This window comes from Pteronotus mesoamericanus, unplaced genomic scaffold (genome assembly GCF_021234165.1).
Source record: "Pteronotus mesoamericanus isolate MK-2021 breed Mesoamerican mustached bat unplaced genomic scaffold, CSHL_Meso_final contig_94, whole genome shotgun sequence".
NCBI lineage: Eukaryota > Metazoa > Chordata > Mammalia > Chiroptera > Mormoopidae > Pteronotus > Pteronotus mesoamericanus.
This window is the reverse complement of record NW_026555285.1, coordinates 3127059-3695458: the sequence shown is the minus strand read 5'-3', so window position 1 is coordinate 3695458 and position 568400 is coordinate 3127059. Positions and strand designations below refer to the sequence as shown.

The window sequence follows — 568400 nt, the reverse complement described above, 5'->3', positions numbered from 1 at the left end:
TGATTTTATTTTTTAAAGTCAAAATCCATGATAAAATATTTTAAAAATTAAGTCCATTATAAAGTCTCAGCAATTAAAACAACATGACACCAGCACATAAATAATCAAGTAGCTCAATAAAATAAAATGAGCAATCTAGAAACAAATGTATATATCTGTCTAACAATGTAATATGTGATTAAATTGATATTCCATATCAATGGAAAAAATAAGGCTTATTCAACAAATAAGGTGAATGGACCACTATTACTTGAAATAAAACAGAGAGCCCTATTTCACACATTATACAAACAATATTCAGGTGACTTAAAAATGAATATGTAAAATCTAAGGTGTTTTAGCAGATAACACAAACTAATATTTTTCTTACCCTGAAGTAAAATATTCAAACTCAGAAGCTATAAAGTAAAATATTGACAATATAACTATATTAATCGTTTAAGACTATACAGTAATATATATATTAAAAAAGGGAAAGAACAATAAATAGAATAGGAAAGTATTTGAAATGCACCTAAAAAAGGGTTAATAGTTTTTTTTAGGGCAAAAATTCTACAAACATTTAATCAAAAAATAGATAAAGAATACCAAAAAGTCATTTAAAGCTTTTTAAAAATAATAGAAATAAGCACAAAGTATACAAAAACAGGTTTAGTTTAAACAAATAATAAAGGAACAATTAAAATAACACATCATTGTCACAAACAAATTGATAAGTATTAAAACTATTGGTAATATCAAGTATTAGTGACTGAGAAAGGAACTGGGTATTCATAGACTCTTATTTCATCTTCTTAAAACACTCCCTTTAGCATATTTTGCAATGCTAATTTGGTGGAGGTGTATTCTTTTAGCCTTCTTTTGTCTGAGAAGCTCCTTATTTCACCTTCCATTTGAATTGAGAGCTTGCTGGGTAGAGCAGTCTTGGCTGCAGGTCATTGCTTTTCATGACTTGGTATATTTCTTTCCATTCCCTTCTGGCTTGTAGTGTTTCTGTTGAGAAGTCAGCTGTTAGCCATACCGAGGCTCCCTTCTATGTTCCTACCTGTTCCTCCCTAGCTGTCTTTAGGATGCTCTCTTTGTCTTTGATATTTGCCATTTTAATGATGATGTGTTTTGGAGTGGGCCTCATTGGGCTCCTCTTCAATGGGACCCTCTGTGTTTCCTGGACTTGTGTGACTTTCTCTCCTCCAATTAGGGAAGTTTTCTATCATTACTTTTTCAAACAGGTTCTCTATCCCTTCCTCCTCTTCTCCTCCTCCTGGTATCCTTAGTATACGGATATTATTATGTTTCAGGTTTTCCTGCATTTCCCTCAATACCTCTTCATTCTTTCTGAGTCTTTTCATTTTCTCGCTCTTTCAGTGAGCTTTTTTCTACCTTGTCATACAGCTCGCTGATTCAGTCCTCTGCTTCATCTAGCCTGTTTTTGATTCCTTCTACTGTGTTCTTCAATTCAGAAACTGTATTCTTCATTTCCTCTTGGCTCTTATTGAGAGTTTCTATGTCCTTTTTCATGCTGATACAGTTTGCAGTAAGTTTCTCATAGTTTCCCTGTAGTTTATGGTAATTTTCTCTGAGCTCACTGAGCTCATTGAACTTCCTTAGAACCATTGTTTTGAACTTAATATCTGATAATTTATTTGCCTCTATTTCATTTCGTTCTTTTTCCGGGGAATTCTCCTTTCCCTGTGACTGGGGTACTGTTTATTTATCTCCCCATTATTTGTGAGACTCTTCTTTTTTGCTTCTGCTTCTTAAATTGATCTGTCTTGACTTCCTGACTTTGTGGTGTGAACTTCCATGGTAGGAGACTGCTATTTTTTCTTTCTGGATCTGCCTCTGAGGATGTCAGATGTTGATCCCAACTGACCTTAAGCAGTCTGTTTGAAAGTTCCAGGAATCTACTGTCTGTGGCTTTCTCCTTCAGTAGTTAATTTGGTCACTCTGCACTCAGCAGTCAGGCTTAGACACCACAGGGTGGGGCGGAGTCTCTCCTGAGGGTGGGGTTATTGTGTCATTTCACGTGGCTGCCCCTTAGGGGAGTGGTCTGCCTGAGTCAGATGGCTGCTGCCATATGGAGGAGGAGTCAGCACTGGGATCCCACTGGCTACTCTCTCCTCTCTCCCCCGAAAGCCTCTGTCTCCTCTCTCTCCTCAAGTGTCTCTAGATCATCCTGAAACCTCTTTAGACATGGATCTACTATCTGCGGCTCCCACGCCATACTCTGCAGTCAGACTTTAGCACCATGGTGCCCGGGCAGAGTCCCTCCTGGGGGCAGGGTTATGTGTCCTCTCATGTTGTTACCACTCAGAGGAGTGGTCTTCCTGAGCAATATAGCTCCTGCCAAATGGGGAATGAGTCATCACCAGGATCTTGCTGGCTACTCTCTCAGTTCTCTCCCCAAAGTCTCCCACCCCAGTCCCCCACAGGCATCTCCAGCCCACTCTGCCCCCGCCCCTGTGGAGACCAGGGTAAGTGGCTGGAAATAAAAATTTATGCATTGGACCTTTAAATAGCTCTTTGCATCTCCACTCACCTGTCTCTGGCAGAGAGCAACCCTGCCACTTTTGTAACTCATTGTTATCTGTGTACTTGTTGGGTTCTGGTGCTGTAGACTGGATATCCCCACTTATGGTTTAGACCCCAGTCTCTCAGGGGGATCCAATTGGCCCCTGCATTCAATATCCTTCTGGAATTCTCCTCACATGCATTCTCGAGTCTCTCCTGCACTCCTTACTAATTAGGTTGTGCTAAAGCTGATTCTTCTGTCTGTCTGAGGTCATGAGGCCCCTCTCTGACTATTGTTCAGTTGTTTGTTCCAAGTGGTTTCTCCACAATTTAGTTGTAATTCCAGATTGGCTCTGGGAAGTGGTCAGTGTGACTTTCACTCACTCCTCTGCCATCTTGATTCTCTGTCTTTTTGAACTGGATTTTTTTTTTTTGTGGTACTGAATTTTAAAAGTTCTTTATAAATTTTGGATATTAACCCCTTAGTAGGTGTACCATTGGTGAATATGTTCTCCAATTTAGTAGGTTGTCTCTTCCTTTTTGTGATGGTTTCCTTTGCTGTGCAAAAAGTTTTTAGTTTGATGTAATCCCATTTGTTTACTTTTCCTTTGGTTTCCCTTGCCTGAGGGTATATATGAGAAAAAAATGTTAAGAGAAATATCTGAGATTTTACTGCCTGTTTTCTTCTAGGGTTTTTTTATGGTTTCATGTCTAACATTTAAGTCTTTGGTTCATTTTGAGTTTATTCCTATGTGTGGTCTAGTTTCATTTTTCTGCATATATCTGTCCAATTTTCCCAACACCATTTATTGAATAAACTATCTTTAGTTCACTGTATATTTTTACCTCCTTTGTCAAATATTAATTGACTATAAAGGCATGAGTTTATTTCTGGGATCTCTATTCTCTTCTATTGATCTATATGTATGTTTTTATGCCAGTACCATTCTGTTTTCAATACCATGGCCTTGTAATACAGTTTGATACTAAGTAGTATGATTCTTCCAACTTTGTTTCTCTTTCTCAGTATTGCTGTTGTTAGTTGGGGTTTCTTTGTGGTACCATGTAAATTTTTGGAATATTTGTTCTAGGCCTGTGAAATATACTATTGGTATCTTGATAGGAATTGTGTTGAATCTGTAGATTGCTTTAGGAAGTATGGACCCTAACCCCAGTGTAATGAGTTGCTGTGGAGGGCTGTCTTCCCAAAGCTGAATTTGCCCCAATAGGATATTGTGTCTCACGATATCTTCCTTTGTGTGTGTCATTTGTGGAGCTAATTGAGTTGTGCTCTGATGTGGCCTGGTCCCCTGTTTCTATTAGTTCTGTGGTCCCTTGGGAGATAATCCAGTGTAGGTCAATGTCAGGTGCTACCAGAGATGGGCCCTGGGTTACCTGTTTGGAGTTACAAAGCGATCTGCAGTTTGTGATTCTTTCTGCTGGGCCTAGGTGTATGTAGGAGGGGCCCAGCTGCACACCAATGCCAGTTTTCATCAGCCTTAAGCTCCACCAGCCCCAAGCTCAGGGCCACATCAACAAAGGCCCAATGATCTCCAATATCTGCCTTTATTTGTCTATTGGGCTTAATTACTAAAAGAACTTCTGGCAGTGTATGAGATGTTTGAGAGAGTCTCTCAGTAAGTTACTAGGTAGGGGTGAGTGTTTTCATTAGACTGATGCAGATTCAAACTTATCACTAGAGCTGCATTTGAGGCCACTCAGCAACAGTCTCAGGGCACAGTACTGCCATGTGTCTATGGACCTTTGTGGTGGGTGCAGATCTCATGGATTCATCAGGATGAGTCCAGCAGTGTTTATCAGGCCACAAGGATCAGGGTTAGGACATCTAAAGGGAGAGTTCAGCACAAGAACGGTACTGCTGGTCTAGAGTGCCCAAGAGCTATATAACTCAAGATTTTCCAGAGTCCATCCAGACTTCCTGAAGAGCCTTAGGCATTGGGTAACCTGGTTGATAAGATTTAGGAGCACAGTCTCAGCCAGGCAGGTCCACCAGGAGTCAGGAGGGTAGAGCTAACAGTTATCTCATGATAGGGTTAGTGGCCCTCCCATGGGAAGTTGAGACACCACTACACTAGTTTGGCGGCAGCAAGCCACTCTGGTCGGGCGGGTAGCTTCTTGGTGGTTGCAATAGGTGGAGTATTCTGGCCTGGTAGGTAGCCAGTCCTTTCCCTTGCCCCAACCTCTCCTTTCTCCCTTCAGCCAAAAAAGAAGTCTTCATCCTTATTATCTTATGGCTAGTTGAGTGTCCAACAGGAGGCATTCTTTATTTCCACAGCTACCGGTTCCACAGAGGTTTGGCCAACAACACCGTTACATTTGATTTAGTAAGGTTAAAATAAAGGAACTGGGGAAATTTTAAATTCCAGAATCATCATAGCTAACAATGACTTTGAGTATGGGGGAGAGGGTGAGTATTTCAATATATCTTGTTATAGTGGTTTGTCATCATGACTCACACTTAGCAAGTCTCCCTTGTATTAGCATAATATTTTAATCCAGCAAGCAAGTAGACTTTAGTGATTGTCCTAATGCTACATAAATAGATGTGCTCTCATTATCTCAGAGATAAGCTTTTCCTGCTGTCATCTACCCTTGGGAGTTCACCTCAACAATGACACATCTCTTCTCCAATTTATTCCCCATACACATATCATCCCCCCAACTCCTCTACAGAGAGTTCTGTTCTGAAGCCTGGCTCCAAAGGCTCACATCACATCCAATTTGATGCAAGGATGTGTCTCCTAATTCTCCCTGAGAATGAGTCCCAGGACTGAGTTCACTGAACAATACTCTGACCTACATCTCCATAGTAAACTTAAGTTCCACTTTGGAAATGTCATGATCTGTTGAAGGATTGTCAGTGGCACTTCTGTTAATAAAGGGATGTGTTCTGAAAAGGCACTTTGTGATTAGAAACTTCATTCTTAGAAAAAAAAGTTGGACACATAGGTATGCACACTTGAAATGGGTAAGAGTCCAAATAACCTCCAAATAACCAAATTCAGTGGATGCTTTTTCAATCACCCCACTTGATTTCTCTTCTACCCCTGTCAAGATTGAACCATAAAAGCAAGAGAGAGTAGTGGAAATACACAAATTGGGTTCAAATCCTTGTTTCACCTTATTAGTCATGGTGCTCTAAACAAGTTACTTAACTTCTTTGAAGCTAACTTTTCCTCATTTGTAAAATGAGTAAGGTGACTCATGAAGAAGTTCCAGGAAAGATTATAATGTATATAGAGCTATTGGAATACAGAAGGCCTTTGATAACTAGTAGTTATTATTTTTCTTTTATTATTACTTTCATTGACCATTTCATTCTTAAACTCTTTTTTAAGATACTATGTCACCTATATATAATGATTCTCTTTCTACTTCACTTTCCATTCCTCATTCACTCACTCAACAATATTTATTAAATGTCTACTACATGTCAGGCATTTACTAGGCACTGCAGTTACAAAAAAAATAACAATATATAGTCCTTATTCTAGAGAAGTTCACAGTCTAGTGGGGACAGAGATTTGCAAACAATGATGACAACATGATAACCCCTATACTAGTGCTCCACACATGGTTGTCTGAACACATTGGTCTGATATGCCAACAGATACCTGGGAAGGCTTCAGGCTTGAACTTAGCCTTGAAAGATTGCTTTAAATTTGCCATGCAAACAAAAGGTAAGGATGTCCTGATTAGAAGGAGTTCATGCCTATCATCAGTGAAAATTAACAAGCTAGTAGCAAAATCAAAATGCTCAAACAAAAAAATAATGTTGAATAGCACCATTTAATTTAGTCACAGACAAAAAATGATGTAATCATTTTTGTCCACAAACTTTTGGATATGGAGACAGTCTCATACATGATCAAAGTTATCCTTGAAAATTACTTAGGAATACTGGTACAATAACTCAAAATGGCCAACAGTGTTGTCCTGGCTCTGAGAGGTTTATGGTATGAAAACAGGACACATGACAGGCATTTAATAAATAATGAATGGGAAAAACTATACAAAGCTGAAGTGAGATTAAGAGAGGATATTTCATATTGAAAGGTAAGAATTCCAGCTACACAACCATAACCAGAGCTCAAGTATATTCACATCAGGGCTTTGATCTCCATGTAAGAAGTTGGAATGGCATTTTTTGGGGGGAATCTGATAGCTCAAGGGAATAGAAATAACACCACTGACATTGGACTCCCTGTGAAAATTTCCAGACAGTTCACTCTATAGAGATAATCACAACTAGGATCACCTAAGCTGGGACTAAAGGGTTTCCAGATACATGGGACTTTCAATGTTAAAATTGAGTCAGTCCCATGAAAACCATGGTGGTTAGTCACCCTACCATATTCAGTAAGTCTTGCCTATATGCTCAGAGTTTCTAATCCCTCAGCTATGATCTCAGTTTCTAATCCCTCAGCTATGATCAAACATACTAATCTGTTATCAAGGTTACCAGACATCAATAGCTTGAAAGGCTACAATAAAAATAATACCCAGTTAAAAAAATAAGTAACTCATAGAAAACAAAGAGTATGCATTAAAAAGGCAAAGAAATTTGTATCCTAAGAGAAATAAAAGAATATTACAACCATGAAAAGGGACAAGAAAATGAAAACTAAAGATAAGAAAATTAGAGGATTGTTCCAGGATATTGAAGAGTAAAAGTTCTATTAAAAGAGGACAAAGAACACAGAGGAGAGGAATCATTAAAAAATAATTCAAGAAATTTCCCAGAGCAGAAAGACTTACATTTTCAGATTAAAAAGAGTCTACTCCATGACCAGCATGTGAGGTGAAATTAGGCCTACACATAGACACAGCAATATGAAATTTCAGATCATTAGATACAAAGAGAAACTGTTACAAGAGATGAAAAAACAGGTCACATATACAAAAAAGAAGTTAGAATGGCCACCAATTTTTACACATCAGTATTGAAAGTTATAAGACAATGGGGCAATGTCTTCAAAATTCTTTTAAAAATTATCATTTTGAACCTAAAATTCTATACCAAGCCAAACAATCAAGTGTGAGGGTAGAATAAAAACATATTCTTGCATGTATGGCCTTAACATTTTTATGTCCCATGTACCCTTTTCTCAGGAAGCCACTAAAGGATGCTCTCTATTAAAACCAAGGAAATAAAACAATAAAAAGGAAGGCTACATGGAAAACAGGAAATGGAAAAGCAGCACAGACGTGAAGTAATTCACCAGAATAATTTTGAAGAAAACTCAGGATAAGAACTGTTAACAAGATATAGAGGGCAATGAGCCCAGAACGGAGCACATTACAAGAATCTAGAAAAGATTTCTTCAAGATTAAATTGATAGTTTAACAAATAAGTCTGATTATCTTGAAGGAAGTCTTCAAAAGTGGTGGAACATTTGAGACTGAAACTCCCTGAAAACTAATCAAGCAAATGAAGCAAAGATAACAGGGAAAACAAGATGTGAAGAAAAGAGAAGTGATCATAGTTTATTACATGGTTCAGCTGTAACACCACTGTTTTGTTAAAAGGCTATATATTCAAAGCTGCTTCCAACAGCTGAAAGAGCAGAGAGACCAAAGAATCAAGCAGATAAGTCCAGCTTGTTGGTTAATGAGTTTATTAGGGCACTTACAGAAATGCAGTCTTGAGTGGCCACAAAATGGACATAGCTCTGTACCTTCCACTCCCCAGAACATTTGTTTATATACCCTAAGCAGTGAGCCTACCTGCTAAGAAAGGGATGTGGGAATGATCAAAAGGGCCTGGGTATGTGAAGCTCTAGCAGCAGAGTAGTTAAGAAATAGATAACATTGAGGGCCCCTACCCAAGGAAGGATTAATGAGAGTTCCATGATTAGCCTGGATTGTTTGTAGATATTCCTAGCACTTACAGGAAGGGGTGGAAGTAAGAGTTCGAGTTAACTCAGAAGTCAAGATGTTGAATTAGCTTCAAAGTGGAGTCACTAATGTTCTACACAAACACTAATATACAAAATATTATATAAACATTAAATATTTAGGTTCCAGTCAAGTTAGTGGAGTAGGTAAATACTGTGGTCACCTCCTCTCATGACCACACCAAATTACAACTAACTTACAGAAAAATAAACCAGGATAACCATCTGAAGATTACCTGAGCAAAACTCATATAAATAAGTATATAAAGAACAAACCACATGGAGACTGGTAGGAGGGGTGGAGTTATGAAATAGGCTGGTCCTAGACCCATATATTGCTGTTGAGAATCCAGAAGAATCTTGGATGCAGAGGTCCCACCTTGGGAACAACCGTTCCCAACCTTATACAGGGTTTCCCAGCCTAGGGCTCCAGTGCCGGAAGAGGAGTCCTCATGGCAGGTGGCTGTGAATATCTGCAGGGATTCTGTCCTAATGAGATGAAGACTGATGGAAACCCACAATCCTCTCTAAAGGGACTGTGCATACACTCCTTCGTTCTTGGACATGCACTGTAAGTTCCAACAAAGGAAATTATGCTTGAAAGATGCCAGAGAGATTTGGTAAGGGGCTGAATTGTGTGGTTTCAGAGCGAGAGCCATCATTGTCCCTGTGTTGAGCCCAGCCTTCAGGCATAGGTGGGGGCCAAATCTAAACCTAAAGTAACTAGATGAAACTTGGAAAAAGTACCATCATCATTAAGCAAAGATCACAGCAGAGCAAAAGACAAAAGAGTCAGAGCTTACAAAAAAAATTAATGAAACCATGAGATGGTTCTTTAAAAAGACAAACAGAATTGATAAACATTTAACCAGACCAATCCAGAAAAAGAAAGAGAGGACCCAAATAAATAAAATCAGAAATTAAAGAGGAGAAGTGATTCTACAGAAATTCAGAAGATGATAAGAAAATACTACAAAAAATTATATGCCAACAAATTGGACAATTTGGAAAAAAAGAATGAATTTCTAGAGATGTACAATATTATAAGACCAAATCAAGACAAAACAGAGAAACCTGAACATACCAATAAATACTAAAAAAAAAATCAAATCACTAATTAAAAAAAAAGCTCCCAACAAACAAAACTTTTGGTTCAAATGACTTCACAGGTGAATTTTACCAAACATTTAAAGAAGAATGAATATCTATCCTTCTCAGACTATTCTAAACAATTGAAGAAGCATAAAGGTTCACAAGCTCATTTTACAAGGCCAGCATTACCTTGATTCCCAAACCAAAAAAGATGTTACAAAATAATATGTATAGGCCCATATACTGATAAACATAGATGCAAAAATTCTCAACAAAATATTAGCAAACTGAATTCAACAATACATTAAAATGATCTTACACCATGATCAAGTGGAATTTATTCCTTGGACACAAGATTGGTTCAATATGAGCAAATCGATTAACATGATAAACCACATAAACAAAATGAAAGATAAAAATCATATGATAATGCCAGTTCAATTCCCAGTCCAAGGCACATGCCTGAGTTGTGGGCCAGGTCCCCAACAGGGGGTGTGCAAGGAGGAACCACACATTGATGTTTCTCTTCCTCTCTTTCTCCCTCCCTTCCCTTCTCTAAAAGTAAATAAATAAAATCTTTAACAAAAACATGGACAGAAGTCCTCTGTAGACATCTCTCCAAATAAGATATATAAATGGCCTGTAAACATATGAAAAGATGCTCAACTTAACATCAGACAAGTGTAAATCAAAACCATAATGAAATATTTCCTCACATTTGTCAGAATAGCAGTCATCAACAGATCAACAAACAAGAAGTGTTGGTGAGAAAGTGGAGAAAAAGGAACCCTACTGCACTGTTGGGATTATGAATTGGTGCAGCCATTATGGAAAACAGTATGGAGTTTTCTCAAAAAAAAGAAAAAAGAAAAAATGAAGAATAGAACTACCTTATGACTCACGAGTTGCACTTATGGGTATTTATCCAAAAACTATAAAAACACTAATTCAAAAAGATAAACGTATCCATCTGTTCATTGCAGCATTATTTACAATAGCTAAGATATGGAAGCAACCTAAGAATCCATCAATGGGTGATTGGATAAAGTGATACATATATAAAATGGAATATTACTCAGCCATAGAAAAGAATGATTTTTTTTTCTTTTCATTTTATTTTGTATTGGTTTCAGATGTACAGCTTAGTTGGTCAGTCAATCATATACAGTGGAACCTTGGTTCTTGAGCTTAATTTACTCTGGAAGGATGTTTGAGGAGAAATTTGTCCAAAAACCAAATCATTTTTTTCCCATCAGGAATACATTTTCAGCACAAAAGGTTGTCAGGTCAAGACATTTTTCTGTGAACAACTTGGTTGAGAACTGAATTGTTCGAGATGGGAGACATTAGAGAACCAAAGTTTGACTGTACTTTAGTTATTGTCCCCCTCAATATTTCCAGTATACCAACTGGCATTATACATAGTTATCACAATTATTGACTACATACTCTGTGCTTTACTTACATCTTTATGACTGTTTTGTAACTACAAATTTGTACTTAATTCCTTCACCTCTGTCATGCAGACCCCCAAACCTCTCCACTCTGGTAACCACCAGTTCACTCTCTGTGTCATGAGTCTGTTTCAATTTTGTTTGTTTATTCTGTCCTTTAGATTCCACATATAAGTGGAATCATATTGTATTTATCTTTCTCTGACTTATTTCACTGATCATAATACCCTCTAGGTCAATCCATTCTGTCTCAAATAGTAATATTTCATTCTTTTTATGGCTAATATTCCATTATAGATATGTACCACTTCTTTTATGTCCAATTGTCCATTGATGGGAACTTAGGTTACTTCCATATCTCAGCTATTGTAAATAATGCTGGCTCCATGTCTACTTGAAAAGAGCATATATTCTGCCCTTTTGAGGTAGAATGCTCTAAAAATATCAATTAAATACAAATGATCTAATGTGTCATTTAAGGCCAGTTTCCTTGTTGATTTTCTGTCTGGAATCTCTATCCATTGATGACAATAGGCTGTTAAATTTCCCAACTATGACAGTATTACTGCCAATATCTCCCTGTATGTCCATCAATATTTGCATTACAGATTTAGGTACTCCTATGTTGCATGCATAAATATTTACAAAGGTTATATCCTCTTGTTGGACTGAACCCTTTATCATTATGCAGTGTCCCTTGTTGTCTTTTATTATAACCTTTGGTTTGAAGTCTATTTTATATGATATAAGTATTATTACCCCAGCTTCCTTTTGTTTTTTTCCATCCCTTTACTTTTAGTCTGCATGACTTTCATTCTGAGGTGGATCTCCTATAGACAGCAAATATAGGAATCTTATTTTCTAATCCATTCAACTTCTGTATGGTTTTCTCATTGGAACATTTAATCCATTTACATTTAAAGTGATTAATTGTAGCTATGTATTTACCATTTTATTCTTTATAACTATGTTCCTCTTTTTTCTTTCTTCTTCTTAAAGACCTTTAATGTTTCCTGTAATACTGGTTTGGTGTTAATGAACTTCTTTAGCTTTTTCTTGTCTGGGAAACTCTTTATCACCTTTAACTTCAAATGACAGCCACGCTGAATTGAATAGTCTTGGTTGTAGGTCCTTGCTTTACATTACTTTTAATATTTCATGCTGATCCCTTCTGACCTGAAATGAATGTGTTGAGAAATCAACTGACAGTCTTATGGGAGCTCCCTTGTAGGTGACTGTCTCTCTCTTGCTGCATTTAAAATTCTCTCTTTGTCTTTAACCTTTCACATCTTAATTATAATGTGTCTTGGATGAACCTCTTTGGGTTTATCTCATTTGGGACTCTCTGTGCTACTTGCATGTTGTTTTCCTTCACCAGGTGAGACAGTTTTCCAGCCATTATTTTTTCAAATATGTTCTTAATTCCTTAGTTTCTCTCTCCTCCTACTGGTATTCTTATGATGCAAATGTCCTATTTTAATTTGACCCATAGGTCCCTTAGACTATTCTCACTTTTTATTTTAATTTTTTTATTTAAAATTTTTTATATTGTTGAAATACATTTGTCTCCATTTTCCTCGTTCCACTTTCCCCTGACCCCCGCACCAGCACCTCCTACCCTCAATCTTTCCCCACTTTGGCTTTGACCATGGGTTCTTTACACAGCTTCCTTGACCTGACCCTTCCCCTTCTTTTTTCCATTACCCCCCTCCCTCCTTCACTCTTGTTACTCTCAATTTCTTTTTTCTTTCAATGTTGCTGATTATATTTTGCTTGTTTGTTTTGTTGATTAGGTTCCACTTGCAGGTGAGATCATAGAGTATTTGTCTTTTGCCCCCCTGGCTTATTTCACTTAGCATAATACTCTCCAGTTCCATCCATGCTGTCATGAAGAGTAGTAGCTCTTTCTTTCTTTCTCTGCGTAGTACTCCATTGTGTAAATGTACTATAGTTTTTTGATCCACTCATTTACAGAAAGGCACCTAGGTTGCTTCCAGCACTTGGCTATGGTAAATTGTGCTGCTATGAAGATTGGGGTGCATAGCTTCTTTTGAATTGGTGTTTTGGGATTCTTAGGGTATAATCCCAGCAGTGGAATCACTGGGTCAAAAGGCAGTTCCATTATTAGCCTTTTGAAGAAATTCCAAACTGTTTTCCACAGTGGCTGCACCAGTCTGCATTCCCACCAGCAGTATACTAGGGTTCCTTTTTCTCCACAGCCTCACTAGTGCTTGTAGTTTGTTGATTTGTTTATGATGGCCTTTCTGACTGGTGTGAAGTGGTATCGCATTTTGGTTTTAATTCACACTTTTCTAATGACTAGTGATAATGAGCATCCTTTTATAAGTCTCTGGGCCCTATGTAAGTCCTCCTTGGAGAAGTGCCTGTTCAGGTACTTTGCCCATTTTTTAATTGGATTGTTTGTCTTCCTGGAGTGGAGTTGTGTGAGTTCTTGATATATTTTGGAGATCAAACCCCTGTCCAAGGTATCATTGGAAAATATATTTTCCCATACGCTTGGTTCCTTTTTCATTTTGCTGATGTTTTCCTTAGCCATGCAGAGTCTTCTTATTTTGATGAAGACCCAATTGTTTTTCTTTCCTTTATATCCCTTGCTCTAGGGGACATATTGGTGAAAATATCGCTGCATGGGATATCTGAGAGTTTCCTTCCTATATTCTCCACTAGAACTTTATATTTAAGTCTTTTATCCAATTTGAGTTTATTTCTGTGTATGGTGTAAGTTGGTGATTGAATTTCAATTTTTTTGCATGTAACTATCCAGATCTCCCAATGCCATTTATTGAAGAGGCTATTTTTATTCCATTCTATGCTTCTGCACCCTTTGTAAAATATTAATTGACCATAGGGACATGGGTTTATTTCTGGGCTCTCCATTCTGTTCCATTGACCTATGTGTCTGTTCTTCAGCCAGTACCAGACTGTTTTCATTGCAGTGGCCTTGTAATATAGTTTGATGTCAAGTATTGTGATTTCTCCTACTTTGTTATTGTTTCTCAAAATTGCTGCAGCTATTCGGGGTCGTTTACAGTTCCACATAAATTTTAGAAGTGTCTGTTCTATGTTTGTGAAATATATCATTAGTATTTTAATAAGGATAATGTTGAATCTATAAATTGTCTTGAGTACTATGGACTTTTTAGTGATGTTAATTCTTCCAACCCATGAATACGGTATATGCTTCCATTTATTTGTGTCTCCCTTAATTTCTTTCTTCGGTGTTGTGTAGTTTTCTAAGTATAGGCCTTTTACCTCCTTGGCTAAGTTTATTCCTAGGTACTTTATTTTTCTTCTTGCTATAGCAAATGGGATTTTTTTCTGATTTCTGATTCTGCTATTTTATTGTTGGTGTACAAAAATGCCTTCGATTTTTGAATATTGACATTGTATCCTGTTGTTTTGTCAAGTTCACTTATTAAGTCTAGTAGTTTATTGGTTAAGTCTATGGGGTTTTCTATGTACATTTTCAGGTCATCTGCAACAATGATAGTGTTACTTCCTCCTTTCCAATTTGGATGCTTTTCCTTTCTTTTTCTTTTTTGATCACTGTGGTTAGGACTTTCAATACTGTGTTGAAAAGAAGTGGTGAAAGTAGACAACCTTGTATTGTTCCCGATCTTAATGGGAAAGCTTTTACTTTTTGCCCATTGGGTATGATGTTGGCTGTTGGTTTACATATATGGCCTTTATTATGTTGAGGTATGCCCCCTTTATTCCCACTCTGCTGAGTGTTTTTATCATAAATTGATGCTGTACCTTATCAAATGCTTTTTCTGCATCTATTGATATGGTCATGTGTTTTTTGTCTTTCTTTTTCTTTATGTGATATATTCTATCTTTTGATTTGCGAATATTGAACCATCTTTGCATCCATGAGATGAATCCCACTTGATCATGGTGGATGATCTTTTTAATGTATTGCTGGATGCAGTTTGTCAATATTTTGTTGATGATTTTAGCATCTGTGTTCATCAGTGATATTGGCCTATAGTTTTTTTGTGTGTGTGGTGTCTTTATCTGGTTTTGGGATTAGGATGATACTGGCCTCATACAAAGAGTTTGTGAGTCTTTCATCTTCCTGGAGTTTTTGGAGTAGTCTGAGAAGGACAGTGACTAGCTCCTCATTAAATGTTTGGTAAAATTCTCCTGTGAAACCCTCCAGTTCAGGGATTTTGTGTGCCAGATTTTTGATTACTGTTTCAATTTCACTGGCCGTTATCAGTCTGTTCAGGCTTTCAGCTTCTTCTTCATTCACTGTTGGAAGGTTACATTTTTCTAGAAATTTGTCCATTTCACCCAGCTTTCAAATTTCTTGGAATAATTGTTCATAGTAATTTATTACAATCCTTTGTGGTTCTGTGGTATCACTTGTTATTTCTCCTCTTTCATTTCTGATATTATTTATTTAGGTCCTCTCCCTTTTTTTCTTGATGAGTCTTCTTAAAGACTTGTTGATTTTGTTCATCTTTTTAAATAACTAGCTCCTGGATTTGTTGATCCTTTGAATTGTTCTTTTAGTCTCTATGTCATTCAGTCCTGCTCCGATCTTGATTATTTCCTTCTTTCTACTAGCCCTGGGTTTTGTTTGTTGTCGTTTCTCCAGCTCTTGAAGATGTAGCAGTAGGTCGTTTATTAGAAATGTTTCTATCTCTTTTAGGTATGCTGTATTGATATGAACTCCCCTGTCAGAACTGCCTTCACTATATCCCATAGGTTTTGGACTGTTGTATGTTCATTTTCATTTGTTTCCAGAAACTTTTTAATTTCTTCTTTGATCTCATTATTGACCTATTCTTTATTCAATAACATGCTATTCAGTCTCCATGAGTGTGAAGGTTTTTGAGTTTTTTCCTTGAGGTTGGTTTCTAGTTTCAAGCCCTTGTGCTCTGAGAAAATGTGTGTTATGATTTCAATATTCTTGAATTTATTCAGGGTTGTTTTGTGTCTTATTATGTGGTCTGTCTTTGAAAATATTCCATGTACATTTGAAAAGAATGTGTCTTTTGCTTCTTTGGTATGAAAGGTTCTTTATATGTCAGTTAAGTCCATTTGATCTAATTCATTGTTCAGTTCCACAGTGTCCTTGTTGATTATTTAAAAGATCTGTCCATCGTTGCCAGTGAGATATTAAAATCCCCCAGTATCAGCACGTTGCTGTTTTTTCTTGAAGTCCTCCAAGTTTTTGGTTCTATATTTAGGTGCTCCTATGTTGCGTGCATATACTTTTAAAATGTTTATAAGTTCTTGATGGATTCTTCTCTTAAGAATTAAGAAGTGTCCTCCTAGGTCTCTTTTTATGGCCTTTGTTTTGAAGTCTATTTTGTCTGACATAAGTATTGCTACCCTGGCTTTGTTTTCCCCCCTCTCCATTTGCTTACAATATTTTTTTCCATCCCTTCACTTTCAGTCTGTGTAGGTCCGTTGTTCTGAGGTGGGTCTCTGTTAGGCTGCATATGTGCAGGTAATGTTTTCTTATCCACTCAGCTACCATATGCCTTTTGATTCGGGCACATAATCCATTTATACTTAAAATTATTATTGATAGGTACTTACTCATTTTCGCCTTTGTACCTGTGTTCCTCTCTCTCACTCTTTTCCTTCATCTTTGTAAACCAGTCCCTTTAGCATATCTTGCAGTGCTGGCTTGGTGGAGCTGTATTCTTTTAGCCTTCTTTTGTCTGGGAGACTCCTTATTTCACCTTCCATTTTAATTGAGAGCTTTGCTGGGTAGAGCAGTCTTGGTTGCAGACCTTTGCTTTTCACTACTTGGAATATTGCTTGCCACTCCCTTCTGTCTTGCAGTGTTTCTGTTGAGAAGTCAGCTGCTAGGCATACATGCAGGGCTCCCTTGTATGTTACTACCTCTTTCTCCCTTGCTTCCACTAGGATTCTCTGTTTGTCTTTGATATTTGCCATTTTAATGATGATGTGCCTTTGAGTGGGCCTCATTGGGTTCCTCTGGAATGGGATCCCCTGTGCTTCCTAGTCTTGTGTGACTTTTTCTCTCCTCAAGTTAGGGAAGGTTTCTATCATTACTTTTTCAAACAGGTTCTCTATCCCTTGCTCCTCTTTTTCTCCTTCTGCTATCCTTATTATATGGATATTATTACATTTTAGGCTGTCCTGCATTTCCCTAAACACCTCCTCATTCTTTCTGAGTCTTTTTTCATTTTCTTATTCTTTCTGGGAGCTTTTTTCTACCTTGTCTTCCAGCTCATTTATTCAATCCTCTGCTCCATCTAGCCTGCTTGATTCCTTCTACAGTGTTCTTCAATTCAGAAATTGTATTCTTCATTTTCTCTGGGCTCATTGTTGATAATTTCTATGTCCTTTTTCATGCTTATATGGTTTGCAATAAGTTTCTCATAGTTTTCCTGTAGTTTTTTGTAATTCTCTCTGAGCTCATTGAGCTCATTGAGCTTCCTTATATCCATTGTTTTGAACTCAATACCTGGTAGCTTACTTGCCTCTATTTCATTTAGTTCTATTTGTGGGAATTCCTCCTTTTCCTTCAATTTGTGGGTGTTTTTTGTTCTCCCAGTACTTGGGAGACTCTTCTTTTGTGCTTCTCCTTCTTCAATTGATCTGTCTTGGTTTCCTGACTTTGTGGTGTGAATTTCCATGGTAGGAGACCGCTGTTTTTTCTTTCTGAATCTGCCTCTTATGGTGTCAGATGCTGACCCTGTCTTACTCAGGTAGTCATTTCGAGACTTTCAGGAACCTACTCTCTGTGGCTGTCTCCTTCAGTTGTTAATCTAGTTACTCTCCACTCAGTAGACAGACTTAGGAACCACAGTGTGGGGCAGAGTCCCTACTGTGGGCATTGTTATTGTGTCCTTTCATGCTGCTCTCACTTAGGAGGAGTGGTCCACCTGAGCAAGATGGTTGCTGCATATGGGGGAGGAGTCAGCACTCAGATCTCATCAGCAGTTCTCTAGTTCTCTCCCAAAAGCCTCCATCTCAAGAATCACCTCAAGTTTCTCTAGACCACTCTGCACCCTTTTTAGTCAGGGATCTACTATGTGTGACTGTCTTCTGTACTCAGCAGTCTGGTTTGCATACCACCAGGCCAGAGCAGAGTCCCCTGGGTTTGGGGCAATTATGTCCTGTCTTTCTGCTGCTGCTCAAGGGAGTGGTCTGCCTGAGCAAGATGACTGCTGCTTTTGGGGGATGAGTCAGCACCAGGACCCTGCTAGCTACTCTCTCAGTTTTCTCCCCAAAGCCTCCTTCCCCAGTGTCTCCTCAGGTGGCTCCAGCTCATTCTTCCCCTGCTTTTGCCAGAGACGAGGGTAAATGGCTGCCAATAAAAATGTATGCATTAGTCCTTTATATGGCTCTTTGCAAATCCACCTGCCCATCTGTGGCAGAGAACAACTCTGCCACTTTTCACAGTTTGCTGTTTTCTGTGTACTTTTGGGCTCCGGTGCTGTAGGCTGGAAGTCCCCACCTATGGTTCAAGCCTCACTCTCCTCAGGGCAATCCAATTGGCCATTTAAATATCCCTCTGGTGCTGTGTCCCAGGGGTGCCCTGCCTGCCTTCTCAAGTCTCTACCGCACTCCTTTCCAGTTAAGTTGTGCTAACGTGGATTCCTCTGTCTGTACAAGGCTTTAAGGCTCCTCTCTCACTATTGTTCAGTTGTTTGTTTCAGGTGATTTCTCAACAATTTAGTTGTAATTCCAGATTGGTCCTGGGAGGAGGTCAGTGTGCCTTCCATTCACTCTACCATCTTGAAATATCTATCCTCATTTTTTAAATTCTTTTTCTTTCTTTTGCTGTGATTAGGTGTTTTCTGCTACCTTGTCTTCCAATTCAGCAGTTTGATCCTCTGCTTGAACTAGCCTGTTGTTTATTCCTTTTAGTGTAGTCTTCATTTTAGTTATTTCTGACTGGTTATTTTTTATGGTTTATTTCTTCTATTTTATGGTTTCTATACCTTTGTTGATCTCGCTAAGTTCCCTGAGCATTTTTATAACCATTGTTTTGAACTTTGTATCTGGTAGTTTGCTTGCCTCCATTTCATTGAGTTCTTTTTCTGGGGATTTCTCTTGTTCCTTCATTTGTTTATTTGTCTCCCCACTTTGGATACCTCTCTGTATTTTTTTCTGTGTAGTAAGTAGATCTGACATGTCTTGTTATGATGGCCTTATGTAGTACATGTCTTGTAGTGCTCAGAGTTGCAGTCTCTCTGATTGCCTGAACTGTGTTTCTGAATTGTCTTTGTGTGGGTTATGCAAAACTTCCTGTTGTAGTTGAGTTTTTATTGCTTTTGACCTGTCTGTGGGTGGAATTGCCCCTCTGGCTGGCTATGAGGATCACCCCTATTGCAAGGTATGAGCTTCTGTGATGGGGCTGGCACGCCAAAGCTGAATTTACCCCAACAGGATTTGATGTCTATTTATATATCCCTTTGTGTGGGCTGCTTGTTGAGTTAAGTTGTGCTCTGATATGGTCCAAACCTCTGGTTGTGTTGGTTGAGGCCACTTGGGAAGGGATCTAGTGTTGGTTGATGTTAGGCACTGCCAGTGGCAGTCCCTGAGCTACCTGTTTGGAGTTATACAGCAAACCACAGTTTGTGGCTACCTCTACTGGGCCTGGGTGTTCATAGGAGTGGCACAGCTATGCACCAAGGCTGGTTTTCATCAGCCTTAAACCAAGGGGCAGGCAGCAAATGCGCAAGGCCACCCAAGATCAACCTTTGCCTTTTAGCTGCCTATTAGGCTCAGTTACTGAAAGAGCTTCTGGCTGTCCATGAATTCCTTGAGAGAGGCTCTCAGTGATTCACCAGGAATGAATGAATGGTGTTCACCAAATTAATACAGATTCACACTTGGCACCAGGGCAACAGCCTCAGGATATACCAAGTCTAGCTACCACTCGCTGTGTGCTCACAGTCCTTTGTGGTGGGGCAGGGTGTCAGGGGTTAATCAGGATGGGGCCAGCAGCATTCATTAGGCCCAAACAGCCTATGATTTTGCCATGTAAAAGGAAGATTCTGTACAGGAAGGATGGCACTGGTCTGGCATGTGTGGGACAAATGGCCTCAACCAAGAACTGCACAACTCAGTTTTTTTAAAGTCTCCAAGACCTACTGGAGAATCTTCTGCACTGGGAGACCAGGCAGCCCACAGCCTGCTGACAATACTGTGGAGCACAAGCTAAGCAAGATGGGGCCACCAGGAGTCAAGATGTTAGAGCTAGTTGTTCTCCTCTGGTGGGGCTAGTAGATCTCCCATGCAGGTCCAGAACACTGTGACTCTGGCTCATGGAGTACAGAGCACAGCTTCTTAGGCACACTGGGAACACATCACAGCTACTCTAACCTGTGGGGAGCATCCCTTGTGTGCATGCATAGCTGCTATGTTGTGTTGTGGGGAAGAAGGGAAATTGTCTCTGCCCCAGAGCCACACAACACTGTCTCTGATTCTTTCTGAGTTTGCCCTCAAGATCCCTTCTAGAAAGTGTGTACCACAGGTTCAGGCAGCAGACTCCTACACAGGGCATTAAGTCAGTTTGGTGGGTAGGACAGGATTAGAAGGGTAGGTATGTATAATCCACCCAGGCCTATGCAGTTTGTAGGGGACTTATTGACCTAGTACTGACAGCATCTGTGGACAGTACAAGACAGGGACTCAGCATAATGACCCTGGTGGCTGTCTGTTCAGCTCTCTTCCTGGAGCCACAAAACCCAGTCTATCTTATCAATATTTTAGTCTTCTCTGTGCCACCTTCCCTCTATCAGAGCCCAGGGTGAGCAGCTGTGAATGATATTTTGTGTGCTGGCCCTTTAAGAGGGCACCTATTTGTTTCCAGCAGACTCCTGTGTCTCCCTGGAAGACAGAATGCCCACTGATTTTTGCAACCGTATGTTATGTGCTCACCTCTTCCTGCATCTGTTGCTCTGAACTGTGAAGCCTGGTGTGGGGTCGAGGCCCCATGTTCCTAAAGGGGGACCTTTGCAGCTGAGGTATTCCTCCAGATTTTCAGCCACTGCAGGTAGGTGTGGGCCTGCCATTTTCACATCTCTGGTCCTTCCTACCAGTCTCTAGGTGACTTATTTTGTAAATCCTTGGTTGTAAGACTTATGTTCAGGTGATCTTCAGTTGGTTATTCAGGTTGATTTTTCTATCATTTAGTTGTAATTCCAGTTCAAGCCTGGGAGGAAGTGAGTGTAAATTCTACCTACTCTGTGACCATCTTCTTCCCCTCCAAAACTAATAAAATCTTACCATTTGCAACAATATGGATGGGCCTAGGGGTTATTATGCTTGGTGGAATAAGTCAGACAGAGAAAGACAAATACCATATGATTTCACTTACATGTGAAGTCTGAAAAACAAAATAAATAAAACAGACTCATAAATACAGAGAATAAATTGATGGTTTCTAGATGAGAGAGGGTTTGGTGGACTGAGGTTAAGAGATTAAGAAGTATAAATTGGTAGTTACAAAATAGTCACAGAGATGTAAAGTACAACACAGGGAATATAGTCAATAATATTGTAATAATTATATATGGTGCCAGGTGGGTATTAGACTTGTTTGGGGGGATCTCTTTGTAAATTATATAAATGTCCAACTACTATGTTGTACACCTTAAATTAATATAAAATAATATTGAATTTCAACTATAATTGAAAAAGATATAAAATAAATTTAAGAAATTAAATATTAATAAGTCAAAATAATATAATTCACAGTTAAATCTGAAATGTTAGGATGTGCAATCAAACATGTTACTCAGAACTGTGGATGTCAAAAGCAAAACATCAACTGAAAAAAGTTGAAAGAGGTTATCTGTGGGAGATGGACATTGTAGGGTGAGGGTGAGGGAGTGAGAAGCAGAGAAATGTTGCTTTTATAGTTATTTGAATCTTTAAAAGATGTGCATGTAAAATTTGTTACTTCTAATTTTAAGTAAACACTTTGTTGAAATACAACATAAGTAGAGGAACAAATTATATGCTCAAGGCATTTTTCACCATGTGAACATACCATACAATAGCACACAAATAAAGAAATAGAATTTTACCAGAAAGCTTCATTTGTGCCACCTCCCAGTCACCAACATCCCATAAAGGGCAACCAATACCCTGATATGTGGCATCATAAATCAATGTTCATTGTTTTTGAAATTTGTATAAATGAATTCATATACACATACTTTTTAAAATTCTGGCTTACATTTGCTAGTGCATTTGTAAGATTCATCCATTTTGTTTTGTGTAACAAGTTTCACAATATTGCTGTGTAATATTCCATTTAATGAAAACATAATTGATGGATCTTTAGGTTATTTCCAGCTTGCACATTCTTGTACATGAATGTATATAATTTTGGTTAAAGTAAAAATTATAAGTGAACAACATGGAGATATGCATTTAAGTAAGAAAATGCAAGATATTAAATTGTATGCATACCATGAGTGCAACTATTCATAAATCCATTCAACCGCAACAAAAATGTTGAGCATCTTCTATGAGCCAAGCAATGATTTACTCACTGAGGTTTCAATGGTGAAGATAATTATAGCTCCTGCTTTCCAAGACTTAGAGGGAAAGGGAGGATAGAGAGAAAGGAAAGCTGCAATTACACATCTGGTGACTATTTTGAAGTAGAATTGCAGTGATCTAGTCTAACATTGTGACATTTATATTATGGTCTGAAAGAAGAGATTAACTTGTTGAAGAGGAGTGAGCAACTTGGAAGAATAGCCTTCCAAGGAGGAGAAGGCCCGAGGAGGGAAAGAACAAAATATGTACAAAAAAATCAGTCAAGCCCAGAGTGCCTAGAACACACAGAATGAGAACAGTGCTGCAGGCCTCAGCTGTGTTGAGTACCATTGATGGACCAAGCAAACTAAGAACTGCAAGGAGTCTACTGAATTTAGGACTCTGAGGTCATTGGTAACTTTAACAAGACAATGGTGGGGGCAGAAATCAGACTAGGGTAGATTAAGATTGAGTGGAAGGTAAGGACATGAATATAAAAATAATTAGGAGGAAATATGTGAAAATAAAAAATTGTATATTAAGTGAGGATGGGACTATGTCTTTTTCCTTCAAACTTTCTTTTAGATCTATGATTTATCTATTTATATTTTTTAAGGAAAATTAAACTAACACATCAAAATTTAAAGATTTACATGATGGCCAAAAGTTACTATTTGTTTTTTTTTAAAGGGGTATGCATACCAATTTTATTCTTAGTCTTTTGGGATTAGTTTAATATCCTACGTGGTATAAATGAGGTACTTTAAATATATCGGAGATACATGGTTTTCCTAGTATAATGAAAACATTGGTGAATGTGTTAATAATAAAGAATGTGGGGCCTCGGAAGTCCTGATTTTCATTTACTTAACACACACACACACCATATTTTTAATACAAAACACATAGTGTAGTGAGGTTGGTCAATTTGATGATTCAATTTTGGCCAGGAATCAGAAGCAGTTTTACAACTTCAAATAACTTCATGCCACAAAATGGAAACAAAATGGAGCCATCAGAAACAAAGGAAAGTTTATGGAAATGGTTCCTTCTTTAGGGAATGCATCTTTGGCAGAAACACTCTCTACATATGTATTTTTGCTAAAGGCTTTATTGAGAAGGTGAAAGGTTTTATCTTATTTGAAAAATCAAGGCATAAGTAATCCAAGTTCTAAGCAATACTTAGATAAAGATTATTCTCCCCCTCATGAATTCTCATACCACTTGAACACTATTTCTCTTGCAGCCCATAATGGTTTCTTTATTATATGTATATCTCTCTTTTTTATAATTTTAAAAATTTTTTTAATGTTCTAATACATTTGTCTCCACCTTGTCACCATCACTTTCCCCTGTCTGCCTCCCCCACCTCCCTCCCTCAGTCCCTTCCCACTTTGGCTTTGTATCTCTCTCTTTTTAAAAGATTTTATTTATTTATTTATTTATTTATTTATTTATTTATTTATTTATTTATTTTTAGAGAGGGGAGGGGAGGGAGAAAGAGAGGGAGAGAAACATCAGTGTGTGGTTGTACCTCTCACACCCACTACCAGGGACCTGGCCTGCAACACAGGCATGTGTCCTATGCTGGGAACTGAACCTGTGACCATTTGGTTTGCAGGCCAGGACTCATTCCACTGAGCCACACCAGCTAGGGCAATATATGTATATCTCTTTTTATTTAGTAACTTATCTCTAATTTCCTTCAACACCAGATCTTGCTAGTGTTGCTTTTCAACACTAGAAAAACAACTTAATAAATTTTACTTAATGTATTCTTTCATACATTCATCCAGCATGGCATTGGACAAGAAGTAGAAACCTTTACCTTTACAACTGAATTCGCTTTTCCTCTTCATACTTGCATTGGTTTTCCATATCTTGTTTGGCTACTAGGTCATTGCTGTTACTGAATCTGCAAAAATCCAAATAGTCTATATAGCATCAAACTTTGGTCTAAGATCCTCTTAGTAATGAGCATAATTTTTTCCACCAGAATATTGGCCCAAGATTTGAACCAACTGTTCATATTATGTTCCTTTTCCAACTACTTTCATCAACAGCAGCTATGTCTTATAATTAATATCATAATTATAACAACATAAGCCTTTGTAATTAATTCGCTCATGTACCCTTTATTCTTAAGAAACAGTGACTCATTATCCTTAATTTGCAATACATACTCTATTTTTTTAATTTTATATTTAACATAATGAGATACAAAATAATTTATTCAGGGTCTTACAAAAACAGAATTGCTGAGACAGGATTAGAACACAATTACCAAGTCCCACGTATTGGTATTGTGTCAATCATTCTTCTAATAGTCAAAGTCCATGCATCATCCATTCATCCATTCACTTATTAATTAATTCAGAATAATTTTATCATGCTAGGTGCTCTGCTTATCTCAATAGAGATAAGATCTATTGTTATTGTTCTTGAAGAGTTTCACCATTTAGCTGAAAAAAAAACACATAAGAAAAGAGGTAGCTTTCAAAAAAAGAGGAATAAATGCAATGATTAGAAATGTGTTCTGCAGACACATCTGTAGCTTTCTGACATTTGAACTGACAAAGGTTTTCATGTCTTCTCTGAAACCAAACTTGTTTCCCTAAGACAATCAGCATGCCACCAGCTGTCAGGAATTTTTACACATAGGAACATTACAATTATTGAGAACAGTTTTAGAATTGCTATATGACACTGGTTTTTGAAGTTTTTTCTTTTTTTCTTTTAAGCCATGAAAACTGTCCTTCAAAGGAAACTTTACAGACATGTAAACAAAGCAAATACCAACGAGCTGCCCCCATATGAAGGCAGAACTAACAGATTTAAGCCCCATTCAATTGACTTTGTTCAATATTTTCATGACATCCCAAAGGCTACTTGGAACATCCTTAAAAACCAATGAAGTCTCCATCCTTTCAAGTTTGAATATAAATCTGTCAAATTCGTCCAATTTTTGTCAACTGTGAGAATAAACCTGGGGTCTAATTACTACCTGCATCAAACCTGGTTAACCTAAAAGTAATCAGCCTGTGGGTAAGAATGCTCTACTCTATAAATAAGCCTCAGCACAACTTCTGCAGACATTTAGGTTTATCAGTGGCATATGTTTTTTGTTCCCTTACCTGTGGAATATTCAAAATGCTTTCAGAGATTTTAAATCACATTGTCCTCCTCACCTCAAAAACTGAGGAACTATTTTTGTAAACTAATCATGTAACAGGATTGGAGATTTAGTGAGTGGCAAGACAGATACACCTTTTACATAAAAGGAGCCACACACAGAAATAAATACTGCAAGGGAAGGTCACATAACACATAGGCAAGTGTAAAGGCACACATGTTCATTATAGTCAGCATTCATACAACTGTCTTATAATTCTATTGTGTTACCAACTAAATGCCATTAGACTAAGGGAGACAAAAAAAATGAATGCTATCTTCACCCTCAGGAAGCTCACAAAACAATATATAACAAGGAAACAAAAAGCATACAAGTGTCAGGCCATTAAATGTCAAAGTGGATCACCATTATGGTTTCTAAAAATGGTAAGATTGGAATACTTATTATAGTCATGTGTGGAAAGGCCTGTAAAACAAGATTTTTTTTTCTGGACCTGTTAGCATGGCTCATTAAGATGAGAACTTTTTTTTAAAACCAAAGGATTTGAGAAATTTGTTTTTCTTTGAGAGGTAAGTGGGGAAGGAGAGAGGGAGAGAGACATCAACTTATGATCTCCTCACTCAGATGTTTCCCTTGGATATGACTTATTAACTGTCCTCCTCTGCCATCCCCCTCCAGATAGGTTACCATCCACCAGCTAATCATCCAGTCATGCTCTGAACTCCTCACTTACCCTCACTACCAACCCCACTCATATCTAATAAACCACCAGACCTATTGATTCTTCTTATTAAATCTATTGAATATACTACTCCTCTCTGTCTTTCATGCTCTAGCACCCTACATTTCTACAGAGTACTTATAAACATCATAATTAATTACCTGCATAATTAATGTTTGTTCTTTCAAATCATCCCATCTACCACATTCTCCCCATCTCAACTGTAAGCCCCACGAGGCCAGGGACTGTTTCTGCCATGTTCACTACTGTATCCACAATACCTAGAGCAGAGTCTAACATAGAGTGTGTGCTTAGCAAGGGGAGTAAGGGAAAAAATAAGTCAATCAAAAGTCAGTAATTATCAGCTCTTCCATTAAACGTTTTCATAATTATTTGAAAACAAATTATAGATAGAAATGTATGTATATTTTTTATAATTCACTATAAGACAGTATCATTATTTCACTGAAATAGTCAACTCCCAACATGTCAAGTATTCAAGCTACTCAATTTTATGATAGATTAAAAATTAAGAAACAATACAAACTATGTATATATAATCACAACTATTTACATTCTAAATATCTTACAATTTTATTTGTGAATTATATGTCAATAAAGCTGCAATATAACTTTTCAAAAAGAAACAGAACCACATATCCTTTTAGGAGTTGATATAATAAAGCAATAGCACCCAGTTGTTCACATTTTGAGTCTTTTAATTAATCTGCTGGTCTGTAAACACTATGGCTTGGACAACTGAATTTTCTATGGGCATGTGGCAGCCCTGCCAAACACCCAGCGCTTGACTGGGTGTGAGTCCATCCTGGACACATACATGAGTGAATCAAAGCTTAGCATCTGTGATATACACTGAATCCTTGATTTATGCTTATGTTTATTTGGCTCACCAGGAAATACAATAGGCCCTTATGTCCACTGTTAATTTGGGAACATGTCCTCTGCTTGTCAAGGTTGTCTCATAACATAGTCACAAGTGTTGTGCCACTAGAGCCAACATTTCCCAGATAAACAAACTTCAAAGCAGAACTCAATTTCAACAATCATTTTCAGGATGGAGGGGCCTCAATCTAACCTTTCTATAGTATAACACTTGCTTTGATTTGGTAAATAATAATGTTTCTTCTGCCTGCAGCAGAAAGCTGCATTTCAAAAAACCCCAAATACCACTGAGGATTCAACCTCCAGGCTGGATGATCTTAATCTGGTCCAACCCAGCAATTCTTACCAAGCAAAGTCAACCTCATTATGGCCTGTTCTATCTGCCTCTAGTCTTGGAAAAGGTTAAAACTTTGCAGAAGTTTCAGGAGCCATGTCTTGCCTTGAGAAATACAGATTTGTTATTGCTTTGCACAGAAATGAAACAAGTGGAATTAAAACAGGAGTGGGGAGAGAAGATGGAGCAGTGAATGGGAGTCATGCTGACCTCCTCACAAGACCAAACTGGAATTGCAACTAAATAGTGGAGTAATCACCTGGAAAGCAGTGGAGGGATAGTGGGAGAGGAGACTTGGTGCCGCAGACAGTGGATTCAACTCGCACACATCCCAATGGGTGAGAAGTGCAGTGGAGGCTCGAGAGGGTGAGCTGGGTGCCCACGGGCACTAGTACCAGAGGGGACATTGAAATGGCCAGTTAGCTTCCCCCTAGAAGAACGGGGTCTGAATCATAAACCGGGACCCTTAAACTACAGCAGCTAAAGCCAAGAAAATACAGACAAAATGCAACCCCGAAAAGCTTAGGGGCGCTCTCTGCCAGAGACAGGTGGCTGGGGATGCAAAGAGACATTTAAAGGACCAACGTAAAAGTTGCAGTGGCAGCCACCCTCCTTGATCTCTGGGTAGAGGCAGCAGCAGGGTGGGCTGGTGTCTGGGAAATGACTGGTGAGGAAAACTTTGTAAAGAGAACTGACACAGCAGCCGGTGGAGCCGGGGTGATGGCACACCTCCCACTCTGCAGCTACCATCTCGCTCAGGCATAAGGGAATCAATTAACCTGCCTTTTGTGCGCTCCGCACACAGCTTGTACGTGTGTGAGCTCGGGGACTGAGTGCAGACTGGCTGGGAGAGCCTTGAGGAGAGACTAGAGAGGGAGGCGTTGGGGAAAGAACGGGAGCAGGAACTTGGGAGTCCCGACTCCCTCCCAGTTCTGTAGTCTCCATCGTGGGCTGGAAAGGAGAGACCCCAAAGAGGCAGAAGAGGGGCGCACAGGAACCAGACTGCCTGCGATTGTAATGCAGGCTGCACAGGTGGTGGATCCTTGGCTGAAGGGGTCACAGAACTGCCCAGAGACCCCTGAGGAGAGACTAGAAACGGAGGCATTGGGGAAAGAATGGGAGGAGGAACCCGGGAGTCCCGACTCCTTCTCCTTGCCGAAGTCTCCATTGCGCGGGAAGAGGACACACCCCCAACGAGCCAAAAGCCAAAAAGCACACATAGACACCCCAAAAACACCCAGTGCAGGCGCGCACACTTGCGACGAGTGACCGGTGAGGGCTGGCGAGCGTGTGTGTGACCCTCGCGGGCTGGTGAACGCTTGCACCGGCCGGCAAGGCCTCCCACAGATTGGCACCGATATGGCCTGCAAGGGAGTGCACAGAGCAGCAAGGGCAGGCGTAAATTGACCTGCCCACCCGCGATTGCGGAGCGGCCCACAAAATTAGTAGAGCTGCCCAGAGTCCCTGGAGGAGAGACCAGAGACAGAATTAACCGGAGAGTCCTGGAGCTGACTTCCTCCCATTTCCATAGTCCCCATTTGGCAAGGGCAAGCAACAAACCCAAAGAGCCAAAAGCGGGGAAAACACACAATAGAAGACCCTAAACTGACCAGTGTCGCGGAACTCGCTGGCCAGGGGGGCCAGATGAGTATGCGAGGTCGCGAGTAGGCCTCCTGGTCTGGGGCAAGCACATGCGAGCCCAAGCAGGCAGGGGATCCTGCCACACTGGGAGAGCACTCAAGGAGCCCACGTGAGAATGCAGAGAGATCCCAAAAAATAGCCCCGCCCCGACCGAAAGGGTCACAGAGCTGCACCAAGCAGGAGACAGACACAGGCATTAGACTCCTGGAAGGCTCAAACAAACAACCCAAGGTCATATAGGGTAAACAAATGACATCATCAGAGGCAGGCCCAGAAAGAAAAGGACAAAAATACGTAACAGACTCTCACAAAAATGGGAGGAAAAAGAAGTTCCCCCGAAATGAGTGGAAAAGGGGACTCCCCACAAAGAGAGCTAAATGAAATAGAGGCAAGGGAACTATCAGATACTGAATTCAAAACAATGGTTCTAAGGAAGCTCAATGAGCTCAGCCAGCTCAAAGAGAACTATGAGAAACTGCTGAGAAACTATCAGGATCTTACAGCAAACTATATCAGCCTGGAAAAGGACATAAAAACTATCAAGAAGACACAAGAGGATATGCAGAATACCATTTCTGAATTGAAGAACACAGTAGAAGGAATCCAAAGCAGGCTGGATGAAGCCGAGGATCGAATCAGTGAGAAGGAGGACAAGGTAGAAAGAAGCTCCCAGAAAGAACAAGAAATGGAAAAACGGCTCAAAAAGAATGAAGAGGCATTTAGGGAAATGCAGGACAACCTGAAACGCAATAATATCCGCATACTAGGGATACCAGGAGGAGAAGAAGAGGAGCAAGGGATAGAGAACCTCCTAGAAAAAGTAATGATGGAAAATTTCCCTAATTTGAGGAGAGAAAGGCTCTCATGGATCCAGGAGGCACAGAGGATCCCACTCAAGAGGGACTCAAGGAGGTCCACTCCAAGACACATCATCATTAAAATGGCAAATGTCAAAGACAAAGAATCCTCAAGGCAGCAGGGAGAAGGAGAAAGTAACATACAAGGGGGCCCCAATATACCTAGGAGCTGACTTCTCAACAGAAACACTACAAGCCAGAAGGGAATGGCAACAAATATTCCAAGTCATGAAAAGCAAGGGCCTACAGCCAAGGCTGCTCTACCCAGCTAGGCTCTCCATTAAAATAGAAGGGGAAATACAGAGTTTCCCAGACAAAAGAAGGCTAAAAGAATACATCTCTACCAAACCAGCACTCCAAGATATGCTAAGGGGACTGGTTTAAGCAGATGAAGGAAAAGAATGAGAGAGAGAGGAACAGGTACAAAGAGAAAAGATGAGTAAGTTTCTATCAGTAATATCTCTCAATGTGAATGGACTAAATGCCCCAATCAAGAGACACAGGGTAGCTGAATGGATAAGAAAACATCACCCACACATATGCTGCCTACAAGAGACCCACCTCAGAGCAAGAGACCTACACAGATTGAAAGTAAAGGGATGGAAAAAAATATTCCAAGCAAATGGGCAAGAGAAAAAGGCCGGGGTTGCCATACTTGTATCAAAGTAGATTTCAAAACAAAAGCCATAAAGAAAGACCCAGAGGGGCACTTTATAATACTTAAAGGAAGAATCTATCAAGAAGACATCAACATTGTAAACTTATATGCGCCCAATATAGGAGCCCCCAAGTTTATAAGGAAATTGTTGGATGACTTCAAAAAAGATATAGACAGCAACACACTGATAGTAGGGGATTTCAACACCCCACTGTCAAAAATGTACAGATCTTCCAAACAAAACATTAATAAACATATCGTGGCGCTGAATGACACACTGAATCAAAGAGACTTAACTGACATATATAGAACCTTACATCCCAAAGAAGAAAAATACACATTCTTTTCAAATGCACATGGAAGTTTTTCAAAGATAGACCACATGATAAGACACGAAGCAAACAGCAACAAATTCAGGAAAATTGAAATAATATTAAACTTTTTCTCGGACCACAAGGGCTTGAAACTGGAAATCAACCTCCAAAAGAAACTGCAAAAACTTGCAAACTCATGGAGACTGAATAGTAGACTATTAATCAATGAATGGGTCAATAATGAGATAAGATAAGAAATCAAAAAATTTCTGGAAACAAATGAAAATGAACAGACAACAGTCCAAAACCTATGGGACACAGCAAAAGCGATCCTGAGAGGGAAGTTCATAGCAATACAGGCTTACCTAAAAAAGATAGAAACATTTCAAATAAAAGACCTAACACTACAACTTCAAGAACAGGAGAAACAACAACAAATAAATCCCAGAGCAAGGAGAAGGAAGGAAATACTCAAGATTAGAGCAGAACTGAATGACATAGAGAAAAAAATAACAATTCAGAGGATCAACCAATCCCAAAGCTGGTTCTTTGAAAAGATAAATAAAATTGACAAGCCTTTAAGACTCATAAAGAAAAAAAGGGAGAACACCCAAATTAATAATATCAGAAACGAAAGAGGAGAAATAACAACGGATACCACAGAAATACAAATGATCATCAGAAACTATTATGAACAATTATATGCCAAGAAATTTGAAAACCTTGATGAAATGGACAAATTTTTAGAAAAGTATAATCTTCCAACACTGAAGGAGGAAGAAACAGAAAGCTTGAACAGACCAATAACAGCTGGGGAAATTGAAGCAGTCATCAAGAAACTGCTGGCACACAAAAGCCCAGGGCCGGACGGTTTCACAGGAGAATTTTACAAAACTTTTAAGGAAGAGATAACCCCTGTCCTTCTCAGATGATTCCAAAAAATCCAAGAGGAGGGAAGACTCCCATACTCTTTCTATGAGGCCAGCATCACCCTGATCCCAAAACCAGATAAAGACCCTACAAAGAAAGAAAACTACAGGCCAATTTCTCTGATGAACATAGATGCTAAAATCCTCAACAAAATCTTGGCAAACCGCATCCAGCAATACATTCAAAAGATTATCCACCATGATCAAGTGGGATTCATCCCAGGGATGCAGGGATGGTTCAATATACACAAGTCAATAAACATAATACATCACATAAATAAAAGAAAAGACGAAAACCACATGATCATCTTGATAGATGCAGAAAAAGCATTTGATAAGGTACAGCACCCATTTATGATGAAAACACTCAGCAAAATGGGAATAAATGGGGCATTCCGCAATGTAATAAAGGCCATATATGAAAAACCTACAGCCAGCATCATACTCAACGGGCAAAAACTGAAAGCTTTCCCACTAAGATTGGGAACACGACAAGGATGTCCACTCTCACCACTTCTTTTCAACATCGTATTGGAAGTCCTAGCCACAGGAGTCAGACAAGAGAAAGAAATAAAAGGCATCCAAATAGGAAAGGAGGAAGTAAAGCTATCATTGTTTGCAGATGACATGATAGTGTACATAGAGAACCCTGTAGACTCTACCAAAAAACTCCTCAAGCTCATAAGTGAATTTGGCAAAACAGCAGGATATAAAGTCAACATTCAGTAATCAAAGGCATTTTTGTACACCAGCAATGCAATAGAAGAAGAAGAAATCAGAAAAAAAAAATACCATTCGATATAGCAAGAAAAATAAAGTACCTAGGCATAAATTTAACCAAAGACATAAAAGACCTGTGCGCAGAAAACTATACAACATTGAAAAAAGAAATTAAGGAAGACACAAATAAATGAAAGCATATACCGTGCTCATGGATTGGAAAAATTAATATCATCAAAATGTCCATACTACCCAAAGCAATTTATAGATTCAAAGCAATCCCTATTAAGATACCAATGACGTATTTCACTGAAATAAAACAGACATTTCAAAAATGTATATGGAACCATAAACAACCCCGAATAGCCACAGCAATTTTGAGAAAGAAACACAAAGTAGGAGAGATCACAATACCGGACATCAAACTCTACTACAAAGCCACTATAGTCAAAACAATCTGGTACTGGCACAAGAACAGACCCATAGACCAGTGGAACAGAATAGAAAACCCAGAAATAAGCCCAGATCTATATGGGCATCTAATATTTGACAAAGGGGGCAGAAGCATAAAATGGAGCAATAATAGCCTCTTCAACAAATGGTGTTGGGAGAGCTGGACTGGCTACATGCAAAAAATTGAAATTGGATCATCAGCTGACACCACACACAAAAATAAACTCAAGATGGATCAAAGACTTAAATATAAGTCGCAACACCATCAAAGTCCTCGAGGAGAACATTGGCAGGAAACTCTCAGATATCCCATGCAGCAATTTTTTCACTGATATGTATCCTAAAGCAAGGGACATAAAAGAAAGAATAAACAAGTGGGACCTCATCAAAATAAGAAGCTTCTGCATGGCAAAAGAAAACATCAGCAAAATGAAAAGGGAGCCAACCCTATGGGAAAATATATTCGCTAATGATACATCAGATAGAGGTTTGATCTCCAAGATATATAAAGAACTCACTCGACTCCACTCCCAGAAGACAAATGATGCAATCCAAAAATGGGCAAAGGACCTGGGCAGATGCTTTTCCAAGGAGGAGATACAGAGGGCCCAGAGCCATTTGAAAGGATGCTCAGCATCACTAGCCATCAGAGAAATGCAGATCAAAACCACCATGAGGTACCACCTCACATCGGTCAGAATGGCCATCATAAACAGATCCACAAACAACAGGTGCTGGCGAGGCTGTGGAGAAAAGGGAACTCTAGTCCACTGTTGGTGGGAATGCAGACTGGTGCAGCCACTATGGAAAGCAGTGTGGAATTTCCTCAGAAAGCTGAAAATGGAACTGCCTGTTGATCCAGCGATTCCCCTGCTGGGACTATACCCTGAGAACACCAAAAGGCCAATACAAAAGAACCTATGCACCCCAATGTTCATAGCAGCACAATTTACAATAGCCAAGTGTTGGAAGCAACCTAAATGCCCATCAGTAGATGACTGGATCAAAAAATTATGGTACATATACACAATAGAATACTACGCAGCAGAAAGAAAAAAGAAGTACTAAACTTTGCGACAGCATGGATGGAACTGGAGAGCATCATGCTAAGCGAAATAAGCCAGGGGGCGAAAGACAAATACCATATGATCTCACCTATAAGCGGAACCTAACCAACAATGCAAAGAAGCAAGGAAAATATGACCAGCAACACTGAAAGGAAAAGAAATCAACAGAGACAAGAGGGAAGGGGGGGGGCAGGGAAAGGGAAGGGAAGGGGAAAGTCAAGGAACATATAGCAAGGACTCATGGACAAAACCAAAGGGGAAGAGCTGAGGGAGGGAAGGTGGGAGGGGGCAAGGGAAAGAGGTGGGGGGAAGGCAGAGACAAATGTATTTAAAAAGTAAATAAATTAATTAAAAAAAATAAAAATAAAAAAAAATAAAAAAAATAAAAAGTAAATAAATTAATTAAAAAAAAATAAAAATAAAGAACACTTTAAACTAAAAGAGATTCCAAAATGGAGGAAAACCTCCAAAATTACTCCAGTTGGGAACATGAAACAAATAGGTAGGTAGTTCTGCAGAAAATCTGTTTTTCTAAATGAAGATTTAACAAATTAAACATTTCTTGAATGTGTTTCTGTGTTTCAAAAGAAAGCTTTTAGAATTGGAAAAGACAGAAGAAGAAAGCCATCTCATGATTCAAATTTTGCAACAGAAACTCCCAAAAGTAAATAATTGGCTTCATTCATTCATATGCTCATAAATACATCCTCTAAATAATCATTCAATTCCATAGTGTTTATTGAGCACCTACTATGGTAGCCACTGTGGATTTAACAAAGATAAAGTCGATCCTGATCCCTGACCCTGTGGACTTTACATTAAACATTTTTTTAGATGTATACTTTATTTCTTTTAAATTGTTAAATCATGTTTATTCTATTACAGTTGTCTCAATTTTTCCCCCTTTATGCCTGTCTACCCATTCCACCTATACCCCCCACTCCCACAGTCAAATCCCACTCTGTTGAACATGTCCATGGGTCATTCAGATAAGTTCTTTGTCTAGTCCCTTCTCCTTCCTTCCACCATTGTCCTCCTTCCCCATCCCCTCTGCTCACTTTTAGTCTGCTCCATGTTTCCATGCTTGTGGTTTATTTTGTTCCTTAGTTTATTTTTTTAATAGATTCCACTTATAGGTGGGATCCCATGGTATTTGTCTTTCACCAACTGGCTTATTTCACTTAGGATAATATTCTCCAGTTCCATCCATGTTGTCCCAAAAAGTAGGAGTTCCATCTTTCTTTCTTTTCTTCTATCCTTCCTTTCTTCTCTCCTTCCTTCCTTCTTTCCTTCCATCCTTCCTTCCTTCTTCCCTTCCTTCCTTCCTTCCTTCCTGTCTCTTTCTTTTTTAAATGAAGATTGATTTTATTTCTTTTTTTAAATGTGAAAGTTAATTATAAAACATTTAAAAATTTAAATCCATTATAAAGTCTCAGCAATGAAAACAACAATGATACCAGCACAGAAATAATCAAGTAGATCAATGAAATATAATGAGCATTCTAGAAACAAACATATATATCTGTCGAGCAATGTAATAAATAATTAAATTGATATTTCAAATCAATGGGTTAAATAAGGCTTATTCAACAAATAAGGTGCATGGACTACTATTACTTGAAATAAAACAAATATAGAGCCCTATTTCACACATTATATTAAAAATATTCAGGTGAGTTAAAAATCAATATATGGAATCTAAGGAGTTTTAGGAGAAAACACAAACTAATACTTTTCTTACCCTGAAGTAAAATATTCAAACCCAGAAGCTATAAAGTAAAATATTAACAATATGACTATATTAAACATTTAAGACTATATACTAATATACATGTAAAAAAAAAGTTAAAGGACAATAGAATAGGAAAGTTTTGCAACACGTCTAAAACAGGGTTAACAGTTCATTTAGTTTTTATTTAGGGACAAAATTCTACAAACATTTAGTCAAAAAATGGATAAAGAATACCAACAAGTCATTTAAAGCTTTTTAAAAATAATAGAAATAGGCAAGAAATATACAAAACCAGGTTTAATTTCAACAAATAATAAAGTGAAAATTAAAATAACACATCATTGTCAAAATCAGATTAATAAGTAATAAAAATATTGGTAATATCAAGTACAGGTGACTGTGAAAGGAACTGAGTATTCATAGACTCTTTTTCTTCATCTTCTTCAAGTAGTCCCTTTACCATATCATGTAGTGCTGGTTTGGTGGAGGTGTATTCTTTTAGCCTTCTTTTGCCTGGGAAACTCCTTATCTGGCCTTCCATTTTAATTGCAAGACTTTCTGGGTAGAGCAGTCTTGGTAGCAGGCTTTTGCTTTGCATTACTTGGAATATTTCTTGCCATTCTCTTCTGGCTTGTATTGTTTCAGTGGAGAAGTCAGCTGCTAGCTATATCGGGGCTCCCTTGTATATTACTATATCTTTCTTCCTTGACTTTAGGATTCTGTTTGTCTTTGATATTTGCCATTTTAATGATGACATGTCTTGGAGTGGGCCTCATTGGGTTCCTCTTGATTGGGACCCTCTGTGCTTTCTGGACTTGCGTGACTTTTTCTCTCCTCCAATTAGGGAAGTTTTCCATCATTACTTTTTCAAACAGGTTCTCTATTTCTTGCTCCTCCTCTTCTCCTTCTGGTATCCCTCATATACAGATATTACTATGTTTGAGGTTGTCCTGTCTTTCCCTAAATGCCTCTTCATTATTTTTGAGTCTTTTTTAATTTTCTTGCTGTTTCTGGAAGCTTTTCCCTACTTTGTCCTCCAGCTTGCTGATTCGATCCTTGACTTCATCTAGTCTGTGTTTAATTCCTTCTACAGTGTTCTTCAATTCAGAAAATGTATTTTTCATTTCCTCTTGTGTCTTATTGATAGTTTCTATGTCCTTTTTCATGCTGATATAATTTGCAGTAAGTTCCTTGTAGTTTCTCTGTAGTTTTTTGTAATTCTCTGAACTCACTGAGCTCATTGAGCTTCCTTATAACCATAGTTTGGAACTCAATATCTGATAGTTTACTTGCCTCTATTTCATTTAGTTCTCTTTCTGGAGATTCCTCCTTTCCCTTTGAGTGGGGGATATTTCTTTGTCTTCCCATTATTTGTGAAACTCTTCTTTTGTGCTTCTGCTTCTTAAATTGATCTGTCTTGATTTCTTGACTTTGCAGTGTGAGCTTCTATGGTAGGAGGCCACTGTTTTTACTTTCTGGATCTGCCTCTGATGAAGTCAGATGTTGTCGCTGTCTGAGGAATCTACTGTCTGTGGCTGTCTCCTTCAGCTGTTAATCTATACGCTCTGCACTCAGCAGCCCTGCTTAGACAGCTCAGGGTGGGGCGGAGTCTCTCCTGGGGCTGGGATTGTTAGGTCCTCTTATGCTGCTGCTGCTCAGGGGAGAGGTCTCTGTCTGAGTAAGATGGCTCCTGCCATATGAGGGAGGAGTCAGCACTGGGATCCTGCCAGCGACTCTTTCAGTTCTCTCCCCAAAGCCTCAGTCTCTACTCAAGTGTCTCCAGACCACTCTGTGCTCCCTTTAGCCAGGGATCTACTATCTGTGACTGCCACTCCGCACTGAGCTGGCCTGCCTGGACAGCTCAGGGAGGTGTGGAGTCCCTCTTGGGGGTGGGGTTTTTGGGTCCTCTCATGCTGCTGCCACTCGAGGGAGTGGTCTCTGCCTGAGCAAGATGGCTGCTGCCACGTGGGGGATGAGTCAGCACTGAGATCCCACCACCTACTCTCTCAGTTCTCTCCCCAAAGCCTCCTTCCCCAGTATCTCCTCAGGCGTCTCCCGCCCACCCTGCCCCTGTCTTTGCCAGAGACCAGGGTAAGTTGCTGCATAAAAATGTATGCATTGGCCCTTTATACAGCTCTTTGGGTCTTCAGCCACCTGTCTCTGGCAGAGAGCGACCCTGCTGCTTTTTGCAGCTGGCTGTTTTTTTGTGTACTTTTTGGGCTCTGGTTCTGTAGGCTGAAGATTCCTGCTTTTGGTTTAGACCCCATTCATCTCAGGGGCATCCAACTGGCCCTTTGAATAACCTCCTGATGCTGCCGCCCATGGGCACCCCGCCCACCTTCTTGAGTCTCTACTGCACTCCTTACTAGTTAGATTGTGCTAAAGCTGATTCTTCTGTCTCTGAGGTTATATGGCTCCTCTCTCGCTATTGTTCAGGTGTTTTTTCCAGGTGATTCCTCCACAATTTAGTTGTAATTCCAGGTTGGTCTATGAGGCAGTCAGTGTGACTTACACTCACTCCTCCACCATCTTGATAAACCAAAGCATTTCTTGAAATGCAAGAATGAATCAGACATGGTTTCTACCCTACAGCAGCTAAAAACTGGTAGAAAATGAAGTTGACATAAAACAAAGTTAAATCTTTCACAGAGGATTCTACTATTGGGAGCAAAAAGAACAGGTGAAGGGGGTCATTAGTTCTCTCTTTTTCCTAGATCACCAAACAGCAGCAATACCAGAATAAAGATATGCTTTAGTAACTTATATCTTAAACCCTCCCTTGACCTCATTTCTTTTTATTGCAAAACTTCTTGCAACACTTGCATATAGACAGTGTCTTCACTTGCCCTCCTCAAACCAATTCAGTTGGGTTTATCTCCACACAACTCTATTGAGACTACTCTTGGCCAGTCTACCAATGAACTCCATCTTGAAAAATTAAGTGGTCATTTAATCCAGTGGTCAATATCTGGTATTGCTATCTTGTTCCATTTACTTCAAAATTTTGAATTCTGTAGTTATACATTAAAACATCTCTTTCCTCATAGAATTTCAGTTTCACTCAGTTTATTGAGCCTTATCTCAGAAACTGTGTAGAAAACATCAGTGGTAAGAGAAATGGAAGATCATTATTTGGAAGTGGGGAGAGTGGAGTAGATTAGAAACTCTCCATTTAAGTGATTGATGTGCATATGCTGTTCTAAATCTACTCTAGCAAATGGTCCTATGAATCATAGATGAGGTCATGGGAGGTAGGTGGTGATTTTAGCTTCTAATTTGTTTTCTTAAGAACCATGGAGATAGAGCCAAGATGGCAGAGAAGTAAGTGTTGGGGGGTGGGAGCTGCATTAATCTCCTCCCAAGACCAATCTGGAATTACAACTAAACTGTAGAGAAAGTGAATAACCAACTGAACGCAAGCTGAGGAGAAGCCTCATAAGCACAGAGAGGCAGAAAAAACTACTTTACCATAACATGACTTGTAGGGAGAGCTAGCTGGGCTCCCAGGTGCAGCAGCTGAAGATCCAGATGGATATTTCAGTTGCTGGGTGTTCCCGTGAGAAGCGTTGGGTCTAACCCTAGGCCGGGCTCCCCAGCATACAGTACCAGAGCCAGAAAGGAAGCCAGATAACATCAAGCTTTGAAAAGCAGCAGGGTTTCTGTCTGCCAGGGGGAGATGAATGGTGAATCAGAGAGCCTCTTAAAGGGTCAAAGCACAAAATTTTGTTGTTAGCCACTTACTCTACCTGTGGCAGAGGGAGGGGAGAGTGGACTACAGAAACTTGAAGAGACTCTGGGGTTGGTGGTTCTTCGGAGAAAACTGAAGGAACAACTGCCAGGATCCCTGTGCTGAGTCATTTCCTATACTTCAGGAGCCATCCCTCTCAGGCAGAGCTTTCCATTCCAAGTGGCATCAGCTTGAGGGGAAGCAAGAGTCCTGACCCAGGAATTACTCTGCCCCACACAGTGGTGCTTAAGCCAAGCTGCTGATTACAGCTTGATTAGTTTAAAAAGTGGTCAGTTTAATGACTGAATAGTTTAACAACTAAGGTAGAAAGTACAAAGAAGCAATCAAAATAGGAAGACAAAGAAAAAGACCCCAAATGAAAGAGCCAGGGAATTCTCCATTAAAAGAACTAGATTAAATGGAGGTAAGCAATTTATCAGATAGAGAGTTCAGAATACTGATTATAAGGATACTCAACAAAACAAAAAAAGACATAGAAACCATTAAAAAATCAGTCAGAGATAAATAATACAATATCTGAAATTACTAATACATTGGAAGGAATAAATAGTAGGTTAGACGAAGCAGAGGATCAAATCAGTGACTTGGTAGACAAGGTAGAAAAAAAACACTGAGGCAGAGCAGGAAAAAGAAAAAAGAATAAAATAAGGACAGCTTAAGAAACATTTTGGACAACATGAAGCAGAACAACATCTGCATAATGAGAATGCCAGAAGGAGAAAGAGAGCAGGGGATTGAGAACCTCTTTGAAGAAATATGCCACAAAACTTCCCTAATCTGCTGAAGGAGAAAGTCACACAAGCCCAGGAAGATCAGAGTTCCAAACAAGTTGGACCCAAAGAGGACTACACTGAGACATAACATAATTAAAATGACAAAGCTTAAAGATAAGCAGAGAATCCTAAAAGCTGCAAGAGAAAAGCAGGTAGTTACCTACAAAGGAGAAGCAAATAAACTATCATCTAATTACTCAACAGAATCATTTCGGGCCAGAAAGGAGTGGTGCAAAATATTCAAGATGATGAAAAAGCAAAGCTACTTTACCAGCAAAGTTATCATTTAAAATCAAAGGAGAATAAAGAGCTTCCCAGACAAGAAAAAAAGTAAAGGAGTTTGTAAACATCAAGCCAGTACTGCAACAAATGTTAAAAGGCTTGCTTTAAGAAGAAGAAGTATAAAAAAAAGCAACAACAGGAAAGCAGTCTAACAAAAAAATGGCACTACATACATATCTATCAATACTCGTCTTAAAGGTAAATGGCTTAGATACTCCAACCAAAAGACATAAATTAGCTGAATGGATAAGAAAACAAGACATATATATGCTGCTACAACAGACCCATCTCAGATCAAAAGGTACACATAGACTAAAACTAAAAAGATGGAAAAGATATTTCATGCAAATGAAAAATTAAAAAATGCTGAGGTAGCAGTATTTATATCCAAGAAAATTGACTTTAAAACCAAGGCGATAGTAAGAGTCAAGTAAGGACACCACATAATGATAAAGGGAACAGTCCAACAAGATTTCCTAAAATTATATCTAGTAAACATTTATGCACCTAACATAGGAGCACCTAAATACGTGAACTAATCTTGATGGACATAAAAGGAGTGATTGACAGAAATACAATTATAGAATTGGAGATTTTAATACAATTGACTTCAATGGGTAGATTTCCCAGGCAGGAAATCAACAAAGAGAGGGCTGCCTTAAATGACACACTAGATCAAATGGATTTAATTGATATCTTCAGAGCATTTCATCCCAAAGCAGCAGAATATACATACTTTTCAAGTGCACATGGAACAATTTCTAGGAAAGACTACATGTGCAGACACAAAATAAGTCTCAATAAAATTAAGATGACTGAAATCATATCATACATCTTTTCTGACCACAATTCTATGAAACTAGATATCAATCACAGGAAGAACAGTGAAAAACACTCAAAGACATGGAAGGTAAATATCATGTTATTTAAACAATGAAAGGATCAACAATGAGATCAAGGAAGAAATCAAAAGATATCTTGAAACAAATGAAAATGAGGACACAACAATCCAAAATCTGGGGGACACTGGGAAAGCAATACTGAGGGAAACTCATAGCATTACAGACCTATCTCAGAAAAACAAGAAAAAGCTCAAATAAACAATCTAGCTTCACATTTAAAAGAACTTGAAAAAGAACAACAAACAAAGCCCAAAGCAAGTAGAAGGAAGGAAATAATAAAGATCAGAGTGTAAATAAGTGAAATAGAGTCTAAAAAAACATCAGAGTCTAATACAAAACATCAATGAATCCAACACCTGGTTCTTTGAAAAGGTAAACAAGTTTGACATACCTTTAAAAAGACTCCTCAAAAAAAAAAAAAAGAGAGAGAGAGAGAAAAGACTCAAGTAAGTAAAATCAGAAATGAAAGAGGAGCAATAAGAGCTGACACTAATGAATGCAAAAGATTGTAAGAAAATATTATTAACAACTATATGCCAACAAACTGGAAACCTGGATGTAATGCATAAAATCCTAGAAACATACAATCTTCCAAAACTAAATCAACCTCACCTACAAGTGGAACCTAATCAACAAAACAAACAAATTAGCAAAATAGAACCAGAGACTAGGAAATAAAAAACAAACTGGCAGTGACCAGAGGGGAGGAGGGTGAGGGATAACAGGGGAAAGAAGGAAAAGTGGCAAACAAAGGAACACAATTAAAGGACTCATGGTGTGAACAATGTGGGGAATAGATTGTCGGAGTCAGGGGGAGATGGCAGGGTTGGGGTGAGCAACGGAGAAAGAGGTGGGACAATTATAACTGAACAAAAATAAATTTAAAATAAAAGAAATACCAACCCCCCAAAAAAAATACTTAGTGAAATTGAAGGAGTAATAAAAAATAATCCCAACAAACAAAAGCCCTGAATCAGATGGCTTCACATGGGAATTTTACCAAACATTCTAAAAAACAAACTAACACCTCTGCTTCCCATACTATTTCATAAAATTCAAGAGGATGGAAGGCTCCCAAACTCATTTTACAAGGCTTTCCTTATCTAATTCCAAAACCAGAGAGAGACACGACAAAGAAAGAAAATTATAGGCGAATATTTCTGATGAACATAGATGCTAAAATCCTCAACAAATTATTATCAAACTGAACACAGCAATGCATCAGAAAGATCATACACCATGATCAAGTGGGATTTATTCCAGAAATGCAAGGCTGGTACAACTTTCACAAATCAAAAATTGTGATTCACCACATAAACACAATGAAGGAAAAAAACAAATGATCACTTCAACAGATGCAGGAAAAGCATTTGATAAAATCCAACACCAATTTTTGTTAAAAACTCTAAGCAAAGTGTGATTAGAGGGAATATACCTAAACATAATAAAGGCCATATATGACAAACCTACTGCCAGCATCATACTCAAGAGGTAAAAACTACAAGTGTTCCCCGTAAGGATGGGAAAAGGCAGGGATGTCCACTTTCACTTTTTTTTTCCAACATAGTACTGAAGTCCTAGCCACAGCAATTATAGAATAAGAAGAAATAAAAGGCATCCAAATTGGAAAGGAAGTAGTATAATTGTCTTTATCCACAGATGACATGATTCTGTACATAGAGAATCTCAAAGATTCCACCCAGAAATTACCATAACTGATAAATGAATTCAGCAAAGTAGCATGATACAAAATTAATGTCCAGAAATTAGTTGCATTTTTATATGCCAAAATGAACTAACAGAAAGGGAAATCAAGAAAACAAACACATTCACAATTTCATCAAAAGAATAAAATACCAAGGAATAAGCCTAAACATTGATGTAAAAGAACTGTACTTGGAATTTATAAGACACTGAAGAAAGAAATTAAAGAAGATACAAGTAAGTGGAAGCACAAACCATGTTCATGGATAGGAAGATTTAACATCAGTAACATATCAATACTACCCAAAGCAATCTATAGATTCAACACAATTTCTATCGAGATTCCAATGACATATTTCACAGAACTAGAACAAATATTTCAGAAATTTATATGGAACCACAATAGTCCTGCATAGGAACAGCAATCCTGAGAAACAACAAAGTTGGAGGAATCGTGCTACCTAATATCAAACTATACTATAATGTCACAGTAATCAAAACAGCATGGTACTGGCATAAAAACAGACACATAGATCAATGGAACAGAATAGAGAGCCTAGGAATAAACCCCCACTTTTATAGTTAATTAATATTCAACAGAGGAAGCAAGCACATACAATGAGCTAAAGATCATTCATTCAATAAATGGCGTTGGGAAAATTGGACAGATAGATGCAGAAAAATGAAACTAGACCATCTCCTTACACCACACACAAGAATAAATTCAAAATATATCAAAAACTTAAATGTTAGACTTGAAACCATAAGAATCCTAGAAGAAAACATAAGCAGCAAAATCTTGGACATTGCTTGTAGCAATATTTTATCAGGTATATCACCCCAAAGGGAAACAAAAGAAAAAAAAATAAGCCAATGCAACTATATCATACTAAAAAAATTTTGCACAGCACAGGAAATCATCAGCAAAATAAAAGGACAACTCACAGAATGAGAGGACTTATTGGCTGATACATCTGATAAGGGGTTAATATCTAAAATATACAAAGTACTTAAAAAATTCACCAGCAAAGAAACAAACAACCCAATTTAAAAAATGGGCAAAAGACCTGAATATACACTTCTCCAAAGAAGACATAAAGATGGTCAATAGACATATGAAAAGTCTCTCAAAGTCACTAATTGTCAGAGAAATGCACATTAAAACCCCAATGAGATACCATCTCACACCTGTCAGGAAGGGCTATCATCAATAAATCAACAAACAAGTATTGGTGAGAATGTAGAGAAAGGGGAACCCTAGTGCACTGTAGGTGGGAATGCAGATTGGTGCAGCCACTGAGGAAAACAGCATGAATATTCCTCAAATAATTAAAAATGGATCTGCCTTTTGACCCAGTGATCCCACTTCTGGAAATATATCTGAAGGAACCCAAACACAAATTCGAAAGAACATAAGCACCCTTCTGTTCATTGCAGTGTTATTTACACTTGTCAAGATATGAGAGCAGCCCAAGCATCCATAAATAGATGAGTGGATAAAACAACCATGGAACATTTATGTAATGGAATATTACTTGGTCATAAAAAAGAAGAAAATTTTACCCTTGAAACAGTATGAGTGGATTTAGAGAACATTATGCTAAGTGAAATATGCCAGTCAGAGAAAGACAAATACCATATGATTTCACTCATTTGAGGAATCTGGTGAAAAAACTGAACTAACAAGGAAAATGGGGATAGACCCATATATGGAGAACAGGCTGACAGCTAGTGGAGGGGTGGTTAGGGTGTGGATGGATTGAGCATAAGGAAAAAGGATTCATGGACACGGACAACATAGTAGTGATTGCTGGAGGGGAGGAGGTATAATGGGACAAGAGGTAATGTAAAAAAAAATAAAGGTTAAATTTAAAAGAAAAAAGAGCCATGGGGAATAGAGCTTGAATCCCTTTTCTAAATTAGAGTGTGCGGAAATGGCACAGTTTGCTTATCCCACCATTTTCACCTTCTAGACAGCCCCCTCATCACCAGAATGTCATTTAAAGTTAGTTCTCACTTCCCAGGTAGCCATTGGGTTCACTTCCCAGGTACCCAGAGTTCCCAGATAACTCTGACTTGTGGCAAAATATCAGTATCTACCTTCCCTAATGTGTAGGGGTTGCTGTTTTGGCAGAAGTGGAGAACTCAGCGCCAAAAAACAAAAACCAAAAACCAAAAAAAACTTAGCTTGTGTCACCAAAAGCCACAAGGCCCCTCTCAGTCTTACACAGCTGTTATGTAAAATCACATCTCTTCCTACCTGGACTGCTCCAGTCCTAGCCATGACTTTCTCCATTATATTCTCAGCAGCAACATGTTTTATAACAGAAATATTATATAAATCAAGATGATAGGAGAGTTTACACATTTTTCCAGGATATGTATAAGGGGAACAATTCTTACATGTATATGATGAGTACAAAATTCTCAGAGGCCATAATCTAGGAATGACATTCTTCCCTCTGGAAAACTCATGAGACTCAGCAGGTGACCTGGGTTGTAAATGGAGACTTCTTAACCTCTATAAAAGCCTGCTCTTGCTGCACCACACCGAGAGTAATCACACCAAAGAACATATTCAGAATCAGAATCATTGGACTCTGGTCATCTCAACAGTTGGCAAGGCCCTTACCAGTTATCAGGAGTACTGCTGGCCAGGCCCAAGTTAGAAGAGTCAGCCACTGACGTAAACATGTCCCATATTTCTCCTTGGGCTTTTGATGGCTCTGAGCAGGGCAGTCTGTCATCTTTTCTGTATTACATTTACCACCTTCACCTAAGAATGTAAAAGTGAATAGCTAAATGGGAAAGCCCTGTATAGTCATTGATTTTTTCATAAGCAGCCATGACCTTGGGCTTAAAAAAATATTTTTCAAGTCACAGAGCTGCAGGTCTTGGTGGGAACCTGAAATAAACAGTTATCTTACAGAGAATGCACACCAGCCCTTCAATCTAAACTACATTCCCTTCACTGTAAGAGATTCTATGCTGGCTTTCATAGCATATTCTAGGACTTAATGGCTTCTTAATCAAAAGGCACTGCATCTTAATTTAGGTTTCCATTATCACACACATTCAAAAAACCTACTGGCTCAAGATCATAGTACAAATGCAAAAGAGCTGTTTGCTCTCCTCCATGTAAACACATTTCACCTATTAGAAGACACTTATGTTTTGGCTTCTCTATAGCAGTGTGATCATGGGCAAACAGGTTATTTTTCTGAAATTGTTTTATTCTCTGTAAGATCTGGACATAATACCTATCTCATAGGACTTCCATGAGAAACAATTGAGATAGTGTATGTGATGCACAGTGCTTTGGAAATTTGCCCAATAAATAGTAGATCTACGCGCCCCTCCAAAAAAAGAAAAAGAAAAAGAAAACTTTTAAATAAACTTTTTACTTTAGGACAGTCTTATATTTGCAGTAAAGTAGCAAAAATAGTACTGAGAGTTCCTATATATCCCTCACCCAGTTTCAGTTTCCCCTAATGTTACTATCATACATGATCATATATTAGACAAAATTAAGAAACCAATATTGATACATTGCTATTAAATTAACTTATTTGGAGTTCTTTAAAGTACTTTTCCTGTTCCAAGATCCAATCTGGAATGCCACATTGTATTTAGTTGTCATGTTTCCTTATAAGTATATTCATGTCTTCCAGTGACAATTTCTTATTTATCCTTGTTTTTTCATGATTATCTTGACACTTTTGAGGAGTACTAGTCAAGTATTTTCTAGCATGTCCCCCAATGTGGGTTAGTCTATTGCTTTTTTATGATAAAACTATGGTTATAGATTTTTGTAAATAATATCACAGAGGTTGAGTACCCTTTTCATAACATCGTATTGAGAGTACTTGACAGCTGTAAGGCATCACTGATAATGTTAAACTTGGTCATCTGGTTAAGGTAGTATTTGCCAAGTTTCTCAATGTGAAGTTTATATTTTTCCCTTTCTATATTATATTCTTTGGAAACATATCTAGCCCACATTCAAAGTACCGTCCCACACTTTCATTACTACATATTTATTTATCTGTGATTTCAGGAGACCTTCTAAATTTTCTATGTCTCTTCCCAAAGTCCATCTCTAAAAAGAATATATTTTGATATGAATTCAATAAACATGATAAACATCTTTAAAAACATCCGCACATTATACACAGGTCTAATGTTCTATTCTTGTTACATTACTCTACCCCATAACTGTTTTGCAGCTATTAGTAATTCACATTGTAAATATTTTAAAATTATATTTTATTGATTTTACTGTTACAGTTGTCTCAATTCTTCCTCTTTGCCACCCTCCTCAGAGCACCCTCAACTCCCTCTGGCAATCCCCACACCTTTGTTCATATCCATGGGTCATGCATTAAAGGTCTTTGGCTTCTCCATTTTCTATACTGTACATATGTGTGAGTATTCTATAACTACCAATTGGTGTTTCTTAATCCCTTCACCTTTTCACCTATTCCCCCAATACCCACTCCCATCTGTCAGTCATCAAACCATTCTCTGTATCTATGATTCTTTTTCTATTCTGCTTGTTTGCTTAGTTTGTTTTTTATATTCAATAGTTGATAGATATGCATTTATTGTCATTTTATTGTTCATAGTTTTGATCTTTTTCATAAATAAGTCCCTTTAATATTTCATATAATAATGATTTATGATTATTAACTCCTCAGTTTTTTTCTTGTCTGGAAAGCTCTTTATCTGCTCTTTGATTCTAAATGATAGCTTTTCTGGTAGAGTAATCTTGGTTTGTAGGTCCTTGCTTTTCATGACTTTGAATATTTCTTGCCAATCCCTTCTAGCCTGCAAAGTTTCTTTTGAGAAATCAGCTGGCAGTTTTATGGGAACACCCTTGCAACTACTTGCTTTTCTACTGCTGCTAATAATATTCTCTCTTTATCTTTAACATTTGGCATTTTGATTAAGATGTATCTTGGTGTGGTTCTCTTTGGGTCCATCTCTTTGGAACTCTCTGTGCTCCATGGAGTTGTATGTCTATTTCATTCACCAAATTAGGAAAGCTTTCTTTCGTTATTTTTACAAATAGATTTACAATTTCTTGCTCTTTCTCTTCTCCTTCTGTAATGCCTATGATGTGAGTGTTGGTATGCTTGAAGTTGTCCCACAGGCTACTTATACTATCATCAATTTTTAGATTCCTTTTTTATTTTTTGATGATGATGAACTCCTTGAGCTTTTCATATCTGGGAAACTCTTTATCTTGCCTTCGATTCTAAATGATACCTTTGCTAGATAGAGTAATCTTGGTTTAGGCCTTTGCTTTTCATCACTTTGAGTATCCTTTTTTTAAAATTTTAAAATCATGTTTATTCTAGTACAGTTGTCTCAGTTTTGCCCCCTTTGCCCTCCTCCACCCATACACCTTGCCCCCTCTCTCACAGTCAATTCCCACTCTGTTGAACATGTCCATGGGTCATTCAGATAAGTTCTTTGTCTAGTCCCTTCTCCTTCCTTCCACCATTGTCCTCCTTCCCCATCCCCTCTGGTCACTTTCAGTCTGCTCCATGTTTCCATGCTTATAGTTTATTTTGTTCCTTAGTTTATTATTTTTAATAGATTCCACTTATAGGTGAGATCACATGGTATTTGTCTTTCACCAACTGGCTTATTTCACTTAGGATAATATTCTCCAGTTCCATCCATGTTGTCACAAAAAGTAGGAGTTCCTTCCCTCCTTCTTTCTTTTTTTATAATGCAAACTGATTTTATTAATTTATTTTTTAATACCAAAATCCATTATGAAATATTAAAAAATTGAAATCTATTATAAAGCCTCAGCAATGAAAAAAATATGACACTAGCACAGAAATAATCAAGTAGATCAATGACATAAAATGAGCATTTTAGAAACAAACATACATATCTGTTGAACAATGTAATATATGATTAAATTGATATTTCAAGTCAACGGGTAAAATAAGGTTTATTCAACAAAGAAGGTACATGGACCACTATTACTTGAAATAAAACAAATATAGAGCGCTGTTTCACACATTATACTAAAAATATTCAGGTGAGTTAAAAATCAATATATAGAATCTAAGAAGTTTCAGGAGAAAATAAAAAATAATATTTCTCTTACCCTGAAGTAACATATTCAAACCCAGAGGCTAAAGAGTAAAATATTGACAATATAACTATGATAAATATTTAAGACTATACAGTAATAGACATACAAAAAAGTTAAAGGACAATAGAATATGAAAATCTTTGCAACACATCTAAAACAGGGTTAATAGTTTGTTTGGGGTTTTTTTAGGGACAAAATTCTACAAATATTTAGTCAAAAAATGGATAAAGAATACCAACAAGTCGTTTAAAGCTTTTTAAAAATAATAGAAATAGGCAAGAAATATAAAAAAACAGGTTTAGTTTCAACAAATAATAAAGAAACAATTAAACTAACACATCATTGTCAAAATCAGATTAATAAGTAATAAAAATATTGGTAATATCAAGTACAGGTGACTGTGAAAGGAGCTGGGTATTCATAAACTCTTTTTCTTCGTCTTCTTCAAGCAGTCCCTTTAGCATATTTTGCAGTGCTGGTTTAGTGGAGGTGTATTCTTTTAGCCTTCTTTTGTCTGGGAAACTCCTTATCTTGCCTTCCATTATATTTGAGAGCCTTGCTGGGTAGAGCAGTCTTGGCTGCAGGCCTTTGCTTTTCATTTATTGTAATATTTCTTGCCATTCTCTTCTGGCTTGTAGTGTTTCTGTTGAAAAATTAGCTGCTAGCCCTACCAGAGCTCCCTTGTATGTTACTACCTCTTTCTTCCTTGCTGCCTTTAGGATTCTCTGTTTGTCTTTGACAGTTGCCATTTTAATGATGATGTGTCTTGGAGTGGACCTCAGTGGGTTCCTCTAGAATGAGACCCTCTGTGCTTCCGGACTTGTGTGACTTATTCTCTCCTCCAATTAGGGGAGTTTTCCATCATTACTATGTCAAACAGGTTTTCTCTCCCTTCCTCCTCTTCTTCTCCTGGTATCCCTATAATATGGATATTATTATGTTTCAGGTTATCCTGCATTTCCCTAAACACCTCCTTATTCTTTCTGAGTCTTTTTTCATTTTCTTGTTCTTTCTGGGAGCTTTTTCCTATCTTGTCCCCTAGCTCACTGATTCAATCCTCTGCTTCATCTAGCCTGCTTTTGATTCCTTCTACTGTGTTCTTCAATTCAGAAACTGTATTCTTCATTTCCTCTTGGCTCTTATTGAGAGTTTCTATGTCCTTTTTCATGCTGATATAGTTTGCAGTAAGTTCCTCATAGTTTCCCTATCGTTTTTTGTAATTCTCTCTTAACTCACTGAGCTCATTGAGCTTTCTTAGAACCATTGTTTGGAACTCAATATCTGATAGTTTACTTGCCTCTATTTCATTTAGTTCTCTTTTTGGGCATTTTTTTCTTTCACCTCAGTTGAGGATGTTTCTTTGTCTTCCCATTATTTGTGAGACTCTTCTTTTGTGCTTCTGCTTCTTAAATTGATCTGTCTTAACTTCCTGACTTTGTGGTGTGAACTTCTATGGTAGAAGACCGCTGTTTTTTCTTTCTGGATCTGCCTCTGATGATGTCAGAAGTTGATCCTGTCTGACCTTAGGCAGTCTTTTCAAGACTTGCAGGAATCTACAGTCTGTGGCTGTCTCCTTCAACTGTTAATCTAGTCATTCTGCACTCAGCAAACTGTCTTAGACACCACAGGGTGGGGCAGAGTCCCTCCTGGGGTGGGGGAAGGGTTATTTTGTCTTCTGATGCTGCTGCCCCTCAGGGGAGGGATCTGCCTGAGCCAGGTGGCTGCTGCTGTATGAGGGATGAGTCGGTACCTGGATCTCCCTGGCTACTCTCTCAGTTCTCTCTCCAAAGCCTCAGTCTCTCCTCAAGGGTCTCTAGACCACTCTGCACCCCCTTTAGCCAGGGTTCTTTTATCTGTAGCTGCCACTCTGTACTCAACAGTCAGGCTTTAGCACCACTGGGCCAGGGCCGAGCCCCTCCTAGGGACATCACTATTGTGTCCTCTCACACTGTTGCCACTCAAGGGAGGGAGTGGTCTGCTTGAGTAAGATGGCTCCTGCCATATGGGAGAGGAGTCAGCACCGGGATCCCACTGGCTACTCTCTCAGTTCTCTTTCCAATGCCTCCTTTCCCAGTCTCTCCTCTGGTGTCTCTAGCCCACTCTGCCCCCGCCTCTGCCAGAGCCCAGAGTAAGTGGCTGCAAATAAAAGTTTATCCATTGTCCCTTTAAAAGTTTCTTTGCCTCTCCAGCCACCTGTCTCTAGCAGAGAGCAACCCTGTTGCTTTTTGCAGCTGGCTGTTATCTGTGTACCTTTTGGGTTCTGGCGCTATAGGCTGGAGATCTCCGCTTATGATTTAGATCCCACTCTTCTGATGGGGATCCAACTGGCCATTTCAATATCCTTCTGGAGTTGCCGCCTGTGGGCACCCCACCCACCTTCTCGAGTCTCTTCCACACTCCTTACCAATTAGGTTTTACTAAAGCTGATTCTTCTGTCTGTCAGAGGTTATAAGGCTCCTCTCTTGCTATCGTTCAATTGTTTGTTCCAGGTGATTTCTCCACAATTTAGCTGTAATTCCAGGTTGGTCCTAGGAGGAGGTCAGTGTGACTTCCATTTATACCTCTTCCATCTTGATTCTCTTTTTTCTTCTTGTTGATCTGATTGGTTGTTTTTTGCTTTCTTATGTTCCAAGTCATTCATTTGATTTGCAGCTTCATCCACTCTACTGCTTATTCCCTGTAAATTGTTCTTTATTTCAATTAGTGTATCCTTCATTTCTGACTGGATCTTTTTTATGTTGATGAGATACTCACTAAGGTCCTTGAGAATCCTTATAACTAGTATTTTGAGCTCTGCATCTGAAAGATTGCTTATCTTTATTTTGTTTGGTTCTCTTTTTTTGGAGTATTTTTCTGTTCTTTCATTGGAGCCATGTTTCTTTGGCTCCTCATTTTGGCAGTCTCCTTGTGTTTCTTTTTATGTATTATGTAGAGCATCTATGACACCCTTCTTTGTAGGGTGGTCTAATGTAGTAGGTGTCATATGGGGTCCAGTAGCACAACCTCCCCTATCACCCTAGCTGGGTACTCCAGTTGCTCCCTCTGTGTGGTCTGGGTACACTGTTCTTTTGTAGTTGAGCCTTGATTGTTGTTGTCAGGCCAATGGGAGAGTTTTACCCAGGTCAGTCAGTTGCAAGGACTGGTGGTGACCACTGACCACCATCCTCTGCTTTCTGTTGAGGATTAGCTGTGCAGGGCTCCACTCCACAGAGCATGGATTACTTCAGCAGATCTATGGTACCAACTTGTGTTTGTCCAGGATGACTTGCATAAGGTATAAAGCAATCTGCAGCTGGCAGCTTCTTGTGTTGGGCTTAGAGTTGCCCTGATGAGGCCAGGCTGTGAAACAAGGCCAGCAACTAATAGTGACATACATGGGGCCACTTAGCAAGGTATGGGGGCTCATTGAGGCCAGCTGCTGCTTGTTTGAGAGGATTTAGGAATATCAGAAGCATGAGCCAAGTCATTCACATGGAAAAGCCACTGTAAACCGCTTGGGTGAGCCCATCATCTGGGTGAAGTGGAGTCTCAGGGAATCACCAGGGTGGGGCAAACAATGTGAGCCAGCTTGATACAGTCTCAGATATGATGCCTGCTGTGTTCTGTGGCTCTGTTGGGGGAGCCTTCAAAAGCAGAGTAGTGGCTTCTGCCAGCAGTTCTGTCTTGGATAAAGCTGTCCCCCAGCTCTTACTCTGATGCCAGACATTAAGTTCTTCCCTGTAGGTCACTTGTGCCTTTCAAGCTGCTGCCCTGGTGCTGGAGCTCAGTGGAGATGAATCTGAGTAAGTCCACATGCAGGTCCTTTAAGAGGAACTGCCTAGGAATCTAGATATTTATTCCACCCACTCAATTTCCACTGGTTTTTACAGTCAGATGCCCTGGGGACTTATCTTCCTGGGACTGGAACCCTGGGATGGAGACATGGTGTGGGGCTGCAACTCCTTGCTCGCAAGATATCCCTTCCAGTTTTTTCCCCACCACACATGAGTGAGAGAATAGCCTGTTCTGCATCTGTGCCCTTCCTGCTAGTTTGGATGAATGTGGTTTCTTCTTTAAATTCATGGTTGCAGGACTTCCACTCAGCTTATTTCTGCTGTTTCTGAGTGTTGGTTGTCTTAGAGTTTAGTTATAATTTTGATGTGGTTGTGTGAGGAGATGAGCCATGTTTACCTAGGCTGCCATCTTGGAGACCCCTGTGCATATTTTTCAATTTGTTTCTTTCAAAAAGTACTTAAAGATATATAGAAAGAAAACAACCTTAAATACTTCCTTTAAGAAACAGTTTCAGAAAAAAAATTAGAGAACCAAGCTGTGAAACATCTGGTTTATCAAGGAAGCATTTTCAGCAAAATTGAAGGAATGGAAAAATAAAGATGGAATTTTATTATATTCAGAGTGAGTGGGTTGAAGCAGGAGAACAAATATACTGAAGTATCAGTGTAGGTGGCAGAATGGCCATGGGGGAAAAATATGCAATGTGTGAAATGGTGTTTCTCCCTTGTAGTTATGCAAATGAAGAAAAAAGTCAGTTATTTTTATGAGTGGACCAACATTGTGTAGAAGGATGGGACTGAATGTCCAATAACATCAATCAAATCTTTAATAATCTTGACTGTACAAAATTCAAATTAATTGGAAAATTGTCAGATTTTTTTTTTTTTGTTAATCCTATGTTGGTCTATCCCCATCAGTGCCTTGTAGTATTTGTGCAGCAAAATGCTAATGTCATGGAGACCATCCTCCACCAAAGGGTTCTGGAGCAAATGCATTTGGGACAACTTACGTACTATAGACTAGGGAGTGGCAAGCTTTTTCTGTAAAAAGCCATATTTTAGGCTTTGTGGTCTATATATGGTCTGTTATTATTCCTTCTCCTTCTCCTTATTCCTTTTCTTCTTTCTCCTTCTTCATCTCCTCCTCCTCCTCCTCCTTCCTCCTTCTCCTCCTTCTCCTCCTCCTTCTTCTCCTTATTTTCCTGCTCCTTCTCCTTCTTCTTCTTCCCCTTCTTATTTTCCTCTTCTCCTCTCCTCTCTTATTCTCCTTATTCTTTGTTTCCTTCAAGCCTTTAAAAGTGTAATAAATATTCCTAGCTTGTGGGTTATACAAAAACAAACTGTGGGCCACATTTGCCAACATAAACTAGTAGTTTGCCTCCTCCTGCTATGGAACTTTCCTGAATATTCAAAATGTATATTAGCCTATTGAAGACTCTGGAAAAAATCTGTAGGATAAAAATCTGTTTACCATTGTTTAACTAGATTTCTCTTTTTTTTATTGTATTTTATCAATTACCATTTATCACCCTTATACCCCATCCCACCTTCACCCACCCCTCTATCCCCCTCAGTCACCACACTTTTATCTGTGTCCTTGAGTCCTTTTTCTTTTTTTGGTCTAATCCTCCTACCCTCAACCCTCCACCCAGAGCTGTCAGCCTGCTTTCTATTTTTGAGTCAGTCTTTATTTTGCTTGTTAGTTCAGTTTGTTCATTATATTCCACATATAAGTGAAATCACATGGTATTTTTCAAACAGATTTCTCTTAGCATAATGTTTTCCAGGACCATCCATGCTGTCACAAAGGGTAAAATTTTCTTCTTTTTTACAGCCAAGTAGTACTCCATTGTAAAAATGACCCATAGTTGTTTTATCCACTCATCTACTGATGGCCTCTTGGGCTGCTTCCAAACCTTGGTTATTGCAGATAACACTGCAATGAACACAGGGGTGCTTATAGTCTTTTGAATTAGTGTTTCAGATTTCTTCAGATAAATTCCCAAAAGTGGGATAAAAAGACAACCTACTAAATAGGAGAACATATTTACCAATGGTACATCTTATAAGGGTTAACATCTAAAATTTATAAAAAAACTTATAGAACTGAACACCCCCAAAAAAATCCAATTAAAAAATTGGGAAAGGACCTGAATAGACACTTCTCCAAGAGGACATACAGATGGCCAATAGGTATATGAAAAGATGCTCAATATTACTAATTATCAGAGAAATGCAAATTAAAACAAAAATGAGATATCACCTCATATCTGTCAGAATGGCTATTATCAATAAATCAGCAAACAACAAATCAACAAAAAACAAGTACCAGTCAGGATGTGAGGAAAGGAGAACACTTTTGCGCTATTGGTAGGAATGCAGGCTGGTGCAGCACTGTGGAAAGAAGTATGGAGTTACTTCAAAAAATTAAAAATGGAACTGCCTTATGACCCAGCAATAACTAGATTTATCTTAAACTTATTTAACCTTGGAGCTCTCTTTTATGTTACCCATTTAATATCTCATATAATTAGTTTTCCATGTAAATAGAAAATATTTTGAGAAATTCTGTCATTTTTCACATATGGAGAATAATGTTTATCCCTACTATACCCCATATGCAAAAAAAGCGCTCCTTATTGCTTAAAAACATAAATATAAAAAGTGTCAGTGACTACTTCTGTGACATGGGACTATGAATAGACTTCTAAGTAAGGCTTCAAAAGTATTAAGCATAAGGCAAAAATTATGAATCTGCCTACCTCAGAGTTAAGAATTTCTGTTCAACAAAGAGCACAATATTCAAAACTTAACAACTGAGTAAAAGATTGAGTGAAAATATTTGTAATATCAAAAATAACAAAAGATTAGTATTTCAAGGAACCCTTGACAGTTAATAAGAAAATGATGGAACCCTAGTAGAAAAATGAGTAATGTATAGAGAGAAAATAAGAATAGTTAATACATATATAAACAAGATTTTCAACATCATTACTAATCAGAGGAATGCAAATTGAAAAAATAAAATACTCTTTTATACTATACATAGGTTGGCAAACATTTACAAATTGGATAACTATCAACGTTGGCAAGGATGTGGAAAAATAGTTTTTCTCATGCACTGCTTGCAGAGGCATAAAAACCACTGCAACAATTCTGGAGAAAAAAATTGGCAGAACTTTGTGAAATTCAGCATGTGCATACTCACTCTTAAATATAAAACTTAAGAAAAGTATCCACAAACCCAAGAGTGACAAAAGCAAAGAAGTTTATCACAGTGCTTTTCATGATAAGGGTGCAGGAGGCAAGGTAAAGAGATACATAAAATATAGTAGAAGCTCAGTTTGGAATATTATACAGCAGTCAGAACCAGTAAACTGGATGTGAATAAAGCAACACAGAGCTTTCAAAAATAGTGTTAAGTGAAAAAAGTAAACAGACTAAGATCTATAGCATAGCATCAACTTTATAAACTTAAAACATACAGGATAAGCAAAAGTAGGTTTACAGTTGTAAGTCCACAAAAGAGTATATTCTTGTATTATTGTTCATTAATTATTATATTATTTTCCATACAAACAACTGTAAACCTAATTTTGCATATCCCAGTATATACATAGTAAAATATATGACATGTATAAATATTTTTCAAAGATGCTTATCAAATATATATACCAAACACAGAGATGGAGTATCAAGGATGAAGGGAAAAATAATAAGGTAAAGTGAGAGGAATTTGCATGAATGAATGATGTTATTGTATCTTTAAAAGAAGAGTACAGTCAACTCAACTCTTGGCAACTGATACTAAAAATTATGTCAAGGTAAATGTCTAGATTTTCCCCAAGATTCTTCCTATGTCAAAGAGGAAAACTGAGATAATCTCATGTTCTGTTCCTCAACACTGATGTATTGATAGTCCAACAGAAAACATCTTGATTTGAGCATATTAAGAATTTTTTATATGGTAAAATATTCATAATATAAAATTTACCATCTTAACCATTTAGGTGTACAGTTTATTGTCATTAAGTACATTCACATTATTGTGCAACCATCTCACTATTTAAAACTCTTTTCATGTCCACAAACTAAAACTTCAGACCCATTAAACAGTAATTCTCCGTTCCCTCTTCCTCCATCCCAGCCCCTGGCAACCATCATTCTACTTCCTCTCTTATGAAGTTCACTATGCCATGTACCTGCTATAAGTAAAATCATACATTTGTCCTTTGCATCTGGCTTGTTTTACTTAGCATAATGTCTTCAATGTTCATCAATGCTGTAGCATGTGTTAGAATTTCCTTCCTCTTAAAAGTTAAATAATATTCCATTGCATGCCACATTTTCTTTACCTGTTCATCCATTGATGGACATGGGTTATTTTCACCTTTTAACTATTAGGTAAATCATGCTACTATGAATGTGGGTGTACAGATACCAGTTTGAGTCTCTGCTTTCATTTCTTTTGAGTGTATATCCAGAAGTGGAATTGATGGAGCGTATGCTAATTCTGTTTAATTTTGGGGGACCCTACATATTGCTATCCACAGTAGCTGTACCATTTTATATTTCTACCAGCAATGCACAGGATTCTAATTTTTCCAAATCCTCACCAATTATCTGCTTAGTTTTGTTTTTATAATACCATCCTAATAGGTGTGAAATGGTATCTCATTATGGTTTTGATTTCCATCCCTCTCATGATTAGTAATGTTGTGTCTTTTCATGTGCTATTGGCCAGGAAGAGAACGTTTTTAATTACACAATAAATTAAGAAATTATGTTAAGTGAAATAAGCCAGGTGGCAAAAGACAAATACCATATGATCTCACCTATAACTGGAACCTAATTTAACAAAACAAACAAATGAGAAAAATAGAACCAGAGAGTTGGAAATAAAGAACAAACTGACAGTGAACAGAGGAGAGGAGAAAGGAGGATAACGGGGGAAAGAAAGAGAAGGGGCAAGCAAAGGAACACAAATAGGAGACTCATGGGCATGGACAATGAGGGGGATTGACTGTGGGAGTAGGGGTGACATGGTTGGGGTGAGCAATGAGGAAAAAGATGGGACAACTGTAATTGAACAACAATAAATACATAAATTTTTAAAAAGAAATTAATTTAACCTATATTTCTGGATAGCTTCTCCGATGAAGCCTTGAAGACTGACACGTCGACTTGTTACCTTTGTTATAGAATAAAACAAAAAGCAGAAAAACAAACAAACAAAAAACTGAAACCTTTAACATTGCCTAGAATTGACAGCCAGTCAATTAACATTCACAGTCATTTTTCTGAGGAGGTGTTAATGCTTACCCATTGGCCTTTCAGGAAAGACTAACTGCAAAATCTCAGTGGCTTAACACAATGTATGTTTTTATTTTCACATCACCCTCCAATGAGAGTCAGCAGGAAGCTTTGTTATACACAGCTATTCAGGGACCCACACTGCTTTGATTTCATGGTTCTGCCATCCCAGGAGAGCTTTGGAGTCCACCAATGGATCCTCTGCTATTATCCTGCTGCTGAAGTAATGAGAGTGTACCACAAAGGCACTCCAACTCTTAACTATTTGGTCTTGAGATGACAATCATCACTTCCCCTCAAATGCCACTTGTTTTTACAGATTTCCTTTACTACCTGCAAAACACTTTTTAAGGCTGAAAACTTACTGGTTGTAATTATTAAATTTTATAGCAAAAGTATATGGTTTTCACAAAGAATACATTTTCCGGAGTACCTGGAGTGATAATTTTCTTTGTGTGGCTCTTGAACTATACACGTCCCATATGTAAACAAAAGCTCTCTGTGAAAAAGCAGTTACTTTTGCGATGTACTATAATATATATGAGAGTATCCTGAGTGTGTGGAAATAATGTGCATGAATTTTCCCAGATGGAGAAGTAGAATGAAGCAAATGCACCAAAGACCTCATCATTCATTCTGTATTTGCATATTTTGTATCAATTTCCTGTGAGACCACAAATAATAACCTGCCTATTACAGGACTCCAAAGTCAGAGTAAATTACCTATTGAAAAATAATCAAGGCCAAAAAAGATAAGACAAAGCACACATGAGGAACTCAGCAGTGAGCTGAATTAGAGCTTTTTAGCACATATTCTGAAAAATATAAATATAAAGTTACCACAGGTAGGCCATAAATTATCCCGAGTTACACAATGGAGTGAAAAGACACATGACCTGGAAAATGAGTTGGCAGGACTGTCTGAGATTGCTTCGTTTGCTGCCTTAATGCTCAGGTAATAGGATGCTTGTTGGCACCACTCTGCCTATTTTACTCCATATTTGTGTTTCCAGCTGCCTTAAAAATTAGAAGAGATCCTGTCCCATTAGCCCTGCAATCATAGGGAAGCTATCTCCCTTCACAATCTTCTGTAATACACAAATGCAATGCTTTTTGCTCTGCAACACCAAATGCAGTTCATGTTCATCTAATGTCATCAACAAACAATCTCACAAGCTTCTTAAGACAGTGATTCCAAAACAAAGCAAAACTAAGAATTGGCTAGGAGGATGAGGAAATAAAAGCAACAATGTAATAGAAGCAAAGAAGGATGGCATAAGCATGTTATAAAATTGAAGAGATGATGTGAAAGTGAATCAATCTCTATATTGCAGGCTTCTTAGGAAAACTGAAAAGCAATCATTCCAAACTTGAAAATGGAGGTATTACAAGGTACAACAGTGGGAAAGTAGAGAATTTCAGAAGCCAGTTTTGGGAGTCACCAGAAAATCAATCAAATAAAATGATTTAGAAAAGATAGATATGGAATGACTCAATGCAGAGGTGACAATGGCAAGGATGAGGGGCAAGCTAAGGAGTAGATATATGATCTACAGCATTTCAAAAATCTCTGACATGAAAAGTAATGCTTTTGGCAACCTCCTCTAAAGCTCTATCTATGTAATCTCAGTTAAACTGCTTTCTGCTGGGGAGAACTCCAGGCTAGTCCAACCTGGATCTTTCACATTTAGGTCTGTGAGCTGTCAATATGATTATTCTCATAACTGAGGGGGAGTTGTGCACAGAAAATATTATTTAGAGCTACCAGGTTTTGAATTAAACTAGTTAATTAAATTACAAATTTAAAATATTGTTTACTTTAAGGCTTGAAGTTTAAGTTTCTTCAAGTACTTCAAGGTTAGACCTTCCTTGAAGGTTAATCCTTCAATTACTTAAAAACTTTTGTAATCTAATGAATTAAAACTTTAAGTCCTTTTAAACAGTATAATACTATTTGCAGGCTAAGTCCATTTTTCTTATGCCCTTTTGCTTAAATGATAAAACTAAAATCAATTATACATCTTAAGTCAAACGCACAAGAGTAATATGTGAGTTTCTCTAATATGCTAATTCTCTAAGACCTGACATACACTTTTACTATCAAGCATTCATGAAATATTTGTATACTTATCACACATGTATTAATACTATCGTTTTGTTATACTTTTTAATCTGTAACAATTTTTTCTTACCTTTTATAGTTTCATAATTTAGTTAACCTGAGGTTATTGCCTTGACAGTGACCACAATCAGATCATTTTCTCAGGCAGCCTGGGATAGCTTGTTGATCTGTGGCCTGTATGCAAGCCTTGGGGGAATGAATAGATCCAAGGTGATTCTTTCTGAGTCACTGAAGGATATACTGAGTTTTCTGAAATAGTTTCTATGACAATAACAAACATTGAATCCCATATCCTTCAGATGGAGTGAGTTGCTCTTGATTTAAAGTTATACTTTATGTAATTATTTTATCTGACAGTCTCAAATTATCAGTCTCCTACTTGGGCTAAACTATTGTCTTTTGTACCTAATTGAATTTTAGATTCTTTTCTTATTATCCATGTCTGTAGATGACAACACTTCCTAGCTTTTGAATGAAATCTAATTGGATTCTGCATTCCCTTCATACCTTGTTCGTGGTGTGTGGTTACAACTCTACAGCTAATCTAGGAAAATGTGGAAATACAGCAAATGGGGTAGGATTGCATGTGGATTCTCTCACTGATGCTAGACTGGATGACTCAGCCTAGAGGAACCAAAGGGAATGTTTTCTCCAGAATACCTCCCCCTAAGGGTCCCAATCAAACTACCTTGTCTTCTGTGGTGCCAGTTCCACAACAATAAAGCACAGGTGCTAAGGGCACTATGTCCTATTTTACTGTGATGAGCAAGATCCAAGGCCACAAACTGTAAATTAGTTGCCTACTCCCAGTTCCAAGCAACACTATCCATTTTGACTCAGCTCCAAGTATTCACCATGTGGCAGGCTGAACAGTGGCTCTGAAGGTATTCATGCCCTTACCCCCAGAAATTGAATATATGACCTTATATGGCAAGAAGGGTTTTGTAAATATGATTACATTAAGGATCTTGAGATGTAGAGATTATCCTGGACTATCCAGGTGGGCTCAAAGAGTCCTTGTAAGAGAGAGGTAGAAGGTGAGACTCAGAGAAGGAAATATGATGATGAAAGCAAGAGATTGGAATGATTCGAGGAAGCGACTACAAGCCAAGGAATACAGGTAGCCTTGAGAAACTGAAAAAGGCAAAGAAATAGATTTTCCCATGAAGCCTCCAGGATAAATTAGCCCTGATAACATCCTGATGTTAGCCCAGTAAAACTGATTTTAGACTTCTGACCCCCAAAACTGTAAAAGACTAGATTTGTGTTGTTTTCAGCCAATACATTTGTGAAAATTTATTACAGCAGCATAAGTAAACTAACAGAACCAATCTTTTCCAGACAGCTATGGTTTCAGTCACACTGTTTGACTCCTCCCAGATCTTACATTTGAATATTATAGTGTTCTTTATGGCTAGGGTGACCCTGTCTCTACTAGGTGGGCTCATTGCCTATTTGCTCTCAGATGCATTCCTCTTCAAGCTGCATTTTCCAGACTCTAATTACCTAGTTTCCAGCAGGGTCCAGCCAATGGGAGGCACTGGGAGACTTGGAGTGCAGGAAGGAAGGGGAAGCCAGTGCATTTATTATGCTCTCTGTGCCATAAAGACGGTAATACCTCCAGGAATCACTACACAATCCTCCACAATTCCCACTCCTACCTGTCAGGATGTCCCTCCTAAGTCCTAGCCTCTGCAGTACAGAACACCTCCCTGCCCTTGCACTACCACTATAGTAGAACTCACTCTTCCCTTGTTGCTCTAGTCAGGTCTACCTTGGAACTGGGAAAGTTTCACCCCTCTTATTCTTGCAGCCTCCCGCGTCCTGACCTTATAGTAAACTCTGATTCTGAGCCAGACTTTCCCAAGCCCTGCCTTTTCCTAAGCCTATGTCCTTGAGTAATTTTTAATTTCATGCCATCTCAAAAGGCTTCTTGTTGAGTAATGTTCATTTACTAATGTTAAATTTACTAATGGTAATAATATTAGTGATGGTAGTAATGGTAATTTACTAATGGTACTAATTTATCATTTGTACCTAACAAGTTTTGGCTATTTTAAGCCAAAGGAATTTATTGGAAGGACATAGAGTTCAGAGAATCAACAGGAACCTGGAGGCATTACACCATTAAAACCAGCAGGAAACAAGGGAACCCACAGGATCAGGTACAAGAAGAGCTACAGCCACGCAGGGCAGTGGGTTGGTCAGCCACTGATCCAGCCTCTGTGTGACAACACATTTCTTATGTCCTTTCAGTGCTTGCTCAAGGTTGCAATTCCTGAGACAGTCTGATTAGTTGAGCTCAGATCATGTACCATCCCCAAGGAAAGAGAGGATGGATTCCTTTCAGTTTCTTTAGAGGAAGGCATGCACTCACTATGTCATCATGATGACACATGGGGATGGGTAATTTCCTCTAATTAAATCAGGATGCTATGAAAGGGTATTGATGTTGGACAGCCAATAGCAACCAATGACCATTTTCTACCCATTATCTTGTGTTTCAAAATTCATGACTGATCCTTTTGACATCAATATCTCACAACTCCACATTTCTATTGTATGTCACAAACCCACACTTACCTTGGTTCACCTTTTAATCTACATTTTTCCCAAGGGCATTAATCTTGGCCTGATCCTCAGTGGTTTAGAATTTTTTGAAATCTTTATAATTAATTTAATAATCTGCAACATATTTAATGAATGTTAAGTATGAAGACATATTGTATTACCATACCCCACAAAGCAAGTACAAAAGAGACGTCACCTTTCCAGGCATTAGAGAGGTTCTCTTGTTTAGTGCATTGTGTTTCCATAGACATCTGGGATGAATAAAAGTGTGTTTTTTTTTCTTAAGCTCTTGGTTTAACAGTCAACAAAACAGAATGTATCCCACAAAAATGTTCTTAGGATGCATGATATTTCTCCAGTGATGTTTTAAAGATAGTCCTTACTTCACTATTGCTCCACTGCCCATGAGGAAAGGCTTCAAGGTTCAGCTTTTGTTCCTGGCTCTTTTGTTCAATAACAGCCATACCTGCTTCCCAGGAGCCCTCACCCACATTTATCTGCAGTGCAGCATGCTTGGTGTGGCAGATGAAATCATGTTGTCGCACACGGGACACATCAGTGACTTGGTGCTCAGACCAACATTAACTTCTGGTAAACAAGCCTACTGCCTTCAATTCTCCTTGAATCCCTTTTCTTGTTACACAACCATTTGGTAAAGAAGATCCAGTCCATACAGATGAATGATAAAAACAGTGTCATTTCTCTAAACCAGCATTAGTCTACAGAATAGGAATAGGACTCCTACTTCTTTAGTTTTGTACCACATGCATACGGATGCTGACCCTCTCTAGGATACAGCTGCAGAATGGCTTCTCTCCCTTTTTCCTGGACACAGAAATTTATACCAGCTCATGCTGGCTGCATAAGACGTATTATGTAATGTTTATTTGGAACTACCTGTGGTGAGTCACCAGGTCACATTGCCCTTGTCTGGAACAGAGAAATACTAAATAAAAATGCAGAAAGTGGCTGAAGGAAAAGGAAATGGTTTTGAGCTACATCACTAATTTCTCTTCTGTGTTATTTTTGGAAGTGATTTTATTCCTTTTTTGTAGACCTCTGATTACTTATCTTACTCTAGCATATCTCATAAAGAATATGAAAAATATCAGCCTCTTTGTTATACCTATTTGTCTTCCTTAGAATCATAGCATAGCTTTCACATACTGCATACAATAGGACTATTAAAAATACAAAAACAGGCAATAATACTCTCTGCCTCAATCAAGATCAATAGATACTTGTTGGCGAACTGCCATACTCCATACAAAAAGAAAAGAAATGGAAATTTTGCAATTATTCCTCTTTATAACATACACAAGGGTGTTCATTAATTCACTCATTAAATATTTTGAGTAACTACCAGGCACCAAGCTAAACACATTAGAAACAATAGTAAGTAAAACATGATATTTCCCTGCTCTCATGGAGCAACAGATTGTCAAATAATTTCATAGATATGTAAACTAAAATGGCGACCAATGTTGGAGTTAAATGGAAAATGCTGTAAAAACCTACACTCATAAGATTTGACTAGCTGGTCAAATAAGCAAATTCTTCCCTGAATAAATGGTACTTGAGCTGTGATTAGAAAGATTAGTGGAAGTTATTTAGCTGAGAAGAACAGAGATCACCCCAAGATAAGAGAATGGCATTGGGAAAGGAAGAGCATTGGTAGCAAATATGAAGAATTGGAAAGTCTTGTGTCTGGATGAAGAGAATGAGAGGAGATGGAGGAACAGGATCCTGAAAACCTTGCCAATGGCAAAACTAAGGAGTTTTTCTTATCACAATAACTGTGGGACACCATTAAAACATTTCCTACACCAGGAAATAAGAAGACCAGGGCTGTCTTAAAGATAGGGAACATGAAACCTGTGGGCACAAATCAGTTGTACTAACAAGCTTTTTGAAGCATTAAAGCAAACATAAAAATAACACAAACTTGGAAAATTATAATACTCTGAAGAAAGAAATTGAAAAAGATACAAGTAAATGGCAGCATATACTATACTCATGGATAGGAAGAATTAACATCATTAAAAGGTTTCTATTACTCAAAGTAATCTATAGAGTCAATGCAATTTCTATCAAAATATCAGTTATGTCTTTCACAAAAATAGAACAAATAATCCAAAAATTTATATTGAACTACAAAAAACAAAGACACAGATTAGCCACAGCAATCTTGAGAAAGAAGAACCAAGTTGGAGGTATAACGTACTAGTACAAAAACAGACATATAGATCAATGAAACAGAATATAGAGCCTAGAAATAAATCCATACCTATATTGTCAATTAATATTTAACAAAGGAGGCAAGAACATACAATGAGGTAAAAACAGCATTTTCAAAAAATGGTGTTGGAAATTTGGACAGATATATATGCAAAAATAATGAAACTAGATCACCTTCTTATACCATTTATAATAATAAACTACAAATGGATTAAGGGCTTAAATGTAAGACTCAAACTCATAAACTCCTAGAAGAAAAGATAGGCAGTAGAATCTCTGATATTTCCATTAGCAATATTTTTATGACATATCCCTTTGGGCAAGGGAAAAAAAAAATAAGCAAATAGGACTACATAAACTAATAAATTTTTGCACAGCAAAGGAAGCTACCAAAAAAACAAAAAGACAACCTACTGAATGAAAGAAGATATTTGCCAATGATACATGGATAAGGGATTAATATGCAAAATTTGTAAGTAACTCATACAACTCAACATCAAGAAAACAAACAATGCAATTAAAAATGAGCAGAGGACCTGAATAGACATTATGTTAAAGAACATGTGAACAGCCAATAGACATATGAAAAGATGCTCAATGTCACTAATCATCAGAGAAATGAAAATTAAAACCAAAATAAGATATCATCTCACACCTGTCAGGGAAGCTACCATCAATAAATCAACAAACAAGTGTTGGCGAGGATGTGGGGAATGGGAAACCCTTTTGGTGGGAATGCAGATTAGTGCAGATGCTACAGAAAACAATATGGAGGTTCCTCAAAATATTAAAAATGGAACTGTCTTATGATCCAGCAATTCTACTTCTGGGTATCTATCCAAAGAAACCCAAAACACTAATTTGAAAATATATATGCAGTTCTATGTATATTTAAGCATTATTTACAATAATCAAGGTGTGAAAATAACCTAAGCAACCACGAAGAGATGAGGGGATTTAAAAAGCTGTGATAGCAATCAGACAAGAAAAATAAAAGGTATCCAAATTAGAAAAGAAGAAGCAAAGTGGTCATTATTTGCAAATGACATGCTATTATAGAGAAACCTCTAGGCTCCACCAAAAAACTTCTTGACCTAATAAATGAATTTGGCAAAATAACAGGATATAAAGTCAATATTCAGAAATCAATGGCATTTTTATACACCAATAATGAACTCTCATAAAGAGAAACTAAGGCAACAACTCCATTTACTATCACAACAAAAAAAAATAAAGTACCTAGAAATAAATTTAACCAAGGAGATAAAAGGCCTTTGCTTCAAAAACTATAGAGCATTGAAAAAAGAAATTAAGGAAGATACAAATAAGTGGAAGCATATACTATGTTCAGGGATCGGGAGAGTTAACATCATAAAATGTCCAAACTACCCAAACAATCAATAGATTCAATGCAATCTCTATTAAAATACCAATGACATATTTCACAGATAGAGAATAAATATTTCAAAAATTTATATGGAATCAGAAATGATCCTAAATAACCTCAGCAATTTTGAGAAAGAAGAAAAAAGTTGGATAGATTGCAATGCTTGATATCAGGCTATACTACAAGACCACTGTAATCAAAACAGTTTGGTACTGGCATAAGAACACTTAGATAAATGGAACAAAATAGAGAACCCAGAAATAAACCCATGTCTTTATGATAAATTAAATAATGACAAAGGAGGCATGAACAAACAATGGAGTAAAGAAAGTCTTTTCAATAAATGGTGTAGGGAGAACTGGACAGGTACATGCAAAATAATGAAACTAGACCATCATCTTACACCAAACACCAGAATGCACTCAAAATGGATAAAAGACTTAAATATAAGTCCTGATACCATAAAAATCATAGAGGAACACAAAGGCAGTAAAATTTTGGATATCTTCTATAGCAGTATTTTTGCTGATATATCTCCTAAGGCAAGGGAAATAAAGAAAAAAATAAACAAATGGGCTACATCAAGTTGAAAATCTTCTGCACAGCTAAAGACACCATCATCAAAGTAAAAAGGGAAATGATTTTATGGGAGGACATATTTGCCAATGATACACTGGACAAGGATTTAATCTCCAATATATAAAGAACTCACATGACTCCACACCAGCAAGACAAATAATCCAATTAAAAATCGGGCAAAGGACCTGAATAGAAACTTCTCCAAGAAGGACATACTGAGATCCCATACACAAATGAAAAGATGCTCAACATCACTAGCCATCAGAGAAATGCAAATTAAAACCACAATGAGATTTTTCAAGATGGTAGAGGAGTGAATGGAAGTCACACTGACTTCCTCCCAGGCCAATCTGCTATTACAATTAAATTGTGGAGATATCACCTGGAACAAACAACTGAACAATTGTGAGAGAGAAGACTTATACCTTTGGACAGGCAGAAGAATCAGCTTCAGCATAACCTGCCTGGTAAAGAGTACCGTGGAGACTTGAAAAGGCTACCTGGGCAACCACAGGCAGCAGTGCCAGAGGGATATTTAAACAGCCAGTTTGATCCCCTGAGAAGAGACAGGTCTAAACCATAAGTGGGGATCCCCAGCCTATGGCACCAAAACCCAACAAGTACATAGATAACAGCCAGCTGTGAAAAGCAACAGGGTTTCTCACTGACACAGACAGCCAGCTGGAGACACAAAGAGCTCTTTAAAGGGCAAACACATAAATTTTTGTTTGCAGCCACTTACCCTGGTCTCCAGAGAAGGCGGAAAGAGAGTGGGCTAGAGGCACCGGAGGAGAGACTGACTGAGGGAGGAGGCTTTGAGGAGAGAACTGAGGAAGTAACCAGCGGGATCCTGGTTCTGACTCCTCTCCCACATGGCAACAACCATCTTGTTCAGGGAGACTGCTCCCCCTAAGCAGCAACAGCATGAAAGGACACAACAGCCCCGTCCCCAGGAGGGACTCTGCCCCACTCTGTGGTGCTAAAGCCTAACTGCTGAGTGCAGAGTGACTAGATTAACAGTTGAAGTAGACAGCCACAGACTGTAGATTCCTGGAAGTCTCGAACAGACAGCCTAAGGTAAGACAGGGTCAACATCTAACATCATCAGAGGCAGATCCAGAAGTAAAAAATGGCAGTCAATACTAGAGGCGACTGAGATGAAATCCACTGTGGTCTTCTCCATGATTTGGGATATTTTCTTTACTACATAGCTTTTTAACATCCATTTCAGGTCCATCAAGTTTGTGCATATTAAGTCTTTAGATTTTATACTAATAGTTTATTTATCTCCTTGCTTAGAGTAGTATTAATATCTTTACAGCCTTATTAATACTGGTTCACTTGCTTTTGATATGGGATTTCAGGGGGGGAGTTATTTTGGTGGATGTGTGTTTCCTGGGCTTTGCGATTTTCTTCTAGGAGCACCTAAACAAAAATGCATAAGATGTAGTGGGCAGAAAGACTCTCAGTCAACCACCTGGAGGGTAGGACCAACCAAAGAATGAACAAACTACAAGCAAGACCCTTTTACTTCCAGAGAGCAAACATAAATGGTATAAAAGGCATCCAAGAACAAAGAGTCCAGGAGATGAAGGAGACTGCACCACTAAATCTCACAGGTCTCCTACCATAGAAATTCACACCACAAAGTCAGAAAGTCAACATAGATCAATTTAAGAAGCAGAAGCGAAAAAGAAAAGTCTCACAAATAATGAAAAGACAAAGAAACATCCCAAATCAAAGGGAAAGGAGGAATTCCCACAAAGAGAACTAAATGAAATAGAGGCAAGTAAACTATCAGATATTGAGTTCCAAACAATGGCTATAAGGAAGCTCAATGAGTTCAGTGAGCTCACAGAGAGTTACCAAAAACTACAAGGAAACTACAAGGAACTTATTGCAAACCATATCATCATGAAAAAGGAATAGAAACTATCAACAAGAGACAAGAGGAAATGAAGAATACAATTTCTGAATTGAAGAACACAGTAGAAGGGAAAAAAAGCAGGCTAGATGAAGCAGAGGATTGAATCAGTGAGCTGGAGGATAAGGTAGAAAAAGGCTCCCAGAAAAAACAAGAAAATGAAAAAAGACCCAAAAAGAATGAAGAGACATTTAGGGAAATGAAGGACAGCCTGAAACATAATAATACCCATATAATAGGGATATCAGAAGGAAAACAGGAGAAGGGAATAGAAAACCTGTTTGAAAAAGTAATGATAGAAAACTTCCTTAATTGGAGGAGAGAAAAAGTCACACAAGTCCAGGAAGCACAATTCAAGAGGAACCCAGTGAGGCTCACTCCAAATCACCTCATAATTAAAATTATAAACCAAAGACAAAGAGAAGACCCAAAAGGCAGCAGGGGAGAAACAGGTAGTAACATGCAAGGGAGCCCTGATACAACTAGCATCTGACTTCTCAACAGAAACACTACAAGTCAGAAGGGAATGGCAAGAAATATTCCAAGTAAAGAAAAGCAAAGGTCGGCAATCAAGACAGCCCAGCAAGGTTCTCAATTAAAATGGAAGGTGAAATAAGGAGTTTCCCAAACAAAAGAAGACTAAAAGAATACACCTCCACCAAACCAGCACTGCAAGATATGTTAAAGGGACTGGTTTAAGAAGATGAAGAAAAAGAGTGAGAAAGAGAGGAACACAGGTACAAAGGGAAAAAATGAATACATACCTATCAATAATAACTTTAAATATAAATGAATTAAATGCTCCAATCAACAGACACAGGGTAGCTGAATGGATTAGACAACATGACTTGCACATATGCTGCCTACAGAAGACCCACCTCAAAACAAAGAACCTACACAGACTGAAAGTAAAGGGATGAAAAAAAAATATCCCAAGCAAATGGACAGGGAAAAAAAAAAGCTAGGGTAGTAATACTCATATCAGACAAAATAGATTTCAAAACAAAGGCCATAAGAAGAGACCCAAAAGGACACCTTATAATACTCAAAGGTAGAGTCCATCAAGAAGACATAAACATTGTAAACATATGCACCCAACATAGGAGCACCCAAATATATAAGGAAAATTTTGGAGGACTTCAAAGAAGAGATAGACAGCAACACACTGATAATAGGGGATTTTAACACCCTACTTTCAACAATGGATAGATCTTCACAACAAAATATTCTGGAACTGAACAATGCATAAGATCAAGTGGACTTAACTGATATATATAAAACCTTTCATCCCAAAGAAGCAAAAGAGACATTCTTTTCAAATGCACGTGGAAATTGTGAAAGACAGACCACATGATAAGAAACAAAACAAGCCTCAAAAAATTCAAGAACATTGAAATCATAACAAGCATTATCTCAGACCACAATAGCTGGAAACTAGAAACCAACCTCAAGGAAAAAACTCAAAGACATTCCAACTTATGGAGACTGAATAGCATGCTATTAAACAATGAATGGGTCAATAAGGAGATCAAAGGAGAAATCAAAAAGTTTCTGGAAACAAGTGAAAATGAACACACAACAGTCTAAAACCTATGGGACACAGTGAAGGCAGTCCTAAGAGGGAAGTTCATAGCAGTACAGGCCTACCTAAAAAAGATATGAACATTTAAAATAAATGACCTAACCTTACATCTTCAAGATTGGGCGAAACAACAAAGTCCAGAGCAAGTAGAAAGATGGAAATAATCAAGATCAGAGCAGAAGTGAATTACATAGACTAAAAGAATAATTCAAAGGATCAATAAATCCAGGAGATGGTTCTTCAAAAAGATGAACAAAATAAACAAGCCTTTACACAGACTCATCAAGAGAAAAAAAGGAGCAGACCCAAATAAATAAAATCAGAAATGAAAGGGAGAGATTACAACTGATACCACAGCAATACCAAGGATTGTAAGAAATTTCTAAAAACAATTATATCCCAGGAACTATGAAAACCTGGGTGAAATGGACAAATTTCTAGAAAAAATATGACGATCCAACACTAAATGAAGAAGAAGCAGAAAGCCTGAACAGACCAATAACAGCTGGGAAAATTGAAGCAGTAATCAAAAAACTCCCAGCACACAAAACCCCGGGACTGGACGGTTTCACAGGAGAATTTTACAAAACATTTAAGGGAGAGCTAACCCCTGTCCTTCTCAGACTATTCCAAGAAATCCAAGAAGCGGGAAGACTCCCAAACTCTTTCCATGAGGTCAGGATCGACCTAATCTCAAAACCAGATAAAGACACAACCAAGAGAGAAAACTACAAGCCAATATCTCTGATGAACATAGACACTAAAATCCTCAACAAAATATTGGCAAACTACATCCAGCAATACATTAAAAAGATCATCCACCATGATCAAGTGGGATTCATCCCAGAGATGCAAGGATGGTTCAATATTCACAAATCAATAAACAGAATACATCACATAAACAAAAGGAAAGACAAAAATCGCATGATCATATCAATACATGGAAGAAAAGCATTTGATAAGGTACAGCACCCATTTATGATAAAAACACTCGAGAAAGTGGGAGGAAAGGGAGCATACTTCAACACAATATAGACCATATATAAAAAACCTGAAGCCAACATCATACTCAATGTGCAAAATGAAAAGCTTTCCCACTAAGATCGGGAACAAGACAAGGTTGTCCGCTTTCACCACCTCTATTCAGCACAGTATTGGAAGTCCTAGGCGCAGCGATCAAACAAGAAAAACAAATAAAAGGTATCCAAATTGGAAAGGAGGAAGTAAAACTATCATTGTTTGCAGATGACATGATAGTGTACATAGAAAACCCTATAGACTCCACCAAAAAACTGCTTGACCTAATAAGTGGATTTGGCAAAAGAGTGGAATACAAAGTCAATATTCAGAAATCAAAGCCATTTTTGTACACCAATAATGAAATATCAGAATCAGAATCAGAAAATAAAAACCATTTGCTATAGCAACAAGGAAAATAAAGTACCTAGGAATAAACTTAATCAAGGAGGTAAAAGACCTATACTCAGAAAATGACACCACACTGAAGAAAGAAATTAAGGAAGACACAAATAAATGGTAGCTTATACTGTGTTCATGGATTGGAAGGATTAACATCATCAAAATGTCCATACTATCCAAAGCAATTTATAGATTCAACACAATCCCTATTAAAATACCAATGACATATTTCACAGATATAAGACAAACATTTCAAAAATGTGTATGGAATCATAAATGACCCCAAATAGCAGCAGAAATTTTGAGAAAGAAGAACAAAGTAGGAGGGATCACAATATCTGACATCGAACTATATTCCAAGGCCACTGTAACCAAAACAACTGGTACTGGCATAGGAACAGACACCTAGATCAATGGAACAAAATAGAGAGCCCAGAAATAAACCCATGTCTCTATGGTCAATTAATATTTGACAATGGGGCATGAGCATAAAGTGGAGTAAAAATAACCTCTTCAGTAGATGGTGGTGGGGGAGCTGGACAGCTATATGCAAAAAAATAAAATTTGACCACTAACTAACACCATACACAAAAATAAACTCAAGGTGGATTAAAGACTTAAATGTAAGTCACGACACCATAAAAGCCCTAGAGAAGAACATAGGCAGGAAACTATCAGATACTCTCCTCAGCAATATTTTCACCTATATGTCCCCTAGGACAAGGAACATAAAGGAAATAATATACAAGTGGGACTGCATCAAATTAAAAGCTTCTACACGGCTAAAGAAAACATCAGCAAAATGAAAGGGAACCAACTGTATGGGAAAATATATTTGCCAATGATGCCTCGAACAAGGGTTTGATCTCCAAAATATATTAAAAAACTCACACATCTCCACTCTGGGAAGACAAACAATCCAATTAAAAATGGGCAAAGGACCTGAACAGACACTTCTCCAAGGAGGACTTATACAGGGCCCAGAGACATATAAAAGGATGCTCAGCATCACTAGTTATCAGAGAGATGCAAATTAATACCACAACAAGATACCACTTCACAACAGTGTGAATGGCCATCAGAAACAAATCAAGAAACAACAAATGCCTGTGAGGTTGTTTGGAAAATGAAATCCTAGTAGTGTTGGTGGGAATGCAGACTGGTGCAGCCACTGTGGAAAACAATTTGGAATTTCGTTGAAAAGCTAAAAAGGAACTGTCTTTCAACCCAGCAGTTCCACTGCTGGGAATATACCCTAAGAATCTTGAAACACCAGTTCAAAAGAACCTATGCACCCCAATGTTCACAGCAGCACAGTTTACAATAGGCAAGTGCTTGAAGCACCTATGTGCCCATCCGTAAATGAGTGGACAAAAAAACTATGGTACGTTTACACAATGGACTACTACACAGCAAAAAGAAGGAAAGAGCTACTGCTCTTCAAGACAGCATGAATGGAAGTGGAGAGCATTATGCTAAGCAAAATAAGCTGGGGGTAAAAGACAAATACAACATGATCTCACCTATAAGTGCAACCTAATCAACAAAACAGACAAGCAAGAAAAATATAACCAACATTACAAGAAAAAACAAATTGACAGTAATGAGAGGGAAGGAGGGGTGCGGTAAAGGGGAAAAGAATGATAAGGGTCAAGTCTGGAACATGTATAAGGGGCCCATGGACAAAGCCAAAGTGAGGAAGGATTGAGAGTGGGAGGTTCAGCATGGATGGAGCAGGGGAAAGTTGTGGCAGGAAAATGGAGACAAATGTGTTTGAACAATAAAAAATTTAAAAAATAAATAAAAAAGCAAAACCACAATGAGATATCACCTTCCAAAATGCTATCATCAATAGATCAGCAAACAATAAGGGCTGACAAGGATGTGGAGAAAAGGGAACCCTAGGTCACTGTTGGTGGGAATGCAGACTGATGCAGCCATTGTGGAGAACAGTATGGAATTTCCTCAGAAAACTAAAAATGGACCTGCCTTTTGACCCAGAGATCCCATTTCTGGAAGTATACCTGAGGAATCCTGAAACACCAATTCAAAAGAACTTATGCACCCCCATGTTCATAGCAGCGCTATTTACAATAACAAAGATTTGAAAATGGCCTATGTGCCCATCGGTAGATGAGTGGATTAAAAACTGCGGTACATCTACAAAATGGAATACTACACAACAGAAAGAAAGAGGGAATTCCTATCTGTTGCAACATCATGGATGGAACTGGAGACTATTATACTAAGTGAAATAAGCCAGTCGGTGAAAGACAAATTCCATATGATCTTACTTATAAGAGGAATCTAATGAACATAACAAACTAATGAGCAAAAAAACCCAGAAGCATAGAATCATGGAACAGACTGATAGCTGTAAGAGGAAATGGGGTAAGTGTGGACTTGTTGAAAAAAAGTGAAGGAATTGAGCAAGGAACATATATGAAGGACCCATGGACATGGACAATGGTTTGGGGATTGACTATGGAAGTAGGGGACAGGATGGCTGAAGAGGACAAAGCGGGGAAAATTGTGACAACTGTCATTGCATAAAAAATAAAATCTTTTTTAAAAAGCTATGGTACACATATACATGGAATATTACTTGACCATAGAAAAGAATGAAATCTCACCATTTCCGATAGTATGGATGGACCTAGAAGGTAACATGTTCAGTGAAATAAGTCAGTCAGAGAAAGACAAATACCATATGATTTCACTTACATGTGGAATCTAAAGGACAGAATAAACAGAACTGAAACAGACTCAGACACAGAGACTAGCTGGTGATTGCCAGAAAGGAGAGGGTTGGGCGATTAGGTGAAAGAGGTATGGGATTAAGAAATACAAATGGGTAGTTACAAAAGAGTCATGGAGGTATTAAAGTATAACATAAGATACATAGTCAATAATATTATGATAATTACGTATTGTGCCAGGTGGATACTGGAAAAATCAGGGGTAACAGTTTGTAAAGTACTTGGTTATCTAATCATTATGCTATACATCTGAAACCAATACAAAGTAATACTGAAAAAAAAAAACCTCTAATTAAAAATTTTTTTAAAAAATGGACAAAAGATACCTCCCAGGTCTCCCCTCTGGCTCTGATGTGTCCCAGGGTGTCAGCAATGGCCAGCAGCCTGTCAGAGTGAGCAATCCTTTATACGTAAAAGTCACTGAACCATGGGGTTTCCAGAATTTATTTGCCCACCCATGTAAGGCAACAATTTTGCCCACCCTGTAGTCCACATTACCCAGGCTGACAGTCCCAGTTCTCAGTAATGTAATTCTTGATAAACTATATGGGATAACAAGAATTTTCTTTGTCTTTGTTGCAGAACCTAGAAACTCTGTTTTTTGTCTGGTTTAGGGGCTTTCCAATTCACCACAGGGCTTTTGAAAGAATGTTAGTAATAAAGAGCTTTTTGTTCTGAAATATTGCTCTGGCGCCAGTGTGTAAAACAGCTACTGGTGGACACAGTGGGGGTGGTAGAACAGTTAAGAGGTGACAGTAGCTTGGACAAATGTGGAGATCACAGAGGAGAAGAAGTGAACACAGTCAAGGAGATAGGAGATAAATGTCAACAGGACTCAGTTGTTGACGTAAGGATGAAATTCTAGATTTGTGACTCATACCACTAGATGGATTCCTAAACTCATTTAGAACTCATATGAGGACTTCTTCCTACAAGTTCTGCAGGTGAAGCTTTAAAGTCACCACTCTGTCCTAATAAAAAGTAAAAAGCTGAACACACTGAAAAATCAACTCTTTGGATCAGTAAAAGAGGGAAAGACTCAGGGTAAAGTGTGTTCTGCAAGACTGGAGAGACAGGAGAGTACAGGGAGTCACTGCTTACTGGAGCAGAGACTCCTGAACAGAAACTGCCTGGGGATGTGGGTGTGGGGAAGTGCCAGGTTGGGAAAACCTGAACTGTAATTGGTGAACTGCTGGAGGGTCGGTGCAGATAACTCAGAGAGTTGAAAAAAAACAAAACAAAACAGGGAGGAAGGCTTGCAAATATTCAAATATCATGAGATGTACCTCCAGGAGCTCAACAAGGTTCCCACAGTAAATAACAGAGAAAAAAATCTCCCCATGATTCCGGCAGGGTAGGGAAAAGGAACCATTTTGAAATATGCCAGAGCACTCTATCCTCAACAAGGCCTGCCCTCAGGGGGAATGCATTGACCAGAGCCTGTCCTGCTGGAAAATCATCAGTTCCTAACTAGCCAGGGGAAGGGAAATACCCAGCTCCAGTCCACTTTAGCCATCTGGTCCCACCTAAGGAGGAAGAAAGAAACTGAGCCCTGGCTAGTGTGGCTTAGTGGACTGAGTGCTGGCCTGCATACCAAAGGGTCAAGGTTTAATCCCAGTCTGAGGCACATGCCTGGGTTGCAGGCCAGGTCCCCAGCAGGGGGCGTGACAGAGGCAACCATACATTGAGTTTCTCTCCCTCTTTTTCTTCTTCCTTTCCCCTCTCTAAAAATAAATAAATAAAAATTTAAAAATAAAGAACTGAGAAATATTTGTGAAGCTCACAGTTCATAAGCACAAGCTCACTACAAAACTGACACATAATCATAAGACTCTAGAATATTTCCCTTCCCCCTTTACTTCTCCACTGCATTATTTAAGGCTTATTTACTGAAATAACTTTTACCCTGTACATCATGTTCACCTATCAGGAAAAAGTTACAATGTGTACTACAAGGCAAAAAACACAGCTTGAATAGGCAGCAAGCATCAGAATCAGGCATAGCATCAATATTGGAATTATCAGGCTGGGGATTTAAAACAACTATGATCAATATCTTATTTATAAGACAATTTTTCAATTACAGTTGACATACAATATTATATTAGGTTCAGGTATACAACATAGCGATTAGGAGTGATCTCCTTGATAAATCTAGGAGTGATCTCCTTGATAAGTCTAGTACCTATCTGACACTATACATAATTATTACAATATTATTGACTATATTCCTTATGCTGTGCTTTATATCCCATGACTATTCTTATAACTGGTGATCTGTACTTCTTAATACCTTTACCTTTTTCTAATTATGTTATTATAATAATTTATAATGGCTCTGATGTATAAAGTAGACAGTATATAAGAAAGAAGGCCAATGTAAGCAGACAGGAGGAAATTCTAATAAAAAAAAAAGAAATTCTAGAGATAAAACCACTGTAACAGAAATGAAGAATGCCTTTGATTCTTATTGGTAGACTGGATGCAAATAAAAAATTAATCTTTGAGCTAGAACTCATAATAGTGCCATTCACTAAGATAGGGAATGTGTGAAGAGGACCAGATTAGGTCTTGGCTATGTACATTGTTAAAAGAAAAACTTTTGAAGATGAACTGTTTTTCTCCATACTGAGAGGGAACTGTGGTGGTCTTACCCTGTCTACAGAGAAGTGTGTAGGAACTGTAGGAAAACAAAAAGCTTGGCCAATGAGTAAAGACAGTTTCAATGGAAACCACATATAGTTATTTTCCACATAATTTTATTAAGACTACAGACTAAAGTACACAAAGAAGCTATGCAGATAAGCATGGGAGAGGCACTAAGATGAAAGGAACTTCCAAAGGTGAAAGAAACTCCCAAGTATTCATCATTGGTCAATTAAAAAAAAAAGTTTTTCTCTGAGGTCAAATAAGACAGAGAAATTAGAATACCAGCAGGTGATGGCTGGTGTTCAGAGTTCAGTCTTTATAAAATATTAGCTCTGCTCCAGGCATGGTTGATAAGGTTCTTACTTTGTGAGAATGTACTAAATCCCTCCAGTATCTCTGGAATCCATTCCGTTCCTAAAATGTGATGTTGAATTCACTCCACGCAAGACTCAAAACACAGGCCATCACATCGCTGATGGCTTGGCATGTGGCAAGTCACATTTTCTTCTTAATGCCACCTTCTTAAGTTGTCATAGAATTGGAGTACTGGGCACACCCAGCTGGAAATTTCCTAATAAACCTAGGAATTAAAAGGTGATAAAGGACCCCAAGGAGAAGAGAGGGCTGGGACAGGGCAGAAGAGCAGAGCACAGCAAGGTCACTATTCAGATTCTAGTCCAACACTGTCCTCACACCGCAGTTGTCCAGTCAGCACTGGCACTATATTTGGCAATAGAAACATACAGAAATTTAAGGTAATATGGTGGGCTAATTCCAACTATATCTAGCAAGTATTATCAGCCTCTTCATTCCTACTAAAATTAATCACAGTCTAACTATTTTTATTCAGTATTTGTGCTCTGATCTTAAATAGTTATTAGAAGCTAAAACTTGGCTCTTAGATTGATACTACATTGCTAATTTTTAATTAGTCTGCTCCATTAGTATGTACATTTACAGTTGGCAGACAGCTAAAGCCTTAACACATTTGTTTATATGTTTGTTTCTGCAGATGTAGGTCTACAAATGAGAAGGAACAAAGGAAACTCATTCTACAGAAGCATAAAAGCTGGGTCTTTTTTCGATTTACAGACAACAGCACAATCCTGTGGGTGGACAAGACCTTGCCATTTGCTTCAGGGTAGAGAAGATACGCATTGGACTAAGGACAGTTCCTAGAATATTGGTGCTAAATCTGCCATTTTTGCACTATTTTTTACATGCACAAATGTGAAGGACAACCATGTAAATATTATCTGCACCATAGGGACCATGACCACACTGTTAAGCTGCAGACTGAGGGCTCCAGGGTTTTTTTAGCAGAAAAAAATATATAAGGTGTTTTATTCCTTAATGCAAGCATCAAAATATGAAAGTAAGCTCATTCTAAAGCTCTCATTGCCATGATGGTCAAACTTATCAATCACTGGAAGTTGAGAAAAACAACCAAGAGAGTGGATAACAAACCAGTAAACAAAAGGAACTTGGCAATATCCTTGGATTATATATACCAAGTTAATATTTAATGAGGTTAAGTATAAGGAATTTCACTGGCATTGAAAAACCAATCACACAAGTGTATGTCGGAGGATATGTGGTTTAGAAACAACACAGGAAAAAAGTTTTAAGATTTTAGCTAAATTTATAGTCAATATGAAGTGAATACACAAAAATAATTAGTCTTAGATTCCATTTATAAAATATTAAAGTACCTTGTTGGGGGGAGCACGATGCACGGGGCTCCTGGATCTGAAGGTGCCCATTCCATGGGGCCAGCTGAGGGAGGAAGGGAGTGGGGCTCTGATTTCCACAGAACCCGTCCTGGGGTTGTCACAGATGGGGAGAATAAACACAAGTCTTTGCAAACACTTCTCTGTCTGCCAGGAGAGGAGGCATGGCTCTTCCCTCTAGCGAAGAAGGCCCTAAGACCCTTTTTCCAAAGGCTTTTATTGAAAAACTTATCAATGGGGCTAGGTAATAGGAATGTCTCATTACATCAGTATGTTAATGTTTACAGAGAATAGATGATGTTTTGAAGAAAACAAATGGCAGGAACACGCTGATTTACATGGGTCTGAGAGGAGACTAGTAAACATGAGAGTATAAACATGAGAACACCAAAGGGTTTAGGGTTAAGTTCTGCGAATAATGTAAATTTCTTTCCCAGCATGAGCTGGCTATCATAGCTTTTGAGGGAGAAACAAAGGATGCGTTAAAGAATTTACTTCTAGGCCTGATTTCCCCTGGGAACCGCCAGATCCAGTTTAGGACTGTCTCCAGTATTGTTTTGAGCCTGAGCCAGGTGTAGGGAGGGAGCCATGAAGAGACAAGGAGACTTCTCTCAGAGAGAATGAGGGCCCTGGCCATGTCCAAGCCAAGCTGAGGGGTTTGGGTCTCTTTGCCCTTTCTCCATGTCCCCCAAGTCCTTGACCTGCTGCCCATATTGGCTGTACTTGGCTTAGGTCGTCCCTCCTTCTTGAGGAATCTTACCTGTCATTGACTACTAGCCATCACAGGGCCAAGCAGGGTGATGTGAGGGAAGCAGGGGCAGCGGCTGTGCTCCCGCCAGGGGGACAGGTTCGTCTCCTCAATAGCCTGTTTTCCCAAGCCTTCCTTGATTATTTCCAGCCTTCAGGCCCTCTTGTCTGTTGGTGGGACTATAGTTCCTGAAACCAGACAGGACATTTCCCAATAATGATAGCCACCAGTACAAACACTTGGGGGACATGGAGAAAGGTAAAAAAGACCTGCACCCCTTGGCTTGGCCTTGAATATGGCCAGGATCCTCATTTGTTTTCTTCAAAACATCATCTATTCTCTGTAGACATTAACATACTGATATAATGAGATCACCTGTTGCCTTGCCCCACTGATAACCCTTTCAATAAAAGCCTTTGGAAAAAAGGGGTTCCAGGCCTTCTTCACTGGAGGAAAAAGCCATGCCTCCTCTCCTGGCAGACAGAGAAGTGTTTGCAACGACTGGTGTTTATTCCCCCCATCCATGACAACCCCAGGACAGGCTCTGTGGGAATCGGGTGTCCGGTATCTCACCTCAGCTGGCCCCAGACAGTAACCCTCAGATCCAAAGGCCCCGCACAGCACTATCCCTGTCACAAATGGTGCCCGGAGCAGGGATGCACAGGGACCATCAGAGATCATCAGCCAGTGGCTATGAGCCACTGTCACGGGCCACACATCTACTGGACCAGAGTTTTGGCACACCAGTCATCCCTGGTTAAGGGACTTAGCACCACCATCACTTGGTGGTCAGGCTGCAGGTGTGTGTAATTTCAAGGGGAGGGGTATTTTATCTCTTGTGCCCATTCGTTAGGGCCATCAGGTCAAATTCAATTTTCTGTCTTTTTTTCCCTCCCTCAGAGAGTATTCACAGCTCCATCCCTGCAGCACGTTCTCACCTAGGTTTTAGTGCTGGAGACGAGAAAGCAAGAATCTAGCTTGGAACGCAACGTACAATTTTTTCCAGACCCTTTCTCTCCTCTCCCTCCACTTTTCAAAAGTCGATAAGAAGTCTCCAACAATTAAGTAGTTAAGTAGTCAGGAATTGAATGAGAGCCTTCTAACGCCGCCACCGAACTCAGAACAACGTAAGGGGAGTGTCCTCCTCCGGGGCACTCCCCCCTGGGATGTCTCCACAAGAGTGGGAGGTTTTCACAGGATTGTCTGGGATTATTTCCTAAAACATTCAGGGGCCTCACAGGGAATTCCACTCACGATAAAGTAAAATTGGTGGTAACCAAGAAGTCACACCCTTGGAAGCCTTTTTGCTCAAGCAGCACATTTTCTCAATCCCTAACATTTAGTTAGAAGAGGTTTTTATAAAAAGCAGAGTGGAGATGAGAGAAGGCTGGAGTGGGAAAACGAGAACAAAAGACTTCCCAGCCACGAAAACCGGCTCAGCTCTCTTTAAGGAGCAACAGGTCTATTTCAAACTGCTCCAACAGCTTCTTAAGGCTGCGGGTTGTCTGCCAACAGTGAAAGAATACTGTCCATAGTTGCCTGATGAGGAATTGTCACAGGTGGGCACAGGTAACCAGGTTCTTGGTGATCGCGGACAAAAAATTGAACCGAACACACAGAGTTTATAGCAGAAAGCGAGGAAAAGCAGATTTATTAAGCCACACAGAACATGGGAACAGGCCAACTCTGAGCAGAGTGGAACAGAGAAGAAAGGAGAAGAGCCTAACAGCCGCAGCAGCAGCAGCAAGCAGCAGGGGCAGCTGGAGCAGGTCAAAAAAGGGAGGAACTCAGGGGCTAGAGGACTTTTATTCTTTAGGGTTGGCCTTCCTTTCCTTGATTGGCTACTGGGAAAAGGGTCCCACAATGCTAATTAATTATAATGAAGTAGGGGTCAGGTAGCATCTGCGCAGGGGCAGTCCTGATTCACTAGGATTCAATGCTTCTCCAGATGCAGAAACTACCAGATTTAGGACAGGGTCTCCGCCCTTTATCTCTGTTCTTTATCTCCTGGGGCACCTCTGGAGTTTCCTCCTTCCTATCTCCTGCCTCAGAATCACTAAATATTGAGGAATGGAAAAAAGTAAGACAGAAACTAAAGTGCTTTCAGGAAAATGAAATTAATTTTGGCCATCAGAATCTTACTTGGAACTTGATAACAACTGCATTGGCTCCTTTACATATTATAGCAACCCAATTAAGCACAAAAGGGGACTTTCCAGAAATCAACTGCTTCTAGCCCAGAGTAGAAAGTGTTGGTTTTTTCAGAACTATGCCTTTTCTTCAGTTTGCTTCATTCATAAGTTTCCCACTCTTCATTTCATAATATACATCTTAGGTATATGTTAAATAATAATAATAATAAGTATATAAATATATGTGAATATATATTTATATATGTATGTGTATATTTATGTGTGCATATATTTTATACATGATATGTGTGTGGAATATATAAATAGAGGAATATAAAATATTATAAAAATAATAAATATACAGGTAACAATATAAATAATACAACTTATAATAAATAAAAAATAAAATTTAATTGTTTGGATCTTGTGAATCTAAATAAGTAAATAATAAACTTTATAATAATAAATGAATAAAATTTAATTATTTAGATTTGATAAATCTAAATAAATGAGTAAATAAATAAAGCAACTGAAACTCTTATATTACAGTTAGCCTATGAGGATGCAAATAATAATTATAAATTATTATAAGTAAAATTATTAAATTTATTATTTATTAAAATTAATTATAAAATCAATCATTGAAATTATTATTAAATTTATTATTTATTAAAATAATAAAATTATTATTAAATAAAATAATAAAGCTGTTCTCAATTCTATCAAGCTAACGGCAATTTAATATCAGTCAATTCATTAAGGCCTGCCAAAATGTAGACACTGAAAGCCACTTACTTGCTGTGGCCATTAAGGAAGGAATTAAGGAAATGAAGGATTGTATAGGTGAATTGTAAGAAGGAATAAAAGAAAAAAAATAATATATCCCACGTCCATGTGTGGCATGGGAAGGAAGGACATTAGAAGTAGAAAATGTATTACTGAAAAATAAATGTAAAAGTCTTTGAAACACCATGAAATTTTAGACCTGGAAGCAACTACATCCTGAGAATAGGGTAATTAACTTGCTAATCCTAACAGCAGAGTGCCTGCTCTTCCAAAACTGTAGGAAAAAAGTGGCACTTTTAAACTCAGGTGGTTTTTCAGCTTCTCCTGAAGTTTGAAGCCTAAGGCCTGTAACCAAAACTGGTATCGGCCCAGGTTGCATGGCAAGGTCAACTCAAGAGTTTTTACACAGATGGAAAATTCAACATAAAACAGAAATTCCTTATAATCTTATCAGTCAAGCCATTGTGGAATGAGCTCATCATACCTTTAAATCTTTCTCTAACAAATGTAAAAGGGGGAGTCAGGAGTCCTCCCCTAAAAATTCACTAAAAATTTACTAAAAACTTATGAAAAATTTAATAATGATAGCCATGTATACTTACAATTTTCTTAATTGTGACAATTCACTAAATACTCCAATTGAAAAACATTTCCACCAGAGTAAGCCCAATGAAGGTCCTCATCCCTTGGTATTTTATCGGGGCCCCCAGGAAATAAAAATTGGAAGGGACTGGTTGGATTACAAACCTGGGGGAAGAAGGTATGTTTGTGTTTAAGTCCCAACAGGACCACTGTGTGCAACCAGTCTGAATAAACCGGATGGAAACACCACATCTTATCAGCTGTGATGTGGCTGGGAGAATGCCAGGATGCCATTGTCACCTGCCAGCAGCTCACCTGTGTCGCCGGCTTCTCCAAGCTGTGTGTCACCCCACTGCAATGGAATTCCAGTCAACACTCTTGGGCAGAAGTGCAACACGGCCTTAGAGGGGCCTTCTTATCCAATTTGAAAGGCCAGATTAGCCAGCTCCAGCTTGAGCTGTGTCAACAACTTCAGGACATTAAGAGACTTTCTTTACTTCTAGGCGTGATTTCCCATGGGAACTGCCAGATCCGGTTTAGGACTGTCTCCAGTATTGTTTCAAGCCTGAGCCAGGCGAGGGGAGGGATCTGCCAAGAGAAAAGGAGACTTCTTTCAGATAGAATGAGGTCCTCAGCCATACTCAAGGCCAAGCCGAGGGGTGCGGGTCTTTTTGCCTTTCTCTGTGTTCCCCAAGTTTTCGTCCTGATGGCCATCAGCTGTGCATGGTTTAGGTTGTCCCTTCCATTGAGGGATCTTACCCGTCATTGCCTATCAGCCGTCTCAGGGCCAAGCAGGATGATGTGAGGGAGGCACGGGGACAGGTTTTGTCTCCTCAGTGGCCTGTTTTTCCCAAGGCCTCCTTGATTAGTTCCAGCCTTGGGGCCCTTACACCTTTCAAAGGGGCTACAGTTCCTGAAACCAGACAGGACATTTCCCAACAGTACCTGGCAAAGTAAAAATAACTAGTGAAACCACAACACAACCTGACCGTTGTACCCATTTCTCAGGAACACATTAAGAGGACCTATGTTAGTTATACAGTGAGATCCATTGATACATTGGCTTAAAGAACAAAGAACCTTGCTTCTCTCTTGTGTAATAGTTCCAGGTGAGTGATCTAGGCTGGCAGGTGACTCTGTTCCTTGTGATCATTCAGAGAACCAGGTGCCTTCCACAATCATTGTTTCATCATCTACCAGGGCATTACCACCTACTGTCAGTTTGAAAAAGGGTCACTAATATGATCTGGTTACAGTTGAAGGGATAGAAGAAGGAAAAGCAGGAGACGTATCGTCTGTCTTAAGGTGCTGACCAAGAATCGACACTCATTGCTTCTGCTCACATTTCACTGTCACCCAGGATACCCACCCCTACCTGCATGGAAGAATGGAAAAGGTAGATGTCCCCTTTACCTAACTAAAATTCTACAGTAACAAAGGAAAGGGAGAATGGATTTTGGCAGCTAGCACACAGTCCCTGTTACAAAATCTTGGAGAAACAGCAATCAAAATAATGGGAAAAGTTGCATATCATGTTAGCAACATCAGAAGAAAATAAGTATTATGTTTGTTGTGGAAGTGATTAGGCTAGTTTAGCTCTTTGTAGCTCTGGGGGTTCTAGCTAAGTTAAAGGACTTTCTAAAATAGTCATTAAAGGAGGGCTTCCATCTAGAGATGGAAATTCCCTCTTATTGAGGTGTTTGAGCAGAGACTTTTGGAATTCTTTTTGAGAGTTTAGAATTTCTTCAAGCATTCAGAGTGACCAAGTCAGATCATTAATGACTTTTTCTAGTGTTGGGATTCTATGATTCTATCTAGACTTGGGTTAGGAAAGGAAATCCCAACATTTCTTCGGTGTTTACTACATGTAAGTCCTCACAATAACCTTGTGAAATTGACACTCTTTGCATATTCCTGATGTACAGGAAAGTTAAGAACCCAGACAGAGCTCCTAGGTGGCATTATTGGGACTATAATCAACACCTGTCTGATTACTAAACCCACGATGTTTCCATCGTGTGGCTGCCCCCCAGAGTGAAAAGTCCAAACTAAAACTAAATTGTATCCTTCTGTTTCCTCTCAACCTTCCCCCCAACTTTCCCTCCAAATCCTTTGTCCCGTCAGGGTTGACTGCCTGGGTGGGACTGGCTGTTCTGTAGGATTTAGCATAGCAGGATAGAATCACTTATGTCTGGTCCCTTTTTCAGCTCTTTCCACCTATGAAAGCTACCTATTCATTCAGAAGCTCCTGCCTCTTTGCTTCTTCCCTTAAAAAGTTGCAGGGATTCTTTTGTAACACCAGACTACACCACAATGATTCATTTTCTTCTTTTACCTGCCAGTGTTGTGGGGGAAAGTAAGGTTTAATTTGAAGTTAAACTTTAGTCCTTATGCATTAAAATGGATGTCAAAAGTGAATTAATCACCACCAAAGCTTCCACCATAGAAAATTTACCCACATTCCCTCCAAAGAGAGAATGACTCATGCAAGCACCTGTTTTGTCTCCTTAGTAACTGGTCTTAAGACTTCCTTCTTGAATTTGCATGCAGGCAAGCACAGCAAATTGACAGGGGGAGGGGAAGATGTTTACAGCATACAGAGTGCACTCTGGACAGAATGCTACCTATAACACTCTTTGCCAGTCATCTTGCACTTTACGTACTCACTTTGAGTCTCTGTTATAACCCCAGCATTGATTTAACCATAGACTTAGTGTAGACATAAGTCTGGAAAGTTCCTAATGGCCTCAGGGAAAGTTTGGTGATACAATCAAAATGGCACTCCTGTAATCTCTGTGTTGGGAAGATGAATTCATCCCTGTGTTAGAAACTTGCCTTTCTTGCCTTTAACCTTTGCTGTAATTAAAGTTGGGCACACAGCACTACAAAAAAGAAGATGGATGGCGTGGTAGGGACAGGTTCAATTAAACAATTTTTCTGGCTTGACCACAGGAAATAATATTCTAAGAATTGGTTTTATGTAGTTCTACGTGGTTTAATTATCTCTTTCACAAAGGCCTCTCTCACTGGCTCTGTGGTAAAATAAAAAGAGTATTTGGATCAAGAACTGGACACCCATGTCCCAGTATGTTCTTAGTTATTAGTGAGCTGCTGCCTATAAAATCATTCAGCTTCTCTGGGTTTCCTCTTTGGAAACTGAAGTCCAACTAAATGATGCCATTATCCCTTCCAGTTCTGAAATTTGGTCTCCATTAACTGGGATTTTATTCAGTTTTAAAGTTAGAACTAAACAGCTTGAAACTTAAATTTATTGAGTCAGAGATATCCAAAATGGAAGATTACCTGTTCTATCCTTTTTATGGTACAAATCATGTCCAGTGAGGTTAAGTTACCTGTCCAAGATCATATAAAATTTGCTTTTTCATAGTTTTATTTTTTAGTTCCTATTTTTATCATAATTCAGCATGCATTGTTATTGCAGTCTAACAGTTCTACAATATTTGTTATGAAAAATAGTAGTTCTCACCTGCTCTCCTTTTCCTACCCCCCCAAAGACAGCTACTTTAAAAAATGTTTTTAACTTATTCTTTTGGTTACTTATCTGAATATCTCTAAATATTACATTGTTGCAGTTTTAGGTATCTCAGCCATCTCAACCACAGACACAAATTTCTCATGCTACTCTTCTCCCTGTGTAGCTATAATTTTGTTAGATCAATAATAAGTATTAATTTGGTAACTTAAATGTAATTCAAGTTGAACTATATAGTATATTATGATTATTTTTCCTTTTTGTCTTTCCTTGAAGTTAATAATTATCATGTTTTTCTTTTGGTTAAGTTTCTATCAATAATCACAAATTCAACCCATAATCTATATAGTTGCATCTATCTTACATTTTAGAACTCATTTAGGTTTGGCACAAGCTCCATCCTTTTGAAGACATATATATCTCCCAGGACCTTCTGGTCTGCCTCAGTCTGAACCAGTTGTTCTCAAGCCTATTATAAGGTGGTCTCATCTTGTGTTCTCCATTGACCATCCTCCTGAAAATAAATACTCTTTATCTCTTTATCTTCAGTTTCCTGGATTTTATATCTTCCTCATTCTTCATTTAATTTCTAATTGCAGCAGAACATTTTCTGTCATAAATTCCTAAGAAAAGGTATAATACATGGGAGATCATTTTTTTCAGAACTTACATATCTGAAATGTTTTTATTCTACCATCACAGATGATTGATAATCTTTCTGGGTATAGAGTCCTAGATAGAAAATTATTATTTAAAGGTATTTGTGCATGTTAATATAACCTAGTGTTGTTGTTGAGATAAGTAGGGCTCTAAAACTTTTTGTGAAAGAATGTTCTCTGTCTTTTATGCAGAAGTTCAGAGGTTGTCTAGGAGACCACTAGGCTTCTTTGTCATTTGGACTTTCCTATGCCTTTTCCTGTACTTGTCACTAACTACTGTTTTGCCATAGTGCTCAATTGGTAAATCGCTTCCTTTTCTCCAGCTTCATTTACAATTAAATTATAACTGACACATGGACTTATTATTCTCATAGTGATGTGAGTTTGAATAAAATAGTAAATATGACTGTGGAAGTACTTGCTTGATAAATAGTATCTGACAGGAATTTTCCTTTCCTAATGCCCACTAGTTTCCTTAACAAGACCTTTAATAATCAAATAATAGATAACTGACTGTAGCTATGTTTCCAAAGAGAGTTTTCACTGAGGATATAGTAATAGTACTAAAATACTAGGTTATAAGCCTTACATATTGTTTCAAAATGTGTAAATAGCAGATACCCAAAAGAGATGTTTGTTGAGGGAATACTGGATTTTAAAAAAGGCAAACATGTGTCTTCTTGTCTTTCCCAAGTTCTTTGAAATGAGAGAAGGGGGAGGAGGAGGGGGATGGGAAAGAGGGAGGGGAAGGGGAAGAGGAGAGATGGGGGAGAAGAGGAAGAAGACTTTTAAAGGGATAAAAATGGGATAAACTTATAGTTTCACTGAAAGACAAGAGGGAGGAGGGTGGCCACCAGTGGCCTAGAAATATTGAGGAATTCCTGAAGGAAGGAAATCAAGTGGAAATTGTAGCTATAATAACTATTTAAAAACATTGAGATTATTTTAGTTAACTCTATGCCAATAAAGATAAAAACATAATTTTAAAAAACATATAAATTGTCAAAATTTACATGAAAAGAAAGAAATAGTAAGCTTGAATAATTACCTATTTTATTTCATTTTTTAACTTATTTTAATCCTCACCCAAGGACATTTTTTCGTTGCTTTTAGAGAGGAAGGGAGAGAGAGAGAAACATGAGACAATTATTGATATGAGTGAAACATTAATTGATTGCCTTATACACACCATGATGAAGGATTGAACCTGCAACTTAGGTATGTCTCTGACCACACTGAACTATAAAAGCCAGGGCTAATTACCAATTTTAGAGAAATTTAATAAGTAATCAATAATCCCCCATCAACTCACCCTTTAATTTTTGTAGTCTTTTGCTAAACATTATATTAATAGGACTTATCCATGTCACTTATAGCAGGAGATAAAACACTGTGAAAGGTCTCCTCCTTAGAACCTGAAGGAAGGAAGACGTTTTTAATCACAAGAGATGAGGAGAGGGGGAGAGAATGAATGTGAGAAGTGTGTGATATTCCTTTGTCATTCTATTCTTTTCAGTTTTTGTATCAAGGGATATCTCTGATGTCTTGGCCCTCAAAGTCCTCACTGACTTGGTTATTCTCTGATATCTTCAAATAGTTGAATTTTTCAGAAAAATGCTATTCAGCTTTTATGATTGTTCTCAGGGGAAAGTTTATGAATAATACAAGCTACTCATTGAGAGCCACAAACAAAACTTTTGCCTTTTATAAACTTGGTGAACAAACAAAATTTGAAAAAAATGTCTAAACGTTTTTAGTTAACTCCTTGAACTGAAAAATTCTTTGGTTCCTAAACATATAATTTCGTCTTTCATGCCAATTAGTACCCTCATATGTTAAAATAGAGGAGAAAATCAATGAAAATTAATTTTAGTCAAATATTTGTCCCTATAGGAAGGAAAAAATAGCTGGAAAATGTTAATGTGGCCATCTGTGATATTTTTTAAATATTAATCAATTATTACAGTAAGGGGCACTGGAGCACCCTCAGAGATGGAACTCAGAAACTTCACTGGACAGATGAGCAGGAGGACTTGACTATTCATAGTTAATGACAACTTTTAGAAACAGAAAGACATTATCTAGGCAGCAAGATGAACAGATTTTACCCATTAAATTTACATGGATTTAATAAATTTATTGGATCTCACTAAGGAATATGGGATTCATTCTATAATATAACATCAATCTGAAATTGATATAAACATTTAAAAAGAGAAGGGATGAGGTGAGAGTAGAGAAGTTGAGGTAACTCTATCATTTGTTGAACTCCTACTATGTACTTTGCTACCATTATCTCACTTAACCCCTGTAAACATGAGGTATTTTTTAATACATTCTTTCTTATAAAAAAAAATCTGGTAGAAAATGTTTCATTTACATTGATAAAATATTTTATTTTTAAAGATTTCTGAAAAGTTTACTCAAAAATTATTAATATCTTTTGGAAAATTTTTAAGTTATTTTTTAGTTACTTTAAAGAAACAGAGCAAGTAAACTGCACTTAAAAATGTAGGACCTAGGCAAATATTGACATCTGCAGATTTATTGCCCTCTTATTTTTGTTGTTGTTGTTTTTGTATTTTTATATTTTTATTTTTGTTGTTCAGTTAGTTGTCACACCATTTTCCCCATTGCTCTCTCCTGCACCACTCACCCCTGCTTCCACAGTCAATCCCCACCACATTGTCTGTACCAATGAGTCCTCTATTCATGTTCCTTGAAATGCCCCTTCCTCTTCTTTCTCCTGTTATCCCCCTCCCTGCTCCACTCTGATGACCATCAGTTTGTTCTTTATTTGCACATCTCTGGTTCTATTTCGCTCGCTTGCTTATTTCGTTGATTAGGTTCCACTTATGGGTGAGATCATATGGTATTTGCCTTTCACAACCTGGCTTCTTTCACTTAGTATAATACTCTCCATTAACATCAATGCTGTCACAAAGGGTCTGAGTTTCTTCTTTCTCTGCGCTGCTTAGTATTCCATTCTGTAAATGAACCACAAGTGTTTGATCCACTCATTTACTGACAGACACTTAGGCTGTTTTCCAGCCCTTGGCTATTGTAAATAACACTGCTATGGACATTGGGGTACATAGGTTCTTTTGAATTGGCATTTTGGGATTCTTAGGGTATAGTCCCAGCAGTGGAATCGCTGGGTCAAAAGGTAGTTCCATTTTTAGCTTTTTGAGGAAATTCCAAACTGTTTTCCACAGTGGATGCACCAGTCTGCATTCCCATCGACAGGGTACTAGGGTTCCCTTTTATCCACAATCACACTAGCACTTGTTGTTTGTTGATTTCTTTTTCTTTTTTCTTTTTTTTTTTACCCCAAGTTGTTATTTATTTTCATGAGGAGGGAGAAAAAAGAACTTTTTATGATAGTGAAAATATACTTTATTTTAATACAATAGCTGCCAGCAATATACTGGTTCCAGAGAGACAAAAGAAAAATACAAGCATTCTATAATAAGCTTTCATTTGCCTTTTCAAGTAATTCTAAAGAAAACAGTCCAATTCTGTTCAACATTATGACTTAGGGAGTTGAAATTTTTTTCCATGATAAAAATATAATTTTGACAGCTCTCAACCTTGGTAATTTGTAACGAATGGAATAAAAAAGCCCATATAGTATATCAATAATGAATGCTTCCCTCTCTTTGAATCAAATACAATTATAACCAGTGTAGGAAATTGGTTGATAATAACTTGATGAAATGTGTATCAAAATGTTCATGAAAAAATACATTTGTTTCCTATCATTTTTACCTTATAGTTATTTTCTAAATGGATATTTTAAATGCACAGAAACAAAAGCTATCTACATGCAACCCTGGAGATTCAAAACTCAACAGAAGTAACACTGCCTAAATTCTAGAGCTAATCAATTTAGCGTAAGAATAAATGTCAGAAATCTCTTACTTGTATACAGATTGCTCAAGGGTTTACAGGTATGTTGTGTAAGCCAAAGTCACCAAGAAATAAAATCTTACATGAATTTTATCACGTCAACAATTCTAGTAAAAGAGAACAGAACTGTATACAAAAATCTGCATTTCCTTTCTTTTTTTTTTTTTTAAAGAAGTCACCAACTGAAATAGCAGGGAGCTTTCCAACTGTTGAACACAAAACTTAGCAGAATCCCTTGGGAAATAGTAGGAGCTTCCATTCAGGAGCTCCTCGTTCGTTTAAATGAAGGGGTAAATGATGGAGTAGTTGCAGAAATAATATCAAATGATTTCCATTATCAATCCACACACTACATGGTGACTTTTATTCCCAAATCTCCTAAGATTTAAGCTATGAACTTTCTACAAATATAAGATGGGTTAAAAAAGCATTTGCTGGGGTCATCCTATTTTCTGGTTTTTGTCCACTTGCCAATCTCAATTTCATCTAACTTCCCTGATAAAGCAATAAGGTCTTTCTATACAGAAAAATAATTTTGCCTTCATCAAAATCCTAACTGACCTACTTTCCTTGGATAGTGAGAAGGCAAGAGTCAGGGGACACATTATTTTTAAAAATAGAGAGAATAAATATCCAAGGTAAAAATACTTGACAACTGAGTTTGTATTTCTCATCACTCTGAGGAACGCGGCTCCTTGCTCCTTAGCCGTCTGCTCTGCACCGCCTAGTTCACCATTCCCGGGAAGGGACAGACACCCCTTCTGAATCTTCTTCACGCTTGAAGCTATGAGGCAAGATTCAGTCTCACCTGAATGCCAAGTCACCACTATTTAAAAATAGATGAAAAGTGATGATTGGTTGGCTATGTACTGGTGCAGATGCGACATTTTTCACCCACTGAAGCAACTGCTATAGAATCTCAATGGATAACCTGATAGCGCTACTTCCTGGAACCAGATAAATCAGCAGCCAATATTTAATTGCAAAAAGGTGGGTGCCCAAACTTTTGATCAGCAATAAGGAGTTTTAAGAAAGGTAAAGCAAATCTCCCTGAGCCAAATGGGTACAATATGGAGCTTTTCTTATCTTTTTCTACTAAGCCAATCACTGATAGGTTAAAAAATGCAGTATGCTTTGAAAAATCAGGCTGCTTCCATAACACCAATGCTTACTAAATGTTAGCATACCAAAGGGAGGGAATCATTGCCAGTTGAAAACAATATACTTAAAATTTCCAAAAACCACCTATGAGAAACAGCACTTCTTAAACAAGTTAGGTATAAAAAAATTACCAAAAATTTATTTATTGTTCCACCTTTGGAGCAATATTTAGAAAGTCTAATTTTATTTTAAAAATGAACAAATACACAGCAAGCTTTTGTTTTATTTTCACCAAGTTCATTCTCCCTTATTAGAGCACAAATAATTCCTGGTTTAGGACTTCAATTTAAAAAACAAACATGCAGGGTGCTATTCCTCAGTGTGGCTGCAGAGAAATTTAATTGAAGGAAACACAATGATTGACATTAGGCAAAACTGCAGTAAATATGTACTCATATAACAACTATAATTTAGTCCAAAAGGAGGGAGTCATCCTCTGCCCGGAGCCTAACAGTAAATGGGGTCGAAATGGAAAAATTGCTAATCTGTATGTTTTATCTTATTTTTAATATAGGGTAGAAAATGCCATCTTTAGATTATCCACATTAAATATGCTTTCGAAACAAAATTCTACTTGATAGTTTGACAAACCCATCCTACCTTTATTAGGTTAATTTCCGTGTTAATTTTTACTTTACTAAAAATCATTGTACTGCTATAGCTAAATCAACTAAACATCAGTATACGTAGTGTTGCTCAAAAGATCGACAAACAGCAAGGTCTATGTTTATCTAAAAAGGAACCTTTTAAAATAAAGGAAGAAAGCAATAATGTTCCAAATTAATGGCACTGGGCAAAATTACATATAGCAAATACCACATTCAGACAGAATATGCCCATCAGTTTATCTTACATGGATAAAATTCTCAAGAAGGACTGAGAATATTATCCCTCCCTCTAAACTTTTAGCTTCTACACAGTGTCAGATGTTATAACTGGTATAATGGATAGGTGCTTTTAGGAAAAGTAAAAGCCCACATACAAAGTGAAAGAGCAAAATCTGTAGTGACATTGGTAGAAGACCCTCTTGCCTGGTGGTACAGCTTTTAGCACATATCCAGGATAGGCTAAACTGAAACAGGGTACAGTATTTTGATACAGTAGCAATCCTTTCATATACTCTTACTAAATACTATAAAACTCCAAAAATACATAAATATTCCTTGTACCACGCATTATGCACCAGTTTGGGGCTGACCGATGAGGTCGTGGTTACTATGTCAACAGTTGAACCCTGCACCTCAGCTGCCCTGCCACCTATATACAGTGAATGGATGCGACGGTGAGGGCGCTAGAGAGATGGCAAACTGCCTCTAAAGGAGAAAGTTTGAGAAGTGTCTCTGAATTAGAAGAGTGGAGGATATGGGGTAGGGGAGGTAGGCAGGGTAAAAAAATTTAAAATAATACTGCTTAGGAGTGCATGTTTAAAGAGAGCTACTACACCTTATCTATCCTTTATCCTAACCTTGAGTAACTGCCTCTGTCATGCAAAATAAAATGTCTACTTTATAGGACAAGAATCAGCCTGTTAGAAAAAGCATATTCGTAATCAGGAAAAGATGTGAAGACATCTCTCTCTAAGTGCTCTTTTACTTGGTAAGTCTTTTGGCTACGTCACTATATGCTATTTCAACCTCCTTATCACTGGGACAGGTATTAGTGAACTCATCCCTACTATAAGCATTAGTTAAGTATCTCCAGATGCCGGTCATCCGTTTTGGAATATCAAAGTTGCAATATTTTTTGGTCACCACCTTGACGATGTGCAGTTTGGGCATCAGGTTGCAATCAGCCAATGTCATTTCATTGCCATCCAGAAATTTACGTGTGGAAAACTTAATCTCCTCCATACTATTCTCATCAATTTCATCAGGAAGGGGAGAATTCAGATAGTCATCCAGTTTCTACAGTGTTTTCAAGAGCCCTCTCTCCAATGCTTCATTAGCCTCTGGCCTTGAATTCTTAATATATGCAGAGAATTTGGCAAAGATTTCCATTCCAGCAGTATTCGATTCCGGGTGTTTTGGTGAAAGCTTTAAGTACTTGGGAGGGCATAGAGCTTCTTCAAGAAATTCTTCAATCTTATTTACATCCGTTTTGACCTCATTGTTGAAAGTTATGAATGGTGGGTGGGTCCCAGGAGCCAAGTTCTGCAGGTCTACAGGCTTCCTTTTCAAGTCAACGGTTGTGACACTAAATACAACCCCTTTGAGCCAAAGAATCATGAAGAGCCTCTGGGAAAAGGGGCAGTTTCCTATGCTTTCACCATCACTGCCAGCCTTGATGAAGAGCTCAATGATGGGATCTTTGTCTTCCTCCTTCAGCCCGTTCAGCGGCATCGACAACGCCATGGCCAGCTCGGTGGGCTCCACGGACACTGGTAGCGGCTGCTGCTTCTGCTCCGGGGTGCTCTGGAGTCTGTTGATTTCTTTATGATGGCCATTCTGACTGGTGTGCAGTGGTATCTCATTGTGGTTTTAATTTGCATCTTTCTGACAGCTAATGATGTTGAGCATTTTTTCATCTGTCTATGAGCCCTCTGTGTGTCCTCCTTGGAGAAGTGTCTGTTCAAGTCCTTTACCCATTTTTTAATTGGATTGTTTGTCTTCCTAGTGTGGAGTCCTGTGAGTTCTTTATATATATCTCCTTGCCTGAGGTGTCATTGGCAAATGTATTTTCCCATATAGTTGGTTCCCTTTTTATTTTGTGGATGTTTTCTTTAGTCGTGCAAAGGTTTCTTATTTTGATGAAGTCCCATTTGTTTATTCTTTCTTTTATATCTCTTGCCCTAGGAGATATATCAGTGAAAATATTGCTGCATGGAATATCTGAAATTTACCTGCCTATGTTCTCCTTTAGTACTTTTATGGTATCACTTGTTATATTTAAGTATTTTATCCATCTTGAGTTTATTCTGGTGTATGATACAAGTTGGTGGTCTAGTTTCATTTTTTGCATGTAGCTGTCCAGTTTTTCCAACACCATTTATTGAAGAGGATATTTTTACTCTATTTTATGCTCATGTCCCTTTGTCAAATACTAATTGACAATAGTGACATGGGTTCATTTCTGAGCTCTCTATTCTGTTCCATTGATCTATGTTCTTATGGCAGTACCAGACTGTTTTCAGTACAGTGGCCTTGTAATATCGTTTGATATCAGTATTGTGATCCCTCCTACTTTGTTCTTTCTCAAAATTGCTGAGGCCATTTGGGGTCGTTTACAGTTCCATGAGGCCATTTGGGGTCGTTTACAGTTCCATATAAATTTTTGAAATGTTTGTTCTATATCTGTGAAATGTGCCATTGGTATTTTAATAGGGATTGTGTTGAATCTATAAATTGCTTTGGCTAGTATGGATATTTTGATGTTATTTCTTCCCATCCTTGAACATGGTATATACTTCCATTTATTTGTGTCTTCCTTAATTTCTTTCCTCAATGTTCTGTAGTTTTCTGAGTACAGGTCTTTTATCTCCCTCATTAAATTTATTCCTAAGTATTTTATTTTTCTTGTTGCTATAGTAAATTGGATTTTTTTCCTAATTTCTGTATCTGATATTTCTTTTTTAGCATACAAAAAATACTTTCCATTTCTGAATGTTGACTTTGTATCCTGTCATTTTGCCAAGTTCATTTGGTAAGTCAAGTCATTTTTTGGTGGAGTCTATAGAGTTTTCTATGTACACTATCATGTTATCTGCAAACAATGACTGTTTTACTTCCTCCTTTCCAATTTGGATGTCTTTTATTTCTTTTTCTTGCCTGATCACTGTGGCTAGAACTTCCAGCACTGTGTTGAATAGAAGTGGTGAAAGCAGACACTCTTGTCTTGCGCCTGATATTAAGGGGAAAGCTTGTAGTTTTTGCCCATTAAGTATGATGCTGGCTGTAGGTTTTTCATATATGGCCTATATTATGTTGAAGTATGCTCCCTCCACTTCCACTTTGCTGAACATTTTTATCATAAGTGGGTGTTGTACTTTATCAAATGCTTTTCCCACACCTATTGATATGATTATGTGGTTTTTGTCTTCCATATTGTTTATGTGATGTATTGACACTTATTGATTTCTATACATTGTACCACCCTTACATCCTTGGAATGAATCCCACTTAATCATGGTAGATGGTCTTCTTAATATATTTTTGGGTACAGTTAGCCAATATTTTGTTGAGGATTTTAGTGTCTATATTCATCAAAGATATTGGCTTGTAGTTTACTTTCCTTGTTGTGTCTTTACCTGGTTTTAGAATTAGGATAATATTGGCCTCATAAAAAGTTTTGGAGTCTTCCCTCTTCTTGGATTTTTTGGAATAGTTTGAGGACAGGGGTTAGCTCTTCCTTAAATATTTTGTAAAATTCTCCTGTGCAGCTGTGTCCCAGGGCCTTTGTATACTGGGAGTTTTTTTTTTGATTACTGCTTCCATTTCACTAGCTGAAAATTGCTCTATTCAGGCTTTCAACTTTTTGGCTCAGTTTTGGAGTATTATATGTTTTAGAAATTTGTCCATTTTACCCAGGTTTTCAAATTTCTTGACATGTAGTTGTTTGTAGTAATCTCTTATAATCTTTTCTATTTCTGTGGTATTGGTTGTAATTTCTCCTCTTTCATTTCTGATTTTATTTATTTGGGTACCCTCTCTTCTCTTCTTGATGAGTCTGGTTATAGGCTTGTTGATTTTGTTCATCTTTTCAAAGAACCAGCTCCTAGATTTATTGATTCTTTGAATTGTTCTTTTAGTCTCTATGTCATTTAATTCTTCTCTGATCTTGATTATTTCCTCCCTTCTACTCATTATGGGATTTGTTTGTCATTTTTCCTCTAGTTCTTGTAGATACAGGGTTAGGTCATTTATTTGAAGTGTTTCTCGCTTTTTTAGGTAGACCTGTATTGCTATGAATTTTCCTCTCAGGACTGCCTTTGCTATGTCCCATAGGTTTTAGAGTTTTTTGGTTCATTTTCTTTTGTTCCCAGAGACATTTTTATTTCTTCCTTGATCTCGTTGTTTCTCCATTCATTGTTTAATAGCATGTTATTCAGTCTCCATGGATTTGACTGTTTCTCAGTTTTTTCCTTGAGGTTGGTTTCTAGTTTCAAACCATTATGATCTGAGAAGATGCTTAATATGATTTCAGTATCTTGAATTTGTTGAGGCTTGTTTTGTGTCCTATCATGTGGTGTATCTTTGAAAATGTTCCATGTGCATTTGAAAATAATGTGTATTTTGATTCTTTGCAATGAAAGGTTCTGTATAAATCAGTTAAGTCCATTGATCTATTGTGTCATTCACAGCCACAATGTCCTTGTTGATATTTTGTTTGGAAGATCTGTCTATTTTTGCCCATGAGTGTTAAAATTCTCTACTATAAGTGTGTTGCTATTCTTTCTTGAAGTCCTCCAAGTTTTTTCTCATATATTTGGGTGCTTCAATGTTGGATACATATATGTTTATAGTGTTTATAACTTCTCTTTTTTTATCAGTATTCTTTCTTTTTATTTTTCATTTTTTCATTTTCAAATCATGTTTATTCTATTAGAGGTGTCTCAATTTTTCCCCATTGCCCTCCTTCACCCATCCCACCCCTACCCCCCTCACGCAAAGTCAATTCCCATTTTGTTGTCGATGTTCATGGGTCATTTATACATGTTCTTTGTTTAGTCCCTTCTCCTTTCCACCGTTGTCCTCTTTCTCCACCCGCTCTGGTCACCTTCAGTCTGCTCCATGTTTCTATGGCTGTGGTTCATTTTGTTCATTAGTTTATTTTGTTGAATAGATTCCACTTATAGGTGAGATCATATGGTGTTTGTCTTTCACCAACTGGCTTATTTCACTTAGCATAATATTTCCAGTTCCATCCATGATGTCGCCAAAGGTAGGAGATCCTTCTTTTTATCTTTCTTATTTTTAAATGTGGATTTTATTTATTTATTTATTTATTTATTTATTTATTTATTTATTGTCAAGATCCATTATAAAATATTTTAAAAATTTAAATCTATATTATAAAGTCTCAGCAATTAAAACGACTTGACACTAGCACAGAAATAATCAAGTAGATCACCGAAATAAAATGAGCATTCTAGAAACAAATGTATATATATTTAAATTTCAAATCAATGGGTAAAATAAGGCTTATTCAACAAATAAGGTGCATGGACCACAATTACATGAAATAAAACAAATATAGAGCCTTATTTCACACATTATACAACAAATATTCAGGTGAGTTAAAAATCAATATGTAAAATCTAAGGAGTTTTCAGAGAAAATTCAAAATAGTATTTTTCTTACATATTCAAGCCCAGGAGCTATAAAGGAAAATATTGACAATATGGTTATATTAAACATTTAAGACAATAGAGTAATATGCCTATTTAAAAAAAAGTTAAAGGACAAGTAATAGAATGGGAAAGTATTTGCCATACATCTAAAACAGGGTTAATAGTTTTTCTCTTTTTTTTTAGGGCAAAAATTCTACAAACCTTTCAGCAAAAAATGGATAAAGAATACCAAAAAGTCATTTAAAGCTTTTTTAAAATAATAGAAATAGGCAAGAAATATACAAAAACAGATTTCGTTTCAACAATTAATAAAGGAACAATTAAACTAACACATCATTGTCACAATCCAATTAATAAGTATTAAAAATATTGGTAATATCAAGTATTGGTGACTGTGAAAGGAAGACTCTTTCACTTCATCTTCTTAAAGCAGTCCCTTTAGCATATTTTGCAATGCTGGTTTGGTGCAGGTGTATTCTTTTAGCCTTCTTTTGTCAGGGAACCTTCTTATTTCACCTTCCATTTTAATTGAGAGCCTTGCTGGGTAGAGCAGTCTTGGTTGCAGGCCTTGGCTTTTCATGACTTGGAATATTTCTTGCCATTCCCTTCTGGCTTGTAGTGTTTCTGTTGACAAGTCAGCTGCTAGCCATATCGGGGCCCCCTTATATGTTACTACCTCTTTCTTCCTTGTTGCCGTAAGGATTCTGTTTGTCTGTGATATTTGGCATTTTAAATATGATATGTCTTGGAGTTGGCTTCATTGGGTTCCTCTTGAATGGGACCCTCTGTGCTTCCTGGACTTGTGTGACTTTTTCTCTCCTCCACTTAGGGAAGTTTTCCCTCATTACTTTTTCAAACAGGTTCTTTATCCCTTGTTCCTCTTCTCCTTCTGGTATTACTATCATACAGATATTATTACTTTTGGTTGTCCTGCATTTCCCTCAATACCTCTTCATTATTTCTGAGTCTATTTTCATTTTCTCACTCTTTCTGGGAGCTTTTTGGCTACCTTGTCCTCCAGTTTGCTGATTCAGTCTTCTGATTCATCTAGCCTGCTTTTGATTCCTTCTATTGCGTTCTTCAATTCAGAAATTGTATTCTTCATTCCCTCTTGTCTCTTATTGATAGCTTCTATGTTCTTTTTTATGCTGATATAGTTTGCAGTAAGTTCCTCATACTTTCTCTGTAGTTTTTTGTAATTCTCTCTGAACTCACTGAGCTCATAGAACTTCCTTAGAACTGTTGTTTGGAACTCAATGCCTGATCGTTTAGTTGCCTCTATTTCATTTAGTTCTCTTTCTGAGGATTCCTCCTTTCCCTTTGAGTGGGGCATATTTCTTTGTCTTCCCATTATTTGTGAGACTCTTCTCTTTTGCTTCTGCTTCTTAAATTGATCTGTTTGATTTTCTGACTTTGTGGTGTGAACTTCTATGGCATGAGGCCGCAGTTTTTTTTCTCTCTTGATCTGCCTCTGATGATGTCAGATGTTGACCCTTTGTGATCTTAGGCAGTCTGTTTGAGACTTCCAGGAATCTATGCTCTGTGGCTGTCTCCTTCAGCTGTTAGGCTATTCACTTAGCCCTCAGCAGGCTGGCTTAGAGACACCACAGAATGGGGTAGAGTCTCTCCAGGGTGCGGGGTTATTGGGTCCTCTCACACTGCTGTTGCTCAGGGGTGTGGTCTCCCCCAGCACAATGGCTGCTGCTGTATGGGGGAGGAGTCAGCACCAGGATCTCACCAGCTACTCTCTCTCTGTTCCTTCCCCAAAGGCTTCTTTTCCAGTCTCTCCTCAGGCGTCTCTAGTCCACTCTGCCTCTGCCTTTGCCAGAGCCCAAGGTAAGTGGCTGCAAATAAAAATTGATGCATTGGCCCTTTATTTTATTTTTTTGTATTTCCTTTTTTAATTAAATAATTTATTTTTTCAGTCTCCACCTTCCCCCACCACTTTCCCCTGTGCCCCTCCCCCTTCTCCCTCCCTCAGTTCTTCCTCACTTTCTCTTTGTCCATGAGTCTTTGCTATATGTTCCTTGACTTGACCCTTCCCTTCCTTTTGCCCCACCTACCCTTGCCTCCTTCCCTCTTGTCTCTGTTGGATTATTTTCCTTTCAGTGTTGCTCGTCTTATTTTCGTTGCATCTTTATTTTTTTGGTTAGGTTCCGCTTATAGGTGAGATCATATGGTATTTGTCTTTAGCCCCCTGGCTTATTTCGCTTACCATAATGCTCTCTAGTTCCATCCATGCTGTTGCGAAGTGTAGTAGTTCTTTTTTTCTTTCTGCTGCATATTATTCCACTGTGTAAATGTACCATAGTTTTTTGATCCAATAATCTACTGATGGGCATTTAGGCTGCTTCCAGCACTTGGCTATTGTAAATTGTGCTGCTATGAACATTGGGGTGCATAGGTTCTTTTGAATTGGTGTTTTGGGATTCTTAGGGTATAGTCCCAGCAGGGGAATCGCTGGATCAAAAGGCAGTTCCATTTTCAGCTTTTTGAGGAAATTCCACGCTGCTTTCCACAATGGCTGCACCAGTCTGCATTCCCACCAACAGTAGACTAGAGTTCCCTTTTCTCCACAGCCTCGCCAGCACCTGTTGTTTGTTGACCTGTTTATGATGGCCATTCTGACTGGTGTGAGATGGTACCTCATTGTGGTTTTGATCTGCATTTCTCTGATGGCTAGTGATGCCGAGTATCCTTTCAAATGTCTCTGGTTCCTCTGTATCTCTTCCTTGGAAAAGCGTCTTCCCAGGTCCTTTGTGCATTGGCCCTTTAAACGGCTCTTTACATCTCAAGTTGCCCATCTCTGGCAGACAGCAACCTTGCTGCTTTTCGCAGCTGGCTGTTATCTGTGTACTATTTGGGCTCTGGTGCTATGGGCCGGAGATCTCTGCTTATGATTTAGATCCCGCTCTTCTCAAAGGGATCCAACTGGCTATTTCAGTATCCTTCTGGTGTTCCCACCCATGGGCACCCCACATGCCTTCTCAAGTCTCTTCCATACTCCTTACCAGTTAGGGTGTGCTAAAGCTGATTCTTCTGTCTATCCAAGGTTGTAAGGCTCCTCTTTTGCTATTGTTCAGTTGTTTGCTTCAGGTGTTTTCTCCACAGTTTAGTTGTAATTCCAGATTGGTCCTGGGAGGAGGTCAGTGTGACTTCTACTCACTCCTCCACCATGTTGGTTCTTCCTAATTTATCACAATGTTTATAATTTCTTGATGGATTCTTCCCTTAAGAATTATGAAGTATCCTTATGAGTCTCTTTTTGTGGCCTTTGTTTTAAAGTCTATTTTGTCTGATATAGGTATTGCTACCCTGGCTTTTTTTTTCCCCTGTCCATTTGTTTAGAATATTTTTTTCCAGCCCTTCTCTTTCAGTCTGTATAGGTGTTTTGTTCTGAGGTGGGTCCTTAATGAGATATTTTTATCCCATTTTGCAAAAAGGAAATTGAGACTCACTTAGAATAAATAACCTCCCCCCAGTCACATACATAGTGAGATTCAAATATAGTTCTCTTTGAATTTAGAATCCCTACTCTTTCTACTAAACTGAGCTGATAGTAAACAGAAGAGAAACCAGATTTTCTTATGAAAGGAGACTATATTCCTTTTAGTAAGCTATACAAAAGGGGGTACTGGGAAAGAAGAGTTCAGTTACATGCTTATGGTTTGTTGGGTGAGGATTTTATTTTAGGTGTGTATTTTTTTATCTGGAGTCTTGGTCATGTTCTCAAAAACATTTCCTGTTTACTATTGACTGGGCTAACATCCAATAATCAGGTAATATAAACAAATTTCTACATTTTCTATTTAATGTAGAGTTACATTCTGTATATACTATGGTTGACCTGCTCAGATTTTAGGGAATAATGCCAATTAAAGCCAGGTCATAGGTTAAATCTGCATTTCCCAAATGTGTTTTATAGAACACATTAGTTTTACATGATATTGACAGATATTATTCAGGAAAAAAGTAAGCACCTGGGGGTCCTGGCCAAATATGCTTAATAAACTCTGGGTTAAACCAAGTTAAACAAATATATTTAATTCAGACTTTTTTCTAAACCTTAAAATATTAATATGTACTGTGAATCTTCAGGAAGAAGTAGTATAAGTGTTTTCAAAACTTATTTGCCTATCAAATGCTTTATTTGAGGAGCATCTTCTAGAATGGGTGCAATGGAGATCATATTTGGGGGAGACAGATGAATCGCATGCATTAAAGGCCAGTTAGTTTAATAGTAACATACTACATCATTAGTCACAAAGGGGAAGGTATGAAAGTGTAACAAAGCAGCGCCATGATCTGGCTCTCCTAGTGAAGTGGTAGAGATTGCTTCACAAAAGAGTTGGTCAGAACCTGGTGATCTTCTGAAGAATATTGTAGAGAGGATTCCTGCATGGGAGGGAAGTTGGACAAGGTGACCTTAATTTTTTTTACACGCTGAGGTTCTTCATTTCTGTGAAAGCCATAATCCCTTTTAGGAAAAAAAATAAACAAAAAGTGGCATCTTATAACTATGTATATTAATTAGGTAAAGTTTCAGTAGCCATAACAAAGAGACCCATAGTACAATGGTTTAAATAAATAGTTTATTTCTTATGTAAAAGTCCCAAGGTGAGTACTTCCTCTTGGCAATTTGGCTCTACTCCAGGAGATGCCTTCGAGTCCCAGTTTCCTTAAATGCCTTTGTTCTGCATCAGCCTCTTCAACATGGCTACAATTGGCCCACTAGTGTGCCTGCTTTTCACCTCATAATAAGAGGGAGTCCTTGACAAGCAGTATCTTTTCAGTTAAGTAAGGCTGAAGTAATCTGGGTTAATTTGCTCATATTTCATTGCAGATGTTTAAAAGCACATGACCACACCTAGCTACGGAATCTGTTGGGAAATCTAGTCTCTAATTTGGCAGTTTCACGCACAAGAAGAATGGGGGAAGAATTTTGGAAGGACAATTAAGACTCTGTCACATTATAATTGAGACAGACACTAGCTGCTAGTCACTACTTGGGCATCACTACCATTTATTAATGAATAGCCAGTTCAGACTAACCAAGTCTTCCAAGAAAAATATAGAATTTCTGTCAGTGTGATACTCAAGTACTCCAATTTATGAAGCATGAAATTTCTCAGAAGAACTCTGAATTTCTATCAGAGCTAGATGATCAGTGTGGCAATTCTGAGGGAGTTTTAAGGGTCAGTAAACAATTGATTGTCAATGTCCTTGTAAGCTCATTCTCTATTGTCCTTTAAGATTCTTAGCTGTTTTTCTTAAATGGCTCAAAAGGGGAAGAAAACTGGCAAATCTCCTAGATTTCCTAAATTTTATACAACCTCAGCAATGTACAACACTAGAAGGACAAGCCCATAGGATAGAGTAAGAAATAAAAATAATAAATCCTCTCCGATAGGAAAATGATTGTATTGTAAATATTTTTTAAGTTTCTATGATGTTTTAACATCTTTAAAAAACCTTTCTGGCTGGAGAAGAGGCTCCCTTCCTTAGGCTACGTTGCTCTTAGAGGTATAGCAAAGGATCCACACAGAAACATACATACTTTTGACACTCAAACTAACAAACTAAGTCCCACCTCCTCTAGCTGGCCCACAAACCCCAGGAAGCAATATTTCTCTTCCTTATCATCTTAGGGCCAGGTGCCCAGTAACTACGGACCACAACTATCGTCTAAAACCTGCAGAAATTATTCAAAGTAGCCAATCCTAAGCAGTTGTTTTTCCCTTGTAAACCCCCAAAAGGCTCTGGTCTAAACTTTCCTCTCACTTCTATGTTCTGCCTCCTGACCACGCTGGTGTCTGACCATGTGGTCCTGTGTGGCTTGCCACACCTACAAGTCTCTAGGACCATTTCTCTCTCTAGTGGTTGTACCTCACTGACCATCTCATAAAAGAATACAAGACACCAGTTGAGAGCTGACTCTACATATGAGGGGGGACCCAAAAGTACTGAAATTTATTTATAAAAAACTGTATATTTTTTCTTACATGTTTAAACTTCAGTCACCTTCAAAATACTCTCCATTTGATTCAATATACCTCTTGAGACTTTTTCCCAATGCTCAAAAGAGTTTTTAAACTTGTGAATTTTGATGTCTATTAGTGCTTTGGCCATTTTTTGTTTCACCTCTTCCACGCTGGCAAAATGTTTCACTTTGAGGAAAAATTTTTAAAGTTTCTCAGGGTGAGATTGGGTGAATAGGGAGGGCGGGGTCCAGAGGTCATGCCACTTTTGGTCAAAAACTGATGAGCACTCAGTGCAGTGTGGGCAGGAGTGCTCATAAATCACCCTTAATGAAATGGGCTGAATGCAGCCTCACAACAACACCAACTGGTACACTGATACAGATGGGTTCCCAGAACATTCACCTAGCAAGGGAAGCCTGTACTTCAAGGGGCCCACCCTCCAGAAGATAATTCCAGTTTTGGGAGGGTCCCCCATATAACCAAACAAGGAACCGTGAAAGCAGATCTGCTGTTCCACCTGCCTTATATGTTTTACTCCATTCTCTCCTAAGGGTGCTGCCACAAGTCATAGGTGTTTGAGGCTCTGCTCCTTTCCCTAGAGTTACTCCCATGCAATGGCAGCTCATCCCTTTGCAAACTCACAGTCAGTATTAAGTCTGCAGAGCAGGTGAAGTATATATGGAACAATTTAGGGGATGAAATCACCAGGATTATTACTCTGACCACCTGCACCAAAATTTCACCATCTCAGATTCTGGGATGTCCTGGGTTCTGGAACCTAGGACATATCCCATTCCCAGAAAATAATTCAGAGATTCATCAACAACCAAGAGTTGATCTGAGGGGTGATAATTTGGAAGAGGGAGAAAGAGAGAGAGTGGGAATAAGAAGGCTCTGGAAATTCCACAGAAAGTCTTGAAAAACTGTCATGATCTCTTATTTACCCTTGAATAAAACATAGCCATTTTTTATTTAATCTTTATTTTACTTTTTCCGTTACTATTTAGTCCGTTTAACCCTCCTTACCCCAGCCCCAGCAATCACCACACTGTTGTCCATGTACATGAGTCCTTTTTCCTTTTGTCTCAATCGCTGCACTCCCTCATTTCCTCACCTGCTTACAACCCAACCCCAACCCCAGTAATCAACACACTGTTGACCATGTCCATGAATCCTTTTTTCTTTTTGCTCAATCCTTCCACCCCCTCACTTCCTCCACCACTAGTTGTCATTCTGCTCTCCATTTATGATTTTGTCTGTATTTTCCTTCTTGGTCCAGTTTGTTTGTTAGATTCTACATATGAGTAAATCATGTGGTATTTGTCTTTCTCTGACTGGCTTATTTCACTTAGCATAATGTTCTCCATGTCCACCAATACTGTGGCAAAGGGTAAAATTTTCTTCTTCTTTACAGCTGAGTAGTAGTCCATTGTGAAAAATGTCCCATAGTTGTTTTATCCACACATCTACTGATGTACACTTGGGCTGCTTCCATATCTTGATGACGGTAAACAAAACTGCAATGAACATAGGGGTGCTTATGGTCTTACAAATTAGTGTTTTGGATTCCTTCAGATATATTCCCAGACATGGGATGTGGGTTCAAAAGGCAAGTCCATACTGCTTCCCACAGTGGCTGCACCAGTCTGCATTCCCACCAACAGTGCAAAAGGGTTTCCCTTTTTCCACATCCTCACCAGCATTTGTTGTTTGTTGATTTATTGATGATAGCCATTCTGACAGGAATGAGATGATATCTCATCATGATTTTATTTTCAATTTCTCTGATTATTAGTGACATTGAGCATCTTTTCTAATGTCTATTGACCATCTGTATATCTTCTTTGGAGAAGTACCTATTCAGGTCCTTTGACCATTTTTTAACTGGTTTTTTGTTTGGTGTTGATTTTTGTAAGTTCTTCATAAATTTTGGATATTAAGCGCTTATCAGATGTACTGGCAAATATGTTCTCCCCTTCTGTGTGTTGTCTTTTTATTACATTAATGACTTCTTGTGCTGTGTAAAAATTTTTTAGTTTGATATAGTCCGATTTGTTCATTTTTTCTTTCATTTCACTTGCCTGTGGAGACATATCCAATAATATATTGCTACAAGCAATGTCTAAGATTTTGCTGTGTTTTCTTCCAGGATTCTTATGGTTTCAGGTCTAATATTTAAGTCTTTGATCCATTTTGAATTTATTCTTGTGTGTGGTATAAGAAGATGGTGTAGTTTCACTTTTCTGCACATATCTGTCCAATTTTCCCAGCACCAATTATTAAATAAGCTATCTTTAGCACAGTGTACATACTTGCTTTCTCTGTTGAATATTAATTGATTATAAAGGTGTGGATTTATTTTTGGACTCCCAATTCTGTTCCACTGATCTATGTGTCTGTTTTTATGCCAGTGCCATGCTGTTTTGATTAGTATGGTGTTATAGTATAGTTTGACATTGGGTAACATAATTCCTCCCACTTTGTTCATTTTTCTTAGGATTGCTGTTGCTATGTGGTTTTTTTTGTAGTTCCATGTAAACTTTTGAATATTTATTCTAGTTCTGTGAAATACATCATTGGAATCTTGATAGGAATTGCATTGAATCTATAGATTCCTTTGGGTAGTATGGAGATTTTAATGATATTAATCTTTCCTATCCATGAACATGATATGTGCTTCCAGGCTTTTGTATCTTCTTCAGTTTCTTTCTGCAATGTCTTGAATTTTTCCAATACAAGTCTTTAACATCCCTAGTTAGGTTTACTCCTAGGTATTTTATTCTTTTTGGTGCAGTTGTGAATAGGGTTGTTTTCTTGATTTCCCTTTCAGTTAGTTTATTATTGACATATAAAAATGCAACTGATTTCCAGTTATTAATTTTGTATCCTGCTACTTTGCTAAATTTATTTATTAGTTCTAGTAGTTCCTTGGTGGAATCTTTGGGATTCCGTATGTACAGCATCGTGTCATCTGCAAATAATGACAGTTTTACTTCTTCCTTTCTATTTTGGATGCCTTTTATTTCTTCCTCTCATATAATTGCTATGGCTGAGATTTCCAGTACTATGTTGAATGAGAGGTGAAAGCAGACATCCCTCTCTTGCTCCCAGTCAAGTGGAATGCTTGCGGTTTTTGTCCACTAAGTATGATGTTGACAATGGGTTTGTCATATATGGCCTTTATTATGTTTAAGTATGTTCCCTCTAATCCCACTTTGCTGAGAATTTTTATCATAAATGTGTGCTGGATTTTATCAAATGCTTTTTCTGCATCTATTGATCTGATCATGTGGTTTTTATCCTTCATTTTGTTTATGTGATATATCATATTTATTGATTAGCAAGTGTTGTACCCACCTTGCATTCCTGGATTAAATCCCACTTGATCATGGTATATTATTTTTTTGATGTATTGCTGTATTCAGTTTGCTAATATGTTGTTGAGGATTTTAGCATCTATGTTCATCATGGATATTGGCCTGTAATTTGTTGGGTTTTTTTTTTGTAGTGTCTTTATATGGTTTTGGGATTAGGATAATGCTGACCTTGTAAAATAGTTTAGGAGCCGTTCCTCTTGAATTTTATGAAATAGTTTGAGGAGAATAAGTGTTAGTTCTTCTCAGCATATTTGTTAAAACTCATATGTGAAGCCATCTGATCCAGGGCTATTTTTTGTCGGAAGTTTTTGGATTACTGCTTCAATTTCATTAGGTGTAATCTGTCTATTCTCATTCTCTGATCTTTCTGCATTAGTTTTGGAAGATTGTATGTTTTTTAGTAATTTATCCATTTCATCTAGGTATCCAGTTTTTTTTGCATATAGTTGTTCAGAATATTTTCTTACAACCCTTTGTATTCCTTTGGTGTCAGTTATTATTTCTCCTCTTTCCTTTCTGATCTTATTTATTTGGGTCTTTTCTCTTTCCTTGATGAGTCTGCTCAAAGGTATGTCAATCTAGTTTACCTTTTCAAAGAAACAGCTCTTAGATACATTGATATTTTATATCATTTTTAGACTGTATTTCATTTATTTCAGCTCTTTTATTATTTCCTTCCTTCTACTCTCTTTGGGCTTTGTTTGTTCTTTTTCAAGTTCCTTTAAGTATAAAGTTAGATTGTTTATTTGAGCTTTTTTTTTTTTTTTTTTTTTTGAGATAGACCTGTAATGCTATGGATTTCCCTCTTAGGAATGCTTTCCCAGTGTCCCACTTATTTTAGATTGTTGTTTCCTCATTTTCAGTTGTTTCAAGGCATCTTTTGATTTCTTCCTTGATATCGTTGTTGAGCCATTCGTTGTTTAATAACATGATATTTAGCTTCCACATTTTTGTGTGTTTTTCAGTATTCTTGCAATTAATTTCTAGTTTACACAGCATTGTGATCAGAAAAGATGTTTGATATGATTTCAATCTTCTCAATATTGAGATTATGTCCTAACATGTGTCGTATCTTGTTAAATGTTCCATGTGCACTTGAAAAGTATGCATATTATGTTGCTTTGGAGTGAAATGCTCTGAAGCTATCCATAATTCATTCGATCCAGTGAGTCATTTCAAGCTGTTTTCTCCTTTGATACTTTTGTCTGGAATATTTATCTATTGAAGTCAATGGGGTGTTAAAATCCCCAACTATGACTGTATTTCTGTTCGTCTCTCCCTTTATGTCCATCAGGATTTGTTTCAAATATTTAGGTGTCCCTACATAGGGTGCATACATCTTTACTAGGGTTATATCCTCTTGTTTGATTATTCCCTTTATCATTATGTACTGTCCTTCTTAGTATCTTGCTATAGCCTTGGTTTCATGTCTGTTTTGTCAGATATAAGTACTCCCACCCTAGTTTTCTCTTCTTCTTCATTTGCATGAAATATCTTTTCCCATCCCTTTACTTTTAGTCTGTGTGTATCTTTCAATCTGTAATGGGTCTTCTGGAGACAGCCTATGTATTGGTCTTATTTTCTTATATCTCAGCTACCCTATATCTCTTGGTTGAAGCACTTAAGCCATTTACTTGAGGTGATTTTTAATAAATACTAATGTAGTGTCATTTTATTGTTAGACTATTTTCCTCTGTTCTTTTTCTTTCTCTTTTTTTTTCCTTCTTCTTCTTCTTAAAACAAGCCCTCTCACATTTTTTGTGCTACTGGTTTTGTGTTAACAAACTCTTTGAGCTTTTTCTTATCTGGGAAGCTCCTTATTTCTCCCTTGATCTCAAATGATAGCCTTACTGGGTAAAGTAGCCTTGGTTGTAGGTCCTTGCTTTTCATCACCTTGCATATTACATACCACTCCCTTCTAACCTTAAATGTTTCTGTTGAGAAATCAAATGACAGCTGCTCCCTTGTATGTAACTACTTTTTTTTCTCTTGTAGCTTTCAGGATTCTCTCGTCTTTAAGCCTTGTCATTTTAATTATGATGTGTCTCAGTGTAGGGCTCTTTGGGTCCAACTTGTCTGGGGCTCTCTAAGCTTCCCGGACTTATGTGCCTTTTTCCTTCACAAGATTAGGGAACTTTTCAGTCATTATTTCTTCAAACAGGTTCTTGAACCCTTGCTTGCTTTCTTCTTCTTCTGGTATTCCCATGATATGGTTGTTGTTCCAATTCATGTTTGCAAAATGTTTCTTAAGCTCTCCTCATAATTTTAAATCCTTTTCGTCTTTTTGCTGCTCTGCCTGCATGATTTCTTCTACCCTATTTTCCAAATCACCGTTGTGATCCTCTGCTTCTTCTATCCTACTGTTTATTCCTTCCAGTGTATTGCTTATTTCAGATATTGTATTCCTTATTTATGCTTGGTCCTTTATTATAGTTCCTATGTCTTTTTTCATGCTGTTGAATATCCTTATAATTATTACTCTAAACTCTCTATCTGATAAGTTGCTTGCCTCCATTTCATCTAGTTCTTCCTCTGGAAAATTCTCTAGTTCTTTCATTTGAGTTTATTTCTTTGTCTTCCCATTTTGGCTGCTTCTTTGTATTTTCCACATTAGTTGTTACACTTATCAATTAATCTGTAATCAGCAGCCTTGTTTAAGCACCACAGGGGGAGTGGTGCAGGGTAATTCCTACAGGCCAGGCTACTGCTTCCCCTCAGACTGATGCCACTTGAAGAGGAGTGCTCTGTCTAAAAAAGATGGTTTCTGCATTATGGGGAACTTGACTCAGCACAGGAAACCTGGTGGCTATTCTTTCAGTTCCCTCCCCAGAGCCACCAACCCCAGACTCTCCTCAAGTGTCTGTTGTCCACTCTCCCCTCCCTCTTCCAGAGCCCTGGGTAAGTGTCTGCAAAGGAAATTTTGTGTTTTGGCTCTACAAGAAGCTCTCTGAGTTTCCAGCCATCTCTCCCTGGCAGAAAGAAACTCTGCTGCTTTTCACTGCTGGATTTTACCTGGGTTCCTTTCTGGCTCTGTACTGTATGCTGGGTAGCCGAGCTCGGGTTTTAGATCCCACACTTCTCAGGGGAAACACTCTGGCCACTAAAATTTCCCTCTGGCACTTCAGGTGCCGTCCATGGGAGCCCAGCCAGACCTCTCATGCCTCCTCCTCACTTCTTACCAGTCTCTTTTGCTTAAGTGGTTTCTTTCATCTGTCCAAGGTTGTAAGGCTTCTCTCTAGCTAGTGTTCAATTGGTTATTTGGGATACTTTCTCTACAATTTGGTTGTAATTCCAGGTTGGTGCTGGGAGGAGGTTAGTGTAGCTTCCACTCACTTCTCTGCCATCTTGGATCTCAACAATGGCCATTCGTAAAACAGTATATTTCATTAGCTTATTCAGTTCAGAGCCCCTAAGCTTATGTGAATGCCTGATCCCATTCTCCTTCTAACCGCCAGGAAATATTATGTCACACTTTGTTTTTAACATTTTGTTTCCTCCTAATTTATAAGAATTAATAAAGCCTGAGTATTAGGGTTAGAATAATCTTCCAAAACTAGGAGAAATCCTTAAAAGATCTGTTACTCCATCCTCACTTTCAGGCAGATCTACAGGACTTCTGAGAAAACTAATGATCTCAGGTATAAAGACTGAAAAGGAAAGGCAATCCACAGCATTCTGCAGCTTCTTTTCTCAGTGTGTATTGGACCTTTGGATCAGATACCTTTTCCATATTTCTGATTCAATCTTTTCTGCTTGATATTCAAGTCTATATTCTCTGGTTTTCACCTTTTTGGAGATACAGAGAACAGATGTTTGAGGATCTCCTGCTTCATAAAAATTAAAGAATTCTCCCATTACTTTCTTTTTTTTTTTTAGCTGAAATAAGTGATTTCCATAACCTTTTTTATAGTCTCATTTACTATTCCTTTATGTTTAAAGCTCTACTTTGGATGTAATTTTTTTTATTCAATATTTGTTTATTTATTTAAATTTATAAATCATGTTTATTCTATTACAGTTGTCTCAGTTTTTACCCCTTTACCCCACTTCACTCATCCCATCCCCACCCCACACTCCCACAGTCAATTCCCACTCCGTTGTCCATGTCCATGGGTCATTCATACATGTTCTTTGTCTAGTCCCTTCCCCTTCTTTCCACCATTGTCCTCTTTCCCCATCCCCTGTGGTCATTTTCAGTTTGCTCATGTCTCCGTGTCTGTGGTTTATTTTGTTCATTAGTTTATTTTGTTGAATAGAGTCCACTTATAGGTGAGATCATATGGTATTTGTCTTTCACCAACTGGCTTATTTCACTTAGCTTAATATCTCAAGTTCCATCCATGTTGTTGCAAAAGGTAGGAGTTCCATCCCTCTCTCTTTCTTTCTTAAATGCAGATTGATTTTGTTTATTTTTTTAATGTCAAAGTTAATTATAAAATATTTAAAAAATTTAAAACCATTATAAAGTCTCAGCAATTAAACCAACATGACACCAGCACAGAAATAATCAAGTAGATCAATGAAATATAATGAGCATTCTAGAGACAAACGTATATATCTAACAATGTAATATATGATTAAGTTGATATTTCAGATCAATGGATAAAATAAGGCTTATTCAACAAACAAGATCATTGGACCACTATTACTTGAAATAAAACAAATATAGAACCCTATTTCACACATTATACAAGAAATATTCAGGTGACTTAAAAATTAATATGTAGAATCTAAGGAGTTTTAGAAGAAAATAGAGCTAATATTTTTCATGACCTGAAGTAAAATATTCAAACCCAGAAGCTATAAAGTAATAAACAGTATGACTATATTAAACATTTAACTATATAGTAATATACACATGAAAAAAGTTAAAAGACAAGGAATAGAATAGAAAAGTATTTGCAACACATCTAAAACATGGTTAATAGGTTGTTTTCTTTTGGGTTTTTTTTTTTTTTTTTGGAGAAAAAAGTTCTACAAACCTTTGAAAAAAGTTCTACAAACCTTTAATCAATGAATGGATAAAGAATACCAAGGGGGAAGGAGGGAGGGGTGGGCAGGGAAAGGGAAGGCAAGGGGAAAGTCAAGGGACATATAGCAAGAACTCATGGACAAAACCAAAGGGGAAGAGCTGAAGGAGGGAAGGAGGGAGGGGACAAGGGAAAGTGGTGGGGGGGAGGCAGAGACAAATGTATTTAAAAATAAAGAAAGAAAGAAAAAAAGATTTTAAAAATTGATAAATTATTAACTAGACTAATCAAGTATAAAAGAACAAAACCAATAATACTAATATTGAAAGAGGGATTACTACTACAGATATAAAAAACATAAAATAATAACAGAATAGTGTGAGTAAATTAAGGCCAACAAATTTAATAGCTTAGAAGAAATGTGCAAAATATCTGAGAAGTAAAATTTAACAAAACTGATAAAGATGAAACAGACAATCTGAATCTCCCTACATCTATCGAAGAATTGAATTAACACACACGCACACACAAATAATCTCTAGGCCTTGATGGCTTTACAACTAAATTCTATTAAGTATTCATGGCAGAAAAAAATAACATCAATCTTACAAAAAAATAAATAAATACATAAAAGAATACCAAAAAGTCATTTAAAGCTTTCTTTAAAAAAAAAAAACAAAACAGAAATAGGCAAGAAATACACTAAAACAGGTTTAGTTTCAACAAACAGTAAAGGAGCAATTAAAATAACATCATTGTCAAAATCAGATTAATGAATATTAAAAATATTGGTAATATCAAGTATTGGTAACTCTGAAAGAAACTGGGTACTCATAGAAACCATTACTGCATCTTAAAGCAGTCCCTTTAGCATATTTTGCAGTGCTGGTTTGGTGGAGGTGTATTCTTTTAGCCTTCTTTTGTCTGGGAAACTCCTTATTTTGCCTTCCACTTTATTTGAGAGCCTTGCTGGGTAGAGCAGTCTTGGCTGCAGTCCTTTGCTTTTCATTTATTGTAATTTTTCTTGCCATTCCCTTCTGGCTTGTAGTGTTTCTGTTGAAAAATTAGCTGCTAGCCCTCCCAGGGCTCCCTTGTATGTTACTGCCTCTTTCTCCCTTGCTTGCTTTAGGATTCTCTGTTTGTCTTTGATATTTGCCATTTTGTTTATGATGTGTCTTGGAGTGGGCCTCACTGGCTTTCTGTGCTTTCTGGACCTGTGTGACTTATTCTTTCCTCCAATTAGGGAAGTTTTCCCTCATTACTTTTTCAAACAGGTTCTCTATCCCTTCCTCATCCTCTTCTCCTTCTGGTATCCTTATTATATGGATATTATTATATTTCAGGTTGTCCTGCATTTCCCTAAATTTATCTTCATTCTTTTTGAGTCTCCTTTCATTTTCTTACTCTTTCTGGGAGCTTTTTGGCTACCTTGTCCTCCAGCTTGCTGATTCAGTCCTTAGCTTCATCTAGCCTGCCTTTGAGTCCTTCTACTGTGTTCTTCAGTTCAGAAATTGTATTCTTCCATTTCCTCTTGTCTCTTATTGATGGTTTCTATGTTCTTTTCATGCTGATATAGTTTGCAGTGAGTTTCTCATAGTTTCCCTGTAGTTTTTTGTAATTCTCTCTGAGCTAACTGAGCTCATTGAGCTTCCTTAGAACCGTTGTTTGGAACTCAATGCCTGATCTTTTAGTCGCCTCTATTTCATTTAGTTCTCTTTCTGGGGATTCCTCCTTTCCCTTTGAGTGGGGCATATTTCTTTGTCTTACCATTATTTGCGAGACTCTTCTCTTTTGCTTCTGATTCTTAAGTTGATCTGTCTTGATTTCCTGACTTTGTGGTGTGAACTTCTGTGGTTCAAGACCATTGTTTTTACTTTCTGGATCTGCCTCTGATGATGTCAGATGTCATCCCTGTCTGACCTTAGGCAATCTGTTCAAGACTTCCAATAATCTACTATTTGTGGCTTTCTCCTTCAGCTCTTAATCTATTCACTCTGCACTCACCAGGGTGCCTTAGACAGCTCAGGGTGGGGCGGAGTCCCTACTAGGGGTGGGGTTATTGTGTCCTCTCATGCTGCTGCCATATGAGGGAGGAGTCCGCACTGGGATTCCGCCAGCTACTCTCTCCATTCTCTCCCCAAAGCCTCTATACCAGTCTCACCTCAAGTGTCGCCAGACCTCTCTGTGCCCCCGTTAGCCAGGGATCTACTGTCTGTGGCTGCCACTCTGCACTCAACAGGCAACTTAGACAACACAGGGCTGGATGGAATCCCACCTGGGTTGGGGCTATTGGGTCCTTCGACACTGGTGCCACTCCAGAAGAGTGGTCTCTGCCTGAGCAAGATGGACGCTGCCGCATGGGGAATGAGTCAGCACCGAGATCCTGTGAGCTACTCTCTCAGTTCTCTCCCCAAAGTCTCCTACCCCAGTCTCTCCTCAGGCGCCTCTAGCCCACTTTGCCCCACCTTTACCAGAGATCAGGGTAGGTGGCTGCAAATAAAAATTTATGCATTGGCCCTTTAAACAGTTCTTTGTGCCTCCAGCTACCTGTCTCTGGCAGAGAGCATCCCTGCCGCCTTTTGCAGCTGGCTGCTTTCTATGTACTTCCTGGGCTCTGGTGCTGTGGGCTAGAGATCCCACTTTTGGTTTAGATCCTGCTCTTCTCAGGGGGATCCAAATGGCCCTTTCAATATCCTTCTGGTGCTGCTGCCTGTGGGCCCCCTGCCTGCCTTTTGGAGTCTCTACCGCACTCCTTACCAGCTAGATTGCACTAAAGCCGATTCTTCTGTCTCTGAGGTTACAAGGCTCCTCTCTCGCTGTTGCTCAGTTGTTCGTTCCAGGTGATTTCTTCACCATTTAGTTGTAATTCCAGGTTGGTCCTGGGAGGAGGTCAGTGTGACTTCCACTCACTCCTCTTGATTCTTCTCTGGATGTAATTTCTTATAACAAGAAATGAATCAATGCTGAACATAATCGAAGAACTATTTCCTATTTTTTCTAAGACATTTTCCAATTAACATGCTCATATGAGTTTTCAAAAAACAGCTTTTCTGGCTATTGCTAATTTAGATTCAATTTGTGGTCCTCATGTTCTTAGGTTATTGAGAAAAGCTATTTGGTTTGAATAAAATAGCTGCAGGCTAGAAATTCAGAGACTTGTCTTCTAGATCCTATTTTGTCACAATTTTTAAAAACTATGTCTTTTTGTTTACTTTAAAAACATATTTAAGCCTGTTTGTTTCACCTGTAAAGTGGATCAAATGGACAAATTGACCACTAAATTTATACCCACTCTTCCTTGGCTAGTGTCGCTCAGTGGACTGATTGGTGACCTGCAAACCAGAACATCATTAGTTTGATTCCCAGTCAGGGCACATGCCTGGGATGTGGACCATGTCCCCAGTTTGAGGCATGCCAGATTGATACAACAGATTGATGTTTCTCTTACACATGGATGTTTCTTTCCCACTCTTTCTCTCTCCCTTCCCCTATCTCTAGAAATAAATAGAAATAAAAACTTTTTTAAAATGTACTCCCACTCTAAAATTCTTATTCTTATTCTCCTTTATTTTGGTTCCATTTTGATTTTTCAATAGCAAAACAGTCTGAACCCCTATGGCACCTTATTTGTACATTTCTTATAGTTGCATCACTCTCCACCAACAATATAATTATTTATCTCATGTAGTGCATACCACGCTTTCCCAGTAGACTAAAATCTCCTTGAAGGTAGGGCCCAGGAAACTCAGTAAGTGGCTTTATCACAGTTCTTTACCAATATACATTGGTTGAATGAGGTTATGCATGAATATTTAATGTTCCTCTGTCAAGTCAAAAATAACAATTTTGGGAGTAGAAAAATTATGCTGGCAAATTTGTCCTCTGTGTCCCCTCTGTGCTGAGATACCTTCAATATTTATACTGACCTCTTCTAGTCTATTGCATGCAGATATGTCAATGACAGACCAATAACTAGATAAACAAGGTTATTTTCCCCAGGAGAAAATCAGAGACTTTAAAAGATGTGCAGTACAAAAAGAACAAGGACTCCAGACTATAGAATAGAAAGAAGGAAGGGTTAGAAAAGCAGAGAAGAGTGTAAGTTGGAAAAAATGTCTCTGAAATAAAATGAGAACAGGTTTCTTGAGCAGTCCAAAACCAAGGGATTAAACTGACAGTTTTGAGATTTGGGCTCAGGGAAATTGGTGATAATAGTCTCAAAAGCTGGATCCTTATTAACTCTGGGCACTTGTGACTTTCTAATGTGCAAATACTTTGAACTTCTATCGACTCACCTGCTGGATAGAGCTCATATGACTGCAGACAAGAGACCCAAAATGTTTGGAGGTTGCTGTGGTGACAACTTAACATGAAAAGCAGCACAAATTGGAACTGGGGTTGTGGTAAGAGACTGGAGGGATTTCCAAGATGAAAGAAGAACAGAGAGTCCCCAGGTTCTGGGGAGCAGACTAAAAATGAGCTGACTGTCCTCCATTCCAGAAGGCTAGCTTTAGGCACAAACTACTATTGACCATTCTTGCTCTCTTTTGTTGAAAGAAGTCTGGTAGGCCTAATAAGAGACAATTTGCAGTTTACTTATATTTTTCTTAGGTCTTTGACTCAAGTAAAAAGAGTTTGACGAGGGCTAAGTCACTGGAATGCAATAGAAACACCACAGATATTATGTGCCTTCAGAGATTTGCTCCAAAGTACTTTTTACCACCAACGGATTCAGGGGTAACCTGGCCAATCCAACAAAATTGTGTATAGAATGAGGATATGTTCTGAGTACCAGAGCCACACTCTACTCGTCATCTTCCTTGTTTTTAACTCATTGTCAAAACAATTTGATGGTGCTTCTAGATGAATTGGAGGCCACGGACTCTAGAGAAAAGAACGAGTACCCTTTTATCTGAATACGATATGATTTTATGACTGCAGGCTAGACGTGGCCTTCAAAGAAAATTGTCCTTGTGATCTTATTACTGCCAGAATGAATGGTCATAAATTAACCTTTCTAAGTCCAAAGGCATCAGTTTTGGCAGTCATCTCCCAACTATTTCCAGTCTTTTAGTTGGGTAAAGATTCAGTGAAGCATCTTACTATAAGCATGGTCTCTGGGGTCACTCTGCCAGAGTTTGAAGCTTGGTTCTACCTCTCAGTAGTTGGGTGACATTTACTTAATATCTCAGTTTATTCATTTGTAAAATGGGGATGTAATAATTTTTATTTCACAAGGTTGTTGTGAGGATTAAATGTGTTTACATGTAAAATGCTTATAAAGTGCTCAATAAATATTAGCTATTTATATATGGTTACTAATTACATTTACCAGATGATGTCATCTATTACCAATACATACTTGTTAATCTTAGAAGCATCTGGGTAGGGTCAATTGTTCAAAGATAAGGGCTCTTAAGTATTAATATTATGTAGATGGTTTTAAGTTTTTCATTGTAGCTGTTGCTGTTTAATGGTCCAAATGAACAGTTGGCTACATCTATGTTAAAATGTAACCAGGTTAGACTGATTCTGGCACTGCTCAATGGTGCAAAACTTGGGAATCTCTCTCCTCCATTTGTCTCTGAGTCAGTGAACATCCAAAGTAACTTCCTGAGGGCACTCTTGGCCTTTCCTCCATTGGTTCACCTCAGAGAGACAGTAAAGTTGCTTCTATTTAGGCACGGTTCTTATCTGATTTCTAAGTTTTTATAACAGTATATCATCAATTCTACCCCCAGATTGACTGATTTTTAAAACATATTATTTCGTATTCAACTTGTAACATTGGAGAGCTGCATTCTAGGTGTTTGTCAAAAGGTATAAATTCAGGCATACTGATGCAGTTTATAAAAATATCAAAAGCCCTGCTTAGAAAGATAATATTCATGGGGGATTGTGTTAAGTTCCATTCTCTTAGGTCAATGGTTTCCCACATTTTTATATTTCACAGACAAGATTTTTTAAAACTTTGTGGTAGTTGCTGACATAGGTTGCTAACTTATTTTACAAAGTAAGATGTAACAAAAGAATAGTCTTTTTAGTTGAGGTTTTATAGAAATATGGTGTTATGAACAATTCACTACTCACTGCACTGTACTTTTTTAAATTTTCACCATTAACCCATAGAAATTTCATCACTGACTACCAGACTGGCACTTGAGAATGACTAGATAATTTATAACTTACCACTAGATGAAACCAGCTCACCAGTGACTTTATGCCTGGGATGCATCATTGTGGGTCTCTGCAGAAGTGCTTCTAACTGAATTGCAATTTGATACAATACTCTTGGCTAAATGAAGAATACTGTTGAAAGAGGCCCTTTGAAGCTTGTCAATTTTTTAGCCCAAAGATGTTGAAAAGACAGTGTTTTTGCCTGTCTTGAAAGACATACTGAAGAAATCTTATTCTGGTTTCAATGACCTAAATGCTTGTACTTATCTAAGAAATGGATGTTTTTATCTTCTTTATAATGTGACTTATTTTACACATTCTTCTAGAAACTTTTAATTCAACTACATGGTCCACATAGAATTTAAGCACATAGAATTTTAAGGAATGTAATTTGCATATTGACTTTGCTCCTGGCTCTGTCATATTCTCCTATTGTCATTTTTTTTCCTATTTGACTTTACTATACTACATATTTCTTTGTAAGCCACCTTAAATCCTTTCTAGAACTAATAGTGATATACTTAACAACATAAGTTAGTATATGGAAGACTACCTATGACCTAGTAGAGCATCATGAAGACCCCTTGCTACCCAGAGGGGCCAATAACATATCTATAACTTAACTTGTCTGCACAGCTTTCTTAGAGATGAATGGACAGGAAAATCTGCATGTGTTAACCATAAGATGCTAACAGCTGATACTGAGTTGATTATTCCTGTTCCTTATTTTAACAGGAGCTATCCTGTTATCAAGTACTTACTTTATGGAGAGAAGTGGGAATTTCAAGTGCTGTAGAAAAGACAGTAGGAAGATGTTTGAGTGAGAAGGATCGTTAAGTGAGTGTCCAATTGCAGATCCCAGCCTATTAGGGTTTTATAAAATTAAAGTTATTTTTTTAATATAAATTTTTAAAGTTTTATATAAAATTAGTTTTATGGAACATAAACAAAACCAACTGTGTGTGTGTGCGTGTGTGTGTGTGTGTGTGTGGAGAGAGAGAGAGAGAGAGAGAGAGAGAGAGAGAGATTTATTTTAAAGAACTGGTTCACAAATTGTGGAGGCTTGGTAAGTTGCAAATTTGCAGGACAGGCAGGCAAGCTGGAGACCAAGGGAAATGCTGATATTACAGTTTGAGTACAAAAGCAGATTACAGGCAGAATTTCCTTCTTCTTGTGGAAAGTTATTATTTTTTCAAGTGATTAGATGAGGCCCACCCACACTGGGGAGATCAATTTGCTTTACTCAAAGTCCATCTGTTTAAATGTTAATCTCATCTAAAAAACACCTTCACAGAAACATCTAGAAGAATGTTTGACCAAATATCTGGGCACTGTGACCCAGCCAACTTGACACATAAAATTACAGATTCACAAAACTAAAGGAAAATAGTGGGTTTTGCCCAAACTACCCAAATTATCATGGCTGTTAAGATCAGATTCTAAATTAGCTAGCCAGTCATGTGCTAGAGCCAGCTCCTGCTGGATGAATTGCCAATTGCGTCCACGTCTTCCCAAGTCCAGGTTCAGTGACATCACATTGGTATCCTGAAATCAGCTATCAGAGAGTGTTTATATCACAAAAAATCTATAAATTAAGGGTGAAGTGGTCCCAAAAGCTGGTTTACAATCATGCCACCAGATGTATCAACTTTTTAATAAGGTGTTGATAAGTCTGTAATTTGGATTAGTAGGTATGATCTTCATCCAAAAATGGAATATTTCTATTTATAATAACAAAAACAAAGTTTAAATAGTTTCAAGACATACATTGGTTTCTTTAGTCCCACTTGCAAACTAACAGAACAAACAGTGACTAATATTGTCAATTTATAGTAGTCCATAATGCTGACTTTTAAAATATATAAATGAATTGATCCACATAGAGTGAGCACATGTACTGTTCATTTTAAGAAAGAATTATTAAATTACTATAGAAATGCAATGAGCAAGAGCTAACCTATGGGAAATTGTATTAGACATATCAGTTTCTTCAGTAGCTATATTGGGGAGTGGGGAGAAAAGAGGAGAGAAGAGACAAGAGAGAGAAAATTTAAAGATTAGAGCAGCACTTTTCAAATATTAGTGTATATCAGAATCACCTGATGGGTTACTTGCAGAGTCCCACTCGTAGAGTTTCTGATTAAGTGGGCCTAATACCAAGAAATGGCATTTCTAAAAAGATCCTAGGTGATAATGATACTGCTCGACAGGGTACCACACTTGGAGAACCACTGAATAAGAGATTTATGAGAAAATTTACAAATTGCATTGTATGTACCTTATTTGGATCCTAAACAAACTGTGAAAAAAAATTAGGTAACAAAATTTTTTACTACTTGCTGATATTAGGAATTCTTTTATTCTTTTTTTAGATATAATAATTATATTCTGATTGTCTTTTACTTACATTTTAAAGATATATACTAAAGCATTACAGATGAAATTATATGCGCTCTGAGATACACTGCAATATAATCTATGGGGTGGTGGTGAATAGTGGAGCTATTACAGATGAAATGAGACAGGCCAGAGTGATAATTGTTAAATATGGATGATGGGTACATGAGACCTTATTATGTTATTCTCTCTGCCTTTGTGTATTCCATAGGATAAATGTTAAAAAAAATTTAAGGAAAGAATTGGACTCAAATCTTTTTAAATGCTATTTTTACTTCTGTAGAAATAACTCATCTTCCATTTTAAATCATTTCTCATTATTTTTTAAAAAGGCAGAGGTGTCGTTCATAAAAAGGGCAAAACTTAGCCCCCTGGATTATTTCGCTTAGCATAATGCTCTCTAGTTCCATAAATACCATATGATCTCACCTATGAGCGGAACCTAACCAACAATACAAAGATGCAAGGAAAATAAGACCAGCAACACTGAAAGAAAAAGAAACCAACAAAGACAAGAAGGAAGGAGCGGGGAGGGAGGCAGGGGAAAAAGGAAGGGAAGGGGGAAAATCAAGGAACATATAGCAAGGACTCATGGACAAAACCAAAGAGGTAGAGTTGAGGGAGGGGGCAAGGAAAAGTGGTGGGGGGAAGGCAGAGACAAGTGTAGTTGAAAAAACAAATTAATTAATTTAAAAAAAATTTTTAAAAAGGGCAAAACTTTTATTAATTTTTTAACAACAAAAGGCTCTAAATTCAATTAAATCTCATTATAAGTCAGAGTCAAGAATAAAAAAAAATGATTATAGCATTTCTGTCTATCAGAATGCATGTGGCGATATCATCTGCCCAACACAGACTCCACCCTATCAGATCCTCATCTCCTCTGTCCCCTTCACAGTAAAGCTGTCCTACTCCATAATAAACATAAGCAAAATTGAGCCAGGAGGTTGCTTCTCATTAAATTACAAAGACTGGAAGAGGCAGGAAACCAAATGCAAATGCTCCTGCCTGCTAGGATATAGCTGGGATTTGGTCAGTTACAATGCCTACCAATTTTATTACAAAAAAGCAGGGGTGAAAGGGCTACAAAAACTTGATGAAAAGAAATTGTATTTTTTTCTTTTTATTTTTTTTAAATACATTTGTCTCTGCCTTCCCCCCACCACTTTTCCTTGCCCCCTCCCCACAATTCTTTCCCTTTGGTTTTGTCCATGAGACCTTGCTATATGTTCCTTGACTTCCCCCTTCCCTTCATTTTCCCTCACCCCCCTCCTCCCTCCTTCCCTCTTGTCTCTGTTGGTTTCTTTTCCTTTCAGTGTTGCTGGTCTTATTTTCCTTGCATCTTTGTATTGTTGGTTAGGTTCTGCTTATAGGTGAGATATATGGTATTTGTCTTTTGCTCCCTGGCTTATTTCGCTTAGCATAATGCTCTCTAGTTCCATCCATGCTGTCGTGAAGTGTAGTAGTTCTTTTTTCCTTTCTCCTGTGTAGTATTCCACTGTGTAAACATACCATTGTTTTTTGATCCAATCATCTACTGATGGGCATTTAGGTTGCCTCCAACACTTGGCTATTGTAAATTGTGCTGCTATGAACATTGGGGTGCATAGGTTCTTTTCAATTGGTGTTTTGGGATTCTTAGGGTATAGTCCCAGCAGGGGAATCACTGGATCAAAAGGTAGTTCCATTTTCAGCTTTTTGAGGAAATTCCACACTGTTTTCCACAATGGCTGCACCAGTCTGCATTCCCACCAACAGTGGACTAGTGTTTCCCTTTATCCACAGCCGTGAAAGCACCTGTTGTTTGTTGATTTGTTTATGATGGCCATTCTGACCGATATGAGGTGGTACCTCATGGTGGTTTTGATCTGCATTTCTCTGATGGCTAGTGATGCTGAGTATCCTTTCAAATGTCTCTGGTCCCTTTGTATCTCTTCCTTGGAAATGCATCAGCCCAGGTCCTTTGCCCATTTTTTGATTGTATCATTTGTCTTCTTGGAGTGGAGTCGAATAAGTTCTTCATATATTTTGGAGATAAAACCTCGACCTGATGTATCATTAGCAAATATATTTTCCCATACAGTTGGGTCCCTTTTCATTTTGCTGATGTTTTCTTTAGCCATGCAGAAGCTTCTTATTTTGATGCGGTCTCACTTGTTTATTCTTTCATTTATGTCCCTTGTTTAGAAGACATATCAGTGAAAAAATTGCTGTGTGGGATATTTGAGAGTTTCCTGCCAATGTTCTCCTCGAGGACCTTTATGGTGTTGCGACTTATATTTAAGTCTTTGATCCATCTTGAGTTTATTTTTGTGTGTGGTGTCAGCTGATGATCCAATTTCAATTTTTTGCATGTAGCCATCCAGCTCTCCCAACACCATTTGTTGAAGAGGCTATTATTGCTCTACTTTATGCTTCTGCCCCCTTTGTCAAATATTAGATGCCCATAGAGACCTGGGCTTATTTCTGGGCTTTCTATTCTGTTCCACTGGTCTATGGGTCTGTTCTTGTGCCAGTACCAGATTGTTTTGTGTATAGTGGCTTTCTAATATAGTTTGATATCTGGTATTGTGATCCCTCCTTTGTTTTTCTTTCTCAAACTTGCTGTGGCTATTTGGGGTCATGTATGGTTCCATATAAATTTTTGAAATGTCTGTTCTGTTTCTGTGAAATACGTCATTGGTATCTTAATACGGATTGCATTGAATCTATAAATTGCTTTGGGTGGTATGGACATGTTGATGATATTAATTTTTCCAATCCATGAGCATGGTATATGTTTCCATTTATTTCTGTCGTCCTTAATTTCTTTCTTCAAAGCTGTATAGTTTTCTGCATACAGGTCTTTTACCTCCTTGGTTAAATTTATTCCTAGGTACTTTATTTTTCTTGTTGCTGTATCAAATGGTATTTTTTTTTCTGATTTCCTCTTCTTCTATTTCATTGCTGGTGTACAAAAATGCCTTTGATTTCTGAATGTTGACTTTGTATCCTGCTGTTTTGCCTGGGAGAGGTGATAGTTGCTGAGTGGGAGGTGAGTTATCACTGGGGCTCCGCTGGCCACCGTCTCTGTTCTCTTCACAAAGTTTTCCTCACCAATCGTTCCTCAGGCACCAGCCCACTCTCCTGTCTTCTCTACCCAGAGATCAAGGAAGGTGGCTGCCACTGCAAATTTTTGCGTTGGCCCTTTAAATGTCTCTTTGCATCTCCAGTCACCTGTCTCTGGCAGAAAGCACCCCTAAGCTTTTCGGGGTTGCGTTTTGTCTGTGTGTTTTTCTGGTTTCAGCTGCTGTATTCTAGGGGTTCCTGTTTATGATTCAGGCCCTGTTCTTCTCAGGGGGATCCAACTGGCCGTTTCAATGTCCCTCTGGTGCTGGTGCCCGTGGGCACCCAACCCACCCTCTGGAGCTTCCACCGCACTTCTCACCCGTTAGGATGTGTAAAAGTTGATTCCACTCTCTGTGCACAAGTCCAAGGCTCCTCTGCCTTTATCTTTCCGTTGTTTTCCAGATGATTTCTCCACTATTTAGTCACAACTCCAGTTTGGTCTTGGGAGGAGGTCTGCGTGACTCCTATTCACTTCTCTGCCATATTTTTTCCCTACAAAGGAGATTTTAGATGAGCAAGTAACAATCACAGGTTGATTCTGACATTCCTGAAATCCTAAGATAGGTATGTGTGGTCTAAGTGATCTAAATAACCCTCAGGAGGGCAGTTCTTCTAAGAATTCTGTTCTCTGAAATTCAGAGGCCAAAAGGTCAAAACTGTTTGGCATCAAAAGCTGTTAGAGTGGACCCCAAAGTAGATCAGATCCATTAAAAAGTCCTTTAATATAGACCCCTACGGTGCATCAACAAAATACAATGAAAATTTTAGAACTATTATGTTATTTCAATTCTGTTCAGCCTCATTGTGGGTATCTAATTAGTAGCTCTTGTTTCAGTTTTCCACCATTACTTCTCACATTCATATTATTTTATTTGTTAATCCTGTTTTCAAACAAACTGAAGCATGAAGTGGTCAGAATGACCTATCTTAAGTAACAAAATAATCATTCACTACAGAAACTTGCTAAATACTTGCTAATCTACTGATTAATAATGGGGTTAAAAATCCCTAGAACTTTGTGAATTCACCATGTCCAGGAAAAACTATTTCTTTAATTGGTTTTCTGCATATGTTCCCTCTTTATTTTTCAATTATAAAATATATGCAGACTCAAGAATATGAAAGGTGAGTACAAAATAATGAAACCAACTATCATATATACCTGGTATACATTTAGCTCCTATAGAAGCTTCAGGGTTATATTTGGATAAAACTTACAACAAAATCAATCTGACAAATAGCATTATATCCAGTACCCTGCTCTAAGCATAACCAATCTTCCTCATGTTCCTTGCCCACTCCACTAGGCATTCATTCCCCTAGTCTCCTTCCTGCTCCTCCCTCCAGCCACTCCACCCCAACCTTGCAAAATTTTTTGAACTGTTATGTAATTTCCTACTTCCCCCATGGGTTAACCCCAGGGGTTAAGTGTTAAATACCCAACCAAGTCAAATCTGGATTTTTGGATTTGTGATTATGTGCTGCAACTATCAGCAGGACTTCTGTGTTGAAGGGGAAGAAAGTGACATTCAGGGAAGAGAGTTCAGCAACAATGGCTCTGGATCCTTAGGATATGATGATTCTTGGGTACAAGGAATGAAAAGAGATTCAGTGGGACCAGTCAGTCCTTAAATAGATTAGAATCTAGCCTCACAATCAGGCAAGCCAATATTAATACTAAAATTAATACTAATATAAAACTAATACTAATAAAATCTGTTTGATGCTTCAGAAATGAGATGTATTCAAGAGTAAAGCAGTTGTAACTCAGGCGTAAAACAATTTCAAGGTCAAGAAGGCGGCTTCTGTGCTTTCTGAGTAAATTTCCATCCATCTTCCTGATAAGAGCATGCAACTCCTTTGTCACAGGAATAAAGTTTTATTAACAGCACAATTAAAGATAAAAGGCTTAACAATGTAAATGTGTAGGAAAGGTGACATACTAGTACTAATTTGCTTCAATGTACAAATGATAGTATCAGGAGCTTTCTTCGTTCCTTAATCTGTCCTGCCTCCTAAAATAAGGATTTAGTATTATTTTTTTAATCCTCACCCAAGGATATATTTGTTGACTTTACAGAGAAGGAAGGGGAAGAGAGAGAGAGGAAGGGGAAGAGAAAGGAAGAAACATCAATGTGAGAGAGAAACATCTATCATTTCCCTACCATATGCACCCTGGCTTGGGATGGAACTCACAACCTAGGTATGTGCCCTTACCAGGAATCGAACCTGCAATATTTTGATATACAAAACAATACTCCAACCAGCTGAGCCATTCAGCCAGTTCAAAAATTTAGTTTTTTGGGTTTTTTTCTTTGCAAAAAAAAAAATCTGTCCTTCCACAGATTCCCTTCTGAACCCCCATCCATCAATAATATCTCTGTTCTCCAGTATTATCAGTATTATTTATTCAGCAACCTAAGTGCTAAGCATTGTCCTAGACACTGGGAATATCACAGTGGATAAAATAAACAAAAGTCATTGTCCAAAGAAAAAAGATAAAGTAAGGAAGAAGTGATACCTCAAGGAGATAATACTACAATTTTAGAAGGAGTGGTTGATGTCACCCTGAGGTGACATTTAAACAAAAACTGAAGGAGGTGAGAGGGTGAGCATTCCATGAAGGAGAAGCAAGGGCAAAGGCCCTGAGGTGTGATATGCTAGAAACAACACGTGTGCAAGGTACTAGGTGTGTCCAGAAAAAGCACAACCATTGTTAATATAATAGGAACAGTTTGTGTGACATCTATGTAATCTGGCAGCCAAGAAAAGTAGACTGGAATGTGCATGTGTGAACTATGATGACTTCACTGTACTAATCAGTGTGGGGTGGTAGATGCCATTGAGTATGTGTACTGTGTGGTTGTTGCATTCACAATGACTATTCAGGTAGGGCAATGAATATGCATCAAATTTTTGTGTTAAGCTTAAACAGTCCTCCATGAAAACTATTTGGATGATTCAGAAAGACATAGCTATGGGCAACTGGTGATTGGCCACTTCATCAGGACTACGTGCCTGTTCATGCATCACCTCTCATGTAGAGTTTTTTGGTGAAACATCAAATCACCCAGATGACTCAGCTCCTGTACAGCCCAGATTTGGTGCCCTGCAACTTCTGATTTTTCCCAAAAGTAAAACCACCTTTACCTTTGAAAGGGAAGAGCTTTCAGACCGTCGATGAGATTCAAGAAAATATGACAGGGCAGCTGATGGCGATTGAGAGAACTATGTGAGGTCCCAAGGTGCCTACTTTGAAGGGGACTGATACATCATTGTCTTATGTACAATGTTTCTTTTATCTTGTATCTCCTTCAATAAATGTCTCTATTTTCATTTTACATGGTTGGGTACCTTCTGGACAGACCTCATATGCCATCAGCAAAGGGTGCGGGGATTCTAACGGGAAGGGATTTAATAGTCAGAGGGGTTCAGTTAAAAAACAAACAAACAAACAAATGAAATGGAACATAATCTATTGAAATAGGCAATTGAGGAGCCACATGGGCAGATCCAGAGTGTCTCGAGCTGACAAGTAAGAAGCTAAGGGAGCGGAGCAAGTGCAGACAATGTTTTAAAGACATTAGACTTTTGAGGAAGGAAAGAGAGTTACAGGGTATAGCTAGATGCAATTGAAGCTTGCTTCCTTTTGCAGTAGTGAAGCCAAGAAATGCTAAAAGAGGCTGAGTGAAAGAAGTCAGTGAAAAGCATGGACCATTGTCGATACTCCTAGCCAAGCAAATCCCTTTACTTCCATTCAATCCCACCTCAAAGACATTGCTCCAGTGATTTTCCCTGTCTCTCTTACTTTATGAGTTTTTCCTTCCTGCTTGATTTTATCCATCAGCATACAAATCCACTAAGACTTCTGTCACCTTGAAAACAAACAAAAACTACAAACAAAATCTTTTAAACAAATAAAATCCTTTAAACTCACTTTCTCATCTCAAATCATTGCCTATTTCCCCATTCTCAACAAAACACCTTGAAAGAGGTTTTTGTGTTGGTTGTCTCTAATTTCTCATCTCTAATTCTCTCCTCAGTTAACTTCAGTGAGTAGTGGTGGGGTGGAGTAGTGTGTCCATCATTCTTCAAAAGTTTCCTGTCAAGATTATCAAAGACATTAGGTAGCTAAATTCAATGGTCAACAAATAGTGTGCATTTTCTGTAACCTATCCACAACATTGGCACATTTGATCACACCTATCTCTTGACATACTCTCTTTGCTTGACCTCCAGTATTCAGTCCTCTTCTCTTTTTTATTTATACATGATAATTTCACCTAATGTTATCACCTTCAACTCCAGTCTAGACCTCTACCAAAAACTACAGACTGTATATCTAGCTGTATATTCAACATTTCCACTTGCATATTTAATTAAAATTCAAAATCGAGCCTCTGGTATTTCATCCCAGTGCTTGATGCTTTCAAAATATTCTTCATCTCAGTTAATAATAGCTCCATTCTTATAGTTGCCAGCACCCAATGCTTCATGGTTATCCTTGACTCTTGTTCTTGGACACTACATCTCATTTCCTGGCTCTCCTCTTCAAAATATATTCAGAATTTGATCACTCCTACCACATCCCCTGCTAACTCCTTAGTTATGAGGGCATTTCCAGGTCACCATTATCTTTTACCTGGATTTGCTGTATCAGCCTCTAACTAGACACTCTGCTTTTACCCTTGTGTCCTTCAATCTATTCTCAGCACAGCAGCGAGGGTGCTGCTGTTAAAATATAAGTCAGATCATAACAAAACCCTGGTCAAAACCCTCCAATTGCTTTCCATATCATTCAGAATAACAGTCAGATGTCATGAGCTATACGAAATCACTGATATTCTTTTGTCAGTTCCCTGGTATATGAGGTTTATCCAGAAGGTATCCAGCCATGTAAAATGAAAAATAGAGACATTTATTGAAGAAGATATAAAAGAAACATTGTACATAGGACAATGATGCCTCAGCCCCCTTCAAAGTAAGCCTTGGGACCTCACACAGTTCTGATCACCATCAGCTGCCCCATCATATTTTCCTGAATCTCATCAATGGTTTGAAATCTCTTCCCTTTCAAAGGTGATTTTAGTTTTGGTAAAAGCCAGAAGTCGCAAGGTGGGCTGTGGGGGCCTGAGTCATCTGGGTGATTTGATGTTTCACCAAAAAACTCTGCATAAGAGGTGATGTATGAACAGGCATGTTGTCCTGATGAGCTGCCAATCACCAATTGCCCATAGCTATGTCTTTCTGAATCATCCAAATAATTTCTGCAGAATTTTCAAGCAAAATTTGATGTACATTCATGGCTCTACTCCATCAGTCATTGTGAATGCAATGACCACACAGTACACATGCTCACTCAACAGTGTCTACCACCCCCACTGACTAGTACAGTGAAGTCATCATCATTCACACATGCACATTTCAGTCCACCTTTCTTGGCTACCAGGTGACATCAATGTCACGCAAACCATTCTTGTTATATTAACAATAGCTGGACTTTTTCTGGACAGACCTCATCTATCCATCCTAAGCCTAGCCTCTTGGCTCTCTCCCCAGACTCTTGTTCTTCTGCTGTGCACTTCAAATGTTAGTGTTCTGTTGGTTCTTTTCAGCCTTCTTCTTCTTTGACAAAGGAATATCATATATCCAATCCCAGTGGAGTTGCTAAAATTTTCATATAGAGTGAGCTACAAAATTTGTCTCAAAGTTGTTTACAGAGTAGGCCAGCTACTTTTACTTGCATTCTTTCCTTATTTGAGATAGTTTGTTGGGTGCTGAGGTAGTTTATAAGATAACATAATCTTCCTTTCACTTCCTGTCACCCCTTATTCTTCAGAGGTCAAGTCTCAACTGCCACTTAAACAAAGACTATTTTACCTGAAGAGCATTAAAGTCACACTAAAAGTACCATATCTTTTCAATGGTAAAAGAAATATTTGAGAAAGAAAAGAAAGAAGGAAGGAAAAGAAAGAGGAAGGGAGGAAAACTGAATAATGAAATGAATAAATGTTTAATTAGCTGCCTACAAATTATATCAGAGGCATCTGCAATTTAACTCATATGATTATTCAATATATTATACATTAAATATTTTTATGTATTTTATATTATTTGAAGATAAGCCTCCAAAAGTAGGAGTGTTTATGGTCTACCAAAAAGAGATATTTACTGAAAATTCAACCCAAAACTTCTTGAGCTCCATATTCTCTCTTCCAATTGCCTAGTACAATTGGCCTAGTACACAGTCACCTCAATGACCATAGGAATCTCAAACATAACACACCCCAAAATGAAATCATTTTTCTTCTCAAATGTACTTCTACAACTAATGCAGTAGAAATAACATGGGCTTGAACACTATCCAATTTTTTAGGTTCAAACTTCAGCTCCTTAAGTTAGTCATATTGTGGAAAACAATAATTTAAAGTAAGACTTTTTAATTTACTAAGAATTTTATTGCAGGAAGGCAAGGAAAAGAGTGCTCAGCATCCAGAGCTGTAAGCACATGAGTATAATAAGCTCTTGTGGGGGCTGTGATAGAAGGCTATTGGGATATAGTGAAAAACAGGGCAGAAGAGGTCAAGAATGTCTTCAATGAGAGAATAGGAAAGACTTCTCAGAGAGGGTAATACTGAAGCAGTGTTTAGAACAAGAAAGACTTGTGTAGCCTAGAACATGACTAGTAGGCAAGGAGGAGATGATTAGCATGAAATAACATTGTTGCGTAGTGCCACTAACAGGTTTCTGGGCACAACAGAGGAGGATGGAAGAAGGGCTTTCATGGCATTAGGGATCCTTGTTTATCAGGAGCCAGAGATGCTCCTGAGGATAATGAAAAATCACACACACACAAAAATTAAGCAAGGAAAAAATATGATGCAATTTGCATTTGAGAAGAATAACTGTGGTAGCCATGAAGTGGGTAAATTATGACCAGATTGGAGGTAAAGAGAATCCTAATAGACAACTGCAAATATCCAGATGATGATGAAACTGAATTAATACAGAGCAATGAGGAGGAAAGGAAGGGAAAATTAGGTAGGTGTTAAAGGGTAAACTTGATCCCATGGCTCAAGGCTGGGCAATAGAGCGTTAGAGAAAAGGGGATTTCTGTCTCAGAGTCTCATTTGATTATTGAGAAAACTAAATGAGTTTGTGTATGCCTGGCACATGATCAAAGGGAAAGAAATATTATTTCCTCTTATTTTTCTCCCTTATTACTGGCACCATAACCTGTCCAGTGACTGAGGCCAGAAATGTGGGAGAAAATCTAGTCCCCTCTGTCTGTTATCTACCATATTCAGTTACCCAAACCTGATGCCACCAAGTGAGGAAAGGAAAAGACAGACCAAAAGATGGAAAAAAAATCTGCATGGAGTTTACGGTCTACCTCTGGTTTGGGTTTATTTTTTAAAGGAGTAAGCAAACAGAAACCCTGGTGGAAGGTATTTTGTGACTTTCCCCCCTTCAAAAGTTGAAGGAAAATAGGTGCTTAGTAAAGCAAAGCTCCCTACCCCCTACCTTTCCTACCTAACTACCTCTTCCCTCACCATGACTAGAAGCTGGAACAGGAAATTAACCTGGAAGGTTACCCACACCCACCCCATGGGAAATGGTTAATAAACTAATTTTTAACCAGAGCCAAATACAGTTTGGAGCAAACGGTGTCTTATTTTTATAAATAGTAAGGGCTGGAAAAAGCAAAACTATGGGAACAAAAACCAACTTCATTATTTCCAGGGACTGGGGGTAGACAGAAAGGGGACTGAGTGAACACTGGGGAGAGTGAAAGAAATTTTCTATAGCATGACTTTGGCTTGGTTACACAACTACTAAGTTTTGTCAAAAGGCATGGAACTCATTTAAGTGAATTCTCACAATCATCTTTTAGATGTTTAACACAATCCTCATGTCATTGAAAATAAAACAGCCTCACAGAGGTTAAGATCTGATGTCTGAGATGGATTCCAAAGTATGTCTTTCCTTTTTTTAAATTTTTCTTTTTCCTTGTTTGATTGAATTGATTGGGGTGATATTGGTTAATAAAATTATATAGGTTTCAGTTGTATAGTTCTATGATACATCAACTGTATACTGTATTGTGTATTCACCACCCCAAGTCCTGTCTCCTTCCATCACTATTTATTCCCCCTTTACCCTCTTCTACTTCCCCCAACCTTACTTCCCCTTGGGTAATCACCATGCTGTTGTCTGTGTCTATGAGTTTTCTTTTCAACCACTAGGCTCCAAGTGGACCACTCCATTGATCCTGTTTAACTGGCAGACAAAGCCTTTCCTATTTTTATATCTTCTGGTTTCTCTTGCAGGAGCCCATCAGTCTGTTTTCCCTTTCTCACATGTCTTAAAGTCAAATGGCCTCACTGAGTGTTTACAATTACATTTAGGATGTATCAGAAAAGTGACTATTTGTGGAAAGTAAAAAAAAAAAAAAAGCATGGAACTAACTGTACACTAAAGAACATAAATTTGTATGTAGATTATACCTCAATAAATCAACCTTTAAACAAACAAATAAACAAATAAGTAAGTAGTAATGTCTCAGTAAATGTTTACTAAAGAGATAGTGATGGATGGTGATAAGGTTTATTAGTTATCAAAGCTGCAAAATTTTACTCCTTCCTTATATGTTTGCATTTTAATAAAGGATTCTTAAAAACCTTCAAGGCCCAAAGAAGCTCATCTCTGATAGAATAAGTTTTTTTCTTTTTTAACTATATTTTATTCTTTATGTTATTATAGTTGTCCCAATTTTTCCCAACTTTGCCCCTGTCCACTCAGCCCTCCCCCCATTCCTGCAGTCAATCCCCTCATCATTGTCCATGTCCTTGGGTCATGCGTATGTTCTTTGGCTAATCCCTTCACCTTCTTTCATTCAGTCCCCACCTCCCCTCTCTCCTCTTACAGCTGTTCCGTGTTTCTATTCCTCTGATTCTATTTTGCTCTTTAGTTTACTTTGTTCATTAGATTCCACTTATAAGTGAGATCATAGGTTATTTGTCTTTCATTGACTGGCTTATTTCACATAGCATGATAGTCTCCAGCTCCATCCATGCTGTTGCAAAAGCTAAGAGTTCCTTCTTTTTTATGGCCAATTAGAAGTCTACTGTGTAAATATGTCACAGCTTTATTATCCACTCATCTACTAATGGACATTTAGGCTATTTCCAAATCATGGGTATTATAAATAATGCTGCAATGAACATAGGGGTGCAAATATTCTTTTGAACTGGTGTTTCTGGATTCTTAGGCTATATTCCTAGAAGTGGAATTTGCTGGGTCAAAAGGCAGTTCCATTTTTAGTTTTCTGAGGAAACTTCATACTGTTTTCCACAGAGGCTGCACCAGTCTACATTCCTACCAACAGTGCACTAGGGCTCCCTTTTCTCCACATCCTCACCAGCACTTGTTGTTTGTTGATTTATTGATGATAGCAATTCTGGCAGGTGTAAGATGATACCTCATTGTAGTTTTAGTTTGCATCTCACTGATGGCTAGTGATGTTGAGCATTTTTTCATGTGTCTGTTGGCCATCTGTATGTCCTCCTTGGTAAAGTATCTATTCAGGTCCTTTGCCCATTTTTTAAATTGGACTTTTTGTCTTCCTGCTATTGAGTCATAAGTTCTTCAAACACTTTAGAAATTAAACCCTTATCAGATATATCATTGGCAAATATGTCTTCCCATACTGTGGGTTCCCTTTTTATTTTGATGATGGTTTCCTTAGCCATGCAGAAGTTTTACATTTGATGTAGTCCTATTTGTTTATTTTCTCCTTTGTTTCTCTTGCCCTAGGAGATATAGGGATCAAAATATTGCTACACAGATATCTGAAATTTTAGTGTCTTTGTTTTCCTCTAGGATTTTTATGGTATTGTGATTTACATATAAGTTTTTTTATCCACTTTGAGCTTCTTCTAGGGTAAGGTGTAAGTTGGTAGTCTAGTTTCAGTTTTTGGCACATACCAGTCCAGTTTTCCCAACACCATTTGTTGACGAGGCTGTATTTATGGATAATTTTTTTCAAATGCAAAGTTTTTTATTACAATTCAGATAGGTAGTTCTAGATGAGAGGAAAGGCTGGTGGGAAAGTCAGGAGGCAGGAAGTGGGAAGAACTTGCCTATCTCAAAATTTACAAACTACAGAAAGAAGATACTTTTTCTTTTTTATGTTTAAGTGTAATCTTTATTTATTTTTTCTTTTTTTAATTGTTATTCAAATACAGTTGTCCCCATTTTCCCTGCACCATCTTCTGCCACCCCATATACCCCCACCTCCCATGCTCAGTCCTACCTCCCTGTTTGGCTTTGTCTATGGGTCCTTTATACATGTTCCTTGATGATCCTTCCCCTTATTTCCACCATTGTTCCCCTCCACATGTCCCTCTGGTTACTGTCAGTTTGTTCTTTATTTCAATGTCTCTAGTTATATTTTTCTTGCTTGTTTGTTTTGTTGATTATGTTCCACTTGTAGGTGAGATCATATGGTATTTGTCTTTCACTGCCTGGATTATTTCACTTAGCATAATGCTCTCCCGTTCCATCCATGCTGTCGCACAGGGTAAGAGCTCCTTTCTTTCTTTCCTTCCTTCCTTCTTTCTTTCTTTCTTTCCTTCTTTCCTTCTTTCTTTCTTTCCTTCTTTCCTTCTTTCCTTCTTTTTTTCCTTCTTTCTTTCTTTCCTTCTTTCCTTCTCTCCTTCTTTCTTTCCTTCTTTCCTTCTTTCTTTCTTTCCTTCTTTCCTTCTTTCCTTCCTTTTTTCCTTCTTTCTTTCTTTCCTTCTTTCCTTCCTTCTTTCTTTCTTTCTTTCTTTCCTTCTTTCCTTCTTTCTTTCTTTCCTTCTTTCCTTCTTTCCTTCCTTCCTTCCTTCCTTCCTTTCTTTCTTTCCTTCTTTCCTTCCTTCTTTCTTTCTTTCTTTCTGTCCTTCTTTCCTTCTCTCCTTCTTTCTTTCCTTCTTTCTTTCCTTCCTTCCTTCCTTCCTTCCTTCCTTCCTTCCTTCCTTCCTTCCTTCCTTCCTTCCTTCCTTTCTTTCTTTCCTTCCTTCTTTCTTTCTTTCTTTTTTCCTTTCTTTCTTTCTTTCTTTCTTGGCAATACCATACTGTTTTCCACAGCGGCTACACCAGTCTGCATTCCTACCAAGTATATTAGGATTCCCTTTTCTCAACAACTTTGCCAGCAATTGTTTGTTGATTTGTTTATGATGGCCATTCTTACTGATGTGAAGTAAGACCTCACTGTGGTTTTAATTTGCATCTCTCTGATGGCTAGTGATGCTGAGCATCCTTTCATATGTCTCTGGGCCCTCTGTATGTCCTCCTTAGAGAAGTGTTTGTTCAGGTTGTTTCCTCATTTTTAATTGGATTTTCTTCCTGGTGTGGACTCGTGTGAGTTCTTTATATAATTTGGACATCAAACCCTTGTCCAAGGTATCATTGGCAAATATATTTTCCCATACAGTTGGTTCCCTTTTCATTTTGCTGTTTTCTTTAGCCTTGCAGAAGCTTTTCAATTTGATGAAGTCCAGTTTGTTTATTCTTTCCTTTATGTCCCTTACCCTAGGGGACACATAAGTAAAAATATTGCTGCGTGGAATATCTGAGATTTTCTTGCCTATATTCCCCTCTCAGACTTTTATGGTGTTGCAACTTATATTTAAGTCTTTTATCTATCTTGAGGTCATTTTTGGTGTATGGTGTAAGCTGGTGGTTGAGTTTCATTTTTTGCATGTAGCTGTCCAGCTCTCCCAACACCATTTGTTGAAGAGGCTAGTTTTACTCTATTTTATGCTCCTGTTTCCTTCATTGAATATTAATTGACCATAGAGACATGAGTTTATTTCTGGGCTCTCTATTCTGTTCCATTGATCTATGTGCCTGTTCTTAGGCCAGTACCAGACTGTTTTGAGTACAGTAGCTTTGTAATATATTTTTACATCAGGTACTATGATCCCTCCTACTTTGTTCTTCTTTCTCAAAATTCCTGTGGCTATTTGGGGTCATTTATGGTTCCATATAAATTTTTAGAATATTTGTTCTATATCTGTGAAATATGCCATTGGTATTTTAATAGCTATTGCATTGAATCTGTAAATTTCTTTGGGTAATATGGACATTTTGATTATGCTAAGTCATCCAGTCCATGAACAAGGGATATGTTTCCATTCGTTTATGTCTAAGATGGTTGTTACCTAGCTCTTTCCACTTCAGCCCCCAGACTGTCTCTCCAAAATTAAAGCATCTCTTGTAACCCTTGATCACTTGCCTCCAACTCAGTGTTTCCCCAGCACCACCCTTTTGGAGCTTTCTGACCTCCTTCTCCCTCTGCACCTTCAACAACAAAACACAAGAGCCAGCCTATTAATTGTGTCCATACTACCAAGGAGGCAGCTAGTGTTTCACCTTCAAAGATTGCTCTAACTCATGCCTACAGAGTAGATGAAAGTGTTCGACTTATTTTGAAGTCCAGTAGGAACTTTCTACTGAATGCTTACCATGAGGCCAGGTATTTTGCTAGTAATGTCAGTTAATCTCTGGTGTGGAAAATAAGTAGTAGAGAGGTAGTAGCTAGTGATAAACCCAGCTGGGATTGAAACACAAGACTCACTCCTAACCACACCCACACATTCTTTACACTAAAGTGGGTCCCCTGTCCTTGCACCTACAACCACAGTCTGTTCTATTTTGGAATTAAGTAGGACCTAATGATGAAGAATGCCTAACATACTTTACTAGTGTGAAGAACTTAGAGAACTCTTCCAGAAAGTTCTGTTGTCTGCCCAGTCAGGAGGACATAAAAATCAAGGAGATGGACATGTATAGAAAAGGATCCAGGAAAGATTTAAAACAATTGTGTTTTGCTGCCCAAGTCTTTTATTTTTATTCTTGAAGTCAGTAGAAATATAATGCTCTCAAAGTTTCATCATAATGTAAAAACTTGGTGGTAAAATAACTATAAATGTTGTGTGAGGCATGTTTAAAGTAGTACTTTTTCTGATTGTAAAATTTAAACATTCTTATTGTAGAAAATTTGGAAAATACAAAAACATTTGAACAAAAATAAACCTTAAATATATTTCCATCACCCATCGGTAACCTCAGTTAATATATTGGTTAGTTTCCTTCTAGTTTCCAAGGTTTTCACTGAATATTATGTTAGCCAGAATTTTTCAATGGAATTAGTTTTTCTTGAAAATGCTATTTAATAGCTGTACCTTATTTAATAAACAATAATCTATTTAACCATCTCCCAAGTTTTTCCAAATTTTTTGCTATTACATGAAATGCCATTTCTTCTGTGATTTCCTTAATATTGTTTACTAGAAATGAAATTACTGAGTCAAGAGAACTTTTTTAAGTATTTAAAACATTTTTCCTATTTACAATATAGTAATTCTATCTAAGCATTATCATAGTTCTTTATATGGAGAGCTAAAAGAAAATGTTAACTTTATACTAAATATATCCCTGTTAGCTTTTTACGGCTAAAGCCATTTTGGTAAAATTATCACCTTAACTTGAATCAATACATTTTTTTAAAAGAAGAAAATAGCTGGACATTGTATCTACCTTTGAAAGATAGTAGGTGTTTAAAGTCTAAGGAAATCTTGAGTGAATTTGTTATGATTGAAGATAAAGTCTGTAAGAATAAAAAAAGAAAAATTTCCCCCTAAAGTGAGGAATTTGATAAGAAAAAATAAAAGCAAGAGAATGTTTAATTTGAAGTGAATGTTAAATATGAAGAGATTCTTGAATCTTTGATTCATTTCTGTCAAAAGCTTTTTAAGATGTTAGCTTCTTAAGGTTTTTATGTTCTCTGCTACATTTAGCAAACCAGGTTAAATGTGGATGATAAAGACTGTTGATAAGAAGAGTGCTTCAGTGAGTCACTCTACTTAAACTTCAATAGCTAGGAAGTCAACTATCTGAAACCTAAGCTATGTAGACCCTTCCCATTTTTTTCCTTTTACTAATAGTTACCCAAATTTATGCTTATTAACACTGTCTTGGGATTTAGAACAAACATGGGCAAAAGACATGAAAGAATATAACCACAATCTATCAATTTCGTTATAGTCAACTCTAAATGAAGCAGATAATCTGTATGACATGGGCAATGTTGATTGGTAACACCTGCTCTCCTGAAGGAACACTGTTGTGTACTAGGAGACAAATGATCTTAGGTAACTTTCAAGTAGCCCAGGATGCTGTGAAGTTGGGCCATAGAAGGCATGGTGTCCACAGCTGATGTTGGAAACAGTAGTGATACTCACAATATACCTCACATCTAGATATATACCTCACCTTACAACTTTCAAAGAGTCTTCACATGCATGTGGTCGTGTAAATCTCCTAACAGTAAAAAAAAAAGAAAAGAAAAAAAATCACACCATATTCCAGAGAGAGAACACAGACCCTCAGACTATTTAAATACCTTGCTCCATATCACAAAGTTTGTAAACAGCAAGATTAAATGTCAAAGCCAGATGTTTTGATGGCAACACTTGTGAACTCACATACTGCCTCCTTAAAACAAATTTTTATTGAGGACTACTAGGTGCCAGCTCCTCTACTAATAGAGGATGAAATAAAAGAGGTCTTTCCCTCAACAAGTTCAAGACATATCAAAAGGGACATAAACAAAATGAAGGTAGAACACCAAATGATGGAAGTCATAACTGAGATTCATGGTAGGAAAGTCCTCTTGATTTCAAGTCTTCAAACTTTATGATGAAGCAGCCAGAGATGTAGTGATGAGAAAGGACTTCAAACTTACCACATGTCTTTTCTGTTCTAGTTCTCACCTTAAACTCCATAACCCAGACTAATTCTTTTGACAGTACAACATAGTGGGTTAAAACAGGGGCTTCAGATCGAACAGGTTTGTGTTTAAACCTGGTTCTGCCACTTACCAGCTCTTGAGCAAGTTGACTTCTTTGAGCAATTAACCTTGAGCAAATTGCTGACAAAGCCTCAGTGTCCTTCTCTGTCCAGAGGAAATGATAACAATAGCATCTGCCATTTTAAGGTGGCTATGAGAGCTAAATGAGATAATGCATTAGAAGTGTTTAATATCTTGCCAGGCAAACAATAAGGGCGCAAAAAATATTAGGCTGCTGCTGATGATGATGTACCTTGATTATTGGGAAGAAGGAAGGAAATTGGAGAGGAAGAAGGGTAATGGGAGGTTAAGAGAATCTTTACATAGTTCATGCCTTTAAGATTTCAGGTAGACATCCAGGAATTTGCAACAAGCTGGGCAGCCACAGGTTATGGGGTTGAGGGTGGAGCCCCCATGTTGTTTAGAAGGCAGCAAAGCTGGGTCTCTGAAGAGTAGTAATTTCCAAGACAAGTTCAAGCCACCTCATTGGGCAATAATGACATCACCAAACAGCCCAGTCGCCCTGACACTCTATTCCCCCGAACAAACCAACATATTCTGAATATCGTTTCTGTTGCCCCAGCCCTTCTCTGACCCACCCACAGCCCTTTTGGGATTACTGTCCAAACTGAATTCCTCACTTGAGTCTTAGGCTGTATCACCTTCTCCAGAACACCCAATCGAAGATCTGAATTCCTAACTCTGAAATTCTAATTTTCCTCCTATTTTTCCCCTATGGGATGATAAACTATTAAACAGGATTGCCCTGAAATTTCTGAGTTTAAATTCAGGCTTTTTCACTTACTAGATGTTTAACCATGGTCAAGTTATCCTCTGAACCTCAGTTTCCCCATCTATAAAACGGGGACAAAAATATTACCTATGACATAGGGCTTTGTGAAGATTAACTAAGAGCTTACAAATTGGGAATGGTGCAGAATTTAAGTGTTCAATAAATCTTAACTGTTATTATGATTTTCCCACCTTGAAAAATGCCAATTCTGATAAATGCTAAGTGGAGAAACAAAACTATTACTCACATAAAAAATGAGATATTTTTATATTTCAACTATCAGTTTTAATTCCATATGTTCTCAAGCATAGATAACTGAGAGTTCTGTTTTGGGATTTTTGTTTGTTGATTGGTTCTCAAAGATGATACAAAGGATGCCAGAATATCTATTAATAAAGAAGAATGATAATACCCATTAACAACAGTTTGTCTGGTTGTCAACTATCCTGAACAACTCCAAAAGCCTAAAAGTATGTGTATGTTTGTGTATCTGTGTTCCTGCCCTTTATATCTGTCAGAGGTCCATATGAGAACATCTAGATGAGATACATAGAGAGAGATTTACTTGAGAGTAGCAGAATTGGAATTGCAGAGATTTGAACCAAGGAAGTCCTGCTGTATGTGCTCTTGCCCAAACAGCCCATCTACTACTTCCTTATACACAGTAGAAACTTGGAGCTTCTGTCTGTGCTTATGTTCTCTAAAGTAACTTCCATGTTTTTATCATTATAAAAGTAACACTTATGCCCTTTAGAAAGTGAAAAATATAATTAAGGTAGAAGAAGAAAATTGTTTATAATTACAACTCTCAGAGTAATCCAGTTTTAACATATTGTTTATGTCATCGTCTTCTTTCTGTACATTAGACATATGATAACTTTTCAGACATAATAAACATTATTTCAAAAAGCAATTCTATAATTATGGAGGGATATTTCATAGCGATCAAAGGGTCAATCCACTAGAAACACATCGCAATTCTAAACCTATATGCACTCAATAACATAGTTTTAGAATACATAAAGCAGAACACAAGGGGACTAACAGAGAAACTTGAAAATATCTTTCTCAATGGCTAGACAGTTTTTTTTTTGAAGACAAAAATTAGGTATATTAAACTTATAAGCAACACAATTGAAAATCTTGACCTAATTGACATAAATAGAATATTGCATCTGGTAATGATAGAATACATATTTTTTTCAAGTGCACATAGAGCATGTTAAAAATTGATCAGAAACAAACTTCAACAAATTGCAAAGGATTAGAATGATGAAGAGTAAATTCTCTGGCTAAAATGAAACTAAGATAAAAATGAATAACAAGAAGAACTACTAGAAAACCTCAACTGCTTACTAAGTAAGCCATACACTACTAAATAAGGACAAACAAGAAATTCCAACAAAAATTAGAAACTATTTTTAACCAAACGATAACTTGTGTGATATTCTGAACATATCAAAACTTGTGGTATATAACTAAAGCAGTGATAGAAGGAAAAATCAATATATAGCCATATTTAACACATGTGTTAGGAAATAAGAAAGGCTAAAGGTTAATATTTTAAGCTTTATCTCAAAAAGATGGGAAAACACACTAATCAAATGCAAACAAATGAGAAGGTAGGAAACAAAAGAATAACAGAAAACCAAGAAATAGAGGACAAATATACATAGAGAAAATCAACAGAAGAAAAATTAGTTCTATTAGTTCTCTGAAAGATTAATAAAATAAATAAACCTGTACAAAGCTGAGAAAAAAAGTGAAAATATGAAAATAAAAATGAAAAAGGTGACATCATTATAGACTTGATAGACAGTAAAATATTAAGGTATCAAAATGTATCATATATTGCCCTGGTTGGTGTGGCTCAGTGGATTGAGTGCCGGCTTGCAAACCAAAGGGTGGCTCATTTGATTACCAGTCAGGCACTTGCCTGGGTTGCTGGCCAGGTTCCCAGTAGGGGGGTGTGTGAGAGGCAACCACACATTGATGTTTCTTTTCCTCTCTTTACCTTCCACTCTGCCTAAAAATAAATAAATAAAATCTTTTAAAAATGTATTATATATTATGAAAACTTTTATACCAATATATTTTTATATATAGAATAATTTTTTAAAAACAAATTACCAAAACTTATGCGTGATGAACTAGAAAAATCTTAATTAAATTTTTAAAAACATTCAATTAAAAATAAAACAAAATCACTAGACCCAGGTAGCTTTGCCTGTGAATTCTTCCAAATATTTATATAAAACATCACATAAATTCTGCTCTAACTCTTCTAGAAGATACAAAAAGACATTTTTATGAGGCCAGAATAACCTTGATTCTAAAACCTGACAGGACTCACAAACCATTCGCTCTCATGAACACAGACCCAAAAATCCTAAACAAAATATTAGCAAATAGAATCTAGGTATATAAAATGGTATTGTATCACAACAAGTAGGGTTTATTCCAGAAATGGTAGGGTTGTTTATCATTTTTAAATTAATCAATGTAATTCATAATATTAACATATTAAAACAAAAAAAATATATGATCATCTTGATAGATGTAGGAAAAAAATTGATAAAATCTAATGTCTATTCAGGTCAAAAATTTAACAAACTTGGAGTAAAAGAAACTTACTTTATAAAGAATATCTACAACATTCCTACATAAACATAAAATTGAAAAGAGATTATTGAGAGCTTTCCTCCTCTAGCTGGGGATGAAAAGAAGGTGATTCAACATTTTCCTCAAGGTCCTAACCAGTAAAATACAAAAATAAATAAATAAATAAAAGCAAAAGTTGGTGTAGATCAAAATACAACTGCCATTACTAGTAGACATGACTGAACATATAAAATCCAAAAGAATCTACAATATATTAAAAGAAATAAGTTAACAAAGCTACATTTTTCTATGTACAAAAATCAGTTGTATTCTATCAGCAAAAAGGAAAAAATAGGTTAAAACTAAATTTTTGACAGTATTTGGAATCAATCTAAAAAATGAATGACAACTATATTGAAAACTATAAAACATTTTTGGGAAAAAATTTTAAAGCTCTTAATTGTAGGGTACCTCACTGAATTATGAAATTGCATTTAGTTCAATCCAATTATGAATTGAGATTGTGACTATGGCTAACTCTCCCCAAAACAGACCTATTGATCTACAGATTAAGACAATTTCAATTTCAGTTCTTGTAGAGATTGTGTGTGTGTGTGTGTGTGTGTGTGTGTGTGTGTGTGTAAATTGATGGGCTGATTCTAAAATTGAAAGTGTAGCATAAAAAATTGAAAACACCAAGATAACCTTGAAACAGAAAATCAAAGCTAGAGGACTTATGCAATACTAACAAATATCAAGATATTTTAAAGTTCTAGTAACTGGCCCAAGAATAAGCGAAGTCCAATGAAACAGAATAGAATCCATAAACATAGAAGGTTACTTAATTAAAATAAAGATGACTGTACTGCAGTGTAGAAAAGATAATCCACTTTTTAATGGGGCTGGGTCAGTTGGATATCCATATGAGAAAAAATGAATCTTGACTACTATCTACTATGTTGTATTACACCATAAAAATATCAGTTCCAGTTGCATTATAGACCTATGTCAAACAATTTAAGTTTTAAAAGAAAACATAGAAAACTATTGCCATGATAGGGAAAAATTTCTTTTATTTTTGCTTGCTTTTTTAACATATATTTTATTGATTATGCTATTACAGTTGTCCCAATTTTTTTCTCCCTTTTAGCCCCCTCCGCCCCTCCACCCCATACCCACCCCCCACCCTTAGTCCATGTCCATGGGTTATACATATAAGTTCTTTGGCTTCTCTATTTCCTATGCTATTCTTAACCTCCCCCTGTCTATTTTGTGCCTACCAGTTATGCTTCTTATTCCCTGCACCTTTTTCCCTTTTTTCTCCTCCTCCCTCTCCCCCAATTGATAACCCTCCACGTGATCTCCATTTCTGTGATTCTGTTCCTGTTCCAGTTGTTTGCTTAGTTTTTGTTTTTGTGTTTTAGGTTCAGTCGTTGATAGTTGTGTTTGTTGTCATTTTACTGTTCATAGTTTTTTATCTTCTTTTTCTTAAGTAAATCCCTTTAACATTTCATATAGTAAGGGCTTGGTGATGATGAACCCCTTTAACTTGACCTTATCTGGGAAGTACTTTATCTGCTCTTCCATTCTAAATGTTAGCTTTGCTGGATAGAGTATTCTTGGATGAAGGTCCTTGCCTTTCATGACTTCAAATACTTCTTTTCAGTCCCTCCTTGCCTGTAAGGTTTCTTTTGAGAAATCAGCTGATAGTCTTATGGGAACTCCTTTGTAGGTAACTGTCTGCTTTTCTCCTGTTGATTTTAAGATTCTCTCCTTATCTTTAATCTTGGTTAACTTAATTATGATGTGCCTTGCTGTGTTTCTTTTTGGGTCCAATTTTGTTGGGACTCTCTGAGCTTCCTGGACTTTCTGGAAGTCTATTTCCTTTGCCAGAATGAGGAAGTTCTCCTTCATTATTTGTTCAAATAAGTTTTCAATTTCTTGCTCTTCCTCTTCTTCTGGCATCCCTATGATTCAGATGTTGGAATGTTTTAAAGTTGTCCCAGAGCCTCACCTCATTTTTTAAAATTCTTGTTTCTTTATTCTGTTCGAGTTGGATGTTCATTTATTCCTTTTGTTCCAAATTGTTGATTTGAGTCCCAGTTTCCTTCCCTTCATTGTTGGTTCCTGTATATTTTACTTTATTTCACTTTGTATAGCCTTTACTTCCTCCTTCATTTTGCAACTGTACTCAATCATTTCTGTGAGCATCCTGATTATCAGTGTTTTAAACTCTGCATCTGATAGGTTGTCTAACTCTTCGTTGCTTACTTCATTTTCTGGAGTTTTGATCTGTTCTTTCATTTGGGCCATATTTCTTTGTTTTGGCACACCTGTTATATTGTAAGGGCAGAACGTTAGGTATCCGCCAAGGTAGGGCATCACTATTTGCTGAGTTGTAGTGCTGTCTGTGGAAGAGGGTTCAGAGAGGGAATAATGCTGCTTGCTCGCTTTCATGGGTCTCACCCCACTTTCCATTACTTCCCTTGCTTCCCACAAGAGGATTGTGCCCTTTCAGGTGCTGATTCCCAGGTGGGTGGATTTTTGTATGTTCTAGAACCTGGTAGGCCTCTCCAGCATACTCTCCTGTAAGACTGGGAGTTTCTCCTGCCACCACAACCCCCATAGGTTTTTATGGCCCGAGGTTTTGAGTCTTTAGTTTCCCTCACTGAAACCCTGGGTTTCATGCCTGTCTCACTCCCCAGTTCTTCCTACAGGCTTATCAGTACCAGTCAGCCAGCCCCCACCTAACCCATGTGGTCTACCAACTTGCTTCCCCTCCTTCCTGCCCCAGCAGCCCATCTACACATCTCCTACCAGGCTGGATAATGTTTCTTTAACTCCTTGGTTGTCGGAATTCCGCAGTTTGATTGTCTGGCAGCTCTGGTTGTTTTTTGTTTTTAATTTGTTATTATCCTTCTTTTGGTTGTGCAAGGAAGCGAAGCATTTCTACCTACACCTCCATCTTGGCCAGAACCTCATATCACATCGGAAAAATTTCTTAAGTAGGGCATAAGAAGTGTTAGCAACAAAGGAAAAAAATTGATAAGTTGTACTACTTGCAAGAATAATAGGTCATTGAGGTCCATAGTGTTGGATAAGAGTGGAAATTTTGAGGCTCAATCAGTGGCAGATTTTCCAGGAAGCTAAGCTGCAGGACCTTCCTTTGCACAGGCCCTTTCTAATTCCCTGGTAATCTGTCCATATGGTCACATGTTTTTATTAAGTTATACTAATATTAGGCTTCAGAAATCCTGGTCCTGTCCTAGGATATGCTGGCTGCAGTCCCTTTTCCTATCCCATGGCATTCTGTCCCACCAAGCCAGACCCTGACTCTGTTCAACCTGAGTTCCTGGTAGCCACTGTTGATCAAGCAAAGCTAAAATTTATTAGCCATATTTTGTGATTCCTTTGGTCTGGAGCTGGGACTGACCCATGAGTTTGGCTCTGATTGGGGACATAAAGCAGTTATGGGTTAAATGGCTTGGAGAGAAGAGAACCGTGGCATGGAAAAGAGGAGAGGCTACATGGGGTGACCAAATATAGATATAAGTGGCTACCTCCTTTACCAAATTTCTTGTCAGGCTCCTGGAGCCCTCTTCTGGACTAGGTCCCAAATACTGGAGTTCTGTGTCAATCTTTGCATCAGCCAGTTTTAGCAAAAATCCTGCTAAGTCAGTTTAGCAAAAAATGCCTTCCCTTGATAGCCAATTAAATCCTCATCCTTTACCCTGGCCTGCTTTCAGCAAGAACCTTATCAAATTGGTTTAACCAGAATCTTTCCTTACTCCTGATTTTTTTCATCTTAGCAGTCTTTCATCCCCTGAACCCCCACGTAACTGCTTGGTTATAAATCCTCTTGCCCATGCTGTACTCAGAATCAAGCCCAGTTCTATACTGGAGTCATTTTTTCCCCTTTTGAAAATTTTGTCTTTTTTTAAATAAAATTTATCTTCACCCTTTAAACTAGTGTCCAGCTCTAGTTATCTCTGACAGGGGCAAAAGGACCTGAGGCCCATCAGAATTCTAGAAATATATGTTTTGGCTGTAACAAAACAGACTTATATATGGGACTGAGCACCATGTAAACCTAATTATCATTCAGCACAATAACAGTTACATATATTATTATCAAGCATATACCCAATTAAATTTGATGACAACCTTCAACTCCATTGAAGAGTGAGCCCTCTTCACAGTGTTGGTCTCTCAGTGTACTAATTCAATGGCACTTTAAAAACTCAGAGGATATTGCTTTCAAGCTACACTAAGTATGATGTATTACTACAGTGTCACAGTTCCCACACAGAGCTGAAAGTGACTCATTTTCTCTTTAACGTGTGCTATATATACTTCAGAAAAATGAGTTGGCATTTCTAAGAATACTTGATAGAAAAGAAGAGAACTGTTTCTTTTTCTTCCTGGCATCTAAAACTCTTAAATCGTAATCAAAGCAATGTGTAGGGAGCTAAAGTATGCACTCCTCCTTAGAAGCAGCAAGTGTAGCAGCCTTCACCCCAACTCAGTAATAGGTCCTCTAACACTGAAAGAATTTTCTTCATAAAAATATAATAGTAGTTATATAGCCTTCATCATGCAAAACAGCAAAGAACTATTAAATACCTAAAAAAATTAAGTTTGTTTATCTTTTGCCTGAAGCTTATTTTTTTTGATTCTTTGATGGAAAATTTATGCTAGAAAAAAAATTTATGCACAGAACTGTAGTTCATCGCCCACAAAATATTTTATTCACTCACCTCACAGCTCTAGATATACCTGAGATAGATGAGAAATAGAGGAAAGAGTGACTATGTATTTTAAAAATACATTCATTTAAGTAATCTGAGATGAATAAAAGGTCACACATGTCAAAATGTAATTTACATCAGAAAGTGTTCCCATTGTGGAAATTGGAATCATGGAAGGATCAGTGGTAAGGCCTATGGGGGTCAGATTGGTTGATTTATGTCTAGAGTACAGCAGAGTTACTGGGGGTGAAACTAGGTTTATTGGTCAGCTAAGACCTGTATAGTTTGTTTTCACTTCTCTCTAGAATAGAAGGCATGAAACAGGAAGCCAGAAAGGAACAGAACAACAAAACTAGATTTTACCAAATAGATTCACTGAAGTCTATGAAACTTACTCAAAAAAACAAACAAACAAACAAAAAAAAAAAACCAACAACTCCACTCTCTGAAAGTATCTCTTAGAAGTTTATTTTTAGATCTGAACACAAGATGGCAGAGGAGTGAATGGGAATCATGCTGACCTCCTCCCAAGACCAAACTGGAATTGTGACTAAATAGTGGAGAAATCACCTGGAAAACAATGGAGAGATAGAGGGAGAGGAGCCTTGGAGCTGCGGACAGACAGTGGAATCAACTTTCACACATCCCAACTGGTGAGAAGTGCGGCGGAGGCTCTAGAAGGTGGGCTGGGCACTCACGCGCACCAGCACCAGAGGGACATTTAAACAGCCAGTTGGGTCCCCCTGAGAAGAAAAGGATCTGAGTCATAAACAGACCCCTAGAATACAGCAGCTGAAACCAGAAAAACACACAGACAAAACGCAACCCCGAAAAGCTTAGGGGTGCTCTCTGCCAGAGACAGGTGGCTGGAGACTCAAAGAGACATTTAAAGGACCAATACAAAAGTTTGCAGTGGCAGCCACCTTCCTTGATCTCTGGGTAGAGGTGGCAGGAGAGTGGGCTGGTGCCTGAGGAACGATTGGTGAGGAAAACTTTGTGAAGAGAACAGAGACGGTGGCCAATGGAGCCCCGGTAATAATTCACCTCCCACTCTGCAGCTACCATCTCACTCAGGCATAAGTGGATCAACTAACCTGCCTTTTGCATGCTTCGCACACAGCTTGTGCACGTGTGGGCTGGGGGCTGAGTGCAGACTGGCTGGAAGAAATAGAAGATCCCTGGCCAAAGGGTACACAGACCTGCCTAGAGACCTTTGAAGAGAGACTGGAGACAGAGGCATTGGGGAAAGAACTGAAGAAGCAGCTGGAGATTTCTGGAGCTGACTCCTTCCCCACTCTTTAGTCTCCATTTTGCACAGGCAGACCATGCCCCCAAAGAGGCAGAAGCGGGAAAGCATACAATAGACTGGACTTAAACTGCCCAGTGCCAGCTCGCGCACATGTGATGGGGCCAGCACGCGAGTACAAAACAGTCCGCAGAAATAGTGGAACCCTGGCCAAAGGGGTCACAGAGCTGCCCAGAGACCCTTGAGGAGGGACTGGAGACAGAGACTTTGGGGAAAGAACTGGAAGAGTAACCAGGGAGTCCCAGAGCTGACTCCTTCCCCTTTCCATAGTCTCCATTCTGCGCAGGCAGGCCATGTCCTAAAGAGGCAGCAGCAGGAAAGGAAATAGCCCTGCCCTCAGGACAATTCTGCCAGAACAGGAGTTGCGTGCTGGCCTTGGTAATGAGTGCAGAGCTGCCTGCAGAGATAGTAGACCCCTGGCTAAAGGGGACACAGAGATGCCTAGAGACTGGAGGCACTGGGGAGAGAACTAAGGGAGTAGCCGGGGTTCGGGGATCCAGGTGCTGACTCCCTCTCCAGTCCATGTTCTCCATCTCGCTCAGGTGGACCACTCCCCTGAGTGACAGCAGCCTATAAGGACAAGATAGTCTCGCCATCAGGAAGCATTGCTCTGGCCTGTGGTGGCTAAGCCTGACAGATGAGGACAGAATGACCAGATTGACAATTGCAGGGGACAGACACAGACAGTAGATTCCTGGAAGGCTCAAACAAATAGCCCAAGGTCAGACAGGGTCAACAACTGAAATCATCATAGGCAGACTCAGAAAGAAAAGAAAAGAAAAAATAAATAAAAAGACCTGCCTACTGCCATAGAGGTTTCATCCACAAGATCAGGAAATCTAGATGGATTAATTGAAGCACAAGCAAAAAAAAAGAAGAAGACGAAGACTCTCACAAATAATGGGAAGGAAAAGAAGTTCCCCCAAATGAGGGGAAAGCAGGATCCCCACAGAGAGAGGTAAATGAAATAGAGGCAAGGGAACTATTAGATATTGCACTCAAAACAATGGTTCCAAGGAAGCTCAATGAGCTCAGCCACCTCAAAGAGAACTATGAGAAACTGCAGAGAAACTATCAGGATTTGACAGCAAACTATGTCAACCTGGAAAAGGACACAGAAACTATCAAGAAGACACATGAGGATATGAAGAATACCATTTCTGAATTGAAGAACACAGTAGAAAGGCTCAAAAGCAGGCTATATGAAGCCAAGGACCAAGTCAGTGAGATGGAGGATAAGGTAGGAAAAAAGCTCCCAGAAAGAACAGGAAATGGAAAAAAGACTAAAAAGAATGAAGAGGCATTGAAGGAAATGCAGGACAACCAGAAACGCAATAATATCCGCATAATAGGGATACCAGAAGGAGGAGAAGAGGAGCAAGGGGTAGAGAACCTGTTTAAAAAAGTAATGATGGAAAATTTCCCCAATTTGAGGAGAGAAAAGATCTCACAGGTCTAGGAAGCACAGAGAGCCCCATTCAAGAGGAATCCAATGAGGCCCACTTCAAGACACATCATCATTAAAATGGCAAATTTTTATTTGGCGTTTTAATGGAGACGTTGGGGAAAAAAACAAGGAAAGAATCCAAAAGGCAGCAAGGGAGAAACCAGTAGTAATATACAAGGGAGCCCCAATACAGCTAGCAGCTGACTTCTCAACTGAAACGCTACAAGCCTAAAGGGAATGGCAAGAAATATTCCAAGTAATGAAAATCAAGGGCCTACAACCAAGGCTGCCCTACCCAGCAAGGCTCTCAATTAAAATAGAAGGGGAAATAAGGAGTTTCCCAGACAAAAGAAAGTTAAAAGAATATGTCTCCAGCAATCCAGCACTACAAGATCTGCTAAAGGGACTGGTTTAAGAAGATGAAGGAAAAGAGTGAGAAGGAGAAAAACACAAGTACAAGGAGAAAAAATGATTAGGTTTCTATCAGTAATAACTCTCAATGTAAATGGACTAAATGCCACAATCAAAAGGCACAGGATAGCTGAATGTATAAGAAAACATGACCCACACATATGATGCCTACAAGAAACCCACCCCAGAACAAAGGACCTATACAGATTGAAAGTAAAGGGATGGAAAAAAATATTCCCAGCAAATGGGCAAGAGAAAATAGCATGGGTTGCAATACTTATATCAGACAAAATAGATTTCAAAACAAAGGCCATAAAAGAGACCCAGAGGGACACTTTATAATACTTAAAGGAAGAATCCATCAAGAAGACATAAACATTGTAAACTTAAATGCATCCAACATAGGAGCACCCAAATATATAAGGAAAATCTTGGAGGACTTCATAAAAGATACAGACAGCAACACACTGATAGTAGGGGATTTTAACACCCTGCTGTCAAAAATGGACAGATCTTCCAAACAAAACATCATAAGGATATTGTGGAGCTGAATGACGCGTTAAATCAAATGGACTTAACTGACATACATAGAAGCTCACATCCGAAAAAAGCAAAATATACATTCTTTTCAAATGCACAAGGGACTTATTCAAAGATAGACCACATGATAGGACACAAAGCAAGCCTCAGCAAATTCAGGAAAGTTGAAATAATACCAGGCATTTTCTCGGACCACAAGGGCTTGAAACTGGAAAATAACCTCAGAGAGAAACCTCAAAATCTTGCAAACTCATGGAGACTGAAGAGTAGACTATTAAATAATGAATGGGTCAATAATGAGATAAGAGAAGAAATCAAAAAGTTTCCGGACACCAATGAAAATAAACATACAACTGTCCAAATCCTATGGGACACAGCAAAGGCAGTCCTCAGAGGGAAGGTCATAGCAATACAGGCCTACCTAAAAAAAATAGAAACATTTCAAATAAAAGGCCTAACACTACAACTTCAAGAACTGAAGAAACAACAACAAATAAATCCCAGAGCAAGTAGAAGGAAGGAAATAATCAAGACCATGGCGGAAGTGAATGATATAGAGACAAAAAGACAATTCCAAGGATCAACCAATCCAGGAGCTGGTTCTTTGAAAAGATAAATAAAATTGACAAGCCTTTAAGCAGACTCATCAAGAAAAAAGGGAGGGGACCCAAATAAATAATATCAGAAATCAAAGAGGAGAAATAACAACTGATACCATAGAAATACAAAGGATTGTCAGAAACTACTATGAACAATTATATGCCAAGAAATTTGAAAACCTTGATGAAATGGACCATTTTCTAGAAAAGTATAATTTTCCAATACTGAAGGAGGAAGAAACAGAAATCCTGAACAGACCGATAACAGCTAGGGAAATTGAAGCAATAATCAAGAAACTCCCGGCACACAAAAGCCCTGGGCCAGATGGTTTCACAGGAGAATTTTACAAAACATTTAAGGAAGAGCTAACCTCTGCCCTTTTCAGACGATTCCAAAAAATCCAAGAGGAGGGAAGACTCCCATACTCTTTTTATGAGGTCAGCATCACCCTAATTCCTAAACCAGATAAAGACCCTACAAAGAAAGAAAACTACAGGCCAATTTCACTGATGAACATAGATGCTAAAATCCTCAAAAAAATCTTGGCAAACCGCATCCAACAATACATTCAAAAGATTATCCACCATGATAAAGGGGGATTCATCCCAGAGATGCAGGGATGGTTCAATATACGCAAGTCAATAAACATAATACATCACATAAACAAAAGGAAAGACAAAAACCACATGATCATCTCGATATATACAGAAAAAGCATTCAATAAGGTACAGCACCCATTTATGATCAAAACACTCAGCAAAATGGGAATAAAGGGGGCATACTTCTACATAATAAAGGCCATATATGAAAAACCTACAGCCAACATCATACTCAACAGGCAAAAACTAAAAGCTTACGCACTAAGATCAGGAACATGACAAGGAGGTCCACTTTCACCACTTCTTTTCAACATCATATTGGAAGTCCTAGCCACAGCGATCAGACAAGAAAAAGAAGTAAAAGACATCCAAATAGGAAAGGTGGAAGTAAAACTATCATTGTTTGCCTATGACATGATGGTGTACATAGAAAACCCTGTAGACTCCACCAAAAAACTACTCAACCTAATAAGTGAGTTTGGCAAAACAGCAGGATACAAAGTCAATATTCAGTAATCAAAGACATTTTTGTATGCCAGCAATGAAATAGAAGAAATCAGAAAAAAAATCCCATTTGATATAGCAAGAAGAAAAATAAAGTACCCAGGAATAAATTTAACCAAGGAGGTAAAAGACCTTTGTGCAGAAAACTATACAACATTGAAGAAAGAAATTAAGGAAGACACAAATAAATGGAAACCTATACCGTGTTCATGGATTGGGAGAATTAATATCATCAAAATGTCCATAATACCCAAAGCAATTTATAGATTCAACGCAATCGCTATTAAGATACCAATGACATATTTCACAGAAATAGAACAGACATTTCAAAAATTTATATAGAACCATAAATGACCCCAGATAGCTGTAACAATTTTGAGAAAGGAAAACAAAGTAGGACAGATCACAATACTGGACATCAAACTATATTACAAAGCGACTGTAAACAAACAGTCTGGTACTGGCACAACAACAGACCTATAGACCAGTGGAACAGAATAGAAAGCCCAGAAGTAACCCCAGGTCTATATGGGCAGCTAATATTTAACAAAGAGGGCAGAAGTAGAGTAAAAATAGCCTATTCAACAAATGATGCTGGGAGAGCTGGACAGCTACATGGAAAAAATTGAAAGTGGATCATCAGCTGACACCAAACTGAAGATGGATAAAAGACTTAAATATAAGTTGCAACACCATCAAAGTCCTAGAGGAGAACATTGGCAGGAAACACTCAGATATCCCACGCAGCAGTTTTTTCACCGATATGTCTTCTAAAGCAAGGTACATAAAGGAAAGAATAAACAAGTGGAACCTCATAAAAATAAGAAGCTTCTGCATGGCTAAAGAAAACATCAGCAAAATGAAAAGGGAGCCAACCTTATGGGAAAATATATTCGCTAATGATACATCAGATAGTGGTTTGATCTCCAAGATATATAAAGAACTCACTCGACTCCACTCCCAGAAGACAAATGATCCAATCAAAAAATGGGCAAAGGACCTGGGCAGATGCTTTTCCAAGGAGGAGATACAGAGGGCCCAGAGCCATTTGAAAGGATGCTCAGCATCACTAGCCATCAGAGAAATGCAGATCAAAACCACCATGAGGTACCACCTCACATCGGTCAGAATGGCTATCATAAACAAATCCACAAACAACAGGTGCTGGCGAGGCTGTGGAGAAAAGGGAACCCTAGTCCACTGTTGGTGGGAATGCAGACTGGTGCAGCCACTGTGGAAAGCAGTGTGGAATTTCCTCAAAAAGCTGAAAATGGAACTACCTTTTGATCCAGTGATTCCCCTGCTGGGACTATACCCTGAGAACACCAAAATGCCAATACAAAAGAACCTATGCACCCCAATGTTCATAGCAGCACAATTGACAATAGCCAAGTGTTGGAAGCAACCTAAATGCCCATCAGTAGATGATTGGATCAAAAAGTAATGGTACATATACACAATGGAATACTACGCAGCAGAAAGCAAAAAAGAACTACTACACTTCGCGACAGCATGGATGGAACTGGAGAGCATTATGCTAAGTGAAATAAGCCAGGGGGCGAAAGACAAATACCATATGATCTCACCTATAAGCGGAACCTAACCACCAATACAAAGATGCAAGGAAAATAAGACCAGCAACACTGAAAGGAAAAGAAATCAACAGAGACAAGAGGGAAGGAGGGAGGGGGGCGGGGAAAAGGAAGGGAAGGGGAAAGTCAAGGAACATATAGCAAGGACTCATGGACAAAACCAAAGGGGAAGAGCTGAGGGAGGGAATGAGGGAGGGGGCAAGGGAAAGTGGTGAGGGGAAAGCAGAGACAAATGTATTTGAAAAAATAAATTAAAATAAAATTAAAAAATTAAAAAATTTTAAAAAAGCCTGAGGACAAAAACCATGCTTTATATTACATATTCCCAAAGTGCATCATCATAGTGCCATACAATAACCAAAGGAAACTAATACTTAATACTTAGGCATTGGTTATTAAATGTGTGGTGTGTGTGCATGTTTAAGTAATAACATTTATTGAGTGTTTTATGCTATGCTTGGAAGTGCGTTAAGGATTTGTTACACATTAATTTCATTAACTCCCACCAGAACTATAGGAGTTTAATACCAATATTATCCCCATTTTATTGGTGAAAAAGCTAAGAGATACAAAAGTGCAAAAACAAGGATACAAACTATATCTGTTCAATTCTAAAATCAGAGTTCTTACTTACTAAATCAGTATAACACAACAGGAAGAATGCATTGTTATCCCAATACGCAATTTTTAAATTGAGTTTTTATTTTAGGAAAAATCAATCAATCAATCAATCAATCAATCGATCTTGGGGGGAAACAGTTATTCTCTATTAGCCTAATTACAATTATGTTTAGAGCTGCATAAAAATAGACTGTCCAACATAATGTATTTTTCAGTAACAACTTCACTTCATATGTATTTCTAAACACTGATCTGTTGAAAAAATATTGCTTATTATATAATTCTGCATTCACTTCACAATTAAATCTTGTTTATCCCCCTTATTTTCAAAACTAAGCCATTATGGAAAATTATGAACACAATGCAGAATTGCATGATAAAGCACTCCTGATTTTTTTGCAGTCTTTGATTCCTAAGGTGAATTTAAGTTTCATAATTTTTATTTTAGTATTCATATATCCATAGTGTGAAAAATTATATTGAAAAGACTGACTTCATAGAATAGATTTAAAACAACTCAAGTTCACTATTCTCCTCCTTAACATCTTACTTTGTCTTTACATTTGGAGATAAGTGAAGCCTGATAAGTAGAAAATAAAAGGAAAATTCAGGAATGCAGAATTGAAAGTGAGATACAACACGTTTTTCTGTAGCCTAAAACAAATTCTTCACTTTTCCCCCTTTTCTTCCACCCTTTAAATTGGAGACTTCTATGAAGATTTGCTTGGAATTTCTAAAATCCAAAGGCAGAAAAAGAGTAGAAGTGTTGTGTAAAAGTCAAGAGAAGTGTTTCATGTTGAAGAATAATCACAGTACATGCTTACATTTGTTAGAAAAAACCTGAGTACTTGGGAGTGCGTGCACGTGCAGGAGGGGGCAGGTAAGGAATGATCACCAGCGAGATCCCGAGGCAAGGATCGCGCATCCACCTCCGCCCTGGCCCTCATAGCCCACCCCGTCTGCCCCGCTTAGCCATGATTAAGGTTATCCCCATCTTCAACAACCACAGGAAGCCAGGGCTGTCAGCCTTACAGTAAAGATATACAACAGCAAATCATCAGGGAGGCATTCCATTTGGTATCTAAGAGAGATGAAAATGTCTGTAATTTCCTGGAAAGAGGATTATTAATTGAAGGATCTGACAACAAACTGATTTATAGACATTATGCAACTTATACTTTGCCCTCTGTGTGGACTCTTCAGAAAGTGAACCTAGTATTTTAGATCTAATTAAAGTATTTGTGGAAACATTAGACAAGTGTTTTGAAAATGTGCACTGGATTTAATTTTCCATGTAGAAAAGGTTCACAATATTCTTGCAGAAATGGTAATGGGGGGAATGGTATTGGAGACCAACATAAATGAGATTGTTACACAAAATGATGCACAAAATAAATTGGAGAAGTCTGAGGCTGGCTTAGCAGGAGCTCCAGCCCCTGCTATATCAACTGTAAAGAATATGAATCTTCCTGAGACCCCAAGAAATATTAACTTTTTTAAATTAAAAAAAATTGAAAGGCCACTCCCAGGTAAAATCCAGGGGGAAAAGTCATATAAGTTTACCATGCAGTTGTTTACCAAAAATAAAGGAGAGTCTTAACTTTTGCTCTTGGATTGAAGTCAAGGTACTGTAGAGAAGTTGTGTAAAATCAATATGGCAGTTCAATGTTTTTCTTCTTGCTCAGAGATTTTGAAGAAATTGAGTAGTTCCAGTATGATTTTTTTTTCTTTCTCTTCTAAACTGCATTCCTGTGCCCACATAAGACATGCCTCTATTTCAAAAAGTGTTCAGCCACACTTGAGGTCACTGACATTGCCTTCTCAAAGCATGTTATCAGTCCAACATGCAGCAGTAAGGGAAAATTGAGACAGAGTTGTTGATTAGGCTAGAGGCCAGACAGGGTAACAGAGGATGACAATGTCCTTGTCCTTGGTCTTCTCTTTTAAAGTCTAGTCCTCCAGTTTATGTCTAGAGGGTGAGTTCCTTTGATGTACTTAGAGAGAGTTGGATTCTAGGTTGTCATTTGATAAAATTCATAAAAGAAAAATATGCAAACTAGAATGTCTATTATTTTTCATTAAGAAATATAATCACCAAAACTGTTGTAGTTCCTCCCAAAACACCAATTCAAAAGAACCTTTGCACCCCAATGTTCATAGAAGCACAATATGCAATAGCCAAGTATTGGAAGCAACCTAAGTGCCCATCAATAAATGAGTGGATCAAAAAATTATGGTACATTTACACAATGGAATACTACGCAGCAGAAAGAAAGAAGGAACTCCTATGCTTCACGACAGCATGGACAGAACTAGAGAGCATTATGCTAAGCGAAATAAGCCGGGGGGCAAAAGACAAATACCATATTATCTCACCTATAAGTGGAACCTAACCAACAAAACAAAGATGCAAGGAAAATTAGACCAGCAACACTGAAAGAAAAAAGAAACCAACAGAGACAAGAGGGAAGGAAGGAGGCGTGGGTGGGGAAAAGAAGGGGAAGGGTCAAGGATATATATATAAAGGACTCACAGACAAAGCCAAAGTGGGGAAAGATTGAGGGTGGAGCAGGGGAAAGTGGTGCCAGGAAAATGAAGACAAATGATTTGAACGATAAAAAAATTAAAAATTAAATATATAGCAAAAAAAAATTATAGTTCTCATGCCCATTAGTCACTAAATTCTCTGTGTGGTACCTAGAAAACCAAATTCAAGTGAGAAGGTTGTTCTGTTATCTGGGACCCAAAGCCAGGGGAAAAAGTAAAATGATTTTAGTGGCTGTTATTATCAAACTCAACAACTGCTTCAAGGCTTTTGTAAGTTCACTGCAGTGCATTTCCCCATATAAATCATCTTTCATACAGTGCAAAAACCAACTAACTTGCCTACATCCTTAGATAAGCTAATATGAGCATACTCTTCTGAGTTTATAGTTTGAATACCTTAATTTAATGTTTGGTATTTCTCAAATTTTTTAGATTCCCTTTTACAAATCATTGCTTAGGATGTGTTAGTTCTATAGATGACTGATGTCAGATTGACTTTTCCCAATGTAATGTTATGTTCAGTTTGGGAAAAGCCTATACCAAACACAGAACACAGGCCAATGTTTAAAATTTTAGAAGGAAAACCAGGAAGAATGAAGACTATAGAATAAAGACTTAGCACCAATTTGATAGTTGCTCCTTAGAGTGAGATTTGATTTTTAAATTTTTTATTAATTCTTATTATGCTCTGAAAGATGAAAAGCAGTTGCCATTTGTGGTAGACAGAATTCTAAGATTCCTACCCACTGATGTACAAATCTAACATAATCCCCTCCTGACCTTGAGTGTGGGAAAAATAAGTGAATACATTGGGATATCAAAACTATGATTAGAATCCTAATCAGCTGACACTGAATTAATTAAAAGAAAAAATGGTCAGACCTTGGTGGGCCTGGCCTAATCTGTCAAGTCCTTTAACAGAAGGTTAAATGGCAGAGATATGCTCTACTGCTGGCCTGGCAAAAATCTAATAGCCATGTGGTTAATATCCTATGGTGAGAACCATGATATATCCCATTACTTCAACAACAATACCTACTCAGACTTTATATGTTCTTCCAAAAAATTTGTAATTTGCTATGTATGTTATGCACCTACATTTTTGACCCAAACTTTCAAGAAAAAACACTTTTGATTTAATTTTTGGGGAAATTTTAAGTTCCTCTTAAGAAACATTAAGTTTCCTATCAATGTGCTTTACGAAATATTAATTTCTTTTATCCTTGTGTCATAAAAAACCTAAAATCACTTCTGCCTCCTAGGGGTACTAAGGCAGCATATTCATAACAAGGGAAAGATAAATTCCTATCTTTCTACACCCTTCCATGTACAGAGATGCATGAGAAAGGAAACCACCTAAGTCTTAATCATATTAAAGGAAAGAACACAATGGTGCTTTCAGAATCAGGACAAATGTGTTTGGCTGAGCAGATTAATGAAATATTTCTCCAAGCTATCTAATATGAGTCCCATAGTTGAGTTTAGGGATAGGAGCAAGAAAGAACTAAGTTTCCTAGAATAATACAGTGAGAGGGAAAGTTGAACTTTAGGGAAAAGAGGAGAATTCAACAAGATGGGGCAAACCCAAGGTCTATGGAGGACAAAGCCAGTAAGAAATCTATCTGGGCAGAAATGACCCAAGGACTCATAAGTTCAAAATTAATTTATACCTGATTTAAATTGTCTCCCTGCTGCCTTGGATCAGTGGTGTTCAGGGGTGTAAAAGAATCTGGCAGTTCCTAATATAGTGTAATGTTGAGAAGATGGGCAACGCATACAGGGATAAGAAGAAGAATGGTAACGAAGAATTCAGTTGAGTGGAACACTTAGTTTAGAGATGACATAAAGAAATGTAAACCTTAAAAATCATGAGAAATATTTCAAGGTTTCTGGGGCATCCTCCCCTGCCCCAGTAAAATAGGAGCTTGAACTATTTCAAATTTGAAAGTTACAATGGAACAGGTGAACTGATAACACTGAAGCACTTGGGAAACTACAGAAGGTTGACACCTGCTCAAAGGACTCACTGTGTGCTGCTGCTGCTCTCTTCTCACCTCCTTAGTCTCACCATCAATGGCTGTATTCCCCCTGCACAAGTAATGCTCAATATGGCCAAAGGAGGGGCATTTCAAACTTATGATAGGAAGAACCACTACTTTGTAAAAATGTGAGCTGAAAACAAAACCTTTGTGCAAGACCAAGGATGTCGCTTCACTGCCTGAACACCACCACTGGACATGCCCATAGCTGCAGAAGATTAGAATCAGCTAGCATGTTCACATCCATTGTTCAGTTACTGCAGACCCATCAATCATCGCCCAAGTTAAACATCATCAGATTGATTAAAAAAAAAAAAAAACCCTCTGGGGGCAGAGGAGAGGCAGGCCTATTAACTCTGACCTGGAAGACTATGCCAGACATTTTAAAACTCTCCCACACTCTCATCTCAGGTAATGAATGATGTCAATGTGAATTAATTGCTCTCATCTAACCTGGTGGGTCAAGCCATGTTATAACAAGGCCTGTTTTAACAATGCCCCACTACAACATCAGACTCTTTTCCCATAAGATTTCCATGATTATATTTTTTGAGACTTGATCCCCATGATCCCGTATAAAAACAAAGAACTCAAAGGAGAATCAAGATGGTGGAGGAGTGAGTGGAAGTCACACTGACCTCCTCCCAGGACCAATCTGGAATTACTCTAAATTGTGGAGAAATCACCTGGAACAAACAACTGAACAATAGTGAGAGAGGAGCCTTCTAACCTTGGACAGACAGAAGAATCAGCTTTAGTACAATCTACTGGTAAGGAGTTCAGTAAAGACTCTAGAAGATGGGCAGGCGCCCATGGGTGGCAGCACCAGAAGGATATTGAAACAGCCAGTTGTATCCCCCTGAGAAGAGTGGGGTCTAAACCATAAGTGGGGATCTCCAGCCTGCAGTACCAGAGCCCAAAAAGTACACAGATAACAGCCATCTGCGATGAGTGGCGTGGTTTCTCACTGACAGAGACAGGTAGCTGGAGACACAAAGAGCTATTTAAAGGTCCAATGCATAAGTTTTTATTTGCAGCCACTTACCCTGGTCTCTGGCAAAGGCAGGGGCAAAGTGGGATAGAGGCAGGGGCAGAGTGAACTAGAGAAAGGAAGAATAGGCTGGGGAAGGAGGCTTTGGGGAAAGAACTAAGAAAGCAGACAGTAGGATCGCAGTGCTGACTCATCCCAGACATGACACCAGCCATCTGACTCAGGCAGACCACTCCTCTGAGTGGCTGCAGTGTAAGAGGACACAATAACCCCACCCCCAGGAGGGACTCTGCCCCAACCTGTGGTTTCTAAGGTGACCTGCTGAATGCAGAGTGACTTGATTAACAACTGAAGGAGACAGCACAGACAGTAGATTCCTGGAAGTCTTGAACAGACTGCCTAAGGTAACATAGGGTTAACATCTGACATCATCAAAGGCAGATCCAAAAAGAAAAAACAGTGGTCTCCAACCACAGAACTTCACACCACCAAGTCATGATTCGAGACAGATCAACTTAATAAGCAGAAGTGAAAAAGAAGAGTCTCACAAATAATGGGAAGACAAAGAAACACCCCCCAGTCAAAGGGAAAGGAGGAACCCCCAGAAAGAGAACTAAATGAAATAGAGGCAAGTAAACTATCAGATATTGAGTTCAAAACAACGGTTCTAAGGCAGCTCAATGAGCTCAGAGAAAATCACAAAAAACTATAGGGAAACTACAAGGAACTTATAGCAAACTATATCAGCATGAAAAAGGACATAGAAACTATCAGTAAGAGACAGGAGGAAATGAAGAATACAATTTCTGAATTGAAGAACACAGCAGAAGGAGTAAAAAGCAGGATCGACGAAGCAGAGGATAGAATCAGTGAGCTGGAGGATAAGGTAGAATAAAGCTCCCAGAAAGAGCAAGAAAATGATAAAAGACTCAAAAAGATGAAGGGGCAATCAGAGGTGTGGGACAACCTGAAATGTAATCATATCTATATAATAGGGATACCAGGAGAATAAAAGGAGGAAGTTATAGAGAAACTGGAAAAGTCATGATGGAAAACTTTCCTAGTTGGAGGAGAGAAAAACTCATACAAGTCCAGGAAGCACAGACAATCCCATTCAAGAGGAAAACAATAAGGCCCACTCTGAGACACATCATAATTAAAATGACAAATATCAATGACAGAGAATCCTAACAGAAGCAAGGGAGAAAGAAGTAGTAACATATAGGGAAGCCCTGGTATGGCTAGCAGCTGACTTCTCAATAGACACACTACAAGCCAGAAGGGAATGGCAAGAAATATTCCAAGTCATGAAAAACAAAAGCCTGCAAGCAAGACTGCTCTACCCAGCAAGGTTTGCAATTAAAATGGAAGGCAAAATAAGGAGATTCCCAGATAAAAGAATACACCTCCACCACACCAACATTGCAAGATATGCTAAAGGGACTGCTTTAAGAAGATGAAGAAAAAGAGTCTATGAATACCCAGTTTGTTTCACAGTCACCAATACTTGATATTACCAATATTTTTAATATTTATTAATCTGATTGTGACAATGATGTGCTATTTTAATACTGATACTTTATTGTTTAATAAAATATTTATCAATATTTTATTAATAAATTATGTAATCAACATTTAATAAAATATTGATACTTTATTATTTGTTGAAACTAAACCTGTTTTTGTATATTTCTTGCCTATTTCTATTATTTTTAAAAAGCTTCAAATGACTTTTTGGCATTCTTTATCCTTTTTTTGATTAAATGTTTGTACAATTTTTTCCCTAAAAAAACAACTTTTAATCCTTTTTTAGATGTGTTGCAAATAGTTCCCTATTCTATTACTTGTTCTTTAACTTTTTTATATGTATATTACTGTATATTCTTAAATGTTTAATATAGTCATCATATTGTCAATATTTTACTTTATAGCTTCTGGGTTTGAATATTTTACTTTAGAGTAAGAAATATATTTTGAATTTTCTCTGAAAACTCCTTAGATTTTACATATTTATTTTTAACTCACCTGAATATTTGTTGTATAATGTGTGAAATAGGGCTCTATTTTTGTTTTATTTTAAGTAATAGTGGTCCCTGTGCCTTATTTGTTGAATAAGCCTTATATTCCCCATTGATTTGAAATATCAATTTAATCATATGTTACGTCATTAGACAGATATATATGTTTGTTTGTAGAATGTTCATTTTATTTCATTGATCTACTTGATTATTTCTGTGCTAGTGTCATATTGTTTTAATTGCTGAGACTTTGTAATGGATTTAAATTTTTTTATATTTTATAATGGATTTTGACATTAAAAAAATAAATACAATCAATCTGCATTTTAAAAAAGAGATGAAAGAAGAAAGAAAGAAAGAAAGAAAGAAAGAAAGAAAGAAGGAAGGAAGGAAGGAAGGAAGGAAGGAAGGAAGGAAGGAAGGAAGGAAGAAAGGAAGGAAGAAAGAAAGAAAGAAAGAAAGAAAGAAAGAAAGAAAGAAAGAAAGAAAGAAAGAAAGAAAGAAAGAAAGAAAGAAAGAAAGAAAGAAAGAAAGAAAGAAAGAAAGAAAGAAAGAAAGAAAGAAAGAAAGAAATCCTACCTTTTGCGACAGCATGGTGGAACTGTAGAATAATATGCCAAGTGAAGTGAGCCAGTTGGTGAAAGACAAATACCATATGATCTCACCTATAAGTGGAATTTATTCAAGAAAATAAAATAACAAAAAAAAAAACCCACAGGCATGAAAACATGGAGCATACTGAAAGTGACCAGAGGGGATGGGGAAGGAGGACAATGGTGGAAAGAAGGAGAAGGGACTAGACAAAGAACATGTATGAATGGCCCATGGACATGGACAACAGAGTAGGAATTCACTGTGGGCGGGGGGGGGGGAATGTGTGGAGGAGGGCAAAGGGGGAAAAATTGAGACAACTATAATAGAATAAACATGATTTAAATATTAAAAAATAAAACCTCAGATACAGATTATAAAATCACAGAACCTGTCCTGAATGATCTCAGATATACACAAAGCAGACTCAACATTAAGCTTGGTAAAGGCAAAAACTTTGGGTTTGCCATTATCTCCCAGAATCTAGCAAATAACAGGCCCTCCATGACTCAGTCTTTTTATTATTTCTATATGTCAGGCTTATTTTCATGGTCTTGTCTCCAGTCTTCAAGCACCACACTTTACTACTTCCAGACAACTGGCTGCCTCTCTCCCTGAAGACTTCCAGAACAAGAGGCTACACAGCCTCCTTTTCTGCTGGCTCATCTTCTCATTAGGAAATTGTTTCTGCCTTAGCTTAGTAGGTAAGCAACTTTCTGCCTATTTCAAACATAAAACCTAGATTTAGAAAAGATTAAGTAACTAGCTCAAGGTTATATACAAATTCTGACCTAGCTAGGAACAGAACCCAAACAGTTCCTAACATTCAGTTCTACAGTTTCAATCTTATTCATTTTTCAGGGGAACATATCTTTATAATTTACAGATATTGTTCCCAAGTCACTCACTGGATATTCTGCCTAAATATTGATGGTAAAACATCTTCATGTATCCAATAGAAATAAAATATACATAAAAGGAAATTTTTTCCCACAGGAGGAGTATATCATTATAAAGAACACTTGTTCAGTCATCTCATTATTAAATAAGAACATTCTTCCCAGTGGCCTAAAAATCCAAATGCTCCATTTTTTACTAAACAATCTTCTTAACACCAAGACTAAAATAAAACAAAATGTTAATGCAAACATCTTTCAAGCCAAATAAAAGGACTTATGCCAAATTTATCAAGTTTAGAGGGAAATTGTGTTAGATCTGTCTATGAAAAAATTTGTTAGATCACCAGTCAATAGGGTTCCAACATCTTTGGATACAGACTAAAAGACATGAGTAGTAACAGACAGCTTTAGAAAATACATTTTTCTTCCATAGTTAGCCATGCATGACTCAGTAGAACTCGCCAGACACTACACTGCATGAATGACTCAAGAGTCTACTAAGGACAGAGCACAATCAGTTCTCCCTTCCTGTATTGGGATTTCTCCTAACTATCAGTGATTTGTTAGCTTACTTTAACAGCAGAAAAACTGGCCTACTTCCCTTTCTTTTTAAAAAACAGGAGGACATTCTTAAATATAAAAACAAATATTGAAGTGCTGCAGGAAAACAAATTAAACATTATAGTGAATGCTGAAAGCAACCTTCAACTGATCCAACTCCCACCATTTAGGAAGCCATGTTGGGCAATGACCAGTGTTAATTTCCTTCTGAAATATTGACCAATAAATAGATGTTGCTGAGAAATACCTTACTGTTATAGACCTGACTACCCAAATCTTCAGTAGCCAATAGAAGTACCAAAGACATTTTGAGAAATAGTTCAGTAGTGACTTTCCATGATAGAGGTCTCAATTTCTCTCAAATAACTGTTTTCTTCAATAACTGTAGTAGCCACCCAGTTAAGGTCCACGCTTCCAGGCTCTTTCCTTTCCATTTCATCTGACATTCCAACTCCAAATTAATTTTTCTGAGGCATTTCTCTGTCTATGACATTAGCTTAGCTTGGTGACAAAAAGACCAAGTCTTGGAATTAGAGCACCTGACTTTAAAACTTGGATTCCCCGATTAATTTTTAACCTCTCTGTGCCTCAGTTTCTCCATATGTGACATGAAATTTATAAGATTATTGCATTAACTTTTATTTTAACTTTGTGTTAAAAATGTGTTAAGAGGATAGGCTCTGGAGTCATACCTGGAGTTAAAATCCTGCTATTAAACCATCTACAAGATTATACCAGCTACCTAATATTGTGTTATAAATCACCCCAAAACTTTCTGGCTTGAGCAGCTTGAGCATTCTGATGACATGGAACCTGACTTATTCCAGAGTGAGTGATCCAAAAGAGCAAGGCAGAGGCTACAACAATTTTATGACCTCTCCTTGGAAGTTACATACCATCACTTCTGCTGTTTTCTACAGCACCACTGGCCGGGCCTGATTCACTGTAAGAGGGGACTACACAGGGACATTAACACCATTAGGGGAGGATCATTGGCAGAAATCTTGGAAAATGACTACCACAACAGCCTTTGACAAAATATTTTTAAGCTCTTTAAACCTTAGTGTCCTTATTTACCTGATAGAGAAAATAATAAAACCCTATTGCATAGGGTTGTTATGAAAATTGGATGAGACAATGCATGTAAAGCACTTGGTTACATAGTAAATGATCAAAATATATTGTTTAGTATCACTATAATCCAGTACTAGTCAAACTATTCCAGAGACTATCCTGAGGAAGAAAATGTATTCTGGGGAGCATGTAGCACTATAAACTCCCTCCTTCTTCCCCTAGTCTTATTTCTTCCAGTGAACTTTATTTTATCTCATATGTATCAGGTTTCCTCATAACATTCTCACTTGAAGAAAGGACTTTTCAGCTTTTAAAAAAAGTGAACCATATATATGTCATTATTTATTTCAAATAATAGGATAAGTAAATATGCATACACACATATTTATATCTATATATATTAGCTGGAAAATCATATATGCATTATATACTATATTTAAAGTATATATATTAGCTAGGAAATTTATATATATTACATACTTAATATTTAAAATTATATGTAATATGTGCAATTATATTATGTATAATTATATATAAATACACATAATATATAATAATATACAATCCTGCATATATAATTTCCTAGCTAATAAAGATAAATGTAAATGGAAAGCAGAGAATATCACATTGAAAACCCCTTAAGAGGCCAAGAGACCACCTATTTCAATGTTAAAAACCTTAAAATTATTAAACCACTCATTTTCCACAGCAATCACATGGAAATACTGACATTTGAGGCTGCTGAGTTAATGGATAATGTAAACTCCTGCATATCCCAAAGATTCATCCATTCACCATGATATTTATTCAAACATCTATTTTGTGCATGCACTTTCCTAAGTGCTGAGATTATAACAGTGAACATAGTGGATAAAAGTCCCACCTCCCATAGAACTTACATTTTAGTCAATAAGCAACATTAAATAAAAAAATAAACAGACAGACAGACAGACACAATAACCTCAAGCAGTGATAAATTCAATGAAAACACGGCAATGTGGTAAAGTGACTGAGGAATAGGACCTATTTAACCAAGATGGTCAAGGGAGTATTCTACAATGAGATGATATTTGAGCTGAGATATCAACAATGAGAAGGAACAAGCCATATCAGGAACTGAGAGAAGAATTCATAGACATATATTAACATGAAACTTTGGGAAAAGCCTTATTCCAGTGGAATTCTCAGTATTCATTAGTTGTTGGTTTGAAAGATACACAATACAGACGTATGTGCCTTTGATTATCCATCTACTTAGGGACATTTGGCTAAAATTGCTGATGAGAATCAAGCTTTCCAGGAAAAAAAGAAAAAAGATGGAATTGACAATAGATGGTGTGGTTTAACTTAATGCACCAAGTTAAAAACTAGGCTTGAATCTCAGAATATCCTAGACTATGTGGACGATCAAATGAAACCTATTAAAACAGGAATCAGTAGAACAAAGACTTGCTCTAAGTATAGAGCAACTAACATACACACTCTTGTCTACTATCTCCCCAAAACATTAAACCTTCATTTTTCACCACTAACTAATACACTTGGAAGTGGGGTGGGAGGAGCAAGGAAGGAATAAATAAATGGGACCCAAAAGTCTTAAAAAGGAAGGAGTGAGTTACAAAGTGAAATCAAAGTAACAATGGGCTTGTCCAACCTCACCGTGTTATACATGAGCAAATAAAGGCTCAAAGAAACTGAGAAACTTCCCAAAAGTATGCAGTTAATGTCTATAGGCAGCCTTCTTACAGACCAATGGAGTGGGGAGAGGTCCCTTGATTCCCATACAGGTTTGGTTTCATAAATGGTGAGCAATGACCTCTTCATTCTGAATTCAAAGAACGCTCCACACTCAAATCCCCTTCTTAGCAAGTAAAATGCTTTAATCTAAAGACTCTTCTTATGAGACCTCTCTCTGGAACAGAAATAATAATAGATTACTTGTAGCAAGCACATTTTTAATATTATTTTTAATTACTCTTTCTTCCTGTACTAATTTTCTTCCTTCATTCCTTCCTTCCTTTGACCCTTCCATCTTCCCACAATCTTTAAGTGGTGGGGAAATACTAGCAGTCAAGATGGATACAGTTCCTGTTTTAAGGAGCTAAGGATATAAGAGGAAAATGAACAAAAAGGATCCAAGATGGCGTAGGAGTATGTAGAAGCTAATTACACTAACCTCCTCCTGGGACCAATCTGAAATTACAACTAAATTGTAAAGAAAACATCCTGAATAACCAACCGAAGACTAGCAGAAGAGCTTTATAATCATGGAGATACAGAAGGAACCACTTCACCACAACATGGCTTGTAGGGAGTACAAAGAAGTGATAGGGCTGGCTGGGCTCCCAAGGGTGGCAGATAAAGTGCCAGAGGGATATTGCAGTGTCTGGGGGGATTTCCCTGAGAAGTGCAGTGTCTAAACCCCAAACTGGATTCTGTAGACTACAGCATCACAGCCAGAAAGGAACCCAGACAACATCCAGGCATGAAAAGCAGCAGCGGTTCTGTCAGTCAGGAAGAGACAGCTGGAGACACAGAGAGCCTTTTAAAGGACCAAAGCATAACATTTTATTTGCAGCCACTTACCTTGGGTACTGGCAAAGGGAAGGCAGAAAGGACTTGAGACAGTTAAGGAGAGTCTGAGTTTGGTAGTTCTGGGAATAAAACTGAGGGAATGGCTTCCAGGATCCATGTCCTGGGTCATCCCCCATACTGCAGGAGCCATCTCTCTCAGGCTGAACACTCCTCTCTGAATGGCATCAGCCTGGGAAGAGGCAAGAGCCCCATGCAGGAATTACTCTGCCCCACCCTGTGGTGCTTAAGACTGACTGCAGATTACAGACTAATTATACTAACAACCAATCAGTTAAACAGGGAACTAGTTTAACATCTAAGGCAGAAAATATGAAGAAGCAGCCAAAATGGGAAGACAAAGAAACATACCACAAATGAAAGAACAAGAGAATTTTCCAGAAGAACTAGATGAAATGAAAGTAAGCAATTTATCAGATAGTTTAGAGTAATGATTATAAGGATATTCAACAGCATGATAAAAGACATAGAACTCATGAAAAAGGTCAGTTAGAAATAAAGAATTAAATGCCTGAGATAAATAATACACTGGAAGTAATAAACAGTAGGTTAGATGAAGCAGAGGATCGAATCAGCGTTTTGTAAGACAAGGTAGAAAAAACAATCAGGCAGAGCAGCAAAAAGATAAATGAATTTTAAAAAATGAAGAGACCTTAAGAAATATCTTGGACAATGTGATGTGTAACAATATCTCCATCATGGGAATATGAGAAGAAGAAGAGAGTGATCAAGAGATTGAGAACATATTAGAAGAAATAATGACCCCAAACTTTTCTAATTTGATAAAGGCAGAAGTCACACAAGTCCATGAAGCTCAGAAAGTCACAAACAGGTTGGACCCAAAGAAGCCTACACACCAAGACACATCATAACTAAGATGATAAGGCTTAAAGATAAGAGAATCCTAACAGCTGCAAGAGAAAATCAGGGAGTTACCTACAAGGGAACACCAATTATACTGTCATCTGATTATTCATCTGAAGCATTTCAAGCCAGAAGGGAGAGACATGAAATATTCAAGCTGATGAAAAGCAAGGACCTACAACCAGGCTACTTAAACAGCAAGGTAATCACTTAAAATCAAAGGAGGAATAAGGAGCTTCCCTGACAAGAAAAAGCTAAAGAAGTTTGATAACACCAAATCAATACTGCGATGTATGTTAAAGGGCTTGTTGTAAAAAGAAGAAAAAGAGAAAGAAAAAAAGCAGAGAAAAACAGTCTAACAATAAAATGGCATTACATTTGTATCTGTCAATAATCACCTTAAGTAAATGGCTTAAATGTCCCAACTAAAAGTCATAGGGTAGCTGAATGTATAAAAAAAACAAGACTCATATATGCTGCCTTCAAGAGACCCATCTCAGATCAAAAGATACACACAGACTTAAAGTAAAAAGATGGAAAAAGATATTTTATGCAAATGGAAAATAAAAAAAATCTGGGGTAGCTGTACTTATATCCAACAAAATAGACTTTGAAACCAAGGCTATAGTAGGAGACAAAGAATGACACTACATGATGATAAAGGAAACAATCCAACAAGAGGATATAACCCTAGTAAACATTTATGCAGTCAATATAGGAGCACCTAAATATGTAAAGCATATCTTGATGGACATAAAAGGAGAGATGGACAGAAATACAGTCATAGTTGGGGATTTTAACACCCCATTAACCTCAATGGAAAGATCTTCCAGGAACGAAATCAAAGAGACAGCGGCTTTAAATGACACACTAGATCAAATGGATTTAATAGATATCTTCAGATTTCACCCCAAAGCAGCAAACTATACATACTTTTCAACTGCACATGGAACTTTTCTGGGATAGACCACCTGTTAGGACACAAAACAAGTCTCAATAAATTTAAGAAGACTGAAATTATATCAAGCATCTTCTCTGACCACAATGCTATGTAAATATAAATCAATCACAAGAACACTGAAAAACACACAAAGACATTAATAAATGTGATTTGCCATATAAACAAAATGAAGGATAAAAAACTCATGATTCTATCAATAGATGCAGAAAAAGCTTTTGATAAAATCCAACACCCATTTATGATCAAAACTCTCAGGAGAGTGGGAATAGAGAGGACATACCTGAATATAAAAATGGCCATATATGACAAACCCACTGCCAGCATCACACTCAACAGGCAAAATCTACAAATGTTCCACTTAAGATCAGGAACAAAACAAGGATATCTTCTTTCACCTCTCTTACTCAACATAGTACTGAAAGTCCTAGCCATAGCAATTATGAAAGGAGATTAAATAAAAAGCATCCAAATTGGAAAGGAAGAAGTAAAACTGTCTTTATTTGTCAATGACATGATACTCTACAGAGAGAACCTCAAAAATTCCATTAAGAAACTACTATATCTGATAAATGAATTCAGCAAAGTATTAGGATACAAAATTAATATTCAGAAATAAGTTGCATATTTATATGCCCATAATAAGCTAACAGAAAGAGAAATTAAGGAAGGAATACAATTCACAATTACTTCAATAAGAATAAAATGTCTAGGAATAAACCTAACCAAGGATGTAAAAGACCTGTACTCAGAAAATGTTTAAGACACTAAAGAAAGAAATTGAAGATATAAATAACTAGAAGCACATACCATGTTCATGGATAGGACAAATTGACATCATTAAAATGTCCATACTACCAAAAGCAATCTATAGATTCAATGCAATTCTTATCAAGACTCCAATGACATATTTCACAGAACTAGAACAAATATTTCAAAAATTTATATGGAACCACAACAGTCCCTGCACAGCAAAAGCAATATGAGAAAGAAGAATAAAGTTGGAAGAATAATACTTCTTAATACCAAACTGTATTATAAGGAGATAGTAATCAAAGCAGCCAGGCACTGGCATAAAAACAGACACACAGGTCAACGGAACAGAATAGAGAGTCCAGAAATAAACCCACACTTTTATAGTCAATTTTTACTTGACAGAGGAAGCAAACACATACAATGGGCTAAAGATAGTTTATTCAATAAATGGTGTTGGGAAAACTGGACAGATACATGAACAAAAAGGAAACTACAACATCTTCTCACACTACACACAAGAATAAATTGAAAACGGATAGAAGGCTTCAATGTTAGACCAGAAAACATAAAAATCCTAGAAGAAAATAAGCAGCAAAATCTTGGATATTGCCCTCAGAAATTTTTTATGGGATATATCTCCCCTGGCAAGGGAACCAAAAGAAAAAATAAACAAATGGGGCTTCATCAAACTAAAATTTTTTTTGCACAGCAAAGGAAATCACCAACAAAATAAAAAGACAACTCACAGAATAAGAGAACATATTCACTGATACATCTGATAAGGGGTTAAATATCTAAAATTTATAAAGTACTTATAAAACTCAACACCTAAAAACCAAACAACCCAATTAAAAAATGGTCAAAGGACTTGAACAGACATTTCTCCAAAGAGGACATACAGATGGCCAATAGACATATAAAAAGATGCTCAATGTCACTAATCATCAGAGAAATGCAAATCAAAACCACAATTAGATAAACACCTTGCACCTGTCAAAATGGCAATCATCAAAAAATCAAAAAACAGCAAGCGTTGGTGAGGATGTGAAAAAAAGAGAACCCTTTTGCACCACTGGTGGTAATGAAGACTGCTGCAGCCACTGTGGAAAGCAGTATGGAGATAGCTCAAAAAATTAAAAATGGATCTGCCTTTTCCATTTTCTGGGAATATATCCAAAGGAACCCAAAACACTAATTTGAAAGAACATAAGCACCCCTATGTTCATTGCAGAATTATTTACAATCACCAAGATATGGAAGCAGCCCAAGTGTCCACCAATAGATAAGCATATAAAACAAGTATGGGACATTTACACAATGGAATTCTACTCATCCATAAAAAAGAAGAAAATTTTACCCTTTGTGACAGTATAGGTGGGCCTGGGGAACGTTATACTAAGTGAAATAAGCCAGTCAGAAAGACAAATACCATATGATTTCACTCGTATGTGGAATCTAACAAACACACTGAACTAACAAGCAAAACAGAGACAGACTCATAGTTAGAGAACAGATGATGGCTAGTGGGGGATGGTTGGGAGGAGGGATTGAACAAAAAGAAAAAAGGATTCATAGGCATGGACAACAGTGTAGTGAATCCTGGAGGCAAGGGTATATAAGGGGACGAAATGGTAATGGAAAAAATATAATAAAGATTATATATTTTTAAAAGAAAACAATTAAACAAGCTTTGCAATATACTTGATTAGTGTGACATGAAAAAATTTCAGGGCATTATAGAGCTGCTGAGCACGGACACTTAGTCTGATCTGGAGGAGGATGGGAATGAGGGAAGGCTCCCAAAGGAAATGGCATTTAAGCAGAAGACAGAAAAAGATAGGATGTGGCCTGAGCTTTCCTGGAAGAGAGAACCACCCTTTCAAAGGCCAAATGGAAAGCAAGTCTATGGCACATCTCAAAACTAAAAGCAGCTCAGTGAGATTGCACATAAGATACAAGAGCACAAGTGACAGGATATGAGAGGTCTGGACAGGAAGATAGCTTAGCTTGTACTAGTATGGTGACAATGAGGAGACAAGTGGAGAGATAGTTAGAGGATAACATTGATAGAATGAAGTAATGAGCTGAAAATGTAGTGAGGCAGAAGGTGAAGTCAGGGATGCTGCCCAAGATCTGGCTTAGGAGACTGGCTGAAAGGGGGACCCATTCACCAATCTAAGAAAACTACAGGAAAAACAATGTTTTGTTTTATTGGTGATGGGGTGAGGGTGAGTTTGGTTTTGGACAAAATGAATTTGAGTTGCCTATGAAACACCTACATAGTGTCCAGGAGGCAGTTAAACATAAGGATAAGGAGTTTAGGAGAGAGATCTGGGCTGAAATGTAGATATGTGAATCTTTGACACATTACTTTCGGCTTCTAGATGATAAATCTGAGACTCAGAAATGTGGGGGAATTTTCCCAGGGTCATACTAGCAGATGCAGAGATTTAAACCCTAATCTTCATGATTCCCATGTCTGTGTTCTTTCCATGGAGACTTGCATCTGTAATTATGTGCTTGATGAGGAGTGGCAGGAAGGCTTTGCAGCAGAATCGTGCTCTTTAATTTCCATTACATATTTCTATTTTTTCTAGAATATATAGAGAAATATAAACATAGGTCTTATGTGTGTAGCTACATGCATTCTGCAGCTTGTGAGGCCACCAAATTGCCTACTGACAAACAACAAGATACTCACCCTTGTCTCTTGGATACATTTCCAACAAGAAATATCTGTTAAACTAAAAGAAGTCAGGTTTATAGCTTTTGAAAATTTCCTTTCTCACTCCTGTAGTCTACCCCAAAGAGCACAAACTGTCAGTTGTGCCCTGCTTTTACAGGCACCTTAGGTGTCATGGCTATTCTCTGTACAACCAAAGGAGTCTGTGTTGGAGGAAGAAGCAGGCATCAGTGTGTCAGCTGCACCAAGATTGGAAACCCAACCAGCCATTCATACAGCCGTAAAGTGGAAGCTGCAGCCTTCCACTGAGATCACTGAGATCACTGAGAGAGTGGATTAAATGCCTTTAAAATAACTATATTGAGTACCAAACAATGACCAGAAAAGAACAAGGGACGAGTTAATTATTTCAGCTGCATTATTTTATGGTCTGCAAGACACAATGAAAAACAAAAGGAGATCCGAAACTATAAATGAAAACTCTAGGGGCACCACTAAGAGCTTTCTAGTCACACAAAGATTGGCCCATTTTCAGCCTTCTTTTGTTCAAAAAGCATTTCCCGAGGACCTTAGATGCCAACCTCTCTTCCTCTACCTTTATTTTTGGTCATTTTTTGTTTCTTTGACTCAAGCCTAATGAGCTTTTTCCCAGACCTCTAAATATTAATTTATGACTTGCAGAGCAAGAAATTTCACATAATCAGCCCTCCATTCTCCCTACAACTTTTAGCTACCTTCTTTTCCCTGATAATCACATTAATCTCATTTATTTCCTACCTCTCTGACAGCTTCTTCTCTGACCCTGTCATTGACAGCCCTTCTTTGTGTCTTTTGAATAGCAGTACATTTCCTAAGGCTCTCACTTTGGGTCTGTTTACTGAAATCCTTACTCTTAATGTCTTGGTGAACAGTTTTCAGATGACTTCCAAATCTACATTTCCAGACCTAAATTTATGCACATATTTTCAAATGCCTGGTGAATATTCCTCCTTAGGAATCCTACCAGCCCCTCTAACTGATTTTTCTTTGTGTCTTTGCTTTTGCTTCTCTATTCTAGCCTTTGACCCACCCAGACTTTGAAAATTTGGACTGACAGCCCCATTCACTTTAATTTTCTTAATCTCCCAAGACACTATCTATAGAATAAAGTCTAAACTCCTGATATGACATTCATAACTCTATACAATCCAGTGCTAACCCATCTTTCTAACCTTATCATTCACATTCTCTCCTCCCACCTACCCTAATATTTCTATCCTGTTCTTTCACTTTTCTTGTACTCTGGATTATATTACTCCTATAACTTGCATTTCCATCTTTTTGCTAACCTTAAAGACCATTTCTCATCACAAGACTCTTATTTAACTGTTAGGACAGAATCCATTCTCAGACCCATCTCCAGTACCATATTTCCAGAATATGGCATGTTTCCTCCAGCAGGCATTCACCTATGAGAAACCAGTTGTGCTTGATATCCAAATGCCGTCTCTCTCACTCTCCATATTTAATCTATCACCAATCTGAGAAGTTCTGTTCTCTCAATCTCTCTAGAATCCATTAATTTTTCTTTATCCCATTGTAATACTTTTGTCCAACTCACCGTTATTTTTCTCATCATCTTCTAGAGGACCTCTAGGTCCTCTGCTGACCACATCTAATTTGTGCCTCACAGTACATGTAGAGTGATTTTTCAGAATGCATATTCAGTCAAATTTCCCCTCCTGTGCCTTACAATATTGCTCAAACTTACAGGCCCTTGCTCTACATTCTGCTTTTGTCTCCAAATGCTCTGGCCTTCTCTCAGGCTATACCTTGCTGTCTCCTGCTGTGAAGCCCTTACACTTTCTATTCCTTCTACCTAAAATTCTCTTCCCCTTCCACCTTGCTCTCATACTTTCAGAATTCATTTCAAATGCCTCTCCTTCAGAAAAGACTTCCCTGCCTGCCATCCCCCAGTCATCATCAGTGGTACTATGTGTCGACTTTTCCTTCATTAAGCTTTTCACTGTCCATTATTTTACTATATTTCTATTGCCTGCCTCCTTCATTAGATGCTCACCATTTTATTTGTTTTATTTCAAGTTTTCAACAAAACCTGGATATAGCTGGAGATACTCAATAGATAATTGTTAATTTAATTGAGTGAGTTCTTACTTTCCCTCCTCAGGTTTCTTAATTAAAAGGGAATCTCTAGTTCATACCTATTTCTCTCTGATAATGGTAACTATGTTTTTCTGAAAATTAAGGTGATAAAATTTAATCCATTTTGTTTAACAGGTCCTGTGTAAGAGCATATTTTAGTTTCTTTTAAAAAGGTAATTAATGAATACAAGAACTGGCAACAAGAGGAAAAATGTAGATGGGTTTGAATGAGGTAAAGGGAGGGTCATATTTTGATACCATAGTAGACCAAAGTAATTTATATGTCTTTGCTTCATCACAAATACTGCTAATTTTCAGAAATTGGAACCAAATTGCACACTAATAAATGTAATGTTCACAAGTTAAAATTTTTAAGTGCTTTCCCCTCCAGTTAAATAATCTATTTTAAGCTCTTAGTGAAAATAATTTACACTGTGTTTTAAAATTCAAAAGTTTTAAAAACCTTTTTTTTAAAAATAGGAAATCTTTATTTTGCCCTCTTTTTTAAAATCAGCTTATTTATTTTTTCAAATACATTTGTCTTTTTATCTCTGACATTTCTGTGAAAACCAAAGATGAGAGAGTCACACTGAGCTGGAGAAAACGTTTAAAGCAAATTCAAATGTATTGGCTGTTCCTACATCTGGCCTTATGAGGTACATATTCAAAAGTCTGCTTTTAAACATTCCTGTTCAATTCTAATGACTTCTACTGATAAAGACTTAGAGGACAAGAAGTAGTGAAGAGTAACAAAGAAATGGAGAGAACATTAGGCTAGGTGAGAGAAAAACAAAATTCTAGTTTTCAGTTCTACTACTTAATAATCATTTGCCAAAACTTTTCATGTACCTTTGACCAAGTTTCAGGAACTATACAATGGCAATAATTGAGCTTTGGTACAGAAAGGCAGACTGTACTCATGCACTTACCTGACTCCCCTGACAGACATCCCATAAATCAACACTAAAGATATATTAGAGGATACACATCCAAAACAGTGGTAGGAATTCAAGACTTTGAAATGGCTCATGTTGAGAGAGGAAGTCACAGCCAAGGACCCACACAGGAGACTGCAACAGAGATGGTGGTTGGAGATGTTCTTCCCCGTAAGACCAGGAGAGATTAAAAGCCCAGAGTTAACAGATATGAGAGCAGAAGTGGGCTAAGAATGACAATAAGCATAATTAACTGAACATTTGCTATTGAAACAATTAGATCAATTTTCTCCCTCTCCATGAAATGGAATTGGCAGATGAAAGTCAAAGGAGCTTCCCATAATAATAACCTAGTACTTTATTCAAAAATAAACATGAAAAGGTAAGGATTCCTCACATTTGAGGGGGAAAAATAGCCCAAAGTGGAGTGACCAAGAGGAAGATAAAATAAAAACTTCCCAGATAATAGAGCATATTAAAAAGGGGGGTGGAGAGAGAGAGAGAGAGAGAGAAGAGACTAAGAGAATGAAAAGTAAAGAAATATGAACAATAAATCTAGGAGAACAATTATGCTTCTAATAAGAATTCCAGAAAGGGAGTAGAGAAAACGAAGGAGATTTAACAATTAAAGAAATAATTCAAGACAATTTCCTGGACCTGAGGAAAAGCTGAAGTTGATAGATTGAAAAAGCCCACTGATAGTCCAAATAGATAAAATTTCAGAAAATCAAAGGAAAAAAGCTAAAATCTTTGGGGAAAAAATAATAAATTTCCTACCCATCCCCTCATCTCCCACCCCCAAAGAAACAGATTGACATTGGATTTTTAATCAGCAACCTTAGAAACTAGAATACAATGCAGAATTGCCTTTAAAAGGATAAAGGGAAATTATTCTGAAGGTAGAATTTTATGTGTGGCCAAATTGCCAATCATAAGGTTAGTGAAAACAGATTTTAAGACTTATGACTCATAAAATTTATCTCTGTCCAAATTTTGTGATAATTGCTTGAAATTTTATTATATGTTTTTAACCCAAAGGAGTGCCAAAGAAAGAAGAAGATATAGGATACAAATATTAGGATTCCTAAATTTCCAGGAATGAAGTAATTAAAGAAATTTCACTGTTTTAGCTGTACAGTATACCTAGAAAGAAATTGATCTAAACTTCATCAGGAAGTCCAGAGGATTCGAAGAAAAAAGTATTAAAACAGAAAGTAGATTCCTTCAAAAAATTGTAAGGTGAAAAAAAAGTAACCATTAGTAATTTGGTGAAGACTTGTGATCTTCTATAAAGTGTCGTAGGTAGGGTTTCCTGTCTTTATAAGTTCAAGATACCATAACAAAATATCATAAATTGGGTTGTTGGGAAATACCCTGTCTGATTTCAGGAACTGTAGCCCCACCGACAGGCAAGAGGGCCCCAAGGCTGGAAATAATCAAGGAGGCCTTGGAAAACAGGCCGCTGGGGAGACAAAAGCTGTGCCTCTGCCTCCCTCACATCATCCTGCTTGGCCCTGTGATGATTGGTAGTCAATGATGGGTAAGATTTCTCAAGAGGAGGGAGAACCTAAGCCAGGCAATGCCGGTATGGGCAGCAGGCTCAAGGACTTGAGAGACAAGGACCCGTTGGCTTGGCTTGGACATGGCCAGGGTCCTCATTCTATCTGAAAGAAGTCTCTGTCTCTTGGCTCCCTCCCCCCACCAGGCTCAGGCTCGAAACAATACTGGAGACAGTCCTAAACTGGATCTGGTGGTTCCCAGGGGAAATCAGGCCTAAAAGTAAATTCTTTAAAGCATTCTTTGTTTCTCCCTCAAAAGCTATGATAGCCAGCTCATGCTGGGAAGGAAATTTACATTATTCACAGACCCTAACCTTAAACCCTTTTGCTCTCTCATGTTTACTAGTCTCCTCTCAGACCCATGTAAATCAGTGTGTTCCTGCCATTTGTTTTCTTCAAAACATCATCTATTCTCTGTAAACATTAACATACTGATATAATGAGATAAGCTGCACACATTCCTATTACCTGGCCCCACTGATAACCATTTCAATAAAAGCCTTTAGATAAAAAGGCTCAGGAGATTTCTCCACTAGAGGAAACTGCCCTTTCCCCTCTCCTGGCAAACAGAAGTGTTTGAGACAACTCGTGTTTATTCCCCTCATCCATGTCAACCATGGGATGAGCTCTTGTGGGATTCCGAGCCCTGCTCCCTCCTCAGCTGCCTCCAGACAGTGACCCTCAGATCCAGGAGCCCTGCGCTCCCCACAATGTGTCGCTCCCTGCGACACTGGGTGACTCAAACTTCAGACATTTGTTCCTCACAGTTCTGGAGGCTGGGAAGTTCAAGATCAAGGTGTCACCATATTTGGTGTCTAGGGAGAGCCCATATCCTGGCCTGTAGCCAGTGGACTTCTTACCATGTACTCATATTGCCTTTTCCTGGTGAATTTTAATGGAGAGAGAGAGGGGGCTCTTGACTCTTTACCTCTTCTCATAAAAATATTATTCCCGTCTGTAGGGTAAGTGGAGGCAGTCTGGCTTCCTCATCCAGATGCTTGGGTAACTAGAGGGAGCAGCTGCTCACAACCTTGAGGGAGTCTGATAAAGCAGTGTTCTCACAGCCTTGAGCCTGGGTCTCATGGCCTTGAGCCCAGGTGCAGTGAACTGCCCCGTATCCTTCAGTAGGATCACATGCACAGCTCATGTTAGGTTACTTCACTTTCTGGCCTGCAGCCAGCTTTGTTTGGGCTAGTACTTAAGGCATAGGAGCTTTGGATGAGGGAGGGAGTTTGGCACCAGCAGAGTCATGGGCTTGTGGCCTGTGTGACTCTCCTGAATAAAGGTATGTAAAGCATCCCCACAGCTCCACACATCTTCTTCTATCTACCTGAGTCTCAAGTGGACCTGCCCAGTCTAGGAAGGTTGCAACACACCCACCTTAGGGCTCCACCCTCAGGGCTCCATCCTCATGATCTCATCTAAATTTAAATATCTCCCAAAAACCCAGCCATTACATTGGGGGTTAGGGCTTCAAAATACGTGTACTGGGGGGATTGAACATTCAGCTGATAATACTAACAGAGCCTAAGATAAGAATTCTCTTACAAGTGATTTACTGAGAAAGTGTACTTGGGAGAAGAGGAATGATGAAAACAATATACAGTGACTTCCAGTCAAGATAAAGGCATAGGTAAACACGTTTCATCTCTTCACACAACCACAAAAGAATTACAACTAGACCTCAAAACAAAGAACACTCATAACCAACAGAAAATCAAGCGGTATGGAGGTCTGACAATGAAGTATTTAAAGAAGCCACATTCATGCAGATGAGTAGGAGGGGTGGAGACAGAGATAGGCAGAGATGTGCAGAGACACAGCGTGGCATGGAAAGGCAGCAGTGGTGGAACAGGCATCCCACATTCATGTGTGGTGGATAAAAATTGGGAGGGATACCTTGGGAATGAGCGATCCCAGCAGCAGGCCAGACCATACAGCCCAGGATTCCAGTGCTAGGAAGACAAATCCCCATAACTTCTGGCTAAAAAAACCAGTGACAGTTGGGGTGGTGGAAGAAACTGACAGATTTTCAGAAGACTCTGCTTAAAAGGCCTACATGGACTTAAAATATATGCAGACCCGTGCTCTCTAAAGTTCAGCACCAGGGAAACAGCTGGAAAGGCATCGGTTACATACAGGGAATAAGTGAAGTGACTGGGAACAGGGCAAGTGCCAGGCAAACCTCCAGAAGCCAGACAACAGCATGGTACCCTCTCTGAGCCTAGACCCCACAAAGAGCCACAAAGCAATGAAGCAGTTGCCCTGCCCTGGCAATTACCTAAGGATCCACACCACACAATTTACAGGTACCTTTTCTACAAGAGGCCAAGCTACTAAGGGAGTCAAAGCAGCTCTACCTAATACACAGAAACAAACACAGAGAGGCTGCCAAATTTAGGAAGCAAATAAATATGGTCCAAATGAAAGAACAGAACAAAACTTCAGGGGAAAAAAACCTAAATGAAATGGAGATAATCAACCTATCAGATACAGAGTTCAAAACACTGGTGATCAAGATTCTCAAAGAACTCACTGAGTACGCCAACAACAACAAAAAAAAAAAGACCCAGGAAGAAATGAAGGTTACACTAAGTGAAATAAAGTAAAATCTAGAGGGAACCAACAGCGGAGGAGATAAAACCAGGATTCAAATCAACAGTTTGGAACATAGAAAGAAACAAGCATCCAACCTGAACAGCAAGAAGAAAAAAATAATTCAAAAAAGTGAAGATTGTATAAGGAGCCTCTGGGACATCTCCAAACATGCCCATATCCAAATCATAGGGATGCCAGAAGGATAAGAGGAACAGTAAGAAATTGAAAACTTATTTCAAAAAATAATGAAAGAAAACTTCCTTAATTTGGTGAAGGAAATAGATATACAAGTCCAGGAAGCACAGAGAGTCCCAAACAAGTGGGACCCTTAGAGGACCACACCAAGACTAAATCATAATCAAAATGCCAAAGGTTAAAGATAAAGGGAGAAATCTTAAAAGCAGCTTGAGAAAAGCAGAGGATTACCTACAAAGGAGTTCCCATAAGACTATGATCTGATTTTTAAAAGAAACTTTGCAGGCAAGAAAGGACTGACAAGAAGTTTTCAAATTCATGATAAGCAAGAATGTACAACCTAGATTGCTCTATCCAGCAAAACTATCATTTATAATGGAAGGGTAGATAAAGTGCTTCCCAGACCAGGTAAAGCTAAAGGAGTTCATCATCACCAAGCCATTACATGAAATGTTAAAGGATTTATTTAAGAAAAAGAAAATCAAACCTATGAACATTAAAATGGAAAGAAATTCACAACTATCAACAACTGAATCTGAAAAAAAAAAAACCCCCAAAAACTAAACTAAGCAAACAATCAGAACAAGAAAAGAATCATGGATATATGTTGGGAACTGTCCCACTTGGTTTCAGGAACTGTAACTTCGCCAACAAGTAAGAGGGCCCCAAGGCTGGAAGTAAGCAAGGAGGCCTTGGGAAAATAGGCCACTGAGGAGACAAAATCTGTCCCCCTGACAGGGGTACAGCCCCTGCCTCCCTCATATCACCCTGCTTGGCCCCGGAGGATGGCTGGTTAGTCAATGACAGGTAAGACCCCTTGATGGCAGAGGCAACATAAGACAGGCCCACTCACATAGAGGCCATCAGGGAAGGACTTGGGGGACATGGAGAAATGGCAAAAGAACCTGAACCCTCGGCTTTAATATGGCTGGAGTCCTCATTCTATCTGAAAGAAGTCTCCTTATCTCTTGGCTGCTCTGCTCCACCCACCTGGTTCAGGCTTGAAACAATACTAGAGGCAGATCTAAACTGTATTGGGCAGTTCCTGGGGGAAACCAGGCCTGGAAGTAAATTCCTTGAAGCATGCTTTGTTTTTCCCTCAAAGCTATGATAACCAGCTCATGCTGGTAAGGAAATTTACATTATTCACAGACTCTGACCCTAAGCCATTTGGAGCTCTTACGTTTACTCATCTCAGACCCATGCAAATGGGTGTGTTCCTGACCTTTGTCTCCCTCAAACATCACCTATTCTCTGAAACATTAACATACTGACATAATGAGATTACCTGTACATTCCTACTACCTAGCCCCCATTGATAATCCTTTCAATAAAAGCCATTGAACACAGGGGCTCAGGGCATTTTCCACTAGAGGGAATTGCCACCCACTTTCCCTGGCAGTGCAAGAGGTGTCTGGAATGAGTTATTCTATTTCCCCATTTGTGGCAACCTGGAGCGGCTCTGTGGGACAGAGTCTGCCCCTCTTCAGATATGGAGATCATTTGGAGAGTTATCAGTTAAGAAGGGGAAAGGGGAGAAAAAGGGAAAAGGTGCAGGGATTAAGAAGCATAATTGGTAGGTATAAAATAGACAGGAAAATGTTAGTATAGGAAATGGAGAAGCCAAAGAACCTACATGCATGACCCATGGACATGAACTAAGGGAGGGGGATTGCCAGAGGAAATAGGAGTAGCAGGTGGAGGGTATCAAAGTGAGCAAAATGGGACAACTATAATAGCATAATCAATAAAACATATTATTAAAAAATAAAATTATAGATGGCAAGAAGAAAGCTAAGCAAGAATGTGGCTCAGATGAACATGAGCTGTGTGTTGACTCTACAGAGACACAATAATCAAATTGCACCAGTGAATGGGTTTTTGTGTTGAGGCAAGCAGGTCTCTTGCACCCTGTGTCAATCAGTCAGCTGCTGACCTGTGTGAGAACTTCCCTGATGAGACAACTTCCATTAACAGCCAAAGGAAATTGTCTGGAAATGTGGGCACCTGTGAGCTATTCAAAGACAATTCTCTTGCAGCTGAAGCATAGCTGTTACATGAACCAATAGCTTAGGGGGGAAAATGTTAGACAATTTAAAATTCCAGAAAAAAAGGAAAGCTGTATAAGAAAGCCATAGATTCAAATTTAAAGCAAGTTGCAACCCTGTAGTGTAATTTTGAACAATCTATATTACATAAGTTTCATTTAACTTTGATGTCTAAAACATTCTAGTTTGAATTACGTAGGTTTAGTTATAACATGTTCTCCTTTGTGAAACTAATCATTAATTAGACTTGTAGTAAATAACATTTTCATAATTATTTTAACATAGGTATCATGTTTTAGTTTTTTTAAATCAATCTGTGAACAAAGCATGTAAGACAATTATAGTTACAGGAAAGAGAATAAAAGTTTAAAACCTTAACATTGTAAAAGTAATGGTACGGCTGATAGAAGTTAGAAATAACAGGGGGAAAGATGAGGTAAAGGAAAGTTTAAAAATAAAAATTCTTCATCTTCTGTAATTGGTGTTAGTATACAAGATCTGTCCAAAGGGTATCCAGCCATGTAATATGAAAAATAGAGATATTTATTGAAGAAGATACAAAATGCAAGAAGCAACATACATAGGACAATGATGCCTCAGTCCCCTTCAAAGTAGGCACTTTGGGACCTCACAAAGTTCTCCCAATAGCAATTAGCAGCCACATTGTATTTTCCTGAATCTCATCGATAAAAGGTGATTTTAGTTTTGGGTAAAGCTAGAAGTTGCAGGGTGCCAAATCTGGGCTATAGGGGAGCCGAGTCACCTGGGTGATTTGATGTTTTGCAGAAAACTCTGCATGAGACGTGATGCAAGAGCCAATCACTAGTTCCCCATAACTGTGGCCTTCTGAATCATCCAAATAGTTTCCATGAACAATGTTCAAGCTTAATGCAAAAATTGATGCAGATTTGTTGCTCTACTCGCTCATTCATTTTGAATGCGATGGCCACACAATATACATGCTCACTCAATGGTGTATACCACCTTCACTGACTAGTACAATGAAGTCATCACTGTTTATGCATGTGCATTCCAGTCCAGTCTCCCTGGCTGCCATGTTACAAAGATGTCACACAAACCATTCTCATTATATTAATAATGGTTGGATTTTTCATGGACGGACCTCGTGCGTGTATGTATGTGTATGTGTTTTCTAAATGTATGAAGAAATATAGATTTAAGCACTATGTTATTTAATATTATAAGGATATGTTATAAAAAGAGCTAAAAATAAATATTTAACAAAAATTTGAAGGAAAGAGGAAGGTTATATAAATAAGCTAAATTTCTCAGCTTTCATAGCGAATAATCAGAGGATTGTACATAAGGCTAATAAATCAGGAAATGACCAGGTATATCATTTGTAGTTATGGAGATAAATATCAGAAGAGTTTAAAATGATTATCTCTGAGGAGTGTTGTGGAGAAGGGTAAGTAAGCAGTAAGTTTTCTTTTCAATTTTATCATCATCTGTATTATTGGATTTTTTCCTGTTCTCCACATGTATTGCTTTGGTAGCACTGATAAGTATGGCATTAAGAATACTTTATAGCTTACCCATTAAATAATTAAGAGAATTAAGATAATGTGTAGGAAAGCACTTTGAGCCCCCAAGTGCTGAGATAAATTTGAAGTATTATTAACAGGATAGTCTTAAGCAATTCAAAGTTGGGGAAGGAACATAGCACTTTCTTGATCAAGCTACTTTTTAAGGTGCCAGGATCCAAATTAGGAAGGTACCTGTCTTCCATGGAAATTTGTACTTGTTTTACATGTAGTCTATCGATAGACCTGTAATTAAATTATATATCTTGAACATCATGGTAGCCACTTAAGTAGTAATAGACATATTGCACTGGATTTGAGGGGAAAAAATATGTTGCAAACTCAGATTTTTGTCTTAAAATACAATGCCTAGCTAATGATAAATATAGAGGGATGGGGAAAAGTAAGTTAATAAAAATGAATAAAATAATAACAAATATTTATACAAAAATAAAGTCTCTATTTTGCATACTTACTACTGTAAATCTACAATTTCCCACCCCATACATATTCTGTTTCAATTCTTTATGAAACAATATACTTTTATAAGGCAATTAACCATTATCTCTGTTGATTATCACAACAATCTTATGGCATTGAGTTCTACTTTATGGATAAGGAAAATAACACATAGAGTAGTTAAAAATTCATCCTTAGATAGTAGGTGGTCATTCCAGAGATTTTCTTAAAGGTTCTATTTCCAAAATGAGTGTCTGTCCTCTTATTACACCAGCTGGCTTCAGAAAGTTTTAATGTGTAATGCTCATTTGGGATACTAATTTGACTTATAAAATTTATAACCCCTCCTCTATATTCAGTAAAATTTACTTTTGGCAGATATACAATAGGCTTAAATTGGAACGTTCAATTTTTTTTTAAGTAAATCCAAAGGGAGAAGAATTTCAACAATTACTAATTTCACTGATATATGGAATTGAACTGGGCTCATATACAGGCTGCCTAAACAATTAACCATTCAACAAGTAAGTGAACTAAGCCAAAGTCACAATGTATCAATGTAGGTTATCTTTATTGTATTTTACAGACCATTTTATATGTTAGAGTGGTGTTTGTGGTTATCAAAAGTCTCAGTATATATACGTTTTGATTGACAAGGGGTTTTAGCACAAATTTATTTAATTACTTGAGTGCTCAATAGGCTCAGGATCTATGTTATAACAATAACCTTGTGTCTCCACTTTGGTTGTTTGTAATCCACAACTACTTGTTGAAAAGTACATATGAACATACATATACTCAGGCATACGATACAAAAAACTGTTTCTGAGATCTCCCTCAGAAAATGAATTGAACAAACCACAGGAAAATCTGACTGTAAGATACCTGAGAGAAATAATTTTGAAAAATTACAATAAGAAAATTTAGGTAGTAAGTGTTAAGGCAGAATTAATGGGTTCCATCAAGTCCTTTCTCTAAACCAAAAACACTGTGAGTAATTAAATAACAACAATGGAGCTATCATCTTATAAATACCATTGCAAAAACATTTCTTGTTAAAACATAAACTTATCATATCTTTACATCTGAAACCATTTTCAGATGCATTTGTAAACATTTTCATAATTAGCATTCCAAAAATTCTAGAATACTGTTGCATGGCTTCTTAGTAGGCAGATAGATCTGATCAATAATACTGTTAGGGCTTTGAAATATAATTTTTGGTTCATGTATCTGCCTCCTTTTCAAGAAACAGACTTTCTCAAAACAAGGAACTACTTCTTAAACACTTTTTTTGTCTCTAGTGCCAGTCTCAAGTCCTCCCAGCACATAGTAGGTGCTCAGTGAAGACATTAAAATACTTTAAAAAAATAATAAAACTAGACTACAGTTTGTTCCCATATACAAAAATTAACTCAAAATGGATCAAAGACCTAAATATAAGGCCTGAAACAATAAATTACATTGGAGAAAATATAGCTACTAAATCTATGGACCTTGGTCTTAGATAAGATTTTATGAATTTGACCACAAATACTAGGAAAATAAAGGCAAAAATAAATGAATGGGACTATATCAAACTAAAAAAATTCTGCACAACAAAAGAAATTGCCAACAAAGCTAAAATGCAACCATCTGAATGGGAGATGTTATTTGCCAACAACAGCTCTGACAAGGGGTTAATATGCAAAATGTATAGAGAACTCATACAACTCAACACCAAACAAAAAATGCAATTAAAAAATGGGCAGAGAACCTGAACAGACACTTCTCCCAAGAAGACATACAAATGGCAAGTTATATGAAAAGATGTTCAACATAACGAGCTATTAGAGAAATGCAAATCAAACCTATAATGAGATACCACCTCACACCTGTTAGAAGGGAATATAAAGCTGAAAACAACAAGTGAATAAATAAAAACTCATAGACAACACTATAGTAGTTACTAGAGGGAAGAGGCATGGAGGGGAAGTAAAAGGTAAAGGAGGTGAAGTAAATGGTGACAGAAGATGATTTAACTTTGAGTGGTGGGCACACAATGCAATATACATGTTATGTACTATGGAAATATTCACATGAAACCTATATGATCTTATTAACCAATGTCATCCCAATAAATTTAATTTTAAAAATGTTTTTTTGATTATCTGATAAAAATGTTTTTTCATTACATACACTTGGTTTGATGTACAACAAAAATATAAGACTTTCTCTGAGCCACCTGTCTTTGTTACTGTGTTGCAATTGGAGAGTAAATTGACCCGTCACTAAATTTTCCATGTAAGCACTTTGGGTGGAAGAACAACAGCACTTTTTGTCTCTACTTAATATCTTTCAAGAACATAAGCTTTAGCTTCAGTTAGCGGTGGGTTAAAATCCCACTCTGTTAGTTAAAACCTGTGTGACCTGGGTTCTTTGTGAACATCTACTTAATAATCACAATCACCACCCAACAGATACTTATTGAGGACATACTATGCAGATACTCTGGTGGGTGCCTGACTTCTCAGCAGCTCATCCAGAAAATGAAAATAATGGTCTTTACCTTAGAGTCATAATACTAATTTGCTGAAATAATATATACAAAGTTCTAGGCACATAGTAAATTTTCTTTAAATGGTTGTTGAGTTGTTTTTACTGAGACCATTATATGCTGTCATTACCCAGAAAGTGAGCTCAGTAAAAGTAAACAAGAAAAGTTGCTCACAGCCCAGTAGGGCAAATACCCTGCCAAGCCATCCTACTGTGTCCCTCTCCATGTGCTCTATAGAGGTTTCTTCCAAAAAGGTATCCCTTAGGCAATGGTTGTTGGTGTCAACTCAACACAACCAGGGACCCCCAACTTGTGGTGCAGTGAGAAAAGAAACTTTATTCAGTGGATACAACTCAATTGTGATACAATATGGCTGTGAGGAGGCCCAGGTTGAGGCAGCCTTGGAGTGAGGCCCTTCTCCAGCTAGACAGCACTTCTCCACTCTGGTCTTTGGTGTTTTGGGTCTAGTCAGAGAAAAACAGTCTTCAATGGAAAGGAAAAATGTGCTTTCTGATCCAGAATGCCTAATATAGACAGACATCCATGCCCCAGCTCCTGACTGGTTCACCTTCATGCAAATGACTCCAAATCCTCACACTTTAGTTCAAGAAGCAGTGTCTTCATTGGTCAGAATGGAGATGTTTTGATTGGTCATTGAAGATGTTAATTGTGATATAGCTGGATAACTCTGATTGGACCAAGGAAGCCTCAGTCCAATTGGTTGAAATACAATTCCAGACTCCTTTATAATGGCTAGCCCAGATGGCAGGAACACAGTATAGGCAGGCGGATTAGTGCAGGCTTCCCTGTGAAGTGTGGTTTGCTTTAAGAGAAGCCCCTGTCTATGAACAGCTGCTAGGCTATGCTTTTAAATTTGAGCCCAGCAGTCACCAGGAATCTTTCTTGGTAGGCATCTTCTTTCTCAGGATCTACACCCTAGCGGGAAAACATTCCCTACTGGATACCTAATAGTCTAATGGCCAGTAAGAGAGGATACATATGGTAAGGATGTGTGTTACAGAGATATTTGTAGTGAATACCTGTGACAATCCTATTCTCCCCTGTGAAAGTATTGAAGGGCATTAAAAAAGAAGTCTGTGAGGAGGGACTCTGCCCTGGACCTGTGGTGCTTAAGCCTGACTGCTGAATACAAAGTAGCAGCCACAGTTAGTAGATCACTGGTGAAATGGGGTGCAGAGTGGTCTAGAAGCACTTGAGGAGAGATGGGAAATGGAGGCTTTGGAGAGAGAACTGAAAGAGTAGCCAGTGGGACCCCAGTGCTGACTCTTCTCTCATATGGAAGCAGCCATTGGGCTCAGGCAGATCATTCCCCTGAAGAACAGCAGCATGAGAGGACACAATAGCCCTGCCCCTAGGAGGGACTCTGCTCTGCTCTGTGGTGCCTAAGTCTGAGTGCTGAGTGCAGTGTAACAAGATTAACAATTGAAGGAGACAGCCACAGACAGTAGATCCCTGGAAGTCTTGAACAGACTGCCTAAGGTCAGATAGGGTCAACACCTGACATCATCAGAGGCAGATCCAGAAAGAAAAAACAGTGGTAAATACTAGAGGTTACTGAGAAGAAATCCATGGTGCTCTTCTCCATGATTTGTGATATTTTCTTTACTACATAGCTTTTTTTTAAAAAAGTTTTTTCACTTGGAAATTTAACTTTATTTACAAATGTCCTATAAACAAATATGCCATCCCACCCTCTTTAAAATATTATAACTGATAATTTCCATAAAAACCATTTACACAGTTTTAATCTTTCTGCATAAAACTATATTATAGGATGAGTAATATAGAGGATGGTCTAAGACATGAAAACAAAACAAAATACCTTATCCACCATGAATGCCCTTGTGACAGATAGAAAGAAGAATTAAGAATCACACCCCTTAATATACTACTCCAAGAATTGAAAACATGATAATTTAGGGAGAGGTAAATGCTTCACAATAAAGTCTTCTTACATAGTACAGTTTATAACTGTGATTGTTTAGGATTGCTCTTGCAGGCTAATATTTATGCTGATGTCAAAAAATAAGTCATCATTGTAAAAAGGGCATAGACTTTTCTACTCAGATTTTTCTACCAATGAAAATATATAAATACTTATCTGGTCTCATCATTCACCAATTATTAAAATAAGAATGCATGAAAAGAATTTAAAACAAAAACACAATCACCATGCAACTATCTGACTTACAAAATTATAATTCTCCCTGAAGTCAGATTGTATTGGTCCTCAATAGTTACTATAAAGTTGAATTTTTCATAGCCAAGACAACAGAGACAAAATTTTTAACAAAAAAATTCAAAATAAAATCACTCCAATTACCTGTTTATCATTTTATATGTGGTAATTACTTTTGAAAATCTTTTAAATTTTGTCTAGGAGGATAACCACTCTCTGAGCATCAAAGCTAAGTCACGAGGAACTTCAAAATCTAAAAGAAATCATCCCTGAGAAGTGAGAGAAAAAGCTCAAAAAACACAGAAGTGACAGTCCTGCCCCTTTGAAAAATTGTTACCTTGTCATGTATTTTTATTAACAGATTGCAATCAAGTGTATTCCAATCCTGAAGAGTTACTGCTTCGGATGATTTCACCTTTTTGTAATGAAACTGTGTGCAATATTTTAAAAAAAAATAAGAAATAGGGACTCTGGTTTTACCAGGTTTCCATTTTTGTCAAGTCCAAGGACAAGCCAGCTTGGATATGTATCTTCCAATAAAGACCAAAGTAGTAACTTCTGCTGGCATCTCTTCTTCTGAGTTTCCATTTCCCCAATTGATCTTCACCCAAATAGTAAAAGTAATACAATTACAACTGAGTTTATTATTATCAATGGCACTCCCATTACAGTTCTTACAGATCGAATAAGGTTGATTAGCTGAGATTTAATTCCTGGCTCCTCTCCAAATCTGCCAATCCTCTGTTCTGTTCCCCAAACAATGTTCTAGAAGAAATGTTCCTCATGCAGCACAGTGATCGTATTGACACACAGCAGGGCAGCCTGCGGAAGTGAGTACAGGGTAAAGACCATGGTCACCAGGAACCACCCCGAGGCCCAACTCTACTGCATAGCTTTTTTATTTCATTTTGGGTCCACCAAGTTTGTGCATATTAACTCATTAGATTTTATACTAATTGTTTACATCTCTCCTTTCTTATAATAATCTTAATCTCTTACAGTATTATAAATACTGCTTCATTTGTTGTTGATAGTGGGATTGCAGGGGAGAGTTATTTTTGCGGATATTGGATTGTTTCCTGGGCTTTGTGGTTTTGTTCTGACAGCACCTGCACAAAAACACAAAAGACGTGGTAGACAGAGTAACCCTCAGTCAATGAGCAAGAGAATAAGACCCACCAAAGAATGACCAAACCACAATCAAAACCCGATTACTTCGATATACCCAGCATAAACAGCATAAAAGGCATCCAAAGAGCAGCAAGTTCAGGAGATCAAGGAGACTGCACTACGGAATATCATAGGTCTCTTACCATAGAAGTTCACACCACAAAGTCAGGACATTAAGACAGATCAATTTAAGAAGCATGAGCAACAAAGAAGAGCCTCACAAAATAATGGGAAGACAAAGAAACACCCCCAGCTGAAGAGGAAGGTGGAATCCCAAGAAAAACAACTAAAAGAAATGGAGGCAAGCAAACTATCAGATACTGAGTTCAAAACAATAGTTCTTAAGAAGCTCAATGAGCTCAGTGAGCTCAGAGAAAATTACCAAAAACTACAGGGAAACTATGAGGAACTTACTGCAAACTATATAAGAATGAAAAGGGACATAGAAACTATCAATAGGAGACAAGAGGAAATGAAGAATACAATTTCTGAATTGAAGAACGTGGTAGAAGGAATCAAATGCAAGCTAGATAAAGTAGAGGATCGAATCAGTGAGCTGGAGGACAAGATAGAAAAAAGCTCCCAGAAAGAGCAATAAAATGTAAACAGGCTCAAAAAGAATGAAGATGTGTTGAGGGAAATGCAGGAAACCTGAAACATAATAATATCCATATAATAGTGATACCAGAAGGAGAAGAAGAGGAGCAAGGTATAGAGAACCTGTTTGAAAAGGCAATAATGGAAAACTTCCCTAATTGGAGGAGAGAAAAAGTCATGCAAGTCCAAGACACAGAGGGTCCCATTGAAGAGGAACCCAATGAGGCCCACTCCAAGACACATCATCATTAAAATGGCAAATATCAAAGACAAACAGAGAATCCTAAAGCCAGCAAGGGAGAAACAGGTAGTAACATACAAGGGTGCCCCAATATGGCTAGCAGCTAACTTCTTGACAGAAACATTACAAGCCAGAAGGGAATGGTAAGAAATATTTTAAGTAGTGAAAAGCAAAGGCCTGGAACGAAGACTGCTCTACCCAGTAAGGCTCTCAATTAAAATGGAAGGCGGAATAAGGTGATTCCCAGACAAAAGAAGGCTAAAGAAATATACATCCACCAAATCAGCACTACAAGATATGCTAAAAGGACTACTTTAAAAAGATGAAGAAAAAGTGAAAAAGAGAAGAAAATGGGTTCAAAAGGAAAAAATGAATAAGTAACTATCAACAATAACTTTAAATGTAAATGGATTAAATGATCCAACCAAAAAGACCCAGGATACCTGAATAGATAAGAAAACACAACCTGCACATATGTTGCCTACAAGAGACCCACCTCAGAACAAAGGACTTACACAGACAGAAAGTAATGAGATAGACAAGAATATTCCAAGCAAATGGACAGAAAATAAAAAGCAGGGGAAGCAATACTTTTATCAGACAAAATACAATTCAAAACAAAAGCCATAAGAAGAGACACAGAAGGACACATCATAACACTCAAGGGAAGAATTCACCAAGACATGGACATTATAAACATATGTACGCCCAACATAAGAGGACTCAAATATGTAATGAAAATCTTGGAGGACTTCAAGAAAGATGTAGACAGCAACACACTGATAGTACAGGATTTTAATCCCCCACTATCAACAATGGATAGATCTTCTAAACAAAATATCCACAAGGATATTGTGGAACTGATGGCACATTAGATCAAATGGACTTAAGTGACATATATAGAAATTTCATCCCAAAGAAGAAAAATACACATTGTTTTAAAATGCACATAGAATATTTTCAAAGACAGACCACATGATAGGGAACAAAACAAGCCTCAACAAATTCAGGAACACTGAAATCATAACAAACATTTTCTCAGGCCACAAGGGCTTGAAACTAGAAACCAACCTCAAGGAAAAAAGTCAGGAACATTCAAACTCATGTAGACTGAATAGCATGCTATTAAACAATGAATGGGTCAATAATGAGATCAAAGAAGAAATTAAAAAGTTACTGGAAACAAATGAAAATGAACACAAAACAGTCCAAAACCTATGGGATAGAGTGAAGGCAGTCCCGAGAGGGAAGTTCATAGCAATACAGGTCTACCTAAAAGAGATAGAAATATTTCAAATAAACGACCTAACCCTCCAGTGTCAAGAACTGGAGAAACAACAAGAAAGCCCAAAGCAAGTAGAAGGAAGGAAATTGTCAAGATCAGCTCAGAATTGAATGACATAGAGACTAAAAGAACAATTCAAAGGATAAACAAATCCAAGAGCTGGTTCTTTGAAAAAGTAAAGAAAACTGACAAGCCTTTAAGCAGACTCATCCAGAAAAAAAGGGAAAGGACCCAAACAAATAATATCAGAAATGAAAGAGAAGAAATAACAACTGATACCACAGAAATACAAAGGATTGTAAGAAATTACTATGAACAATTATATGTCAAGAAATTTGAAAACCTCAATGAAATGGAAAAATTTCTAGAAAAATATAACCTTCCAACCCTGAAGATGAAGCAGCAGAAAGTCTAAACAAACTGATAACAGCTGGTGAAATTGAAGCAGTAATCAAAAAACTCTTGGCACACAAAAGCCCTGGACTTAATGGTTTCATAGGAGAATTTTACAGAACATGTAAGGAAGAGCTAACCCCTGTCCTCAGACTATTCCAAAAAGTCCAAGATGAAGGAAGACTCACAAACCCAGAAAAAGACTCAACCAACAAAGAAAACTACAGGCCAATATCGCTGATGAACATAGATGCTAAAATCCTCAACAAAATAATGGCAAACCACATGCAGCAATACATTAAAAAGATTATCCAACATGATCAAGTGGGATTCATCCCATGGATGCAAGGATGGTTCAGGATATGCAAATCAATAAACATACTACATCACATAAACAAAAGGAAAGACAAAAATCACATGATTATATCAATAGATATGGAAATAGCATTTGATAAGGTACAGCATTCATTTTTGATAAAAGCACTCATCAAAGTGGGAGTAAAGGGAGCACACCTCAACAGAATAAAGGCCATATATGAAAAACCTACAGCCAGCATCATACTCAATGGGCAAAAACTAAAAGTTTTCCCACTAAAATCAGAAATAAGACAAGGATGTCTGCTTTCACCACTTCTATTCAATATAGTATTGGAAGTCCTAGCTACAGTGATCAGACAATAAAAAGAAATGAAAGGCATCCAAATTGGAAAGGAGAAAGTAAAACTGTCATTGTTTGCAGATGACATGATAGTGTACATAGAAACATAGTGTACCATAGACTCAACCAAAAAACTACTTAACCTAATAAGTGAATTTGGCAAAGCAGCAGGATACAGTGTCAATATTCAGAAATCGAAAGCATTTTTGTAAACCAACAATAAAATATCAGAATCAGAAGTCAGGAAAAAAAAATCCCATTTGCTATAGCAAGAAGAAAAATAAAGTACCTAGGAATAACCTTAACCAAGGAGGTAAAAGACCTGTACGCAGAAAACCGCACAACACTGAAGAAAGAAATTAAGGAAGACACAAATAAATGGAAGCATATATCATGCTCATGATTGGAAGAATTAACATCATCAAAATGTCCATACTACCCAAAGCAATTTACAGATTCAACGCAATCCCTATTAAAATACCAATGACATATTTCACAGGGAACAGACATTTCAAAAGTTTATATCAAAGCATAAACGATCCCAAATAGCCACAGCAATTTTGAAAAAGAAACACAAAGTAGGAGGGATCACAATACCTGACATCAACCATATTACAAGGCCACTGTAATCAAAACAGTCTGGTACTGGCAGAAGAACAGACGCATAGATCAGTGGAACAGAATAGAAAGCCCAGAAATAAACCTATGTCTCTATGGTCAATTAATATTTGGCAAAGGAGGCAAAAGCATAAATTGGAGTAAAAATAGCATCTTCAACAAATGCTGTTGGGAGAGCTGGACAGCTACATGCAAAAAATTGAAATTTGACCACCAACTTACACTATACACAAAAATAAACTCAAGATGGATAAAAGACTTAAATATAAGTCGCAACACCATAAACGTCCTAGGGGAGGACATAGGCAGGAAACTCTCAGATATCCTATGCAGCAATGTTTTCAGATATGTCCCCTAGAGCAAGGGACATAAAGGAAAGAATAAACAAATGGGACTTCATCAATATAAGAAGCTTCTGTATGGCTAAAGGAAACATCAGCAAAATGAAAAGGGAATCAACTGTATAGGAAAATATATGTGCCAATGATACCTCGAACAAGGGTTTGATCTCCAAAATATATAAAGACCTCACATGACTCCACTCCAGGAAGACAAACAATCCAATTAAAAAATGGGCAAAGGAACTGGGCAGACACTTCTCCAAGGATGACATACACAGGGCCCAGAGACATATGGAAGGATGCTCAGCATCACTAGCCATCAGAGACATGCAAATAAAAACCACAATGAGATATTGTTTCACACTGGTCAGAGTGGCCATCATAAATAAGTCAACAAACAAGTGCTGGAGAGGTTGTGGAGAAAAGGGAACCCTCGTACACTGTTGGTGAGAATGCAGACTGGTGCAGCCACTGTGAGAAACAATTTGGAATTTCCTCAAAAAGCTAAAAATGGAACTGTCTTTTGACCCAGCGATTCCACTGCTGGGATTATACCTTAAGAATCCCAAAACACCAATTCAAAAGAACCTATGTACCCCAATGTTCATAGCAGCACAATTTACAATATCCAAGTGCTGGAAGCAACCTAAGCATCCATCCATAAATGAGTGGATCAAAAAACTATGGTACATTTTCACAGTGGAATACTATGCAGCAGAAAGAAAGAAAGAGCTACTGCCCTTCACAACAGGATGGATGGAACTGGAGAGCATTATGCTAAGCAAAATAAGCCTGGGGGTGAAGGACAAATAACCATATGATCTCACATGTAAGTGGAACCTAATTAACAAAGCAAACAGACAGCATCACTGAGAGAAAAACCAAGCCAGCTGTAACGAAAGGGGAGGATGTAGGTGGGTAACAGGGAAAAGAAGGGGTACTGTCAAATCAAGGAACAGGTAAAGGACCTATGGACAATGCCCAAGTGGGGAAGGACTGAGGGTGGGAGGTAAGGGTGGATGGGGAAGGGGAAAGTGGTGGCAGGAAAATGGAGACAAATACATTTGAATAATAATAAAAAAAGAAGCCTGATTCACCTTTGTTCCCACCTACTCTCTAGCATATGTGTCCATAGGGTACTAAATGAGTATCAATTGCATGAGCCGAAGTTAGTCAAGGAAAGAAACTGAGTGAGTGATGTGGAAGAATCCAGAAGAAGTGGTAAAGGAGATTCTGGTCTTAGGAAGTCACAGTGAAAACAGCATAAAAATTCAATGAGCTGAGCAGCTCATGGTCTGACCCTAGGCATAGAGGTTCTGGTTCTACCAGTCCCTAAAGTACCCCTTAACAAAGAGGCCAGAAACAGGTTTTTATTTAAATCATCAGACTTTATATCATGTAGCCCTTCCACCCAGAGTAAGTCTGAGGATATGCAAATAAACAAGGAGGTGACCCTTTGTTTAGGGCTTCCACTAAATGTGCCACAATCATGGTCTCCTGGAAAAGATAACAGGACTCATTTTCACACCTGCAGCTCTTGAGTTCTATTCTTTTTTAGTGCTGTAGTCTTACATTCTTTGGCATGTGTGAGATGTAAGTATAGTGACATCTTTCTCAGCTGTGTGTTTTTCTGATTACATGATATTTTCTCTCTCATCAGTTTTTGAACTCTGATTTTGTTTTTATTAAAATAAGGAAGGTAGCACAAAAAATTGGCAATAAATTGACATCATTTTACACTTAGATTCTTTTTCTTATTTCATGAATATTTCACCTTTAGAATGTTCATTTTATTTGGGAAAGAATGTAAAAGATTCTGTGAAATATTGAATATGCAAAAATTTTGTGATTGTGTGAATTACAGAGAGTGCATCAGAGCATAATTTCCCTTGAGTTCATTTTGGATTAAGGCTTGGGGTTGAATGTGATCATATTTTTTATATCTCTGTTTGGCATATTTCATTCAGATCTTTATCATACAGCATAGTATCAATGTCTCCTGATTATCCAGCACCCCCACTGATTAAGCAGCAAGGATCATTTCTCCTGGTTTTGCAATAATGATTTTGCAGTAAAGGGCAGAATTGATTTCAGAGCTATGACTCAGGGTCTGTTAAAATACTGGCCTAGAAGTGGGTATAAGCAGCCATTGGCACTCTGGAGATTTCTGTTCCTTTTTAGCAGCTAAAAATATTCATGTAACCAATTATACTAATTTAAGGAAAACATCTAAGTTCTTTAACTACTTAGAGCTTTCTTCTTCAGAATTTTTAAAGAATTTATTATTTTGCTATATTAATACTCTTTAATCATTTAGCCATTTTGTGGAGGTAAAATTGGGTTGGTATCATTAATAAGGCCTTTTCTTGTGTCTGCCACTGCATTGGTGGATAAACACAAGTATAAGAACTAACTCATGTCTTCCAGGAATTTATAGTCTAGTTCAGGGGGCTGGAAATGTTTGTTCAAGGTTACTAGCACCATAAGAGCTCAAGAATAGAGGTTACTGTGTGTCCCGTGGTATATGTGTGGGGAGCAGAGCCAGGACAAGTAGTGGAGAATGGACTTCATGTGTGCCTGCCAAGCACAGGCCATTCTGAGTCACCCAGACCACTGGGCTTCTGCCATGTACCCTTCACTGTCATTTCTAAGGATGATAGAGAGGCTCTAAAGAACTTTTTGCTACAGAATCTCTAATTCCCCACTCCTTCTTTCTTCTATCATGCAAAATAAGCAGAAGCTTTTCCAGGTAGGCCTATAGCACTGGATTTAACTCAGGTATAACAAGCTGGTCCTCCCTACACCTCACTGCCCTCATGTGAAGCCCTAAACATGCACTGAAGAGCCTCAGTGACCTGGCCCCAGCCTCCTTTTCCCCATGTTCTCCCCAACGACATTTTCCCCAATCCTTGTGCATCTCAGAACCAGATTCTTAAAACCTGCCCTGTGCTTTTTTAAAAAATCCTTACCCATGGATATGTTTTACTGATTTTAGAGAGAGGGGAGAGAGAGACAGAGAGATGTAAAAGAAAAACATTGTTCGGTTACCTCCTATACATGCCCCAACCAGGGATCAAACCCAAAGCCTAGGTACATAGCCTGATAGGGAATTGAACCTGCAGTCTTTTGGCATATACAATGATGCTCTGAATAACTGAGCAACCTGGCCAGGGCTGCCCCATACTGTCTTTACACTACACACTTACGCTTGCTGTCTTTTTTACCCAAAAGAGACTTCCTTGTCATTTTCCCCTGCTGAAATATTTATCCTTAAATCCCAGCTTCAATACTCTTTCTTCACAAAGTCCTTAGTCACTGATTGCCTGCCTGAAAATAATCTCACTCTACCACATACCAAAAGCACTTTGTTTTAGCTTACTTACCTCACACTCTTCATATTATACCTTGACCTGAATTCTCTGTGAACATCCTTCTCTTCCCACCTAACTCTTTGAGGGGCAAGAAAGTGCCCTTTTCATCTCTGTACTTACCTCAATTTCCTTCATTTTTTCACATAAAATACTGAATAAATATTTGTTGCATGGCCCTAAGTTAGTCGACTTAAGAGAATGACAAATGAAGAACAACCCAGAAAGAGGTGGTAAAGGAAGTTGTGGTCTTGAACATGTTCAGAAGTAGCCATGCCAAGATTTCTATGATTCATTGTAACTGAAGATGCTGCTTGCTGGCATCTTTCACATTACCAGTGATTCTTTCACATAAACAAATGGTAGTCAATTGTAAACAGGGATTTGAAAATGCCTTAAATCTTCATTTAAAATTAAATAGATAACTGTCTCATTTAATATGATCCTTCTCCTGGAACATTGCCCCACTCCTGAGCAACATACTATGGCTCACCTCTGTATCCGCCACAGCCCCAAGCTTGTCAATGGCTCAGAGGGCAGGAACAAGGCTTGGGTGCCTGTATTTTTCCCTGACCTTGCCAAGCCAACTTGAGTTAAGAATTAAAGACAGTTAAAAACTTCTTTAAAAGGTATGGGAGACTCCAGCCTGCAAAGTCCCCCTATTAACCGTGGAAGGAAGAATGAGTCACTCCAGACACCATTTGCCTGTCAAGGAAAGGGGAAGACGATTCCCTCCAGTGCAGAATGCCCCAAGCCCCCATGCTCAATGGCTTTTATTTAGAGGGTTACAAGCAGGGGACAGGTAGCAGAAATGTATAGGTAATCTAATTACATCAGCAACTTAAGCTTACAGAGAATAGGTGATGTTTAAAGAAGACAATGGCAGGAATACATCAAATTGCTTAGGTCTGGGATGAGCAAACATTATGGCGCCAGATGAAATTTGGGTCAGGGTCCAGGAATTTTGTAAATGTCTTTCCCAGCCTTGAGCTGGTTATCTGGTATAATATTAACAGAGCTTGAGGGAGAAACAAAGCATGCTTCAAGGAGTGTAATTTACTTCTAGGCCTGACTTCCCCCAGGGGCCCTCGGAGTTATTATCAGGTCCTGCCTATCAACCACATTACCAATGTTCCGGCCAAGTCTTATGATCCCTCTCCCAGGCCCCAGCTTGCATGGGACTACAGTCCCCGATACCACTCAAAGCAGCCCCCAACAAAAAGGTAAAAATATAAGTACATAGTAATGATTTTAAATAATATTTAGTAAAACCAGAAAACTTTGTAAGGAATCAATGAAACAAGATAGCAGACTATTTTGGTTTATAGCAGCACCTTTCAAAAAAAATTTTAACTACTTTAGGTGGCAATATTTCTAAAATTAATTATAAACTTCTTTCTAAGACAGAACACACAGAACTGAATTTACTTTCCTTTGTAAGTGACTCATTATCATTGTGAACACCAATGCAATTAGTTAACTGTGCAGATCTGACCAAAGCATGCCAGCTTCTCTGCCTTCTCAGTCAGTGTTTCTCATTCATTGGACAGCTCTGACAGGAACTTCTGAGCCTACTGCTCGTTTGTCTGATTCCTGCCATGCTATCACTATTCTAGCCATTACTTCATCTTACTCCTAGTAAGCTCACGTGCAATCACCTCAAAACCTAAAGTCTCTCCTTGTTCTCATCCCACATGACTGCCTCTGATTTGCTTTGTTAGAATGATGACAATATTAAGAAATTGGCTCCAATGAATGGTTCTTCAATAAACAGAGGAATTTTCAACAAAACTTTTAGCTGCTCGGAGACCCGTGTTCACTTACTACTTAGTGTTCAGCTATGTCCTCAAGTGATAGGAACTCTAGCTAACTTGAATCTAGATAGGAAAAGCTTGCTTTGATATCATTAGGCAGGGTAATATATTGCATAACAGATAAAGAAGGAATACTTTCTCTTTGATAATTCTTGATGATGTTTATTTAGTACAAGAAAATCGTTTTTATTTTTTAGAAAAAAAAAATGTTTACATGCTCTTCCCTCTGCCTGAGAGGCTCTTCTTCTACTTGAAAAAATAGTACTTATATTTTAAGACCCAAATTCATGTGTCTCCTTAGGATATCTTCCTGATTCTCCCTGGCAAAATTACCTTTTCTGACCTTTTTACTCCAAAAAAGCAGAAGTATCTGACCAAACAGACTGTTAGCTATTTGAGACCAAAGAGTACATTTTGTCCATCTTTGGACACCCAGGACCTAACATGGACACTGATATTTAATGCTTAAAACATTTGTACATAAATGTATGTATTTTACATTATTCCATTCCACTGGGTGGCCATCTCAATATTTTAGAGAGATATATAAATAGTTGAGGATGGTACCAGGAGAAAAACAGTGTGAAAAAGGAACAGAGAAGAAAGTCAAGAGATGAAGAAGGAGAAAGAGAATAAGTGAATAATGGAGAAATATGTTAATAGGAGTGCAAGATTTGATGGGCACAAGAGCATTGGATTACCCCCTCAGCAACTTTTAAACCACAGATTTCAGAGTCTGGTTCCTTTCTTAGCTGTCTTCTGAGATACTGAATAGTTTTCAAAACATTGTTCATAATATTTCACTTTTCCTAACTTAACTTTTAAAGCTTCAAAGTTATTCTTCCATGACTCTTACCCTCCTGACTCAGAATTTCAAGTTTCTTAACTCGTTCCCTCTACATTATCATCAGAAAATATGGTCAGAATGCAAGAAACATTTCTATCATCAGAATATTTTAGATGGGATGAGAGGGATAAGCTGTTTTAAAAACCTGTGACTTACGCTTGTTTAGAAGAAATTTGTTGTGACCATTACCAAAAGAAAATAAATCTCATTTAATTCTTGGGACTGTATTCAGTATTCATCAAGACAGCCCTGCACTTGAGGAGAGGAGAGAAAGAAATGGGTGGAGATGAGACTGCAAAGAGCTTGTTTCATAAGATCTATAAAATGAAAAGGCAAACAGCTGGGAGTCACATATAGCAATTAGGGATTTAAAGAAAGAAAATATCAAACTTCTGAATCCTATGGTTTCAAAACTAATTCATTCACCATGAATCAATCTTACAATTCATTAGCTTCACCCCAGAGACAAGACTGAAAGTCAACTATTTTCCTGACCTATATTTAATAGGTGCCACTTGCTCAGAAATAAAACTTAGGGCATTGTGAATCAATATGATTGTTACAATGCTAAAAAAATAACAGGCTAAATTCTGAATCTTTGGGGAGAGATTTTCATTCCCTGTTCTTTGTGAAAAAAACATCTCTTTAACAAGAAAATTGATAAATTTTTTTTCAGCAACACTAAATTTAAACTTAATAGTCTGAGAATTAGATATTAAGAGGCACACTGTTCAATCACTTATTCAACCCTAATGAATAGCTGAAGCAATGATATTTCCTCGTAGGTAAATGATGATGGTTTATGGCTGGGTGCAGCAAGACTAAGTTCTTAACAACAAAGTGAGAGTAGAACATGTGTTGCTTCCAGATCTGGCTCTAAAAAACCTGCCATGCACATTCCTCCATGCTCTTTTTTCATCCCTATAGATATGAATGAAGATGACTAAGGTGACTAAGAAGCCACTTATTCAATATGGCAGAGCCTCTGTCAGTCTGAGTCCCTAAATGACTGCATAGAGTCACCACTGACCAGCTTGAAACCTGCAATTTGCTCTGTTACACAAGAATTTGACTGACAACAGCCAGAGAGGGGGGAGGGGGATGATGGTGGAAAGAAAATGTATGAATGACCCATGTGTTACAGGGCTCACCAAAACTGTAAGCGAGCAGACCTGAGCCCATTCACGTGTTTCCTTGGTGAAAGACCCAAAGATTTCTGATGGAAGGAGATCTTTATTTACAACATTCCAGTTTTGGGGAAGCTCAGAGCACCTCAGCCCAGGGACCTCCTTTCCAACGAGACGCAGCACTTCCCATGGTCCCCACAAGGCTACTAGCCAAAAACCCCCAAACTTTCCCATGCCCTTATCTTAAGATGGCTGCACAAACAGTTCTCCAGTCTCTCTGGATCAAAGTCGCCATCCTCACACAGCAGCTCTCGCCTTCAGGATCTGGGATGCATGTCCATCAGCCTCCATTTAATGGTCCAGAAAAGCATTTGCCATGTTTCTCTAGATCATGGTGAAACTCAGGAAAGGCACAAGTCTTAATAGTCCAGGTAAAAATCCAGGTGTAGCAGGACAGGATCTTGCAAGGAAGTCCTTTGCAGCTCCATGTGGCCACCTTCCTCACAATAAACCACATCCTACATGGCAGACACCATCTTTCTCTTTTTCTAAATAGCATGGCCAAGAATGCTCCCAAGCCACATGTCACATGGCTGCCAAGCTTGAATTTAAATACTTACCCTGCTCTTCTTCCATAACCCCATTTCCAACTCGTCTCACAATTGGATACATCTGCCAGTACTCTGGCCTCTTCTGCCTTTCTCTGGGTGCTCTTGTCAATCTGAGCAGTCTTGGCCCTTTAATAAAGGGGAACTGCCTTCCTGCTCTCACACAGGCACAGCAAGTCCCTATGGCTACATCACAGTCAAAGTCACACCCATCTCCCTGGCTCGGAGCCTGGGCAACAGCTGCTTAACATATCTATGAAGCTAGCCATCTGTTACTGATATGCAAAGTACCTCTCAACTGATCCTCCACCTTCCTCCTCCCCCATGCTATGGCTGTGCGGGTTTTGGGGCTTCTCAATCTATACCCTGTCCTGAGCCTCATTCCACACCCGTTACATACACATGGACATGGACAATAGTGTGAGGATTGACTGTGGGAGTTGGAGGGGATGGTTTGCCTGGACAGAGGAGGGCAAAGGGGAAAAAATTAAGACAACTGTAATAGAATAACAATTTAAAAAATGAGAAAAAGATTTCTTTTGTGATCTCTAGTACACAATTAATCTGATAAAAATTCCACTTGTGATTGAGAAGAATGTGTTTTTCAATTGTAGAGTTGGGTTTTATATGTTAATCAAATGAAGACCATTATTTAGAAAAGAGAAAGAACTAAACCTCTAGTTCCCAAGCCACTACATTTTGGAGTTCTATTTGTCAGAGCAGTGTGTGTGTGCGTGCGTGTGTGTGTGTGTGTGTGTGTGCATGCTTTTATTTCATCTTTAAATTTTTTAATAAAAATATAAATTTACTGAAGAACATGTATTATAAATATAAATAAGACTACAAAAGGAAAATAAAAATCCATAATTATTCAACATAATGAGACCTACTATTACAAAACAGGGATCACTCTTTACTTACCATTTTGGAAGGCCTTTTTTTAAGTTAAAAATATCATAAATAGTTTTCCTTCTGTTTTATTAAATAGTATTCTGCTATATAATTTTTAATGGACATATAAAATTTACACAGATGATTGAAAAATCACAGTTGAATGAATAACAATACTTCTGTTCCCAAACAAATAATGAACCTAGAACATTTCTCAGCAACACGCCATAGCTTGTGTGGCTCAGTGGGTTGAAAGCCTACCTGCAAACCGAAGTGTCACGGGTTCAATTCCCAATGTAGGGCACATGCCTGGGTTGCAGGCCAGGTCCCCAGTAGGGGGTGCGTGAGATGCAACCACACATTGATGTTTCCCTTTCTTTCTCCCTCCTTTCCTTTCTCTAAAAATAAATAAAGTAAAATCTTCTTTAAAAAAAGAACATTTCTAGGCAACAGTTGTTCTCAGAATACTTAGATCCTAGATTAATAGGTGACCACTTAGAAATCTATATTTGATTCTGGTATATTACTATTAAACTCCTTGGTATTATGGTAGAAGTTAAGCTGCTGTAACCAAAAAAAAATATTTATCAGAATACAGGGAACATTTTCATCATCAGAATACTTAAGATGGGGTGGGGAAGTAGTGTTACTGAATGTAGACTTGTTGTGAGGAGGGAGCCCCAGATGCTATTATCAAAACAATGCCTCCCACTTTCCCAGGGTCCCTCTGTTCTAGGTCCTTTGCCCGCCACCCTTAAAAATTATGGCTCTCTATTGCAGAGCTTGGTGAAAAGGAAAGAAACTATTTATTCAAAAGTTATACAGGTTTTGAAAATGGCTAAATGTTGCTGTTAAATCTAAATCCCTTTCAAACACCCACCAACACACACAGTCTTGCCTTCCCCCCTTTGCCCAGTCAGGCGAGTCAGGGGTACCATCCTTCAGAAGAGAAAGAACAGAAGTCTGGAGCTCTGCTATGCAGGCCTCTTGCTGTTCCCAGCACCATCCACTGTGTTGCCATGATCTCCAGTTCTTAATTCAGAACCACGTGGCACCTTCTCATAGCCCACTAGCAAGATTCCTTTCTTCCCTTTCCTTCCTTCATGGTCTTTCCATTGTTCTCTCTGGTGTGGAGCAAACCATCTCTGAGCTCTCATGCACCCATGCTGTTACCAGGGGAGGTGATTGTATGGTTGCTGTATCTTGCTTTCCTGCTTTAAGCCCCAACTCTGCTCCCAAAACTGCGTGGTCAAAAGCCTTTAGCATCGCTGCCACACCTGGGTCCAAACCCCTGCATTAATCCTCCCCCACAACCCCGTCTCCAACAACCCCATCTCCAACTGGATTACTGGGGCAGGCACTGCAACTGGGGTCATAGCACTTTCTAGTTACATCCTGGGTTAAACTCCTACAAACCTTCCTGGTTAGCCTTGTTTATATGCAAAGTAACCACCTTTGGTATGAGGTTTGAAGCAATCTGCTGTTATCGACATGCAAAATGACTTTCTATGGCCCTGTTCATTGTCTCCCATCCCCCAAGGCAGCTCACCTTGTTGGGGCGGTGGTGAGAATATCCTGTATTCTTTGGACACCCCAAGTTCTGGACTCCATTACAAATTCCTTTTTGGGGGACCTAGCTGCACCTCATTACAGTAGTTGTTTAAGAACTGTGACTTATCCTCAATCTGTTACTGATATGCAAAGTACCTCTCAACTGGTCCTCCACCTTCCTCCTCCCCCATGCTATGAAAAAAAAAACATATTATCATAGTCCAGCTGGTCCAGGCCAGCTTGGCAGCTCTGCTTTCCCCCACTGGAAGAGAAGTCCAGGGTGAACAAGTTTTTTGAAAGAAGTTGAAGGTATCCATTTTTCTCACATTCCAGCCAAATCTAGTTTCAGGGGCATCTGATAAATGAAGTCCAAGAAGAATAGCCTTGTGTCACCCAAAACTCCATCATATGGAAGAAGAAGAAGACAGATTTGGGGGTGGAAAGAGCAATCAGCCACATCCTCCAAAGTTATCAAAGAACACAGTGTTTAAGGATAGGAACTCTGACTCTGGAGCTCTGTAATATGGACTTCCACTTTGGCTATTATTAGCTGTCTGATTTAGGACTATTACTTAACCTCTGTATGCATAATGGAGATGTTAAAATTCACACACTTGTTATGGGAATTAAATGATTTAATTATTACAAAGTGCTTATAAAATGTTGACTATAATTACTGTGTCTAGAAGAGAAAAGTAAACATAATACATCAAGGAGGCAAACCCTGAACTACTCTAAATATAGTATAGTGGTTAAAGGCATAACCCTGGAGTCAGACTGCCAATATCTGTCCACTTGGCAAGTTAGACTACTTTTGTGCCTCAGCTTCCTCATCTGTAAAGTGGAGATTATCATTAGTATCTACCTCATTGGGTTGTTGTGATGATTAAGTGAGTTAATTTGGAAAGTGCAGCACAGAACCCCACCCTGTAGCAAGCACCATGCAAATGTTAGCTGCTATGCATCTTCAGTTTTGCCAAAGAAAATTAACCAGTATTTTTTACAAAGTCCATATATTCACCCGACTCCTTGCAAGGGACTTGAAGCTACACATACACTGACAGTCACACTAAATAACACATCATTTGTGTTCCTGCTCCCCAGTGCTAAGGTCTCTGTGCTTTCCAAAATAAACAGATTGGTATTCTATAGCATAGGAGGTAGGAATGCATTCATCACCCAAACTGAACAGGATTCACATCTGCATCCAATTTCATTTCCTTCTGGGGAGTCGTGAATGTTCCCATTCATCTTCTTTGGGTCTGTAATACAGGCTTCCGAAGGAACAAAAATGTTTTTTTTTTTAAGGTAATGAATTTACCCCAAAATGTCCCTGTTGACTCTGACTTTAGGAGAGTTACTGAGAACAAAATCCAGAATTATATTAGGCCTTGTCTTTATATTTATAATCACTGCATTCTTGAATAATGATAGATGAGGTCTGTCCAGAAAAAGTCCAGCCATTGTTACTATACCCAGAACAGTTTGTGTGATACCTTTGTAGCCTGGCAACCCAGGAGACTGGACTGGAATGTGCAGGTGTGGACAACGATGACTTCACTGTACTATTCAGTGGAGGTGATAGACTCCATTGACTGAGGATGTGTACTGTGCACCCATCGCTTTCAAAATGACTGAGTGACTAAAGCAATGAATCATCAAATTTTGTGTTAAGCTTGAACATTACTCCACAGAGTAATTCAGAAGGATGTAGCTATGAGTACCTGGTGATTGACAGCTCCATCATGACAACATGCCCACTCGTGCATCACATCTCATGCAGAGTTTTTTAGCAAAACATCAAATCACCCAGGTGACTCAACCACCTTACAGCCCAGATTTGGTGCCCTGCTACTTCTGGTTATTCCAAAAACTAAAATCACCTTTGAAAGGGAAGAGATTTTAGACTGTTGAGGAGATTCAGGAAAATAAGGAGGGGTAGCTGATGGCAATTGGGGGAATTGTTTGAGGTCCCAAGGTGTCGACTTTGAAGGGGACTGAGGCATCATTGTCCTATGTACAATGTTTCTTGTATCCTTCTTCTTCTTCAATAAATTCCCCTATTTTTTCATATTACATGGCTGGATAGATCTCATATGCCAAAAATGAAAATAAAAAATAAAAGTCTCAGTACAGTGGCTACATTTTAGCTGAATTAAACTTATTCATTGAAATACATGATAATTTGTAGTCAAGAAAAAAAATCAAGATGCTAAGAACACCTTCCTGAAAGTCAGATTCTATCAGTCTAGTTAATCTTTGATAAATGTGATTAATTTGTGGACCATCTCTCTTTTGTAGAGGATTGCTTTTTTAAAAAGTTGCCATAAATCAAAGTCATGTTAAGTTGGAAATTATATTTCCACAGATTTAAAGTCACATTAGGGTATTAAATTCCTAATCAAATGTTCAACATCCAACTTTTTATTAAAATAGACCAAAACACTATATTTAGTTTATTACAAACTGCATACCTAATATATACTACAAAATATTTAAAGCCATATACAAAATTTTTATCTTCTGAATAATTTCTGCCTTATTTCATCGCATAAATCTAAAGGTGAAAGAATACTATCATGGAATTCAAACAGTGCTTTCTTTTCTAATTTTTTATTTCTAAATAACTTCCAACTTAAAAGAAAGTTGTAAAAATATTAAATGGAATGAAAATTTATGCTGGTTTCTGGTCAAGATGGTGATGTAGGCAGACATGGCTCACCTCTTCACACAACCACATCAAAATTACAATTAAAATAGAGAACAATCATCCTTCAGGAATGTCAAAAATCAAGTTGAATGGAAGTCTGACAACTACAAAATTGAAGAAACCACATCCACCCATACTGGTAGGAGGGGCATGGACATGGAATGGACTGGTCCCACACCCATGTGGATAAGAATTTGGGAGGGATATCTTGGATGCAAAGAGTCCCAGACCCACATGAGACCCCTCGGGCCAGGATTCAAGTGAAAGGAAGATAAGTCCCTACCACTTCTGGCCGCAAAAACCAGTGGGGATCAAGTCAGTGGAAGAGACTGCTGGAGCCCTAAGGAGTTCCTCTTGGGGAATCCACACACAGACTCACCTACTCAGACTTGCTCCCTCTGAGCTCCAGCACGAGGGTGGCAGCTTGAGGGGCAACAGTGGCATACAGGGAGAGACTGAAGTAGCTGGAATCAGGGTGAGCAGAGGCCATTGTCTCTTTGCTTAGCCCTCCCTGCCCCCTAGAGAGCCAGTAGGCTGGTGCCATATCTGAGACTCCATCAACCTCGCTGACACTGTGTGACCTACCTTGGAGATACACAGAGGCTTCATGCCATCCAAATTACAGGCCCAACCAAGCCGCTTTACCATAAGAATATCTGGTCTAGGCTCCTAAATCCTATCAAACAAACAACAGCTGGCTTCAGTGAACCCTAGTAGCAGCCAGATTAGAGTCACAGCTTGCCTTCACCTGGGAATCTCTACACCCAGCACAAGTAGCAGCCACCTCAGATTGCTTTACGTCTGAGGCAGGATGCCCCAGGCAAAACACGGGGCGGGGGATGACCTTGGCCTGCATCATCCAGGAAACCCCAGGGCCATCACACTCAGTGGACAGCTACAGACCATGTCAGAGTGTCACCGCCCTGCCCTTGCACAGCTGATTTTCCACAGAGGGTTGATATTGGTGGTCAGTGGTCACGGCCAGTACTTACAACTGACTGGCCTAGGTAAATCCCTCCCACTGATCTGCAATCAAGGCTCAACTATAAGAGGAGGGTGTACTCAGCCAACACAAAGGGCACACCTTGAGTACCCAGCCTGGATGATAGAGAGGCTGTGCCACTGCACCCTACAGGACACCTGCTACATTAGGCCACACTGCCAAGACACAGAGTCATAGCAGCTCTACCTAATACATAGAAACAAACATAGGGAGGCTGCCAGAATGAGGAGACAATGAAACATGGCCCAAATGAAAAAACAGATCAAAACTCCAGAAAAAGAGCTAAACAAGATGGGCATAAGCAACCTATCAGATGCAGAGTTCAAAACACTGGTTATAAGGATACTTAAGGAACTTAGTGAGAACCTTAGTAGCATAAAAAAGACACAGTCAGAAATGAAGGATTCACTGATTGAAAATAAAAAACAATTTATAGGGCAACTGTCACACTGTGCGGCGGCTATAGGGGCGTGCCGCCGCAGGGGAGCACCACAGAGAGTGCAGCGCTCCCTGAAACCTGAGGGAAACCAGCTGGGGTCAGCTGAGGTGGGAGCAGGGCTCTGAAACCCACAGAGCCCGTCCAGGGTTGTCACAGATGAGGGGGATAAAACACAAAACATCTCAAACACTTCTCTGTTCGCCAGGAGAGCCAACAGGGGCACTTCCCTCTCACTAGAAAAGGTCATGGTACATCACTCCAGTGGGGAAGGCTGTGGCACAACCCCCTAATGGGGAAGGCCATGGCATATCCCCCTAATGGGGAAGCCCGTGTAGTGGGGAAGGCCCCATTGTCTTCTGTTCCAAGGCTTTTATTGAAAATCTTATCAGTGGGATATGTAACAGGAATGCATATGTTATCTCATCACATTAGCATATTAAGGTTCACAAAGAATAGATACCTTTAAGAAAACCAGTGACAGGAATTCACTGATATACATGGGTCAGAGAGGAGATTTGAATCAACAACAGAGACTATAGATAAGGGGGAAGTAGACTTAAAGACACCTTAAAGATATAGGGTAAAAAGTGTAAATAAAGTAAATGTCTTAACAATACTGGGTAAGGGGTATAAACAAAGGTCCTGCACAGCATGAGCCGATCAGAGATTTGAGGGAGGAACAGAGCACACTCCAAAGAATTTACCTCTAGGCCTGATTACCTCGGACCCGCTAGATCTGATTTAGGGCTATTTTTCCTGCATTGTTTCAAGCCTGAGCCAGGCCGGGGAAGGGAGCCACCAAGAGATAAGAAGACTGCTTCTCGGCTGCAATGAGAACTCCGGCTGTGTCTAAGCCAAGCCAAGAGGTGCAGTGGGCCTTTTTGCCCCTTCTCCATGTCCCCCAATCTCCGGTCTGTTTCCAATATCAGCCAGTACCTGTCTTAGGTTGTATACCTCAGCACAAATTAACTTACCCATCATTGGCCATTGATCATCCATGGCAAAGCAGAGAAGCAGGGGCTATGCCCCTGCACTAGTGGGGAGGGGGACAGGCCAAATCTCCTTAGGAGCTTGTTTCTCCAAGGCCTCCTGATTATTTCCAGCCTTGGGGCCCTACAGCCTGTTTGCAGAGTTACAGCTTCTGAAACGAGGCTGGGCGTTTTCCAACAGGAAACAACAGTAGAATGGGTGAAGCTGAGAATCAAATCAATGGTTTCAAACATATGGAAGAAAAGACAACCACACAGAACAACAAGAAGAAAAAAGAATCCAAAAAAATATGGACAGTATAAACGACCTCTGCAACAACTTTAAGAAGTCTAACATTCTCCTCATAGGAGTACCAGAAGGAGAAGAGAAAAAGTAAGAAATTGGAAATCTATCTGAAAAAATAGTGAAAGAAAACTTCCCTATTTGGTGCAGGAAATAGACATACAAGCCCAGGAAGTGCAGAGAATCCCAATTTTGATGGACGCAAAGAGGCCCACTCCAAGACATATCATTATTAAAATGTTAAATGCCAAATGTTAAAGATAAAGAAAGACTCTTAAAAGCAAGAGAAAAGAAGTTTGTTGCTGAAAGGTTGACAGATGGAAGGGGGTCGGGGAGAAAGGCTAAAGAGATGAGGGGATTAAGAAGTGCAAATAGGTACTTACAGAATATCCATGGGATGTAAAGTACAGTATAGGAAATGGAGTAGCCAAAGAACTTATATGCATGACCCATGGACATGAACAATGATGGGGGTATTGCCTCAGCAAGTAGGGAGCACTGGGTGGAGGGTGGCAAAGGAGGAAAAATCGAAACAGCTATAATAGCATAATCAATAAAGTATAATTTTAAAAATATGACATGGAGTTCCATGACCTCTTCACTCAATTTTTCCTAATTTTATCATTTTACATAACATTAGTATAATTGTTATAAGCAAAAATTAACATTAATACAATGACTAACTCATATATAGATCTTATTTTAATTTCACCAGTTCTACTAACATTTTTCTGGTGCTGGATGCAATTCATAATCCCTCTTCACCTTTAGTTATTGTGTCTCCTAGTCTCTTCAATTTGGAACAGTTAGTTGTTTAAAAAGGATATAGGCCAGTTATTTTTGTAAAGAATGTCTCTCAGAATTTGTCTGATTTCTTCTCATGAACTGTTGAGATTATGCATTTTTGGCAAGAATAATGCAGAAATTCAACCATCTTAATGTATCACACTGGGGGGTACATGATTATTATGTGTCTTATTATGGTGATGTTAACTTTGATCACTTTGTTGAAGAGATGTTTGCTGAGTTTCTATTCTATATACTTACTGTTTTACCTTTTTATTAAGACTATCTTGAAGAGAATATATTTTAAAACTATACAAATACAGTTTCTCATATCTTCACTCAAAAATTTAGCATCCATTAATGGCACTGGTAACAACAATTACAGTGGTCTTTGTTGAACAGTGATTTTTCTATTGCCATCATTTCTTCATTTTCCAGTTGGAATACTGCTGTAAGGAAGAATAGTTTTTCTCTCTCATTTATTATTTATTCAATTATTTTTTTCTATCAATGTGGATCCTTGAGTATTTGTTTTATTTTATGGTTTATAATCAATTACTATCATTATTTATTTTGTTGTTCCAATTGTCCTAGATTTGGCCATGGGAAGTTATAGAAGGGTTTAAGGGTCTCACAGTTGTCTCTGAGGAGACCTGCAAGGGAGATCTAAGGCCACTGAGGACTTTTTGAGAAATGACCAATGGATGTGTTTTGTCATGGTCTTAAATTACTACAAAAATTTTCTGCAGCAAGCATCGATATTAAAGATAACATTTTTGGGCTCTATTCAAAGTTGCCTGGGAGACAGACATTCATTTATGTATTTACAACCATAAATCCAGGAAGTATTAACATGAGTTAATATCCTTTCGTGTTCATCCTTTCAAATGTACAACAAAATTACTTCCACTCCTTTGAGGAAGTCAGATTCTCCCATGGTTGAAGGAGTATCCGGTCATATTTTTTGTTCTTCTCTCCAGTATATTATAATCTCCTCATCAAAGGGAAGGAGAATCACCAATATGATTAGAGACTAAATACTGGTTGGACTATGATTTACTACTGAGGGAGCTTGCTGTGCTTTAAAAAAGATACTTGGCCATGCCCTGCTTTTTCCCTTGCTGTACCTGAGATGTATGTAAGCTAGCCTTTGAGGCTTGCATCTGAAGCACTCTAGCCAAGGCTTCTCTCAGGTCCAATATTTTCCATTCCAGATAAACACAGACTCTGCCTTTCTATATTCAAGAAGATGTGAATCAAAAGCCTTGTTGCAGCCTCCCAATCTAAGCCATATTTGAAAATATAGCTTACAGGAGAACCCTGCTTTGGAGAGTATTGGGTGTTTACAGCTCTGTTAATAAGGAATACTTTGTCTTTGGTCAATTGCTTGGGTAATGCTTGCTGCTATGGAAGAAGTGTGATAAGTGGGAAAATTGCAGCTCTAAATCCCTACATCCCAGGTTAGAAATGTGATCATTTTCGTATCACTCCATTTCTCATCTTTCCACAATCACTTGCTCATCATGATGATCACCTTGACAAACCCCACCTACATGGTTCATATGGACCAGCCAATCCTGATAAAGAGGGAAAACTCACTATGTGATCTGTGGACCAGAATCATCTGCTAAAAAGAGCAGATTTCTGGGCCTCACCCCAAATGGATTTACCAGGATAGTAGGTTCCAGGAATCTACTTCCTTTTTTTTGTTTGTTTGTTTTCTGGTAAGATGTCCCAGATGCATTCTGTGTTTATTAACTTTGAGAATCACAGTTCTGTTGATTGGGCATAAATTTAAATCATCTTCTCTAGAGCAGGTAGTCCAGTCAAGGCTACAGGACCCCTCAGGCCTCCTCAACCTATCTTCCTCTTGTTAAACAGTCTGGGGTATTCCATGTACTTAATGTAGCTTCCAAACTTGTAGTATTCCATACCACCCATTTAAGTTTATCTAAAAGACTACTCTTTCTAATCAAAACTCTCCTCTTTTTGTACTCTTCTTGTCCTGTCTCATACTCTGCCCCAGTCTAGCATGGAGGAATGACAATAAACCCCAAATTTCTTGGGGACCAGATCCTACCTGCCTGACATTCTGTGGCCTATAAACAGGTTTTCTAGAATCATACTATACAGTCTGCCTGACTCCCAAGCATTCCACCATTTCATGAATTTCTCCTGTGCTGACACATAGCCATTACTCCGTACTCCAGGACACCATCTTTAGATGTTGGACTAGATCCCCTAAACCTTCCTCATTGTACCTGGACAATCCAGTGCTTCCTCCTCTCCAGGAAGCCTCCTGTCAGTTCTGTTTCCCCCATCCTTTCCTATACCTCCTTCATCCTACTCCCCACCAGCTCTATTTGGCTGAGATCTCAACCTACTCTTTGTCCTCCTACTCCCAACATATACAGAGGAAAAAAGACCAAACTTTGATGTATGGGGATTATCCTGACCTACTTTCTACCAAGCTCGTTTAAGGCAGGGACCAAATCACATTATTTTTTTAAGTTTTATTGTTTATGCTATTACATTGTTAAAGGGGGAACCAATTTTTCCCCCTTTGCACTACTCCACCCAGCTCACCAACCACTTCCATAGTCAATTCCCACACATGTCCATGCGTCCTTCATATATGTTCTTTGCCTAATCCCTTCACCTTCTATTAAACAGTCCCCACCTTCCTCCTCCCATCTTTCAGCTGTCAGTATGCTCCAAGATTCTATGCCTCTTGTTCTATTTTTCTTATTAGTTTACTTTGAACATTAGATTTTTCTTATAAGTGAGGTCATAGGATATTATTTTTCACCAACTGTCTTAGTTCACTTAGCATAATAGTCTCAAGTTCTAGCCATGTTGTTGCAAGAGGTAGGAATTCCTTCTTTTTTTCTGTTGTGTAGTATTCCATTGTGTAAATGTACCACAGTTTTTTAATGCTCTCATATACTGAAAGACATTTAGGCTGTTTCCATATCTTGGCTATTGTAACTAGTGCTGCTATGAACATAGGAATGCATAAATTCTTTTGAATTGGTGTTTTGGAATTCTTCCCAAAGGGTGTATTCCCAGCAAGGAGATCACTGGATCAAAAGACAGTTCCATCTTTTTTTTTTTTTTTTTGAAGAAATTCCACACTATTGTCCATAGTGGCTGCATCAATTTTCATTGCCACCAACAGTGCACTAGGGTTCCCCTTTCTCCACATCTTTGCTAGCATCTGTTGTTTATTGATTTATTGATGATAGCCATTTTGGCATGTATAAGGTGATATTTTATTGTGGTTTTAATCTGCATCTTCCATTTATTTGCATCTGCCTAGTGATGTTAAGCATATTTTATATGTCTATGGGCCACCTGTGTGTCTTCCATGGAGAAGTATCTATTCAGGTCCTTTGCCTTTTTTTTAAATTGGGTTGTTTATCTTGCTGGTGTTGAGTCATGAATTCTTCATATACTTTGGAGACTCAACTCTGTTTGCTGTATCATTGACAAATATATTCTCCCATATAGTTGGTTCTCTTTTCATTTTGATGATGGTTTCTTTAGCCATGCAGAAGCTCTTAATTTGATGTAGTCCCATTTGTTTATTTTTCCTTTATTTCCCTTGCCCTTGAAGATATATTGGCAAAAATATTGCTCCTTGATGTATCTGAAATTTTATTGCCTATATTTTCCACTAGGATTTTTATGGTATCACAACTTATATTTAAGTATTTTATCCATTTTGAATTTATTCTGGTGCATGGTATAAACTGGTCATCAAATTTTTTCCTTCCTTCCTTCTTTCCTTCCTTCCGTCCTTCCTTCCTTCCTTCCTTCCTTCCTTCCTTCCTTCCTTCCTTCCTTCCTTCCTTCCTTCTTTCTTTCTTTCTTTTTCTTTCTTTCTTTCTTTCTTTCTTTCTTTCTTTCTTTCTTTCTTTCTTTCTTTCTTTCTTTCTTTCTTTCTTTCTTTCTTTCTTTCTTTTTCTTTCTTTCTTTCTTTTTTGCCTGTACCAGTCCAGTTGTCCCAGCACTATTTATTGAAGTGACTATGTTTACTGCATTGTATGCTCGTGTCCCCTTTGTCAAATATTAATTGACCATAAAGGCATGGGTTTATTTCTGCGCTCTCTATTCTGTTCTATTGATCTAGATGTCTGTTCTTATGCCAGTACAAGACTGTTTTGATTACAGTGGCGTGTAGTATAGTTTGTTATCAGGTATTGTGATCTCTCCAACTTTGTTCTTTCTCAAGATTGCTGAGGCTGTTCAGAAAATTTTTTGGTTCCATATTAATTTTTAGAATATTTGTTCTATATCTGTGAAATATGCCATTGGTATTTTAATAAAAATTACATTGAATCCATAGATTACTTTGCATAGTATGGACATTTTAATGATGTTAATTATTCCAAACCATGAGCATAGTGTATGCTTCCATTTATTTGTATCTTCCTCTGTTTTTTTCTTCAATGTTCTATAATTTTCTGAGTATAGGCCTTCTACATCCTTGGTTTAATTTATTCCTAGGTACTTTATTTTTTTGTTGCTGTTGCCATAATAAGTGGGATTTTTTTCTTAATTTCTCTTTCTAATATTTCATTATTGGTGTGCAAAAATGCTTTTGATTTCTGAATATTACATATTCTGCTACTTTGCTGATTTCACTTATCAGGTCAAGTAGTTTTTTGGTAGAGTCTATAGGGTTTTCTATGTATGCTGTTATGTTATCTTCAAATAATGACAGTTCTACTGCCTCCTTTCCAATCTGGACACGTTTTATTTCTTTTTCTTGCCTGTTTGCTATGGCTAGGATTTCCATGTTGAATAAGAGTGGTGAAAGCGGACACCCTTGTCTTGTACCTGATCTTAAAGGAAACACTTGTAGTTTTTGCACATTGAATATGATGTTGGCAGTAGGTTTTTCTCATGTGGTCCTTATTATGTTCAGGTATACTCCCTCTATTTCCACTTTGCTGAGTGCTTCTTTTTTTATCATAAATGGATGATGGATATTACCACATAGTTTTTCTGCATCTATTGATAGGGTCATGTAATTTTGTCATTCATTTTGTTTTTGTGATGTATCACATTTATTGATTTGTGAATATTGTACCATCCTTGTATCCCTGGGAATATTCCCATTTGATCATGGTGTATGATCTTATCATGTATTGCTGGATTTGGTATGCTATTATTTTCTTGAGAACTGTAACATCTATGTTCATCAGAGATATTGTCTTATATATTTTTTTCTTTTTTGTCTTTACCTGGTTTTGAAATTAGGATAATACTGTCCTTATAAAAAGAGATTGGGAGTCTTCCCTCTTGAATTTTTTGCAATAGTTTGAGAAGGGTAAGAGTTAGTTCTTTGAACATTTGTTAAAATTCATCTATGACATCACCTGGTCCAGAGTTTTTGTGTGCCAGATTTTTTATTACTACTTCAATTTCACTAGTTGTTATTGGTGTATTCTAGTTTTCTACTTCTTCCTGATTCACTTTTGGAAGAATTATATGTTTCTAGAAATTTATCTACTTTGCCGCATCTGTCCTATTTTTTGGCATTAGTTGTCCATACTATTTTCCTACAACCCTTTTTATTTCTGTGGTATCAGCTGTTGCTGCTTCTCTTTCATTTCTGATTTCACTTATTTGTGTTCTCTCTCTTTTTTTCTTGATGCGTCTGATTAAAAGTTTGACAATTTTGTTTATCTTTGCAAAGAACCAGCTCCTGGATTCATTGATCCTTTGAACTGTTTGTTTGTTTGTTTTGTTTGTTTGTTTAGACTCTATGTCATTTAATTCTGTTCTGATCTTGATTATTTTTTTCCTGCTACTCTGGGCTTTGTTTGTTGTTTTTCCTCTAGTTCTTTTAGATGTAGGGTTAGGTTGTTTCTTTGAGATTTTTCTATCTTCTTTAAGTAGGCCTGTAATGCTATGAACATCTCTCTCCAGGCTGCTTTCACTCTCTCTATAGGTATTGTGTCTTTGTGTGTGTTTGTTTTCATTTATTTCCAGATACTTTTTGATTTCTTCCTTGATCTCATTGTAAACCCATTCAATATTTAATAACATTTCTTGAACCTCCATTTTTTTTTAGTTTTTTCATTGAGTTCACTTCTAATTTCAAGCCACTGTGATCCAAGAAGATGCTAGATATACTTTCAATTTTCTTGAGTGTGTTAAGGCTTGTTCTGTATGCTACCATGTGATCTATCTTTGAAAATTATCCATGCTTATTTGAGAAGAATGTATGTTTTGCTTCTTTGGGGTTAAATATTCTATAAGTATAAATTAAGTCTATTTTATCTAGAGTGTCATTTAATGGTATATATCCTTGTTGATTTTTTTTCCAGTCTGGAGGCTCTCTCTGTTGTTGACAGTGACATCTTAAAATCCCTACAGTGACTGTATTGCTATTGATCTCTTTCTTAAAGTTCTCCAAGATTTTCTTTATATATCTAAGTGTTCCTATATTGGGTGCACGTATAATTATAAGGGTTGTATCCTCTTGTTGGATTACTCCCTTGAGTATTACGTAGTTATCTTCTTTGTCTCTTGTTATGGCCTTTATTTTGAAGCCTATTTTGCCTGATGTAAGTATTGCTACCCAAGTATTATTGTTTTATTAATGTCCATTTGCATGGAATATTTTTTTCCATCCCTTCATTTTCAACCTGTGTAAATCTTTTGTCCTGAGGTTGGTCTCTTGTAGACATATGTGTGGATCATGTTTTCTTATTCATTCAGCTACCTTATGTCTTTTGATTGGCGTATTTAATTCATTTATATTTGAAGATATTGTTGATAGATACTTATTCATTGCCATTTTTCCCTTTGTGCAGGTGTTCCTCTTTTTCTCTATTTCCTCCTCTTTTTAAAGCAGTCCCTTTAGCATCTTTTGCAATGCTGGTTTGGTAGGGATGTAGTCTTTTAGCTTTCTTTCTTTCTTTTTTTTTCCTTTCTTTCTTTTTCTTTCTTTCTTTTTTTTTTTTTTTTTTTTTTTTTGTCTGGGAAGCTCTTTATTTTACCTTCTATTTTAAAGGATCCTTGCTCAATAGAGTAGTCTTAGTTGCAAGTCTTTGTTTTTCAATATTTGGAATATTTCATGCCAGTCGCTTCTGGCTTGTATTGTTTCTGTTGAGAAATCAACTGATGCCCTTTTGGAGCTCCCTTGTATGTTATTAGCTCATTCTCTCTTGCTTTCTTTAATCTCTCTTTGCCTTTAAATTTTGCCATTTTAATTTAATGTGTCTTGGAGGGGGCCTCTTTGGGTTCATCTTGATTGGGATTCTCTGTGTTTTCTGAATTTGTGTGACTTTTTTCTTCACCAAGTTAGTGAGGTTTTCTGTCATTATTTTTCAAACAGGTTTTTTATCTCTTGCTCCCTTTCTTCTTCCTCTTCTGGTATCCCTATGATATGAATATTGTTATGTTTCATGTTATTCCAAAGTTCCCTTAAACTATTCTCATTCTTTTTAAGTTTTTTTTCATTTTGTTGCTATGACTGGGTGTTTTTTTCTACCTTGTCTTCCAACTCACTGATTTGATCCTTTCCTTTATCTATCCTGCTTTTAATTCCATTTAGTGTATTCTTCATTTCAGATATTGTAGTCTTCATTTCCACTAGGTTCTTATTCATAGTTTCTATGTTTTCTTTTTCATTCTGATATGGTTCTCACTAAGTTCCTTGTAGTAACCATAAAGATTTTTGTAGTTCCCATTAAGTTCTTTGAGCATCCTTATAATCTTTACTTTGAACTCTATATCTGATAAATACCTCAATTTCATTTAGCTCCTTTTCTAAGGATTCCCCTTTTCCTTTCATTTGGGGGTTGTTTCTTTGTCTCCCCATTTTAGCTGACTCTTTTTGTTTATTTCTATGTCTTAGATTGATCTGTTTTGTCTCTCTTATTAATAAGGTTTTCTTCTGTGGTAGGAGTCCTGTAGGACTCAGTGGTGCAGTCTCCTTGATCTCCTGAGCTGGATTTTCTAAGGATGCCCTTTGCACAGTTTATTTGGGCCTCTTGTTATGTTCCAGGGGTTTTTTTTTTGTTTTGTTTTGGCCTGTTCATTAATGGTTTCTCCCCTCTGGCTGGCTGACTGAGAGTCTCAACTATGCCGTTGTATGGGTGCTGACTGAACACAACAAAACATCGCAGAAAACAAAACCCACACAAGCAAAAATACCATCCTCCAAATAACAATACTATCAATGACAAATGAGTAAAGATTAATAAAGGTGGAAGGAGAATAAGAATAGCATTAGAAAGAAAACATATGAGATAGTTAAAGGAAAGAAATTTGATTGTGAGAGGATAGAGGGAGGAGAAATAATAAGAACAAGAATGGATGTGAGGAATTGCCACAAAAGATTGGAGAAATGGAAAACAAAATTTAAAATGAGAATCAAAAAGTGAAGGAAAAGAGGTAAATTGGGGTAGGGAAAGGGAAGAGTAAAATATAAGATTTCAAATTAAAAAAATAGTGAAAAATAGGAACAAAATTACAAAAAAAAAGAAAAATGTTGAAAAGCTATGTGAAATAAAAAATAACAAATAATGAAAAGGAATGAAGTGGAATTTGTCTCAGCAGAGTTTGGTCCTTGCCTTTTGTGTCTTCTAAAACTGGTATAAGCCAATGTCAGATGCTGTCCCAATCTAGCTCTAGGCCATATGTTCAAAGCTAACAGTGATCCACAGTCTGTGGCTGTCTCCTTCAGGCTTGGCTGTTCCCATGATGATCCTCACTGCTCTGCACTGTTGACTTTTTATCAGCACAAGGCCCAGGGGTGGGTCAACTAATGACCAAAATACCACAGTTATTGCCTCCGCCTGCCTCTGCCTGTGGCCCTACCATTAGTCTTAGCCTAGCTGCTGACTCGTCTGTTTCTGAGAGGGCTTGTGGTGGAATCATGAGGATGGGACTCCTGGATCTTGTGTGGGAGGTGATGTTCAGACTTCAGGGAGGATGATGGATGTGTTCACATGTCTGAGTCTATCCCAGATTATTTCCCTGAGCTGAGCAAGGTAAAGCTCTTAGTAGGATAGCAAATGGGCCCTCCAAAGGCCAGAGTTTGTGTCTCCCAGAAATCGAGAGGGTGTTCCTAGGCTCTTGGTGAAGAGGAAGCACCAGTCTGGTTCCTGGGAAAGTGTATGGAATAGGCATGCTCTAAAGCCTGTCTCTGACACACCTGAGTCTGCCTATGTTGCTCTCTCCTCTACAAGAGATAAGATATAGGTTGGGGGAATGTGAAAAAGAAAGAGATATTAAAAAATAAAAAAGCTGCAGGGTGGGGCAAGCAGGGTTTCAAAAGATATGACAAGCAGGATTCTAAAGGATGGGGCTAGGAGACTTCCTGAGGCTGTGGCAAATGGTTTTCCCCTAGTAGTGGCTTATTATTCTCAAGAAAAATGGCTACTGCAGAAACCCAACAGCCATTCCCCCAAGGCTCCCACTCCAGATTTTCCTCATGCATCTGCAAACCATGCTTCTTTCCCTTTGCCTGAGCCAAAGGTGAGTGGCTGGGAATGTAAAACCTGTGTGTTCATCTTTTAAAACAAAAGAAAGAAAAAACAGAAAAATTGTGGCTTTGTATCCAGTGAGCTCCATCTTTCTCGGGTGGGCAAAACAAAACAGAACAAAACAAAACAAAACAAAACAAAACAAAAAACCTATGGCTTTTCAGTGCTGAATGCTCTGTGGGCAGGTGATCCCAACACTGGCACTCTGTGCTTGGAAGCCCAGTCTGAGATCCAAGCTTAACTCCTCTCTCAGGGAAGTTCCCACAGCCATGCATCTGCCTCAGCTACCACCCATGAAAGCAGTGCTGGACCCTTTTGGTTCCCTGTCCCTTCTACTGGCCATGAAGTAGTTTCTGCCCATCCTTGGTTAAATAATCTCCTCTTCAGGTAGTCTTCAGTTGTTTGTTTTGGGTAGATGTCCCCCTCTTTATTTTTAGTTTTACCTTAGTTCTGGGAGGTGGTGTGAGATAAATTCTGCTAGTCTACTGCCATCTTGCCCATCTATCACATTATTTTTTTGCAACCCAATAATATTCAGCACTCCATATTCGCAGTTACAGTTATAACTCATATTGAGAGGTTCAAGATAGAGTTAGCATATGCTACCTCTTTCTTCCACTTAATACAGCTACAGAATGCATGCAGCAGCTATTTGAAGAATCTGTAAAGTAAATAGTAGTAGGCATATTGGGGGAAAAGATAAATTTTGGAGTACTATCATATCACACCCACAGTGAGTTTATTATATTTTCCCCCTTCAGTCTCCTCTGGCCTAGACTCAAGGCAGATCAAAACCTGGAAGTGGGCATTAGAGTGGACAGAGAGAGCTCCAGGAGAAACTCTGTATTTCAAGCTCAAGGAGGCATCCATAGAAGTAGCAGAAACCAAAAGGCCTAGTATATGATCAGTGCTGAATTAACTAATAATAATAATGATAATAATTATGGTGATAACAACTAATATTTATTAAGCTTTTGCTGTGTGTCAAGAACCCTTCTAAGCACATTGTTTATTTTCATAAAAAATGCCATGAAGTAGGTAATATTACTATTTTACTTCAGGGATCTGCACATTTTTTCTGTAAAGGGTGAAATAATACATATTTTTGGTCTTGTGAACCATATGGTCTCTGTTGTAACTACTCAACTCTGTTATAATGTGAAAGCAGTCAGCTATGGACAGTATGTAAATAAATGATATGATGATTGCAGGGAGAAGAGGGATATAAGGGGGTTAAATGGTAATGGAAAAACTACAATAAAATTTTTTTTAATGACATAACTGTGTTTCTATTTTTAAAAAAACAGATGGCAGGATGGGTTTGGCCCCAAAGTCATAATCTGCTAACCTCTTTTCTGTTTTGAAGATGGAGACATTGAAACACAAGGAAGTTAAGTAACTCGCCTAAGATCACACCCCTGATAAATGGCATAAAGCATAAAACCTGGTTCTTGAGTTTGATCCTTAATCACTATGCTATGCTGATATATATATATATATATATATATATATATATATACACATACATACATATATATATGTGTGTATATATATATATTTAGTCAATGAATGAAAAGGTAACATAAAGATGAGCCCAAGTGATATATTTGGCATGAAAATTTTCAGAGTACATGGGTTTGTGATTAATGTCTGAATGTGCCAAATAAGATAAAATTACAACTCTGAATAAGACAGCATTAGTTTCCTATTGCTGCTGTAACATATTGCCACAAACTTAATAGCTCAGAACAATGCAAATTTATCTATAAGTTCTGAAGGACCTCACTCTCAGTAGGCTGAAATCAAGGTATTGGCAGGGCTGCATTCCTGCAGGAGGCTGTAGAGGAGAATGTACTTCCTTGTCTTCTTTGCAATTCTAAGACTACCTGCATCCCTTGGCTGTGGCCCCTTCTTCCATCTTCAAATCTCTCACTCTCTTTCTCTTTCTCTCTCTCTCTAACCTCTTGGCCTCTAATAAAACCCTGGTGATTATATTGGCCCAACTAGATAATTCAGGGAAGTATTCCCATCTCAGGAGCCTTGACTCAATCATATCTGTAAAGTCTCTTTTACTATGTAAGGTAATATTCATAAGTTTCATGGATTAGAACATGAAAATCTTGGAGGGGCTATTCTGCCTACTGCAAAGGCCTTCAGGATAAATAACACTGACCCAGCAGGCTTTTCCTTCTAATGTCTGCACACAACATCTCTTGGAATTTAAGCTAGAGCAGCACAGACATTGTAATATGCCCTCGTGCCTCTATGCCTAAGTGTGCACACCCCATGCCACAGTCAGAGGAAAGTTAAAACACTCCAAGACCTGAGATAAACCAAAAAATAAGTGGCTGTCAGTTTGTTCTTTATTTCCATGTCTCTGGTTCTGTTTCATTCACTTGTTTATTTTATTGATTAGGTTCCACTTGTAAGTGAGACCATATGGCATTTGCCTTTCACCGCCTGGCTTATTTGGCTTGGTATAATGCTCTCCAGTTCCATCCATGCTGTCACAAAGGACAGGAGTTCCTTCTTTCTTTCTGCTCCATAGTCTTCCACTGTATAAACGTATGACAGTTTTTTGATCCACTCATTTACTACTTAGGGACAATGGGGTGGGGGGAGAGGATTCAATGTGGGAGGTAGGGGTGGGTAGGGCAGGGGAGAGTGGTGGAGAAAAAACAAGGACCACTGTAATTGAACAACAATAAAAAAACTATTCAGTGTAAAGACATATCTTAAACAGGACACAAACTATATTATCTATGTAAGAAAATATTAATAAACTGGGCCAGATTAAAATAAACAATTTTAAAAAATGGTTGTGAGCACCATATACAGGTCTATCCACAAAAAATAAATGAAACCTTAAGCCTTTTTAAAACAAAATGGTGGTGTTCAAGTTTTATATTCTTTGCAAAAATTTCAGACTCAATGATGCCAATATTCATTGGAGGAGATATTTGTGAAGGATTAAGGGGCAAGGGAGTAGGAAAAGGTTGAGAAATATCTGAAAAGGAGAGGAGGAAAGAGGGAATATTGTGTAGAAAGAGGATTCAGCTCCAGTACAGCTTTGGGAAAGTTTTGGCCAAGCCAGTGGGGAGCTCCAGAGAAAAGACTGTTTTTTAGAAGAATGGTCAGACTCTATTTCCCCCGCGATGCTTAGTCATTGACTAGGAGCAACCCAAGGAGGATATAACCTTGGTGTGAATGCTGTAGCAGATTTCACATATGTGGCAAAGCTAGAGGCTGCTGGCTTACTACTATTTCACAACCAGTTCCCTCTTGCAGGGAGATCTAAGAGGCAAACCTCCATGATCAACACAATACATCACAAACTTTGTGACTGTAATAATCATGAGAGAAATTTACCTATCTTCAACTTTAAACAGGCTAACTGCAGGGTGTATAATCTAAGTAATATTGTGGGGGGTTTTCCTTTAAATATTTGGGAAGTTTAAATATCTAACAAGCTGGTTCTTTTAGAATCTTTTTTTGTGAGTTTCTTTGCAAGTAACCGTATTTCCTTCCTATATGGCTCATCTCAGAATCTTCCTTTAAAATTTATTATGGTAATAAAGAGGGGTGCAGGGAGGGAGAAAGAATGAAGAGCAAAATATGAAAATATTGCAATAGAATAAGGATTTTTTCAATGGGTCAAATGAATTTGTTTGAGCTGGGATTTTTACAGTGCTTGCTCCCATAGTGCTGTCTGAACCATGAGGCCAACTTGTTGAAGGTCTGTGAACTGAACAAACTACCATATTTACTGGATTTCCAGTCAAGATGGAGGTGTAGGTAGACATGCTTCACCTCCTCAAGCAGCCAGAGAAAATATTACAACTAGATCTCAAAGTAAATAATGCCCAGAACCATCAGATAAGGTGAAGGATTTATGCGATCTGAAGAGAAACCAGATTATATCAGAACCATCAGAAAAGCAAGCTATATGGAAGTCTGACAATCAAAGATTTAGAGAAGCCACATTAATCCAGATAGGTAGGAGGGGCAGAGTCATGGAAGCAGGTAGAGAGAAACAGAGAAGCAGTATGGTACAAGTGTGGGAACAGAAGGTCCCACATTCATATAAGGTGGATAAAAATCTGGAAGGATACCTTGGGAGCAAATGATACCAGCCCTAGGCCAGAGCACAGAGCCCAGGATTATAACACTGGGAAGATAAATCCCTACAACTTCTGGCTGTTAAAATACAATGACTGTTGGGGTGGCGGGAGAAACCACAAGATTTTCAGGAAATTCCACTTAAAGGGCCTGCAAGGACTTAGAACATATGCAACCCTACCCACCCTGGGATTCACCACCAGGGCAACAGCTGGAAGGATACCAGTCACATATAGGAAGTGGGCAAAGTGACTTGAGATGGAGCAAGTGCATGGCAAACCTCCAGAAGCCAGGCAGCAGCACTGTCCACTACCTGAGCCCTCCCCTCTCATAGACCCACAAAGTGGTGAAGTGGGTTGGCCCACCCTGGCAATTAGCTAAGACTCCACACCACACAATTATAGGTGCCTTTTCTACAAAAGGCAATGCTACTAAAACAGGGAGTCAACGTGGCTCTACCTAATACACAGAAACAAACACAAGGAGATGGCCAATTTAAGGAGACAAAGAAATATGGCCCAAATAAAAGAACAGAAAAAACTTCAGAAAAAGAACTAAATGAAAAGGAGATAATCAACCTATCAGATATAGAGTTCAAGACACTGGTGATCAGGATGCTCAAAGAACTCACTGAATATGGCAACAATGTAAGTGAAAGAAATGAATGTTACACTAAATGAAATAAAGAAATATCTACAGGGAACCATCAGTGGAGACAATGAAGCTGGGATTCAAATCATCGATTTAGAACATAAAAAAGAAATAAGCATTCAACCAGAACAAAAAAAAGAAAAAGGAACTAAAAAATGAGGATAGTATAAGGAGCCGCTGGACATCTCCAAAAGTGCCAGCATCTAAATCATAGGAATGCCACAAAGAGAAGAAGAGCAAAAAAATTAAAAACTTATTTCAAAAAATAATGAAAGAAAAGTTCCCTAATTTAGTGAAGGAAATAGACACACAAGTCCAGAAAGCACAGAGAGTCCCTAACAAGCTTGACACCAAGATACATCATAATCAAAATGCCAAAGGTTAAAGATAAAGAGAGAATCTTAAAAGCAGCAAGAGAAAAGCAGAGAGTTCTATACAAAGGAGTTGCTGTAAAGCTGTCAGCTGATTTCTCAAAAGAACTTTGCAGGCAAGAAGAGATGGGCAAAAAGTATTCAAAGTGTTGAAAAGCAAGGACCCACAATGAAGACTACTCTATCCAGCAAAGCTATCATTTAGAATGGAAGGGTAGATAAAGTGCTTCCCACACAAGGTAAAGCTAAAGTAGTTCATCATCAACAAACCATTATTTCAGGAAATGTTAAAGGGACTTATTTAAGAAAAGAGAAAAAATCAAAACTATGAACATTAAAGTGACAACAAATTCAAACTATGAACAACTGAATGTAAAACAACAAACTAAGCAAATAATCAGAACAGAAACAGAATCACAGGTATGGCAATCATTTGGAGGGTTATCAGCTGGGAAGGGGAAAGAGGAGAAAGAGGGGAAAGGTGCAGGGATTAAGAAGCATAATTTGTAGGTACAAAATAAACAGGAGGATGTTAAGAATAATATAGAATAATAATAATAATATAAATGGAGAAACCAAAGAATTTTAATGCAGAACCCATGGACATGAACTAAGGGGTTGGGGGAATGATGGAGGAAAGAGGGTACCTGGTGGAGGAGCATAAAAGGGGAAATATTGGGACTACTCTAATAAGATAATTAATAAAAAAACTTAAAAATATGTTTATTGTTTTCCAGAACTCCAAGAAGCAGTAGGTCCCTGTGGTTCCTGGCAACTATGGATTTCTGCCCTAGCTTTTTCTAAAGAGGATTTGAGTAGCAGACAAGATAGAAGAATATTAATAACTTGTAAACTATAATGGTCTTCAATTGGTTTTACTGAGAGTTTAAAATACTATAGTGACAAATTCAGAAAGGAGGTTGAACCAAACAATGCTTGGGGGAAACAAGAAGAATGCTCTCTCCCATCGTTAGCACATTCTCCATAGTACATCATATTGCTGCCTAATATGAATGTGTTTCTGCTACCTGCTGCCCATAGGCAAATTCTGGAGGCAAACGTTTGGTGAAAAAGGAAAGGAGTCTTTTATTCAAAAGTTACACAATTTTGGAAAAATTGTAAGCTTGTGCCTCAGAGTACATCCCCTCTAGAATACCCAAAGAAAAACCCTGCTACTCTCTGCCTACCTATCAAAGGCTTCTCCCAGAGATCCTTCTCCCATTTAAAAATAGTGTCCTTTGGGGACCTGAACAGACACTTCTCCAAGGAGGATATACAGAGGGCTCAGAAACATATGAAAAGATGCTCAGCATCACTAGCCATCAGAGAGATGCAAATTAAAACCACAATGAGATACCACCTCACACTGGTCAGAATGGCCATCATTAACAAATCAACAAACAACAAGTGCTGGTGAGGTTGTGGAGAAAAGAGAACCCTAGTACGCTGTTGGTGGGAATGCAGACGGGTGCAGCCATTGTGGAAAACAGTGTGGAATTTCCTCAAAAAAAACTAAAGATGGTATTTCCTTTTGATCTGTCAATTCCACCACTGGAATTATATGCTAAGAATCCTGAAACACTAATTCAAAAGAACCTGTGCACCCCAATGTTCACAGCAGCACAATTTACCATAGCCAAGTGCTAGAGGCAACCTAAATGCCCACCAGTAAATGAGTGGATCAAAACACTGTGGTACATTTACACAATGGAATACTATGCAGCAGAAAGAAAAAAGGAACTCGTACCCTTTGCAGCTGCATGGATGAAACTGGAGAACATTGTGCTAAGTGAAATAAGCCAAGTGGTGAAAGACAAACACCATATCATCTGACCTATAAGTGGAACCTAATCAATAAAACAAACAAACAAGCAAAATATAACCAGAGACATTGAAATAAAGAACAAACTGACAGTAACCAGAGGGGAGGGGGAAGAGGAATAATGGAGGAAAAGACATGAAGGGCGATCAAGAAGTATGCATAAAGGACACAGATACAAAGCCAAAGGGGGTAGGTTTGAGGGTGAAAGGCAGGGATGGGTGGGGCAGGGGGATTAATGGGGGGAAAATGGAGACAACTGTACTTGAACAATAAAATAATAATAAAAATACTGTCCTTTGGGAAACCACAAGGGACCACTGCATGATCAACCAGGTGGCTTATCCTGTTCCTGGTTTCAGTCCAGCTTGAGGTTTCTTTCTTAAGTCTGTGCACATGCAACCTGCACCACCAGTAACCATTGCCAATTCCTGCACTCAGGAAGGCTCAGCTCCCCAGCCAATCTTGTCCATTTCCAGGTGAGACTGACAGGTCCCACTCTAGTGCAGAACTGCGCCCCCTCTTCTACCATGTACCAGAATGGAATAGGAGGATTTTTCTCTCTGTCAATCATCCTTGCCAGCCTCACACAGATTCCATGCAGGACCCCCTCCCACCGTGTTTCTACAAAGGGCTAGAGAGATCTGTTGTCATGCACTGTGCTACCACTGTGGCTTCACTCCTGCATCTTGGTCTTTCTTGAGACCCTTCCCTCATTCCTCTGTCTGGGCAGGCAACGGTATCAATTCCACCCTTAACCACTTCTGGACTCTTGTAATCTTACAAGAGCCAATGGAAATAGGTCTTCTTCTTCTGTAACTACTTCCTGCTGGCCAGAGTATAGTCTTTATTTATTCCTGGGTCCAGAGAACAAGAAGGGAAGTCTGGAGAGGAGGGAAGCCTTTACATGAGAGAAAGATCTTGCAAAGTCCAGGTTAATTGACTGTCCCTGGGAAACAGCATGTGTGATGTCCAAAGGAGGGCATTGCTGGACAGGTTGGCATCCTTGTCCTATTCTAGAGGTGACAAATTTGCCAAGAAGTTTAGAAGGCATAATCAGAACCATAACAAATAAATTACAAAGGTAGGGACTAATTCTACAGTGCCCTCAGATTAAGATATGAGTGGCTTCCTTGGAAAAAGGTCTATAAAGCATGTCACTTTTCTGAAGCCCTTTTGTCCACTATACTTAATTAAAATTAGGCTAAGGGTATATTCTAAGGTTTCCCCCCTCTGAAGAATTGTGGGCTGTTTCTGTTTTAACCATTAGTGCAGTAAAGAAAGTCATTTTAAGGGAAGCCAATAGGCTGCCCCATACTTCACCAATTCAACCATCTAGTCCAGCCAAATTATTTAGACACATTTCAGGAGACAATGATGCAAATTAGCTTCTTAAATGAAGTTTATACTGTGTAAACAAGCAACCAGGTAATGATGTGATAGGCATACACCCTCAGCTTTGTACTGAGTTCACACCACAAATCATAAACCAGACTCTGAGTTCACAAGAATGTCTTTTGAGAGGTTCGGTTGCAAGGCATTTCCTGGAATGATATTAAGCAGTGAAAATTCAACAAATTCTTTCCTATAAATCGAACATCTCAGATGATGTCATCAGGTGCTGAGGTAAAATCTGTATGGTATATACATCAATTCAGCTATCAGGTGAAAACAAAATTTTGAGAAAAGTTAGCTGCATTAGAGTCCAATATTCACAACTGAGCATTGTGATTTTCCTTGAAACATGAATTTTCTCCTTAAGATCACCTGCATCATCATCAGGCTGCCAGTTTTTTATTTTGCCTGATTGTTTGCATAAACACAAGAACAGTAATTAATCTTGTGGGCTCTTTAAATCTGCTTTGCTTGAACTTCCACAAGGAACCTTTAGGTTGAGCCCTTCTCAGGGCATAGAAGCCAAGCCACATAACTGCTATGTGTCTTTGCCTACAGTTACTATATTCCTCAAGTCCTTGATGATCCCAAAACGTCATAAGGTTTCTTCTTGCCATCTTTCAGGTAAGCAACTTTCATTTCTTATCTAGAATGTCAAGAACCACATGACCAAACAAAGTACCAGGCCATTTTTCCAGTGGGCTTTCATTAGTTTTGAAAGTCAATCTCAGTTTCTCAAGGCATTCTGGTGATGTCCAAAGTCCAAGCATGCTTTTCTCAAGCATGACATTCCAATCAAAGTCTTGGTTAATAATACCACCATTGGAAAATGGTCTTATTAGATTTATGCAAAGAAACTTTATGCCATCTCCCACTCATTAGGAATGCCAAATTCTGGAGGGATCAGGTAGGGAGAAAAATACAAGCTAAAAAGGAAAATCCTTGTCCTTCAAAATTGCGTTCCCATGCCTTATAGCTTCTATTACTAAAAATGTAGTTTCTTTCCAACTTAATGTTAACTTTTAACTCTTAGAAACCTCAATTTCCTTTCAAAACAGAAACAAAAGCAAAGACAAATTTTCTAAAAAGGGACAAGGACTAGCCATAGACTCTTGTCTCACACCAACTGGTATGGCAACTGGTCCCACAGACAACCTTTAGTAGTTCCAAATGACATAAAGCCCATGAAACTAGTATACCAACTGGTCCCACAGATGATGTTTATTAGGCCCATATGGCACAAAGCTCCAAAACCCAGTATCCCACAAATGACCTTTACTATGCTCAAATGGCTTGAAACCCCAAACAGTGGAAACAGAGAATTTCTGGTGTATACAAAACAGCAAAGATTAAACCAAGTCCACATAAGTAAACCAGCAAAGAATAGCTGTAACCAAGAACTGAAGTTTCTCTCTTTTCAAGTTAAAAACTGTCACAAACATATTACCCCTTCAGAAATAACTATTTTAGCCTAACTCACTTTCAATCCTTCTCCTTTCAACAATGGAAAGACCATACTCTAACTCTGTATTAGGCATCTAAAAGTCTAGATTTGCAAACATATCCTATTCCTTATTATGTAAAATAAAATAAAGTGAAATTAAGTAAAAGGAACACTGTCACTTGGCATTGGGGGCCAATGTTCTTTTCCCCCAATTAAATTAAAGAGAAAATTTAAATCTCTTTCAGGAGTGCAGGTCCAGCTTTCCTTTCTTCATCAACCGTAGCAGCATGGTCCAAGCCCTCCTCATGTAGTGCCTGTTTTACCCATGTGTGATGGATCTAAGGCTTGATTTTCATGAGCTTTAGGAAAGAGTGTGTTGTCAGCAGGATGTCATAAGGACCAGTCCATTTATCAGCTACCTGCTGCTCAGAGCCATGAGTCTTCCAGGTCTTTAGTAAGACTTTTTTTCCTGGCCAGAATAGGTGTAAGGGCTCATCAGATAGGGACCTACAATACACAAACTTGTGCAAAATAGTTAGTGTTTTCCCTAAATGTTGTACATATTGTTTAATTTTTTACCAGTGCTCCAGTTCCAAAAGAGGTTTCCCTAAAACAGATTTGGAAGAGTCTCCCATAAACTATTTCAAAAGGGCTTAATTTAAGCCCACTTCTGGGTGCTACCCTAACTCAGAACAAGGAAATATGGAGTGCCTGGTCCCATTTCAAATGTGTTTCCTAGCATTTGAAATACATTTTTTTCTAGAGCATCCTTTAATATGTTGTTCATTTTCTCAATCTTTCACATAGATTGAGATCTCCAAGGTGTATGTAATTTTCATTGAATTTGTAGTGCCTGTTTCAATCTTCTGGGAGGTCTCTAAAGTGAACAATGGTTCGTTGTTACTTTGAATGTTGTGAGGAAGTCCAAACCTAGGGATTATTTCTTTAAGTAAAAGTCCTGCTACTTTAATAACCTTCTCAGTTCTAGTGGGGTATGCCTCTATCCATCCAGAAAAAGTGTCCACAAAAACTAAAAAAATTTTTGAAATTCCTTCTGCTTTAGACATTTGTGTGAAGTCTACTTGCCAGTCTTCAAATGGGCAAAACCCTTTATACTGTACTCTCTTTTCTACTGGGGCACTTTCTGTCTTAGGATTGTTTTTGGTGCATACCTGACTGGCTTGGATAAGCCTCTGAATGGTCCTTTGCAAATGAGGGCCCTTCAAATGTGGTCTAATGAGGTACATCAAAACATCCCTTCCATATTGGGTCCCTTCATGTAGGTGTTTGAGGATGGGATACACTAGAGCTTCAGGGAGTAAGATCATATTATGAACTTTGATCTTCCATATTGAATTAGGATCAGTGTTAGAGTCCACATTCACAGCCCTGTTCCACATCTCCTTCTGTGTAACAAGGTTTAAATTTTGACAAGTCCAAGAAGGGGAATCAAAGCCCCCAGGTATGGTGGTCCTCCAGCTGCTTGTCTATGTGCAGTCTGTTTTCCCTGGCTCATTTGAGAACTGTCCTTTCAGTGGCCTGGCCAATGTATTATGGCAATCTGGTTCAGTAGATTCACTATCACTAGCAACTGTAAACTCTCTTTTGCATGTTTGATGTCCTTGTTTCCCAAAATTAAGAGCCCTCTCTTTTACCATATTGCTCCATAGGCATGGACTACCATGAAGGCATATTTGGAGTCCATACAAATGTTAACCTTCATTTCCTGGGACAGTGCTAAGGTTTGGTGAGGGCTATCATTTTAGCCTTTTGTGCTAATGTTTCTGGAGCAAGGGCTTGGGCTTCTGTTACCTTGTCTACGGTGACTACCATGTACCCAGTTTGTCATTAGCCATTTTCTATGAAGCTGCTCCCATCTGCATATTGCTCCAGTCTGGTGCTGTCCATGGCTGGTCTAATAGATTTGACCTGGTAAAATAAACTTGGTCAATGATTTCCAAGTAGTCATGCTGGAGGGCTGGGTCTCCTTTAGTTCAGGAGCAGGATGGCCAGGTTCAAGATTGTGGTAGTCTATATGGTAACATTTGGGTTGTCTAACAGAATGGCCTGGTATTTTCCCATGTGCCTTGCCATCAGCCAATACCATATTTTTTGTTACAATAAAGTTATGACCTGGTGTGGTACAAATACCATAGTAGGCTGCCCAAAAGCAAACTTCTCAGCTTCCTGTAAGATGTCACAGGTAGCTGCTACTGCCAGGAGACATGGAGGCCATCCTTTTGTGGTGTGGTCCAACTTCTTTAAGAGATAAGCTATGGGTTGGGGATATTTCCCAGAGTACGGATTAGTACCCCAGTCTAATCCCCTGCCTTTCAAAAATGTATAATATGAATGGTTTCTGTAAATTAGGCAATCCTAGTGCAGGAGCTAAAACTAGCTTTTCCTTCAAGGTGTAAAATGCTACCTGACAGTCTCTTGTCCTTCAAAAATTTCACAATCCTTTTAAGGAATTATAAAGCAGTTTTGCTATAAGTCCAAAGATTGGAATCCAAATTTGGCAGAAGCTTGTAATCCCTAAAAACCCACAAAGCTGCTTCTGGTTCTCTGGGATTTTTTTATTATAACAATAGCTTGTTTTCTATCTGCCATAAAGCTCCTAGTACCCTATTTCAGCTGAAATCCCAGGTATGCCACCTTCTATTTGCAAATCTAGGCCTTGTGAGATGATATTTTACATTCCCTTTTTTCTAAATTATTCAAGACTATGATGGTGTTGAGCAAACAGCCCTTGTAGGTATTGCTAGCTGTCAGTAATTCATCTATGTATTGCAAAAGAACTTACTTCAATTGAATGTCCCTTATGTCTTTTGCTAATACTTCCCCAAATATAGTTAGGGAGTTCTTAAATCCTTGTGGCAACATGGTCAAAGAGTATTGGGGCATGGCTTTAGTTTCTGAGTCCTGCCATTCAAAGATGAACAGTAGTAAAGTTTGTTCATCTATTTGCTATCTCCAGGCACTATGGTCAGCAGAGTATAGGGGTTGGACACCATAGGATGAGTGTCCTGAACAATATCATTTATGCTCTAAGATCCCATACGTATTGATATTCAGTAGAATGAGGCTTTTGACTGGCCAAATTAAAGTGTTATAGGGATACTGGCATGACTGAATTAGCTCTGATTTTAAGAATTTTTGTAACATTGGCTGAATCCTCTCTAAAGCTTTCTTTTTAAGGGAATATTGTTTCTTCCATTGGGATCCTCATCCTTTCTTTTTAGTTAATTTTTATAGGTTGTATGTTAACCACTTTACCTGGGGTTCCAACCCAAACAGTTTATTTGCCATTAACAGAATGTTATGGAGAATCAGTAAATCTGTCCAGTTTGGATGATGAGTGGCAGAAAATGATGTAATACAAACTGTCATTTTCTGAGGATCCTCCCTATATGAGTTGTTGGAATTCCTCCAATTCAGTAGGTCTGGAGCGGAAAATGGAGTATGGGTGCAATAGTAGCCAGTGGGCTGGCCTTCCTGGTTTACTCTGCTTATAAGGTATTGCCACAAAGGAAATTGCCTTGCTCCAGATAAGGAGGCTCCCTAGCCAAATCAGTGCCCTGGTGGGTCTTTGAGAGGGAAATCCTTCCCTTGTCATATAGGGGTGGGGCCATTGTCTCTCTGGTCCCTATTTCAAGGACAGCTAGCCATGGGAATAGTGATGAAGAAGGTTTTTATGCTACTAATCTTGCATCCCCTGGGTTCAGGGTATTAATGAGATGTATTTTCTCACTTCCCTTTTCGTCCTGCATCCTGTTATCAGGAAGGGCGTTGAGGCCACTTCCCTTCTCTGCACCATGAAGTGGTTCTCTGTCCCTGATAAAAACCTTCCATGTATTGACATAAATGCCTTAATATAATGGACTTCATCCCATTTGCCTAACCATTAGCAATATAGTTCCAAATGCATGATGGTACAGAAATTTAGGGAACCATTTAGGGGTCATTTTTCCTCACAGTCTAAAATATACATAGGCCACACAGTGTTCAAATAAAGAACCAATTCCTCCTTAGACATTGGATAATGGCTGTACATAGCCCAGCCTACTAAAATTCTGCCCAGTGAACTCCCTCCATTACCCAATACAGAACAGACCTTCTTGGCCAAGATGTACAGGCCAAAGCTACACCCAAAAGAATGCAGGCAAACTGAGAACATATAAGAAAATCTTGAACCCATAACTCCATTATTCCTAACAACTGCTCTCAAGCAAGTCTTCTGCCAATGTATTTCAGAAATTGTGGCCCCCAACAATGACTCCCAAAGCTTAGTCAGTCCTCATTTGGACCACAGTGTGTGGCCCAAAAGCTCAGGTGATCCTCACCCTCTCTTAGAGTCTGTCTCCTTTCCAGATCCATTTCCTTCCACAAGCCAGGTGTTTTTAGGTAGCTGATGCCTTCAGCAGACGTGTAGAGAAATTTCTAGAGACTAAGAAACCCCACAGTACCATTCTGGGGATTTGGCCTGCCACAGACAGCTAGGGCCCCACATTCTGCAACATTATTGTTACCGAACAAAACTAGGGTTCTGCTGTTTGCCACCCAAAGGCAAATTCCAGAGGCAGGAGTTTGGTAAAAAAGGAGAAGAGTCTTTTATCAAAAGCTACACAATTTTGGAAGAATAGCAGGCCTCTGCCTCAGAACCCATTTCCTCCAGAACATCAAGAGAAAAACCCCATCACCCTCTGCCAGACCAAGCCAAGGCTGCTCCCAGAGTTCCTTCTCCCATTTAAAAATACCACCCTTTGGGAAACCACAAGTGGTTGCTGGACACTCATACATACAGGTTACCTTGTTCCCAGTTGCAGTCTAGCTTCAGGCTCCTTTCTGGAGTCTGCGGGTATGTGCTCCATGCTGTCAGCTACCACTGCTGTTTCCTAAGCCAGAGGCCCAGGGCCTGCCACCTGGCCATGCAGTTTCCAGGTCCTACTGGCTCATGAGCACTCCAGCCCCAGACAGGGCAAGTGAGGGGAAGAAGAAAGCATGTGTTTCTTCATTCCCTCTCTTTAAATCTCCTGGCCCAATATTCCATGCACTCCAGAAGGGTTCAGTTCCGTAGCCAATTCTGTCCTTTACCGAAGCCAGACTGGCAGGAACCATTCTAGCACAGCACCTCCCCCTTCTGCCATGTAGTGGAAAAGAGTCAGATGGTTTTTCCCTCTTTCAGTAATCCTCACCAGCCTTGCAAGACTCCTCACACAGTCCCCTCCCACTGCATTTCTGCCTGGGGCTAGGAAGATCTGTCATCATGTACTGTGCTAGCAGAATGGTTTTACCCCCACTGCCTTGGGTGTTTCTTGTGACCCCTCCCTCACTCTGAAGCCTGGGCAGGCACTGGTATCAATCTCTCCATTTTATAACCCACTGTCCTTTGTAGACTGGCTCATACCTGCCCAATAAACAAATGGAGTTCTGTAGGCAAGCTCCTTTTTAAAAATATTAACCTTAAAATGATGGAAAGACTTGAGAAGAAGAAGTGAAGGACACAATGAAACCCCAAAGACAGATCAGGAAAAAAACATAGAAGAGATCAAAGGATGGACTTTTCTGGTGACTTCAACAATTAACAGTACAGCCCTGTCCCCTTTCCCTGTATTCTAGGCTCCTAGCGTAATTCAAGACGATGTGACAGGCCAGGGGAGGGGATGGTAAGAATACCAACAACAAAGATGAAGGAGAGACAATAGTCCAGGTATTTAAAATAATTGGAAAGGAGCATAAAGAAGGAAGATATAGAAAAAGAGGAGGGAAAGGGTAACAAAAGCAACTGCTGACTGGACAGTTTTGCCTTGGTTCTTATTTGCAATAATATCTCACATCTTGACATATCCCTTTGAATATCACACTCTTGATTCACCTGGGCAGCACCATCTGGGCACTTAACCTATATCAGTAAAACTGAAAAAGATGGAAAAGAATACAATACAAATGGAAAAAATGGAAAAGAAAATGGGCAGTCAGTGACCAACAGGAAACAGAGAGTTTAAAATAGAGGTAATTTAATGCATTAAATTGGTAAACAAGTCAAGAAGGAAGCTGGGACTCCAACCAGCAATTAGCAACCACAGGAAGCTGCCAACACCCTTAGGCTGAATGGACAAAGGGAGAAGATAGTGTTTCCAGAGCTTGGAGCCAGTGGCCACTCCTGTGGAAGCTGAAGAGATATAGCCTCTGGTGGACACACTGTTGAGAGAGAGAAGGGAGATAAATCCTTACTTCTCCTTCCTCCTGCTCTTACATGTCCCACCACTGCCTCTTGGCCAAGTGAGCCACAAATCAGCTGACAGAAAAGCCTGGGGAATGCAGCATTCAGGGGTCAGCCCTTGTAATACAGAGCAAGACAGAAATAGAGTGGGGCAAGAAAGCCTAGGACACACTGGAGCCATGTGTCCTGGCCAGCTCTTAAAAGCCATCTAATTAGCTTGTAAGGAAGGAATTGTCCTGTAGACAGACAAAGGCACACAGATTGGAGGTTTCTTTCTTATGTGGTAGAGCTGCATTTTCAATAAACTGGCCTCAGGTGGAAATATGGTGCCTATGATCGGACCTATAAGAACAGTTCATCTTCATCTCCAAATGAAGATATTGTCTTTACTGAGCTTCTTTGAAAGTCAGTTGCTCATGACTTCATGATCATTCTTCCAAAGAAATAATATTACATAATGGTTCATTTGACAAGTAAGCATTTAAAATATAATTGTAGTAACCACATTTCCCAAAGCATAGGATCTTTCAGAGGAGTTCTGAGTCTCTTCAAGACTTAAAATAACCTGAAATATTCAAAATATTGAAATTCTCAAGGTCAATGTAATAAAATATTTGAAATTAAACAGTTCTTGAAAATTTGAGATCCTTGTACCAATACTATATTTGTTCCCAACTTCTAAGTAGACTATATATCTATAAGAAAATGTATTGCTGTTCATCTCAAAACAGCAAAACACATCTCTATTCCCCATGAAGCTCAGTGGGATTGCTTCATCAATTGGATGGCTTCCTTTTGGAAATGAGTATACAGACAGATAATGGAATATTTACTTCAAACACTATTTCATCTATGTATGAGAAAATGGGTTAAAGGTAGTAGAGCCATATGAATAGCCCTGCCTTATGTTGTACAGTAACACATGGTCTTTGGGGCTCACTCAAAACCAGGTCAGAGTGTTACCAGACAAGGGGCCTGGCCCTGAGTGTGTCTGCCTAGGGCCAGCTAGTAGTGGGTAGGTCCTTGACTTCTGTGCAGGAAAATTTTACAACACAAGTCCGGTGACTATGAAGGTATGTTTATTAAAGCTGGGGCATTAAAGCAAGGAAGGACTAAGTATAGAAGAAGCAATAGGAGGACTCAGGATAGGCTGCCTTAGCTCACTGGCAAGTCAGAGAAAAGGAGATTTTGGAACCAGGTTCAGCGTGTTAGACTGGGACAAGCTGCCACTGCTAATTATTCCCCTGGTTACACGTCTCATGGGGTTCCTTAGAGTTTAGGAGATGCAGGCCTGTTGGGGAAAGAGATGGGGAAGGGAAAGGCACAGGCTGCTCCTCAGAGGCAGAGCATTCAAAGGGTCGTTTTTCTTAAGGCTTTTCTCTCTCTTGCAGGTGGGAATTTGGGGGAGATCTCAGGGGAGGGTTTCAGCAGCATATTCATCAGTTTTTCAGGTGTGCTTTTTCAAGTGTATGGTCTCCACTAAATGGCCAGTGCCAAGGGTCATTAGTTGTTGCAGCTTGTCCTGGTGTGGCCCAACCAGTATTCCTGCTTTTCTGGGCTTGGAACTGAAATACCACTGAGGCCTAGATGTTATCTCCAGGGAGGTGACCTTTTGTACTTGGCTGTAAATTGCTCAGCCAATTTGTTCAGCTGTTTGTCTTTGTTTCTCTATTCCACTTGCCAAAGAATTTTCCTAGCTTATTACTATCCCACCTCAAGAGGGCTAATAATACCTGTTTTCAGTCAAATCAGAGTTTAAGTCATGGTTAGATTGATTCATTTTTGTGTTAACAAATGGGAATTATCACTCTTGAGCTTCTTTATCTGGATTTCATTCTCTTTGTTTTCCCCTGGGCCTGGATTCAACTTTGGATATTCAGGCTCCTGTTGACCGTAGGAAGCTTTGAACATGGCTTTTTGATTATGGCTTCATGCTCTTGATTCACAATACTGACTTCATCTTCTCCTTCTAATTCCAACAGAACTTTTTCCCCTGAGTGAGCTCTTAGCCCCAACTCCTACTGGTTTGGCATACCCTATCCCACTGTCCCCACAATAGGATGTCTTATATTTGTACAAGTACAGATAACTATCCAAGCTAAGGATGACAATGAGTATACTGTCATTTTATAAGACCAACCACCTAGTAGTAACTGCCCAAAATGCACTTTTGTAAAGTATTCTGAGGCACAGCTGCAATGCATACCATGAATGATTGTCAAGAGTTTGCCTAGACAAGGTATTTGTAGTAATAATAATTATGCCAGTGAGTGCTTCTAGTGTTTGAATGCTTGCTGCACACCAGGCCCTGGGCATAAACATTTATGTTCATTCATACTTAATCATCATGATAAAGAATGTGAGGATCTAGTAGTTAAGCAACTTCCCAGGATCACACAGTTTGCAAGGGGCAAACCTGAAACTTGAACTTGGGTCTGTCTCATCAAGAACCCTGGTTCTTAGATCAAACACTTCTTAATATTCTGAATAAGATACCCAAGGGCACCTGTTCATGAGAATTGGGTTAGGAGAAGCCTCGTCACTCATTAGATGTGCCATCACCAGTAAATCATGTGTTTGTCAGTTGAGATCTACCTGTTCAGATCCATAAGGAAATTAGAAAAAAGTACAAGTTATGAGACTGAACCAATGTGGTGGGGCATCGAATAAAGGAATTTAATGGAAACCTTTGGCAAAAAAAATCAAGGGAAGATAGTAGCTGACATCTTTATTTAAATGCAGTACACATTTTATTCCCTCAGTCATCACATCACACATTGGATATGCTGAGGCCCTAAAAATTGAAGTCTCCCCATTTCAGTATACTATTCTCTGGTAGAGAAATACAGCAAAGGAGCTTCAGCTTGCAGCTATCTGCTCACTATCCAAGGCTTTCCCCAGTTCTACTCAAATTATCTAGCATCATGTAATGGCACCCAGCCAAGGATATCTAAGTGGGGGCAGAAAAATAAAATAGAGTACAAAATCCAGGTCTGGCTCCACTCACCAAGCTGTGTGTTCTACCTTTTTTCTACTTGGCTCACCAAGAGGCCATCCATTTTTTAAATTCAGGTGGTAGCTTCTTGAAGACTCAATTTCTTCTTGGCCTCACCAGAATCAGATTCTGTCTATTCTGTAGTTCTTAGAACTTCCTCAGGGAATATTTATAGATTAGTGAACTAGAGATATGATTTATTTGCATTGTTATTTTGATTACTTATCAATAGCCTGAGTTCAGTACTTGGTAGAATCTCTGGAAATCCTATGGATGTTTTTGAAAAATACATTAAATGATTACCAGTAGATAAAAAGATATGTTGATAGATATCTATAAGAATTACAGAGAAATAAAAGGAAAATTTTAAGTAATGGTTTATCTACTCATGATTACAAAATCTTAGAGAAAGAGATATTCTCCAGTGCAGTGTCTAAATCCTCCCTACCAACAGGGAGACTGGAAAACAATGTTATAAAAAATTCTACCACATTTGAATCTCTGTGTACGAGGAACACAAAAAGTCAACAGCCAGCCTTAAAGAAATCTTCACGGTGGATACCCAATGACTGTATAAATCAATGGCCCAGGCCCTATTACAGTCTTCTGAGATATTTACCATATTGCCTTCTTCAAGAAAATATTTATTGATTTTTTTAAATTTATTTTTTCGAATATATTTGTCTCTGCCTTCCCCCCACCACTTTCCATTGCCCCCTCCCCATCCCTCCCTCCCTCAATCCGTCCCCTTTGGTTTTGTCCATGACACCTTACTATATGTTCCTTGACTTCCCCCTTCCCTTCCTTTTCCCCCGCCCTCCTCTCCCTACTTCCTTCTTGTCTCTGTTGGTTTCTTTTGTTTTCAGTGTTGCTGGCCTTTTTTTCCTTGCATCTTTGCATTGTTGATTAGGTTCCGCTTATAGGTGAGATCATATGGTATTTGTCTTTTCGCCCCCTGGCTTATTTCGCTTAGCATAATGCTCTCTAGTTCCATCCATGCTGTTGCGAAGTGTAGTAGTTCTTTTTTTCTTTCTGCTGCATAGTACTCCATTGTGTAAATGTACCAAAATTTTTTGATCCAGTTATCTACTGATGGGCATTTAGGTTGCTTCCAACACTTGGTTATTGTAATTGTGCTGCTATGAACATTAGGGTGCATAGGTTCTTTTGAATTGGCATTTTGGATTCTTAGGGTATAGTCCCAGCAGGGGAATCACTGGGTCAAAAGGCAGTTCTATTTTCAGCTTCTTGAGGAAATTCCACACTGCTTTCCACAATGGCTGCACCAGTATGCATTCCCACCAGCAGTGTACTAGGGTTCCCTTTTCTCCACAGCCTCGAAAGCACCTGTTGTTTCTTGATCTCTTTATGATGGCCATTCTGACTGGTGTGAGATGGTACCTCATTGTGGTTTTGATCTGCATTTCTCTGATCGCTAGTGATGCTGAGCATCCTTTCAAATGTATCTCTTCCTTGGAAAAGCGTCTGCCCAGATCCTTTGCCCATGTTTTGATTGGATCATTTGTCTTCTTGGAGTGGAGTTGAGTGAGTTCTTTATATATTTTGGAGATCAAACCTCTATCTGATGTATCATTAGCAAATATATTTTCCCATATGGTTGGCTCCCTTTTCATTTTGTTGATGTTCTCTTTTGTCATACAGAAGCTTCTTATTTTGATGAGGTCCCACTTGTTTATTCTTTCTTTTATGTCCCTTGCTTTAGGAGACATATCAGTGAAAAAATTGCTGCGTGGGATATCTGAGAGTTTCCTGCCAATGTTCTCCTCTAGGACTTTGATGGTGTTGTGACTTATATTTAAGTCTTTTTATCCATCTTGAATTTATTGTTGTGTATGGTGTCAGCTGATGATCCAATTTCAATTTTTTGCATGTAGCTGTCCAGCTCTCCCAACACCATTTGTTGAAGAGCCTCTTATTGCTCCACTGTATGCTTCTGCCCCCTTTGTCAAATATTAGTTGACCATATAGACCTGGGCTTACTTCTGGGCCTTCTATTCTGTTCCACTGGTCTATGGGTCTGTTCTTGTGCCAGTACCAGATTGTTTTGAGTATAGTGGCTTTGTAGTATAGTTTGATGTTCAGTATTGTGATCCTTCCTACTTTGTTTTTCTTTCTCAAAATTGCTGTGGCTATTCGGGGTCGTTTATGGTTCCATATACATTTTTGAAATGTCTGTTCTACTCCAGTAAAATACATCATTGATATCTTAATAAGGATTGCACTGAATCTATAAATTGCTTTGGGTAGTATGGACATTATAATGATATTAATTCTCCCAATCCATGAGAATGGTATATACTTCCATTTATTTGTGTCTTCCTTAATTTCTTCCTTCAATGTTGTATACTTTTCTGCATACAGGTCTTTTACGTCTTTGGTTAAATTTATTCCTAGGTACTTTATTTTTCTTGTTGCTATATAGAATGGTTGGTTTTTTTTTCTGATTTCTTCTTCTTCTATTGCATTGCTGGTGTACAAAAATGCCTTTGATTTCTGAATATTGACTTTGTATCCTGCTGTTTTGCCAAATTCGCTTATTAGGTTGAGTAATTTTTTGGTGGAGTCTACAGGGTTCTCTATGTACACTATCATGTCATCTGCAAACAATGATAGCTTTACTTCCTCCTTTCCTATTTGGATGCCTTTTATCTCTTTCTCTTGTCTGACCGCTGTGGCTAGGACTTCCAATACCATGTCGAAAAGAAGTGGTGAAAGCGGACATCCTTGTCGTGTTCCCGATCTTAGTGGGAAAGACATTGGTTTTTGCCCATTGAATATGATGTTGGCTGTAGGTCTTTTGTATATGGCCTTTATTACATTGAGGAATGCCCCATTTAATCCCATTTTGCTGAGTGTTTTGATCATAAATGGGTGCTGTACCTTATCGAATGCTTTTTCTGCATCTATCGAGATGATCATGTGGTTTTTGTCTTTTCTTTTATTTATGTGATGTATTACGTTTATTGACTTGCATATATTGAACCATCCCTGCATCCCTGGGATGAATCCCACTTGATTGTGGTGGATAATCTTTTTAATGTATTGCTGGATGTGGTTTGCCAATATTTTGTTGAGGATTTAGTCTATGTTCATTAGTGAAATTGGCCTGTAGTTTTTTCTTTGTAGGGTCTTTATCTGGTTTTGGGACTAGGGTGATGCTGCCCTCATAAAAAGAGTCAGGGAGGCTTCCATCCTCTTGGATTTTTTGGAATAGTCTGAGAAGGACAGAGGTTAGATCTTCCTTAAATGTTTTGTAAAATTCTCCTGTGAAACCATCTGGCCCAGGGCTTTTGTGTGCCAGGAGATTCTTAATTACTGCTTCAATTTCCCCAGCTGTTATCGGTCTGTTCAAGCTTTCTGTTTCTTCCTCCTTCACTGCTGGAAGACTATACTTTTCTAGAAATTTGTCCCTTCCATCAAGGTTTTCAAATTTCTTGGCATATAATTGCTCATAGTAGTTTCTTACAATCCTTCGTATTTCTGTGGTATCAGTTTTATTTCTCCTCTTTCATTTCTGATATTATTTATTTGGGTCCCCTCCCTTTATTTCTTGATGAGTCTGCATAAAGGTGTGTTGATTTTATTTATCTTTTCAAAGAACCAACTCCTGGATTGATTGATCCTTGAATTGTTCTTTTTGTCTCTATGCCATTCAGTTCTGCTCTAATCTTGATTATTTCCTCCTTCTACTTGCTCTGGGATTTATTTGTTGTTATTTCTCCAATTCTTGAAGTTGTAGTGTTAGTTCATTTATTTGAAATGTTTCTATCTTTTTTAGGTAAGCTTGTGTTGCTATGAACTTCCTTCTCAAGACTGCCTTTGCTGTGTCCCATAGCAAAGTTCATTGTTGTCTGTTCATTTTCATTTGTTTCCAGAAATTTTTTGATTTCCTCTCTTATCTCATTATTGACCCATTCATTGTTTAATAGTGTACTGTTCATTCTCCATGAGTTTGCAAGTTTTTGAAGTTTCTCTTTGAGGTTGATTTCCAGTTTCAAGCCCTTGTAGTTCGAGAAAAAGTTTGGTATTATTTCAATCTTCCTGAATTTGCTGAGGCTTGCTTTGTGTCCTATCATGTGGTCTATCTTTGAGAAACTGCCATGAACATTTGAAAAGAATGTGTATTTTGCTTCTGTGGGATGTAAGCTTCTATATTTGTCAGTTAAGTCTATTTGATTCAGTGTGTCATTCAGCTTCACAATATCCTTATGATGTTTTGTTTGGAAGATATGCCCATTTTTGACAGTGGGGTGTTAAAATCCCCTACTATCAGTGTGTTGCTGTCTTTATCGTTTTTGAAGTCATCCAAGATTTTCCTTATATATTTGAGTGCTCCTATGTTGGGTGCATATAAGTTTACAATGTTTAAGTCTTCTTGATAGATTCTTCCTTTAAGTATTATAAAGTGTCCCTCTGGGTCTCTTTTTATGGCCTTTATTTTGAAATCTATTTTGTCTGATATAAGTATTGCAACCCCTGCTATTTTCTCTTACCCATTTTCTGGGAATATTTTTTTCCATCCCTTTACTTTCAATCTGTGTAGGTCTTTTTGCTCTGAGGTGGGTCTCTTGTAGGCAGCATATGTGTGGGTCATGTTTTCTTATCCACTCAGCTACCCTGTGCCGTATATCTTGTAGTGCTGGTTTTATAGATGTGTATTCTTTTTAGCCTTCTTTTGTCTGGGAAACTCCTTATTTCCCCTTCTATTTTAATTGAGAGCCTTGCTGGGTAGAGCAGCCTTGGCTGTAGACCCTTACTTTTCATTACTTGGAATATTTCTTGCCATTCCCTTCCGGCTTGTAGTGTTTCTGTTGAGAAGTCAGCTCCTAGTCATATCGGGGCCCCCATATATGCTACTTTCTCCTTTTCCCTTGCTGCCTTGAGGATTCTTTGTCTTTGAAAGTTGCCATTTTAATGATGATGTGTCTTGGAGTGGACCTCATTGGGTCCCTCTTGAGTGGGGCCCTCCGTGCCTCCTGGATCCATGAGACCTTTTCTCTCCTCAAATTGGGGAAATTTTCCATCATTACTTTTTCAAACAGGTTCTCTACCCCTTACTCCTCTTCTTCTCCTCCTGGTAACCCTATTATGCGGATATTATTGCATTTCAGGTTGTCCTGCATTTCCCTAAATGCCTCGTCATTCTTTTTGAGTCTTTTTTCCATTTCTTGTTCTTTCTGGGAGCTTTTTTCTACCTTGTCCTCCATCTCACTGATTCGATCCTCAGCTTCATCCAGCCTGCTTTTGATCCCTTCTACTGTGTTCTTCAATTCAGAAATGGTATTCTTCATATCCTCTTGTGTCTTCTTGATAGTTTCTATGTCCTTTTCCAGGTTGATATAGTTTGCTGTAAGATCCTGATAGTTTCTCTGCAGTTTCTCATATTTTCTTTTGAGGTGACTGAGCTCATTGAGCTTCCTTAGAGCCATTGTTTTGAATTCAATATCTGACAGTTCCCTTGCATCTATTTCATTTAGCTAACTCTGTGGGGATTCCCCTTTTCCACTCATTTGGGGAGAACTTCTTCCCATTTTTGTGAGAGTCTATTATTTTTTATTTGTTTATTTATTTATTTTTGCTTCTGCTTCAATTGATCCATCTAGATTTCCTGACTTTGTGGATTAAACTTCTATGGTAGTAGGCAGGTCTTTTTCTTTCTTTATTTTTTCTCCACTTTTCTTTCTGGGCATGCCCTGATGATGTCAGTTGTTGACCCTATCTGATCTTGGGTCCTTTATTTGAGCCTTCCAGGAATCTACTGTGTGTTTTACTGCTGCTTTGGGCAGCTCTGCGACCCCTTTGGCCAGGGATCACTATTTCTGTGGATCACTCTGCACTCTCACGCTGGCTCCTTGAGAGGACTCCCAGGCCGGCAGGAACCCCCGCCCACCAGGGCGCACCTGCTTGTCCCAGCCCAGGGCTGGCTTACTCGCCCGACCTGGTGTGCTCACTGGACTTGGTGTGCTCGCCTGTCAGCCCTGCCTGGCGTCCAACCCGGCACTGGTCAGTTTAGGGTTTTCTATTGTGTGCTTTCCCCGCTTTTGTCTCTTTGGGGGCGTGGTCTGCCTGCGCGAAATGGAGACTATGGAAATGAAAGGAAGTCAGCTCCAGGACTCTCCAGTTAATCCTGTCTCCAGTCTCTCCTCCAGGGTCTCTGGGCAGCTCTGTCACCCCTTCAGTTAGGGATCCACTATTTCCGCGGACCGAGTTGTAATCGTGGGCCACCTGGCTTGCACGCGCCCTGCTTCTGCCTCTTTCAGGGCACGTCCTGCCTGCACAAAATGAAGACTATAGAGTGGAGAAGGAGTCGAGAGACCCCAGTTCCTCCTCGTGTTCTTTCCCGAACGCCTCCGTCTCCAGTCTCTCCTCAAGGCTCTCTATGCAGCTGTGTGTCCCCTTCGACCAGGAATCCTCTATTTCTTCCAGCCAGTCTACACTTAGCCCCCCCAGCTCACAAGCGCACAAACTGTGTGCAGAGTGCACAAAAGGCAGGTTAATTGATTCCCTTATGCCTGAGCGAGATGGTAGCTGCAGAGTGAGAGGTGAGTTATCACTGGGGCTCCGCTGGCCACCGTCTCAGTTCTCTTCACAAAGTTTTCCTCACCAATCTTTCCTCAGACACCAGCCCACTCTGCTGCCGTCTCTACCCAGAGATCTAGGAGGGCGGCTGCCACTGCAAATTTTTGCGTTGGCCCTTTAAATATCTCTTTGCATCTTCAGCTGCCTGTCTCTGGCAGAGAGTGTCCCTAAGCTTTTGGGGGTTGTGTTTTGTCTTTGTGTTTTCCTGGTTGCAGCTGCTATAGTCTAGGGGTCCCTGTTTATGATTCAGACCCTGTTCTTCTCAGGGTGATTCAACTGGCCATTTCAATGTCCCTCTGGTGCTGGTGCCCATGGGCGCCCAGCCCACCCTCACGAGCCTCCACCACACTTCTCACCTGTTGGGATGTGTGAGAGATGAATCCACTGTCTGTCCACGGTTCCAAAGCTCCTCTGCCTCTATCATTCCATTGTTTTCCAGGTGATTTCTCCACTATTTAGTCACAATTCCAGTTTGGTCTTGGGAGGAGGTCAGCATGATTCCCATTCACTCCTCTGCCATCTTCTGTTCCTATTTATTGATTTTGATAGATTCAATCCCTACTCCCATAATATCCAGCTGAAATCTCATTATCCTATTCATAAATATTAATGGCTTTATACTAGCAAGTCACAATAACATTTCATTTTATTTTTAAAAGTATTTTATTTACTTATTTTTAGAGAGGGGAAGAGAGGGAGAAAGAGAGCGGGAGAAATATCAATGTGCGGTTGCCTTTCACGTGCCCCATGCTGGGCACCTGGCCTGCAACCTAGGCATGTGTCCTAGACTGGGAATCAAACCAGCGACCTTTTGATTCACAGTCTGGCACTCAGTCCACTGAACCACACCAGCCAGGGCATATTTCATCATTTCAAAAGCCACCCAGATATGGCACTGAAATGTTTAAAAGCAAAGACAGATGGTTTAGTATATTTATTTGACAAGAATGAACTACCATTTCACTCTCTTCATTTGTCCTTTATCTCATCACCAGAAGAAGAGGGAAGAGTCTATGCTTGCTACCAACTCCATCCCACCGTGTTGTACTCCCATGTCCTCCCCAAAATGTTACTGGCAACCAAACACCCCTAGATCACATCAGGAGCAACACTGAGATTTCTGTAGAGAGGAATATAGAAGGCACACTCAAGACACACAGAACACAGACAAGCAGGCTGTCATGAGGCTCATCACATTTCCACTGGAGTAGTTTAGTTTTAATGTATTTTACTAGAACTTGGTCAGCCCACTACTTTTTGGATTCCTGCTCTTAGTTCTGTTTGTTTGATTTTAACTCCCTGGTCATGGCTGGAAAATCTTACAACCTGGGTGTTTTCCTGGATGCTGCATCCAGAAAGACTTCAACAGTCTTTATAATACTGCTTTCCTCTCTAAAGGGAGTGATTCATTTATTCAACAAATACTTTTAAAGCATCCTATATGTACTGTTCTTGAACTTTTCTAGGCTTTGGAGATATAGCAGTGAAAAAAAAAGACAAAGCCATAGCAGAGGGAGGAGTAAAGAATATATAAATATAATGCGTGGAAATACTACAAACATATATGAAGCAATGTAAGAGAGTGAAGGGAAGAGGTGCTATTTTAAAAATTGTTAAGAGAGCTTTCTTGGATAATGTGACACTTGAGCCAACACTGAAGTAGTCAGAGAATAAACCATAAGGCTATTGGAGGGCAAAAGCATTCCAGGCAGAGAATAGCAGATGCAAAAACCCTGAGTCAAAAGTGGGGTGGGTATGAACAAGGAAAAATCAGGAGACCAGTAGGACTAGAGAGAAATAATTCAGTAAATGAGTTGTGGGAGATAGGTCAAAGAAGTAATAGAGGGCCAGTGTCTTTTGTTCTGGAATAAATTAGAAGTCAGTAGAGGATTTTGAGAAAATATGTAACCTGACTTAGATTTTTTAAAGAATCTTTGGACTTTGAATGCTGTTGTGCTGAAAATAGACTGGGATAAGGGACCGGGCATGGTGATGAGAGTAATAGCAGCAAGACTAGTTAGAGGACACTTGCAATGATCCAGGAAAAAGATCATGGTGGCATGGACCTGGGTAAGAGAAGATGAAGTGGTCAAATTCTGAATTTGTTCAGAACACATCATTTATTTTATTTGCTGACAGATTTGATGTGACATGTAAAATGAAGAAAGATTCCAATATTACTTCTCATTTAGAGCCTGAACAACTAGAAGGATGAAGAAAGATCAGGCTTGAAGGTGAAAATCAGAAGTTAAGTTTTCACGTGTTAAGTTTGAAATGTCCATTAGTCATTCAAAAGGAGGTATTAAACAGAGGACCCAAGGAGGTTTTCTCCTTAAAACCAATGTTTCAAAGAGGAAGAAGTATTATTTTCTCATGTTGCTTAACAAGTAAAAAAAGGACTGGGAATTGGCCTTCAGATTTTCCAATTTATGGGTCATTAATGGCCTTTACAAGAACTGTTCCAGTGGAGTAATGGGGCAAAATCATAATTGGGATGGATTCAAAAGAGAATGGAAGACAGAGAAGTAGAGACAGTGAGTGGAGACAACTCTGACACACAGAATTGCTGAAAATGGTAGCAGATAAATGCAGTGGTACTTTGAAGTTGGATGCAAAAATAGAAGACCTTGGAGGATTAATTTGATGGAAAAAATCCAGTTGGGCTCCTATTTTCCTGCCATAAAAATAGATATGAATCTCTCGCTGAAATTCTTTGATCCTCTTTCTCATGTCCCCATGCCTAAGCAGTTTTTTCTTATTTGCCACAGCAACTCATACATGAAACCTACTTTCCCTCCATTTTCTTTTTTTAATCATTAGAATATTTATTTATTTATTTTTATTGTTATTGTTGTTATATTACAGTTGTCCCAATTTTCCCCCATTGCTCTCACCTACCATGCCAGTCCACAACACACCCTCCCACAGCCAATCCCTAACCTGTTGTCCATGTGCATGGGTCCTTTATACAAGTTCTTTGACTAGACCCTTCCCATTCTTTCCTTGGTTATCCACCTTCCCCACCCACACTGGTCACTGTTAATCTGTTCCTTGATTTCATGCCTCTGGTTCCATTTTGCTCATTTGTTTTGTTCATCAGTTTCCACTTATAGGTGAGATGATATGGTATTTGTCTTTTGCCACATGACTTATTTCACTTAGCACAATGCTCTCCAGTTCATCGATGCTGTTATGAATGGTAAGAGTTCCTTCTTCCTTTCTGCAGTGTAGTATTCCATTGTGTAAATGTACCACAATGGTTTGATCCATTCATTTACTGATGGCTATGTAGGCTGTTTCCAGTAAATAATGCTGCTATGAACATCAGGGTGCATTGGTTCTTTTGAATTGGTTCTTAGGGTATAATCTAAGCAATGGAATTGCCAGATCAAAAGGCAGCTCCATTTTCAGCTTTCTGAGTAAATTCCTTACTGTTTTCCACAGTAGCTGCACCAGTCTGTATTCCCACCAAAAGTGTACTAGGGTTACCTTTTCTCCACATCTTTGCCAGCACTAGTTGTTGATTTGTTAACGATGGACATCCAGACCTGTATGAGGTGGTATCTCATTTGTGGTTTTAATTTGCATCTCTCTAATTGAATTCTTCAAGTGTATGTTCAGGTCTTTTGCCCATTTTTTAATTGGATTGTTTGTATTTATAATGTTGAGTCATGAGTTCTTCATATATTTTGGAGATCAAACCCTTGTCAGAGGTATTATTGGCAAATATGTTTTCCCTTATGGTTGGTTCCCTTTTCACTTTGCTGATATTTTCTTCAGCCATGCAGAAGCTTTTTAATTTGATGTAGTCCTATCTTATTCTTTCCTTTATCCTTTGCCCCAGGAGATATATCAGTGAAAATAATGCTGCATGAGATATCTGAAATTTTGCTGCCTATGTTTTCCTCTAGGACTTTTATGGTGTCATGACTTATATTTAAGTTTTTTATCCATCTTGAGTTATTTTTGTGTATGGTGTAAGTTGGTGGTCTAGTTTCATTTTCTTCTTTTCCTGCATGTAGCTGTCCAGATCTCCCAACACCATTTATTGAAGAGGCTATTTTTACTCCATTTTATGCTTATGCCCCCATTGTCAAATAATAATTGACCATGGAGACATGGGTTTATTTTTGGGCTCTCTATTCTGTTCCATTGATCTATGTGTCTGTTCTTATGCCAGAACCAGGCTATTTTGATTACACTGGCCCCATAATATAGTTTGATATCAGGTATTGTGGTCCCTCCTACTTTGTTCTTTCTCAAGATTACTGAGGATATTCACAGTCATTTATGGTTCCATATAAATTTTTGAAATATTTGTTCTATATCTGTGAAATATGTCTTTGGTATTTTACTAGGGATTATGTTGAATCTATAGTTTACTTTGGGTAGTATGGACATTTTAATGGTGTTAATTTTTCCAATCCATAAACACAGTATATGCCTCCATTTATTTGTGTCTTCCTTTATTTCTTACATCAGCATTCTGTATTATACAAGTACAAATCTATTACCTCCTTTGGTTAAATTTATTCCTAGGTACGTTATTTTTCTTGTTGTTATAGAAAATGGGATTTTCCCCCTAGATTCTGTTTCTGACATTTCATTGTTGGTGTACAGAAATGCTGCTGTTTTGCCAAATTCACTTATTAGGGTGAGTTGGGTATTTTTGTTTGTTCGTTTTGTTTTGTTTTAGTGGAGCCTATAGGGTTTTCTATGTCACTATCATGTCATCTGCAAATAATGACAGTCTCACTTCCTCTTTTCTGATTTGGATGTCTTTTTTTCTTTTTCTTGTCTGATCACTGTGGCTAGAACTTCCAATACTATCTTGAATAAAAGTGGTAAAAGTGGACACCCTTGTCTTCTTCCTGATTTTAGAGGGAAAGCTTTTAGTTTTTGCCTGTTGACTATAATGTTGGCTGTAGACTTCTCACATATGGCCTTTACTATGTTGAGGTATGCACCCCCTACTCCCATTTTGCTGATTGTTTTCCTCATAAATGGGTGTTGTACTTTATCAAATGCTTTTACAGCATCTAGTGATATGATCATGTGATTTTGGTTTTTCACTTGGTTATGTATATACTACATTTACTGATTTGTGAATATTGTACCATCTATGCATCCCTGGTATAATCCCACTTGATTATGATGTATGATCTTTTTAATGTATTGCTGGATATGCTTAGCCAATATTTTGTTGAGGATTTTAGCATCTATGTTCATCAGCAATATTGGCCTGCAGTTTTCTTTCTTTGTGGTGTCTATAGCTAGTTTTGGAATTAGGATATTACTGGCCTCATAAAAAGAGTTTAGGAGTCTTCCATCTTCTTGAATTTTTTGCAATAGTTTGAGAAGGATAGGAGTTAGTTCTTCCCTAAATGTTTGGTAAAATTTTCCTGTGAAACTGTCGGCCTAGGGCTTTTGCATGCCAGGTGTTTTTTGACTACTGCTTCAATTTCAATAGGTTTTATCAGTCTATTCAGACTTTCTGCTTCTTCTTGACTCAAGTTTGGAAAATTATGTTTATAGAAATTTGTCCATTTTTCCCAAGTTATCAAATTTCTTGACATATAGTTGATTGTAATAATTTCTAACAATCCTTTGTATTTCTGTGGTATTGGTTATAATTTCTGCTCTTTTGTTTCTAATTTTATTTATCTGGGTCCTCTCTCTTTTTTCCTTGATGAGTCTGGTTAAAAGCTTGTCGATTTTGTTTGTCGATTTTATCTTTTCAAACAAAAGATAAACAAAATCTGGATTTGTTGATTCTTTGAATTGTTCTTTTAGTCTCTAATTCTGATCTGATTTTGATTATTTCCTTCCTTCTATTCACTTTGGGCTTTGTTTGTTGTTGTTCCTCTGGTTCTTGTAGATGTGGGGTTAGATTGTTATTTGAAATGTTTCTATCTTTTATAGGTAGACCTGTATTGCTATGAACTTCTCTCCTAAGGCTGCCTTCACTGCGTCCCATAGGTTTTGGACTGTTGTGTGTTACTTTTCATTTGTTTCTGGAAACTTTTTCATTTCTTCATTGATATCATTGTTAACCAGTTCATTGTTTAATAGCATGTTATTCAGTCTCCATGAATTTGAATGTTTTTGAGTTTTTTTCCTTGAGGTTGGTTTCTAGTTCCAAGCCATTTTGATCTGAGAAGATGCTTGATATGAATTCAATTTTCTTGAATTTGTTGAGGCTTGTTTTGTGTCCTACCCATATGGTCTCTCTTTGTTCCATGTGCACTTGAAAACAATGGATATTTTGCTTCTTTGGGGTGACAGGCTCTGTATATATCGATTAAGTCTATTTGATCTGGAGTGTTGTTCAATGACACAATATCCTTGGTGATTCTTTGCTTGGAAATTCTATCCATTGTTTACAGTGAGGTGTAAAAACTTTCTATGATGTACGTGTTGCTGTCGATATCTTTCTTGAAGTCTCTCAAAATTTTCGTATATATTTGGGGACCCCTATGTTGGGTGCATATATGTTTATAGTGGTTATATCTTCTCGATGAATTTTTTCCTTAAGAATTATGAAGTGTCCTTCTCGTTTCTTTTTATGGCCTTTGTTTTGAAATTTGTTTCTTTCTCCCTCCATTTTCTAATTACTCACCTTGCTGATTTTACTTCATTCCAACAAGTTTTCCTCTAGTAAGATTCCCTTCCATCATTCACTCAACATTTAAGATGCCAGTCAATGAGCTGCTTGATGAGAACACAGGGATAAGTAAGACTCAGTCCCCACCTTCAAAAATTCTCATCACCTTACTAGAAAAGAAAAAAACAACAATTATGATAGAGTATTATGTGTATTCAAATGCAATTTGGGACAAAGTATAATGGTGAGATCATGGGACAAACCAGAAGAAACAACTATAAATTCCATCTTTATGGAGCAGCCAAGCAAGACCTGACAGAGGAGGTGACATTTGAAAATTTGAGAAGCATAGGGTTGAGTATTGGACCTCAGAGGCAAAAAGATGAGTTGATTGTTCTCTTTAGTTTATGGCTCCTTTCCTGTTTTGCTTTTCCCTCTTTATTCCCCTTTATTTACTCCCATAGTCTCTTCTCACACACAAGCATTCTTTTTCAGATGTTCAGTATTTGTTTTTGAATATATACATGCATCCCTATAAAATTTGGAGTGATATTTTGTGTGTACATGTCTATAACTTAAATAGTATTAAGCTATTGACATATTTCAGTTTTGCACTTTTTTTTTTCACTCAGTGTGTTTTTCAGACCTATCACTAAGGCTGTACAGTACATCTAGACCATTGCTTCTAATTGTTGCATAGTATTCAACCATTTACTTGTCACTTTCCTATAGGACACAGCTTGCTTCCAGCTCCTTACTACCTCAACTAACCACAGAGCCATAAATAGCCCCATATCTGTCTCTCATAGACTTTTGCACAGATTTCCCTGGGCTATACACAAAGAAGTGAACTGCAGTATCATAAGATATAAACACACTTAATTTTACTAAAAACTGTCAAATTTCTCTCCAGAATAATTGTAGAAGTTCACCCCACCAATAGCACTTAGTGGTGTTCATTTCTCCATATCTTTGTCAACACTTGCTATTATCCATATTTTTAATTTTTACCAAAATATTAAATGAAAAATGGTATTTCATTATTATTTTAATTTTCATTTTTGTGACTGCAAATAAGGCTGAAACCCTCTTCATATACTTAACCATTTGCATTATCACTCCTATTCATATCCCTTGTTCATTATTCAATTGTCTTAGCAAATAATAATGAATTATGATTTTTGACACTACAAGTGCCTTCTTTTGCTTTGGCATCTGTCTGTTAAATTTAAAAATGTTGTGTTTTAGGAAAAAACAGACATGGATAGAGATAGATACTCATAGATAAAGAGCAGGATGACAGCTAAGCAGGGGAGGTTATGAGGTGGAATGATCAAGCAAAAAAGGAAATAAACTCATGGACATGGACGACAGTGTTATGACTGCTGGGGTGAAGGTGGTATAAGGGGACTAAATGATAATGGAAAAAATACAATAAATATTAAATCAAAAAATATATTTAAAAATTAAAATGTTTTTTAAATAGAAATCTTTCAACTTTACATAGTCAAATCTTTCAGACTTTTGCCTCATGGTTTAGGTATGTTTGAGGCACAAACATATTCTCCTGCATGTTCTTTTATTAAATTAATAGATTTATATTTTATATATTTAATCCATCTGGATGGCACCTTTGACTATTGAGTAAGCTAGGGATCCAAGAAGGTGACAATTGAGCTTGAAGAATATCTGTTCATTTCTGACTCTCCAATTCCCACCATCCTTAAGTCATTGAAAATATCGACCATCTTAGGATTCTACCCCCAGTTAAATTATCTATCAAGAATAAAGTCAAAATGAACACTTATTCATAGAAACAGAAAGTTTGCCAACAGCATGCCCTCATGAAAGAAAATTCTAAAGGATATGCTTCAGGCCAAAAGAAAGTAATTGCAAGTGGAAGAAATGAAAAGCACTCAAAATGGTACAAATTATAAATGAACATCATCTAAGACAACAGTAGTATTATTATATGTTTTAAAAAAGCAAGAATTAAAAATATCTGACATCTATATATCATACTGGCAAAGAGAGTAAAGAAATACAGTTTAAGAATCTAAAGTCTTTATATTATTTGGAAAGAAAGTAAAGATGTTAAGTGTAGATTTAGATAAGTTAGGGCTCACAGTATAATTTCTGGTGTAAAAAATACTGATAGAATAAAAATAATGGTGTGACTGACAAACTAGTATGTTAGTTCAAGTCCACTGAAAAGCAGAAGCCAAAACAGGGTTAGAAATGCAACATACTTGCTGGGGGAAATGCCTGTGAAGGATAGATGAGCAGAAGTCAGCTACAATAGAAAGAACCTTCAGACTACGATGTTGATCTGACATCTGTGAAAGGGAGAGGGAAGAAAGAATGATTAATAAGAATCCAAGTTATTATTTGGGGAGAAAGTTCCAGGAAGAGGGGGAACAAATAGAAAGATAGGAGAGAGAGCTCATGAAACATTCTATGACCTGCAAAGGGTTCATTCAGGATGATAGGGACATTATACAGGAAACTGAAGAGCAATGTAGGAGGAGATTGAACAGGTTGGTAAGAACATGGTTGCAAAAGACCTTTGATGCCATCCCAGGAAGAAGTTTGGGTTTTAACCTGCAAGCAATGGGAGGTGGGATTTTTTAAGAAAATAACATTTATTCAACAGATATTGTAGCACCTATTACATACCAGGCTTTCTGTGGCTGCGTCAGAACAAGACAGACACGGACCTCACCTTTTTGCTTCAATCAAGATTGGCAAGGGGGCATAGATTTGGCGGTAGGGCCATGGGGAACTGGAGTTCCAAAAATGAAACAGGGCAAGTAAATGAAGTATAAAACCCAAATGAAGAGCAGTGGCAGAGCTCCACAGTGCACTAACAGGGCCTGGACTAAGATGAGGAAAGCAAAGTACCAAGGTCTTAAATTTTAATGAGGCATTTACCCTTAGGCTCTTGCAATACAGCCTTCACACCTGAGAATAAATGTCTCTTTAAATTTTATTTTTAAACAATAGCTTTATTAAGATATAATTTACTGCCAAAAAGTTCATCCTTTTAAAGTGTGAACTTTAATTTTCAGTATATTCACAGAGTTGTGCTTCCATTACCACTAACTCCAGAATATTTTCATTAGTCCAAAAAGAAACCTCTACACATTAGCAGTCACATCCTTTTCACCCATCCTTCCCCAAATCCTTGGCAATCACTAATCTGTCTTCTGTCTTTATAGATTTTCTCATATGGACAATTCATGTAAATGGAAGCAGGCAGTATGTCTGGCTTCTTTCACTTAACATGTTTTCAAGTTTCATCCGTGCTGCAGGATGTCATCTGTACTTCATTTCCCTTTATTGCTAAATAATGTTCCATTGTATGGATCTACATTTTGTTTATCCATTCATCAGTTAATGAATATTATGGTTGTGTCTATCTGGGCTATTATGAATACTGCTGTTATGAACATTCATGTACCAGTTTTTATGTGAACATTTGTTTTCAGTCCTCAGGAGTATGTGACAAGGGTCATGTAGTTAACTCTTTGCAGAACTACTACAATGTTTTCTAAAGCAGCTGTACTACTTTTTGTTCCTACCAGCAGTACTATGAGGGTTCCAATTTTTCTACATTTTCACAAACACTTCTTTTCCTTCCTTTTCACTGTAGTCAACTTAATTTTTGTCAAGTATTGCTTGTTATGATTTTGGTTTGCATTTCCCTAATAACTAACGATGTTAAGCATCCTCTCCTGAGCATCTTTACAACCCACTTAGCACCCCAACCATCAACTCAGATCTAAAGAAATGAAAGACATAAAAGCATTTCCTTCTCAATAATGTAGGAGACTTGAGGCATACCTGTCCTGTGTCTCTCCTGCACCTGGTAAATGCCTAACTTCTCCTACCAGTAGAAGTTCAGAATTTATACTGAACTTCCACATTTCACCAATATGGAACCAAGCATTCTTAGGTTTTGGTCACAGGTTCTGGTTTACATAAAAATCACCCTGTAACATCACTGACTTTATCAAGGGAAGGCTCAGGGTTTCTCTGAAAACAGCTTGCCTTGAAAGATGCTTAGAAATGATGACTTTAACTTCCTTATTTGGCATAGTTAAACCACTTTTTACTGACATAATGCCCCTCGTCAGGCACAGAAGAATAAACCTAGGCTTTTGTTTTTGTTTTCCTGGGTTGAGCTTAAATGTCAAACATTCTCCATGCAGACAAAACACTTGCCAGACTATGAGGCTAGCACTGTTTAACTTAAATGTTCACATGTGATTTATTTGGTAGTAGAGTGAATTACATAACTTGTTTATATCAGCCTTGTCAACAACAAAATGAAGCCATTTACCAAAAAGCCATATTGATAAAGGAAGCTTTTGTGGCACAGGACTGAAATCAGACTGAAAGATATCAAGAAACATCATTTGTGTTATGATTTATGACAATGCTAAAAAGGCTTTTAGGCAACTTTGGAAATACTAAACACATTAAAGACTGAATGCACCATTTTGGTACTGTACTTTATTATTTGAATGCACTTTAAATATCTGCCTCTGAAATGCATTGCAGTTTCAGGAAAAAAAATATTTTTCTGATTTGTTTTGAATGAGAACAATCATGGGAAAGTTAGGCATCAGCTTATTAAAACTTAAGCCAACGTTAAGAACAGTTTAATTACAGAGAATCCTTGCAATTGGACCATGTAGGAAATTTATTCCTGACTAAAATATTTCCATATTTTGTTCCTTATTGTTAGGGCCAACTGCCTCAGCCATGAATCTATTGTGAATCACTGAATTGGAACAAATGTATCTTAAGTTAAAAAAAAAAAAGAAAGAAAGCCTCTTTTAACTAGCAGGGTATCAATTAACCTTGAACTTTGACTTTAAAAGAATTTTATCATAATAGTGGTCAAGATTTTATAAGGAATGAGTAGAATGCCAAATGCCTGCAAAGTATAGAATAAGAACAGACATACATTCTATGTATAAACTAAATTCCAAGTTGCATTTTTCTTTATTATTTTCCCTTCTAAGTAAACCTTTCAATCCTACCTTTTTCCAGCTTTCAGTGTTTCCAACATTGGGATAGGTAGGAATTCCAGTTCTTACAAGCAATAAACACAACTGTTTAAAGGCTTTTGTTTTTTTCTGGCTGCTCTTTTATTTTTCCACTTCATGCAAGGCATGCGGTTATGGGATGTCAGGAATGCTCGTGTGTGGCTTGGTAGTAAAGAGTGGTGCTCTCTCAACTTCCTTTTTGTTGTTTTGCTGTTTTGATATAAAAGAACCCAACTGCTTCTGCTCCCTACAGCCTGCCTAGTCAACAGGGTGGGGTTAGAAAGAGGAAGGGAGTGCAGAGGAGGGGTGGGGAAGGGGCTGAATAGAGCCTAGCACCTTTGGAAGTATGGTAGCTGCTGGTGGCCACTTAGAATGGAGGCCCAATGGTGACTTTGCCGCACTGGCTGCCAGGCAGCTTCCTTGTCGCTTACTGAGCCAGATCATCCTGCTGGAGGCCTGGGGATCATGCTGCTGGAGGCCTAGGAGATTTCAAGCACTCTGGGGATTCCAACACTGTGGCCATGAATGGGAGAGTGGACTTCCTGAAAAAGAAGCTCCCCACCCAGGTCAGTCTTGGGGAGTGACCCAAGTCAGCCTTGGGGAGACCAGGGGGGTGGGAGATGACTTCCCTAGGGCACTGGCACTTCTGCAGAAGCTGTTACTGGACATGGAGCCCAGGCAGCGCAAGTAGTAATCATGTGTAGCCACGAGTGTGCTGCTGGAGGGGATGGCTGCCATGCTCTTGTTTGTAGACTGCTGGAAACATCAGTGGTGACCCCTCCTGTACCTCAGCACCAAATCCCGGGTGACAGTAATGGGGGTGCTAGGCCACAGGGCCCATTTGCTGAGGAGACTGCAGGAGGTGGATCTGCCACCAAGATGGACAAGGATGTATTTTGTTTTTTGTTTTTTGTTTTTATTATGGAATTCTTAGTAATAGTTACCCTTACTAAAGTAATAATTATTTCTAATGGTTTGTAAGTGAATGTTTCTTTAATTCTCTCATTGCTTTACTTTCTGATAGACTCAGTGTAATTAGAAAATTGGGGAAAAGAGAGTCAAACAGAGGTTTGTGGGATTGTCCCATAACTCCAATCCACCCTTCCATTCTCTGCTTTGTGGTGCCTGTGCCAGGACCCTGAAAACGGTATTTCTCCTTTGTAAACTGACTCCCTGCTAGAGGGAGAGTGCAAGACTGGACAATAAAGAAGGGAGTTGCACTCCCTGTTTGCTTCCTCTGTGTTTCTTGTCAGCTTCCGGTTCCTGTGAATATCACCATGCATCTTGGCAAGTATGATCCCTTCCTGTAGCAGCGGTTGTATACATTTTGAAATTTTTCCAATATTTGCAGGATGAACTACATTACACCCCCTCAGAAACACCAGCACCAAGTATCCAGTGTCCCCACCTCAGGGGGTTGGCTACAGTCTCACAGAGCTTCTTCAAGTTCAGAGATGTCAGAGACAGTCAAGCTGTGCCTCTTTCCCAGAGGTCCCAATTCTAGCTCTACCTGGCCTCCCATCCAAATTTTTAAGTTTTATTATTCCAACATCTTGCCTTTGCTCCTCAGGCATAGGGATAGTAACTACTCTAAGAGTTGTTATCTTCATTGTATATTAGTTCTCTTTTTGTCTCTTCAGTTATCTAATTATCAATTTAATACATACTTAATAATTTTATATCAAATTATCTATATTAAAAGAACTAGTATGATTTCTGTTTTCTGGCTGGACACCAACTACATATAAATTCATACCAGGAATTATTGTAGGAAAAAATGTTTATAAATGTGATTTGGGGATTTATGTGGTGTGTCTTTGGGCTTGAAGGTATTACTGAACTCCTTGACAATAGAATATGGGATACTAGAGATCCATGCATTGGCAATACAATTAAATTATACCTTGGTTGATTATAATGAAGTCCTTAATAAATCAAGCCCCTTGGGGAAACAAGTGGTTGCTTTACTTAATTGTTAATGAAATAATGTTGACTGCAAGGATTGTGGTATTGAATGGACTCTTCTGAGTACATTGGACCACTTACACAAAGAATTTAGCTTAAGTCACAGATTACCAGAGAATCTTTATACACTCAGTTTAAGTCATAGATTAACAAAGAATTTTTACTATATCCTTAAAAATAACCTCCTATTTATTATAGCCACAGGGCAAATTTGTTGAAAACCAAACACAAACTGTAACAAAACAGGTTGCAGAATTATAGTGTAAATTGAATTCATAGCCTCTGTAAGTCTCAAATGTAGAAGTTGAAGAACTGATTAGGTAAGTATGAAACTTGAAACTTGGAATTGGGTGATCTGATTGTGTTCAGAGGACAATGAGGGTCTTAACCCCACTACCAATACCATCAAATTATTCTGAGATTTTCTTGCCAAGTATAAGGAGTCTGTCCTGAACATCTAAGGAAATGATACATTCCTTGCTTATATACCTTGTAATAACCACATCTGATGCTGTTGCTTTGCAAAGTAGTTCTCATTCTCCCAAAGAGCCTGAATACTCCTTGTTGCCACCAAGTTCTCATCATGTTCAAAAGGAGAAAGTATATAGTCTGATCTGTAAGAAAATAACTTATAAACCAAAAGAAGTATAAGAGTTGCTAATTATATTGACATAGACTTGGAGAAAATATGTGGTAATGAAAATTAGAAGGTAAAAGATAAACCCCATGAAAATTCAGGGGCCCTTCACCCCAGTAAAGTTTCTGAGTTCTAATGATCTAGAACATACTGAGATATCCCTCTCCTTTGAGGAAAAAAGTTGTTGCATCTTTCACCACCTACCACTAAAAAAACAGCATGACACTTGGTGGGTCTTTTTTTGGAGGCAAATTATATCACTTTTGAGTGTGCTGCTTCAGTTCATTTATAGAATACCCATAAGACTGTGAAGCTGTAAATCAAGTTGAGGTGGATGGGCAGCTGCTCTTCCAACTGGGCTTTATGATCCAGGTCTACAATGTTTTTCAATGCACAAACAAAAGAAATAAAAGAAAGTGTATGCAGTCGCAGGCCAATTTTATTCAAGAACATAGATACACAAATTTTGAACAAAATTTAGCAAACTCAATCCAGCTGTGTGTGAAACACTAGTATATAGTCTCCATAAAGGTATTGATTTCTGCTTATTTGTTTTTCCATTACATATCCCAACATCTTAAACACCACCTAGAACATAAATGAGCAACCAGTATCATTATTTAAATGAGTGAATGACAAAAATAAATGTAGCTCAGGAACACAAAAGTTGTTTAACAATGGTAAATCTATAAATGTATTTCACCACATTAACTGATTAAAGAACACACATATGATCACTGTAATAAATGCAGTGAAAGCATTGGATAAAATCCATTCACTAACAAAAAAACTTTTAGGCCAACATAATTTAAAAATAAATACAGCTTACAATTATAAAGTATAAGATAGGAATTAATATAACACAAATCTAAAAGAACCCTACGGAGAAATTTTTAAGATGCTATGAAGATAATTAAAATTTAAAAAAAAAAGACCTAATTAAAGGAAGAAGCAGTTCCCCAAGCACAATTTTAAGATTAAATATGTTGAGAGGTTTTTGTTGTTGTTGTTTTTCTCTACACATCTTTGCCCTGGAGGACTACCGGGATTCCCCTAAACTTGGAGGCATATAAATGACCCAGTCAAAAAAAAAAAAAAAAAGTCAAAAAAAGTGCATTAGAGTTTGTAAACATGTCTTTACTGCTCTAATCAAGTCTTCAATCTCTTGAGAAATGTATACTATGCTTTTATCATACAAGCAGATGTTCTGGGGTCCATAGGGTTTCTGCAACCAGCACTATTAGGAAGAGCAATTCATTTACAAGGTATCTCTTCTCTGCCTTTCTGTCTTTTTACAGGGGAAAAAGACCTCCCAAACAAAAAATGGAGGGATGGAAATTACACAAATAATTGCATTCAAAAATTAAAAATTCAACCTGAACCACAAGTAATAATTGCTAACATTTATTGAACTCTTACTGTGTGCAAGATTTTGTGCAAAGTATTTTACATGCATATCTCATTGAATCTTCACAATAACACTGTAAGTAGGTAATATTATTCTCTTGATTTTACAGACAGAAACTAAGTTATAGAGAGTTCGTTGACCCAAAGTCATGCAGTTAGTGTATTAGTTTCCTGGGGCCATTTTAAAAAATTATCATAAACTTATTGGCTCAAAACAAAAAAAAAATATTTTTTTATAGTTCTGGAGGTTAGTAGTCCAAAAGTCAAGATGTTAGCAGAGTTGGCTCCCTCTAAAGACTCAGGGAAAATCCATTCCATGTTTCTCTCTTGGCTACTTGTGGCTACCTGCAGCCCTTGATATTCTTTGGCTTGGAACTGCATAACTCCCATCTCTACCTCCATTTTCAACATGGCCTTCTTATATATCTCTGTGTCTTTGCCTTTTCTGTCTCATAAGGACACTCATCATTAGATTTAGGGCCCACCCTAATCCAGGATGATCTCATCTCAAGAACCTTAATTACATCTGCAAAGATTTATTCCAAATAACATCACACTCTGAAGTTTCTGGTGAACATATCTTTCGGGACCACAATTCAACTCACAATAGTTAGTAAATGGCAGAGCCGGGAATTCAAACACTGTTCTGTTTGACTTTAAATCTCAGTTTCTCATCTGCTATTCTGTACTGTTCTTTTTACCAAGTGTTACATATAGTAGATGCTCAATGGGAGTAAATGGTTGAATGAGAATTAAAGAATAAGTAAGTTACGTAGTCTCTTGGAGTTTGCTGTATTGGAATTTATTCTATAGTCACTTTTCAAAGACTGCTTTTGAGTAATCACACTCTGATTAGTTACTATTCCTTCTACAAAGATATCACTAACTTGCCACTTCCTCCTTGTCATTATCCAGTTCTTCTTTGATCCTTCATAATCTGTTGTTTAAAAGCAGAAACCAAAGGCAAATTACAAATTCACTCAGGAAAGAATTAAAGAGAGAGATGTTGTCAGAGAGCCCCACTGATGAGGTGAAATCTTTAGTATCAGGCTTTACTCCCACTGATCAAAATGCAAAATGAGTAGTGACAGGCTTCTCTCAGTGTTACTGTTTTAACTCAAGTAAACCTTGGACTGTAACTGTAATCCACTTATGTTTTCCAATAACTCTCTAGCAGAATTCATAGAACAAAAGAGTAGTAAGTTCATAGGGTTTTCTTTCTTTCTTTCTTTCTTTCTTTCTTTCTTTCTTTCTTTCTTTCTTTCTCTTTCCTTTGCCATTTACTATGGTTTGAGTTTCAAGATATTTCTGAGGTGGTTAATCTTTCAAATCTATGTTCAAGAAGTATAAGGGCATGAAAAAACAGGAAGAAAGAAAAAAAATGAGACATGCATCCTAAGTATTTACTTAATTGAAAAATGTGATCCAATAAATGGTGAATAAAATGTAGCTATAAGATTTTCAATGAGAGCTATCAGCTCTTTCTTTTAAAAATTATTACTAAAATCTATGTACAGAAAGATTTATTTTCAAAAGCATTAGTCATGTGAGATTACCTTAGTCATTATACATGGAGGATGAATGGTGTATTTGCATAGTCAAATGTAAAAACATTTAAAAGTAAATTCAGTGAATATGTGTTATTGTAATCTATCTCTAATTAGAATATGCCAAGTACCATCATGTTCTTTGATGATGACAAAAGAAAAGAGTTTTATAGATATATGCATGAATTACATTCTTCTCAAGTTATCAGATGGCCCTCCTCACCCCCACATAAGCTGAGCTGGATTTAAGGGGCACAGTTAAGGGATGGTTAATTCATTTTATGCATGATGTTGAGTTTCTAAAAACTATTTCCAGTTTCCCCACCAGAAAGTAGACAATGATATCTTACAGTGATAACTTTCTGAGAAGTTAAGGTTCATATGTTTTTCAATATATGTAGCCACATTTTTTGACCTAGAAATAAAGTCATGTATTTCATAATTCCACCACTCTAGAACACAAAAGATTTGCTATCAAGAATTGATATTTTGTGCATCCTCAGCAAGACCCCAGTCTTAGATACCCTGAAATGTTTACTTCCTCTTTCTACCCCTAATCTTCCTTGAATGGCCTAGGCCCCAGAATTGAACGTCAGCCTACATTACCTTAGTCCTAGCTTTCTGTCCACCTTTGTCACATAGTTCATGGTCTCAGGATGGGTTATGCCCAAGCTCAGACAGATTTCAACACATCCTACTCCATCTCTCTTCAGTCTTTGATAATAATGAAGATATTATGCTATTTTGACTTATAGGACACATCTATATCCTAATTTGCTCTCTGCTTCTCTCATTATTCATCCTTATTCTCCTTCACTGAATTACTTTCTCAAGCCAACTATTTCAACAATGATATGTCTCTGGATTCTGTCCAGCGCCCCCTGGCCTTCTCAGTCTATTGTCATAGGCAATCTCATCCAATGCTCTGGTCTAAATAAGGCATCAGCAAGCTGCAACTCACAGGTCAAGTCTGACACAGTTTTTAAATTTTTTATTGAAATACACCCACATTCACTTATTTGTATATTTTCTATGGCTATTTTGTGTTTTGTGCTACAACAGCAGAGTTAAATAGTTAGACCATGTGGTTTGTAGAGCCTAAACTATTTACTAGTTGACCCCTTACAGAAAAAAATTGTTGATCCCTGGTTTTAAAAAAATCACTTCTAAATTGATTCTAATTCTAGTTATTGCACCTAGCCCAGTGAGAGACTAGGAAGATGCAAAAAGCAAAGCCTGCAGATATGCAGGGTCAAAGTCAAAAATCAGTGAGCAGGCAGCGGGCTCAGTCCATGACCTAGAAAGCAAGGATGAAGTTAAGTGTATGCCAGAATGCCACTTGGAGTCACTCAGAAGACTCCTAGTTTTCTTTTTGGTCATAAGTGATTGATAATCATTACTCAAGGAAGAGAATGTATGTGGAAGAACAGTTTTAACAGGAACGAAAGGTGGCAAGAGAACATGACTTTGAGATATTTTTAATTGTGTCTCAGTGAGACAATTTATGTCCAGAAGAATCCAATATGCAAGACTGAAAGTCAAGAGAGCAGTGTGGGTATACTGATTTGATAGTCATCACCATTTACATGAGAATCAAGTTCTGAACTGGGAATGAGATCAACCAGCAAACATGTGTAAAGTATATTTTAGCAACCCCAGGTAACAGAGGCCAAGGTAAATAAGTACTTTTTTGAGTGAACACTAACTCGCTAATTTGATAAATGCTGATACTGCTAAAACAAGAGATAAATTAATCCACAGAAGAAAGCAGAACTGTGCCCTAAATGCTTAGTGCTGGGTATCAAATGCTAAAAACTCTTTGTTGCTGCAGTAGCTGCTATTGCTTTAGCCAACCAACCTTCTAACTTTAGATAGTTTGATAGAAAGATAAGCAAGTCTCTGGTCAATTTAATCCACTTAAACCACCAGTTTAGATAAATCTCAATATTCAAATATTCATTCTCAATAACAAATTCTTTTATCTGAATTTTCTGGATAGCCATGTCTATACACACAAGTTTTTTTAATTAAATATTTTTTATTTTGACAAATACAATTATACTTTAATTAAAATATACTATCTGATGCTTTCTGATCTTTCTCTATCTATTTCCTACAATTTTCTCCATTTAAGAGTTAGCATCAAACCTCTTGCTAGTGTTCATTGCATTAAATGCCATATGAATGCTGGGTTGAATGCTGTATGAAGGTTGGCATTTTTCGAGAAGGATACATGGTCTTACAGAGTACAGTGTGAGAGTATGTGTGTGGTTGGAAAGAGATAGAAAATCTAATAGTAGCTCCCCCACCGAACCCACATTCTTAACCCTTACCCTGTTTTATTTCTTTCCTTAGAACTTAATGCACCTGGTTTACTATTCATTTGTTTATTTTCCCTCTCCCCACATTCACATGAAAACCCCATGAGGGCAGGGTTGTTTATTCCCTGTTATATTCCCTATGTCTACAGTAGAGCTTGGGCTATTGGAGCTTCTTAATAAATATTTGTCAGAAAAACAAATTAATTAATATAATCACAGTAAAAACAAAAGAAATAATTATTTTAAGGAGAATTTTATACCTTTTGTCTAAAAATTTTAAGTTATTATAATCTTATGTTTAACAGCAAATAAATTTTTAAAAAATTCCTTATTGAAAATGCAAAGTTCCAATACAGGAAGCCTTTGTGACTATCTGATTGATCTGAAATATGAGAGGAAGATAGAGGCAAAATACTTATCTCAGGAGAGAAGCAAGCATGGGGGCTCATGGACAGGATGACTGGAAAAGGAGCTTGAAAGATAGAGGTCATCTGAAAAGAGCATGGAATAAATTTTCCTTCCTTTTTTTCCCTCCTCCCTCACCTTTCTTGAAGCATAACTGATTTCTTTGTCTTAAAATTAATTACAATTGTTATAAAAGACACTAATTAAGAACAAATTCTGTTTTAAGCAGTGCGAATAGATTACAACCCTGTTTGAAAGAACCTGTGGTCTTTGGGGGTAAAAGTGATTTTGAATGGCTAGGGAAGCCAGGACACATGCTCAGAGCCAATTAATTTCATGGAATGTCCAAAACACAGGAATCTTTTGTTAAATAATAATGGGTTTTTTTTCCACTAAACAGCCTTACTGACAGTTAAAGACAAACTCCTTATTCTGAATGTTTTTTAGTAGCTATAACCTATCATTCACCAAAATGGCATCTTAAAGAGTCAATTTCAACCATCACCCTAGCTGTCACTCAATCTCATAAATCTTTCCAAATCCCTTTAGAGCCAGCCTCACAGCACAAACTCACATAATTTAGGATATGTCAGCTTTACCTGTTGCCTGTAAAATGTAGATTATTACAACAAATACAATTGTAAATCTAATGCCCCAATGCAGCTTTCATGGCAAAAAGCAATCACTGTTAACTCTTCTGTTTGATCCTTAATGGTTGTCTTGAACAACACACAATGTTCAATAACTCTCAGTGTGTCTATTCTTAATTCTGCTGAATCATAAACTGTACATTTATGATCCATAGTTTCTCTAAGGTAAAAAAAAACATATTGCTCATGAAATGATTAAAAAAGAAAACAAAGCTGTCCCATGATCCCTTTTAAACTCTTCCATTTTTCACAAATAAAAATATAGTACCTTGCCCTGACTGTTGTGACCCAGTTGTTTGGAGCATTATCCCATAAACCAAAAGGTTGTTGGTTCCATTTCAGGTCAGGGCATATACCTGGGTTGTGGGTTCAACCCTTGGTCAGGGTGCATATGGAAGACAATCAATCAATATTTCTCTCACATCAATGTTTCTCTCCCTCTCTTTCCCTCCCTTCTCCTCTCTCTAAGATCAACAAGCATGTCCTTGTGTGAGGATTAAAAAACAAAGTAAAACAAAACAAAACAAAAAAAGCACAGTATTTCTCTGACAGAAGTTTCCTGACCAGATTACAAATCTTGTAATTATACCCTGACGTTATAAATCTATCCCCTCTTCTTTTGAAATGAATGAATTATACACACCTTTAATTTTGTGGAGATTTGTTCTGCAAGTTAAATTGTTGTTGTCCTTCGCCCCACTTAGTAATAATAATTTACACTTGTATGACTCATCACAATTAGCAAATTCCTTATACATAAAACTTTTTCTTTTAATCTATGACAGGATATCTATGAGCTAGGTGTTATTAGTGCCACTTTTACAGAAGAGGGAATTGAGGCTAAGAAGAGTTAAGTAATTTGCAAAAAGTCAGACAACAACCATTCTGTTGTCCATTTCAGCCTCTGGCATGTTATCTTTCATCAAGAGCCTCAGGGTGGTCCAGTTTCTGCCCAAGGTAAAGAGTATCCATTCATTAAGAACTCCAAGAACTAGCTAAGCAGGGCCTTGGAGTTGGTCTTGCCACAGACCTCAGTCAGTTAGTCCTGGGCAATCTGATGCCCTAGGACCTGCTGCTCTTCCCGACCTCTGTCTCAGCACCATCCGCAAATGTGGTTCATGTCACACTTCTCCCACTGGTACTGGAGGTGTAGGGAAAGCCCACTCCTGCCTGTTGTGGCTTACAACCTCATAACACACCTAGCCAGTGCCAGCTTCATCCCTTTAGGATATAGACACAGTATCCTTAGTTTCTGGAAACTTGTCTTAACCCATAGAATTTGCATAAAACTCTGACAGGACAAGACTAACACTCACACCAAAAAAAAAAAAAAAAAAAAAGCCACTCTCTTGAGAATCCCACCAATGAGATGCAGATACCAGATAAAACCTGGTTTGAGTAAAGCCTATGAAAAGAGACCAACCACATAAATAGCTCCTAGAAAGCAAACTTCTACTGGACAATATTGTATAAGCTTATCTTGTTTGAGTTGATTATCAAAACCCACCTTGCTCTCGGTAGTTTCTTGGCAAATAATAGAATACCATGTTCTTGAGAGATCACTACCTTTTACTGGGATCCTTCAGATACACATGTATAGAACAGGATAATCCTATGTATCAGTTAAGATTAAGTTCAGTTATAGCATTAAAAAACCAGTATTAATAATAGCCAAACGCAAAACATTTTATTAAAAGGTCTGAATTCGTACTACAGGGTTCCATAAAGTTCTAAGGGAACTAAGTTCGAGCTTTCTGCTCTACCATCCTTAAATTACAGCCTTTGTCCACCTGGATTAAAATGGCTGCTTAACTTCCAGCCAACGCTTCTGTATTACAGCCTTTATCTGAAGGAAAAGATCAAGAGTGTACTTCAACCCTTTAAAGACTTTCCAGTCAGGAAACTGAAAAGATGGCGGAGGAGTGAAAGGGAGTCACGCTGACCTCCTCCCAAAACCAAACTGGAATTGCAACTAAATAATGGAGTAATCACCTGGAAAGCAGTGGAGCGATAGTGGGAGAGGAGCCTTGGTGCCGCGGATAGTGGATTCGACTCTCAAACATCCCAACGGGTGAGAAATGCGGTGGAGGCTCGAGAGGGTGGTCTGGGTGCACACGGGCACTGGCACCAGAGGGACATTGAAACGGCCAGTTAGCGTCACCCCGAGAAGAACGGGGTCTGAATCATAAACAGGAACCCCTAAACTACAGCAGCTAAAGCCGAGAAAATACAGACAAAACGCAACCCCAAAAAGCTTAGGGGCGCTCTCTGCCAGAGACAGGTGGCTGGGGATGCAAAAAGACATTTAAAGGGCAAACGCAAAAGTTGCAGCGGCAGCCACCCTCCTTGATCGCTGGGTACAGGCGGCAGCAGGGTGGGCTGGTGCCTGGGAAAAGACTGGTGAGTAAAACTTTGTGAAGAGAACTGAGACTGCTGCCGGTGGAGCCCGGGTGATAACGCACTTCCCACTCTGCAGCTACCATCTCGCTCAGGCATAAGGGAATCAATTAACCTGCCTTTTGTGCGCTCCGCACACAGTTTGTGCGTGTGTAAGCTGGGAGGCTGAGTGCAGACTGGCTGGGAGAGCCTTGAGGAGAGAGTGGAGACGGAAGCGTTGGGGAAAGAATGGGAGGAGGAACCGGGGAGACCCGACTCCCTCCCCGTTCAGTAGTCTCCATTGTGGGCTGGAAAGGCGCGACCCCAAAGAGGCAAAAGCGGGGCGCGCATGAACCAGAATGCCTGCGATTGAAACGCAGTCCGCACAGGGGTTGGATCCTCGGCCGAAGAGGTCACAGAACTGCCCAGAGGCCCCTAAGGGGAGACTAGAAACGGAGGCACTGGGGAAAGAACGGGAGGAGGAACCGGGGAGTCCTGACTCCTTCTCCTTGCCGAGTCTCCATTGAGCGGGAAGAGGCCACACCCCCAAAGAGCCAAAAGCCGAAAAGCAAACATAGAAACCCGCAAAACACCCAGAGCAGGCGCGCACACTTGCGCCGAGTGACTGGCGAGGGTTGGCGAGCGTGTGTGTGACCCACGCGGGCTGGCGAACGCTTGCACCTGCCGGCAAGGCCTCACACAGACTGGCACCCATAGGGCCTGCGAGGGATTGCACAGAGGGGCAAGGACAGGCGTAAATTGACCTACCCGCCGCGATTGCGGAGCAGCCCACAAAATAAGTAGAACTGCCCAGAGTCCCTGGAGGAGAGACTAGAAACAGGATTAACCGGAGAGCCCTAGAGCTGATTTCCTCCCATTTCCGTAGTCCCCATTTGGCGAGGGCAAGCAACGCACCCAAAGAACCAAAAGCAGGGAAAACACACAATAGAAGGCCCTAAACTGACCAGTGCCGCGAAGCTCGCGTGCCAGGGAGGCCAGATGAGCACGGGAGGTCGCGAATAAGCCCCCTGGTCTGGGGCAAACACATGCGAGCCCAGGCAGGTGGGGGACCCTGCCGCGCTGGGAACGCGCTCAAGGAGCTCTCGTGAGAGCGCAGAGAGATCCCCAAAAATAGCCCAGCCCTGACCGAAGGGGTCACAGAGCTGCTCCAAGCAGGAGTCAGACACAGGCATTAGACTCCTGAAAGACTCAAACAAACAACCCAAGGCCCTATACGGTCAACAACTGACATCATCAGAGGCAAGCCCAGAAAGAAAAGTAAAGGACAAAAATACTGAACAGACTCTCACAAAAATGGGAAGAAAAAGAAGTTCCCCCCAAATGAGTGGAAAAGGGGAATCCCCACAGAGAGAGCTAAATGAAATAGAGGCAAGGGAACTATCAGATATGGAATTCAAAACAATGGTTCCAAGGAAGCTCAATGAGCTCAGCCAGCTCAAAGAGAACTATGAGAAACTGCAGAGAAACTATCAGGATCTTACAGCAAACTATATCAGCCTGGAAAAGGACATAGAAACTATCAAGAAGACACAAGAGGATATGCAGAATACCATTTCTGAATTGAAGAACACAGTAGAAGGAATCCAAAGCAGGCTGGATGAAGCTGAGGATCGAATCAGTGAGATGGAGGACAAGGTAGAAAAAAGCTCCCAGAAAGAACAAGAAATGGAAAAACGGCTCAAAAAGAATGAAGAAGCATTTAGGGAAATGCAGGACAACCTGAAACGCAATAATATCCGCATAATAGGGATACCAGAAGGAGAAGAAGAGGAGCAAGGAATAGAGAACCTCCTCGAAAAAGTAATGATGGAAAATTTCCCTAATTTGAGGAGACAAAGGCTCTCATGGATCCAGGAGGCACAGAGGACCCCATTCAAGAGTGACTCAAGGAGGTCCACTCCAAGACACATCATCATTAAAATGGCAAATGTCAAAGACAAAGAGAGAATCCTCAAGGCAGCAAGGGAGAAGGAGAAAGTAACATACAAGGGGGGCCCCGATACGCCTAGGAGCTGACTTCTCAACAGAAACACTCCAAGCCAGAAGGGAATGGCAACAAATATTCCAAGCAATGAAAAGCAAGGGCCTACAGCCAAGGCTGCTCTACCCAGCTAGGCTCTCCATTAAAATAGAAGGAGAAATACGGAGTTTCCCAGACAAAAGAAAGCTAAAAGAATACATCTCTACCAAACCAGCACTCCAAGATATGCTAAGGGGACTGGTTTAAGCAGATGAAGGGAAAGAATGAGACAGAGAGGAACACAAGTACAAAGAGAAAAGATGAGTAAGTTTCTATCAGTAATATCTCTCAATGTTAATTGATTAAATGCCCCAATCAAAAGACACAGGGTAGCTGAATGGATAAGAAAACATCACCCACACATATGCTGCCTACAAGAGACCCACCTCAGAGCAAAAGACCTACACAGATTGAAAGTAAAGGGATGGAAAATAATATTCCAAGCAAATGGGCATGAGAAAAAGGCTGGCGTTGCCATACTTGTATCAGACAAAGTAGATTTCAAAACAAAGACCATAAAGAGAGATCCAGAGGGGCACTTTATCATACTTAAAGGAAGAATCTATCGAGAAGACATCAACATTGTAAACTTATATGCTCCCAATATAGGAGCCCCCAAGTTTATAAGGAAATTGTTGGATGACTTCAAAAAAGATATAGACAGCAACACACTGATAGTAGGGGATTTCAACACCCCACTGTCAAAAATGGACAGATCTTCCAAACAAAACATTAATAAACATATTGTGGCGCTGAATAACACACTGAATCAAAGAGACTTAACAGACATATATAGAATCTTACATCCCAAAGAAGAAAAATACACATTCTTTTCAAATGCTCATGGCAGTTTTTCAAAGATAGACCACATGATAGGACACAAAGCAAGCCTCAGTAAATTCAGGAAAATTGAAATAATACCAAACTTTTTCTCAGACCACAAGGCCTTGAAACTCGAAATCAAACTCAAAGAGAAACTTCAAAAACTTGGAAACTCATGGAGACTGAACAGTACACTATTAAACAATGAATGGGTCAATAATGAGATAAGAGAAGAAATCAAAAAATTTCTGGAAACAAATGAAAATGAACAGACAACTGTCCAAAACCTATGGGACACAGCAAAGGCGGTCCTGAGAGGGAAGTTCATAGCAATACAGGCTTACCTAAAAAAGATAGAAACATTTCAAATAAAAGACCTAACACTACAACTTGAATAACTGGAGAAACAACAACAAATAAATCCCAGAGCAAGTAGAAGGAAGGAAATAGTCAAGATTAGAGCAGAACTGAATGACATAGAGACAAAAAGAACAATTCAGAGGATCAACCATTCCAGACGCTGGTTCTTTGAAAAGATTCATAAAGTGGACAAACCTTTAAGCAGACTCATCAAGAAAAAAAGGGAGAGGACCCAAATTAATAATATCAGAAATGAAAGAGGAGAAATAACAACTGATACCACAGAAATACAAATGATCATCAGAAACTATTATGAACAATTATATGCCAAGAAATTTGAAAATCTTGATGAAATGGACAAATTTTTAGAAAAGTATAATCTTCCAACACTGAAGGAGGAAGAAACAGAAAGCTTGAACAGACCGATAACAGTTGGGGAAATTGAAGCAGTCATCAAGAAACTCCCAGCACACAAAAGCCCAGGGCCAGACAGTTTCCCAGGAGAATTTTACAAAACATTTAAGGAAGAGCTAACCCCTGTCCTTCTCAGACTATTCCAAAAAATCCAAGAGGAGGGAATACTGCCAGACTCCTTCTATGAGGACAGCATCACCCTGATCCCAAAACCAGATAAAGACCCTACAAAGAAAGAAAACTACAGGCCAATTTCGCTGATGAACATGGATGCTAAAATCCTCAACAAAATATTGGCAAACTGCATCCAGCAATACATTCAAAAGATTATCCATCACGATCAAGTGGGATTCATCCCAGGGATGCAGGGATGGTTCAATATACGCAAATCAGTAAACATGATACCTCACATAAATAAAAGAAAAGACGAAAACCACGTGATCATCTCGATAGATGCAGAAAAAGCATTTGACAAGGTACAGCACCCATTTATGATCAAAACACTCAGCAAAATGGGAATAAATAGGGCATTCCTCAACGTAATAAAGGCCATATATGAAAAACCTACAGCCAACATCATACTCAACGGGCAAAAACTGAAAGCTTTCCCACTAAGATCGGGAACACGACAAGGATGTCCGCTCTCACCGCTTCTTTTCAACATCGTATTGGAAGTCCTAGCCACAGCGGTCAGACAAGAGAAAGAGATAAAAGGCATCCAAATAGGAAAGGAGGAAGTAAAACTATCATTGTTTGCAGATGACATGATAGTGTACATAGAGAACCCTGTAGACTCTACCAAAAAACTCCTCAACCTAATAAGTGAATTTGGCAAAACAGCAGGATACAAAGTCAACATTCAGAAATCAAAGGCGTTTCTGTACACCAGCAATGCAATAGAAGAAGAAGAAATCAGGAAAAATATACCATTCGATATAGCACGAAAAAAGATAAAGTACCTAGGGATAAATTTAACCAAAGACTCAAAAGACCTGTATGCAGAAAACTATACAACATTGAAAAAAGAAATTGAGGAAGACACAAATAAATGGAAGCATATACCGTGCTCATGGATTGGAAGAATTAATATCCTCAAAATGTCCATACTACCCAAAGCAATTTATAGATTCAATGCAATCCCTATTAAGATACCAATGACGTATTTCACAGAAATAGAACAGACATTTCAAAAATTTATATGGAACCATAAACAACCCCGAATAGCTGCAGCAATTTTGAGAAAGAAACACAAAGTAGGAGGTATCACAATACCGGACATCAAACTCTACTACAAAGCCACCATACTCAAAACAATCTGGGACTGGCACAAGAACAGACCCATAGACCAGTGGAACAGAATAGAAAGCCCAGAAATAAGCCCAGGTCTCTATGGACATCTAATATTCGACAAAGGGAGCAGAAGCATACAATGGAGCAATAACAGCCTATTCAACAAATGATGCTGGGAGAGCTGGACAGCTACATGGAAAAAATTGAAAGTGGATCATCAGCTGACACCAAACTCAAGATGGATAAAAGACTTAAATATAAGTTGCAACACCATCAAAGTCCTAGAGGAGAACATTGGCAGGAAACTCTCAGATATCCCATGCAGCAGTTTTTTCACCGATATGTCTCCTAAAGCAAGGTGCATAAAGGAAAGAATAAACAAGTGGAACCTCATAAAAATAAGAAGCTTCTGCACGGCTAAAGAAAACATCAGCAAAATGAAAAGGGAGCCAACCATTTGGGAAAATATATTTGCTAATGATACATCAGATAGAGGTTTGATCTCCAAGATATACAAAGAACTCACTCGACTTTACTCCAAGAAGACAAACGATCCAATCAAAAAATGGGCAAAGGACCTGGGCAGATGCTTTTCTAAGGAGGAGATACAGAGGGTCCAGAGGCATTTGAAAGGTTGCTCTGCATCACTAGCCATCAGAGAAATGCAGATCAAAACCACCATGAGGTATCACCTCACACCGGTCAGAATGGCCATCATAAACAGATCCACAAACAACAGGTGCTGGGGAGGCTGTGGAGAAAAGGGAACTCTAGTCCACTGTTGGTGGGAATGCAGACTGGTGCAGCCACTATGGAAAGCAGTGTGGAATTTCCTCAGAAAGCTGAAAATGGAACTGCCTGTTGATCCAGCGATTCCCCTGCTGGGACTATACCCTGAGAACACCAAAACGCCAATACAAAAGAACCTATGCACCCCAATGTTCATAGCAGCACAATTGACAATAGCCAAGTGTTGGAAGTAACCTAAATGCCCATCAGTAGATGATTGGATCAAAAAGTAATGGTACATATACACAATGGAATACTACGCAGCAGAAAGCAAAAAAGAACTACTACACTTCGCGACAGCATGGATGGAACTGGAGAGCATCATGCTAAGCGAAATAAGCCGGGGGGCGAAAGACAAATACCATATGATCTCACCTATAAGCGGAACCTAACCAACAATGCAAAGAAGCAAGGAAAATATGACCAGCAACACTGAAAGGAAAAGAAATCAACAGAGACAAGAGGGAAGGGGGGGGGGGCAGGGAAAGTGAAGGGAAGGGGAAAGTCAAGGAACATATAGCAAGGACTCATGGACAAAACCAAAGGGGAAGAGCTGAGGGAGGGAAGGTGGGAGGGGGCAAGGGAAAGAGGTGGGGGGAAGGCAGAGACAAATGTATTTAAAAAGTAAATAAATTAATTAAAAATAAAAAATAAAAAAAAATAAAAAAAAAAGACTTCCCAGTCATATATGACACTTCCACTTATATCCCCTGGATAAAATTTAGTTCCATAACTATATCTAGCTGCAGAAGAAGCCAAGATTAAGTCTTTATTCCAAGTAACTGCTTTGGGTGTCACTGAAAATTAGGGTTTTATTAGTAAATAATAAAAGGTAAATGAATATTGGGAGGCAAATGGAGGTTTTTGCTATAGTTCCTTTCTCAAACAACTGTTGGAACTCATTCCAAAGCAGAGGAATTCCTAACTCTACCTTCCTCCAGGACTCTATAACTTACCCTAATCTCTTTCTCTCTCTCTCTCTCTCTCTCTCTCTCTCTCTCTCTCTCTCTCTCTCTCTCTCTGCCCAACTCATGTACCCCAGGATCCAGACAGTGGTTCAGAAATTAAACCCAGTGCCTAGCTAGCTCCAAAAGCATGTCCTGAAGACTTTATCTAAAATACAAATTCTTGGGCCTCAAAATTTGAGTTTCTGATTCAATCGGTCTGTAAAAAATCTTGAAAGCCAATCTTTAAAGAAAAACCAAGTAATTCTCCAAGTGATGCTGGTTAATGAGTGTGTTCAGCATGTGAAAATTCATCAAGTTTACACTTATAATATATGCATTTTTATTTACGTGTATTATGCCACAATAAAAAAGAGTTTATCTTAATGTTCAAAAATATTTCCAGATGATTCTATTGCACATCAATAACATCCAGTTCCTGGAGTTGGAACCTTTGTATATATTATTTTCCCTGTCTAAACTGTCATTACTTTTTACACAACTTGACTGAAAGAGACATTCATTTATTCACTTGTTAACAACTAAACTTAGGTTTGGTACAGATGATAGAAGGGTATGAGTTAAAATATTACCCTATATATTTTTTTTTGGAAAATCTAAATTAATCTTACCACTTTTCAGCATCTTAAAAGCATCTTGAATATGTTTAGTTTATATTTTCCTCTTGGTTTCCATTCATTTTCCCCTTTCTCTACTGGTTTCTCCTCTATGCCTACCTGGGTCTACCTAACACTGGGAAAGAAATTGGCAATTGTCACAAAAGTGGTAGAAGTAAAGAAGTCACATGGACAGAAAAATCAGAGTTTTGGAAAAAGTGACCCCATCCACCTAAGCCAATCTAGCTCTGCCAATGTGGGAGATCATTGTAACCCTTCTTCCCACATAAAATGACAGGAAAATCACCAGGGTAAGGCATTACATCAGGAATTCTGGGCTCTATTCCTAGTTGAAGTGGCAAAGGAGGCACTGTAAAAAGAAACAATGGAACATAGGGCTGCCTTAGAATAAAACAAAAAAATTGGAAAATCCCCTATAATAGCCAGTATACTGAGTAAAGATAAAATTATCTCACATTCCACCAAGACTTGCATTTCCTATTACAAATTATGGATAAAGATATTTTGAAATACTTTCCATCTTCTCAACCCCAGATAAAACCTTCCCTGCAGTAATAATATTTACCTTAGAACCATTTTGAAATGTTTGCTGATGGTGCAAATATTCTAGGAAATATGCTTACTTTTAAAACAGTGCAAAATGAAACAATTTTCTGTGCATGTAGAACATTTGATTTTGAAAATCCTTGCTTATTTATGCAGGGTCAGTTGCACTGTCAAGAAATATTTAATCAAATATCTCTGGGAGAACAGCTCAGTACCATTACCTTCATTATACACATAACATTGAGATCAAAATAGGTTAACTGGGGATTGCAGAATGTACAAGAAGAAAAGTGTGATCTCTTATGAAAAAGGGGCTAGGGGAAACAACCCAGAGATGGAGAGAATTTATATTTTTCTTTGGAATGCTTTCATAGCTAATGTCAAATAATACATTATTATCTTGAGCCATGTAAATTATTCTCATCCAGTGTTTTGGGGAATTATGCTACTACATCTCCAGAATTCAAGCAAATTGGATATATATTTGTGGCTTTCTTCTGTGGAGTACAGAGTAGTAAGATAATTTTGGTTATGTTATTGCTATTAATATCATGCATAACCAGCACATTGCTGATGGGACCATGTTCCATATAAATCTAATTAATAAGTTGCAGGAAAATATCAACTCTGGTTTCTTCATTTATCAAATATTTATTGAATGTAAACTCTGGATCAATCAAAGTGTTAATCCTAGAGTTACAGTGATAAATAAAATAGTTCCTACACTCCAGTAGCTTAGTATGTAGAAGAGAAAAACAAAATGTAATCAAATAATTAAAAAATAAATGATTAAATTAAAAATATGTACAAAGTACCCTGGAAGCACAAACAAAAATAATGAAAATATCAAAAGAATTAGAGGTTGTGATATTTGAACATCTTAAAACAAAACAAGACAAGCAAGGTAAAAGACATTCCATGCTTGTAGAGTCATACATGGAAGGGCAAAGAAGTACAAAGAGCATATATTGTAACCTGGGTGTGTGGTATACTGGTGGGAAATGAAAATGGAAGATAGAATGAAAAACTATATCATCAATGAGAAGCCAATGAAGGTTCTAAAACAGAGGAGGGACATGATCATACTTGTTTTTGAAAAGACACAGGTGTATAGAATAGACTGAAGGGGGAGGCATTGAAGGCAAATGGGGTCAGTTAGAAAATTCTGAGTCTGGGCAGTAGTCCAAGCCAGGCCTGAACCTCCACAGTGGCACTGAGGATAGAAAGCAGTGAACAAAAAAGATTTAAAAGATGTTTGGGTGGTAGAATCAGCATGGTTCAGGGTCTAATACTAGAGGAAGTGACTTAGGTACTATTGTGATTAGGATTATGGGTAGGAAGGAAGCAAGTTTGGGAGAAGATAATGACTTGGGATTTTATGTGAATGTGATTTTCCTTCTGAATAAACAGAGCACAGAAAATATAATGGAATCCTTTATTGATAGTTTTCCAATACCTTAGAGTTGTCATCTAGAAATGAAGGGCTCTCTAATTCCATAATTTCTAATTATATGGGTTTAGTGGTACTTGTTTTTAAGTTTCCTTTTGCTTGCCTTGAAAAAGGAGCTTCCCTCTTTACCCACAAACATAATATTGCAGACTTATTTCTTCATTGTATGAAGCCTGTTGCAAAGTCAGGATAGAAAAGTGTCATTTTATAGATCATAGAAAAGGGAAAAAACTTTGTTATTTATCATTAAAATAACATACTTAAACTCCAAGCAATCGAACAAGTAAGAACTGAGAATTTTTAGCAAATAATGAATTCAAATATAGAATAAAGTCACTTTAACTACTTACTTGATATAAACTTTATTTTTTTTAATTTATTTACTTTTTAAATACATTTGTCTCTGCCTCCCCCCCACCACTTTCCCTTGCCCCCTCCCTCCTTCCCTCCCTCAGCTCTTCCCCTTTGGTTTTGTCCATGAGTCCTTGCTATATGTTCCGTGACTTTCCCCTTCCCTTCACTTTCCCTGCCCCCCCCTTCCCTCTTGTCTCTGTTGATTTCTTTTCCTTTCAGTGTTGCTGGTCATATTTTCCTTGCTTCTTTGCATTGTTGGTTAGGTTCCGCTTATAGGTGAGATCATATGGTATTTGTCTTTCGCCCCCCGGCTTATTTCGCTTAGCATGATGCTCTCCAGTTCCATCCATGCTGTCGCGAAGTGTAGTAGTTCTTTTTTGCTTTCTGCTGTGTAGTATTCCATTGTGTATATGTACCATTACTTTTTGATCCAATCATCTACTGATGGGCATTTAGGTTGCTTCCAACACTTGGCTATTGTCAATTGTGCTGCTATGAACATTGGGGTGCATAGGTTCTTTTGTATTGGCTTTTTGGTGTTCTTAGGGTATAGTCCCAGCAGGGGAATCACTGAATCAAAAGGTAGTTCCATTTTCAGCTTTTTGAGGAAATTCCACACTGCTTTCCACAGTGGCAGCACCAGTCTGCATTCCCACCAACAGTGGACTAGGGTTCCCTTTTCTCCACAGCCTCGCCAGCACCTGTTGTTTGTGGATCTGTTTATGATGGCCATTCTGACCGATGTGAGGTGGTACCTCATGGTGGTTTTGATCTGCATTTCTCTGATGGCTAGTGATGCTGAGCATCCTTTCAAATGCCTCTGGACCCTCTATATCTCCTCCTTGGAAAAGCATCTGCCCAGGTCCTTTGCCCATTTTTTGATTGGATCGTTTGTCTTCTTGGAGTGGAGTCGAGTGAGTTCTTTATATATCTTGGAGATCAAACCTCTATCTGATGTATCATTAGCGAATATATTTTCCCATAAGTTTCGCTCCCTTTTCATTTTGCTGATGTTTTCTTTAGCCATGCAGAAGCTTCTTATTTTTATGAGGTTCCACTTGTTTATTCTTTCCTTTATGTACCTTGCTTTAGAAGACATATCGGTGAAAAAACTGCTCCGTGGGATATCTGAGAGTTTCCTGCCAATGTTCTCCTCTAGGACTTTGATGGTGTTGCAACTTATATTTAAGTCTTTTATCCATCTTGAGTTTGGTGTCAGCTGATGATCCACTTTCAATTTTTTCCATGTAGCTGTCCAGCTCTCCCAGCATCATTTGTTGAATAGGCTGTTATTGCTCCATTGTATGCTTCTGCTCCCTTTGTCGAATATTAGATGTCCATAGAGACCTGGGCTTATTTCTGGGCTTTCTATTCTGTTCCACTGGTCTATGGGTCTGTTCTTGTGCCAGTCCCAGATTGTTTTGAGTATGGTGGCTTTGTAGTAGAGTTTGATGTCCGGTATTGTGATCCCTCCTACTTTGTGTTTCTTTCTCAAAATTGCTGCAGCTATTCGGGGTTGTTTATGGTTCCATATAAATTTTTGAAATGTCTGTTCTATTTCTGTGAAATACGTCATTGGTATCTTAATAGGGATTGCGTTGAATCTATAAATTGCTTTGGGTAGTATGGACATTTTGAGGATATTAATTCTTCCAATCCATGAGCACGGTATATGCTTCCATTTATTTGTGTCTTCCTTAATTTCTTTCTTCAATGTTGTGTAGTTTTCTGCGTACAGGTCTTTTACCTCTTTGGTTAAATTTATTCCTAGGTACTTTATTTTTCTTGTTGCTATATTGAATGGTATTTTTTTTCTAATTTCTTCTTCTTCTATTTCATTGCTGGTGTACAAAAACGCCTTTGATTTCTGAATGTTGACTTTATATCCTGCTGTTTTGCCAAAATCACTTATTAGGTTGAGGAGGTTTTTGGTAGAGTCTACAGGGTACTCTATGTACACTATCACGTCATCTGCAAACAATGATAGTTTTACTTCCTCCTTTCCTATTTGGATGCCTTTTATCTCTTTCTCTTGTCTGACCGCTGTGGCTAGGACTTCCAATACGATGTTGAAAAGAAGCGGTGAGAGCGGACATCCTTGTCGTGTTCCCGATCTTAGTGGGAAAGCTTTCAGTTTTTGCCCGTTGAGTATGATGTTGGCTGTAGGTTTTTCATATATGGCCTTTATTACGTTGAGGAATGCCCCATTTATTCCCATTTTGCTGAGTGTTTTGATCATAAATGGGTGCTGTACCTTATCAAATGCTTTTTCTGCATCTATCGAGATGATCATGTGGTTTTCGTCTTTTCTTTTATTTATGTGAGGTATCATGTTTACTGATTTGCGTATATTTAACCATCCCTGCATCCCTGGGACGAATCCCACTTGATCGTGGTGGATAATCTTTTTAATGTATTGCTGGATGCAGTTTGCCAATATTTTGTTGAGGATTTTAGCGTCTATGTTCATCAGCGAAATTGGCCTGTAGTTTTCTTTCTTTGTAGGGTCTTTATCTGGTTTTGGGATCAGGGTGATGCTGGCCTCATAGAAAGAGTCTGGGAGTCTTCCCTCCTCTTGGATTTCTTGCAATTGTCTGAGAAGGACAGGGGTTAGCTCTTCCTTAAAAGTTTTGTAAAATTCTGCTGTGAAACCATCCAGCCCTGGGCTTTTGTGTGCCGGGAGTTTCTTGATTACTGCTTCAATTTCCCCAGCTGTTATCGGTCTGTTCAAGCTTTTTGTTTCTTCCTCCTTCAGTGTTGGAAGAGTATACTTCTCTAAAAACTTGTCCATTTCATCAAGATTTTCAAATTTCTTGGCATATAATTGTTCATAATAGTTTCTGATGATCATTTGTATTTCTGTGGTATCAGTTGTTATTTCTCCTCTTTCATTTCTGATATTATTAATTTGGGTCCTCTCCCTTTTTTTCTTGATGATTCTGCATAAAGGCTTGTCAATTTTATTTATCTTTTCAGAGAACCAGCTTCTGGATTGGTTGATCCTCTGAATTGTTCTTTTTGTCTCTATGTCATTCAGTTCTGCTCTAATCTTGACTATTTCCTTCCTTCTACTTGCTCTGGGATTTATTTGTTGTTGTTTCTCCAGTTCTTCAAGTTGTAGTGTTAGGTCTTTTATTTGAAATGTTTCTATCTTTTTTAGGTAAGCCTGTATTGCTATGAACTTCCCTCTCAGGATCACCTTTGCTGTGTCCCATAGGTTTTGGACTGTTGTCTGTTCATTTTCATTTGTTTCCAGAAATTTTTTGATTTCTTCTCTTATCTCATTATTGACCCATTCATTGTTTAATAGTCTACTGTTCAGTCTCCATGAGTTTCCAAGTTTTTGAAGTTTCTCTTTGAGGTTGATTTCCACTTTCAAGGCCTTGTGGTCTGAGAAAAAGTTTGGTATTATTTCAATTTTCCTGAATTTGCTGAGGTTTGCTTTGTGTCCTATCATGTGGTCTATCTTTGAAAAACTGCCATGAGCATTTGAAAAGAATGTGTATTTTTCTTCTTTAGGATGTTAGGTTCTATATATGTCTGTTAAGTCTCTTTGATTCAGTGTGTTATTCAGCGCCACAATATGTTTATTAATGTTTTGTTTGGAAGATCTGTCCATTTTTGACAGTGGGGTGTTGAAATCCCCTACTATCAGTGTGTTGCTGTCTATATCTTTTTTGAAGTCATCCAACAATTTCCTTATAAACTTGGGGGCTCCTATATTGGGAGCATATAAGTTTACAATGTTGATGTCTTCTTGATAGATTCTTCCTTTAAGTATGATAAAGTGCCCCTCTGGATCTCTCTTTATGGTCTTTGTTTTGAAATCTACTTTGTCTGATACAAGTATGGCAACGCCAGCCTTTTTCTCATGCCCATTTGCTTGGAATATTATTTTCCATCCCTTTACTTTCCATCTGTGTAGGTCTCTTGCTCTGAGGTGGGTCTCTTGTAGGCAGCATATGTGTGGGTCATGTTTTCTTATCCATTCAGCTACCCTGTGTCTTTTGATTGGGGCATTTAGTCCATTCACATTGAGAGATATTAGTGATAGAAACTTGGTCATCTTTTCTCGTTGTACCTGTGTTCCTCTCTCTCTCATTCTTTCCCTTCATCTGCTTAAACCAGTCCCCTTAGCATATCTTGGAGTGTTGGTTTGGTAGAGATGTATTCCTTTAGCCTTCTTTTGTCTGGGAAACTCCGTATTTCTCCTTCTATTTTAATGGAGAGCCTAGCTGGGTAGAGCAGCCTTGGCTGTAGGCCCTTGCTTTTCATTGCTTGGAATATTTGTTGCCATTCCCTTCTGGCTTGGAGTGTTTCTGTTGAGAAGTCAGCTCCTAGGCGTATCGGGGCCCCCTTGTATGTTACTTTCTCCTTCTCCCTTGCTGCCTTGAGGATTCTCTCTTTGTCTTTGACATTTGCCATTTTAATGATGATGTGTCTTGGAGTGGACCTCCTTGAGTCACTCTTGAGTGGGGTCCTCTGTGCCTCCTGGATCCACGAAAGCCTTTCTCTCCTCAAATTAGGAAAATTTTCCATCATTACTTTTTCGAGGAGGTTCTCTATCCCTTGCTCCTCTTCTTCTCCTCCTGGTATCCCTATTATGTGGATATTATTGCGTTTCAGGTTGTCCTGCATTTCCCTAAATGCCTCTTCATTCTTTTTGAGTCTTTTTTCCATTTCTTGTTCTTTCTGGGAGCTTCTTTCTACCTTGTCCTCCATCTCACTGATTCGATCCTCAGCTTCATCCAGCCTGCTTTGGATTCCTTCTACTGTGTTCTTCAATTCAGAAATGGTATTCTTCATATCCTCTTGTGTCTTCTTGATAGTTTCTATGTCCTTTTCCAGGCTGATATAGTTTGCTGTAAGATCCTGATAGTTTCTCAGCAGTTTCTCATAGTTCTCTTTGAGCTGGCTGAGCTCATTGAGCTTCCTTGGAACCATTGTTTTGAATTCGATATCTGATAGTTCCCTTGCCTCTATTTCATTTAGCTCTTTCTGTGGGGAGTCCCCTTTTCCACTCATTTGGGGGAACTTCTTTTTCTTCCCATTTTTGTGAGAGTCTGTTAAGTATTTTTGTCCTTTACTTTTCTTTCTGGGCTTGCCTCTGATGATGTCAGTTGTTGACCGTATAGGGCCTTGGGTTGTTTGTTTGAGTCTTTCAGGAGTCTAATGCCTGTGTTTGACTCCTGCTTGGAGAAGCTCTGTGACCCCTTCGGTCAGGGCTGGGCTATTTTTTGGGATCTCTCTGCGCTCTCACGCGGGCTCCTTGAGCGTGTTCCCAGTGCGGCAGGATCCCCCACCTGCCTGGGCTCGCATGTGCTTGCCCCAGACCAGGGGGCTTATTCGCGACCTCGCGTACTCATCTGGCCCCTCTGGCACGCGAGCTCTGTGGCACTGGTCAGTTTAGGGTCTCCTATTGTGTATTTTCCCTGCTTTTGCCTCTTTGGGTGTGTTGCTTGCCCTCGCCAAATGAGGACTACGGAAATGGGAGGAAATCAGCTCTAGAACTCTCCAGTTAATCCTGTTTCTGATCTCTCCTCCAGGGACTCTGGGCATCTCTACTAATTTTGTGGGCTGCTCCGTAATCGCAGGCGGGCGGGTCAATTTACGCCTGCCCTTGCTGCTCTGTGCACTCCCTCGCAGGCCGTATGGGTGGCAGTATGTATGAGGCCTTGCCGGCCGGTGCAAGCTTTCGCCAGCCCGCGTGGGTCACACACACGCTCGCCAACCCTCGCCGGTCACTCGGCACAATTGTGCGCGCCTGCTCTGGGTGTTTTGCGGGTGTCTATTTGTGCTTTTCAGCTTTTGGCTCTTTGGGGGTGTGGCCTCTTCCCGCGCAATGGAGACTACGGCAAGGAGAAGGAGTCGGGACTCCCCGGTTCCTCCTCCCATTCTTTCCCCAATGCCTCCATCTTCAGTCTCTCCTCAAGGCTCTCCCAGCCAGTCTGCACTCAGCCCCACAGCTCACACGCATACAAGCTGTGTGCAGAGCGCACAAAAGGCAGGTTAATTGATTCCCTTATGCCTGAGCGAGAGGAAAGCTGCAGAGTGGGAGGTGCATTATCACCCAGGCTCCACTGGCCTCCGTGTCATTTCTCTTCACAAAGTTTTCCTCACCAGTCTTTTCCCAGGCACCAGCCCACCCTGCTGCTGCCTCTACCCAGCGATCAAGGAGGGTGGCTGCCACTGCAACTTTTGCATTTGCCCTTTAAATGTCTTTTTGCATCCTCAGCCACCTGTCTCTGGCAGAGAGCACCCCTAAGCTTTTTGGGGCTGCGTTTTGTCTGTATTTTCTTGGCTTTAGCTGCTGTAGTTTAGGGGTTCCTTTTTATGATTCAGACCCCGTTCTTCTCGGGAGGAGTAACTGGCCATTTCCATGTCCCTCTGGTTCCAGTGCCCGTGCGCACCCAGACCACCCTCTCGAGCCTCCACCGCAATTCTCACCCGTTGGGATGTGTGAGAGTAGAATCCACTGTCTGTGGCACCAAGGCTCCTCTCCCACTATCCCTCCACTGCTTTCCAGGTGATTACTCCATTATTTAGTTGCAATTCCAGTTTGGTTTTGGGAGGAGGTCAGCGTGACTCCCATTCACTCCTCCGCCATCTTCTCTCTCTGATATAAACTTTAAAATTAAATGACACACAGAGCTAAAGATTTCTATCACTCACAACTATTTAAAGCCTGCCCTAATTAATAGACTGTAATACTTACCTACCTGTTTACCTCAATTACCTTCACAGGTATGCTCTCATATATAAGGATGCAAATGTGGTTTCTCTATTTATCCTTTAAAGAGAAATTCTCTCCTTCTTCAAAAATTAAAATTTATCAGTTTGCTAGACTTTCAAAAAGAGAGCAGCTTTCCTTCTCAAACTACAGATCTGGGTTTCTCAGTCCATTATTTTGTTCTTGTTCTTGGAGCAAAAGGACTTAGGTACAACTAGACATTGATTAATTATTGTCATGTTATTTACCTCTTGAAGAAAGCTGTCAAGAATAATATAAATCTATAAATATTTTTTTCCTTTATTTTGCACTGATTTTTTGAGAAACTAGATCTAGTTTTGGACCATGTGACATGAATGAAACTTCAGTTATTGATTTTCATATACAGCCTGCATTTTGATATTACTAGTCAAATGGAAAATGTCCACTATAGTTTAGACAAAAGATTTCAAGTTATAGTTCAATAATTTTAATGCATAGCTTCTATTCTCCTTCAATAACACTAAGATATTTCTATTTTGTTTTTTATTCTATTTGTTTACTTGTTTATTTTACTTATGTCTTCAGTATCTAATTATCTTTTTTAAGTCTTCATATACATCTTTGAAAGTAAAATTGTCTTTTAAATATGTCCTCCAAAAGATAATTGACTCATGCTCCCTAATCCCAAGCAAAACATAAATTCATTTAGTAACTTGAATTACATTGTGAATGCATCAGAAAGTTATTTTGTTTAAAAATATATACATTTCATGGAAGCACCGTTGAGATTTTTCTTGGCCAAAATTAGTTCAGTCTTGCCCAATGGGATAAAACTTTGGGTTTTCTATCAGATAGTTTTTCATGAGCCCAAGAGCGCATACTTTTTTTTTTTTTTTTTTTAAGAAAAGTTTTCTGCCCTGGCTGGCATGGCTCAGTGGATTGAGCACCAGCCTGCAAACCGAAAAGTCACTGGTTTGATTTCCAGTCATATGCTTGGGTTGTGGGCTAGGTCTCCAGGAGGGGGCATGTGAAAGGCAACTGTTTCTTTCTCACGCAATGACGTTTGTCTTCCTCTCTGTCTCCGTCCCTTCCCCTCTCTAAGAATAAATAAATAAAATCTTTAAAAAAAATAAAAACTTTTCCTCCAGAAGTTGTTTTTGATAGTAAGTCATTATCATCATCAACTTTTTCTATAACTTGCTCATCTTTCCCAGCTGCAGAGTGCAACAAATATATTTCAGGTTAATTGCTGTACCTAGGTAATTAAGCTCTTACTATTATAAATGATTAATAATTTTTCAACATATATTCCATTATTGAATGTGACTTTAAAGACGCCTTTTAAAAATAACTTGTCCCATTTCAAATGAAGTGTCATTGCAGACCACTACAAGGGTCGTGGCTACAAACTCAAGGAAAGAGCTACAAACATAACTTTTAAAAAGCTTTAACCTTTAAGAAAGAGATCATTATTTGGTTCACTATTACAGTCACATTTATATATGTTTCAAGTAATCATATGCTAATGGTTTTAGCCCACAATTTTTTTATGAATACATTCAAAATAATTTTAATATTTTTAGCTAGATATTTGATTTTGGAGGAAGAAGTAACTACAGAGTGTTATTAATAAGCATCAGTTAAAGAAGAAATTATCTTTCCTGGAAAAGTGGAGTGTGGTAAAAGGAAATGGTTATTATCCTCATTTCAAACTATTCCTAGAAATGTTTTGCCTGAATATTTTGGTCGGTGGAATTAAGAGGAAAAAGGAAATATATCAGGACTGTGGTCAAGAGAAAAAAGAGTCTGGTTATTTTGTCTGAAAATTGAGTCATTTTACAGACATTTAGATCTCTAGATACAGAAGTGCTCTGCAGTTCATTTCTTTGTTCTCTGTCACAAGGCAGAACCTGATGTTCAAGTGTAGGAGAGGGTGCTTGGAATGCCCTGTACAAAAGGAAGTCATTTATGGCTTAGAGCTTACAAAATGAATATAACCTTCCAGTAGGTCTGTTCGTTCTCAAGGAGCTGTGACACACATGTGTCATGAAGTCTCTTTATCTCTTATGACAAGATGTTAAGATCATTAGCATTTTGGAATTAAAACTGCTATTTCAAAAATATCATTTGGATTCAGTCAAAATAAAAGTATATCTAACCATTTTTTTAATCAAAAAACATTATGTTAAACCTTCCATTTTAAAGATTTCAGAAGCCACAGATTTAGGATCTTTAGATCAGTAATTTTTTTTCTTTTCTAACTTAATAATTTTCCATCTTATGTTTATCTTGCCATTTATTCATATAATAGATACTTACTGAACCCTTATTATGTGCATAGTTCTGTCAGTAGTATAAAGCATTCAAAAGAGTATGAAAAAGCCATACTCCTATTAAGTATTTGAATGACATAAGACAAAAGGTGTAGTACCAACATGAGTGGAAAAAGGACTTTGAAAGAGAAAACTATGTGGGTGATAGTTATCTGGAGTAGCTTCATTTTACAGACATCCTGAAGAAAAATTTATTGAGTAGCTCCTTTCCCAGCTTTCCTTTCAGCATCCCTAACTCCCGGTATTCACTGTCCTCCTGTGACCTTTTCCATTCCTTCTTCAGCCACACAAAGATACAACACTAGGTGGCTCAGGGAACCCCACTATGAATTTTTCCTCACAAGCAGGTCACCTATGATCTTTCTCCACTCTCCTATTCACATACTTCATCCAATCTTACCTATACAGTAGACAGTCTTCTTCTTGGGGTCTTACTTTCTACTAGGAAATATATATATTAATGAAAGATGTAAACTTTCCTACATATCATATGCTTTCTAGACTAAATCACAGAAATGGTTCGTTGATGGTAATATTCAACACTAGCTTAGGCAGGGTAGTGGTAGTAATATTTGCCCAGATTCAATTTATGCAGCAACATGTTCTTCCAATGCAACAGATCTCCCCATGACAACAATCTCTGTGTTAAATTGGATTCCCAAAAAATAAGGATAGATTGGGTGTTGATTGCAATAGATGAACTGTTAATTGCAAAAACTTCACTTGGAGAGTGCCCCCACCAGTAGATATACCTATAAAAGAGAAATGAATGCAGTTGAGAACAGAGGAGTTTACAATACAAAATAAAAGTTAAAAAAAAGCTGTTTCAATTGAGGTGTCAACCAATTCTTTAAGGGATTCTTAAACAAGATGACCCCCCCACCAAGAGATGTACAAAATTGAAGCTGGCGGCTAGACGTTTTATTCCCACATCTTCCTGTTGTTGGTCACAAGCCATCCCTTATAGAGCAGTTCCCTGTGGCACAGGACAATTTTCAGCGAGAAACACAATGTGAGCTTACAGCAGCCAATGTGGCCAGCAGCTGGGAAATGGACATGTTATTCCGGAAGAGAGAATCTGAGAGGGGACCGAGATATGAGGGAAGCTGAGTATCTATTAGTATCAGGTTGTCCTTAATGCCCAATGATTAGGCATCCCCACTAACATAGTGGATGTTGATATTATTTCTTGACACCTAGCCTACATTTGTATTCTGTGATCAATAAACTAAGTTGAATGACTTAAGATAGTTGTCTCAGTCACCTTATAGAGCTCCCAGGTGACAGAAACATAGTGCAAGGAACTCCCTAGATAGCCTAAGTGATATTTCATGATTCTGATACAGTGAATTCTTAATCTGAGGCTGCTGTTAGAGCTATAAAAATACTAACAACACAATTAGTTCAGGCTTTTAAATTTATATATTCAGAAGGAAATTATATATTTAATTGAAATTTTTTACCCTTGTAATAAGGCAAGAAGTTTGAGTCTTTATGAAATTTTAACACATTTATACACATGGAAGCAAAAATACCTCCTGAATAATCATAATTTTGCAAACCCTTGATTCCTCAATTAATTAAATGTGAGATATAATGCCTTCCTTTTTTAATCAATCTTAATTTTTCAATTACATTGACATAGATTATTGTATTAATTTAAGATGTGCACTCCAGTGATTAGACATTACATAACTTACTAAATCATCATCCTGATAAATTTCACACCCATCAGACACCATTCATAGTTATTAGAACATTATTGACTATATTCCCTATGCTGCACTTTACATCCCTGAAACTAGTCTGTAACAATCATCTGCATTTCTTAATTCTTTCACCTTTTTCACTCATTCCCCCAAACCCTCTCCCATCTGGCAAATGTCAAAAAGTTCTCTGTATCTATAAGTCTATTTCTGTTCTGCTTCTTCATTTATTTCAGTTTTTTAAGATTTAATTATTGATCTATATGTATTTTTGCCATTTTATTGTTTATATTTTTAACTTCTTGTTCTTAAAGAAGACCCTTTAACATTTCATATAATACTGGTTTGGTGGTGATAAACTCATTTAGATTTTTCTTGTCTGAAAAGCCCTTTATCTGTCCTTCAATTCTAAACGATAGTTTTGCTAGACAGAGTAATCTTGGTGTAGATTATTGTTTTTCATCACTTTATTGCTTGCCAGTTGCTTCTGGTCTGCAGTTTCCATTGGGAAATCAACTGACAGTCTTATGGGAGCTTCCTTTTTGACATTAACTGCTTTTTTCTTGCTGCTTTTAAGATTCTCTCTTTGTCTTTAAACTTTTGCATTTTAAATATATTGTGTCTTGGTTGGGGCATCTTTGGGTTCATTTTGTTTGGAACTCTCTGTACTTTCTGGACTTGTATATCTAATTCCTTCACCAAATTAGGCAAGTTTTCTTTCATTATTTTTTTCAAATAGGTTTTCAATTTCTTGCTCTCTCTCTTCTCCTTCTAACACTCCCATGATGTGAATGTTGGTACACTTGACATTGCCCCAGAGGCTCTTTACACTAGCCTCATTTTTTTTGGATTCCTTTTTTTTTTTTTTTTTGCTGTCTTGATTGGTTTTGTTTTTGTTTTTTGCCTCTCTATATTCCAGATCACTGATTTGATCCTCAGGTTCCCCTACTCTACTGTTAATTTTCTGTAAATTATTTTTCATTTCAGTTAGTGTGTCCTTCATTTCTGACTGGTCCTTTTTATGCTGTTGATGGTCTCATGAAGTTGATTGAACATCCTTATGAACAATGTTTTGAACTCTGCATCTAGTAGATTGTTTGTCTCCATTTTGTTTAGTTCTTTTTCTGAAGTTTTATTCTGTTGTTTCATTTGGGACATGTTTCTTCGTCTCCTCATTTTGGTAGCCTCCCTGTGTTTGCTTCTATATATTAGGTAGAGCTGCTACTTCACCAAGGCTTGGTACAGTGGCACAATGTAGTAGGTGTTCTATAGGGTTGAGTGGTACTGCCTCCCTGATCACCCAAGCCAGGCACTCAAGATGTGCCCACTGTGTGGGCTGTATACACCCTTCTCTTGTAATTTAGCCTTGATTGTTGTTGGCATGTCGATGGGCAGGATTTACTCTCAGGCTGCAAGGATTGGCTGCGACCACTGACCACTGATCTCCTCCCACCATAGAGGGTCATCTGTTCAGGGGTTCACTCCAAGGAAGCAGGACTTACTTCAGCAGGGATCTGGTGCCCATAAAGACTTCCCCTTGAGTGTGTTGCTTGTGGAGGTGATCAGGTAGTGGTGTTTCAATGTGGTCTGAAGCTGTCCACTGGGTGCACTGGTTCTGGGACCTCCTATGAGGTACGCACTATGGTCATCCACTGGCTATGTTCTGCCCAGGGTCACCTGGCATGAGGTACAGAGTGATCTTCTTATGTCTGCTGCTTGTGTTGGGCTTGGTGATGCCCTGGAAAGGCAAAGCTGTGAACCAAGGCCAGCTGCTGAAGGTGCCAGGCTTTGGGCCACATAGTGAAAGATATGGGGTCCACTGAGGCCAGACACTGCTTCTTGAGAGAATTTAGGAAAATCTGAAGCAAGAGCCAAGAGTGGTCGTTTGTAAGGAAAAGCAACTGGAAACAATTGGGTGGGCCCAAAAGTTAGGTAGGGTGGAGCCTCAGGGTTACACCAGTGTGAGTCAGGTTGATGGTGAACAGATAGGGCACCCACTTGCCGGCTCTGTGGGAGGAGGACTTATCAAAGGAAAGGTGGTCTCTGCCAGCACTCTGACTGGGAAAAAGCTGCCCCTCTAGCTCTTGTCCTGATGCTGGACAATTTGGTTCCTCTACATAAGTCTCTGGTATCTTTTAAGGTGCTATTTCAGCTCTGGAGCTCAGAGAAAGTGAGTTCAAGTGAGTCTGTTCATGAGCCCTTGAAGAGTAAACTGCCTGAAATTCCAACAGCTTCCATCTCCCTCAGCCTCCATGCCCACTGGCCATTTACAGCCAGAAGTTATGGGGACTTTTTTTTCTGGCACTGGAACCCTGGGCTGGGGGAGCTGGTATAGGGCTGGCATCTCTTATTCCTCAGGGGGACTTCTGCAGCTGAGATATCCCTCCTGATTTTTATCTGATTTTTATTTAGGGAGTTAAAGTGGGTGTGGAACCAACACATTCTACCCCTTCTACCTGCCTTCTATCTGCCTTCTGTCTTCCTTCTACCTGCCCCTTCTACCAGTCTCAAATGTAGTTTCTTCTTTAATTCCCTAGTTGTAGGACTTCTATTGATCCAAGTTTCAGGAGGTTCTGAATGATGGATTTTCTGTAGTTTAGTTGTAATTTTGATGTCAGGATTTTATACTTTCAATTTAGTACGCAGCTTAAATTTTAATATAACACCATACGTCTAAAAGGGAATCTCGTGACAGGAACAAAGATCCTCATTTTAAAACAGGTATTTTTAACATGGTGCCATTTCGTTTGAAATGTTCAGACTCAACCTTCTACCAAAAATTACAAGTATTGAATTCAAAACACATCCTACTGGACCAAAAAGTATATCCTTTAATTATCTAGTTTAAATTTATAATGGTCTCAGACAAGTCTCTAATCTGTTTAGACATACCCTTTTTTGAACCAGTTTGCTTGTGACAGACATTCAAAGTTGTTATTTGATACTCTTTAACATCATTTTGAAATTCAATCTGTACTCCTTACCAAATCATTTTCTTGAATCATGAGTTCTTTGGGCAGATTAAAGCTGGATGACTTTTGAATTATAACTCAGAAGGTTGAAGGCTATGAGGGATGGCTGGATAAGAATCAAATATACAAGTCATAAAAATTGACTTCATGCAAAGGATACAATAATTCAATTAATTTAATGGGCAATTGTATTAAGACTGTTTCTAATTCCCTGAAAAAGAATAAAAACTTCCCAGTAACTAATCTCTAACAGTATATTTCATGACTTTTCCAGGAATAGTTATTATACTTTATACCACAGTTAAAAGATTTGGCATGATGCTTTTTGAGACCCCAAACAAAACAGCCACATGATCTTCTATTACCCACTCAACTTGGGGGAGAACTAGTACTGTTACGAGAATATTGTTAAATCCAATTAGTAGAAGCAAACAGATTTCTCTAAGACTGTTTGTACAAACATGCAGGGAAATCCTGTAATAAATGCATTTATTAGACCTATTAGGAAAATTAGAGGTTGGACTTATGTCTCTTTCCACTTATACATTTGACTGAAATGTATTGCTGGGGGTGGTGGGAATCTGTAGGAAAGATTAGATGCTTTGGAAATTATCTTTCTCAGTTTAATTGAAAACACCAATAAGTTCAGGTCCTTTTGTCTTTCCCTTTGAGCTTTTAAAAGGCAGGATGTTGATAACAATACCTAATACTTAAATAATACCTTTCTTCTTCAAAGAGTTTTAAGTACAGTAACTACCTGGTTGGAGAGCCTCTTACCTCAAACCCAGCTAAATCTTAGAATCATTAGTTAAAGTACAATCATAGTAGAAAACATGAAGAAAATAATTGATCCAAAATCACCCTGTGGTATAAGATTGTACAGTGACTGATTAAAATCCTAAGCCCTTTTATATTCTTAACGATCTGCTATATTTTCCAATAACATTTCCTTATTACAAAAGGAATAGGTTTGTGAAATGAAAAAAAAACTTATAAAATGTTATCAAGGGAAAAACAGTATAGTGGATTGTTAATTCTTTTCACACATTGTGATGGTGACCATATAACCTTTAACATTTTTCTTGTTTTATTGATTGATTGATTGATTGATTTTAGTGGTTTGACCAACACAAATTTATCATCTTATAGTTCTGTAGGATAAAAGTCCTACATGAGTCTCTCTGAGCTAACATCTAGAACTTGGCAAGGCTGTGCTCCCTGTGGGTACTCTAGGGGAGGAGCCATGTCCTTGTCATTTCCAGCTGCAAGAAGCCACCTGGATTCTTTGACAGCCCCTTCTTCCATCTTCAAAGCCAGTAACAGCAGGTCAAGTTCTTCTCACACTGTACTATTCTGACCTCCTCTCCTGCCTCCCTCTTCCACTCTTAAGGATCTTTGTGATTTCATTGCGCCAGCCTGCATAATCTGACTTTCAGGTGAACTGATTGGCAACGTTATTACACCAGCATTCTTTTTAAAAAAAATTTATTGTATATTTTCCATTACTATTTATCCCCCTGCAATCATCACGCACTTGTCCATGTCCATGAGTTCTTTTTCCTTTTTGCTCAATCCCTCCACCCCTTTATCTGCCTCCTGCCTTAGCTGTCATCCTGCTCTCTCTCTCTCTCTCTCTCTCTCTGAGTCTGTCTCTGTTTTGCTTATTAGTTCATTAGATTTGCTCATTAGATTCCACACATGAGTGAAATCATATGCTCTTTGTATTTCTCTGACTGGCTCATCTCACTAAGCATAATGTTCCCCAGGTCCATCCATACTGTCACAAAGTGTAAAATTTTCTTCTTTTTTGTGACCAAATAGTATTCCATTGTATAAAACATTTCACTGTTTTTAAAGAGTACAATGAGTCCTTTGCTTCATTCCTTCAAAGTGTTGTTTAATTTAATAATACTCTTTTTAAAAAGTTTTATGTTTTACAAAAATGTACTTACTATTATACTTCACTTGTTTTAAAAAAGTAGTTCTATTATTTTTGATGTTATAAAGATCATCCATCCACGGTCATGTAGGAGATGGAAACAATATAAAATTTTAAGAAATGAAGTAAAAATAATCTGAAAATCCCACCACTGTTAATTATTGGGGGCTATGGTAAACATCTGTTAGACAATTATGTATATATATTACTATATGTATATTATATATATATAACACACACATATGACTTTTTAAAAAGTAGTATTAATAAAAATGCCTCTTTATAACTTAAGGACAGAGAGGCTAGATAGAATATATGTTTGTTCTCCATATTGGCCAAATAAACAACCAAGTACTGGCCAGTTCTTCAAGTTAGATTTCTACTGCACTAATGTAAGTTAACAGGAGCATAGTCATTAATGAAGCTAGGTAACTATCAGTCAAAGTTTTACATTCCACTGCAGAAAGCCAAAAAAAAAAAAAAAGAGAGAGAGAGAGAGAGGGGGTGGGAGAAGGAGAGGATGGAGGAAAGGAGGAGGGAAAGGAGGAAAAAGCAGCTTAAATAAATTAGGTCTTCATTTTTCCCTAGTTATAAGAAATCTAGAAGTAGAAAACCCAGGGCTGACTAGTGGCTCCATGGTACAATCAGGAACCAAGCTCCTTGTGTCTTTCCATCCAACTATTTTAATGTACCCATTAATCACATTGTGGTCCCAAGACAGTCACTTAACTTCCCAACATTGTGTTCATGTTCCAGAAAGAAAGAAGGGGAGGGTCAAAAAGAAAGGGGCAAAAATGTTCAAACCCACTAAATCTGTTCTCTTTTTAAGGGTTTTCCTGGAAGTTCTACCCAATAATATACATTCACATCTTAGAACAGAGTAAGGTGATTGCTCTTTTCTTCAGGAAGACTGAAAAATATAGATTTTTGTTTTGTTTTTATGACTTGTAAGTAAGAAGGGAAGAGTACACATTGGGTAAACTATCTCTGCCATAGTAAGAAATACAATGTATTTTTTTAATATGTAGGTGTATGTATATGTAGCATGTCCAAGAAACTTAATCTAAAAGAAGAAAATGATAGGGGGCCCCACGTTGGGCACAAGATGATGGGGGTCCCTGTTCGGGCACCAGATAAGGGGGGTACTGAGTCCCACGCAGAGTCCCCCCAAGTCACTGCGGATGGAGGAAAATAAGTCATTCTAGACACTTCTCAGTCTACCAGGAAAAGGAGGTGGTGATTCCCTCTAGTGGAGGATGCCCTGAGCCCTTCTCTTGAAGTGGCTTTTAAGAACCATATGCACAGGGGTATACAGCATGGATGCAAAGCTCATCAATCAATGTCAAAAGACTATGTTTACAGAAAACAAATGGAGATCATAGATAACAATTGAAGGAACAGAGATTTGTCTCAGGTCAGTGTCTGGTAGATGGCTTGGCGCCCATTCAGCCCTGAAACTTGGGAAACAGATTACATTCTATGCTCAACCTCAAACCTCAGTACTCATTAACTCAAGGGCATTCTTAGCAAAGTAAGTTTCATAGGATTTAATGTTTTCCTTTTCCAGGTCCAATTGTCCTCGGGAACTTCCTGATCCAGTTTAAAGCTGTACCTGCCTCTAGCATTGTTTCAAGCCTGAGCCACGTGGGTGGAGCAGAGCAGCCAAGAGATAAGGAGACTTCTTTCAGATAGAATGAGGGCTCTGGCCATGACAAAGCTGAGGGGTGAGGGTCTTTTGCCCCTTCTCCATGTCCCCCAAGTCCTTTCCTGATGGCCCCTATGAGACTGTGCCTGTCTTAGGTTGTCCCTGCCATCAAGGGGTCTTACCCATCATTTACTAATCAGTCATCCTGTGGGGCCAAGCAGAGTGATGTGAGGGAGGCAGCAGCTGGACCCCTTCCAGGGGGACAGGTTTTGTCTCCTCAATGGCCTATTTTCCCAAGGCCTCTTTGCTCAGCTCCAGCCTTGGGATCCTCAGGCTTATTGGTGAAGCTACAGTCCCTGAAACCAAGGGGATGGTTCCCAACAGGAAAAGATAAAATTAGTAAGAGAAGTTTATATCAGTAGAGAAGTTTTAATCTATAAGAGATCGATTTCAGAATAGTCTATGACAACTCTCAATGAAAAAGGAATTTCTTAATTTTCAGTTAACAAATATCTAAGATGTAAGGGAAAAAAATACCCCATGATGGATATAAATAGTCCCTACTGTTGAGCATCATGGCCTGGTGACACAGACATTTAAACAAATTTTAATATAATATAAAATCTCTATCGCACTAAGAAATGCAGAAAGCACTATGGGAGGAATGGGAGGGCTTTGGGAAGATTAAATATAGAGGTATGTACATAGGCTTAACAGATAAGTAGAAGCGCAAAAGGGGAATTTCAAAATAGAGACTTTTCAGAATAACAAAGCAATAAAGTTCAATGTGTATCAGGTGCTAACATGGCCCTTTAAAACACTGTGCAGGAGTTGCACATATAGCCCAGGTTCCACAAAGTTTGCTCTATGAATCATATGCATGACAAGATTGATACTCAACCCCTGATTCTGACTCAGTTCCATCAGTGTTTCTCATCAAAGTTTGAGAACCCCAGGTCTAGCCTACTCAAGAAAAACTTAATCATGAGAAGGCAGGACGGCCAGGAATGCAAGATGGCTTGAAATGTACTGGCGAAGTCCCATACAACAAAACATTGTACTGCCCTGCATGACTCCCTAATGTCCTGCATATATACATGTAGGTTAAAATCCTCTTTATAATCACCTGAACTTAAAATCTATCTCCATATAAGTACAAAAATATTTGCTGAATTATTAAGAAATTCCACGATGATGCAAATTAAGGAATGATTACAATTTGTTTTGTTTAAAACTTTACTGGGGGTTGTTCACCATTTTGCAAAGTTATGTCACCAATAGCCAGGCCACTCAAAGAATCTGAGTCCCAAATAATAACACACCTGTACCTCATAGCAATTATACCTGATGATTTTATATATTGACATGCATATGTGGGTACATGTATTATGTTTAGCCTTTTTATTGAGATGTCGAATACAAAGTAAATATAAAATAAGTACTAAATAAGATAAATGACAAAATGTAAAATAAAAATATAAAATAAAAATACTGATAATATTCAGCTGAATATTGTTTTACTTCTTTTAAGTCCAAACTTAAATTTATGATTTGGTGTAAGTATGTGACTACTTCACTATGTGGCCATGTTCAAGTATTTATTTACATATCAAAATGCACATTAGTTTTCATAACTTTCCTTTTATTAATACATTACAGAGCAGTCATGGCATTGTATAGATAACATAAAATTTTATATATTGTTAAGTTTATTATCTATATATTTTATTTCATGAAGTAAAGAAAACATTACAAAATATTTATTACAAAAAGATGTCTCTAAGTCTAATTTGACTTAAGAACCATTTGATTCAGTCCAAAATTTTCACAAAACTTCACTAAAAGCGCTATTAAAATATATGCTTCAGTTTACAAGAAGAAAAGTGAAGCTAGAGGGAAAATATAAGAGAATCAACAAGGAGAACAGAAACAGCTAAAAATGTTAGTCAATATAAATAAGAGCAGAAATTAACACATAAATAAATATATTAATATTCAGTTAAGAAATACAGCAGCCTTGGCTGGGTGGCTCAGTTGGCTGGAGCATAGTGCCTTTAACCATAAAGTTGAGGGTTCCATTCCCAGACAGGGCACATACATAGGCTGTGGGTTCAATCCCTGGCCAAGGCACATGCATGAAGCAACTGATCCATGTTTTTATCTCACGTTGATGTTTCTCTCTCACATCAATGTTTCTTTCTGTCTCTGTCTCTCTCTCTCTTCCTCTCTGTCTCTCTCTCTTCTCCCCCTCCTCTCTCTCTTAAATAAACATATCCACAGTTGAGGATAAAACAACTATGGGATATTTGCATAATGGAATACTGCTTGGCCATAAAAGAGAAGAAAATTTTACCCTTTGCAACAGTATGGGTGGAACTGAAGGACATTATGCTAAGTGAGATAAACTAGTCAAAGAAAGACAAATACAATATCATTTCACTTGTATGTGGAATCTAATGAACAAACTGAACTAACAAGCAAAATAGAGAAAGAATCATAGATAGAGAGCAAATGACAGCTATGGTGGGGAGCAGGGTGTGGAGGGACTGAGGAGAAAAGACTCATGGACATCAGGAACAGGGTTGTGATTGTGGGGGGAAGGAGGGTATTAGGGGATAAATGGTAATGTAAAAAATACAAAGAAGGAAAAAAGAAGTATAATAAACATTTAGATGGAACAAAAACAGTGAGAAAACAGGAGCACTGGGGACAAAGGGGAGATGTATATGTTAAAGAGTAATGTATATCAAAATAGGTATTGTGCTCAGCAAGAGGATAAAAATAGAAATAAGTAAATCTACTTAAAAAGAGAAAAATAATCTATAATTTTCAAGCCATAAGAGAAAATTATGGATCACATAGAAAAGTGTGATTTAATCCATTAGAAAGCAGGAACATGGGAGAAAGCAAAGAAAAACAGAATAAAAAGAAAATACAACTAAGAGTGTAGAAATATGTTTTAACAGGTAAAAAAATCACAATAAATGTAAACAGATACCTATAGAAATTATCAGAATGGATTAAAAAATAAATAAAATTTAACTTTATACACTACATTGCTTGTAAGTTGCACATCTAAAACATAACAGGGAGAAAAGCTAAAGAAAGGGGTATAAAAATAATATATGTTAAATCAGACAAATAGGAAAAATGTAGAACAAAAATACAATGAGCCAACACAGAATTTAACCAAAAAGTATTAATAATATTAAGAGAGGTAGTGAAGAATACTAAAAAAAACCCCAATCCATCAAGAAGCTGTTAGAGGGGTGGGTGGAGGGGAGACTAGGTTAAAGGGGGTGGGGGCTAGGTAGAGGTGGACAAAGGGGAAAAAAGGGCACAGAAAGAGACTTTGGTTGGGACAATGGGCACATGAAGCAGATGATGTTTTATTGAGTTGTACACTTGAAACATGTATGGTTTTACAAACCAATGTTATCCCAATAAATTCAATTTTAGAAAAAGAAAATACAGCAATTTTCAACATATATATACTTAGAAACCTACCCCTAAAATGTGTAGAGCAATATCTTACTGAATTACTAAGAGAAATGGACAAACTGATCATCTCAAAATTTAAATTAAGAACTCAATCTAAAAATAATTAATAAGAATATTGAAGAGTTGAGCAACAAAATTAACACGCTTCATCCAATAGACATGAAAAGACTTTTGCACCAAATAAAACACACATTTCTTTTCGAGGGCCCATTTTTTCAAAAGACAACCGCATACTACATCAGCAAAGAGAGTTCAACAGCTTCAAGGAACAGCTATGATAGCAAACTTGTTCTTTGCTCAGGATAACAAAAGATTAAAATTCAAAAACAAAATGTGAATTTAAAATGTTTGGAAAAACAACAAAACATTAATTACTAAGTAATTCTATGGATTATAGAGAAAATCATAATAGAAATTAAAACACTTGTTGAACTGAATAGCAATGAACACACTACACACAAGGCCCTCAGGAAATACTTGTTGAAAGAGTAAACTAGCATCCAGGGCTTTTGATCCTCAGGTTGATGGTTTTTAATATAGTTGTCATTATTAAAGAATACTAAAATGAAGTATTTGAAAAGCAATATATAAAGAACCAGGTAAACTCTAAATAAAGATAATTTTCAACCTGTCAGGCTAAAACTTCAAACGATACTTAGGGTACAAAACAGAAGAAATGTTTTAAGATCTCACTATAAATGGTATTATTCCTACCAAGCTATGTTATAAATGGACCATAAGAAAATATGATTTATAAAATAAGCAAACAAAATTCTAAGGGTAAAATAACAAGTGAGCCTTCACTAAGAATACTAGCATTCATTAGATTACCTAGCTGACAAAAAAAAGCAGAACTTTACATCATTTATGGAGTACATTCCAAACTTATCAGCTTTGAATTAAATGATCTTAACTAAAGTCTTCAATAAAGTATGAGCTGATAGAAGAAAGCAGTATTTCTTTTTTTGCTTGTATCTATTTCAAGTATTCTCTTGTTAAAGAGGAAAAGAGAAATTATTTGAAAGAGTAAAATTAACTGGAAATCCAAACCAATGTTTTATATCTTTTCCCTGAACAATAAGCATTTCATCCTCTTGAAAAGACAAAATTTTTAACAACAGATATAGTTTATAAAACTTTGCCTGCATCTTTTTGTGTTCAATGGAAAATTACTGCAATAGTCTTTACAGTTATAGTCTAGAAAAATTTTCACCTGCAGTATACAAATGTCATTATTAAGAAAAATTTAAGCAGGCATTTCAAGGATAATCAAACTCAATTATTTACTTTAAATAAATAGTCTTCCATTATATATTCAGGGGTTTTTTATTCCTTATTTTATTCTTTCTTCTTATAGACAGAATGTTTGCTTCCTTATAACCAGGCCTTAATGGAAACAGGTTATTGGATTTGCCTTTCCTTCACACAAGGTAGGCTACTTTTTAAATACCCTTTTCTTAAATAAGGTATTAGATTTAAAAGAAAGGTGCTAATTTGAAATCCTCTGAGAGTCAGTGGAGTTAAAGCCCTGGTTTTAATAGGTGATCTACATTCAAAGCACATACAGTCTCCAAGCTGCCAATGGGTTGGTTATATTCCAAAAGTTAATTTGAAAGTCAGCTGTTTAGAACTTGCAAAGGCACTTTGCCATGGAAACAAAGTTATAAATGGCAGCTGAGTTTCCAGCCTAACATACAAAAATCTATCAAACCCATAATCTGTCTGAATCCAATTGCCTCAAGGAGAGTTTTGTAACAGAAACTAATAGTTCACTGACAGACTGATTAGAAGCCTGCATTATCAGTACCTCAATTTAGTGTTGTTGGCTTGTCATTTTAATATTTCTTCATTTTATCACCTAAAGAGATATCACTTGAATAATAATGTCTTTCCATAAAAAGTAATTAATTTCTCTTCGCTATGTAAATTATTTTAAGACTTTGATTTCTCTTAAAGCAAGAGATGTATTTTTTCTGTAATAGAAAATGTTTCTTTTTTACTATATATTTTATTGATTATGCTATTACAATTGTCCCATTTTTTTTCTCCTCTTTATTCCCCTCCAACCTACACTGCCCCAGCATCCCCCACCCCCTCAGTTCCTGTCCATGGATTGGACATATAAATTCTTTGGCTTCTCCATTTCCTATACTATTCCTAACCTCCCCCTGCCTATTTTGTGCCTACTATTTATGCTGCTTATTCCCTGTATCTTTCCCCCAATTCCTTCCCCTTCTTCTCCCCCTCTCCTCTGTTTTACTGTTCATAGTTTTTGATCTTCTTTTTCTTAGATAAGTCCCTTTAACATTTCATATAATAAGGGCTTGGTGATGATGAACTCCTTTAACTTGCCCTTGTCTGGGAAGCACTTTATCTGTCCTTCCATTCTAAATGAATGTAGGATGTAGGTCCTTGCTTTTCATGATTTTGAAAACTTTTTCCCAGCCACTTCTTGCCTGCAAGGTTTCTTTTGAGAAATCAGCTGATAGTCTTATGGGAACTCCTCTGTAGGTAACTGTCTCCTTTTCTCTTGCTGCTCTTAAGATTCTCTCCTTATCTTTAATCTTAGGTAACTTAATTATGATGTACTTCAGTGTATGCTTCCTTGGGTCCAACGTCTTTGGGACTCTCTGAGCTTCCTGGATCTCCTGCAAGTCTATTTCTTTGGCCAGATTGGGGAAGCTCTCTGTCATTATTTTTTAAAACAAGTTTTCAATTTCTTGCTTTTCCTCTTCTCCTTCTGGCACTGCTATGATTCAGATATTGGATCATTTAAAGTTGTCCCAGAGGTTCCTAAGCCTCTCTTCATTTTTTGGAATTCTTGTTTCTTCATTCTGTTCTGCTTGAATGTTTATCTCTTCCTTCTGCTCCAAGCAGTTGATTTGAGTCGCAGTTTCCTTCCCTTTTCTGTTGGTTCCCTGTATGTTTTTCTTCATTTCACTTTTGCATAGCCTTCACTTTTCCTTTCATTTTGTGACCATACTCAACCAATTACGTGACATCCAGATTACCAGTGTTTTGAACTGATAGGTTAGCATCTGATAAGTTAGCTATCTGTTCATTGCTTAGTTCTAGTTTTGGAGCTTTGACCTGTTCTTTCATTTGGGCCATATTTCTTTGTCTCAGTGTGCCTGTTATGTTGGAAGGAGCAGAGCCTTAGGTATTTGCCAGGGCGGGGCAACCCAGGTTGCTGTATGGGGGGAGGAGTCAGAGAGGGAACAGTGCAACTTGCTGTGCTCTCACCCAGCTTTCAGTCACTTCCCCTGGTACCCACAAGCAAATTGAGCCCTTCTGGTGCTGATTCTCAGGTGGGTTTGTGTACATTCTAGGACCTCGTGTGTCTCTCCAACTGACTCTTCTGTGAGGCTGGGGGTTTCTCCGGCCACCACAACCCCCACAGGTTTTTACCTCCGTAGATTTTGAGCCTTTCTTGTCCCTGGGTTGAGTGGTCTGTCTCGCTCTCCAGCTGTCCCTCCAATTTATCTGCATGCAAATGTGGGGCTGCCAAGTCTGCCAGCCGCTACCTCGCCCTCCTGGTCCTCCATCTCCCACTTTGCCACACATCCTCTCTACCCTGGTTGCTTGTCTCTGCCCCTCCTATCAGTCGGGACGGATGTTTCTTCTTTAACCCCTTGATTGTCGGACTTCCATACAGTTTGATTTTCTGGCAATTCTAGTTATTTTTTGTTTTTAAATTTGTTGTTCTTCTTTTGGTTGTGCAAGGAGGCAAAGTATATCTACCTATGCCTCCCTCTTAGCCAGAAGTATTCAGTTTCTTTCTTTAAAAGGTTTTTTGTCTGTTGGGTTTTTTAATTTTCCTGAAATTTATGTAAAGTTTAAAGTTCTTTTCTAATCATTTGTTTTGATAGCAGTAATCCATAAACATTTTTTATTTTGCTTTAATTTTTTGGTAGTTTAAAAATCCTTTGATAAGAATAGCTGCTTGACATATATCAGGGATGAAGTCCATTAAACATGTAATACCAGACAGGATTTCACTTCTCTGGCCCCTGATTCAAAAACAGGTGGTTCCTAAATTGCTCACATGCCAATCTTCTTAATCTAGCCCCAGCATACTTTTCCTGTGCTGTATTGCCAATACATTCCATCACAAACTTTTACACAAGCTTATTTCTTACCCCTAGGCACACTTAACATTTTCCCAATCTTATGTCTTTGTTAGCCATTGTTTCCATTAAAGTACTTTCCTCTAACCATTCTATTTGAAGCCTATTCTTCAAGGTTCACTCAAATTTCATTCCATCTGATCTAATATGGAATAATGGAAAGAATGAAATAGTAACACAAACCTAGCTATGAATCTCAGCTTTGCTATTTTCTTAGCTATCTATGAATATATGTTTAGCCTCTCATCCATAGAATGAAACTAATAGTACTTTGATCACTATGTTGAAGATTAAATAAAATAAATTAAATTTAAAAAGCACATTACTTGTATATTACCACCTCATAACAACTGATTGCTTGCCTCTTTGAATTCATGTGGCAAATTTCATCTGAGCTGTTCATTTCAAATGCTGTATCACTGAATGTCTTTTCACATGAACATATTTTTTTCTCCCTACCCAGATATTCAGAATAATATAGTTAAATCAGTCAAAGTCCAGGTAGGATATCAAAAACCATGCTAAGAATTTTAAACAGAAGGATTTAATTCAGGGAATTAGTAACATAGATATTGAAAAAAACCAAAAGAGCAAACAGGAGATGCTGGAGAAAGTAGCTAACACCTCCTAGGCTTGGGGGAGGTAGGGCAGGAAAATAAATGAAAAAAAAAAACAAAAACCAGTTACCATCCTCCAAGAAGGTGGCAAAGTGGGTGGAAGCTACACTACCCTCCTCCCAGCACCAAACTGGAATTACAACTAAATTATAGAAAAATCATCCAAAATAACCAACTGAACACTAGCCAGAGAGATGTCTTATAACCAAGGACTTATGAAAGAAACCATACCACCACAAGACCTGGTAGAGAGTGTGGAGGTGCAAGAGGGCTGGCTAGACACCCACAGGCAGAAGCCAATATTTCACTCCCCTACTTTCTTTCAACAGGAAGATATTTCAGTGGCAGAGATGTAGGGGGAGTGTTCCCCCTGAGAAGTGTAGGGTCTAAAACCCAAGCAGGGCTCCTAGCCTAGGGAACTAGAACCAGGAAAGGAACCCAAATATCATCTGACTGTGAAAAACAGCAGGTTTTCTGTCTATGAGGGAGAGAGAGCTAGATATGCGAAAGCCTCTAAAAGGGGCAATGAACAAAATTTCACTTGCATCCAGTTATGCTGGGCTCTGGAAGAGGGAGAGAAGAGCAGACTAGAGACACATGAAGAAAGACAGGTATTGGTGGCTCTGGGGAGAGAGCTGGAGGGCTAGCCACAAGGGTGCCTGTGCGGAGTCATTCCCCATACTGCAGAAGCCATCTTCCTCAGGCAAAGCACTCCTCTACAAGTGGCATCAGCTTGTGGGGAGCAATATCCCCAACAGCAGGAACTTCTCCTGCTACACCATCTGGAACTTAAGCCAGGCTGCTTGCTGCAGCTGAAGGCTATTTCACTTATTAAGCCTAACAGACGAGGCTCATCACTGAGAGCTCTGAGATTATAGTGGGCTCTCCTCAAGGCCCAGTGCTAGTGCAAGTGGACATTGGAGTGCAACTTGGTTCTCTCCTTGCACACCAAGTTCCAAAAGAGAGAGCTATAACCTGTGGATTGATGATAGCTCTAAACAGGTTACTGAGGGCCAGCCACAGGCAGCATCTGAATAGGTCTGCACCAGACTCTTTGTGGAACTAGCTAATAACTAGCTAATACATAGAAACAAACACTAAGAGGCAACCAAATTCGGAAGAAATATAAACAGATTACAAAAAAGGGAACAAGAGAATTATCCAGAACTAGATGAAATGGAGGCAAGCAATTTATCAGAGAGAGTTTAGAGTAATAATTATAAGGATATTCAACAACATGAAAAAAGATATAGAAACCATAAAAAAGTTCAGACAGAAATAAAGAATGCAGTCTATGTCCATACCACCCTGAACACTCCCAGTCTTGTCTGATCTTGGAAGCTAAGCAGGACTGGGCCTGATTAGTACCCAGACGGGAGAAATAAAGAATGCAGTATCTGAAACAAACAATACACTGGGAGGAATAAACAGTAGGTTAGATGAAGCAGAGAATCACATCAGTGATTTGGAAGACAACAGAGAAAAAAACACTCAAGCAGAACAGCAAAAAGAAAAGAGAATTCTAAAAAATGAGGAGAGCTTAAGAAACATTTGGGACAACATGAAGTGTAACAATATCCACATCATAGGAATACCAGAAGGAGAAGAGAGTGAGTATGGTATCAAGAACCTATCTGAAGAAATAATGACCAAAAACTTCCCTAACCTGGGGAAGGAAAAAGACACACAAGTCCAGGAAGTGCAGAGAGGCCCACACAAAGACACATCACAATTAAAATGGCAAGGCTTAAAAATGAGAGAATCTTAAAAGCCACAAGAGAAAAGCACTTAGTTACCTTCAAGAGAGCTCCCATGACTTCCTGCTGATTTCTCAACAAACATTTAGGCCAGACAGGATTGTCATGAAATATTAAAAATGATGAAAATCAAAGGCCTACAACCAAGCCTACTTCACCCAGAAAGGTTATGATTTAAAATTGAAGGAGAAATAAAGAGCTTCCCAGACAAGAAAACGCAAAAGGAGTTTGTTAACAATAAACTAGTATTGGAAAAAATATTAAAAGACTTCTTCTAATTAGAAGAAGAAGAGGAAATGGAGGAAAAATACAAAGGAAAATAGTTAAAAAGTAAAATGGCAATAAATAAATATCTGTCAAAGATCACTCTAAATGTAAATGCTCCAATCAAAAGACTTAGGGTAGCTGAATGGATAAAAAAACAAGACCCATATATATTCTGTCTCCAAGAGACACACCTCAGAATGAAAGCTATACACTGACTAAAAGTAGAGGGATGGAAAAAGATATTTCATGCAAATGGAAAGTATAGCAGGCTGGGGTAGCAATATTTACATCCAACAAAATAGACTTTAAGACAAATCTATAGTAAGAGACAAGGAAGGGTGCTACATAATGATAAAAGGAACAATCCAACAAGAGGATATAACCCTAGTAAACATTTATGTACCCATCACAGGAACATCTAAACATGTCAAACAAATCTTGATGGCCATAAAGAGAGGGCTGATAGAAATACAGCCATAGTAAGGGATTTTAACACCCCATTGAATTCAATAGATAAGTCTTCCAGACAGAAAATCTAAAGGACACAGCAGCCTCAAGTGACACACTAGATCAAATGGATTTAATTGATATCTTCAGAGCATTTCACTCCAAAGCAGAAGAATATATTCTACACACTTTTCAAGTGTTCATTGAATGTTTTCTAGGATAGACCACATGTTAGGACACAAAACAAGTCTCAATGTATTTAGTTGTTATTATATCAAGCATCTTCTCTTTCCGCAATGTTATGAGACTAGAAATCAAGCACATGAATAGAACTAAAAAATACACAAAGACCTGGAAGCTAAATAACATATTATTAAACAATGAATGAGTTAACAATGAGATCAAGGAAGAAATCAAGACACCTTGAAACAAATGAAAATGAGAATATAACAATCCCAAATCTGTGGGACACAGTGAAGGTAGATCTAAGAGAGAAATTCATAGCATTACAGGCCTACCTTAAGAAACAAGAAAAATCTCGAATAAACAATCTAACTTTGCACATAAAGGAACTTGAAAGAGAACCAAAAAAAGACCAAAGAAAGTAGAAGAAAGAAAATAATAAATATCAAAGCAGAAATAAACAAAAAAGCATCTTAAAACCATACAAAAGATAAATGAATCCAAGAGCTCATTCTTTAAAATGATAAACAAGATTGAAAAATCTCTAACCAGATGCATCTAGGAAAAAAAGAGGACTCAAATATAAAAATCAGAAATGAAAGAGTAGAAATAACAACTGACACCAAAGAAATAAAAGGAATTGTAAAAAATTACTATGAACAACTACGTATGAAGATTGGACAACCTGGGTGAAGTTGATAAATTTCTAGAAACACACAATCCCAAAACAGAAGCAGGAAGGAGCAGAACATCTGAACAGACTGATAACTACTAGCAATATTGAAGCAGTAATAAAAAAATAAAAATTTTAATAAAAAAACAAGAAAGTCTCCCAACAAACGAAAGCCCTGTGCCAGATGCCTTCAAAGTTGAGTTTTACCAAACATCTGAGAAGACTAACACCTCTCTTTATCAACCTATTTCATAAAATTCAAGAAGAGGTAAGATTCCCAATCTCATTTGACAAAGCAAACATTATCCTAATCCCAAAACCAGATAAAGACACTACAAAGAAAAGAAAAACTATAGGCCAATATCTCTAATGAACAGAGGTGCTAAAATCCTCAACACTAGCAATCTGGATCCAGTAATACATCAAAGATCTCATACACCATGATCAATTTGGATTTATTCTGGAAATGCAAGGTTGGTACAATATTAACAAATCAAAAAATGTGATACATCACATAAAATGAAGTATTAAAAACCCCATGATTATATCAATAAATGCAGGAAAAAACATTTGATAAAATACAGCACATATTTATGATAAAAACTGACAACAAAGTGGGAATAGAGGGAACACACCTAAACATAATAAAGGCCACATATGACAAATTCACTGCCAGCATCATACTCAATAGGCAAAAAGTACAAGTGTCCCCCTTAATATTGGAACAAAATATTAATGTCTCCTTTCACCTCTCTTATTCATCATAGTACTGCAAGTCTTAGCTATAGCAATCAGACAAGAAGAAATGAAAAGCACTCAAATTGTAAACAAAGGAGTAAAACTGTCTTTATTTACAGATGACATGAAAATGTGCATAAAGGATGCTAAATATGCCACTAAGAAACTACTAGAGCTGATATATTAATTCAGTAAAGTAACAAGCTACAAAATTAATATCCACAATTAATTGGATATTAGTTGCATATTTACATGTCAATAATGAACTATCAGAAAGGGAATTTAAGAAAACAATCTCATTTACAGTTGCTTCAAAAAGAATAAAATATCTAGGAGTAAGTCTAACCTAGGATGTAAAAAGCTAGCATTCAGAAAATATAAGACACTGAAGAAAGAAATTTTTAAAAACACGGAGAATTAAGATGGCAGAGGAGTGAGTGGAAGTTACACTGACCTCCTCCAGGACCAACCTGGAATTACAACTAAATTGTGGAGAAATCACCTGGAACAAAAAACTGAATAATAGTGAAAGAAGAGCCTTATACCCTTGGAGAGACAAAAGTATCAGCTTTAGCACAATCTAACTGGTAAGGAGTACAGTAGAGACTTGAGAAGGCAGGCAGGATGCCCATGGGCAACAGCACCAGAAGGATATTGAAATGGCCAATTGGATCCCCCTGAGATGATTCAGGTCTGAACCATAAGCGGAGATCTCCAGCCTACATATAACACCTGAGTCCAAAAAGTGCACAGACAACAGCCAGCTGCGAAAAGCAGCAGGGTTGCTCTCTATCAGAGACAGGAGACTGGAGATGTAAAGAACCATTTAAAGGGTCAATGCATAAATTTTTACTTGCAGCCACTTACCCTAGTCTCCAACAAAGGCAGGGGCAGAGTGGCCTAGAGTTGCTTGAAGAGAGTCTGGAGACAGAGGTGTTGGGGAGAGAACTGAGGAGGAGCTAGAGAGATCTCAGTGCTGACTGATCCCCCAGATGGTAGCAGCCATCTTCCTCAGACAGACCATCCCCCTGAGTGGCAACAGCATGAGAGGATATAATAACCCCGCCTCCAGAGGGGACTCTGCCCTGGCTCAGTACTGCTAAAGCCTGACTGCTTGGTACAGAGTGGCAGCCACAGATAATAGATCCCTGGGTAAAAGGGGTGCAGAACGGTCTAGACACACTTGAAGAGAGACGGGAAACTGAGGCTTTCAGGAAAGAACATAAAAAAGAGCCAGCAGAATCCCGGTGCTGACTCCTCCCCCATACAGAAGCAGCCATCTGGCACAGGCAGACCACGCCCCTGACCAGCAGCAGTGTGAAAGGACCCAATAGTGCCCCCCACAGGAGGGACTGTGCCCCACCCTGTGGTGTTTCTAAGCTGGCCTGCTGAGTGCAGAGTGACTACATTAACAGCTGAAGGAGACAGCCACAGACAGTAGTATCCTGGAAGTCTTGAAGAGACTGCCTAAGGTTAGATAGGGTCAACATCTGACATCATCAGAGGCAGATCCAGAAAGAAAGAAAACAGTGGTGTCCTACCCCAGGAGTTCACACCACAAAGTCAGGAAATCAAGACAGATCAATTTAAGAAGCAGAACAAAGAAGAGTCTCACAAATAATGGGAAGACAAAGAAACACCCCCCAATTGAAAGGAAAGGAGGAATCCCCAGAAAGAGAATTAAATTAGAGGCAAGTAAACTATCAGATATTGAGTTCCAACCAACGGTTCTAAGGAAGCTCAATGAGCTCAGTGAGCTCAGAGAGAATTACAAAAAAAAAACACAGGGAAAGTATGAGGAACTTACTGCAAACTCTATCAGCATGAAAAAAGGCCGTAGAAACTATCAATAAGAGACAAGAGGAAATGAAGAATACTGTGAATTGAAGAACACAGTAGAAGGAATCAAAAGCCGGCTAGATGAAGCAAAGGATCAAATCAGTGAGCTGGAGAATAAGGTAGAAAAAAAGCTTCCAGAAAGAGCAAGAAAATGAAAAAAGACTCAAAAAGAATGAAGAGGTAATCAGGGAAATGCATAATAATATCCATATACGAGGGATACCAGAAGGAGAAGAAGAGGGGGAAGGGATAGAGAACCTGTTTGAAAAAGTAATGATGGAAAGCTTCCCTAATTGGACCAGGAGAGAAAAAGTCATGCATGTCCAGGAAGCACAGAGGGTCCCATTCAAGAAGAACCCAATGAGGCCCACTCGAAGGCACATCATCCTTAAAATTGCCACTATCAAAGACAAAGAGAGAATCCTAAAGGCAGCAAGGGAGAAAGAGGTGGTAACATACAAGGGAGCCCCGATACAGCTAGGAGCTGACTTCTCAACAGAAACACTGCAAGCCGGAAAGGAATGGCAAGAAATATTCCAAGAAATGAAAAGCAAGGGCCTGCAGCCAAAACCACTCTACCAAGCAAGGCTTGCAATTAAAATGGAAAGTGAAGTAAGGTGTTTCCCAGACAAGAGAAGGCTAAAAGAATACACCTCCACTAAACCAGCATTGCAAAATATGCTAAAGGGACTGCCTTAAGAAGATGAAGAGGAAGAGTGAGAAAGAGAGGAACACAGATACAAAATGAAAAAATGAATAAGTACCTATTAATAATACCTTTAAATGTAAATGGATTAAATGCCTCAATCAAAAGATATAGGATAGCTGAATGGATAAAAACATGACCAGCACATATGCTGCATACTGGAGACCCATCTCAGAACAAAGGACCTACACAGACTGAAAGTAAAGCGGTGGAAAAAATATTCCAATCAAATGGACAGGGAAAAAAGCAGGGCTAGTAATACTTGTATCAGACAAAATAGATTTCAAAACAAAGGCCATAAAAAGAGACGAGATGGACACTTTATAACAATCAACGGAGGAGTCCATCAAGAAGACATAAACATTGTAAACATATATGCACCCAACATAGGCGCACCCAAATATAGAAGGAAAATCTTAGAGGACTTCAAGAAAGATATGGACAGCAACACACTGATAGTAGGGGATTTTAACACCTCACTGTCAAAAATGTATAGATTTTTCAAACAAAATACCAACAAGGATATTTTGGAACTGAACAAAACATTAGATCAAATGGACTTAACTGACATGTACAGACCTTTCATCCCCAAAAAGAAAAATACACATTCTTTTCAAATGTACACAAAACATTTTCAAAGATAGACCACATGACAGGATACAAAACAAGCCTCAACAAATTCAGAAAAATCGAAATAATAACAAGCATTTTCTCAGACCACAAGGGCTTGAAACTAGAAACCAACCTCAAGGAAGAAACTCAGAAACATTCAAACTCAAAGAGACTGAATAGCATGCTATTTAATAATGAATGGGTCAATAATGAGATCAAAGAAGAAATCAAAAAGTTTCTGGAAACAAATGAAAGTGAACACGCAACAGTCCAAAACCTATGTGACACATTGAAGGCAGTCCTGAGAGGGAAGTCCATAGCAGTACAGACCTATGTCAAAAAGATAGAAACATCTCAAATAAACGACCTAACCCTCCAGCGTCAAGAATTGGAGAAACGACAACAAAGCCCAGAGTGAGTAGATGAAAGGAAATAATCAAGATCAGAGCAGAACTGAGTGACATAGAGACTAAAAGAACAATCCAAAGGATCAACAAATCCAGGAGCTGATTCTTTGAAAAGATAAACAAAATTGAGAAGCCTTTAAGAAGACTCATCAGTAAAAAAAGGGAGAGGATGCAAATAAATAATATCAGAAATGAAAGAGGAGAAATTACAACTGATACCACAGAAATACAAAGCATTGTAAGAAATTGCTATGAACAATTATACGTTAAGAAATAAGAGCTGGGGCGGGGCAAGGAAAAGTGGTGGAGGGGAGGCAGAGACAAATGTATTTAAAAATAAAGAAAGAAAGAAAAAAAAGAAAAAAGTAACCTACAAATGTATATCAATATTAAATACATTAAAACCCACAAAATATTCATTTGTTGCCACTAATAATTCAGTTACCAGACTAAATAAAGCTTCTTCTACCATCTCTGTGAAAAAAAAAAAGAAAAAGAAATTTGAAAACCTCAATGAAATGGACAAATTTCTAGAAAATCATAACCTTCCAACACTGAATGAAGAAGAAGCAGAAAGCCTGAACAGACCGATAACAGCTGGTCAAATTGAAGCAGTAGTCAAGACACTCCCAGCACACAAAAGCCCTGGACCAGGTGGTTTCAGAGGAGAATTTTAAAAAATATTTAAGGAAGAGCTAACCCCTGTCCTTCTCAGGCTATTCCAAGAAATCCAAGAAGAGGGAACGCTCCCAAACTCTTTTCATGAGCCAGCATCTACCTAATCCCCAAACCAGATAAAGATCCTACAAAGAAAGAAAACTACAGGCCAATATCACTGATGAATATAGATGCTAAGGTCCTCAATAAAATATTGGCTAACTGCATCCAGCAATATATTAAAAAGATCATTCACCATGATCAAGTGGGATTCATCCCAGGGATGCAAAGATGGTTCAATATTTGCAAATCAATGAACATGATACATCACATAAACAAAAGGAAAGACAAAAATCACATGATCATATCAACAGATGTAGAAAAAGCATTTGATAAGGTACAATACCCATTTACTGTAAAAACACTCAGCAGAGTGGGAATAAAATGGGCATACCTCAACATAATAAATGCCATATGTGGAAAACCTACGGCCAACCTCATACTCAATGGGTAAAAACTAAAAGATTTCCCACTAAGATAGGGAACAAGACAAAGATGTCCGCTTTCACCACTTCCAGTCAACATAGTATTGGAAGTCCTAGCCACAGTAATAGGACAAGAAGAAGAAATAAAAGACATCCTCATTGGAAAGGAGGAAGTAAAATTATCATTGTTTACCAATGACATGATAGTGTACATAGAAAACCCCATAGACTCCACCAAAAAACTATTCAACCTAATAAGTGAATTTGACAAAACAGAGGTATACAAAGTCAATATTAGAAATCAAAGGCATTTTTGTACACCAAAAATGAAATAACAGAAGGAGAAATCAGGAAAAAAAATCCTCTTTGCTATAGCAACAAGAAAAATAAAGTACCGAGGAATAAACTTAACCAAGGAGGTAAAAGACCTGTACACAGAAAACTATACAACACTGAAGAAAGAAATTAAGGAAGACACAAATAAATGGAAGCATACAGTGTGTTTATGGATTGGAAGAATTAACATCATCTAAATGTCCAGACTACTCAAAGCAATCTATGGATTCAATGCAATCCCTATTAAAATACCAACGACATATTTTACAGACATAGAACAAACATTTCAAAAATGTATATGGAACCAAAAACGACCCCAAATACCCACAGCAATTTTGAGAAAGAAAAACAAAGTAGGAGGGAATCACAGTACCTGACATCAAACTATATTACAAGGCCACTGTAATCAAAACAGTCTGGTACTATCATAAGAACACACTCATAGATCAATGGAACAGAATAGACACCCCAGAAATAAACCCATGTCCTTATGGTCAATTATTATTCAACAAAGGGTGCAGAAGCATAAAATGTAGTAAAAATAGCCTCTTCAACAAATGGTGTTGGGAGAGCTGGACAGCAACATGCAAAAAATTGAAATTCGACCACCAACTTACACCATACACAAAATAAACTTAAGATGGATAAAAGACTTAAATGTACGTCATGACGCCATGAAAGTCCTAGAGGAGAACATAGGTAGGAAACTCTCAGATGTCCTGCATGGCAATATTTTCACTGATATGTCCCCTAGAGCAAGGGACATAAAAGAAAGAAAAACAATTGGGTCTTCATCAAAATAAGAAGCTTCTGCATGGCTAAAGAAAACATCAGCAAAATAAAAAGAGAAACAACTGTATGGGAAAATATATTTGCCAATGATACCTCAGACAGGAATTTGATCTCCAAAATATATGAAGAACTCACATGTCTCCACTCCAGGAAAACAAACAATCCAATTAAAAAATGGGCAAAGGAACTGGGCTGACACTTCTCCAAGGAGGACATACACAGGGCCCAGAGACATATGGAAGGATTCTCAGCATTGCTATCCATCAGAGACATGCAAATAAAAACTACAATAAGATACCACTTCACACTGGTCAGAATGGCCATCATAAATAAATCAACAAACAGCAGGTGCAGGTGAGGTTGTGGAGAAAAGGGAACCCTAGTACACTCTTGGTGGAATGCAGACTGGTGCAGCCACTGTGGAAAACAGTTTGGAATTTCCTCAAAAAGCTAAAAATGGAACCGCCTTTTGACCCAGTGATTCCACTGCTGGGATTATACCCTAAGAATCCCAAAACACCGACTCAAAAGAACTTCATGCACCCCAATGTTCATAGCAGCATAATTTACAATAGCCAAGTGCTGGAAACAACCTAAGTGCCCATCAATAAATGAGTGGTTCAAAAAGCTAGGGTGCATTTTCACAATGGAATACTACGCAGCAGAAAGAAAGAGCTACTACCCTTTGCAACAGCATGGATGGAACTGGAGAACATTATGCTAAGGGAAATAAGCCAGGGGGAGAAAGACAAATACCATATGATCTCACCTATTAGTGGAACCTAATCAACAAAGCAAGCAGGCAAGGAAAATAGGACCAGCAACATTGAAAGAAAGAAGTAACCAACAGGGATGAGAGGAAAGGAGGAAGTGGGTAGTGGGGAGGGGAATAGGAAGGGTCAGATCAAGGAACAGGTGTGAAGGACACATGGAGGAAGCCAAGGTAGGGAAGAATTGAGGGAGGGAGGTATGGGTGGGTGGAGCAGGGGAGAGTGGTGGCAGGTAAATGCAGACAAATGTATCGAAACTATTAAATAAATAAATAAATAAATAAATAAATAAAATGAAAATAACTGCGTCTACTCAACATTGATATTACACTAGGCATCTTACTCAACATAGAATAAGAGCACACTCCTTTCCTGTAAGAATCCAATTTAAATTGATAATCCCGGTATGATTCAGAGAGGGGTTCAGTGCAAAGGAGAGAAATCAATGAAGATATATTTGTATAGAATACCTTTTATGTTGAAGTCCCTGTACAAAGAAAAAATGTCTTGGCAGTAATAAATGCACTTTTTGTGCTGATTGTTTACCTTTTGCTCTCCACTCCAAGTCTATCCTTTAACACTCTGTTCTGGTATACTGGGGCTAGGTGTGGAAACTACATTTCCAGACCCTTTTACGAGCAGCCTTCTTGTTAGGATTGGCCAATGGAGGCTGTAATAACTGGAGAGAGATTTGAAAGCCAGTGAAGCAGAACAGGACTTGCTTCTTAATTGCAATTCCTGTCAAAAAATTAAACAATAACAACAGTTACAAAATAGCCTTAATGTCTTTTGAAATATTTAGCACTAGCTGCCCCACATCCCTTCATGGCTACCAGGACTAGCCAACTGGTTTCTGGTTAGCATAAGCATTAGCTATACAATACCTCCCTCAGAGTATTAAGTTGGACCCCTTCCTCCAAGCAACTAGATTTTTTTAATTATATTTATTTCCACCCATTCATCCTCCTTATAACCCTACCCTCTCAATCATCACACTGTAGTCCATATCCTTTTTCCTTTTGGCTCAATCCCTCCATCCACTAACCCCCCCGGCCACCCACCACAAGCTGTCAGCCTACCTTCATCTATGAGTCTGTCTCCATTTGGCTTGCTAATTCAGTTTGTTCAGTAGACTCCACAAAAGAGTGAAAACATAGGGTATTTGTCTTTCTCAGAATGGCTTATTTCACTTAGCATAATGTTCTACAGGTCCATTTATGCTGTCCCAAAGGGTGAAATTTTCTTCCTTTGTTTATGGCCAAATGGTTTTCCTCTGCGTATATGTACCAAAGTTGTTTTATCCAGTCATCTACTGATGGACATTTGGGGTGCTTACAGATACTGGCGATTGTAAATAATGCTGCAGTGAACATAGTGCTTAAATTCTTTCAAATTAGTGTTTCAGGTTTCTTCAGATAAATTCCTGGAAGTGGAATCACTGGGTCATAAAGCAGCTCCATTTTTAATTTTTTGAGATATCTCCATACTGTTATCCACAGTGGCAGCACCAATGTGCATTGTAGAAGGGTTCCCCTTTCTTCACATTCTCACCAGCACTGGTTGTTTCTTGATTTATTGATGAGAGGTGTGAGGTGATATCTCAATGTGGTTTTAATTTGTATTTCTCTGATGATTAGTGAAGTTGAGCGTTTTTTCATATTATCTATTGGCCATCTGTATATCCTCTTTAGAGAAGAGTCTACTCAGGTCCTTTGTTCATTTTTTAATTGGATATTTTTTGGTGTTGAGTTGTGTAAGTTCTTTATAAATTTTGTATATTAACCCCTTATCAGATGTATCATTGGCAAATATGCTCTCTCATTCATGGCTTATCTTTTTATTTTGTTGTTGGTTTGTTTTGTTTTTGCTGTGCAAAACTTTTTAGTTTGATGTAGTCCCATTTATTTACTTTTTATTTTCTTTCCCTTGCCTGAGGAGATATATCTGATAAAAAATTGTTATGAGCAATGTCCCAGATTTTGCTGCCTATGTTTTCTTCTAGGATTTTTATGGTTTTGTATCTAAGTCTTAAAACCATTTTGAATTAATGTTGCGTGTGTTGTAAGAAGGTACTCAGTTTAATTTTTCTGCACAATTTCCCCAACACCATCTATTGAATAAACTATTTTTAGTCCATTGTATGAGCTTGCTTCCTCTGTCAAATATTAATTGACTATAAAGGCATGGTTTTATTTCTGGGTTCTCTATTCTTCTCCATTGATGTATGTGTCTGTTTATATGCCAGTACCATGCTGTTTTGATTACTATGGCCTTAGAGTACATTTTAATATTTGGTAGTGTGATTCCTCCAATATTGTTCTTCTTTTACAAGATCACCATTGTTATGTAGGGCCTTTATAGTTCCATATAAATTTTTGAAATAGGTGATCTAGTTTTGTGAACTATGTCATTATTTTTAATGTCAAAACCATTATTAAACATTAAAAAATTTAAATCCATTATATAGTCTCAGCAATTAAAACAACATGACACCACCATAGAAATAATCAAGTAGATCAATGAAATAAAATGAGCATTCTAGAAACAAAGGTGTTTATCTAACCATGTAACATATGATTAAATTGATATTTCAAATCAATGGGAAAATAAGGCTTATTCAGCAAATGAGGTGCATGGACCACTATTACTTGAAATAAAACAAATATAGAGCCCTATTTAAACATTATACAAAAAATATTCAGGTGCATTAAAAATCAATATGTAAAATCTAAGGAGATTTAGGGGAAAATACAAAATAATATTTTTCTTACCCTGATGTAAAATATTCAAAATCAGAAACTATAAAGTAAAATAGTAACAATATTACTATAGTAAACATTTAAAACTGTATAGCACTATACATTTAAAAAAGTTGAAGGACAAGTGACAGAATAGGAAAGTATTTGCAACACATCTATAAAAGGATTAATAGTTGTGTTTTGGTTTTTTTAGGGAAAAAATTCTACAAACATTTAATCAAAAAATGGATAAAGAATACCAAGAAGTCATTTAAAGCTTTTTAAAAATAATAGAAATAGGCAATAAATAGACAAAAACAGGTTTAGTTGCAACAAATAATAAAGTAAAAAAGTAACACATCATTGTCACAATCAGATTAATAAGTATTAAAAATATTGGTAATATCAAGTATTGGTGACTGTGAAGGAACTGACTACTTACAGACTCCTTCTCTTCATCTTCTTTAAGCAGTCCCTTTAGCATATTTTGCAATGCTGGTTTAGTGGAGGTGTATTCTTTTAGCCTTCTCTTGTCTGGGAAACACCTTACTTCACTTTCCATTTTAATTGCAAGCCTTGCTTGGTAGAGTGGTTTTGGCTGCAGGCCCTTGCTTTTCATTTCTTGGAATATTTCTTGCCATTCCTTTCTGGCTTGCAGTGTTTCTGTTGAGAAGTCAGCTCCTAGCTGTATCGGGGCTCCCTTGTATGTTACCACCTCTTTCTCCCTTGCTGCCTTTAGGATTCTCTCTTTGTCTTTGATAGTGGCAATTTTAAGGATGATGTGCCTTCGAGTGGGCCTCATTGGGTTCTTCTTGAATGGGACCCTCTGTGCTTCCTGGACATGCATGACTTTTTCTCTCCTGGTCCAATTAGGGAAGCTTTCCATCATTACTTTTTCAAACAGGTTCTCTATCCCTTCCCCCTCTTCTTCTCCTTCTGGTATCCCTCGTATATGGATATTATTATGCATTTCCCTGATTACCTCTTCATTCTTTTTGAGTCTTTTTTCATTTTCTTGCTCTTTCTGGAAGCTTTTTTTCTACCTTATTCTCCAGCTCACTGATTTGATCCTTTGCTTCATCTAGCCGGCTTTTGATTCCTTCTACTGTGTTCTTCAATTCACAGTATTCTTCATTTCCTCTTGTCTCTTATTGATAGTTTCTACGGCCTTTTTTCATGCTGATAGAGTTTGCAGTAAGTTCCTCATACTTTCCCTGTGTTTTTTTTTGTAATTCTCTCTGAGCTCACTGAGCTCATTGAGCTTCCTTAGAACCGTTGGTTGGAACTCAATATCTGATAGTTTACTTGCCTCTAATTTAATTCTCTTTCTGGGGATTCCTCCTTTCCTTTCAATTGGGGGGTGTTTCTTTGTCTTCCCATTATTTGTGAGACTCTTCTTTGTTCTGCTTCTTAAATTGATCTGTCTTGATTTCCTGACTTTGTGGTGTGAACTCCTGGGGTAGGACACCACTGTTTTCTTTCTTTCTGGATCTGCCTCTGATGATGTCAGATGTTGACCCTATCTAACCTTAGGCAGTCTCTTCAAGACTTCCAGGATACTACTGTCTGTGGCTGTCTCCTTCAGCTGTTAATGTAGTCACTCTGCACTCAGCAGGCCAGCTTAGAAACACCACAGGGTGGGGCACAGTCCCTCCTGTGGGGGGCACTATTGGGTCCTTTCACACTGCTGCTGGTCAGGGGCGTGGTCTGCCTGTGCCAGATGGCTGCTTCTGTATGGGGGAGGAGTCAGCACTGGGATTCCCCTGGCCACTTCTCAGTTCTCTCCTGAATGCCTCCATCAGCAGACTTTCCTGAAGCATCTCTAGACCATTCTATGTCCCCTTTAGCCAGCGGTCTACTATCTGTGACTGCCGCTCTGTACGCGGTACTCAGGCCTGTGCAACACCAGGCCTGGGCTGAGCCTCCTGGGATCGTGGCTATTGTATCCTTTTATGCTGCTGCCGCTCAGGGGAGTGCTCTGCCTAAGCAAGATGGCTGCTGCTGCATGTGGGATGAGTCAGCACCGGGACTCCGTCGGCCACTTTCTCAGTCTTCTCCCCAAAGCCTCCTTCCCCGGCTTCTACTAAGGCGTCTCAAACCCACTCTGCTCCCTCCTCCACCAGAGCCCAGGGTAAGTGGCTGCCACAAATTTTTGCTTTGGCACTTTAAACCGCTTCTGTGTCTCCAGCCGTCTGTCTCTCACAGAGAGCACCCCTATGTCTTTTCACAGCTGGTTATTGTCTGTGTGCTTTTTTGCACTCTGGTGGTATAGGCTGGAGATCCCCGCTTATGGTTTAGATCCTGCTCTTCTCAGTGGGGTCCAACTGGCTGTTTCAATATCCCTCTGCCGCTGCTGTCCATGAGTGCCTAGCCCACCTTCTCGAGCCTCTCCTACACTCCTTACCAGTTAGGTTGTGCCAAAAAGGTCCGATTCCTCTGTCTGTCCAATGTTTTAAGGCTCCTTTCTCGCTATTGTATAGTTGTTTTCCAGGTGATTTCTCCACCATTTAGTTGTAATTCCAGATTGGCCCTGGGAAGAGGTCAGTGTGACTTCCACTCACTCCTCTGCCATCTTGAATCCTCCAGTAGACACTGTTATTAAGAAATTTCATACAGTGTGTCATTTCATTCACATCCCTCATCCAAAGTACTTAATTGTTTGTGTACCTGGGGTCACAGCTTGAGTTTAGACTGTTTTTATCTCACTAGGATTCCAGAATGTCTGGGCATGTCTATAGCGCTGGTAGAACAGGCTTATTTCTGAAAGTCATCCTAAGTGAAGAGAGATATGAAAAGTTTGCCTTAGTGTCAATTGCCCTGAGTTACAGGAAAAGACTTGGTGCAACATGTTGTCTATTCTATGAATTCATATCCTGAGTCCTAGAGTTGCAAATAAATTATATAGTTATATGCTTCACTGTGATGGACAAGGGCATTTTGGAGACACAGCAATACAAGATGTTGCCCATGGAAATCTATATCATGGCACAGGCACGGGTACCCTTCAAGTCAGGGGTTGATAGTAATAGTACAAATAGCACTTCAGTGGGGGAAGCTTTGCTGGCTTTGTAAACAATAGGAGAAAATACCTCAATAAGCCAAAAGAGGAAAAGAGGAAGATGGTGAATGTCATGCTGTTGTTAGGGGACTCATTCTTGGAGTGCACCTGAGCAAATCCCTGGGATTCTTAGAATCATCTGGAGCAAATCTGAGTATAGATGGGAGTAGAGCAAGAGACTGACTACTCTTTGAGAGTTCTACCATGGCTTTACTCTTAATCTGATGTACCGGTAGCTTGGGAAAATTGGTTAGATTTTAATTTCCAAAGTTTTAAATCATTAGCTTCTGTAATTTGAAGATTCTAAATAAGAGTATTTTATTTTACTTTCTTTTAGTCATGGTATTTACTATAAGTAATTAATTTTAGCTTTTGTCTTTTTAACACAATAAAACTATTTATATCTTATATGTATGGTGAAAGAGAACATAAGATCAAAGTCCAGGTATGCTTTAATTTTTAAAACTTTTATACATAAAATTTTAAAATAATAAATAAAATTAACATTTTACTTACTTCATTAAAATTATTCAATTTACAAATGATTTCCCTATTTTTCCCATTACGTATGTCATTGTCTTTATTTAAGATACTGGTTTCACTTGTATTTTATATATAAAAATTAAATGCACCATACTATATAAAAATATTTACTATTTATGAATAGTTTGTTTTGTTGTTTTAAAATGCAATTTGGTTTAAATATTTAATTCCAAAATTTGAGGAAGAGCTTTAAATTAGGTGACAATTGAGTAAAAATTATTTGAATTTTCATTTCCTAACTCATTTAAATTTTAGTTTTATTTTTTCCAGGTTAAAATCTTATTGTTATCTAGATAAGATATTGTTCTGGTTTTGAAATTTTCTTTTTGGAATAAAAAAGAAAGGTAGTTTGAGGACAATTTTTTCAAATCCCAAGCACCTTAGGACCCATTATCTTTACAGATGTCTATCTCCTTTTTCTGTCTTTGAAATTGATTCATATGTCACCTGGTTATAGTGGATAATGATCAGTGGGGTGTTTTCAATCCCAAGGTTGCTATCAAAGCCTTCTAAAGATGTACAAAACATCAAAGAACTATTGACAGCCTAAAAGACAGATATAGAAAACTTGTTTTTTCAACTTAAAGAAAATCCTTATATTCTGTCTATTATTGTATAACTCCTTCAGATCAGGAACCTATTCAGTAAGTCCTGACCAGTAACCAAATAATACTTTCCTTTCTTTGGAAATAAGACAGTCTCTAGTAGCAATGCTTTGAAACTGTATCATTAACATTGACAAATTTGGACTATTAGGATTACCATTTTGTGATTAAGGAATTCCCTGGACTTTCCTAATTGGTTCTCTGTAAAGAAGGAAAAAATATTAAATACCTGAATCATACATGAGCAGTTTTCTTAAACACTGAGTCACAGAAAGAAAAGCAGCTGTTTGAGCTGCTCTAAGATGCTCAAAGCTTGACTTACAGACTACCCTCATCAGAATATCTTAGAGTGCTTATAAAATGCAGACTTATGTACCCTAATTTTAGTGTAGGGGACACATGGTAAACCACTCTATCTTAAAGTAGTACCCTAGGTGATTTTTATTCATACAAACTTTAAGAACTACTTCTCCAGGACAGAACTACTTCTTTAGTTTACCAAATCACTTGAATGGATCTTTTTTATTTGAAAAAGAAAGCTAAGGCTTCCAAGCCTGTTCTGGATAAAAATGAGAACAGAAAGCAGATTGCTCTGAGTAATACTAAATTAACAAGAATTTGTGAATTGACCTCAGGTAGCTTTAAAGGGAGGAGGCTTTAAGGGGGTCCCAGGAATTTAGAAAACTATGGAGAAGCTCCTTATTAGAATGAGGACCCATAGCCACATCATGACAAGGTGGGGTCAGAGAAGAACGATGGCCAGTGAAAAATTCCCTGTGGTAGAAAAGGTCACCATTCAATATAAAGTTGTTTCTTATTTTGTGCCTTGTTTCCTTTGCTTTTAGGAATGAAGCTGTTCCATCCATGGAGTAAAACATGGCTGGGAAAGCACAGTGAGGGATAGAGATTACAACAAGAAAAAGAATTTAGAGCAAGAGTTGACCCTGGCTACATCCCTTCCCAAGTGGCTTTGGAGACATTGAGGAAAGTCCTGGACTCTGCTGACCTCACCAAGTCACAATAAGCCAGGACATTCTAATCATATAGCTATCATTTATTTATTGAGCATCAGTCATGTGCCAGCCATTTTCATGTATTATGCCAATTAATCCTACGAAGTAGGTATTTTATCCCTAATTTATAAGTAAAGAACTGAGGCTTAGGAGAGTAACACACCCAAGATCAATCAGTCTGTAGTAGAGCAGAGCTTTAAGCTCATGTTTACCAGACTCCAAAATCTCTCTCTCTTCCCCTACATTACACCACATTCTTCAGAGACAAACAAAAATCTTCTGGCTCCTTTAATTCACATACCTCCACATCAACAGCTTTCACCTCCTTCTTTTATATACATGAATCAGTTCCCCATCCAAAGGGAAAAGCAATGGCTGTGTTCTCTCTGGCTCTGTTCAGATTTAGGACCCCAATCCCAATGTTGCTCAGAGAATTCAGTCCACATAATCCTCCCACCTCAATCCGCTGTCCCAGCTTTGACCCTCACCAATTTTTTTTCCCAACTTCCTAAAATACAATTCTTCACAGATGACTTCTTTCTCTATAATCCACTATATCTTGTCAAGAGCTATGAAGGGCCTGAGATTTTATGCTCCTTGCAGACTAATAACTTAGTTTCTTGGATGCTAGCAGAAAATTGGAATCTGGGGGAAAAGGCTATATTATGCATGGCACTGCAAGCAGCACCATCTTCACATTCATGTTAATTCCTTTGCCTCCCCGGTCTCACCCAGGGGCAACATGGAGGGGCCCAGGTGATGCTGCACATGGGTTTGCATCACAGCTGAGGAAACCCAAGATTAGAAATCTTTCATAATGGGTGGCTAGCAAACCTGCTCAACTGTAGCCACAGAAGGAGACATTATCATAATGGATGGTAAACAAAGGTGACTACTACTCTGATGGGAAACATTATTTCCATCTTCCAAGGCTGTCTGCTATACAAACATCCTGAAAAATATAGTCTGAAACAAAAGCTGCTAGTGCCACTGTTCCCAAGATGTACAGAAATTTGACAGTCCCACGGAGAATTGTGTCCCAACACATTCCTGTATCTCTTCCCACTAATCATACAGAAGGTTGTTCTCTCAAAAGTGATCATTAATCTAATTGCATGATTCAACAACCTTCTAGAATCCTGAAAGGGACTTCAAAGAACAACATTCACTCATTCAATAAGTATTTCTTGGACACTTCTACATGTGTTAGCAAAAGCAGGCACTACCTTTCTCCTCATGAAGGAAGCAACAGACATATACCTAGTATTCATACATACCGAAATGTTACAAGTTGTGGTTAAGTCAGAGGGAAAGGGTCATGTTAATAGAAGAGCTGACATCAACAAGCGTTCTTGAACTTGTCTGGGAATTCAGAAATGTTTTTCTTACTTGGATGAGTAAAAGGAGATGGTTAAAGGGGAGCAGAAGAACATGTGCAGAGAGTCTGTGGCAGTTGGGATCACAGCATGTTTGAGAAACTATATGAGGAAGGTGAGGAAGTCTTCCACACAGTAAGCAGGGGGAGAGTAGTATGAGATATGACTGGAAAAGGCAAGACCTCTCACATGGTCTGATAGGCCACCTTAAGAACCCTAATCTTATCTCAGAGCAATGAGAAGTTGTTTAAGGGTTTTATGTGAGAAATGATATAGTCTTATTTACTTTTAGAAAAATGATTTGGGCTGCAAAGTAGAAAATAAGTTGGAGGGCTCTAATTGTATGCAGTGAGAACAGATTAAATTGGTGGCCAGTTGGAAAGAAATAGACCAATTTGGAAGATTTTGGAGATAAAATTGCTGGAACTTGGTGCTGCAACAGATATGGGGATTGAAGGTGGGGAACATATCAGAAACGACTATTACATGTTTGACTTGAACAATTGGATAGATGAGGGGAAAAGAAAACAAGAAGAATTTATGAACTCAGTTGGAATAAACTGTTCAGACATTGCGAACATGCCAATGAAGCAGCTGGTACCAGATATGGAATTTAGGGGGAGGGTCTGGGCTAGAGACACACGTGTAGAAATTATCAGCATATAGATAACTAAAACCATTAATGTGGGAGATAATGTTTAGGCCAAGATATTATAATGAAAAGAGAAAAGAACCTTAACAAAATTGTGAGATACTCCTATATTTAATAGCTAGGGAGAGGAGAAGGAATCTGCAAAGAAATTAGAGAAGCAATTCCCAGGAACACAGGGAAAAAGCCAAGAAAATATAGTGCCAAAAGAAGAAAAATATTCAAGGAAATAAGTCATCAAAGTGTTGAGTATTGCTGAAAGCTTAATAAAGATAAGAACTGAAAATGACCCTTATTTTATTGATAAGAAAAATGAAACACTGAAAAGTGATTTGTTCATAGCCAATGTAAATTCTTGTCCCTCTCTGGATTCTCAGAAAATTTATACTGGTGCCCATGCTAGCATTATGTGTGTGATCTCTTCTCTCCATAGGATATAATTTCTCCAGTCCTCACTTGACTCGGCCTTACAGCATTGCATATTGTTAACTACAATCTCCAGGTATATTTCAATGATATTCCTGAATTGCGTCTTAGTCTCCTTCAAAATAGCTGTTCTTCACTGTTGTGCATACACATATAGGTATGCTCAAGACATACTTTTTAAAAATATAGTTTTTTTAAAATGCCGTTTTTCACCCTACCCCACAACCCCACATACACAAAGGAATCAAAATCTTGAAGATTGGATTACAAGATTCTGTCTTTTAAAAAAGCTCCCAAGTAGGAAGCTTTGGAAATTACTAGTTTACAGTTAGTTTGGAAACCACTAGATTAACTCAGACCAAACAGATCTGGGGCAGCAATATGGAGAAGTCATCCAACTTACCCACATTCTGATAAATCCTCATATTTTAAAGCAATATATAGTTATGCTTTAGTTATTCAGAGATCAGCTTTCCAGAGATCAGATTCTGGAAGAGGGCCAAATCTGGAAGTTAGGGAAACACCTAAAGGGGAAGAGGATCAAGAAGAACAAACTTCCAGTTATAAAATAAGTTACAGGGATATAATGTACAGTATAGGGAAGAGAATCGATGATATAATAACTATGTACGATGACAGATGGTTAGTAGACTTACTGTGGTGGTCACTTTGTAAATGTTGAATCACTATATTGTACACCTGAAACTAATATATTGTATATCATCTTGAATTAAAATAAGAATTAAAAAGTATGTTAAGTTTAAAAAAGAAAAGGAAACATCTCTCAAGAGAAACAAGTTTTGATAATGAACAGCAATGAAAATATCTCAAGATCACTTGCTATGGAGTAACTGTCCTATTTACTGATGGGAAGGAAAAAAAATCTCTCATTAGCTGGCTGTGGATAGAAACATCAGATCAGTCACCACCTGGAGCCACAGAGAAAAGTAGTCTTGAAAGGAGAAAATAATAACAAATAAAGTGTAAAACAGAAAGGATGAGAGGAAGAGTCAGAGTGGAAAAGAGGCATATGAGATGAGAAGCAGTGACAGATAATAGAAAAGGCGATGAGAACATTTCAAAGGAAAAATATAGGTCACCGAAGTAGGGATCCTATATATTTCAACAATCTCCTGGGACTTTAGGGCATGGCCAAGGTATGGAATTTGACAGTCAATCAGCAACAAAGGATTTCATCAACCACTGTATTTAAGAACATAGGGAATGAGTACATTTTAAAGGACTTCCGTGAAAAGATTAAAATAAAAATACTACTATTTTAAAAGATAGCACAATAGAAAGAAAAAAAAAAAAGAGCCAGAATGTGGACCCTGGTAACATCCATCATTGCTTTTGAAGGGACAATTACTTGGACTGGACTCTTGGTCCCAACGACTACCCCCTTCTCAAATCCTCCAGTGGAAACTGCGGAAGTAAGCAGCCCTCAGGCAATATTGTAGCGCCCCCATTTGCTGGAGATTTAAGAAAATCTCTGCTGCGTTCACTTGTAATTCTTCGTGCTGTTGTACCAATTGAAGTAATGAGTTTCCGCGCGATTTGACTGGGGAAGAGACGTTTTCAACTTAAGTAAATATCTAAGTATTTTTGCTTGCTAGAGAGACCCCGGGCTTCAAGTGTGTAAGACTGAAAACACCCACGCCCACTTGGGTTGTCTTCCCACCTGCCCCGCGTTAAATTCTCGTGCTTTCAGAAAGAGACTGACCTGATGCATCCTGCGGGGCGGGGATAGGGGATATTTTACAAATTGGTCTGAGAATTATGTGAGTAGCCCTAGGACCGTAAATGAACGCCCAATTTTCCTAGCGTGGCTCGCAGGCTGGCATAGGCTACGATGAACCAGACGCAGCCGGGCTCAGGAGACAGTCTTCAGGTACGGAGGTCTGTGGGCGCTGAGGGGGCGCTTCGCGCTCGGATGAAAGACCCTGGGGCTAGCGGGCGTGGGGTCGAAACCAGTCGGGGGCGCCGTCTGCGAGGCTTGCGCAGCCGCACTGGGCGCACTGACTCCGGGCTCCACCTCCTGGCTCCGTAGTAAGCATGGCGGCGGTGGCGTTCGCGGTCCCTCGGGTGAAACAGAAAGCGGGAGCTGCGCGGAGAGGTAGCGAAGAGCGCGGTTGAGGCGGCGCCGTCACAGCCGGGAAACCACCCCAAGAGTCAGTGCGCCTGCGGCCGCAGTGGCCCCAAGAGCCAGCTTTGCCTCTAAGGTAGAGGGAGAACGATCTACTAGTAACCTGAAGGAGAGGCGCCAGGGTAGCCGCCTTCCTCCGCCTTGAAGCAGCGTGACTCGAAGGTGAGAGCGCGGGTGCTCCCTCAGGGAAAGGTAGGGGAGACACAGCCATTCCCATCCCGTCCTGCTCCTTAGGCGTTACAGAAACCGTTAGGCTGGGGCTGAGGAGCCGGTGCACCGATCGGGGGCTCGGGCCCGTCGAGGGCCTGAACCTCCCCATCCTGTGGACGCGCTGTGGGCCGAAGGAGCGGGGCCAGGACCGAGCACGGGGCCCGGCCACTGGCAGGGCACCTGTGGTTGGGAGTCTAATCTCCAAGTTATCGCGGGGCCGCGGGAGGCCCTCCCAAAGACCCCCTGGCCTGCGGCCCATGGCAAGCCGTGCCATTCCGGCAGGCCCGGGGGTCGAGAGGGGAACCCTCTGGAGATGGCCTTGGAGAGGCTACCGCGGCCACAGAACTTGAAATGCTTTTCTGAAGAGAGCTTCCCCGCTCATCTTGGGGTTAAAACCTCGAAAACCCGCCTTTCTGTGTTTGATCTTGTTTGGTTGGTGGCAGTACCTGGCTGTCCCTTTACCCGGCGGGCTTAACCACCTGTTCAGTCAGGAGGTTGACTGGAGAATGCAGTCCTCGCCCTCTTTCAACAGCCTGAATCGTTGAACTTTTGACACGGCTGTGGATGGACGTCAGGCGTTAGGTAAAGGAAAATAAACGTAATTTATTCATAAAAGAGTGGGCACAGCGGCGGCTGTTTTGATTAATGTAGTCTTTAATCGCTCTTCCATTAAACGGTGAGTGTTAAAAGCCTTGGGATTTTGTGTGTGTGTGTGTAGGGGGAGGGGATGTGTAATGGTTCCTGGGTTGCTAAGAATGGTGAATTAAGAAATTTTCTTTTGTGAAATTCTGTGAAAACCTGTGTCTGAGCAGCTATTAACTAAGAGTAACAGGCTGACAAGATTTTTTTTTAACAGTATAATCCTCATGTATGTATTCACTGTGGACATTTAAAACAGGAACATAATTATTTTGCTACTTAACTGTGGTCTTTGTTTTTAGTTCTTGAAACCAAACTTGGTGTGTGTTTTTCTGTATTATAGGATTGAAATAACGAAAGTTGAGCTGTTACTATAATATTTTATCTCCATGCTGTTACAAATACCAGTGCTGAACATATGCCACTCAGGAGTTCGGGCCATATGTTAGGCAGAAACTAACTGAGTTTTGTGGCTACGGGCGTCTATTTTGATGAATATTTAGTTTTTATGTATTTGCGTAATCCATAATTTTTGCCCATCATGTAAGTTTTATTTAAATCACCTAAAACTATTGAAGAGAAGTGAGTCCCCTGCCTTTTGATGTTTTCTTGGTTGAATTGATTTTTTTCATGTAATATAAAATGTCCTCGGAGACAGATGGTGGACTTCACAGAAAACAGTGATAAAATGTATTTTTAACACATCTTTTATAACATAGAATCTACGATTTTGCTTTTAGCTTTTTAGCCCACTGATACTCTTGTCTTCACTAATAATGCCAAGTAGTGGGAAGAACGGTGATAAACTGACAGGAAAAAAAATCTTGTTAAAATGTTTTAGAAATTTATATTTAAATACATAAACACCATCACAGTAAATTTTACTATTTCTTCTTTCCCTGTATAGAGTATCTCTGAGTTTTCTTATGTAAGTTAACTGAAAATTTCTTTTATCCCAGGTTGTCTGCCTTTAGCCACCTGTATGCTTCTGAATTAACTGCCTCTTTTTCCCTTTTGTCTAAATCATTGAATGTTCAGGAAAAATAAACATTTGGTTAACATTGGCTTCAATTAAGCATAATTAATTATGAGGGTAATTCACTTCTCCAAATTAATGATATGGCTTCAAAAAACCTGATTCGATGATTGTCTTTTGGTATCATGTGTCATCACTCCTCTTCATATGAGTAATTGAGATCTGGTTTCTTTTACTATGCATTTAATAATTTTTTTAATTGTTAAATTTCTACAGTATGATATTAAGCATATCTCATTACTAATTTTAAAACTTCTCCCTGTTTTCTTACTAGCTAGGAATAGGGCAGGTCAAAAGACTGTAAAACCCAGAAAAAAGAGAAGGGATGCATGATTAATATTCATTGTCCCTTGTGGCTTTACTTATGAGCCTTTAATTTATAATTTGTCTATTTTTAGTTTAGTCTCAAGGGTAATACAGGGTGGGGTGTACAGTTTGTATGGGAAATAAAAAAATAAATAATTATACAAGAATAAACTATTTGTCATACTCTCAACTGTAAACCTACTTTTGCCCCACCCTATATTTATGCTTTTAGAAATTTGTAAATTTTTGGTTTATACATCCAAGGCTTGTATACCTTGTATTTTGCCTATATTTTAAAATTACAGTTTGATGAATTGTAATGTTTTGGGTGCTTTTTTTAATGAAATGAATCTAGATGGTATCTTTGACAGTGATGTAGGAATATACACATGAGTCCCAATTTTATTCATCAGATAATCAAAAGATAAGTTTTTTTTAATTCCTGACATTTTCTAGCAGACTTCAGATAAACTCAAAATACTGTAAAGCCAAAGATTTAGAATACTATGGACATCTATTCCATTGAATTTTTTAGTGCTTCAGTTTATGACATTGCAAAAAAGACAGAAAGAAACAGGAAAGAAAAGAAAAGAAACAGGAAAGAAAAGAAAAGAAAAGAAAAATGGCCGCTATGGATATCGGCATCAAAAGTGGCTTGTTAAAAAGAAATGAATGGCCAATAGTGTTGAAAGGCAAATTTGTGGGGTGTTTTTTACATGTATTATGTGCTTTTATAATTTTCTTAATATTTTGGTCTTATTTTATTTCAGAGTACTATTTACTGGTCTCTTTTTATCTCTTGATCCTTATCTCTCTGTTCTCCCCTATTATAGTTTTGCTTTTTTTTCACATACACTTTCTAAGTTCTCACTGTAGCCTGTGGTCTTACATCAAGTATTTTTGTGTGAGTGTCATCCTTTGATACTTCCCATCACTTATTAACATTTACCAGCCCTCAGGGTATTTTTCTCCCATATAGAAAGGTGCACTTGGAAGATGGCATGTTCTTAGAAGATGATGAGCCATTATTAAAGTGAGGATACAGATAAAAGCAATGTGATGTGTTTCCGTCCTTCAAGTAGTTTACAACTAGTTGGAGATACTAGACTTAACACACAGGAAATAATTAGCAAAAATAAGATGGTATTATTAAAATGTGTGGCAAGGACTGTAATTTAAAGGAAAGTAAGAACTAGAAAGATCCTGATTGTCATTTGGAGGAAGTCAGACTTGAAACTTAGGAAAGATTTAGATAGCAAAAGGAATGATGTTCATATATATATATATATATGATTTTATTTATTTTTAGAGAGAGGGGAAGGGAGGGAGAGAGAATCATCAATGTGTGGTTGCCTTTCGTACACCCTCATTTGGGTACCTGGCCACAACCCAGGCATGTGCCTTGAGTGGGCATCGAACTGGCAACCCTTTGGTTTGCAGGCTGGCACTCAGTCCACTGAGCCACACCAGCCAGGGCAGGACTCATATTCAGGAATGATAAAAAGATGGACAGACATAGCTGGTACTAAAAGCAAGGAGACCATTCCAAAAGCATCCAAGAACAAGCATTAGGAGGAAGAAAGAAGGGTAGAGATATTGACTAAGCTATGGTCAAGAGAGGAATTGGCAGAGCTGGACAAGACAGTGGCTATATCATTATGTTCACTGAAAGAACTATGTATCTACTTTGATATATTCATAGCTTAAGCTTTATATATAAGGGATGGCTTATATGTCTTATATGTGTTTATTATAGCTTAGATTAGGGGTTGGCAGACTTTTTCTGTAGAGTGAGATAGTAAAAATTTCAGGCCTGGCTGGCCACTTAGAATCTCTGTTGAATATTCTTTTTTGTTTTTTTTTACAATCTTTCAAAAATATAAAAAACATTTTTAGGTCAAGGGTCAAACAAAAACAAGCCAGCTTGGGCAGGATTTGGCTAGTGGGCCTAGTTTGCTGAATCTTGGTGAATAATTAATTGGCTAGGTAATTGTCCATATAGCATGTAATGTGAGGTGCCTTTATCATTTGTCTCCATGGTTGTTTAGTGTGTTCTGTTATGACTATCATTTATATTTTCCCTATGTAATAGTAAAAATAAAGAAAATATGCAGAAATAACTACTATTGTAACTGTTATTTTGTGGCCATACTTTTAGCAATAGCCCAGGCTAGGTCACAGAACTGGAAGTGAAAGAAGAAAAGCTTTTGAGCCAGGCCTTAGAGCAGTGAGCAGCAATATCAACTGCCTATTCTGGTTTTACATATTTTAAACTACAGTTGCCATTTCAGAAACTTTGGCTAGGGTGCTGGTGGCCTATAAGTGACAAAAGGAGAGAAGACCGTAAGAAACTTTGTTTTTAAAAGTAGTCTAGGATAAGTTAGTGAAGATACAAAACAATTGGACATCCCTCAATAACTCCAAGAAGACCACTGTAGAACAGTCTGGTAATTGATATTTACATTGATGAGCTTGAGTCATCAAAAAAGTTATATTGTGTGCAAATTAAGGTGGAGAAGAAAGACCTAGAAATCTCTTTTAGAATATTTTCATTAAAATTGTTTAAATATAAATTATAATAAGTTAAATAGTATCAGTTATTTTGAAAATTCATTTACATGAATATCTCTTTGAAGTTTTTAAATTTATAGATGTGTATTTCTAAGGAATTCTGTTTTTTTCTGCACATCGTATTTCTTTTTTATTTTTTATTTTTATATAATATTTTTTTGATTATGCTATTATAGTTCCATTTTTTCCTTCCCTTTATTCCCTTCCTCCTTCCATCCCCCTCCCACCAGCACTCCCCCCTTTAGTTCATGTCCATGGGTTGGACATATAAGTTCTTTGGCTTCTCCACTTCCTATACTACTCTTAACCTTCCCCTGTCTATTTTGTACCTACTGTTTATCCTGCTTATTCCCTGTACCCTCTCCTCCATTCCCCCCGCCCCGATCTCCATTTCTGTGATTCTGTTCCTGTTCCAGTTATTTGCTTAGTTTTTTTTTTTTTTTTAAGGTTCAGTTGATAGTTGTGAGTTATTTGTGATTTTGCTTTTCGTAGTTTTTGATCTTCTTTTTCTTAGATAAGTCCCTTTAACATTTCATATAATAAGGGCTTGGTGATGATGAACTCCTTTAACTTGACCTTATCTGGGAAGTACCTTATCTGTCCTTTCATTCTAAACGATAGCTTTGCTGGATAGAGTAATCTTGGATGTAGGTTCTTGCCTTTCATGACTTTGAATACTTCTTTCCAGCCCCTTCTTGCCTTCAGGCTTTCTTTTGAGAAATCAGCTGATAGTCTTATGGGAACTCCTCTGTAGGTAACTGTCTCCTTTTCTCTTGCTGCTTTTGAGATTCTCTTCTTATCTTTAATCTTGGGTAACTTAATTATGATATGCCTTGGTGTGTGCTTCCTAGGGTTCAACTTCTTTGGGATTCTCTGAGTTTCATTGGACTTCCTGGAAGTCTGTTTTCTTCACCAGATTGGTGAAGTTCTCCTTCATTATTTTTTGAAATAAGTTTTCAATTCCTTGCTTTTCCTCTTCTCCTTCTGGCACCCCTATGATTCAGATGTTGGACTGTTTAAAGTTGTCCTAGATGTTCCTCAGCCTCTCCACATTTTTTTGAATTCTTGTTTCTTCATTCTGTTCTGTTTGAATGTTTATCTCCTCCTTCCACTCCAAATTGTTGATTTGAGTCCTGGTTTCGTTCCCTTTACTGTTGGTTCCCTATGTATTTGTCTTTATTTTACTTTGTATGGCCTTCACTTTTTCCTCCATTTTGCCACTATTCTCAATCATTTCTGTGAGCATCCTGATTACCAGTGTTTTGAACTGTGCAAGTGATAGGTTGGCTATCTCTTCATCACTTAGTTCTATTTTTGGAGCTTTGACCTGTTCTTTCATTTGGGCCATATTTCTTTGGGCATGCCTGTTATGTTGGAAGGGGCAGAGCCTTGGGTATTCTCCAGGGTGGGGGCAACCCAGGTCAGTGTTGTGATGCTGTGTTGTGGGGAGAGGTCCAAGAGGGAACAGTGCAACTTGCTCTGCTCTCACCTGGCTTTCAGTCACTTCCCCTGCTACCCACAAGCTAAATTGGGCCCTTCTAGTGTTGATTCTTAGGTGTGTTTGTGTACATTCTAGGACCCCATGTGTCTCTCCAACAGACTCTTCTGTGAGGCTGGGGGTTTCTCCTGCCACCACAATCCGCACAGGTTTTTACCTCTGTAGGTTTTGAGGCTTTCTTGTCCCATACCGGAACCCTGGATTGTGCAGCCTGTCTCGCTCCCCAGATGTTCCTCCCAGTTTATCTGCACCCAAGTATGGGACCGCACAGTCTGCCAGCTGCTGCCTAGCCCTCCCTGTCCTCCATCTTCTGCCTTGCTGTGCATTCTCTCCGTCCTGGCTGCCCGTCTCCATCTCTCCTACCGCTCTGGATAAATGTTTCTTCTTTAACTCCTTGGTTGTTGGACTTCCATACAGTTCGATTTTCTGGCAGTTCTGGTTATTTTTGTTTTTAAATTTGTTGTTCTTCTTTTGGTTATGCGAGGAGGCCATGTATATCTACCTGTGCCTCCATTGTGGCTGGAAGTTGCACATTGTATTTCATGTTATCATTACCAGGTGAGTAGTAGTACCTTGAATTATGCTTTCATGAATCAGTTGGCTAGGGTTACTCTATATTTTGTGTCATTGAGAAAGCATGAATATGGCAAAAGAGCATTTTTTTTTTTTCATTCAGAAATCATTAGCAAATACATTCTGGATTTCAAGGATAGTATTGCATGGTGGAAAAAATGAAGATGTATAGGATGGAGAGCTGCTTGGATAAAATTAGTGCTTCTTTTTTTCCTTTTAAAAGCACTAAAGCCAAATAAAAACCCAACATTTAAGTTAACTTTGTATATTTATACTATCATTATCTATACTTTGTAAATGTGTATACTTTTTTTAAAAGATTTTATTTATTTATTTTTAGAGAGGGGAAGGGAAGAAGAAAGAGAGGGAGGGAAACATCAATGTGTGGTTGCCTCTCACACACTGGGGACCTGGCCAGCAACCTAGGCTTGTGCCCTGACTGGGAATTGAACTGGTGATCCTTTGCTTTGCAGTCCTGTGCTCATTCCACTGAGCCACACCAGCTAGGTCTGTAGATACTGTCTTAAGTTTTAAGGCAGTATAAACCTTTTGAAGTATATTTCAGCCTTCATAAATTGAGACTTAATAAAAATTTGTTTATGTAAATTTTGCTATAAGGAGAAAATAACAATTCAGTCTCCCACTCCCCTTTAATTTTAGAAATTAAAATCACACCACAATTTCTGTTGCATCTCTGTTTATCTTGTGACTATATCTATTTCCTACCACTTTCCAACTTTGTAGTATAAAGAGCATATGTTTTTCATTAGAGAGATATAGGTTTGTATGCTGATTTCTTCCCTTACTGGCTTTATGCAAATAAGTATGTTACTTTACCTCTATGAGTCTTAGCTTCTCACTTTGGAGAGGGGTAATAATAAGCTCTATCTCTTAGAATTGGCTATTACAAGGATTGAAAGAGAGACTCCACTTAATATGGCAAGTAAAATGCTTACCATAGAATATTTATATCTAGAACTTTGCCAGACATGTCTAATCATTGTCACCTAGGTATCCTATTTTGCTTTCACTAGTTATACACCTGTCATATATTAATAACCTTAAGCGTCCTAGATATTTAGAATATGGATGTCAGAAAAATGAAGGTCATACTCCTTTCCTCTAGTAAGTTACACACTAGGATAAGATATAAAGACATGTCAGCAAGTGCATATTTTTATATAATTCAAAGTAAATAAAATATCTCTTCATTTGTCTGAGTCCTTTCTGTCGTTTAATATTGAATTGCCATGTTTCCATAATAACACAATATCATACTGCAGCATTTATATTTCTTGTCTTTCAACTGTTAAACTATGGACTTCTTGAATTTGAACATTTCTGTGGGGTTGGTAATATTCTTCCTATAAGGGATCAGATAGTAAATACTTTAGGCTTTGTGGCCACATGGACTCTGTTGCAACTGCTTAACTGTGGTTTAGGAGCGTAAAAATGACCATAGATAAATTCTAAACATTGGGTGTGACTGTTCCAGTTAAACTTTATTCATAAAAGCAGGGAGAAAGCCAGATTTGGTTTTACTTTGCCAACTTCAGCAATGCTGCCTACCCATTGCTTGGCTAATATAAGGCACTTAGTAAACAAGTATCAATTAAACTATGTGTTCTGGGTGCTGCTCTAAACAACATACATGTATCAGTTTACTTAATTCTTAAAAGAAACCTTTGAGGTAGGTACTGTTGTCACCATTTTAAGAATGAGGTCACTAAAGCATGAGACCTTAGATAACATGTATAAGATCATACAACTAGTTAGTGAAAGGTTTGGGATTTGAACTCAGGCATTCTGACTCCAGAGCCTGGGCCTTTAATCATTAAATTACACCAGTTCTCATATATTGAATCCTAGGAGTTGTAATATTGATTCAGTATTAGAAAGCATGTTAATGTAATTCACTATATTAATAGGTTAACGGGGAAAACTATATGACATTTTTCCCAAATGGTCTATATATAAGTAAAAAACAAATGGCAAAACTTTTAGAAGAAGTGACTATAAAAATAATTGGGGATGGCAGGGTAAAGAAAGCATTTTAAGGTGAGACATCAAAGTTAGATGCCATTTAAAAAGGCAAGCAATAGGTTAGGATAAACTTTTTGACATGTAATAGACAAAGCTAATATTCAAAGTACACAGGGTGTGCCTACAACTCAGTATGAAAAAGACAACCTGGTAGAAAATGAGAAAGAATGTAAGTAGAAGATTCATAGAAGTAGAAATCTAGTCTGTAAAGTTTTGAAGAGATACTCAACCATATCAGTAGTCTGAGAAATTCCAATTAAAACATCAATGTGATAGGATTTTTAAAAACTCTTTACTAATAAAATTTGCAAAATTTGGAAAATCTTGATATTATTGTCAAGTTGTAAAGTAGCTACTCATAAACTACCAAAATGAGTATAAGTAGCTTATTTTTTTGGAGAAGATTTTGGTAGCTATCAATTTTATTTTTTAATTATTATTTTTTAATCCTCACCAGAGGATATGTTTTTATCGATTGTGGAGTGAGAGATACATTGATTTGTTGCCTCCCATACACGCCTTTACTGGGGATGGAACCCACAGCCTGGGTTTGTGCTCTAAAAAGAAATCAAACCCACAACATTTTAGTGTACAAGACAATGCTCCAACCATCCAAGCCACCTGGCCAGGGCAATATATATCAATTTTAAAAGTGCATACTTCTGAACCAAAAGTTTCACTTCTAAACCAGAAGTTTCACTTCTATATATCTGTAATACAGAAATACTATCATAGGTTCATAGAGAATGTTACATGATTATTCTCTGCAGAGAGAGAAATGTATGAAGAAAAATGGAAGCATAGAATAGTGAGATCATGATATGTCCTTATAGTAAAATATTAGGCAGCCATGAAGAAACAATGAAATAAATGCAGATGTAGTTCTTTAAGAAAATCTTAAAGATAACTTACATAAAAAGACACTGACCAGTACATGTAATTTCATTTGTGTAACAACTACTGCCAGAAAACCTTATACACGAGTAAGTACAGAGAAGTGTAATAGGGTACATTCCACAGTGGGGAGCTATAGAAATAGGAATTGCACTTAGGGACAGGAGGAAGAGTGAAAAATAATGTCTGCCTGTATGTTTTTCAGTATTAAAAATAACAGAACATAAGAAGCTTTGGATTTGGTGATTATGATTAGTCCTTGTTAGAACCATACCTGCTAGTTGGACAGCCTTGATTTACGTCTGTTTTCCCTGTGTAATTTTTAATAATGCTTCTTCCACTCATGAAAGCCTCCTAATTGGTGTCTGAAGTCATTGGTACTTTTAAAAATAGCAACTTCAGTATAGTATTGGGTCTGAAGCTATGTTACAGTGGATTAAAATGAAAATTATAGATGAGTGATTCTCACTCTTTGTAACCATACATGCCAGACAACAATTTTAGTGTACTTTGTTTTCTGAATCTCTAATATAAAAGTGATTTTTCTCAAATATAAAACAATCTCAAATACCTGGATATTTTTATCCCTCCTTTTAATATTAGAACCTAATATTTTAAGAAAGTTGGTAAATTTCAGTTTAAGATGAAGACAGAGTAAAGAGAAAGAATTCTTTAAAAATAAGATGAGGGAAGCCCTGGCCAGGTAGCTCAGTCGGTTGGAGGCTTGTCCGTGCACCAAAAGGTTATGGGTTCAATTCCTGGTGCCAGCACTTACCTAGGTTGTGGGTTCAAACTTCTCAGGGCTCATGTCAGAGGCAACCAATCAGTGTTTCTCCCTTCTTCTCTCTTTAAAATCAATACAAATAGTAAGATGAGGGAATATGAGCATGTTTAGGCAATAATTTTGAGCTCAGGAATAGTTGTAGATTTATAAACAAAGAATTCGGTTATCTCAGAAGTGAGAACGTTAAAATACTGGATTCTACAAACTTTTTTTCTCATGGAAAATACAGAAATGTTTCTTGGTTTTCTTATGATAAAATTATCTATTTGGAAGTAATTAATGAAGGAAACATTTAAATATGGTGAAGTTATAAAAAGCCAGTAGCTTTTAAAGAGGAATTCAAATCCTTTTGTGAATGTAAGTGCTTAAGGTGATGAATTAAATGGTTAAGAACATTTAAACAGTTATGATGGTGTATGATATACTGGAGAAGCTAGAGGAAAAATTGAACATTTCCCAGTTAAGTTGAAGTATCTTCTAGATTAAAATTACAGTGTAAAAGATAAGTTACAATGGATGACATTAATGACATGTTAGACATTGCTGAAGATAAGATTAATGGATAAGAGAACATACAATAGAATCTTCCTAAAATGAAAAACAGAGAAAAGAGAATTGTTTAAAAAGATGAACTGAAAAAAAAATTTGAAGAAATAATCCCAAATATTTCTCAGATTTGATAAAAAACTATAAACTGAGAAACAAACACAATAATCATAAGATGAATGAAAATGGCACCAAGGAACGTCATAAGCAAATTGCTTAAAACAACTGATAAAGAGAAAAAAAATCTTAAAAGCAGCCAAAGAAAAACAGAACAAAGGTGAAGGTAGTAGCATATTTCTCATCAGAAGCCAAGTAAGCTAGAAGATAATGGAGCAATATCTTTAGAACACTGAAAGAAAAAACTGTCAGACTTCTGGTCAGGACGGCAGAGTAGGTAAATGTTGTGCTTGCCTCCTATGACCACATCAGAATTACAGCTAAATTATAGAACGACCACCCTTGAGAACTGCCCGAAGACTGGCTGAACAGAAGTCTTATATCTAAGGATATAAAGAAGAAACCACTTCAAGACTAGTTGGAGGGTTGGAGATGGGAAATGGGCTGGTCCCACACCCACAAGTGGTGGTTAAGAATGAGGGAGAGATATCTTGTTGCAGAGATTCCCAGGAGGAGCAAGAGGTCCTAGCCCCACACCAGGCAGTCCCAGCCCAGTCCACCAGTGCTAGGAACAAGAGTACCCAGAACATATAGCTGTGAAAATCAGGGGAATTCTGTCTGGGTAGGATGGAGGCCTGCTGGAGTCCCAGGTGTTCATCTTAAAGAGCCCACACATGGAGTTACTTGCTGAAGAACTCCCCCTCTCTCTCACCTCCAGCATTGGGTAGCAGCCAGAGACATATAGAGGAACTGAATATCTGGCTTCAGGGAGAGGGCTAGAGAGACAGTACTCTTAGCCATTTTGTTCCTTTGTTGGACCCTCCCCACAGAGAGCTGGCAGTGGGGTACCAAGTGCTTTTGCTGAGCCCTGCTTCTACCCAGCTTTCAGGCACAGGCAGGTGCAAAATATGAGTCGTGATCAAATTTGCCCTCCCCTGATGATTCATTTAGAATCTTCCCTACCCAACTTTCCCACAGGCTGGAACCTCTTTCAGTGGCTGTTTCAAGTGACTGTCTTGGCCCATGCTAATAGACTTTCCTAAAACCTCTGAAAGGTCCACAAACCACAATCAAGTAGCAGTCACCTCTATGTGCCCTTCTCCTCTTGTTAGTAGATTCCAGCCTAACACTAGTGGAAGCTGGCCTTGGTTTGCAGCATAGCCTCTTTGAGGTTCCTCCAAACCTAACACAGGCAGCTATCAAATGCACATCACTTTGTAGCTCCTGCTAGGTGTTGCCAGGCCAGAAACAGGCAGCAGCTGACCAGGGTCTGTACAGGAGCACTTCCCAAGAGTCCTCAAAGTCAACATACCCGGTGACTGGCTTCTGATCACACCAGAGCACCACCCTGTTAACTCTCCAACACATATGAAGGATGGTCTCAGGAAGCCTCACAGCGCTTCTACAATGAATCCTACTCCATTGGGCCAGCATACACACAACAGCTCATCTGCTATAGTTGTGGCCAGTCCTCAAAGCCAGTCAGCTGGAAGGTTACTGCCACCACTGATGTAACAAAAACAGTCAGGTCTCAGCTACAACAGGAGGATGTACACAGCCCACAGAAAGGCACCCTGAAGCACCAGCTCAGGTGACCGGGGATACTGTGCCACTGGGCCCCACAGGATACTTACCATGTAAGGCCACACTGCCAAGACTGGGAGACATAACTACTTAGTAGGTAGAAACAAACAAAGGAAGGCAGCCGAAATGAGACAAAAATGTCCCAATGAAAGGACAGTTCTCCAGGAAAAAAAAAAAATGGAAGCAAGCAATCTATCCTGTACATAGTTCAAAACACTGGTTAGAAAGATGCTCAGTGAACTTAGGGGAGAAATAGATGGATTCAGTGAGAACTTCAGCAAAGAGATAGGAAATACAAAAAAACACATAGAAACCATATAAAGGAACCAGTCAGAAATGAGTATTATAGTTAAAATGAAAGCTATATTATATGAGATAAAGCAGAGTATCAACTCGTGACTTGAAAGACGAGGTAGCAGAAAATACTCAGAACAGCAAAATTAAAAAGAAAAAAACAGGATAGTTAAGGGACCTCTGGGATAATTTCAGGCATGAAAACATTCACATCATGTGGGTACCAGGAGAAGAGAGTGAGCAAGGAATTGAAAACCTATTTGAAGAAATAATGATGGAAAACTTCCCTAACCTGATGAAGGCAATAGGCATACAAGTCTGAAAAGTGTAGAGAGCCCCAAATAAGATGACCAGGAAGGGGCCCACGTCAAGACATACCATTATTACAATGCCAAAGGTTTAACATGAGATCTTAAAAGCAGCAAGAAAAAGGCAATTAGTAACTAGTAACTTACAGGGGAGCTCCCATAAGACTGTTAGCTGATTTCTCAATAGACACTGTAAGCCAGAAGGGATCGGCATGATATTTTCAAAGTGGTGAAAATTAAAAACCTACAATCCAGATTACTTTACACAGCAAGGCTGTCATTTAGAATCAAAGCAGTGATAAAGAGTTTTCCAGACAAGAAAGAGCTAAAAGAGTTAATCACCACTAAACTAGTATTTTAAGAAATGTTAAAGGGATTTCTTTAAAAAGAAAAAAGACTAAAAAATATGAATAGTAAAATGGCAATAACTACCTACCTATCAATGATCACTTTAAGTGTAAATGAATTAAATGCTTCAATCAAAAGACTGGGTGGCTGAATGGTTAAGAAAACAGGACTAATACATAGAAACCTTTAAATGAAAATACACACACAAAGTAAAGGGGTAGAAAATATTTAATACAAGTGGAAATAGAAAAAAAGCCTTTAGAACAGAGGCTGTAACAAGCGACAGAGAAGGACTTTACATAATGATAAACGGATCAGTCCAGCAAGATGAAATAGCTCTTGTAAATATCAAAGTACCCAGTGTAGGAATACTTAAATATATAAAGCAAATATAGAGGGACATAAAGGGAGAGATTGACAGTAATAACAGTCATAGTACAGGACTTTAACAGCCCATTGCCATCTATGGATAAGTCATTCAGAAAGAAAATGAACAAAGAAACAGTGACCTTGAATGATATATTAGAACAGATTGATTTTATTGATATTTTTAGACCATTTCATCCCAAAGCACCAGGGTATACATTTCTTTTCAAGCACACATGGAACATTTTCCTGGATAGACCATGTTAGTCCCCAAAACAAGTCTCAATAAATTTAAAATTGAAATTATACCAGGTTTCTTCAATCACAGTGATATGACACTGGAAATCAGTTGCAAGGAGAAAACTGAAAAACACACAAATGCATGGAGCTAAATAACATGTATTAAACAATGAAGTAACAACAAGATCAAGGAAAAAATGAAAGTATACTCTGAAAGAAATGAAAACACAACTGAAAGCCTGTGGGACACAGTGAAATCAATTCTAAGGGAAATTCATAGCAACGCAATCCTACTTTAAGAAACAGGAAAAATCTTAAATAAACAATCTAACCTAAAATAACTAGAAAAAGAACAAAGGCCAAAGTGAATAGAAGGAAGGAAATAATAAGGACTATTTCATACTCTGAAATAGAGTCTCAAAAACAAAAGATAAGTGAAACCAAGAGCTCATTCTTTGAAAAGGTAAACAAAATTGATAAACCTTTAACCAGACTCATCAAGAAAAAAAGAGAGGGGACCCAATTAAACTGACATCACAGAACTAAAAAGGATTATAAGAAGATACTACAACTATATGCCAGTAAGTCAGACAAGCTGGAAGAATTGGATAAATTTCTAGAAACATACAGTCTTCCGAGAGTGAATCAAGAAGAAATAGAATATGAACAGACTGATAATTACTAACAAAATTGTATCACTAATTTGAAAAAATATATGCATCCCTACGTTCATTGCTTCATTATTTACTATATAGACAAGCTATGGAAGCAACCTAAGTGCCCATCAATGGACAATTGGATAGAGAAGAATTGGTACATATGTACGATGGAATATTACTCAGCCATAAAAAAGAGTGAAATCTTGTCCTGGCTGCTGTGACTCAGTTGGAGTGTCATCCCATAACTGAAAGGTTGTGGATTTGATTCCCAATCAGTGCACATACCTAGGTTGTGGGTTCCATCCCTGATCCTGGCACATATGGGAAGCAACTGACTGAGGCTTCTGTCCCTCACATCGATGTTTCTCTCCCTCTTCTGTCACTCAAAACAGTGGAAAAATGTTCTCAGGTAAGGATAAAAAAAGTAAAAAAAATCTTACATATTTGTGACAACATGGATTGACCTTGAGGGTATTATGCTAAGTGAAATTAGACAAATAAAGACAAATACCATATGATTTCACTTAAATGAGGAATCTAAAAAACAAAATAAACAAAACAGAAAGAAACTTAAAGATACAGAGAACAAACTGACAGTTACCAGGTGGGAGAGTGGTTGTAGGGTGGGTATAAAAGATGAAGGGATTAAGAAGTGCATATGGGTACATACAAAATTGTCACTGAGATGTAAAGTACAATCAAGTGAATATAGTCAGTAATATTGTATTAACTATGTACGATGTCAGATGGGTACTAGACTTATTGGGAGAATCACTTTGTAAGTTATAAATGTCTAACACCATGCTAAACACCTGAACTAATACAATATTCAATGTCAACTATAATTGAAATATTTAAAAAAAACTTTTTTACCAGTCAGTCTAGGATTCTTTACCCAGCAAAATTATGTTTCAAGAAGAAAGGTAAAATAAAAACTTAAAATGTACAAAAGCTAAAATAATTCATTACTTTCAGTCCTTGACTAACATGGAGTCCTTAAGCAGAAAGGAAATTAAATCATGTGGCTACTTAGAGAAAAGAATGTGGAGCACTGCAAATGGTAACTGCATGGGTAAATATATGATTCTTTAAAAATTTAGATATTTTATAAGACAAGTGACTAAAGTAAAAATAATGATTGCAGAGTTTATAAAATATGTAAAAGTAAAATAGCACAAAGAAGGGGAGAAATTCCAAGCGTATTATTGTAAGATTCTGATACTCACCCCTGGAGTATTATACATTAAACTTATGCTACCTATATAGTGATAAATTAGATTGTAAAAAGTTAAGGCTGTAGTTAAGTTTGACATGCATATCATAGACCCTAAAGCAACCACCAAAGGAACAGACCAGAGAATTTACTTTGTAAGCCAACAAGGGAGATATTATAAAATGATAAAATAATAAGAAATTATCCAAAACAAAACAGACGAAGAGGGAAAAAGGAATTAAGAACACATGGGACAGAAAGAAAACAAATAGCAGAATGGTAGATTTAAACCCAGCCATATCTGTAATCACATTATATACAAATGGTCTAAACACTAATTAAAAGGCAGAGATCATTGGATCAGGTTTTTTAAAAATCAAAATCCAAGTATATCACATCTACAAGAATCCCACTTTAAATGTAACTAAAAGGTTTGAAAGTTTTTGTTAACGCCGTGCAGAAGGAAGCTGGAATGACGGTACTAGATCAGAAGTTAGATTTCACAGCAAATACTACTACCAAGGATGAAGAGGGAAGACATATCCTAAATTTTTAGGCATCCAATAAAAGAGCTTCAAATTATATGATGGAATGGCAAAGAGAAATATTATGCACTTTTTAAAAAATATTTATTTATTTTTAGACGGGGAGAGGAGGAAGGAAGAGAGGGAGAGAAACATCAATGTGTGGTTGCCTCTCAAGTGCCCCCTGCTGTGGACCTGGCCTGCAGCCCAGTCATGTGCTCCAACTGGAAATTGAACCAGCAACCCTTTGGTTCTCCAGTTGGTACTCAGTCCACTGAGCCACACAAGCTGGGGCATGATATGCAATTTTAGCAGATTCCAATCTCTCTTAATGATCGACTGAATAAACAGAATGTAAAACCTGAAAGTATAAAATTTCAAGGAGAAAACAGAAGAAATTTTTTGTGACTGTATATTAAGCAGAGATCTCTTAGATAGCACACCGGAAACACCCTGAAATAACAGATTGAGAAATTGGGCTTCATCATAATTAAAACTGGCTCTTCAAAAAGACATTGTTAAGACAATGCACAGACAGGCCATTGACTGGGGAAAAAAAATCTTTGTAAACCACTCGATAAAGGACTGGTATCCAGAATATATGAAGCATTATAAAAATCGAATAATAAAACAGAAAAAACTGCAATAACAAAATGAGTCAAAGTATTGAACAGATACCTAACCAAAAAGCTATAGGTGGCAAATAAGCACATGAAAAAACATGTTTAATATCATTAGTTAATGGAAATGAAAAGGCTGGGATTACAGATAGGAAAATTGGGGGGGGGGGTGACAGGTTTATATTCTTGATTATAGTAATGGTTTTGGAGTATATTCTTTTATCAAAATTTACCAAATCGTACACTTTAAACATGTCACTTGATATATGTCAGTTTATCTCGATAAAGCAATTTAAAAGTGTAGAGTAACATAGTTACCATTTTGTATTTGATTGATACATTCCTTTAATACATTTAACTCATCACTCTGCCATTTTCCAAGAACATTTGAAAGCTTCTATGTATTTTTAAAACTATAGGAAATATGCTCTGGCTGATGTGGCTCAGTGGACTGAGCACTTGGGCTGTGAACCAAAAGGTCATCGGTTTGATTCCCTGTTCAGGGCACATACCTTGGTTGCAGGGTGGGTCCCAATTTGGGGGTGAACAAGAAGCAACCAATAGATGTTTCTCTCACACATTGATATCTTGCTCCCTTTCTTTCTCCTTCCCTTCTCCTCTCTCTGAAAATAAATGAATAAAATCTTTTAAAAAATAAATAAAACTCTAGGAAATAGCAGTTTCAATCTGAGAGGAAAATGTATTTGGTTAATAGTATATTGATTTGGCTGAAATGTCCAAGCGCAATTTCAAAGACTTCATTAAACTTGCAGATACTTTCTTCTCCTTAAGGAAACTATTTTTATCTCTAGTTGAAGAACAGAAATGTATTTACATTTGGGATGAGACCTTCAACAGTGAAGTATATTTTATACTGTTATCAATCTGACATTTTTATTATCACTTAATTCTTACATACAAATTAGTTTATTCTTAGATCTGTATGTCCATAGGACTAACAGCATCAGTTTCAACTGGGAACTTAACTAGAAATATGAATTATTAGACCTTACCCCACACTTACTGAATCAGAAACTCTAGGCATGGAACCCAACAGTCTGTGTTTTAATAAGCCCTACAGTGATTCTGATACATGCCAAAGTTTGAAAACAACAGTCTTAGAGCAACAGTGGGTCTTTAGATGCTTAGATATTGGTAGTAGTAAAGTTTGTTGTAAGAAATCTCACATGATTTGTGCATTTTTGTCATGATAGTTTTGCTTTCAAATAGAACCAAACAGATATTGAATAGTAGTTAATGGCGCATGAACTATTTAGGGTGAGGTACACTGATATTCTCAACTTTGAAATGCATTTTTTTCAAAAAAGATGGATAGAGGAATTCATGTAATAAAGATAAATGTTGATTTTAGAATCTGGATTACACATATATGATAACTTTTTAATTATTTTGGCTTTCCTGTAGGTTTAAGACATTGCATGACGAAATATAAAATCCTCACATGGCTCCTTTTTAGATTTTTGTGCAAGAGAAAGAATTGTGCCCAGATGTGCTTTTAGAAAAAATGCTGGTGCATGGTAATGAAATTTTAATATCTTTATAATTATAGGTAGATACAGAAGACTAATTAATACATTGATACTGCATTTTTATTTCTATCTTAGCAATTGCTTATTTTCTATTCAAATTAGAATTGGATATTAAATCTGATCTCACTAATGTACTTTTTCTTAAAGTATTTTTTTAAAATTACACTTGACATGCAATATTATTTTAGTTTCAGGTGTATGACTCTGTGATTAGACATTTATTTAACTTACAAAGTGCTCACCTCAATAAATATGGTACCCATTTTACACCATATATAGTTGTTACAATATTTTGATTGTATTCCCAATGCTCTACTTTACATCCTCATTACTATTTTGTAATTACCAATTTGTACATCTAAGTCCCTTCCCCTTTTTCTCTTATCCTCACTTACCCCTCTCCCATCTGGCAGCTGTCAAAATATTCTCTATGAGACTGTTTCTGTCCTGCTTGTTCATTAATTTTGTTGTTTAGATTCCATATATGTGATAATATCTGGCTTTTGTCTTTCTCTGACTTACTTCACTTAGCACAATACCACTTAGATTCTTTCTTGTTGCAGATAGCAAGAATTTTTTTATGGCAGAATCGTATTCCATTGTATATATGTACAACTTCTTCTTAATTTATTGATGAACACTTAGGTTGCTTCCATAGCTCAGCTATTATGAATAATACTGCAGTAAACATATGAATGAATGTATGTGTCTTTGAGTTAGTGTTTCAGATAAATACCCAGAAGTGGAATTAATGGGTTTTTCTTTGTTGTTATAGCCTTTGTTTTAAAGTCATTTTTCTCTGGTATAAGTATTGCTAACCAGCTTCCCTTTTGTTTTCATTTTCATTTTTATGAACTGTCTTTTTCCATCCATTTCAATCTGTGTTTGTGTCTTTCAACCTGAAATAAGTTGCTTTTGGTAGCATACGTAAGGGTCTTGTTTGTTATTCATTCAGACATCCTATATCTTTTGATTGGAACATTTAAATTTAACTTTTAAAGTAATAGTTAATAGATATGTATTGCTGTTTTATTATTCATATATTTATCTTATTTTCCTCTTCTTGAAAAGGCCATTTGACATTTTGTGTAATACTGGTTTGGTGGTGAGGAACTCCTTTAGCTTTTTCTTACTGGGAAGGTCTTTATTTGTCCTTCAGTTCTAAATGATAGTTTTGCTGGGTGGAGTAATCTTGGTTGTGGTCTCCTGCTTTTCATCACTTTGAATATTTTGTGCCAGCCCCTTCTGGCCTGCAAGTTTCTGTTGACAAATGAGCTGACAGTCTCACATGAGCTCCCTTGTAGGTAAAGAACTGCCTTTCTCTTGCGGCTTTTAAGATTCTTTGTTGTTAACCTTTGGCATTTTAATTATGATGTGTGTCCGTGAGGGTTTCTGTGGACTCATCTTGTTTGGAAGACTCTGCACTTCCTGGTCTTGTATGTCTACTTTACTTGGTTAGGGAAGTTTTCCATGGTTATTTCTTCAAACAAGTTTTCAATTCCTTGCTCGCTCTCTTCTCCTGCCACTATTCCTATCATGCAAATGGTGGTATGTTTGATGTTGTTCCAGGCACCCCTTAAACTGTCCTTATATTCTAAAATTCTTTTTTCTTTTTGCTATTCTGATTGGGTCTTTTCTGCCACCTTGTCATATAAGTTGCCAATTCGATCCTCTGCTTCAATCTCATCTACTGTTGATTCCCTCTAATATATTGTTCATTTCAGTTATTGGATTCTTCATTTCTGGCTGGTTCTTTTTATAAGTTTTTTGTATTTATTTTTATATTTCATGTCTCTTTGTTGAGGTTCTCACTAAATTCCTACTTTTCCCCAAAGTTTATTGAACATCCATATAACTAGCATTTTGAATTCTGCATCTAGTAGATTGCTTGTCTCCATTAATTTAACTCTTTTTCTGGAGTTTTGTTCTGTTGTTTCATTTGGAACACATTTATCCTCACTTTGGCTGCCTTTCTTTGTTGTATCTGTGTATTAGGTAGAGCTGCTATGTCTCTCAATTTTGATATAGTGGCCTCTTAAAATTGTAGGTGTCCTGCAGGGCCCACTGGCATAGCTTCCTCGTTGATACAAGCTGGGTGCTCCAGATGTTCCCCCACCACCATGTGGGCTGTGTATGTCTTCCTCTTGTAGTTGCACCTTGATTGCTGTTGACATTTCATTTGGAGGCATTTACCTCTAGGCTGATCAGCTGTGAAGACTGGCTACAACAACCTTGGAGGATCTGCTGTACAGGGGCTTATTCCACGGAGCAGAACTTAACTGAGTGGGGCTCAGGTACCCTTGGGTCAACTTCAGAGTGTGTTGCTTGTGGAGGTGGTTGGATGGTGTTTCATTGTGGTGTGACGCCTTCTCCTGGGTAGGCAGGTTCTGGGGCATCTATAGAGGTGCAGGCCAAAGTCAGCTGCCACCTGGTTCTTGCCTGGAGCCACCTGGCATGAGCTGCAAAGCCATATGCAGATGGCTGCTACTTGTGCTGGGCTGGAGGTACCCAGAAGAGGCCAAGCTGTGAACCAAGGCTAGCTGCCACTAGTACCAGGCCTAGGGCCATTTAGCAAGAGGTACGAGGTGCACAGAGGCCAGATGCTGCTTGTTTGAAAGATTTAAGGAAAGTTGGCAGCATGAGCCAAGACACACCACTTGTATGGAATAGCCACTGGAAATAGCTTGCATGGGCTTACAAGTTGGATGGGAGCAAGATCTCAGAGTGTTACTCTGTGGAGCTAACAGTGTTAGCCTGGTATTGGAGACTCAGATATGGCATCTGCATGTTGGCTCTTTGCGGGGGGTTGCTCAGCAAAGGAATAATGGCCTTTGCCAGCACTTCTCTCTGGTAGTAAGCTGCCCCTGTATCTCTTGTCCTGGTGCCACAAAATTTAGTTCCTCCCCGTATATCCTTGGGCCTTTCGAGCTGCTACCCCAGTGCTGTAGCGGAAGTCTCTGGAGGATTCTTAAGAGGAATGCCTGGGACTCTAGGATCCCTTTATCTCACTCAGCCACAATGTCTGCTTGTTTTTACAGCCAGAAGTTATGGGGCTTCTCTTCCTGGGACTGGAATCCTTGGCTGGGGAGCCTTCTGTGGGGCTGGGACCCTTGCTTCTCAGCTGGGACTTCTGTGGTTGAGATATTCCTCCTCATTTTTAACTGCCACATTTAGGTGTGAGACCAGCCCATTCGTGTCTCTGCCCCTCCTACCAGATTCAATGTAGTCTCTTTTTTCTATCTTTATGTATAGGACTTCTGTTGAGCCAGATTTCAGATGGTTCTTAATGGTGGTTGTTCTATAGTTTAGTTGTAATTTTGACGTGGGTGTGGGAGGTTCCACATACTGCATTTACCTACTACTATCTTGACCAGAAACCTAATGTTTTCTAAATTACCTACATTGATTTATTCAATATTAAGATGAAAAAAGGTTCATCAGTTATACACCTTTATGATCTAGTTATTGACAGTTTGAAGAACAGACATAAATTACGATTTTTTAAACATTTTATGGAAGCCGTAGTAATCAAATGGAATGTATTTGATTTGGTTAAAAGAGGTGTTTTTTAAAAATACATATTGTTTTTAAATCCTCTCCTGAGGATATGTTTATTGATTTTAGAACAAGTAAGGGAGAGAGAGAAACATCAACTGGCTGCCTCCTGCCCACGCCCTGACTGGGAATCAAACCTACAACCTTTGAGTGTTCCAGATAACTCTCCAGCCAGCTGAGCCACCTGGCCAGGGGAGGTTAAAAGAGGTTTCAGAAGACATGAAAGCCAATAAGTAGTAATGTATGCAATTAATATGAATTCTGATTCAAATAAGTTTTAATAAAAAATAATGAGAGTTTGAAATTTGAATACTGCTGTGTTTGATGATTTAAGAAATTACTAATTTTTGTGTTTGGTCATGGTTTTTTCATTGTTTTTTCCCTTGCTAGCATTTTGTTATTGTAAATTACACTTTTAATATTCTAGAATATTTAAATTTACACTCTGGATCATTAATGATATTGAGCATTGTGATTATGTTTTTAAGAAGGATTACTGTCTTTCAGAGATACAGACTGAAACATTTGCAGATAAAATTATCTATTACTTGAAAATAATACAAAAAAGGAATACACAGGCGGTGGTGTAGATGAAACTAGACTTGGCTGTGAGTTACAGTAATTGAATCTGTGTGATGAGAACATGGGAATTCATTATACTCTTATGGTTATTTTGGCATATGTTTGAAATTTTCCAAAAATAAAAATAAGAAAGATATATTAGAGGTTAAATTGACCTTTTGCACTATGATCTAAGATTCCAACTCCCACTTCTTACATGTTTCTGTATGAATATTTTTTCCAGGTATTTCTGACTTACACATGCAGTTTTTGAGAACAGCCTGTTTCTAAGTTGAGGACTGCCTCTGTTTTTGTTTTTGTTTTTTAAATTTAAAATACTTTTAGTTGCACTACTTTTTGTACCAAATTTTGTAGCAGTGTTCCTTTGGGTTGCCCGAAGTTTCTCCAGTAGCATTTAGTTGTCTTTAACTTTATTTGAAACAATTTTGTTAGATTGTATTGTGGCAGCTGTCATATCAAGTGTACATTTAAACCAAACTTATCAAAATTTGTAAATTTTTTGTAGCCATTTTAATACTGAAGATGGAAGAAAATACATGATGTTTTTGGCATGTTATGCTTTACTATTTCAAGAAAGGTAAAAATGTAAATGAAATGCAAAGAAAAAAGATTTGTGCAGTATATGGAGAACGTGCTGTGACTGATCAAATGTGTCAAAAGTGGTTTGTGAAGTTTCATGCTGGAGATTTCTTGCTGGGTGATGTACCACAGTTGGTCAGGAAAGCCAGTTGAAGTTGATAGCAATCAAATTGAGACATTGAGAACAGTCAGCATTATGCCATGCAGTAGATAGCCGACATATTCAAAATATCCAAATCAATAAAGTTATTGGTGAAAATTTAAAATGTGTCTTTTATTTTACAGAAAAAAGCACATGAAATTTTCTACCAACCCATACTTTTTAAGAATTTTCAAAGAATTTTTTTTAACGATTTTATTTTTTTTATTTCTAGAGAAAGGGGAAGAGAGGGAGAGAAACTACAGTGTGTGGTTGCCTTTTGCACACCCCTAACTGGGGACTTAGCCTGAAACCCAGGCATGTGCCCTGACCAGGAATTGAACTTGAGACCCTTTGGTTCGCAGGCTGGCACTCAGTCCACTGAGCTACACCAGCCAGGGCTCAAAGACTTTTAAAAAATTGGGGAGAGAAAGAACAAGAAAAGGCCTGAATTAATTATGTCTTTTCAATGACCAAATTGTCTTATTTTTTATATCAGTTATTTAAAATTACTGATAGCACTGTCTCTCCTTACTATCCTTCTCCTGTCTTAATTTTTGTACAAGTATAAATTTATTTTACAAATTTTTAAGAAAACACAATTATCCTTTTATGCCTGAATGAAAGTTTACGTTAAGATGTGGAAATTTTGGTGAACCAAAATAATGTGTTTGATTAATTGCATATATTTTTAACCATTTTTCTGGGGGACAGTTCATGTTAAACAGGGTGTTTGCAAGAATTAATTAGTGTTAGAAAAAAATAAAATAATATGTTTTTATTAAATATAATCTATCAAATTTTTTTAGGTTTCTGATTAGAAATGATAGGATGATTTTACAGATTGAGTTCTGTGACTTTCATCTCAGGAAATTCCACTGAGATTTAAAACAGCTTTTTTAAATCTAATGTCAAGTTTAGAAAGAAAAATCCAAAAGTTAAAAAAATAAATACAAGTTTAAATCGGAAAAATGCATGTTAGGATATCAGTTTGTAAGATGAATTAGTAATTTGGAGAAGGTCCAACAAATTCCAGCAAAATTTATTGCAATTTCCCTGAAAAGGTGTTTAAATTAGTTGATAAGCCAAATGTTACTGTCGTTGCCAAGGGCTCTTCAATACTGACCACTTTAAATCAACTTTGATGAAAGTGATATAACCATATTCTCATTACAAAAAAAAATTGGTAAATAGAGAAATTTACTGTAATTCCATCATCTTAATATAATTGCTATTATGATTTAACTGTTTTTATCTATTTTTTTCCATATATATTTTCAGGTACTTCTAAAATCTAGATTTAACTGTGATGCTAAAACTCTTTGGAATCTATAGTAGTCTTCTGATTTCAGATATGGCCTTGGAGTCCTTTAACTTTTGGTTTTGTTGAATTAGACAAATGAAAAAACCAGAAAAATACATTGGATTTCTCAGTCTAAACGTCTGTATTATTCCTGTGGGTCTCTCAATTATGCTGTGGCTGTAATTCAAGTAGGATCTTGTTTTGTATTTCCCCACATACTTTTTAAAGTAGAACTGAAGTTTCAATCCCTAAGCCATGTTTATTGTCATGAGCTAGCTACCTTAGATGCTACATCTAGGCTATATCATAATAGCAGCATTCTTAGAACAAATTTAGGTGGAATGGATGGATATGAATGAGGAGGTTAAGAAAGGAAAACTGGCAGAATATGAGTATAGAAGCTAGTACAGATTTAGAATTATAGCAGTGACTGAATGAGAAAACACAGTATTGTTTCTAAACCTGTTAGAATTATAGACCGAATTTATATGTTGAAGCCTTAACTCCTCATTTTGATCATATTTGGAGGTACTTAGGTTTAGATGAGATCATGAGATCATGAGGGCAGAGCCCCCATAATAGATTAGTTCCCTTATTAGAAGAGTCAAAAAGATCAGCGTCCTCTCTCTCTTGCCTTGTGAAGATACAAGAAGAAAATAGCCATCTATAGGCCAAGAAGAGAGCCTTCAGTAAGGACCCAATAATACTGGCACATAGGTCATGGAATTCCTATACTCCAGAACTCCTGGAAATAAATTTCTGTTGCTTAAGCCACCCAGTCTATGGTATTGTTCTAGCGGCCCAAGCTGATTAAGGAAGTAATTGTTACCAGTAAGCAGAGTGCTAGTTTATCAAATATCCAAAAATGTGAAAGTGGCTTTGGAACTGGGTAATGGGTAGAGGCCGAAAAAGTTTTGAAGTGCATGCTAGAAAAAGCTGAGATTGCTGTTAAGTAACTGCTGATGGTGACTGGTGAGAGCTCAGAATGCAAAGAGAAGAACTGGAGGGAAAACCTCCATCTTACAGAGAATACACAAATAATCATGAACAGCAGAATGTTGGTAGAAATGTGGATGTAAAGGCCATTCTGATGAGTTCTCAGATGGGAATGAGGAATGTTATTGGATAGTGGAGGAAGATTACCCTTACTATAAAGGAAAGAAGAACTTGGCTGAGCAGTATTCATTTTTCAGTACTTTTTAGGGGGTAGAACTTGGGAGTGATAAAATTGGATATTTAGCTGAGGAGGTTTCTAAGCAAAGTGTTGAAGGAGTGGCTTGGTTCCTTCTAACTGCTTATAGTAAAATGTAAGAGGAGAGGAACGAATAGACAAAGGATTTGTTAAGCAATAAGAAACCAGAACTTAAAGATTTGGGAAATTCCCAGCCTATCCATATTGCAAAAAATAAGGAAGCATGTTCGGAAGAAAACACCAAGAGTGTGGCTTACCGACCATTTGGTAAGGATGTTAGTGTAAGCCATGGACCTAATTAGCATCTCAACAGAAGCTGGGAAGAGAGGTAGAATTATAAGGCAGAAACGCTGCCTGCTGGGACTAAAAGAAACAGAAAATGGAATGGAATGAAGGAAGGCTATGAACATGTATTATCCTTTAAGTAAAGGGAAGAAGGACCCAAAAGGTGATCCTAGGTCATCAGGACTGCTATTTCCAGCACAGGTCCAGAGTGTACAGGTCTAAGGGAGGACTTATACCCTGGTTTCAAAGGATGGGACTTCTGCCAATCAGAGCCACATGGGCATGTTTCCACCAAGCTGAAGGAATATCTGTGAGGATAATGCCATGCTCAGTTGGGTCCAGAGAGCAGAGCATGGAACCAAAGAAATTGTTATCAAGCCTTAACATCTAATGGCATTTGCCTTGCTAGGTTTTGGACTTGGTTGGGACCTGTTATCCTTTGTTTCTTCTGATTTCCTTTTCTCTTTTTCTTTTTTTTTTTTTTGTATATTTTGATTATGCTATTACAGTTGACAGAATTTTTACCCGTTTGCTCTCCTCCGCCTGGTACCCTCCTTCCCTCCAGCATTCCCCCAGCTTCATTCATGTCCATGGGTCATGAATATAAGTTCTTTGTCTTCTCCGTTTCCTGTACTCTTCTTTACATCGCCCTATTTTGTACCTACCAATTATGATTCCTAATCCCTGCACCTTTTCCCTCATTCTTCCCCTTCCCCGTCCCAGCTGATAGCCCTCCAGATGATATCCATTTCTGTGACTCTGTTCCTGTTCTGGTGGTTTGCTTGTTTTTTAGTTTCTTTTGTTTCTTTTAGGTTCAGTTGTTGATAGTTGTGAGTTGTCATTGTAATGTTCATAGTTTTGGTCTTCTTTTTCTTAAATAAATCCCTTTAACATTTCATGTAATAATGATTTGGTGAAGATGAACTCCTTTAGCTTTACCTTGAAGCACTTTATCTACCTTTTGGTTCTAAATGATAAGTTTTGCTGGATAGAGTAATATAGGTTGTAGGTCCTTGCTCTTTATCATTTTGAATATTTCTTGCCAGTCCCTTCTTGCCTACAAAGTTTTTTTTGACAAATCAGCTGATAGTCATATGGGAATTCCTTTGTAGGTAACTCTCTGCTTTTCTTTAGCTGCATCTTTAACTGTTGGCATTTTAATTATGATGTGTCTTGGTGTGGTCCACTTTGAGTCCAACTTGTTTGGGACTCTTTGTGCTTCCTGGACTTGTATGTCTATTCCTTCACCAAATTAGGTAAGTTTTCTTTCATTATTTTTTGAAATAAGTTTTCAATTTCTTGCTCTTGCTCTTCTCCTTCTGGTATTCTCTATGATTTGGACATTGGCACATTTGGAGATGTCCCAGAGGCTTCTTATACCATTTTTGGTTTTTTGAATTCTTGTTTCTTCTTTGAGTTCTGGTTGAGTGCTCATTTTTCCCTTAAGTTCCAAATCATTGATTTGAATCCCAGCTTCCTTCCTTCACTGTTGGTTCTCTGTATATTTTTATTTCACTTAGTGTAACCTGCATTTTCTTCTTTTATATTGTTACCATACTCAATGAGTCTGAACATCCTGATACCAGTGTTTTAAACTCTGAATCTGATAGGTTGGCTATCTCTGTGGGTTTTTTTAGTTCTTTTTCTGGGATTTTGTTTGTTCTTTCGTTTGGGCCATATTTCTTTGTCTCCTCAATTTGGCAGCCTCTCTGTGTTTGTTTCTATGTATTAGGTAGAGCTGCTTTGACTACTGGTGTTAGCCTGCCAGTTAAGTTGTATGCAGCAGGGCATTTGGTATTTGCCAGAGCAGAGCAACCCCCCTCATTGCTTTGTGGCTCTGTGTGAGAGGAGGACTCAGAGAGAGCACAGTGCCACTGCCTGGCTTTTGGAGGTTTGCCCGGCACTTGCCCTGTTTACAGTCACATGACCCATTACCTGTATGCAACTGGTGTCCTTCCAGCTGTTTCCCTGGTGGTAAATCCCAGTGTGGTGGGTTTGCAAGTTCTAAGTCCATGCAGGCCCTTTAAATTGTCCTGAAAAACTGGCAGTTTCTTCTGCTGCCTCAACCCCAACTGGTTTTCACATCCAGAAGGTATGGGGCTTTATATTCCTGGCGCTAGAACCCTGGACTGTGCAGTCTGCTCTGGGGCTGGGATTGCTCTCTCCCTTGGTATCCTTCCTGATATTTATCCATGACACTTGAATATGGGACCAGCTATTCCACTGCTGCTGCTGCCTCTCTGTGTCACACCTCGTCTCCTTGCCTCTTCACCCTGACTCCGTATCTCCACCCCTCCCCCCATCTGGATGAATGTGGCTTTTTTAAATCCTTCATTGTTGGACTTCCATACAGTTTGATTTTCTGATAGTTTTGAGCATTTTTTGTTCTGAGTTTTAGTTGCAATTCTCATGATTGCATGAGGAGGTGAAGCATGTCACCTGTCTTGACCAAAAGCCCTTTCTTCTGATTTCTAAATTTGGCCTGCCCCACCATTGTATTTTGGAAGCATGTAAGTTGTCTTATTTCACAAGTTCATGTCTGCAGAGGAATTTTTCCCCAGAATGAATTGTATCCAAGTCTCACCTAAATCTGATTTAGATGAAATTTTAGACTTTAGAATTTATGTTGAAATAATTATGATTTTTGTTGGGATGGAATGACTGTATTTTGCATACAAGAAGAACATGAATTTTGAGGGGCCAGAAAAGAAGGTATGGATTAAACATGCTGAAATGGATAGGTTGAATACTTAAGCCCTTTTATGATGATATTAAGAGGTGGGGACTTTGGGAGGTAATTAGGTTTAGATGAGGGCATAAGGGTGGAGTTTTCATGATGAGATTAGTGCCTTTATTATCTAAGAGGCAGAAGGGAGAGGCCAGAGCCCCCTGTTTCTTGATCATGTGAGGGTACAGCAATAAGGTGGCTCTTACTTAGCAAGTCAGGAAGAGTGCCCTCACCAAGAACCTGGTGATGCTCTTACTCAAATCTTGGAATTCTCAACTCTCAGAACTATGAGAAATAACTGTGTTGTTTAAGCTACCCAGTCTGTGGTATTTAATAGCAACTAGAGCAAAGTTTGCAAATATTTTCTCCCTTTCCTTAGGTTGCATTTTCACCGTGTTGAATGTGTCCTCTGGTACATAGAAGTTTTTAAGTCTGATGTAGTTTAATTTGTCTATTTTTTTTCTAATGCTCACCCAAGGATATATTTATTGACTTGAGAGAGAGAGGGGGAATGTTGATGTGAGAGAGAATCATTGATTGGTTGCCTCCTGTATATGGGCCAACTGGGTATTGAACCCACAATCTAGGCATGTCCCTGACCAGGGATTGGACCTGCAACCTTTTGATGTACAGAAAAACACTGCAACCAACTGAGCATCCTGGCCAGGGCTCATTTGTCTATTTTGGCTTTCATGATCTTTGCTTTTGGTGTCATATCGTAGATATCATTAACAAGACCAATGCCGTAAAGCTTATCCTCTGTGTTCTTTTTGAGGTTTTATAATTTTGGGTCTTACACTTAGACTTTAAATCAGTTTTGTGTATGGTGTACATTATGATTCTGACTTCTTTCTTTTGAAAGAAAAGAAGCAGTTTTCCCATCACCATTTGTTGAAGAGACTCTCTGTTGTATGGTTTGGCACTCCTGTTGAAGATCATTTGACCATAAACATGAGAGTATTTCTGATCTCTCTATTCTTTTTTGTTGGTGTATTTGTCTTGTCTTTATGCCAGTACCACACTGTTTTGATTACTGTGGCTTTGTAATATGTTTTGAAGTCAGGAAATTTGAGCCTTCCAACTTTGTTTTTTTTTTGTTTTTTTTTTTTTCCCCAAAATCGTTTTGGCTATCCAGGGGACCCTTGACATGCCATGTGAATTTTAGAATGAATTTTTCTACTTCTGCAAAGAAAAAAAAGCTAGCTAGATCTTGACAGAGATTGCATTGCATTTGTAGATTGCATTGCATTTGTAGATTGCTTTGGATAGTGTGGGTTTCATGTTTTCCAATCTATCAACACAGGATATCTTTCCAAAATGTCCTCTATAATTTCTATTAGCAATATTTTGTCAGTTTTCAGTATACAAATCTTTTACTTCCTTGATTAGATTTATTTCTAAGTATTTTTTTTATGCAATTGTAGATGGAATTGTCTTAATTTTCTTTTCAGATTATTTGGTTAGTGTATAGAAAGGCAACTCATTGTTGCGTGTTGGTTTTTACATCTTTCATTTTTACTGAATTTGTTGATTGGGTATAACAGTTTTTTTTTAATCTTCAGGGTTTTCTACATATAAAATCCTGTTTTGTGTGAACAGGGATAGTTTTATTTCTTCTTTTCCAATTTGGATGTCTTTTATTTCTTTTTCAGGTTTAATTACTCTGGCTAGGACTTCCAGTACTATGAATGGATATGGCAAGAGAGTGGGCTTCTGGCCTTGTTCCCAGTCTTAGAAGAAAAACTTTTCAGTCTTTCATCACTGAGTAAAGTGTTAGACGTGGGGTTTTAAAGAGGGACCTTTAATATGTTGAGGTAGTTTCCTTCTGCTCTTAGTTTACTGAGTGTTATTTTTTTAATCAGGAAAGGACATCGAATCTTGTCAAATGCTTTTTCTGTATCAGTTAAGACGATCATGTCATTTTAAGTTTAAAAAATAATTTTATTGAAGTATACACGGAGAAGTACATAGGGACAGGGTGGGGCAAAGGTAGGTTTACAATTTTGAGTACATGAAACAGTTTGTTCTTGTGTTATTAATTATATTATTTACTGTAAGAACAACTTAAACTTACTTTTGCCTCACCCTCTATATTAGTGTACAGCTCAATGCATAATGCAATGACAGTTAACAACAGCGTCACAAGTCAAGATACAGAAGAGTACCAGCACCCCATAAACTGCCTTCTTGCACCTTCCAGTCTCCACTTCTTTCTTCTTCTTCTTCAAAGGCGATTGTTATCCTGACAGTACTGTAAATTGTTTTTATCGGCTTTGGAACTTTCTGTGGTAAAGAGGTTGTATAGTATGTATTATTCTGAGTCTGTTTTTCACTCCCTTTTATTTATGAAATTCATGTTGTTCCCTGTATTACTAGTTCATTAATTTTCATTGTTGTATAGTTGTCCAGTTGGATGAATCAGATACAGTTTACCATTTACTGTGGAGGGTTGTTTAGGATGGCTTTAGTCTTGGGCTAGTAAAGAATAATGCTGCTGTGTACCTTCATGTACTTATCTTTTGGTGCACGTGTGCATGCATTTCTTTTTGGTATACAGTAGGAGTCTGATACTTTGATCATAACAGGGTCATAGAATATTTATATGTTCAATTTGGATAGATAATATCAAATTGGTATCCAGAGTGATGTTTTGAGTTTTCATTCCATGAGTATGCCAGTCACTAATACTTGATATTGTCAGTGTTTCATTTTTATCCTATTGGTTATGTGGTAGTATTATATGACTTTTAATTAGCTTTTTCCTAGTAATTAATTTGAGAATCTTTTTATGTATATACATATACAAACTGTCTTGAGTTTACACTTTTGTAAAGAGTATATTCAGGTCCTTTGACATTTTTCTATTTTTTAAAAATTAATTTGTAGTAGGCCTGTATGCAAAGGGGAGAACCTCAAAAACCTAAATTTATCTATACAAAATTGTGCATTTATTCTTACATGTTTAAACTTTAGTCACCTTCAAAGTACTCTCCGTTCAACAAAATACACCTATCAAGACATTTTTCCACTGCTCAAGACAGTTTTTGAACTCATCGATTTTGATGCCTTTTAGTGCTTTTGCTGTTTTTCGTTTTACCTCTTCCACATTGGGAACACTTTTCTCTTTGAGGACTGTATTCTTCTGGGGAAACAAAAAAAAAGATCACTTGGGAAGAGATCAGGTGAATAGGGAGGGGCATGGGGGTCATGCCCTTTTGGTCAAAAACAGTTGAACACCCAGCGTGGTGTGGACAGGTGTGCTCGTACATCACCCATCATGAAATGGGCAAATACTTGGGAAAAGTTGTCAAAAAAGAAAGGTGCTGAAGTGGAATGCAGCTTCTTACAACAAGGCCAGCTGGTACACTGATACAGATGGGTTCCTAGAAACACTCACCTAGCAGGGGGTGCATGTAGTACAAGGAGCCTGCCCTCCAGATGGTAATTCCAGGGTTATTTGGGTCCCCCCCTTGTATATTCTAAGTATGTGGTATTTTTTCAGTTACATATGTTGTAAATATCTTTCTCTCTGACTTACTTATTATTCTCTTAAAGATATTTCTTAATAAGAGATTAATTTTAATGAAGTTCAGTCTATCATTTTTTTCCTCTGTGATTTAAAAAATATAACTTATACCATGTTTGAAAAATCTTTCTCTGTCCCTCGGTTATGAAGATGTTCTTTTGTGTTTTCTTTTAGAAGCTTTTTTGATTTACCTTTACATTTAGATCTACAACCTGGCATTAATATTTTTTAAATGTTTAATTTGACATTAATTAAAATTTCAGACTTACAGAAATATTGCAAGAATAGTACAAAGACATGCAGCTTTTCTTCCCTCAAATGCCTGAAATGTTAACATTTTATTATATTATTACTACAAAGATAGTTGAATATTGATATACAGATATAGATGTAAACAGTAATATGCTGGAGCCATCTTGTACTTGTATTCAAAAATTGTTAAAAATTCAGGAATTTTCAGGTTGATTTTTAAATCATGGTAACCTGAAACAGGTCATGAAGGAATATTTTTTCATGGAAATTAGCAAAAGCAAGAAATCACTCCTCCCTTTTTTTTTTTTTTTAACATATATCACACATTACATATAAAAACAAGTAGTCTTGGTTGGGTGGCACAGTTGGTTCGAGTGTTGAGCTGTACATCAAAGGTTGCAGGTTCGATCCTGGTCAGGGCACAGACCTGAATTGTAGGTTCGAGCCCTGGTGAGGGAGCATACATAGGCAACCCATCCATGTTTCTCCTTCACACTGATCTCTCTCTCTCTCTCTCTCTCGCTCTCCCCCCTCCTTCCTCTTTCTAAAATCAATAAACATATCTTCATGTGAGAATTTTAAAAAAGCAAGTAAAGATAGATTAACTCAAAACAAGTGAGTATAGTCACAAAAATAAGATGAGAATGTAGGAAGTGAGTAGTAACAAAATTAGAAGAAATTTCTTGAAAAAAACTGGCAGTGTTCTCCATGCAGGAATGAAAGGAATTTTTAGCTTTCTAAATGCAGCCTTTCAGCTGCGTGACTGACATTTATGATTTGCAAGCTGAAATAAAACCAGCTACTTTGCATATTGTGTGATGAATATGGTCATGTAAGAAATCAGTTCATAAATGAAACTTTTTATGTGTTATAGCTTTACAAAAAATAAAATTAGAGAACACTTATGTGGGATGATAATATTAAAACATAATGTGTGGCTTCAGATCCCATCTGTAATAGCATTGTTGTTGGAATTCACTGGAGGTTCAGAAGAAATTTTGTATTTGTAGAGTGGCCAGTCCACCTCTTGAAACTAACCTATGGTTGTAACTTCAGCATTACATTCTAAATTTGAGCTATAATGGTGATTTGCAGTTTTAGTTAAACTTATTCAAATATTACATATAGAATAACATGACAAAATAAAAATTAGGGGTTATTTGTAAAAGTTTAGTAATTTACAAAAAATGAATTGCTTATAAACTTTTAACTCTAGTTAATCCCAGTAATCCTAAATTAGCTTCCCTAAAATGTTTCTTCTTAAACTAAATTATGTGACATGCAAGTGCAAGAGTGAAAATAATTGATTCTTTCCCATCTTATAATTCTTCATATAGTTCACAGTGTGAAATTGTTTGACATGATTTAAAGTACTTAGTGATTTTATTGAACTTTAAAAACTAGAGCAATACAGATTAAGCCAAAAGTTAGATTTGCATAATCCCTATATATATATATCCATATATATACACACATGTACACGTATGAGTATATACAACAGGTAATGTTTAGACCAGTATATATTTTGTTATGTTTACATAGCATTCATTTTATGAGAATGTTTTGTACTGTGGTTTTATGTATAAAATCTTGAAGTAGATACCTATATTGAATATTTTTAAAAATCTTGTAGCAGTTTTTATATATCTAAATAGAAAATTGTTTTTAGGTTAAATCAACTTGTACAAGGGTTCTGCAAAGACACCGAAATTTTAGAATGCTGCAAGCATCCAAAAATGTTTATTTTGCCTTTCAGTGTAGATTCAAGGAAATTTATGGTTCAGCTCAATTGTGCCCATCCTGACATGTACTTGGCTGGTGTTTTATTTGTTAACATTTTCTATGATAAACTAATATTGCTTTCGTCAAGCCCTTTTTATATCAGGCATATTCTATTTATAGTTAAGGGGTTCTATTGTAAATGTATGTGCTTTTATCACTGAAATGGTAGGGTTTAATATAAAGTAGGTGTCACTCTGAAAAGAAAAATAAAACAAATTGTAGAAGACCAGTATCGGAACATAAAACTGGAAGGGTCTTATTCTAATCCTGAATGAATTTTTCTACCATTTTCATCTATCTGAAGAATCAATTAAAAATCATAATTGTGGTGTAGTTCCTAGAGACTGATAGGATGATGAGGGTGGATTAGGTCTTCATTATCACCTTCTCTCCTTATAGAAAAAAATGAGTGGTAGGATTGCTTCACTCAATTATTGCATTTTAGTGCCTATCCCTGTGTTTAACTAAAAAATGATGGTAGTTAAATAAACAATGTGTAGAGATGAAAAGGATAGAGAAACAATTTAAATAGGAGCTGCTGATAATATTGGTTTTATTATATATATCATAGTTAATTGTCTACATTAACAGGCAGTTGGTTAAGTTGGAAGAAATATATTCCCATAAATGTTCTGTTGACTAAAAAGTAGTCAATATAATATTGTAAAAATTTCCTTTGATAAGAATATCTCTTTAGGTTAATGAATAAGACAAATCTTGGGGCTCGCTGTAGAGCACACCCACGCCTCTTAGGTATGCATCTTTACTTTTCTCTCCTAAACACTAAGTGTTCCCACAAGACTTGGAACCAGGGGAGCAATGGGCAGCTGCACCTCTTCCTACACTTACCCCCTCAACCTGTCTCCAAGGCACCATTTCAGTGAGCTAATAACACCAGCCCACTGTGGCTCACTTGTTTCTTGTAACATTTCCAGAGAGCCAAAGCAGAGCACCCCCAAGCTCTTTCTTATTGCTTCTTCTATCTTAGACTTTCCAGTGAGATAGCAGCAGCCTCGCCTTGGCTTGCTTCTTTCCTATAAATTTCTAGAGAACCAAAGCAGAGCACCACCTAGGTGCTCTTCTGTTGCTTCTTCTATCCTGACCCCTTCCTTTGTTTCACTATCCCCAGCTTTAATACATGTATTTTCAAAATTTAAAAAAATTACAAAAGAGTAAGACAAATCTTGAATGTAATATATTTTGATGTTTTTAAGGATGTATACACATTGCTATATATTTTTGTTTTTCAGAGTTGGAGAATTATCCGGTATATTAATGTCCTATTAATAATGGCAGAACATCCACCACTACTGGATACATCTCAGATTTTAACTAGTGATATTTCTCTTCTATCTGCCCCTATTGTAAGTGCAGATGGAACACAACAGGTAAGGAAACCAGTGTTTATTTTCTTATGTCTAGTACACATGTATCTCTTTCAAAAGAATACAAAATTTTAAACAGAATTAAACTTCACATTAGTGGGTTCCTGTTAATTCATGTTTTATTTTTTAATGGTATTTTTTTCATTACCATTTATCCCCCTTATACCCTGCCCTCCCCCTTCCCCAAGTCATCACACTATTGTTTATGTCCATGAGTCCTTTATCCTTTTTTGCTGGAGCACTCCATTCCCTAAACTACCCCCATCAATAGGCATCAGCCAGCTCTCTATCTATGAGTCTGTCTCTATTTTGCCTGTTAGTTCAGTTTGTTGATTAGATTTTGCATACGTGTGAAATCATATGGTATTTGTCTTGCTCTTACTGGCTAATTTCACTCAGCATAATGTTCTCAAGGTCCATCCATGCTGTCACAAACACTAAAATTTTCTTCATTTTTATAGCCAAGTAGTAGTCCATCATGTAAAGGTCGCATAGTTGTTTGATCCACTCATCTATTGATGGACTCTTGGGCTGCTTCCATATCTTGATGATTGTATAAATAATGCTGCATGAACATAGAGGTGCTTATGTTTTTTAAATTAGTATTTTGGGTTTCTTCAGATATATTCCCAGAAGTGGTATACCTGGGTGGAAAGGCAGATCCATTTTTAATTTTTTGAGGTATCTCTATACTGCTTTTCTCAGTGACTGCACCAGTCTGCATGCCCACCAACAGTGAAAAAGTGCTCCCTTTTCTCCACATCCTCACCAGCACTTGTTATTTGTTGATTTATTTATAATAACCATCCTGACAGGTGTGAGGTGATATCTCATTATGGTTTTAATTTGCATTTCTTTGCTGATTAGTGACCTTGAGCATCTTTTCATAATGTCCATTGGCCATGTGTATGTCCTAGTTGGAAAAGTGTCTATTCAGATCCTTTGCCCATTATTTAATTGGGTGATTTGTTTTTTTGTTGAGTTTTGTGAGTTCTTTATAAATTTTGGATATTTTAACCCCTTATCCAGGTGTACTGACATATATGTTCTCCCATTCTGTTTGTTGTCTTTTTGTTTTCTCGATAGTTCCCTTTGCTGTGCAAAACTTTTTAGTTTGATAAAGTCCCATTTGTTTATTTTTTCTTTTGTTTCCCTTCCCTAGGAAGATATATCTGATAAAGTATTGCTACGAGCAATATCCAAGATTTTGCTGCCTATATTTTCTTCTAGGATTTTTATTTTTTTAAGTCTACCATTTAGGTTTTCAATCGATTTTGAATTTATTCCTGCGTGTGGAATAAGAAGGTGGTCTAGTTTCATTTTTCTGAGTATATCTGTCCAATTTTCCCAATACCAGTTATTGAATATCTTTAGCTCAGTATATTTGTTTGCTTCCTTTGTTGAATATTAATTTACTGTAAAAGTGTGGGTTTATTTCTGGACTCTCTATTGTGTTCCACTGATCTGTGTGTCTGTTTTTATAACAGTACCATGCTGTCTTGATTACTGTGGCCTTGTAGTGCAGTTTAATATTAGGTAGTGTGATTCTTCCAACTTTGTTTTTCTTTCTCAGGATCACTGTTGCTATGCAGGGCGTATTGTGGTTCCATATAAATTGTTGATATATTTGTTTTAGTTCTGTCAAATCTGTCATTGGAATCTTGGTAGGAATTGCATTGAATATATAAATTACTTTGGGTAACATGGACATTTTAATGACGTTAAATTTTCCATGAACAGGGTATGAGTTTCCATGTATTTGTATCTTCTTCACTTTATTTCTTCAGTGAGCTAACTGAAGAAATTATTCTGCCTGATAATTTTCCAAGTATAGGTCTTTTACCTCATTGGTTAGGTTTATTCCTAGGTATTTTATTCTTTTTGTAGCAATTGTGAATGAGATTATTTCTTATTTTCCCTTTATTGACAGTTCATTGGCATATAAAATGCAACTGTTTTCTTGGTTAAAACTTTTATACCCTGCCACACTGCTGAATTCATATATAAGTTCTAGTAGATCCCTTTAAAAAATTTATTTTTAGAGAGAGGAGAAAGGAGGGAGAGAGGGAGAGAAACATCAGTGTGTGGTTGCCTTTCGTGGGCCCCCTACTGGGGACCTGGCCCACAACCCCAGCATGTTCCCTGACTGGGAATCAAACTGGCGACCCTTTGGTTCACAGTCCCTGCTCAGTCCACTGAGCCACACCAGCCAGGTCACAGTTCTGGCAGATTCTTGATGGAATCTGTAGGGTTCTTTAAGTATAGTATCAAGTCATGTGCAAATAAAGGCAGTTTTACTTCCTCCTTACCAATTTGGATGCCTTTTATTTCTTCTTGTCTGATTGTTGTGGCTAAGACTTCCATTACTATTTTGAATGAGAGAGGTGAAAACAGTCATCCCTGTTTTGTTCCCAACCTTAAGAGGAATGCTTGTTTTTCCCCAGTGAGTATGATGTTGGCAGACGGTTTGTAATTTATGGACTTTATTATGTTTACGTATATTCTCTCTTCCCACTTTGCTGAGAGTTTTGGTTATAAATGGGCACTATATCTTATCAATTGCTTTTTCTGAGTCCATTGATATGATGATCATGTGGCTTTTATTCATCATTTTGTTTATGGTATATCACATCTATTGTCTTGTGAATGTTGTACCAACCTTGCATTCCCAGAATAAATCTCACTTGATCATGATGTGTAATCTTTTTGAATTACTGCTTTATTCAGTTTGCTCTTACATTGTTGAGATTTTTAGCATCAATGTTCATCAGGTATATTGACTTAAAATTTTCTTTTTTTGTAAAGTCTTTACCTGATTTTAGAATTAGGATGATGATGATGGCCTCATGAAATGAGCTTAGGAGTCTTACCTCCTTTTGAATTTTTTGAAGAAGTTTGAGAAGGACAGGTGGTAGTTCTTCTTGGAATGTTGGTAAAATTTCCCTGTGAAGCCATCCAGTACATTTGTTTTTGGGGAATTATTTGATTAGTGCTTCTATTTCACTAGGTATAATCTGTCTATACAGATTCTTGGATTCTTCCTAATGAGCTATAGAAGATTGTGTATGTCTAAATTTATCCATTTTAGCAAGGTTGTTCCATTTGTTGGCATATAATTGTTCGTATATGCTCTTACAATTCTTTGTATTCCTTTGGTGGCAATTATTTCTATTCTTTCATTTCTGATATTATTTATTGGGTCCTCTTTCTTTTTTTCTTGATTTGATTGTGGTTAAAGGTTTGTCAATCTTGTTTATCTTTTCAAAGAACGAACTCTTTTTTTGTATCATTTTTTCAGCCTCTATATTGCTTTTTTTGTGCTCTGATCTTTATTTCCTTCCTTCTATTCACTTTGGGCTTTGTTGTCCTTTTGCAAGTTCCTTTAAGTGTAAAGTTAGATTGTTTATTTGAGCTTTTTCTTGTTTCTTGAGGTAGGCCTGTAGAGCTATGAATTTCCCTCTTAGGATTGCTTTCCCTGTGTCCCACAGATTTTGGGTTGTTGTATCCTCATTTTCATTTATTTCAAGGTGTCTTTGGATTTCTTCCTTGATCTCATTGCTGACCCATTCATTGTTTAATAACATTGTTAACTTCCATGTCTTTGTGTATTTTTCAGTTTTCCTCTCATGATTGATTTTTAGTTTTATATCATTGTGGTCAGAGAAGATGCCTGATATTTAAATCTTACTAAATTTCTTGAGACTTGTTTTGTGTCCTAACATGTGGTCAACCCTAGAAATTTTTGCACATACACTTGAAAAGTATGTAGAGTATGCTCTGCTGCTTTGGGGTCAAATGATAGATAGCAATTAAATCCATTTGATTTAGTGTTTCGCTTAAGGCTGCTGTCTCCTGGATATATTTTCTGCCTGGAAGATATATCCACTGAAGTCAATAGGGTGTTAAAATTCCCTACTGTGACTGCATTTCTGTCGATATTCCCTTTATGTCATCAAAATTTGCTTTACGTGTTTAGGTGCTCCTGTATTGGATGCATAAATGTTCACTAGGGTTATGTGCTCTTGTTGGATTGTTCTCTTTATCATTAGGTAGTGTCCTTGTTCGTCTCTTACTATAGCCTTGGTTTTAAAATCTATTTTGTTGGATATAAGTATTGCTACCCAGCTTTTTTACCTTTCCATTTGTATGAAATATCTTTTTCCATTCTTTTAGTGTGTGTTTATCTTTTGATCTGAGGTGTATCTCTTGGAGACAGCATGCAGGGGGGTACCCAATTAAACAGAACTTACTTATAAAAAATTGTGTATTCTTACATGTTTAGCCATCAGACACTTCAAGCTACTTTCCATTTGGTGCAGTACATCTATCAAAACTTCTTCCCCTGCTCACACAACCATTTTTGAACTCATCAATTTTGATGCTTCTGCCGTTTTTTGTTTCACTACTTCTCATCGGCAAAATGTTTCCCTTTGAGGACTTTCCTCTGTTGGGGGAAACAAAAATAACATCACTCTAGGTGACATTGGGTGAATAGAGAGGGTGGGTGACCAAGGTGGGCAGGTGCACCTGTAAATTACCCATAATTAAATGAGTAAACATATTTTAAGAGTCTTCAAAAAAAATTCAGAAAAAAGAAGAAGCCTAATGCAACTTCTTACAGTAATGCCAGCTGGTACACTGGTACAGATGGGTTCCTATAATACTCACTTAGTGGTGGAAGCATGTACTACAAAGGGCCTGCCTTTCTGAAGAACATTCCATTATTTCGAGGGGGGGGGTCTCCCCTCGTATATATGGCTCTTATTTTATAATCCAATCAGCTACTCTATGTCTTTTGGTTGGGGCATTTAAGCCATTAAGGTGATTAGTGATGTATATGTATTTACTGCCATTTTACTTTTAAACTATTTTTCTTTGTTTTGTTTTGGGTTTTTTCCCCCCCTTCTTAAAACAAGCCCTTTAACATTTATCGCAGTACTGGTTTGGTGTTAACACACTTCTATAGGTTTCTCTTGTCTGAACAGCTCTTTATTTCTCCTTCAGTTTTAAATGATAACCTTGCTGGGCGGAGTAGCCTTGGTTGTAGGTCCTTGCTTTTCAGCACCCTGAATACTTCTTGCCTGAAATGTTTCTGTTGAGAAATCAGATGATAGTCTAATTGAAGCTCTTTTGTAGGTAACTGATTTCTTTTTGTGGCTTTTATGATTCCTTCTCTTTAAGCTTTGCCCTTTTAATTATGATGTTTCTTGCTGTAGGCCTCTTTTGGTCCATCTTGTTTGGGACTCTCTATGCTTCCTGGATTTGTGTGCCCTTTTCCTTCACCAGATGAGTTTTCGTTCATTCTTTCTTTTTTTTTTTAAATTTTATTTTAATTTATTTTTTCAAATACATTTGGCTCTGCCAACCCCACACCACTTTCCCTTGCCCCCTCCCTCCTTTCCTCCCTCAGCTCTTCCCCTTTGGTTCTGTCCATGAGTCCTTGCTATACGTTCCTTGACTTTCCCCTTCCCTTCCTTGTCCCCCCTGCCCCCTTCCCTCTTGTCTCTGTTGATTTCTTTTACTTTCAGTGTTGCTGGTCTTATTTTCCTTGCATCTTTGTATTGGTGGTTAGGTTCCGCTTATAGGTGAGATCATATGGTATTTGTCTTTCGCCCCCTGGCTTATTTCGCTTAGCATGATGCTCTCCAGTTCCATCCATGCTGTCGCGAAGTGTAGTAGTTCTTTTTTGCTTTCTGCTGCGTAGTATTCCATTGTGTATATGTACCATTACTTTTTGATCCAATCATCTACTGATGGGCATTTAGGTTGCTTCCAACACTTGGCTATTGTCAATTGTGCTGCTATGAACATTGGGGTGCATAGGTTCTTTTGTATTGGCGTTTTGGTGTTCTTAGGGTATAGTTCCAGCAGGGGAATCCCTGGGTCAAAAGGCAGTTCCATTTTCAGCTTTTTGAGGAAATTCCACACTGCTTTCCACAGTGGCTGAACCAGTCTGCATTCCTACCAACAGTGTTCTAGGGTTCCCTTTTCTCCACAGCCTTGCCAGCACCTGTTGTTTGTTGATCTGTTTATGATGGACATTCTGACCGGTGTGAAGTGGTACCTCATGGTGGTTTTGATCTGCATTTCTCTGATGGCTAGTGATGCTGAGCATCCTTTCAAATGCCTCTGGGCCCTCTATATCTCCTCCTTGGAAAAGCTTCTGCCCAGGTCCTTTGCCCATTTTTTGATTGGATCGTTTGTCTTCCTGGAGTGGAGTCGAGAAAGTTCTTTATATATCTTGGAGATCAAACTTCTATCTGATGTATCATTAGCGAATATATTTTCCCGTATGGTTGGCTCCCTTTTCATTTTGCTGATGCTTGCTTTTGCCGTGCAGAAGCTTCTTATTTTGATGAGGTCCCACTTGTTTATTCTTTCCTTTATGTCCCTTGCTTTAGGAGACATGGTGGTGAAAAAATTGCTGTGTGGGATATCTGAGAGTTTCCTGCCAATGTTCTCCTCTAGGACTTTCATGGTGTTGCGACTTATATTTAAGTCTTTTATCCATCTTGAGTTTATTTTTGTGTATGGTGTCAGCTGATGATCCAATTTCAATTTTTTGCATGTAGCCGTCCAGCTCTCCCAACACTATTTGTTGAAGAGGCTGTTATTGCTCCATTGTATGCTTCTGCCCCCTTTGTCAAATATTAGATGCCCATATAGATCTGGGCTTACTTCTGCGCTTTCTATTCTGTTCCACTGGTCTATGTGTCTGTTCTTGTGCCAGTACCAGATTGTTTTGAGTATAGTGGCTTGTAGTAGAGTTTGATGTCCGGTATTGTGATCTCTCCTACTTTGTTTATGTTCTCAAAATTGCTGTGGCTATTTGGGGTTGTTTATGGTTCCATATACATTTTTGAAATGTCTGTTCTATTTCTGTGAAATACATCATTGGTATCTTAATAGGGATTGCGTTGAATCTATAAATTGCTTTGGGTAGTATGGACATTTTGATGATATTAATTCTTCCAGTCCATGAGCACGGTATATGCTTCCATTTATTTGTGTCTTCCTTAATTTCTTTCTTCAATGTTGTATAGTTTTCTGTGCACAGGTCTTTTACCTCTTTGGTTAAATTTATTCCTAGGTACTTTATTTTTCTTGTTGCCATATTGAATGGTATTTTTTTTCTAATTTCTTCTTCTTCTATTTCATTGCTGGTGTACAAAAACGCCTTTGATTTCTGAATGTTGACTTTATATCCTGCTGTTTTGCCAAAATCACTTATTAGGTTGAGGAGGTTTTTGGTAGAGTCTACAGGGTTTTCTACGTACACTATCAGGTCATCTGCAAACAAGGATATCTTTACTTCCTCCTTTGTTATTTGGATACCTTTTATCTCTTTTTCTTGTCTGACCACTGTGGCTAGGACTTCGAATATGTTGTTGAAAAGAAGATGTGAAAGCGGACATCTTTGTCATGTTCCCGATCTGAGTGGGAAAGCTTTTAGTTTTTGCCCGTTGAGTATGATGTTGGCTGTAGGTTTTTCGTATATGGCCTTTATTATGTTGAGGAATGCCCCATTTAATCCCATTTTGCTGAGTGTTTTGATCATAAATGGGTGCTGTACCTTATTGAATACTTCTTCTGCATTTATCGAGATGATCATGTGGTTTTTGTCTTGTCTTTTATTTATGTGATGTATTATGTTTACTAATTTGCGTATATTGAACCATCCCTGCATCCCTGGGATGAATCCCACTTGATCATGGTGGATAATCTTTTGAATGTATTGCTGGATGCGGTTTGCCAAGATTTTGTTGAGGATTTTAGCGTCTATGTTCATCTGCGAAATTGGCCTGTAGTTTTCTTTCTTTGTAGCATCTTTATCTGGTTTTGGGATTAGAGTGATGCTGGCCTCATAGAAAGAGTCTGGGAGTCTTCCCTCCTCTTGGATTTTTTGGAATCATCTGAGAAGGACAGGGGTTAGCTCTTCATTAAATGTTTTGTAAAATTCTCCTGTGAAACCGTCCAGCCCTGGGCTTTTTTGTGTGCCGGGACTTTCTTGATTACTGCTTCAATTTCCCCAGCTGTTATCGGTCTGTTCAAGCTTTCTGTTTCTTCCTCCTTCAGTATTGGAAGAGTATACTTTTCTAAAAACTTGTCCATTTCATCAAGGTTTTCAAATTTCTTGGCATGTAATTGTTCATAATAGTTTCTGATGATCATTTGTATTTCTGTGGTATCAGTTGTTATTTCTCCTCTTTCATTTCTGATATTATTAATTTGGGTCCTCTCTCCCTTTTATTCTTGATGAGTCTGCTTAAAGGCTTGTCAATTTTATTTATCTTTTCAAAGAACCAGCTTCTGGATTGGTTGATCCTCTGAATTGTTCTTTTTGTCTCTATGTCATTCAGTTCTGCTCTAATCTTGATTATTTCCTTCCTTCTACTTGCTCTGGGATTTATTTGTTGTTGTTTCTCCAGTTGAAGTTGTAGTGTTAGGTCCTTTATTTGAAATGTTTCTGTCTTTTTTAGGTAAGCCTGTATTGCTATGAACTTCCTTCTCAGGACCACCTTTGCTGCGTCCCATAGGTTTTGGACTGTTGTCTGTTCATTTTCATTTGTTTCCAGAAATTTTTTGATTTCTTCTCTTATCTCATTATTGACCCATTCATTGTTTAATAGTCTACTGTTCAGTTTCCATGAGTGTGCAAGTTTTTGAGGTTTCTCTTTGAGGATGATTTCCAGTTTCAAGCCCTTGTGGTGCGAGAAAAGGTTTGGTATTATTTCAATTTTCTTGAATTTGCTGAGGTTTGCTTTGTGTCCTATTATGTGGTCTATCTTTGAAAAACTGCCATGAGCATTTGAAAAGAATATGTATTTTTCTTCTTTGGGATGTAAGATTCTATATATGTCTGTTAAGTCTCTTTGATTCAGTGTGTCATTCAGCGCCACAATATGTTTATTAATGTTTTGTTTGGAAGATCAGTCCATTTTTGACAGTGGGGTGTTGAAATCCCCTACTATCAGTGTGTTGCTGTCTATATCTTTTTTGAAGTCATCCAACAATTTCCTTGTAAACTTGGGGGCTCCTATATTGGGCGCATATAAGTTTACAATGTTGATGTCTTCTTGATAGATTCTTCCTTTAAGTATGATAAAGTGCCCCTCTGGGTCTCTCTTTATGGCCTTTGTTTTGAAATCTATTTTGTCTGATACAAGTATGGCAATCCCGGCCTTTTTCTCTTGCCCATTTGCTTGGAATATTATTTTCCATCCCTTTACTTTCCATCTGTGTAGGTCTCTTGCTCTGAGGTGGGTCTCTTGTAGGCAGCATATGTGTGGGTGATGTTTTCTTATCCATTCAGCTACCCTGTGTCTTTTGATTGGGGCATTTAGTCCATTCACATTGAGAGATATTACTGATAGAAACTTACTCATCTTTTCTCTTTGTACCTATGTTCCTCTCTGTCTCATTCTTTTCCTTCATCTGCTTAAACCAGTCCCCTTAGCATATCTTGGAGTGCTGGTTTGGTAGAGATGTATTCTTTTAGTCTTCTCTTGTCTGGGAAGCTCCGTATTTCCCCTTGTATTTTGAAGGAAAGCTTAGCTGGGTAGAGCAACCTTGGCTGTAGGCCCTTGCTTTTCATGACTTGGAATATTTGTTGCCATTCCCTTCTGGCTTGTAGTGTTTCTGTTGAGAAGTCAGCTCCTAGGCATGTCAGGGCCCCCTTTTATGTTACTTTCTCCTTCTCCCTTGCTGCCTTGAGGATTCTGTCTTAGTCTTTGATACTTTTCATTTTAATGATGATGTGTCTTGGAGTGGACCTCCTTGAGTCCCTCTTGAGTGGGGTCCTCTGTGCCTCCTGGATCCATGAGAGCCTTTCTCTCCTCAAATTGGGGAAATTTTCCATCATTACTTTTTCAAACAGGTTCTCTACCCCTTACTCCTCTTCTTCTCCTCCTGGTATCCCTATTATGCAGATATTATTGCATTTCAGGTTGTCCTGCATTTCCCTAAATGCCTCTTCATTCTTTTTGAGCTGTTTTTCCATTTCTTGTTCTTTCTGGGAGTTTCTTTCTACTTTATCCTCCATTTCACTGATTCGATCCTCGGCTTCATCCAGCCTGCTTTGGATTCCTTCTACTGTATTCTTCAATTCAGAAATGGTATTCTGCATATCCTCTTGTGTCTTCTTGATAGTTTCTATGTCCTTTTCCAGGCTAATATAGGTTGCTGTAAGATCCTGATAGTTTCTCTGCAGTTTCTCATAGTTCTCTTTGAGCTGGCTGAGCTCATTGAGCTTCCTTAGAACCATTGTTTTGAATTCCATATCTGATAGTTCCCTTGCCTCTGTTTCATTTAGCTCTCTTTGTGGGGAGTCCCCTTTTCCTCTCATTTGGGTGGAACTTCTTTTTCTTCCCATTTTTGTGAGAGTCTGTTAAGTATTTTTGTCCTTTACTTTTCTTTCTGGGCTTGCCTCTGATGATGTCAGTTGTTGACCGTATAGGGCCTTGGGTTGTTTGTTTGAGCCTTCCAGGAGTGTAATGCCTGTGTCTTACTCTTGCTTGGAGCAGCTCTGTGACCCCTTCGGTCAGGGCTGGGCTATTTTTTGGGATCTCTCTGCACTCTCATGCGGGCTCCTTGAGGGTGCTCCGGGCGCGGTAGGATCCCCTGCTGCCTGGGCTCGCATGTGCTTGCCCCAGACCAGGGGGCTTATTGGAGACCTCGCATACTCATCTGGCCCCCCTGGCCAGCGAGTTCCGCGGCACTGGACAGTTTAGGGACTTTTATTGTGTGTTTTCCCCACTTTTGGCTCTTTGGGTGCGTTGCTTGCCCTCGCCAAATGGGGACTACGGAAATGGAAAGAAGTCAGCTCCAGGACTCTCCGGTTTATCCTGTCTCTGGTCTCTCCTCCAGGGATTCTGGGCAGCTCTACTAATTTTGTGGGCCGCTTCACAATCCCGGGAGGGCGGGTCAATTTACGCTTGCCCTTGCCGCTCTGTGCACTCCCTCGCAGGCCATATCGGTGCCAATCTGTGGGAGGCCTTGCCAGCCGGTGCAAGCGTTCGCCAGCCCGCGCGGGTCACACACACGCTCGCCAACCCTCGCCGGTCACTCGGCATAAGTGTGCACGCCTGCACTGGGTGTTTTTTGGGTGTCTGTGTGTGCCTTTCGGCTTTTGGCTCTTTAGGGGTGTGGCCTCTTCCCGCGCAATTGAGACTAAGGCAAGGAGAAGGAGTCCGGACTCCCCGGTTCCTCCTCCTATTCTTTCCCTAACGCCTCCGTCTCCAGTTTCTCTTCTAGGCTCTCTCAGCCAGTCTGCACTCAGCCCCGCAGCTCACATGCGTACAAGCTTTGTCCGGTCATTATATCTTGAAATAGGTTCTCAATCCCTTTTTCTCATCTCCTTGTATTCCCATGATGCAGATACTCTTAATGCTTCATATTGCTCCAGATGTTTCTTAAGCTCTCCTCATTTTCTTTAATTCTTTTTTCTTTTTGTTGCTCTGCTTGGGTGCTTTTCATTTTTTTTTCCTATTTTGTCTTCCAAATTGTTGGTTTCATCCTCTGCTTCATGTTTTTCCTTCAGTGTATTATTTATTTTGGATATTGTATTCTTTATTTCTTACTGGTCCCTTTTTATGGTTTCTATACCTTAATGCTGTTGAGTATCCTTATAATCATTACTCTAAACTCTCTGATAAATTGCTTGCCTCCATTTCATTTAACTCTTCTTTTGGAGAATTATCTCTTTCTTTCTTTGCATCCTGTTTCTTTGTCTTCCCATTTTGGTTACTTCTTTGTATTTATTTGTATCTATGTATTTGGTGGATCTGCAAAGAGTTTGGTTTAGAGCTATGTCAGACACTTCCTGTGACTGGTCCTGGGCAACATCTTTGGAGCTATCAGTGATCCACAGCTGGCAGCTCCCTCTGCTGGACCTGTTTGTGTGCAGAAAGAACCAAGGTATGCGCTAAGGCCGACTTTTACCAGACCTGATCTCAGAAGAGGGTCAGCGAAAGTCCTTAGAACTCCTAGAGAGATCCACCTTTGCTGTTGGGCCTAATCACTGATACACACTCCAGCTATACTCAGTGGCCTGGCTTAATCTCCACAGTGTGCAGCAAGAGGGATTCCTGAATGTGAAATTGTTGCTTCCCCCTGAGGCAAGTGGAGTGCTCTGCTGGAGAAAAATGGCTTCTGCAGTATGGGGAATGACTCAGCACAGGGATTCTGGAGTCTGTTCCTTCAACTCTCTCCCCAAGCCACAAGCCCCCAACTCTAGTCCATTCCAGCCTGGGGTTTAGACCCCACATGTCTCAGGAGGATAACCCCCAGCTTCTGAAATATCCCTCCAGAACTTTAGCTGACACCTGTGGGAGCCCAGCCAGCCCTCTTGCACCTCCTCTGCACTCCCTACCTGTCATGTTGTGGTGAGGTTGTTTTTTCCATATATTCTTGGTTGTAGGGCTTCTCTCTAGCTAGTGTCCAGTTGATTAATTAGAATTATTTTTGTATAATTTAGTTGTAATTCCATTTTTGTGCTGGGAGGAGGTTAATGTAGCTTCCACTTACTCCTCCATCATCTTGGGTCTGACCCCCATTAAGTCATGTTTTAAACTCCATTTCAAAATGTTGTTTTGGTTCCATAAAACAGTGAAATAATGAGACTGTTTTTGAAGTCACTTCTGAAATGTCTGAATGTAGTCATCACTGAGTATTACTTTTAACTAACTTTAACCTCGTACCTTAATGATTATTATAAAGTATGATTTCATGATTTAATTATGTGATTAAGTGACTGCATATACTATATAATATTAAACTTATTTTTCTTCCTGTTCTCCTCTCCACACTCCCTCCTCCCAAATGGAAATACATAATTTTTTAAAAGATGTTAATTTTCCCCCCAAATCCATGACTATATTAATATAGTTGTATTAATGGGTGGGAATGAAGGGCTTTCTTAAGGACCTATTACTCACCAAAAAATGTGCTGCTTAATTCTCACAGCAACCGTATATGGTAGAGATTTTAACATCATAGGTGAGGAAACAAAGATTAAAGACATAAGAGTGATAATGAGGAAGAGAAGGAACATTTTGAGGGCTCACTATGTAAGAAACATTGTATTAAGAACTTTATGATCTTATTTAATTTTTTCAACAGTCCTATGAGGTAGGTATACCTGAACCCATTTTGCAGATGAAACAAAATGAAAGACTCAAGACCACATAAAGCTTTTGCTCCTAACCATTACTTATACTACCTCCCTGGGAAACTAAGCAAAAATAGTCATATTTTATTACTTTGCAAACTTAGTGTCTATAGTGGACAGTTATGATTTGCTTACTAGATAAGAGGCTACTTTGCTAACTTTGCTATTAAAAATTCCAAACCAATGGCTTGAGTTGTCAATTTTTTTGTTTTTAACAGGCAGAGCATTAAAAGTGTATCCTGGTTTTAACTTTCACATGTGCTCAGATAGCTTATAGCAGCAGCTTCATTTTACATTTTTTTATGATCAAATTTAAATGTTAAGATTATTTTCCCTGCAAAAGTAATAAATGTGGCAGATACTCATTTACTTCAAGTTTCTAGGAGTGTCTTCAGTTGTCATTGTTGCCTCTGGCAGGTCACTAGCTTGATGTTGTTTATATAGTTAATGCATAAAATAAACTACTAAGCAGTTAATTACAATACATTAATATTGCTATAGTGTATAAGACAATAGGCTGAAATAAGACCACATGTGCTCTTAAGACTTTCTTCTTTCTTGTTCTCAGAAACTCGAGATTCTATAGGCAGAATTTTTCCTGAATTCTTGAGGGCACCATGGTTAGCATGTGACACTAGTGACATAGATGGATATATAGAAAGGATCGGGGAATGGAAGAACCTACTAGAGCAAGATTTGAAGGATCACGTGGGATCTTTTGAGTGTAGAAGACAGACCTTTTGGTAGGGTTTAGAAAACAGGTTTCAAGGGATGGAGTAAAGCCTTTAATTCTAACTAGCAGAGTGTCTTTGAAGTTTGGTAAAAAGAGATAAAGACGAGTGGGAAATGCACGTAACTTGGTTCACAGGTTTACATTTGATTGGATGAAAACTTTTTTGAAAGAGAAGTTACTTAACTTTTCTGAGTATGTTTGCTTCTCTATAAAATGGAGGTAATAGTAGCTTCTTAGATTAGGTATAGCTGTGAGGATCAAATGAGCCTGAAGCAAGTCAGTAAATACCGAATATGAATTGAAGCACTCAATAAATGTTTAAAACACTGAAGAATCTCTATAGATATACCAGTCAGGGCTTAAAAAGGTAGTTTTAGTAAGCAGTGAATCAAAAAGCTAAGAGAGAGTTATAATACAGTGTAAATGTAAAAGTGGACAAATAGTTGTGGTAGGAATGGAAGGTACTGAACAAAAGTCAGTAACAGAGATGTTAAACTTGGCAACAGGCATTTCTTTGTCTTATTTAGGAACTTATTGGTCCGCCATACGTGACCAAGTTAGAGCTCACCTGCAGGGATATGACACCTGGTTCCTGGAGTGAAAAAGCAAACTCAGAGACAATTTCCTGACAGGAGGAAATGTCACATACATATATGGTGTTAAAAATTCAGGATAACAGAGAGTTTGTCTCTTGTCTTGACTTTAGGAATATTATACTATTTCTTTGAGATAAATTATTGATTGACTTCTGATTCACCTCTTGAGATCAAATTAACTTTCTTATAGTTGGCCATCCAGATTATCTATTGCCTTAACAATATTTTCTGATATTATATAGTAAGTATATTTGATGCTGTGTCATGTATGGTGGGTCTTGGCATATAAATTATACTAGAGGAAATCCCTCCTGACATCATTGTTACTCTTGTTACTTTTAGGGAAACTGTAATAGACATTTATTATTCATTCTGATTAGCAGTATCTGAACCATTTTTCCTGTTTGTGGAATTGTCATCCCTTTTTTTAAATTAATAAACTTTATTTTTAGAGCAGTTTATAGGAACTGAAATACAATTCAATTTTGCAAGCATTTACTAGGGGTACTAAGTTAAGTTGTATAAGAAATACTAAGTGCAAGATATAAAGATTTAAAATTAAGTGTGAATATACCCCCACCATACATACACTGTTATAAACCAGTTTATGGGTAAAGGCCAAAAGTGATTTAGAAGGCTTTTCTCATCATTATTGGCTTGGAAATACTTGATTATACTTGAAAAAAGTATTTTTTTTCTTTTTAAGATTTTCAACATGGCTCTAAATAGTGCCTTCTTTTTGGGAATGCCTGAGTAAATACTTATTATTTAATTAGTGAGCACCAATCTCAGTGTCTCATATGTGTCTGTAAACATGTTATTGACCACTTAATACTCCATATACCTATATAATATAGAATCTGGCATTTTTAAGTTGAAGCAGCTGGTAAAATTAACTGACTGCATAAAGAAAGAATTTCATGTTAGCTGCAAAGTTGGCCAGAAAGTGCCTGTACATAGACACAGTGCCCTATCTTCTTGGAGGTGACTCATGGGACTAATTAAAGGGAGGAGGAAGGGAGATTGGAGCTGTGTTTTGAAGGAGGAAAATGCAAATTAAAACCTCAAAGAGGAGGTAAATATTAAGAAATCTGACAATATAGTAAGGCTGTAGAGCAGTGGAGTCCCTCATGTACTGCTGGCACAACCATTTGGGGGAATGATCTGGTAATATTTAATACAGCTTTAAAAGTGCACACTTAATCTTTAACATATATACTTCTAGATATTTAGTCTACAGAAAATCTTACGTATGTATGCAAGGGCGTATGTGCAATACTATTCATTTCATTGTTTTATAATAATGAAAGGACTGGAAACAATGTAAAAATCCAATAGTAGAGAAATGAATAGAATTTGGAGGATTCATACAATGGAATAAAGAATGCTATATACCAGTATTTTACTGTGTGAATCTGTAATATGGATAATCTCAAAAATACAATATGAATAAAACAGCAAATTAGCAAGAGATATATAATACATAATATCACTGATATAAACAAAAAAGTATCCTCACAAAAGCAAGTATATACTTATAGTGGGTGTATATAAACATGTATATTAAGAATTTTAAAACAGCCCTGGCTGGTGTGGCTCAGTGGATTGAGTGCTGGCCTGTGAAGCAGTCACAGGTTTGATTCCCAGTCGAGGACACATGCCTGAGTTGCAGGCCAGGTCCCCAGTAGGGGGCACACGAGAGGCAATCACACATTGATACTTATCTTTCCCTCACTTCCCCTCTCTAAAAATAAACTAAAATAAAATCTTTTTTAAAAAAGGCTATTAAAACAAGGATGGGAAAGATATACTGCAAATTCAAAAAATGATCTGTAAACTTTTTTGTCAAAAGAGAATCTGATTCAACATTATATATCTGGTTGATTCTGAAAAGTAATCGACACAATAGTCTCTATTGTTCTGTATTTTTGAAATGAAAGACCTAAGCTTAGACATTACAGATAGGGTAGTTGATAACAACTTTTGAGTGCTATATTTTAAGTTCTAGATTTAAGGTAATAAGCAATAGGTAGTCAACAGAGTTTCCAAAGTAGGTCAATGATGAGACTAACCCCTGAAGAAACCTAATCTATTTACGTAATTAATGGAATGGAGTTGGGAGTTACTAGAAGGATTGATTGGCCTATCTATTCATTCCACCAGTCATAAAGTACAACAGGTCCTTGAAAACCATTATTTTAATCAACTTACAGTATTCCTTATAATGTTGATAAGATGCTGTAGGAACTGAACTCTCTTTTTTGCATTCAGTATGCACTTCATTAACTGATGAAGCATTATACACCATAACTTCACAAATATAAACTTCTATAGTATATAATCATGATATAGTATAAACATATGCTATTGTATATGACCATTAAATTGATTTAGAGCAGATTTAATAGCCTAAAAATAAGTTCTCAATATGTTTTTAATTTTACTTTATTTTCATTTTTTATTTTATTGTTTATGCTATTACAGTTGTCCCTGCTTTTCCTCCCTTTGCCTACCTCTATCCACCCCTGTCTCCTCTCCTCCCTTAGTCAGTCTCCATTTTGTTGCCCATGTCCTTAGGTCATGCATAGATGTCCTTTCACTAATCCTTTGCCATCTTTCATCCAGTCCCCTGCCTTCCACCTCCTGTCTGACAGCTTTCAGTCTGTTCCATGTATCCAGGCTTCTGTTTCCATTTTGTTTGTTAGTTTACTTTGTTTATTAGAAGTCCACATATAAGTGATATCACCTGGTATTTGTCTTCATTGACTGGCTTATATCACTTAGCATGATATTCTCCAGGTCCATCCATGCTGTCACAAAAGGTAAGGGTTGCTTTTTTACTGCTGCATAGTACTCCATTGTGTAAATATACCACAACTTTTTTATCCACTCATCCACTGATGGGCACTTAGACTGTTTCTAAATCTTCGTTATTGTAAATAATGCTGCTGTGAATATAAAGGTGTGTATTTTTTTGTATTAGTATATTGGGATTCTTAGGATATATTCCCAGAAATGGAATTGCTGGGTCAAAAAGGAGTTCCATTTTTAGTTTTTGGAGGATACCCCATACTGTTTTCCACATTAGCTGCAGCAGTCTGCTTTCCCACCAGCAGTGCACTAGGGTTCCCTTTTCTCCACATCCTTATCAACATGTGTTATTTGTTGACATTGATGGTAGTAGCCATTCTGCCAGGTGTGAGGTGATACCTCATTGTGGTTTTAGTTTCATCTCTGATGATTAGGATATTGCACATTTTTTATATATGACTATGGGCCATCTGTATGTCCTCTTTGGAGAAGTGTCTATGCAGGTCTTTTTCCCATTTTTAATTGTATTGTCTTCTTGGTGTTGAGTTGTATTAGTTCTTTGTACATTTTGGAAATTAAACTCTTATCAGATATATCATTGTCAGATATGTTCTCCCATTCAGTGGATTCCCTTGCATCTTGCTGATGGTTACTTTAGCTGTGCTGAAGCTTTTAAATTTGATGTAGTCCCATTAGTTTATTTTTCTCCTTTGTTTCCCTTCCCCTAGGAAATACATCGGCAAAAATATTGCTACATGAGATATCTGAGATTTTACTGCCTATGTTTTCTTGTAAGATTTTTATGGTTTCATGACTTACATTTAAGTCTTTTATCCTTTTAAGTTTATTTTTGTATCAGGTGTAAGTTGGTGGAATTGTTTCATTTTTTTCGCAGGTACCAGTCCAGTTTTTTCAATATCATTTATTGAAGAGACTGTCTTTGCTCCATTGTACGCTCTTGCCTGCTTTGTCAAATATCAATTGACTATAAAGACATGGATTTATTTCTGGGCACTCTGCTCTGCTCCATTGATCTATATATCTGTTCTTATGTCAGTATCAGGCTGTTTTGATTACAGTGGGCTTATAATATAGTTTGATATCAGGTGTTGGGATTCCTCCAACTTTGTTCCTCACAAGATTGCTGGGGCTCTTCAGGGTCTTTTTTGGTTTCATATAAATTTGGGGGATATTTGTGATAGATCTGTCAAATATGCCATTTGATATTTTAATAGGAATTGCATTAAATCTATAGATTGCTTTGGGTCGTATGTGCATTTCAGTGATGTTAATTCTTTCAGTCCATGAACACGGTACATGCTTCTATTTATTTGTATCTTCCTCAATTTCTTTCTTCAGTGTCCTGTAGTTTTCTGAGCACAGATCTTTTACCTTCTTGGTTAAAATTATACTTAGGTTTAACTCTTGTTTATATCAATTAGGCTAAATTAAAATTGATTTCATTATATGTCATTTCACTTAAAGTCCAGACCTATCTACAATGTTAAGTGAGGACTTACTATAATGAGGGTTTAGAAAATAGCAGTTGTGGAGGTATGAATGAAGGGGGAAATTAAAAGGAGAATTAACAACAAACTTAAGCATGATAAAGACATCGTAATAAAACCACGGATCGTAACCCCTAATGAGTATAGACAAAATCTGCAACAAAATACCAACAAACCAAATACAACAACATATAAAATGGATGGCATATCACAATTAAGTGCTATTCATCCCAGGAATACAAAATGAGTTTGACATACTTAAGGTAGTCAATGTAATACACCAAATAAAAGAAAAGGGAGGGAGGAAAAAAACCACATGGTTATCTCAATAGACTCAGAAAAAGAATTTGGGAAAATTCAATACCCATTCATATAAATACACTCAGTAAACTAGGAACAAAAGGAAATTTTCTCAACTTCATAGAGGGCTTTTATTTTTAAAAAAATTAATAGCTAGCATACTTAATGATGAAAGACTGAATGTTTTTCCCCTTAGATCAAGAATAAGACAGGGGTGTGTCTTGGTCTTGCTCTTACTACTTCTATTCAGCATTATGCTAGAAGTTCTAGCTAGGGCAAATAAGCAAATAAAGGAATTAAAGACATTGGATTAGAAAAGAAATAAAACTCTCTCTTTTCAGATGACATTTTTTAAAAAGAAGATCCTGAAGATTCCACCTAAAAAAAAAAAAAACTCTTGGGACTAATAAATGAGTTCAGCAAAGTTGTAAAATACAAGTTCAATATAGAAAAATCAGTTGTATTTCTATACTAGCAATGAACAACCTAAAAATGAAATTAAGAAAACATTTCAAATAGGAAGAAATTTTAACAGAGGAACTACAAGACATATACAACTCAAAATTGTAAAACACTTTTGAAAGGAAGACCTAAATAAATGTAAAAAGACACCCCTGATCTTAGGTTAGAACACTTAATACACTTAAACCTTGTACAGCATTATTCATAACAGCCAAAAAGTGGAAACAATTCAAATTTCCACCAAGAAATGAATGGATAAACAAAGTGTGATATAGTCACACAATGTGTTGTTATTCCGGTATATGTACTTCGTATATGCTACAACTTGGATGAACCTTGAAAACTTAATGCTAAGTTAAAATCAGTCACAAAAGTTTACAAAAATTTTTTGAGGTGATGAAAATGTTCTAAAATTACCTTGTTGATTGTTGTAAAACTCTGTATTGGAAACCATTGAATTGTACTCCTTAGAGTACACTTTATAGTATATGATACATATCTCAAAAATATTTTAAAATGCCTCTGTATATTTTAGAAATGTGTTTATATGGTATTAATGTGATTGTTAGTAATCCAGAAATAAGCTATTGTTATAGGGCTTATAGTTTTTCTCTAATAAATTTGTTAAATTTAGAGTCAATTGTAGAATTAACACATTAATAGGTTATTTCTAAGTATTGATATATGATGTTCCATAGCGATACTTTCTACTTTCTTACATATATTAACTTACAGGTCCTGTAAAATTGCTAGTATATACTGATACAGTCCAAGATCAGAGAGCAAAAATAAAAAAAATAAGTAAAATTATGGCTTTGAAATGAAATGTGTTTGGAAACAGGATACTCTTAAATTCCAACTTGTTAACTGATATTGGATGATACAGAAACATATGCTACTACACAGCTCTTTGTTGATTTAGTTGCTATGGTGACCTGATACATTCATGTTCAAGAGGAATCTTACTGTACTTTGGCTAATTTGATAGAAAGTAAGGTGTGAAGTAGGAATTGATGAGTATACTGATAATTGATTCTACCTTTAACATCCTGCCTCTACATGTATTTTTGACAGAATGCTATAAAATGTTTTAAGGTGGTACCTGGAATGGAGTTTGTAAAGGTTGACTTTTTAGACTAAGGCTGTCTGAGATCCAACTTGCCAGTGAAGATTACCTCAGTATTTATTGAATGGAACAAGTTGGAACACCTGGAGCAGACTGTTGAGACTTATAGCAGCTTTTGATAGATGTAGTAGCAGCAGTTGAATAAGAAAATTAAAGAGGATGCAAGCAAGAGTAAGTTAAGTGCTAAGGTTTAAAGTACCTTTACTAGATAAACACATTTCTGATTTAGCACTTCAGTCACATTTTATATTGTAATTTATATCTAGTTTATGTATTTATATGTTAAGGAATTAAAATCATATTACCTTTTTAAAACAATGATTTTGAGAGGGAATGAAAGCTAAAACTTTGCCAATTTTATGCTAAACTTAAAGTGACGCTCTGTTTCCCCTGGCTTAATTTTATTAAATCTATAGTTACCAATATCTGTATTTTGAAATAATACTATTATTTAACCTTTTAAAATCTTACAACTCTGTAGTTAAAACTAAGAACACTGATATTTTAAATATGTAAATTGTATATAAATGAAGTTATTTTAGCATATAGCTTACATTTATTGCTAAGAAAATTATATTTTAGCATGTTGCCATAAATTAAAATTTGTGGAATCTTTAAAATTTCTCTGTTTGGTCTATTTAAGCTCTTTATAATTTGAGTACAGAATTTAAGAGTGTATATTGATTAAAATGATCAGTTCAGCTGCACTCCGTGAAATTTTAAGTGGGAGATTTTCAGAAGCTGTATTATGAAAAAGGAAAGCTATGATATAGACACTAGAAAGAAATACTGTTTTAGCATTCATGTTTAAAGATTGTTCTCATTATGTTTTAGTTAATTTGTTAATTAGTTTGAAATGACTATTTCATACATACACACAAACTTTTCATTTGGATAATTTATTACTAAGTTCAAAATAACCTAATAATATTTGTTATCCATGTAACTTTGTCATTATAAAACTTTTGAAACTTAAGAATTACTTTAGCAACTTCTTTTGACTTGATCATATAATGTTGTAAGATGTTATTTAGTCTTAATATTAATTATTTAATTCAAAATCTCAATATGAAAACTTCCATGTTTGAGTTTTAGTGAATAATTAATTGATTTCAATATACTGATGCAATTTATGTAAGAAAACTCTTCTTTGAGAAAACTGACAGCATTTAGGATAAACTTTTATTTTACTTTTTAAATGTAAAAAAGTAATTTTTATTAGACAGATGAATCAGTTCATTTTCAAATGTAAGCATTCATCCTGGGAGTGTTCATGTTAAGGGAATATATTATCATTTAAGTATAATCTATATGGACAGTGAATTCATATTTTAAACTCAATCCTAAAATGAACAAAAGAATAAGTGTGAAAATACTTGTTAACAATAAAGTAAAACACAGCTTTTGGCTGGTAATGTTGTAATCATCCCCTAGCATAATCTTGATACCTTGGACTTACTTTGAATACCAGTTTTAAAGAACAGTAGAATTATAAAAATATATGCACATGCAAACCCAAATAATGACACCTGGAAATTTGAGTTACAGTGATAGTCTAATTATTGTAAAGTATATATAATTTTTCTTTAAAATAATTTTATTTAAAATGGAAAAAATTAAGTATGATCTTTTAATAGTACTGGCTTTGGAAACTGAAGATCTAATTGTTGTCAGCTCTTACATATATTTTCAGTGGAACACACAGCACACTTATGCAGGTATGACCGTTTTTAATAGTATTAATAAGAGAATGAAGAACACATCTACTTAAAAGCCATTCTGAAGGAAGTGAAGACAACATATCTTTAGTTGCTATATACACACAGAGATGATATGTGTGTGCATACACACATCTGAATATACACATATATGCATATGTATATATATAAAGCAACTATGAAGACAAATGAGCCTAAAAAGAACATTTTTTTAAAAGTACTTTCTAATTATATACTCTGTACTCTTCTATATTAGCATTGTATTCGACTGTAACTATTTCCCTTACTGATTACCTGTTTTATCCCCAATTCTGCAAATGGTGCCTAACATGTAGTAGTTGCTCATTAATTGTTTGTCAAATAATGAATTAAATGGGTGGATGGTTAACAGATCTCAGTTTGTATACTGTTTCCAAACATATGAGGTCTGTCCAGAAAGTATCCAGCCATGCAATGACGGGGCGGGGAAATAGAGATACTTATTGGAGAAGATACAAGAAACATTATACATAGGATAATGATGCCTCAGTCCCCTTCAAAGTAGGCACCTTGGGACCTCACACAGTTCTCCCAGTAGCCATCAGCTGCCCCATCCTATTTTCCTAAATCTCATCGACGGTCTGAAATTTCTTCCCTTTCAAAGGTGATTTTAGTTTTGTGGGAAGCCAGAAGTTGCAGGGCAGCAGATCTGGACTTGTAGAAGGGCTGAATCACCTGGGTGGTTTGCTGTTTCCCCAGAAAACTCTGTAGGAGATGTGATGCATGAGTGGTTGCATTGTCATGATGAAGCTGCCAATCACCAGTTGCCAAAAGCTGCTGTCTTTTTTGTCGTATTGCATCTCTCAACTGATGAGGAACATTGATTAATTGTTTGGGCTGGAGGGGCCTACTCATGATGGACAACACCTTCCCAATCAAAAAACATAGTTAACATGGTATTGATCTTGCTGCAACTTTGCCAGACCATCTTCGGGCAATGGAGAACCAGGTGACTTCCATTGGGAGAACTGGGCCTTCCTTTCCAGATCATGCATCACAGCTGTGGACCCATGATTCAACTCTGGTTATGACCTTCTTGAGGAAACCTGGTCATTTGGTAGTGGTTTGAATCAAGTCATTAGCAACTGCAGTACCACGTTCCTTCTGCTTGGGTTCCTAGCAGAAGCTGTGGAACGAATTTTGCCATGACATGTTTCACACCAAGATCCTGTATCAAAATCTCAGACACAGTAGTTTTTGGAATCCCCAGATCAGCTAATAGTTTTCACAGTGTCAATTGCCAGTCTTTGTTGATTGCAGCCCATGCACGTTCAACATTATCAGGTGTTCTGCTTATTGCAGGCCTTCCGGAATGTGGATCACTTTCAACAGATTCTCAACCATCTTTGAAATGTTTGTGTCACACTTTTATTTGTACTGCACTCATTGCATCATCCCCAAAAGCCTTCTGAGTCATCCTAATAGTTTCTGCAGAGGAATGTTCAAGCTAAATGCTAGTTTCTGCAGAGGAATGTTCAAGCTTAATGCAAAATTTGATGCAGATTCACTGCTCCCCTCACTCAGTCATTTTGAATGTGACGGCTACACAGTACACATGTTCACTCAATGGTTTCTACTTCCCCCACTGACTAGTACAGTGAAGTCGTCATTGTTCGTGCATGTGCATTCCAGACCACTCTCCTTGGCTGCCCGCTTACATTGATGTGATGAAAACTGTTCTTGTTCTGTTAACAATTGCTGGAGTTTTTCCAGACAGATCTTATATATACTTGAGTCTGAAAATTATCCTTTATAGGACTAAAATCTAAACTCAGATTCATTAGTTCGATTGTTGTCCTTTTATTTTACTTACAAACATTAATGTCTATTTAGATTTTAGCTGAAGTATGCTTCATTAGCCTGTCCATCTACAGATTTACAGAATCTAGTGAAGTACAGACAAAGTGTGAGTCAAAGTTCTTATAATCATGTCAGTTTAATAGCACTTTGATGAATAAATAATTCAGACTTATTTGTGAAATAATAATATATTCAGGTGAAATGAATTTCCCAGCTTAACTTCTCAGGAAAATCAGATAACAAGTTCAAACTTAGATATAGTAACAGTGAATAAATCCAAAAAGTAGTTGGAAATTTAATTTTGGAACTTGGGGAATCTAAAGCTATATTGTCTAATATGGTAGCCATTAACTATGTGTATATGTAGCTATTTAAACTAATTAAAATAAGACTACATATTCAGTTTCTCATTCAACTAGTCACATTTTAAATGCTTGGTAGTGTTTGTGTATACACACACACAGTATATATATAGCTACATGTAGCTAGAGGCTATTACCAGACAACGTAAATATAGAATATTCCCATCATCTCAAAGTTCTCTCAGCTAACCCTGGTCTCAAATCCAGAGAATAAGATTTAGGGAGTTATTTAGATATGGACAGTAGTAAATTCAGCAAACATTTGTTCAACTTCTGTGGCCTCTATGGTGTAGTGGGTGTGACAACATGTAAACAGTTGATACAGTGTGCTAACAGTTGGAACAATATACAAAGTGCTGTGAGCTCTGATATAGGACTAATCTAACTCTGCTTTAGGGTGTAAGCATCTTGAAGGATGAGTAGAATTGCATGAAGAAGAAATTCTTAGTTCACAGGCTGAGTCCTCATTCATAGCAAGGTTCAGTATAGGAAAATGTTAGTTGGCAGAAGTTAAGCCTGAATCAAATGTAATACCAGAGAGGCATAAATAAGGCATAGACCAGAAAATGAAGATGAATGCTAGATTGAAAGGAATAGAGCAGATGGAAAGCTGCAGAGCTAAAGGGTGGTCAGTACAGAAAAATATGGAAAGTAAGAAACATATAGGTTGCCGACCTGTTTAAGAGAAATCTCATAAACATTGTGTTTTGGGTGTGTTCTCTCTTATGTGCAAACTGGTCCACTTCTTCAGGAATAGGGGCAAATCCTCAAAGCAGCAGATGTGCACTAATAAAAACAGTAATACTTAAGAGCAATATAGAGAGAGCTTACAATAATAACAGCTAACATGTACATAAATAGTGCTTACTATATGCCAGTCACTACCCTGAGCACTTGACATATGTCAGCACATTTACTCTATCATAACCCCATGATAATTGAGTTAATCTGAAGACCTTTAACCATGGAATGGAAAACGCCATTGGTAAAAATATGTTAACTGTTATTCAAGGATACAAGGCCCAAGATTTTTCCCTTAATAATTGTTCTCAATTTCATTAAATTGTCACTCTCAAGCAAGCATGAAGAAGTTGGACAAGAAGAAAAAGATTAGGCATTCCAGACAGTTTTGTTCATGTGCTTTCTGTAATTTGAGGGTTGCTGTTACGGGATGAATTGCGCTCCCCACCATACCCAAAATTCATACGTTGAAGTCCATCTTGACCCACAATCCCTCAGAATATAACTGTAGAGTATTTAAGGAGGTAATTAAGCTAAAATAACATTGTTAGGGTGGACTCTAATGTCATAGGATTTTCCCTTTTACTGGTGTCTTTATAATAAGATATAGGGACACAGATAAACATAGAAGGTAGATCATGTGGAAAATACAAGAAAAACGTATGCATCTACAGGCCAAGGAGCGAAGCATCAGAAGAGACCAACCCTTTGTATATCTTGGTTTCTAATTTACCCAGAATTGTGAGAAAACAAGTTTTGTTTAAATATCCTGGTCTGTGGGACCTAATTGGCAGCCCCAACAAATTAATATGGTAGCAACGATGATACATTTGTAAATACTGGAAAGGCCTGAATATAAGTCTTTGATTTCTGAGTTGATTTTCCTGCTCTGTCTGCTAAACCTCTAGCTGAGTTTCATAAATAGAACTGTGAGGTGTTTGCTTTATTCTCCTCAGATTTAATTAATGCCAGTCTTAATACACAGTGAAGAATTAGGTTGTATGTCCTTTCGGGTAGAGAGGACAAATTAAATTATTTCTGTAAGATTAATGCTGTCTGTAATCATTTCTTTCATTATTTTCTACAGGATTATATTTGGTTTTATAGATTATATTTTGCAAAAATATGGATGAACACTTTTAGAAATTAATATATCCTTAAATATTTTATAGTTAAATATATGGCTCTCAAAATAAACAATTTAAGCTTATAGCATTTTGTAGAAACAAACTTTAAAATTAGTTCCTAAATCCAAAAGGTTAAATTTTTATTAACTGCACACAACAAATTACTTATAACAACTTGCTTTTTTATTTTTGTTTCCTTTAGAGATTATAGAATGTTAACCCTAACCTTTTATCTCTTACCTGACTTCTGAGGATTTAAAGTAGTGATATTCTGAAAAAATAAATAGTAGCATGGTTTTTCCGATGGTCATCGTAGCAACTTACAAGTAATCACATTAGAAAACTGATTATTACCCTGGGACTCAGGTTAAGGGAAAAACGCCAGACTTCTCATCCTCTAAATAATATCTATATAGTATTTGGAAAAATTTCCAGGATGATTCTAAGATGTATTCCCTTTCATCTAGTGCATGCATATCTTCTCATTTAATACTCTTGAATGGTGCTGTGGGTCACGTGTAAGATTGCTATTTTTCTTATTCTCCTTACATGTAAAGAATTTAGATTGACAGCAGTTAAGTAAAATTGAAGCGGATGAAAAAGGAATTATATGCTATCTTTGAAATGCAAAAGAATTATTTCCAGTTAGATTTAGCAACAATTAATAGCAATTGAATACTAGATAATAAGGTATAATTTATACCTAGGTGGTTATGTTTTTAAAATATTGTTCACTTAGTACTGTGTTCCCATTAATATACAGGCAAATGTTATTGAGAAAAGATTATGCCTTGATATTTGAACAAAGTTTATTTGTATAGACAAAGAATAAATAAATTTTGGTACTTCTCTTCAGTAGTTCAGATTTCAGGGTGGTACCTAAATCCAATTTTTTTTTTTAATTTTAAATGGTCATTTTAATTTGCCTCACTTTAAGTGGTTAGTTACTGAAAACTGAATTTTAAAATACACTGAGAGTTTACACAAGAGAAGAGTTGTTTGGCATTGTGAAATTAAGTGATTTTTTAAATAATACCAATAATTACTTTTCAAAAAAATTAATCTGGATTGGATTAAATGATATCTCAGGTCTTCTTCACCTCTAACTTTCCCTGAGTTGTATGCCCTCTGTTTGTTTAGAGGTGTTCATGTCAGGCTTGATAATTTCTCATACCTATGCCCTTTGATCCTCTTTCTTTCCTCACTCCTAAGACATTTTTTTCTGCTATCCTGTTTTTTTTCCTTCCCAAATAAAAATTTTGTATTTGATCCTTTTAAATTTTATCTGTCTTCCATAACTTCTCCAAGCCATTGTATTTTTTTAATTACTTAACTTCAGAATTTAAAGAACATTAAATATTAATTACATTTTTGTGGATTTTTTTGCACTCTTCATTAATGTATATACTGGACATACCACTTTAATCAGTGATACTTTTATTATAACATCTTTTTTGTGTTTATTTTTAATATACCATTTTTATATAAATGTTTCTATGTGTCATTATAGCCTATGTAAGATTAATATAAAAATCTACATGGTATGGTGTCATTTATAGTCACTGTCATGTTTATTATTAAAGAACAATATAAATAGTAGTAATACTGAATATTTAAGTTCAGAATACACTTAAAATGTTCACTCACTCTACATATCTCAGTTCAGAATTCTACAAGTTGAACTGTTAGCACCTATTCATGGATTTGATCTTTATCAATTGTCCCTTCACCCCTGTATTAATTCAAACTGGGCATTAAAAGTTCCTAGCGTTTGCACTAAAGGATGACAAAAAAAAAACTGCCTGCCTGATCTATCTTCAGAATGAGGACTTGAACATGGCATCAGATCTATTATTAGAGATGTAAGAAGTGAAAGTTAGTGGAAAAAACAAACATAATTAGGTAGTTTTACAAAGAGTGTAACAAAACTGTGCATTTGAGTGCAAATCCTAAGAGCATATTTGTTGCTGTGAAATTTGAAAGTACTGAACAATTTTATTTTTAAAAATCCAGTCAACTGCTACATTGTCATTCTGTGATACTGCATTTGTAAAATACGCTCTGTAGTCACAGAATGATGGATAATGTACTGAGGTTCCTCACCTGTCACATTTCTGAGAGTTACTTTGTTTATAAGATTTTGGGGGTCACTGAATTCCATAATATATGTCAAGAAGCTATACTAAATCATTTACGATTATGCTGGAAACAGTTTTTTGGCGTATTTTATCTCAAGCAAAATAAACAGTATCATTTGTAGTTGTTTTTCTCTCCTTATATTGTACTATTTTAAAACTAAACTTTTATTGTATTTTTTTTACATTACTGTGTAGTTCCCTTATAAACCCCTCCCACAGCAATCAGCACACTCTTGTCCATGTCCATGGGTCCTTTGTGCTCAATCCCTCCACCCCTTAACATCCCCCCTACCCTAATAGCTGTCATCCTGCTCTCCCATCTGTGAGTCTGTCCTCAACTGGCTTATTTCTCTTAGCATAATGCTCTCCAGGTCCATCCATACTATTGCAAAGGGTAAAATAAAATCTTCTTTTTCATGGCTAAGTAGTAGTCCACTGTGTAAATGTCCCATAGTCATGTTATCCACTCATCTATTGATGGACACTTGGGCTGCTTCCATATCTTGGCAATTGTAAATAATGCTGCAATGAACATAGGGATGCTTATGTTCTTTCAATTAATATTTTGGGTTCCTTTGGATATTTTCCCAGAAGTGTGATGCTGGGTCAAAGGCAGATCCATTTTTAATTTTTTGAGGTATCCCCATACTGCTTTCCACAGTGGCTACACTAGTCTGCATCCCCACCAACAATGGAAAAGAATTCCCCTTTCTCCACATCTTCATTAGCACTTCTTGTTTATTGATTTATTGATGATAGCCATTCTTACAGGTGTGAGATAGTATATCATTGTGGTTTTCATTTGTATTTCTCTGATGATTAGTGACATTGAGCATCTTTTCATATACCTGTTGTCGATCTGTATGTCCTCTTTGGAGAAGTGTCTGTTCAGGTCCTTTGTCCATTTTTTAATTGGGTTGTTTGTTTGTTGTTGAGTTCTGTAAGTACTTTGTAAATTTTTGATATTAACCCCTTATCATATGTACCAGAAATATGTTCTCCCATTCTGTGGGTTATCTTTTTATTTTGTTGATGATTTCCTTTGCTCTGTAAAAACTTTTTAGTTTGATTTAGTTGTATTTTTTTTTCTTTTGTTTCCCATGCCTGGACGGATAGATCCAATACAATATTGTTATGAGCAGTGTCCGAGATGTTGCTGCCTATGTTTTCTTCTAGGATTTTTATGGTTTCAGGTCTAACATTTAAGTCTTTAATCCATTTTGAATTTATTCTTGTGTGTGGTGAAAGAAGGTGGTCTAGTTTCATTTTTCTGTACATATCTGTCCAGTTTTCCCAGCACCATTTATTGAAAAAACTATCCTTAGGCCATTGTATGTACTTGCTTCCTCTGTCAAATATTAATTGACTGTAATGGTATGGGTTTATGTCTGGGCTCTGTTGTGTTTCATTTATCTTTGTCTCTGTTTTTACACCAGTACCATGCTGTTTTGATTACTGTGTCCTGATGGTGCAGTTGGCTATTAGGTAGTGTGTTCCTCCACTACCTAAGAACATTGTTTTCTTTCTCAGGATTGCTATTGCTATATGGGGCCTTTGTGGTTCCGTATAAATTTTTGATATATTTGTTCTAGATCTCTGAAGTGAGTCATTGTAGTCTTGATAGGAATTGTATTGAATATATAGACTGCTTTGGGTAGTACGGACATTTTAATGATGTTAAATCTTCCTATCCATGAACATGGTATGTGCTTCCACTTATTTGTATCTTCAGTTCCTTTTGTCAGCGTCTTAAAATTGTCTGAGTACAGGTCTTTTACATCCTTGGTTAGGTTTAAACCTAGGTATTTTATTCTTTTTGAAGCAAATTATCAATGGGATTCTTTTCTTAATTTCCCTTTCTGTTAGTTTGATATTGGCATATAAAAATGCAACTGATTTCTGGATATTAATGTTGTGTGGTTCATTTGCTGAATTCATTTATCAATTCCAATAGTTTCTTGGCACAGTCTTTGGGGTTCTCTATGTAGAGAATCATGTCATCTGCGAATAAGGACAGTCTTACTACTTCTTTTCCAAGTCGGATGCCTTTTATTTCTTCTTCCTGTCTGATTGTTGTGGCTAGGACCTCCAGAAAATATGTTGATAAGAGATGTGAAAGCGGACATCCCTGTCTTCTTCCCAATCTTGAGGGGAACGCTTGTAGTTTTTGCCTGTTGAATATGATGGTGGCAGTAGGTTTGCCATATATGGCCTTTATTATGTTTAGGTATGTTCCCTCTATTCCGCTTTGCTGAGAGTTTTGATCATAAATGTGTGCTGGATTTTATCAAAATGCTTTCTCTGCATCTATTGACATGATCATGTGGTTTTACCTTCATTTTGTTTATGTGTTGAATCATATTTATTGATTTCCTGGAATAAATCCCACTTAATCATGGTATATGACCTTCTTTATGCATTGCTGTATTTGGTTTGCTAATACTTTGTTGAGGGTTTCAGCGTCAGTGTTCATCAGAGATATAGGCCTATAAGTTTCTTTGTTTGCAGTGTCTTTATCTGGTTTGGAACTAGGACAATCCTGGCCACATAAAATGAGTTTGGGAGCCTTCCCTCCTATTGAACTTTATGAAATAGTTTGAAAAGGAGAGGTGTCATTTCCTTTCAAAATGTTTCGTAAAATTCCCCAGCGATGCCATCTGATCCAGGGATTTTGTTTGTTGGAAGTTTTTTGATTACTGCTTTATTTTCACAGGGTATAATCTGTTTATTGAGATTCTCTGATTCTTCTGAATTTAGTATTGGAAGATCGTTTGTTTCTAGGAATTTATCCATTTCATATAGGCTGTCCAGAGTGTTGGGATATAGTTGTTCGTAATATCTTATTACAGTCCTTTGTATTTCTTTGGTGTCAGTTGTTATTTCTCCTTTTTCATCTGATTTTATTTATTTGGGTCTTTTTTTTTTCTTGATGAATCCAGTTAAAGTTTTGTCAATCTTGTTTATCTTTTCAAAACCCAGCTCTCAGTTTCATTGATATTATGTATTCTTTTAGAGTCTATTTCATTTATTTCTGTTCTGATCTTTATTACTCCCTTTCCTTCTACTTACTCTGGTTTTGGTTGTTTGTTTTCAATATCCTTTAAATGTGAAGTTAGATTGCTTATTTAAGCTCTTTCTTGTATTTTGAGATAAATCTGTAATGCTATGAATTTATTTTCTCAGGATTGCTTTCCCAGTGTCCCACAGTTGTTGAATTGTTGTGCCCTCGTTTTCATTTATTTCAAGATATCCTTCGATTTCTTTCTTGATCTCATTATTTACCCATTCGTTGTTTAATAACATGTTATTTAGCTTCCACATCTTTGCGTGTTTTTCAGTGATATTCTTGAGATTGATTCTGTTTTCATAGAATTGTGGTCAGATAAGATGCTTGATATGATTTCAATCTTCTTAAGTCTATTGAGAATTGTTTTTTGTCCTAACAGGTGCTCTATCCTAGAAAACGTTCCATATGCACCCGAAAAGTATGTATATTCTGTTGCTTTGGGGTGAAATGGTCTGAAGATATCAATTAAATCCATTTGATCTAGTTGGTCATTTAAGGATGCTGTCTCTTTGTTGATTTTCTACCTGGAGATCTATCCATTGAAGTCAGTGGTGTGTCCAAATCCCCACCTGTGACTGTATTTGTCTGTTTTTCCCTTTATGTCCATCAAGATTTGCTTTACATATTTAGGTATTACTGTGTTGGGTGCATAAATGTTTACTAGCGTTATATCCTCTTGTTGCATTGTTCCCTTTATCATTATGTAGTGTTCTTCTTTGTCTCTTACTATAGCCTTGGTTTTAAAGTCTGTTTTGTCAAATATAAGTATTGCTACCACAGCTTTTTTTCCTCCATTTGCATAAAATATCTTTTTCCATCTTTTTACTTTTAGTCTGTATGTATCTTTCGACCTGAGATGGTATTTTGTAGGCAGCATGTATATGGGTTTTGTTTTCTTATCCATTCAGCTACCCTGTGTCTTCGGTCAGAGCATTTAACCCTTTTATAATTAAATGATTATTGATAGATACATATGTAGTGCCATTTTATCGTTAAACTATTTTCCTGGGTTTTTTTTTTCCTTTCTCTTCTATTTTTTAAGATTTATTTTATTTATTTTATTTTTAGAGAGGGGGAAAGGATGAAGAGAGGGAGAGAAATATCAATGTGTGAATGTGTGGTTGCCTCTTATGCACCCTCTACTAGGGACCTGACCTACAACCCAGGCATGTTCCCTGATTGGGAATCGAATCAGAGACCTTCTGCTTCCCAGGCTGGCACTCAGTCCACTGAGCCACACCTGCCAGGGCAGTCATTTTCTTCTTCTTAAAGTAAGCCCTTCAACATTTGTCGCAGTACTAGTTTGGTGTTAACAAACTCCTTTAGCTTTTTCTTGTGTGGGAAGTTCCTTATTTCTCCCTTGATTTTAAATGATAGCCTTGCAGGGTACAGTAGCTTGCTGGTTATAGGTCCTTGCTTTTCATCACCTTGAATATTTCATGCCACTCCCTTCTGGCCTGAAATGTTTCTGAGTAATCAGATAACAGTCTAATAGGTGCTCTCTTATAGGTAAATACCTCTGGTTCTCTTGCGGTTTTTAGGATTCTCTCATCATTCAGCCTTGTCATTTAAATTATGATGTGTTTCACTGTAGACCTCTTCGGGTCCCACTTGTTTGGGACTCTCTGGGTCTTCTGAACTTGTGTGCTTTTTTCCTTCACAACAACAAGGAAGTTTTCAGTCATTATTTCTTCAAATAGATTCTCAATCCTTTGCTCTTTTCTTCTGGTATTCCCATTATGTGGATGTTGTTTCACTTCATGCTGTCCAAAATGTTTCTGAAACTGTCCTCATTTTACTTAATTCTTTTTTCTTTTTCCTGCTCTGTCCGGGTTTTGTTTTTTTTTTTCTTACATTTTCTTCCCATTCACTGTCGTGATCCTCTGCCTCATCTAACCTACTTTCTTTTCCTTCCAGTGTATTATTTATTTGAGATATTGCATTCTTTATTTCTAACCAGTCATTCTTTATGGTTTCTGTGTCTTTTTTCATTCTTTTGAGTATCTTATAATCATTGAACTCTATCTCATAAATTGCTAGCCTCTATTTCATCTATTTCTTCTGGAGAATGCTCTGGTTCTTTCATTTGAGATCCGTTTCTTTGTCTTCTCATTTTGGCTGATTCTTTGTGTTTTTCACCTTAGTTGTTAAACTGATGAGTCGTTAAACAGATCATTTGTTAAACTAATTAATCTGTAATCAGCAGCCTGGCTTAAGCACTGCAGGGCAGGTCTCATGCTTCTGCTGAGGCTGATGCCACTTGGGAAGGAGAGCTCTGCATGAGAAAGATGGCCCCTGCAGTATGGGGAATGACGCAGCACAGGGATCCTGGTGGCTGTTCTTTCAGTCTCTCACCAGAGCCACCAACCCCAGACTCTCGTCAAGCGTCTTTAGTCTACTCTGCCCTCCCTTGGCCAGTGTGCAGGGTAAGGGGATTCCAACAAAATTTTGTGCATTGTCCCTTTAAGAGGCTCTCTTAAGTGACCAGCCATCTCTCCCTGGCAGACAGAAACTCTGCTATTTTCACAGCTGGATGTTATCTGGGTACCTTTCTAGATCCGGTGCTGTAGGCTGGGTTGCCTATCTTGGGGTTTAGACCTCACATTTCTCAGGGGAAACCCCAGCCACTGAAATACCCTTCCCAATTTTCAGCTACTACCTGTGGGAGCCCAGCCAGCCCTCTCACGCTTCCTCCCACTCCCTACCTGTCACGTTGTGGTAAGGTGGCTTCATCTGTCTGTGGTTATCAGGCTTCTCTGCGGCTCATGTTCAATTGGTTATTCAGGATGCTTTCTCTACAATTTAGTTATAATTCCAGATTGGTCCCAGGAGGAGGTTAGTGTATGTAGTAGCTTCCACTTACTCCTCCACCATCTTGGATCCTCATATTGTACTATTCTTTATAATGAGATTATGGATAATTCTACTGAGTTTGTACAGATGAATATAAATGGTATAGAAATCCAGATGATTTAACAATACGTGAATTCTGCATTTTGAAGCTAGAGAAAACTCTGTTATTTGCCAGAAAACAATGACTGGGCTTACAATTCAGTCAGACACTTTTATTATACAGTAGCCCTGGTTTCATAGGTGATGTCGGCAACAATGAAGGGATTCTCAACAACACATACATCTATCTATATGTGTCCACTTCTTCTAATCAGCCCGCATTTTTATTTAGACTTTTAAAAATTATAATCTCAACTGGTATTACCCAATGGCATACCTGAATTCTGTAACTTTCTCTCTCTGATAACATGAAGGCAGATATTTCTGTCTGCTTATTACCTGGAACAGAGCCTCACGTGTAATAAGAACTCAGTAATTGTTTTTTTAATGAATGTATGAATTCCACATATCTTCCAGTGTTCACTGTTTCATTGTTTGTTTATTAAACAGAAGTTTATTGAAAAACCTATTATGAGCCAGGCTCTAGGGCAACACACTTTATAAGGAAAGACAAAGTGTTTGCCTTTAGGGAGCTTTTGTTCTAGTGGAGTGGAAACTGCTCAGTAAATAGCTAACCATATAACTGCAGAAAATAATTTCAGATAGTTATAAGTGCTAGGTAAAAAAATAAAATAGATTGATATGGTAGAAAATATTTTATACCATATATATACACTACAGAATTTGGATACTGTATAGGTTAAATCTCTCTATGGGTGTGATTTGTGATACCTAAGTAGTAAGGAGCCAGCCTTTTAAAGATCTTGGGAATAGAGCCATAATTTTAATATTCTACTAAATAAAGCCTATGTAGAGAGATAAGTTCCTTCATTTTTTTAAATGCATTTTAAAGCCATCTACTTATATAAAATCTTCAAAGGTCTGAGAATTTCCTTGAAAAAAAATCCCCTGAGCTGGAAAAGGTCACTATTTTTTCCTCTTGAATTTTCCTCTTGCTTATCTTTCATACTGTTAAAGCTATTTTCTCATCCTTCAGCATTTCTTCCTTTTTGTTCTGCTCTGATTTTTGTATGTTTTTTGTTATTTTCTTCAATTAGCTCAGCCTTTTTTCATTTACTAAGTTGGACCCTTAATATATTAATTTTCAATCTTTCCATTGTAACTATTTAAGTCTCTATTTTTTTAATTACTAATTTTATTGGGGTAACATTGGTTAATAGGTTCATATAGGTTTCAGGTGTACATTTCTACATTTCTGTGATGCATACTCTGCATATTGCATTGTATGTGCACCACTGAAAGTCAAACCATCTTCTGTCACCATATATTTGGTTCCCTTTATGCTTTATACCCTTGCACTTCCCTTTCCTCTACTAACCACCATACTGTTGTCTGTGTCTATGAGTTTGTTTTATATCCCACATAAGTGAAATCATATGGCTCTTAGCCTTTTCTTTTTTAATAATTTTTATTTACTTTATTGGGGTGACATTGGTTAATAGGATCATATAGCTTCCATATATCACAGGTTTTGAGTGTACATCTCCACAACACCAGATCTCTACACTGCACTGTGTGCCTGCCACCTAAAGTCAAACCATCTTCCCTCACCATATACCAGACCTACTTCATGCCCCACACCCACCCGCTTCCCTCTAGCAACCACCACACTGCTGTTTGTGTCCACAAGTTTCAGTTTTATATCCCACATATGGGTGAAGTCATATGGTTTTTAGCTTTTCCTGACTGACTTACTTTGCTTAGGAGAACATTCTCAAGGTCCATCCATGTTGTCACAAATGTCAGTATTTCATCTTTTCTTATGGCTGAGTAGTAGTTCATTTTTATTATGTACTGCATTCTCTGTTGAAAGGACACTTTAATTGTCACCCTGAATAATGCTGCAGTGAACATAGGAAAGCATATATATTTGCAGATAAATGATTTTGAGTTTTTTGGGTAGATACCCAGAAGAGGGGTTGCTGGGTTATATAGTAACTCTATTCTTAATTTTTTGAGGAACACCAAACTGTTTCCCATAGTGGCTGTACCAGTCTCCATTCCCACCAACAGTGAATGAGGGTTCCCTTTTCCCTACAACCCCTCCAACACTTGTTATTACTTGTCTTGTTGACAATAGCCATTCTAATAGGTGTGAGGTGGTCTCTTATTGTAGTTTTGATTTGTATTTCCCTAATAGTTGAACATGATTTCATATATCTGTTGGCTGTTAGTATGTCTTGGGAGAGCTGTCTGTCCAGGTCCTCTGCTTATTTTTTAATGGGATTGTTTTTTCTTTGGTATTGAGTTGTATGAGTTCACCTTTTTGTTTTGTTGTCATTTCTTTTGCTGTCAGAAGCTTTTAGCTTTGATATAGTCCCATTCATTTATTTTTGCCTTTACTTACTTTGCCTTTGTGGTAAAATTCATAAAATGCTCTCCATTAGTAAGATCTGTAAGTTTGGTACCTATGTTTTTTCTATGTAATTTATTGTTTCAGATCTTATATTTAGTTCTTTGATCCATTTTGAATTAGTTTTTGTACATGGAGAAAAACTGTAATCTAGTTTCATTCTTTTGCATATGGCCTTTCAATTTTCCCAGCACCATTTATTGAAGAGGTTTTGTTTTCTCCACTGTGTGTTTTTGGCTCCTTTATGAAAACTTATTTCGGGGTGTGTGTGTGTGTGTGTGTGTGTGTGTGTGTGTGTATTGCTGGGCTCTCAATTCTGGTCCCTTTGTCTGTTTTTTTCTGATAGTACCGTGCTGTTTTGATTATCGTAGCTCTGTAGTATAATTTGAAGTCAGGCGGTGTGACAACTCCAGCTTCATTTTTTTTTCTCAAGATTGCTTTGGCTATTCCAAATCTTTTATGGTTCCATACAAATCTGGTGACTTTTTTCTTCTATTTCTTTTAAACATGACATGGGGATTGCATGAATCTGTATATTGCTTTGGGTCATCTGCCATTTTACCTATGTTGATTCATTCTTCCAATACATAGGATATCTTTTCCATTCCATTGTGTTTTATTCAACTGTTTTTTAATAATGCATTGTAGTTTTCAGTGTTTAAGCGCTTCACATCCTTTGTGAGGTTTATTCCTAGGTATTTTATTTTGTTGCAATTGCAAAAGGAATTTTTTTAAATTTTTTTTTGAAGTTTCATTGTTAGTATATAGGAAAACAGTGGGTTTTTATACACTGATTTTGTATCCTGCAACTTTATGTATTTGTTTATTGTTTCTAGTAATATTTTGGTGAAGTCTGTAGAGTTTTCTATATGCAAAATCATCTCATCTGCAAAAGGCATTTTTACTTCTTCCCAGTTTGAACACTGTTTATTTCTTTCTCTTGTGATTGCTCTGGCTAGGATTTCTAGAACTAGTTGAATAAGAGTAATGAGAATGGGTATCCTTTCTAGTTCCTGATTTTAAAGGAAGAGCTTTCAGTTTTTCACCATTGGGTATAATACTGGCTGAGCGTTTTTCATATACAGCTTTTATTATGTTGAGCTACTTTCCTATTACCTATGTTATTGGGTGTTTTAATCATAAATAGATAATTGTATTTCAAATGCTTTTTCTGCATCTCTTGATAATATCATATTATTTTTATTTGTTTTATTAATGTGTATTACATTGATTAATTTGTGTATGTTGAACTGTCTTTGTGCCCCTGGAATGAACCCTACTTGATCGTTTTTTTTAATATATTGTATTCGATATATCAGTCTTGCTTTTTTCTCTTTGAATATTTTGTTTTTATTTTTTTGTTTTTTTATTTTTTATTTTTAAATCATGTTTATTCTATTACACTTGTTTCCATTTTTCCCCCTTTACCTTCCTCCACCCATCCCACCCTGCCCCCCTCTCCCACAGTCAATTCCCACTCTGTTGTCCATGTCCAGGGGTCATTCATACATGCTCTTTGGTTACTCCCTTCTCCTTTCCACCATTGTCGTCCTTCCCAGTCTGCTCCATGTTTCCTTGTCTGTGGTTTATTTTGTTGAATATATTCCACTTATAGCTGAGATCATATGGTATTTGTCTTTCACTGACTGGCTTATTTTAGTTAGCATAATATTCTCCAGTTCCATCCATGTTGTCGCAAAAGGTAAGAGTTCTTTTTTTCTTTCTTTCTTTTTAATGCACATTGATTTTATTTATTTTTTTAATGTCAAGATTAATTCTAAAATATTAAAAATTTTAAATCCATTATAAAGACTCAGCCATTAAAACAATATGACACCAGCATAGAAATAATCAAGTAGATCAATGAAATAAAATGAGCATTCCAGAAACAAATGTATATATCTAACAATGTAATATATGATTAAATTGATATTTCAAATCACTGGGGAAAATAAGGCTTATTCAACAAATAAGGTGCATGGACCACTACTACTTGAAATAAAACAAATTATAGAGCCCTATTTCACACAGTATACTAAAAATATTCAGGTGAGTTAAAAACCAATATGTAAAATCTAAGAAGTTTTAAGAGAAAATACAAAATAATATTTTTCTTACCCTGAAGTAACATATTCAAACCCAGAAGCTATAAAGTAAAATATTGACAATATGACTATATTAAACACTTAAGACTATACAGTAATATACATATAAAAAAGTTAAAGGACAAGTAATAGAATAAGAAAGTATTTGACATGCATCTAAAAAAGGGTTAATAGTTCGGTTTTTTTTTTTTTAAGGACAAAAATTCTACAAACATTTATTCAAAAAATCTGTAAAGACTACCAAAAGGTCATATAAAGCTTTTTAAAAATAAGAGAAATAAGCAAGAAGTATACAAAAACAGGTTTAGTTTCAACAAATAATAAAGTAGCACTTAACACATCAATATCACAATCAGACTAAGAAGTATTAAAAATATTGGTAATATCAAGAATTTGTGACTGTGAAAGGAACTGGGTATTCATAGACTCTTTTTCTTCATCTTCTTAAAGCAGTCTCTTTAGCCTATCGTGCAATGCTGGTGTGGTGGAGGTGTATTCTTTTAGCCTTCTTTTGTCTGGGAAACTCCTTATCTTGCCTTCCATTTTAATTGCGAGCCTTGCCGGGTAGAGTCTTGGTAGCAGGCCTTTGCTTCGCATGAGTTGGAATATTACTTGCCATTCCCTTCTGACTTGTATTGTTTCTGTGGAGAAGTCAAATGCTAGCTGTATCAGGGCTCCCTTATAAGTTACTACCTCTTTCTCCCTATTGTCTTTAGGATTCTCTGTTTGTCTTTGCTATTTGCCATTTTAATGATGTGTCTTGGAGTGGGCCTCATTGGGTTCCTCCTGAATGGGGCCCTCTGTGCTTCCTGGACTTATGTGACTTTTTCTCTCCTCAAGTTAGGAAAGTTTTCCATCGTTACTTTTTCAGAGGCCCTCTATCCCTTCCTCCTCTTTTTTCCTTCTCCTATCCCTATTATACAGATATTATTACGTTTTAAGTTGTCCTGCATTTCCGTAAACACCTCTTCATTCTTTCTGAATCCTTTTTCATTTTCTTGCTCTTTCTGGCAGCGTTTTTCTACCTTGTCGTCCAGCTTGCTGATTCAATCCTCTGCTTCATCTAGCCTGCAAAATTTTGATTCTTTCTATTGTGTTCTTCAGTTCAGAAATTGTACTCCTCACTTCCTGTTGTTGTTCCTGTTGATAGTTTCTACGTCCTTTTTTGTGCTGATATAGTTTGCAGTAAGTTCTTCATTGTTTCCCTGTAGTTTTTTGTAATTCTCTCTGAGCTCATTGAGCTTCCTTAGAACCGTTGTTTGGAACTCAATATCTGATATTTACTTGCCTCTAATTTAATTCTATTTCTGGGGAGTCCTCTTTTCCCTTCAATTTGGGGGGGGGGGCGCGTTTCTTTGTCTTCCCATTATTTGTGAGACTCTTCTTTTTTGCTTCTGCTTCTTAAATTGATCTGTCTTGATTTCCTGACTTTGTAGTGTGAACTTCTATGGTAGGAGACCGCTGATTTTACTTTCTGGATATGCCTCTGATGATGTCAGATGTTGACCCTGTGTGACCTTAGGCAGTCTCTTCGAGACTTCCAGGTGTCTACTTTCTGTGGCTGTCTCCTTCAGCTGTTAATCTAATCACTCCGCACTTAGCAGCCGTCTTAGACACCAGAGGAAAGGGCAGAGTCCCTCCTGGGGGCAGGGTTTGTGGGTCCTCTGATGCTGTTGCCCCTCAGGGGAGTGGCCTGCCTGAGCCAGATGGCTGCTGCCATATGGGGAAGGAGTCAGCACCGGGATCCCGCCATCTACTCTCTCAGTTCTCTCCCCAAAGTCTCCTTCCCCTGTCTCACCTCAGGCATCTCTAGCCCACTCTGCCCTCGTTATGTGTTGGCCTTTTAAAAGGCTCTTTGTGTCTCCAGCTGCCTGTCTCTGACAGAGAACAACCCTGCCGCTTTTGCAGCTCACTGTTGGCTGTGTACTTTTGGAGCTCTAGTACTGTAGGCTGGAGATCCCCGCTATGGTTTAGACCCCGCTCTTCTCAGCAGGATCCAACTGGCCATTTCAGTATCCTTCTGGTGCTGCCACCCATTGGTGCCCCACCCACCTTCTCGAGTCTCTTACTACACTCCTTACCAGTTTGGTTGTGCTAAAGCTGATTCTTCTGTCTGTCCAAGGTTATAAGGCTCCTCTCTTTCTATTGTTCAGTTGTTTGTTCCAGAGGATTTCTCCACAATTTAGTTGTAACGCCAGGTTGGTCCTAGGAGGAGGTCAGTGTGACTTATAGTCACTCCTCCGCCATTTTGATTCCTCACTTTGAATATTTTGTTCCAGGACCTTCTGGCTTGAATGTTTGTATTGAGAAATCAACTGACCTTATTGGAGCTCCCCAGTTGGTAACTAGCTGTGTTTCTTTTGCTGCTTTTAATGTTCTCTATTTTTCTTTAATCTTTACCATTTTAAGTATGGTTTGTCTTGGTGTGGATCTCTTTGGGTTCATCTGTTTCGAACTCTCTGTGCTTCCTGAACTTGTGTGCCTTTTTTTCTTCACCAGGTTAGGAAAGTTTTCCGTCATTACTTCTTTGAATAGATTGTCAATCTCTCGTTCTTTCCTCATGCCTGGTACCCCTGTAATGTGGATGTTGTAACGCTTGGCGTTGTCCAAGAGGGCCCTTAAACTATACTTTTCATTTAAAATTCTTTTTCCTTTTGCTGGTCTAATTGTGTGTTTTCTGCTATTTTTGTCTTCCAAATCGCTGATTTGTTTAATCTCCTGTTAATTACTTTTTACTGTATTCTTCATTTCAGATATTGTATTCTTCATTTCTGAGTGGTTGTTTTCTGTGGTTTCTATATCCTTTATGCTCACCACTTCTTTGGTGAATTTCTCACTGAGTTCATCCATTTTTTCCCCTAAGTTCCTCAAGCATTCGTATAACCGTTGTTTTAAACTCTTATCTGGTAGTTCTCATGCCTTCATTTCATTTATTTTTTTTTTCTAGACTGCTCTTGCTCTTTCTTTTTGGGCATATTTCTTCGTATCCCCATTTCTGCTGCCTTTTTATATTATGTATGTGTAGCAGGTAGATCTGCTGTGTCTCTGAGTCTTGGCAGGGTGGCCTTAAGTAGCAGGTCTCCTGTGGGACTCAGTGGCACAGTCTCCCTTATTACGTGAGCTGAGTCCTTCAGGAGTATCCCCTGCGTGGGTTATATGAGCCCTTCTTTTGTTGTTGAGTCTTGATTCCTGTTGGTCCATCTGTGTGTGGGGTTGACCCTCAGTCTGGCTGAATGTGAAGATTGACCCTGACCACAGTATTTGAGTTGCTGTGTGGAGGTTGAGCTATCAAAGCGGAATTCATCCCAGCAGGCTCTGGTGCCTGCAGAGACCTTACTTTCGTTATTCCTGTAGTAGAGATAATCAGACTGTGTTCTGATGTGGTCTGAAGCCAGTCACCAGGTGTGTGTGTGTGTTCTGGCATCTCTTGGGAGGGAGTTTCGTGCAGGTAAATGTTAGAGGCTATGATCAGCACTGAGCTACGTGTTTGGAGCAAGAAAGTGATCCATAGCTTGTAGCTGCCTCTGCTGTGCCTTCGTGTGCTTGGGAGGGTCCAGGCTGTGTATCAAGGCTGGCTGTCAAGAGCACCTGTCCTGGGGCAGGCACCAAAAGTCTCAAAGCACTTGGAGATCTGCCTTCATCTGCTGGCTGCCCATTAGGCTCAGCCACTGAAAAAGCCTCAAGCTTACACAAATTGTGTGAGATGGCTTCTTAGTGAGTCACCAGGTAGGGGCCATGGTATTCACTGGGTTAATTTAAAACTTGGCACCTGTTTTGGGTCTGTGGCCACTCAGCAAATGTCTCATGATACCCCAAGAGAAGCTGCCACCCACCTGGGGCCTGCAGATTTTTGCAGTGGCATATGATTTTAGGGAGTCATCAGGTTGGAGTCAACAGAGTTCATCAGGCTAAAACATTTTAAGGTTTGGCCATGGGGAGGGAGGGCTCTACACAAGGACAGTGGCATCAGTTGGGCAGGAGGAAAGAAGTCCCTCTTCCTAAAGCCATATAACTTAGCCTCCCCTGTGTATCTCTGGCATCCCTCACAGCTTGCTTGGAATTCCTTAAGAATATTTTAAGAAACTTCAACATGGGCCCAGGCTGGCCACTGCTAGCAGATTCTACAGTCATGTGCAAGATTGGCCATGTGGTGCTTCAGTAAGTCATCAGGATGGGGCTAGTGCAGCTCACCAGGCTAATGCTGTGGAGTGGCGTGTGCAACACAGGAATGGTGACTCCATTCAGATGTGCAGTAAAAAAGTGCCCTTTGCCTCACAACTCAGTGTGTCTTCCTATGTGTCCCTGGCACCCCATGAGCTTGCCTGGAATTTCTCAAGAGTTTTTTGTTTGTTTGTTTTTTGGGTTTTTTTTTTTTAAGAAAGACTGCTAGATGGGCCCAGGCTGGCTGCCACCAGTATATCCCACAGCTCTATGGGAACTTGGCAGGACAGAGACTCCATTAGTCTCAGGGTGGGACTAAATAGTTCCCCAGGTTAATACTATGGTGGTGGGGTTCCAACACAGCAGTGGTGATGGTGACGTAGGTTGCCCTCACCCTGCCCTTGCCCTAAAGCCATACCACTCAGTCTCTCCCTGTGTGTCTCTGGCACCCCCTAGGCTTGCATGCAATTCCCCAAGAGTTTTTCAAGAAAAATGGCGGTGTGGGCTCAGACTGGCTGCCACCAGCATACCCTTCAGCCATTTGGCAGTGTGGAGCTAGTGTAGCGCCACAGGCTAATTTCAGATATAGGGAAGTGCTGGATACAGGAAAGATGACATCTATGGATGGTGTGGAAAAGAGACTCAACACAGGGAAATTGGCGGCTGTCCCTCTAGCCCTCTCCCCAAAGCCACACAGCTCAATCTCTCCCTGTATTATCTGGTCCCCTTCCTTGCCTTCCTTCGACTGGAGCCCAGGGTAAGTGCCTTCAAGTGAGATTTTTGTGTGCTTGCCCTTTAAAAGGACTCCTGGGGTTCTAGCAGACTCCTGTCTCACCCAGATGGAAGGAATCCCCACTGATTTTTCACAACCAGATGTTATATGGGCTCTTATTCTCATCCCTGGTATTCATAGCTGGGAACTTAGCATGGAGTTTAGACCTTCTGCTTCTCAGGGGAGACCTCTGCAGCTAAAATATTCTTCCAGATTCTCAACCACCAAACATAGATGTTAGGCCAGCCCTTTTACATGTTTCCATCCTTCTGCCAAAGTCTGTGACTTCTTCTGTATATTCTTCGTTATAAGACCTCTGTTCGGCTGGTCTTTAGATGGTTGTATAGGTTTGTTTTCTATAATTTAGTTGTAATTTTGATGTGGTCCTGTGAGGAGGTACGTGTAACTTCTACCTACCCTTCCATCTTGGATCTGATCCCCTTAAGCAACATTCAGAGATACCATACAGCACTGTTAGCTGTAGTCATTATGTTGTATGTAACACTTCTGATACTTAATTTATAAGGGGGCCATTCTAACCCCACCCACACCCACCTCTAGTAACCACAAATTTGATCTTTTTTTCTATAAGTTTATTTTAAATATTTTACATATAAATGAGATCACATACTTGTCTTTCTCTGTCTGACTTATTTCACTTAGTGTAGTGCCCTCAAGGTTCATTTATGTTGTTACAAATGGCAGGCCTTTCTTCTTTTAATGTCTGAAAAATATTTCATTGGGCATATATACCACTACTTCTTTACTCATTCATCTGTGGTGGACATATACGTTGTCTCCATGTCTTCACTATTTTAAATAATGATGTAGCGAACATGAGAGTGCAAATATCTCTCTGACATAGTGCTTTCATCTACACTTAGAAGTGGAATTGATGGATCATATGATGGTTCTAATTTAAATTTTTTAAGGAGCATCCATACTGTTTCCCATGGCAGCTTGACCAATTTACATTCCCACCAACAGTGCACAAAGGTTTCCTTTTCTTTACATCCTTGTCAGCATTTGTTTTCTAGTGTCTCTTTGATATCAATAAAAACAGGTGTGAGGTGATACCTCACTGTGGTTTTCATTTTCACTTCCTTAATGATTAGTGAAGTGGAGCAACTTTTCATGTATCTGTTGGCCATTTGTATATCTTCTTTGGAAAAAGGTCCATTCCGTTCCTGTGCCCACTTTTAAATTGCATTATTTGTTCTTTTGCTGTTGAGTTGTAGAAGTTCCTTATATATTTTGGGTATTAACCCTTTATCATACATGATTGGCAAGTACTTTTTTTTCATTCTACAGGTTGTCTTCATTTTGTAGATCATTTCTTTTACTTTTCTATACAAAAGTTTTCAGTTTGATATAGTCACACTTGTTTACTTTTTGTTTGTGCTTTAGGTGTGGTGTCTGAAGAATCATTGTCAAGATACATGTCAAGAAGCTTTTTTCCTATGTATTCTTCTAAGAGTTTTATGATCTTAGGTGGTGTTATGTTTAAGCCTTTAATCTATTTTGAGTTAATTTTTGTGAGTAGTGTAAGGTAGTTTCATTCTCATACATGTGCATATCCAATTTTGTTGGAATCTTTTATAGAAAACCCTTGGTCTTGGCTTACCTGTCAAATATTAGTTAGCTGTATATGTGTGAGGTTTTTTTTTCTGGGCTCTTGAATCTGTTCCATTGGTCTCTTTGTTTATGTTTAGGCCAGTACTATAAGATAGACTTGAAATCTATGCCCCCTACTTTGTTCTTTCTTCAGGATTGCTTTGGCTATTTGGGGACTGATGGTTTCATGTAAATTTTAGTATTGTTTTATTCTACTTCTGTAAAAAATGCTCTTGGAATCTTGATAGGGATTGCATTGAATCTGTAGATGGCTTTGGGTAATATGGACATTTTAACAATATTAATTCTTCCAGTTCATGAACGCAAAATACCTTTTTATCTATCTGTGTCTTTTCTTAGTTCGCTAATCAATATTTTATAGTTTTCAGTATAGAAATCTTTTACCTTCTTTATTAAATTTACTCATAAATATTGTTTTTGATGCTATTGTTAATGGGATAAATGGGATCTTTATTTTTCTTTTTTCAGATAATTTATTGTTATTGTATAGGCACAGTACATGTTTGTTAATTTTGCATTCTGCACCATCGCTGAATTTATTAATTAGACTTAATAATTTTTTGGTGAAGTCTTTAAGATTTTCTAGATATAAAAGCATGTCATCTATAAATATATACTATTTTACTTCTTCCTTTTCTATTCTGATGCCTTTTATTTCTTTTGCTTTTCTGATTGTTTAATGGCTAGGACTTGGAGTGGTACTATGTTGAGTAAGAGTATAAGAGTGGGCACCCTTGTCTTGTTCCTGATTTTGGAGGAAAAGCTTTCAACTTTCATTGTTGAGTATGATGTTAGCTGTGGGCTTGTCATATATAGCATTTATTGTGCTAAGATACATTTATTCTGTACCTAATTTCTTTTTTTTTCTTTTTTTAAAAAACTTATTTACTTTTTAAGTACATTTGTCTCTGCCTCCCCCCCACCTCTTTCCCTTGCCCCCTCTCTCCTTCCCTCCCTCAGCTCTTCCCCTTTGGTTTTGTCCATGAGTCCTTGCTATATGTTCCTTGACTTTCCCCTTCCCTTCCCTTTCCCTGCCCCCACCCTTCCCTCTTGTCTCTGTTGATTTCTTTTCCTTTCAGTGCTGCTGGTCATATTTTCCTTGCATCTTTGCATTGTTGGTTAGGTTCCGCTTATAGGTGAGATCATATGCTATTTGTCTTTCGCCCCCTGGCTTATTTCGCTTAGCATGATGCTCTCCAGTTCCATCCATGCTGTCGCGAAGTTTAGTAGTTCTTTTTTTCTTTCTGCTGCGTAGTATTCCATTGTGTATATGTACCATACTTTTTGATCCAGTCATCTACTGATGGGCATTTAGGTTGCTTCCAACACTTGGCTATTGTCAATTGTGCTGCTATGAACATTGGGGTGCATAGGTTCTTTTGTATTGGCATTTTGGTGTTCTCAGGGTATAGTCCCAGCAGGGGAATCCCTGGATCAAAAGGCAGTTCCATTTTCAGCTTTTTGAGGAAATTCCACACTGCTTTCCACAGTGGCTGCACCAGTCTGCATTCCCACCAACAGTGGACTAGGGTTCCCTTTTCTCCACAGCCTCGCCAGCACCTGTTGTTTGTGGATCTGTTTATGATGGCCATTCTGACAGGTGTGAGGTGGTACCTCATGGTGGTTTTGATCTGCATTGCTCTGATGGATAGTGATGCTGAGCATCCTTTCAAATGCCTCTGGGCCCTCTGTGTCTCCTCCTTAGAAAAGCATCTGCCCAGGTCCTTTGCCCATTTTTTGATTGGATCGTTTGTCCTCTTGGAGTGGAGTCGAGAAAGTTCTTTATATATCTTGGAGATCAAACTTCTATCTGATATATCATTAGCAAATGTATTTTCCCATACGGTTGGCTCCCTTTTCATTTTGCTGATGTTTTCTTTAGCCATGCAGAAGCTTCTTATTTTTATGAGGTCCCACTTGGTTATTTTTTCCTTTATGTCCCTTGCTTTAGGAGACATATCAGTGAAAAAACTGCTGCGTGGGATACCTGAGAGTTTCCTGCCAATGTTCTCCTCTAGGACTTTCATGGTGTTGTGACTTATATTTAAGTCTTTTATCCATCTTGAGTTTATTTTTGTGTATGGTGTCAGCTGATGATCCAATTTCAATTTTTTGCATGTAGCCGTCCAGCTCTCCCAATACCATTTGTTGAAGAGGCTGTTATTGCTCCATTTTATGCTTCTGCCCCCTTTGTCAAATATTAGATGTCCATAGAGACCTGGGCTTATTTCTGGGCTTTCTATTCTGTTCCACTGGTCTATGGGTCTGTTCTTGTGCCAGTCCCAGATTGTTTTGAGTATAGTGGCTTTGTAGTAGAGTTTGATGTCCGGTATTGTGATCCCTCCTACTTTGTGTTTCTTTCTCAAAATTGCTGCAGCTATTCGGGGTTGTTTATGGTTCCATATACATTTTTGAAATGTCTGTTCTATTTCTGTGAAATACGTCATTGGTATCTTAATAGGGATTGCGTTGAATCTATAAATTGCTTTGGGTAGTATGGACATTTTGAGGATATTAATTCTTTCAATCCATGAGCACAGTATATGCTTCCATTTATTTGTGTCTTCCTTAATTTCTTTTTTCAATGTTGTATAGTTTTCTGCATACAAGTCTTTTGTGTCTTTCGTTAAATTTATGCCTCGATACTTTATCTTTTTTCGTGCTATATCGAATGGTATTTTTTTTCTGATTTCTTCTTCTTCTATTGCATTGCTGGTTGTACCTAATTTCTTAAAGAGTTTTTATCATGAACATATCTTGAATGCTGTCAGATGTTTTTTGCGTACCTATTGAGATGATCACAGAGTATGAATCACTCTTGCAAACCAGTATAAAACCCACGTAGTGAATGATCCTTTTAATATGCTCCTAAGTTTGGTTTGCTAGAATTTTATTGAGAATTTTCATATCTATATTCATCAGGGATCTTGGCCTATAATTTGGGGGGGGTGGGGTTCTTGTAGTATTATTTTCTCACTTTGACATCAGAGTAATGGTGACCTCATAAAATGAATTTGGGAGTGTTTTACCTCCTCTTTAATTTTGGGGAGAAAGTGTGAGAAGGACTGGCACTAATTCTACTTTAAATGTTTGATAAAACTCACCAAGAAGCCAGTCCTATTTTGGGCTTTTCTTCATTGGGAGATTACTGACTTAATCTTACTACGAATTGGTCTATTCAGATTGTCTAACTTATCCTGATTCAGTCTTGGTTGAGTGTTTTTAAGAATTTTTCATTTCTTCTAAGTTGTCCAGTTTTTACATATAGTTGTTCATAGTAGCCTCTTATCCTTTGTACTTTTGTGGTTTCATTTGTAGTGTATTCTCTTTAATTGATAATTTTGTTGATTTGGGTTTTCTCTTTTTCCTTGGTTAGTCTAGCTAATGATTTGTCTGATTGCACATGGCTTGATCCTGTACATAGAAAATCTCAAAGAAATTTCTTCAAAAAAATGATTGGAGGCTCCTGGTCAAGATGGTAGTGTAGGTAAATGTGGTACTCGCATCCCCTCACAAACAGATCAGAATTACAACTAAACTATAGAACAGCCATCATTCAGAACTTCCTGAAATCTAGCCGAACAGAAGTCCTACAACTAAGGATATTAAGAAGCCACATTAAGACTAGTAGGAGGGGCAGAGATGCAGAATGCACTGGTCCCACACTCAAATGTGGCAGATAAAAATGGGGAGGGATATCTCAGCTGCAGAGGTCCCAACTGAATAGTGAGGCATCCCAGATCCACACCAAGCCCAGCAGCTCAGGGTTCCAGTGCCAGGAAGAGAACTCCCCATAAATTCTGATTGTAAAAGCCAGTGGGAACTGTGGCTGACTTAGACTAAGGGTTCTGGAGTCCTAGGCATTCCTCTTAAAAGGACTGTGCACGGACTTACTCAGAATTACTTGCTCTGAGGTCCAGCACTGGGGCAGAAGCTTGAAAGGCAGTTGGGCCGTATGGAGAGGAACTGAAGTATCTGGCCATCAGGGCAAGAACTGGAGGGGCAGCTTTCTCCTAAGCAGAAGTGCTGATGGAGGCCACTGTTCCTTTTCTGAGCTCTTCCTGCACAGAGCCAAGAAGAAGGTGCCATATCTTGAGTCTCCATCAACCTCACTAAAGCTCTTCACCCCACCCTGTGGTGATTACCTGAGACTCCGCCCCACTCAACTTGCAGGTCCACCCAAATTGTTTACAGTGGCTTTTCCATATGAATGACCTATCTTGGCTAATCAGACTTTCCTAAAATCTCTCAAATAAGCAGCACCTGGCCTAAACAAGCTTCATACCTCTGACTAAGTGGCCTCAGGCCTAGCATTAGTGGCAGCCAGCTTTGGTTTGCAGTGTGGTCTCTCCTGGGCACCTCTAAGCCCAGCTCAAATAATAGCCATGTGCAGATTGCTGTGTAGCTCATGCCAGCTGGCTTCAGGTAGAACACTGGTGGTGGCTGACCTTTACCTGCACCTCTCAGGAGGCCCCAGAGCCAGCGCACCTGGTGGACAGCTTCAGACCACATTAAAGCACCACCCAAGCACCTCCACAAGTGACACACTCAAGGAGCAGATTCAGAGGGCAACAGAGCCCCACTGAAGCAAGTCCTGCTCTATGAGATGAACCTCTGTACAGCTGATTCTCCAGGGTCGTGCTAGCCAGTCCTCGCAGCTGTTTGACGGGGGCAGGGTGGGGTGGGGTGTAAATCCCTCCCATTGAAGAGCCACCAGCAATCAAGGCCCAACTACTACAGGATGTACACAGCTCGTATTCTGGGTGGGATAGCACATGAGTGCCCAGCTTGGGTGATCAGGGAGGCTGTGCCACTGGATTGTACAGAACAACTACTATTGTACATAAGGCCACTCTACCAAGACCAAGAGACATAGGAACTCTACCTGATACATAAAAGTAAACACGTGAATGTGGCCATAATGCGAAGACAAACAAATATGTCCCAAATGAAATAACAGAGCAAAACTGCAGAAAGAGCACTAAACAAAATGGAGACAAGCAGTCAACTAGATTCAGAGTTCAAAATATTGTTTATAAGGATGCTCGATGTACATAGGGGAAGAGATGAACTCAGAACTTCAACAAAGAGATAGGAAACAAAAATGGAACTAGGAAACGTAAAGAACTAGAAATGAAGAATACACTACAGGGAATCATCAGAGGAGTAGATGGAACAAAGGATCAAGTCAGAGATTTGGAAGATAAGGAAACAGAAAACTCCCAGTCAGAACAGCAAAAAGAAAAATGAACCCCCCACCCCCATGTGAGGTTAGTGTAAGGTACCTCTGGGACAACTTCAAGAGCACCGAATTTAGCATCATGGGATGCTGAAAGGAGATGAAAGGAGTAAGAAATTGAAAACATATGTGAAATAGTAATGGCGGGAAACTTCCCTGACTTGGTGAAGGAAATAGACATACTAGTCCAGGAAGCACAGAGAGACAAATGAGATGAACCCAAAGAGTCACACATCAAGACACATTATAATTAAAATGTCAAAGGTTAAAGACAAAGGGAGAATCTTAAAAGTAGCAAGAGAAAGCAATTAGTTACCTACAAGAGAGCTCCCATAAGACGGTCTGCTGATTTCTTAACAGAAACTTTGCAGACCAGAAGGGATTGGCCAGAAATATTCAACGTGATGACAGACAAGGACATACTGGGTTGTCCAAAAAGTTTGTTTGTTTGTTTTTTCCGTAATGTGGCTCTAGTAGTGCTTAGTTGTCTTAAACTTCATTTGAAACAATTTTGTTAGATTGTATTGTGACATCTGTCATATCAGTGCATTAAAAAAAACTTACCAAAATTGGTGAATTTGTATGTAGCCATTTTCATATTGAAGATGGAAGAAAATATGCAGTATTTTTGGCATATTATGCTTTTTTAGTTCAAGAAAGTAAAAACGCAACTAAAACAAAAATCAGTTTGTTCAGTGTATGGAGAAGGTTCTGTGACTGATGGCACATATCAAAAGTGGTTTTATGCTGGAGATTTCTCACTGGATGATGCTCCGTGGTCGGGTAGACCAGTTGAAGTTGATAGCAATCAAATCAAGACATTAATTGAGAACAATCCATGTTATTCATGCAGGAGATAGCCAACATACTCAAAATATCCAAATCAATAAAGTTACTGGTGAAAATAAAAAATGTGTCTTTTACTTTACAGAAAAAACTAAGTGGACTTTTTGGCCAACCCAGTATAACCAAGATTATTCTACCCAGCAAAGCTATCATTTAGAATGGAAGGACATCTAAAGAGCTTCCCCGACAAGGAAAAACTAAAGGAGTGCATCACCTCCAAACCAATGTTACATAATATGTTAAAAGATCTCCTTTAAGAAGAAGGAAAAAATGATTAAATATATGAGTAATAAAATTGCAATAAATACATATCTATCAACAATTGAACTAAAAACCAAACTAAATGAACAAGCAAAACAGAAACAGATTCATAGGTACAGTGAATATTTGACGGTTGCTAGATGGGTTTGAGAGAAGGGTGAAAAAGGTGAAGGGATTAAGAAGTACAAATTGTTAGTTACAGAATAGTCACAGTGATATTAAGTACAGCATAGGGAATATAGTCAATAAGATTGTAACAACTATGCATGGTGTAGGATACTAGATTTTTGAGTAATCAGTAAATTACTTAATGTCTAATCACTGGGTTGAACACTTGAAATTAATATAATGTACATCAACTGTAATTGAAAAATAAAAGTATTTTAAAATAACTAGAACTAATAAATATTCGATAAGTTGTAGTATATAAGAGCAACACAAAAGTGCAACTTTTTTACACACTAGCGATGAAGAATCTGCAAAGGAAATTTAAACTATTTACTTCAGCATCCAGAAGAATGAAGTACATCAAAATAAATTTATCCAAGTCAGTAAAATACTTGTATGAGGAAAACTTATGAAACATGAAAGAAATGATGGAGGACTTAACTAAATGGAAAGACATCATGTGTTCATGGTCTGGAAAGCTCAATATTATGAAGATGGTAACACTGCCCAAAGGAATGTACATATTCAATGTAATCATTAACAAAATTCTAGTAGCCTTTTTTTCTTTTTCAGAAATATAAAAGCTTATCATCAAATTCATAAGGAATTACAAGGGGTTCTGAATAGCCGAACAGTTTTGAAAAAGAGCAACAAAGTAGGAGGACTAACACTTTTCAATTTTATATCTACTAAAATCTACAGTAGTCAAAACAGTTTGGTACTGGCATAAGAATAAATATATAGACCAATGGGCTAGAATTGAGAGTCCAGAAATAAATTCATACATCGATGGCTAATTTGTTCTTGACAAGGGTGCCAAAACTATTCAGTGGGAAAAGAATAGTCTCTTCAATAAATGGTGCTAGGACAACTGGATATCCACTGGCAAAAAGAAAAAAGAAAAAGAAAAAAATTGCAGTTCTGCTTCACACAGTTGTAGATCAGCAACTTAAATATGAAGCCAAAACTAAAAAACCAGAGGAAATCTTCATGACCTTGGATTTGGCAATGGAGTCTAGGACATGACACCAAAAGTACAAGTACAAAAGTACAACAAAAATAGATAAATTGAACTGCACCAAAATTAATAATTTTTGTTCATCCAAGAAAATAATGAAGTAATTGAATAGACAGCCTGCAGAATGGGAGAAAATTTTTGCAAGTCCTGTATCTCATAAGAATATAGTATCCACAATATATAAGAAACTTATAACTCAACAGAAAGACAAACAGCCAACTTAAAGTTGGACAAAATGTGGAATACACATTTTTCCCAAGAAGATATACAAATACCCAACAAACACATGACAAGATGCTCAACATCATTGATCATTAGGGAAGTGCAAATCAACTACAATGAGGTACCATTTTATGCCCACAGGATGGTTTTAATTAAAATAACAAACTTTGGCATGTAGAGAGATTAGAACCCTTGTATATTGTTGTTGGGCATGTAAAATGATGCAACTGCAGTGGGAAAGTTTGGTGATTTCTCAAAAAGTTAAACAGAATTACCATTTGGCCCAGCAAGTCAATGCCTGGGTATGTACCTCAAAGAATTCAAACATGCATGTTTATGGCAGCACTATCCACCAAAAGGTCAAACTAGTCCAAATGTCCATCAGTGTTTAAATGGATACCCAAATTCTGGTATATCCATAAAAAGGAATGAAGTGTTGATACATACTGCAACCTGGATGAATTAAAAACGCATGCTCAGTGGAAGAAACCAATCACAAAAGATCACATATTGTATGATTCTGTTTATGATACATCCAAAATGGGTAAATTTGTAGAGACAGAAGCAAATTTTAGTGGTGACCAGGGTTTTGGAGAGGGGGAAAAGGGAAGTGACTCCTTAACGATGTGAGGTTTTCTTTTGGAGTGGTTAAAAGTTTGGAACTAGATATTGAGTCATTGCACAATGTTGCAAACATACTAAATGCTATAGAATTAAATACTTTAATATCAATTTAAAATTAATTTATGTAATGTGAATTTCACTTCATTAAAAATGTTAGTAGTGGCAGGAATGAATTATAATATTGATTTTTAAAAGAGTCCATGAGCGCATACTCATACTAAGAAACATTTAAATAAAGATGAGGGATAAGGGGGAAGAGTATAGAAAAGAAGCCTCTGCTTAATAGAAGAATGCTAACAGGTAAATGCATAAAGAATGGGTTTTTTTAAATCACTATTTTGCAGTTATCACAGTAATGATTTAGTAATGATTGCTGAAACCATTCAGTGAAAGACTGTTGAGAAAGATGATATTCACAGTCTCAAAGTACCACTGTATTGATTGTTTATTGCTTTCAAAGGGAAATGGCATCCTTATAATAAAGACATCTGACAGATACCACCTAAATCAAGTGATCAAACTTAACACCACTCACGTATTCTAAAATGGTTTATCAAAAAAGACTAAGTATGAGAGTGATTAAATGTGGCAACATGTTAACAGTTGGTCAGTCTAGACGAAGGGTATATGGGTGAACATTGAATCAATCCTGCAGTTTTTCTGTGTATGTTAAATATTTCAAAATAAGAATTTGGGGTACAGGTGAAATTTGAATATGACTTTCCCTTTTTAATAGCTTTGTCTAAAGATACAGCTTCTTAGCTTGATAATTATGGATCTTCATGGTCTAGCCCCTGCTTATAATCACAATCTTAACTCCTTCCATTGCATTTCTCAAACTAGTTTAAACTTTAGCTATACCATACTTCTTCCTCATTTTCAAATTGTCAATGATTTCTTTCACCCTTTTCACGTCATACAGGCTATGTGGTTCTCTTTGAAATGTCCTCTTGTGTTTTTAGCTTAACTTCTGGCAGTACTTCTGAACATTATGCAGTTATCATCTCCATGAATTTTTTCTTATTATCCTGGGCTGAGTGGAGCCTATAGGACATTGTTCATTCATATCCCTATTTTAACACTGTGACATTGTACAGTTCATCGGCGGAGTACTTGTGTGTCTCACTAGACTGTGATCTTGAGACCTTGGACTGTGACTTATTTTTCTTCTTGGTATCCACAGTACATATAAGAATAGGTGCCAAACAGTGGACGTTTAATAAATGATTTTTAAATAAATGAATAAATTTCATCACTTACTATTTTATGGAGCATCTTATCATTTAAAAGAGGCCTGCTTATCCTTTTTTTTTTTTTTTTTTTTTTTTTACTTAATAGCAGGATATATTAGTTAAATGTTTATGCCATGTTTTGTTTTCTTCGGTTTTTTTTTTTTTTTTTTTTTGTCTACTTTGTAGTTAATCAATTCATTAGAAGAACAGTTAGTATTTTATAGAACTACACAATACCAGTACTGGTATATGATTATGATTTAAAAGAAATAACATCTATGTAAAGCACACAGCATAGTGTGGCACAGTAAGTACTACTTTCAGTCTTGATCTTCATTAAGAATTTAATGAAATCTAAAGAAAACAGTGGACCCTTTTCTAAAAAATTGTAATTTCTACAGAAAGTTTCATATATAATTCTGGGTAGTTCACAAAGCCTGTGAATGGTTATCTATGGCCCCAAGTTAAGAACTTGTGCTTTAACCAATGCTGGACTCAGGTAACATCCTTCAGTAATTCCTCACCTCTACCAAATTATAACACTAATAAGGAAATGAGTGAAAAGATAGAATGCATTAAAATTTTTTTAAAGAATCAGGATTTGTTTGGATTGATTAAAATGTATCAATTTTAAAATTGATAAAAGGAAATAAAAGCAAGGAAATAAAAGCAAACTGAAAATCCTCTAGTCCACTTTTAAAATCATAAGTTTTCTTTAAAACAGTTCTTGGATCACAGGAAATCAAGGACAAAATAGCAGAAAAATCTCTTTAAAAAAATAGTGAAAATACCAGATATGGTTAAAGCTGAGTTAAGTAAAATTCATAGTCTTAAGTGCGTATATTTCTAAAGAAAGAAGGAAATAGAGTAATTCAGCTGAAGAACTTAGAAAAATGTCATGGTAGGCCTAAGGAAAATGAAAGGAAATAATAGGAGTTGAAAATCAAAATTAATGCACTAAAAGAAACCTACTTAGGTGACTGCTGTAGCCTCCTGACAGTTGTCCCTAGCACTACCTGCATAAGTATTCATCATTGCCCTTAAAGTGGCTTACAAAACCCTTCATAACTGGCTTATCTCTACTTTTAAAATTTTTAATAACCACAGTCAAAAAGTAAAAACATGTGAAATTAATTATAATAATGTTTATTTAACTTATTATTTCTAGAATATTATTTTAACATGTCATCAATATAAAAATTATCAACAAGGTATTTTACATTGTTAGGGTTTTCTGTACTCTTTGAAATCCAGTATATATTTTATACTTATGGCACATCTAAATACAGACTAGCCACATTTCAAGTGCTTGTTAGGTACCCACAAGTTAAATTTAGAAGCAGTAGAAGATGGTCACAAATGTAAAAAATAGATATATTTTTTGGCTATAAGAAAATAAAATATTGTATTAAAAATTAAGGAGACAAAATAGGAATATATTTGCAGCATAATATAGTGTAATATTATTACTATTATTAATATACAAAGAATTAATGCAAATTACTAGGAACACTTACGACCCCAAAAAGACAGCAAACAGCCAGTTTACAAAAGAGCTAGCAACAAACATAAAAGGTAGTATTTAACCTCATTAGTAATCAAGTGCAAATTTAAAAAATAGTAATATATTATTTTCATGTGTCAAGGTAGCAAAGATATTAAAACTAATTTTCAGGGTTATGGAAAATGTAGTCAAAGGGTGTGTGTTCTCATAGACTTTGTGGGGGAATATGAATTAGTAAAACCTTTGTAAAAAGCAGTTTAGCAACAGACTCAAAAGTTCTGTTTCTGGAAATACATTACAATTATATAGAGGGAAAATTTTCTTACAAAAATTTCCTTACATTAGAGAAGGGTAAAGTATTGTAGGTTATGGTGTAGTCATCTGATGAATAGTGTGAGCAGTAACATGGAAGTCTTTCTATAATATTAACCTGGAAAAAGATCCAGAATTGGAGATCTTATATCTGTGTTTACGGAGAGAATTTAAGCTTATGTGTCAAGAACAAGACTGAGACATTTATCAGAATGTTAACAATGTTTATTTTAGGACCTCAGATTATTTTCCAGTTTTCTGTTTTTCAGAGGTCATAAAATTAGTGAGTATTACCTATAAATAAAGCAGTAAGTGGTGGGATTCTTAAATGTAATTTGAAAAGTCATACTAATTCAAGTATGCTCTACCTATAAATGTATACTATATTTTAAAAAACACAGTATTTAGCAACGGATGAACTAAGCATAAGTGACCCAAATATTCACTCAAAGATTGACTCCCATCTTTGTTTCATAATGATGTTTATTGACTTTCCAATAAAAGTTTGCCACTATTTTTTTATTCCCTTACTTCTGAGTTAACTCTCACCTATAGAAAAGTTAAATAATACTTTATCTAATACATAAAATATGTAATCCCCATATTTCTTCCCAGTTTAATCCACATCTACTCTCTTACTAGCAACAGTTAATATCTTGACATACTAATTTTCTCTACTGTTATTTTGACTAATACTTCTTCCCCTCATTTTAAGGTTATTCTGGTACAAGTTAACCCAGGGGAAGCATTTACAATAAGAAGAGAAGATGGACAGTTTCAGTGCATTACAGGTAAGAATGGTAATTTATTATTGTTTGAGACAAGAGAAAAAGTTATGATACATAAAAGTATATATGCTTCTGGTTTCTTCCTTTCTTTTTCACTAACACCACGCCAAAGCAAACTGAATGCCTTATGTCTTAAGTATTGCAGAGCATCCTAGTTTCTTTGCCCTGGTTTCTTGATTAATTTTACTGTAATTTTTAATTATTTATGTCACTTCCCTGCTCAAAAATCTTCAGTGAATCCAGTTCAGGTTCTTTAGTCTTTTTAGAAGATCATTTCATCTTTTAGACTTTCTTCTCACTTTCCCTTCAATACTGTTAGACTGCTAGCTTCTTAAATTAACTTATTCACTGTCTCTTGAACCTGCCTTGTACTTACTGTACTATTCTTCTTACCTAGAATTCATCCATATCACCACCACCCCCCAGCCTACCCACACGTCAAGACTGAGGTCAGGTCTTATTTTTAAAAGGTTTTTGGTAAAGATTTTAGTGAGTATTTCTTCCACATTACTCTGTAGCCACCTCACACATGCTCTTGTGACAAACAAAAATGTCCCCAGATATCCGCAGGTGTTCTCTGGGGGGTAAAATCACCCCCAGTTAAAAACAACCACCCTATGCAAAGGCCAGAGCCAAAAAGTTGACTGGTTTTGTAATTAGAGAAGCTGGGTTTAAATCCCAACTCTGTCATTTATTGGCTATATAAACTTTGTTATTTAACCTCTATCAGGTACATTTCTTATCAGTAAAATTTCATCCTTGTGATAATAGTACACCTCATAGGATAATTGTGAGGGTTAACTAATGTGCATGTAAAGCACTCTAAACCAGAACTGGCACATATAAGGCACTCAATAAATGGTGATGTTGGGTGCTGTGGTGGTGTTCAGTAGAAAGTTACCTTCATCTCCTGTGAAACCCTGTAATACCAATTATTGTGCCATTCATTTAGCAAGTAACTGTGTTCTTTTTAGAACATTTCTTCTAGTTGTAATTTTTAAAGCCACTTAAAGTTTCTATGTTTAACTTGAAATGTTCATTCAATCTCTTTAGGTTTTAAGCACTTTGAGGGCAGGTTCTATTTCTTATATTTCTTTGTACACCCTTCAGTTATTGACCTTCCATATATTGAGTACCTAAATAACAGTGTTGCTTTCATTTGAGAAGAGAATATTAGAAATAGGGTTTTCATACGCTTTAAGTTAATTTAAATCTTTTGTGTGACAAATAAGATAACTTCAACATAGGAAGGGTCCATATATTATGAGCTTAAAAGAAATCACATAGTAAATTTTTATGCAATATAATAAAATTTTCTTATTTTTACTTGGCAATTAGGTTTTCATAAAAATTATTTTTATACTGGATACCTCTTAGAATGTAAGTTTCTAAGAGAGCAGTCACCTTAGGTTTGTTTACATATCTCTTTTCAAATTGTTTTCAATAACTATTGTTTCTGATGGAAGCATTTTAGCTAATATAACATTGTTTTTTTCCAAACATCTGCAAATGAGGATACTATTATACTATACTCATCGCTGTTTTAGTACAAAATACAAAAACTGCTAATGGCAGTTGGATAATCAGACTTTGATTTTTAAAACTTATATTTTAAAAGGCAACTGTAACTACAAGTTTCAAATCCCCTCCCTCATAAAAAATCCATTAAGTTGATTTTTATATGGCAATTACCCCTTCAGTTGGGACCAAAAAAGCCAATCTCATTTATAATGTGCCTGTAGTCCTAACAGTCCTAATATAGCAGAAACTGCCTACCATGTGAGGATATTTTTAGGCAGTAGAAAAGGGAGGCTCCTCTCTTTGCATGACCAATTATAAGAGTGGAAGCTTTGTTTTACAATTACCAGGCAGTTTTTTAAAACACAGGGAAAGATAAGGAGAATCAGAAAGTAAAAAGCTCTTCCCTCTTTGTTTTTGTTAGTCCAAAATTAAAATATGAGATATAGGTGGAAAGAGTATTGGTAAATGAGGGATTGGAGTTTGAGTCTTTGTGAAGATGAATGTGTCCTCATGCCAAGCAAGAAAATAAGATAGGATGCTAAACGACTGTCACTGCTGGAACTCAAGTTCCTTTACTTCCCCTTTGCCATCGCTAGTTTCTGTCTCATGGCAGTCATCTTCCTGAACTAGTTCTGGAGCTAGGTAATAAAGTAAGAGTAGAAGTAGAAGTGGAGGCAGCAGATAAGAGAAAGTTTTAAGGGAAGAAAATAATATGCCAATGAAGCTGAGAGAAAAATGGGACCCTATAGCCCTAAGACCATCAAGTTAGGAAAGCTTGTCTCTTCACAACCGCTATACTGAAAAACAAACAAACAAACAAACAAACCCCAGTGAAACCTAAAGAATTGCCCTGGCCAGGTTACTCATTTGGTTGGAGCATCAGGTTTGATTCCCAGTCAGGGCACATACCTACATTGTGGGTTCATTGTAAGTTCCATCCCTGGTTGGGGTGCATGCAGGGGGCAACCAATTGATGTCTCTCTCTCACATAGATATTTCTCTCTCTCCTCCCCCACCCCTTTCTCTCTCCCTTTAAAAAAAATCAATAAACATATCCTCAAGTGAGGATTAAAAAAAATAATTGAGGAAATCCAGCATAAAACAAGCATTTGAATTAAAGACTTATTTTTAAAGTAGTTCTATTACCTATCGAGAATTTATAGAAACAAAAACTAAGTTAAAAGAGATCACAGGGGAATTTAGAGATCTACGTAATCCACTTATTTTAGTGGAGGTTCAGGATTTAGTTATAGCTGGTTTTTGGCAGGCTCAATATAGTACTTTACTAAACATACTGCTTGAAGAGACAAGGTGCTTTTTTTTTTTTTTCTTCCATGAATTTACTAAGTATCTGCTGAGGTATGCTGTATCATCTCCAGGGGATTCAAAGAAGACTAAGACACAGGTTCTGCCATTCAAGAATGCAGTGTAGTAGGGAAGAAAGAGGGAATTAAATTAACTATTATATTGCAGTATAAAAAAGAATCATTAGAGATATGCATAAAGTGTTATGGGAGCACAAGAAGGGTGCTATAACACAGAGTGATATGGTAGGAAAAAAATTCTTCAAAGAGAAGGTGACATGTGACCTGCCTTTAAGGAAAATAGTAGTTGGTCAAATGGAAAAAGAGCTTAAGAAAGCATTTCAGGCAGAAGGAACAATATACAAAAGCAACAGAAGGAAAAAATAGCTTGACTTATTTGAATAACTGCAGAGAGATTGGAATTGCTAAAAAGTTGTATACAGGAAATGTGAATGGAGACAAATCTGAAAATATAATCAGAAATTAAAATGGCTTGAGTGCCATACTAAGAACTTTCAACTTTATTAGAAAGGTGAGGGAGAGCCATTGAAGGAGAGTATGCAGGAAAGTTAACGTCCATTTTACGGTTGGGAAAGATGAGGGATGTCTTCCTGTTTTAGGTTACCAGTTAACTTAAAAAATCTTCCTACTACAATCATTTAGAAATGTTCAATAAAATGTCACAAATATTCTTTTAAATGTGTTCTGTCTCTTCCCTCTACATTCACCCCACAAAAGAAACTTTCATCCATTAGCATTCATTTCCCATTTTTCTCCAAACCCCTCAACCCTAGACAATGACTAAGATACTTTCTCTAGATTTGCCTAATCAGTAGCTGATTCTTTGTGACTGGCTACTTGCATGTAGAATAATATTTTCAAGGATTATCCATGTTGTACTATGTATCAGTGCTTAATTCCTTTTTATTGACAAATAATCACCCATTATGTGGGTGTAACATTTCATTTATCCATTCATCATTAGATTATTTCCAATTTTGGGCTGTCATGAATACTGTGGTTATAAACATTCACATACAAGTTGTTTTGTAGACATATGTTTTCATTTCTTTTGAGTACATACTGAACTAGAATTGCTGAATCATATGGGAACTGTGTGTTAACTTTGAGGAATTGCCAAACCATTTTCTAAAGTGACTACATCATTTTACATTCCCTTCAGTTGGATATAAGTGTTCCATATCCTTGCTAACACTTGTCTGTCCATCTTTTTTATTATACCTATCCTAGGAGGTATGAAGAGGTATCTCCTGTAGTTTTGTGGTTTTGATTTGCCTTCCCCTAATGCTTAATGATATATCGAGCATTTTTTCATGTGCCCATCATCTATTTGCATATCTTCTTTGGAGAAATGTCTATTTTGATCCTGTACCCATTTTAATATGGAGTTATTTATATTTTTATTTTTGAATTGTAAGAGTTCCTTATATATTCTGGATATAAATCCCTTATCAGATATATGATTTGCAAATATTTTATCATATTCTGCGGGTTGTCTTTTCATTTTCTTGATGTTACTCATTTTACTTTTCCTTTCATGATACCCCAAAATGAATAAATAGGACTAAAGAAAAAGAATGTATTAAATACCTAGTAGTTTTGCATTGTTATAGAACTTCTGCTTTGGTGTTATTTAATGCTGCTACATGCAAGAGAGAAAGTTATAAAAGAGCAAAAAGAATATACAAATCAGCTATGCCTAAATAGTCTATGTCCTGGCCCCTTCAAATTATATATTTTAGGAATGCAAGCAAAAATATTGTTAACTGTAGTTAAGCACATGGTACCTGGGTTTGAGTTCCAACTCTGCCACTTATCAGTCAGATTATATTAAGCAATTTAATTATTTTTGCATCCTGTCTTAGACTTGTTTGTATAGAAAAAGAGTGAGAGGGGTATGTGTTTGTGTGTGCATGTCCATCATATTTGACTTAGAATATAGTTAGTCATAGCTTATTAAATCATTCCTTTTTGGACATCAGTTATATGATCCCTAATTATTTTGATTGTATATTAACCAGAAATACATTTTGATGATTTGTTTTGCAGAATTGCTTCCATGGTTATGTTTCAGAAATAATATGGACCTTATACAGGCTGGGGATAAAATAGATTTACAGTTTTTCATATGAAAATAATACAGTAATAATAATACTACAAGAATAAACTGTGTTTCATGTACTCACAACTTTAAACCTACTTTTACCACACCCTGCATTCTTCATCCATTCATTCATTCAGTGAGGGACAGAAGGGATAAGCAAGCACTCATTTCTTGAAGCTTATATATCTTTATGGGTGGATGAAGTAAAATTTGATCACTGGCAATTGCCAGTCTAAAACTTTGTGTTAGGTTATTTTATCTATTACTTTGTTCTCTGGGGCTCTCTTTCTATACATTTTTAATTGATGGCTTTGACAAAAATAAATGATATGTTTATAAAATTGTCACATGTCAGAAAGTTACCAAGGACAACTAATAACATTACGTAAATGTCCAGCTCAGGAAGATCAGAATGTATTGAAATGATCAAACCAATACAATAAAATTTAATAGGAATAAATATAAAGTCTGCATTATGATTTGGAAAATTAACTGCACTAGTACTTTATAGCTATGTATTAGTCAGAGTTCCTTTTTAAAACACTCTTAAAATTAAACACAAAAGGAGTTTATTAAGATTGATACTTCCATGTCTTCTTTCCTTTTATTCCTAAGAGTCCAGTTGTAAAGCCATTAGGTGGGGCAGGACAATATGTCTTAGTCCATTAGAGCTGCCATAACAGAATACCATGAACTCAGTGGGTGGCTCATAAACAATTTTTTTTCTCCCAGTTCTGGAGCCTGGAAGTTCAAGATCAGGGTGCCAGCATGGTTGGGTTCTGATGAGAGTCCTCTTCCAAGTTGCAGGCTATTGACTTCTCACTGTATCTTCACATGGTGAAAGGGGCAAGGGAGCTCTTTGGGGTTTCTTTTTATAAGGGCAGGAATCCCATTCATGAGGGCTCCACTCTCACGATCTCATCATTTCCTGAAGGCCGCACCTCCTAATACTATCACATTGGGGCTAAGATTTCAATTTATGAATATAAGAGGAACACAAACATCCAGACTACAGCAGTACTTCACTTGTGGGAGTTGGAGAGGTGAGCTACAGTGCCACAGATTGGGATTTCAGAGCCTAAATTGAGCAAGGAGTTCATCACATAGAATAGCCTAGTGTAGAGAGAGCCCAGAGTGAGGAGGGAATTCACACATCGAGGTGGCCTGGTACAGGACTCAAGAGTCTAAGCAGGCTGAGGGTGTATTCTCAGGAAGAGGGGTGGGGTATAAAACTCTGAGTAGAAGGGAGAAGTCATCAATACAGTGAGAGATGGCCCAGCATAGGGAATTACTGCCTGAATAAGGGAAGAGCATTTACATGTAAGGGCAACCTGATGCAGAGAGGCAGAGATCAAACAGTGAGGAGGCCATCTGTGTAGAGGGGTAGCCTGACATGGGTTGTTAGAGCCAGCAGGGTCAGACAGTCCTCATACTGGGGGTAGCCTGGAGTGGAGCATTGGAGACTCAGAGGCCAGGTAAGACAAAAAGGATGTTCACACAGAAGATGGCCCGCTGTTGAGTGGGGAGCACATCCGCACAAAGGGACAGCCTGGCATGGGGTGTTATAGCCCCAGCAGGGCCATGAAAGTGCCTAAGCAATGAAGGCAGTCATTATAAAGAGTCTAAGCCCAAGGAGTGTGAAGGCATTCACAGGGTGGGAGGCGACTTGATTTCGGGTGTTGGAGCCCCAAACAGGGTGAGAATCATGTTGTCTACATGGATCTAGGAAATGGGTCCAGTAAGGAGAATCACATAGTGAGCATGGTGAGGAGGGGATCCCCATGGAACGGAATGAGTATCAGGGCTCAAGGAAGACTTCATCTACTCATGAGAAGAGCATAGGAAATGAGAGCTGAATACAGTGGAGAGGGCATGCATTCCCATAGAGGAATGGCCTGGTGTGGGTATTCAGGCACTTGGTAAGCTGAAGGATAGAATGACCTCCTATGGGGAGTCCAAGCTTAAAAGTGGTGAGAAGAGAATATACACAAAAGCAGAGTGGGTAGCCCAGCAACAGGGTATTAGAGCTTGTGTGTGACCATGTGGAACCAAGGAGAGGATGACATCCATATGGGGAGAGTAGGGGTTGGCTCAGCATGGGAATTCAGAGCTTTCCATCCATGCTAGGATGGTCACCCAATGTGGAGAGACAGTATAGGGTTAGAGGAACATCTGCTAGGGGCAGGAATTGTGGCAGAGGTCGCAGAAGATTGACTATATACCACTGAGGATTGATCAAAGAAGCATTATATTAAGGTTTATGAGAGCCAGTTTTGTTTTGTTTAATTGGAGAAGGATTTTTAGGTATGGAAAGGAAGGCAACTAGAATAAATCCTGTGGCTATTGAATCAGGAAAATCTAAGATTTCTGATTCAGTGTCTGGAGCAGGGAAAGTACAAGATGTGACTGGTTACCCCAAGAAGAAGAAGGTGCTCAAAAGTGGATGGAGACATGTCAAAAGAACATAGTATCCTAGTATCCTGCTAGAAGGAGATTTTACTAGCAAAAGCTAGCACAATTTGAACATCAGAATAGTAATAGACATGGATGGGAGCCTACTGAATAAAACAGGAAACAATGAGCAGATAGATATATAGATGATAGATAGGTGGATGGGTAGATAGTTAGAAAAGAAATTTGATGAGAAAATGGACTGTTTCCACAGTTTCAAAGTAAGTCCCCACAAAATATTTACTTATAAAAGAAAAAGTAATTTTCAGTGGAGAAGCCTGGAAAGCACCATCTTAATCAAGTAATCAAATTGTATGTCATCAGAAATGGCAGAAAAAATTGTGTGCTACTTACCTAATATAATGCATTGAGAGGAACATGGTATCATGTTCTATGATATTTCTGCCAAAATGTATACTCTGAATCTAAACACAAGGGAACATTAGACAACTTAAATCAGAGACATTCTACGAAATTACTAACCTATAATCTTCAAAAGTCAAGATCATGAAAGTCAAGGAAAGACTGAGGAACTGTTTAGACTGATGGAATAAAGGGACATGCCAACTAAATGCAATATGTGATTCTGAACTAGATCCTTTTTCTAGAAAGCACATTGTTAGCACAACTGGTAAATCTTAAATAGGATTTTAAAATTAGATGGTTTATTATTTTCTAATTACAAAGTACCACAAACTAAGTGGCTTAAAACAACAGAAATTTAATGTCTCAGTTCTAGAGACTAGAAATCCAAGATCAAGGTGAGCAAGATTGGTCCTTCTGGGGAGAAATCATACCTCTCTCCTAGCTGCTGGTGATGGCCAGAAATCCTCAGGATTTCTTAGCTTGTAGGTGTATGGCTACAATCTGTCTCCATCTTCACATGGTCTTCTGCATGTGTCTCTTTGTCTTCACATGTCTGTCTTTTTACAAGGATATCATATTGGATTAGGAACCCACTATACTTTTCTTAACTAATATCTACAATGACCCTCTTCCCAAATAAAGTCACATTCTGAGGTGCTAGTACTTAAGTATCTTTTTTGGTGGGCACAATTTAACCTGTAACAGATAGTAATAAGGAACTAATGTTAATTTTCTGGTTTTGATGCTTGTGTTGTTATATTCGAGAATGTCCTTATTTATAGGAAATGCATACTAAAGTATTCCATGGGTATTTCATAGCCTATCATGTTAGCATGCCATTTCAAATAGGGAAGAAAGTTGAGTCTCTGGACATGCAACTTTTTTTGGTAAATTTGTGATTTTTTTCAAGTTATTTAAAATATATTACTTTAAGAAAATAATATTAGATATCTTAGGGTCTTTGGGAGGACCAGAGAGCCAGAGTGAAGGCTAAGCTTCTGGAACAATGCCCCAAAACCATGCTACAAAACCCATTTGAGTAGAAAATCATCACCAATGTGATTATTGTACCCATGCCGTTTCTTTACTAAGAACTCAATGTTACCTGCTTCCAGCACAGGTTCCACTTTTGCAACAGGAGTCTTGTAGCTATTTCCCACTGCCTTTTAGGTTATCAGCACCTATAGGAGCAAAGTTCTTTCTTTACCTTACACCAAGGTGACTCCCCTAATTTGCAAAGGAGCTTCAGATCCTATGCACCAAAAAAAATGACAGTGTCCACTACATGCAAGAGTGGAGGGAGGACTTAACTTTGTAAATAGAACTTGTTTATTTTATAGAACTAGAGCTAAAACTGAATTACCTAACGAATCTCATTTGCAAAAGTGAAAACATGAAATCTTAAGACTACGTAAATAAATATAAGTTCATACAGATGACTTGGTACTCCAGTTTTATGTGGTATCCTTTTTAACATGTGTTTTAAAAGTACTGACAAACTGAGATTGAACCCAGGAATATAACTGTGGAGAGCACAAAATTGTGAAATCATTATAAAAGACTATAAAATTATGCAAAGGATGTTTAACTTAGGAAAAAACACTGTGACTTGCAAGGTATTGTTTTCTGCTTTTTTATAGGGCAGGCTTTATTTAGGCTAATAGGTGAGAGTTACTAGAAATTTTGACTCACAGGGAAGAGCTATCTATCAATTATGGCTATATATAAATGGAGTCATTGCTTCGTTATGCCAGAATCCTGTCAGTATAAGTACTCCTGCACTGATTAGATGATTTTATGAAAAGTAATTCTTGCTTGGAAGAATTTTGATTGGTAAGTGTCAACATTAATTCTAACTAAAGAGTCTATGATTCGAAATGACCAATTAGACTGAGACCTCTATTCAATTTTGGGATGAATACACTAAATGAAAGTTAAATTTAATAAGTATATCTGTACATAGACACATTTACAAAATGATTTAGCCAGTGATTGGTTATTGTTAATAATACACCCATAAACAGGATGCCAACTAGTTAATTTATAATTCACCTTTTTTTTTTAATATACAGGGTCTGGCACAAATAACACCCCCTCTTATTACAAAATATTTTATAACAAAATCATAACCATCTAATTCTGTAACATAACAATATCACACTCAAGCACACCTATGACATTTTATGTGAAATGTTCAAGTTAATAAATTATTACAGCCATATTATTACCCTACCAGCCACATGCAAGCAAGTATTACTTCTGCCAGACCCTGTTTTATTGATTATATAAATGTATCATTCCAGTCTCTGTCTCCATCTTCACATGGCCTTCTGCATGTGTCTCAGTTTTCCCAGTTTTGCGCCTTGTGCCCTTCTCCACCTGGTACTCCCCATTCCCTCTAGCAATATCCCCGCTTAGTTCATGTCCATGGATCATGGAGTTCTTTGGCTACTCCATTTCCTATATTATTAACATTCCTCTGGCTGTTATGTACCTACCAATTTATGCTTCCTTTTTTTTAATACATAGTCTTTATTAAATTTTTTTCATTACCATTTAGTCCCATTATAACCCCCTCCCACAGCAGTCACCACACTGTTGTCCATGAGTCTTTTCTCCATTTTGCTCAATCGCTCCACCCCCTAACCTCCCCCCACCACTAGTTGTCATCTGTTCTCCATCTATGAGTCTGTCTCTGTTTTGCTTGTTAGTTCAGTGTGTTCATTAGAGTGAATATATAAGTGAAGTCCTATAGTATTTGTCTTTCTCTGACTGACTTCGCTTGGCATAATGTTCTTCAGGTCCATCCACACTGTTGCAAACAGAATTTTCTTCTTTTTTACAGCGAAGTAGAATTCCATTGTGCAAATGTTTCATAGTTGTCTTAGCCACACATGTATTGATGGACACTTGGTCTGCTTCCATATCTTGGTGATTGTAAATAAATGCTGCAATGAACATAGGGGTGCTTATGTTCTTTCGAATTGGTGTTTTGGGTTCCTTTGGATATATTCCCAGAAGTGGGATCACTGGGTCAAAAACCAGATCCATTATTGAGCTTTTGAAGTACCTCCATACTGCTTTCCACAGTGACTGCACGAGTCTGCATTCCCACCAAGAGTGCAAAGGGTGCCCCTCTCTCCACATCCTTGCCAGCACTTGTGTTTTTTGTTTTTTGTTTTTTTTATTGATGGTAGCCATCCTGAAAGGTATGAGATGGTATCTCATTGTAGTTTTTATTTGTATTTCTCTGATGATTAGTGATGTTGAGCATCTTTTCAAATGTCTACTGCTCATCTGTATGTCCTCTCTAAAGTGTCTATTCAAGTTCTTTGTCCAGTTTTTAATTGGGTGGTTTGTTGTTTTTTTTTTGGTGTTGAGCTTTGTAAGTACTTTATAAATTTTCGATATTAACCCCTTATCAAATGTATTGATGACTATATTCTCTCATTCTGTGAGTTGTCTTTATTTTGTTGATGACTGACTTTGCTGTGCAAAAAATTTTAGTTTGATGAAGTCCCATTTGTTTATTTTTTCTTTTGTTTCCCTTGCCTGGGGAGATATATCTGATAAAAAATAGTTCTATGAGCAGTGACCAAGGATTTGCTGCCTGTGTTTTCTTCTAGGATTTTTATGGTTTGGGGGATGGTCTTTCATGCTGCTGAGTATCCTTATACTCATTATAATCATTACTCTCAACTCTCTATTTGGTAAATTGCTTACTTCCATTTCATCTAGTTCTTCTGGAAAATTCTCTTGTTCTTTCATTTGGGATCTGTTTCTTTGTCTTTCCATTTTGGCTGTTTCTTGTATTTTCCGCCATTAAATGTTAAGCTAATCAGCTGTTAAGCTGATCAGTCATTAAGCTAATCAGTCTGTAATCAGCAGTCAGGCTTAAGCACCACAGGTTTGGGGCAGAGTGATTCCTCTGGATGGGGCAATTACTTCTCCTTGGGCTGATACCATTCACAGAGGAGGGGTGTGCTTGAGAGAGATGGCTCATGCAGTAAGGTGAATGACTCAGCACATGGATCCTGATAGCCTTCCCTGAGTTCTCTCCCCTGAGCCACCAACCCCAGACTCTCCTGAAGCATCTCTAGTCCACTTTGCCCTTCCATTGCCAGCACCAGTGGTAAGTGGCTGCAATCAAAATTTTGTGCTTTCGCCCTTTAAAAGACTCTGCATCTCCAGGTGTCTTTCCCTGGCCAACAGAACCCACGTTGCTTTTCACAGCTGACTGTTATCTGGGATCCTTTCAGGTTCTGGTACTGTAGGCTGGGGACCCCAGCATGGGGTTTAGACCACACACTTCCCAGGGGAACCCCGCCCCCCACCCCAGCTGCTGAAATATTCCTTCTGATTTTCAGCTGCTACCCATGGGAGTCCGGCTAGCACACTCATATCTCCTTTGCACTCCCTACCAGTCACATTGTGCTGAAATGTTTTCTTCTGTCTGTCCATGTTTGTTTGGCTTCTCTCCAGCTAGTGTTCAGTTGGTTATTCAAGATGATTTCTCTACAATTTAGTTGTAATTCCAGACTGGTCCTGGGATGAAATTCGTGTAGCTTTTGCTTATTCCTCCACTATCTTGGATCATTCCCCAAATTTGTACTTCTTAATCCCTGCACCTTTTTTCCCATTTTACCCCTCCCCCTGCCAGCTGATAACACTCCAAATGATTTCCATACTTATCATTCTGCTTCTGTTCCGCCTGTTTGTTTAATTGGTTTTTTTAGATTCAACTGTTAATAGCTGTGAATTTATTGCCATTTTAATGGTCATAGTCTTATCTTTTTTTTCCCCTTAAATAAGTTTCTTTATCATTTTATGTAATAATGGCTTGGTGCTGATGAACTCCTTTAGCTTTGCCTTGTCTCGGAAGCAGTTCATCAGGCCTTCGATTCTAAAATGATGGCTTTGCTAGATAGAGTAATCTAGGTTGTACATTCTTGCTTTTCATTACTTTGAATACTCCTTGCCAGTCCCTTCTAGCTTGCAACGTTTCTTTTGAGAAATCAGCTGACAGTCTTATGTGAAATTGTTTGTAGGCAACTATCTGCTTTTCTCTTGCTACTTTTAAGATTCTCTCTTTACCTTTAACCTTTGGCATTGTGTCTTGGTGTGGTCTGCTTTGTTTAGGATTTTCTGTGCTTCCTGGACTTGTATGTCTAACTTCTTCACCAGATTAGGAAGTATTTTCATTATTTTTTCAAATGAGTTTTCGATTTCTTGCTCTTCCTCTTCTCCTTCCAGCACCCCTATGATTTGAATGTTCCCCAGATGTTGCCCCAGATGCTCCTTAGGCTATCCTTGGGGGTTTTTTTGGATTCTCTTTTTTCCTTTCTGTTTTGAGTGAATCCTTTTTTCTTCCTTATGTTCCAAATCATTGATTTGGTGCTCAGCTTCATCTACTCCATTGTTGATTCCCTGTAAATTGTTCTTTATTTTCAATCAGTGAATCCTTCATTTCCAAGTGTCTTTCATATGCTGCTGAGGTTCTCACTAAGTTCCTTAAGCGTCCCTATAACCAGTGTTCTGAACTCTGCATCTGATAGATTGCTATCTCAATTTTCTTTAGTTCTTTTTCTAGAAGGTGTTTTTTTCCTGTTCTTTTGTGCCATATTTCTTTGTCTCTTCATTTTGGCAGCCTCCCTGTGTTTGTTTCTATGTATTAGGTAGAGATGCTTTTATTGCTGTATTAGTAACATGGCCTGTTGTAGAAAAGCATGCCTGTAAGTTGGGTGGGGTAGGGCATTAGGTAGTCCCCAGGGTGGGACACCCTTTGTGAACCAGGTTGATGGAGTTTCAGATTTGGTGTTGCTGTTCTGTGGCTCTGTGTGTGGGAGAACTCAGAAAGAGGACGGTGCTGCTGGAGTGTTGTCAAGGAGGAAGCTGTCCCCTGGCACTCTCCCTGATGCCTGACACTTCAGTTTCTCCCCTTATGCCATTGGTGCCCTCCCAGCTGCTGTCCCAGTGCTAGAGCCCAGAAGGTGTGAGTCTGCATTAAGTCCTAAGTCCATTCTGGGCCCTAAAGAGGAGACACCTGAGAACCCCATGGTTTCTTTCGCTGCCCCAAGCCCCACTTTTTTTTACAGCCAGAAATTACATGCACTTACCTTCCTGGCACTGGAACCAATGGCTGGGTGGTCTGGTGTGGGGCTGGGATCCCTTGCTTCCAAGGTATCCATTTCGATTTTTATCCACCACACATGAATGTGGGACCATCCATTTCATGTGTCTGCATGTCTTTGCCCCTTGTACCCATCTGGATGAATATGACTTCTTTTAGTCCCTTGGTTGTTGGGCTTCCATATATGTCAATTCCCTGATGATTATGGGTGATACTTGTTTTGTAGGCTAGTTGTAATTTTTGCTGTGATTGTGTGAGGAGGTGAGTCGTGTTTACCTATGCTTCCATCTAGACATCAAATTCACATTTCTAATGAAATAAACACTTAGGAGAGAAACTAAACTTCTCTAAACTTCTGAACCTTATGTATGTTCCTATCTTACGTAGGCAGGAACAATGATTTTGCCTTTGTCTTGTTACATAAAGCCCTTACTTTACTAAAGTCTTTAAGGAATACTAGCTTCCTTCTCTTTCTTTAGCAACAGAAATTCTTTTTCAATCTGATTGTGTATACAAAAATAATGCCTTTTGCATAGAAGGCATGATTTCAGTATTTATTAAAATTAACTGCTAAAATATTTTAAGTATATTGGTATACTTGTTTGTTTGGCAACTCCTGCATACTAAAAATACAGCTTTATATGTAGGGATATTTTGGTACCTCAAGAGTCTTCAACATGAACACCAGTTAAGATTGTAGAATGATATAGAAATGTCAATTTAAATATATAAATAGTGAACCATAGATAACACCTGGATGTTGATCATTTGACCAAACTGATTTGGGGGAGGTTTTTGATAACTATTCTTCCTTACTAGTGATCAATCTATTCAGATTTTCTATTTTGTTATAATTCAATCTTAGAAGGTTCTATGATGCTCAGATTTTATCTCTTCTAGGTTGTCCATTTTGGTGTCATATAGCTTTTTATAATACTTTCTTATGATCCTTCACATACCTGTGGTCTCTGTTGTTATTTCTCTTTCATTTCTTTTCTTTTTTTTTCTTTTCTTTTCTTTTCTTTTTGATAGAAAAGTAGAAGTTTATTTCTGTTCCATATAAAGAAGTCTAGAGGTAGGCAGTCCAGGGGCACTGTGGCAGTTCCATAGACATCAGGGATCTACATACTTTTTCTTTTTCTTTTAACACCAAACTTTATTTATTTTTTAAAATTTTTAAATCATGTTTATTTTATGACAGTTGTCTGTTTTCGCCTCTTTACTCCCTCCACGCCTCTCAACCCCACCCGCCTCTCCTACATTCAATTCCCACTCTGTTCTCCATGTCCATGGATCATTCATACATGTTCTTTGTCTAGTCCCTTCTCCTTCTTTTCTCCATTGTCCTCTTTGCCCATCCCCTCTGGGCACTTTCAGTCTGCTCCATATTTCCGTTCTTGTGGTTTATTTTGTTCATTCGTTCATTTGGTAGACTAGACTCCACTTACAGTTGAAATCATATGGTACTTGTCTTTCACCGACTGGCTTATTTCACTTAGCATAATATTCTCCATTTCCATCCGTGTTGTCGTAAAAGGTAGGAGTTCCATCTCTCTCTTTCTTTCTTTCTTAAATGCAGATTGATTTTATTTATTTTTTAATGTCAAAGTTAATTATAAAATATTTAAAAATTTAAAACCATTAAAAAGTCTCAGCAGTTAAACCAACATGACACCAGCACAGAAATAATCAAGTAGATCAATGAAATATAATGAGCATTCTAGAGACAAACATATATATGTCTAACAATGTAATATATGATTAAGTTGATATTTCAAATCAATGGGTAAAATAAGGCTTATTCAACAAAGAAGGTGCATGGACCACTATTACTTGAAATAAAACAAATCTAGAGCCCTATTTCACACATGATACAAGAAATATTCAGGTGAGTTAAAAATCAATATGTTTAAGGAGATTTAGGAGAAAAACAAAATAATATTTTTTTACCCTGAATTAAAATATTCAAACTCAGAAGCTATAAAGTAAAATATTGACAATATGACTATATAAAACACTTAAGACTATATAGTAATATACATATAAAAAAGTTAAAGGACAAGTAATAGAATAGGAAAGTATTTGTCACACATCTAAAAAAGGGTTAATGATTTGTTTTGTTTTGTTTTTTAGGGAAAAAAATTCTACAAACATTTAATCAAAAACTGGATAAAGAATACCAAAAAGTCATTTAAAGCTTTTTAAAAATAATAGAAATAGGCGAGAAATATACAAAACCAGGTTTAGTTTCAACAAATAATAAAGGAACAATTAAAACAACACATCATTGTCACAATCAGATTAATAAGTATTAAAAAACATTGGTAGTATCAAGTGTTGGCAACTCTGAAAGGAACTGGGTATTCATAGTCTCTTTTCATTTTAAAGCAGTCCCTTTAACATATTTTGCAGTGCTGGTTTGGTGGAGGTATATTCCTTTATCCATGTTTTGTCTAGGAGATTCCTTATTTCACCTTCCATTTTACTAGAGAGCCTTGCTGGGTAGAGCAGTCTTGGTTGCAGGCCTTTGCTTTTCATTACTTGGAATATTTCTTGCCAGTCCCTTCTGGCTCGCAGGGTTCCTGTTGAGACGTCAGCCACAAGCCGTGTTGGGGCTCCCTTACATGTTACTACCTCTTTCTCCCTTGCTTGCTTTAGGATTCTCTGTTTGTCTTTGATACTTGCCATTTTGCTTATGATGTGTCTTGGAGTGGGCCTCATTAGATTCCTCTTGAATAGGACCCTGTGTGCTTCCTGGACTTGTGTGACTTTTTCTCTCCTCCAATCAGGGAAGTTTTCCATCGTTACTTTTTCAAACAGGTTCTCTATTCCTTCCTCATCTCCTCTCCTTCTGCTATCCCTATTATACAGATATTATTATGTTTCAGGTTGTCCTGCATTTCCCTAAATGGCTCTTCATTCTTTTTGAGTCTTTTTTTCATTTTCTTGCTCTTTCTGGGAGCTTTTTTCTACTTTGTCCTCCAGCTCACTGATTCAGTCCTCAGCTTCATCTAGCCTGCTTTTGATTCCTTCTACCGTGTTCTTCAATTCAGAAATTGTAATCTTCATTTCCTCTTGTCTCTTATTGATCGTTTCTATGTCCTTTTTCATGCTGATATAGTTTGCAGCAAGTTCCTCATAGTTTCCTTGTAGTTTTTTGTAATTCTCTCTGAGCTCACTGAGCTCATTGAGCTTCCTTAGAACTGTTGCTTTCAACTCAATATCTGATAGTTTACTTCCCTCTATTTCATTTAGTTCTCTTCTGGGGATTCCTCCTTTCCCTTTGACTGGGGAGGGTTTCTTTGTCTTCCCATTATTTGTGAGATGCTTCTTTTTTGCCTCTGCTTCTTAAGTTGATCTGTCTTGATCTCCTGACTTTGTGGTGTGAACTTCTATGTTAGGAGACCACTGTTTTTACTTTCTGGATCTGGATCTGCCTCTGATGATGTCAGATTTTGTCCCTGATTGACCTTAGGCAGTCTCTTCAAGACTTCCAAGAATCTACTGTTTGTGGCTGTCTCCTTCAGCTGTTAATCTATTCACTCAGCAGGCCGCCTTAGACAGCTCAGGAGTCCCTCCTGGGGGCGGGGCTATTGGGTCCTCTCACGGGGCTGTATAGGGGAGGAGTCCACACTGGGATCCCACCGGCCACTCTCTCAGTTTTCTTCCCAAAACCTTCGTCTCCAATCTCTCCTCAAGTGTCTCCAGACCACTCTGCGCCCCCTTTAGCCAGGGATCTACTGTCTGTGGCTGCCTCTCTGACTCTGAAGGCAGCTTAGACACAGCACAGGACCAATTGGAATCCCACCTTGGAGTGGGACTATTGGGTCCTCTGATGCTGCTGTTGCTCAGGGGCAGTGGTCTCTGCCTGAGCAAGATGGCTGCTGCTACATGGGGGCTGAGTCAGCACTGAGATCCCGCCGGCCACTCTCATGGTTCTCTCCCCAAAGCTTTCTTCCTTAGAGTTTCCTCAGGCGTCTCTAGCCTACTCTGCCCCTGCCTTTGCCAGAGACCATGGTACATGGATGCAAATAAAAATTTGTTTATTGTTTAAAGTGGCCCTTTAAACGGCTTTTTGCGTCTCCAGCCACCCATCTCTGGCAGAGAGCAACCCTGTCACTTTTCTGAGCTGGCTGTTTTCTGTGTACGTTTTGGGCTTTGGTGCTATAGGCTGGAAATCATTGCTTATGGTTTAGACCCCACTCTTCTCAGGGGAATCCAACTTGCTATTTCAATATCCTTCTGGTGCTACTGCCCGTGGGTGCCCCGCCCACCTTCTCAGGTCTCTACTGCACTCCTTACCAATTAGATTGCACTAAAGCCAATTCTTCTGTCTCCGAGGTTACAAGGTTCCTCTCTCCCTATTGTTCAGTTTTTGTTCCAGGTGATTCCTGCACAATTTAGTTGTAATTCCAGGTTGTTCCTGGGAGGAGGTCAGTGTGACTTCTACTCACTCCGCCATCTTGATTCCTCCCACCTCATTTCTAAATTTGAGTCTTATCTCTCTTTTTTTTAGTGAATCTAGTTAAAAGTTTCTTTTGTTTCTTTTTTTTTTTTCAAAGTACCAGCCCTTTGTTTCATGGTCTTTTCTATATTCTTTTTAGTATCCATTTCATTTATTTCATCTCTGATTATTATTTTTCTTCCACTGACTTTCGACTTTGTTTCTTCCTTTTCTAGTTCCTATAGGAGTACGGTTATTGTTTACTTGGGATTTTTTTGTTTCTTAAAGTAGGTCTGTATTGCTATAAAATTCTTTCTTGGTAGTACTTTTGCTGCATCTCATACATTTTTGGCATCTTATGTTGTTATTTTCATTTGTCTCCAAGTATTTTTTATTTCTCCTTTGTTTTTTCATTGATCCAATTGTTGTTCAGTAGTGTGTTGTTTAATCTTCACATATTTATGATTTTTCCAGTTTTCTTGTTGTAGTTAATTTCTAGTTTCATACTGTTGTGGTTGTAAAAGATGCTTGATATGATTTGTCTTCTTGAATTTGAGACTTGTTTTGCTTCTCAGCATCTGGTCTGTCCTTGAGAATTTTCCATATGTACTTGAGAAGAATGTGTATTTTCTTGCTTTTGGATGAAATCTTTCGTATATCTATTAAGTCTATTTAGTCTAATTTGTCATTTAAGGCTCATGTTTCCTTGTTGACTTTATGTCTGGATGATCTATTCTTTGGTTAAATAGGATGTTATAGTCTCTTAATATTATTGTGTCGCTGTATTTTACCATTTAGATGTGTTAATAATTGCTTTATCCATTTTCATGTTCCCCATTTGGGTGCACATGTATTAACAAATGTTGTCTTCTTGATGGATTGTCCCCTTTATCATTATATAATGTCAATCTGTGTCTCTTGTTACTTTTTTTTTTTTTTTGGCTTGAGTCTATGTTGTCTGATATAAATATGGCTATATGTGCCTTCTTTTGGATACCACTGGCTTGGAAGTTGAGACTCCATTGGCTTGGGATCTCATCTTTAACTCCTTCACTTTGAACCTGTCTGTCTTTGGAACTGATATGAGTACTGAAAGCAGCATTTAGTTGTGTCTTGTTTTTTAATTCATCCACCTACTCTTGATTGGTGAGTTTAGTCCATTTATATTTTACTGATTGTTGATACATGAGAATTTACTACTGCCATTTTATTTTTTGTTTTCTGATTGCTATTTATGTCCGTTGTTTCTTTTCCCTGTTTCTGTCTGCTCATTGTGTTTGGTGGTTTTCTATGGTATTTTCTGTTTTCTTTCATATTTTGTGGTTACCGTAAGGTTTGTGTAAAATACCTCATAGATAAAGTAGTCATTCTTATTTTGATAACATCTATTTTCATATGTCTATATGTTCCTTTCCCTCCTCTTTTGTACTTTTGTTGTCACAAATTATCCCTATTTATGTTATGTGTTACCAACTTGAAGTAGCTATAGTTACTTTCTACACTTTTCCCCCTTTAACCTTTATACTATAATTAAATGTTTAGCACCCTATTCTGGAAGATGGCTACAGTTTTCTGATTCTGTCTACAATCTTATTCAGTTTCATGTACTTCTGCCGTTTCTTTTGAAGTAGAAGAGCTCCTTTCAACATTCTTACAAGAGAGATCTATGGTAAATTCCCTCAGCTTTTTTCTGTCTAGAAAAGCCTTTATTTCTCCTTTATATATGAAAGCTAACTTTTCTATATAGAGTATTCTTGGCTGGCAGTTTTCAATTTTTTAATATTTTAATATGTCATTCCACTCCCACCTGGCCTGTAGAGTTTCTTCTCAGAAATTTGATGATAGCCTGATGGGTGTTCCTTTGTATGTCCTCCGCTCCCTGCCCCAGCTGCCTATAGAATTCTTTCTTTATCATTGACTTTTGACATTTTTAATATAATGTGTCTTGGTAAAGGTCTTTTTGCATTGAGATAATTAGGTGCTCTAGTAGCTTCTTGTATTTGTATGTTCATTTCCTTCCCCAGATTTGGGAACTTCTCATCTATTTTTTTTTTTTAAATAGGCTCTCCCTTCTTCCCCCTTTTTCCTTTTGGTACACTCATTATTATGTTCCCCTTTCTAATAGATCAGATAGTTTTCATAGAGTTATTTCATTTTTTAAAAAGTCTTTGTTCTCCTCTTTGACCTTAATTATATCTGCATTTCTGTCTTTGAGCTCACTAGTTCACTCTTCCAAATGGTCTACCATATTTCCAGTGCTTTTTGATGCATTCTTCATCTCATTTATTGAGTTTTTCAGCTCCAGAATTTCTGTTTGGCTCTTTTTTAGAGTTTAATTTCTTTGGTAAAGTACTCTTTCTGTTTTGAATTTTACTCTTGAGCTCATTGAATTGCCTTTCTGAGTTTTCTTGTATCTTGCTGAGTTTCTTCATGTCAGTTATTTTGAATTCTTTATCATTTAGGTAAGCCTTCAGTAACTTTGAGTTTGGTTTATGGAGAATTATTATTTTCTTTTTGTGATATGATTATTCATTGTGCTTGTTGGGTTGTTCTTCTACCAGTGCCTCTGAAGTGAACACCTTCCTTGTTTAGGTAGTTTCATTTACTTTGATTTTAATAGTTTAACAAGTTGGTAATTACAGGCCTTTCTTCGTTTTACACTAGATGACACTATCTTATAGGTATTTGGTTTTTCTTACCTGGGTTGACTCTCACTGTATTTGAGAGCCAGCATTTTCCATCCTCCACCACTTCTACCAGAAGTGTTACAGGTACTCTTTTCATCATTGCTTGTGCCTCCAGGGTCAGTAGTGCCTTTCTGCTGCTCCTGCTGATGCTGTAGTCATGAATGTTGCTGTTGTGTCACCAGAATGGTGGGTGTCCCCACTATGTCAGGGGGTCACATTGGTCTCAGTTTCCATGGATGGGGTGGGTAGAAGGGGAACTGAAGTTTTGAGCTCTGCCACCACTGCTGCCTGATTGCCTGTGACCATTGACACTACTGTGGACAGGAGTTGTGTGCACCACCTCTGCTGCTACTACCTGGCTATCTGATAGTATGGGCAGTAATATGAATATAAAATGCTCATTTGGGTGAAATTCTGTCCCTTTTAGGTGACCCATTTTTCCCTTTTAAAAGAGAACCTCTTAAAGGTAGATAAGAGCTAGGGAATGAGGAGTATAAGAAAACAAATTGACTTGGAATAGGTTAAAATACGGCAAATTAGATAATTTTAAAGACAAGAAAGAAAAATGAATTTGGATGCTTTAAATAATTAGGAGAATCAAAAGTAAATAAAGAGCTAGAGGATGTTCATGTTAAGCAGCTTTTAAACTACCCTATAAGAACTACATATCTAGGATAATTTATGTTCACTTAAGTTTTTAAAACAGCTTTTTGAAAATATACTAAACAGTTGTACAGTAAGTATGTCTAAGTAAAAGAAAATGGTAATATGTTTTCATGAGGCAGAGGTTGGGAGGTTATCTTTGTTTCGAGGTAGTTGTTATGTTCTACGTAATAGAAAATTGGAAAGGATAGGTTTTTTTATAGGAAAAAACTTTGCTATCTTTTCTTAATTTCTCAGAGTTTTGCTTCTCCCTACATTATTATGATTGGATATTTATTAGAATCAAATTTACTGAAGGCCTTTGGTTAGAATTGACATTATTACTTGTTTAAACAAACAGGTGAAAGTAAGCCCAGTAGACATTGTTTTTTCTGACCCTTCAACTATTTTAAAAATTTTAACATTTTTATATCTGAAACTATTAAAGAAATGCAGAATTATAATGAAGTCTATTTCTGACACTCTGTAAGCACTCAGTAAATTTAAGTTGAGTAAATGATCTCAACATGTAGGTATTCTCTTTTTTTAATTTTTTTAATTTTATTTTGTATTGGTTTCAGATATATAAATTAGTGGATACACAGTCATATATTTTACATAGTTTTCCACTCAATATTTGCAGTACCTCATCTGGTACCATACATAGGTATCACAAAGTTATTGACTATATTTCCTGTGCTTTACTTACTTCCCCACAACTATTTTGTAACTACCAACTTTAATCTCTTCACCTCTTTCACCTGTTGCCTCAACCCAACATCCCTCTGGCAACCACCAGTTCTCTCTGTATCTATGACTCTTTCAATTTTGTTTATTTTGTTCTTTAGAATCCACATAAAAGTGAAATTGCATGGTATTTGTCTTTCTCTGACTGACTTATTTCACTAGGCAGAATGCCTTCTAGGTCTGCACATGCTGTCGCAAATGGCAAGAGATCATTAATTTTTATGGCCGAGTAATATTCCATTGTATGTGTGTAACACACCTTTTTTATTTACTTATTTAGCACTTAGGTTGCTTCCAACACTTGGCAATTGTAAATAATGCTGCAATGAACATAGGGGTGTATATATTCTTTTGAATCAGTGTTTTGGGTTTCTTCAGATAAATCCCCAGAAGTGGAATCAATGGGTCATAAGGCAAACCCATTTTTAATTTTTTGAAGAGATTCTATACTGTTTTCCACAGTGGCTGCACCAATCTGCGTTCTTACCAACCATGAATGAGGGTTCTCTTTTTTTCTATATCCTCATATCCTCACCAACACTTGTCATTTGTGGATTTATTGATGATACCCACTCTGACAGGTGTTCAGTGATATCTCATTGTGGTTTTAATTTACATTTCTTTTTTTTAAACTATATTTTATTGATTATGCTATTACAATTGTCCCACTTTTTTCTTCCCTTTATCCCCCCTCCACTCTGCAGCCCCCCCACCTTTCAGCATTCCCCCCTCCATAGTTCATGTTCATGGATTGTACATATAAGTTCTTTGGCTTCTCCATTTCCTATACTATTATTAACCACCCCCCCATCTGTTTTATACCTACCAGTTATGCTTCTTATTCCCTGTACCCTTCCCCTCCATTCTCCCCTTCCTCCTCCCTACTTATAACCCTCCACGTGATCTCCATTCCTGTGATGCTGTTCCAGTTCTAGTTTTTTGCTTAATGTTTGTTTTTGTTTTTTCGGTCAGGTGTTGATAAGTTATGAGTTTGTTGTCATTTTATTGTTCATAGTTTTTGATCTTCTGTCTCTTAGATAAGTCCCTTTAACATTCCATATAGTAAGGGCTTGGTAATGATGAACTCCTTTAATTTTACCTTTTCTGGGAAGCACTTTAACTGCCCTTCCATTCTAAATGATAGCTTTGCTGGATAGAGTAATCTTGGATGTAGATCCTTGCCTTTCATGACTTTGAATACTTCTTTCCAGCACCTTCTTGCCTATAAGGTTTCTTTTGAGAAAAATCAGTTGACTGTCTTACTGGAACTAATTTGTAGGTCACTCTCTCCGTTCCTGTTGCGGCTTTTAAGATTCTCTCCTTATCTTTAATCTTAGGTAATCTACTTATGATGTGTCTTGGTGTGTTCCTCCTTGGATCCAACCTCTTTGGGACTCTGAGTGTCCTGGACTTGCATGTCTAGTTCCTCTGCGAGACTGGGGAAGTTTTCCTTCATTATTTGTTCAGATAAGTTTTCAATTTCTTGCTTTTCCTCTTCTCTTTCTGGCTCCCCTATGATTCATATATTTGGAACTCTTAAAGTTGTCCCAGAGGTTCCTCAGCCTCTCCTAATTTCTTTTTGAATTCTGATTTCTTCATTCTGTTCAAAATCATTGATAATCAGCCCACTCTCCTTCCCTTCACTGTTGGTTCCCTGTATATTTTCCTTTATTTCACTTCTCATAACCTTCACTTTTTCCACTATTTTTGCAGCTGTACTTCGTAATTTCTGTGAGCATCCTGATTACCAGTGTTTTGAATTCTGCATCTGATAGATTGACTATCTCCTCTTCGCTTAGTTCTTTTCTGGAGTTTTGATCTGTCCTTTCATCTGGAGCATATTTCTTTGTCTCAGCACACCTCTTATGTGGTAAGGGGCAGAGCCTTAGGTATTTGCTAGGGCAGGGCAGCCCACATTGTTACATTGTGGTGCTGTATGTGGGGGAGGGGTCTGAGAGGGAACAATGCCACCCGCTCAGCTCTCACCCCACTTTCAGTCACTTACCCCACTACCCACAAGAGAATCGAGCTCTTTCAGGTGCAGTCCTGATGCTGATTCTGGGTAGGTTGGCTTCTGTACATTCTAGAACCCCATGGGCTTCTCCAACGGACTCTCCTATGAGACTGGCAGTTTCTCCCCCTGCTGCATCCCCATGGATTTTTACAGCCAGAGGTTCTGGAGCTTTCTTTTTGTGTTCTGGAACCCTGTGTTGTGCAGTCTGTCTCTCTCCACAGCTGTTCCTCTCGCTTTTCTGCATGCAAATATGGGTCCGCCCAGTCCTCCAACTGCCACCTTGCCAGGTGTTCTCTCTGCCCCGACTGCCTGTCTCTGCCCCTCCTGCCGGTCTTGATGAATGTTTCCTCTTTAACTCCTTGGTTGTCAGACTCCCATGTTTGATTTTCTGGCAGTTCCGGCTGTTTTTTGGTTGTTATCCTTTTGGTTGTATGAGGAAGCGAATCATACCTACCTATGCCTCCATCTTGGCTAGAAGTTTGGTATCCCCATTCTTACATTGCTTTTTCTGATGGATCAAATAGTTCTCTTAGAGTCTTTCTTTTTTGGGATTTTTTTTTTTACTCTCAGTTCTCTCTCTTCTTCCATCTGTGTCATTTCTAGATTTCAGTCTTCGATATCACTAACTCTTCCCTCCATCTGGCCAACTCTTTATCCTGAGTTTGCTAGTTCATTCTTCATCTTTTTATTGATTTCTTCATATCCAGAATTTCTATTTGATTAAAATTTACTCTTTAAAAGTGATTTAACATCTTTAAATAATGTTTTTAAAGTTTTAATCTCTTTGGTAAAGTACTTCTTTTGTTCACAGATTTTATTCCTTAGGTCATTAAACTGCCTGTGTTTTCTTGTATCTTATTTTTTTCTTGTTTGAGTACTGCATTCTTGAATTCTGTATTTTTTTCCTTTTTTTAATTGTTGTTCAATTATAGTTGTCTCACATTTTTCCCCATTGCTCTCAACTGCCCCACTCTCCCCCCTCACACCACTCCCGCAGTCAGTCCCCACCCGATTGTCCATGACCATGGTCCTCTACACATGTTCCCTGACTTGCTTCTTCCCCTTCTTTCCGCTGTTATCCACCTCCCTCCACCCCTCTGGTCACTGTCAGTTTGCTCTTTATTTCCATGTCTCTGGTTCTATTTTGCTCATGGATTTTATTGATTAGATTCCATTTCTAGGTGAGATCATATGGTATTTGTCTTTCACCACTAATTCTCTGTCATTTAAATCACATATTTTCATATGTTTAAGTTCATTTTCTGAAGATTTTTTTTTATTTTCTTTCTGAGCTGACTTGTTACCTTGGTTATTCATGATATTTGATGGATTCATTCTCTGTCTAGGCATCTATGAGAATGAGGCCGGCTTTTTTATTTTTAAGAGTGGCACTTATCTTTTGGTAGGCTGTTAAGAAGTCTTTCTTTTGTTTTCCATTAGGTGGCCTTGAAACATTAGCTTTCCAGTTTCTCTTGCACTGCTCTGGCTTCTCAGATCTTTGCAAGGCAGTGAAATATGCCTAGTATTTCCTGGGGAGGTGGGCATCTTCTCTGTGACCTGGTTGCCTTGATCTCAGGGTATCACCCCCATAGGGGAATGTGGTGAGAGATGGGTTCTGAACCTGTGAAATCCTAGTGCCGCCCCCTGCAACCACATGCTGCCAACAGTGCAGCCACAGTGGGTAGGAACAAGGTAAGCTGCAAGAGGCTAGCTGTGGTACATTTGTGGCTTTGTTCTAGTAATGGCAACCGCGAGATCTCAGGTTCCTCAGCATGAGCCTGGTACTGCCCAGGGAAAAAATGCTTCCGTCACTTTAGTTCTTGGTGTTGCAGATAATGTTTTCTGTAGCTTGGTACTCACTGCTACAGCTTCTACTGGGGCCCACTGCTGACTCTGAGAGAGTGAGGGGAGGTAGCCAGACTCTGTCGCCTTGTTCTTCTGCATGGTAGTGACAGCCACCAGACAACGAGGGCTGTATCTCTGTACTCTCCATCTCTGCCCAGGCCACTGGATTCAGCTGCAGCATATAAGGACCACTCTGGCAGGAACACTGGCTTCACTGAATCTCTGTGCTCCTCCCACGTGCAGGGAATACAGGCGGCAATCTGATTCCTCTCCTTCCCCAAGAACCACAGTGAGCTCTGGGCTGTTTCCATGACACAATGTCTCTGCTCTTTTCCTCCTTCCCATTTCTTTGGACTGCCCACCTACAGATACTACAATGAGCAGATTTCTCAGTCATTTGTGTGTTGAGCAGGGAATCCTGTGTTGAATTAGAGCTGTTCAGATTGTAACGTCAAGAGGAAAGCCCAGAGGAACCTCTCTCATGGTACTATTCCTCTAGGACTTGAATCTTGATGACCATTTATTTGATTACACATTATTAAGAATATCAGCAGAATTGGCCCTCTTGTACTGAAAAAAAATTACTTTTAATGAGTATATGTGCATAAAAAATAATTTGTCACATTCCCTTCAAGTGCCTTTCCCTGCATGGTAGTCTTACAGAACTGTTTTTTTCTTCTTTGTACTTTCTGTGTAATTTGATAATTTGGACAAGTATTAATTGATTAAATAATCATGTAAATGATGTTTGAACCCCTTTAAATTTTGTCCAATTTTATATTATAAAATTTATAGATTTTTTTTTTCTTTAAAGCTGATATCCTGAGCTCATTAAGGAAGATGGTGAACCATATGATCTATTTCGGTGCAATAAGTAGATTTTTTTAACTAGTAAAAACTAAAAAGTGGGACATAGCAAGTTTGTCAGTACATGATAATCTGACAACTTTTGAAAATCAAGGGGGTGGAAACAGAAATGTGTAAATTTGATAACATAATGTTGAACTGGTATTTTAAAATTCTGACATTAAGAAGGACAGATAAGAAACCCAAGGCAAAAAAAATTAAAAATTTAGAATTTTGTCAACCCCCCCAAAAGTTTCAATATAAGCAAGACTGTGCTATAGAAGTAGTATTTGTTTGGATCCTCTCTATGTAACTAAACCGTTCTGTGAAGTAATACAGGGAAAGAGGCCAGTATTTGCTACAAACCTATTTTGTGCTTTGCATATATTTTCATAACCCTATGTAGGAGTGTCTAGAAAAATCACTTTTCTTATTAGAAATAAAAACCAGACTCTTTATAAAGTTAAACATCAGTACAAGAATTTTCTGGTGAGAAGGGCAGCTGAATTGGAAATACAGAAATCTATCATGGTTTAGCCTTGTAGTTACTGCAGTTACAATTTTGGACTTAGGGAAGTGCTAATTAAGCATTCTAACCTAGGCATAAACCGTTCTATTTTTTTTCCCAAAAGCATAGCTGGAATAAGGCAAGGCTAGAATATAAAGTTATAAAAAGACAACTAAGAATTTACATAACCTGATTTACATGCCCTTGTACCATCTGCAGAGATTGTCCGGGAAACAGATAAAAAAATCCTTCCTTATATGGCACCATGTTTGATGTAATTTTTAGTACAAATACAGATGGGGGGGAAAATCAATCTTTTTCCAACTTATCTAGGATTCATCTTCACAACTCTCATTTTTCTCTCTCAGGCAATCAATAGTAGGTATAATTTCATTTCTTAGAAAGACACTTCTTGTATCTACAAGTATGACTTGTGATCCCTATTGTGGTTATCAATGAACATCTAATGGTGGTAAAAGATTTCTCTGCAGCTATGTATTTATCTAATACTCCAGAGCTTAAGTAAGTCTCTGCCAGAGTCATAATTTTAACATAGGATTCTGATCTCAAAATCTTAAAGATGTTGATTCACTTTTAGAGAGTAAATTTTAATAAATCCTGTTTCCATTTTTGTATGGCTCAACAAAGTTATCTGTCTTTGACAACTCATTCTGCTTCATTTTATTATATAATCCTTCAACATCTTCGGAAAATCTCTTTATCATTACAATGAACGTCATATTTTGATATTTTAACATTGTTTTTAGTTTTAATATATAGAAATTCCTTGTCCTTTTGTGCTCAAGCACTTGACAGAACACAGAAAACACAACTAAAAGCCTGTTCATTTCCTGCAGAGAGAATTTGCCCTAAATTTCTCCCTGTCCTAATGAACAACTTATTCTTGAAAGACATTCAAAAGATACAGACTACCTCACAACCTAGTGGATGAGACAGGAACTATCCACAGTTAAAATATAGTGAGTAATATGTGCTCTGATGGAATTAGGAATGCTCATATATATGTATATGTATATGAGGCCAGAGGACAAATACCTAACCCAGCTTGATGTTTAAATAAATAGAAGTTAGCCAGGAAGGAAAAAATAGACAAATATCTTAGCAGCAGAAAGAATAGCATATGCAAATTTATAACAGAAATTAGAGAAGACTGGAAGAAAAGCTGTGATTAAGGAGAGAGAGACTGGAGAACAGAATACATGAAGGAATATCTGAAAATAAGACTAAAAATGGAAACATAGGCTATGTTACTAATACCTTTATATGGCATACTATATAGGATTTTATCCTAAAAGAAATGGGGAGCCACTAACGGATTTTAATCAGGAAAATAACCAAAACAAAGTAATCTGGATGAGACCCAAGGGCTAAATGTGCAGGATAAGAAGAGACTAGGATGATTTACAAATTTTGGTCATTTGAACAGAAAGATAAATAGCACCTTTCATATCATGCTAATATGTGTGCGTGTGTGTGTGTATGAACTGGAGAACTGGTTTGGGTAGAAGGATGGAAATGGTTAATTTATTTCTGAGCACGTTAGTTTCAAAATACCTTTTGGTTTTAAGCTATTGCTTGTATGAAAAGCTTGGAATGTCCATTAGTCAGGGTTCTTTAGAGAAACAGAATCAATAGGATATATAGAGATGTACAAGAAGAAATTTATTATGGGATTTAGTTCTTTGGAGAGCCAGGAAAGCTGGTGGTGTAATTCAGTCCAAATCGAGAGGCCGGAGAATTGGTATGCTGATGGTAGCCCCAATCTGAGTCTAAAAGTCTGAGAACCAGTAATGCTGATATCCAAGAGCAAGAGAAGATAGATGTCTCAACTCAATCAAAGAAAGCAAATTTACCCTTTCTTGGCCTTTTTGTTCAGTTCAGACCTACATTATCGGAATTGGATGATGCCTACCCACACTGGGGAGAGCCATCTGCTTCACTCAGTTCACAAATTCAAATGCTTATCTCTTCTAGAAACATCCTCACAGACATACCGAGATAAAATGTTTTACCAGCCATTTCGGCATCTCTTAGCCCAGTCAAAATGACACATAAAATTAACCATCACAGAACAGAAATAGTGAATTTGTCAGTTTGCAGTTTGAAACCATGAGTTTGAATGTGTTCTTGAGGAAGAGTATGCAAAACAAGGAGAAATGGAAGATTGAAGTTGGAGTCATGAGACACACATAACGTTTTTCAGAAGCACTGTCTTTGAGCAAACTGTAAGTTTCAGCTTTCAACTTCTGACATTTTGATAACAATCCCCAGTGCCACCCCAACCCACCCACTTAGCATCCAAGAATATATATGTATTTTCTTGAGAGAGGAGAGAGGAAGAGGGGAACAATATGAAAAAAGGTAAAAGACAAAGAAATAGAAATATTTGCAGCTTATCACAAGGATCTAACTTCTTTAATGTATAGAGTCTTTGCTAATCAAGTGGAAAAATAAACAAGCCTAGGAACAGACAGTTCACAGAAAAGGAAAGATAAATGACTCCTAAATATTTAATATAGATGTTTAATCTTACTCATAAAAATATGCAAACTAAACTACACTGAGATTCTGTTTTCAGCTTTCAGATTGGCAAAAAATGTTTGAGCTAGTGGGGGTATGTTGATGAGAATATTTATTAGTACAAACTCAGAGATTTGATACTGTTAAAAATATAAATTCTCTTTGATATAGCAATTCTACTTCCAGTAATTTATCCTACAGATACACTGTCACATCTATGAAATGATATTTATACAAAGATATTTGTTGCAGCATAGTATGTAATAGCAAAAGATTGAAAATAATGACTATCAGTAGAGGAATAGTTAAATAAAGTACGATACATCGTTACAGTTGAATACTTAGCAGCTATTTAAAGACTGAAGTAGCTCTACATGAACAGTACGGAAAAATCTCTAAGCTATACTATTAAGATGCAGAACAGTATGTATAGTATACCAACATTTGTACTTTTTAAGTATACACATAATTGCTTTTATATGTATAGAATATCTCTGAAAGATTTATAAGAAACAAAAAATGGTTGCTTTTGGGAGGGGAAGCTATAGCTGGAGTACCAGGTTGAAAAGGAAGGCCCCAAACCTGCAATCTAAATATCTCCAAAATGTTTAATAGTCACAGGCAAAGAGCTTGGGAAAAGCCCTCTCTCCTTCCTTCTTTTGCTTAATCTTACTATAAATTATCTACATAAATAATACTCTGTTGCCCAGTCTGGTAATGTTTGAACCTGAGTGGTTGAGAGGGAAATGAAGCCTCTCTTCCTATTTTTGCCTTTTGTGGAGGTTTTTTCTAACTCTTTGCTGTCTTTAGCATGCCAACAAACTGAGTTTTTAATCTCCTTTTTTTCCATTTAAGACCGTGTTAGCTGGTAGGGACTTGCCCTGGGAAAGTTGGAATAAGTCGGGTAAAATAGGGAAAAACAACAGATGCTCAAAATATATAAATTATGATAGAGAAAAAATAAGACCTTATGGTCCAGTCTTCTCCTTATGAAAGTTGAATAAGTATAGAATTGTTTTCAGTTGTGAAATAGTATTTGGTTTTTAACATAGAAAATCTAGATTTAAGAAGTACTGCTCAAAAAGAAATATGAAGACAACTATCTCAGTAATTTTTATGTTTTCCAAATATTTCTTTTAGATGATTAACAGTTTAAAAAACAAATGACCTGAAGATGAGGGGGGTCATTTCCTTTTCCTTGTTTTTTCATATGTGTTTTTTCTAAAGTTGAGGAAACATGAAAACAGGTCCAAGAATAAGCATGGGAAAGGGCCCTTGTCATATTTCAAGTTAGTCTGATTATATCTAATTAATGATGACACAACAAAAGATTATTAAACACCTCTTGCCGTCATTCTCCTGGGAAGTGATAAAACAGAAGGAAGGATAATGCTTTAAGCCCAGAGGCCCAGTTTCTTTTCAGAAGAACCTAGAGTAGGATGTGAACATTCTTTGCCAAGCCTCCAGTGATAGGTTCTGTTCCTGTTACAGGAGAGTAAAGCTCTAATTTCAGGTAGGTATATTTAATTCAGGGAAAAGATATTTTGAAACCTTATGTATGGTTACTCGTAGTAAGGCATCTTCCCTAATCTGCCTGTAACCATAAAAACTTAATATTTATATGTCAATAAAACTAAGAACAGTAAACACGTCCTCCCGAACAATTGGTGACAGTAGGAAAAAAGACTCCAAGCTAGCAATGAATTGTGAGGCTACCCTGTAGTTCTCCAAATCTACATCTAAATATTATTTGTCAAGCACAACATGCTAAAAAGATTTAAAAGATAAAAAGGCATAGTCTGCAAAAGATTTGTCTAAAGAACCTGACTACAGGACCACATAGATAACTGATATGTCTGGTGGATCCTTAAGACATGTTTTAAAAGGTCCAGACCTTAAACCACAGGAAATCTAAAGATAAATATAGTCTTCTAAATATAGAAGAAACATAAAGATAAATATAGTCTTTTATGTGGGAAATCTGTAATTTTAAAAGTTTAGCTAATATGTAAAAAGAACCTAACACAACCCTTTTCAACCTCAGCAGTAATGATTTAATGCAGTCTGTGCATGTTGGATGACTGTTCTGCCCTATCACGTGGGCATGCTTTTTTCAACCCCTGTGACCTTAATGTTTGATTCTGACAGGATTTGCGTCATTGATCCATATCACTGCCTGTGTGATATCAGCATATGGGTGTACAGTTATTGAGACATACTTAACGTAATGTACTTAAATAAATCTCAAGCACTATTTCCTACAAGGATAACAAAGAATGATTCATTATTGTTCACTAATTAGACTGATACTAAAAATAAGTATTCACAAGCTGCTGTATGCATACACGTTAACATCACAGCCTTTGTAATGTTCTGAAAAAAAGCACTAAAACTACTTTTTGTTTAGAAACAGGTGCTTGGTAAACACATCTACTTCAAGTTTTTTATCTACATATAGTTCAGTTTCATGCTAAAGGTAGATTCTAATCATAATATGAAGTCATTCTTCAAACTTTCTTATTGTGCTTATCACTAATACATCTAAATCCTTAGCAAATATAATTATAGAAATTTTCAGTTACCTGTACACAGATAAATGAAACTGCCCATAATTCTGAATCATACTTAGGCTTCAAGTAATCTAAGCAGTGAGTAATGACCTTGATCTTTTCTCTTTCTTCTATAACTTCCTGCCTCATTCTGTTCTCAAATTACAAGCACCAATTTGTTAAATTCCTAGACTCAAGGCCCATACTAATTGCCTGCCTCATGTGAATAAATGTTGCCAGGTGTTTTGTAACCTTAAGAAATAAGCACTTCAGTCTTAGTTTATGCCTATTTTCTTGATATGTAACCAGTTTAACGTTTGTCCGAGACTTTTCATTTTTAAACAGAGTATAATTAGTAGTTATGTTAAAATAAGCCATGATGTGTCTGATCGACCATCATATTCTATTTCATATTCAGCTTCTGCCCTGGTCTCAGAATTCTAAGTAAGCAGATTATTCATCTCTTGTTTTTACTTTAACCTGTGATTAAATCTTAAAGTCAACCGGAATAAACATTTCCCTTTTCCTAACCCTTGCCAGAAGCAAGTCAAGGAGAGCAATTAAGAGGTTTACTAGTAAAGAGAGCTAAGGACTGCTGATTCCTCTCAGTCTTCTGGAGGAGGTGATGGCAGAAGTCATATGTGATGCTGCTGCCTATGCTGGCCACTTGGTGTCATCAGGCCATCAGTTGGAGCATAAAGTGGGAAACATGTAAGTTAGGTGAATGTGAAATATATGCGGGAAATAAAATCTAAATATTCCTCCTCTAGTAGGGTAGCTCAGTTGGTTGGAGCTTCCCAATGCAGCTGAGGCAGCCAGGGTTGCTGGTTCAGTCCCTGATCAAGGCACATGCTGGAGGCAACCAATGAATGCGTAAGTGGATGGAACAACAGGGTGAGGTTTCTCTCTTCCCGCAGCCCCCTCTTCCTCTCTGTCTCCCTTCCTCTCTTTCCCCTTCCTTTCGCTCTCTCTAAAAAAACAGTAAATAAAGTTTAGATGAAGTTTTTAAAAATCTAGCCCTGGCTGACATGGCCGAGTTGTTTGGAGTGTCCTCCCATAGACCAAAGGGTTGTGGGTTCAGTTCTGGTCAGGGCATTACCCAGGTTGCAGGTTCGATCACCAACTGAGGTGTGTAAGAGAAGGCAGCCAATCGATGTTTCTCACATTGATGTTTCTCTCTCTCTCTCTCTCTCTCCCCCCCCCCCCGCCCACACCCCCTGCCTCTGTCCCTGAAAACAATGGGGAAAAAAGTCCTTGGGTGAGGATTAAAAAAAATGTTTTTAATCTAAATATTCCTATCATAGAATATATTTAATAATAATACAAATGATTTTGTAATTTATTATATAAATCTATAACTATTGTCATTGCTTTTTTATTTTGCAATAAATCTTTTCAGCAACAATGAGCTGGAAAAAATCTAAATTTGTTGATACATTCAAAAGAATCATAAATAAAATTCAGTGATTTTGTTAGTAGAAATATTTGAAGATATAGTATCAGTAAAAATATTTGGACTGAATATTTACACATTTCAAAAAGATTTTAAAAACAGAACTGAGAATATCCTTCATGTAGCAGAATTTGCTCCAGCTCACCAGACAGCACCTCAGAATCAGAGTATTTTAATATAAATATTATTGTCCTAAATTAAGATATTATAGAAAAGAGGCAATTGAAGGTATCCTCAGCCTCAAAATAATTAACCATAAAATAGAACAGTTGCAGGCATTTTTATGAAAAAACATTTAAGACTGTTTTGAAAAAGAAGAATTTCACTTAACTACCAGTGGTATGGAATTCTATACAAAGTGATATAGCTAACATATTGATTAAAATACATGGGTATGTACTAATAATAATCGTTCTGCTTATACTACTTTTTTAGTGTTCAGAGAACACTAAAAAAGTGTTTTTACTGTTTAGTGTTCAGGTAATTGTTCTGCTTATACTACTTTTTAGTGTTTAGTGTTCCAGGTACTCAATATAAAGAACTTTATAAAATGCCCTCTAATGTATTCTGTGTTTTTTAATAAAACATTTTATTTTTTAAATATTTTAATAGAACTCCTTTTCATACTCAATATAATAAAATCGATCAATTAATGAAGTTAACCCCCTCTTACTGTTTTGAAATTTAAAATAACCTTTGTTTATGAAATAATGTGGTAATACAGGATTGACTTCCTTCTAATTTTGCCTTTTGTTTTTATGTCATTACTTGGCCTAATTTTAAAAAAAGAAAAAGAAAAACCTGGTTACCTAAATGAGTCTCCAGAGTTTATTTTGAAATGTTACTGGCACATAAATTCCAATACTATATTAGGATATAATTACCTATCTATATGGACTCCTGACTTCAGCCAGCCACCCTTACCCCCAAGTCAATCTGAAATACTCGTATATCTGATCTTAGGATAATCCTCACATTTGCTTCCTATTGTTATATATCATAAAAAGTAAAACTTTTGTTTAATTGATACCTTAGTTAAATGTAAGTAAAGATAAAATAGAAAATTATAGCAAAGAAATTACTTTATCACTAGATCTGCAAAGTGACTAAGGCCCCTGAAAGGTGAAAGAGAAAACATGGGCAAGCCGATGAGAGAGATTTAACAGAAACAAGGTTTGATTTGTGCCCAAGAACAAAATTATAGGTTCTAATCTTTTTGCTTCCCTTATCTTCCTAAGATTATTTGCATATATCATTATGAGTCACTCCCCAGGAATAGATTTCATTAATCTTTCCTTGGTCTTTGACTCTATGGACATACATCATTTGTGGTCTAAGCTTCATGAGTTTAGCACAGTTATTTAGATGCTTATTTGGAACCTGTACCTCAATACTGCTGCAGAATCCTGGGTGCTATCATGGTCAAAGTCAGCTTTTTGAAGGATTAGGTAGATATTTGTAGAGCAGTAGAAGAGGGTCATATTTCACATTCCCACTCTTTTAAATTTTTATCTTAATGATTTGTAACCATTTTTTGCTGAGCTGAATGAGTCTGGCTCTTAAATTTCCTTACATGGAGATGAGACAGACTTATTAGAGTCTAAGTAGCTTTAATAAACAACTAATCTTGTTTATTTCTGGCCAGAAAAAAAATTTATAAAATCAATGTCAACTCTTCCAGCTTTTAATTTGCCTCATAGTTAACAATCCCTTTCTGCAAGAGAACTGATTGAGCTCTCTTGTTATCTTTGCTGTTCATTTTTCAACTAGTTATTTCTGAGGTTACATTGCTTAATGTCAGACATTTATTGATGCTTTACTACATGTTATATACTGAATGACAGAAGTCAGTGTTGGGTTATGCCTGCCTCGGTTTTTTGAAATTTTTTTTCAATTACAGTTTACATTCGGAATTATTTTGTATTAGTTTCAGGTGTACAGCATAATGGTTAGACAACATACACTTTGTAAAGTGTTACCCCTGGTATTTCAAATACCCACATGGCACCTATATAGTTTTTACAGCATTATTAACTATGTTCCCCATGCTGTACTTTATGTCCCTGTGATTATTTTGTAACGACCAGTTGTATTTTTTTTAATTTAATCTTACTGTATTTTTTTTACATTACCTTTTAGTCCTCTTATAGTCCCCTCCCCAGCAATCAACAAACTGTTGTCCATGCCCATGAGTCCTTTTTCCTTTTTTGCTCAATCCCTCTGCCCTGTAACCTCCCTCAGCACCACTAGCTGTCAACCTGCTGTCTATCTGTGAGTCTGTCCCCATTTTACTTGTTAGTTTAATTTGTTCATCAGATTCCACATATGAGTGAAATCATGTGATATTTGTCTTTCTCTTGACTGGCTTTTTTCACTTAGCATAATGTTCTCCAGGTCTATCCATAGTCGCAAAGGGTAAAGCATTCTTCTTTTTTATGGCCAAGTAGTATTCCATGTGTAAATGTCCCATAGTTGTTTTAGCCACTCATCTACTGATGGGCATTTGGGCTGCTTACATATTTTGTTGATTGTAAATAACACTGCAATGAACATAGGGGTGTTTATGTTCTTTCTAATTACTGTTTTGGGTTCCTTTGGATATATTGACAGAAGTGGGATCACTGGATCAAAAGGCAGACCCCATTTTTAACTTTTTGGAGTATCTCCATACTGCTTTCCACAGTGGCAGCACCAATCTGCATTCCCACCAGCAGTGCAAAAGAGTTCCCTTTCTTCCATATCCTTCCCAGCATTTGTTTGTTGATTAATTGATGATAGCCTTTCTGACAGGTGTGAGATGATACCTCATTGTGGTTTTAATTTACATTTCTCTTACAGTGAGTGACATTGAGCATATTTTCATGTATGTCCTCCTTGGAGAAGTGTCTATTCAGGTCCATTGCCCATTTTTTAATTGGGTTGTTTGTTTTTTGGGAGGTTTTTTTGAGGGTTGAGTTTTCAAGTACTTTGTAAATTTTGGTTATTAACCCTTTATTAGATGTATTGGCAAATGTATTCTCCTATTCTGTGGGTTGTCTTTTTATTTTGTTGATGATTTCCTTTGCTGCACAAAAATTTTAGTTTGATGTGGTCCCGTTTGTTTATTTTTTCTTTTGTTTCCCTTGCCTGGGGAGCTATATCCATTAAAATATTGCTGCGAGCCCTGGCTGATGTGGCTCAGTGGATTAAGTTGTCAGCCTGCAAAGCAAAGGGTCACTGGTTCGATTTCCAGTCAGGGCACAGGCCTGGGTTGTGGGCCAGGTCTTCAGTACAGGTGCACATGAGAGGCAACCACACACTGATGTTTCTCTCCCTCTCTTCCTTCCTTCCCCTCTCTCTAAAAATAAATAAATAAAATTTTTTTTAAAGTATTACTGTGAGCAATATACAAGATTTTTCTTCCTATGTTTTCTTTTACAATTTTTGTGGTTTCAGGTCTAATATTTAAGTTAGATCCATTTTGAATTTTTTCTTGTGTGTGGCATAAGAAGGTGATATAGTTTTGGTTATTTTTACATGTATCTGTCCAATTTTCTCCGCATCATTTATTGAATAAACAGTCTTTACCCATTGTGGGTGCTTGCTCTCTCTGTCAAATATTAATTGACTATAAGGGTATGCGTTTATTTCTGGGCTCTATATTTTGTTCCATTGATCTACATGTCTGTTTTTATGCCAGTACCATGCTGTTTTGATTACTGTGGCCTTATAGTACAGTTTGATATTAGGCAGCATGATTCCTCCAACTTTGTTCTTTCTCAGGATCGCAGTGGCTATGTGGGACCTTCTGTGGTTCCGTATACATGTTTTTTATTTTTTTTAATTTATTTTCTTTATTTTTCCAAATACATTTGTCTCTGCCTTCCCCCCGGTTCCATATACGTTTTTGAAATATTTGTTCTAGATTTGTGATATCTGTCATTGGAATCTTGATAGGAATTGAATTGAATCTACAGATTGCTTTGAGTAGTATGGGCATTTTAATGATAAATCTCCCCATCCATGAACATTGTATGTGCTTCCATTTATTTCTATCTTCTTCAATTTCTTTCATCAGTGTCTTCTAATTTTCCAAGTGCAGGTCTTTTATATCCTTGGTTAGTTTTACTCCTATGTAGTTTATTCTTTTTGCAGCAATTTTGAGTGGGTTTGTTTCCTTGATTTCTCTATTGGTTTGATATTGGCATATAAAAGTAAAACTGATTTCTGGGTATTAATTTTGTGTCCTGGTACTTCGTTGAATTAATTTAAAAGTTCTGGTAGTTTGTCCGTGGAAGCTTTGGGTTCTCTGTGTATAGAGTTATGTCATCTGCAAATTAAGACAGATTTACCACTTCCTTTCCAATTAGGATGCCTTTTATCTCTTCTTCTTGTCTGATTGCTGTGGCTAGGACTCCAGGACTATATGGAATAAGAGAAGTGAAAGCAGATATCCCTGTCTTGTTTCCAATCTTGAGGGCAATGCTTGTAGTTTTTGCCCATTGAATATGACGCTGCCAGTGGGTTTGTCGTATATGGCCTTTATTATGTTTAGGTATATTCCCTCTATTCCACTTTGCTGAGAGTTTTGATCATAAATGTGTGCTGGATTTTATCAAGTGCTTTTTCTGTACCTATTGCTATGATCATGTGGTTTTATCCTTCATTTTATGTGGTGAATCACATTTATTGACTTGTGAATGTTGTATCAACCTTACTTTCCTGGAATAAATCCCACTTGATCATGGTGTATGATCTTTTTGATGCATTGCTGTGTTCTGATTGCTGATACTTTGTTGAGAAGTTCAGCATCAATGTTCATCTGAGATATTTGCCTATAACTTTCTTTCTTTGTAGTGTCTTTATCTGGTTTTGGAATTAGGATAATGCTGGCCTTGTAAAATGAGTTTGTGTTCCTTCCTGCCTCTTGAATTTTATGAAATAATTTAAGAAGGAGAGGTGTTAATTACTCTTGAAATATTTGGTAAAATTCCCCCATGAAGCCATCCAGTCCAGGATTTTGTTTGTTGGGATCCCTTTGATTACTGCTTCAGTTATACTGGATGTAACCTGTTTATTCAGATTCTCTGTTTCTTCCTGGTTAAGCTTTAAAAGATTATATGTTTCTAGGAATATATCCATTTCATTCAGGTTATCCAGTTTGTTGGAATATAGTTGTTCATAATATTTTCTTACAATACTTTGTATTTCTCTCATGTCAGTTGTTATTTCTCCTCTTCATTTCTGATCCTATTTATTTGGGTCCTTTTTCTTTTTTTCTTGACAAGTCTGGTTTCTCAATCATGTTTATCTTTTCAAAGAACCAGCACTTGAATTCATTAATCTTTTGTATTTTTTTTTTCAGATTCTATTTCATTTACTTCAGCTCTCATATTTATTATTTCCTTCTTGCTACTTACTTCGGGCATTGTTTGTTGTTCTCTTTCAGTTGCCTGTAAGTGTGAAGTTAGATGTTTGAGCTTTTTCTTGTAGTTTGAGATAGGCCTGGAATGCTGTGAATTTCTCTCTTAAGACTGCTTTCCCAGTGTCCCACAGATTGTGGATTGTTGAGTCTTCATTTTCATTTGTTTCAAGGTATCTTTTGATTTCTTTCTTGATCTCATTTTTGACCCATTCATTGTTTAATAACATGTTATTTCACTTCCATGATTACACGTGTCTTTCAGTGTTCTTCTTGTGATTGATTTCTGTTGTCATAGCATTGTAGTCAGAGAAGATGCTTGATATGATTCCAGTCTTCTTAAGTTTATTGAGACTTGTTTTGTCTCCTAACATGTTGGTCTATCCTAGAAATAGTTCCACGTGTGCTTGAAAATTGTGTATATTCTGCTGCTTTGGGGTGAAATGCTCTGAAGATATCAATTAAATCTATTCAATATAGTGTGTTGTTTAAGGCCACTGTTTTCTTGTTGATTTTCTGCCTTGAGATCTATCCTTTGAAGTCAGTGGTGTGTTAAAATCCACGACTATGACTGTATTTCCATCAGTTTTTCCCTTTATGTCCATCAAGATTTGCTTCACATATTTAGGTGCTCCTATGTTAGGTGCGTAAATGTTTACTAGGGTTATACCCTCTTGTTGGATTTTTCCCCTTATCATTATATACTGTCCTTCTTTTACTCTTACTATAGCCATGGTTTTGAAGTCTGTTTTGTCAGATATATGTACTGCTACTCCAGCTTTTTTTTCTTTTCCATTTGCATGAAATATATTTTGGCATCCCTTTTCTTTTAGTCTGTGTGTATCTTTAAATCTGAGATGGGTCTCTTGGAGGCACCATATATATAGGTCTGTTTTCTTATCCACTCAGCTACCCTGTTTTTTTAGAGCATTTAAGCCATTTACATTTAAGGTGATGATTGATAGATACATATGTAGTACATTTTATTGTTAGACTCTTTTCCTCTGAGGTTTTTTTTTCCTCTTTTTCTTCTTAAAACAAGCATTTCACATTTGTTGCAGTACTGGTTTGGTGTTAACAAACTCCTTTAGTTTTTTCTTGTTTGTGAAGCTCCTTATTAATTCTTCGATTTTAAATGATTTCCTTGCTGGGTAAAGTAGGTTTGGTCCTTGCTTTTCATCACCTTGAATATTTCATGCGACTCCCTTCTGGCCTGAAATGCTTCTGATGAGTAATCAGATGACAATCTAATTGCTGTTCCCTTGTATGTAAGTACTTGTTTTTCTCTTGCAGCTGTCAGGATTCTCTCCTTGTCTTTAAGCCTTGTCATTTTAATTATGATGTGTCTCAGTGTAAGCCTTTTTGGGTCCAACTTACTTGGGACTGGCTGAGCTTCCTGCACTTGTGTGACTTTTTCCTTCACCAGATTATGGAAGTGTTCAGTCAATTACTTCTTCAAATAGGTTTTTAGTCCCTTGCTCACTCTCCTGATAGTCCCATGATGCAGCTGTTGTTCCACCCCGTGTTGTCCAAAATGTTTCTTAAGCTGTTCTCATTTTAATTCTTTTTTCTTTTTCCTGCTCTGCCTGTGTTTTTTTCCTATCTTGACCTCCAAAACACTGATTTTATCCTCTGCTTCATCTAACCTACTGTTTATTCCTTCAAGTGTATTATTTATTTCAGATGCAGCATTCTTTGTTTCTGACTGGTCCTTTTTTATGGTTTATATGCCTTTTTTTCATGCTTTTGAGTATCTTTATAGATGTTACTCTAAACTATCTGATAAATTGCTTGCCTCTATTTTATCTAGTTCTTCCACTGGAGAATGCTTTGGTTCTTTCATTCAGTGTCTGTTTCTTTATCTTCCCATTTTCACTGCTTCTTTGTGTTTTCTGACTTAGTTGTTAAACTAATGAGTATGTGTCATTTAAACTGATCAGTTGTTAAACTAATGAAGCTGTAATCAGCAGCCAGGCTTTGGCTTCACAGAGTGGGGCAGAGTAATTCCTGTGGGTGGCACACTTGCTTCCCTTCAGGCTGATGCCAATTGTTGTGCTCTGCCTGGGAACGATGGCTTCTGCAATATGGGGACTGAGTCATCACCGGGATCCTGGTGGCTGTTCCTTCAATTTCCTCCGCAGAGCCACCAACCCCAGACTCAAGCATCTCTAGTCTACTCTGCCTTCCCTCTGACGGAGGCCAGGGTAACTGGTTGCAACGAAATTTTAAGAGCCCTTTAAGAGACCCTCTGTGATTCCAGCAGTCTCTCTCTGGCAGACAGAAACCCTGCTGCTTTTCACCCCTGGATGTTTTCTGGGATTCCTTTCTGGCTCTGGTGCGGTAGGCTGGGGAGCCCAGCTTGGGGTTTAGATCCCACTCTTCTCATGGGGAACTCCCTGGTCACTGAAATATCCCTCCGGAACTTCAGGTGCCATCCATGGGAGCCCAGCCAGCCCTCTTGCATCTCCATACTCCCTACTGATCACATAGTAGTTTCTTCTGTTTGTCCATGGTTATGAGGCTTCTCTCCAGCTAGTGTTCAGTTGGTTATTCAGGATACTTTCACTAGAATTTATTTGTAATTCCAGATTGGTCCTGGGAGAAAGTTAGTGTAGCTTCCACTTACTCCTCTGTTATCTTGGATCCTCCAGTTTGTACTTCTTAATACTGTAAACTTTTTTCTTTTTTACCTAGTTCCCCTACCCACTTCCTGTCTGCCTACCATCACTCTCTTCTCAGTATCTGTGAATCTGTTTCAGTTTTGTTTGCTTGTTTATTCTGTTCTTTAGATTTCACATATAAGTGAATCATGTGGTATTTGTCTTTTACTGACTGATTTATGTGCTGACCATAATATCCTCTATGTCCATCCTAGCAAATGGTCCATCTTATTTGCTGACACAAATGGTGAGATTTCGTTTTTGTTTTTTTTTTTAAACATTTGAGTAATATTCCATGCACAACAACTTTTTTATTCATCATTTAGTCATGGGCACTAGGATTACTTTCATATCTTGGCTATTGTGAATAATGCAACAGTGACCAGAGGGGTTCATATATTCTTTCAAATTAGCCTTGGGTTTCTTTTTCTTTTTTTTTTTTAATTTATAAATCATGTTTCTTCTACTATAGTTGTCCCAGTTTTTACCACTTTACCCTCCACCCCCTACAGTCAATTACCACTCTGTTTTCCATGTCCATGGGTCATTCATACATATTCTTTGTCTAGTCCCTTCCTCTTCTTTCCACCATCGTCTTCTTTGCCCATCCACCCTGGGCACTTTCAGTCTGCTCCATGTTCCCGTTCCTGTGGTTTATTTTGTTCATTAGTTTATTTTGTTGACTAGACTCCACTTACAGTTGAAATCATATGGTACTTGTCTTTCTTCAACTGGCTTATTTCATTTAGCTTAATATTCTCCAGTTCCATCCGTGTTGTCGCAAAAGGTAGGAGTTCCATCTCTCTCTTTCTTTCTTTCTTAAATGCAGATTGATTTTATTTATTTTTTAATGTCAAAGTTAATTATAAAATATTTTAAAAAATTGGAATCATTATAAAGTCTCAGCAGTTAAACCAACATGACACCAGCACAGAAATAATCAAGTAGATCAATGAAATATAATGAGCATTCTAGAGACAAACATATATATGTCTAACAATGTAATATATGATTAAGTTGATATTTCAAATCAATGGGTAAAATAAGGCTTATTCAACAAAGAAGGTGCATGGACCACTATTACTTGAAATAAAACAAATCTAGAGCCCTATTTCACACATGATACAAGAAATATTCAGGTGAGTTAAAAATCAATATGTTTAAGGAGATTTAGGAGAAAAACAAAATAATATTTTTTTACCCTGAATTAAAATATTCAAACTCAGAAGCTATAAAGTAAAATATTGACAATATGACTATATAAAACACTTAAGACTATATAGTAATATACATATAAAAAAGTTAAAGGACAAGTAATAGAATAGGAAAGTATTTGTCACACATCTAAAAAAGGGTTAATGATTTGTTTTGTTTTGTTTTTTAGGGAAAAAAAATTCTACAAACATTTAATCAAAAACTGGATAAAGAATACCAAAAAGTCATTTAAAGCTTTTTAAAAATAATAGAAATAGGCGAGAAATATACAAAACCAGGTTTAGTTTCAACAAATAATAAAGGAACAATTAAAACAACACATCATTGTCACAATCAGATTAATAAGTATTAAAAAACATTGGTAGTATCAAGTGTTGGCAACTCTGAAAGGAACTGGGTATTCATAGTCTCTTTTCATTTTAAAGCAGTCCCTTTAACATATTTTGCAGTGCTGGTTTGGTGGAGGTATATTCCTTTATCCATGTTTTGTCTAGGAGATTCCTTATTTCACCTTCCATTTTACTAGAGAGCCTTGCTGGGTAGAGCAGTCTTGGTTGCAGGCCTTTGCTTTTCATTACTTGGAATATTTCTTGCCAGTCCCTTCTGGCTCGCAGGGTTCCTGTTGAGACGTCAGCCACAAGCCGTGTTGGGGCTCCCTTACATGTTACTACCTCTTTCTCCCTTGCTTGCTTTAGGATTCTCTGTTTGTCTTTGATACTTGCCATTTTGCTTATGATGTGTCTTGGAGTGGGCCTCATTAGATTCCTCTTGAATAGGACCCTGTGTGCTTCCTGGACTTGTGTGACTTTTTCTCTCCTCCAATCAGGGAAGTTTTCCATCGTTACTTTTTCAAACAGGTTCTCTATTCCTTCCTCATCTCCTCTCCTTCTGCTATCCCTATTATACAGATATTATTATGTTTCAGGTTGTCCTGCATTTCCCTAAATGGCTCTTCATTCTTTTTGAGTCTTTTTTTCATTTTCTTGCTCTTTCTGGGAGCTTTTTTCTACTTTGTCCTCCAGCTCACTGATTCAGTCCTCAGCTTCATCTAGCCTGCTTTTGATTCCTTCTACCGTGTTCTTCAATTCAGAAATTGTAATCTTCATTTCCTCTTGTCTCTTATTGATCGTTTCTATGTCCTTTTTCATGCTGATATAGTTTGCAGCAAGTTCCTCATAGTTTCCTTGTAGTTTTTTGTAATTCTCTCTGAGCTCACTGAGCTCATTGAGCTTCCTTAGAACTGTTGCTTTCAACTCAATATCTGATAGTTTACTTCCCTCTATTTCATTTAGTTCTCTTCTGGGGATTCCTCCTTTCCCTTTGACTGGGGAGGGTTTCTTTGTCTTCCCATTATTTGTGAGATGCTTCTTTTTTGCCTCTGCTTCTTAAGTTGATCTGTCTTGATCTCCTGACTTTGTGGTGTGAACTTCTATGGTAGGAGACCACTGTTTTTACTTTCTGGATCTGGATCTGCCTCTGATGATGTCAGATTTTGTCCCTGATTGACCTTAGGCAGTCTCTTCAAGACTTCCAAGAATCTACTGTTTGTGGCTGTCTCCTTCAGCTGTTAATCTATTCACTCAGCAGGCCGCCTTAGACAGCTCAGGAGTCCCTCCTGGGGGCGGGGCTATTGGGTCCTCTCACGGGGCTGTATAGGGGAGGAGTCCACACTGGGATCCCACCGGCCACTCTCTCAGTTTTCTTCCCAAAACCTTCGTCTCCAATCTCTCCTCAAGTGTCTCCAGACCACTCTGCGCCCCCTTTAGCCAGGGATCTACTGTCTGTGGCTGCCTCTCTGACTCTGAAGGCAGTTTAGACAGCACAGTGCAGTGTAGAATCCCACCTGAGGGTGGAGCTATTGGGTCCTTTGACACTGCTACTGCTCAGGCGGAGTGGTCTCTGCCTGAGCAAGATGGCTGCTACCACATGGGGCATGAGTCAGCACCAAGATCCTACCAGCTACTCTCATGGTTCTCTCCCCAAAGCCTCCTTCCCCAGTCTCCCCTCAGGCTTCTCTAGACCCCACTGCCCTCGCCTTTGCTGGAGACCAGGGTATGTGGCCACAAATAAAAATTTATTCATTGACCCTTTAAACTGTTCTTTGCATCTCCAGTCACTTTTCACAGCTGGCTGTTTTCTGTGTACGTTTTGGGCTCTGGTGCTGTGGGCTAGAGATCCCCATTTTTGGTTTAGACCCTGCTCTTCTCAGAGGGATCCAAATGCCTGTTTCAATATCCTTCTGGTACTGCCACCCGTGGGCGCCCCGCCGGTCGTCTGGAGTCTCTACCGCACTCCTTACCAGCTAGACTGCGCTAAACCGATTTCCTCTGTCTCTGAGGTTACAAGGCTCCTCTCACTATTGTTCAGTTGTTTGTTCCAGGTGATCTCTCCACAATTTAGTTGTAATTCCAGGTTGTTCCTGGGAGGAGGTCAGTGTGACTTCCACTCACTCCTCCGCCATCTTGATTCTCAGCCTTGGGTTTCTTCAGACATATACCCAGAAGTGGAATTGTGGTGTCATGAGGTAGCTGGCATTTTTAATATTTTGAGGAACCTCCATACTGTTTTTCATAGTGGTTCCACCTATCACATTTTTACCAACCATGGTTGACAGTTCCCTTTCTCCACATCCTTGCCCACACTTGTTATTTGTTGACTTACTGATAATAGCAATTCTGACATGTGTGGTAATATATCATTGTGGTTTTAATTTGGGTTTCTCTGATGATTAGTGACAGTGATGTGCCAAGTCACAGGACTATATTCTATGGCATTTTGAGACGTATAGTTCGTGATCTGCAGAAGGTAAAAACTAACTTGACACTATGGCCCTTGAAGTCTTCATTTTAATCACATTTTAAATCCTATAAGCCAGAGAGGTTTTATATCCCAACTCTAGAAAATGCATAAGACCAACCTCACTCGTTACTATATTATTTTTCTGTCGCAAGTTTCCCTTTTCTTCAGTTTGTTGCCTGTTTTGTGGTTTTTATTTGTGGCAGAAGGTTAGCTTTTGGTTTTGGTGCTGTATCTCTAAAATCTTCTTAAGTTATCTTTTAGAACAAGTTTAGCCATTAAGTGATTCACTGACAGGTTTCCGTGAGATATCCTCACTTAAGAAACTTGAAGAATCTATCTCTGCAACAGTTTAGTGTGATACATACGTTTAGGCTTACCTTGCTTTGTTGTTATTGTATGTCACCAGCAGATATTTGTGGTGTATTGTATGGGGTCTTCCATCCAAATGTTTGGTGCTTTTCTATTTGTGGTTTATCTTCAAGTGAATTTTTGTATTAATGTGGTTTAATTTCCTAATTCATTTTATAATTCGTAACATTCTGAACAGCAGAGGTAGCATAATATAATAGTGAAGAGCGTGGATTTCAGAGCTCTTGAACCTTATTCTATTTACAGCTTACTTTGCAAGTTATTTAACATCTTTGTATCTTGGTTTCCTCACCTATAAAACAGAAATAATAATTATAGAAATAATGGTTACTCACCTATAAAATGGAAGTAATAGTTGCTCTACTTCATAGTTATGCAGATTAAATAAGTTAATATTTGTAAAACCATTAGACCAGCGCCTAATATCCATTGAGTGCTTCTAAAAATATAAGTCAACTAAGTATATTACTGGTGCTTGTGTTGACAAGCCTGCCTAACAACAGTAGTTCAGGAATGTATTAAAATGTTATCAAGAAGTCCAAACAATCGATGTGACATGTCATGCTACTAATTTAAGATAGTTGTTTACAAAATATTTGAGTGTTGTAAAAAAAAAAAATCAGGTACATTTTAAGTTCACTAAAATCATTATTTTATCAGGTAAGAATGGGAAAATGAAAACTATGCAGCCAGCATTGGCCCACAATGCAGACTTTCTTAGAGTGCTCTTGAGGAGTTTTGGGTGGTCTGAGGGTGTTGGAGACTGAGTTGTGGAGATAGTGAGTTGTGTAGCTCTGGGGTAGGAGCCATTTTTTCTCCCATGCACCTCATCAGTGAACACTGCCACAGGAGATTCTCTAGCCCTACCTTCTCAACTCTCTGTGTCCCCGCTCTGCCAACCTTGTACCCTACAGAGTCTGCTGGCTAAGGCTAGCTGGGACTCAATGTACAGGCATACTTGAATGGCAAACTTGGGTTGGTAGAACAGCTGGAAGTTAGAGGCAGATCTCAGGATGCCCTGGGATTTTTGCTGACCTGCCCCTGGGCTTGGTGCTGGTGGTAGCCCATCTTGGCATGCAGCTTTGCCCTTTCCATGCACATCCAGGCTCAGCAGAGGCAGCCACAAACTGTGGATAACTTTGTAGCTCCAATGTATAGTCCAGGGCCCATCACAGGCAGTGCCTGACATTGATCTGCACCAGAGATCCTTCCAGGAGGCCCAAGAACCAACACACCCAGTGACAGCATTCAAACCATGTCAGAGCACAACCCAACTAGCTCCTCAGGCAGCACACCCAAAGGGAGATCTCAGCACATACCACACCGTGCTGGGACAAACTACTTTATGGGGTCAGTTGCTACACAAGTTGCAGCTTGTGTACTGTGATCAGTTCTTACAGTCAGCCAGCTTGAGTGTTAACCCCACCCATGGACAGGCCAACAGCCCTCAAGACTCAACTACAACAGAAGGCTCATATAACTCACACAATAGACATTCCTGGAGCACCTAGCTCAAATGATTAGGAGATTTTTTTCCACTGAAACCCACGAAACACCTACAATTTAAGGCCACCATACCAAGACTGGGAGATATAGCAAGTCTGCTTAATATACAGAAACAAAAGTTAAAGACATAGAGAGAATCTTAAAAGCCACAAAGGAAAGTAAATTACCTACAAGGGAGCTCCCATAAGACAGTCAGTTGATTTCACAACAGAAACATTTTAGGCTAGAAGGAATTGGCATGAAATTTTTAAAGTGATGAAAAGCAAGGCTGTCCTTTAATTGAGAGAGAAATAAAGAGCTTCCCAGACAGGAAGCTAAAGGAGTTCATTATTACCAAACCAGTATTAAAAGAAATGATAATGTGACTTCTTTTTAGCTACAGCAGTTAGACAAGAAAAAGAAATAAAAGGCATCCAAATTGGAAAGAAGTAAAACTGTCATTGTTTGAAGATGACATGATAGTGAGCATAGAAAACCCTATAGACTCCACCAAAAACTACTCAGCCAATAAGTGAATTTGGCAAAACAGCAGGATATAAAGTCAATATTCAGAAATTGAAGGCATTTTTGTACACCAACAATAAAATATCCAAACCAGAAATCAGGGGGGAAAATACCATTTGCTATAGCAACAAGAAAAATAAAAGTACCTGGGAATAAACTTAACCAAGGAGATAAAAGACCTGTATGCAGAAAGCTATACAACACTGAAGAAAGAAATTAAGGAAGACACAAACAAATGGAAGCATATACCTTGTTCATGGGTTGGAAGAATTAACATCATCAAAATGTGCATACTACCCAAAGCAGTATTTTAGATTCAACACAATCCTTATTAAAATATCAATTACATATTTCATGGATTTAGAACAAACATTTCAAAAATTTATATGAAACCATAAACGACCCTGAATAGCCTCAGCAATTTTGAGAAAGAAGAACAAAGTAGGATTACAATACCTGACATCAAACTATGTTATGAGGCCACTGTAATCAGAACAGTCTGGTACTGGCATAAGAACAGACACATAGATCAATGGAACAGAATAGAGAATCCAGAAATGAATCCATATCTCTATGGTCAATTAATATTCAACAAAGGGGGCAGAAATATAAAATGGAGTAAAAATAGCCTCTTCAGCAAATGGTGTTGGGAAATCTGGACAGCTACATGCAAAAAAATGGAACTCGACCACCAACTTAAACCACACACAAAGATAAACCCAGGATTGATAAAAGACTTAAATATAAATTGCGACACCATAAAAGTCCTAGAAGAGAGAACATAGACAGGAAAAATCTCAGCTATTGTATGCAGTAGTATTTTCATTGATAGGTCCCCTAGAGCAAGGGACATGAAGGAAAGAATAAACACATGGGACTTCATCAAAATAGGAAGCTTCTGCACAGCTAAAGAGAACACCAGCAAAATAAAAAGGGAATCAACCATATGGGAAAATATATTTTCCAGTGCTACCTCAGACGTGTTTGATCTCCAGAATATATAAAGAACTCACATGACTCCAGTCTAGAAATAACCCAATTAAAAAGTGGACAAAGGACCTGACCAGACAGTTCTCCAAGGAGTATGTACACAGGGCCCAGAGACATATGAAAGGATGCTCAGCATCACTAGCCATGAGAGAGATGCAAATTAAAACATGAGATACCACTTCACACCAGTCAGAATTGCCATCATAAACAAGTTAACAAACAACAAGTGCTGGCGAGGTAGTGGAGAATAGGGAACCCTAGTACACTGTTGGTGGGAATGCAGACTGGTACATCCACTGTGGAAAACAGTTTGGAATTTCCTCAAAAAAGTAAAAATGGAACCGCCCTTTGACCTAGGGATTCCACTGCTGGGATTATACCCTAAGAATCCTGAAACACCAATTCAAAAGAACCTATGCACCCCAATGTTCATAGCAGCACAATTTACAATAGCCAAGTGTTGGAAACAACCTAAGTGCCCAAGAGTAAATGAGTGAATGAAAAAACTGTGGTACATTTACACAATGGAATAATATGCAGCAGAAAGAAAGAAAGAGCTACTGCCCTTAACAACAGCATGGAGAGCATTATGCTAAATGAAATAATCCAGGCTGTGAAAGACAAATACCATATGATCTCACCTATAAGTGGAACCTATTCAACAAAACAAACAAGCAACAAAATATAACCAGCAACATTGAAATAAGAACAAAATGATAGTAACCCGAGGGGAGGAGGTAACGGGGGAAAAGAATGGAAAGGGTCACCGAGGAACATGTGTAAAGGACCCATGGACAAAGCCAAATGGGGAAAGAATTGAGAGTGAGAGGTGGGAGTGGGTGGAGCAGGGGAAAGTGGTGGCAGGAAAATAGAAACAACTATACTTGAACAATAAAAAAAGTAATTGATGAAAAGAAATAATAAAGGGACGTCTTTAAGAAGAAAGAAAAAGAAGAGGAACCGAATTATAAAGAATAAAGTGGCAGATAATATTATAGATATAGATATAATATCTATATAATAGATAATATCTTATATAGATAATAAAATTATATCAATAAACACTTTAAATGTAAATGGATTAAATGTGGCAATAAAAAGACACAGGGTAGCTGAATGGATAAGAAAATGAAATGCATATGTGTACTGTCAACACAAGACCTACTCCACAAGACTCAAAAACTTAAAGGGATAGGAAAAGATATTTTATGCAAATAGAGACAGAAAAAAGCTGGGTTAGCAATACTTACATCAGACACAGTAGACATTAAAACAGAAACTAAAATAAGTGATGAAACAGGGCATTACATAATGATAAAGGGACTCATCTAACAAGAGAATATAAGCTTTGTAAACATTTATGCACACAACATAGGAGCACCTAAATATATAAAGCAAATCTTGATGGACATAAAGGGAAAGACTGACATTAATAGAGTCATTGTAGGGGGTTTTAACACAGCTTTGACATCAATGGACAGATCAATCAGACAGATAATTAACAAACAGTGGCCTTAAATGACGAACAAGACCAGATCAGTTTAATTGATATTTTTAGAGCATTTCACCCAAAAGATGGAGAATGTACATTCCTTTCAAGTGCATATGAAACATTTTCCGACTAGAAAGACAACATGTGAGGATACCAAATGAATCTCAATTAATTTAAGAAGATTGAAATTATAACAAGGATCTTTCCTGACCACAATGGTATGGAACTAGAAATCAAATACAAGGAAAAACTGAAAAACATACAAACACATGACAGCTAAATGATATGTTACTAAACAATGAATGGGTTAACAATGAGGTCAAGGAAGAAATGAAAAGATACCTTGAGACAAATGAAAATGAAAACACAACTCAAAAGCTCGAACACAACAAAAGTAGCCCTAAGAGGGAAATCATAAAATTGCTGGCCTACCTCAAGAAACAAGGAAAATCTCAAATAAAAAATCTAACTTTACATCTAAAGAAACTAGAAAAATAACAAAGCCCAAAGTGAAGAGGAGGAAAAATAATAATGATGATCAGAGTCTTAAAGAAAACAAAATGAAACCAAGAGCTGGCTCTTTGAAAAGATAAACAAGATTGATAAACGTTTAATCAGACTCATCAAGAAAAAAAGACAGAGGACTCAAATAAGTGAAATCAGAAATGATAGAAGATTTGATCCCCAGTCAGGGCACATACAAAAATCAACTAATGAATGCATAATAAGTAAGTGGAGCAAAAAAAATTAATGTTTTTCTCTTTCTCTCTCCCTTCTTCCTCTCTTTCTCTAAAAATCAATTTTAAAAAAAAACGGTGCCTATGACCCCCCCATTTAATAAACTAACAAAGTAAGTTATTTTTTTTAAGAAAAGATTTTTCATACTTCTCTTTCTTTTCTTAACCTACCATAAACCAGCTTTTGCCCTCAACAGTCTACTGAAATTGTTCTTGTGAAGGTCACCAGTGACTGGTTGCCAAGTTCATTGAGCACTGCTTAGTCCCCTCTGAACTCTTTTCTGCTTTGGGACCTATTGAGTACTCCTTTCTCAGAACTCTTTCTTTCTGGGCTTCTATCTCTTTTAGCTCTATTTCAGTCTGTTCTGTTGGTTCCTCTTTAAAAAGAAAAGAAATGATAGAGCTAACAACTGACAACACAGGGAAAAAAATAAGATTATAAGAAAATACTGTGATCAACTATGTGCCAACAGACTCGGCAATCTGGAAGAATTGAATAAACTCCTAGATATATACAATCTTTCAAAACAATCAAGAAGAAACAATTCAAACAAACTGATTATAGGCAATGAAATAGTAGCAGTAATCAAAAAACTCCAACAAACAAAATATCTGGACTGGATGGCTTCACAGATTAATTTTACCAAACACTCAAATAATAACTTATATCTACTTTTCTCAGACCGTTCCAGAAATTCAAGAGGAGGGAACACTTCCAAGCTCATTTTACAAGGACTGCATTATTCTAGTTTTAAAACCAGAAAAAAGACAATACAAAGAAAGTTACAGACCAATATCCCTGATGTACATAGATGCAAAAATCCTCAACAAAATATTAGCAAACTGAATTCAGGAATGCATTAGGAATATCATACACCATGATCAAGTAAGGTTTATTCCTGGGATGCAAGGTGGTTCAATATCTGCAAATCAAATAACATGATACACCATGTAATATAAAAATCATATGATCCTATCAATAGATGCAGAAGTATTTTACAGAATTTTGCACCTATTTATGATAAAAACTCACAGCATAGTGGGAGTATAGAGAGGATACCTCAACATACCTAATAAAGACCATATATGACAAAACTACAGCTAACATCATACTCAATTGGGGGAAAAGCTATACTGTTTTCCTTAAGATCTGGAACAAGACAGGGATGTCCACTTTCATCACTGTTGTTCAACATAGTGCCAAAATCCTAGCCACAGTAATCAGACCAAAGGCAATAAAAGGCATCCAAATTGAGAAGGTAGACATAAAGCTCTTACTTCCATATGACGTGATATTGTATATGGAGAACTTTAAAGATGCCACCAAAAAACTACTAGAACTGATCAATGAATTCGGTAAAGAAGCAGGATACAAAATTAATATTCAGTAGTCTTTTGAATTTTTATACACTAATAATAAACTGAAAGGAAATCTAGAACAATCTAATTTACAATTTCATAAAAAATACCTAATAATAAATTTAATCAAGCATGTAAATGACCTGTATTCAGGAAATTATAAAACACTGAAGGAAGAAATTGAAGTACTTACAAATAAGTGGAACTATTATACTGTGCTCATGAATGGAAAGAGTTAACATCATTAAAATGCCCATACTACCCCAAAAAATCTTTAGATTTAATGCAATTCCAGTCAAAATACTAATGGTATATTTCACAGAACTAGAACAAATAATGCAAAAATTTATGTGGAACCACAAAAGACCCCAAATACCACAGCAATCATGAGAAAGGAGAACAAAATTGGAGATATAAAGCTACTTGATATCAAACTATACTACAAGGCTATTACTATAGTAATCAAAATAGCATGGTAGTATAATAAAAACAGACATATAGATCAGTGGTGCTGAGTAAGGAGCCCAGAAACAAACTCATGCCTGAATGGGCGATTAGTGTTTGACAAAGGAGGCAACAATATAAAATGGGGTAAAAATATGTACTCAGTAAGTGGTGTTTGAAAATCTGGACAGATACATGCAAAAGCATGAAGCCAAATAACTGTTGACAAGAATAAACTCAAAATAGGTTAAAGACTTAAGTATAAGGCCAAAACTATAGTACCCATAGAAGTAAACATAAGCAGCAAAACCTCTGATATTTCTCTTACCAATTTTATTTCTGATATATCTCCTCAGGCAAGGGAATCAAAAATAAACAGATAGGACCACCATCAAACTAAAAAGTTTTCACACATCAAAGGAAACCATCAATAAAATAAAAAGACAACCTACTGAATAGGAGAAGATATTCACCAGTGATACATTCAATAAGGAGTTAATACAGTTTATAAAGAACTCATAACATACAAAAAAAAAGTTCAATTTGAAAATGGGCAGAGGACCTAAATAGACACTTCTCCAAAGAGAACATACCAATAGACATTTGAAAAGATGCTCAACATCATTATTCATCAGAGAAATGTAAATTAAAACCATAACGAGATATCACCTCACACCTGTCAGAATGGCTATCATCCATAAGTCAACAAATAACAAGTGTTGGCAGGGATGTGGGGAAAAGAGAACCCCTGTGCACTGTTGGTGGGAATGTAGATTGGGGGAGCCACTGTGGAAAACCATATGGAAGTTCCGCAAAAAAATTAAAAATGCAACTGCCTTAAGACCCTGTGATTCCACTTCTGGATATATAGTCCAAAATACTCGAACACTAATTTGAAAGAATGTATACATCCCTGTGTTCATTGCAACGTTGTTTACAATAACTAAAATATAGAAGCAATCCAAGTGGCCTATCAATAGATGAATGGATTGAAAAGCTGTGGTACTGTGGAATATTACTCAGCCATAAAAAAGAATGAAATCTAACCATTTGTGACAGCATAGATAGACCTAGTGGGTATTACACTAAGGGAAGTAGATCAGAAAAAAAAAAATTTCGGAAAAGGACAAATACCATATGATTTCACTTATATGTAGAATCTAAAAAACAATAAACAAACAAACAAAATTGAAACAGACTTTTAGATACAGACTAATGGTAGCCAGAGGAGAGGAGGCTTGGGGCACTGGGTGTTAAAGGTAAAGGTATTAAGAAGTACAAACTGGCAGTTTACAAAATAGTCACAGGAATATAAAGTACAGCATAGGGAATATAGTCAATAATGTTGTAATAACTATATATGATGCTGGGTGGGTACTTGAAATATGAAGGAGAACACTTTGTAAAGTATATGACTGTCTAACCACTATGCTGTACAGGTGAAATTAATACAAAATACAGTGGAACCTTGGTTCTATAACTTAATTCATTCAAGAACGCTATTCACAAAGCAACTTGTTGGAAAACTGAATCATATTCATACTCATACATCTCCTTTGTCACGTGAAAGACACATGACTGATCATACAGGTATCACCATGAAAGGGTTGTCAAGCCGAGAACCAAAGTTTTGTTCAACAGCTGAGACATTTTCTCTGTGAACAACCTGGTCCCGAAACAAATTGTTTGAGATGGGAGATGGTTGAGAACTGAGGTTTCACTGTAATATTGTGTGTAAACTATAATTGAAATTTTTTTAAGAAAATGTAAAGTAAAATATGCCCATCACTGTGTAAGACATTCCTCTGATTGTAATACTCTTCAGTGCATCATCTCACATTATTTATTTTTATAGGAAAATTTTTGACTGATGCACATACTTGAATTAACTAGGTCTTTAGGAAATATATTCATAAAGTACTCTTATCTTACATTTTCTTATATCTGAAAGATCCTTGAAAGTATGGATGATGTTACTGGTCCTCAACATTAATATTTTGTGGCAACTGTGATGATAGTAATGGTATAGAACTAAGTCTTGTTAGAAGGGCACTAAAAACAGGTAAAAAATACTGTATGGGGTAGAAGTGCCCAATAAAGCAAAGACCCAGTGGAGGAGGAAGTGGAGAGAATCAGCTCTTCCCTAGTGAAAGGACAATGATTCTTCTAAAAATAACATTGAAAGGGTTCAATTGCATGCTGAGATATGTGGTTATGGTCAGTTTGGGGGAGGTAATTGGTGAGGATCTCTGATAGTCACCCTGGAGGAAAGGACAGGTCATTAACCAGGGATGGATTTCTGAAAGGATTCCTGAACACTGCTGACAGCTGAGTTCTACATAACTAAATTTATAAACATGCCAATCTGAGTACTATTTGATTCCTATAGTTCCGATCTAAGAGAAGGGAAGGTATTACCTGACTAAAATTGGGAATTTTCAGGGGAGGGGATGGGAAAAGCAATCAGTCTATGAAGTCAGTGTTGGATCAGAAGAAAGGGGAGGTCATAATGAAGAAAAACAAATGATGTGGAAGAGAACTGGAGAGATGAAAGACTGAAACTTGAAACTTTAAGATTTTTAAAATGAGAATGGAATTCAAAGTGGAATTCTCAGCATGTGTGTTTGAAAATGGTTTACTAAAAATAGGGTGGAAGAAGAGAGTTCAAGAAAGTTTGAAGGTAGGTTTTTTGGACATTAAAATCATTGTGCTCATGGGCAAAAGTTCGGTTGGAGAAAAAAGAACTGTGAAACAGTGCCAAACTTCTCAGTGAGGACCAAGCATGGCAGGAGTTAAATGGAATGGAGGGTAACATACTCATATGGTATAATCTAAAGGAAAAAGAAACTTTAGTATCAAATGGGAACAACAGTGGTAATATGGAAGCAGCCTTGGGGTGTCTGGAGACTGCCTCAGGAAGGAAAGGAAGCCTCTGCTTTCAAAGGCTACGGAAAACACTGTCCTAGGGGGCAGCAGGTTTCATTTAAATGAACCACATGAACTAGTGTTCTGTGATAAGGTTGAGAACAGAAGGGAATGTATAATAGGGGAAATGGTTGTAATTAGCACAATGGAAACAATTATAAAGGTAACCAGTTAAAGAAAGCTTAAGATAGGGAAACAGCCCTTTGAGAACAGGAGCCAAAATAAGGAAGTGGGCTTTCCTCTGGTGCCTGCCTTTTTTTTTTCTTTTTTTTTTTTTTTTTTTTTTTAAAGGGCTGACGATCAAGAGGCTTGGTTGGAATTACTGAGAGACTTAGTTCAACATTTACCAGGAGACTTTGCCATTAAGTCTTGCTCTTCAGGAGGGACTTGCCTTTTGGAGGGAATTCAGAAGTTAACAATTACTCTTCCCCACGTGTGAGAATGGTCTTTTAATGTATTACCTCCTCTGGAGTGTCTAGCATTTATTTATTGAAATCACGGTATCCCTTGCCAGTTCTTGTTCACTTTTTTTTTTTTTTTTTTTTTTTTTTTTTTTTTTGGAGCCAGGCCCTTTGAACATGGTTTATTTCTTAATGTAGCCTTATTGTTACATAATACTGGCTTTTCCTCATTGTGTACCCTTGGCAGATTACTTAACTGCATCCTGCTTTAGTTTCTTTACCTGACTGAAGCCTATTTCAGTTACGGTGAGGCTTGAGTAAACACATATAAAACACTCCAAATGAGACCTGGCACATACTCTGCACTATGTAATTTTTAGTTTGGGGGGGGGAAATGGGGATCATACTTTTACTTATGTTATCATGTATTGAGCAGTGCCAACCAATGTACTTAGTACTTTAAATTTATCTAATTTGATTCTCACAATAATGCTGAGTTTATTTTAACCTTTTTACAAAAGGAAGCAGAGTCAAAGAACAATAAGTTGCCTACCTAATGAATAGTGAAGCTGTTATTAAACCTTATCTTTTGATACCAAAATCCATTTTCTTTTTTTTTTTTTTTAATTTTTATTTTTTTGATCCTCACCTGAGGACATGCTTACTGATTTTAGAGAGAAAAGAAGGGAGGGAGGAAGGGAGCGAGAGAAACATCTATCGGTTGCCCCTCCTACATGCCCTGACTGGGGACCAAACCCACAACCTAGGCATGTGTCCTGATCAGTATCTAGCCTGCAACCTTGCAGTTTTAGGGATGACACTCTAACCAACTGAGCCACGCTGTCCAGTGCCCAAACTCCATTTTCTTTCCATTCTGCAACTTGTTACAAATCATACTCATTCCTATTTACCTGCTTACTTGGGTTAGCTATTAATAGTTTCCTTGACATACATAGCACCATAAAGAAATGAAGAGGCCTCCAAAAATTTTTACAGGGTTCTTCCCCTTACAGTATTTGGTCTCCTTTGTGGTCTCCAGCAGTGCTTGGAAAGAGTGCTGAGCTTTCAGATTTCAGAGATATGACTAAAATGCCATCCACCGCGTATCTATATTAATGTCCAGGTTAAATCTTGAAAAGAAAAAAACCATAAAAGTGGTGATCTTTATTATTAGCTTCAGTGGTATATGTCAGCCTGAAACATAAATCCCAAGTTTGAGGAACACACTGATCGTTTACGTGCTTAGTCAATTCTTTGTGAGCATTAAGTTACACAGACATTTCAGAGTGAATCTTATAAATTAATGGTATATGTATTCGAAACTTTCTAAACGAAAAGCAGCAGGCTGGTTAGTAAAATTGGAGTTGGTTCGTAAGGAAGTCTGAAAGATGGTCAAATTCAAGACAGCAATAGAAATAATTTACTGTAGCCTGAACACTGCCAGCAGGAACGTGTGGGGTTTTTCTCCCCTTCCTTTTCCGCGGGTACTGCAGGTCACGTGATAGATGTCACGTGACTCGGTCAAAGGCTCTTCCTCTCTGCTTGAGGGGGAGGGAGCGGGGGAAATACCAAACCGTTCTCCAATTAAAACTGTTGACGTGTACGGCGCTGTTTCCTTGTTGGATTTTCTTGTTCTCTGCTGCTACTGTAAAAAGAAAATGAGTGGTAAGATTTGCTGACTGCTTTTGAACATTATTTTTATTTTAAAACACAGAAACCATTGTATAAACAAAGGTCAGGGCGTGTGTGTGCGTGTGTGTTTTCAGTAGCTGCCAAACGAATAGCTATGAAAATACTTTAAATTGTTACCGCATAGTTATAAAGGATAAGAGTCTAGAGTTGGGCTGATTTTATATTCCACAGAATATTCCTTTACACTGTTTTTATTTTACTAGGTTTTTTTTAGAACTAAAATCTGAAAATTGGCATCAGGTTATTTGGAAGCCATTGTTAAATCTTGCTTATAAAGAGAATGTGTAGTAGTACATTAGCAGCAGCCTGTTTCATTTTAAGAATTTAAACTCATAAATATTCGTAGATTCATTTAAAAAAATCAAATGTGAACATATGCTAATAAAGAAAGTAGTATTAACTTACAGTAGCTGAAATCATCTTTTTATAAGTCATTGATGGCACTTGTAAGGAATTGAAGTGAGAGGCTTTCAAATTTCTTAAGACAGTTGGTGAATAGAGTTCCCTCTTCTGTAAAATTTTGGAATAGGAAATAATGCCCTTAAAAAATATTCAATAGAATAGCTCTATGACTTGGAGCAGATTTTGCTCAAATCATGTAGATTGTTCTGAAGCTGCTAATTGTAGCTTATTAGATATAGCTACTCTTGTGCAGATGTGCATTTAGTGGTAAACAGTCTGTAACAGATTTAGCTTCTTCATGGGAGTAAAATCTAAAGTGCTTTTAATTAGGGTTTGTAGTTAATCTTTTAGGACTTCCTAAATTAAAAAGTATTATTGGTACTAAAGAGGTAATCAAACAATTGTATCAAGTATGTCAGGTTTTAAGATTTTGCTGCTATAAACAGTAATAGCAACAAAAATGTAAACATTGTAGTTCTAAACATGGATTCTTGTATTTACAATGTTTTATGTTTATACAGTCAGAGTTTTACATAAAGTTGTGTGTTCGTAAAGCTCTGTGTTCAGTGTGACTTCATGCCAGTGTTTGGTCTAAATATGGTAGCCCTGAATCGTCTTTTTAAAAAATCTAATCATGTACCATTTCTGCCCCAGGATAAGAAAATTTACTTGCTAGAGTGAAATGATTACTTCCTGGGGAAATGAATTAATCATTATTCCTGGACTGCAATAGTAATGTATTTCCTGGTTTATTTTGAGTTGGGTTTGTTTTATTCTGTTTTCAAAATCACACTTAAATATAAGTAAAGGATAAAGTAGAATTTTATATGACTAAATTATATGGCTCAAATTATAAAGCTTTTAAAGTATAATATGATTCAAATTATAACTCCGTAGTACTTACCTATTCATATTTTTAGTAAAAGAAGGGCAACCCAAAGCAGTTATGTAGTTTTTCAAGTTTAAATTTAATCAGCAATAACTTGTTTACTCTGATGGCAAAAAAAAGCTATACTGATGACTTGATATAAGGATGAAACTGGCATATGTAGTAGAAGCTCAATAAATGTTTAATTCCTTTATTAAGCTTATAAATCAGATTTTCAAGGAATTCTTTTTCGTTCTCAGCTGAATTTCACACATGACAAATAGTATCTGTCTAAGCCAGCTCTAAAGATTCAGAGACCTAATTTGCTATAGTTTTATGTGAATTAGCTAACAGAAGTAAAACAGTATTAGTTTAAAACTGTTCTCATTTTTTCTTGAGTCCAGCATATAGAAGTTAAAACGTGAGTTTTGGATGAAGCCTTTCTTGCCTAGAGGTATAAAGCACCTCACAAGTTTTATTTAGTAAATTAATAGGCAGTGTCTTAAATTTAGGAAAATTCTGTTCTTCGTTTCTTGTTTTTCAAGGTTATAAAGATGAGGCCTTAACTTTGTAAGCATGCTTATGTCTCAGATTACATCAGTTGTCAATAATGTCAAAATATTTTAATGTATCCTGAAATCGTAGTAAAGCTATATCCTTAGAAATGAAACTACCTGGTTTTAAATCCTACTTATACCACTTAGGTAAGCTTAACCTCTCTGCCTAAATTTCTACATCAGGGAAATGGGAGTAATAATAGTATCTCCCTAATAAAATGAGTATGAAGGAAAAAATACATAAAAGGTAAATTTGTATTAACTATATGTAATTAACTATTGTACGACAACATCCTGAACAGCTTCATGTATTTGATGGGCTTGTTTTGAATAAAAAGAGTATTGTATTGAAAAGTTATTTTTATAATTATATATTACATAATATAATTTGGTAATCTGCCCCCCACACATACACACACTCCTTGCTTCCTCTTAACCACTGTTTTCCCTACTCCCTTCCCTAACCTGTCTCCTCCTGCCTTTCTATCCCTTTTCTTTCTCCTCCCTCTTCTCTCCCTCCCTTCCAGCCCTCTGCACTCTCTTCTGTCTTCTCCCTTACCTTCCCTGTTCTCCTCTTTCGTCTCTCCTCCTTTGCCTCTTCCTGTCTCCCTTCTTACCTTTTTCCTTCCACTCCATCACCCCACCACCACCCTCCCATCTTCCTCTCCTCTCTCCCTCACTGTTTAGCATTTCTCCTCCTGGATTGCCCTTTTTCCTACATTCCATTTCCATATCTCTCACCTCCCTTTCCCTACCCCCAGGACCACTTTGTTATTTGGTCCTTTACCCTTCTCCCTTCCTAAAAAGAGAAAAGTTAACTACATCTCAATTCTCTGGCAACCTCCATGTTCTTTATTTTGTTTTTCTGAAGTTTGTATAGTGTTACCAGTGAAATTTGTTTCTTTTCTGCCAGATTAAGCTTTTCTTTTATTTCTTTTATAACTAAGATCCACTATATACGTACTGCAAGTTGAAATTCTATATATAAAAGGAACTCTTTCCCCATTACATTCTTTTTTTATCTCCCCCCACCCATTACATTCTTCATCAGACTTTTGGGTGCCTCTGTTTCCTTGGAAATAACTAAGACTCTTTGAGAAGGTTTCATTTCAAGTTATTAAAACTAATGGGTGATAGGACAATGCAGTCTAAAGTTACCAGGAAAAAGGGATCTTAAGGTGAGATTTTTTTAAGTTAGATGAAGCAAGTAAGATTTTAGTTCCTAGAAAGAATAAAACACACCTTCCAAAAGTGCCTATTTTATCCCAGAAAGGTTAAGAGAAAAGGTAAACAAGAGATAATATTTATAAAAGCTGTTTGGAAAAGATAACACCATAAAAATGAAAGGAAAAACAGAGTAAGACAAGCTGAATTTTCCTCTTTTTTTAAGAACTTTTTAGCCCTGGCTGGTGTGGCTCAGTGGATTGAGTGCTGGTCTGGGAAGCAAGGGGTTGCTGGTTGATTCCCAGTCAGGGCACATGCCTGGGTTGCAGGCTGGGTCGCAGTAAGGGATGTGCCAGAAGCAACCACACATTGGTGTTTCTCTCCCTCTCTCTCCCCCTCTAAAAATAAATAAATAAAATCTTTTTTTTTTAACTTTTTAGTGTAAGAAACAAAAAATTTTTCTTTGGCTAAATGTACATGTGTGAAATTTTTCCTTGTTCTCAAGCCCCCACAGACATTACACAAGATGGTTATTTAACCCTAACAAAGCAAGTTCCAAATTTCTAACTATTCTTTATATTGGTTTTCCCTCTTGACTTTTTCTTGATTTTTTTTCTCCATTGCTTTTTAAATTCTGCCTTCAGTTATCTTTTCATTGATTTTTATATGCAAAGTTTGGTTTTATTTTCTTCTAGGTCAGTGTTTTCTAAATTTGCCAATAATAAGAATCACCTGGAATATTTGTAAAGTAAATATACTGACTCAAGATCCCCATTTACTGTAAGCATACTAAGTAAAAATGTTTAGGAAAGCCTAGAATCTGTGTGTTTAAAGGCTTCCCAGATAACTGTTATGATCAGTAGTCAAGTTTGAGAAACACAACTTCTCAAGGTAAAGGATAGTCAGTCAGTGCACTTTAAAATTTTGTATTTTATAACTGTTGAATCATCTGAGTTTCTTTTCAGAGTTATACAATCCCTATTAGTTTGAGAGTGTAGAAGAAGTATTCAAGTGTAATTCAAATTATTTTCAGCTTTAGCTTGCTAAATTATCCTGGATTAATAACATATCTGTTGCCCATTCAGGTCCTGCTCAGGTTCCAATGATGTCTCCAAATGGTTCTGTGCCTCCTATTTACGTGCCTCCTGGGTATGCCCCACAGGTATGTTTTTATGTTATTTTTCTATTTATACCTATATAATAGTGATCCTAACATTACTTTAATTTCAATTAAAAATAAAATTTAAATGCTGAAACTTACCACTACAGTATATCCTTGGTAAATCTGTTCTCAGTATTTTTGGGGGAAAAAAAGAAAAATTAAATCAGCAGCACTCATTATTTGTTTTTTCTTTGTGTGTTGAATTATAATAGAGAATTAATTCTAGAGTTTTATTCCCTGAACATATGAATAACATAAATACTATTTTAAGGTTTAAAGGTACCTATACTAACATTTTTAAAGTTAATTATTTGCCTAGAAGTAATGTAAGACAGTGCTTCCAACCTTATTTATACAATGACTTACAGATACTCATAATAACTAAATGGTACATTGTGGTAAATCAAAGAGAATTGAAACCTGTAGATATGCAACTCTAAGGGCTAAGGGTATCAGTAACACCACACAATGGTAAGCCTTTTCTGTATACCAGCTGGGAAGCTCTGATTTAAAGAATAAAGTATAGCTACCTTCTTTGCGCAAGACTACTGAATTAAACTGTAAGATCTGTAGGTGTTCAGTTACTTTAGCTACTGAGATTCTATATAGTCTGTACCATTGCCTCAACTGCCTTTCAAAGTACCCAGGTTTTTTTCCCCAGCAACAAATTTACTCCTAAAGTTTTCTTCAGACCCTCTCTTCCTTCCTGATTATGCCAGAATATTGGTGGGATATTGTGGTGGATTCATTGCCCACTCTATGAAGCCCACCATTATGTGAATGACAGCAAAAGTAGACCATGCTAGTGGGGAGAATGGAAGTAGTATGAGAATTAGAATCAGAAAAGCTGAATTCATATCTTATTTTAAACCCTGGCTCGCTGCGTGGTCTTGGACAAATCAATGTCTTTGTGTCTCAGTGTCCTCACTGTAAGATAAGATGGTAACTTACGTGGAAGTGCTTTGTAAGCTTTTCAGAAAAATATTCTACTCACTGTCTCAACTTTAACACACAGACTCCTTAATTTTATAATGTGCATTCTGCCTATGTTATGCAACTAAATCTCTTTGATACGTACCAACCCCAAAGGCATTTTTCCAGCCTCATTCTTTTTGACCTCTAAACATTTGGCACCATTGATATGAGTTATCCCAGACTTCCTTAACAGTAATGCTGTCCTGATTCTGCTTCTCTGGTTGCTTATTCACAGACCTTTCTCCACTTATATAGACCATTCCTGGGGTTTTTTCCCCCTCTCTGGCATAGTTCAGTTCAACAAACATTTATTGAATAGCATCATGTGCCAAGCTCTGTATTGGATGCTAATGACAGAAAGATAAGACAGATTATTTCAGTACAATTATAAGGTATCCTGCTGTTCTCTCTGCTAACAGTGCCTTTTATTTTTATTTTTCTGGCAAGTTCTTGCCCTTCTTATTCATGACCTCCTAGAAGTAGCTTTCCTTGAAAATTTCCAGGTATCTCTCCTTTTGGGTTCTCCTGGCACAAGGGGTAGATCCCTCTTTCACTGAATGACTCACACTGTTCAGTTCTTAAGTTCTTTTCTGAGAAGATTATGAATTCTTACAGATCCCCTGTTCAACAGTTCAACAAAAATGTATTGAATGCTCATATATACCAGGCACTCTTCTAGGTGCTTGGGATATATCCGTGAATAAAAGAATCAAAGACCTCTGTCCCTCTGTAGTTCACATTCTTATGAGGAGAAGCAAACTATAAACATCATAAATGGATAAATTATAGAATTTATTAGGTGGTAAGTGATATGAGAAGGAAAAGAAAGAAAGCTGGTTACATTTTAAAAATAGGTCTACGGCCATACCACTCTGAATGCACCTTATCTCATCTTACATTTTAAAAATAGGGCAGTCAGGCTAGGTCTCATTGGAAAGGTGACGTTTGAGCAAAATCTTGAAAGGACAGATAAAAGTTGGCCATGCATTTAGGGGTTGGGGGAGAGGATTCTGGGAACAGAAACAGCCAGTTCAAATGGCCTAAGAGAAGAACATGCCTGGGAACGGCAAGGAGGCCACTGTGGCTAGACTGAGTTCTCAGAGCAGAAAATGGTAAGTAATGAGGTCAGAGAGGTAACAGGACCAGATAATGTAGCACTCGTGCTCATTTTTATTTCCTCAATTCTGAGTACAGTGCTTGTTATGTACTAAAGGTTCAATAAATACTTATAAATCAGTCAGTCAGTCATCCAAGTTCAGGTTCTGTATCTTCAGGTCAGTAGCTGCTAAAATTATCTTCTGTATTACTTTGATCTTTTCACTTCCGTTACCATCAAGAGCCTTTAGTTGGCTTGTCCATTCAAGGAAGTATAGGTTTCTTGACATATAAGGCCTTAAAAGTTTGTCCTAGTTGGCCTTTTTACCCATCTTTTGATAAGTTTTGACATACCCTTTTTTGCAGCCAAATAATGATTACTCACATGTTCACTTGATACTTTCCTTTCTCAATGGCTTTGTCAGTGCTGTTATCTGGGGCATGTTATTCATTCCCTCATTTCTGTCTTTTGACATTCTACCCATCCTTGAAGTCTTAGGTTAAGTAATTTTTACCACTTCTTGAGTATGTGGTATATTCCACTTAGTATTATGATTATATGTGTATATATTTTTTTTCTTTTATGGGATTTTAAATTTCTTTAGGATAGCGATTGGTTTTTAATTATTCCTGTTCTGTGGTTAACTAGAATATAGTAAGTGATTTATAAATCTTTATCAAATAACTGAATGAGCTTTAACAATAATCTTACTGGAAGGATTATGTGAGGTTAGTGGGCTACTGTTATTAATCTTAATTTAAGATTATCTCTAGGAAATGTATCATTTTCCATCATACAGAGTAATCCAAAAACACAAATCTAATCTCCTAATAATTGAAATAATTTAAATAACCTCTGTGTCAGAATGGATTCTAGCATGTTGACATTGCTATGAAAACACAATTTCTGATGTTAGAAAATACTAAAAGCCAGGTTCTAGCACAGCTAAGCACTTGATAATTGTCAAAAACTTAATATATAAGAAACATTGTAACAAATTTAGAAGCCAGAAACTGAATCAAATGTTAAGACACATAGATGGGTATAATAAAGTATAGGTTGTATGTGGTTCAGCAGGAACCAGGTAGCACACATACTAAACATACGAATAGCTATCATTTATAGTCTCCTTTTGTACTTTTATGCACTGATCTCCTCATGGCAACAGCTTTAGTCACCTTCATCCCTTACTATTTGTGTATGTGTTGCTGAAGGCCAGTGACCCAAAAAGGGTCAAATGTTTTTGCTGTATCATCATGTGATTCAGTATGTACTAATGGGACTCAGCAGACTTATGTATCCGAAAAAGTTTGGTCAGGCAAGCAAGGACTGCAAAAATAAAAATCCAGTATTGGGACTTTTTGCCTTGAGCACTGAGGAAATAATACTATATACATATACCTAACAGCATATGAGGGCAGAAAAATGAAAAGTCCAGAGGATAGATAGATTTTAATTTAAGATTAAGATCAAGATTTAATAAAAGTACTTATCACAGAAAAATATTAAGAAATCAAGACTTACCTAAGAGCTATCAACCTTCAAATTTGTGATGTTTGTACTGATGGCATGTCTCTATTAAGTTCAGAGCCACTTCAGATAACTAACTCATATAAATATTTTAACTTCATTTTTTAGAATAAGTGTGTGATACATTAAGTAACTTTGGAGGTAAATGGTTCTATTTTTCACATTTGCAATTTGCACAGCCCAGACCTGCTATTAAAATTGTATTATACATCTTCTGTATTATACAGTTGTGTTATACATCCTTTGCATTCTTATTCAAGAGTTCTGCAATATCATTTATTATATAATCATCGCACCTTACTGCTCTAATAGTGTAGCATTCTATAAACAGTAATGGAAATAGTGAGACTTAATTTTTTAGTTATTCACATAATTTTTATTATTGAACCAGAAAAAGGGATCTATGTTTTATTATATTTTTTAAATATTCCTCACCTAAGGATATGTTTATTGATTTTTAGAGAGAGAGGAAGGGGTGGGGAGAGAGACATCAGTAGGGGAGAGGATGGATGGAGGTGGAAGACAATATGGGGTGATAAATGGTAATGGAAAAAAATAATAAAAAATAACATATAAACAGCTATGATACATTTACACAATGGAATACTACCCAGCTGTAAAAATAGAAAGAAAATTTCACCCTTTGTGACAGTATGGGTGGACCTAGAGAACATTATACTAAGTGAAATGAGCCAGTCAGAGAAAGTCAAACACCATGTAATTTCACTCGTGGAATCTAGCAAACAAACTGAACTAACATTAAAACAGACAGATTCATAGAGAGCAGGCCAACAGCTCTGGGTAGGGATTGGGGAGTGGAGGGATTGAGCAATAAAGAAAAAGAACTCAAGGACGCAAACAACAGGGCAGTGATTGCTGGGAGTGGTGAATGGGGTAGAAGAGAGTATAAGAGTACTGCAAAACAAAAATGCAATAAAAAATTATCTATTTAAAAAAAGAAAATAATGTATAATTAAAAATCTAAAGGAAGAAACCTTGATGTATAAGAGAAAAATACAAAGTATAAACCCCAACTGGGGAATCAAACCCCAACTTTTTGGTGTATGGATCAGTGCTCCAACCAAGTAAGCCTCCCAGCCAGGTCAGATCATCATTTAAAAGTAGTATTATTTTTTAAGAAAATGTTTTTTGACTTCCAGTCAAGATGGAGACGTAGGTAAACATGGCTCACCCCCTCCCACAACCACAGCAAAAATTACAACTAAATTACAAAATAACTGTCCCCCAGAATCATCAGAAAATAGAACTGTATGGAAGCCCTACAACCAGAGAACTAAAGAAGTCACATTCATTTACACGGGAAGGAGGGGCGGAGATGCAGAGGAAGCAATCCCACGCCCACGTGTGGTAGATAAAATCAGGGCAGATACTTTAGGAGTGAAGGATCCCAGCCCCACACCAGACCTCTCAGCCCAGAGTGCCAGTGTCAGGAAGATAAGTCCACATAACTTCTGGCTCTAAAAAGCAGTAGGGATCGGGGCAGTGAAAGAAACTGCAGGATTCTCAAGCATCTTCTCTTAAAGGGCCTACAACAATCTTAGGACTTACTCAAACTCACTCCCCCTGAGATCCTGCACTAGCGCAGCAGCTGGAAGGGCACCAGTGGCAAACAGGGAGAAACTGAAGTGTCTGTCATAAGGACAAGTGCCAGGGGGCAACTTCCTCCCAGACAAAAGTCCAGAGGCCAAACAACAGCCATTGCGACTTTTCTGAGCTCTCCCACATACAAAGCCACAGAGTGGTGACACCATACCTGAGACTCCATCAACCTGGTTCACACAAGTTGCTCTGCCCAGGTGATTTACCTAAGGCTCCATCCTATCCAACTTACAGGTGCACTTTCTACTAAGCACCTCTACTTTATACGTAGAAACAAATACAGAGAGCCTGCCAAAATGAGGAGACAAAAAATATGGCCAAAAAAAAGGAACAGGAAAAAAAACTAGAAAAAGAACTAAACAAAATGGAGATAAGCAATCTATGAGATGCAGAGTTCAAAACACTAGTTATTAGGAGCCTCGGGGAACTCATTGGGTACTTCAACAGCATAAAAAAGACTCAGGCAGAAATGAAAGTTACACAAAGTGAAAAAAAAGAAAAACTTACAGGAAAGAATCCTGTGAGTTCCGGCCAAGAGGGAGGCACAGGTAGATATGCTTCACCACTTCCTTGCACAGCCGAAAGAATGATAACAACCAGTTTAAAACCAAAAAACCAGAACTGCCAGAAAAGCTGTATGGAAGTCTGACGACTAAGGAGTTAAAGAAGAAACATTCATCCAGACTGGTAGGAGGGCTGGAGACCGGCAGATGGGACAGAGAGGACACACAACAAGGCGGCAGCTAGCAGACCAGGCAGTCCCACATTTGCACGCAGATCAGCCGGGAGGAGCAACTGGGGAGAGACAAACCGCGCAACCCAGGGTTCCAGTGTGGGGAAATAAAGCCTCAAAACCTCTGGCTGTAAAAATCCTGTGGGGGTTGTGGCGGCAGGAGAAACCGCCAGTCTCTCAAAGAGTCCGTTGGAGAGGACCATGGGATCCTAGGATGTACACAAGCCCACACATCTGGGAATCAGCACCTTAAAGGGCACAGTCTGCTTGTGGAAAGGGAGGGAAGTGACGTAAAGTGGAACAAGAGCCGAGCAAGCTAGCAAGGCACTGTTCCCTCTCTCACCCCTCTCCCACATACAGCACCGCAACGCAGTGAAGTGGGTTGCTCTGCCTGGCAAATACCTAAGGTTCCTCCCCTTACAGCATAACAGGTGCACTGGGACAAAGAAATAAGGGCCAAACGAAAGAACAGATCAAAGCTCCAGAAAACAAACTAAGCAACAAGGAACTGGACAACCTATCAGATGCAGAGTGCAAAACACTGGTAATCAGGATGCTCACAGAAATGACGGTGTTCGGTTGCAAAATGAAGGAAGAAATGAAGGCTATACAAAGTGAAATTAAGGAAAATATACAGGGAACCAACAGTGAAGGGAAGGAAACCAGGACCCAAATCAACGGTCTGGAACAAAAGGAAGAAATAAACATCCAACCGGAACAGAGTGAAGAAACAAGAATTCAAAAAAATGAGGAGAGGCTGAGGAATCTCTGGGACAAGTTGAAACGTTCCAACATCTGAACCATAGGGGTTCCAGAAGGGGAGGAGAAAAAGCAAGGAATTGAAAACTTACCTGAACAAATAATGAAGGAGAACCTCCCCAGTCTGGCGAAGGAAATAGACGTGCAAGTCCAGAATGGTCAGAGGATCCCAAAGAGGTTGGATCCAAGAAGAAACACACCAAGACACATCGTAAGTAGATTACCCAAGATTAAAGATAAGGAGAGAATCTTAAAAGCAGCAGGAGAAAAGGAGAGAGTTACCTACAACGGAGTTCCCATAAGACTTATCAGCTGATTTCTCAAAAGAAAGCCTGAAGGCAAGAAGGGGCTGGAAAGAAGTATTCAAAGTCATGAAAGGCAGGGACCTACATCCAAGGTTACTCTACCCAGCAAAGCTGTCACTTAGAATGGAAGGGCAGATACAGTGCTTCCCAGATAAGGTCAAGTTAAAGGAGTTCATCATCACCAAACCCTTATTATATGAACTATTAAAGGGACTTATCTAAGAAAAAGATGATGATCAAAAACTATGAACAGTAAAATGACAACAAACTCAAAACTATCAACAACTGAACCAAAAACACAAAAACTAGGCAAACAACTAGAACAGGAACAGAATCACAGAAATGGAGATCACATGGAGGCTTATCAGTGGGGGAGATGGAAGGGGAGGGTGAGGGGGAAAAGGTACAGGGAATAAGAAGCATATTTTGTAAGTACAAAATAGACAGGGGGAGGTTCAGAATAGTATAGGAAATGGAGAAGCAAAAGAACGTAGATGTGCAACCCATGGACATGAACTAAGGGGTTGGAATTGCTAGAGGAATGGGAGGGTGCAGGGCAGGGGGGATAAAGGGGAGAAAAAGATGGGATAAGTGTAATAGCAAAATCAATAAAATATACTTTAAAAAAAGAAACAGGAAAAAAGAATTTAAGAGAATCAGCAGTGGAGTGGATTAAGCCAAGGATCAAACCAATGATTTGGAACATAAGGAAGAAAAAGCATTCACTCAGAAGAGCAATATGAAAAAGAGAATCAAAAACAAGGATAGGCAAAGGAATACCTGGGATATGCTGCTTCCCAGACACAGTAAAGCTAAAGGAGTTTATCATCAAGCCATTATTATATAAAATGTTAAAGGGACTTATTTAAGGAAACAATGATCAAAACTATGAACATTAAAATGGCAATAAGTTCACAATTACCAACAATTGAATCTAAAAAACTAAGCAAACAAGCAGAACAGAAAAGGAATGATAAATATGTCAGAGATTATTTGGAGAATTATCAGTTGGGAGGGGGGAGGGGAGGAATGGGGGGAAAGATACAGGGATTAAGTACAAAGTACTAGTTACAGAATAGACCAGAATGTTAAGAACAATACTGGAAATGGAGTAGCCAAAGAACTCACATGCATGACCCGTGGGAATGAACCAAGGGGGTGAGGATTGCAGGAGGGAATGGCAGGTATTGCATCGAGATGGGCAGAGTGGAAAAATTAAAACAACTGTAATAGCATAATCAATAGAATATATTTTTTAAAAATTTTTGTTTACCATGACACTGTGTAAGATGTATAAAGTACTGTTCAATATGATAGGAAGATCTAACACTAATGAAAATGATATGCATGCATAAAGCAAAATAAAATTGTTCAGAAGCTTAAGTATAAAAGAATATTAATTCTGCAAACAATTAGAAATATATTTATTGACAAAAAAGTATACTTATTTATTTTAAACTTTTTCTGATCAGTATTTTTTTAAATAATTTTTCCATGACAATTATTTCCCTATATCCTCTTCTACCTCCACCCACCCCAAAATCCCCTCAGTCACCACTCTGTTGTCCTTATCCGTGTCCATGAGTTGTTTCTTTTTTGCTCAGTCCCTCCCCCTCCAGCACTTTCAACTCCCAGAACTGTCAGTCTGCTTTCTATCACTGATCATTCTTACATAGAAAAACTTGGAAAATATATAAAGATGTAGAGAAAAAAACTACATTGAATATTGTAACCTAGAGATACTTTAGTACATATTTTCCTTTAGACTTTTTTCTAGTTATAAACACAATTTTAGGCATAACCTTAATGAGCTTTATTATTGTAGTTTAACAAATAAAAGAGGGAAGTTTGTACAAGTTTGACAATACTGCATAGAGGCAGAAATGTGTTGTGCCAACTAAACTAAGATATCAAATGGGGAAACAGAATCTATAAAACTCAAATACAAAGCAGTTTATGACACAACGCAAAAGATGACAGGAGTCAGAGGAACTTCTTACTGGCAAATAATACTTACTTTCAGGCACTAAGAGCATAACTTGTTATTTCAACACTTGGTATTTTAGTGGTAAACATGATGACTTATCAAGAAAAGATTATAGGCAGTCTGAATGGGACTCCTGAAAGGCACCATCAAAAGTTCTCTCCTTCTGTCTTTTTTTGTAATGGCTCCTTGGTTTTTTTAGAGACTCTGGGCCATTATGGTGATGAAAGAGTACCTAACAGGAAGGGGATTGTAGATCTCGTGATGCAGGGAAAGGGCCTATATCAATTCAAGATGTTTCAGATTACAATTTTGAGCTGGACTGGACCTTTATGTCAGCATGCAGCAATTAGATTAGTAAATTTTCCGAAGATTCTACAAGCCAGTCTGAGTTCAGTCTTCTCTGTCTTTCCTGGGGGGAAACAGCCAAAAAAGATAGGCAACATACAAAACTAGAAGGTAGGGAGACTTAGATGAAGATGAAGGATTGTATTTAGAGCTAGAGAGAATGTTTGTGGATGTGTGTTTGTGTGTGTGTAGATATATTAAATAAATACCTATTGAATAAATGGTCACATATGGCTATATTGTTGAATAGTTTGAAGTAGGAATAGTTTTGGGTTCAGGGTGAGGCCACAGAGTAGAGAAGAAGCAAAATTTCTAAGACTTGAAGAAGTCATAGAACCATGTTAGCTTGGTATTCTTACAAAGGGAAAGAAATGTAACATTCTAACAGAACATAGAATACGTTTACTGCTGTTCTTACCATTAACTCAACAAAAAATTTTTGAGCATATGCTGAGTGTACTGCACCTGGCACTGGGGAGAAAATGGTAAATGAAACAAAACATAGACTGTACATTATGGTGGAAAAGACACATACACGGTATTAAATGGCAGTAAACACAACCTCCTTTCTCTTCAGCCCCTCTTAATTATGTCTATATTCAACAAAGAAAGCAAAACAGGTCTTTACCTAATTAGAAATTAAGACTATGCTGTGATATCCCCATTAGATTTATATTTCATTGTTTTGTTTTAATTTATTTCCATAAACTAATTTGGATTATATTTTATCTTTTTTTTTTCCTTTTCACAACTTACTGATTTTATTTTTTTAAATCATCCCCATCAGTGTACCCTGTTGGTATAAAATTCAATGTCTAATTTCTCAGCAGCTGGAGGCTTAGAAGATCATTTTGAGTTCTTCATCCTCACCCTCAAACACTGGATACTCAGATGATTACTTGATGTGGTAGAGTTCTCCACACTCACTTAGCCCTGGTCTGGCTCTTTCCGCCCCCCCACACTACCCCCCAGATTGTTAACTTTTTGTTATTTTTTAATTGTGGTAAACACATATAACAGAATTTACCATAACCATTTTAGATTTACAGTTCAGTGACATTAAGTACATTCACACTGTTGTACTACTATCACTACCATGTGTTCATCTTGCAAAACTTCAACAGTACCTTTTAAACGATAACTCCCCATTCACCCTTCCCTGTACCTTGTCTTTGTATTTGTTCTTTTTTTCTTTTTTACTTATTTTTTTAAATTTATAAGTTATGTTTATTCTATTACAGTTGTCTCAATTTTTAGCCTTTCACTCCCCTCACCCATCCCACCCCCACCCCGCAGTCAATTCCCACTCTGTTGTCCGTGTCCATGGGTCATTCATACATGTTCTTTGTCTAGTCCCTTCCCCTTTGTTCCCCCATTGTCCTCTTTGCCCATCTCTGGTCACTTTCAGTCTGCTCCATGTTTCCATGCCAGTAGTTTATTTTGTTCGTTAGTTTATTTTGCTGAATAGAGTCCACTTACGGGTGAGATAATGTGGTATTTGTCTTTTCATCAATTGGTTTATTTCACTTGGATTAATATTCTCCAGTTCCATCCATGTTGTCACAAAAGGTAGGAGTTCCATCTCACTCTCTCTTTCTCTTTCTTAAATGCAGATTAATATTATCTATTTTTTTAAATCTCAAAGTTAATTATAAAATATTTTTTAAAAATTTAAAACCATTATAAAGTCTCAGCAATTAAACAAACATGAAACCAGGACAGAAATAATCAAGTAGATCAGTGAAATACAATGAGCGTTCTAGACACAAATGTATCTATCTGTCTAGCAATGTACTATATGATTAAGTTGATATTTCACATCAATGAGTAAAATAAAGCTTATTCAACAAATAAGGTGCATGGACCACTATTGAAATAAAACAAATAGTCCTATTTCACACATTATACAAGAAATATTCAAGTGAGTTAAAATCAATATGTAGAATCTGAGGAGTTTTAGAAGAAAATAGAATATTTTTCATGACCTGAAGTAAAATACTCAACCCCAGAAGCTATAAAATAAATATTGACGATATGACTATACTAAACATTTAAGACTATATAGTAATATACATAAAAAGTTAAAGGACAAAGAATAGAATAGAAAAGTATTTGCAACACATCTAAAACATGGTTAATAGGGATTTTATTTTGTTTTTGTTTGTTTTTTTTTTTTTAGGGAAAAAAGTTCTACAACTCTTTAGTCAGTAAATGCATAAAGAATACCAAAAAGTCATTTAAAGCTTTTTTTAAAAAAATAATAGAAATAGGCAAGAAATACACTAAAACAGGTTTAATTTCAACAAACAGTAAAGGAACAATTAAAATAACATCATTGTCACAATCAGATTAATGAGTATTAAAAATACTGGTAATATCAAGTATTGCCAACTGACAAAGGAACTGGGTATTCATAGAAACTTTTTCTTCATCTTAGAACAGTCCCTTTTAGCATATTTTGCAGTGCTGGTTTGGTGGAGGTGTATTCTTTTAGCCTCCTTTTGTCTGGGAAACTCCTTATTTCGCCTTCCATTTTAGTTGAGAGCCTTGCTGGATAGAGCAGTCTTGGTTGCAGACCTTTGCTTTTCATTACTTGGAATATTCCTTGCCATTCCCTTCTGGCTTGCAGGGTTCCTGTTGAGAAGTCAGCCACTAGCCATACTGGGGCTCCCTTAAATGTTACACCTCTTTCTCCCTTGCTTGCTTGAGGATTCTCTTTGTCTTTGATATTTGCCATTTTGCTTATGATGTGTCTTGGAGTGGGCCTCATTGGGTTCCTCTTGAACGGGACCCTGTGTGCTTCCTGGACTTGTGTGACTTTTTCTCTCCTCCAATCAGGGAAGTTTTCCGTTGTTACTTTTTCAAACAGGTTCACTATCCCTTCCTCATCTCTTCTCCTTCTGCTGTCTCTATTATACGGATATTATTACATTTCAGGTTGTCCTGCATTTCCCTAAATGGCTCTTCATTCTTTTTGAGTCTTTTTTCATTTTCTTGCTCTTTCTGAGAGCTTTTTTCTACCTTGTCCTCCAGCTCGCTGATTCAGTCCTCAGCGTCATCTAGCCTGCTTTTGATTCCTTCTACTGTGTTCTTTAATTCAAAAATCATATTCTTCATTTCCTCTCGTCTCTTATTGATTATTTCTATGTCCTTCTTCATGCTGATATAGTTTGCAGTAAGTTTCTCGTAGTTTCCCTATAGTTTTCTGTAATTCTCTCTGAGCTCACTGAGCTCATTGAGCTTCCTTAGAACCATTGTTTTGAACTCAATGTCTGATAGTTTATTGGCCTCTATTTAGTTCTCTTTCTGAGGATTCCTCCTATCCCTTCGAGTGGGGTGAATTTCTTTGTCTTCCCATTATTTGTGAGACTCTTCTTTTTTGCTTGATTCTTAAGTTGATCTGTCTTGATCTCCTGACTTTGTGGTGTGAACTTCTATGGTTGGAAACCACTGGTTTTACTTTCTGGATCTGCCTCTGATGATGTCAGATGTTGACCCTATCTGACCTTAGGCAGTCTGTTCAAGACTTCCAGGAATCTACAGTTTGTGGCTGTCTCCTTCAGCTGTTAATCTATTCACTCTGCACTCAGCAGGCCACCTTAGACAGCTCAAGGTGGGGCGGAGTTCCTCCTGCGGGTGGGGTTATTGGGTCCTCGCTCCTGCCGTTTGGGGGAGGAGTCTGCACTGGGATCCTGCTGGCTACACTCTCCATTCTCTCCCCAAAACCTCCATCCCCAGTCTCTCCTCAAGTGTCTCTAGACCTCTCTGTGCCCCCTTTAGCCAGGGATCTACTGTCTGTGGCTGCCACTCTGCACTCAGCCGGCAGCTTTGACAGCACAGGGCAGGGTGGAATCCCACCTGGGGGCAGGGCTATTAGGTCCTCTGACACTGCTGCCACTCGTGGGAGTGGTCTCTGCCTGAGCAAGATGGCTGCTGCCACATGGGGCATGAGTCAGCACTAATATCCCGCCGGCTACTCTCATGGTTCTCTCCCCAAAGCCTCCTTCCCCAATCTCTCCTCAGGCGTCTCTAGCCCACTGTGTCGCTGCTTTTGCCAGAGACTAGGATAAGTGGATGCAAATAAAAATTTATGCGTTGGCCCTTTAAACAGTTCTTTGTGCCTCCAACCGCCTATCTCTGGCAGAGGGCAACCCTGCTGCTTTTCGCAGCTGGCTGTTTTATGTGCACTGTTTGGGCTCTGGTGCTGTGGGCTAGAGATCCCCACTTTTGGTTTAGACCCTGCTCTTCTCAGGGGGATCCAAATGGCCCTTTCAATATTCTTCTGGTGCTGCTGCCTGTGCGCACCCTGCCTGCCTTCTGGAGTCTCTACTGCACTCCTTACCAGCTAGATTGTGCTAAAGCCGATTCTGTCTCCAAGGTTACAAGGCTCCTCTTCGCTGTTGTTCAGTTGTTTGTTCCAGGTGATTTCTCCCCTATTTAGTTGTAATTCCAGGTTTTTCCTCAAAGGAGGTCACTGTGACTTCCACTCACTCCTCCGCCATCTTGATTCTTCCTGTCTTTGTGTTTTAAATGTTCTTTTTCTGTAGTAAAAAAAATGGTTTTAATCATAAGCATTTTAGCCATTTCCTTTTTTACCAGTGAGATCTCACTTGTGAAGTTTTTAAAACAATTAAATAAAACTAGAAGACCAAGTACTTGTGGATTCTATACCCATAAAGAAGATGAAAACATAGAATTGAAGCCAAATTATCTGAGTTTAGATACTATCTGTATAACCTTAGCAAGTTATTTAACATTTCTGTTTCCTCAGGAAAGGTATTATCAGCCATTTTTTATTAACTCAGTAGTAACCATTAAAGTCTAAAAAGGTTAAAGACCCTATTTTAATAGATAAGGATTCCAGTTTTTGAGATAAATATTATGTCCTTTTAGGCTTTCCTGTGTGTCCTTGATGCTCTGGTGAGGGTCAAAGGGGGAAAATGCTGTCGTTTTAAAAAATCCTTTCCCAGGTGTGAACCCTGTTAAAAAATGTGTAATTTCTAAGACTTGAAACCACAAATTTTTTTTTATTAAATGGGCGTTAACATAGTAGATGTTCGTCTCTCTTAATCTTCAACTGTTAAAATTGTCCTGGTCATGATCATAAGAATTTTGTACCCACATTCAATATATGGTTGATCTTAGGAGTCTGGATTCAGTTTTTTCCTATTTCTATTTCACAACTTGTGTTTCCACAACTTGTTTTCCCTCAACTCCTACCCATCCTGACCCTATTATGTCCAAACCAAAAATTCCCTTGAGTCTCCCTTCATTTTCACGACATCGCTAAATGCACGTAGCACATAGGATTAATACCTAATATCATAATTCATTGTTTATATTATTATTTTACTATTCTCATTAGTGTTTTAAGATACATATTGCATTATATAACAAAAACTATGTTGCATTGTTCAATGCTAATTCATATGTATTTAATAAAGTCTTTTCATGTTGATTCTATAGTATTTTTCAAATCAAGTCCTAATGGTATAAAAATTCTTACTCTTAACATTTCAAAAGAATTCCTTACATTCTATGAGAGAAACTTTTAATCTAATGTTCATTTTATAGGTTATTGAAGACAATGGTGTTCGAAGAGTTGTTGTGGTTCCTCAAGCACCAGAGTTTCATCCTGGTGGTCACACAGTTATACATCGTTCTCCACATCCCCCTCTGCCAGGTTTCATTCCTGTCCCAACCATGATGCCCCCTCCACCACGCCATATGTACTCACCGGTTACTGGAGCTGGAGACATGGCAACACAGTATATGCCACAGTATCAGTCTTCACAAGTATATGGAGATGTAGGTAAGACATCTAAAAATATTCTTGTTTTATGGAGTTGGCTGTTCTTTGCTTGGATATAATAAATACTCTTACATTATATAAAAGAAACAAAAAATGGTAACAATATCACAATTATTTTCTGTTATCTAGGTACTAAGTATTTCATCCTTATGATCATCCTTCAAGGCAAATGAGTAAACAGAAAATCAAAGAGAGGGAAGTAACTTATATCATGTAGCAATATTTAGTGGGGATATATTCAAAGAAGAGGTCTTCTCCTCTGTTATGCTATCTAGCCTCTGAAGAAAATACCCAGCCAGGAATAATCACATCATTGTTAAATCCTGAAAGCTGTCTGCTACCAACCAACGTTACTGTGTTCTGTTGAGAGATTAAAAAAAAAAAAAACAGTAAGACATAATCTCTGCCCTGAAGGAGTTTATAAATTGTTGGGAAGAATAGAAACAAAATATAAAATAGACACAAAATAGTAATCTTATTCTTTCCTATGGCTTTAAATGTTATCTATATACTGAGAGTTCTGAAATTTGTATCTTCACCAAAACCTGTCTTCTCAGTCCCAGGCTTATATTTTGAACTGGCTTCTTGATAACTTCACTTAAATCTCTCATGCATCTCAGTTATAGCATTTCGAAAACATAAATCTAATTGTGGAACCTGTTTTTCTGTCATCTTCATCTCAATATGTGGTACTACTGTCCATTCAATTTGCGCACATGAAAGCCAGATGGTAAAGTTTGATTCCTCCACATCATTTGGTATTGTTTTATTTTTAGAAATTTCCCAAATTTATCTACTTTTTCTTATTGCTGCTCAGATCTAATCCACCATCAGCTCTTGCCAGGACAAGTGCAACATCAGCCTCCCAGTTAGTTTTCTGCTGTTACTCTTGCCCCCAACCATACAGGATCAGCCAGAGTAATCATTTTAAAATATAAGTCAAACTATCCTTCTACTTCACTGACTTCCCTTTGCAATAGTATAAGGTCCTAAACCCTCCCCCAGATCAGGATTTCTCAACCTTAGCACGCTTGATATTTGGGGTCGAATAAGTGTTTGTTGTGAACGACAGGACTCTGCTTTGTAGGATGTCTAGCAGAATCTCTGGCTTCTGCCCACAAGATGCCAGTAACACAGTACTCCAACCCTCCCCTCACCCTCACCCTCAACTTCACCCAATTAGGACAACTAAAACTATTTCCAGGCATTGCCAAAATCGGGAGCCAAAATTGGCCCTGGTTGCATACCACTACCCTGGACAACGCTTTGTCCTGTGGTTTCTGATTGCCTTGTCCCGATCACCCCCCTTCAGCTTTTGAGAATCTCCAAGTTCTTGCCTCATTGCCTCTGCACATGATGTTCTCTCTACCAGGAATTCTCTTCCCTCTTTTCCTTGGAAGGCTCAGGGTTTTTTTTAGATTTCAGCTTTCAAAAAAACTATCCATGACTGTTTTATCATTAGACTGTTTCAGTACAGCACTGAAATCTGTTTCTTTCACAGAACAAAACACAATTTGACTTTTTGTATGACTTTCTCCTTTATTTGCCTGTAAATCCCCTAAGAACTGAACCTGTTTGATTTATCAGTTTTCCTTGCAGTTAGTTAGCAGAACCTGTCATTTATACTTAGTAAATTTGTAGAAGATAGAACTCTAAATACAAAATTTAATATATGCAGCACAATCTGTAAGTAGTAGGCACATTATATATGTTTTATATATAATATCATATGTATTTTTCAAACTTATTTCTATCCCACCAGTAGTGCATTTTGATTTCTGTAGGTCTGGGTGGGGTTTGGGTTTCTGCATTTTAACAAACTCCCAAGTGAAGCTTGTGCAGTATTCCAATGAACATACTTTCTGAGTAGCAAGAGTTTATAGTACAAATTAGTCTCCTTTATCTTCTTACTGTTAATTATGACTTAGTTTTTTAAAATGCATTTGAGAAAATGTAAGAAAGTACTAGATGTTATAATTACTACTATTTTACATTGTTAAAACCCATTGTTATTCAAAAGGTATATGTATTAAACTATATATATTCTTAACACTATATAGAAAAATATTATACTAATATTCTTTAAACATTTATAAATTAAAACTTTACTGAGATTTTTGAGACTCCTTAAAATATCTTTGCAAATTTTATTTTTTATTTTTAAATAATTATTACTATTTTTTATTAATATCTAATCCTTTTATACCCCCAGCTGCCCACAATCACAGCACTGTTATCCATGTCCATAAGTCCTTTCTGCTTAACCCCTCCACCTCTTACCCTCCCTCCTTAGCTGTCATCCTGCTATCTATGAATCTGCCTCCATTTTCCTTTTACTTCAGTTTGTTCATTAGAATCCACATATAAGTGAAATCATACGGTATTTGTGTTTCTCTGACTGCCTTATTTCACTTAGCATGATTTTCTCCAGGTCTATCCATAATGAGGCAAAGGATAAAATTTTCTCCTTTTGCACAGCCAAGTAGTATTCCATTGTGTAAATGTCCCATACTTAATTTAAGCCACTCATCTACTGATGCTTTCATTTCTTGGCAATTGTAGATACCGGTGCAAATGAACATAGTTGTGCTTATATTCTTTAGAATTATTGTTGTGGGTTCCTTCAGATATGTTCTCAGAAATGGGACTGCTGGGTCAAAAGGTGGATCCATTTTTAATTGTTTTGAAGTATCTCCATGCTGCTTTCCATAGTGGCTGCACCAATCTGCATTCCCACCAACAGTGCACAAGGGTTCCCCTTTCTCCACATCCTCTGCAGCACTTCTTGTTTGTTGATTTATTGATGATAGTTCTGACAGGTGTGAGATGATATCTCATGGTGGTTTTAATTTGCATTTCTCTGATCATTAGTAACAGTGAACAACTTTTCATATGTCTCTTGGCCATCTGTATGCCCTCTTTAGAAAAGTATCCATTCATGACCTTTGCCCATTTTCATAAGTATGTTTTATTGATTATGCTATTACAGTCCCAATTTTCCCCACTTTTCCCCATCCTCCCAGTACACCCTTTCCCTCCAGCAACCCCACCCTTAGTTCATGTCCATGGGTTGTACACGTAAGTTCTTTGGCCTCTCCATTTCCTATACTATTCTTAACATCCCCCTGTCTATTTTGTGCCTACCAATTATGCTTCTTAATCTCTCTACTTTTTATCCCATTCTTCCCCTTCCCCCTCCCAGCTGATAATCCTCCAAAAGATCTCCATGTCTATGAATCCTCCAAATGATCTCCATGTCTCTGATTCTGTTCTGTCCTATTTGTTTGCTTAGCTTGCCTTGTTTTTGTTGTCGTTTTTTTTAGATTCAGTTGTTGATAGTTGTGAATTTGTTGCCATTTTAATATTCATAGTTTTGGCCTTTTTCTTAAATAAGTCCCTTTGACCATTTCATGTAATATTGGGCTTGGTGATGATGAACTCCTTTAGCTTTTTATTGTCTGGGAAGCACTTTATCTGCCCTTCCATTCTAAATGATAGCTTTGCTGGATAGAGTAATCTTGGTTGTAGGTCCTTGCTTGGTTATAGGTCCTGGATGTTTGAACAATACTCACCCCATTTTCATTGACTTGACCGCCTTTCAGTATGTGACTGGCACCCCTCCAGCTGCTGCCTCAGTGGTGGTTCCCAGAGTGGGTGGATTTGCATGCATTCTAGGACCATGCAGGCCCTTTAAACAGACTCTCGGAAGAGACCAGCAATTTCCTCTGCCACCCCAACCCCCACTAGTTTTTATAACCAGAAGTTATGAGGCTTTATTTTCCTGGTACTGGAACCCTGGGCTTAGTATGGTCTGGCCCAGATCTCGGATTGCTTGCTCCCAAGGTGTCCCTCCCAACTTTTATCCACCACACCTGAAAGTAGGATCACCCATTCTGCTGGCTGCTGCTGCCTCCCCTCTGCCACACTGTGCCCTCTGACCCAGCTCCCCACCCATCTGGATGAATATGGCTTCTTTAAATCCTTGGTTGCCGGACTTCTATACAGTTGGATTTGCTGGCAGTTCAAGGAGGCGAAGCTTGTCAGTCTATGTCTCTATCTTGACTGGAAGTCCCTTTGCCCATTTTTTAATTGGGTTGTTTGATATTTCTTTTGGTGTTGAGTTTTGTAAGTTCTATATCACTTTTGTTCTTTAAAAATAAATATTAAAAAATAAAAATGAAAAACTGAAGACAGTTGATTTAACAGTATTTATTATGTTAATTTTTATGTGACTTTTATAATATCCAAAGATGTAATACTTTGTACCTAGATTCTGTTATTAGTAAACAGTCTACTCATTTCTTTATGCTAACTCCTAGCACTTTATTTTTTTAGTAATGATTTGCTTTTTTGACTCATAAGGGAAATTAGGCCAATGGCAGTTTTGTTTTTACCTATTTTATAGTTTTAAAGTTGAAAGAGATGCTATAATGGCTACAAAAGAGTAAAAGATCAATTATGGTCTTATTCCCCACCTGTGATAATAAGAGCATACCACCAAGCTATTTCTATGAAAAATAGTAGTTACTTGTGAAAAGGTAAAGAAATGTCTCTGTAAATTTATTTTGTGCATGTATGTGTGTAATCAAGTCACAGAGTTTTGTTCTGGCAGATTGTGGATACATAGAAATAATGCTTTCATTTTTTTGCAAAATTATTATTTGCAATATGTTGTGTTTTATATAATTATGACAGATTTATTTCCTATTCTTTTCTCATTCCATAAATGTATTTGGAGAACATGACATTTTAAATGTGTTTTATTTTATATTTCTTCCTAGATGCTCACTCTACACATGGAAGATCCAACTTTAGAGATGAAAGATCTAGTAAAACGTATGAACGTTTGCAGAAAAAATTGAAGGATCGCCAAGGAACACAGAAAGAGAAAATGAGCAGTCCACCATCATCTCCCCAGAAATGCCCTTCTCCCATAAGTGAACATAATGGACTTATAAAAGGGCAGAATGTTAGTGGGGTGAACACAGGATTAGCAAAGAACAAGTCAGGGAAAGGGAAAGGTGGCGCACAAATGGATACAGAAATCAAAGGTAACTATTTAAAATACTTAGCTATTCTGTTTGGTACTTTTCATCAATATTTAACCTACTAAACATATATGCTAACCTTTAGTCATCTTGTCATGCTCAAAGTATAGATTTTTAGCCTAACACTCCCTAAATGTAAGAAAATGTTTTAGAATCTAAATTGTTACGAGACTACTTCTTTTTACAGTTTTCGGGGAACTCAATAATTTTATCTATATCATAAGTTTACTAACCAAGAGTAATTTGTATTTTATATCAAAACTCAAAAGTTCATCCAGATTCCCTTTCTTCTCTTTCTGGGCGTTTGATAAGGCTGTGCTGGTTTTTATCAAAATTCTTTAATTTTCCATCTTCTTTATGTAACTAGTTACATTGTTCCCCAATCTATTCATATACTTTATAGTTAGGATATTCTCCATTCAATTCTTCAAAAGTTATTTTCTCTTAAAATCCCGCTTTCCTTATCTGTGACTTCTACAATATGAACTCTGAGCACTACTTCTTTTTCTTTAAAATTTTCATTTCCCACCAATAACTTTTAATGTTTGAAAGTCTTCATGGCTTATATATTAATATTTTAGAAGTATTTTTGTGTTCCCCTCATCATTCTTTTGCAGCACTGATGTTTCAGAAGAGTTAAGCTAGTTTCAGATGTATCAGTGGTGGCTATAAATACAGTCAAATCAATTATATTTGTATTTTGGGAACCACCACAATTAAGGCATTTCAAGAAATAAGTAGATTCCATCCCAGAGATTCCTCAGCCTCTCCTCATTTTTTTGAATTCTTGTTTCTTCACTCTGTTCCGGTTGGATGTTTATTTCTTCCTTTTGTTCCAGACCGTTGATTTGGGTCCTGGTTTCCTTCCCTTCACTGTTGGTTCCCTGTATATTTTCCTTAATTTCACTTTGTATAGCCTTCATTTCTTCCTTCATTTTGCAACCGAACACCGTCATTTCTGTGAGCATCCTGATTACCAGTGTTTTGCACTCTGCATCTGATAGGTTGTCCAGTTCCTTGTTGCTTAGTTTGTTTTCTGGAGCTTTGATCTGTTCTTTCGTTTGGCCCTTATTTCTTTGTCCCAGTGCACCTGTTATGCTGTAAGGGGAGGAACCTTAGGTATTTGCCAGGCAGAGCAACCCACTTCACTGCGTTGCGGTGCTGTATGTGGGAGAGGGGTGAGAGAGGGAACAGTGCCTTGCTAGCTTGCTCGGCTCTTGTTCCACTTTACGTCACTTCCCTCCCTTTCCACAAGCAGACTGTGCCCTTTAAGGTGCTGATTCCCAGATGTGTGGGCTTGTGTACATCCTAGGATCCCATGGTCCTCTCCAACGGACTCTTTGAGAGACTGGCGGTTTCTCCTGCCGCCACAACCCCCACAGGATTTTTACAGCCAGAGGTTTTGAGGCTTTATTTCCCCACACTGGAACCCTGGGTTGCGCGGTTTGTCTCTCCCCAGTTGCTCCTCCCGGCTGATCTGCGTGCAAATGTGGGACTGCCTGGTCTGCTAGCTGCCGCCTTGTTGTGTGTCCTCTCTGTCCCATCTGCCGGTCTCCAGCCCTCCTACCAGTCTGGATGAATGTTTCTTCTTTAACTCCTTAGTCGTCAGACTTCCATACAGCTTTTCTGGCAGTTCTGGTTTTTTGGTTTTAAACTGGTTGTTATCATTCTTTCGGCTGTGCAAGGAAGTGGTGAAGCATATCTACCTGTGCCTCCCTCTTGGCCGGAACTCAGGCATATACTTTCTATAAGAAAAAGTTACTACCGAGTTCATGTGTGTATGTGTATGTATTAAAATTAGTAATTAGTTAAAATTTAAATAGAAACAGAGGAAGAATCCTAAAGAGCTATAAACTGCTGAATATGAGCTAAGGACTAAAAACTAGAAAATGAAAATCTCAAATACTATCCTAGTTTCTTTCAGAAGACATATTATAGAGGGAGCAGTATGATTGCATTTACGCTCATTTTTTAATTAAAAAAAATTTTTTTTTAAGAAAAAGATGAAGAAACTAAAGCCTTGGAAGCGCTTCTTTCCAACATTGTCAAACCAGTGGTAAGTATTTTATATATTTTCTTGACTTTCTGTGTAGTTTATTCATATAGGATTTTGATATTTTTCTATTCAAGCCTTACTTAAAACATATTCTATATAAGGAATATGGAGTCAGTAATAGATCAATATTGATCTGACATATAGACAGAAATGTTACCAGTAAAGTAGATATTCATTTTCTAAACACGGATTTAATATATGCTAAATGACACTGAAAATCACTGGATGAGACAAAGATCTAATAAAAAGTGTGGATGCAACTAATTATCAAATTTTTAAAAACCCATTCATATGATTTCCATATGAAATATGTCCAATTAACTACAGATGCAAAAATAGTTAAATATCAAACTGTAGAAGAAAGTTAATATTCTTCAATCTTTATAGAAGAAAGGTAATATTCCTTGATCTTTTTCAGAAAATCAGAAGAAAGTGTGGCAGCGGAACTAGGTACATACGATTGTCTGCATATTTTTTATATAGCCTACCTAAAGGCTATCATTCTAATAGGAAAGAAATTACATCAGATATGACAAAAGATTAACATTAAAGTTCTCATACAATTGTATTTTTTAAACTCATTAAGACTTTAAAGGGCTCTTCACTAGCAATCAAAAGAAATATAAATTAAACTTCACTGAAACTGTACAGTCCTGTTTCTCAATAAACAGCTACACAAAAAATGTATTTGCAACACTATAATATTAACAAAAATAAAACAAAGGAATGCATAGATAAATTGGAATGTATTTACTGGACAGAATGATATAGCCACTTAAAAATATAGTTTTGAAGACTGCAAAAACATGCAACAGTGCTTTTGTAGGGAGAAATTCTGGGGATCAATCTATTGGGTTAGCAAAAAAGACCATTTAGTTTTTTCCATAAAATAAAAGACACATTTTTCATTTTCACCAATAACTTTATTGATTTGGATATTTTGAGTGTATCAGCTGTCTCCCATGTTTCTCAATTAATGTCTCGATTTGATTGCTATCAACTTCAACCCATCTACCCCACCATGGAACATCATCCAGTGAGAAATCTCCAGCATAAATCTTCACAAACCACTTTTAACACATTCAATCAATCACAGCACCGTCTCCATATACTGCACAGATCTTTTTGCATTTTGACCTTTCTTGTAACAATAACACGTGCTGAAGATGTTGCATATTTTTTCCATCTTCAGTATTAAAATGGCTACAGTTTTTTTAATGCACGTTGATATGACAGCTGTCACAATACAATCTAACAAAACTATTTCAAATGAAGTTAAAGACAACTAAGCGCTAGTCGAACCATCTTATGGAAAAAACCAAATGAACTTTTTGGCCAACCCAGTATTTGGACACCATTATTACAGCCTTATGAAGAAAAGGCTTTAGAAAAAAATGAGACTATAACTAGTAGGAGAAACCAAATATCACAGTAGATACTCAGATTATCAGTCTTTCTTTCTCTGCATTTTATGAGTTACAACTTTACTCCATTTTCAGAGCAACTAACAGCAGTGCCAGTGACTGATTGAATCCCAGATATTTTATAATTAATATGGTTTAATATTTGAGTAATACATAAATATGAGAATAAAAACTTAACTCTTTTTACCCACTCCTCCAGTTCAGTCACCTCTAACACTTTGGAATTCCTTCCAGTCTTGTTTCAGTTCATTTGTATGTGTCCAGAAAAATATAGTTTTCTTCTTTTGCCCCTATGAAAAAAGGATTATACTGTACCCTATTGCTCTGTGGCAAGTTTTTTTCACTTACCAGGTAATAATGCCTTATCAACCTTTCTATGTCATTACATTTTTCTTTGAAGAGCTACATAGATGATGACAACCATCAGAATATATATGTTGAGCCCTTATAATACACCAATAAAAAATAAATATGCAATTGCATGTGGTCATAAAAAGTGCTATTACAGAAATAGGGTGATGTGATGAGTTACTGAGGAAAGGGGAGTTATTTAAGGAGAGCAATCAGGAAAGCTTTCTCTGAGTCTCTGAAGAGCTAGAAAAGGCACAGAAACTGGAAGGAATAGGAAAGGAGAACAGGAATAAACACAGCAAGTTTGCTAGATAGAAAGATGGAATGTAATAAAATGGAGGGAAAAGTAGTACAAGATGGGAAGAAGAAGACAGCAGGATTTTTTCAGCCATGATAAGGCCATTTATTAAACACTGATAAAACTACTTTTGGTTTCCAAAAGAAACTGCTCTACCGGTTCCCCCCAAAAACCCTTGGTAAAATATTTCATGCTTAGTTATCTTAAAAATTACCGTGTTCTAATTTTTGTACAAGAAGAAACTAGAAAAGTTGTTACTCTTAACACTTCCACAAAGGCTTACTTTTTTGTTTTACCCCATTTTAAAGACACTAATTAATAGGCTACTATGGTCCTATTTCTTCTTACAATCTTAAATAATAGATTTGGATGCTCTAGTTTATTTCATTTCTTATTTCTTCTACACATGTAAGTTAATGTAAACATTGGCAGAATCATTTCATAATAATAGCTAACACAAGTTTCCTAGTGTCAGATTCTGTCCAAAATACTTTGAATACATATATGCATTACTTTTTTTCATTTCTGCAACAACCCTCTGTACTAGTTTCCCTCTTTTACAGATTAGGAAAGAGTAAGTTGAATAAGTTGTATTGAAGCTGGGGTTGAAATTCAGGCATTATCCTTAAAGATCTATATATATCCAAATGTATATCACTAGATTAATTTAAAAAGGAATTTGATAGCCTTAATAGAATTGTTTGAATGATAACAGCTAATGCTAGCAGCATTTACTTGTTACACTATATAATATTAAAAGTACAATTTTTCAAGCACGTAAAGCTTGAAACAGTATTTTTAAAGAATTTATTACCCAATATTATGAGGAAGAGGTAATTTAATAAAACAGTAGTGTCTTAAAACATAAAGTGATGCTTACGGTTTTGTTTTTGTTTTTTAGGGTTTTTTTGTTTTTTGTTTGTTTACAGTTTGGGTAGCATTGCCTTTTTAATTAAATTTATATGAGCTATGAAGTCTAGGTCAGGGTTTTTAATTGGTTTTGTGTGGTGGTTTTTGCATGCTATAGTTCATTTAGAATACCAAATTAAATGTATTCATTCACCTAATCATTCCATAAATATGTGAAAAAATACCAGATGCTACGCTAGAAGCTGGAGATAGAATGGATAGCAAAGGGCAGGCATGGCCTCTGCCCTCAAAACTTGAGTTAGTGGAGTAAGCATCATGGCAATGCATATAATATTTTATCTGTGAAGTGTTAGAAAAAGATACAGCGCTAAAAAAATATGTAATGCAGGTGGACTAGACCTTGACAAGGGATGTTAAAGGAGCTCCCTAAGGATGATTGAATTGAGACTTAAAGAAAAAGTGATGGTTGGGCACTGGGCACTATGCACTGTGGACAGTGGGGAAGTATGAGGACAGTATTGCAGACATTAACCAGCATTTAAAAAGAACTGAAACATAGCAATTGAGGAACCAACCAAGAAGAAGAACTCAATCATGTGACTTAAGTGTAGTGTGTGATAGACAATATCATGCTACTCTAAGCTTTAGCTGTGTACTCAGGAGTTGAGTGACCTGGGACAAGTCACTTAACTTTTTTGAATCAGTCTCTTCTTCCATAAAATAGAGTATAATGATATTGTATAGCTCACATTCTGGGGGATAAAAAGTGGTATCTTGTTTAAACTTATATTTACATGTCTTTGGACAATCCATGTCCTTTTTTCATTTTTCTGAATTTTTTGTCTTTTTTCTTATTGTAAGAGACTTTATAAATTGAGGAAATGAACCCTTTCAAATGGTATAAGTGGATTTTTTCTTTCGACTCTATATTTGTATATGGTGTTTACACTAATAGTTTCGATAGTCCAAGTGGTCTTTAAATTTTTTTAACCCATCTGCCCATTCAGAGCGAATTTCATCTACAAATGGACAGGTTTCTATTTGGTTTCTGTTTGTGACACTGAATGGAAGGTAATACAGATATATTTTATTTACTCTTGAAACCCCATTAGATTTTCCACTGTTCATTATGCACATTACAGTTGTTTCATAGAGCTTTTAAATGCTGTGTTTTTCCAGGTCACAGACGTCCAGGCAAGATCAATAGTACTTACCTGGTCACCTCCCTCCAGCTTCATTAATGGTGAAAAAGATGAGACTACTGTACCAGAACTCTATGGTTATGAAATTTTCATCTCAAGTACTGGAAAAGATGGGAAATATAAAAGTGTATATGTGTAGGTATTATGTTTTACTCCTTCCCATTATGTAAGTTAATAATATGTCATAAAAAGTTTACTACTGATTTTGTTCTACTTTTCTCTCTTCATGCTTTTATTTTGAATCTGTAAGTTGAGTAGTGATAGTGATTTAAATAGTCCGAATTCAGGGTGTTACACATTTCTGTCTACATACTCTTGGAATAATGGCTTTCATTGGCTACATTCAGCTTTTATTTTTCAGTAGGTTCCCTAACAGAACCTACTGAACCATGTTTTGCTACTCATATATTCCTGACGCGTAAATATAAATTGTATTATGTAGAAACCAGGACCAAAAATGGAGAACTCAGGGTATGAGCTCGTGAAATATGACCTTGCTCCTCTGAAGAATTGGAGTTAATTCTTGTATGTAAAAGCTCATACCCTATTGTAAAATGCATTTAGTACCATTATTCCTCATTTGTATGTTGGTTTGTAAGTAATTGTATTTTAAAAACCTATCACATTTCTCTTTCCTCAATTCAAAAGTATATATGTTATATGCCAAGTAGCATTAGAAAGTCAGTGGCTAAAATTGTGATGTGTATGATTGACATTTGTAAAATAAATTATTTTGCTGTCATTATAAGAAATTGCTTCTTTAATTAAAAAAAAAGAATAAAGTTGGTTATTTGTTATGTGAGCACTGGGCAGATTGTAAACAAGGGTGCTTAGTCATTCAAATGATGATAATTAACACAGAACACTGGATACATGAACCTTCTTGATGTCTTTTTTCAAAAAAAAGTAGCTACTATAGGGAAGAAATGAAAGTGAAACTTACCCCAGTGACCATCATCTAGTACCCTAAGATGATAAAAATACTCTGTCTCCTTATCTCTATTGAGACTTCCTTGTGTTTATTCTGTTCATTCTTCTTAAAGACAAACCTACCTAAGGGGAAGTAGGGGATAAAGGACATCAACATAAAGGGAGGTTTTATGTGTTAATGGTTGTTTCCAATTAGCTATTGTTGCTTGTTAAAAGGGTTTAATCTCATGTGCAGCCTGACTGGAGAGCATGAGAGAGACATTAGTCACTTCCTGTACCCTACACTAATTAAGGTCTCTCTCAGGATGCTACTGCAACTGCCCAGTTCATTAAAGTGTATTTTCACCATGAGCTATGTTTTCTTTCTCATGATATGTACTGCCTTTGATTTGAGAAACAGGGTAGCTGGTAATCTAGGAGGGCAAGGGAGGGGGTTGCAGAAGTCTATAAACTCGAGAGGAGAGAAACTTGGATGAAGGAAATGGAGCAGAGAACAGTAATTTTTTAAAAAGAAATAGAAAACAGACTGGTTTATTGGCTATACGCCAATTGTATGAAATAATTCTTTAAAAAGGGACCAGTCCTGTTGTAATTAAAAACTTAACAGTGGCCATGGGAAATGCTTTATATTATGGTTACTGTTTTTCCTTACCTATTCATTAAACTAATATTTTAAATAAAGTTGGATGTTATAGTCTAATAAACTGCAATAGTAGCAGACTTCTTGTAAATATTTGATAGTTTTGATTTCAGTATTACATGTGTTATTTTTCATTTTAACTATGTGCAAAATGGATTTTTAAATAATATAAAATGGTTCTTGATTTGCTTACCATACCTATTTGCTTTAAAGTGGTATGCAAGTAATACTTAAGTTTGCCACATATCCTAATTACACAAATGTCATATTAATAGAATTTTAATATGGTCTCAGTTTGTAAAGTACAAAGCAATATAATTTTATAAATTACCTATAGTATACATAATGCATGTCCTCCAGAAATATTTTATTTATCAGGCAGTGAAATACTACCTTTTCTCCCCCCCAGAGGAGAAGAAACAAGTGTCACTTTAAATGATCTCAAACCAGCTACAGAATACCATGCAAAGTAAGAAACTCTACATGTTGCTTTTCTGTGATATAGCATAAGTAGTTTTGTTTTCAATGGTTTTAAGTCTAGAATACAATTTAATTATTAACTTTGTATTAAAAACAGGGACTTTGGTTTTTCTTTTGGTACAATTATCAACACTTTTCCAAAAAAGTTAAACATTTTAACTCAGATGTTACATTGAAAGGCTAATCAGCCTGTTTGTAGGACCTACAGATTGGAATGAAAACACAGCTAATATGTACAATATGTCTATAGTATTTAATTTAGCACTGGAGAATTGTCCCAGCTTTTGAAATTTTTATGAAACAGAATCATAAATAATATTTGGTTTATACTTACATATTTTTTACTCCCTTTTGTTTTAGAGTTTGAGATATTAAAACTAATGGAATTTCACACCTAATTGGGAGTAACTTAGATACTGTTTTACTGTGCATAGATCTTCCATTGTAATTTTACCAAGATGGCACCAAGTATAAGCCATTTAGTCAGTCACCTCCATTTTCAAAAGAACATCTGTTGTTAGGACTGTTTCTATTAAGGTATTCAATTAAATTTTCAGTTATACTTCCTATAGATGAACCCAGTGTATTATCCAAAATAGTATTTTTCAAACTGTGGATTGCAACCATTATTGAATCATGTAATTAATTTTGTAGGTTATCTTCAGCATTTTTAAAAATTAAATATCAAATGGAATAGAAATGGAGTATATTACTCTAGTTAAGGATATTTTTTTCAGGACACTTGTTAAACACATGTACGCATGCAGCAGTGTTTGTGTGCGGGTGTTTAAATATATAATGCACAGACACAGTATGTGACAATTTAAAATGTATTTTTTACTTTCAGTTGCAGTCAAAAAAAGATGAAATCCACTGATCTATCCTTTTTTTCTTTTTAAGGGCCACCCTTCTAATATACATATTTTCTTAGAACATTTAGAGGGCAGCTTACTAACTTGCAAGTGCTTAAAGGTTATGCTGTTAATGGGCCAGATACAGTGATTCTGCAGGATAAAACTCTTTGTTTTATCACCATAGAGTCCAGGCAGAATACAATTCTATAAAGGGAACTGCTTCAGAAACTGAAAGCTTTACCACCTTGAGCTGTGAACCTGACATACCTAATCCACCAAGGATAGCCAATCGGACCAAAAATTCACTCACTCTGCAATGGAAGGTAAGAATATTCTCTGGAGTACTTCCAACTAGACATTGATTTCCTTTTTCCTCCATAGAATTAAATTTCAGCTATTTTATGGAGACAAAAGGAGCTTTAAGTTAACTTTCTCTTGCTCTTTACATATATTAAATAAGCATTTGTGTCTTATATCTTAAAGTAATACTCATTGTTTTTCCTTACTATATATAAATATAGAATATTTACATATTATGAGAAAAGATTGATTTATCATTAGAGTTCTTACTATACTAGACATGTGATAACATTAAATGTCACAACAGTGATTCTCAAATTCATTACTCCTTTTTAAAATATTTTAATGACACCTTTTTATCCTGCATTTTATCCTAAGATTGATAATAACTAGACTTACAGCTTTAAAAATATCAATATGAAAAAAAATTTTAAATTAAAATATCAATATGATGCCTTAAAGGAAGAATAAAATTATTTTCAGTACAATAATATGTATGTCAATATATAAATGTTTGGACCTAGCTAAACATATAATGAAGTGGACAGACACTGTAAGTAAAATTGTTCATTCAAATACCACAGAAAACATTGTCATGGGTGCCATGATTTTCTGACATAATATATAGGTCTTGGGAAATTTCTGAGCAAAATTAAATAGTCTTTCCCAAACTGCACAGTAGTTGCATTTCAGGAAAATGCGGTAACTGTTAAAACTCTATAAAAAAAACCTTATAAAATGGAATTAGGTTCCAAGCTCTGATAATTATAAACAGATATTTCATCTACTTAGATATACACTGACAACCAAAACATTCCCTAAAAGGAAATATCACCACTGTTAGCAACCATTGGTTTGCAGTGAGAAAATAACTATTTGCCCTGATTTCATTATCTCATTTTATTTCGAATAAAACTCAGGACTAGATTTCTTTGGGAAGGCTTTTGTATATTTGGATCTTACCAGTTGTTTGGAGTTCATTAGTCCCCAGTTCTTATGAGGATATTGGATGATTTGGGTAGTTAAAAATTTCTGTTATCACATGTAAATCACACAAGTATGTTCATATTGATGAGCATGATTAGCATTACTTCATGTCATTTAGAGTAGCATTTTATTTATAAATATGCTAAGGCCCTTTGCTTTGGTAGGGCAGTGAGGTAGCAGCCCAGTACCCTTCTGCTTGGTTGGAATTTCTTTTTTTTCTTTTTTTAAATTAACTCTGTGGTATTTTTTTTCCATTATCATTTAGTCCCATTACACAGCCCCTCCCCAAGCAATTATCACTCTGTTGTCCATGTATACTTTTTCCTTTTTGTTCAGTCCCTCCAGTCTCTGACCTCCCTTCCCAGCCAGCTGTTATCCTACTCCCCTTTTGTGAGTCTGTCCCCATACTCCTTTTTTGTTCAGCTTGTTCATTAGATTCCACATAGGAGTGAAATCATACAGTATTTGTCTTTGACTGGCTTATTTCACTTAGAATAATTTTCTCCAGGTCTATCTATATTGAGGCAAAGAGTAAAACTTTCTTCTTTTTACGGCTGAGTAGTATTCCATTGTGTAAATATCCCATAGTTGTTTTAGCCAGTCATCTATTGATGGACACTTGGGCTGCTTCCATATCTTGGCAAATTCTAAATAACGCTGCAATGAACATAGGGGTGCTTAAGTTCTTTCAGATAAGTGATTTGGGTTCCTTCTAATATATTCCCAGAAGTGGAATCACCACGTCAAAAGGCAGATACATTTTTAATTTTCTGAGGTACCTCCATACAACTTTCCACCAATCCGCATTCCCACCAACAGTGCACAAAGGTTACCTTTTTTTCCATATTCTAACCAACGCTTACTGTTTGTTGATTTTATTGATGATAGCCATTCTGACAGGTGTGAAATGATATCTCATTGTGGATTTAATTTGCATTTCCTTGATCATTAATGACATTGAGCGTCTTTTCATATGTCTATTAACCATCTCTGTGTCCTCTTTGGATAAGTGTCTTTTCAGGTCCTTTGCCCATTTTTAATTGATTGGTTTTGGAGAGGATGGGTTTTGGTGTTGAGTTTTGTAAGTGCTTTTCTGAATTTGGATATTAACCCCTTACCATATGTATCAGCGAATGTGTTCTCCCATTCTGTGGGTTGTCTTTTTATGTTGTTGATTTCCTTTGCTGTGCAAAAACTTTTTAGTTTGATGTAGTCCCATTTGTTTATTTTTTTTGTTTGTTTCCCTTGCCTAGGGAAATATATCTCATAAACTATTACTACAAGCAAGGTCCAAGATTTTACTATGTTTTCTTCTAGAATTGTAATGGTTAGAGTCTAACATTGAATTCTTTGATACATTTTGAATGTATTCTTCTTTTTTTTATTGTTCAAATACATTTGTCTCCACTTTCCCCCGCCCACCTCCCTCCCTCAATCCTTCCCCACTTTCGCTTTGTCCCTGGGTCCTTTATACATGTTCCTTGACTTAACCCTTCCCTTTCCCCACCCCACCCCTTCCCTCTTGACTCTGTTGGTTTCTTTTTGCTTTCAGTGTTGCTGGTTATATTTTCCTTGCTTGTTTGTTTTGTTGGTTAGGTTCCACTTACAGGTGAGATCATATGGTATTTGTGTTTTGCCCCCTGGCTTATTTCACTTAGCATAATGCTCTCTAGTTCCATCCATGCTGTTGCGAAGGGTAGTAGCTCTTTCTTTCTGCTGCACAGTATTCCATTGTGTAAATGTACCATAGTTTTTTGATCCACTCATTTACTGATAGGCATTTAGGTTGCTTCCAACACTTGACGACCATAAATTGTGCTGCTATGAACATCGGGGTACATAGGTTCTTTTGAATTGGTGTTTGTGGCTTCTTAGGGTATAATCCCAGCAGTGGAATCTCTGGGTCAAAAGGCAGTTCCATTTTTAGCTTTTTGTGAAAATTCCAAGCTGTTTTCCACAGTGGATGCACCAGTCTGCATTCCCACCAACAATGTATTAGGGTTCCCTTTTCTCCACAGCCTCGCCAGCACTCATTGTTTGTTGATCTGTTTATGATGGCCATTTTGACCGGTGTGAAGTGGTATCTCATTGTGGTTTTAGTTTGCATTTCTCTGATGGCTAGTGATGCTGAGCATCCCTTCATATGTCTCTGTGCCCTCTGTATCTTTTCCTTGGAGAAATGTCTGCCCAGGTCCAGCCAATATTACTAATGAATATAGATGCTAACATCATCAACAACATATTGGCTAACTGCATCCAGCAATACATTAAAAAGATAATCCATCATGATCAAGTGGGATTCATCCCATGGATGCAGGGATAGTACAGTATTCTCAAATCATTAAACGTAATACATCACATAAACAAAAGGAAAAACAAAAATCATGTGATCATATCAAGAGATGCAGAAAAAGCATTTGATATGGTACAACACACATTTATGATAAAAAACACTCAGCAAAGTGGGAGTAGAGGGAACATACCCCTACATGATAAAGACCATATACAAGAAACCTGCAGCCAACGTCATACTCAACAGGCAAAAACTGAAAGTTTTCCCACTGAGATCAAGAACAAGACAAGGGTGTCTGCTTTCACCACTTTTGTTTAACATAGTATTGGAAGTTCTAGCCATAATGATCAGACAAGAAAAAGAAATACAAGTCATCCAAATTGGAAAGGAGGAAGTAAAACTGTCATTGTTTGCAAATGACATGATGGTGTGCATAGAAAACTATAGACTCCACAAAAAAATTACCTAATAAGTGAATTTGGCAAAACAGCATGATACAAGGTCAGTATTTAGAAATCAGAGACGTTTCTATACACTAAAAATGAAATATCAGAACCAGAAGTCAGGAAAAAAGTCCCATTTGCTATAGCAACAAGAAAAATAAAGTGCCTAGGAATTAACCTAACCAAGGAGGTAAAAGGCCTGTACAAGAGAACTACCCAACACTGAAGAAAGAAATTAAGAAGACACAAATAAATGGAAGCATGTACCCTGATCATGGATTAGAAGAATTAACATCATCAAAATGTCCATACTATCCAAAGCAATTTATAGATTGAGTACAATCCCTTTTAAAATACCAATGACATATTTCAGATATAGAATAAACATTTCAAAAGTGTTTATGGAACCATAAACAACCTCTAATAGCCTCAGCAATTTTGAGAAAGAAAACTAAAGTAGGAGGGATCACAATACCTGACATCAAACTATATTACAAGGCCACTGTAACCAAAACGACTGGTACTAGCATAAGAACAGACACATAGATCAAAGGAACAGAATAGATAGCCCAGAAATAATCCCATGTATCTATGGCCAACTAATACCTGATAGAGGTGGCAGAAGCATAAAATGACATTTTCAACATATGTTTTTGGGAGATCTGGACAGCTACATGCAAAACAATGAAACTGGACCACCTACTTACATCATACCCAAAAATAAACTCAAGATGGAAAAAAGACTTAAATAGAAGTCACAACACCATAAAATTCCTAGAGGAGAACATAGGCAGGAAAATTTCAGATATTCTACACAGCAGTATTTTCACCAATGTGTCCCCTAGAGCAAAGGACATAAAGGAAAGAATAAATGAATGTGACTTCATGAAATTAAAAAGCTTCTGCACAGCTAAAGAAAACAACAGCAAAATGAAAACAGAACCAACTGTATTGGAAAATATATTTGCCTCAGACAAGGGTTTGATCTCCAAAATATTTGAAGAATTTACAGGACTCCACACCAGAAAAGAATTGCATTGAATTTATAGATTGCTTTGGGTGATATGGACATTTTAATGATGTTAATTCCTCTACACATGAACACCGTATGTGCTTCCACTTGTATCATCTTCAATTTCTTCATTGTCTTATTTTCTGAGTACATGTCTTTTACACCCTTGGTTAGGTTTATTCCTAGGTATTTTACTCTCTTTGTAGCAGTTGTGAATGGGATTGTTTTCTTAATTTTCCTTTCTGTTTGTTATTACATACAAAAATGCAGCTGATTTCTGAATGTTAATTTTATATACTGCTTGGTTGCTGAATTCATTTCTCAGTTGTAGTAGTTTCTTTGGCGTTCTCTAGGTACAGTGTCATGTCATCTGTAAATAAAGACGATTTTATTTCTTCCTTTCCAATCTGGATATCTTTTATTTCTTCTTCTTGTCTGATTGCTGTGGCTAGGACTTCCAGTACTTTGTTGAATAAGAGAGGCAAAAGCAGACATTCCTGTCTTGTTCCCAATCTTCAGGGGAATGCCTGCAGTTTTTGCCCATTGAGTAAGATGCTGGCATTGTGTTTGTCATATATGGCATTTATTATGGTTAGGTATAGTTCCTCTAATCCCAGTTTGAAGAGAGTTTTTATCATAAATGGGTGCTGAGTTTTATCAGTGGTTTTTCTGCATCTATTAATATGATCATATGGTTTTTATCCTTCATTCTGTTGATGAATCACATGTATTGATTTGTGAATGTTGTGCTAACGTTGCATTCCCAGAATAAATCACGCATGATTGTGGTGTATGAGCTTTTGATGCATTGCTGTATTTTGTTTGCTAATATTCTGTTGAGGATTTTAGTGTCTAAGCTCATGAGGGATATAGGCCTTTTGTGCTTTCTTTCTACTGTCTTTATCTGGTTTTGGAATTAGGATAATGGTGGCCTAGTAACATGAATTTGGGATTTTTCCCTCCTCTTGAACTTTTTGAAATATTTTGAGAAGGAGAGTTGTTCTCAGAATGCTTGGTAAAATTCACCTTTGAAGCCATCCAGTCCAAGTCTTTTATTTGTTGGGATTTTTATAATTACTGCTTCAATTTTGCTAGTTGTTACTAGTCCATTCAGGTTTTCTACCTCTTCCTGATTCAGTTTTGTAAGATTGTATGTTTCTAGAAATTTATCCATTGCACCAAGGTTGTCCAATCTTGGCATACAGTTGTTCATAGTAATTTCTTACAATCCTTTGTATTTCTGTGGTATCAGTTGATATTTCTCCTCTTTCATTTCTGATATTATTTATTTGGGTCCTCTCTTTTTTCCTGATGAGTCTAGTTAACAATTTGTCAATCTTGTTTTACTTTTCAAAGAACCAGTTCTTGGACTCATTGATCTTTCTTACTGTTTTTTTAGACTCTATTTCATTTATTTCTGCTCTGATCTTTAGTATTTCCTTCTACTTATTTTTGGCTTTGTTCTTCTTTAAGTCCCTTTAAGTGTAAAGTTCAAATGTTTATTTGAGTGTTTTCTTGTTTTCTGTGATAGGCCTGTAATACTGTGAATGTCCCTCTTAAGATTGCTTTCCCAGTACCCCACAGATTTTGGATTGTTGTGTCCTCATTTTCATTTGTTTCAAGGTATCTTTTGATTTCTTTCTTGATCTCGTTTTTGACCCATTTATCGTTTACATGTCATTGTTAACATGTCATTTCGCTTCCATGACTTCACATGTTTTTTCAGTGTTCTTGTGATTGATTTCTAGTTTCATAAAATTGTGGTCAGGGGAGATGCTTGATATGATTTCAGTCTTCTTAAGTTTATTGAGACTTGTTTGGGGTCTTAACAGGTGGTCTTCCTTAGAAAATGTCCTCAGGTGCCCTTGAAAAGTATGTATTCTGCTGCTTTGGGGTGAAATGCTCTGAAGATGTCAGCTACATCCATTTGATCTAGTTTGTCATTTCAGGCCATTGTCTTATTGATTTTCTGTCTTGCATATTAATCCATTGAAGTCAATGCAGTGTTAAAATCCCTAACTATGACTTCATTTCTGTCTGTCTCTTCCTTTATGTCCATCAAAATTTGGTTCACATATTTAGGTATATCTATGTTGGGGGAATAAATGTTTACTAGGGTTATATCCTCATGTTGGATTGTTCTCTTTATCATTATGTAGAGTCTGTCTTTGTCTCTTATTAGAGCCTTGATTTTAAAGTCTGTTTTGTCAGATATAAGTACTGCTTCCCCAGCTTTTTTTTTTCCTTTCCATTCTCATGAAATATTTTTTTCCATCTTTTTATGTTTAGTCTGTATGTATCTTTTAGTCTGAGATGAGTCTCTTGGAGGAGCATATATATGAGTCTTGTTTTCTTATCCATTCAGCTACCCTATGACTTTTAGTTGGGGCATTTTAGCCATTTATATTTAAGGTGATTGTTGATAGACATTGATATCTTATTGTTAGACTTATTTTCTTCTGGTTTTTTTTCTTTCTCTTTCTCTTTTTAAAGCAAGCCCTTTTGTGTTTGTTGCAGTACTGGTTTGGTGTTAACAAACTCCTTTTTAGCTTTTTCTTTCTGGGAAGCTCCTTATTTGTCCTTTGATTTTAAACAACAACTTTGCTGGATAAAGTAGCCTTTGTTGTAGGTCCTTTTCATCAACTTGACTATTTCATGCCACTCCCTTTTGGCCTGAAATGTTTCTGTTATGAAATTAGATGACAGTCTAATTGGCGCTCTTTTGTATTTAATTACCTGCTTTATTCTTATGGATTTTAGGATTCTCTTGTCTTTAAGCCTTGTCATTTTAATTATGATGTGTCTCAGTATAGTCCTCTGGGTCCAACTTGTTTGGGACCCTCTGAGCTTCCTGTACTTGTGTGACTTTTTCCATCAGATTAGGGAAGTTTTCGGTCACTATTTCTTTAAATAGGTTCTTGAACCCTTGCTCACTCCCTCTCTTTTCTTTTTGGTATTCCAATGAAGTGGATATTGTTCCACTTCATATTGTCCAAAATGTTTCTTAAGCTGTCCATACTTCATTTAATACTTTTTTTTTCTTTTTCCTTCTCTGCCTAGGTTTTTTTTCCCTTGTCTTCCAAATCACTATTTTGATCCTCTGCTTCATCTAACCTGCTGTTTATTTCTTCTAGTGTATTATTTATTTCAGATACTGCATTCTTTGTTTCTGATTGGTCCTTTTTTATGGTTTCTATGTCTTTTTTCATGCTGTTGCATATCCTTATAATCATTACTCTAAACTATCTGATAAATCACTTGCCTCCATTTCATCTAGTTCTTTTTCTAGGGATTTCTCTCATTCTTTCATTTGGGTTCTGTTTCTTTGTCTTCCCATTTTGGCTGCTTCTTTCATGTGATTCTATGTATCAAGTAGATCTGCTAAGACTCTGGAGTAGGCCTTTGTCAGATGTTGTTTATGACTGGCACTTGTCAACCTGTTTAAAGATATCAGTGATCCACAACATATGGCTCCCTCTACTGGGCCTGTTTGTGTGTGGAAAGAACCAGGCTGCTCACCAAGATTGGCTTTTATCAGCACCTGGCTTGTAGGAGGGTTGCCTGAAGTCTCATAAAACTCTCAGAGATCCACCTTAGTTGTTAAATGAATCAGCAGTATAGCCTGAAACTGTAATCAGCTTAAGCTCCATTTGGTAGGGCAGAGTAATTCCTGCCCTGGCTGGGATTTTTTAGGACACTTCTATTTATGCTAATGATAATCACAATTGAATTTTGGCTTTTGAGATTTCTGTCTTTAACAGTATCTCAAGAGGCCTATACAGGAGGTAGATAGGGCTACCTCTCACTTGCCCACACAGATGGCTCAGGCTTACACCCTTCTAGAAATGATCCAGTATACACATACAATAATCAGCATGGTTGAGGAAAGAGATAGATATTATTGTTACTAATACTGGGAATAGTATTATATAAAGTTATTTGCAACCTAAGGAAATTTCGGTCAACGATCAACTGCATGTACAACAGTGGTCTCAATAATATTATAATGGAGCTAAAAATTCTTAACTTCCTAATGATGCCTTAGCTGTCAGTAAGGTCATAGTGTAATACATTACCCATGTGCTTGTAGTGATCCTGCTGTAAACAAACCCACTGCATTGTCAGTTGTATAAAAATATATAATACTTGATAGTGAACAACTGTTACTGATCTGGGTATTTACTATGCAATACTTTTTATTGTTGTTATTTTAGAGTGTACTCTTTCTACTTACTAAAAAGAAAAGTTTGCAATAAAACAGTGTGCCATTACTCCAACAGCATCCTAATACATCTCCTGTTTACGACACCTCTTTATTGCATCATTTTCTCTTGCTCTTTATTTAATCTCTTATTGTTTTATACAATAACATCCTCTACAGACTTATAGCCTAGGAACAGTAAGCCTAGGTGTGTCAATGGCTTTACCATCCAGTTTTGTGTGAGCCTATTTAAGATGTTTGGACAATGACAGAATCACCCAATAACATTTTTCAGAACATATCCCCATTGTTAAGCAGTGCCAGAGTTATTGGGAAGATTATCAGATAACATCTGTATAGCCTATAGCACAATGCTTGGAACATAATCATAATAACTATTGTTATTTAATTTTAAAGTTGAGGAAAACTAGCTTAAGTATCACTTTTTTTTTTTACTTTGCTGCCTCATAATCTAAGGCCATGATTATGAGGGTTAACATGGTATGAGAATAGTGGCGTGTAGTAGCAGTCGAGAGGAGTACTTTATTAACCAACATTGTTTAAAATTGCTATTGCATGGTGATGATAAAAAGTTGACTGAAGTTTGTCATTCACTCTCTTCTTACTGCTCAACCTCTGGAATACTGCTGAGTAGGAACACTGGTTTTGTATCAGATAGACCAAATTCACTTCCACTCCACTCTTGATGACTGTGGTGTGGGGCAATTTATTTGGGCTCTTTATAGCCTCCCTTCCTTTTTCATACCATTGGATAATTAATTTATGTGAGTATTAAATCAGATAAGTTAAAAACACTTTACATATAATAGTTTCCCCCCCAACTCAGAGATATGCTGTAGAATAGGTCAGACAGATCATTCAAAGGTGAACATTTTAACAGCCTCACAAAGAAGTAGGGAAAAAAATAAGAAAAGTAAATATGAGGCCTTATCAACTAGACTGGATCAATCTGGATAAATATGTTTTTTTCCCCACTCATTTCCTGCTAAGAATACAACCTTCTCTACTTTTGAATTCTTTTCCCCTATTATGTAAGAGTTGGAGTTTCCCAAAGATTCTTCCTCTACCCCTTTCTCCATAGAATCACTTTTACCTGCCACTGCTGTGCCAGTCTGTGAGATATTCCTGTAGCTTACATAGAAAATTTTGGTCATTCTAACCAGTTAAAAATTACAATTTAAAAAAATTTTTAAGTACAAGATCTGTGTTAGTGTTTAACAAACAATTTGGAACTCCATATTATAAACGATTCTGTAGCCCTCGCTGGTGTGGCTTAATGGATTGAGCGCTGGCCTGCAAACCAAAGCGTGCCAGTTTGATTCCCAGTGTAGGGTACATGCCTGGGTTGGAGGCCAGGTCCCCTGTAGGAGGTGCACAAGATGCAACCACACATTGATGTTTTTCTCCCTCCTTTCCCTTCTCTAAAAATAAATTAAATCTTGTTTTAAAACTAATAAAAAATAAAAGATTCTGTTAAAAACTTGACAATCCTTGCGCTGACCAGTGTAATTTTGTTGGTTGGGCATGCCCCACAAAGCGAAAGGTTGCCAGTTTTATTCCCAGGCAGGGCACACAGCTAGGTTGTTGGTTCAGTCCCAGATTAAGGTGCATACAAGACACAACCAATTGATGTCTCTCTCTCACATCAGTGTTTCTCTGAGTTTCAAAACCCCCTCTCTAAAACTAAATAACTCTTTTAAAAAGAAAAAAATGCATAAACCTTGATTACTATTTTACATAGTGGTTGGCAATATTATATAAAAACTAGATAGACTCCATAAAATCACAGAAGTTCTCTGGAGGACCATTTAAAAAATTAAAATTCTGTTTTTACCTTTGGAAATTTTTGTCACTTTATCTTTAAATTTATTGGAATGACGTTGGTTAATAAACTTACATATTTCAAGTGTAATTATATGATATATCATCTGTAGATTATTTAATTTTGATAAGAGAACTTTTAGAATCAATTGTATTCAAATAGATGACATTATTATTAGGATAGTAATGATCACTTGTTCTAAATCAAAGTGAGTACTAAAAAGGAAGTAGGTTGAAATTGTAGAAAGAAAATGCAGATAGAAATAAGGTTGAAAATCTTGGGTCATTAAATTCTAGAATAAAATGCCAAGGGAAACTGAAGTTTAACAGATTTATGAATTAGCAGTTAAGGTACATTAAGTCTAGAAGCAGAGATCCAGACAGTATGCCCTCTCAGAGTTCCTTGCAGCACCCTAGTTTTTTCTTTGGTATATTACACAATATTACTTTTATGTTTAAGGTGGGTTTTAATGAAAACATAATTCTAGCAGCCAACAGATGGTAAAACCTGATAAAAAGGCAAACTGGACTTCCGGCCAACATGGAGGCGTAGGTATCTATAACTAGAACTGCCAGAAAATCAAACTGTATGGAAGTCCAACAACCAGGGAGTTAAAGAAGAAACATTCATCCAGACTGGTAGGAGGGGTGGAGATGGGCAGCCAGGCAGAGGAGACATTCGGCAAGGTAGCAGCTAGCGGACCAGGCAGTCCCACATCTGCATGCAGATAAACCAGGAGGAACAGCTGGGGAGCAAGACAGTCCACACAACCCAGGGTTCCAGAGCAGGAAAAGAAAGCCTCAAAACCTCTGGCTGTGAAAGTGTGTGGGAATTTCAGCGACTGGGGAAACTCCCAGGCTCACAGGAGAGTTCATTGGAGGGACCCAAAGGGTCCTAGAATGTACACAGACCCACCCACCCACCCAGGAGTCAGCACTAGAAGATCCCAATTTGCTTCTGGGTAGCAGGGGAAGTGACTGACAGCCAGCAGAAAGCCAAGCAAGCAGCATTGCTCCCTCTCAGACCCCAACCCCATGTACAGCACCACAACCCTGGCGAATACCTAAGGCTCCACCCCTTCCAATGTAACAGGCACACTGAGACAAAGAAATACAGTCCAGATGAAAAAACAGGTCAGAGCTCCAATAATAGAACTAAGCAACGAACAGACAGCCAACCTATCAGATGCAGAGCTGAAAACACTGGTAATCAGGATGCTTACACAAATTGTTGAATATGGTCACAAAATGGAGGAAAAAGGGAGAGCTATGCAAAGTGAAATAAAGAATACATACAGCAAACCAACAGTGAAGGGAGGGGAAACCAGGACTTGAATGATTGGGAGCAGAAGGAAGCACTGAACATTCAACTAGAAGAGAATGAAGAGACAAGAATTTTTAAAAAAATGAGAGGCTGAGGAACCTCCAGGAAAACCTTAAACCTTCCAACATCCGAATCATAGGGTGCCAGAAGGAGAAGACGAAGATCAAGAAATTGAAAACTTACTTGGAAAAATAACGAAGGAGAACTTTTCCAGTCTGGCTAAAGATGTTCACTTCCAGGAGATTCAGGAGCTCAGAGAGTCCGAAAGAAGTTGGACCCAAGGAGGAACACACCAAGGCACATCATAATTAAGTTAACCAAGATTAAAGATAAGGAGAGAATCTTAAAAGCAGCAAGAGAAAAGGAGTCAGTTACCTACAAAGGAGTTCCCAAAAGACTATCAGCTGATTTCTCAAAAGAAACCTTGCAGGCAAGACAGGTCTGCAAAGAAGTATTCAAAGTAATGAAAGGCAAAGACCTACATCCAAGATTACTCTATCCAGCAAAGCTATCATTTAGAATGAAAGGGCAGATGAAGTGCTTCCCAGGTAAGGTTAAGTTAAAGGAGTTCATCATCACCAAGCCGTTTTTATATGAAGTGCTAAAGGGACTTATCTTAAAAAAAAAAAAAAAAAAAGGATCAAAAACTATGAACAATAAAATGACAACAAACTCACAAGTATCAACAACTGAGCCTAAAAAAAGCAAAGCAAAAACAAACTAAGCAAACAACTAAAACGGGAACAGAATCACAGAAATGGAGATCAGAGGGGAGGGGGAAGGGAAGAACAGGAGACACAGTACAGCGAATAAGAAGCGTAAGTAATAAGTACAAAATAGACGGGGGGGGGGGTGTTAAAAATAGTATAGGAAATAGAGAAGCCAATGAACTTACATGTATGATCCATGGACATGAACTAAGGCAGGGGGTGGGGGGTTGGAATGTTGGTGGGAGGATGCAGCATAGAAGGGGATAAAGGGGAGAAAAAAATGGGACAACTATAATAGCATCAGCAATAAAATAGTTTTTTAAAGGCAAACTGATTTTTTTTAAAGGCTTATCAAAATTTAGTTCTTGCTTAATTAAAAAGATAGCTACTTGAGTAACCTTTTGGCTTTGTTCTTTCCTTGCATTTAAAAGGGTTATGGGGTATACAATACATATATTTGTGTATTTTTGTGCAAATTTTTCTAGGCCCATCACAGAGAACATCTGCAGTGGTATGGATTCTTTATGCTAGATCATCACAGTATCTGTTACAAAAAAGTACTAATTTTTATTCATTTTGTTTGTTTTAGACACCTAGTGACAACGGTTCTAAAATCCAAAGCTTTATTTTAGAATGGGATGAGGTGAGTAAATTGAACCTTTAAATTAGGCTTAAATTTTGTGCATATCCTCAGGCAGAAATAAGTTTTTTGTTTAATATTTAAGTTTTTCCTCCTTAAAAACAATGTGAATGGTTTCGTGTGGTACATGAGTGAATTGATGGTGTTCTTAGAAAGTATTACTGACTGGACCTCCTTATATGTTTTGTTTTGTTTTTTCCCGACTAAACCACCATCAAGCTGTCACTTGGGTAATTAATTACATTGACTAAAGAATTGCATTACATCAGCCTAATAAAGGCAAAATATTCATTTACTATGCCTGTTTTAACAAATTGCCACAAACCTGGTGGCTTAAAACAACACACCTTTATTCTCTTATAGTTCTGGAAGCCAGAAATTTAAAATGGCATTAACTGAGCCAAAAACAAGATGTCAACATAACTGTGCTTTGTCCAGAGAGTCTAGAGGAGAATCCATTGCTTAGCCTTTTCCAGCTTCTGGAGGCTCTCTTGTTACTTAGTTAATGGCCACATCAGATGCCTTTTTTCCTTGCTGCCATTACACATTGCCTTTTCCTCTTCTGTCTTCAAGTCCTTCTCTGCCTCCCTCTAAAAAGACACTTGTAGTTCCATTTAGGGCCCACCCAGACAACCAGGATAATGTCTCCATCTCTACAGTCCATGTTACCATATAAGATAACATTCGCAGCTTCTAGGTACTGGGACCTGGATATCTTTGGGGGCCATTATTCATGCTACCACAGCAAGCATACTGGGCTTTGTTAGTTAGTACTCTGTTTTACTGTCATTTGCATTTTCTTATGTCCTGCTGCCTACACCACAGCTAATAGGAGGGACCAGAGAGAATAGAAGAAATTCCATTGTTAATTTAGGAATTTGGCAGTATATTAAGAGTAATGAGGCCCGACCAAGTGGGTTTTGTTCCAGAAGTTCTAAGAGAATTCAGAACTAGAAAACCTATTACTATATCATAGTAATTTAGAAGAAAAACCACAGCATCCTCATAAATTATGAAAAAGCATTTGATAAAAATTGAGCACCATTCCTGTTGAACTTCAAAACAAATTAGGAATTGAAAGGTAATTCTTTATTTGATAGTTATTTTAGTATTAAGCAAAAATACAAAATTAATGAAAGCATTTTTGGCCAAAGCAGAAACAAGTGAAAGTTACCAGCTATCCCAACCTTTAATATTATTCAGGAAGTTATAGTTAATACAGTATGATTTGGAACCAAAACAAAAGGTATAGCCATGGTAGCTGGCCTGGGGGCTAAAAGTATTACTATTTAAAGATGATACTATTTTCTATTTAGACTACTCAGTAGAATCAAATATAAATGCTATTGAAAGTAGCAAGAGAGTTTAGCCTGGCCAGTGTGGCTTGGAGCATCATCCCAAGTACCAAAGGATTGCCAGTTCAATTCCCAGTCAGGACACATACCTAGGTTGCAGGTTCAGTCCCTGGTCTGGGCGCATGCAGGAAGTGACCAATCGATGTTTCTCTCTCTGCCCGCCCCGCCCCACTGTCTCTCAGCTCCCTCCCTCCCTCCCTCCCTTTCTCCCTAACCCTAACCCTCCTTCTCCCTTTCCCTTTCTCTCTCTCTAAATCAATGCATGTATCCTCAAGTGAGTATTTAAAAAAAAAATGAGTTCAATAAACCAGTCTGATACAGACTAAAGGTTTTCTTTGAAGCAGAAGTTACCCTAACCACCCTTTACTTCTACTGACACAATGAGCAAATATGGGTGGAGAATGAGAAGCTAATTCATTTTATGTAACACCCTAAATTTCTAAAACTCTTTAGTGTCCCAAACAGCAGACTTATCTCTCTCTCCCATCTTATTGTCTGTAATTGGGCTTTTCTCTCTGCTTATACTCTTTAAGTGTTAAATCTAAGCATCAATAACTCCAAAATTTTTATTGTAAAGAAGCTTAGCAGCTATTAGGTGGAGGTTTCGGGATGGGAAGGACGTTTCCTTAAAATTGTTTTTAAAGACCTTTTCATAAGCTAAGGAGCACCACCAGTGTTTTCACCACTGCCAGTCCCCCAGTCTAGAGATTGTGGGGTCCATACCTAGAAAGAGTTTCTTTTACTAAACTCAGAGATTTCGCATTGGCTAAAACAAGGTACCTAGTTCAAAAAGTTATAAAAAGATACCTATTCTCCAGCTTTTGAATTCTGCATTTAACAAACAGTAAGTATCATATAAAAGATGTGTGTCATATCAACTTTTTCTTGAGATCCATTACATGCATATTACAAAGATGACTTTTAATGTACACCAGATATGTTAACTGTCTATCAAGTAGGAATATGTGGATTTATCTTTTTGCAATAATATATATGATATATAATCACTAGACATTTCTTTTAGGGAAAAGGAAGTGGAGAATTTTGTCAGTGTTACGTGGGCTTACAGAAGCAATTTAAAATTACTAAACTGTCACCAGCAATGGGTTGTAAGTTTAGACTATCAGCCAAAAACGAGTACGGTACAAGGTAAGGTACATTCTAATATAGATATTTTAGATTATCTGTCAACTTCATTTGTATAAATTATTCACAGTCTAAATTACCTACTAAAATTCTGCTTGAAGTTATCATTTTGTTGATATAGTTGTGTTAAAAGCTATAAGACAATGTGTTATTTAAACTGCAGTGTTAAAAGAATACTAATTTACATTTAGGTGTCTGACTTGATTACCACAAAGATATTATCAAATTCAAGATATATTATTTAAATTATAATTAGTTATTGAAAATTACCATTTTTGCAAAAAAATACCATTGATCAAATTTCTTTAACTATAAAAATAACTTTTTTTCATTCCTTCTTAAAAAACATTTGTTTCAACAGTGGTTTTAGTGAAGAAGTTTTGTATTACACCTCAGGCTGTGCCCCTTCTATGCCAGCAAGTCCTATATTAACTAAGGCTGGGGTCACTTGGTTATCTTTACAATGGAGTAAACCCTCAGGAACACCATCAGATGAAGGAATTTCTTACATTTTAGAGATGGAGGAAGAAACTTCAGTGAGTATGAATGTGCATTTTAAATAGGGCATTTAAAACACATTTCAGTGTAGTATTATTCCTAATATAGTGCATATTGCCAAAATAGTTAGATCCTTCCCCATATCTTTTCAGTCCTTGATTGATTATTGTTTGGGAGGGATTGGGAGAGCGGAGAACTCAGTCTTTGGTTTTCTTGATGTGTAGGAATGAGTTTTGTTTTTTTATGTGTTTGCATGTATGTCTGTGCCTGAGAGTAACTTAAACTATATGTGAAATATATATGTTTTGGGGAAAATAAAGAGGGGAAGATCACTGCAGCCTTCTAAACTAAGCAACTCTAAAAGTTAAGGAACTAATTTATCTGCCTTCTCCAACTGTGTTCATACATGCTTTCCCAAGTGCCACAGAAGATTGGAAGAGCTTCACATAATATTCTGTAGTACAACCTAAGTCTGGTTACTTGTCTCATCTTCTGTGAGCTAGAACCAAGCTGAATAAGAGTTGGGGTATCTTGTATTAGTTCTGTACGTATACTTCCTTAGCTTTTTAGAGCTTCTTTGAAACAATATGAATGAAAAATAGCATCGGTTTACCCCTAGGTATAATCCAGAATTGAACACATGCTCATAAAAAATTTCTACACAAATGTCCGTAACGGCATCATTCATAATAATCAAAAAGTAGAAACAACCCAAATATCTGTCAGCTGCTGAATGGATAAACAAAATGTGATATAGCTATACAATGGAATGTCATTCTGCCAGTTTTTTAAAACTTTAAAAATAGCATATGGAAAGTAATGAGGCATTGTCACCGGGGCCATAAATAGCAGCCTGAAACCTAAGTGACATTCCTATCTGCCAGCACAACCAACCGTTCATTTATTCAACTAATTATTCAGGGCAACTTAATTATGTTAGTTACAGTTATGTTTAGCTCTTACGACATCTGTCTGGGAAATTTCTGTTAGTTCTAGTGATGGTAAGAATATCTTTACTGATGATACAGTTATCATTGGCTCTGACTCTTCCCTCAACACAAAAATCTTCTGTTGGCTACTGTTTTTACTGAGAAAAGTGGTCTCCACCCTTCTTCATGTGTTGGTAGCATTTGTGGATCCATTCACTCAAGTTAGAATCAGCAACGTTGAGGACTACACTCAACGGAGTGTTGATCACATAGTAGAAGAATAACACCTGGGTTTTTGCACATTTTCATTATTCCTCATATTTCCACTGTTAGACATCTAATGAAGATTTGTTTTCCCTTTCCAGGGATATGGTTTTAAGCCTAAATACGATGGAGAAGATCTTGCTTACACAGTGAAAAATCTCAGACGTAGTACAAAGTATAAATTCAAGGTAAGATTTGAAAGCCCTTAAAAGATTTGTTTATTCTTATTATTCCTATTGTTTTAAAACCAATATATACTTCACTCCTTTGATTTTTCAATCTTAAATAATTTGGGCCTTTTCTAATGAATTTTGTTTTTCTTACTTTATAACAGTGCTTCTCACACTGTGGTTTTACTTCCCATGGTTTCAGTTACTGAAGGTCAACGGAAGTCTGAAAATATTAAATGGGAAGTTCCGGAAATAAGTAATTCATAAACTTTAAATTGCTCACTATCTTGTAGAGTAGAATGGCGAAATCCCACGCCTTCCTGCTCCATAAAGCCCTGGACATGAATCATCCCTTTGGCCAGTGTATCTACACTGTATACACTGCCTGCCTCTTTAATTACTTATTAGCCATTTCCCTTTTCGGATTAACTGTCAAGGTATTATAGTGCTCATGTTTCAAGTAACCGTTATTTTACTTAATCATGGTCCCAAAGCACAAGAACAGTAAGGCTGGCAATGCAGATATTCCAAAGCAAAGCCATAAAGTACTTCCCTTAAGCAAAAAGGTGAAAGTTCTCTACTTAATAAGGAAAGGGGGGGGATCATATTTTGAGGTTCCTAAGTTCTACAGTAAGAACAAATCTTCTATCCATAAAATTGTGAAAAGAAAAAAAATATATGCTTGTTTTACTGTCATACCTCAAACTGCAAAAGTTATGGCCACAGTATGTGATAAATGCATAGTTAAATTGAAAAGGCATTAAATTTGTGTGTGGAAGACATGAACAGAAAATTGTCTCAGGGGAGCACCACACATTGCTGCTCGTCCCTGGTCTGGGCAACAACTGCCGCAGTGGACAGAGCGTGACGCTCTGGGATCTGAGGGTTACTATCCAGGGCCAGCTGAGATGGGAGCACAGACTGAATCCCACAGAGCCTGTCCCAGGGTTGTCATGTATGGGGGGAATAAACACAAGTTGTTGCAAACACTTCTCTCTTTGCCAGGAGAGGGGGTTTGACACTTCCCTCTACTGAGGAAGGCCCCGAGCCCCTTTGTCCGAAGGCTTTTATTGCAAGGGTTATCAGTGGGGCTAGGTAACAGGAATGCACAGGTTATCTCATTACATCAGTATGTTAATGTTTACAGAAAATAGATGATGTTTTGAAGAAAACAAATGGCAGGAACACACTGATTTACGGGAGTCCAAGAAGAGACTAGTAAACAAGAGAATGTAAACGTAAGAGTGCCAAAGGATAGAGAGTTAGGGTCTGTGAATAATGTAAATTTCCTTCCCAGCATGAGCTGTCTATAGCTTTTGGGGGCAAAATAGCAAAGCATACTTTAAAGAATTTACTTTTAGGCCTGATTTCCCCTGGGAACCACCAGATCTAGGTTAGGACTGTCTCCAGTATTGTTTCAAGCCTGAACCAGGCAGGAGGAGGCAGCCACCAAGAGACAAGGAGACTTCCTTCAGATAGAATGAGGACTCCGGCCATGTCCAAGCCAAGCTGAGGGGTGCAGGCCTTTTTGCCCTTTCTCTGTGTCCCTCAAGTCCATGTCTGTTGCCCATACCAGCCGGTGTCTGTCTTGGGTTGTTTCTCCTCATGAGAAAACTTACCCATCATCAACGAACCATCACAGGGCCAAACGGGGGGACAGGTTTCGTCTCCTCAGTGGCCTGTTTTCCCAAGTCCTCCTTGATTATTTCCAGCCTTTGGGGCCCTCTTGCCTATCAGCGGTGTTAGAATTCCTGAAACCAGAAAGGGCGTTTCCCAACAGAAAATATGTTCAAGCTATTGGCAACATGCTGTGCCAGAAAGTAGAGCTCGTATGTAGGCTCGAGCAGGAGATCCCCGGAAATGAGTGACCATATTTACACAACTTTTATTACAGTATACTGTTATACTTGTTTTATTTTATTCCTAGTTATTGTTATTACTCTCTTACTGTGCCTAATTTTTAAATTAAACTTTATCATAGGTATGTATGTATAGGCAAGAACATAGTGGATATAGAATTCAGTACTATCTGCAATTTCAGGCATGGGGGTCTTGGAACTTATGCCTCACAGATAAGGAGGGACTACTGTATTTAAATTCACAACAGTTTTAATGTTTTATGGGACTCTTTATTTGTATATTTTGAGCAAATATCTTCTAAAATGTGCATGTTGTTAAACATACTCCAAATGTTTTTTGACAGGGATATCAGAAAAAGTTCTTTTCCTCTTTTCTTCTCAATACATAACAAATGGTGCACAATTTCAGTTTGCCCCATTACTGGTAGTCACTTGATGAAGGTGATATCTACCACGACTCTGAAACACTGTAAAATTGTTCTTTTTTTCCTTTGTAGTAAGTATTTTGTAAACATTATGTAAACATCTTGTTCATTATCAAACTTTTACCCACTGGTTTTAACACCTGTTGATTATTCCTGCCTGAATCATAACTGATTAATCACTGCCAACTGGTGTTTTTTTTAATTGTATCATTCCTTCTACATTTATTGGTTGGCATTATAAGAAAAAGCTCTCTTCTCATTTATTTGTATCAGTATGTGGTTATCAGTTATGAAATGAGGCTCAAATTGTCTTTAGATTTGGGAGCCCCTTCAATCTGACTTCTTAATCCTTTTGATATGTCCCTCCCCCCATTATTCTTTGAGCCCTTTCTTCCAGTCTCACACTTTCCCTTTAACTTTAGAATTGCCTATTTTGCAAGGCACCTGGGTCCTTTCAGTAGATAATGGTAAGAAGAGAAGATCCAGGACTACCCTTGCTAGAAGGGTTTTGCTATTTCTGGGCACTGTCTCATTGAACAGAGCCTAGGAATTATGTGTTGTGTGTGTGTGTGTGTAATTTACATGCACAAACACATTTACGTCTGTATATATACATACATAGATTTTTTTTTAAACCATGAGTTCATACCAGATATCTCCAGTTTTAATCCAATGCCACAGGTTAATCTTCATTTTCTCCCCTTCCTCATTTCTGACTCCCTTCATTATCAGTGAGAAAAATTGCCCCAGTTATGTTCAATATATTTATTTATTGAATCAAACTCTCCCATTTCCCTAATACCCTTCCCTATTCAGGATGCTTGAGTTCCTACTAGGCAAGTTCTTCTGTCTCCACCCAACCCACCCCGTCCCCCAACACAAGTACTTGCCTTGTTTAAACTCCATCTGTTGGTTTCTGGACTGAATCATTTTGGGAGAAAGGTAGAGAAGACAGCATGTTACTTTTTCTTGCTTGAGCTATGGAGACCCTAGGTATTATTCTTGCTCACTTGGAAACAGTAGCAAGTTTTGAAAGTTCTTTTGCTATGGAAACTCCTGAAATTCTGTCTTCCCTAATATGGCATCCTCTCTAGGATATATTTTAGCTCTGACTTGGTCCATGGTATACATTGCTATCTCTTGTCAGACAGTGCTTGAATTTATGAACATACCAGTTAATATAAGCCGGCCTACTTTTTTGTGCAGAAGTTTTCCCAAAAATATAACTAGATACTCAGTGGTTGATAAACTCAGCATTTAAATTTTCCTACAGTGCTTGTTTAATCAGTGCTTGTTTAAATAAATAAATGATAGAAGCCACTGTAAATTGTTTTAATTTTTAAAGAACAAAGATGAATTTATTACTCCTTAAGAACCTTAGAAAGAAAATTTTAATGATAATGGGAAATTTGATTAGGCAATGCATAATTATACATGGTATACTTTGCTTTTTGTATTAGCTTCTTTTTAAAAACTTCTGATAACTCTATCATTTTAATTTATAAATAGCTTTCATATTTTATAGGAGTTAAAAATACCTGAGAAATATATATATGTTTATTCCAGTTTTCCTCATAGGATGATGTTGGATTGTATTTTGCTTCAGTAATGATTATCACAGCAACAGACCCTCTAAGAAGTTGTTAATGTCTTCATAATTTAATAAATTTATTAAAATTCTTAGAATTTTACTACCATGTATCATGTGGTGTTACTGTCACAGAGGAACAAAAATGTATGCGCACAAATAGGAGTTAAGATTCCTTACTGATCTACTATGAACAAATCACCAATATATATTTAAAACTGTTTCACTCTGGCAGTCACTCTGAAATTGCAGGGTATACAAATCTGAGATCTAGAACAGTAGTTCAGTGTGATCATCAGACCATTCTATCAGCCACACCTGGGAATTGTTAGAAATGTTAATACACTGGCCTCACCCTACATTTACTCAATCAGAAACTCTGAGGGTAAAGCCTAGCTATCTGTATTTTAGCAAGCCCTCCAGATGATTTTCATGCTTACTGAAATTTGAGAACCACTGATCTACAGGAGAAAAAAATTTACTAGGAGAGAGAAAATGAAACTGTATAAAGGTTTCTGGAAGTCCAGACATTTATTTTGAATCTACTGTGTTCTGGGTACCAACTGAGGATTTTAAATCATTAAATGATTGCTATGTCTGTCTGTCTTTCTAGCTTGATATTGCAGGCTTCTCTTTCAAGAAAACATGTTATTAAAATCTTAACACTAAAGAAATCTTAGAACACTAAACAAAAACAATAAAAAATTATAATTTAGGAAGTAATTACCAAATAGTATGTTACTGTTTCTAAAGAAACAATAAGGATATGAATTACCTATAATAAAATTCTAATATGACTGGGTTTTCCAAATGCCAGAGTTTTGGATTCAATATTGAGGACAAGCCTAGGATACTCAAAATACTAAAACAAAATTGGAACAATGAAAGAATTTAAAGGATAAAAGAGAAATGAAAGTAAAATTTAAAACCTAAGAAAGCAGTCATTTCTTAAAATCATATAAAATAAAGCAAACAGTGCTCATCCCATCAAGTGGTTCACTTGAAAGCTGGGCCAAGACATGGTTGTCCAAATTTAAAAAGGGGGGGGGGGGAATAAAAAGGAGGGAGAGGGGAAAGAGGGTAGGAAAGAAGGAGGGAGGGAAGGAAGAAAGGCTTCAGAGGCTAGTGCCCAGTCCCTATATTGATTCTGAGCCACTGGGAAGCTGATGCCTTCTTTCCTGAAATTCATGGAAAATAGTTTTTCAACTAACAAAGCTCCTTCACAGTGTAAGGGCTGAGAACCCTTAGGTACCTTTACTTCAATTTATTACCTGTTTTTGAAGCCTTTTCATCAGTGAAGAGAAATCAAAATGGTCCGTGGAACCATTAACTTCTCATATCTTCCATCCTTCAAATTCAGTTGTGTGTCCGCATCTACAACAGTACATAGCCATGTTCCGTTCCTTTTTCTCATCTTGTCTGCCTGCCTTTCTCTGCTGTCATTTCTGTCTTGAAGAATGCTGAATCTCCAAACCTGTTCTGTATTGCTTTCAGGCTATTCTCTTACCTTCTAATTCAGGTTCTGTTTTCTACCCAGATTAACCATTCTGAAACAGCTTTCCCCACTGAAAAAGTTTCCTTTAGTTTGGCATAGGTCCTTTTTTATTGTGACCAATTTGGGGGGCGGGGGGGGTTTGTTCTTTTCTAATGAATAAATTTCCTGCCAGAATATGGGAATTCATTTACATATTCTTTTTTTTAATTTCTATTCTCCTCTCTCTTTTTTAATTTATACATCATGTTTATTCTATTACAGCTGTCTCAGTTTTTCCTTCTTTATCCCCCTCCACCCATCCCACCTCTACTCCCCCTCCCACAGTCAATTCCCACTCTGTTGTCCATGTCCAGGGGTCATATATAACATGTTCTTTGTCTAGTCCCTTCCCCTTCTTTCCATCATTGTCCTCTTTCCCCATCCTCTCCTGTCACTTTCAGTCTGCTCCATGTTTCCATGCCTGTGGTTTATTTTCTTGGTTAGTTTATTTTGTTGAATAGATTCCACTTACAGGTAAGATCATACGGTATTTGTCTTTCATCAACTGGCTAATGTCACTTAGCTTAATATTCTCCAATTCCACCCATGTTGTTGCAAAGGAAGGGGTTCCATCTCTGTCTGTCTTAAATGCAGATTGATTTTTTTTTTAAACGTCAAAGTCAATTATTAAATACTAAAAAATTTAAAACCATTGTAAAGTCTCAACAATTAAACCAACATGACACCAGCACAGAAATAAGTAGATCAATGAAATATAATGAGCATTCTAGAGACAAGCGTTTATATCTGTTTAACAATGTAATATATGATTAAGTTGCTATTTCAAATCAATGGGTAAAATACGGCTTATTCAACAAATAACGTGAACAGACCTTTATTACTTGAAATAAAACAAATATAGAGCCCTGTTCCACATATGATACAAGAAATACTCAGGTGTGTTAAAAATCAATATGTAGAATCTTAGGAGTTTTAGGAGAAACTACAAACTAATATTTTGCTTACCCTGAAGTAAAATATTCAAACCCAGAAGCTATAGTGTAAAATACTGACAATATGACTATATTAAACATTTAAGACTGTACAGTAATATACATTAAAAAAAGTTAAAGGACAAGTAATAGAATAGGAAAGTATTTGCAACACAGCAAAAAAAGGGTTAATGGTTTTTTGGGGGAGAGTTTTTTGGGGAAAAAATTCTACAAAGCCTTAATCAAGAAATGGATAAAGAATACCAAAAAGTCATTTAAAGCTTTTTTTTAATAATAGAAATAGGCAAGAAATATACAAAGACAGGTTTAGTTTCAACAAATAATAAAAGGACAATTAAAATAACACTTCATTGTCACAGATTAATACGTATAAAAAAATATTGGTAATATCAAGTATTAGCAACTGTGAAAGGAACTGGGCATTATAGACTCTTTTTCTTCATCTTCTTTAAGCAGTCCCTTCAGCATATTTTGCAGTGCTGGTTTGGTGGATTTGTATTCTTTTAGCCGCCTTTTGTCTCGGAAACTCCTTACTTCGCCTTTCATTTTAATTGAGAGCCTTGCTGGGTAGAGCAGTCTTGGTTGCAGGCTTTTGCTTTTCATTACTTCGGATATTTCTTGCCAGTCTCTTCTGTCTTGCAGTGTTTCTGTTGAGAAGTCAGCTGCTAGCCATATCGGGGCTCCTTTATATGTTACTACCTGTTTCTCTCTTGCTTGCTTTAGGATTCTCTGTTTGTCTTTGATATTTGCCATTTTGATGATGATGTGTCTTGGAGTAGGCCTCATATGGTTCCTCCTGAATGGGACTATCTGTGCTTCCTGCACTTGTGTGACTTTTTCTATCCTCCAATTAGGGAAGTTTTCGCTCATTACTTTTTCAAACAGCTTCTATATCCCCTCCTTATCCTCTTCTCCTTCTGATATCCCTATTATATGGATATTATTACGTTTCAGGTTGTCCTGCATTTCCCTCAACACATCATCATTTTTTTTTTTTTTTTTGAGTCTTTTTTCATGTTCTTGCTCTTTCTGGGAGCTTTTTTCTACCTTATCCTCCAGCTCTCTGGTTCGATCCTCTGCTTCATCTAGCCTGCTTTTGAGTCCTTCTCCTGTGGTTCTTCAGTTCAGAAATTGTATTCTTCATTTCCTGTTGTCTCTTATTGATAGTTTCTGTGTCGTTTTTCATGCTGATACATTTTGCAGTAAGTGTCTCATAGTTTCCCTGTAGTTTTTTGTAATTCTCTCTGAGCTCACTAAGCTCAGTGAGCTTCCTTAGAACCATTGTTTGGAACTCAGTATCTTATAGTTTACTTGCCTCTATTTCATTTAGTTCTCTTTCTGGGGATTCCCCCTTTCCCTTTGATTGGGGAAGAGGATGTTCCTTTCTCTTCCCATTATTTGTGAGACTCTTCTTTTTTGCTTCTGCTTCTTAAGTTGATCTGTCTTGATTTCCTGACTTTGTGGTGTGTACTTCTATGGTAGGAGACCACTGTTTTTACTTTCTAGATCTGCCTCTGATGATGTCAGATGTCATCCCTGTCTGACCTTAGGCAGTTTATTCGAGACTTCCAGGAATCTCCTGTTTGTGGCTGGCTCCTTCAGCTGTTAATCTATTCACTCTGCACTCAGCAGGCTGCCTTTGACAGCTCAGGGCAGGGCAGAGCCCCTCCTGGGGGCAGGCTTATTGGGTCCTCTCACACTGCTGCTGTATGGGTGAAGAGTCAGCACTGGCATCCCGCCAGCTACTTTCTCTGTTCTCTCCCCAAAGCGTTCATCCCCAGTCTCTCCTCAAGTGTCTCCAGACCTCCCTGTGCTCCTTTTAGCCATAGAGCTACTGTCATCTGTGGCTGCCACTCTGCACTCTGCAGGCAGCTTAGACAGCACAGGGCAGAGCCAAGGCCCTCTTGGGGGTGGGGCTGTTGGGTCCTTTGACGCTGCTGCCACTCAGGGGTAGTGGTCTCTGCCTGAGCAAAGATGGCTGCTGCTGCATGGGGGATGAGTCAACACCAAGATTGCGCCAACTACTATCTTAGTTCTCCCCCCAAAGCCTCCATCCCCAGTCTCCCCTCAGGTCTCCAGCCCACTCTGTCCCCGCCTTTTCCACAGAGCAGGGTAAGTGGCTGCAAATAAAAATTTATGCATTAGCTCATTAAACAGTTCTTTGTGTCTCCAGCCACTCGTCTCTGGCAGAGAGAAGCCCTGCTACTTTTCTCATCTGGCGAAAAAGATAACTATGTACATAGATAAGTGCATAGATAACTATGTACTTTTTGGGCTCTAGTGCTGTAGGCTAGAGATCCCCGCCTTTGATTTAGACCCCACTCTTCTCAGGGGGATCCACTTGGCTGTTTCAATATCCTTCTGGTGCTGCTGCCCGTGGGCGCCCCACCCGCCTTGTGGAGTCTCTACTGCACTCCATACCAGTTAGATTACACTAAAGCCGATTCTTCTGTCTCCAAGGTTACAAGGCTCCTCTCTCTCTCGTTCATTTATTTGTTCCAGGTGATTTCTCCCCTATTTAGTTGTAATTCCAGGTTGGTCCTGGGAGGAGGTCAGTGTGACTTCCATTCCTCCACCATCTTGATTCTCCACCCCAATTTAGTTTTTTAAATGTACTGGCTTTCATTCCTTACGTGAACGGTCTGCATCATGAGATTGATTACTAATCCTTTCCTGAGCAGAGATCTCCATTTTACTGTTCACTTCTTTTCTTACACTCGAGGCTTTGTTCCCGCTTTTATCCAAGGTTCCCCTTTCACTTCTGTTGCCCATGCAGACCCCATGTTACTTCCATTTCCCTTTTCAGAGCTGGACCATTTTAAGCCACAGTCATCTCTTCTCTCTTGCCTCATTCTTTTGATATGCATATTGCCTGTTTTCTGCATTAAGATTCTAATGAAGGTTTAGAGCACACCTGCACCTAGGAGTTTCTAGCACCATCCTCCCTCTGCAGTGGACACTAAATGATTGCTTTGTTTATTTGTAAAATTGGGTTGGGAAGAAATAGCCTTATGGCTTTATACATTTATGGCTCACTGAAGTAAAAGGAGGCAATGCTGAAACATGATATAGCTTTTAAAAACATGAGTGGGCCCTGGCTGGGAGACTCCATTGGTTTGAGCATAATCCCATACACCAAAAGGTTGTGGGTTCTCTCACCAGTCGTGACACATATGGGAAACAACCAATCAATATTTCTCTCACATCAATGTTTCTCCCCCTGCCATTCCTCTCTCTCTAAAATCAATAAACATCCTCAGGTGAGGATTTTAGGCCAATTTTTCTATTATTTTTTAATGTATATTTTATTGATTATGCTATTACAGTTGTCCCATTTTTTTCCTCCCTTTTATTCCCCTCCACCACCCCAGCCCCCAGCACTTCCACCCCCACTTCATTGATGTCCATGGGTCTTACATATAAGTTCTTTGGCTTCTCCATTTCCTATACTATTCTTAACCTCCCCCTGCCTATTTTGTACCTCCTATTTATGCTGCTTTTTCCCTGTACCTTTTCCCCCATTCTTCCCCCTCCCCTTACCCTCTGTTTTACTGTTCATAGTTTTTTATCTTCTTTTTCTTAAATAAGTCCCTTTAATATTTCATATAATAAGGGCTTGGTGATGATGAACTCTTTTAACTTGACCTTATCTGGGAAGCACTTTATCTGCCCTTCCATTCCAAATTATAGCTTTGCTAGATAGAGTCATCTTGAATGTGAGTCCTTGCCTTTCATGACTTTGAATACTTCTTCCCAGCCCCTTCTTCCCTGCCCCTTCTTCCTTGCAAGGTTTCTTTTGAGAGATCAGCTGATAGTCCTATGGGAACTTCTTGGTAGGTAACTGTCTCTTTCTCTTGCTGCTTTTAAGATTCTCTCCTTATCTTTAATCTTGGGTAACTTAATTATGCTGTCCTTTGGTGTGTTCCTCCTTGGGTCCAATTTCTTTGGGACACTGAGCTTCCTAGAACTCCCGGAAGTTTATTCCTTGGCCATATTGGGGAAGTTCTCCTTCATTATTTTTTCAAGTAAGTTTTCAATTTCTTGATCATCGTCGTCTTCTGGCACCCCTATGATTCGGATGTTGGACTGTTTAAAATTGTCCCAGAGGTTCCTAAGCCTCTGCTCGCTTTCTTTGAATTCTTGTTTCTTCATTCTGTTCTGGTTGAATGTTTATCTCTTCCTTCTCCCATTCATTCGAGTCCCGGTTTTCTTCTCTCTTAGTGTTGGTTCCCTGAATTTTTTTTTTTTTTATTTCACTTTGCATAGCCTTTACTTTTTCCTTCATTTTGTGACCACGCTCAACCATTTCTGTGAGCATCCTGATTACCAGTGTTTTGAGCTCTGCATCTGATAGGTTGGCTGTTTGTTCATCGCTTAGTTCTGTTTTTGGAGTTTTGACCTGTTCTGTCATTTTTTGAAACACATTTCTTTGTTTCAGCATGCCTGTTATGTTAGAAGGGGCTGAGCCTTAGGTATTTGCCAGGGCGGGGAAACCAGCTGCATTGTGATGCTATATGTGGCGGTGGGGTCCGAGAGTGAGCAGTGCTACTTCCTTGGCTCTCTGCCGGCTGTCAGTCACTTCTCATGCTACCCACAAGCAAATTGGGCCTTTCTTGTGCTGATTCCTGGGTGGGTGGGTTTGTGTACATTCTGGGACCCTGTGAGTTCTTCTAGTGAACTCTCCTGTGAAGCTGGGAGTTTCCCTGTCACTGAAATTTCCCACAGGTTTTCACAGCCAGGTGTTTTGAGGCTTTCTTTTCCCACACTAGAACCCTGGATTGCACAGTCTGTCTCATTCCCCAGCTGTTCCTCCAGTTTATCCACAGGCAAATGTGGGACCACCCGTCCACCAGCCACTGCTTCACCAGCCTGGTCCTCCAGCCACAGCACTGCCCCATATCCTCGCTGCCCAGTTGCCTGCCTGCCTGTGTCCCTCCTACCTGTCTGGATGAATGTTTCTGTTTTAACTCCTTGGTGGTTGGACTTTCATACAGTTTGATTTTCTGGCAGTTCTGGTTATTTTTTGTTTTTAAGTTTGTTGCTGTCCTAGTTTTGGTTGTGCAAGGAGGCAAAGTATATCTACCTATGCCTCCATCTTGGTTGGAAGTCTTGGGTGAGGATTTTTAAAAAAACATAGTGAGTGGATCTTTATTGGTCTTCAGGAAATCTGTTCTTATTTTTTAAGTTTTTTCTACTTATTAGGTTTTAGTAGATACTCTGTACCATATTGGAAGTGTTTTGATCCTCTTTGTAGTCTTAATTTGTATATCATCAGAGTAATAACTATCCTAAAAATCCATCTGAATACTAGTGGGAGGACTGAGAAAATCTGAGCAAAACTGAACAATTCATCTAAATTTTACTGAGTTTTCATTGGCTGCCTTGAGTTATTTGGGATAGTAGCTTTGTTTACATCCTTGTGTATAGTGTCATAGCATGTCCTAATGGTCCCTGTCTATGCGTCATTCAATACTTATTGAGCATCTACTCTATGATAAGCACTATTCTAAAAACTAAAAATACAACAGTGGTCAAAATAGCTAATATTCTAATGTAGAGAACAATTAACAAGAAAACAAGTAGCAGATAATGATGTTAACTAAAATGGGGTGACATGACAGTTACTTGGGTAGTCAAGGAAATCATCTCAGAAATGATGTTTAAACATCTGAATAGCAAAAAGGAGGTAGCATGTCAAGATCAGAAAGAACATTCCAGGCAAGGCAAAATACCCTAAAGTGGGTCTTTATCCACATCTCTCCCTCCCTCTCTCCCTACCTTTCTCCTCTCTCCCCCCACCTTCATTCCGTCCCACTCTCCCCCCAACCCCAGTGATATAGCCAAGAGGGCTCTTAAGTGACTTAACAGGTGGGCAGTATATTCATTGTGAATGCACTAGACAAAGGGATGATTCATGTCCTGGGCAGGCTGGAATGAGACAGTTCTAAGTTTCATCATGCGAATCAGAACAGTGGACAACTTAAAACTTATGAATTGTTCATTTCTGGAACTTTCTGTTTAATATTTTCAGACTGGGGTTGACTGTAGAAACTGCAGAAAGTATAACCACAGATGGCGACAGGGGAACTGCTGTAGAGTTTGATATATAGGTTTAGAGAAGGAAAATTAAGGATTATCTTAGATTTTTGACTTGAGCAACTAGTTAGATGGTAGTGCTTTTTGCCAATAGGAAAGAAAAGAGATGGAGCAGGTTTGGAAAAGTGAAAATCATACCAAGTTTGACACTGGACTTGAGGAGCTTTAAGTTCTGTAAAATAGAGAGGTTAAAATATAAATATAATTAAATTGCTAAAGTCAAATCTAGTAATACCTAGAAATGAATTATATTTATCTATTGTTGCATAGCTTAGTAGCTTAAAAAAGCAAACATCTTTTTCCTCATAGTTTCTGTGAGTTGGGAATTCAGGAGCAGCTTGGCAGGGTGTTTCTGATGTAGGGTTTCTATGAGGTTGCTATCAAGATGTCAGCTGGGGCTGCAGTCATCTGAAGGCTTGAGTTGGGTTGGAGAACTTGCTTCCAAGTTTACTCCAGTGGTTGTTACCAAGACCCCTCAGTTCCTCCCAGTTCTTCACCACATAAGCTGCTCCATAAAGAAGCTATACACACCATTATTTGCTACATTTGGTTTTTTAGAGATAAGCAATTAAGTACAGTTGGAAGGAAAGAGGAATGAGCCTTTGTCTTTTGAAGAAAGGATATTTAAAGAATTTATGGACATCTTGTTAAACCCCTGAAAAACATTGAAAGAATGAGTAAAATAAACCTAAAGCCCATCAAGTATTACCAGATTATAGTTTCTTCCTCCAATGACTCTTGTTTAGTATCAGAATTGTTAGATTTATGGTTGTATTGCCAGGACTGAATACTCTTTATAATATGCCAAGTCCCTTCGATGACAGTTCTCACATAAATAAGTCATCACGATGTGAAAACTTAATCATTCAATTTATCTCTCATCCCTTTGTTCATTAAGCCAATATCATTAGGTATCAAGCATTAATTCTTTTATGTTTTTATGTTCTTATCACAGGTTATTGCTTACAACTCAGAAGGTAAAAGCAATCCAAGTGAAGTTGTAGAATTCACTACATGCCCTGATAAACCAGGAGTACCTGTAAAGCCTTCAGTTAAAGGAAAGATACATTCACACAGTTTTAAAATAACTTGGGGTAAGATATTAGGCATATTTGTACATCACTACTTTTATATTGACTAAATTGATTTTGATACTAAGATAATTTTTAAGATATTTAAGTAAACATTAGCTCAAGCAAGTTTAATAGGAAATGTGAGAGTCATTGTTTGCAGCTTTTTTTTTTTTTGACAGCTATGTGCTCACACACACTAAGTTCAGATTTGATAGAGAAAGAACTGGGAATCCACTATAGGACTCTTAGCGGGTGCTGCACTGTGTGAAATGGAAAATTACTGAGCTTGTAGTTAATGTCACCTAGGTCATCATGCCCATCATGAGGAATGAAAATCACTTATTCATTAAAACAAATGCAAAAACAATACAGTAATGAGATGCTGATATTAATTTTTTAAAAGTATTGCAGGTAATTCTTTTTTCTTTGTAAGAAATCCTATTTTTGGTATTATGTTTATTAGGATTTTTCTCTCATTTTAAATTACATATGCTTTGCCTAATACCATTTTTGTTTCTTTGGATAGACCCACCAAAAGACAATGGAGGGGCTGCCATCAGTAAATACGTAGTGGAGATGGCAGAAGGTTCTAATGGTAAGAAAAACTATTAAAAAATAATAATTTATACCAGTCTACCTCTACTCTTCATGACTTAACATTTTACATGATCTCTTTCCTTTCCACTTGGTTTTTTATCTTTTGTTTTTAATAGTTAGGATTTTGCCTGTTACAACCTACATTAAGCTGTAATCTCCAGAAATATAGCAGGTCAAATGTATGACTGCTGTGCACCTATATTATTACATTTACATTTTATTATTTTTTTGTTTGTTCTCATTGTTCAGGTCCAGTATCCCTAAAGTCTTCTGAAGTTAGTTTATTCAGTTAGATTTATACCCAGGTGTATCAGAGAAAATTTATCTTATAAAATTTATTTATCTTACATTATACTGGTTTTAATAACAGTTGTATGCTTAGTGAACTTTATTCTTGAATGGCATATTTAATAATCTTTATTTCTATGAAATGACCTATTGCCTGCAAAACATAAGGATGTCTTTTAATTAAGACTGAACTTCCTATGGTATTGGTTTTTTTCTATTCTTTGTGTGTTATAATGTTATTACTGGAACAGTAAACACATTTAAAATGCTTAATTAAAAGCAAATTATCAATCTAAGCCAAAGTCTGTACAGGGTTACAGAGATACTTCCCTTCAACAAAGCCATGCAAAATTTGTCTAGGAAACTACACACAGAGAAAATTAGATCATTTCCAGGAAACTCTAAACAAAGCTTACATTGTTTCTGACAAAATACATAAACACTTATTTAGTGAAGCTAGGATACCTGCCGGGTCCATGAAACCAAAACGTTAAGCATTACCTTGGAGCTAATTGAACATAATTCTTCACTTTACAGGAAACAAATGGGATATGATATACAGTGGAGCTACTAGGGAACATCTTTGTGATCGACTGAGTCCAGGCTCTTTCTATCGTTTACGGGTTTACTGCATCAGTGATGGAGGACAGAGTGCGGTAATACTTAACATAGAGAGTTTTGGGGTTTTTTTTTAAAGTTTGGTCAAATGAGATGAGATTCCCAGATGCCACTTCAAATACTAAAATGTATTTAAACATCTATAAAAGTAAATTGTGTGACCCAGATGGTTAATTTTACAGTGACCGACCAGAATATTCTAATAATAGTACTTAGTTCATAGTCTGTATTAAGTGAATATCTATTTTCTGCTTGGTGTATAGCTTTGGAAAAACAAATACATGAAAACATTGCAGAAAATTTTATAAAGATAAATTTTAGGATGTTGCTCAATAACCATACCTAACAAATAGAAATATAATAACTGTAAACTGATTTATAGCTCTATAAAGTATATGTATCATTAGAAACCATAAGATAATCATTTGCGGTTTAAACACAGATTCAAATGCTTACTTATTTCAGAAAAGTTATTTTTATTCTTAGAGACCCAATAACCAAAAAGAACTTAAAATGTGCCACTGACTATAAATGAGATATATGTAATGTTCTGGAGAGGTATGTTTTTTAATGGGAGTGATTTTTTTAAATGAATTTAACTAAGAAATACTTCCTTGGCGCATTCATAATTATTACTATTTTTGAAATGGACTTTTAATTTTTAAAAATGGATTATAAGCTTTTTGTTGAAAATTCAGTTACTGTGAAACTGAGTACAAGTCCTGCCCAACAGGCTTGGGTTCCAGTTGCATAATTTTATGTAATAAACTCTCTGAATTTTATAAAAAATGCAGACCTGTCCTACACTCTGCTACCACCCCCACCAGCCCCCACAAAAATTTTTCTAATACAGCATTATAGCATTCTTATAAAGGATACCTTTCAGAATAAGGTGATAACTAAATATTTTCATGTTTGGAAAGAAAATTAAGTGTAAACCTTAATACAGTGCAGATAAGGAATATGGCACTGGGTTTTCATCAGTATTTTTAAGAAAATGGTTTTTTTTAAGTAAAACTAAAATACTCTTAAAAATAGCAGAGGCTAAAAGTAATGCCCAGAATCTGGAATAATAACAAATATTTGGAAAAACTTACCTGATTTTTAAATTATTTTTAGCTAGAAAGAAGCAAAGAGCCTTTTTAATGAATAAATTACTGTTTAGGTTAAAAATATAATAAAGTAGCCAAAATAGTCTAAACCCCCTGAAAATAGGGCAAATAGCATTTACAGAATATTAAAACATCCTTCCCTAGAAAGATTTGTGGATCCATTTGGACAGGGTCAAAAATAATGCCCATTAGGCTTTGTTGGAGGTAGAGCTTTTTTGTTTTTTATTTATGGAAATAAGAAAAGGAAGAGATTTTATTTTGTCTGATAACTTACCTTGTACATAGTATTTATGGTGTCTTTATTTGTCTATGTAAAATTTGAGTTAATGACTTAATTGGGTTTTGATTTTACTCAGGACTTTATTTTCAGTTGGTAGTCAAGAGCAGCTTCAAATTTGGTGTAATCTTTGTGTTTATGTTATTTTTAACATGCTTTTTAACAAAAAAGCAGTCCAATTATTTAGCTTGGGGCATTTTTGTTTTGTTTTGCTTTTGTTTTGGCAGGTATCTGAAACTTTACTTGTGCAGACTCCAGCTGTGCCTCCTGGCCCATGCCTCCCTCCCAGATTACAGGGTAGACCTAAAGCAAAAGAAATACAATTACGATGGGGTAATTTCCATTTTGGTATTAAATTATAATTAATACTGAATATATTCCTCCTGTTAAGTTGCATAAATCTTTCCACCTTTAGGACCCCCTCTGGTAGATGGTGGAGCTCCCATTTCCTGCTATGGTCTGGAAATGTCTCCTATAGAAAAAGATGAACCCAGAGAAGTTTACCAAGGTTCTGAAATAGAATGTACAGTGAGCAGCCTTCTTCCTGGAAAGACCTACAGCTTCAGACTGCACGCAGCTAATAAAATGGGGGTAGGAAGACCATGATGTGAATTATAATCACAGTGGTGTTTTATGTTATATATATAAAACTATACCCCTTATTTATGACTTCATAGTTTATAATTTGCAATTTTAAGCCTATATTGATAAATAAGAGAGAGGTCAGTATATACCATAACTTAATTGTTATACAACCTCATAATTTTCAAATCTCACAATTTGTGACACTTCTGACTTGAGCTGGGCTAGAATTTGCCTTTCGTGTGGTGCTAATATGTTTTACTTAGTAAATGTAAGAATAGAAACAAGATCATAAGGTGAAATATTTGTTTTTTGAGGCTGGTTATATGCAGCATTTATTTTCCAGTGGCAAGTAATTGTGACATTCATTTTTTGCCTAAGGAAGAATTCACATTTTAAGCTTTTCTGGGTTGTGTGGATTTTTAAAAAATATTTTCTAAATATTTGGCCCAGGTCTTCATGGCTCAGTTGTTTGGAGCATTGTCCCATAACCAAAAGGTTGTGGGTTTGATTCTCAGTCAGGGCACATGCCTAAGTTGCAGGTTCAGTCCCTGTCCAGGTGCATATGCGAGGCAGCCAGTCAATGTTTCGCACATTGCTATTTCTCTCTCTCCCTTCCTCTCTGTCTAGAATCAATGAAAAAAAATGTCCTCGGGTGAGGATAAAATAAATATTTATCTTTACAACTCCATAAAATGGACAAAATAGGTAATATCTCCATTTTACAAGTGAAGAAGCCGGGGCACAGAGAAACTAAATATCTTACCCACAGTCATACAGACTAAAAAGTGATTAAGATAGGCCTTAGGTTTGTCAGACTCCAGAGCCAAAGCCCTTTCCACCCAACTATGACAACCTCTCATCTACCTGCATTAAAGCAGGTTCTTTAAGGTCAAAGCAGTAATTTCTTATCTCAGTCGAGTATCACTTTCTTTGAACTATTCTATACTTAAAATTTCACAAAATTAAGCTAAGCTTCTTTTCTCCCCATTATTTAGGGTTTTAATGAACTGTACTATATTTTACATTCTCCAATTGAATTCAGCATTTCTACCTGTAATCTTATTTTTCAATTTCTTATATGTTAAGTTTATATAGTACTTTGTTGGCAGTTCTTAGATGTCATCATCTTAGCATCCCCACAAGGCAGCAGTGTATTGAGATAGCATCTTTAATACTAGTATCCTTAATCTGTATTTTCAGGTTTATAATAATTTGTCTAAGTAAGTAATCTTAAGCAAATGTTTGTTTTCTATATTTCCAAAGAACATAACTTTTAGACCCTTGTAAAGTTATTGTAAATTTTCAGACAGAATTTATGCCTACCATCTCGTGTGCTTTTAATTGGTATCCATTTCTTCAGTCCTCACATAATGTCTTCTGACTGATTCCACCTACCTAATTGCCTTATGCCCTGCCTTTCTTAGAAAAAACATGAAGGAAATGAAGGAAAAGTTCATGAAGGAATAAGGGATAGGAGAAGAAAGTACAGTAAATGAAACTTAACATATTCACTTCCATGATCATTAAATCATTTTACTTCCTGTGAATGCTTTTAGAATTATATTATGAGCAATTAAGTCTTGAAGGAGAGGAATAATGCTTAACTATTTGTGAATTTTTATGGACAGCTATGCCATCAGTAGGTGAAAAATGAAAATACTGGTTATATTTGTTTCTCTAGTTTGGACCATTTTCAGAAAAATGTGATATTACTACAGCCCCTGGACCACCAGATCAGTGCAAGCCCCCTCAAATAACATGCAGATCTGCAACTTGCGCACAAGTGAATTGGGAGGTATTGTAATTTACATTGGCTTATGTTTATTTTCTTAAGCAGTTAAAAGTTTATATAAAATGATAAAGGTACTGTTCATATCCTCTCCTAAGTTAATACTAATAGTAAGTCTCATTAAATTTACAAGTGAGCTCTTTTTTTCTCTTTGAAGCATTTAAGTAAGGTAATTTGCATTATTTAAGTAAGGTAAATTGCATTGAGTATTTAGATTCTTGTTCATGATGTTCTTTGTATTTTATCAAAGGCTTTGTCTCAATACTGAGATGTTTAACCACTGGCTAGCTTAACGTTCAGAACATACATTCATAGGAATTAGTATAATACTATTTCTCATAATCATTATCTCCAGTGTATGTATTGTGTATAGTGATAATCAGTAATGATAATTATTTTCAGTTTCCTTTGAAATTTAACAAAGAAAATATGCCTGTATGATTTACTGTTTTATATTACTTACTAGAATTATTTAGAAATACATTCACCTCAAAGTACTCTTTCTAAAGTGATTCAGTGATATTTCTAATTGAGAACAAAGTTATATTTTTTGACCAATCTTAAATTCAGGTGGTCTTAATAAATAAAAATATAATATTGAGTAGTCTTAATTCTGCTTAAACATTTTAAAGAAACTCAGAAGCAGTCTGGTTTTCAATATATTTAGGTAAAGAGTATTTTTGCCCAAAAGCAGTTTAATCAGTGTCAAAACTTATCCTTTATCCTTTTCTTAACTCAAAGGTCCCTTTGACTAATGGAACTGATGTCACTGAATATCGATTGGAGTGGGGAGGAGTTGAAGGAAGTATGCAGATATGTTACTGTGGGCCCGGACTGAGTTATGAATTAAAAGGACTTTCACCAGCCACGACCTATTATTGCAGAGTCCAGGTAAAGGCAACCTGAGCCTTGTCACTTACTCTGTCCAGGGTTTTATGAGTATTCTCCTGTCGTGTCTTTGTTAACAATGGGCTCTGTTAATTTGTAGGCTCTGAGTACTGTGGGTGCAGGCCCCTTCAGTGAAGTAGTAGCCTGTGTGACTCCACCATCAGTTCCTGCTATCGTGACTTGTCTTCAAGAAATAAGTGATGATATAGAAAACCCCGATTATTCACCTTCTACATGCCTTGCAATAAGCTGGGAAAAGCCTTGTGACCATGGTTCAGAAATCCTTGCCTACAGCATAGACTTTGGAGATAAACAGCCTTTGACAGTAGGAAAGGTTACAAGCTATATTATAGACAATTTGCAACCAGATACAACATACAGGTATACTATAAAAACTGTGCTAATTTTTGCCTAGACCAGAGAGATACTTTAATAGAATAAACTAAACTTTTCTTCTTTATGTGGCATTTAGAATACGAATTCAAGCCTTGAACAGCCTTGGAGCTGGTCCTTTCAGCCACATGATAAAATTAAAAACTAAGCCCCTCCCTCCTGATCCACCTCGTCTGGAATGTGTTGCCTTCAGCCACCAGAACCTTAAGCTGAAATGGGGAGAAGGAACCCCAAAGATACTGTCAACAGATTCTGTTCAGTACCACCTTCAGATGGTGGATAAGAATGGAAGGTAGGTATTTTTAAGTGCATCTTTGTATAGTTTCTTGGGTTTTAAGTATATAAATTTCTATAAACAATAGAAGTAAATAATTTTCAAAAACAGAATTTGCATAATAATTTTTAAATATTCTGTATTTGAAGCATTAGAAGACCCGATGGAGATGTTCTGGTTTTAACTAGTGAGTGGGATGCCAAAAGAGAAAATTAAAGGGGCTATTCTATTGCTTGGCTCACATCTCTAACCCAGTGATTTTCAACTTTTTTCATGTCATGACACATATAAACTAAGTAGTAAAATTGTGCAGCACACCCAAAAAAAAAAAAGCTATAAGTTTCATCTATTCACACTGGACAGCTGTTGTGTTGGCTGTTGTCATATTTTCATTTGACATGTAATTGCATGTTTTGCATGCTTTAAAAATTCTTATGGCACCCAATGAAAATTGCTGCTTTAAATATTTACTCTCTTTATGCTAGTAAAAGAAACATAATCTCTGCTAATTCTAACAAGAGGCGATTTTTACAGTAAGTGATTGACTAAGGCCTCTGAGATTCTTGAGGTCAGGGATTAGGTCTCATTTTCCTCCACACCCCTGTCACAGGGCCTGCAGACTAAATGAATACAGCTCAGTTCCTCAGGGTCAGATCTCAGTCAAACTGTGTGATTAATTATGTGGTTCCCTTGTTATTCAGATTCTTACCCTTGCCACCATCCTTTACATTTTCATTGCATTCATGCCATAAATTACCCCACTAAATCATGCATTTGAATTAGTGTTATTCAAAATATTTGTAATAATACACTATTCAAATGCGAATCTAGGGCTGTTAATTGCCAGTATATCCCATATAACTAACACCATTTATATACCCTGCACAGCTGTTACTCTTCTATTGTTTTAAGATAGAGATTTTATTTATCTTTAGACAGAGGGGAAGGGAGAGAGAAAGAGAGGAAAACATCAATGTGTGGTTGCCTCTCACATGCCCAGTACTGGGGGCCTGGCCTGCAACCCAGGTATGTGCCCTGACTGGGACTCAACCAGCGACCCTTTGGTTCGCAGGCCGGCTCTCAATCCACTGAGCCACACCAGCCAGGGCAGTTTTTTTAAGAATTTGAACATTACTTTTCTATTTTCAGTTAATTTATTATAAACAATTTGTATATCTGATGGATTCAGAGTATTAGCAACAGTTTTTCCCAAGGCTGCGTTGTTTTTTGTGTTGGATTTGTCTCTTAGTCAAGTATTCAATAATGGAATATTTATTCATGGTATAAGTACCCTCTAGCAGAAATACTTACACATTTAGAAAATATATGGAATTAAACAATTTATCACTGACTAAGAGCATTACACAGAGCAGACAGTATTGATCATTTCCTGAAATTCATGCCTCAGTGAATGTTCACCTCTGTTCTTGGCAGAATTTTACATACTCGTTGTAACCTTATCTCTAAGAATTTGTTTTGCCATAGTGTTTTGGTATAACCATTTATCTTTAATATATATTGTTATTGTTGGGTGAATTAATTTTTTAAGTTTTTTTCATCCCCTTTCTAGCATTTACATTTGGGGTAGTACAAGAAGGTTTACTGGAAACGGGTCTAATAAGTATTTGAAAAATAATAAAGATTCTATTAAAGATCAGTTGTACTATAGTCTATATTCTATTATAGAACTTCACACTTAATTAATATTTAGCTAGCACCCAGAGGATTGTTACAGGGTATGGCTAGTGGCCTTGGCTATGGAAAATAAATTAAAATTTTTATGATATTGTGAGTTTACTATATAAATTTGACAAATCAATTTAATATCTGTAGTTACTGGCCTTCTATTTATACTTGCGATGGGATAATGTTAGAATGCTGTTTCCTGACCATAGGTTGTGTCATTGTTCAGCTTTTTTCAACAGTGGTTTTAAAACTAGGTTGGTTTTTTTTTCCCTATCTTTAAATATACACACACAATTAAAAAGGCAAGGCTTATTCAATTATTGCTTCTTGGAAATTACTGTTACTTCAGATCATTAAATATTTCATTTTTAACCTGCCTACAGTTTTCAGACTATTAGAACTGTATGAGAATTCATTCCCCAACTTCCAAAAATTTAAAAAACAGCCAATCAAAAATACTGGGAAACATTCAAGTTAGAGGTAACATATATAATATTAAGCGTCCCATCAAACAATTCAGGTGAATAATTTGTGGAAAATAATGTATTCACTCATACTACTATGTAAATGTCTAAAAAACATCACCAGATCAACTAAAATTATGTCTTGGAATCTTTTATGTGACAAATTGTATGCCTATGACTCCAGATAGAAATAATTTATAATGAAAATTGTAGTGTTCTGAGTGTATATAAAAATGTGTACATTAAAACACAGCAGTTAGAAGCCTGAAAAGAAAGCATTACCATGGCTGGGTATGAAATTTAGCAATTTTTCAGAAAACCATGTCAGATTAAGAAATTTACCAGTTTTGTGATTTTCAACATGTGGTGAAAAAACACGTATTTATTTGGAGTGACAAGCCAATCCAGGCATTAAATTCTAGGAGTAAGTTATCATTCCTAAATAATGTACCACATGTACTTTTTTGTAGTTTTTAAACATAAGGTAGTCAAGGGTTATTTTTAATGAATCATTTCTGTTTTAGATTTGTATCCTTGTACAGAGGTCCATGTCATACATACAAAGTACAAAGACTTAATGAGTCAACATCCTATAAATTTTGTATTCAAGCTTGTAATGAAGCAGGGGAAGGTCCTCTCTCCCAAGAATATATTTTCACTACTCCAAAATCTGTCCCAGCTGCCTTGAAAGGTAAGTTATACATACTGAAGCTATTTTCTTTAACAATAAATTATTTTTAAAAGCATCTTCATCAAGTGCTTTATGTATTGTTATTAAAAGTTATCATTCAGCATATGTCCAATGTTTAAATTATAAGAAAGAAATTTGATAGATAAGCCCACCTGCTGGTAGTTTCACTCAATAATAAAAGCTATTATATCTGACACATTGATACTCAGACAAGTACTGGTTTTTGGCATTCACCTTTTTAATAATCTAACACAAAAATACTAAATTGAATACACTAGTTTTCTAATAGGGTCATTAACTGTTTCTCCTAGTGTTAAGGAAAGAAATCACAAATTCGGGTTGTTCTTCATTCATTGTTACATTCGTTCATTGGGGTTTCTGGGAGAGAGCAAGGTTATCTGTTAAGCAAAACATGAATCCTTAGTTGACTTGAATTTTCAAATTAAATTTCTGTGCGCACACACACACACACACACATATACATTTGTATATACAAATATCTCTAAAATTAATTTCAGAGGGGTTCTTATTTAAAGTGACTGCAGCAAGACTGCATTTAGCCAAAAACACTAAAATTCCTAACACTCTGAGGACAAATCACAAAGACTTTTAATAAAATGTTCTGGATCATGTACTTGAATATACCATTTGTTAAGCAGATCCATAGTTAAGAGGACTGTTCTTGAATAGTGTTTCCAATAATGTTGACGGAGACAGTCATATATGGTCAAAGAGCTAGAGGTATTTTTCAGCTCATCCTCTTAGGAGATTAAATTATAAATTTCATGTTCTAGTTATGCTCTTAAAAGTATCATCGTGGTTGTTTTTGAACTGCCATATACCCCTCCATTGGCTTCTTAGCTTAGTAAGAAAGTGCTTATCTTGACAGATCTTTTAGTCTATCTAACTACATAGATTGTATGGGCTGAAGATAGTAAGAGTAAACCATTAACCATTTCTCTGAAGATTTTTAAAATTCACTGATACTTATTTCTTAATAATTGATTTTTAAAGTTTTGTTGATGTTGATTAAAACAAGTGTATGTGTAATATTTCCAGTAAAATTTAGGTAGAGCAGATTTTATTTTTTTTTTTTTTGTTCTCTGTAGCCCCCAAAATAGAGAAATTAAATGATCACATTTGTGAAATTACATGGGAGTGTTTACAGCCAATGAAAGGCGATCCAGTAATTTATAGTCTTCAAGTTATGGTGGGAAAAGATTCTGAATTCAAACAGGTATGTGCCAAGATATAATTCTGTGGATATATATGTTTACCTTTCTCATTTTGATAAATTTTTCAATGCCAGATTTGACTGTCAATTCAAGAACATTTGTTCAGCTCTTAGATGGAGAGAATAAATGGATAGTCACAAGATTATGGGTTGGGGGTGAAAAAGGTAAAGGGATTAGGAAGTACAAATCACCAGTTATAAAAATAATCATAGGATGTAAAGTACAGCATAGGGTATTGTATTAACTGTGTATGGTATCAAATGAGTACTAGACTTACCAGGATGATCGCTTCACATGTTATATAAATGTCTAATCACTATGTTGTACATCTGAAACTAATATAATATTGTATGTCAACTGTAATTGGGGGAAAAAAATTTGTTCAGTACGATGTTCCAAAGATTAGTAACTACACAGTACCTCAGGATTCAAAATCTTTTGGCTGTGAACTACGCTCAAACACATTGTTCCTTCATTTGACAAGTATTTCTTGAACTCCATACCAGGCACTCAAGTACATGAATCAACATGAATTTTGCCTCCATGGAGCTTACATCCTAGTAGAAAAAGAGATACTAAAAGCAATGAAACACATCAGTATATATATTATATTAGATAGTGATAGTTGCAGTGGAGAAAAAAATAAAACTGGGTTAAAGGAATGAGGAGTACTGGGGGGAGAGATTAGTCTAGTATTATTTTATACAGGAAGTCAGATGACATTTGAACAGAGACCCAAAGGAAGTAAATATGGGGCTAAGAGTGTTCCAAGAGAAGAAACAACAGATGCAAAGGCCCTGAGTCAGTGTATGATTGTTAAATTTAATGAACAATCTGGGTCAGTATGAGCAAAGGGAAGAATGGGGGTGGGGGAGAGGGGGTCTGAGTGGTGTGGCTGTCGCGTAGGGCATTATAGGCTATACTATCTATTTTCACTCCATGTAAAATGAGAAGCCGGTAGAGGATTTTGACTTCTAGAGTTTCAAGTTGTCACATGATCAGACACAAGATCATTTTGGCTAGAGTAGAGAGAAGCAGAGAGATCATTAAGGGGACTTGTACAATAATAGTAATAGTCATAATTATAATACAGTGTTGTGAATATAACAATAGACACACTTACTGTGGAAGCCTAGAGGAAGTATCAACTTCCTGGCCAAGATACTTTGAAGATAAAGAACTTTTTTGTATGACTCAGAAGCCTAATTTCTGTATTTATTTCATCTGATTTTCTATTTTTCCTCTCAGCCTTGATTTTGAGCACTTCTAAGCTGGGTTGTTTGATTTTAGTATCTCATCTTGTATTCTTCCTCCAACTAGAAAACTAGTCATTGATCTTTAATTGGATCTTCCATTATAACTATTAATAATAGAATATTTTCCAATATAGATACATTTTTCTTTTGAATTTTGTTAAATGTGAAAGTATACTTTCTTAACTGATATTACAAAAGGCCCCAAAGAGTCATATTAAATTTGGCAAGTGATTGTTTTTCTTTATTAGGCCATAACAAATTGATATCATAATGAGATTTGAGTATAATTTACAGATAAGCAGGTTTCCTTCCAAGGAGGAAGGAAAATTAATATTAAAGAAATTATATTACATGTTTAAAGGAAATAGGGATCCCACATTTGAGTATATGGATTTTAATAAACATATCAGTACATGAAAGAGCAGTCCTAATTCTAATTTAACTTAAAAGCTAAACCCTGTCATCACTTTCATCTACTTTAGACCGTAAGCACATTAGAAAACTTAAAATACTAATTTCCTTAGAACTCCATTGTATGTATGCTCATCTAAATCTCTTAAATGTTTATAAAATTTTACAATTTATTGGCAAATTATATTTCAAAAGTTTGAAAGTCTTTGAGAGTTCTGTTTCATTTATAGAATTTGATATTTAATATTTGACACTCAACACACATGTATTAAATACTGCATATGAAGAATTGGGGTAGGGACTGTATTGCTAAGTTACTGTTTTAATTTCAAGAGAGTTTAGAATTATATTAGGAAGCAAGCAGAAATTTTATAAACATTACATTTTATGTTGCCAAACAAATAAAAAGTCATAATGAAGATAAAACCTATGTTACAAAAAGCAATGATTTATTCTACCTAGACTTTGTAATATTTTCCAAAAGGATGTCATTTCAGTGAGTCTTTTGGGGGACTGGTGAGCTTAGGAAGAACTGTGAACTCTCAGGTGTGACTTGAGTAAGGCTGAAGAATGGTGTGTATAAGTGGAGGAGGTGAGGTTTACGTGGGTCTTCATTCTGTAACAGTAGGGACTGTTGATGTTTTTAAGAAGGGGAATTTTTATTTGTAAGTTGGTGGTTGAGTTTCTAGGCTAGCCTCTAAAATCCTGTTTAACCTGTAGTGTTGCTGGGTTTGGGGATTTGGAGCAAATTGGCAGGGCAGCAAGTACTTGTGAACCTGGGCTAAAACTAGAAACAAATTGATTTCTTTGCATTCTTCCCTTTCTTTTATCCCTCTTTGATCAGTCAGCGGTGCTGCCTTCTTGCTGCTCTGTGCCCTTCTGTGTAGCACCTCATGTAGACTTGCGCTTGTTCTCTAAAATTATACTCTCCATCTGACTCTTGCCTCCCCTTCTCATACATGTAACTCCCATATATACAGTATAGCTGACCTTAATGGCATTAAAGGAAGACCATTTGCTTGGGAAAATTCATGCCAGAAGTCAAGTGTCTGCTGGCTTTTTAATCTTCTCAAAAGTATATGTGTTTTTAAAAGCAGTACATTTTAACCAAAATGCATTGCAAGTGGTATGACAAGGTGAAATAAAAATATTGGGGGACAGTAGAGTCACTTTCAAAGCAGATCAATCCCCCCGGGAGTCTGTACCTAAAGTATTCTCCTGTCAGAGATCATTATGTTGCAAGAAAACCAACTCAAACTGGCTTATAAGCAACTAAGTGTAAATATTTTAGGGGAGAATCCTGAAGGTAGTCAGGCTTCAGGACTGATCAATACAGAAACTCAAGTTATCAGGGACATGGTTTCTCTCACAGTCTTTAGTGGCTATCCTCAGCCATAGTGAGCTTGCATTCATATTTGGCTGGAGGTGGGGGGCAGGGACAGCACTTTGGGTTACAAAACCATCCCTGAACCAGTGCCTGCGCGAGGGCTACAGCCAACCAGGACCCACCTCTGGAATTAAGAGGCAGGCTAGCTTCTTCTTGTACAAAGGCTGGGTAAGGGAGAGTTTGACACCCATTCCATCCCAGGATACTGTTGGCAGTGTCAGAGAATGGGTACTGGGACAGAGACCTGTTGGATTCTATACAGCTTCTTCCTTTCTGAACTTAGATTCTCAAAAAAGTGCTCCTCAGAGTAGCCTTCAGACCTAATGAACCTGAGTATCTGGGAGTGGGACCCAATTTTTTTTTTAAGCTCCAGATGGTGCTTATGCACAATAAATTTAAGAACTGCTGTAAAAGCTCCAAACTCGCAACTCACACAGCAATAATAAAGGGGACTATGGTAGAAACAAGAGCTATGTGGTTGTCTATAATCAGTTGTTTATGAGAGTTTTTACTGTTCTCTTCGTGCATTGGTCACTGCAAAATAATTATTTGCAATAGTATACTCATAAATTACAGAAAGATCACATGTGACCATATGTGCCAAATTGTATGACAGTGTATATACCTTATATGTCATAATGAATAATTACTTTTAAATGTAATCAAATGCATAATCTTAAGGAAAGGTTTAAATAAGTGCACTCAGTCTAAAAGTAATGTATTATCAAAATCATTCTCATAGTTACTGCTATAAATAATGTGTACTGTGCATATTACTCAGTGTAAGATTAGATTATGGACATGCAGTGTACACAGAAAGTAAGAGTAACTAAACAATTTATTCCTCTGCAATGACAGTTTCAAAAGTGGTTATCTTTGATAGTAAATATGTATACACGTCCTTAAAAAATAGCAGGACTATTTTGAATTTTAGTATTCAAAGTACAAATTTGCTAAAGCTAATTTAAAAAGGTTTCTATACCTATTCTAAACCTAAGTGAAGCTGTTCAAAATAAGCCTCAAGCTTGAGATAAGCTGGGTTAGGTATTAAAGTGAAAATAAGAATAAAATAAGTAACACCACTTCCACCTCTCCCACCCTTTTCACATTAAAGTAAAATTTTTATGACCTTACTAAACAAAGGGCAAGTAAAAACTCTTAATTTGTAATTTTTTTGGTCCACAGCTATTGTTCACAGACAGTACTACATACAATTAAAACAAAACAAAAATAAAACAGCCCCTTATTTGCTAATCAATCAAAGTATTTAGTAAATTAATCTAGTCAACCAGATAAGTTCTGCGGGTATACAGATAGATATGAACAGGTAAGGTACTGGTTTCATTTTTATTGTCCCCAGTTCTACGGTTGTTACTTTCTTCATGTTGTGATATAGTCACAAAGCTAAAATAAAGACATATACCAATTTCTATGAACTTTCTTTAAAGGTTTTCCTGTAAAGTTCTGTTTCAGTTCACATACTGTTTCAAAGTTCTCAGCCAACTAAACATGCACAAACTTCACAAACTTGAATTTAGTTTGTAATTCTTAATTAAAATGCAAAGTGAAAACACTTACCTGCAGTAATCTCTTATCTGCCATTCTCTTAATTGTAAATCTGCATTGATATTTGCCACACTTTCGGATAGTTGATTGATTAGCAAATAAGGGGCTGTTTTATTTTTGTTTTGTTTTAATTGTATGTAGTACTGTCTGTGAACAATAGCTGTGGACCAAAAAAATTACAAATTAGAGTTTTTACTTGCCCTTTGTTTAGTAAGGTCATAAAAATTTTACTTTAATGTGAAAAGGGTGGGAGAGGTGGAAGTGGTGTTACTTATTTTATTCTTATTTTCACTTTAATACCTAACCCAGCTTATCTCAAGCTTGAGGCTTATTTTGAACAGCTTCACTTAGGTTTAGAATAGGTATAGAAACCTTTTTAAATTAGCTTTAGCAAATTCATCTGTTTCCTTCAGTGTTGTATCTATAGTTGCCTATAAGATAGCTCCCTGTTTAGGTATCCTCCCTAACATCTAAAACATGAAATTGAAAATTTCATCTCATCATCTTCCCTCCCAAGATCCTTCCTCCAACTACTTTGTTATTCATCAGTATCGTAAATGCTAACATTTTGGTGTTCAAGCTTTAAACTCTTAGAAGAATTGGAGGGGGAGGGAGGATAGGCTGTTAACTCTTACTCAAGTAAAAATCACTTCTAAAAATGATCCATAAAAACTATACTAAGGCCTCCTAACCTTGTGCTTTTCTGCAGCAAGAGGCCCTGTCCTGCCCCTCTCCCTCAATTCCTCCCTCAGCCTATGATCAGGATTCATTAAACACTTTTTAAATATCGCACACCTAAAGTGGCCCCTGTGGAATTAAACCTAAATTTCCAACTAGGGTATTAACATATTGCTCCTCTCTGTCAAATCTTTTACCTATCACCCTCATGCCATTTGTTGCATTTTTTCTGCCAACCATGTTAATATATCACCCGTTATACTTTTACTACATTGGCCTCATTGTGTATACGTTGTTTCACACTGCATTCTAATACAACCTTCTGTTTTACTGAAGTTAATCCTTTACCATTACCCAGACATGAACCATTTCTACATTCCCACTCCCTGAAATGCTCATCTGCATCCTCAGAACTAAGGCATATTCACCAGTTTCTTCAAGATGCATCTTAAGGCTTGCCTCCTTACATAAAAGTTCCTTGATGTATCTTCTCAACATACACTAATAATACATTTTGAAGTAAAAATGGTCAACAATTCACTAATTTATTTGCCTTTTATTAAGTATCTATTATATGCTGGATTCCAGAGCAAACCAGTATGTAAAAAATTTAGATTCAGAACACAGTTATTGTTGAGGCAGCTAAAATTACTTGAAAGAATGCTAGCCCGGGTTTTGGTTAATCTGACTTATAGCCTACCAACTAACGGGGAGAACTCAAGTGGAACAGCACTGTGAACCTTGGTTTTCCCACATGCAGAATGAGGGAAGAGACTCATTAACAGGAAAATGATAGCTTCATGTATCATTTATATTATATCATTGAGCACTTGCTCTATGCTGGGCACTGTGCTAAGTGCTTTAACAAGTAGTAATTTATTTTATTATCATAATTACCATCCAAGATCACATGGAGTGCAAAGTGGTAGAGCACAGCTTGGACCCAGCGTGACCAGTTTTAATACTTATTCTCAATCACTAGTACACACTCTTGAAAATCCATGGAATTCCATTCTTGTTATTTCCTTCTAAGGGATAGGCGGAAGACTTGGGTTTAGAGATCCAGTTCTGTGATTCTAAGTGATCTCTCAAAGCTTATTAGATGATTTGCCATAGACAGCTATAGAAATCTCCCTATTCATTCATTAATTTTTTCGTTCAACAAATATATTTGAAATTATGCAGAAACCAGTTGTGTAAAGATATAATAGGGAAACAAGATTAGCCATCTTTCCTCCTTTCATGAAATGATTTCACAAAAGTTTTTCTTATGTTTGAGGAAATCAGGGAAATGCCGTGGGCTGATTTTGCTTGTTCTCTAGCTACTTAAGGGCACATCTTCACTTCTTACCTGGTGTACAGGCTCTGTGAGGATAGATCTTAAATTGTAACTTTTCAATTTCTCCTGCCTTATACAGCAGACAGGTAAGTTCTTCAATGGATAAGTATTTTTAGATATCGTTTAAAAGATTAAAGCAGTGACACTCACTAGCTTCCATGTCAAAAAGTAATTCTAAAACTAGCCAGTTTTAACACAGATTTTCTGCCCAGCCTCCTCACATAATTCTTTTTCTAATATCTTATGAGCAGATTTACAAGGGTCCCGACTCTTCATTCCGATATTCAAGCCTTCAGCTGAACTGTGAATATCGTTTCCGTGTGTGTGCCATCCGACAGTGCCAAGAATCAGGGGGGCATCAGGACCTAGTAGGTCCCTACAGTACAACAGTGCTCTTCATCTCTCAGAGGACTGAACCACCAGCCAGCACCAGCAGAGACACTGTGGAAAGCGTAAGGACCCGGCGAGCAGTTAGTGACGAGCAGTGTGCAGCCATCATCCTTGTGCTATTTGCTTTCTTTTCCATTTTGATTGCCTTTATCATTCAGTACTTTGTAATCAAGTGAAAATATAACTTTATTTTTAATACTGTATTACATTTTATTTTGTCACGTACTAAAATTATTTCTATATTGCTTTTACAAAAACAGTGGCATTTAGCACTGGCATTGAGACTATGGTACATCATTCTGCCATTTTCAGTGCTTATATTGTTAGGTAGAGGCACTTTATTAGAATACAAGCCAGAGAAATAGCAGTTTTTTATTTTTTGTTCGATTAGGCTTTTTCTTTCCTTTTTTTCTTTCTTTTTTACTTTTATTTTTGACATGCCTTGTCAAACAAACTTTCTAAGAGGCAAGAATATATAATTGATATTTTGACCAGTCAGCATGAGTGTAACACTGACAACCTGATCTGTTTGTTTTAAAGATTATTACCTAGTAAACGACTCAAAATGATTAAAATTTACACTAATATGCTATATAAAAATGTTAAAGTCTGATGCTGTGAAAGCAATCTAGTGCTGTATTTCTACCTCCTCATTTGTCTTAATTATTTGGTAAGTGGGATTATGATGAATAACTGGAGGAGCTTAGCAAACAAAAACTGGATGAAAGAATATGCCTGGAAAAAAAAAAAGCCTCCTGTTAGATGAATGTGGAGTTCTTTGTTACACTATATATTCATGAATTTACAGACAAATCACTTAAAGAAAGCACAGACAGTTTACTTGGCCTAAAATAATTTAATGTTTACTCAAAAGACACCTCTTCAGTTTTTGAAAACATGGAAAAGAACAGAGGGCTTTTTGATAGTTTTTTAAAGTGATCATAATCAACTCTGAATTTCAAACCTACTTTAGTTTTGTGAACATTTGAACTATGTATGTGTATATGAACACACATGTACATATGTGGCTTATATATAAACTATACATACAAAGTGTAGAAATACACACGCGTACACTCATCTGTCTGGTATCGGCTGATTTTGAAGAACTCCCATAAGTTTCGCTGCTTCTCCCATAACTACTGCCATCACCATCAGAATTCATAATCAAACCTAACCTTTCTGTTTGGGACACCAGATTAAAGACAAAATTAATTTGCACCAGTAAACTTCAAGCTGCTTTCTTTCTTAAAAAACTAATGTTTAATGTAATGTCTGTCTGGATACTTCCAAATTGTTGATTGCATGTGGTTAACGTTGCATTAGAGCACTTTGCAGTTGCATAATTCATTGTTTTGTGAGCTTGCATTTGTGAGTTCTTGGATGGTCGGATTGTATTTTGTCAAGTATCACATTGTACATCTTGTATAGATGTCAATGACTGCCAGTAATAATACAGCTTGTAATGAAACTTTCTAAAATTCTTGTTTTAGCACATCTGTTATCTGTAAAACACTTGTAACTAGCCTTTTTAATTTATTATTTGAATTTTAGGATAGTGAATCACTAATTTTTAGTTACTAAGGTTAGCGTTTTAGTGATTACCAAACAATTGTGTCAGTCTTTGATAAAGGACATATGTTTTGTACTTTGAAGATCCTCTGAAGAATTTCCCTTGTATTAGAATGGGCATGTGTTGTAATTGTTTTATGTCAAATGATTCATGCTGTAGGAAAAAACCTTTGTTCAAAAGAGAAGTGGATAAACTTGGCCTTTCGAAATGGTAAGGATGATCTGTCACTATAATATACTGTATGTTTACATTTTATTTAAATTTAATCTCTTATGTATAGGCTGATAACTTCCCTAAAAACAAGTGATTGTGATTGTTTTCTAGAAACTTCTTAAAGGTGCCACATTTGGCAGTACAAATGAGTTTGAGTGTAATAGCCCAGAGATTTCTATAATAGTTGAATGTCTAAAATGGTAAAATGTGCCACTGTGGCAGTTACAGTGGCTTATGTTTTTCATAGTAATGCAAATGAACTCCTATTTTTGATAGTAAATGTCATTTAATAGTGTACTTGCCATTTGAGCCTCACTGCAAAATTAGTGCAGAAGAGAAAACAATTTTTAATGTAATCTTGATTTTACCTCATATACTGTACATTCCAAAAACTCTAAACTTTTTAAAGATTATAGATACACTACCAAACATATCACCTTAAAATTGTATAAGGTTGAACTTCATACAAATGAAAAATATTATCATAAAAATACATAAACTATGTAGCAAAAGGTATCTTTAAAATCCATGGAAAATAAAAGTTGTATCATTCTTTTTTGAGATGTGTTTATTGTATTCATATACAGCCATTATTTGTGGCCTCTTTTGGATAATGTGAAGGTCTCCACTGTTACAAATGTGTTTACAATAATTTTCCCAGCAGAAGATTTGAGGACTCATATTCAAGAAGGTAGATACCACTAGATTAAAGAATAAAATTAGAAGTTTTATCCCAGTGACTTGATTTTGTGCAGTTTATTAGATATCTTGTTTTCTTTATACATAGAAAGTATAGGGATGAGTCTTAGGTAAACTTCCCATTGGAAAGAAAATCTCTGACCTCTCCTCATCTTTCCTGTATCTTCACCTATTTCCTAGTTACTTCCTTTCTCCCACCTCCAGGGGCCCAGAAACTATACTGGCACTGCCATCTTCCCCCCAGGTCTGTCCTCCACAAGAAAGTTCAACATTCCCTCTCACTCATTCCCTGTTAAAATTTCCATTCCACAGACCTAATTTGGGGATGCATTGCTTTTTAAAAATCCAAGTACCTTTCTAATTGCCACAAATGTAGACACTACAATAAAGTTTTAAATGTTAAGCTGGGGAAGAGATTTTGTGTGTAACAGCTATCCAGAATGTATCCAGCCATGTAATATGAAAAATAGACATCTATTGAAGAAGATACAGTAAACATTGGACATAGGACAATGATGCCTCAGTTTCCTTCAAAGTTACGACCTCCTTGAGGCAATCTGGTTCATTGGTAGTGGTTTGAATCAAGTCATTAGCAACTGCAACATGATGTTCCTTCTGCTCTGGTAGCAGGAGCTGAAGAATGAATTTTGCCATGACACATTTCATGCCAAGATCCTGCATGAAAATCTCAAACGGTAGTTTTTTGGAATCCCCAGATCAGCTTTTAGTTCTAGCACTGTAAGTCACCAGTCTTTGTTGTTTGCAGCCTGTACATGTTCAACATTCTCAGGTGAAGGCTTGTTGGAGGCCTTCCAGAACATGGGTCACTTTCAACAGATTCTCAACCATCTTTGAAGTGTGTGCTCCATACTTTTAGTTCTCTGCACTCATTACATGATCCCCGAAAGCCTTCTGAATCATCCAGATAGTTTCCATGGAGGAATGTTCAAGCTTAACATAAAATTTGATGCAGATTTATTGCTGTACTCAGTCACTTCTAATGTGATGGCCACGTGCTCACTCAATAGCATATACCCCCCCCCCTCCACTGACTAGTACAATGAAGTCATTCACCCATATGCATTCCAGTCCACCCTCCTTGCTTGCGAGAT

The 568400-nt window shown here is 37.4% G+C and overlaps 2 protein-coding genes and 3 pseudogenes across 4 annotated transcripts; 2 read left to right on the top strand and 3 right to left on the bottom strand.

Moving 5' to 3' along the window:
• Positions 1–94076: 94076 nt before the first annotated feature.
• Positions 94077–95461, bottom strand: LOC129081074 (chloride intracellular channel protein 4-like). The gene is given in 1 exon segment (XM_054586613.1): positions 94077–95461. A coding segment is annotated over 1 exon segment (762 nt). The 5' UTR covers positions 95340–95461; the 3' UTR covers positions 94077–94577.
• Positions 95462–156916: 61455 nt separating this feature from the next.
• Positions 156917–157542, top strand: LOC129081013 (AP-3 complex subunit sigma-1-like; annotated as a pseudogene).
• A 33758-nt stretch (positions 157543–191300) lies between these two features.
• On the bottom strand, positions 191301–191583 carry LOC129081073 (immediate early response 3-interacting protein 1-like; annotated as a pseudogene).
• Positions 191584–259694: 68111 nt separating this feature from the next.
• LOC129081072 (pancreatic progenitor cell differentiation and proliferation factor-like) lies at positions 259695–259969 on the bottom strand (annotated as a pseudogene).
• A 68886-nt stretch (positions 259970–328855) lies between these two features.
• On the top strand, positions 328856–567245 carry FNDC3A (fibronectin type III domain containing 3A). Of its 3 annotated transcripts, none has more exons than XM_054586338.1 (26): positions 328856–329124; positions 365059–365196; positions 423030–423105; positions 485846–485922; positions 500847–501084; positions 505866–506135; positions 508130–508188; positions 512311–512468; positions 514313–514372; positions 515422–515560; positions 528939–528992; positions 531369–531493; positions 531852–532026; positions 533283–533369; positions 546762–546900; positions 547406–547474; positions 548302–548420; positions 549999–550104; positions 550187–550362; positions 552038–552151; positions 552887–553036; positions 553134–553414; positions 553506–553718; positions 556375–556541; positions 557651–557778; positions 564665–567245. In XM_054586338.1, the coding sequence occupies exons 2-26, from the start codon at positions 365098–365100 to the stop codon at positions 564977–564979; spliced, it is 3594 nt and encodes a 1197-aa protein (XP_054442313.1). In that variant the 5' UTR covers positions 328856–329124; positions 365059–365097; the 3' UTR covers positions 564980–567245. The 3 variants fall into 3 exon arrangements, with proteins under 3 accessions (XP_054442313.1, XP_054442314.1, XP_054442315.1); XM_054586339.1 differs by lacking the exon at positions 328856–329124 and adding an exon at positions 329695–329754; XM_054586340.1 differs by lacking the exons at positions 328856–329124; positions 365059–365196; positions 423030–423105 and adding an exon at positions 481625–481742.
• Positions 567246–568400: the final 1155 nt, after the last annotated feature.

Bases quoted from the DNA above. Each gene is read 5' to 3' on its own strand.
- FNDC3A (XM_054586338.1), top strand. From the start codon at position 365,098: ATGGCAGAACATCCACCACTACTGGATACATCTCAGATTTTAACTAGT. The intron at 531,494-531,851 runs GTAAGGTACATT...TTGTTTCAACAG, and splicing joins AAAAACGAGTACGGTACAAG to TGGTTTTAGTGAAGAAGTTT. The intron at 552,152-552,886 runs GTATTGTAATTT...CTTAACTCAAAG, and splicing joins GCGCACAAGTGAATTGGGAG to GTCCCTTTGACTAATGGAAC.